The sequence below is a fragment of the Triturus cristatus genome, chromosome 2_1 (genome assembly GCF_964204655.1).
Source record: "Triturus cristatus chromosome 2_1, aTriCri1.1, whole genome shotgun sequence".
In the NCBI taxonomy this organism is placed as follows: domain Eukaryota; kingdom Metazoa; phylum Chordata; class Amphibia; order Caudata; family Salamandridae; genus Triturus; species Triturus cristatus.
In genome coordinates, this window is record NC_140581.1 from 1,050,888,846 (window position 1) to 1,051,465,561 (window position 576,716).

A 576,716-nucleotide genomic window follows, 5' to 3' on the forward strand; every position below is an offset into this window, starting at 1 on the left:
AACCATGGCTGACATCGCCAGAGTCCTGACTCTGAGACAAGAATGACTGTCTAGTCAGAGTGGCTCCAGCGACCTCGCCCTGGAGTTGGGACTCATGCGGAGGCTCATGGAGAACATGGAGCGGACGCGGGCAGAAAGAGCGGCTGCCATGGTTGCACACCAGCGAGAGGTAGCTGGGTCCCTCAATGCCCTAAAGACCATCCTCATGGCATTGCTGCCACAAGGCCTGGCACTGATGGATGCTGCTGCTACCACTCCATCCACATCTCCGGCCCCAGAGGTGTCACTGCCACACAGTGCTGGAGAAAGAACACCACCACCCACATGTGAGGCACATGCAACAGCAGAGGAAGAAGATGCAGATGAATCTGCCTCCGTGGTCAGAATGACGCAGTAGCATTCATCTCCGCCATGTGGCCTGTTTCTGCTTGGCTCTGCCCTCTGCATCCCCACCTTCCACTGTCCCCCGATGCACTCTGCGACACTCACCTTGGACCTCGACATGGACTTCCATATTCTGTTTTGACACCAAGGACACAGCTATCAGCACTGCGGACTGAACTCCCCCTCTTCTGATGTATTGTCATTCCCTGAAGGACTCTGGCTGGCCCTTCATGGGCCAACAATGGAAGGTGGGGTTTGCATGGCCCTGTACTGCTCCAGCTACAACACTCCACTGAATCTGCATGAAACATTAATTTTCACACCGATGTGTCATGTCTATGATCTTGCAAGTGTGGAGGTATGGATGAATGTAGGGTCAATGATTCCCCCTTACGTCCATGTTGCTCATGTTGTGGGACTTGGGTCACAGGGTGACACATTGCAGATTGCGGTCCAGGTGGCGCCGACACCAGAACAGAGACACATGCATTAGTTACATCCTTGTCCAGTCCAGAACAGAACCATGCCCAGAGCCCGGGGGTCATTGTTCACACCCTTACGCTGGACTGGCATACGCCAGGCCAGCCCACTCTGCTTACGCTCACAGGGGGGGGACGACACCGCTACGTGTCCCAGGTCTTCCCTGTAGGGATCTGCTGCTCACACGCCTAATTGTCAACATGCCACAGCCACTCCCTCACAGCTGGTTTACACCCACACCACACCCATCCAGCACAGCCATCACAGGAAATGTGACCCTGCCAATAAAAAGGGCCTGGCACACGTGCTGGAAACCATTTCCACTATGTAACTTGGTGTCTCCGTGTGGGTATCATTTATGCATGAGGGCCTAGGGACCGGCCACCTCACATTGCCCAGTGCCGGGGGTGCCATGATGGCGTCCGCACCACGAGACTCAATCATAAAGGGTCCATGGCTTGTGGTGCACAGACTTGGTGGCACCGGATACACTGCGGCAGGCACAGGCACACCGCCACGGGACGGTGTCTTTCGGTGCATTGAGGTAGGGGCACCTTAAGTGCTGAGCAGGTGTGCAGCCTGTGATGATGCACCGTCCTGGCGGTCCGGACTGGTAGGATTAGTGTGAGCTCTGCTGCACCACAGTGTAGGTCTGAGCCAGTGGGCAGTGCGGGCCTACCGACACATGGCGTTCCTTCGCGGTTCACAGTTAGTGGCACCTCAAGAGCTGAGTGGGTGTACAGCCTGCGATGATGCTGTGTGCACTGATATGGTCTCTGCCATAGCAAAATCAATACCCAGAATCAAGTGTGTGACCTGGTGGCCCATGGTGTGGGGCTGCATGATGTGAAGGGTGCCACGGTCACAGGCCCCAGGCTTGGAGCTCCCACCGGCACGTGGTGGGCCCTCTTGGAGACAAGCCGGTGGCGAAGGTGAGCAGTGAGACCTGGCTGCGCAGGGGCGGGCAATCACCGCTGGGCGGCATGAGGGGCTGGGGTGCATCAGCCTGTGAGCGCAGGGGCGGGCAAATGATAACGGTGTGTGCTACTGTATGGACTTTGCCATTCATGTCTCTGGAAACTGTTTCAGATGAGGGACCTGGGGGACTGCAGTGTATACCGGCACGTGGTTGGAGCAGCAGGTGAGCAGTGATGCCTGGGTCCACAGTGTCTGCTCTCTCTCTCCCTCTCTTTCTCTCTCCCTCTCTCCCTCTCTCTTTCTCTCTCCCTCCCTCTCTTTCTCTCACCCTCTCTCTCTCTCCCTCTCTTTCTCTCTCTCTTTCTCTCTCTCTTTCGCTCTCTCTCTCTGTACTTTGATGAGCGCATGCCACACCTTCTTATCTAGGTTTTTCTCTTGCAGGCTGTGACTTACAGATTGTCCTGAGAAGACCTGACATGACTCTTCCGAATTGTTGTTTTGGGTTTATTCTGTAATAAACAGATTATTTGGATATTCTAAGATGAATGTATGATTTTCCTTTTTCTGACCACACATGTATGTTAGGTGTTGTGATTGTGCGACTACAGGCGAATTGTGTGGTTCATGATTTCGTGGAATTGATGTGCAATATCTTTGCCCAAAGGGAGGGGGGGATGCCCTATTGGGGCTCTGGGCTGCATGTTCAGTTGCTCCTGGGCATCTGTTGTTCTTCATGTGTGGCTCTGCGCTGTGCACCCTTGTCTGGTGCCGGTTGTCATCTGACTTTACACCAGGTAAGAGCAGGTGTTAGTTTCCTGCTGCTAACGTGCCTTATCTCATGTTTTGTGAACTTATCGCTGATCTGGCTGGTCGTTGCGAATGTTGCAAAGTGGTGTTGTTGCGGGTTTTTGCTCGGGAACGCCTACTCTGCATCTCATTAGCGTTAGTTGCTGAGGTCATCAGTGGCAATGTTTTTTGCGGCTGCTATCGCAGGTAAACTGGTCATAAGGGCTCTTAGCACCAGCTTGTGAATGGGGTGATAAATTTATCGTGAGTTTGGCTGAGATAAAGTGCCGATAACTCGGCAATAGATCCTTGAGAATATGCCCCAAAATGTTTTGGTAATTCCCTGATGCCTACATTTTGAGACCATGTTTTTCTTCATTTACAACAGTGATCCAATATTGGTTGTATATTGTTTGATCTGATCATTTTTCTCATGTATGAAACTTTTTCAAAACTAAAAAGGTTCATAAGAGAAGTAGATGTTTACAAGAGGAGCTTCTCTTCTATGGTGTTTGGAATTTAGACTCAAGAATTACCAAGGTTTTAGCATTACGAAGCTGCTCAGAAATCCGCTGTGTTGTGTTACACGAATTCGAAAAAATTGTGAAGAGTTGCATTAACTAACCATTGCACACCAATTATGTCATTGGCCACGCTTACGCTAAAAAATGATGTGTTTGCGGAAAGCTAAACACGACTGGAAGAAAGGAGAGTGAGCAGTATCTGAAATGTGTACTAAAGGCCCATGTGGAATTGCATAATATGTATAATTTCACAGACATTATCATATTTCACTGGGGACAGTGATGAGATTCTCGCTAAGCCTACTCTTTGCATCTGTTTTCATTTAGCATTAGTATTTGGTTCCCAACCAGCTCCACTACTGTATGTGACTTTAGTTGATCTGAATTTAAGTATTTCCTTCCTTGCTGTATCCACTTTCAGTAAATTATCTGGACTTTGGCACTATACGGTTCAATGCCATTTAGCACTATGCTAGTGCCAGCTTTCCTCACAAAAATTCATTTTGCATTTGCAAGTTGATTAAGGCCGGACTGGCTGCACCAGGCATCGTGCGTTTCCCCGGGTGACAGGAAGGGTGGAGGGGTCGGTTTTGTTACTGGGGGCCATTGTTTTTAGCAGTGCATGAGTTTTGAAAGCATCTGCTGCAGAGTTCCTTGCACATTCAGTAGTTTTCAGGCAGCAACAAAGTGCCAAGATAACTCTGGTGATTAATGTACCTTCTGAAGAGAGATGGAGTTTTGTCTTGTGATAGTTTTGACTCATATAAGGTAGCACAGGTTAATATATCTGCTGCAAATGATGTTTGCAGACCACAGAACAGTATTTTATGTGCAGAACTTAGTAGGTTACTGTTTTTGTCACAGAGTCCCTTTTGTTACTGAGTAGTTCATAAGTTACAATCATAATCTAGCACAGTGAGCTATCAAGTGTCATCAATGAGCTGCATGCAAACTACATGGTACAGGTTGGAAAGTTATGTTTTTTTTTACAAATCTTTCATTATCCTAATGTTACTAAAAAGGGGTGTTTGGGTAGAAATAAATTCATTGTAGTAAAGTCAACCCTAACCACAGTGTTACGTTCTACAACATGAGTTTGTGCTTCTCCAGACCAAGCGGGGGTTCTATCCACCTGGCCTTCATGGACTAGTCCAGTGATTTTGATACTGTTAACAGGGAGAAGCTGTGGGCCTTAATGGGGACAATGGGTGTTGAGGAGGCTCGTTTCTCCCTCCTACGTAGGCTTCATACCTCCCCTTCTGTTGCCATAAGGTATAGCTCCCAAGGGAAAAGACAAGGCCCATTGGTTCTACAGAAGGTGTACGGCAGGGGTGCATTTTAGTTCCGTTTCTTTTTCTAATTTATATTAATGGCCTTGAGGCAATTTTAATAGATAAGAATTTTGACTTCCCCTGAATAGGTGGCAACCCCGTTCCGCTATTATCATATGCGGATGATACTGTGCTAATGGCTTTGACAGCAAACAGCCTTCAAAAGTCACTGAAAGCTTTTACTGATTTCATGTCGGCCCTTGACTTAAAAGTCAATTTTATTAAATATTATATAATGCTGTGCGGTCCTAAATCTACCAAAACAAGAAAGTTTACTGTAAGAGGAAAGACTATTGATAAGCTGACTAATTTTACCTACCTTGGTAATCATTTTAATAATACTATGAATTGGCGTCCCCTGGTCACTGCCAGGGTGCAACATACCATCAGGGTTGTGGAGGGGCTATTTTGTTTTGCCTGCAAACTAGATCATAAATCGGTGACAGAGCTGGATACTTTATACAAAGCTAAATGTGTATCCGTCGCATCCTACGGCGCAGGAGTTTGGGGTTACCACAAAAGCCGCCAACTTCAGGTAACAGAAAATAAATTTACTAAAAGGTTATTGATGACCCCCAATAGTGCTCCCTCACTCTTTTGTCATCAGGAGTTGGGACTGGAATTCTTGCAGGATCGAATAGACACCGCCCCTCTTCTTTTATGGACCAAAGGATCTAACATTTACAAGGGACGTTATCAAGGATTGCACTCAGCTAGACAGTGCTTTGTCGATCCCCTGGCTTCGTCGTTTTGTAAGAGATAGACTCTATGAGATAGGCTTGGGGCACTACTACGACAACCCTGCTAGTATTAATTCAAATGCGATAACAATCATAAAAAAGGCATACTATTCTAGGGCACGGAAGCTCCACTCACACGGGAAGCTGCCAGGACCTTCACATGTGCATCCTGTTCAACAGCAATTTTATCTCACTTTTACTACCAATGCCCGGGTTCCATTTCTTTTAACTAGACTTCGCTTAAGCACCTTGCACTTTCTAGTGGTATTCCCAAAACAGTCAGGATGGGTCGATAAACTCACATCTTGCCCTTGTGATAATATGGCAGTACAGAGCACCCTGCACTTTATGTTGTTCTGCCCACTTTACGCAGATCCGAGAGGAAGGTTTTTGGCTTCACTCTTGATGGTAAACTGACCATGTACCTATATTGAAGGTTTTGATGTTTTACACTCTTTGGCCACACTTGATATTTGCACTGCCGTGACTAATTTTATTAAAGTTAAATCCTGATTGGTCGCACTCTGCTCGTCACACCAGCAAGTTGCCCCAAGGAACTATGGTCAATGAAGTGGCGACGACGAGTACGCCTATGCCACAGTGTTTACGAAAAAGTATGTGTCGCATTAGCCATCCCTGGACACATGTTTCGAGGTAGTTGCCTCTCGTCAGCAGGGAGCAGGTAAGTGTATAGGGGTGCCGCGTGGACTGCCAAAAAGTAATTAAAACAGGTAGAGTACCTCTCATGGCGCGCAGGTGCAGGTCCAAGGCTCGTCAGCCCGTTGGCTCAAGGGAGCCATAATAAATCAAATCCTGATTGGTCGCACTCTGCTCGTCACACCAGCAAGTTGCCCCAAGGAACTATGGTCAATGAAGTGGCGACGGCGAGTACGCCTATGCCACAGTGTTTACGAAAAAGTATGTGTCGCATTAGCCATCCCTGGACACGTGTTTCGAGGTAGTTGCATCTCGTCAGCAGGTAAGTGTATAGGGGTGCCGCGTGGACTACCAAAAAGTAATTAAAACAGGTAGAGTACCTCTCATGGCGCGCAGGTGCAGGTCCAAGGCTCGTCAGCCCGTTGGCTCAAGGGAGCCGTAATAAATCAAATCCTGATTGGTCGCACTCTACTCGTCACACCAGCAAGTTGCCCCAAGGAACTATGGTCAATGAAGTGGCGACGGCGAGTACGCCTATGCCACAGTGTTTACGAAAAAGTATGTGTCGCATTAGCCATCCCTGGACACGTGTTTCGAGGTAGTTGCCTCTCGTCAGCAGGGAGCAGGGATGGCATAACAGTGACATACTCGTGGCATAGGCGTACTCACCGCTGCCACTACATTATCCAGAGTTCTATGGGGCTATTTTCTGGTATGACGAGCAGTGTGCGACCTATTATGTATTTGCATTTAAGCTCTCTCGAGCGTCTTGGGCTGACGAGCCTTGGTGCCGCACCTGCGCACCGTGAGAGGTACTATACCTCTGATATTTTGGCAGTCTATTCGGCACCCCACATACTTACCTGCTCCCTGCTGACGAGAGGCAATTACCTCGAAACACGTGTCCAGGGATGGCATAACAGTGACATACTCGTGGCATAGGCGTACTCACCGCTGCCACTACATTATCCAGAGTTCTATGGGGCTATTTGCTGGTATGACGAGCAGTGTGCGACCTATTTTGTATTTGCATTTAAGCTCTCTCGAGCGACTTGGGCTGACGAGCCTTGGTTCCGCACCCGCGCGCCGTGAGAGGTACTATACCTTTGATATTTTGGCAGTCTATTCGGCACCCCACATACTTACCTGCTCCCTGCTGACGAGAGGCAATTACCTCGAAACACGTGTCCAGGGATGGCATAACAGTGACATACTCGTGGCATATGCGTACTCACCGCTGCCACTACATTATCCAGAGTTCTATGGGGCTATTTGCTGGTATGACGAGCAGTGTGCGACCTATTTTGTATTTGCATTTAAGCTCTCTCGAGCGACTTGGGCTGAAGAGCCTTGGTTCCGCACCTGCGCGCCGTGAGAGGTACTATACCTTTGATATTTTGGCAGTCTATTCGGCACCCCACATACTTACCTGCTCCCTGCTGACGAGAGGCAATTACCTCAAAACACGTGTCCAGGGATGGCATAACAGTGACATACTCGTGGCATAGGCGTACTCACCGCTGCCACTACATTATCCAGAGTTCTATGGGGCTATTTGCTGGTATGACGAGCAGTGTGCGACCTATTTTGTATTTGCATTTAAGCTCTCTCGAGCGACTTGGGCTGACGAGCCTTGGTTCCGCACCTGCGCGCCGTGAGAGGTACTATACCTTTGATATTTTGGCAGTCTATTCGGCACCCCACATACTTACCTGCTCCCTGCTGACGAGAGGCAATTACCTCGAAACACGTGTCCAGGGATGGCATAACAGTGACATACTCGTGGCATAGGCGTACTCACCGCTGCCACTACATTATCCAGAGTTCTATGGGGCTATTTGCTGGTATGACGAGCAGTGTGCGACCTATTTTGTATTTGCATTTAAGCTCTCTCGAGCGACTTGGGCTGACGAGCCTTGGTTCCGCACCTGCGCGCCGTGAGAGGTACTATACCTTTGATATTTTGGCAGTCTATTCGGCACCCCACATACTTACCTGCTCCCTGCTGACGAGAGGCAATTACCTCGAAACACGTGTCCAGGGATGGCATAACAGTGACATACTCGTGGCATAGGCGTACTCACCGCTGCCACTACATTATCCAGAGTTCTATGGGGCTATTTGCTGGTATGACGAGCAGTGTGCGACCTATTTTGTATTTGCATTTAAGCTCTCTCGAGCGACTTGGGCTGACGAGCCTTGGTTCCGCACCTGCGCGCCGTGAGAGGTACTATACCTTTGATATTTTGGCAGTCTATTCGGCACCCCACATACTTACCTGCTCCCTGCTGACGAGAGGCAATTACCTCGAAACACGTGTCCAGGGATGGCATAACAGTGACATACTCGTGGCATAGGCGTACTCACCGCTGCCACTACATTATCCAGAGTTCTATGGGGCTATTTTCTGGTATGACGAGCAGTGTGCGACCTATTTTGTATTTGCATTTAAGCTCTCTGGAGCGACTTGGGCTGACGAGCCTTGGTTCCGCACCTGCGCGGCCTTGAGAGGTACTATACCTTTGATATTTTGGCAGTCTATTCGGCACCCCACATACTTACCTGCTCCCTGCTGACGAGAGGCAATTACCTCGAAACACGTGTCCAGGGATGGCATAACAGTGACATACTCGTGGCATAGGCGTACTCACCGCTGCCACTACATTATCCAGAGTTCTATGGGGCTATTTGCTGGTATGACGAGCAGTGTGCGACCTATTTTGTATTTGCATTTAAGCTCTCTCGAGCGACTTGGGCTGACGAGCCTTGGTTCCGCACCTGCGCGCCGTGAGAGGTACTATACCTTTGATATTTTGGCAGTCTATTCGGCACCCCACATACTTACCTGCTCCCTGCTGACGAGAGGCAATTACCTCGAAACACGTGTCCAGGGATGGCATAACAGTGACATACTCGTGGCATAGGCGTACTCACCGCTGCCACTACATTATCCAGAGTTCTATGGGGCTATTTGCTGGTATGACAAGCAGTGTGCGACCTATTTTGTATTTGCATTTAAGCTCTCTCGAGCGACTTGGGCTGACGAGCCTTGGTTCCGCACCTGCGCGCCGTGAGAGGTACTATACCTCTGATATTTTGGCAGTCTATTCGGCACCCCACATACTTACCTGCTCCCTGCTGACGAGAGGCAATTACCTCGAAACACGTGTCCAGGGATGGCATAACAGTGACATACTCGTGGCATAGGCGTACTCACCGCTGCCACTACATTATCCAGAGTTCTATGGGGCTATTTGCTGGTATGACGAGCAGTGTGCGACCTATTTTGTATTTGCATTTAAGCTCTCTCGAGCGACTTGGGCTGACGAGCCTTGGTTCCGCACCTGCGCGCCGTGAGAGGTACTATACCTTTGATATTTTGGCAGTCTATTCGGCACCCCACATACTTACCTGCTCCCTGCTGACGAGAGGCAATTACCTCGAAACACGTGTCCAGGGATGGCATAACAGTGACATACTCGTGGCATAGGCGTACTCACCGCTGCCACTACATTATCCAGAGTTCTATGGGGCTATTTGCTGGTATGACGAGCAGTGTGCGACCTATTTTGTATTTGCATTTAAGCTCTCTCGAGCGACTTGGGCTGACGAGCCTTGGTTCCGCACCTGCGCGCCGTGAGAGGTACTATACCTTTGATATTTTGGCAGTCTATTCGGCACCCCACATACTTACCTGCTCCCTGCTGACGAGAGGCAATTACCTCGAAACACGTGTCCAGGGATGGCATAACAGTGACATACTCGTGGCATAGGCGTACTCACCGCTGCCACTACATTATCCAGAGTTCTATGGGGCTATTTTCTGGTATGACGAGCAGTGTGCGACCTATTTTGTATTTGCATTTAAGCTCTCTCGAGCGACTTGGGCTGACGAGCCTTGGTTCCGCACCTGCGCGGCCTTGAGAGGTACTATACCTTTGATATTTTGGCAGTCTATTCGGCACCCCACATACTTACCTGCTCCCTGCTGACGAGAGGCAATTACCTCGAAACACATGTCCAGGGATGGCATAACAGTGACATACTCGTGGCATAGGCGTACTCACCGCTGCCACTACATTATCCAGAGTTCTATGGGGCTATTTGCTGGTATGACGAGCAGTGTGCGACCTATTTTGTATTTGCATTTAAGCTCTCTCGAGCGACTTGGGCTGACGAGCCTTGGTTCCGCACCTGCGCGCCGTGAGAGGTACTATACCTTTGATATTTTGGCAGTCTATTCGGCACCCCACATACTTACCTGCTCCCTGCTGACGAGAGGCAATTACCTCGAAACACGTGTCCAGGGATGGCATAACAGTGACATACTCGTGGCATAGGCGTACTCACCGCTGCCACTACATTATCCAGAGTTCTATGGGGCTATTTGCTGGTATGACAAGCAGTGTGCGACCTATTTTGTATTTGCATTTAAGCTCTCTCGAGCGACTTGGGCTGACGAGCCTTGGTTCCGCACCTGCGCGCCGTGAGAGGTACTATACCTCTGATATTTTGGCAGTCTATTCGGCACCCCACATACTTACCTGCTCCCTGCTGACGAGAGGCAATTACCTCGAAACACGTGTCCAGGGATGGCATAACAGTGACATACTCGTGGCATAGGCGTACTCACCGCTGCCACTACATTATCCAGAGTTCTATAGGGCTATTTGCTGGTATGACGAGCAGTGTGCGACCTATTTTGTATATTCAATTTTATTAAAGTTGTAATGATCATCAGAAAACGTTATGAATTGAAATATTTGCCTGCGAATGATACAATCTTTTAGAATTATATTTATTTACTAGCAAAGTTTTAGGAATTATGTTGTATCAGGTTGTATCGTGAATCCGATATCAAGAAGATTTATATTTCTTTTTTAACTGTCTAAATTCTTGAAAATGAGTGCATGGATTTTACTCTTGCTATTGCTCAAATAAGCTATGTAGAAATTTTTAGATTGTATTGCATGTCTGTTTGTTCAAACTTTTATGGTCTTTTAAGCCGAATAAAACTTATTTGACTTGACTAAAATATTTATTTGCATTTGATTTCTTGCGTGGGTTAATGAAGGAGCTCTTTTGGTCGAAATTCGGTGCCAATGATTAGTCACCTTTAGAGTAGATAATGGCCTGCGAAAACGCTAATGGTAATTAAGGGCTAATTGTGCCATATTGACTAAATTTTCCAAAGAGAGATTACCAGGAGATTTCTGTGATATCACTGTCTATGAAGGTTCAATCCGGGGCTGTTTACATGAGGACAGATGTCGATGCTCTGGCAGTCTAGTCTGATTCCATGTGCTGTAGCAGGAGTCATACTGGAATTCTAGAGAGTGACAACCCCTTTCCAAATGGTCCCCAGACATGTGCGATTCATTGAATCAAAATGCTTCGGGAGCAATCATAGAGCATGCATGTCTGGAGGACATGTTGGAATAATCGTACCATATGCTGCATAACATGCATATATAGTACAGGCTAGCAAAGTAAATGCATGATGACCGACCACAGTTTTGGCTTTAATGTGCTAGGGCAGTCAAACATAAGCCTTCACAAATATGTGGAGTACTTTTGCTGCATACTTCTTTTTTGGGCCTTCTAAGTATGTGCCCTGTTCTGTATTTACCAATCTTGTTGAGCCACTGCCTTAAGTTCGCTAGGTTGGAAGTAGTTTAGAGGTGCGTGCAACACTGCAGGTTTAGGTGTAAAAAATAATAGGACAGAGACATGGGAGGAACAGAAACAGGTTGCATGCAGTCACGGGACAAATAGCCTCTTTATATTGTTTCATGCCTGTGTGTTTGCAGTTGTTAGCAAATTAATACCATCCTATTGCTTTGCCAATACTCGTAAGGAAAGGGCCACACCATCCTATACTGCAAACAATTTTTATGCACCTCACACCATTTCCCGTGTTTATACTGAAATCCTGCCCTGCACCAGGCCAATATCCTAGATGCAGGTTTCAGCTTTATGCCCCACAACCCACCTACCTGTCTGGCTTACTGTCTTTAGCTGTAGACTAACACACAAGTATTTCATGACTATCGTACCAATAGCTATGCAGTCTACACACATTGGGGGTATAAGAGGTATGAATATTAGTGTTACTTATCTATACTCTGAGTGAAAGAGAAGTATTTTGAATTTTGTCCATGAAGTTTTACGATGTTGGTAAACTTTGCTCTATTCAAAGCTTATGAAGCATGTCAAAGTCACAAAACTAGGCTGAGGATGAAATTCCCAGCAAAGCTGTTAGCACTTCACAACATTGTAAAATAACTTTTCTGATGGAAGGGAATTTCCCCTCTGAATTTTTTTTAGGTCTCGCCTAGGCAGCGCGCATGCGCTGTCTCTCCAAGACATCTAGTGATCTACATGCGTGGGTAAACTCTGCCTAATACTTAGTAATTTCTCGCCGCTTGCCATTAGTTAACTTTGTAACTTTTTTTGTTACCAGGCTTATTATTGGCTCTTCTGCCGACACGTAACTTTCGGTTATTCCGGAAGCAGCACTGCTTAACTACAGACTCGTTACATTCTTATTTAAAATAGTGCGCATTTACATGCGCGCACTACCTTACATAAATGCATCTGCCAGGACACCTCCATTTTATAATTAGCGCGCTTTCACTTTCGCTGCGTGGCCGCGCTTGTTTAATTTTGTTTACTGTAAGGTGTCGATCGTCTCGCGATCTTCATCTTGTTCCTGACACTTAAAAAGCATTGTTATGGCATGTTCATGATTCCATAGCGGAGGAGCATCATTTTGAGTTGCTCATGTATTTTATGGCAGTGATATCAACATTATTGGTGAACTTTCGAGTAATCACGTTTAGATTACCACTCCGTGTATATGCACACACTGTTTTGTTCAACCCCATTTTTTTGCAATGAACGGCATTCATGCCCGTAGAATCACTTTGACACTTTTACTCGGTTCCTTTAAGACGTGGGAGTTCTCTGGTAACCGCTCACAAGTAACGCTTCATTAATCTTCGTCACACGCCCAGGTCACATCCATCAAGGTTGCGAGGAAATGAGACACGACTATCTTGGTAGGCACTGAAACACTTTTTATATTCACTTGAGCGGCATGTATACTTCGCTACAGCATGAATGCATGCCCGTGTTAAACTGTTTATAACACGCACATTCAGTACATCCACGCTCAGGTGGTTTCTTTCGGTGTTGCTTTTTTCGTAGCCTTCTCCTATGGTTGGTTTGTGCCATGCAGTGCCTAATTCTTTATCCACGTGCTCAGTTTCGTTGCTTTGCGTCCAGTCGTGGCTCGTGGGCGCCCTGCTCCTTCCCATGCCTGTTATTTTCCTAGGATGTCCAACTCATACGCTGTTGCTTTTCTTGTAGCCGTGCGTTTGTCGTACCCCTCTCCACGTGTTTTGCTCGTTTGTCTTGCAGTCTGGGGTAAGTCTTCCCCACCCCCGTATTACTTTCCTCGTCACCTTGTCTCGTCATTGTCCTGCTCTTATCGCAGTACATTTCTTTATGTGTACTCCTGGTCTGCTCTTATCCCAATACGTTGCTTTATTTGTCTTTCTGTCCCGTGTTTGTCCTGTCTTTATCTCAGTGAACTGTTGTTCTTGTAGTCCTATCCATTGTCTGTCCTGCTCAAAATTCCCTGAATTGTTTTTCATGCATTTTTGAGACCTCTTGCTGTCCTGCCCTTATTCTCGATGTATTGCTTTATGTCGTCATTCCCAGTCGTTGTCATGTACTCCTGTTTGTCCTCTACCTGCTTCAGTGCATTGCTTTTCTGTCATCTTGTTGTGCGCCTGCCATGTTCCCGTCCCAGTGAAACACCATGTTATTCTCCCAGTGAAGCGCTGTGTTTCGCTCCAAGTGAAGCTATGGTTTTATCTTCTGCATGAGGAGGAAACACATGGGAGCTCCTTACCATCCTGCAAACACGAGTATTTGTGGCCAAGTTTGCAGTGTTTAACTAGTTTATTGCTTGGGTCTTCTCTCTCCATGTTCTCGCTTACATGATCACTGTAACCTAAACTTTCCTAGTTCCTTCCATCTTGGCCATAAAAAAAGACACTCCCGCCAAGGTCTGACGTGAGCTGTCAATTAGCAATGCCTGAGTGAGGCTTGAACAACCCTGGATAACCCACCATGAAAAGGAATGCGCAAAAGCCAGAGGCAGTCTCCCCTATTTCCATGTAATGTTAATGTTTTTTCATATGTTACAACGTTACAGACTTTAAACCAGGCAGTACAACTTTGGGGCAGGTTATCTCATCCTGCCCGGTACATAAAAGTATTTTATGTGGCTATCCAGGATAGAGAAGTAAAACAAATGACATCAGTGTATCTTAATGTCACGTATTTACCTCATTGGTGATTATCTTGGAAATTTGACTTGGGTCTCAAGCACAGCTTCCCAAAGGGACTGAATGTTATGATCTGAGGCAGTAGGTTCGCTAATCTTATAAAAAAAACAAGCATTTGCAATGCAGTAGGTCTCGCATTTTAGAAATTTTGACCTATTGGTATTGTAAATGACAATGCCTTTTATTATTGAAGGGTTTCTAAACACATAAATAGAAGGCATTGTCATTTACAATGCCAGTAGCTCAAAATGTCGCAATTGCAAGACCTATTGCAAGGCAAATGCTTGTTTTAGTTGACTTGCTGCTGAAAAGCTTTTACTCTGAGAGGTTTTGTTACACGATTTGTTTATTTGGGAAATTTTTCGAAGGTTCATGTAATTTTTTTTCAAAGTCAACTTTCAGTTGGCAACTCCAATACTTACCTTAATTTGTACATTGGCACACTTCGGGTCATATTTACAAACCCCTATCGCCACAGGAATTTCACTTTTTATGACGTTCCTGTGGCGATAAAACCTTTGCCTTATTAACAAGGCGGCGATAACGCCGCCTTGTAAATAAGGCCCCCTTTCCCGCTACACAGAGCGTGAAAGAGACGTGCAATGGATGTTGTGGTGGGCGTTCCACCACAACAGTCATTGATTTTGACACTGCCCCTTATTTACAAGGGTGGCTTAAATAGAAGGCAGCACCAAAATTAAGACCAGGGAAAACATGGTCTTAGCATAGCGAAACAAGGAGAAATGGTTAATTTCTCCTCGGTTTTGCTGTTTCTATGTGTGCTGCATTGTGCAGCACACATAGAAACAACTGCAAGTCACTATGAATGATTGTGCATATGCAGGAAGGAAGGAATGACGATTTGCAACTTCTATGTGTGCTGCACAATGCAGCACACATAGGAGTTTTAAATTGGCATTATGGATTGTTTATGTCCAGGAAGAGACACCTTCCTATACATATATAATCATTCCCGCCAACACAGACACCCTTACACTAATGTGCAAGGGAACCTGCATTGGCGCTTGGCAGCTAGATTTAGCGCCTGCGCCAGGAGAAACACAAGGGTGCACCGCATTCTTGTGAATATGACACATTCCTGCATTTTCAGAATGGCAAAGCGTGACGTTAGCAATTTATACTTAATGTCACGCTTCACCATTCTATTGTAAATATGAGTCTACATGTTGGAGCAACCCATGCCAGCGCTAAGGGGGTAGGGAGTGAGGAGTGAACTTGTGTGCAGGAAAGCAAGAGCCTTGCAAAGTGGAGTAATGATCTAGGTAACGTCCCTAAACTCTGCTTACTGTAAGGGCTGAGGAAGAATCTTCTCTGGCAGGAACTGTGGGTGATCAGATCAGATAATATTTATTTACTATACACAAATATTATAACCATAAAAGCCTACATTGATATATATATATATTAAAAGCAATACAATAATTAAAATTCATGATCCGAATTCATCATTTTGTGCAAAGACAGAGTACGTACAATTGCTGTTAATAAGTGCCACAAAAATGTATACCAGAGTGATCCCCAGTCTACAAAAGCAAATATGCAATTATTTGCTTAGTGCAGATTAAAACATCAAAGTGGGCTTTCATCAATAGACAAAGTTCCGCCTGTTCCTATTAAACAGCTCCAACTATGGGAAATACCAGATGCAGTTATTTACTTCACCACTAGCTTCTTCGGAAGTGTGGCATTAGATAATTTATAAACCATAAGGTAAATGAACTTAGATTGAAGAAGCTGTAGATAACACAATGAGGATCTACAACTTCTAATATTCTGATGCCTCAGTAAGGGAATCAGGAACTGTTTTTGAGGGATTGTATATAATTTACAATAGAAAAAAAGATGTAAAAGTGACTGAGCCGATACTGAATCACAAGAACAAAGGACCACGTGCGCATCGTGGTATGCGGAGCTAGAATAACAAACTAATAGGTGAGCTATACCAAATCTAAATCTGGTAAAAAAGAGTCTTTGTGAATGGGAAGCTGTGGGTGTGTTTGCACACATGGTGGAACCCTGTTTTCAGGAAGAGGCACAGATATTGTTAGGTTATCCTGTTTTAGTTGTAAACCTATAATAACTGATAAATTCCAATTGAAAGGGAAATGTCCCTCATCAAACATATCAAAATTGATATACACCTGCACATCCACCTACTAAAATGTGATTTGAAGAAAGGAAAATTAGAGAGGATGAGTCTTTTTTTCTTCCGGAAGGGGCCAACACAATGTAACTTTGATATACAACCTAGCAACAAGAAAGGCTGGGCTAAGATTATTTTGTTTGAGTTTTCTTGTTTAAGGATTTGACATAATATTGTTTCATCCTCTTTTTGGTGCCTCCAGTGTTGTGTGATTGGATTAAAGTAAAAGCATGTTTTAGGTTTGATCTATGTGTTTCAGAGAATCTGAGAATATTAAAATCATACATGATCTTTTCTTTAATTCTTTTACTGGTTGATGAAATTACTGGCTCATACAAATCTTGGGCAATGCACACTATCACAGTTATCTAGTGACAAAGAAGGGGTAAAAGCCTTTTAAATATTGCTCCCATTTTCTATCAAGTCAGTATTGATAGCAGGCCAACTGTCAAACACTCCTGGCTTTATACATTCAATGCAAGGTGCTATGACACATAACTGTGAAAAGTGTGCTGTCGCCATGCATATGGGATAGTGGTGGAAACATGACACAAGACTTTTGACATACAGACAAAATTCATAGCTGCAAGGTAACTCCTTGTCATGTGTGATACCTTAAGCTAATCCTCGCTGTTTACCCAACTGCACTTTACTGCTGGAGTTTCTGAGCCCAATAATTACAATGTTAAGAGCAAACCTTCAATTCCCAGAATACAATGTGATGTCTGTTAAAGGGTCAAGACTGACTTAAAGTGAAACATTTGCCAGGGGGTCACTTGGAAGTGACGAAAGTCCATTTAACAGCAGCACCACCTTAAGGTAGTCTGTCAGAGAGTGCGGAAAAGCAATGGCAAGAATGTTACAGGTGCCTTGGAACAGAGGGCTAAAAATTATTCTGGTGTAATTAAAACATTCTGAAGGTTTCACAAGGTACTATGCTGTTGGCAGAGTTGTCCACCCCTACAATGCCATAATATTCAGTAAGGATAGGGTGAATAACCTTCAACTTTGTTGATGAAACATTTGAATATAGCACTCTTCCTTTTTTAATCCATATATAGTCATGTAAACCACACAGAGTCTTGACAGAGTGAGTTTGAGAGGAAGTTTAAGAAGAAATGAGATATGAAAGCGGGAAGGGGATGTGAGTGAGTGTACAATACATCAACTGTGTATGCTTAAAACTGTCTAACCATAGTCCACTGGACACATTACCAATAAAAAGACACTACATGCACCGCACTACTTCTTCTTTAAATGAATTATTTGGTTTTTTAACAATCACCTTTTAATATATTTCGTAACCACTGGAAAACATAATTTTTGTAAATTATGGGGGTTTTGCAGCCCAATAAACACTAATGAGCACTGATTTCAAATGGTTTAGAAAACATTGAAAAAACACCACTGAAATACACCAAAAATGAACACTGAAAACAGGACAGTCTAGATATTAATAATGACTGTTTGCTGTATGAGTGAACTTTACATGGGGAGACACACATCAGGAAAGAGACACAATCACGGAGACAAAGAGAGACATTAGATATATAAAAGGTTGCACACAGTTAAGACAGAGACAGAAACAGATTTGAGACAGTGATGTATAGAAAGAGAAAATACATTAGGTGAGAGACATAGAAGATTACATATGATCAGGTTATATACAGATAAAGACACAAAGAGTGTCACACTAGAGAACAGATAGAGGTTATGGAACAGAGAAACAGAAGCCTGAAGGAAGACATTTGGAGAGAGACACAGTGTGACAGAAAAAGTGACAGAGTGAAACAGAAGGGAATCTAAGAGTATTACTCACTGATAAAGATAGAGAGTGTGAGGCAATAGGGGAAAGAATGTGAAACAGATGAAGAGGCAGAGAGAAAGACATTAGCAGAGAAACAGTGCAGCAACACGCAGAGCAAAACATTAAGGAAGACGTGGAGAGACATATGGGGTAGGCAATAGTGGGCAGACAGAGAGCGACAAAGGATTACAGGCACACAAACAGACATTAAGGGAAAGACAGGGAGTGTGGCCCACCGATGCAGAGACACTTGAGGTGAGTCATTGAGGAAACAAATGGAGAGAAAATCATTATGAGAGAGAGAGTGAGTGGCACAGTTTCTGAGGGATGTATATCAAACATTATCTATAGAAACAGAGTGTGACATGTTGATACAGGGAGCCTATTCACTAATATAACTCTACACATGTAAATTTGCACTTACACATTTTAGTAATTTTCCTACTATTGGCTATTTATCATTTTCGATTGTGTAAAGTTTGTCAAAATCATAGACTTACATGGCCCTATCTTAGGAAATAGTGTGGGGGAGGAGTTAGTAAGAACACCAAATATAAACATAAAGTTACTACTATTAGTGACTTTACAAGTGTATTTGACATTCAGCACACTTGGGGGAGACCTGTGCAATCGGAGGCGAAGATCTCAGTATGGAACAATTATTTTAAGTGTTTATTAAACTTTTTTTAAATTAGAAAAATATTTTTTAGTTAAATATTAGTCACTGAATCTACAGCAAAGTCTGAAAAGAGGAGCCTGGACACCTGCACCTTAAAGACCACTGAGCGCGAGAGACCCATCACAATCGCAGAGCCAAGGTATGCCAGGGAAAGGGAAAGTGCATGCCCTATTTGAATGGAGCAGTGGTATATTATTATAGCCCAGAAGTGAGTGAGTGGGCTGGTGGCCCAGTGTGATACCTGTGGGTTTGAAGCTGGAGATTACCCAAACCAAGGTGAAGGACTGAAAACATTAACTCATTCTCCAGCAAATGCATTGACACTATGGATAGGGGTCCTAACGGTGATGTTCCTGGGTGCAAGACGGTGACTGACTCCCTGGCTACAGTGGAAACAAAAATTACTAAGGAATTACTCAAGAATAGAAGACCTTCATTTGGCAACCAGAAGAGGGGAATCTGTATAAAAACATTCTAGAAGATGCAGTCTTTCTCCTGTAAAGATGCTAGAGGTGGGTGGCTTGGCCTTCATCGATGTCTGAGATAAGTGGCCTGAGGCCCAGCAGACCAAAAATCTAGTCAAAGAGGCATTTAAGAGTGGGGTGCCAAGAGACATTGACACAAAATAGATATGGTGGCAATAGATATTAACTTGATCCATACTGACATGAAGAAAATCACAGGTAGAGTAACTGCAGCAGAAGATAAATTAATTGACCACCGTGAAACTATCAAAACATTGCAGACCGAGGTCAGATACCTCAAAGATGCAACTCAACATTTACAAGTTAGGGCAGAAGATACTGTGGGTAAGTCCCAGCGAAATAACATAAGATTGGTAGGGTTCCCAGAGATAGTGGAAGGTGCACATATGGAGTGCAACATCCTGCGAGCAGCTCAGCTGCGAGCAGCTCAGATGCATGCCCCAGTGACTTTTGAATGATGGACGATTACGTTCTTCCCAAACTGCCCAGAGGAAGTGCAAGCCCCGTGACATACTTTCAATAAAGTGAAATCTAATCTGTGCATAAGGGAGCTGAGATTGCTATGATCTTTCCAGCCAAATTGAGGGATTACTGACAGAATATCAAGGACAAAAATATTGTGTGAACAGAATATTATGTCAAAAATATCGAGGATCCAAATATCAAGAAGGTAAGTGCAAATAGGTAAGTATTGATTTACTATTCTAAACTCCACATCTACATACCCTGAAGATATACATATTGTCAAGGTACATATCTGTGGAGTTAAGTATATTAAAACTTTGCATACTCATAGAAACTTACCTTCATGATATATTGTCCTCTATATTCTTGACTCAATTTTTTGTCCACACAATATCTTGGACTCAATATTTTGTCCAAACACCAAATTGAGAGGGCAAGCGGAGGGGAAGTTGTGTTCTTTTACCTCACTGGGTGAAGCGTGGGAATGGCTAGAGTGTTGGCGACCCTTCCGAAAGAAGAGACATAAGTGGTCACAGACAACAAAAACTGGCACAGACGGTGGAGTGCCAGAGACAGAAGAGACTGACGTGCTTAATAGCCCCAGGAGATATCCTGCCTTGAAACATCCTATTCCATTGTGATGATTTCGGACCATAATGACCAAAGAGGGTGGATAAAGAACTGCTACAACCAGTGCAATTGGAGGCAAGACTGATATCATACAAGTTGTTCTAAAGAACTTCTGTGTGTAGCAGACAGACAAAGTTTATTATTTGAATGTGTTTTGTAGGGGGTGACAAATGCATCAAGGATTGGGGAAGCGGGAAGTTTTGAGCCTGAAGCATGAGGTTGTGGGGACAGGGAGTAGTTGGGGGGCAAGATACACAGACAGCAGGGAGGACACATACAAACAGGTGGGGAGACGGAATACCTTACTACTACGACACAGGAAGTGAAAGCTTGAAACGTCCAGGAGTGCATATATTGACATGTAATGGAGGTTGGGTCCATGGGAAATTAAAGACTGGGATACTAAGAAATATTTTTGGGAAGCATCAGAAACTTTTTGGGCAGAGAATAAATGACTGGCGGGGTCTTGGGTTACAATATGGGAAGCATATAAGACAGTCATTTGTGGGCAACTTATTTCTAGGATTACTGGAAAGGAAAAGGAAAAGGTAAATGCTAGAATAGTTAGAGAATAAAAGCCATTCCTGACCCAATGGGAGAGCAAGTATGAGCCACTCCAGCTGCTGACTTGATCCACCAAATAAGAACAGCATGGCGGGAATACCACCAAATGCAAGAGGAGGAAGCTGAGATATTAAACATTGCAAAACAGCACAAGCTATATGAAGTGGGAAACAAGGCCAGGAAGCTACTTGCCTGGTAGGCCCATAACGAAGAAGGCCAAAGCTGGATACAAAGGATCAAAGACTCAACTGGGGAACTAGTTGAAACTACAGCTGAAATTGCACAGACCACTGCAGCCTATTTGAAGTGACTATATTGTCCTTGGAACAAATGTTCGGTAGCTGAGCTCCAGTAGTTTCTGATTGATATATCCAACCCAAGTCTCACTCGGCACAATAATGAAGGACTGGAGCAGGAGCTAGAGAATAGGGAAGTAGAGGAGGCCATTGAACCAATAAAGGAGGAAAGATCTGGTTCCCATCGGCTTTTCCACAATAGTTTTTAAAAGCTTAAGTGAGAAACTTTCTAAACTCCTCACTCGCATGTTCGTGGATGCACGGAAAGCAGGGAGGTCTACCACATGATGTTAAAACAGCTAGAATTGTCCCTGTACATAAGCCTGTACAGCAGCTGAGGATTGTGATATGTATAGGCCCATTTCTTTACTTAATATTGAAGCCAAAATCCCGGGTACATTTCTGCCCAATTGGTTATTACAAGTTAACAAAGAGTTAGTGGTAACGGATCAATCAGGTTTCGTACCCTAAAGATCTCCCAGACACAGCCTTAGATGCCTCTGTGGGGTCCCACATAGGAGAGGAGGGAAACAGTAACCAGTGATTCTATTATCCCTTGATGCTGAAAAGGCAATTGACTCTTCGAAGTTGCATTACTTGAGGAGGGTGTTGCAAAAATTGGGCTTTGGCCCAGAGTTTAGGGGTGGGTCCAACTGCTGTATACCAACCTGGCAGCCCAAGTGAGGGTGAATGGTATGCTGTTGAGAACATTTCCACTGGGTCAGGGTACAAGGCAGGGGTATTATCTTCCCCCATCCATTGTTTGTGCTCGTGATCAAGCCATTAGCAGAGTGAGTCAGAAGAAATCTCCTACGTGTATAAAATGGGACCCTCACTCGAAGACATCGTTTTTCTTTACGTGGTGACATCTTGCTGTATCTGGCTGATCCCAAAAACTCCATACTCAGAGTCTTGGAAAATCAAAACATATTTGCCGTACATGTAGATGTGACATTAACCGGACTGGCACAAATCGGTGACATACCCAATCACTGATTGGCAAGCCCCTCAACAATTGCCTTGCCCAATTCAATCAACTAGAGAGGGATTTAAATGTGAGAGGATTTTTAAACTGAGGACCCCATGGAAATCATCCATCAGAATGTAGTAAAAATCCTGGTGGAGTATAAGGCAGACGTGGAACACTGGAGAAAAGTACCACTATCAATGCCCGGGGGGGCTGCATCATATAAGATAATTATCCTTCCCAAATTTTTATATATAATGCAAATAACAACTTACGTAGTCCCGGACTGCTTCTTTCTATCTGTCAATGCTGTGACGAGGTCACTGCTATGGGATGAGGGACCTCAATATCTACCCTGTAGAGGGGTTCGTATGTTGGGCATATAGCCTTGCGTGACCTGAAAATCTACTAATGGGCAGAGAAACTGCTAGTAATGAGTGGATAAGAATTTGCAGGACAGCAAGAACCTTCTGTGTTGGCTGACAGAAGGACAACGACCACTCAAGGTCATCAGAGAGAATTGTATGGGCAAGGGACCACGCAGATCATACACAGTCTTGCAACACCTATTATTGGGATTTGGAAGAGGGCGACTCGAAAAACACATAGTAGCTAAAATGGATGTAATTCAACTCTGGGGAGTGCTGACATTCTGAACGTGTCACAATGGGTACAGAATATGGATTGGTGTATGCAGGCTGATGACGTGCTATATTGGGCAAGAGGCTGCTAGAACAAGTTTGAATGTATCTTGGGTCCTTAGAGCGGAATTCATGGGTATATTGAAATAAAGGCTATATGTTCAATAAAAGCTATGAAAACAAGTAGAGGGGAGGGATTGGGCAAATAGACATCTGCACAACATAGGGGGTCATTGCGTTCGAATAGTCAAATGAGTGGTAAAGAGTCGAACCAACTTAAATTATGGAAATGTATTGTTGACATTAACCCTGGGCGGAAAACTATGCTACGCTCGCGGAGTGTGCATAGTTTGCGCAACTACGCGCTACGCGAATCGCACGCAGCACAGTGCAAAAACGCGTAGCGTAGCGGGCATTTTTTGCACGCTCGCGGTCCTCAACATGAAGTTGGCGACCGCGAGCGAGCAAAATCAACATCCCGGTGAGACTTTTTCCTCGTTCACGATCGGCAGATCCCAGAGAGATTCTCAACGCCGGGAGGTCAGGTTTCTCATTGCGAGTGGTCGCTTATGCTTGTGACCGCTCGTGATGAGAAACTACCAGTCCGCCTTGAGAAAGCTGCCGCTTGAGTATAAATCTACTCAAGCGGCAGAAAACGTCCGCATGCACTGTGCATGATGCCGTTCACAATAATTGCAGTGTGGACAAGCATCCGGCACTGTGCAATCATTGCGAACAGCATTTCCCTACCGCAGTACGCAGTTCGCATAGCTACGCGTGGCATGGGTTAGTTGACATCCTCTGACTTCTTGAGTGTGTCTACATTGAAAGAAATATTGCCGTTACGTAGAATTACACATACATCCTTAAATTGATGTGTATAAATTTGTATTAAAAAACAGAATTATTTTATAAAAAAGGATGTGTGTGTGTGGTACAATACAACGCAAAGCATGGAGTCAATTTACTTACCATTATAAAATCTTGCAGGTGCTGTGCAAAACTGTGGAGAGCATGCATGTGTCCACATAATCCTTAGCAAGTACCTGTTAGGTCTTGCAGACAGCTGTGCTATCAAGCCAGACCTAAAAACTGAAGCACCCTTTGGCCTCCAAATGACTCTTACTTCTACAAGGAAGCAGGAATTACTAATAACACTACGGAAACTGTTTTTCAGTGTCTTTCCGAGATCATAAATGACATGAACATTGAACCAGATGAGTCCATAACAGTGTAAGATATGGCCTGGAGATTTTTCTCAAACTTCCTGTCCAATGAATGAGATGGTTTAGACGCTGATCAATTGTCAAACAGAGGCTTCATAAATTCGGCCACATTTTATATATTTTCAGTTATGGGAAACTGGAAAAAGTGTATAAAACATTTACAAACATATTAAAAAAGGCTACCTATAACTATCTAGAGAATTGTTAAGGTCATGCCTCTCTGCAATCTGTTAGGCAGCGATAATGGAGTGTAAAGTGCTATCGGTCCACGGTATGAGTTCATATGTCCCCGTCATCTGTAAGGTCAAGTGCCAATACAATCAATGTGCAATATACTACAGTCGACACTGCATGCCAGAGGTGATATCACTTCCATACTCCAGTGTTTTTAACTTTTGTATTTTGTTTTATATCACTTAAATAACTTCTTGCCTTGAGATGTTGGACAGCATTCAACCTATTTTTGAACACCATACAATATTAACAGACTTAATGGAATAGAATTGTGTAAATATTTCTTTCATCACACAGGTTCACAATATGTATAGCTTGCTTTTGAACAGCTAAATGTGCCCCTTTTAACCATATTGTGGTAGATAAGTGTTTTGGTTGAAAGGATTAAATGATGCATGTACTTTTGGAGTGAAAGCAACTGAAGCAAATACTATTGTTAATTGTACTGCCTATTCAAGAAGGGGAGCAGAGCACAAACCTGTACTGTTACTTAGATGTGATAAATACAAATTGGGAAAATTTCTATGGACATGGACACTGAAGTATTACATTAACAAGTAGCAAAAGTGAAGTGGATGCCTTGCACTAGATGACCTTGTGGAATCCTGTGTTCGGTTAACATTTAGGGTCTGATTATGATGAGGCTCAGAAAGCCTCTGACTGCAGGTAGGAGGCTTTCCGAGCCTCGTCGCGGTTTCAGTTTAGACTGCTGCATTACAATGAAGGCGATCGAAATTGAAACCGGCTGGTCATGCTAGATGGATTCCACCTCAAGGAGCCCGTCAGGCAGTTGGAGACCGGCACGTAATCCCAATGGACAGCATTTCCATCGTTGGGATTACAATGTCGGTTTCTGACAGGCTTTCCATGTTGGGCTTTCCGACATGGAAAGCCTGCCGGAAAGCGACACTGGGGACCATAACAGCACCCTCTTAACCCTGCGGTCTCCAATTGGCAGCCTAGAGGCCACCTATGGTGCCCCCCTGTGAATCCCTGCAGCGTGCGGCAGGCACCGCAAGGTGCCTGCCACACGCTGCAGGGATTCACACAAACTCCCATTTCTCTGTGGGATTTTGTGCTACGGCTGGTTTACGGACGCAGCACAAGCTCTCATAAGGAAATGTGAGTTTGTGACTGCACTATGTGTGGTCACATTGTAATTAGATATTCAGAACCGCTAACCCATGGTCAGGTGGTTCCCATACCAATACAGTGTCGGCGGACGCAAGTCCGCCTGACATCCTAATAAGGCCCTAATTGTGTGAGGTTTCCTGTGAGTGTTTACTATTTGTTTACTTGGGAGACTGAAATGGAAGAGCTGTAGCAGAGCTTTAGAACATCAGTTCCATATTATGTAAGGAGTGCACTGCCCCAGTCTGTACCACAGAGCACCTTTAACTGGGTGCAACGGGAACAGGCCAGGCCACTGCACCCTATTACAGTTTATGCTGTGCCCCCAGCACAACAGTGAACTTGCACCTTCAGTGGGGGTAGGGCATTAATGAAAGGCCAAGTGGTTGTTTCAAGCTTCCAGTCCACCTTTAATTGTGCCAGCAGCAACCGGCTTGCACTCAAAGGCAAGGGCGTAGCTTGTTCAGTAAGATTAGGGGGTTGTGAGCTTCAATCGACTGAAAAACCACCTGTACCCAAATATTTACTAAAGAATAGATTTAATAGGAGGGGGTGGAACACCCCAAACACCCCCCTGAAGCGATGCTCCTGCTTAAAGGAGGCAGAAAGTATCCTCAGAAGGGTTCAGTGAGTGACTGATCCTGCCTGCAGTGGAATGACAAGGGGGATCCCTGGGACCCCCACCTTTCCCCTCCTTTAAAGGGGAACTTACATGGGGTACACTGACAGTGTGCCCCTTTTTACAACCACTGTCAGTACACCACCTGACAGCTCTTTTGCATTTGTACCTGCTTTTCTAAGATGGCAAGGGTACAGAGTCTAAATTGTGTCCTCATATGCACGGAGCCACAACCCCTTGTAAACAAGCGAGTGCCGCCTTAAAATCACACCAGAACTACATGTGCCCCTCCATCATCTGCATTTTAAAAGGGGTTGCAAAAGCACCTGCAACCTCTCTGTAGCACAGAGAAAACAGGCACACATGTCTTAAGCACCCCTGGGGCACTTTCTGTAATATGGCCCAGGGTATCTTCAATAATGTCAATAAGGAGAACTTTAATGGCATTCAGAAAAGTGCCTCTAATTCAGGCGAAGACATAGCCTAACACTATTCATACATCCCATCAACCGGGCATCAGCCAGATAAGGTGAAAGTGAATTATTCAAAGGCAAGCCAAGGACTTGATGGGGCATGATTGTTGTAATAAGAATCTGCTCAATGTAATCCACCTGTTGGGGTTAAATAAATACTAATGGTTGGAAAGCGATAACTACTAATGCTAACAGAATTTAGTGTACAACATGAGAAATGTGCAAAGGCCCGATAATATGCTCTATTTTAGTTAGACAAATAAAAACACAGTGAGGACTAAATGAAATTAATATAGTTTACATGTATTTTCTAATACGTGTTTTTCTGTCTCCCTTTACTGCAAAAAATAAAACAAGGGAAAATGCGTTATTCTTCGTGAAAGTATAGTGTAGGTTTTTTCTTTAGAATTAATTCTCTCTTTTGCTAAATAAATGTAGGCCTCAGAATATTAGGGGATGTGTTCACGTACTCTTGTCCCGTGATTTGTAACACAATGCTGTCCTTAGCTGCAGACCTTCATCTATTACGAGTTGTTTCCTAGAGTGTAGATATTAGCCTCATTCTGTCTGAAGATATTATGTTCTTTCCTGTCTGAGCGAGAGTAGAAGGATGTTCAGAAGTTACTGTTTCATTAATAAAATACATTTGTAACTAGGTTATTTCCTCTTCCTCCTAAGGAAGTTGTATAATGTAATAGACAAAGAGTGCTCAGAAATTATGGTTAGGTCATTGTTAGACGACCGCCACACCATCGTGTTTAGCCAATGAAAATGTTTGTAGAAAGTAGAGAGTGCAACTAATTAGCCAAGGAAAGGAAGTAGCAATGTATAAAGACCTTCATGAGAAGGTGTTCATCGGCTTGTTCTCAAGACTTCTGGGGACTTTTCCTGCGTTTGTGGTGTGCTGCATGCCGTGCTGATTCCTTACACTCTGGCTGGCAATCCTGCTGAACCATTGAACTTTCCTGAGACTTTGTACATCATCAGCTGATGATGCTGCCTCCACTATTCCTAACATCTGTGGGAATAGTTCACTGAGCATTAGAATTTCCATTCTCAGGTAAAGTATTTTCACTGCTGCTGTGTTTTTCTCTTATTCTCACTTCTATTCTTGATGAATCTGGTATTGTGATTTGATTCTGTTATGCAGTATTGTGATATTCTGTAACATTTGTGAACTGAATAATGACGTTCTATTAGACTTTTCTGATTGACCATTTATTAATCAGAATAACAAAGAGATAAACAAAAGAAAGGTGTCTGTCTTTATTTCATGAGTCAGATAAATATTGCCTAATGAAATGGTTTATGTTGTTTAGCGTATTTCCTTCATTCTAGTTACTCATGGGGAAATAGCATTTCTGTGGTTTCAAATACACAGTCCCTTTTAACTCTACCAAAGATCCATCGGAGGACCTTTTGTTACAGTTATCCGAGAAATAATTTCTTATGGGCCCGTCATTATACATATGTTATTGTAGTTATTATAAGTGTTTGCTGTGGATGGTAAGTGATGTTATTGTTTCCCACCCGCTTCCGCTACATCAGACTCAATGCATATTGTTTCTTCAGTCCATTCTCTGTCCCATTTGTCATCCTTCCAACCATCCATCAGCGGTCTATCCATCTAGCCCTGTTATTAGTCCATCCCAGCATCTAAGTGAGAGGTAGGTGTGTTTTTGGTGACGGTATGTGTATTTGTTGTGGCTGACTCTGAGTGTGTGTGTGTATGTGTGTGTTTCAACCATGAGTGTAGGCCCTTAGCATGTTTATGTGGATGTATGTTGTGTGTCTCTGTGTGCAAGCATAGGAAAAAAGCAAAAAGTGTTGGTTTTGTCTATGATTGCTCTTTTCACGCCTTTTCAGGCAGTGCTGACTCTGTAGCTTGTAGTCTTGAGCAAGATAAGTCGCTTCTGGAACCTGGCTCTGGACTCCAGGATATCCTTTTATTTCTGGGAGTTTCAATAGAAAGGGGACATGTGTGACACCCTCTAAAAGAGGAAATTAACTTTCTGTCATTGAACAAGACATAAATGAATCCAGTCGTTCCAGAGATGAGATGTACTGCTACCACTGGAGAAGAGATTGAGAAAGAAATTTCTTGTTAAATTTGTATGTCCACCTGGCAGTTATTGCAGACTGTCGAGGGCCAAGGAAGTAAATATTATGTGTTATCAAAAGAGACAAGAACAAGGAGGCTGGGAAACTACTGTAAAAAAATTTAGTTTTATGGCAGTCCGCAGCCTTGATCTTTAATAATCAACTTAAACTGTTCTTGTTCAAGTCATTCCGCGATGATTAAATTAAACAACAAAAGGACATAACAGCTATATGAAATTTTGCTTCCAAATGAACACAAATCTCTTTCCATGGTAATTTATTGTGTGATTTGTTCTGTCAGCCAGCACCATGTGCCCCTGGGTATTACAGCCTTTCTTAAAATAAATAAAACATGGGTGAATAAATAAAGTATGCTCTTCTTTTAGCAACTTTTCTTTTTAGGTCTAGCTGTGGTACCTTTAATTGCTTACCTGACTTTTTCTTACCAATTCTTAAAAATATACGTAGATTAGACTTCGGCTCCACCCAGAGAAATATTTCTCTGTCACAGCTTATTGTTGGCTGTTTCATTAATGATTTCAGTAACTATGGAATGCTTGCAGGTCAATCTGTGAGGTACTAGTTCATCTCTATTCACACACTCAACCATCTCACTTTGTGATACATTAAATTCTTTTTATCATATATGGTATACCTTACCACATTCAATAACACCAATACAAATACCACTAATACCACCACTCCACCATACTACCATCAGTACCATCAATACCACCAATAATGCCACTGATTCCACACTAGTACCTCACTGCCAATACCACACCTCACCACACACTCCAAATGCCACTACCACCATTACCAATCAGCACCACCACAATTACCACTAACATCATCGCAACTAGCAATACCATCATCACCAACATCACTATACAGCCCCTGCTTCTACCACCACCAATACCATCACTACCACCAATACCACCACCAACAATATTACCCTCACCAACACCACCAATGCAACTGCCACCATCAATAACACACCACCAACTCTACTAATTATGCCACACCAATACCTGGCCAGCACTTATATGACCCATACCACCCCACCAACAATACTGAAATCTACTAAAGCACACCACTATCAATACCACAGTCCCTAATACCACACCAATATCAGGATCTCTAATATCACCAATCCCACTCCACCATCAGTATCATACTACTACAAATACCATAATTACCAATATAATCACAATACCACCTCAAAACCAATATCATAAATAAGACCATCAGTAGCACCAACACGACAAATGCCATGCCAGACCTGCAAACTTTGGAGCTTTTTCACCGTGTGAGAGGAGGCAGGCCTTGAAGGGGAAGGGTTTAATGTTAATGGTAATGTTAATTTTAGTTATACTTATAGAGCAGGAACTGATACCCGAAGGTGTCCTGGCGCTATTGAGAAGACCTACTTTAAGCTTGAAGGGTGAGAGCAGAGACATCTAATTAGTTAGAGAAAAGCCATGTTTTTAACGCCTTTCTAAAAGGCAAAAGGTTTGGTATGTTTCTAAGGGTTAAAGGTAGAGCGTTCCATGATTTAGCCGCATTGACCGTAAAGCTCCTGCCACCCCAGTTAGCTTTTAATACCCGAGGGACATTAATGAATTTTCGGTCGGCTGACCGTAATGCTCTCTTTGGCCGATACCAGTTAAAACAACCTTTTAGAAGTTCTGGTCCGATACCATGAAGGGCTTGAAATACTAGACACAGGGACTGAAATTGAGTACGTTTACTGACTGTGAGCCAGTGAAGTTGTTTTATTTTAGCTGAGATAGACTTGTATTTAGGTGTAGCTGTTATAAGTCTGGCTGCAGCATTCTGCAGCATCTGCAGTTTGTTCATCGACCCTTTGTGGATCGTAAGATATAGACTATTACAATAGTCTAGTCTAGACATTATAAGGGCTGAGACTACAGTTTGTTGTGCTTCCTTCGGCAGAAGGGGCATTATTTCTTTGCAGAATTTATGGTTAACCTGGTCCCTGAAACTCAGTTTGTTGTCAATCCAGACTCCTAGATTCTTGACCTTCTTAATTGGCGTGGGTAGAAATCCCATCTCTTCTGGCCAGCAACTAGGGGTCCAGAAAGTGGGGTTGTGTCCAAAAAGCACTACCTCCGTTTTACCGGAATTAAGCTTCAAACAATTCTGGGCCATCCAGACTCCCACAGCTTTCATACAATCCTGCAGCCTTATCGCAGTTTCCTGTATGTCCTCTGGTAATAATGTCACCACAATTTGGGTGTCATCAGCGTAAGACGTTAAGGTAAACCCAAAGCTCTGAACTAGGGGAGCTAGTGATGACACGTAAACATTGAACAATGTTGGGCTCAGCGACGAACCCTGCGGTACCCCCACAGGGCAGGGAGAAAGATTTGGCTTCAAATTCATCTAATGTCACTATTTGACTTCTGTCAGCGAGAAACGATTTAAGAAGATTCCACGCAGTGTCTTTGATCCCTAACTCATCCAGTTGGTCCATTAACAAAACGTGATGGACCGTGTCGAAAGCCGCAGATAGGTCTAACATAATCAGTACGGCCTTTCCCCCTTGATCCAGAATGGTCCTGATTTCTTCTGTGGACTTTAGGAGCGCCGTTTCTGTACTATGGGCCTCTCTAAACCCATACTGAGTTGGATCAAGGGCCTGTGAATCCTGCAGAAATGTGTTGAGTTGGGTGTTCAAATTACTTTCTATGAGCTTAGCAGGAAGGGGTAACCTGGAAATTGGTCTAAAGTTATTGGGATCACTGGCGTCTAGGCATTTTTATTTTAGAAGAGGCAGAATGGAGGCATGTTTCCATTCTTTGGGAAAGTATCCTTCTAGGTACATGTTGTTAATGATATAGGTCAGTTGTTTTGCAACAGGCTCGGCTGCAAGCTTTAAAATTGAGCACGGACAGGGATCAGTAGGGGAGCCTGATTTAACTTTCTCCAATAGTTTGTGGGTATCAGATACGTTTAGGCCGGCAAAAATATTGAAGGTCGGCGTACCAGGGTTAGTTACCTGCTGATATTATGTCGAACTGGTATTGGTGGTGGAAGTGGAGTCTGAAAATGTTAAGAAGATGCAATTAACTTTTTCAAAGAAAAATTGAGCGATTTTGTTACAAAGCGCTTGACTGGCTACAATGGGTGGAATGCAGGGATGAGCGAAAGAGTTTACTATTTTAAAAAGCCCTTTAGGAGAGTTCTTGTCTGATTTAATTTTGTTGCTGAAAAACTCTTGTTTTGTGTTTTTAAGTAGCTGCTTATATAGTGCCAGGCCAGCTTTGTATTCCTTTTTATCATTTTCCTTGTAACCCCCCCTCCAGATTCTTTGCCGGTGTTTGCATGCCAGCTTTTGGTCCTTCAACTCCATCGAATACCAAGGTGAGGAGGGATGTTGTCTGGTGTGGCTAAGGTGTTTTAAAGGGGCTAGCTTGTCCCCTGCAGCTTCTAGCCATTTAGTATATGATCTGGTTGACTCGTCCAGATTGCTAGGAGTAGGGGTGATAGTGTCGGTTAGTGTTTGATGTAGATCCTCTGCTTTTATCTTGTTCCAGGCTCTATTCTTAGAGTGACTTATTGATAAATTCTGTACTTTGCGGTCCGGTACCGAGAGCTCAAAGAAGATTGCCGAGTGGTCAGACCAAACTAGCGGCAAGATTCTAGTTACAGAAAGCTGCAAATTATTTGAGAAGATGCTGTCTAATGTATGGCCGGCTTGATGAGTAGCACCCCTAACCAATTGCTCCAAATGTCCACCTTTCATCAAGTCAAGCAGATTGAAGGTGTCTGGATCATGGGGCAATTCAAGGTGATAATTAAAATCTCCTAGAATGGTATAGGACTTAGGGCAGATCCCCCTTTCAAGTATGCTACTTAGTTGTGCTGGAAAGTGGCCTCTAAGGCCTGGTGCTCTATATAGGAGGATGCCTCTGAACATATAATGATGAGAGAGGTTGAGACTAAACTCAAGTGCTTCACAATCTTCGATGACTAAAGGATTAAAAGATGTCATAATGGAATTATGGTAAATGACTGCAAGACCCCCCGCGTCTCTGTTGTCATTTGAGAGTGTGACAGAAATAGTCCGGGGGTGTGGCTTTTACGAGATCAGGCCCGGACGCCATGTCTGTCCAAGCCTCGGTAATAAATGCTGTGTGTATTTTCTCCTCACTAATAAGGGAGGCGATTTCTAAACTATGTTTAACAAGAGACCTGGCATTAAAAAGAGCTAATTTCCAAGGGCAGGTGGAGGCGTCCCTCTTGGTAGAGGGTTGATTGAGTCTTCTATCTACGATGGGCTGGACGACGAACTTGGTATATTAGCATTGCATCCAGAACATTTGAAGTGACTCCTAGGTCGTGCAACATCAGGATGAAAGATGCTACAATTGTGATTAGTGGTAATTAAATTGAGCTTTTTCAAACCCTCCCCTGTATATCCTATTCTTGTGTTCATACCTGGAGGATTTGGTGCAGGGGGACTGGCGCTGAGTGCATTTTGGGCGCAGACGGGCTTGCCTTTGGTGTGCCGGCAGCGCGCTCGCTGCGCGCTCGAGGCAGTGTGTGCCTAAATAGTGTCAGGGGCATGAGACCTAGCCCACTGACCTGCTACCCCTAAGATGGCTGCCTCGGTATTGGATGTCCCGCGAAACACTCTGCGGAGGACTTCTAACCGAGAGCAGGAAATGTGCAAAATAGGCAATTACAGTACGAAATTAAATGAATTTAAAATAGTAGCGTAGAAGTTGTGCAAAATCGAAGCAACGTGGGTCTCTCCCGGCTGAGCCACAGGAGGACTTCTCAGTGTGCGCTCGTGGCAGTGTGTGCCTAAATAGTGTCATGGGCATAACACCTAGCCCGCTGACCTCCTACCCCTAAGATGGCTGCCTCGCTATCGGAAGTCCCGCAAAACACCCTGCGGAGGACTTCTAACCAAGAGCAGGAAATGTGCAAAATAGGCAATTACACTACGAAATTAAAAGAATTTAAAATAGCAGCGTAGAAGTTGTGCAAAATCGAAGCAACGTGGGTCCCTCCCGGCTGAGCCTCAGGAGGACTTCTCAGTACACGCTCGCGGCAGCGAGTGCCAATAGTGTCAGGGGCATGAGACCTAGCCCGCTGACCTGCTACCCCTAAGATGGCTAGCTCTGTATCGGAAGTCCTGTGAAATACCCAGCGGAGGACTTCTAACCGAGAGCAGGAAATTTGCAAAATAGGCAATTACAGTACGAAATTGAAAGAATTTTAAAATAGCAGCGTAAAAGTTGTACAAAATCGAAGCAATGTGGGTCTCTCCTGGCTGAGCCTCAGAAGGACTTCTCAGTTTAGTACAGAGCACAGCTCAAGACACTTTTAAATTCACGGCCTCCAAGATCCCACCTACCTACCTCTCCTCCACCGTATTTTGCCCCCTGCCAACACCAATAACAAAGCTGTTTAAGCTGCTGTCGATTTCTTGGGGAGGTTTCGAACCTCGTAATGGACATTTGCTGCGTAGAACCTCAAAACTATCAGCTGGAAACCTGCTCTCTGCAGGGGACTCCATCTAACTGTGTGCACACTGTGTGATATCGGCTCCTCACCGAGTGGCCATGTGAAGAGAGCTGATATCATGTGACGCATGGTGGCGCTGAGTGAGTTGGGAGGTCTGCCATGGTGCCATCAATACCACCACCAATGGGGAACAACCTTTACAACGCAACTTTTACAACGCACTACCATTACAACGAAACTGTTACAACGCAAATGCATTGACAACGCATGCCATTACAATGCAAGTCTTTACATCGACTTGCACTAGATGGCGTGCTAACATTAAAAATAGTTATCGTTTACTATCCAAACACCTTCCCTACTGTTACGTGGACTGGAGTTAGAATAGTAAATTACACTTTTTTAATGTTAGCACGCCATCTAGTGCAAGTCGATGTAAAGACTTGCGTTGTAAAGACTTGCGTTGTCACTGCATTTGCGTTGTAAAAATTTCGTTGTAACAGCATGCGTTGTAAAAGCATGCGTTATAACATCATACATCCACCACCAATATCACCACCATCAATAATACTAGAACCACCACCAGTACCACCACCACACCAACTGAATCAAGCACTGACAAAGCCAATTTACATAGATTTACTGTGCTGTTGCATGGGAATACAATTCTGCGTGCCTTCGTTGACATGTGCTACCACATCAAATCCAGACCTTCAGGCTTTGCAAAGGTTCGTTAGGATTAGTATTAGACAAATTCATTCATTTTTTTTTTTAAATCCTAAAACATGTATGCATATCCACAGCCATACATAAAGGAGTTCCATTCAGCCTACTTCATTCATTGGTACATTGTAGTGTGATTCACATTATGCCTCCTACCACTGCAGGGCAAAGGTTCAGCCCACTTCAGCCATTGGCTCACCGCACTGTAAATTACAGCATATTGTTTGTGTACAATGTGCACATCTTTAAAAAAATAGCTTTCTTCAGTGTCATGTATTGATGAGCCAATGTGCCTTTTTCTCAAAGACGAATCGTGTTTTACCTTTTTGAAACTTTTATTAGTATTTCTTTTCAAGGGCCTTTATACCGCTTCAGACACAGCTGCTGGGATCTTGCTGCCACTTGCGACGAGATGCATCCTGCAAGGACACAGTAAACGACCCACTGATACTGTAAATATCACTGTTCTCTAAATTGGCTTTAAAACCAATCCAAGATACATATTCATACTTGTGCATGAATACGCACACATGAGCAGCTGAATTTTAATGTTATACGTTACTAGAAACTATTCCAAGATGGGCTCCCATGTTCTTGCACATACATCAGCACGCAAAGGAATCCATATCTGAATGCGTACGCTATACTTTGTCAAAACATTCTAAGATGACAGTGACAGCATGCAAATTTAGCTACAAAAGTGTGAAGTTCCTTCCAGAAAAGGGTTCCAAAACAAACTGAGAGGGTCTGGACCCAACAGATCATCAAGGAGCAGCTCCTTTTCACCTTTGGGATGGCGGTGGATGTATAAACATACTGTGTACACTATTGGACGGTGCAGTAACCAACCGTAGTCTAAAGATCCCGCCACTCCCACGGAGACCATCTACCTTAGGATTAGGGTCATCAAAGCAAATATAGGAAACACATCCATTGTATAGGTGGACATTTAGGTGCAGTAACCTTATCACACATAATGGGCCTGATTCCGATCTCGATTGTAAAGCCCTTCTTTATGACTCGGATCCGTAGGGCTTTACGAGCGAATCGTGCACCTGGAGTCCAAGCGAGCGAGTACGATGCATTCACATGCTTACAGACTCGGTTCGCTCAGACTCCCATTAAACTCTATGGGAGCCTGTATACTGGACGCGTAGACAGGCTCCCATAGCAAAAAGGGGTGGGTGGGGAAAAGCGTATACCCTGTGGTGGGCACCCTATGGTGCCTGCCACACTGTGGATGCATGGGAAGGGGAGACCCATGGGTAGCCCCACTGCTCCAAATTGGAGGGTTCCAGATGATGGGGGGCCTGCTATGGGCCCCAAAAGAACGATTCCGGCAGCTTTTTTGACCCAGACATACCGAATTGTGAAGGCTGTCTGAATCGATTATCGTACTTGCTCGATGAGAAACAGTCCATTGAGCTGGACGAAGCATCTGCATACAAGTTGTACAGATGGGATTGGGCTGGGAGGTGAATCGGTCGGCGCGTACACGATTTTTGCATCGAACTTGGTCGTTCGGACCCGTGTACAATTCGGTCGGAAAAATGGGCTACGAATCGGATCCGTAAAAGCCAAATCCGATTCATAGGCCTTCCGAGCGAGATCGGAATCGACCCCAATGTTGTGCAAATAGTAGGTCACTTTAACACAGCGACAGCACTCATTATCATAGTAGATTAGGTTACTGATGAAGTGCCATTGATCCATTTTAGGACAGATAAGGCACAAAACATGTCAACCAAATAGAGGGATACAAGAATCATGAGACACTGTGAACATCCATTGATTGCTATTTTTTATCCCATTAACAGAGGCCCCACGAATAAAATAAGTTTTGAGGGGACCTCTAATTAATTTTAAACTGCTGTTTTAGAACAGTCCACGCAAATCTTATAACCCTTCTCAAACAATTTCCTGACAGAGTTGCTGGCCATACACGTTTGTTCAACAGGTGATACAAAAAAGATTTCTGGCAAAATGCCCTCCATGGGTCCCGTTGGGCATTGCAGCACCAACCCAACGAGGAGCACATTATGACGATGAAGCATGCCACTACTGGTGGGTGAGGGCTTGTGTTGCTAAAATTACCTGCTCCTTGATGATCTGTTGGGTTCAGACCCTCACAGTTAGTTTTGGAACGCTTTTCTGGGAGGACGTGTGCTGGACCGAAAACTCACCCTACACCCTGTCGTATTTATTATAGTTGGAGCATGCACACAAATATGCCTCCAAAAGAGGACAGATTTGATTGGTTTTGATTATACTTTACTGTAAAACATTCAAAAGAAACAAACACTGGAAAAGCCAATAGCTTGACGGTAAAAGCCTGAACTATTGCTTTGCCATTGCTTGTTCAGCTTTGTGTTCTAGTTCTCATGCTAACTATATCCAGAAAAAATAAATATATAAAAATACATAAATGTGTACCAATCTAATCTTCACGTGTGCACAGACTTCCCCAAATAGAGTATCTCAGCCCCAGAAAAAAGATGGGTTGGTAGACAAATTAATGATGGGCTGATTGAAACATAGTCATGAATATGATATATCCAGGGACATGCACATTGAAATGGTAATATTTTTGTGTCAGGTACCAATACCGTGTTGATGGTGGCAGAAAGTGGAGGAGAGAAGAAGAAAGCATCCATGATATTGTGAGTAGTTTCATAAAGATAAATACTTTGGACGTATTTCCAAGTCCATCTCCCCTGCCAGAATTCCATCTATCAGAGCATTCCTAACTCCCCAGAATAATGGAGCTTTTAATTTAGCATCTAACTCATGCTCCTGCTCAACACCTAAGTAACCTGCATTCATTGTGTGTGTCTTGGATGGTTGAAGTTTCGACTCCCAATGACTGCCCTTGTTCATTACCTCTTTGCAAATAGGCAACATTAGTACAATTGAGTTTAGTAATAGTGGAGGAAACTCACCACGTCATCTTCTTGAGTAAACCCACATGTTCATCAAAACATGCCTTCATTTAGACCTACCTGGAATTCACAAAAGAAACCTGGCAGGCAAACATGGGTTATCCTGCACAGTTACCTCCACTCAAGGGGTGAAAAATTGTCAGAACAGAGTGGTGATCAATGTACGTTTGTGAACACCCACACTTGTGCATTTATGGCCCCTCACAAACGTTTATCCAACACTTTCCCACCCGGGGAATGATGGCAGATTTGTTCCAGCAATGGCCTGGATCAACTCCCCTTCCAAGATGGGAAGAGAACAAATGACCTCCAAGCTTGGAGGAGATGTAGGGAAAGCAGTCTCCGCATGGAAAATAATGTCTTCTCTGTCAAGAAAAAAAAAGAAAAGAAAAAAATGTGCGTTCAAGCATTGGTTTACATTTCCTAAGCATGTAAGTATACAATACGTAGAATTCCACATTGAGAAAATGGGAGCCCAGGAAATATTTGACATAACATTCTGAATAGCTCCTGGTGAAACTTTACAGGCTGGGCCGGACTGGCCGTATCGGGCACCGGGCAATCCCCCGGTGCGCCGCACGGGTCTGGGCCGGTTTTGGGCCCGTGGGGCCGTTTTTGTTACAGGGACGTTTTTGCAGCGGAGCTGCAAAATTGGCCCTGTAACAAAATCGCTCGGCGGCACCCCCGTGAGGGGTTTGGGGGGGGGGCGGCCGAGCACTTTGCCAGGGCTGGTTTTGGTTCCCAGTCCGGCCCTGTTTACAGGCGTAAGACGTGACTGTCTACAGCTTCCAAAAAGTGGTGAATCTGCAGCTGTTTTTAGGAGTACATTCATGGGTGCAGGTGTGTTATTATTTTGTGAATTATTTCTGTGCCTAGCACCCAATTCACAAAACGTTTTGCACATCGAAGTCTGGCATAGGGGAGCAAATGGCTGAATTGCGAATTCTCCAACAATGCTGTGTGGAGAAGAGGGAGACAGTATGGTAATTGATAAGGTAGGGAATACCCACAAAGGAAAAGCTAATATGGTATTCAAAAACATTCCCAATGATTTCCAGGCCCCATTTGCTCATCCACACTTCCTCCTTCGTTAGATGAATTTGAGTAATTCTGATTCGACTGTGAGCACAAATATCTGGCAAAATATGTTTCTGGTAAATGTGGGCTAGAATGCAGAAAAAAATCTGTGCCAGTTGATGTGGAAGCAAAAGACACACAATTGATGGATGAAATGTAGAACAAATCAAAACATTCACCCACAGTCAAGAGATCTCGGTTAAATCCATTATTCTTTTGCTCACCATGCCACCCCAGTTTAGACCTGGCCAAATGCAAAATCAGTCTTGACCTTGTGCCTCATGGGAACAGTCCAGGTCGAACTGCGAAGCCAGGTCCTCCCTGGTCTGGAAACAAGCATCCTCAGACAGGTTTCGGGTTTTCACCCCTCATCAGCCAGGATAGCTTGAATCCAGTGTTACAATGAGCCCGGGACCCACGTCTGGGCATACCCACTTAGGGCGAGAAAGAAAAAGACACACAATTGATGGATGAAATGCAGAACAAATCAAAACATTCACTGTTTTTATTGTTTGGCCTCTAGATCCACCCAGTCCCATGTTCAATGGAAGCCACATCAAGTAGCGGCTCACACAGGTCAGAATGGCAGGTCGGTGGATCGGGGCAGGGGCAGGACGGGGTGGGGGGTGGTGTGAGACACCAGGTTAAGTCATAATAAATAAATAAATAAAACCACTTAGCTTGCGCAAGTCTCATCGGTGAGTCGGCACAATATTTTGCACACTTCAGAATCCGATATCAGAAGAAAACTTTGTTTTGCCTGAGTTCTGATTTTACTGGAAAACACAAAATGAGGGGCTAAATGATGAAAAAGAAAAATACAACCATGTTAAGATATTCTAACTTGTGGGATACTCATGAACCCCTGTTTGTATCGGAATCCAGATCACATAAATTGTGCGGTAATGGCATTTTTCAGGATGAAACTACTGTATGGTAATCGAATCTCAATAAAACAAAACATCTAACCAGTAATTTTTTAGGCTTTCTCTGCACAAGAGGGAATTCGGGTATGGAAGGATTCATGAACAGTAATCTTATATCCTGCTTCTTTCTGAGTAACATCATTTATTTATTTAAGATGTTTGATAGAGCGCTAATTGTTGTGAGCAATATGTCTTAAAGCGCTTTGGCAGTGGGAGTTGAGAAACAGCCGGGTGGAAAGTCACAAACATTCTTGAAATAAGAGGCTTGAGAACATTTTCTTGCAATCTTAAATGTTGAAATAGTGTATGCCATATGGATGACGCTCAAAGAGCAAACACAACCTCGCATTTTCAATTAAATTGAAAAAAATAATACAACATTTAGAGGTGGGCGAGCTACTGAAAGCTCGAACCGGGCTCGAGCCTGAAGCCTGACTTTGGCTTAGCTCGAAGTCCTGTTGGAACCTCGAGCCTACAAGGAGCCGAGCTTTCAAGTGGCTTCTGTCTCTTTCCCTCTATCCAGTGTGCGGTGATGGGCAAGAGCTTCTGACTATGGAACTCAGGGGCGGCTGGTGAGGTTTGTGAGTGGGTGGGCGGGCATGCAGGAAAATAGGAGACTTGGATCTCATGCAGGGAAGTGAAGGGATGCAAAGTAGCAAGAACAGAGCTAGTGCTCTTGCTTGTACGCATGTCTCATCCAGTCTTGCGTCTCTCTTTTTCTGTCTGTCTCACTGTCCCAGCCGCTTTCTCTTTGTACCTGTTGCTGCTTAGTACCTCTCTGATGTACCTTGCACCGGTCCCGACCTCTCATTACCCTTTACCTGTGGCCGTTTACTTCTCTTTTCCTGCTGAAAATCGGAGCAATATACACACTATGCACGCATTTTTCTCGTTCCGAATTTGAATTCAGCGCTGAAAATGAAGTAGCCAGAGATATATTACACAGCGCCAAGAGGCCGTGCATGTGCACCAATGCCCTTCACACATACTGCCAGACTTTTAACGCTATCAGAATGATGTGACTAATCCGCAGAAATCTCACAGCTGCTGTGCCCTCGAGAACTTTATAATATGCAATAGGGAGCCCTAGTTAAAAGCAAGTTCAGAATTCTTTCAGACCATGTCGAACTCAACAAAGGTAGCAATGTGAGTTTTTAAAGGGGAAGGGCTTGGAGCATAAACGTTTACCTCGCGTTACAGCCATCGTGCAGTATGTGTTTAGGAGACACAAACTGTACACCACACCACATTTACAGGGTTTTGCTTCTATATTCGTATGCATGCAAATAAGGCCCCATCCGTCATATACATCACGATCTTCATAACATGATTTTATCTCAAATGTTGTACTCACCGGATCGCCAGTGGGGTTCACAACAAGTCCGTCCCGATCAAACACAGCCAACAGGAATACAGCACACCTGATGCCTGCGTGCCATTATGCCGAAATCAGAGCTGCGCAGCCAACTCTTCCACAGCCCACGCCCCCAGCTTCCATTATCCAACCAGGAGGCCTAAAAGTACCATGAAGGCAATGGGTGCTCCAATTGTTGCCACCCACTACTCTCTCTTGAGAAAGGCCAGCCCTGCCCCTTACCATTCATTTAAATAGCATGCTGCTAAAATCGCCTGGGCAACAGTATAAGCACCCTATTGAAAACCAACAATTTTCTGCTTTTTCTGGCCACTCCCTTCATGCTGACATCATTCTTCTAGATTGTGCATCGAGGGCGAGGAGGTCTCTGACGTGACCTCATCCCTTCCTAAAAAAAACAACAGAATTTGTATTCACAGGAAGCAGTGAGCAGTTCATTTGAATCAAATGAAGTGCTCACCGCATCGTGTTGAATACAAATTCCGTTTTTTTTCTAGGAAGGGAGATGCTGCATTGTGTACACAGTCTTATCTCCTCCCCGTCAGATCTGACTCCCGTAGCTAGTGGGCAACGCCTCTTTCGCCCCTTAACACCAGCCGCCACTGAAACTCGGGGACGAGATTTGAATCTCAGTGTCGGCTCAACATCCTGTGATTCAGGGGAAATCACTTCATCTCCCCATTTCTATAATCAATGCATATGACCTTGAGTAATGTAACTGGTACTCCTGTAAGGCGTTCCAATACCTTCAGGTCGAGTTTGCGCTGTATTTTAAAAATTACAAAATAATGCAGTAAAAGGTAAAAACAAAGCATTAACAGAAGGGAAGACAACTAGATACCCCATTACCTGCTGATTTGTACACAGTGAAACCGGAAAACCTGGATAAAGTATGGCATCCCTGCTTAAATTGTGTATTTTATTTGAGCAAGACTCTTTTTTCTTCATTATGACCTATCAAAGCATTTTGCATATAAGTTCACACAACTAGTTGTACAAAATTATCACTTTTACTAAGTACTTCTCAGTGCAGCACTATAATGTGCCCTACTATTGACAAAGATTCCACATGTTAAAAGAAATATGCTTTTTTGAACTTTGAAGAGACTTCATCATATTTGATGTGGTTTGTTGTATGATTTAAATAAAACATCATTCAGGGCTCGGATTATGCACAGGCTCTAAGATTCTAGCCAGACCCTTGGCTCAGCCTTCCATGTTAATTTGTGGATTCTACATTTAGCTGGCTCTACATTTAGCTAGCCATGCTTGGTCAGTGCTGGCAGTAAACAGAAGAAAGAGAGCAAATGAAAATTGATAGAAAAGTGACGGCACAAGATATTCCCTGCCCTTGTCCACACAAATACCCACCACACAAAAAATGCTACTAAATGAAAATTCGGATTCTACCTTGTAAGTCAAGCAATACTGTTCACTTAAGGAAAACTGGTGCATATTTACAAGGCGTTAACGCCACTAGAAAGTCACGTTTTGCGACGTTCGGTGGCTTTCAGTCTATGACCTTATTTACAAGGTGACGTTAAACCACGTGGCTTAACTCCACCTTGTAAATAATGCACACTTCACTTCGCGTGAAAGGGGCATGCAATGGGTCTTGCCGTGGGTGTTCCACCGCAACACCCGCTACTTTTTGATGTTGCTCCATAATTTACAAGTTATGGGCCAGCGCCAAAAATAGGAGCAGGAAATACCTGGTCTTAAACAGGTGACACAAGGAGAATTTTTTTATTTCTCCTTGTATATTGCTCCTTTCACGTGTACTGCAGCACACATAGACATGGATAGAGCAAATTATCTGTAAAGATTGTTTATGTGCAGGAAGGGACACCTTCCTGCAAATAAACAATCATCCCTGCAGGAGGAGCCTAGCGCGCAACCAAGATGGCCGCGTAGGTGCGAGGCTCCCGAGGACCTCCGCAACCTCCTACGACTATCCTGAATTTATCCTGTCTCGGATGAGGGGACTGTGTTGGTGAGCCTGAGCTGAGGTAGCACCCGTTTCCCGTTGTCAAATCGGACCTCGGACACCGGAGTGAGCACCGATTGAAGTCTGCGGCCTTCTCCTCGCCAGACCCCGGATTTGCGCTGAGGGGTGACCCAGTGACAAAGTGAACAACAGCGGCGGGCCGGGCCTGGCGAGTCGCGTACCCCGCACTTTCGCTTTCGCTTTCGCACCCCCTTGCCGTCTCTGCAGGGTTGGGTCGCGGGGCTCTTTGTGTTGGTGTGGTCTCGCTGGGAGACTCGGCCTGCCCGCCGGCTGTGACCCACCCCGCCGATCTGGGGTGGCCCCCCCGGAGCTTGTGGCCCTGATTGCCTGCCCTTCACGACGTGGCTGGTGCGACCGGGGGACTGGTGGCCATGGCCACGAAACAAGATGGAGACCGGGCAAAGACCAAGTCGACCCGGCGTGGCACCACCCATCAGGCCAACAGTATGGACCGCTATACCCTCCAGAAGGGATCTCCCGGCGGACCGCACAAATCCCCTGAGGGCCCTCCTGATGCCCCGGACCTGCCCACGGATCTGACTCTGTGGGATGTCATGGGCGCCATTGCCGAGATGAAGGCCTCGGTGGGCCAGCGGTTCGACACACTGGCACAGAAGATCGACTCGGTCCTCGTGGATGTTGGCCTGGTGAGGGCCGATCTTTCCAAGACCAACGACCGAGTTGATTCTTTGGCCCACACCGCATCGGGCCTTACTACTGAGGTGGTGGCACTACAAACAGAGGTGCGCCGGCTTAGTCAGGCGAGCACGCTTATGGATCGGCGCCTGGAGGACTCCGAGAGTCGGGCCCGGAGGAACAACATCCGCATCATCGGGGTGCCCGAGGGACGGGAGGAAGCGGCGGCGGACCTATTTGTGGAGGACCTGATCGCTACCCATCTCCAGCCACGGGGGCTGAGTAAATTCTTCGCGGTGGAGCGGGCCCACAGGGTTCCCGGGGGAAGGCCGAAGGTCGGAGCCCCTCCGCGACCTCTCATTGCCCGGATTTTCAACTTTCGGGATAGAGACGCTATCCTGCAAGCCTCCAGACTGCATGGGCCGGTTAAGCTTGACAATATGGAGGTGAACTTTTACCCTGATTTCACCCCAGCGGTCCAGAAGCAGAGACTGAGCTTCCTAGGCGTCAAGCGCCGTCTTCGGGACCTGAACCTTAAATACGCTATGCTCTTCCCAGCCAAGCTGCGAGTGGAGGTAGAGGGTCGCACGCACTTTTTTGATCGTCCCGAAGCGGCCGGAGACTGGCTGGACACTCTGTCTGGGGATCGTGATCGAGGGGGCGGGGGGGGGCGGCGGGGGGAGACGGCACACTGGATCGGGACTGAGGGGGTAATATTGGGCTTCACTCTGGACAAAAATGATGCCACTCTCGATTAAGCGTCTGTCTGTATAATTTCCCCTCCTATGGAGGTTGTGTGGGGTCTACTGGGGGTTCTCCTTCCTCCTCTAGGGGGTGTTGCGGGTGGGCAGGGATGGGGGGGTGTTGTTCGTTTTTACCACAAGGCAAAAGTATCATTGTGTTAGCTCTATAGTGCTCTCGGGGGGACAAATGGTGGCTTCTGTCTATGATGGGGGGTAGGGAACTAACTCTGTTGTCCTGGAACGTGAATGGACTGGGGGACAGGATTAAACGTGGTGTGGTCCTGCAGTTCTTGAAGCGCATCTCGCCCGATGTAGTTTTTCTGCAGGAGACACACCTCATTGGCAACTCCTTCTGCGCCATGAATCGGCGTGGCTATCGCCTAGTGGCCCATTCGGGCTTCACGTCTGGCTCAAGGGGTGTGGGCATCATGGTTAAGAACTCGCTCCCGTTGGAGATTGATGAGGTGCTCCATGACGACAGGGGACGTTACACGGTCTTGGTGGGAAGGATGGAGGGCAAAGTGGTCGTTTTTGTGTCAGTATACGTCCCGCCGGGGCTGCAGTCGACTACCTTTGCGGACCTGGGGCGCCTCCTCCTTGGCCTTCTGGGGGGGATTCTGGTGGTGGGGGGGGATTTCAATGCGGTGGTTTCCGGGACTGTGGATCGTCACCCCCCTAGGGACCTCCCCCGGGCCCAAGCGTGGCTATCTGGCCTATTGGACACTTTGGGATTGGTGGATTGCTGGCGTTTAAAACATCCCACGCAGCTACAGTATACCTTCCATTCGGGGGCCCATGGTAGTCTCTCACGACTAGATTATGTCCTGGTCCCGGCGGCCTATGTTGGGAGGGTGGGAGAGGTGCGCCATTTGGCACGGGGTATCTCGGACCATTCCCCGCTCCTGTTACACCTGGATCTTTTTCCGAGGGGTGAGGGTAGGGTGGTCCCGATCAATCCCTGGTACCTGCGCGACCCCACCATTCGCGGTGAATTGATTAAATCCCTCCAGCGCTATTTTGACGAGAATGTGGGGTCCGTGCCTTCGGCTGTCTCACTGTGGGAGGCATTCAAGACAGTACTACGAGGAGAGGCCCTGTCCCTTATTTCCCACACCCGGAGGCGCGAGCGGGAGGAGGTGACCCGGGTGGAAGCTGAGATAGCCGAGTTGGAGGGTAATCTAGAATGTGGGGTGACGGATGCCGTATTACATGTTCTCCAACTCAAGCAAGCGGCCTATAGGGCCCTCGTCACGGAGGCGGCCAGGGGCCTCAGTAGAGAGCAACAGGGGAGACTGTATGATGTGGGTGATAAGGCTGGTAAATTGATTGCGTGGCTGGACAAAAAGGAGAGAGCGAGTCGTGTAGTCCCGCTGATTGAGAAAACGGACGGTGTGTGTGTTACTGAGCCGGAAGAAATTGTCTCCTGCTTCGCGGATTATTTCCGTGGGGTGTATTCCCCGGTGTCTTCCCGCTCTGAAGAGGATTCCCGTGCCCTGCTCAGGGATATCGCGCTGCCTTCCCTTTCGGAGGAGGACAGAGTGTCGTTGGACGCCGCTCCAACCTCCGACGAAATCGCCCTCGCCATACGTTCGGTCGCTTCCGGCAAGGCCATGGGTCCTAATGGTCTCCCCATCGAGTTGTACAAGTTGCGACCGGATGCGCTGGCACCACATCTCCGATCGATGTTCCTGGAGGCTCACTCGGTGGGCTCCCTCCCGCTGGACCAGCGTCTGGCTACAATCGTGGTTATCCACAAGGAGGGGAGACCTCGGGACCGGGTTACATCCTATCGGCCCATTTCACTACTGAACGCGGAGCCCAAAATTCTCGCCAAGGTCCTGGCCAATCGGCTGGTCGGCGTGGTGGGCGACCTGGTTCACCAGGATCAGTCCGGCTTTATTCCCCATCGTAACACGGCCCTTAACTTGCGGCGTTTGCATGGGGTGCTCGCACGTGTTCAGTACATACGGGAGCCGGCCATTTTGGCGTCCTTGGACGCCACCATGGCGTTTGACATGCTTGAATGGCCATACATCTGGGCGATGCTTGCGAAGTTTGGCTTTGGCGCAGGGTTCATCAGTTGGGTCAAATTGCTGTATTCGGGCCCATTGGCGCAGGTGGTGGTGAACGGTAGAGTATCGGCTCCGTTCGAGCTGGGCCGGGGCACGCGGCAGGGCTGCCCCTTATCCTTTTTGCGCTTGCCTTGGAGCCCCTGGCAGAGTGGCTGCGGTGGGATCCTTCCATCCGTGGTCTCCGTTGGACCCCCGAGTATGAGGATCGCGTATCCCTATACGCTGATGACATCCTCTTGTACCTAGCTTCCCCACGTAAATCACTGATAGTGCTGGTTGATGTTTTGCATTCATTTGGGCGTAACTCCGGCCTTGTCATCAACTGGGCTAAATCGTGCGTGTATGTTCTCTCTGGGGAGGCTCCTATTCTCCCGTGGGGCTGTCCGATCCAGATCGCCCCGCAGGGATTTCGGTACCTGGGTGTCTTCATTACTCTGGACCCGGAGGCCCGGTATGATCGGAACTTGCTTCCCCCCCTCCAGCGCCTGAAGGAAGATGTCACGCGCTGGCGGCGCTTGCCGCTTTCGCCGCTCGGCCGGGCGGCATTGTTTAAGATGATGTCTCTGCCGCGTTTCCTGTACGCTTTGCAGAATACTATGGACCTCGTCCCAGCGCGCTACTTCCGTGAGGTGGAGAGTTTGCAGCGCCGCCTGTTCTGGGACGGGAGGCCGCGTATCGCCCTGGCGAAGCTGACGCTCCCATGGTATGACGGAGGGATTGCCCTCCCGGATATCAAACGGTACTATTGGGCCTCCCAGCTGGCTGCGATTAATCACGGCCTGTACGGGCCCGCCTTAAACCCGGCATTCGAAATGGATAAGATGCTACTCCAGGGTGGGGACTATAATCGAGCGCTCTACTCCAGCGCGCCCGACGCTCGGCTGACCGGCCCCACGCGTGTCATGGTGCGAGTGTGGCACGCGGCTAATGTGGCGATGGGGTGGAAGGACCGTCTGACCCGGGCATCGCCACTATACACGTCCGAGCAGTTGGGCTCCCTGTGGACCTCGAAGGGCTTCGAGAAGTGGGACATGATAGGCATCAGCAAAGTGGGGGATCTCTGGACGAGGGGAGGATTTAAAACGTTCGAGATGCTGCAGACGGAATTCCAGTTGCATGACAGGGAGTATATTCGGTATTTGCAGATCCGTCATGCACTGGGCTCCGTCTTCCCGGACGTTGCATCCATCCCGGAGTATTCCCCCCTGGAGGATAGAGTGCTGGATGGACACGTTCCGGACAGCACGATCTCACTGATCTACAAAAAACTGATCAATGACCGCTCGGGATTGCTGACTGCCCTTCGTGAGGCTTGGGTTGCCGATGGACTGGAGCTGGACGACGAGGACTGGACCTCTGCGGTGGCCTCCCCGAAAGAGGTGGCCATACCGGCCCGCCTTCGCTTCGTCCAGCTCAAGATACTCCACAGAGTCTACATGACGGGGCCAAGGCTCCTGCGTATGGGCTATGCTGTGGACGGGTTGTGTAAGCATGGGTGTGGCGCTTTGGGGACCTTTCTGCATATATTGTGGGAATGCCCGGAGGTGGAGCGATTCTGGCGTGGTGTGCATGAGGTCCTGCGTGTGGTTACGCATGTGGTGCTGCTACCCGAAGCGAGGAGATGCCTGTTGAATGTGTGGGAACCTACCGACTACTCGGCGCCACAGACGTGGTGGGTGACTCTGGGATATATGGTGGCCAAGCGTGATATTGCTCAACTGTGGGGATCCCAGAGGTCCCCGACTGTCTCGGCCTGGAAGGAACATATGGATTGGTGCATGTTTCGGGAAAAGGTGGTGTATGTGGCGAGAGGTAAGCCTGGGACATGGGTGAAAGTATGGGGCCCCTGGAACGCCTACCGCGGGGGAATCTGTGCTCCGCCGTTATTGCCCGATCCGTCGCCTGCCCCATCCCCTTAGCCGACCCATCTTCCTTGTTCCGGGCATTGAGTTTACCCAGCCCTAGTCCTGATCTCTTCCCCTTCTTGATACTCCTATGGACTGGTAGGGTCCCCCTCTTAGGGGAGCACATGCTGCTATTTCTGATTGTGGATTGCCTTGTGGGTTTGTTTTTCTGGTTGTTCTTTCAGTTTAAAATGAAACCGTACAGTGGGGTCCGGATGGTGTGGCTATCAACGCTGCTAACTCCTGTGCATCTTCCTCAGCCGCAACACATGCTCTACAATGTGTATCATATGCTCCTTTTCTCTGCTAGCGGCCGGCCGCAAGGTTGTAGGCCCATCTTTGTATATTTTTTGAGTTTTGTAATAAACGGTTTAAAAAAAAAAAAAAAAAAAAAAAAAAACAATCATCCCTGCAGCACAGGCACCCTAGCAAAATGTCGCTAGGGTGCCTGCACTGGTGCTAGGCAGCTTTATTAGCACCAGCGCTAGGGAAAACGCAGGGGTGTGCAGTATGTTTGTAAATACGGTGCATCCCTGCATTTTAAAACTGACAGAGCGTGGCATTACCAATTTTGGCATAACACCATGCTCTGCCAGGTTCTTCCAAATATGCCCCACTATTTCAATGTAAGCGAGGTGTGATTTTTGTTTAGACTTAACTAAAGATGATATATAAGCATGATAAACAGATACACAAGCATGTATACAACCACTTTCTTCCTAATTTGCCATGCCGGTCTAATCTTCCCCAGCAATCTCGCCAAGAATTTGCAAGTCCCTGGGAATTTCTGCAAACAAATAAATATTCTCACTTCTAATTCAATTCTTTCTTTATTTCGGTTCTGATTTACACCATAAAAGAAACACGATTAATCACATTTCACATTAAAAGAGTACATTTAAAAGTATTCGAGCCAAATGGATCCACTTTAGAAAATTTTCAAAAGGAGTGAAAGTTCATTTTGAGAAAAACTGATCATCTATATACCAATTTAAAATGTATAAATATAAATAAATACATTAAAAGACTAGGCATAGTAGAGTTCTAAAAACATTTGAGGAGTGCATAAATCAATTAACCTTATAGTAGTCAAGCACTATGGGTAACTATCTAGACATCCTATGAGTACAGTTTCCCAGAATGGATCTGTTCTAACAAAGTGCAAGTGCTTTTAAGGTGCCAAGGCTGTACAGTACTATATATACATTCCTTAGGTACAACTTCCAGGTTCATATTTCATCATAAAGTGCAAGTGCTTAAGGCAGTGGTCTTCAAAATTTTTAAACCCGCGCCCCCCCAGTGAAAAATTTAAATAAATCGGGCCCCCCTCAGAATTTTTTACAATAATTCCATTATTTTGGCAATATTTGAATATGTCTCGACTTATTTAAAGAGGAGACATATTCAAACATTAGTTAAATTCTCTTACTGTTTAAAAAATGTAACCAAATAAATGAGTGCCAAACATACAATTCTGGTCAGGCAAGCCTTACTAACGTGTAAAAATACCCACAGTGTGATTCTTAGAAATGTAGGTGTGGGTGTAGAAGAATATTTAGAGTCCCTTCCCTTTTGACACCTTCATAATAATGACAAAAGATGTTCATTACAGTGAGGCAACTACCATTATTTTATTTCCTGCTTAAAACAAAGCATTACTGTGAGCTTAATGCTTCTTTGGCCACAGCCTGGCGCCATCCCTGGGATCATTTGAGGCCCCCCTAGGGGGGCGCGCCCCCAGTTTGAAAACCTCTGGCTTAAGGTGCAATAAAGTGACTAACAATATATTCCTTGTAGTCTGTCATTATTTTATAATGTGCAAGTGCGTTACTATTTAAAAACATAAATCCAAATACACATATACAGGACATGAATCATTTAAAACTTCAAGCCTACTTTTTTTCTTATTATGCCAACATTGAGCAGATACCTACTAACACTAAAAACATTTTTTTGGGAAGTGTCAGTTTTCAGTATTCTTTCTGCCTCCAAGCAAGTCCTAATGGCCATATTTCTACAAATGGGTTTAATCTATTTCTTTTTAGGGTTGGCGTAAACAGGGCAAAAAAATAATATGTGTAGGTCATCTTCTGAAGTATCTGATTGGCATAATATGCAGCGCACACTAATCTTCTCCCCTTGTTTACTGACCTATTTCGATGTGTTCGAGTTGGTTTGTAGAACTTCATATCGAAATTTCATGTATAGTGATTTTGCTAACTGTGGCTGCACTTCGTCCAGAAATAGCTCAAAGCTCGCTATTGGCTCCATTAGTAAAAATTGAGGTGGCAGAATTGTGGGACACACTATTTTGGATGTATGTCCAAAAGGTGGACTTTAATAGTTTCTTAGAAGCCAGTGTCAAATGTGATGGTTATTTCTAGAAGTGCTTCAGCCCTAATTACCGAACCAATTAAGAACATGCTTAATCCACTGAAGGCTCATACTGTGATCGAACTTTAAAATTTATTTTAGGCCATCTTTATAGTGGGCAAGTTCTATTGTGGACCACAGTCGCACCCAAAATAGTAGTGGTCTCAGTATGGCTTGATGGTCTATACGCTTAATATTTTGATCCATAACAATAGGGATGAAAGGTGTATGCACTGGAAGGCATAATATCTTTTTGAAAAACTTATTTTCCCATACCGCAAAGGTATTCTTGCATGAGGGTCTCCATAATTCTGCCCCGTAAAGGGTTGCTGATTGTACCCTATACTGATAGACCTCAAGGGCTGGGGACACAGCTCTAGAAGCACTACTCCCATGGTTTTTAACTATCATAGGGAGTTTTGCAGGAAGACAGTTTTAGTTTTCTCCAATTGCGGTTTCCAGGTCATTTTAGTATCTAAAGTTATCCCTAAATAATTAAAATTATGCACATACTCTAACTTTTAGCTTTTAACCATTAAATTCTTTTTAAAAGATCTGTGTGGATTGATTGCCATATATTTGGTTTTGCTGGAGTTTATTTCTAGGCCCTTAATATCGCAGTATGCACAAAAGGTATCTAATAAACATTGTAGACCTTTTGGAGTTTGAGAAATTAGGATGGTATCATCTGTGAATAGGAGTGCTGGTACTGCCCCCCCACAACTTGGGCGAGTCATGTGCACAACCCATTAAGTACTCTGGAATATCATTAACATACAATGAGAATAGGGTGGTAGCCAGCACGCATCTTTCCCTTACACCTCTTTTTACTGTAATTGCCTCAATAAGTTCGCCCCTCAGACCCCATCTAACTTTTGCATATTTGTCCTCTTGCAACCTTATTATTTGCACGAGGAGTTCACCTGGTACCCCTTGATCTTTTTATGAATTCCATAGTAATTTTCGGGGAATGAGGTCAAATGTGGCCTTCAGGTCGACAAAGGCAATATACAGGTGGATTTTTTTTTTAAGTGTATATTTCCAGCTCATACAAAGAAATCTAAAAACCGGATCGATTGTACTGGTTCTAGTTCTAAATTCAGCCTGAAATTTTTAGAGGATGCAGTTATCCTCAATCTAGTCATTTAATTTTGTTAAAAGTTTCCTAGCAACATTTTTGTTGCAAAATATCAATTAAACTGATCAGTCGATAATTTGAAGGGTCATGACGATTACCATTTTTAAAAATAGTAGTGGTTTCTGCCCTTTGCCATGATTCGGGGATCAGTGCACCCGCTGCTATTGAATTGCAAAGAAAGTTATTGTAAGGGCCCCAAACAGTTTTATCATGCCTCAGTAAATATCCTGGTATCTTGTCAGGGCCTGGCGCTTTCCCCGGTTTTACTGCATCAATTGCTGCCAGTGTATCTTCCAAACTAAAGTGCAGATGGGTTGTACTAGGAACAGATACACAGTCTTGCTGATTATGTAGGGCCCGATTCACAGAACTAACTTAAGACAAAATCCTAAACTTACTACCATTTTGGTATTCACAGAAGGCACTTACTCATTTTGGTATTCACAGAAGGCACTTACTCATTTCGGTATTCACAGAAGTTAGGAGTCCTAACTTTAGGACTCCTAAATGCCTTCTGTGAATACCGAAAGTCTTAAAATTAGGATTTTTCTCAGTTTAGTAGTAGTATAGTTAGGACTCCTAACTTTAGGACTCCTAAATGCCTTCTGTGAGTACCGAAAGTCTTAAAATTAGGATTTTTCTCAATTTAGTAGTCCTAAGTTTAGGACTCCTAACTTTAGGACTCCTAAATGCCTTCTGTGAATACCGAAAGTCTTAAAATTAGGATTTTTCTCAGTTTAGTAGTAGTATAGTTAGGACTCCTAACTTTAGGACTCCTAAATGCCTTCTGTGAGTACCGAAAGTCTTAAAATTAGGATTTTTCTCAATTTAGTAGTCCTAAGTTTAGGACTCCTAACTTTAGGACTCCTAAATGCCTTCTGTGAATACCGAAAGTCTTAAAATTAGGATTTTTCTCAGTTTAGTAGTAGTATAGTTAGGACTCCTAACTTTAGTACTCCTAAATGCCTTCTGTGAATACCGAAAGTCTTAAAATTAGGATTTTTCTCAGTTTAGTAGTAGTATAGTTAGGACTCCTAACTTTAGGACTCCTAAATGCCTTCTGTGAATACCGAAAGTCTTAAAATTAGGATTTTTCTCAATTTAGTAGTCCTAAGTTTAGACTTAGGACTACTAAATTGAGAAAAATCCTAATTTTAAGACTTTAGGTATTCACAGAAGGCATTTAGGAGTCCTAAAGTTAGGACTCCTAACTTCTGTGAATACCGAAATGAGTAAGTGCCTTCTGTGAATACCAAAATGAGTAAGTGCCTTCTGTGAATACCAAAATGGTAGTAAGTTTAGGATTTTGTCTTAAGTTAGTTCTGTGAATCGGGCCCCTTGTGTTTCAATTGTAGATGCAGAGTAGAGACGGGAAAAGTGATTGACCCATATTAGCATCTAAAAAAAAGGTCTTTACTACATCTTCCTGTTTTGTTACCTTTTACTATTAACCGCCAAAAGCCAGCGTGATCTCTATTTTTTGCTGCACTTATTAATTCCTCCCAGTTTTTCTTAGTTTGTACCAGTAGTCTCTTGTATTTAATACTTTTCTCCCTTAAGGCCATAGCATTGTTATTTTTTGTTGCCAATATAAGCTCTTTTTTTGCCTCACGGCACTCCTTATTGTACCAGGGATTTACTAAACTACTTTTTTCAGTTTTCCCTCCGCTCTCTTTGGGGATTCTGCTCAAAATAGTTTTTTTTGATTCTACCAATACTTGGTGTACAGTCAATATTGGGAACTCCGCAGCAGGCGACTCAATATGTGGAGCAATGACGTCTGTAAAGGTGCCATAGATTTGCGTCATAGCCTCATTATTCCCCACTATAAGTGGCCATTTTAACGCACTACTGTTGTTACTTACTAGTGGTTCATTCAAGATAATGTTAATATCTTCCTTACTCCCCGAAGTTATTTTAAATAGATACGCTGCTAGTGTCAGGTGTAGGGGGTAATGGTCACTATCAATTCTGGCATCAACTACTAAATCTTGTACATATGGACAGAACCAAATGGATGTTATTAATGTAGTCAATGCTACTCTTACAATTACCCCTGTTAAATGTGGCAACATTTGTACTATCTGAAGGTAATCGACCATTGCAAGCTCTAAGTCCATGCCCTGCCACCATTCTCATAATTTGGGCAACTGCACCTGAACAGGGTACTGTCGGATCACTTTCTAAAGGGGAGATTTTATTTGCTATATCTTCATCTTTGAAGATTTTTTTTTAGGCCCACCACTGGCTCCACTTTCCAATTTAGATCACCCCCCACAATTACCATTGCCCTTGAGTCAATTGAGCCTAAAAAAAGATCAAGCTGATCTATCATTAAAGATTCCTTGTTAGATGGGCTTGGTCTATTATAAATATTTCTTAAATATATTTCAGTTTTATCCCATGTACACATCTTCACACCAATTATGTCCTGTGATGAGAAGTCCAACTGGGTTATATCAATATCAAGGGTGATTTTTACTCCTATAACAAGGCCACCCAAGGACCTACCTCTGACGGGGTAGCATTGACACTGTATGTTCTATACCCAACCTTGTGGGGGGTTTCTAGAGCCCAGGTCTCTTGAAAGAGCCATATATCACTTTGTTCTATATACTCATGCCATTCTGTGTCCCTTAAATTCCTTTTCAGCCCTGCCATATTCCATAACGTAAATCGTATTTCCAGTTGCTCTTGTTCCCTTATTCCCAAATTCGCTACAATGTTCATCTCAGTTCGGGTCTCATTAACTACATGGGGTTCTATGACCAAGTCGGGGGGGACTTTTTATTTTTATATAAAACTGGATATAATTCGGATGCGACCACTTGTTCGCTCAGCCTGGGCACCAATGGTATATTTGAGATCTCTTTAGCTGGCTATGTCCTGTGATCCTTCTGAGCTCTCACTCAAAATACTTGCGTCTGTGCCTGCCTTAGTTTTATGTATGACTAACAGATCATCTGGTGTATTAATAGCGGAGAGGGATATGGGAACTCGAGAGTTATCAGGAGAGTGTAATTCTTGTTCTGCTGAAACTGATTGTCAGTCCAGGTCATCTAAGTCTGATAGAGCCTGGAACCTATTTGATAGCAGGGTAGGGGCACAGTCATGCACAACAAACCTAGATGGTGGTTTATAAAAATAGCCTAACGGAAGAGCCTAAATACTGGTGGTTTGAGTAAAAGTTTGTTCATTTAAGCTTAGTAAACAATGAACTCTCTGTGGCCTACGAAAATTAACCACTACACAGTCGCCCTCAATGTTCTTGGGGGATTGGCCATCCCACCCAACTCTGCGAACCATAAGGATCTCTTTCATATCAGATGGGCAGAATCTTTTGTACTTTATTAACCAGTCCACCGTCTTATTACGTAAGTCAACCCAGGACTCCTTCTGGTCACTCTTAAGGGCAGGGACACCAGCTAGAATTAATACGTACGTAAACTCAGAACGTCAGTATTGGGTTTGAGAGAGTTTTCTTTGGACCATCTATAGTAGTACTATACAGATTACTCAGTACAGTTTCCAGGGGTAGACGTTCAGGTGTGTCTCTTTGCTTTGTATTATGGTCTTGGAACATTTCCTGGGTATTTCCCTCTCCAATCCTTAATTTCAATATAGGTTTCGGTATAGGGGGGCCTTTTGATTTACAACTTGTACTTATAAAGAACCACAGGAGTATAACCAATAAACCAAGTTGAGATCAGGGTAGGTATATGAAAAAAGGCAATAATATCTCAACTAGTATCATTGGGGGTGTCAATTGAACAGGTATGTAAGATACATTACATGAAGGGAAAAAGGGAGACTCGCAACATGTTTTTGAAATGTGCACATGGCATCATATATTTATGGTGAAAAAATTAAAAGTGGTACAGTTGTAGCAGCACTGTAGGCTAGAATGCATAGTCAGCCCAAATTGGACTTGGTGCACAAATGTGCTCGTGACACATATAGGTGGCGACGCAAGTGACAAAGTGAAGTCAGCGAAAGGCGCACAGTGACAAAATTGTGAAAATATGTAGAGGTGACTGTGTGGTTCAGTACAGTTAATTTACAATGATTGTATGGGACAAGATTGAACAATTTAGTAGAACCACACGTAGTTGGGGCGCCGTCAGTTGCGCTGAGGAGTCGGCGACGTTTCGATCCTATGGAATGATGATCATCTTCAGGACGGGGCTGTTGATTATGTAGTGCTGTACAAGGAGGGAATGAAGAAGTTCAGGGTGGGGAAAAGGATTTGACAGGAAGGAGCGCGTCGGATAAGGTGGCAATAATGGGCCTGTGTACCTGAGGGAAGGTTGCGGAGGGGGGCCGGTTCTGGGTAGGCACGGCGGAGGCCGTCTGAGTCTCAGAGGACTGGAGGCTGGAGAAGAGGGAAGGGAGGCAGAGTGAGGCGGTATGGCGCAAGGTGAAGGGGCGAGAATGAGCAGAGCGGGGGGAAGGTAAAGGTCTATACCTTAGGGCGACACGGTCCCGTGTCCACAATGGTGAGCTGGAGTGAATCCGAGACGGGCGTGGGGTCAGTCTCTTATTAGGAAGGGTCCTGGTTGAAAGGCCTATTAGGGGGAGGGGGCAAAATTAAAATGCGGTTGGGGGGAAAACCAGGAGGCATAGGCAGGAGCGGGGATGCAGGATTACCTGAGGAGGAGGCAGGGCAGAGGAGAAGTCAGACTGCAAGGGCAGTAGCGCCTTGGAAAAGAATCGGCAGGGAGGGCACAAGAGGCCGTCAAATCGGGAGCCTCTGTAGTTTAAGGCGGCGAGGTGCCAGTGCTGGAAATCTGGGTTGGGAGGGAAGAGGGAGGTCAAGTAGGGACTAGGAAAAACCCCTCAAAGGGATCCCCAAGGGCACAAAAGTGGGTTGTGAGGCTTACCGTTTGGGTGAGGATTTAATCCATCTGGGAGGGCCGCGCTTCAGTCAGTGATTAACTGCCATGTTCGTGTCCGGTTAAGGAGTGTAAACAGCATGGCTGTTTAAGTAGAAACCTTGGCGTTTCTGGAGGTGGAACGTGGTTCAGTCATGTGATCGGGGCATAGGGGGCGTGTCAGCTGGGACGCTCTGGCAGTGACGCTGCGGTTGCTAGGATGTGTGGGAGGGGAAGGAGAGGACGGGTAAAGGACACAAGCGATTTAAAGGAGATATAATATCAGGGGTGAGAAAACAAGCATAGATGGGCGCATTCACACGTAAGGCACTAAATGTGTCAGGAACAGGAGGGCCCAAATTAGCCCAGCACCTAGTCGGTGTCATGAATGTAAAAGAAAACTAAACAAATCCATCAATCCCAATGCATGTGAGATACAAAAGGAAGTAGCTTGTACAATGCATATGGTTACAAGTGGTGGGGAAAAGGGGGCCACACAGTTCATGGTTGGAGGGAATGTGTGGCTAGGTGCCTCAAATGAAAGCCACAGACAACAGTTGAAGGCAAACTCAAAAGAAAGACAACCGCCAGTCGATAAAAAAAGCCTCAAGGAAGGGGACAGTGACAGCCAAGGGAGGTTGCAGGGGGATGTCGCTGTACCAAAGAAATAGGTTACATGTAGGGGGAGGAAACAGACAGATGGAAAGGTACAAGACGAATTACAGAAGGATTGTGCTATTTCCTTCATCAATAGTGTTAAGGCCTAGGTTAACTGAGTTACAGATGGTGATCCAATTGGATTCACTTTTGTTCAGAAGTGCTCTGATATTACCGCCTCTGATGGGTAGTGTAGGTTGGTCGATCACCTGCCAGGTGATATCTGTTTCACAGTGATTTTTCTCAATGTAGTGGGAGACTAGGGGGATCGTCAGGACTTTGCAGTGAATCCTGCTCTTATGATGAATTATTCTCTGCTTGACCATCTACGTGGTCTGGCCAATGTATATGAGGTTGCAGGGGCAGCGGATGGCATAAGTGACATTCTGTGACATACAGTAAGTGAATGCATTGAGTTTGTACGTTTTGTTGTTAGCTCTGAACACTTCTGTGTTGGACGTGAGATCACAAACTACACATGCCTGGCATTTGTAATGGCCGACCACTGGGGGAAGACCCCAGGTGGCAGTGATGGTGTTCTGTCGTGTTGGATTAGTGCGCCAAGTAATCGCATGTACCAGGTGAGTGGATAGGTTGTCATCTCATTGGTACGAGAAGAGGGGGGGTTCCTTGAATGTTTCATGAGTGCGTAAGAGTAACCAGTTCCGTTTGATTATCTTGCTCACTTGGTTGCTGCTGGGACTGAATTTGGAAACGAACAGTGTGCGGTCATGTTTTTTTTGGGTTGTGGTGTAAGGAGGTTGTCACGGTGGCAATACCAGGCTCTCTTATGAGCTCGATAAACCAGGCGCTTGGGGTATGGGGTATCCCCTGTCAAGTAACTTTTGGATGAGGATATCAGATTCACGGAAGTAATCTTTCCGCCATTTACAATTTCTGCAGATACGCAGGAATTGCCCGTAAGGGAGGCCGTCTCGGAGGCCTCGGGGTGGTAGCTGGAGTACTGAAGCAAGGTGCTTTGCAATACAGGGAGGTCCCTATTTTACCATCCTCTGCATGTATGGTTAGGTCCAAGAAGGGGAGGTTGTTAGATTTGGAATCACAAGTGAAATTGAGGTGGGGTTGAGAATGATTATGCCATTGGATGAAAGGGTTGAGGGTCTCTGTGGCGCCTTTCCATAGTAGAAGAATGTCGTCAATGTAACGTCGCCAGAGGGAGATTTGTGCAAGGAAGGGACTGTTGGGGGTGAGTATATGGATCATTTCTAGATGGTGGACGAAGAGAATAGCAAAGTTGGGGGCTAAACATGTCCCAATGGAGACGCCTTTGATTTGAAGATAGAAAGTGTCCCGGTATAGAAAACAGTTGTTTTCTAAGGCAACGTGCAGCAGATCAATAATGAATTCAGTGGGATCAAAGTTGGTCTTGGTCTGGTCTCCAGTAGTTCCTTTATGACTTTGAGTCCCTCGGTGTGTGAGATATTGGTGTACAGTGATTCAATATCAAGTCCCACCATGAATTCGGTTTGGGTGTTGAAAGGTCTGTCGTCAATGGTTTGGATTAGATTCATGGTGTCTCTGATTAAGGTTTTCGTGGATGGAACTAATTCCTTTATGATCGCATCGATATATTTGCCCAAGGGTTCAAGGATTGATCCGCAGCCAGAAACAATCGGGCGTCCGGGTGGGTTGGTGCTATCCTTGTGGATCTTTGGTAGTATGTATATGACCGGAGTGCGGGGATAAGGATTGTTAAGGAAGTTATATTCTTTTTGGGAGATGATGTTCAGGGATCCTTCTTTACCGGTGATCTTTTGTATTTTGGGCTAAGGTCAGGCAAGGGGTCCTTAGTGAGTGGGCGGTAGTGACTAGTGTTGGATAGTTGTCTCTTGATATCTTGGTCGTATAGGTCCATGTTCATGACCACAATTCTGCCACCCTTGTCCGCTGGTTTGACAATTAAATCGGTCTTCTTTTTGAGATTGGTCAAGGCTTTTTTCTCTGATAGGGGGAGGTTGTAAGGGATTTACTCAAATTGGGCCTGGAGATCAGAGACTTCGCGTAGAACCAAGCGTTCGAAGGCAAGAATTTCGGGAGGCATTGAAGAAGAGGGGGTATTGAAAGTCGAGGGCGGTGGAAATGGGTACTCGAAGGTACGGTGGTTGAGGGTTTATCGGCTAAGAATTGTTTAAGTCGGATGCTTCGGAAAAACATCAACAGGTTGGATTGGAGGTCAAGGAAGTTGGTCCGTTTGGTAGGCACGAAGCTGAGGCCTCTGCTCAGAAGTTTGGTCTCATCGTGGGATAGGACGTGATTGAATAAGTTGAATATCGGTATCAATTGCGACTCCTTGGGTGGAATGATCACGGTGGATGGTGGGGCACAGATGTCGGTCCCGTTGGTTACTGTTGAGGTCCCCACTGGTAGAACCTGTTTCGGGTTTGTCTATCTCCTGAGAATTGAGGTTGGTATTGCCGGTTGTTCCGTGGTCTAACCGGAGGTTGGTCGCGTCCATGTCCTAAAAAACCCAGGGATAGTAGGGGCGGTGGTGTGTTGGCGGCCTTGGAAGTGCTGGGGCCATCGTTAATGTCAGAATCTTTAATGGAGGTGTTGGAGGAGTCAGAGAAGGCAACTTGTTGGTTGTTACGGAATCTGCCCCAATTACGGGTCCTGGGAGGGATGTATGGAGTATTGTAAAAATCGTCTCGTAAGTATGGATATGTTTTTTCTGTGTTGTAGAATCGGATGTCCTTCTGAATCTTGGTGATTTTTTTGTTGAGTTCAAATGTGTTGAAGGTGGCTATGGTGTTGTTGATTTTGTCCAGGAGATTTTGTGCGTGTGTGAGGGCCCTGTCTGCCAAGATAGGTTTCTCAAGTTCAGCTATCTCTTCCAGCTCTTTCTTGCTATGTTCAATGGCAGTGTCAATCCCTAAAACCATCCAATGACGTGAGCAGGTAGTTGCTAGATGGCTGAAACCTGTGCGGATGCGAACAACCTCCGGTATGACCACGGAACAACCTGCAATACCAACCTCAAATCTCAGGGGAAAGACAAACCCAAAACAGGTTCTACCAGTGGGGACCTCAACAGTAACCAACGGGCAGACATCTGTGCCCCGCCATCCATCGAGATCATTCCACCCAAGGAGTCGCAACTGATACCGATATTCAACTTATCCAATCACGTCCTATCCCACTATGAGACCCAACTTCTCAGCAGAGGCCTCAGCTTCGTGCCTACCGAACGGACCAACTTCCTTGACCTCCAATCCAACCTGTTGATGTTTTTCCGACGCATCCGACTTAAACAATTCTTTGTGGATAAACCCTCATCCACCGTACCTTCGAGTACCCGTTTCCACCCCCCCTCGACATTCAATCCCCACTCTTCTTCAATGCCTCCCAAAATACTTGCCTTTGAACGCTTGGTTCTACACGAAGTCTCTGATCTCCAGTCCCAATTTGAGTATGTCCCCTTCAACCGCCCCTATCAGAAAAACAAGCCTTGACCAATCTCAAAAAGAAGACCGATTTAATTATCAAACCAGCGGACAAGGGTGGCGGAATTGTGGTCATGAACATGGACCTATACAACCAAGAGATCAAGGGACAACTATCCAACACTAGGCAATACCGCCCACTCACTAAGGACCCCTTGCCTGACCTTAGACCCAAAATACAAAAGATCACCCGTAAAGCAGGATCCCTGAACATCATCTCCCAAAAAAAATATAACTTCCTTAACAATCCTCATCCCCGCACTCCGGTCATATACATACTACCGAAGACCCACAAGGATAGCACCAACCCACCCGGACGCCCGATTGTTTCTGGCTGCGGATCGATCCTTGAACCCTTGGGAAAATATATTGATGCGATCATAAAGGAATTTGTTCCATCCACAGAAACCTTCATCAGAGACACCATGGATCTAATCTAAACCATTGAAGACAGACCTTTCGACACTGAAACTGAACTCATGGTGGGACTTGATATCGAATCACTGTACACCAATATCCCACACACCAAGGGACTCAAAGTCATAAAAGAACTACTGGAGACCAGACCAAGACCCACTTTGATCCCGACTGAATTCATTATTGATCTGCTGCACGTTGCATTAGAAAACAAATATTTTCTATACCGGGACACTTTCTATCTTCAAATCAAAGGCGTCTCCATGGGGGCATGTTTTGCCCTCAACTTTGCTATACTCTTAGTCCACCATCTAGAAATGACCCAAATACTCATCCCCAACAATCCCTTCCTCGCACAGATCTCCCTCTGGCGATGTTACATTGATGACATTCTTCTACTATGGAAAGGCACCACAGAGGCCCTCAACCCTTTCATCCAATGGCTTAATCATTCTCAACCCCACCTCAGTTTCACTTGTGATTCCAAACATAACGACCTCCCCTTCTTGGACCTAACCATACACGCAGAGGATGGTAAAATCGGGACCTCCCTGTATCGCAAACCTACTGAAAGAAACACCTTGCTTCAGTAATCCAGCTACCACCCCGAGGCCTCAGAGACGGCCTCCCTTATAGGCAATTCCTGCGTATCCGCAGGAATTGTGAATGGCGGAAAATTACTTCTGTTAATCTGATATCCTCATCCAAAAGTTACTTGACAAGGGATACCCCAAACACCTGGTTTCTCGAGCTCGTAAGAGAGCCTGGTATTGCCACCGTGACAACCTCCTTAAGCCACAACCCAAAAAAACCATGACCCGCATACCGTTTGTTTCCAAATTCAGTCCCTGCAGCAACCAAGTGAGCAACATAATCAAACGGAACTGGTCACTCCTACGCACTCATGAAACGTTCAAGGAACCCCCCCTCTTCTCATACCAACGAGGTGACAATCTATCCTCTCACCTGGTACATGCGATCACTTGGCCCACCAAACCAACACGACAGAACACCATCACTGACACCTGGGGTCTTCCCCCAGTGGTCGGCCTTTACAAATGCCAGGCATGTGTAGTTTGGATTCTCACGTCCAACACAAAAGAGTTCAGAGCTAACAACAAATCGTACAAACCCAATACATTCACTAACTGTAGGTCACAGAATGTCATTTATTCCATCCCCTGGCCCTGCGACCTCATATCCATTGGCCAGACCACGCAGATGGTCAAGCAGAGAATAATTCAGCATAAGAGCAGGATTCACTTCAAAGTCCTGACGGCCCCCCTAGTCTCCCACTACATTGAGAAGAAACCCTGTGAAACAGATATCACCTGTCAGGTGATCGACCAACCTACACTACCCATCAGAAGCGGAAACAACAGAGCACTTCTGAACAAAAGTGAATGCAAATGGATCACCATCTGTAACTCAGTTAACCTAGGCCTTAACACTATTGATGAATGGAATAGCACAATCCTTCTGAAACTTGTCTTGACCAGACTTGTCCCTTTCCATCGGTTTGTTTCCTCCCCCTACATGTAACCTATTTCTTTGGTACAGTGACATCCCCCTGCAACCTCCCTTCGCTGTCACTCTGCCCTTCCTTGCGGCTTTTTTTATCGACTGAAGGTTGTCTTTCTTTTTAATTTGCCTTCAACTGTTGTCTGTGACTTTCCTTGGAGGCACCTAGCCGCGCATCCCCTCCAACTATGAACTGTGTGCCCCCCTTTTCCCCACCACTTGTAACCATATGCATTGTACAAGCCACTTCCTTTTGTATCTCACATGCATTGGGATTGATGGATTTGTTTTGTTTTCTTTTACATTCATGACACCGACTAGTTGCTGAGCTAATTCAGGCCCTCCTGCTCTAGACACATTTAGTGCCTTATGAGTGAAATCGCCCATCTATGCTTGTTTTCTCGCCCCTGTTATTATGTCTCCTTTAAATCGCTTGTGTCTTTTACCCGTCCTCCCCTTCCCCTCCCCCGCCCCCTAGCAACCGCAGCGTCATTGCCAGAGCGTCCCAGCTGACACGCCCCTACGCCCCGATCACATGACTGACCCACGTTCTACCTCCGGAAATGCCAAGGTTTCCCCTTAAACAGCCACGGCTGTTTTCCACTCCTTAACCGGACACGAACGTGGCAGTTACTCGCTGACTGAAGCACGACCCTCCCAGATGGATTAAATCCTCACCCAAACGGTAAGCCTCACGACCCACTTTTGTGCCTAAGGGATCCCTTTGAGGGTTTTTCCTAGTCCCTACTTGACCTCGGTCTTCCCTCCCGACCCAGATTTCCAGCACCGGCACCTCACCGCCTTGAACTACAGAGGTTCCCGATTTGATGGCCTCTTGTGCCCTCCCTGCCGATTCCTTACCACGGCGCTACTGCCCTTGCAGTCTGACTTCTCCTCTCCCTGGCCTCCTCTTCAGGTAAGCCTGCATCCCCGCTCCTGCCTATGCCTCCCGTTTTTTTCCACCGACCGCATTTTCATTTTGCCTCCCTCCCTAATAGGCCTTTCAATCAGGACCCTTCCGAACAAGAGACTGACCCCACGCCCGTCTCGGATTCATTCTAGCTCACCATTGTGGACACGGGACCGTGTCCACAATGGTGAGGTATAGACCTTTATCTTCCCCCCGCTGTGCTCATACTCGCCCCTTCACCTTGCGCCATACCCACCTCACTCTGCCTCCCTTCCCTCTTCTCCAGCCTCCAGTCCTCTGAGACTCAGACAGCCTCCGCCGCCCCTACCCAGAACCGCCCCCCCCGCAACCTTCCCTTAGGTACGCAGGCCCATTATTTCCGCCTTATCCGACGCGCTCCTTCCTGCCAAACCCCTTCCCCCACCCTGAACTTCTTCATTCCCTCCTTGTATAGCACTACATAATCAGCAGCCCCGTCCTGAAGATGATCCTCATTCCATAGGAACGAAACGTCGTCGACTCCTCAGCACAACTGACGGTGCCCCAACTACGTGTGGTTCTACTAAATCGTTCAATCTTGACCCATACAATCATTCTAAATTAACTGTACTGAACCACACAGTCACCTGTACATATTTTCACAATTTTGTTGCCGTGCCCCTTTCGCTGACTTCACTTTGTCACTTGCGTCGCCACCTATATGTGTCACGAGCACATTTGTGCACCAAGTCCAAGTTGGGCTGCCTATGCATTCTATGCCTACAGTGCTGCTACAACTGTACCACTTTTAATTTTTTAACCTTAAATATATGATGCCATGTGCACATTTCAAAAACATGTTGCGAGTCTCCCTTTTCCCCTTCATGTAATGTATCTTACATACCTGTAGAATTGACTCCCTCAATGATACTAGTTGAGATATTGTTGCCTTGTTTCTAACAACTTGTACAGCACAAATTATCAGATAAGTTCACATTTGCTGATGCTGGTGCTAAAGAATCCCCCCTCACAACAACATTAGCGTGTGAATATACAATACTGCGGCTTAAATTGTCCATAACAATGTTCACCTGTTCCAACTTTTCCCTTAAAAGATTGAAGTTCTTGTCAACTAATTCTTTAATGTGAGCCAACACAGTTCCCAAAGTTGACTCTATAGTTGAGATAAGGGTGGAGTCCCCAATGCACTCTTGTCTTGGGGATGAAAAAGAGAACAAGTCTGCATCTGTCTTTGTGCTAACGGAGTTGGGCAACGGAACTGCTGAGTCCACTGCATGAACTATTAATTGATCAACTGCTTTAGTTCCTTTTATGTTCTTGTTCTTTTGAGAGCCAGCGCCCCGCTTTTGCTTGACTGGAGGTTCTCTCCCCTTGGTCTCTTCTGGTGGCATAGGTACCCGTGTTCTTGTAACTATGCTTGGCCCATGTGACCCATTCGACACTGTTATTGATGGTATTGGGGGTATATCCAAAGGTGGCACAGGAGAAGTCATGGGCGTGTTTTGCAGTGTAATAGACAGTGGTGGATGTGATAAATCCCCCAAATTTGGGATTCCTAGTAATGAGCGTCTCTGTAGTATTGATGAATCTAATGAAAGTCGCCGCTCTGTCATTTCAATTTCATGAGTCAAGAGTGATTCTGCCCTAACTATAAATGCATCTAAAGAACCTGCTACTCCTTTGCTCTTTGGGCGAAAAGCGTTACAACAAACAAATGATGGAAGGAATGCTGACAATGCAGGGAAGATATGGCTTGGCAGTTCGGGCTGGACTGTTCCCATGAGGCACAGGGTCAGACTGATTTGCATATGGCCATGTCTGAACTGGGGTGGCAGAGTGGGCTAAAGAACGGTGATGGATCAAACCCAGATCAGTTGACTGGGGGTGAGTGCTTGCAATGTTCAACACTCCGTCCATCATTTCCTTTGGTTTTTGCTTTGTTCGCCATAAGTTGGCAGGGTATGCTCAGACGTGAGTCCCTTGCTCACTTTGCCACTGGATTCAAGCAAGCCTGGCTGAAGACGGCTGAAATGGCAGAAACCGGTCCTAGGAAGCTTGCTTCCGGTCCAGGGAAGACATGGCTTGGCAGTTCGGGCTGGACTGTTCCCATGAGGCACAGGGTCAAGACTGATTTGCATATGGCCAAGAACGATGGATTTAACCCAGATCTCTTGACTGGGGGAGAATGTCTGCATTGTCAGCATTCCGTCCATCATTTGTTTGTTGTAACGCTATTCGCCCCAAGTGGGATGGGTATTCCCAGACGTGGGACCCGTGCTCACTACGCCACTGGAGTCAAGCTATCCTGGCTGATGACGGCTGATAGCCAGAAACCGGTCCTAGGATGCTTGATTCCGGTCCAGGGAAGACATGGCTTGGCAGTTCGGGCTGGACTGTTCCCATGAGGCACAGGGTCAAGACTGATTTGCATATGGCCATGTCTGAACTGGGGTGGCGTAGTGGGCAAAAGAACGATGGATTTAACCCAGATCTCTTGACTGGGGGAGAATGTCTGCATTGTCAGCATTCCGTCCATCATTTGTTTGTTGTAACGCTTTTCGCCCCAAGTGGGATGGGTATTCCCAGACGTGGGACCCGTGCTCACTACGCCACTGGAGTCAAGCTATCCTGGCTGATGACGGCTGATAGCCAGAAACCGGTCCTAGGATGCTTGATTCCGGTCCAGGGAAGACATGGCTTGGCAGTTCGGGCTGGACTGTTCCCATGAGGCACAGGGTCAAGACTGATTTGCATATGGCCATGTCTGAACTGGGGTGGCGTAGTGGGCAAAAAAACGATGGATTTAACCCAGATCTCTTGACTGGGGGAGAATGTCTGCATTGACAGCATTCCGTCCATCATTTGTTTGTTGTAACGCTTTTCGCCCCAAGTGGGATGGGTATTCCCAGACGTGGGACCCGTGCTCACTACGCCACTGGAGTCAAGCTATCCTGACTGATGACGGCTGATAGCCAGAAACCGGTCCTAGGATGCTTGATTCCGGTCCAGGGAAGAGATGGCTTGGCAGTTCGGGCTGGACTGTTCCCATGAGGCACAGGGTCAAGACTGATTTGCATATGGCCATGTCTGAACTGGGGTGGCGTAGTGGGCAAAAGAACGATGGATTTAACCCAGATCTCTTGACTGGGGGAGAATGTCTGCATTGTCAGCATTCCGTCCATCATTTGTTTGTTGTAACGCTTTTCGCCCCAAGTGGGATGGGTATTCCCAGACGTGGGACCCGTGCTCACTACGCCACTGGAGTCAAGCTATCCTGGCTGATGACGGCTGATAGCCAGAAACCGGTCCTAGGATGCTTGATTCCGGTCCAGGGAAGACATGGCTTGGCAGTTCGGGCTGGACTGTTCCCATGAGGCACAGGGTCAAGACTGATTTGCATATGGCCATGTCTGAACTGGGGTGGCGTAGTGGGCAAAAGAACGATGGATTTAACCCAGATCTCTTGACTGGGGGAGAATGTCTGCATTGTCAGCATTCCGTCCATCATTTGTTTGTTGTAACACTCCTTTGCTCTTGGTCATGGTCTTGCTCATATTGAATTGGGGGCCTTGGATAGCTCAATAACTCAATGGCCTCCTCACAATAATGCGATAAGCTAGCAGTACCCCAAATAATAAAACGTATATGCAATAGTACCCGTAGCCTGCATAGCGTAATACAGAGCCGGTACCCACTTGTCAAGGGGGTGGCCCAGCTCGACCTCTTCCAGCCGATGCTGGGCGCAGACAGGCCCGCCCTTGCCTTGGGCTTCACCCGGGCGCGGCCCGGACATGCCCGCGCGCATCCTGCCCCGCGGGTGCTTGCGGCCTCTTTTAAGTGATGCGCGCTGGCGCCTCCAGGCGCGGAGACTGCTGGGCAATGCGGTCCTGGTCCAGCTACTGCCGGTAAAGTGCTCTGTGTGAAAAGGCTCCCGACCCGCGGGAGCCAGCGGACGCTTTTAAGTGATGCGTGTTGACTGCTGGGCAATGTGGTCCCGGTCCAGCTACTGCCGATAAAGTGCTCTGTGCGAAAATTCTCAAGTCTAAATTCACAGTTTTTTTTTCTCTAATTTGACTGTTAACGTTCCAAGATCCATGCCTGACCAACTAATCAAGGTTTTATTTCTATGCATTCTGGTATTGGTAGGGATCAACTACAAGAATGCAAAGAAAAAACTGGATATGATGAGATACTCACATGTGGAATAGGAGAAACTTGACAGCTTTGCCTTAGCGGTTGCAAACTCCTGACTAAATTGCATTGGCAGATGTTCAACAGGGTGTCGATGGGATTATAATACAGTGGAGAAAAGGCCTTGGAAGAAACATGGGAACAAATCCGAGCTATTCTTCATAACTTATCTGAAGGCAAAGCAAAAAGAAAAGTGCTAACCATGAAAAATTAATTTACAATTGTCTGTTTATTTTAGGGAAGAAGTTGAAGTTGAATTTCTTAAAGGACCATTCTTCCTTTCACAGGGACTGCTGATAAACTAAGGACCAGATTTACTAGGATCTTGCGTCAGGTTGCATCACTTTTTTTAAGCATCCCTCACAGAAAATCGTTTTTTGTATTTGCTAAACCACACAAAGCCTGATTTGATTTGCTTTGTTATATAAAGGAAAAGTAATGCAAGGCAGTGCAGACATAAATCATTTTTCAGGTGATCATTTTAATAACATGGAAATAGTTTTGCTTTTAGCCAGGAAGCTTTTTTCCAAGTTGGACTCTGGGTCCAAAAAATAATCCCTGCTACGATCTGAAAACAAAGCACCTCTTGCATTCAGTGGAAGCACCAAATTGATAAAAACGTGAGATGAGAAGAAGCCCACTCACTGTATGTATCATGATTCCAAACTGCTTTCCAAGCAGAAAGTAGTATGCATGATAACATTATAACACTTAGGGGCAGATTAACAATCCCCTTGTGACACTTTTGCGCTGCCGTGGTCTCACTTTTTGTAATGCAGCGGCATCGTAAACAATGCACGTCGTTGAAGCCCATTTACAACGTGATGTATCTGGGGAGCCCTGAGCCACATTATACATGCGTCAGGTATAATGTATGCAGGGTGGGCATTCCCATGCAGGAAAGCCTCGTAGAAGTGATGCAGTGAAATCTACAAGTTTTCACTGCGCCACTTCTAGGATGCCACTGCGTCAAAACCCTGCGCCGGCTTGGGGCAGGCATAAGGAGTGAGGCAGTGTATTGGGAATAGGCCCCCCATGCTTTACTGGAGTTGCGTCGTGCTTGCGATACAACTCCAGCAATGTGTCACTTCTGCACCGACAGATGCATCAGAATTTCGGACGCATCTGTCAATCCTTGCACCATGGTGTACCGTATTGTAAATATGGTGCATCCATGTTGGCACACAGGTTTCGCATGGAGGCACAGGGAAACTGACGCACCTATACAGATGCGTCAGTTTCTTGTAAATCTGACCCTTAGTCTGCTAATCCATTAGGCCTAACAGATACTGAGCAAATTACATGCTTGTTTCATTGATTTTAAGAAAGCGTGATATTCCTGCAGAAAGAGTGATATTCCTGCTGACCCCCTTGCACGATGCACAGGTGAGTCTGCTCTGTCTAGCATGTGATTGTACCGGAAGCATACCTTTCCGTGATATTCCTGCTCAAATTGGATAACAACAACAATTTAGCACATGAAATGCCAACAAACAAAGTATTCATACAGCAGGGATGCAGCCTCGCACAAACTCTCTTTAACTTGTATGCATCCAACATCGAGCTATGTAACCACATTGAACAATTCCATCTTCTTGACCAATTCTAGTCTGCCCGGGGCATCCCACTGAATCTGCCCTTACAAGCACAATGGACGATGTACTAAAAATCTTGGATAAAAATAAATCATCCCTACTAATCCTTCTTGACCTTTCTTCTGCATTTGATACTGTTAATCATGACTACCTACTAGAACTACTGGAACACAGGATGGGATTCTCATGGTCCATCCTAAACTGGTTCACCTTGTTGCTCCAAAACAGAACTCAAAAAGTCAAGGTAATTTAGTACCTGTCTAAGACCGCTCTGGTAACATTAGGGGTCCCACAGGGTTCCTCCCTCTCACCCAATCTCTTTAACTTATTCATGGAGGCACTTACGGAAATTCTGAGTTTGACCAACATCCAATATCACATGTACGCTGATGATATCCAACTTTATCTTAAAGTCTCCTCCCCTGAAGACATCAGATCCCTCAACGTAACACTCCAAAATACTCAAAATTAGCTATCAAGCAACCAACTAAAACTTAATACTCAAAACTGAATTCCTCCTAATTGCCTCACCCAATCAGGCACCCATCGTGAATGATTGGATGCAGCAACTAACAGCTTTCAACTGCTAACCACAAGTTATTGATTCAGCAAGATCACTAGTAATAACTCTCAAGTAGAACCTTTTTTCCCCCGAGTTTTATACAGCGCAAACTTGACCAAAATGTATCAGAGAGCTTTACATGAGCAACAGTTGCATTACACAAGAACACATTCATCTTTGTTGGGCATAGGGCGATTAAGTGATTTGCCCAGAATCACAGGATGTTGAGCGTCATTGAGGAGACTCAAACCTGGTTCCTCAGTTTTGAGATCGACCGCCGTAGCCCATTAGGCCACATCCTCTCCCCAACCTTAATATGCAGAAGCGCATTAATGCTGTCACTGAAGGAGCAAACCTTCAAATGAACATCTTAAGGAAATGAAAACCCTTCCTCCCTGCGACAACTTCAAATCTACCGTCCAAGTCCTAGTGATTCCGAGGCTGGACTACGGAAGTGGCACACTCTGTGGCTTGCCCAGATCCAAACCAGCCCCTCTAAAGGCCTCCCTTAGCGCAGCCAAATGGCTCCTCACTGGATCAAAAAGAAATAATCACATCACCCCTGATTTGAAATCCTTCAATTGGCTCCCCTACAAAGCCAGAATTCAACTGACAATTGCATGCTGACCCATAAAGCTCTACACTTCAATATCCATAGCTACCTTGCTCAGAAGCTTGAACTTTCGGGAGGCTCCAGACCCTCTAGAAGCTTCAGCACTCTATTGCTTAAAGTAAACCACAGAGATTCGCCAAAAATTAAACATACAACAGAGCCTTCTCTTCCATCGCCCCAAGAATGTGGACCCCCCTCTAAAATAAGACTAAATTCCTCAAATACAACTTTCAAGAAAGAAGTTAAACTGCTATTTATGAACAAATTTCTTGCCTAGAACTTAAGAACTCCTCTCTCCTAGCATATTATGACTCGTCAACTACACTCACGATTACTGCTATCTGATCTATGCTATCAGTCTCTACTTTGTGGTGGTGCCGCTATAATCTGGGGTGTAGCCTTATCCTGTTCTGTTCTAGATTATGACATTATGATTATTGTTCACTTGTTATTTTAGTGTCTTTTCCGATCTATCTGTATTAACATTATGTTGTCACCACCCTCATCTGGGTTGTTGCCTTAACCTATACTGTTCTAGTATTTTTAATTATTATTATTAGTCGCTGTTCATGATATTGTCTTTTGTCCTATCGTTCTTAACACTAAAGAGTCAACACCCTCTTCAGGAGTGTTGATTTACATGTTCCAGTTTATGACACATTTCAAATTCCAGCCTCAAAGTCCTGATAACAAAGCATATCTCAATTTATTTCTGTTCTAGAGGTCAAAGAAAACTTATAACATGCAACCCTTCTTTTCTGGTCAAATAAATATATGTATCTAGTGGCTGCTCCTCGCATTATGCTGCCTTAATTTCTTGGCGACTAAGTATAAAATGTATGCGCCTTTAAGTTGGCCTCTTTGATGTAAGAGAAATTACGCATTAAAGAGAAATCAAGAGGGCATCACCAGCATGTATCCTTAGGAACTACCATAAAGTAAGATTATCTTTTATTGTATACTGCTGCCCAGTACTAGCCACCCGCTCAGACAGCTGCTATTTAGGCAGATTAATCATCTGGGCTTGAGATCATGCAATGAAGTATTATTTTGCTGTTTCCACTCTACAGGCAGTTGCTTTTTTATTACCCAGTTTGTAAAATTCAAAGACTTTATCATGCTGAAATGTGAAAAAAATGCAATTTGTAATTGTTTAAATGATTGAACTATCTAATCAGTACATGCTTCCAATGGCTTATACTTTTTTTTCAAAATTTAGAAACTGATTTTTTTTAACTCTTTTTACTGGTACGTGTATAATAGTTTGTACATACAGAGATTGAATATATAACAGTAACATTAAGTTTCCCCAATTCTGCATATTATTCAAGTTACAGTTTTCATCCCTGGGAACAAGCGTGGATCTTATTACATCACATTGTTCATTTTATAGACCTCGGTAAGTCAGACACAGATTTTTATCTTTTAACTTCTTTTTCAAAGTTTTTATCAGACCATATATCACTATTGCACATTAGCACTTGTTTAAACCCAGAAATGCATTTGTTTTCTCTCTTTTAAACTCCTCTATTATCATTGTACTTTATCTACCTACTGTATTTATTGAATGCTTTGCCATGGTTTTATTGTACCCGTTTTAACTAATCAAACACTAAATATAATTTAAGTGTGTATTTTTTAAACAAGTAGCTATAAAAGCTTTGGCAAACAGCTGTACTTTCAAGTGAGACATAAAACTTACAAAATAGTTATACATTCTGATAAGTTTCATAGGACTCCTGACTCAACATGTTAATGTATTTACCTTATAAAACTGACTGTTCTCATGCAATGAAATAAAATTAGTTTGGTTGCTGACCTGTTTCTACAGCATCACAAGAGGAACTGTCCTAGGCTTAAGAGTAGAGGTAGGATTCCAGGGTTTTCTTTATGGACATAAATGCGGGGTGTGTCTAGTGTGTGTAAGGAATTGCTTTAGGGATGAGGCTTTGTCTTTCTGATCCCTGCCAGGGTTGGATTGGTTACACGGGCACTCAGGAAATGGACGAAGGGCCAGTTGCCGAGTTCTAGCTGTGGGCTGCTTTTTGGGCAGCCTGGGGGCTGTCTGTGCTGTTAGGATGCCGCCAGCGGCCCGGTGGGTGCCTGAGTGGCCTTCCTAGAGGCAGATAGGTGGAGGTATCACTCCCTTTCTCTCGCTGGGCCGGTCCATTAATGTATGCTGATTGAGCGGGGCAGGAGGCCGGAGCAGAAGTGGTCTCACTTGCATTAATGTGCGGCTCAGCAGTGTGAACGAATCTGTGCATTTTCTTTTATCTAAGTGAAGTTAACAAAACATGCCCCCCACCCCCTTTCTTTTCATACAACTTCGCTGAAGCAGTGTTTTTTGCGGAAAGGCAATACGCAAATGTGAGACGCTTTTTTGGTGTGCCCGGGCCGATTTTTTATCCCAATCCAACCCTGATCCCTGCCGTTGCATCTAATGAATTTGCTGCTGGAAATGAAAAGAAGATGGAAGTTAGGGAAAATCTGAAGAGTATCCAAGAGGAGGCAGAATGCATTTTACTGCCAGTGGAGATTTCTGAGGAGTAGTTGTCTTGTTCTTCTGCTCTTTTTTATGGCTTCCACTGATGCAGGAAGAAACATTTAGCATATTATGGAATTGCTGCAGCTGAGATGGAAGATGGCCATGTTCCAGATGTTTCCATAGTCCAGTTTGAAGTCGATAAGGGTCCCTGACACAGAGTCAGCACAGATTTATGCAAACTCAAGGGAAGGGCCTTTGTAGAGGGGTGAGTGTGCAGGACAACCCCTCCATTGGCCATGACACCCAGAATGTCATCAGGAGGACATCAAACTTTTAGCAGTGTTGTCAAAGGGCTCAAAGTGTCCGAATGGGAGAGGATTTGGCCTAACGGCTAGGGCGGTGGACCTCGTATCTGGGGAACTGGGTTCGAGTCTCAGCAATGACGCTGAACAGCTTGTGATTCTGGGCAAATCACTTAATCTCCCCGTGCCTAACAAAAATGAATGTGTGTACTCATGTAAAGTAACTGGTGCTATGTAAAGCGCTCTGATCCCCGATTCGGGTCAAGGTCGCGCTATATAAAACGCTGCGAAAAAATAAAGGAGGGGGTAGGGAATAAAGGAAAGTAAGCATTTGTTTGTGATCCAGCAATGGCTCATCAATTGAAACCAATTTACCTGGAGGCCTTTCGAGTCCACGGATGCTTCCTGTAGCTGCAGGACATCTGTTGTGGCAGCCATATCTGCTGGGTGGTCCCAGGCAGATATGGCTGCCACAACCACAGGCTACCACAGCCAGGTTACCACTGGAATATACTTCCTTGGTCCCAGAGCATCTTCATGAGTGGCTGTGTGCACTTGTTAAAGATGGACGACCCTCAAGTAAAAGGTTACTTACGTTTCTTCCAGGTAATGAGGAAATCAACTTGATGTGCACAGAAACTCGATAAGATAGTTCTCTTACGCAAACTGTTGTTATCCTTTCAACCGATAAACAGTCATTTCAAAGAGCGTCACAAATGAGATTAGAATGACTTCCGTATTGTCTGAAGGACACTGCTGCTAATATACACAAAGCGGCAAACAGGAACTTTCCAAGAGAAAAAAAGATTATTTAGTCAGTGTAGCTCTCTATTTTAGAAGCAATGGCGCCTTTCAGAACAGCTGTTAAATTGGTAGACTCAAGAAAAGCAAACAAATTCCTGCTGTATAATAGACATGATGTGATGTGTAGACGTGATAAATATATACAAAGGGAATTTGCATGGGATAACAATGTGAGGTTCACTTCCATTAGAAAACAGGAAGCCCTAATGTTCACGGATAAAAAGTGGCCTAATTGTGTGCAGCCAGAAACAAGACAAAGGGCCCAGATCTGATGAGCATTGTTTAACAGCTCATTAAAATGCAGGGAAGTTAGACGGAGTGATCTTGCTACCCTCCAAATGAAGCTTATTTTCTAGGAAGATGCTAATTCATGGTATTTCCAATCAAAAATATACAGTCACCTGAGCAACTGCAATTATGGGGCAAGTGAACACCAAATTATGTGGTTGAACCACTGAGCATGATAAAACGTATTTACCTGGCATATCAGATGACTAATGTAATTTCTATAAAGATTTTGTAACAATATTATTTAACTATTCTCATTTTTTTTTAAAAAAAAGTCCGGTATTGGTAGAAAAAAACATGTTGCAACGCTTTAGAGATTATATATGTTTACTTTATGAAGGGAAAGTATACATATTCCTCGTATGTTCATCGAGCTGGAGAAATGTCGCACAGACTTTTGCGCCCAGTCCACAAACATTTTTAGGTCTCGCTGAGACAGCGAAAGCTGTCTCTTTGAGACATTTTGTAGTGGGTTTTTGAAAGTGCTTTCCCTGGCATAGAGCTACAGTGCACGAGGCGTGCACGCGCGCAAAGCAGCCATATGGCTTTACTTCGCTCTCCCTCGTAGCCCCTCTCCGCCCCCTTCCCTGCTGCTATTTCACACCAGCTTATCTCTACTCGCGCTTCTCTCCCCCACCCCCCCACCATCGCGTCTCGCGCGTTCAATGCCTGTTCATTATCCCCCACCATCGCGTTTTGCGCGGCCAATGCTTGTTAAAATGTTTGCTTGTTAAAATGTTTACTTTTCCTCGCTGCTGCTCACTCAGACACTCGCATGCGTGCGTTTATGTGTCCTTTGTTTCCTCCGCTAAGTGTGCCTGTGTTTCCTCCTCTGACCTGCGAGTGGCGCGCGGTTGTTTCCTCGGGAGAGTTTGCCTTAGTTTCTCCCGGGTGAGTGCTTCACACCCTGATGCCAGCATGTTTATGCTTTTGGACCATTGCTGGCCGTTTTTATTCCCCTTCGGTTTCATTATAAGCCCTCCCTCCACTCTTCAAGTGCACACAGCCCCTGCAGCAGCCAGCAGTCAGTTTTTATTTTAGCCCGTTGATGCGCCTTCCACACAAACGCAGAACCTCCCTGTTTGCAGCGAGGCCTCGACACATGCTGCGTGGCTTTGGCATCCTGCTCTATTTTTAATAACAGCTTCCACTACGTGCTCAGGGAATTCTGGCTTTACCAATACGGTAACGTTGACAGCTGTCTTGTAGCATACATGACGCGTAAATAGAAACGTGTGTATTGCAACATGCTAACGATTGGTAGGTTCTTATCAGCATCGCCAGAGACTGGCATCGACGTTTAAAGGAAAGTGTTTGTCTGTGTGTGCTGGCTTGAGATAAACCATGCCCACCACAGCGTGAAATTTTTTGAATGGTGCACCCTACTTTAAAAATGTCAGCCGCATACCTCTGTGTAGTCTCCCACTCTCTCTTTTGTGTGCAAAATGTCTTTCCCGTTAATTTAAACTTGCGATCTGTGGCCCCTTGTCTTTGCGTAAGAGATTTTTACGCTCCTTGATTGTAATAGAACAGTCGCAATATTTTAGAGCTTTGATTTCAAAGTAAGGCTGAAATATTATTTGCTTCTCGTAATTTGTTACTTAGATCTCATTATTTAATTCCACAACTGCAAATGGCACAGATAGAAACGGTCACGCTACGGATAGATAAAGCAGAACACACCATAGAACCCCCTGACCTCCATCTTACGGTTTTTCGTTTTCTCAGCTGCATAACTCAAGACTCTTTGTGTTATTAGTGATGAGTCATAATAAAGCTGTGCAATTTTTTTTTTTTTAAACAGTGCTTGCGTTCGTCTTTAGCTCCTAATGACTTACTGCAGGGTAGGTGTGCGTTCAAACATTCGAGGAAGAAACTAACAATGTTCCTTTTAGTGTAGCCATGAAAATTACCTGTCATCGATCTTGGAGGGACAAGAGGCAGGAAACTGGGCAAATGTGGATATATATTATATGCAGAAATGAAGAAACATAGGGGCATATTATCAAGAAACGGCGTTAAAATTATCGCCGCTTTAGCGGCAGAGAACTGCTGCTAAAGCGGCGATAATGGGCTTGATAATATGCCCCTGAGAATTCCCATAGAAGCCCAAGTTCTGGTGTGAACATGGGCTTCTATTGGAATTCTGTGGCATATTATCAAGCCCATTATCGCCGCTTTAGAGGCAGTTTTCTGCTGCTAAAGCGGCGATAATTTAAACGCCGTGCAAGATAATATGCCCCTAAATTGTTCAATTTTACACGATACGCATATTGCAGTGTGACCATGTTTTGCTATCAAGCAATGCTGCACCTGTTTGTTTAGCATTTTACATAATCCAAATTTGGAATCAACTGTTTTTCTGATCCAATCTGGTGACGTCGGGTGACAGATTCACCAGTGCATACGTATATTTCAGTTTGCACCAGTTCTGCATGTCACATTATAATTCTAAAAGTGTTGCATCTTTATGTCCTTCTCCCTACATATGCTGAAGTTCGTTAGGTGTGGAGTCAAGGCAATCTGTTTAAAATTTCCTGACAGGAGGTATGAACACATTTTGGCATCGTGAACCTTACACCAACACTCCGTACATTAGGATTCTAACAAACATTTCCATTCTATTGTCGGGAAAGCTTTAAAAGCAGTATGCTGAAACTGTCAGTATTCCTGCAATTGATCACATGGTGCACAGTGGAACATTAAAAGGCACAGGCAATTAGATCTGACATCCGTGGTCTGGTATTTCCCCAAATATTTTGCCTTCATACCACCTGTTTTGATGAATTTGTTTTTTGTTGGCTTTAGGTCTGTGCACACTTTAACAATGGTAACAACTACTAAAGTGCCTATGCTCTCTCCTTCAAACATGGTAACATTGCCTTACACCAAATTAACAGATTGAATTACGTTTAAGTCCCTCGAAGTTGTACTACCTTTACCCATACCCTGCAGTACTCATTGTGCCACCCACTAAAGTAATTATCACTCAGGCCTGCTACTGCAGCATTTAGTTCAGTTTTAAACTGTCATTTCAACCTGGCACAATAAACTCTTGGCCAGCCCTAAACCTATCCTTTTTAATGCATATTAGTCACCCTCAAGTATGCCCTGTAGGCAAATTGGGCAGGGTGCATAGTATTTAACAAGCATTTGCAATGCAATAGGTCTCGCATTTGGGAGGGTTTGAACTATTGCCTTTGTAAATGACAATGCCTTTTATTTGTTTTTTCAAAACCTGCAAGTGTTGCATAAACACGCACTTTGTACTTGTAGTCGTAGCTTATGAGAAGCAAAGTTGTCCTTTTTGACTGCCAGACTTGCTTCTTGTAAGCAAGGACCATAAGTAACAAGCATTTACAATGCAATAGGTCTCGCATTTGCGAGAGTTTAAGCTATTAGTATTGTAAATGACAATGCCTTTTATTTATGGTTTAAAAACCAAAACATAAATAAAAAGCATTGTCATTTACAATGTCAATAGCTCAAACTCGCGTAAATGCGAGACCTATTGCATTGCAAATGCTTGTTTAGTGAGTGTTTGTGTCTTGCTCCCGAATTACTCCTGTGTTTCCATTGCCAATTCGCAAAGAACATTGCGTGAATAGTTGTGTCTTGCTCCAGGCTCGCATGTTTTTTTTATAAAAGTAACAGTGGCTCTCTGTGGTGGCGGATCAAGTCAATTGTGACAGCGGTTAAGACTTATCCTTGGCTCAGTGTGAATTCATAAACTAAGAAAGTATTGATTTATCCGTGAAAATGAGGATTTCAATGTTTTGTTTATCTGCTTGACATATCTGGGCATGTGTTCTGTTGTGCTGAGTATTCCCAGTGCCAGTCAGAGCAGAGGTCACTGGTGATGTCATCATTGGAATGTTATAGCTTATGGGTACTCACAAACATTTTCCCTGGGGCCACAAAGTTAGGTCTATGGTGTGACCGAAGGACGCACTGATGCCACCGGGGGTGTAAACTGGGTGTTGGGGAAGCAAAGCATGTATATTTAGTGGCTGTCTTTAAAAATGAAGGTGTTCCTTAAGTTAAGGGCCTAGTTACTTCCTTTCCCTAACTGTAATTAACCTTTAAATAAGTGTTTGCTGTATATTTTTTTGTTTCATGTTAGTGCTGAGTCGAGTAAACCGGGCCGTACTTTCAGTATCACTGTTATAGCTGGTGCAGCTGAGGTGAAGAGAATGTCTGTCTTGAGTGGAATCAGAAAGAGTTAGACGTTCAAGAGAAATGAGGGGGAGGCCAGCAGCTTTGTATCTTTGTGGGTAACTGAGAAAGCCTTCGTAAAACTGGCTGCTGGGTACCTCGTAATTTAGAAATATACTTGGAGCAGCAGCGAGAGAGCCCAGTTTACTGGTGTTTTGTTCAAACGGGCTCACATCTTGAGTTATATATTGCTTCTGTTTTGACGACGAGAACGTCATACATAAAAAAAGGAAAACCATGGTTTTCTTTTTTATCTAAGTTTCCCTCATCGTCATTTGTCGAATCCCCGCCATCCCTTGCCCCCGCCCCACCAGTCTTACCTGCATGGGCCACACCTGCTTGTAATCACTAATATAGGGCCCGATTCACAGAACTAACTTAAGACAAAATCCTAAACTTACTATCATTTTGGTATTCACAGAAGGCACTTACTCATTTCGGTATTCACAGAAGTTAGGAGTCCTAACTTTAGGACTCCTAAATGCCTTCTGTGAATACCGAAAGTCTTAAAGTTAGGATTCTTCTCAGTTTAGGAGTAGTAAAGTTAGGACTCCTAACTTTAGGATTCCTAAATGCCTTCTGTGAATACCGAAAGTCTTAAAGTTAGGATTCTTCTCAGTTTAGGAGTAGTAAAGTTAGGACTCCTAACTTTAGGACTCCTAAATGCCTTCTGTGAATACCGAAAGTCTAAAAGTTAGGATTTTTCTTAGTTTAGGAGTAGTAACTACTCCTAAACTGAGAAAATCCTAACTTTAAGACTTTCTTTCTGACTTTTCTTATTAGTTCATAATCGGGCCTTTGTCGAAGTCCAAAGTCTATATCCCATGTGATCGTTACACATGTGCAGTCTAAGTGAGCCAGAAGCCACATTGTCATCCTTGAATGCCATCCAAGAAAAGAAACAGCAACATACCCGGGAACTAACATGATGTCCTGTGAAAGGAAGGAATATTACACCAAATGTATACTTTGTGATGATAAAAATTTGAATACGGGTGGGAATAAAGATTTTTGAATAAAAATTAAGGGGAGGGATCACTAGACAATGAACTAAAGAAAATGACGAAAACTTAGCATGGTGTGATGATCATCCCTTTTTGCCTGTCCAACGAGAATTAGGAGTTCTATGAAAATGAAACATTAAGGGGGGGTACATGGCATTAGAAGAGTATAATTGAGGTAGTTTAGCTAATTGAATGTATGACGTTACAACGCATACATTTACAATGCATGCCTTTACAACGCAGTTTTTACATTGCAACATCCTTTACAACGCATACATTTACATCGCATACCACTGAAACGATTTTTCTAAAACTACACTTACAACTCATTCCATTACATCGCATTATACCTTTACAACTCATACCATTACAGGCATACCATTACATTGCATTTAAGGTAAGTGTTGAATAGTGTAGGGGTAAAAATTACTATTGTAACTCCAGGGGGTGCAACAGTAGGGTAAGTGTTGGATATTGTAGGGGTACTATGCGTTGTAATGGTATGCGTTGTAATGACATGTGATGCAATGCCTGCGTTGTAGTGACATGGGATGTAGTGTCATGCGTTGTAGTGACATGCGTTGTAAAGGATGTTGCGATGCAATGACTATGTTGTAAATGTAGTGCGATGTAATGGTTGCTTTGTAAAGGTTGTTTCCCTAGCTAATTAGTTAGAACAGAGAGACCGGAATGCTGCAGAGCTCGTGATGCTGTCGGAGTAACGAACGAATGCTGAAGAAGAATCATATTGCAGACTTAGAATTTAAGCCAAATAATTAGAAGAAGATCGCGGAAGAATCGAGGAGGAAGATTGTGTCAGAGAGGGGTGCGACGCAGGTGACGCAGAGGTCATCTTATTCTGTCCTGAATCCTGTCCTGAATCCTGAAGCCTTTGTCTCCTATCCTTTCCAGGGGACCTTTCCCAAATCCTTGGCTAAGGGGTCGGTTCTCACACCATTCTAGGTTACTATAATGTTGGGTAGAATTTAAATTGTACTTCTCTCTCTATCTTCTCCTTTCCAAGTACCGTCATTGAAAGTCTTATTAATCTGAATCATTCCTCCTTCCATGGGTGACAGAGACCGTTCTGTACTTTGATTTTGGCTCACATGAATTTAATTTAGATAAACATGTAATACTTTCCCAAGTCTGTGGTTATTTCATTGCAGAGAAAGTAGATTTAATTCATGTCATTTCACCATCAACTAGCTCAATAATGGTCCATTGACCAGAGGAAAGATATTTTGATCTGTGAAAGATTGGTTAGAAATGTCAGATATTAATCTGAGAGAGATAAAAACTGACTCCAGTGGATTTAACTGGCCTGTGTGTGTGAGTTTGTGTTTATGGGCCCAAGGTGAGTATGAGGTATTAGAGTATTTGTGGCTGGTTTACCACTGGATCTGTTTTTCTGGTAGCAGCGCTATGATTATTATTGACTAGTTTGGTGATAAACATTGATTGTATTGATTATTGATTTATGTTTTAACAAACCCATTAATGTCTTGTTTTATGTTGTCTGGAAAATTCCCGGGAAATGAACAGCTGGTGGTAAATGCAAGCCATACTGCAGTGAGGTTACTCGTCTGTTAGAAAGTACTGAGAAGCTATGCAGGGCTACCAGTGCTAAAATAGGGACTATTTGTCTGTGTGAAAGCGAGAGTGACTGATAGCAAAGGGTTCGCTAGTGAAACTTTAGTGTTATATCACCTAGAAAGGGTAACACCGAAGGAGTAGCAGGTTCTTCTAAGTTTGGATGAAGAGTAAACGGAAGGTTTTACTCGCAGTATATGAAGAGTAAGTAGAAGGTTTTACTCGTAGCAAAAGAATTAATCTATCTTTTTGGTTCTAGTGGAACAGACAGAGTAGCAAATGTTTTTATGTTGTTATTAATGAGAATGTGTGGCGAGAAAGGGAATTGTGAGGGAGGGGTCAGTTGTAAGGAGTACTACTGACGTCACAGAGAGCTGCGCTGGGATTGGTGGAAATTGTAGGTGTGAGACAAGAGCAGATTGTAAAGGAGGGGTCAGTTGTGAGGAGTTATACTGACGTCACAAAAAGGCCACGCTGACATTGGATAGATTACGAGCGTGAGCTGGATTTCGATTGGAAGTTTGGATAAAAGCTGATTTTGGATTGGTAGGTGGAAAATTGAATGGTTGATTTTTATTTGCCATTTGGTGTAAGACGACATGACAGAAAAACTTGAGGCTTTGCAGACTATTGTTTTATGTATTCACAGTACAGAATGTATGGAGAAAAGAGAAAAATGTCACTTGTGAAGAGAATTAAGAATTACTTTAAGAAAGACAAGCCAGTCTTGACTAGAGAAGGGATTCCTATTCCTCCGCCAAAAACGCCTGCTTTATTCATGATGATGGAAAGAGGATATCATACGTCTGTATGGATGGAAAATTGGATAGAATACACGAAAGGCGATGGTGTTTTCGCTTTTCCAGAACATGGTACATTTAATGGAAGAATTTTGCAGAATTTGAGAATGCGCATGAATGATTTAGATCCAAGACCCAGAATGACACAGTATGAGGCACTAGAAGAATGGGAAACTGAATCATGTGAGAGAGAAAAGAAAAGAAGTGGGAGGTATCTGGGTCATTTTCCCAGGTATTTACGTGAGTCACGTGAAGGTCAGATTAAGCACTGGTATCAGAAGGATTATATCCAGTATTAACAGTTGATGAACAGGCAGGAGGAAAATGTAAGGAGAAAACTAAACACTTGACAATGACAGGTTTTGGAGAATCAGAAGACGAGTTTATGGAGGACATTTTAACTAAAAACCCTCCACCATATCAGGAAGAACCAAGTAGCACTACTCTTAGTGCACCAGTTTTTGGAACGCCTTTGGTTCCACAAATTTTACATGATACAACAGTTAATAGGGTACTTCAGGATAAAGAAAATGATGCTTTAAATAAGAACAGCGAAGAATTAAGACAGAAGATAACACAATTGAACATACACCCTGATGGATTACCTATACCAGTAACTATAGGTCCCGTTGCTCCATTGTATGGAGATAAAGCGAACTGTCCCAAACCGCTAGTTGCAACAACCCCTTTAAATAAACCTCGAAAATAAATTGTAATAACCGATGACCAAATCAGTGAATGTGATTCAGTAATATCCTTAATGGATTTGCCAATAAGTGAACAAATCAATGAAACCCCGAGAAAAGTTATACCTAGTTGTTCAAAAGAAGGAAGATCAGTGACATCCTCCGGAGTCAGACGTGATACAGCAGTAACTCCAGAAGATCTGGAGAGATGGGCACAGGGAATAGAAAAACAAAGTGCAACCCCAAAGATTTTAGACATTTTCAAATTGAAAGTGGAGTTATAAGAGATGATAGCTGGAAATGTGGGCATAGAAAGGCTAAACACTTACAGGGAAGAAGAGTTGTTGTTCATATGTAGGAGCATAACTAGAAATGCTAAGATATTTTATGAAAAATTGACAGAGCTTGCCTCTGAAATGGGGATTGAAATCGGGAGATGGAAGGTACTACAGAAGCCATATAGAGCAGAATTTACTGATAAGGATTTGGAAAATATGAATGTATCTGGAAGGAAATTGCAGATTGAGGAGTTAATGACCATTTTACAGAAATGGGGAGACTTAGACAGGTGGAAGACTAGGTGGACAAAGAAGAAAGAGGAAGCACAGTCAAATCGGACCGCATCTGAATATTAACTAAAAGGATCAGGAAAAACAGAGAGATTTTGCCCAATGAGAGAAGTTCCCGGGGGAGGGTATGTGCATGTTCATATTTCTTTTTTTAATAAAATAGTACAGAGGTATGACATTCAAGACGCCCACCCCTCACCCCACCCCCCACTCTGTAAAGCTACGGAATCAGTGACACAGAAAGAAGGGTAAACATAAGTAAATGGCGCTATAAGAATCAGAAGAGAAGAGAAAGGATAATAATAAAAGAGAGGATACTAAGAAAGAATCCAGGCGTCAAAAAAAAAAAAAAGAAAAGAATATGACAACGTAAGGAAAAGAAAACAGGCAAGGGAGAGAGCACAGGCCGGGTTAACCCGGCTGCTCTAGCCAAGATGTTAGGTTTCCCCACATATCCAGGCCCTTCTTCCGACTTTTGCGCCCTTTCCTGGCGTAGACTGCTTTTTCTAGATGGTAAGTAGCGACTAGTCTGGCCAGCCACTGAGAGAATAGTGGGGGATCGGCATCCAACCATGCGGAAGCGACACAGATCCTCCAGACTGCCATTGCAATGAATATTAAGCCCCCACTTTTGATCCTGATGGTTTCGGACTGGGTCCCCAACAGGATGACTGTGGGGGTTAGCACAATAGTCTGGGTGGTGACTTCCCCTAGAAATTCCTGTACCATAAGGAGGATTGAGGCGAGTTTAGGACAGATTGCGAATATGTGAATTGAGTCGACACCAAACTCAGAACACCGGGGGCATAGTGTCCCTTTGCCAACTCCCCACTTGGCGATTTTGCTGGGGGTAATGTACAGAAAAAAGATGGTTTTAAAATGTTGTGCCTGTAGTTTGGCTGACAGCAAAATATTTTGAGACAGTGCTAAGGAGTTGAAAAATATGCTGTGTGAAGATTCGAGCTTGGTGTGCCATTTATCGGCTATCTTTTGTGAGTCATCTGGGGTTTGTCTATTAAGTATGTTATACAAAAGACCTATCCGAGGGGCCGTGGTGTCACGTAGTTTGTTGAGAAGTTCCACTTCCGTGAACCCTGCATTGCCCCCAACCTTTCTGGAAAGAAAATTAGATATGGATAGATACATCTTGGTTTTTCAAACTGTATTTAAATTGCAGGTTTAAGAATGATTTGACTCCCTCGCTAGTAATGAGATCCCCTAGTTTCATAATGCCTGCCCTGTGCCAATCTGAAAAGTAGGACCTGCCAAAAATAGCGGGAAGATTGCAATTTGTCATGATGGGAGAGTAATAGTTAAATCTTCCCAACCCAAATATTCTGCGGATATTACGGAAGACCATATATGAGTTCATTAAGGTCTTGAATCTCACACGTTTGTAGTATCCAAACGAGGTCTCTCGGAGGAGACAGCCCCAGTGCTCTTCACCCAGTAGAAATTGAAAAGGCGAGGAGAGGCCAGATGTAGGTGAGAGGGGGGTTCCCTCACTAGCTCAGAGCTGTATTGCATAACTGCGGCCCAGTAGTAAAGCATAATGTTAGGGAAGGCCCACCCACCCCGCTCTCTAGGAAGAGATAGTTGCCTTAGAGCCCTCCTTGGTTGTGAGTAGGCCCAAATAAACTGCGTGAATATTTGCTGGAATTTCTGCAAATTAGCTTTGCTGAATTCCAGGGGTACAGTGCGAAAGAAGTAAAGAAGTTTAGGAAAGTATGTCATTTTAATTACGTTGCATCTACCAACAAGGGTCAGGTGTAGGTTATCAATTTGTTTAAGGGCCTTCTTGGTTTCTGCAGCGAGAGGAGCTAAGTTATCTGTTACAATTTCATCAATATTGGCAGATATGAAAACCCCCAGATATTTAGCTTTTGGCACTACCCTAGCATCAATCCAGGTGATTTCCCTGTTTATGATTATTTGGGTTTTATTTTTGTTCAAGGCGTAGCCCGAGATTTTCCCAAACTTTTGTGCCTCTAGCTCCAATGCTGGTATGGCGTTCTCGGGATCAGGGGAAGTTATGGCCAGGTCGTCCGCATAAGCCATGATTTTAATGTTAATGCCCTGGGTGCTAATTGCTAAGATGGCGGGATTCCTTTCAATTTGTTTAATGAATGGGTCTAGGTAAAGGGCAAATAACCGAGGGGAGCAAGGACAGCCCTGTCTAGTGCCCCGGGAAAAGTTAAATTGGTCAGTAAGTCGCCCATTAATGGAGACACAGGCCGTCAGTTTTAAATATAGAGCCTGTACCGCCTGCGTAAGTCTAGGCCCAAAACCCATCCTGCCCATGACAGCCCACAAGAACCGCCAGGAGACCCGGTCAAATGCTTTTTCAGCATCTAATAATGTTAATGACATCGGGTCTCCTTCTACCTGCACTGCATCAAACAGGGTAATGGCCCGCCTGACGTGTTCCGTGGTGCCTTTTTTAGGAATAAAACCATGTTGCCATTCTGAGACTAAGGACTCGACGACAGAGGATATTCTAGATGCCAGTATTTTAGAGAAGACTTTGAAGTAGCAGTTGATAAGGGTGATGGGTCTGTATGAGCTCATCTCTAGTGGGGACTTACCCTTTTTGGGGAATATAGAAATTCTAGCATTGGACCAGGAAGCAGGGGGGAAGCCCCATTAAAGATAGATGTTACCACGTCGGTGAAGATTGATTTAATTTGAGGGGCGAAGATCTTATAGGACTCTACAGGAATACCATCCATTCCTGCGGCTTTCCCATCTGGTAGGCTAGATAGAGCTTCCATGATTTCATCCCAGGTTGGAATGAGTTCTAGCAGCTCGCTGTTATCAGAGTTAAGCTGTCTAAGATCTATCTCGCTTAGGTAGCTAGCTATCTCGCTTTCGAGTGAGCCAACCGCACTGTGGTTCTCCTCAGTGTATAACTCGGTGTAAAATTCCTGAAATCCCTTCTGTATTGCATTAGGATCATTAGTCTCATTCCCTGTAGTTAATTTGATTGCATGTATTTCACTACTTGTAGACTGTTGCCTGGTTTTGATGGCTAGATGATGCCCAATGCAATCACTGCACTCGTAATTTTTTCCCGCAGTGTTGCCCACTTAGCTGCAGTTTTTTCCGCAAATACTGCTCCTATTTCTGCTTTAGCAAGGACTACCTCTTTTTGGGCATTTTCGGTATCCTGTCCTGACTTAACCAATAGGACCAGGTTTGTTTCTGCTCTCCTTAGTTTCTCCTGCTGATCACTAATTAGCAACTTCTCCTTCCTGCTTTTCCTTACTGAGAACCTCAAAGTTTCGCCCCTGACCCCAGCCTTTAGTGTGCCCCAGACAGTCATCGTTGAGGCAGTTCCGATGTTTATTTCCAGGAATTCCTGGATCCAGCCTTGCATATGTGCCCGATAGCCTGCGTTTTGTAAAAGTGCTTTCTCGAAACTCCATCTAGGTGCCTCCTTCCAATTCCCTAATCCCTTGATGTTTACTATAAGAGGGTTATGATCTGACATAAAGCGAGGTGCAGTGTCTAACTCTATGGTACAATTACTAAGGAGTGAAGATGAAACAAAAAAGTAGTCTAATCTAACAAGAGTGTTGTGTGGGGCCGAGAAAAAGGTGTAGCCAGGTTGCGTAGGATTTAAACAGGCCCAAATATCACTTAGCCCGTGCATCTGAACTAGGTTAACTAGTGCTTGGAATACTCGGGGCTTTCTGCCTTTGTATCTCCATTTGCTATCAATTTTCCAGTCGGAGGGCAAATATATATTGAGGTCGCCACATAGGATGATAGAAGTGGGCCAGTGGGCCAGCTCCCCTGAGACCATGTTAATAATCCCTGGGTCATCTACATTGCTACCATAGAGTGAGCAGAGGGTAAAAGGAGGGTTAGAGGAAAGGTGGCACCCATCGGCCCAGTGGATCTGATTTAACCCGGGGATTACTAAGAGAAAGTCTTCTATCTGCCATAATTCCTACCCCCTTTGTCTTGGCGACCTGTGTGGTAGCCACCACGACTTTGAACCCTAGTGTGTCTATTAGATGTTTCTGTGAACCCTCTATGTGAGTCTCCTGGAGGCAGATTATATTGCCCCCTAGAGAGCGTAGACCTTGGGCAACATTTTGCCTTTTAGAGGTGTCATTCAAACCACAAATATTGGCAGAGACAAGCCTAAGTGAATCTATCTTAGCCATCTAGATATTGAGAGGAAACGTTTCACCTCGCCCAATATCTTAACAAGTGAGTACGGAGATGTGTATGTGCCAAAGAGTGCCCTTAATTCTTCTGTAGGTATGTGCATGTTCAATGGTGTAGACAAGATATTTTGTCATTTACTAATGATTTTCCCAAGTTGAGAGAAAAAACAGTTGAATGGTACAAGCAGGTTGAAAGGTTTGTCAAGGTTTCTAAGGTTTTGTTGAAGGATTTGGATGGTCTGTTTGACATAGTGGTACCCGCTGATTTATGGACAGAATGTAAAATCACAGTTGATTGGCCCAGTGATGAGTACCCAAGAGACTCAAAACAGGAGCCCCTTCAGATGAGGTAATGAAGAAGTATCACTAAGTGATTACTTTCTTGAAAGGGAAAATTCCACCAAAAGAAACAGATTGGGTAAAAATAGATAGAACAACCCAAGAACCAAATGAGTCTGAACATGCTTAATATGAACGCCTATTGCAGGTGTTCAAGCAGTAAAGCGGATTTGAAAACATTGGAGATAAGGACATGGGTCATTTTGTGTCTCGATTTGTGTATGGTTTAAGACCAGAAATTAGTCCAATGATTCAGCAGCACATGCTGTGCTGGCAGGGAAAACCCATAGACGACATATTAAAGTATGCCAAGTATTGCGGGGATGATATTGAGGCCAGGCATAAAAAGTTAAAAGAAAAGATGATGTGGGCACAAGTAAAATTGGCAAAACAGAAGGAACGTAAATTAAATAGCCAGACTGATGGTCAATCAAAAGAACAGGGTCAGAATGATAATGCAGCAAATGGGGGCAGACCAAGAGGATGAATGAGTAGAGAGGATGCAAAGAAGAAAGTTCCTTGTCATGGGTGCGGAAAGTTGGGACATTGGAAAAACAAGTGTAAAAATATTCAGAATAATAATGGCCCAAATCATAATTTAAATCCACAGACGCAGAATGAGGTGCAAATTAGTCAGGTTGTTAATGAGCAGTATCAGGTGCCACCTTCCCCAATGCAAAATTTTGTGAGCAAGTCAAAGTACAGTGCGGATGCCGGATTTCCAGGATGAAGTGGTAAGAAAAATTCTGAATCTAAACAGTTTCTTTTGCAAAACAGCAGTGACAGCGACAACGAACAATGACGGTGCCTGAGGGGAGATGAACAGGAGTGCGTACTTGTCGCATCCTTGCCGGTAGATCAGTCAGGTCCATTTATTGATGGGAAAGTAGAAGGAAAATATATCACTTTTCTGTTGGACACTGGTGCTACCCGTTCTACTGTGAGAACAGCAGACGTCCCAAACCTACCCCTCTCGGGAGAAAACATTCAAGTTGTAGGCGTGTCAAATAAGCAGATTAGAACCCCGATTACAGAACCAATGGAGGTGCGCATTGGCAATTTTAGAGAAATGCACAAAGTTGTGGTATGCGACTCTAGTTAAGTAAAATTACTAGGAAGAGACTTATTATGCAAGATGAACCGCACAATATATTGCACGCCGGATGGTGGTGCGATTCAGACCTCTGATGAAGACAGTGTTTACAAAATAATGTTGGCAAAACAAGGCACAGAGGTAGATGAGATGTATTCATTAATGACAAAAGATGATTTACCAGAGGAATTAAAAACAACCGTGAATCCAGAAGTGTGGGATTTCACTGGAAAAGAAGTGGGGTTGATGGTAAATGTAGATCCAGTGAAGGTGACTGTGAAGGAAGGTGCAGTTTACCCCAATACCAGGCAATACAAAATGAGCCCTGAAGTTATAGCAGGTGTTGCATCAGAAATTGATCGAATGATTAAACAAGGCATTTTGAAAGAAATAATGAGCAGCCCTTGTAATTCAGTAATAATTGGTATTAAGAAACCTAGCAAAAAATATCGGATATTGCAAGATTTAAGAAAGATAAATAAGATTGTGGTACCTTGCTGTCCTGTAGTCCCAAATCGAGCAGTGATTTTGTATCAGATACCCTGGAATGCAGGATGGTTTACAGTAATCGATTTATGTCAAGCATTTTTCTCCATGCTTTTACACCCAGACAGCCAGTGTCTTTTCTCTTTTAAATTTGAAGACAGAGTTTTAGTATGGAATCGTGTTCCTCATGGGTAAACAGAAAGTCCGTCAATTATTAATCAGATTTTGAAAAAGTGTCTAGAAACACTAGTTATGCCTTAAAATTCAGTTCTAATCTAATATATCGACAACCTACTCATAGCATCAAGATTCGCGAGGTGATTGTGTTACTGATTCGATTGCATTATTAAATCATCTGGCTGATGGTGGACATAAGGTATCTCCAGAAAAGTTAAAATTTTGTTGAACTGGAGTCAGATATTTAGGACACCAAATAGAAAGGGGAGTGAGGAAAGGGACCCCTGAGAAAATAAACATAATAAACCGGTTGCAGTTGCCACAAACTCAGAGAGATATCAGGATGTTTCTTGGTGTGGTGGGGTACTGTAGGCAGTGGATTGTAGGTTTTTCTTTGTTAGCGAAACCATTAATTCAGATGACACGGAAAAGAGCGAAGGACCCAATAGTTTAGGATGATGAAAGTGCGGAGGCCTTTGTAAAATTACAAAATTGTTTATGTGAAGCCCCTGCCCCAGGTATGCCAGACTATACAAAAGAATTTGCACTATTCTGTTGTGAAAGAGAACGCTGTGCACTTTCAGTTTTAACCCAAAGACATGGTTTGAGCCACTGTCCAGTGGCATATTTCTCTGCTACCTTGGATCCTGTAACTTCAGCATTACCTGGTTGCTTAAAAGCAGTAGCTGCTACTTGTATGAGTCTGGAACAAAGTGAGTCAATTGTGATGGGACATCCTGTGAAGGTATATGTTCCACATTCAGTGGAAATTCTTTTGACTAGAACTCGAACACAGTACCTTACATCTAGTCGGATGACTAAATATGAAAGAATCATTTTAGGGGGCCGACAATGTAACAGTGGTTAGGTGTACCATGTTAAACCCTGCTACTTTATTGCCAGATGTACATGGAGAAAAAGTGAGAGATGCAGTTGAGCATGATTGTCTGGATGTAACTGAGTTATGTACTAAGCCCTCTCCAGACATACAGGAAGAACCCCTGAAAGAATCTGATCATGATCTATTTGTAGATGGCTTGTGTATGAGACATGAGGAAGGAGGATTAAGTGCAGCCTATGCCTTATGCACAATAGCTTGAGTAGTTAAAGCATCCTATTTAACAGGAGTCAAGTCTGCACAAGTAGCCAAATTGATAGCTTTGAGTAAGCAAGCAAAATTGGGAAAAATTTGGAAAGTAACCATTTTTACTGATAGCCAGTATTATTACGGGGTTGTGCATGTTTTTGGCCAGCTCTGGATGCAGAGGGATTTCATGACTTCTTCAGGATCCCCTATCAAAAATGGGAAATTTGTAAAATAACAATTAGAAGCAATACAATTGCCAAAAGAAATAGCAGTGGTCAAGTGTGCTGCTCATCAGTCAGGAAATGACTATGTGGTAGCAGGTAACCGATACGCTGACCAGGTTGCTCAATACTGCGCAAGAAATAAAATGGCAATAAACAAGAAAATTGAAACAAATGGAATCAGCTGTCAACTTATTCTATTCTCTGCTCTAGAGACATGGGATGAGGTGAGACAATTGCAGGATGAGGTGGAAGTGAGTGAAAAGGAAGGTTGGATAAAAACAGGGTGTCAAAGGAGGGCAGAAGATGATGTTTGGATTTATCAAGATGACAGACCAGTCATGCCAGATTGTTTGCTTTCACAAATGGCTAGGATGTATCATGGAGACACACACATAGGCAGGGACACCATGATCAGGCTTTTCAGACAAGATTGGTACAATCCAAGATTTAGGGCAGTCGCAGAGAGCCTTTGCCAGCGATGTTTAACTTGCCAACAGATAAATCCAGGCAGAAAAACAGTGGTCAGTTGGGGAAAAATTGGAAAAGCAGAAGGACCATTTGTAAGGTTGCAGGTAGACTTCATACAATTATCACCATGTAGGGGACTAAAGTACATCCTTGTTATAGTATGTTTGTGTTCACGGTGGGTGGAGGCATACCCTACTAGAAGAAATGACAGTATAACAGTTGCCAGACTGCTCTTGAGGGAGTTAATTCCGCTGTTTGGTTTTCCAGTAACTTTGGAATCAGATAGAGGATCTCACTTTAATAATGAAATATTTCGGTTAATCTGTGAAGCATTTAAAATTGAACAAAAACTGCACTGTGCATATCGCCCAGAGGCTTCTGGAGTGGTAGAACAAATGAATGGCACAATCAAGTCAAGACTGGCAAAGGTGTGTGCATCCACATCACTGTGTTGGCCAGACGCATTACCTCTTGTTCTGATGGGACTCAGAAGCATTCCTGACAGAAAAACAGGACTGAGCCCCCATGAAATTCTCATGGGAAGAGCAATGAGACAAGCATTTATACCGGGACATAAACTGTTAATTATAACTGATGATCTGGTATTGGACTACTGTAAAGGATTGGCTGACCTAGTGCGTTCTGTCTCTCACCAGGTTGGAGAAGATGCAGTTGCCAGGCAGCCAGACCAAACACATGATTTGAATCCCGGAGACTGAGTAGTAGTGAAGAATCACACCTGAGAGTCGTGCCTAGCACCCAAGTGGGACGATCTGAGACAGGTCATACTGGTCACAACAACAGCAGTGAAATGTGCCGGTTTGCCTAACTGGGTACATGCCAGTCATACCAAAAGGGTTCCAGCTCCTGAGGAACAGGGATCACAACTGACACAAGCAGTTGAGGCCACTGAAGGTTGTACAGCTGAAGAATCTAGAATAACAGATTCTGAAGAAGCTGACAGAGAACAACCGAGCACAAGTCAGGACGACTGGATACCAGTGGCTGACATACCTGAGGTGATTGTTAAAACCAGAAGCAGAACCAGATTAGAAAGACAGAAAACTAGAAAGGATCAGTCAGGTGTTGAAGAACAAGCTCAGGAAAAGGTGAATAAAACTGCTGGAGACCCTGAGCAGGACCAGACTTAGTTATCAAGTTGCACAGTTTATGGGTGAATTTTTCTTGACCATGAAGACAATGGAAATAGCAGAAGCACACAAGAACAATTTCACATGTTCATTGCATGAAGAAGAAAAGATATTTCCGAAAAGAAACCTCAGATTCCTCCATGGGCTGAAAAAGAGGGGATTTATACAGCTGGCATGACTCATGCTGCGATGTCTCTAGATTTTGAAAAGAAAGGGAAGATCTGCCTCCATAGATTAAAAACTGACTATAACAATGCATTTATTGGTTCCAGTGAATGTGAACTTAACCTTTTAATTCTTGGAGGTTGGGAACTAAAAGGGGGAACAGATCCAGTCCTTCCTGGAGTTTATTATGTGTGTGGGAAAAAGCTTATTTTAAGCTAGCTGCACGATGGTACGGGAGTTGCTATTTTGGAATAGTATTCCCTTAAGTTTACCACGTAAAAAGAATCACTGGAAGCAATGAAAACAATAAAGAACTAATCCATAATAAAAGAGCTAGTTTTTCAGAGGTAGTAGGTGATATATTTAGTGCACTGATACCTTCAGTGGGAGTCATTCTGAATTCACATAAAATGTGTCAATTGTCCACAGTAGTTGATCGTCTATCGACTGATACTGCTGGGGGGTTCTTAATGATCAATACAGAAATGGTTGCAATTAGATCAATGCTTTTACAAAATCGACTTGCGCTTGATATATTATTAGCAAAAGAGGGTGGAGTCTGCAAAATGCTGAACGTGCAACATTGTTGCACTTATATACCGGACAAAAGTGTAGAAATTAGAGGATACATTAAAAATATTTTGAAACTGGAAGAAGAATTGAAACCACTGGAAATTGATAGTGTATGGAAGAAATCAACAAATAGTATAACCTCAATAGGGACTTGGTTTGCTAATGTAGGAAAGAATTTTATAGGTCAAATAATACTACCAATAATTGGTATAACAATATCAGTCTTAGTAATAACGATATGGTGTAAATGTTGTAAAAATAGAAAAGATATGAAATAAATGAAAAGGGAAAGAAAAGAATGTATGAAGAAATACAGTTAGAAGAAATAAAGGGTGAACTATACAAGAAAATGAAAAAGTTAAAAGATAAAAAGGAGGAAGAGAATGAGAAGAAAGGAAAGGGAATTGAGATGTGATGAAGTTGGCATCTGGTTGGTGATGGGTAATTTTGTGATGGCACCAAATGCCATTAGAGAGGGGATTGATTGAGCAAGGACTCGTAGAAAAGAGACTTGCTTGGAGACAATCCTCTCATATAACTCATAACGTCGTACTAATTGTGTATTGTGGAATTAATATGCACTACATTTCAGATATTAAGAATAGAGAAGCTTGCGTACGTGTCTTATTAACAAGTAACTCGAGTGAAATCTAAAATGGCCGCTAACAAGAAAAATTGAATTGTGCGTGCGTCAACTACACCTACGTAGTTATGACGAGCTTTTGCTTGAGGGAATTTTCTGCACTTGCGCAGACACCTCTAAAATGGCCGCTTGAAAACTCACATGCTAAGCATCTGCTTTGCTGAAACTAAATGACACTATTTTACTAATTGCATATGCAGGGAGAGCATTTAAAAGTAAATTGGGATTAGAGTAGAGATAGGTGGTATACAGTGAAATCGTTTTATTTTGAAATTAATATATTTCTTTCTGACTTTTCTTATTAGTTTGTATTCGGGCCTTGGTCGAAGTCCAAAGTCTATATCCCATGTGACCGTTGCACATGCGCAGGCTAAGTGAGCCAGAAGCCGGATTGTCATCCTTGAATGCCATCCAAGAAAAGAAACAGCAACACACCCTGGGAACCAACATGATGTCCTCTGAAAGGAAGAAATATTACACCAAATGTATACTTTGTGATGGTAAAAATATTAATACAGGTGGGAATAAAGATTTTTTAATAAAAACTAATGGGAAGGATCACTAGACAATGAACTAAAGAAAATGACGAAAACTTAGCATGGTGTGATGATCATCCTTTTTTGCCTGTCCAACCAGAATTAGGAGTTCTATGAAAATGAAACATTAAGGGGTGGTACATGGCATTAGAAGGGTATAATTGAGGTAGTTAAGCTAATTAGTTAGAACAGAGAGACCGGAATGTTGCAGAGCTGGGGATGCTGTCGGAGTAACGAATGAATGCTGAAGAAGAATCATATTGCAGACTTAGAATTTAAGCCAAATAATTAGAAGGAGATTGCGGAAGAATCGAGGCGGAAGATAGTATCAGAGAGGGGTGCGACGCAGGCGTCGGATCTAGAAGAGGTCATCTTATCCTGTCCTGAATCCTATCCTGAATACTGTCCTGAATCCTGAAGCCTTTGTCTCCTGTCCTTTCCAGGGGACCTTTCCCAACTCCTTAGCTAAGGGGTCGGTTCTCACACCATTCTAGGTAACTATAATGTTCTGTAACATTTAAATTGTACTTCTCTCTCTATCCTCTCCTTTCCAAGTACCGTCATTGAAAGTCTTATTAATCTGAATCATTCCTCCTTCCATGGGTGACAGAGACCGTTCTGTACTTTGATTTTGGCTCACATGAATTTCATTTAGATAAACATTTAAAATGTTCCCGAGTCTGTGGTTATTTCATTGCAGAGAAAGTAGATTTAATTCATGTCATTTCACCTTCAACTAGTTCAACTAATGGTCCATTGACCAGAGGAAAGAACTTTTGATCTGTGAAAGATTGGTTAGAAATGTCAGATAATTAATCTGAGAGAGATAAATATAAAAATTGACTCCAGTGGATTTTAACTGGTCTGTGTGTGAGAGTGTGTGTTTATGGGCCCAAGGTGAGTATGAGGTATTAGAGTATTTGTGGCTGGTTTACCGCTGGATCAAAGGGTATGACTTTGCATTTCAGTAAAGCTCCCACTTCAGCTCTAACCCACTACAGCAGTGAAAATGCATTTGATTGTGTGTAATTAAGACCAAACTTGCCGAGGTGGAGAAAGAGAGGGAGTTGCAAAAGAGAAAGGTTCAAGCGCGAGCATCTACTGAAAAAGGATAGTATAAACAGACTGAATATTGGGACCCTACAGGATGATCTTTTGTACAATGACCCTGTCTTATTCGCAATTTATGTCAGTTTTCCCAGTGGTGGCTGCTATTTACCGAGGGTGGTGGGAAACAAAAACAAAACAACACACTTACCTTAAGGCTTGATGTGGTGTCTTACTCCACCGGTCATCTCTCTTCTAACAGGACCAGGTAACTACACTAACTAATCTTGGTGCTGCTCTCACAGCATGAGAGCAGTACCAGGATTGGCTAGAGCAGGCTCTCTCAGCGCTCCTAAGAGCACTGGAGGCCTGCGCTTTCTTTAATCTGGCTGTCTAAGACAGCTAGGTTAGAGAACGTTCAAATTCGAATGTCTGGCTGGCCGGCCCAAGACGGCCGGCCAAAGAGACATGCCCATTTTAAAGTGCACAGCTCCCTGCTGCCACTCAATACGGCAGCACTGGCCCCTCCCCGTCCTCTCACTCAGTTCAGGACAGGGCGATTGCTGAAAAATAAAATGATAATAAATACACTTTGCTATAATTATCTTTTTCAGCTCTGGCTTGTGGGGCAACACTCATTTGCTCAAACTGAGGAGCCACCCCTGCAGTTCTCCTCAGCCTCGCATACCCAAAGACTTAGAAAGGAATTTAAGAAACTATTGTCTGTTGGTGTAGCTGGCATCCTTGAAATTGCCAAAATTTGTACAATATTTGAATGAAGCAGAGAAGCTTGGCTTGGCTGGTTACCTGTTAGTGACACTAAAGTGATAGTGGCACTGAATGCACTTGACCAGTGGAAGTATGCAACCATCAAAGAAGCTTTAGTACGACTTTTTTGGTCAAAGCCATACTCAGATCCATAACAAATATAAAGTCACTGTAAAAAAACATTATAAGACTAAGAAGACAACAGGTATAAAATAGCAATTTTGTCCTATGGATTTGCTTTACTCCAAAATCCAAAGTTATATTGGCCTCAAACAATTGTGAAGTCAGGAGAATGAACCAGAAAATGGTATCCTGTGGACAGTCTCAAAAACAGAAGGAAATCCTACAAAGCTGACTCAGTACCCTTCACACAATGTATATTGTGTCTCAGGGGTTCTAAGCCTGCAGAGTAGCACCGATCTGGTGGTCTAGGAATATCAGAACCAGAAGTCCAGTATAAATACCTGGATTGGTGACAGAGTCAGACTGCACCAGAAAATTGGCCCAGGCACCAACATAGAAGTGCCCCCACTAGTGAATTAGATAGGTAAAGAAATGGTCCTTTGCAAATTGTGGCAGTGTTGAACTTGTAAAGACATGCTGCACAAGTGTTTCTCACCATGTGGAAGACTGCATGGATTTGCGCTTGCTGCAGGCAATGTTTGTTTTAATATCAGGGAAATCAACTGCAAAACTCTGCCTGGCAGACCATAAAATAGGTCCACAAACAGCCTAAAAACGGTCCTCACACTGACTTTTCAGACCAGCCCATCAGGCAGCACCTGATTGCGCATGCGCGCTCAACTCCTTGCAAAGTCATTGCCCAACCCGGACGTGTCTCTCAACACGTACCGGGCATTACTGATTCCTGATATAAGCTGCCTCCTCTCGGGACACCCAGCATCAGCCGGGACTACGAGGGACCGAGATAAGTTTGCAGCGGAGGGACCACCAAGACCAAGTAAGGCCATTCGTGCTCCAAGGGGGTCCCCCTCACAGAACCCGCAACAAACCTTTTTACTTACTGCGATTATCATTTTTTGATTGCAGATCAGTTTCTTGGACGAGCAACCATCCCCCCGATATTCCCGCCTAATATCCCCATACATTGTAACTATAAATAATTTCTGTGCAAGTTTTTACCACTGTCTTGACAGTTTTTAATAAGTCACTATTGATCTCAGGAGCATCTAGTCACATCACTGTATGTACATACTCGTGTCACAGCGCTAGTGGCCCTATCCCACATCATCGGGCTCTCATTTGCATAGCCCGCAGACTGCACAGGGTGCTCTTCACTATTCCAAACAGCCTTCTCCTACAAAGGAGGCAGACAGCGCCACTATGTCAGTCTAAGATTAGTGCCTGAAACTTCTTGCTTAATGCGCGCACACCATCCATTTGCCCTTGCTGTCCTTCATAAAATTTGACGCAGCATGCATAGTACCTCCTGCATGCAGCCACAAGCATGGGCTACATGCCAATCACTGTAGTAGTCATAGAGACACTTGACTACAACACTTCTCTTGCCACTAAGATTGCATTTTATGTTGCGAAGAAAATGATATATTTTGTTTTGTCTCTTCTTTGACTGCTACACATAGTCCACTTACGGTAATAATTCCAGATTAGTTGCACTACACATACTGTTTTTTAACCATATCCTGAGCCGCCATTATTAAAGTTATAGGCAACGATCCTCAGAGATATTTTTAACTGTAAAAATATTCACCTCACACCACATTTATGCACAACACCAGCTCCGCTGTAATCAGGCATCGTAGCACACCCGGGAGGCACTCGGCCGCCCGGTTGGGACCCCAATAATGAAGCATGACACCAACCAGGTTGGTGTGTGAGGGGTCTTTTAAGAACACCGAATGGGTGCCTGTTCATACTACTTACAGTGATTTAATTGCATACACATAGTGGGTCCGTCCACATTGTTTACGTTTTGTACTCTTTTGGGGAAGGGACGTACCCCTGTACCTATTCCCTAGCTCTCCCTTTGATTATGTACAGCACCTGATTGCTCCATAGGCCAATCTGACCCTGATGGCTTTGGCGACTGTGAGGTCAAAACCCACTGGAGTGAGAATTAGGTGCCTTGAATGGATATTTGGAGACGAGATTAACTATGTCTTCTTTATTATAAGCAAAGAGTAATTTTGTGGATGACTGGGGTAGCTATGGTGTCCCTATATGTTTGGACTCAGGGTCCTCATGTTCTAACCCTTCGTCCAATAGTACTTGCTCTTTCACAATGCCTTTGTAGACAGCAAGAAGGTAACTGGTTTGAGAGACTCAGGATCCTCTCACCTGCATGGAGGCTGCCACTAAATATCCCATGATTCCTTTTTTCCTAACCAAGATATAACAGACGAACAGGAAATTAACATATTTTTCTATTCTATTTGATTAAACTCGCACCACAGGAGCAGGTTAAATGTTTTTATTTTATTTTAAGTGATTAACTAATTTGATCATTTATGCTGATTTCTACTTTTTTCCAAATTTTTTAGGTCATCGACAATAAAAAAAGAGCTTTACTGAACTAGATCAGCCGAATGTTTCCCGGAACAAGGTTTTGAAGGGAGCATGTCGCTCCTGCCAAACTGCTATTGGGTCGAAAATCAAGTATTTTCCACTGGCCCCTGTGAGCCTACTGGTGGAGGAGGCGCCTGAGGGGTGTCGAAGATAACTTATCTGTGGGCTTTCTCTTGCACAATGACCACATTGAATAGAGAAGGGTGGCGGTTGCAATGATTACAGTTCAATCTGCCCGCCTAGAAAGAGTCTACAGTGGGCTTCTGACCTCTGAACGATCTGGATGAGCCCACAAACGTTCCTACTGCACTGTGGGGCAACTTTTCCCTGGTGAGTGTGTGTGTTTCTTCTGTGATGACTCTGCTGTCGTGTACGGGTCTCTAAAGTGTGCCTCGAGACCATGAGTACCATGTCGTTATGTTCAGGTGTGAAACCAGCAAAACATGCATGCTTCGATAGTGACTGCACCAAATGTACCCTAATGCATAGTCTGATTGCAGCTTTTTATTTACAAAGTTGGTAGTATATTTTAAAAGCATATTTGCAGTGCTTAAGGGCTCCGACCAGGAGGCCACTGCAGCTTGCACCACCCTTTGCCCTCGTCATCACTGCCATTACAACTCCTAACCATCTCTGTCGCATGTAAATGCGACAGTTCAGATTTTTCCAGGTCCCCCAAGCTAAAGGAACGGCTGGGGAGGCAGGTATTAACAATGTTAATGTGTATTGTATTCCTAAACAACCGTTGTTCTGCTCATCTCTAAATTAGATGAGCAGCACCACCATGTGGTAGACTGTTCTAAGTATAGTGTTGACAATTAGGTGCCGAGCACCGAAAACCAATTAAGTGCCGGTGCTGAGCACCGGAAAGCACCATCTCAAATTAAGCACTGCATATTTGACAAGTTCTAGCTTGGAAAAAAGTGCAGGTTCTTGTAGCACGTTTCTGAAGTTCGAAACTCCAATTCCATGACACATTTGAATTTTTAGTTCAAATGTCAGTAGAAATATTTGTATCCTGTTGTTACCAAGTCAGTTCGCCTGGACAGAAGCCTCTTCCAGTACTATGATTAAACTTCCCCTGCAACCAGTGCTCTGGCCGGAAAGGTTTGAAGTATGGTCATAAACGGACTCTGCTGAGAAAAAAGTGTTAAAAATTTCAAGTTCATCTCACTCATAGCTTTTGGGAGCAAACTTCCATTCTTGTGCCAGGGTAAGAAGTTGGTGTGGAGAGCAGCCAGGATATAGCATCTTGCCTTGTCAAACGGAAGGTTTATGCCTTTGGAGAAAGAGACTAAGCCAGAAGATAAGGGGCCATATTTATGGCAAAGTAACGGAAACCAAATGCAGCAAGTCACCTTGTTGTGCTGCGCTGCATTATAGGTAAAGAGCAGGAATGTGCTGTATTTAGAAGAATACAAGGCATTCCTGTCCTTGTCCCTGCGCTGGCACCGTTTTGGCTGCCTAGCACTAACTCAGGCACCCTTGCAGAATGGCGCAAGGGTGCCTGCGTTGCAGACAGGATTGTTTTTGTGTAGGAAGGGACACCTTCCTGCACAAAAACAATGCTGAGAGGCAAATTCCTCTTCCTCTGTGTGCTGCAGTATTGCACCTGGCCCTTTTTCCAGGGTTATCCCCAAACATTTTGCCACCTTCCTCCTATTTTTCTGACCTGTTTTTATTGGCCTCAGGACTCTGGGCACTTTACCACTACTAACCAGTGCTAATGTGCAAATGCTCTCTGTCTAAAATGTATTGGCGATTAGTTTATCTATCATTGGAATATTTGATTTACTAGTAAACTCCTACTAAAGTGCACCAGGTGTGTCAAAGGCCTCTAAATCAAATGATACTGGTGGGCCTGCAGCACTGATTGTGCCACCCGCGTGAGTAGCCATGCAAACATGCCTCAGACCTGCCACTGAAGTGTCTGTATATGCAGTTTTATACTGCTATTTGACCTGGCAAGTGCACCCACTTGCCAGATCCAAACCTTCCCTTTGACTACATGTAGATCCCCCCTAAGGTAGGACCAAGGCAGTCCCATTGGCAGGGTGCAGTGTATTTAAAATGTAGGACATGTACTGGTGTGTTTTACAAGTCCAAATAGTGAAATACTGCTAATTTCGTTTTTCACTATTGCCAGGCATATCTCTTCCATTGGGTAACATGGGGATTGCCTTGCAATATCTTTTAAGTGTAATCTCCCATTGCGAGCAGATAGAAATTTGGAGTTTGGGGTCTCTGAACTCACAATTTAAAAATACAACTTTTGCTGGAGTTGGTTTTAAAATTGCGTGTTTGAAAATGCCACTTTTAGAAAGTGGTAATTTTATTGCTTAACCATTCTGTACCTCTGCCTGTCCATAGATTACACATCTGGGTTGGCTGACAAGTGGGCTCTTGTGCATTCACTTTAGACAGTCACACAAAGACAGCTAAGGTTTGCCTGGCATATCCTGATGGGCCATCGCCAGGATGATGGGCCTTCCTGAGCTAGAGTGGTGGGAAGAGTTGTCACTGGCACCTGAACAGTGCTGTCTCCACTCCCCTGTAGTGTGTCTGGAGCCGGGTCAGACAAAGGCAGGGTCTTGTGCGCTACGAAGACTTTCAGCCTTACGCTCTTCAACATCTACATGGCTCCGCTCGCCCACATCGTCAGAACCTACAGACTCAACATTGTGTCATACGCAGATGACACCCAACAAATCCTCTCCCTATCCAACGAACACCGCCAGACACAACTTTCGAGAAGGCATGGAAGCAGTCGCCAAATGGATGAAAAACAGCTGCCTACAACTAAACACCAACAAAACGGAAGTACTCATCATGGGCCCAAACCAAGACGCCTGGAATGACACCTGGTGGCCCCCGCCCTCGGAAGCCCACCTACCCCCACGGACCACGCACGCAACCTGGGATTCATCCTGGACTCAGAGCTCAAAATGGACAGCCAGATCAACTCCGTCTCGTCCTCCTACGTAAGACCTTCAAATGGATCCCCCTCGAACACAGAAAGACCGTCACTCACGCCCTGGTCACCAGCAGGCTCGACTACGGCAATGCACTCTATGCCGGAATAAACAAAAACCTCACCCGCAAGCTACAGAACATCCAAAACGCCACCGCAAGACTGTTCCTCAACCTTCCAAGACACTGCCACATCTCCCCATCGAAGCTAGAGTCACCTTCAAGATGCTAACCCACGCTCACAAGGCTCTCCACGACACCGGACCAGCATACCTGAACAGCCGACTCAAATTCCACGCACCCCAAAGGACCCTATGATCAGCCCAGCTCTCCTACGCAGTGGTCCCCGCACCAGAAAGACCAGATTGGGAGGCCGCTTATTCTCCTTCCTCGCGGCCAGAGCCTGGAACGACCTTCCGCTCCACCGCAGACAGATAACATCGCTCCCCATCTTCGCAAGAAACCTCAAAACCTGGCTCTTCGACAGACCCCCTACTTGATGGACTGGAACCTGCGAACCCCCCCCCCACACCCCCAGTGCCTTGAGACCCTTAAGGGTGAGTAGTCGCGCTTAACAAACACTCTTGATATGATTTGATTTGATTCATTTGAAGTATGCCTACTTCAAAGGCAGAAAGCGGTATAAGTATTAGACCTCTGACACCCCAAAATCAGCACACTTCTGGACTAAGGACTTTCTGTCAGGAAGAAGAGGTGGATGTTGTAGGAGGGACTGCCACTCTGCCTGTTGCTTTGTTGTGCTGGCCTGCTGCTTGCTGCTTCTGTTCTGGGAGTGAAATGACTGGAGCTTGCTTTCTGTATCCTATTTCCAAGGCACTCCCAGGGTTCGAGTTGAGCTTGCCTCCTGTTAAGAAGTCTCAGGGCGATCAAATACTTCACCTGCCAGTGCCTCGGCTCTTCTCCTGAGAGTCCTGACTTGCCAAATGGTGCCAAATCCAGTTCCTCTTCCCTTGGAAGGGTAACCTGGTGATCTTGAGGACAAAATTCATGCATCGAGTCCCGGCGCTTCTTTTACTGATGTGTCACTGCAAAAGATCAACACATCGCAGCTGCCTGCCCTGAAGTGTGGTTCCTGCTTGTAACATTGACCACGGTTTTTGCCGCAGGCCCCAGTTCGCCATCGCAGCATGTCAGAAGAATTGTCACAGCATGAGTCTCGAGACCTATGTCACCGATGTCCATGACACCTGCTCCAAGTCCGATGCAGCACCTGCTTCGCAGCTGTGGAACCGATGCAGTGCCTGGTTCATGGCTGCGAAATTCGCCACTATCCCATCGAAGCAGCGCATCTGGATTTTTTGGACATATCAGTACTGGGCTCTGATTCCTCATCGACTCCGCACAGCAGTAAGGAATTGAGGCCATGTGTCCAGAAAACGACAAATCGCATCCCATGCCAGTAAGGAGGCATTGAATTACCTTCCCTGCCAGTAAGGAACCGACACATCACCTCCCCTGCCTAGCAGTTAGGAAGCGACGCATCACCACCCCTACCAGTAAGGAACTGACACATCACCTACCCTGTGCTGTAAGGAACTGACGCATCACTATGCTTTTTGGGGCGCCTCACCTCCCCTGCACCTTGCACTATCTTTAATTTTTCACCCCTCTAAGTACTTTGTGCTAAAACGAATGCATCCATTGATTTCTATGGACTAAACTTGCTTAATCTTTTAAAAGTGATATTTTGACTTGTGTATGTTGGATTTTTGTCATTTTGGTCTTGTTTTATTTAGATACGTATTTTTCTGAACTGGCGTGGACTCCTTTTGTAGTGTTTTTTACTGTGTTACTGTGTGTGTGCATACAAATACTTTACACTTTGCCTCGGAGGTAAGTCTGACTGCTAGGGCCAAGCTACCAAGGGGGTGAGCAGGGGTTATCTTAGCTGTTCCACTCCCTTACCCCGACTAGAGTGGGGAAAACTACTTGGACAGGGTGCAAACCACTGCCAACTAGAGACCACATTTCTAACATGCAAAATGTAGCACGCATAGAAAGAGGAAGTAACAAGGAGAAATAAAGAGATTTCTTCTCGTTACACTTCACCAAAGGAGGCATGTCTTTTTGGTGCATTCCCAGGTTTACCTTTTCTGTTAAATCTGGGAATGCGTTAAAAACCATGGGAGTAGTCTGGAAACATCCACACAACGCCCATGGAACGCCTTTCTAGTGCAGCGTAAAGCAAAGCAGCGATTTGCGCTGCATTGCTTTACTCAAGATTTATGAAGTCACTCAGGGACATGCAAAGAGGGCTTGCATAGGTTCATAAATCTTTTTTTGCATTGTGTCGCTCTTGAACTATGTTGCGTGGTTCATGAGCGATGCAACAGGGCTCATAAATATGCCCCAAGATTACTAAATGTACCAACGGGCACGCTTTACCAAACCTGTGTTCCATTGTGGTCAGCAGGGCCGGACTGGCCGTAGCGGGCACCAGGCATTTCCCCGGTGGGCCGTCAGTGTGGGGACCAGTCTTGGGCCCCTGGGGGGCCGTTTTTGTTACAGGGCGGTTTTTGCAGCTTAGTTGCAATATCGGCCACTGTAACAAAATTGGCTGTGACCGGCCCTGGCAAACAGCTCGGCTGCACCCACAAATCCCTGGCGGGACAGCCAAGCACTTTGCCAGGGCTGGTTTTGGTTCCCAGTTCAGCCCTGGTGGTCAGCCTGGAAGGGAGCAGAAGGCCCAGTCTCCAACACCCAACGGACTAACATAGTTTATTTTACTTTTCCATTGTTTTCTGGGGTCATTTTTTAGGTCTCGCATAGAGCTGCGCATTCGCTGCCTCTACGAGGCATCAAGTAATCAGCATTACTAGTTAAACTCCACCCATTGCATTTCTCTTTGCTTCGTCACTTACCATTGGTGAAATCTGTCATTGCTCTTCCTAACGTGCTCTTTGTTGGCTGGTGGTCCGTCACATCATTTTCTTTTTCTTCCGTTTCTGGCGGAAGCAGCATCGGTCAACTACTGTTAACATGCGCTGCAGGGCGGCAGATTTTAATGTAGGCACTACTTTTCTTTTCCCCATGGCGCCTGGTTTGCGCCCCTCGCTCCTTGTTCTCTGAAAGGAGGCAGGGGTAGGCTCGAGAAGATGCTGTGTATGTGCGTGCACTGTGACATGAGAGGTGCAGCGCCTTCTCTGGTGACACTTTTCATCAGAACCACACGTTGTGTCAGAGGTTACAGACGAGGTGCTAGAATCCTCTTCAAGCACACATGTGTTCGGACACATTCTTTTGGAGAGTGTTACGTAGCATTTTGTTATGGATAATGCTATGATAACTTTTTATATGGTGATTCAACCGCACAGTTGGGGTTTCTAAGCACTCTAAAAAGTGTCCCTCGATGTAATGGTAGTTTAGCTACAGCGGGTGGCGGATGGACTGTGTGATTTACAGATCACACCCGACGCCAACAGCGAGCGCTTAACGAGATTAAGAGCCTTCTTGCCAATTAACTGCTACGATGTTTTCTACTGAAGCAGGGAAGGAAAAGGTCTCCGTCTCTTGCTTCCTGCCCAGACGAGACAAGGAAGGTGTCCGCTTCTGCTCTGCCGCTGGCAGCTGCCCCCTCCACCCCCCCTCTTTCTTACTCTTATTCCCTCTCTGTCTGTCTAACTCCTCCTCACTTACCGAAAAGCGTGACTCAAGAAATGGTTCTCACCCTCTCTTTCTTCCTGTCGTTCATTTGTTCCCCAGTGAAATGGATGCAAACAAGCATTTACAATGCAATGGTCTCGGCATTGTTAAAGTTAGAGCTATTGGCATTGCTCATGACATTATTTTTGTTTTTGTTTTTGTTTTTAAAACATTTAAAGAAACAGCATTGTTATTTACAATGTCAATAGCTTAATCACTCTCAAATGCGAGACATTGCATTTGCACCCACACACAGAGCCACACACACAAAGCCACCCACACACACAGAGCCACTCACATAGCCACCTACACACACACACACACACACAGAGTTACCCACAGACAAAGCCACCACGCATAGAGCCACCTACAAAAAAAGCCACCTACACAGAGCCACACACACAGAGCCTCCCACACGCACACAGAGCCACCCACACACACACAGAGCCACCCACACACACACACAGCCATCTGCGCTCCCTCAGCCGGCTTGTGATTGTAACATCCCATGTGCTTGTGCTGGCGTCACTAGGATAAGCTAGTCCCCATTGTTTGGTTTGCTGCGTGTGTTAATGACAGCTTTGCGGTTTATGTTTATGTTTATTTTTATGTTTTTGGCAATTTTTATAGCGCCCAACTACCCGTGGGTGTCTCGGCGCTCAATGAAACAGAACGATAGCTAAGGCAGATTTTAATGAGGGAAAAGCCAGGTTTTTAATTTCTTCCTGAAGCTAATGAGCGTTGGGGCCATTTTAATGGAAAGGGGGAGTGCGTTCCAGAGTCTAGCTGTGGAAATGCTAAAGCATCTATCACCCCAGTTGACCCTCTTTGTTCGTTGAATTTTGAGCAGATAGGCTGAGGAAGAGCGAAGAGTTCTCGGAATTTCCAGCGGACAGACGTCATCTTTGAGGAACTGTGGGCCCAAGTTGTTGACGGCTTTATAGGCAATACACAATGCTTTGAATTTTGTACGGCTCCTGACGGGGAGCCAGTGAAGCTGTTGGGTATACGGGGAACTGGAGGTGAACTTAGGTATGCCCAATAGGATTCTGGCTGAGGCATTCTGTACTAGCTGGAGCCTGTTAAGGACTTTCTCCTGGGCATTAAGCAAGAGGGTGTTGCAGTAGTCTGTTTTGGCGAAAACCAGAGTGCTAATAAGGGTTTTGCCAGCTGAAATGGGAAGGTAAGGGAGAAGTTTTTTGATTTTCTTCAGAGTGAAGAAGGAAGTGGAGAGTACGGAGTTGACATGGTGGTGAAAGGTCAATTTGTTATCGAAGATAACTCCAAGGTTACAAACCTTGGTAACAGGTTCTGGTGGAGGTCCCATCTCAGTTGGCCACCAACGAGGGGACCAGGTAGGTTCCAGTTTCCCGAATGTCATCACCTCCGTCTTATCTGAGTTTAATTTAAGACAATTTGATGACATCCAGGAACTGATTGCAAGCATTCCTTTTTGAAAGTTTGCCGCGATTGTCGCTCCGTCATTGTGTACGGATAGGACCAGTTGGGTATCATCGGCATAGGTCGTGAGGGCAATGCCGTAGGACTTGATCACCCTCGCTAAGTCCGAAACATATATGTTGAACAAGGTCAGACTTAGCGAGGAGCCCTGTGGTACTCCGCAAAGAAGAGAGAAAGTAGGGGAGGTGAAAGGGCCCATCTTTACTGCCTGTGATCGATTGGCTAAGAAGGAAGCAAGAAGTTCTTTGGCCTTGTTCTGGATGCCTATTGCTGAGACACGGTCGATCAGGATGGCATGATCGACCGTGTCGAAGGCTGCGGAAAGATCCAACAGTACTAGTACTGCCGCTCTTCCCTTATCCAATGTCATTCTTATTTCGTCTGCCGCTTTTATTAAAGCAGTTTCGGTCCCGTGTCCTTGCCTAAACCCAAATTGGGTTTCATCCAGTAGATTGTTTTCATCTATGAATTTCGAGCGTAGAATATTCATAGCTTTTTTGAATACTTTTGCTGGGTAGGGGAGACATGCGATGGGTCTGTAACTGGATGGAAGGGAGGGGTCAAGGGTGGGTTTTTTCAGGAGTGGCTTAATGATAGCCTTTATCCAGATTGTGGGGTAAGAGCCGGTAGTGAACATAGAGTTGCAAATGTTCGTCAAAGCAGGGGAAATGGCTTCTGGAATGAGATTGAGAATAACCGGAGGGCAAGGATCTTGGGGGGAGCCCGATTTGGTGCTGCAGATTAAACAGTGGATTTGTTCCCCAGTGACTGCTTTGAACACAGAGAAGGATGGAGCGTTAGTGGAAGATGATTGATTGTTTATAGTAATAGACGGAGATTTTTTAATGAAGGCTGAGAAGATAGAGGTGACTTTGTCCTTAAAGAAATTTGCAAGGGAGTTGCAGAGCGTTTGGGATAGTTCGGAAGGGGGGTCCGGGGGGTTTGAGAGATGGTTAACCACTTGAAACAATTTGTTTGCGGAATTTTTTGCCTGTTCAATTTGGGAGGTGTAATACTTAGTTTTTTCGGAAGTGATGAGGTCTTTATAGTTGGAGAGGGCGCTTTTGTATACGATTTTGTCGGTAGGATTGTAGTAACGGCGCCAGTGTCTTTCTAAATTTCTACAGTGTTGTCTCTGAAGACGGAGAGATTCCGTGAACCATGGGGCAGAAGGAGACTTTCTATTTCGTTGTGAAGTTTTCAAAGGTGCTAGTTTGGAACAAGCCATGTCTAAGCTGTTGAGGTAATTAATGGAGGCTAATGATGGATTAAGTTTGGTGGTGATGATGCTCTTGGTCAACATAGAAGCAAGATGAGAAGTATTGATGTTTTTCCAGTCTCTAAAAGAGGTAGGAGAAGGTATTCCGGTTAGAGATGGTGGAGATTTGATTTTTATGGAGAAGCAGACTGCTGAGTGATCAGTCCAGATAAGAGGAATTACATCTGAAATCATAATGTGAGGGTTATTGGTGAATACACCATCTAGGGTATGGCCTGCTTCGTGAGTGGGCTGGGCGACAGTTTGCTGGAGTCCGGCTGCTGATAGATCGTTAATTAGCGCAATGGTATCAGTGTCGCATGGGGATTCAAGATGGAAATTGAAATCTCCTAGTATGGTATATTGTGGAGCTCCAGCCGTAACCTCGATTAAGTTGTTAAGGTTATTGAGGAATTTGGATCTGGACCCAGGCGGGCGGTAAATTAGCATACCTACAAATGACTGATTGCCTGAGAGGCTAATGGAAAAGGAAAAGGCTTCACATTCATTGTATTTAAGATCGGTAAATTTGACTTTGAAGTGGTTCCTATAAATGATGGTTAGTCCGCCACCTTTTCTTTTTAATCTGTCTAGTCTATGCACACAGTAGTCTTCGGGGATAGCTGCCTTGAAATCCGGGCCGGAGGATTCGTCACCCCAAGTCTCAGTGATAAACAGGAGATCGAGGTTATGTGACACAATAAATTTTAAGATTTCAGTTTTATGTTTAGGAAGGGAACGTACGTTAATGAGTGCTGCTAAGACCTGTGAATGGGTATTCGCAGCGGGGGTATGAGTAAGGCACGTGGGGCATTTATAGGGGCCTACCAAGGGGTCCGTGTGTAGCAGGTGTGGTACAGAATGTGGAAGGTTAGCCGGAGGATTGAGATCTCGGAGTTGAGAGGAAGTGTAATTGATCGAAATAGGGGTTGCAGAAGTATGTGGTGAGACTTGGCCAGGGGGGGTGGGCCAGGGCCCGGTCTCGGTGCGGACGAGCGCAGACGAGCTTGCCTTAAGCGTTCCTTCGGCGTGCAAACGTCGCGCCCGCTGCGTTCGTCCGCTGCGCTTCCAGTAGGTGCACATGCTTTATGGGAGTGAGGAGGGTGTAGGAAGGGGGCGTGGCCAACACAAGTGGGTGTGTCTTGTGTCTCCGGAAAGGCGGCAAGAAGGAAAACACTCGCCCGCGGCAGCGCTAAATCCGCTGTGCGGGGATGACTGTACCTGAAGGGTTGAGTGCTCAGAGGGTAGGTGAGTTCTTTAAAATCAGAGTATAACAATTAAAATCTAACACAAGCTCTCGCTACTCCCGGCTTCCGCCTCAGGAGGTTCCTGTAACAATGTGGCGCTTGTAGTCAGCGCGCTTTTATTTACCTTGGTCACGGTGGGCGTGGCCAACACAAGTGGGCGTGTCTTGTGTCTCCGGAATGGCGGCAAGTAGGAAAATACTCGCCCGCGGCAGCGCTAAATCCGCTGTGCTGGGATGACTGTACCTGAAGGATTGAGTGCTCAGAGGGTAGGTGAGTTCTTTAAAATCAGAGTATAACAATTAAAATCTAACACAAGCTCTCGCTACTCCCGGCTTCCGCCTCAGGAGGTTCCTGTAACAATGTGGCGCTTGTAGTCAGCGCGCTTTTATTTACCTTGGTCACGGTGGGCGTGGCCAACACAAGTGGGCGTGTCTTGTGTCTCCGGAATGGCGGCAAGAAGGAAAACACTCGCCCATGGCAGCGCTAAATCCGCTGTGCGGGGATGACTGTACCTGAAGGGTTGAGTGCTCAGAGGGTAGGTGAGTTCTTTAAGATCAGAGTATAACAATTAAAATCTAACACAAGCTCTCGCTACTCCTGGCTTCCGCCTCAGGAGGTTCCTGTAACAATGTGGCGCTTGTAGTCAGCGCGCTTTTATTTACCTTGGTCACGGTGGGCGTGGCCAACACAAGTGGGCGTGTCTTGTGTCTCCGGAATGGCGGCAAGAAGGAAAACACTCGCCCGCGGCAGCGCTAAATCCGATGTGCGGGGATGACTGTACCTGAAGGGTTGAGTGCTCAGAGGGTAGGTGAGTTCTTTAAAATCAGAGTATAACAATTAAAATCTAACACAAGCTCTCGCTACTCCTGGCTTCCGCCTCAGGAGGTTCCTGTAACAAATTGTAATTTTAATTGTTCATTGTATGTAAGACATCAGGCCAATCTGAGCTGTCAGTCTAAGGAACAGGATCTGGATGCTCGCGTTGGCCCCTATACTATGGACATCTTATCGTGTAACTATATAGCAAGCTGCTTCCGTGCGCATTCGCATCATCGTCTTTATGAAGTCTGCAAAGGGAGATGTTGAATTTGCTTATGCAACTGAATGAAAGGCTGCAGTGGGTTCAGAGCACGTATATAAAGAGGTGTACATATTTTCTATTAGCTGTGTTGTGGGGCTTTTTCTGCGTCTGTCCAGCGATAAACTGATCGCCGCTCTCCCATGTCAATTCCTTGTAATGCTAGGAGTCTTCTTCACATGCTCTTTGAAATGACGCGGTGAAACGCCCGCCATGTTGTTTTACTGAAGGATGGGGTGTAATATCTAAAACCACAAGGCCAGCCAAGCAGTGTGGCTAGAAACCTCCTTGTGATGCCAGCTCAGGTGCTTGAGAGGCACAACTTTTGGCAGTTTTTCACTCGGAAGACTTTTGGAGAGCTTCATTGCAGATATGTGACCGGGTCGCCTCTGTTCAAATCACTGTCGCTATGTAACCCACGCCCCCTTTTTACTGTCCTGTACAGTATGGGGGGGGCTGCACGTAGCGGACTTTCCTGCACACCGCGCTTCTGCCATTTCTAATCTCTATAAACCAGTTTACTGTATCCTGCAAGCGTTTCAACGTTGGTGATTGCCAGGAAGTACGTAGCACATCGGGGGCTTGATGGCAAGCAGTGTGTGTCAGTGGTATTTAGCCAGCAGATAGACCCATAATTAAAGCATGAGTTGTTTGACTAGCAGGAGCGGCAACTCTAATGGTGTTTTTAGTGCTTTGTGTAGTTTTCCTAGTGACTGTTGTCTGTGTCAGTGATGTTGTGAAGCCTGGGCAGTCATCAGTGAAATGATGAGCGAGGGGGGGGGAGGGACGGAAAGGCTCTCTCATGGATGGGCTTCACCAGACGGCGAGCCATCCGCGGAAAGGCGGGACTGTCCAAGTTGGAGGGACCGTGTTTAGACCGAGGAGCACAGAGGGAGCCGAGAGCAGGGGGAGTGGTGGACGGGGATGACGCCATGAACACCACCGCCTTTCTCCGAGGTCAAGCAGAAATGCCTCGGAGAAATGCAGTGGCATTTTCGGATTGGGGGCGTGTTTTTCTTTCTCTCCTCTTCCCATTGGCTGGAATGTTTACATTCCAGAGGAGAGAAAGAAAGTAAAAAACACGCCCCCGAATCCGAAAAAGATGGGGCTTAAACAGACAGACGCCCCTCTCCTCCAATGGCTGGCCTCCGTTTAGGAAGCCAGCCAATGGAGAAGAGGGGCGGGTTCAAGCCCCGTGCTAAAAAACTTTTAATCTCTCGAGCGAGACTGCGCAAGCGCAGCCTTCGGTAGCCGAGACCAAAAAAGAAAACAACTTTTGCTGGAAATGCCATTTTTGACATTTTTCTATTCCAAAGTGCAGCCTCAGAAATAGAAGGTTCATAATATGAAAAATCAATAATTAAAGCAAGACTGAGTGTTCTTAAAGTGGCCAGATTGGTTTTATTCAAACCCCTAAAACATTAGCGTCACTTTACCGAGTTTGCCAGTGAAGCGCTGTCCCCCCCTGCCCCCTCCCTTGTGGGGAAGTGCGCCAAACCTGGAGGTAATGCAATACCTGGTTGATGGGTGGATTGGAAAACAAAATGTGTACAGCGGCTTTGTGTTCACGAATGTGGTCTTTTTAAACCATACTGCTTACATTTTGTAAGCATATAAGCAGTGGACATTGAAATGAGTTCTTTCTTGGCCCTGTAGTTTTCAGGCAAAAATACTCGTTGATTTCTGCATAAATGTAAAAGCGTTAAGTTCACCGTGTTGTTTCTGCTTACATTTCACATGCTTTATTTAATCTTTCATTCCCTATGAGTGTTTGCTTTTTCCAGGATGTTGTTACTTTTTCCTTTAGGCAGTATATTGCTCTGGCCTAGTGCGAAATTTGAATTGAGTCGCATCCAGTTGTTTATAGCAGGTCAAATTGGATTGTAGTTGAAGGCAATGTGAATTTCTCTCAGTGTTCAGTGAGGGAGCGGATGTAGCACTGGGGGCAGAGCTGCCGAATTTAGAACTAGGGAACCAGGTTCAGCCTTAATGAACAGTCCCCCAGACCACTCTCCTGAGGGAGCACATTCCCATGCTAGACCTTAGAAGGCCCTGCAAAACCGGAAAAGCCCTAGTGTCTTAGCACCAGCAGGTGGACCCTAGCAGTGGCAAGTGTGGCTTCACCTTGAAGGCTTGCCCACCGCAATCCATACTGAAGATCAACTCCAGTCTTGTGGGCAGGCTTACGAAGTAGCAGACCCTAGAGCAACAGTGACTCTGTCACTGAGGTCAGAGGAACCCTGAGAAGAGCTGTCTCTAGGGTGGTGCGACAGGTGTGACTGCAACGGGTGCTGAATGAGTGGGGGCGTTGTAAATTATGGTTGTAAAAGCACTTGCTGCCTCCTTCCTGGCCTACAGCAATTTTCAGCAATAATAAAAATGTCATGATAACTCCGGTGAATAAACTACTTACTAGAGCGAGATCGGAGTTTTGTCTATTGGAAGTTTTGACTCATGGAAAGATAGCGCAGAGGGTTAATGTGCCTGATGCAAAGAAAATGTACCATGCCCATCACAAAGTGCACATATTTAAAATAGGTCAGTGGGTTACTGCTTTTGACAGTAAGATCCTTTTGCTACTTGCAGTTTAGAAGTTAAAATCCTAACAAAGAACAGTGAGCTATTAACTTTCATCTAAGAGCTGCATACAAACTGCAAGGTATAAACTAGAGCTTTATGGTTTTTTCCCTAAGCCTTTGATTATCCTAATGTTGCAAAAAGTGTTCATTTGGATAGAAATCAATAATGATTATTAAAGAGAACCCCCAATCATGATATTAAGTTGTAAATTCTGAGTTTGTGTTTCTCCAGATCAATCAATATTAAACTATACTGCCTACTAATATGGTTGTCATGTGACTCCTACGGTAAACAGACATAATATCGGAAAAAAAATATCGACTGGACAGAATATCGAGTTTTTAATATAGCATGGACAGAATATCGAATTGCCAAAATATAGTGGTGAAGAATATCGAAAATCAGGTAAGAAATATCGATTTAAATAATATAGAAGTAAGTAATATCGACAGTCATAATATAGTTGTTAAAAATATCGAATTTATTTATAGTGTTTTAAGTGTTAGTATATGTGTTAAAAGTATGTATTAATTTTGGAATGTATGTTTGAATATCTTTAAAGTAATGAATTTTATGTTATTTAATTTTCATCTAATTTAATTCCGTAGCAGGTTGTGGGTTTATAGGGGATTAGGGTGGGAATTAATTTAATGATAGTACATTAAATAATAATTTTTAGGAATTATTAATTATTTTTAATTTAATTTTGTGTTTTACTTCTGTAGCAGATTGTGGGTTTATAGGGGAATAGGGTGGGCAGTAATTTAATTGTTATTAGGTAATTATTAATTGGTATTGAAAATTAATTGGTTGTTGATTAATTATTAATTGGTAAATAATTTGTATTAATTGGTAATTAGTTTGTATTAATTGTTTAATTGATAATTATGTTAATTGTATTAATTTATTATTTGTAGCGGGTTGTGGGTTTATAGGGGAATATGGTGGGAAGTAATTTATTTGTAAATAATTAATTATTGAAATAATTTTTGTATATTGATAATTAATGTATTATTAATTAATTATTAAATGGTATTATTTGTATTTATTAATTTTTGGTATTGAAAATTAATTGGTTGTTAATTAATTATTAATAGGTAATTAATAAAAAAAAATATTGGTATTTATAATAAATTCATTATTAAATATTGTGTGATTGGTAATTAATTTTAATACTTTTTTTGGTATTAATAATTAATTTATTTTTAATAAAATATTAAATTATTATTTTCCCTACTATTGCACTCACTGGAGTGGGAATAGTAAATTTTACCCCTACGCTATCCAACGCTTTCCCTACTATTGCACTCACTGGAGTGGGAATAATAATTTTTACCCCTACGCTATACAGCGCTTTCCCTACTGTTGCACTCTTTGGAGTGGGAATAGTAATTTTTACCCCTATGCGATCCAACGCTTTCCCTACAGTTGCTCTCACTGGAGTGGGAATAGTAAATGTTACCCTCCCGCTATCCAACGCTTTCCCTACTGTTGCACTCTATGGAGTGGGAATAGTAACTTTTTACCCCTACGCTATCCAACGCGTTCCCTACTGTTGCACTCTTTGGAGTGGGAATAGTAATTTTTACCCCTACGGCATCTGCCGTTTTCCCTACTGTTGCACTCACTGGAGTGGGAATAGTACATTTTGCCCTCCCGCTATCCAACGCTTTCCCTACTGTTGCACTCTCTGGAGTGGGAATAGTAATTTTTACCCCTACGCTATCCAAAGCTTTCCCTACTGTTGTACTCTCTGGAGTGGGAATAGTAATTTTTACCCCTACTCTATCCAATGCTTTCCCTACTGTTGCACTCTTTGGAGTGGGAATAGTAATTTTTAACCCTACGCTATCCAACGCTTTTCCTACTGTTGCACTCACTGGAGTGGAATAGTAAATTTTACCCTCCCGCTATCCAACGCTTTCCCTACTGTTGCACTCTCTGGAGTGGTTATAGTAATTTTTACCCTCCCGCTATCCAACGCTTACCCTACTATTGCACTTACTGGAGTGGTAATAGTAAATTTTACCCTCCCGTTATCCTACGCAAAAAATATTGAATAGTTGTAATTAATATTACGTTAATATATAAGTATTAAATTTTTTTTTTTTACTTCCATTAATGCGCATGCGCGGGCGGCCGTGCATGAGCATTTGTGAGGAAGTCGTCGGCGAGAGAAGGAAGAGGGAGTCCCGGGACGCCGCAGCTCAGGTAAGTTATTTAAATTACTTAAACCTTGTTTTTTAAAAGTTTAGGATTATTCTTAATGTATTTTAAAAGCGGGCGGGAGGGAGGCGGGTGGCGCGTAGTGGGGCTACGCGGAGTGTGCGGGTGGGCGTAAATTTGCCCCCACTCCGTGATGCTCCGTGTAGCCCCACTACGCCCACTATGCCCAGCCTTACTCCCTTCCCTGCGCATGAGAGTTTGGCCGGCCGTCTCAGGCAGGCTAAACCCTCATGCATAGTGAAGCTCTCTCCAGCCCCAGCTGCGCTGCAGTCAGAGAGAGCAGGCACAGGCTCCTAGTCTGCCTGGAAGCGCAAGTTTCCAGCACTCAGGCCAATCCCAACACTGCTTTCATGCAGCATCAGGATTCACTGCAGAGCATTCTGGGAGCCTGTGCCCAGAAGCAGGAAGAGCGCAATGCGGCGGGAGACGACGCAGCATTAAGGTAAGTTTATTTTACATTTATTTTGTCTCTGAACCCTCCTCACCTCCCTCCTCCGGACCGGCCCGCTCCCCCACTTTGGCAGTGGACGGACCGCTACGGTTTCGAGAACCTTTATAAGATTAATGGTGGTATGGTGGGCAGCAAGGAACAGTACCGGGAATTGCATCGTGTGCTGAGATGATGGGATGCAGAAAGGAACGAGGACAGAAGTGCAGGTACCAAAAGGTTCTTTAGGTCTAAAAGGAGGGACAGCTTTGAAAAGAAGCTGGGAGGTGTTCGCCCCTTATCAACATTTTCTATTTTGATCCTGGATTTCATAGAGAATCCATTCTAGAATAAGCAAGGCAAACACAGTGCTGTCCCATGAATAGAACTCATCTCAACAAGCTTTACTAAACAATGCTTTTTCTAACCTGAAAATTTACCTTTGCTAAATTCATACCAACAGCTAACAAATCACAGTCTTTCACTCACTGTGACATAGGACTCAAGCTACACTCTACTGGCAAGCCCTAAATAGACGGAAACTGGCCTGGGGGGCTTGGGTTATGTTGTGTCTTCGCATGCACAAAGTCAAAGGAGACAGGTAAGGCTCTTTAACTCTTTATTTTATTACATGATGTTCTGCCATGCCCAAGCACGTCTGCCCACCTCTTGCCCTTGCTCTGCAATGCCCCCTCCCACACCCTTGACCGGGTGTGGTGTCCGGTTCCTTCGGTGTCCATCTCATTCCTTTGCAGGGTCCTAGTGCCCTGCCACCAGGTCACTACATCTCCCCCTTTTGTCACAAAGAAGTGACGAGAAAAGTGAAAACACAAAGATGTGTAGATAGAGATAGATGCAAGTCTGCCCTGATACAGGTCGGTGTGCCTCCCATCATTACATTTCTTCTATTAGTCTTTTTGGCCGTCTGCATGCTCTTCGCGGGCCGGTCTCCATCTGTTGTTCTTCTGATGGTCCCTCGGCATTGTTTCTTTCCTTCCTGTTGTGCTCCTGCTCTTCTTGTTCTGCTGTTTCCTTATCTTCGTCTTCCCTTGTCTTCTCTTTTAGTTCTTTGAAATGTGAGCTGTTCCTTGTTATCCTCTGACGTTCTGACTCGGCTGTGACCATTGGGCCCTTCACTTTAGTTACTATTAGCGGGTCTTTGGAGAACATGCTGTCGGACTTCCTTTGTTGGCGCTGCCGTACTATCACCGTGTCTCCTTCCTTTAGGTCTGACGAGCTAGCGTGTCACTTGGCGTCTGCATATCTTTTCATTTTCTCTTTTGCCTCTCTGTCTTTTGCTGCAATGCTGCTGTGATCTGGTGCCATAGTTACTTCTACTTGTGGTAGCCTCGTCCTGCTTGTTCTTCCCAGTACTAGCTCTGCTGGGCATCTTCCTGTGGAGTTGTGGGGTGTGTTCCTGTAGTCACATAATACCAGGGGCGGTGGGTGAGATTTTAAAGTGGTGGGGCGCAAACGAATTAGCATACAGCACCGTAGCGAGCGAGCGCAGCGAGCGAGCCCGAACCCCAAAAGGGGGGTTTGGGGGGGTTACCCCCCCCTAGAAAATATTGAAAAAAAAGAAGAAAAATCAGGCATTTTCAAGCAAATTTGAGAAAGCAGGAAGGTTAATAAAGCAATTGTGAAAGTGCAGTTATTACATTAATAGATGGCATAACATAGGTAGCTGCTTATTCAGTATTACCACAGAGCTTCATACATTCTGTCCTATTATGCTCAGGTGCTGAATTCAGACTATAAGACTCATGGAAATCTCAGCTCTAAGAGTAGAAGAAGTTGCACAGCAGTGTAATTGGAGTAAGTGGGGTAGATTGGAGTAAGTGGGGTAGATTGGAGTAAGTGGGGTAGATTGGAGTAAGTGGGGTAGATTGGAGTAAGTGGGGTAGATTGGGGCGGAGTGGGGTAGATTGGGGCGGAGTGGGGTAGATTGTAGTAGACTGGAGTAGATTGGGGTACATGGGTGTGAAGTGGGCTAGAGTGGGGTGGGGTAGACTGGAGTTGAGCGGGGTAGACTGGTGTATTGGAAAGGGGTAGATTGGAGCGGGGCAGAAAGGGGTGGGGTACATTGGAGTGGAGTTGGGGTAGTCTTGAGAAGAGCGAGTGGAGTTGGGGTGAAGTGGAGTTGGGGTAGACTTGAGAAGACCAGAGCGGGGAAGGCATGGGGTGGGGTAGTTTGCTGTGGAGTAGACTGGAGTGCAAGATTGTGGGAGAGTGGAGTGGGGTAGATTGTAGTAGAGTGGAAAACATTGAGAGGATTGCAGTGAGGTAGATTGCAGTAGGGTAGATAGGCAGACTGGACTGGTGTAGATTGTGGTTGAGTGGATTGGAGTAGATTGTAGTGATGTAGATTGTAGTGGAATGAGGCAGGTTGGGGTGGATTGGCCAGGAGTGGAGAGGGGTAAAGTTGGGTAGACCCTAGTGGGGTAGACTGTAGTGAAGTGAGATAGAGTTGACTGAAATAGATTAGTAAAGAGTGGGGTGGGTAGAGTTAAGAGGGTCAAATGGTGTTGAGTGGCTTAGATTGGAGTGGCATAGAGTGGCATGTCAAAGTCGAGGGGCATGTCTCTGAATCAAAGGGCATAGACTGAAGGAGAGTGTTGCAGAGTGGAGCGGCGTAATGTGGAGTATCCATCGTGTGGTAGCACACTGCCTTTACAGACAACACATTTCCAATTGAAATGACCATAACATTGGTACAGACATGCAGATTTTTAGCGCATAAATGATAATGTGTGGAAATAGCATTGGCTAGTGTATTGTGTTTTCATTGTATTCAAATATTTGTTTCCAGACTCCAATACAAAAATTAACTTCATTATCTATTTATAATTCTAATATAGTGTGAAATATCAGCACTTTTCATATTTGTTGTGTGCTAGAAAAAACCCTTTCCATTTCATAGCAAGATTTCACATAACTCTCTCACTTCGAAGTCAGAGAAAGAAAAGTAAACACCAGGCTCCCAGAATGAAAGCGGCTGACATTTGACCTTTGTATTTCAATAACCAGCAAACGTGACAAGAAAACAAGTGCAAAAGGGTAATAGCTCAGTTCATCACCCAATGAGACAACTGCAAAGCAGAAGCTAAGGCAAACACAGGCAATCACAGATATTGAAGTGCAGTGTCTCACAGTATGCATAATATATCAGAAGCCCACTAGGAAAGGTGCAATAAAGCACACAATACTAGAGATTCATTGTCGACAATCCTAGAGTCACGGAGTAAGTCATTTTGATTACGCTGCCATCAGATTGACCCTAATCATAAAGTGTACATTTTGAATGAATCCCATTCAGCAGAGATTTAGAATATAACATATTTAACACATACCTAATCCAGTATAAAATATTCTCTCATTCGCAAATCTAAGAAAGGTACCTTAAGACATGGAAATACATAAATGCATGATATATGTATTGTATCACAACTAAAGCATTACCCTAAAGTGCTTAAGTGCAATCATGATTATGCGGTGTCAAAGTGTATTCTTCGCTTCTAGCCACACCTTCGCATGACTGCTCTCAGTTCACCAGTCTGTGTGTTTTAATTACTACAGGCCCCCCTGCTGTCCCTGCTCTTGTTAAGGACCCTTGATGCCACAGTGGAAGAATACATTTCAGGAACAATACAGAGCTAGGCAAGCAGAACATTAAAAGAGTGCCGAGCCAGAGTCCAGGCAGTGCTCTGTGTGGTGTATAATTTGCCATGTAAACCTATGCTAAAGGCTCAAATTTTAAAAAGGTAGATTTGTTTAACTTGGATGCGTTTTAGTTCAGAGACCTAGAATTAATTTCTGCATGGACTGGAATTTATGAGAAGTTATTGGTTCTAAATGTCAACTTTGAAACATTCATGCCTGCGAGGACGATGCTTTTAGTGAACCAAGAGGCAAGTCAGCCGTCATGTGAACACTGCATAGGTTTTTATAACATAGGGGGTATTATTAAAGTCTTTTAAACAAATGAGGTTGTTGATGACACATCCTTAATTGAGTTTTAAGGTAGGATGATAACAGAAAAGAAGGCACAGTGAAATAAGTTAATGGGCCAGGGAAACACACATTTTGCCAAGCAGATATACCATTTGAAACCAGGTTTCTTGGTTTTACGTTGCAACATTTAGCCTCTCGATGAGGCGGCGTAGTGACAAACATAAGTGTGTGGGTGACAGAAACCACAAGAAGACTTGGCGTGAAGTTCCAAGAACACTTCTTTCAGAGCCAGAGCTCAACATCTGGCTCTGGCCTTCAAAGGCTCACCTACCTCTACAAAAGTAACTTTGAAATATCCAAAATACTGACATTTTGTTGCAGGATCAGCTTCACAATCATTATAATTATAGTTCCAATTACACCTAAACTGTCAATGACGGTTTCTTCCTGTCGAGGGATGAATCCTCCTGCATGGACACAGCTCCACGAATGACCCTACACTCACACTGGTTCACGATTCCCCCAGCACTCGCACTGGTACTTCGGTTACGCATTTCTCACACAGCTCATCTTTCACGCTTCCCGTCCTGAGACAAGACCACACTGGTCACCCAGTTCTCACATGGGCACCCTATTCACCCTGCACTCACTACTCACCCTGTACTTCCACAGGCATACCTTTCACCCTGCACTCACACTGCTCACTCCGTGTCACCCAGCACTTACACAGGCACACCTAACACAGCATACATTTAATTACCCAACTCTCGTGAAAGTGTACATACTTTGAATATCTGTTCTTCCTGCATTAGTGCATGCCTACTCTCCGTAACTAAAATACCAGTGCAAGAGGGGAAGAGTGCGCTGAGGAATAGCACAGGAAAGAAGACTGAGTGGGAACCAGAGGTGGCTGAGTGGGAGGTGGGATTAGTCTTAGGCCCTGAGGAATCAGCCAAAAGGGAGTAGATAAAGCAGGCAAAGGCTGCTGGAGGGCAGCAGCACAACAGATGAGGTTCAAGCACTGCAACTGTGGCTGTGAGCTTGTGTGGGAATCGAGCAGGGACTGATCGCTAAGGGTATAGCGCAGGTGGGGTGGAAGAAATCCCATGCCCAACACTGAGCCCCAATGGATTTCATAACGACCACTATGAAGGAAGGAATAGGTCACCTACAGCCACAAGTGCTGTTTTGCAGCTTTTGAAGAAATGATGTAGACCGGCATCTAGGCTGGTTTTCATTCTTTTCCTTTAATGCCTTTAGTGCGGCATTTCTACCTGCACACACTGTGCCCTTGACTTCCAATGAAATGTAGAATTCAGTGAATAGTGATTAACGGACTATATAGACTTGGGTGGCACAACGAGTAAAGTTGGTCACTCTGAATACATAACCTTTCTGGTTGAAGGCATGTGCCAGACCCAGTTTAGGGGCTGAGCCACGGCCATAGGGCAGGGGTGGTTCACCTCAGATCTCCTGTAATCTGTCCTACTATGGCTTCGCAAACTAGGCCAAGTACAACCCCTTCAACACGAATTTCAGTGGTACCGCTGGTGAACAGCCACAGGCTTCTCAGGAAAGTAGGGCAGGGGTGTACAAACTGAACGCTCCGCAGCACAAAATTGTAGGTCCAACTCACTGCTTTAATTTGATACGAAAAGGACTTTAATAAACACTTAAAACGGTATATGACAGCAGTTACAAATCAGCCGGCCCAGCATTTCCCCATGTTTCCCCAACCGATCCTACCTGTGTGTCCTCAGTCCTCAGCCACCGTCCAGTCCACGAGTCACGACGACCACGAGGCTCAGGCGACGCGCACGAAGTGAACCCGACCGTTACCGGATCCAAGCAGCACGCTTACCTTACGTCAAGCTCGGCATCCAATCAGGATTGCCCCTGCTCATGCTGCGCGGTGACCGGCCAATCCTGGCGCAGTGGCGCTGCATGCAGCGCCAGGATTGGCTTGGAGGGCATAGTGACTGCTCGCCCTGTCGCCCTTTTGCTGCCAGCGCTGCCGCCAGCAGGTCCTGCACCCCCCCCCCCCCTACTAGCTAATGGGGCCGGCCTGGGTGCGCATGCTCGGGCAAGTTGCTGCCCGAAGTATACATGCGGGGAAAGGGGAAAAAAAAAGTTTTTAGACCTGTCAATCATCCGGCTTCAAATCAATGACCACACCAGCCAGCCCGCCCCCCTGCACACTCCCGATAAAGTCGGGTGCTGCCCGGCGCCGCCGGAATAATGTGCGCAGTAAATGGTAATTTGGACATTATATTTTAATTATTTAACGCGGGTATTATTTAACGCGGGTCCAATCAGCAGGGCTGGTGGGGCTACGCCCCTACGCCCCAATGGACGCACCGCGGCTGCATAATACCTGGCATAGAGCTTGGCCAAGTGATATCTGCGCTAGTCTTGCCCTTTGAACTGCCTTTTTGATTTTCCCCATGAACCTCTCCACCATTCCATTCGCTTGAGGCCACAGCGGAGTTATCTTCCTGTGGTTTATCCCTAGATAGGCCATAGATCTGCGGAAGTCTTCCCCTGAGAATGGGGGACCATTGTCTGTTTTTAGTGTTTCTGGTGAATCCCATGCTGCAACTATGTCATCTAGTATTGGTAGTGTTGCTGATGTTGATGGGACTTGTCGTACTATTGGAAACCGAGAGTGTTCATCGATGACCACGAGCAGGTAGGTTCCTGTGTCCAGGGGCTCGAAGAAATCCGCTGCTAATGTTGTCCACACCACTCTTGGAAGTTCGGACATTTGTAGTGGTTCATGCCTAGCCGGTGGTCCTGTCACTTGACAGAGGTGGCATGTCGTTATGGTGTCTTCTACCAGGCGATCTAGGCCAGGGAACCATATTTTCTCTCTTAGTAGTTTATTCGTTGCTAATACGCCTCGGTGTGACTCATGAGCTAGATTTACCAATTGCCTCCGGAGCGAGCTTGGTATCACAATTCTCGTCCCTCTCATCATTATCCCTGTGTCTGTTTCTGATAGTTCCTCATGGATCTTCTTGAGAGCTAGCACTTCATCCTTGCATACTCCTGTTCCCCAGGTGCAATTATTGTTAACGTGCCTCCATCTCTGCTTTCTCGTTATCTCCATGGCCATTTGCTGCGTGGCATCGCCCTTGCTCTCTCTTGCTAGCTCTAGTAGTGTTATCGGCGCTGGGGTGTTTTGTTTCAGTACAAAATAAAATTATTCTTCTGCCATCGATGTCGTCTCGTGGACCTGCGGTAATGGGTGTCTCGACATGTAGTCTGCCGGATTGTGTTCTTTCCCTGGCTTGTGCACAATCGTGAAGTCATAGTACATCAGCCTTATGCCCCAGCGCTCAATCCTGGGTGGCATTTTGGCTGACGGGCTGCCATAGATCGTCACTAGCGCCTGGTGGTCAGTTATGATGGTGAATGACTTCCCGTAGATAAACATGTGGTAGTGTTCACATGCCCACACCACTGCTAGGCTCTCCTTTTCTGGTTGCGAGTATGCCTTTTCAATGTCTGTTAATCTTTTGCTTGCATACGCAACAATTTTCCTTTGTGAAGCTCTGCCTGGCAGATGTTGCGCTAGAATTGCTGCTCCTAGTCCTACTGGGCTGGAATTGACTGTCAGTTCAGTGCAGAGTTGGGGGTCAAAGTAGACCAGATGCTCCACAGTCACCACTGCTTGTCTTATTTCCTTGAATGCCTTGTTGCATTCCTGAGACCAGATGAACTTCTGTCCTTGTTTGGTCAGTTCTCTTAGTTGTGTGCTCACGGTGGCGAAGTCCTATTTGTACCGCGCACAGTAGCTAGCGAGGCCCAGGAATGATCTTACTTCCGCAACATCCGTCGGGGGATTTGTGTTCTTCAGTGTTTCAACTTTGCTGGGATCTGGCCTCATCCCTTGTTTGGAGAAAATGTGCCCGAAGATTACTAGTTCCCCTCTCCCCAGCTCGCATTTCTCTCCATTTAATGTTAGGCCTGCTTGCTCCAGTTGTGTGCACACTTGACGCAATGCTGCGTCATGTTCTCTGTCTGTTTTTCCAAATACCATAATGTCATCACTGTAGTTTAGGCTGTTCCATACCGGCCTTATCATTTGCCGTATTGTTTCCTGGAATATCTCCGCTGCCGACGAGATTCCGAAGCTTAGTCGCTTGTATCTGAACAGACCCAGGTGTGTGGAGAATGTCATGATGTATCTGGACTGGTGATCCAGTTCTAACTGATGGTACCCTTTGCACAAGTCCAGCTTCGAGAATCGACAGGCTCCAGTGAGGCAGCTGATCATGTCATTTAGGGGTGGCCTCGGGTGATGTTACCTTGCGATTGCTGTGTTTGGGATCCTCATGTCCACGCAGATGAGGTGTTCTTCTTAGGAACTGCCACAATCGGAGACACCCAAGGTGTTGGTCCTTCAGCACGTTCAATTATGTCATGTGCCAGTAAGCTAGTTATTTCCTCTTCAACTTGTGGTTGGAGATGGATTGGTACTCGTCTATGATGTTGAGCCACCGGCTTGATTGCTTCATTGATGTGTAATATTATTTGTTTTCCTTTCAGCTTACCAAGACCTTTCAGTATAGCAGGGTATTCTTGTAGTATGTTTCCCGTTTCCGACATGTGGTATGTCATTGCTAGTAGCCCCATCACCTGTGCCGTCACGTTGCTTAGCAGGCATGGTGCTGGGATGTCTCCTTTGAGCACATGTATTTCTTCTTGGTAGGACCTGCCTTTGTATGTTAAAGTCGCCGTGAATTTCCCCATATTTTCTACTGGCCTTCGGGAACCCCACGTGAACACATCCACGGTCGACGGTGATAGCTGTGGTTTCACTCTCATTTTCTGCTTTCTGACATGCACATGATGTTGCATGTTGCTCCACTGTCAAGCACAAACTTAGCTTGGTGGCTCCCTACATCGATGTCCACAGTGGCTGTCTTCTTTATTTGTTGTTTTTCCACAAGATGAACGTGCTCTGTCTCTTTGGCTTCTCTTGGTGCGTCTGACATTAGATATAGTCTCGCTTCCGACACAGGTGCTGCCGTTCCTTCTGCTTCGTCGGAGGAGCTGCAATTGGCCGTTTCCATGTGTCATGCGTACCTGTTACTGGTCATCCTTGGTCTCATTTTTCTGCCTCTTTCACTTCTGAATTGTCTGGTCATGCACGTGCTTGAAAAATGATTGTCCCTGTTGCACTTCCTGCATTTCTGACCCATTGCTGGGCAGGCACCGACGTGTGGGAATTGGAGACCACAGAGGTAGCATGTTTGTTCGCCCTTTTTTGGTATGCTCGGCATCTGGAATTCTTTCTTTTTGAAATTTCCAGTGACGCGATGTGCTAGCGCCACTCTCTTCTCTTTTCCCAACTCCATCTGCTTGGCGCGCTCTGTGGCCCTTGCTTCTGTGCGAGCCATCGTCAATATTTTTTCCAGCGGTGTTGGTTCCTTCAGAATGCGTGCTCGGAACTCCACTGATTGACAACCTTCGATGATGCGCAATCTTATTGCTTGCTCATTGTCGAATTTGTCAAACTCGCAGTATGTGACCAGTTTTCTCAGTCTCATTGCAAAATCGTCCAGGCTCTCTTCCCTTTGCTGGCATGCAGTGTTGAATGTATATCTTTCAAAGTCAACGTTTCGTTGGGGATCTAATCTCTGTGTGAGACATTGTATCACTCTTTTGTAATCCGCTTTTTGATCGGCGAAGAAGGTCAGCAACAGATCTTCTATTTCGTCTCCTGCGAGATTCAGAAGCAGGTGCAGTTGCTTGCTGTCCAGGACGTCCGTGGCGCTCATGTAGCGCTCAAATTTCCTGATCCATCTTTCCCACCGGATGCCCGCTTGTGGCTCCGATAGGCTGAATGGTAAAGGCCTGCGGAAGATTGCTTGCGTGCTCTGCTTCTCATCATTGTCGCTCATTTTCCATCCTTGGTACTCCTCTGCTCGTCTTCCTCTTCTATTTGCTTTGTTTCTTTATTTTTCCTTTGTTCCCTCTTTTTTTTATTTGCCTTGTTTCCTTCTTCCTTTTGCCTCTTTTTGCTCTTTTTTCCGTTTTCCTATCTATTCCAATGACTGCCTGGCTTCAAAATGGCCGCCACTTATTTCTGGCTTCTCATTGGCTCAATTTGCCTGACTCCAAGATGGCCGCCGTAGTCTCACGACGTTTCCTTGTCCCTCTCGCTTTGCCTGCCCTCTTAAAATGGCCACCGCTTGCTCCTGTCTTCTGATTGGCCCAATCTGCCTGACTCTAAAATGGCCGCCGTAATCTCGCGATAGTTTGTTTAAACTAACGCGCGTCTTTCTCCTTTATTTTCTTACAAGCACTCTCGGGTGCTGACGCTTGTCTGCCTTCCTGCTTGCTGGCAGACGCTTTATTTGTTTCTTCCTGCGCACAGCTTCAACATCGCTCTTACTGATGTTTCGTCGGCCGGGGTGGGCTCCCGCGTCGCTGTTTCCTTGGCTGCACGACTCGGACCAGGGTGGGCTCCCGGCTCCGCTTCTCCCTTCTCGCCGTCCCGCCACTCAGCACGGTGTTCTTCACATTGATCAGCGGACCAGGGTGGGCTCCTGGTTTCGTTGCGCTTCTTTCCGGGGACACGAAGATCAGATCCCGCCTTTGTTCGCCAGTTGTCGTGTCTTCGCATGCACAAAGTCACAGGAGACAGGTAAGGCTCTTTAACTCTTTATTTCGTTACACAATGTTCCCATGAGATGTAGGGTCTCTACTGACTTGCATATGGTGGGCGTTTGTCTAGAGTGGGATAGTGGATGAAAATTATGGAGTGAAATTCATCCCTAGCAATTGGAAATGGCTGAGATTGAATAAAGAATTTCATCCAGGACCTTGTTGGCTGCAGTTGACTTCCTTGTGAAGGCCAATGATTGTAAGTGCTCTTCAAGCATCAGTTTGCCAGCCTCCTATACTTGCGCAGGAGGTCTTCATGTTTTGTGGGAGAACCTGCTGCCCAGTTGGTAGATGACTGCATTGGACCCTGAGGGAGCCTACACTGCGTAAAGACCTGGGGCCCGACGTACCAAGCCTTTGTGCATTAGCAAACTGCACAATTCGCAGAATCGGACCATTTGGCACAGCAACAAAAACATTTTGGTATGTATGGAAGACAAATTGTGATTTGGTTACATGTTAACGAATCGCAGTTTGGGTTTGCAACTACATATCTATTTGGTATTTGAAAGGAGCATGTTTAGAGCGTCCCTTCCAAATAACTGAATCACAGTGGGATGTATTAATATTTTACTGACTACTAATAGGAACCCCTTCCCCAAAGGATGCATTCCCCTTAGTGAATGTTGAAAAAAATATTTCATAACAGTAGGCATTGGACCCTTTCATGAATCATTTCCTTTCCTTAAAAATTTTGAATTACAAGTTTATTTGTTTAATCAGGAAAACGGGTTGCATTTTAAAAACAAATGCTTTATTTTAAAGAAATAACAGTCATGATGGTTCACTGACAGCAGGCCACCGTCCCCATGAAGGCTAAGATTCATAGTGGGTCGCAAATTGCAATCTACCTCATGATTTTTGAGATAGGTTGAATTGCAACCCACTACAAATTGTTTTTTTTGTGAACTGGCCTATTAGTACAGAACGATTTGGTAAAAGCCGGTATGAAATTTGCAACCCCTTTTACTGAATCTATTAATAGTACTTCTGAATCCTCTATCCTACAAGCTTTCCCTGTTAGCTTGGGAGTTGTGGGGGAGGCCAGGAGCAACATTTTCATCAACCTAAGGAAGCTGGAATTTAGTTGTCTTTTCAACCTCTGGAGGATTGGCCCAAGATGCTGATATCACTCTAGGGAGTGTGCAACCTTAGCGGGCAAAATGTCCTGATTCGACCAATTTAGAATACTATTCCACAAAGAAAACAGTTTCAGTGGAATTTTGCCGTGAAAGTATCCAATATAATTGTGCCCTGCCTGGCTACAGAATTCCGCCTTGCCCAGCTGGAGGAGTTTGAGAACCAAAAAAGTGAGCAAGTCCAAATGTGAAATTGACCATGGGTGAGGAGACAAAGTTAGCCCAGCAACAAAACTACCTAGGCCGCTTCCATATTAATGTTGTTCCTGCCATGAGCTTTTGTTGCCAAAACGGAATGCTTCATCTTGCCTTGCCCCATGGGAACAACCTGAGAACCAACAAAAGGACAAAATTCCAAGGCAAAACGTTTGACTGGTAAAGCCTGTTAGGCTTACCAGCCTCTAGACCTCTGCTCCATCACTGTTGAAATGAAATCGCACCAAGGTCGATAACAGCCAATGCCAAGGCTTTTATTTGGTGCTTTGTGCTTTCCTAGTGTCTTTTGCCATAAAACTTTAAAAATCCATATGTCTGGTCACTTTAATTCTATGTGATTATTGTTGATGACATTTTGCTCATTTTGCTTATTATTGTATTTTTAATTGGTTTGGAGATTTTATTGGGCTGTATGATTGACTTTACTGTTGTTATGTACTGCTTGACCTTTCACACATTTCTCTGGAAAAGAAAACATGTCCTGTTTACCAGAGGTTGGAAGATTTATTTTTTATTGTACTTTATTGGGTTTTTTGCATACATTAAGGCAAACAGCGATTCAACAGTGCATTTTTTCAACGCTCTGTGCAATACACGATAGGCTAACAAACTGGAACAGCAGCTGGATAGACAAGATAGCTTTAACATTGAACATCATGTCCATGTCAGGGCACGGGGGCAAAAGCATGCACTATTATTATAGGAGCTGCTGTGCAGGTGTGTAAGGGTAAGTAGATGCCAGTGCGAGATGATACATGACATCATGCAGTACATGACATCATAGATGACATCAGGATTTTGTCCTAATGGGCTTTACAACGGTTTGTCGTTAGGCTTGGGAACTAGTGTCTAGAGCATGGAGTTCCACCTCGCTTTTGTGCTAGGCTTCCAAGCTCTGAATCACCTTATCCTTCGCCTGAGGCCACTTATATGATTCAGTTTTTCCAGCCTTCAATCGATGGAGAACTGGGTAGCTCCACAGAACCGCAATGGCCCTTTTCGCAAGAGCCATCGTTAAGTTGATAAATTTGCTGTTGGATTTGTCAGTTTTGGGTTTTAAGTAAAGCCCTTATGGCAGGTTTTTGGTGTTTGAATGTATCGTTTATCAGTTTTTTTGTTTTTGTTTTTTAAATTTTTCTTCATTAATGACATTGCATCGTATCACATAGCAGAATTCATCATATGCATGTTGCGATATATCAATAGTTTTTACCCTTGAGGGTGTTGAACAATCTCCACTCACTTAGTGCATTACTAAACATAGCAATGCAGATCGATTTTGTTTGGGGGGGGATTAGTGACAAGCAAAAAGTTAAAAGAACCATAAAATAAACTAAGAACATGAAATAACCTCTGGCAGCAACTGGTGGCATTGCCCAACCCTTGTGTATCAAATGTCAGGTCGACTGGTATATCTGACTTGGTGTTTGTGTGAGAGGGCCATTCGCGTTTCCTGCTCTAGATACTGGTGGAGTGTGGTTGGGGTATTGTGTGGGTGCAGCTTTGTCATCATAGAGGACTGTCATCAAGGACATACCTACCAACATTTGTCCCCACTCTGCTTAGTCACTCTTAGCATTCTCATCAACTCGCACAGCCCTGAGGCGACACTCTATTCGGCCACACCCCACTCCTGCATATCCTCTCTCCGCTTAACCAGAGTGGGGGGTGTAGAGAGAATCCAGTGTATTGCGATCCAGTGTTTTGCCAGAACCAGGCCCAACATTGCAAACTTGTCGGTATCCGTGTCCCTTTTTTTGGCATTGGAAGGATACCCAGCAAGCACTACTTTGTGATGACTTCCATTCACACTGCTGTTGCGGTGCGGAGAGTCTGTGTCATCTGATTCCAATACTTTTGCAGTTGCATGCAACTCCAGGTCATGTGTAGGAATGTGGCAGGGTCTGTGCCGCATTGTGGACATGCTGAGGTTAGCCCTGGAGTGAGCCGTGCCCAACGCTGTGTGGTCATATATGTGCGGTGTAAATAACAGAATTGGGTAGGCTTGAACCTGGCATTACTAGTTACTTCTGCCACCTGGGCCAATGCACGTTTCCATTCCCCGACCAACAGTGGGAGCAGTAAGTCCACCTCCCATTTCCCCCTGGCCGCCACAAGTCAACCCTACGGTCCTCCTTCAGTGCCTTGTAGATGCGTGAGATAAGCCCTCTGTTGGACCCTGGGTCCCGTAGTGTTATCAGCGTGCGCGGCTCCCCCATTTAGTTAGTCTCATTACCTTTTACAGCACACTGCCTCAGAAAGTCTGGTACACAGAGCATGCCCAGGTCATATGATTAAAATTGTCTTTATCTGCACACATCTGGGGCAGCTGTGAGGCTCATTAGGGAACATCTGTTGCAATATAACTCATGTGAGGTACACATGATGCACGTAATTAATTGCAGAAACCTCAGACATGCATTCCGGATATCTTAACAGTGAACCGACAACCAGTCCCCATCGGATAGCTGCAATTTAAAGTCCCTGGCCCCCTTGGTTCTGAGGTCTGATAGATCTACTCTCAGCCCCCCTCATTGCAGTTTATATATTTGTTTTTCTATGGTGATGGGTGCCCCATGTTAGCAGTTTCTGTAAAGTGCTATTTGTTTCTGGTGGGTCTTTGTCTAATATATTCCACATAGCAATTGCAGCCTTGCGAAGGGCTGCATGTGTAAAGAAGTGCCCAGTGGGCAACTTTGAATCCTCTATGATCTCTGCAAATGTCAGCAGGGTTCCTAAATCATATACAATTGACCCATGTAGGTGATGGTAGCCCTTGCATAGTGCACCCTGTTATCTGTCTGCCTAGTCTTCCTAAATCTGGGCAGCCACCACTGTGTCAGGTCTGGTGCGTACACTCCCCATTGTGCTGTCTTCTGAAGGTATGTGGACCAGCAGAATCATGCCACCTGAAGGAGGAGAGGCTCTGATGCAGTAGCGGGGTAATCTCCCAATAGTCATTTTAAAATGGTTGCAACCCTCAGGTGGTGAACAGGTATGTTACTTTTGGGATGCCTTCTGAATTGCTCTTACCAGTAATAGGTCTCAAGTACAAAAGTGATCTGGGCCCCCGCTGTCTATCAGAAGGAACAGCTTATCAAGAGCTACCCTGTGTCTACCCGAACTCCAAACCAATTCTGTTAAGATGCTAGTGAGATCCTGAAAAAAGGTCTACATAATATTAAAGAAAAATCAGAAAAGAGGTTGAGGAGCTGTGCCAGAACCACCATGTTATAGAGGGTTATTCACCCCAGTGTTGACATAGAGTGTTTCTCCCTGAATTTTTATGAGGCCCACGTCAAGGCCAGGACTCTGGACATATTCCTGACTTTGACATCAGTTAAATGTCTCTACACATTGACTCTCAGATATATGAATGTGTGTAGTTCTTTGGCCATTTCAGTGGTACCCGAGTCATTCAACATCTGGGCACGAGTCTAGTAAGGGAAATATGCAGGTGTGAAAACCTAAATCCTTGTGGTATCATGCTCAAATACTCCTATGCATTACGGTGTTAATATTTACACTTATAATCAAGTGGATACCAACGTCTTATAAGCAAATATGCATGCCGATTCACAGTGGTTTGGAGGTTCCAGTAGCTTTGAATATGTTTGCTAATTTTCATGGTTCAAGTAGGTCCAGAAGCCATGTTATTCAAGGGTGTACATTTACATAATTCCTAGAAGTGCAGCCCCTCTTTCTAAGTTGGCAAATGATTAGTTGAAATTAAAAAAATGTATATATTCTTTTGTTGTGTTGTTCGCTATTTTGCAATAAACGTGAGTTGGACTTTAGGCTTCCCAATGTGTTGTGTTTTCTTTTTAACACAGACTTTTGCCCTGTTGGTAACCCATCTCAATACGACACCGAAGTCTACCAAGTTCTCAAATATCAGTGTTGGACCCGGGATTACATGATTTTAGACTATCAAGCCATCATCTTCATATAATGACATGGAATGCCTCTGTCCCGGTATTTACAGACCATTCCTCTCCCCAATCTGGCAGACCGGTGTGGCCAATGGCTCCACTGCAAGAGCAAAAAGAAGTGGGGAGTTGGGGCAACCCTGTTTGGTACCTCTTTGGACCAACTAAGATTCAGAAATCTCTTTGTGCCAGCTCCCCCTCGCTCCATTAGAACTTAGTGCTGTCTTTCCTGTTTTTCCGGTCCTTCCTTGCCAGTTGTTTTCTGCTTTCTGCCCCCTGGGTTACTCTTTCTGTCCTTCAATTGCTGTTTGCTGTGGTTATTCCGTACCTTGCTGGTTTCTTTTGCTGTTCTGTGCCCTGCTGACTGGTTCTGTTGTTCTGGCCTTGTTGATTTGATCCACTGTTTCTGTGCCATGTCAAATTGCACCGGTATTTTGTGCCTGGTTTAATCTATTTTGTTACTCTGTGCCTTGGTTGTCTGTTTTGTTATTCAGTACTTTGCTTCTGTACTGGGCAAGCCAGCCAGCGACGCAGCTCTCTTTTCCACCACTTCCCGCCTCCTGTTCCTCGCCTCTTTGTGCACCTCTCTTCTCCCAGGACCTACTTAATGAAGGCTGCAGCGTGACTCCATTGAGCAGGTCCTTCTGCCATTTGTCAATTTGTCCTGTTATTCTGTGCCTGGTTTAATCTGTTTTGTTACTCTGTGCCTTGGTTATTTGTTTGGTTATTCTTTACCATGTCAATTTGTCAGCAGGTCCTTCTGCCAGCTACCCTTTCGCTGCTCTGCGCCTGGTTTAATCTGTTTTGCTACTCTGTGCCTTGGTTATGTTTGGTTACTCTTTACCTCGTCAATTTGAGCAGGTCCTTCTGCCAGCTACCCTATCGCTGCCTTAGAGCTTAGTGTAATCTTTCCTGTTTTCCCAGCCCTTCCTGGGTGGTTGTTTTCTGCCCCCTCGGTTACTCTTTCTGCCCTTCTGTTGCCCATTCCATTGCTGTTTGATGTTGTTATTCCATGCCTTGCTGGTTTGTTTTGCTGTTATGTGCCCTGCTCACTGGTTCTGTTGTTTTGTGCCTTGTCGATTTGGTCCGCTGGTTCTGTGCTTTGTCAACTTGTCCTGCTATTCTGTGCCTGGTTTAATCTGTTCTGTTGATCTGTGCCTCAGTTATTTGTTTTGTTATTCTGTACCTTGCTTCTGTTCTCTGTAAGGTGTAAGCACCCCTACCGCCTCCCAGGGCCTACTTAATGGAGGGCGCAGCGTGGGCCCATTGAGCATGTCCTTGTGCCCGCTCCCCCCTCCTGCCTTAGAGCTTAGTGCTAGCTTTCCTGTTTTCCAGGACCTTCCTTGGTGATTGTTCGCTGCTTTCTGCCCTCTGGGTTACTCTTTCTGTTCTTCCATTGCTGTTTGCTGTTGTTATTCTGTGCCTTGCTGGTTTCTTTTGGTGTTCTGTGCTTTGGGTATTTGTTTTGTTATTCTGTACTATGTCAATTTGTTCTGTTATTTTATCCTTGGTTTAAACTGTTTTGTTACTCTGTGCCTTGGTTATTTGTTTTGTTATTTTGTACCTTGCTTCTGTTCTCTGTAAGCTGGCCCTCTGCGGTGCTCACTTTCCCATCACTTCCCGCCTCTTGCTTCCCTCTTCCCAATGCCCCTTCCTCCTCCCAGAAACTACTTAATGGAGGCCACACCGTGGCGGTACAGTGGATGTGTGCAGCAGGCATGCCGTTGGTGTGCCAGAGGCAAGCCCATCTGTGCTTGGACCATGCCCAGTGCCAGGAACCCTGGCTCTTCCGCCACATGCAGCTACACAGCCGCAAACCTCTGACCTCTGTGTCCTTGGTGCATCAATAACAACTGCTGCCGCACATCCCTATGCACCACCAGAGGACCATTCTCCCGCCAGCACTGCCGCTTCACCTGCAACACCAAAGCAACCAACAACGCGGGAGACACCGCAAACACAACCTCGTCCACCAGGCCAACCGATACCGTCATGGCTCAACTCCAGTGGATCCTACTCAATGCACGATCGCTCGGCAAACACACCATGGAGATCTGAGACACAATCTCATCCCGCTGTAGTATAGTTCCTATTTCCCTTATAGGCTCTGCACATTGGAATAATATACACTATAGTTGTGGCATAGGACTAAGGTCAGTATGCCTCTATTGAGTACATTAAACTTAATTACTTTGTGTGCCAGCTAACTCAGAGGCCACTAGAAACTCCTTGAATAAACAAGAAGGGAGTAGTTTCTGACAACCGCATAAACATGACAACTTTGTTTCCCTTTAGAATCGGAACATGTCTCAGAATCGTGGAAACAACAGATAACAGTTTCACTCAGTCAATCCTGCATGCTTAGTTTCTTCAGAGTTACACAGAAATAGACAGACGGTGTTTCAATAAAAAGGATTTATTGAACAGTCTTGTTTCTCGTGTAAGAGATATGAGCTGTTACAATTGCAAGACAGTATGCGAGATATAATATGTACAGCGTAAGCAGTAGGAAGAAATAATACTGCAACAGCATTGTCTTCTATCTATGACATATATTCATATACACATACATAAATAACATAGGCTAAAAAGTGGATACTCGTCTGATGCTTCTAGCTAGTTCTACCCCAGTGTACCCAACCTAAGTGTAGTACAAGGTAAGAAGTAGGTGGTGTATTCTATAGTATGGTTAGCTATAGTTTTGCATATGTTAAATTTGATATGCCAAGAGTCCCTCTAGGTTCTAGTCAGCTCCATACCTTAGAATGAGAGAGGTGGGAATCTCTTTCCGGGTCTCAAACTCTAACACCCCGCGAAGGGAGTCTGAACACTGGAAGCTTGATTCTCTGCGAGCAGGGATGACAGCGTCTGGTCAGTGCGTCAGGCAGGGACTCGAATTCCTTCCGAACTTGCCGTGCGAGCCGTATCGAGCTGTGCAGCCGAGCCGTGGTTTGCCATGGTAAGGGAAGGTATATTTATACCTGGAAAGTGCTGAGGAATGTTAGCATTGACGTAAAGTCGGGTAGAGGAAGACGTCATGGATGAACCCCTAAAGAATAGTAGTTCATGCATATTAGATGAGTTCTTGGAGAAATCAATAATTCTAGTTAGGGAAAGTCCTAAAGGCTTAAGGGTCTGGTTTCTAAGAACTCGTTGTGATGTTGGGATGGACGGATGTAGGTGACCATGCCTGTATTTGAATAGCATGGCTAATGCCTAAATAAGGACTGGGATTCTATGCCTAAATAAGGGCAATATGAATTGTGCCTATATGAGGACATGATTTAGGAAAACCTATATATGAACATCTAAATCGAAACACAACACCTCAACCTGGAATTCCGGACAGATTTTACAATCTAGGTTTTGTATAGAAAATTAATGGTACAAGCCTTGGTGGAGAGGTCTCCACTGTTTTTAGCAACAGAGTTATGATCACTCTGAAGGCATCAGAGTGAGCAAGCGTTTTCCCTAGAAGTGTCATACGCCTCCAAGAGACAATTTGTCAATAAACTCTTGTATGGTTTAAAAAAGTGGGAGGCCATCACTGACAGGGTCTTCTCCATCTTGAATTTGATTCACTGCTGCAGTTACTCACCTTACGAGTCTGGCCCCTCGATTTCCAGCACATGCTCCCTTGACAGCCTCTGTAGCATGGAGGCCAACAAGTAGTGGTTTATACAGGCAGCCTTGGCCACACCTGGTTGTGTGTGCTACTGCTTATAGTATACAGCGAGCACTGAATTTATGTCTCCTTGTTTAAGCATATGGTGCCCATCTGGATGCCAGAAGGCAGTTATAGCCATTGAGCAAGACTCTAACTAATCAGTCTAAGAAGCAAACAGATAGATTTGTCTCTTGCTTTGTACCTCTGTGCAACATATTCCCTATAATTATACTTTGCCAGTCTATTGCTATGATCAGCATGATGTTGTTTCTTCTGCACCAGCTCCTGTCTTATAGACTCTGAGCCTACTGCTTCCGGCTCAAGTTCCTCTTGAGCCTAGTCATCTGGTCTTGTAGGACTATACGTACTCCAGTGGGTGTTTTGATGCAGACACCTCATACATATTTTGAAAGCTTCCCATTTGATCTAATGATCTGTGTTTTCCTTAAAGTATTGTTGAATTTCCTCTGCAATTGTGCCTTGGCATGTGTTGCACTCTGATACCAGCACTTGCAGGCGGCTCGTGGGTATCCTATTCAGGATGGAACCCCAATGCAGCGATAAGAGCAGTAGGTTATGATTGGATGATGTCATGGTAAGTATTCCACCATTTACATGAGTCCTTTGGTGATAGAAAGCTCATATTAATAAGTGTTTACAGTGTGTACAGAGGAGATTAGTGTGACTATTCCCTGATCTTCATGAAAAAGTCAAGCCCCAGTCCTGAACCCATCAAACTAATTTGTCTGCTATTTTCTGTGCAGGCGCTCCAGGCACAGAGATGAGATCTATTTTTCGGAACGTCTAGTGCATAGTTAAAGTTTCACCCAATCCAGAATGGCCCATGGGGGTCCTTGAGAGGATTATGGAGTTTGAGCGCAGATGTGTGGCGTTACCAGAGTTGGGGGAGTAAAATCTCAAGATGTGCATTCTATGGTAGTCTAGCAACCCTTTCACATAAACAGGCCCTTCTGTGTCAACTTGTTGTTCTTTAAACAAAAATGGGTGTTCCCTGTCATACCTATATCAGGAAGCCCTGGTGTAGGTGGCCTTTCTAAAAGGTGGAGGCTCTGACCTTCTGCTCCTGTGAGGTGTTTTCCTGCATAAAATGCAATAGGAACATTGCGTCTCTTCATGTAAGTGTGCACCAGGTGCCTTTTTGCTTTATGTCCCAGACATCTCATGGTCCATGTTGTTAGAAATGGGGGTCTCTAGTTGGCAATGGTTTGCACCTTTGTCCAAATAGGGACCCTTCTTCCTAGTCAGGATAGGGAGGATACACTTCTAAAATAAACCCTGCTCACCCCCTTGGTAACTTGGCACGAGCAGACAGGCTTATCTCAGACGCAGTGTGTAAAGCATTTGTGCACACATACAGTAATACAATGAAAACACTACAAATGGACACCACACCAGTTTAGAAAAATATGTAATCTTCATCTAAACCAAACAAGACCAAAATGACAAAAATCCAACATGCAGTAATCAAAATGTGACTTTTAGAAGGTAAAAACAGCTCTGTCCATAACAAACTATAGATGCAACACTTTCAAAACAAAGTACCTTGGATGCGTCAAAATCATAAACAAAAACAGCCGCCTGGAAGGTGATGTGTCAGTTCCTTACGCACAGGGAAGGTGATGCATCGGTTCCTTACTGCCAAGCAGGGGAGGGGATGCGTTGGTTCCTTACTGAAGGGGAGGTGATGCGTCGGTTTCTTACTGTGTGGGGAGGTGATGCATCGGTTTCTTACTGCGGCCCCAGTGTCCTTGTAGATTTAGCACCCCGGTGCAATGTGTGGGAATCGGGATTGCAGCGGTTCTCGATGTGGCAACAGTGCTGCATTGGTCTCTCCAGCGTGGTTCCCATGACAAGTTGGTTCTTGCAGCCGCACAGCAGGGCCTGAGCCGGAATTGGTGCGGTGATCTCGGACTTCAGAGATCGGTGCATGGGATTCAGCATGCAGCGATTTCTCCAGCTGCGGGCAGGCGCTGCGTCGATTTCTTCAGCGATGCATCGGAAACAGGTGTGGATGCATCTTGCTTCTCATAGTTGCATCTGTTTTCCAGCTCCCAACAGCAGGAACAACCTCCAGAAGCCCAACTCAGCAACAGGCACCTCTTGGCAGGTCAGAACTTGCAGCAAAGAAGTTCAGGGGAGCTGGTAGTGAAGTCTTTATGGCCTTGAGACTTCAGATCGGGCAAGCTCTACTTCAAGCACTTGAGGGTCTTCTTCAGGCAGGATACAGAGCACACAGGAACGTCTTTGTCCTCTCCTTGGTAGAAACAGCCACTGCAGGCCAACTCCAGACAGCACACAGCTAAGGGGCAGTACTTCTTCTTCAGCTTTCCCAGCTTTTCTCCTTGGCAAAGGTTCCACTTGAGTCCAGAAGTAATATAAAGTTATGGGGTCTGGGCCCCAATATTTATATTAAATTAATCTTTGTTCTCTGGTGTCATAGAGGCTCTGTGCTCAGTCAAAACCAGTTCTGTCCTCTCTGGTGCAGCTTCCCAGCAGGAGGTGGAGACAGCATTGTGTAAGGCAGACCAGGCCCATTCAGGTGAAAGGAAATCTCCTCCCCCTACTCTAAATACAGCCCAGGTCTATTCAGCCCAGCACTGACTCATCCAGGAAAGGCAGGATACACCTCAACCCCCCCCAGTGGCTGTCTACAGTGAATGCACACCCCCAGCCCCTTTCACTCCAAAGCCAGACAGTCAATTCACAAACCAGCAGAGGCACACAGGATGGCTAAGCAAGAAAATACCCACTTTCTAAAAGTGTTATTTTCAAACGCAGAATGTAAAAATTATCCTCACTAAAAGATGCTTCTTTATATTCTGAGTTCAGGCATACTAAACTTTACCTTCCTATCTTGCCCCCATGGAAAGTTATATGTATTAGATGATATAAATAAACTCCCATTCTATCCCACGGGACAGATAGCCTTCCAATAGTGAAAAACGAAATTCCCTGTAGTTCACTATCAGGATTTGATTTGATTTGATTAAGTACTTGTAAAGCGCGACTGTCACTCCGCGAGGAGTATCCTGGCGCTGAATTGGTTTGGAGGTGAGAAAGGACCATAAAGAGACTAGATAGGAGCAAGGCATGATTCGTCTGGGACACTAAAACCCCAAGTCTTTAAGTTTTCCTAAACAGAGTTTCTGAGTTAAATATCCTTATATGAGATGGAAGTAGATTCCAGGCTTTAACCCCGAGGGAAGCCACGGTCTTACCTCCTTTCAATTTATATCTAAAAGTGGGAGGTTTGAGCAGGTTTTGCTGAGGATGACCTGAGAAGTCTTATTGTCATGTATAGAGCAAATCATGCTGCAAGATATTTGGGTCCCTAGTTGAGCCTGGCTCCGTAGGTGATCAGGAGAATCTTGAAAAGAATTCTCTTGTGCACTGGAAACCAATGAAGACTATTTAAAGCTGCGGAAGCTGAAGATCTTTGTGGGAGTTTAAGCACTAACCGCACTGCCGCGTGCTGCACCATCTGTAACTTCTAAATAATGGCTTTATTAGCTCCTGCTAGAAGACTATTACAATAATCTGAGCGCGAGAGAATCAAAGCCACTGCCACAGATTTCCTTGCAGCCAGTGGGAGAAAGTTGAAGAATTTTTCAGTGACTTGATGAGGCTGAAACATGTCCCTGCTACCGCTGTGGTATGTGGTAAGAAAGAGAGTGTGGCATCAAATTGTACCCCTAAGTTCTTAGCCACCTTTACCACATCTGGCGGAGGAGTCGCTCCCTCAGGCCACCCTTTAGATGGCTGGAAAAGGACATCTTTCCCTATCAGGAGGATTTCTGTTTTGTCCGTGTTGCATTTTAGATGGTTATTCCTCATCCACTGGAGAACAGCAGATAGGCAACTTTTAAAATTGGTCTCAGCATCTGTGGTAGTATTATCTATTGAAAGGATCATCTGGGTATCGTCTGCGTATGAAGTGACCTCTATCCCAAATGATCCAATCAGGGAGATGAGTGGGGTCATATATATATAAACAATAATGGGCTTAATGAAGATCCTTGAGGGACCCCTGCTGTTAAGTTACGTTCTGCTGAAAGGAACGTACCCAGGGTAACCGCTTGTCTGCGGTTAGAGAGAAATTATTTGATCCATTCCAGCACCGTGCCAGAGATGCCGCTGCATTTGAGACGCTTCAAAAGAATATTGTGGGAAATGGTATTGAATGCAGCCGACAAATCTAAAAGAATTAAAACCGCTTTCCTGCCTTTGTCAGCAATCGTTTTTAGAATATCAGTTATTTCCAAAAGAGCCGATTCTGTGGAGTGATTTGGGCGAAATCCAGATTGTTGTGGATGGAGGAGATGATGGTCTTCGATGAATTTAGTTAGTTCCTTGTTGTAGGACCTGGAGTCTCCAGGCTCTATGGGGCGGTAACGTGACACGAGCGGTCGGGCCACCAAAGGTCTGTGTGTAAAGCAACCATACAACACGCACCTCACATGGGACAAGGAACACACACAATAAGTGAGTGACGCCACACGGTAGGAGTTAAGTAAATACTCAAGTTTATCCAAGCAGATCACGTTAGATGCAGTTCATGAGGTAGCAGTACATTTCATAAGCTGGTAATACCATAAATGACATTCATAACATATCAGTACTGCCTGAGGTACAACTACCCTTCACCTAGAGGTACACGCGCGCGTCACTTTTCTGTAGCGCCTTAGGGGGGTGATTATGGCGCTATGCGCGCTAACTGGTGACGACCTCAGAACGGGGCATCTAGCACAGAGAGCTACTCGTAATAGATGTCATTTAGCATTTCATTATGGAACATGAATAACAGCGCGCTACTCGTAATCAATAGCACGTAGCACTTCAAAATGGGCGTGAATAACAGCGAGCTACTCGTAATCAATAGCACGTAGTACTTCAATATGGAACATGAATAACAGAGCGCTACTCGTAATCACTAACATGTAGCACTTCAATATGGCACATGAATAACAGAGCGCTACTCGTAATCACTAGCATGTAGCACTTCAATAGGGCACATGAATAACAGAGCGCTACTCGTAATTACTGACATTTAGCACTTCAATCCGGCACAGGAATAACAGAGAGCTACTCGTAATTATTGACATTGAGCACTTCAATCCGGCACAGGAGCAACAGAGCAGTCACGGGGGCACAAGGAGAGGATCCCTCGGCGGGATCTCTCCGTCGCGATGGCAGGGGGGAACTCCCACGGAGAGGGGACCCGGGCTGAGGGTGCGGTGCGGTTCCCAACCAGTAGGGGGCGCACCAGGGGCAATCCCAGCCTCCGGGCTTACCTCGTTCTCGGCGTCAGACGGCGTCCGCTCCAGCGACGATGGGGAAACTTGTCCCCAGGCCTCGCGCACCTTCTCACACAGCTGCGACGGCAGCGGCGGGGCCCCGGGCTTCTCACGGGCCTCGCGACTCTGCAGGGCACTTCTTCCGGCCTCCGGGCCGTGGCGGTGAGCGCGCTGGCTTCCACGTCACAGGGCGGTGCTCAAGTTAAGGATGGGGGTTCCGCGCTCAGCGGAGCACGCTGCCGGGGGTCCCAGGCCAGGTCAGGGAGCGCAGGGGTCACAGCGCTAATACCTGGTCGATCCCCGGTGGCTCTTCAATCTGCTTTGCATACGGCTTCAGGGGTTAGTCTGGACACGCAGTCTCAGTGCTTGGCATATAAGTTTTAGAGTTCAATCTGGACACGCAGTCTCAGTGCTTGGCATATAAGTTTGAGAGTTCAATCTGGACACGCAGTCTCAGTGCTTGGCATATAAGTCTCTGTTCTCAGATGTTAGATGAAGTCTTGTTGGCGCAGATGTATCTGGCGCCCTTAAAGGGGTTCTGTTACAGGGGGGTAGGGATGGAGAAGGCGACTAGGTCCTTCCTAGTCAGGCTGGGCAGAGGTTCTCTGGGTCCTCCTACTGCTGGGCAAGATCAGTGGGTTTCACAGGGTCCCTCACTCACTTAAGAGGCAGCACATAAATCCTGTCACTCTCAGAGGCATAAGTCCCTGGCTAGGCCCTACCGCCTACACTCCTGGTGGATTCTTCCAGCTCTGCTTCACCCCACTGGCCAACTCACCACAAAAAGTTCCCTCCCTCACTTAAGTAGCCCTAGGTCAGGTGACCTCTGGCCAAGGCGGCAAAAGAAAAACCACACCTCCCTTCTAGAAGGTTCCAGCACATTCCAGGAGCTTCCCCACTCTACCTATGGGACAAAAAGGCGGGCTGGAGTCGCAACATTGTTGTGGGGTTCCAGCCAGCTCCTGGCAGCTAGGGTGCTACTATGAAAGACCACTCTGCAGTAGCAGGGGCCTGTGGCAGCCATCTTGGTGAGCCTGATTTACAAATTCCTATGGCCGCATGTGTCTGCTCCAGTGAGACTGGTTCAAAGATACCAATAGAATCAGTAACGTTCATTGGAACAGGGTCAGAGGTGAAATCCTGATTATGGATAGGGGACACAAGAAATTCTTTTTGAATTTTATGGATTTTTTCCTCGAAGAATAGTGAGATATCACACAATTTCTGCGAGGCAGGAAGCTCTTTCTGTTGTGCTTTGGGGTTTGTGAACGACTTCACTATCGAAAAAATAGTTTTCTGGTCTTGATTAGCTTCATTTATTTTATTAGTGAAGTATTCTTTTTTAGCCAATTTAATCTGACGATGATAGAGCTTCTTACTCTTTTTGAACACTGTTTTTTGTTCAACGTTATAAAACTTTCTCCATTGCCGCTCATGTTGTTTACGTAGCAAGTGAGCTTGTGCCAATGAGGGCGTGAGCCAAGGGGTCTTCTGAGTTTTTAATTTCTTATACTTATTTGGCTTCTCAGGAGGAGAAAGTTTGTTGCATATGTTGGTTATCCAAGACTGAAAAAGGCGTGAATCAAGCTCTGTGTTCCCTGTCAGAGCAGGGTTATAGGCCTGTGCAAAAATAGCTAATTTAGGATTCCCAGCTATTTGTGCCCATTTATGCCCTCGTTGGGGTTCGGTAGGTGACTTGTCTGATTGGATCTTCTGAGGAATTCTAAGCATAAGGGGGGGACAAAAAAATGGTCAGACCACAACTGTGGGGAGGGGGTGTCGGCCGATAACCAGGCCAAATTAGAACATACTCCATCTAAGGTATGGCCCGCCAGATGTGTTGGCCCCTTCACCAGTTGTTGTAGCGAAAGAAGTTCTATAGTTTGAAGAAAGTTATCTGTTCCTGGATCAGAACTTCCTTCTCAATGAAGGTTAAAGTTGCCTAACAGGGTGAAGTTTGCATATTTGAGCAAAAGATAGCTCAAGATATCTCCAAGTGAATCTGTAAAGGTGGTGCTTTGACCTGGTGGGCGATAGATAAGGGCTCCTGAAAAAGACATGGTGGCATTGAGGGAGAGACAAAAGCCAAGACTTTCTGCTCCTTTAATAGTATCAAGATCAAAATATATACATGAGAATATGTCTCGTAAAATAATGGCCAGACCCCCTCCTCTGCCTACCATTCTATCTTTCCTATATATCGAGTAACTGGGTGGGAGGGCGGCAATGCCGGTGTTGGACCGGGGAAGCAGAGACCAAGCAGAAAATAAAAATCACAGTAAGCAAACACAGTTAACAATGTGCAAATAGCAAATTCAATGCAGGTTCAGTGCCTAATAGCAAATGCGCGATGTGTTAAAGACCTGCATTAATTAAAAAATACGTAAGAAGTGAAGCCTCCCTTGCGGGTAATAACGATTAAAATTGTCAAAGTTAAACAAATGTGCTAAAAAAGGTAGAGTGAGGGCTCTTCTCACCTCACGCTCCGCTGCACGTCCGGCCCATCATGGGATTAAGTAGCTGGCAGGGCGCGTGAAAAGTCTGAGCCCCGCCCTCCTCCCCGGAAGTAAAACTATCCGGGAGACAGGCCGGGCCGGAAAAGGGGGGGTGTCCGCTTTCCTCCAATCGAATGGCAGCAATGCCAGCGTCGGACCGGGGAAGCGGAGACCAAGCAGAAACTAAAAATCACAGTAAGCAAACAGAGTTAACAATGTGCAAATAGCAAAAAGGGATCACTTGCACTTTGGCACTGATCAGCAGTGGCAAAGTGCCCAAACCATCTACACCAACAAAAACGAAGTCCAGAACACACCAAAAACACAGGAGGCAGAGGCACAAATACAGGGGAAAACCATGCCAAGGATGCCAGGTCAAACACGTGTGAAAAAATGATATGCATTATATAGGAGCAAGGTGAAATGAGATGCAAGAGAGATGACATAAGAGGTTTACAGTTTCTAGTGAAGTATGTGGGTCTATGCAGGTCAATATCCGTTTCGCAGGGTACACTGGGAGCGTGGCCCTACAGGAACAAATGCTCTCACACACCTAGACAGTTGCCATGCTTCATCATTGGGCGTTTGTTCCACGTCAGGCCGACACTGCACTGCCCGACGGGCACACTAAATGGGGGCTCTTTACCGAAGATCTTTTTCGTCCGCCGTTTGGTGATGTGCGGGTGTGGGGGTCAAAAAAGCAGACTGGTGTTTAAGTGCGAAAGGTGTGTACCTAAAAATAGGATAAGAGGTACTTCTCTGGAAAACTTTAATGAACAAGTTCTCTTACCTATATTAAAATAAGTGGTGCTATCTATTAGTTTCTACAGTGCAGTGTCTTCAAGAAACTGTGTATGAGCAACCCTCTTGGTTTCTTTTCTTTGATCCTTGCGTAACAGACCCAGGTCTATTGCAACCGCATCTATTTTGGCTTCAAGGGAGACCCTAGTAAAATTGACTGCCTCAAATATAAAGATAATATCTAACTTGTTTCAGTAGTTATCTTTCGTGGGTGAGTACTGTGCACTTGAGCAGCACATTCTGTCTGGATCTGTGTCAGTGTCACTACAGAGATGCAGAGTAGGTACGGTCAGCAGTTTTGAAGTTATGGGTCCCCCCATCCTTGAGGGACTATGCAGCAGATTCCTAACTATACAGAATGTCCCTGGGGGAGAACCCACACCTACGGTGCAAGTTTGTCAGGCCTGCATTATCAGCACAATGTAAGCTGTGTCCTAGTTCTTCCTATGAGTTGAACCGCTTACCACTTGCCAAAATGAATGTTATAGGCGACCAGTGGTAGCATGAGCAGCAAACTAGAAGCACAACAGAGTCCCTCACACTCACATCTGGAGGAAGTGTGAAGGATTTGATGTATCTTGCTTGCGTGGGGGTACATCCTGTTGCCAATAAGAGTTATGAGCAATTAACATCCTTATTGTCTTCAGCTCATTCCCAAAAACGTCACTCTACCACGAGGCCAATGCTTAACACAGAGAACTGCCACTTGCCTCTACTGCTTGTCCATTGTGTCTGCAGTCCATATGATCTTGTTACATGTGTCGAAAAATAAACATGGCAATCGCTCCCCAGCCCTAGCCTCCAGTGCACACGGCACCCACCATGAGATGGGAGCACGACCTTGCCTCTGTGCAGGATAGCACCCAATGTGCAGCCACCATGCACCTGTCAATATAGTACTGTGCAGTCCAGGTCTTCAAAGTTCTGGTTCAGTGTTGGGCCCCGCCACACCGGGCCACAGAACTGCAAGTTGGGCTCCCGGCCGTGGGACACTGGCCTTCGGTCAGCTTGGTCCTCACTCCCTACACCCAAGGTGTCCAGTGGGAGCCACCACAGCAATGATGGTGTGTGGTGTGGAGGATTAGGGGAGATAGCAGGACCCAGAAGGCTGCACGCAGCACCACGCGCCATGCACACATGTGGGACCAGAACACTGCCTCACTTCCTCAGGCCTGGACTGGAGGGTGATCACAAGGCAGACCCGTCACTCATCAGTTCTTGGCTGCAAGCAGCCAATGATCCGTGCCAATCCCCGTATATCTCCACTCTTCAGGGCCCCCCAGAGGGTCAGATGGTGTCAGATTGTGGTTTGGAGCAGAAGCTCGCCACAACTGTGACCGCCATCTTAACCTGATGGGCCACAACCCCAGGTTGAGAAGAGTTTTCTCACTGAACTGAATTGTAAACTTACAGTTTTATGTTTTGTTAATATGATAGGGTCAAACCATCATAAATTAATAAACTCCTTTAACATAGAATGTTATAAAGAAGGACCTTCCATGGTCACTCAATGTTTACCTCATTTCACCTGTTTATGCACTCCCTTTCACACCTTTCAAAACTTCCATCATGAGCCATTTCCTCTTACTAGCTATTGAGTACCAGCTGAGCATGGTTGATAAGGCCAAAAGCGCAGAGGGCCCTCTCAGGTCTGCCGAACACTTTACGGTTTTGTCGTGCTTTGTCCCACTTGTCTCTTCGTATCCCTGCACACCAACTGTACGATTAGGGTGAGGTCGTTTTCTGTAGCCCCACATATGTTGTGTTGGAAACTCTCCATAACGCTCTGTTATGTGGACAAGTCCATGTTAAAAAGATGTTGATACCTGTATTGTGATATACAGTTTCAGATAATGCTGTTTTGAATAAGGTGCATCTTTTTTTAGCCAGTTTAGGTTTTAACCATGTATATAAATGCTAGTGTTTTATTTTTGTAGATACGAATGGTACACATTAATCACTAAATACAAATCACTGTTTTTTTTCCAAATGTTACCTGCAGCCTGGTTAACAACTCTAAAGGGGAAACTAAACACTGAAAATATGGTGACATTATGGCCAAGTTCGTCCTCCTGTGTCGAAGGCCCTTCAAAATGACCTTAAACCTCCAGCTTGGTACTTGGTCAGGTAGCACCCATTGTTGTGTTTGTTAACAAAACTTATGCCATGGAATGGACAGCTGGTTCTTACCCAGCTGGTGAAATGCCCCAAAAGCGAAACAAATGTCAAACTAAAATTATCATTCGCACCGACTTCTTGCGAACATAGAAGTGCCAGGGTCCATCAAGATAACTGTATATGGTCTGTCAAGCTGTGCCCGGGCCCTGTTTTATGAGCTGCTGACACTGCTAGGCCGGGGATCCTCCCTCCCTTGCTGATTAACACAACACAGTTTTATATTTAACCATACCCAGGACACAGGGGGAGAGGCGGGAGGGTCGGCATTTATAAAAGGAGTGTGTTATCACTGCGAGTCGTCCAGTCTCCCTTCTCATTCTTCGGGGATAACGTTCCCCCTGAAGCAGCAGCAGCTGCTTGCCACATCAACCGACTGCGACAGGGAGGAAAGGCCACCACCCTCCATCCTCACTCTGTGGCGGCACTAGAGGAATCCCACTGCCTGCAGCCTGAGAGGTAGTTGCGATTGGCAGAGAGGGCTTCTGGCCTGTCCCCGCCATTAGCAATGGAAGGACTGCAAATGTCAGACGACTTTAAAACGAAAAGATACTGCATTAGGGGCAAGCACGTGGCCATCATCTGCGCCGCTGTGGCAGCTGTGGGGCTAGCGGTGGGGCTGGGTGTGGGCCTCACGCGCCCGGAGCCCTGCAAAGAGGTCCCTGCTGCTCCAGAAGCAACAGCAGGCCCCTCGAGCGCCGCCACCACCACCACCACCGTCGCCATGCCGAGCCTTGCTCCGTCCGCCGGACCGACAGAGGTCGTCTGCCTTGCCTCTCAAACCCACAACGGGGACTGGAAAAATTTCCGGCTCCCTGATTACATTGAACCGAAGCACTACAACCTGGAGTTGCGCCCGCTCATGGATGAGGAGATGTACACCGGGACGGTGCGCATCTGGATAAAGCTCACGCGGCCCAGCTCTCACGTGTGGCTGCACCTGCGCGAGACGCGCCTCACCAAGGTGCCGCAGCTCAGCCTTGACAGGCCTGGAGTCGGCGAGCAAGCCATGGCCGTGAGAGGGTGCTTCGAGTACCCCGAGCACGAGTACGTGGTGGTGGCAGCGAGCTCACAGCTGCCGCCCACAGGCGAACAGGAATACTACGTGCTCACGCTCGAGTTCGAGGGCAGGCTGAATGGGTCCCTGGTTGGATTTTATAAGACGACGTACGTTGAAGATGGCGTGATCAAGTAAGTGGTTTTCCATACTTATAAATCATGTTTTATGTATGTATATATGAAAGTACGCTAGGAGAATCCATAAGGGGCTACTGTGCATTATGGGCAGGACCACTGGAATTAAGCCGTGGCAGGAGAGGGCCAAATTATGGAGCCTAGCTTAAACATTATGCGGCAAGGAAAGGCAAAATATGCGGGATAATGCGGCATATTTTGTAAGAGTATTCATTATGTTGTCATTTTTAAATTTGGAAACATTGTCGGGGCAGACGTTACACCTCATTAGCACCCATGTAACACCCACATATAGCAATAAGCAACAGAAAGTTGATCAGTTCATCCTTGCAAAGGGCCTTCCACTGCGCAGCAACAAGTGTCCCATGTTTTTTTTGTAAATTCTGCAGATTATGCGACAGATGGTGGATTATGTGGCAAATGCGGCAAACCTATAAAGCTTAAGGGGATTTAGGATATATAGAATTATAGATGAGTAGCACTGAATTAAGGGGCTGTCTTTGATTGAGGGGTTCTGAGTGACATCAAATAGACAACAAGAGCGAAAAACATCCCCATAATTCACTTTTTTTAACTGTTGTCAGTTTTTTCAGGCATCCATTGATTCCAACACACACCTGTATTAGCTAGAGATTGGTTAGAGTAAACCAGGAAATTCACAATAAGAGCCAAGTCAGGGTTATGGGTTAGCTCTAAGAACCAAAACAGCAGAAAAGTATTGTGTATATCATTCAAAAAGTCTTTATTTATGATTATTCATCTTAAAAGACATACTATACAAGTCAATTTAAAAGCAGCAATCAAGTTAATACATCATAATTAAAATGTGATGACACAATTCATAAAATGTAAAATGGTCATAAAATCAGCTTTATAAGTAAAATGGAGGGAGCAAGTTGGGCTACGAACCTCCGCTCCTTTCCCTGATTGCCCAAGACCAACTAAGAAATTTGGCTACACCAACAATAATTAAGTCTTTGTCACCAATTTTTAACAGCCTTTTAGCAGACAGGGCAGAGGCTGTGCCCAGTGAGCGACACAGGGGTTTGAGCCATGTGTTCCTAGGTAATTGGTAAGCTGGGCAGACATAGAGGAGATGGCTTATGTTTTCAGAATGCTCAGGGCAGAACGGACACCTGTCTCCCAGGCCTATTTTCCATTTTCTGGTAAAGTCCCTTAAAGGGAGCGTTTCCACCCTGAACTGATGAAACAGCCTACGATCTCTGGGCTTTGTGATCAGGTCCCAATAAGCTTCAAGAGAGGGTTCGTCTTTAAAATCCAAAAAGGCTCTGGTCAAAGGAGAGTCCAATAGTATGTTGATCCTTCTTGATTTGACCAAACTCCAGAAAGCCACTCTTAAGTCCGATTTTGATGGGATAGCAGTAGATGACGGGGAAAACCAGAGGTCTCTCATGCCCATATCTATAAGGAGGTTTTTGATGGTTTTTAGCCATGAAATCTTATTGTAATGGTCCAACCCCCTTACTTCGAGTAGGGCCTTAGAGAATTGGATTAATTCCTGATTCGACCACAACCTTCTCCAGAAATATAACATTTTTAACTTGACGACTTCCTCAATTGGGTTGCAACCAAGATCAAACAATAGAGGAATTCGTGGGGTCGATTGTGGGAGTCCTACTAGCGATCTAAAGAATTTGTTCTGGGCCAGTATTAGGTCTGACAAGTTGCAATTCCCCCAGATTTCTGCACCGTATAAAACGGCTGGGGCTATTTTCGTTGAGTACAACTTGATTACTGGGGCTATAGGTTTGCTGATGGATAGCCTGTGTTCTCTTAATAAAGCTCCCGCCAACTGAGAGTGTTTTAAAGCCAGAAGCTTCATCTGGGGGGCCCAGCTCATTTTCTCGCCAATGGTTATGCCCAGATAGGTGAAGACCTTGGCCTGTTCTAATGGCTTCCCCCCCATGGACACTTTTGCTGTAACATCACCTGCCCCATGAAGGACCATGAATTTAGTTTTGTCCACATTAATCTCTAACTCATGTTCGCTGCAAAACGCCTCAAAGCGATGTAACGCCCGTTGTAGACCCTGACGGGTTTTAGATAATATCAGGGTGTCATCAGCGAACATGAGTAGAGGGACCCTTTGTCCATCTAATTTGGGTGCGTCAGTGGGATGGTCCTCAAAATAATGTACTACACCGTTAATAAATAATGAAAACAGTGTGGGTGCCAGGACGCACCCCTGCCGTACTCCCTTCTCAACCTTGAATCTATTAGTGACTTCGCCAGGGTTCCCCCACCGGACCTGGGCATAGTTAGAGCTGTGGAGCTTGACCACGAAGTCAACTAACTCCCTGGGCATCCCTAACCTAAGTAGGACGTCCCAAAGTTTGAATCTTGGGACGAGGTCAAATGCGGATTTTAGGTCCACAAAAGCTGCAAAGATAAGACCCTTGCCCAACAAAACCTCCTTCCAGTAAATTAAAACAAATTTAAAAACCTGATCCAGTGTCCCCATGCGTGCACGAAACCCTACTTGGAGGATAGATAAAATCTTATTATCGTCAATCCAGCTGTGTATTCTGCCTAAAATGACACGAGCGATAATTTTTTGCAGTGCTTCAATGAGGCTTATTGGCCTGTAATTCCCTGGGGCAGCACGATCTCCTTTTTTATAGATCGGTATTATTTCTGCGCCCGACCATGATTCGGGGAAAGAAGTTCCCCCGGCCAGGGAATTCATTAAGTTAGTGATGTAGGGGACCCAAAGATCTTTATCCTGTCTGAACAGGTCTGCAGGAATGCAGTCAGGACCAGGGGCCTTGCCGCTAGGTATATTTTTTAAAACCGCTTCAATCTCCTTTGTGCTAAATCTTAATGGAGCCTCTATTTTGGTTTGTAAAATTGCGGGACAAGGAGTTCGAACTGGGCCCTGTTGGTATTGTGCCTTGAAGTGGGCAACCCAACTATCAGGTTCCACATTGTTGTTTGGGGCTTGAGGCCTTCGTCCATCTCCCCGCCTTATTAGGTCCCAAAAATGGGACATATTCCTGCCTTTACAGGCTTCCAGCAGGTCCTTCCAACGTCCCTCATCCCACTCTTTTTTTGCATGTTTTATGGTGGATTTGTAATTGATCCGTGCCTGCTTAATCAAATCGTAGGACCTAGATTTAATAGCAGACAAGAGGGCTTTGTGGGTGGACCTACAGTGAGCGTTATACCATGTAATGGGCTCATGTTTCTTTTTACTCCCCATGGGTTTTATGTTAATGAAATATGGCTTAAGGCTATTTATGAGGTCCGAGTGGATTTTTGGTAGTTTATCATTAAGGGACTCTTGTGTGTTGCAGGTGTTTATTTCGCCCAATGCACTTGATATCAGGGCCCTTATACCTAGCACCTTGGTCTCGTCCAGTGCCACCTTGTCCCATTTAACTCGTCTAAAGTCGTTGCCAATTATTATTGGGGCACCACTTTTTATCGGATTACCACTGGTCTGTTGTGCAAATCCCTGAATATCCACTGTCAAAATCAGTGGATTGTGATCACTTTCTGGCCTAGTTTGTATAACCATGTCAGACACGATATACCAGATTTCCAGGTTGACTAGAATGTAGTCGATTCTGCTTTTCGTTCGACCGTTGTTAAAGGTCGGTGCACCCTGGGCATCAGATTTTGTTCTTCCATTCACTGCCCTAAGACCCCTTTCCAGACACATCCCTTTGAGCTGGAGCGCAGCCTCGGTCCATTTATTTATTGGTTTGGAGGTTAGCAAGGGGATGCCCCAAAGGGCATCTTCCTCCTCACTCAACTTACCATCATCGCCATCCAGGGGTTCAAAACATGTATTAAAATCCCCCAGGATGATCAGGTTGTTTTTAATGGAACCTTCCGTTAAAAGGGATTCCAATACTGTAATGGTCTGGGAGCTCTTTCCGCCCGCTTGTCCCCTGGCATAAACATTGACTAGGGATAGTACTGGCCCATTCTGGAATTTTAATTTAATAGCCAGGATGTCCGGGTTATCTATTGGAATTACTTCAATAGAGACCCCAGGAATTTGTCTAACCCAAATCGTCAAGCCCCCTACCGGTCTTCCCCTAGGTCCCTTTCTCGCGGGTCTTGAAAAATTCAAGTATCCGACGTTGTGTATATTCTCTACAGCCCATGTTTCCTGAAAGGCCCATATATCCACATCATTAACTAGGGTTGCCCAATCATCTATGTCGACCTTAGATTCCAGGCCGGCGATGTTCCAAGAGGCAATGGCCATGGAATCGTTTGTTGCTGGGTTGGTCAAGTTCCCTGCATCATGTAAATGCACAACAGGGAGTCTATCGGGGCTTGATTGTATTATATGAAATGCCCTAGATTGGGCAACGGGCTTTGGCTGTGGAGGTTGGTTGCTTATCGGGGCCTCTGGGGTAGTGATGATTGCACCTTCCCTGTATGCTCTTAGGCCCCCTGTTCTTTGTCAATCTATGTCTCCAAGAGAAGACAATGCTTCAAAGCGATTTTTAGATACAAATCGTTGCTCGGGGCCTGATATAGCTTTCCCAAGGAGGTCATTTATTTGGTGTCTTACAGTGTCCTGTTTATAAAAATACCCCAATGGCAATACCTGGATTGATGACCAATCGCATGATGGGTGTCCAGTGGATTCAAGGATATCATAAACCAAATCCGGTGACCTAAAGCTTAGAACCACACAGTCCCCAGCAAAAGATTTTTCAGAGTGACCTACCCAATCTATCCTTCTAACCATTTTAAAGTCCCTATGCAGTCTATTGCCTAAGTTTGTCATTTTGTTTAGATGATGCAGGGCTTTGTTCTTGAGGGACGACCAATGCTCTTGTGTATTATGTGGTAATACGGGCACGTTTGCCAAGATAATAGTGTAAGGGGTTGCTTGGGGTGGCAGATGAAGAGAGGGGCACCTGGGATAATCGCCTGTCTTATTGTTGGTAGCCTGACCACGAGTCTTCACAAGGGTCGAGGTTCCGTTGTTCGTTGGAACTACCATGGTGGGTATAGGTGGCTGTGGATTTGCCCTGACTACCCCCTCTTGTGCACCCACATACCCCATTCGGTCTTGGGAAGGATTGCCCCTAGTTTGGTTGTCTTGATTTACCTTGGCAGATAACGTGGATAGAGGCGCCTCTGCTGCTGCCTCTGTACGAGATTGAAGCGAAGCCGCTGCCGCTGTGCAAGCGCAGGCCTCCTCTATTTTATTTAACCTTAGGATTACCATATCAAGGCGTTTGCATATTGGCTCAAGAATGGAGGCTAGCTTTCCTTCTAGAAGCGAGATAAGATCCCTCGATGATAGTAAGGGGTTTACCGCTACGGGGTCGCTAGCTATGACTTCGTTGAGGGAAGTATTTGGGTCGCCTAAGGCAGGAGTGTTGGCTGGGTCATTATTAACAGATGTGGCAGAGGCTTTTGATTTGGATCTAGTGATTTTGGGTGTATGGCAGCCCTTCTTAGCCTTTGTGTGTTGGTCCTTAGCAATTTTCCCTGCGACTTTCGTTCCCTTAGTCTTCGCCCTTACAGATCTGCTCTGGTTGCTCTGAGTGGTAGGAGCGGGGGGAGATACAGGAACAGTTAGAGCATCACTATTAGCTGTGGTCAGGGACTGGTCAAGGGAGTCGTTTGAATGCCTTAACGGGCTGGGAGCATAAAGTGGGGTGTTAGAAGTGAGCCCCCCACCCAATAACCTAGGATCCAGTGATAATCTTCTCTCAGTGGCCTCGATTTCGTGTATCAACACTGATTCTGCACGTACTAGGAAAGCATCTAGAGTACCTACTACCTTGTCTCCAGCTTTCCATTTCGGCATGTTAGCGTTAGTGGAATTGTTGGCTAGAGGCTCAGCACGGCTCAATAACGTTGTCAGGAACCTGGTGAGTGCCCTTACCATAGGGCAGTGTTATCCCAAAAGACATAGAGTAGTAATTAAACCGGCTACTGTAAATTATTGGTTTAATGTTAACCCGGTGAAAAAGACCCTTTCAAGATGGCCGCCGCGTTGCCCGCGAAGCATCAGAGGCTCCAGAAGAGACGTTCTAGTCTTGAAGGCACTTCGGAATGATGCGGCTCGCGAGCGCGCTCAACTGCGCACTTCAATTTGAATCTGAGGTAGAGAAGTTCGAATTCGAAGCGCGCTTCCTTTTAAGCAATTTAGTGGAAGCGGCGCTTATTCAAAGACATAATTTCACAGAGGGAATTATTTCCCATTCAAGTGTTCAGTATTCAAGTGTCCAATTCTTATTTGGGACATTACTAATTCGCATTGTGAGAGGCCAGTTGTTGAAGCCTTCCAGGAGTTTCGAGAGTACTAAGCTGGTGAGCCCGAGAACCTTCACAGTCAAGTAAGCCAAGAATTTATCCTGCTACAGCGTTAAGGAGACTGCAACTTTGGAGAAGCGCGTTAGCCACTGTACCCTTCCTTCCTAGCGTTCTTCCCTTTCCTTTCCTTCCACTCTATCCTTCCTTGATCCTTCTTGCGCGTACCTCCCTGAAGCCATTTACCTTCACTAATTCAACGAGAACTGTTCCAGACTTCAGGAAGAGAGACTTCATGTGAGACTTCATTCAATTAGACAAATATTCCGAACCTTTATGAGAAACCTAAGTGATAGGTCAAGCTACCAGTTAGGTAGGAGACGTCCATTTCCCAGTTAATAGAAGAAAGGTAGAAAGTAGTGTTGTGATTCTAATGTAGTGTCTTCCATGTGTGCTAGGAAGCTACAGTTCCAGACCAGTAGGAACTGAGAGACCTCATTACAGAAGAGGAGCCTACACTCCAGCAATACCTGGTAGGACAGATAAGAAGTGTTTAGATAAGTAATGAGCAGAACTGTTATGTGTATTTGAATGCTTATTTCCCCTTATGTGCATTAGAACCCCAGAAGACAGGAAAACAGAAGACAAGGGAATTCAGGTCCAGCTCGAGTGTCTTTCTCTTCTCTGTCCAACTCCCCTTTCCCCCTGCTTAGAGCAGCTGCTTAACGCAGTGTGTTCTGAGAGGAAGGAATTGGGAATAAGCATCTTCTGCCTCTGTGGAGAATCAACGGCCTTGACAGATTGAAGTGCCCACGACTTCACTCCACCCAGGCAGAATGGCAGAGGATTTTAGTTTGAAGGCGTTAGGGGACATGTTAGAGAGAATTCAGCGGGATGTGGGACATCTTAGCGCTGAGAATAAGAGTCTTAAACAAGAAATGGTAGCTTCACGACAGGAAACAATGATGCTATCCCAAAGAGTTAGTGAGATGATGCCTTCAGACTCTCCTCCTTCTGTAGCAGATTTAAAGGGTTCCTTGCCAGAAACTAACCCCCGAACAGTGGCCCAAGTTGTTCATTCAGTTTCCCCCCTTATTCCTTTAGCACCACCCGAAAGGTTTAGCGGGGATCCTCAAAAGGCCCAATTGTTCCTCACACAATGTTCCCTTCATTTCATGTGTCGCTCAACCCTATTTCCAGATGCTCAATCCCGGGTGGCTTTCATTTTGTCTTATCTTAGTGGGGATGCCGCCAATTGGGCTATGCCTCTGGTTTCCCGAGATGATCCTTTTTTATATGATTTTGAACGCTTCAAGACAGAGTTTCTTCGTATCTTTGACAGGAGAAGAATTTCCCAGGCCACTGACAATGAACTTTTGGAACTGCGTCAAGGATCCAAAGATCTCCTCACGTACTTAACGCAATTTAACAAACTGTTAATGGAAACTAATTGGCCACCAGAGAAGAGGGCTGCACTGTTTTATAGAGGTTTACGGGATGAGATAAAGGACACACTTGCACAGATTCCAAACCGACCTACTGATTTTACAGAATTAGTAGACTTAGTGTTAGAAATCGACTTTCGCTGTACGGAGAGAAAAGGAGAAAAGAAGTCTAGAGATTTTAAATGGAATTTTTCACGTTTTGACAGACCTAGAGTTGAAGGGAGTAAAACTAATGGATCCACATCAGAGAGTGAACCAATGCAGATAGGAACAGTGAGGGGTCCCTTAAGTAAAGAGGAAAAGGAGTCGAGGAGAGCAAAGAAGTTATGTATGTACTGTGGAGCTGCAGGACATTTCGTGAAAGAGTGCCCAAAGAGACCTAAATCTGTTGTGTCGGGAAACTCTCAAAACCATCTGTAGGAGGAGCCGCTCAGATGGCGAAATGTGAAAAGAAGGTTCCAGAATCCCATTGCATAATGAACACCCTTCAAACTCAAGCACCGCATTTGATCCTACAGATGACGTTGAAGTTCCGTGAACAAGAAATCACAGGAGTAGCCATCATGATTGACTCCGGAGCTACGGGGAACTTCTGTGACATCAAGTACGCGAAGAGGATGGGAATCCAAGCGAGGTTAAAGGAAAAGAAGGAGTTGGTTCGAGCCGTAGATGGGACCAATCTTTCATCGGGTCCCATCACCCATCACACTGAGTTGTTAGAATTGGTCCAATCAAATGGACATCGAGAATATCTTCAGTTTAACTTGATTGATGCCCCACAGTTTCAGATCATTCTGGGTATCCCGTGGCTCACCACACACAATCCGACAATTGACTGGGAGAATCGGACTGTTGAGATGACTTCTTTGTTTTGTTCTGAACATTGTTTCTCCTCAGATGAAAAGAATCTAGAACCTTCCACAGCCACCTTGTTGTCTTACGGAGGAGATCCCATTGGGGTTGTCGAGTCAATACTTGTTCCGGATGAATACAAGGAATTTGGGGATGTGTTCAGTGAATGTGAAGCGGAACGATTGCCCCCCCATCGCTCTTACGATTGCGCCATTGACCTTGAACCAGGGGCCGTTTTGCCCTGCAGTCGGATTTATGCATTAACGGAGGCCGAGAACCTGTATTTGAAGGATTATTTGGATCGTTACTTAGCTAACGGGTTCATTAGACCATCCCAGTCTCCGGTCTCCTCACCATTGTTTTTCATTCCAAAGAAAGAAGGGTCTTTGAGGACTTGCATCGATTATCGAGCAATCAACAGAGCAACGATTAAAAACCGCTATCCGTTACCTTTGATTTCCGTCCTTTTGGATCAGATCAAAGAGGCTCAGATATTCACGAAATTAGATCTTCGGGGAGCTTACCATCTTATCCGAATGAAGGAGGGTCATGAGTGGAAGACAGCCTTCAGAACCAAGTACGGGCTCTTCGAATATCAGGTGATGCCCTTCGGGCTGTGCAATGCTCCCGCAGCCTTTCAACATTTTATTAATGATGCCATGGGAGATTTGTTGGATAAGGTAGCGGTGATCTATTTGGACGACATTTTGATTTTTTCTAAGAATCCACAAGAACATGTGAGGCATGTGAAGTTGGTCCTCGAAAGACTTCGACAACATCAGCTCTATGTGAAATTAGAGAAGTGTGCGTTCAGTGTTCGCACTGTTGAGTTTTTAGGGTTTGTACTGTCACCAGACGGAATTACCATGGACACCAGGAAGGTGCAGGCTGTGGTCGAATGGCCATCTCCCACAGATGTCAAGGAGGTACAGCGATTTTTGGGGTTTGCCAATTTCTATCGTCGATTCATTCAAGGTTTTTCTCAAAAGATTCTCCCCATCACAAAATTGTTAAAAAAAGGGGAAAAATTTCAATGGACAGAAGAGGCGGAACAGGCCTTTGTCTATCTCAAGACCAGTTTTACATCGGCCCCAATTCTCCTTCATGCAGATCCTTCTGAACCTTTCTTTGTAGAAGCGGATGCCTCAGACCAAGCCATAGGTGGAATTCTGTCTCAGCGACACCGATCTACGGGACAACTACATCCAGTAGCTTTCAGGTCTAGAAAGTTGAATGCAGCAGAGCAGAATTACACTATTGCGGAGAAAGAGCTGCTGGCCGTAAAGGATGCTTTTGTGGAATGGAGGCATTATTTATTAGGAGCCCAGTATACGGTCACAGTTTTCACGGATCATAAAAACCTTCAGTTTTTGAAATCAGCCAGAACCTTGACTCCTCGTCAACTACGCTGGTCCCTTTACTTTGCCGACTTTGATTTTGTGATTACTTATCGCCCAGGCAGTAAGAATGGCAAAGCGGACGCTCTGTCCCGAATTCAAACAGAGGCCTCAGAACATCCAGTGGAATCACGCCCAATTATTCCTGAATCCAAGATTGTATGCACTCTTACTTTCACGAACTATAAGGAAAAAATTGGAAGACAAATGACTATAGAGGAAATGTCAGAATGGGCAAATCAAGAAACAGACCGAGAGATTGTCAACTCCTTGCCTTACCATCGAGGTGCGTTATATTTGCCAGCCAGAGCAATCCAAGAACAAGCTTTGAAAGACTGTCATGATCAACCATTAGCAGGGCATAAAGGCATGGCCAAGACACTTGACTTAGTCCAGCGATACTTCTGGTGGCCGGATATGAAGGCTCATGTGAAACGCTATGTGGAATCCTGTCACATCTGTGCTCGAGGGAAAACCAGTAGGCAAGCGCCCCAAGGATTTTTACAACCCCTACCTACTCCCACAGAACCCTGGCACACAGTCACATTAGATTTAATCGTAGACCTTCCAGTAAGCAGGGGGTATGATACCGTTTTAGTTGTAGTGGACACCTTTACTAAAATGAGTCACTTCATTCCTATAAAAGGGGTTCCCACAGCTAGAGAAATAGCCAAACTTTTCAGTGAACACATAGTTAAGATTCATGGGGTGCCTAAGATCTTGATTTCTGACAGGGGTCCTCAGTTTGTCTCTCGATTCTGGAAGGCCTTCATGCTGGGATTAGGGGTGGAAGTCAGGCATTCTACCAGTTATCATCCCGAGACAGATGGTCAAACGGAACAAGTAAATCAAGAGTTGGAACAATACCTTCGCCTGTTCCTTTTGGCTCGGGATGGTGAGTGGTCAGACCTGTTGTGGATGGCAGAATTCGCGCACAACAATGCGAAGAATGTCTCCACTGGGTTTACTCCATTTTACCTCAATTTTGGAAGACATCCAAATCCCTTCAGTTGTGGAGAAGAGTTTGGGGTTCCGGCAGCTGATCAGTATTTGAAAGAACTATCCCGAGCTCACAAATCTGCAGAGTCTAATATTCTAAAGGCTAAGGAGAGTTATAAGCGACAAGCAGATAAACACAGAAAGAAGGCCCCTCAGTATCAGGTGGGAGATTCAGTGTGGTTATCCTCTCGTCACCTGCGATTGAAGGGGAATAGAAAATTTCAACCACGGTATATTGGTCCCTTCCCAATAGAACAGGTGTTAGGGCCAGTGACAGTTAAGCTAAAATTGCCTTCACAATTAAAGATTCACCGTGTATTCCATGTATCCCTCCTTAAGCCAGCAGTCCCCCATCTTCGCAAGGGTACCCCTCCCCCTCCAGTGAGAATCAAAGGACACACTGAATATGAAGTCAAAGAAATCTTAGATTCAAGAAGGATTCGAGGGAAACTATATTATTTGGTGGACTGGAAGGGGTATGGACCTGAAGAGAGATCTTGGGAACCGGCCTTAAACGTGCATGCTTCCCAATTAATTAAACGCTTTCATTTGCAAAATCCTCTCAAACCTAGACCGATAAATCGGTCATTGAGAGGGGGTACTGTCAGGAACCGGGTGAGTGCCCTTACCATAGGGCAGTGTTATCCCAAAAGACATAGAGTAGTAATTAAACCGGCTACTGTAAATTATTGGTTTAATGTTAACCCGGTGAAAAAGACCCTTTCAAGATGGCCGCCGCGTTGCCCGCGAAGCATCAGAGGCTCCAGAAGAGACGTTCTAGTCTTGAAGGCACTTCGGAATGATGCGGCTCGCGAGCGCGCTCAACTGCGCACTTCAATTTGAATCTGAGGTAGAGAAGTTCGAATTCGAAGCGCGCTTCCTTTTAAGCAATTTAGTGGAAGCGGCGCTTATTCAAAGACATAATTTCACAGAGGGAATTATTTCCCATTCAAGTGTTCAGTATTCAAGTGTCCAATTCTTATTTGGGACATTACTAATTCGCATTGTGAGAGGCCAGTTGTTGAAGCCTTCCAGGAGTTTCGAGAGTACTAAGCTGGTGAGCCCGAGAACCTTCACAGTCAAGTAAGCCAAGAATTTATCCTGCTACAGCGTTAAGGAGACTGCAACTTTGGAGAAGCGCGTTAGCCACTGTACCCTTCCTTCCTAGCGTTCTTCCCTTTCCTTTCCTTCCACTCTATCCTTCCTTGATCCTTCTTACGCGTACCTCCCTGAAGCCATTTACCTTCACTAATTCAACGAGAACTGTTCCAGACTTCAGGAAGAGAGACTTCATGTGAGACTTCATTCAATTAGACAAATATTCCGAACCTTTATGAGAAACCTAAGTGATAGGTCAAGCTACCAGTTAGGTAGGAGACGTCCATTTCCCAGTTAACCCCTTCGATGCTGCTCATATTCCGCCGCTGTGCTGGCGGAATCTTGCGCGGGCGTGGTCATGACGGAATGGTTCCGTCATGAGCACAGCTCAACCGTGGGTCATGACGGAACCATTCCGTCATGAGCACCGAAGGGGTTAATAGAAGAAAGGTAGAAAGTAGTGTTGTGATTCTAATGTAGTGTCTTCCATGTGTGCTAGGAAGCTACAGTTCCAGACCAGTAGGAACTGAGAGACCTCATTACAGAAGAGGAGCCTACACTCCAGCAATACCTGGTAGGACAGATAAGAAGTGTTTAGATAAGTAATGAGCAGAACTGTTATGTGTATTTGAATGCTTATTTCCCCTTATGTGCATTAGAACCCCAGAAGACAGGAAAACAGAAGACAAGGGAATTCAGGTCCAGCTCGAGTGTCTTTCTCTTCTCTGTCCAACTCCCCTTTCCCCCTGCTTAGAGCAGCTGCTTAACGCAGTGTGTTCTGAGAGGAAGGAATTGGGAATAAGCATCTTCTGCCTCTGTGGAGAATCAACGGCCTTGACAAACGTACCCCCGAGGTGCCAGGCCAATATATACGGGCAGGGCTAACAGAGATTAACGGGGGATGGCCCAGCCCAGCCTCCGTCGGCCCCGGACGGCCACAGACGGCCCGCCCTCTGCCCGGGCTCAGCCCGGCGACGCCCGCGCGCGTCCCGCGACGCGGAGGGAGCCTTGCTCTAAGTAGCGCCTCCGTGCGCGATGTCCGGCGGATGTGGGCGTGGCTGGGAGGGATGCTGGGTCCTGTAGTTGTCTCCCTACTCCCAACTGCGGCCTCGAGTGTTAGAAGGAGGCGGCGGGAATGCTGGCGTCCAGGAGAGTATGCGGGCTGCTCACATGAGCCCAGGTAGGAGCTGCGCTGTCTTCCGTTTGGTAGATTTGCTCCGGAATGACCCCCCGCTCCACCGAGGGAGCCTTGCTCTAAGTAGTGCCTCCGTGCGCGATGTCCGGCGGATGTGGGCGTGGCTGGGAGGGATGCTGGGTCCTGTAGTTGTCTCCCTACTCCCAACTGCGGCCTCGAGTGTTAGAAGGAGGCGGCGGGAATGCTGGCGTCCAGGAGAGTATGCGGGCTGCTCACATGAGCCCAGGTAGGAGCTGCGCTGTCTTCCGTTTGGTAGATTTGCTCCGGAATGACCCCCCGCTCCACCGAGGGAGCCTTGCTCTAAGTAGCGCCTCCGTGCGCGATGTCCGGCGGATGTGGGCGTGGCTGGGAGGGATGCTGGGTCCTGTAGTTGTCTCCCTACTCCCAACTGCGGCCTCGAGTGTTAGAAGGAGGCGGCGGGAATGCTGGCGTCCAGGAGAGTATGCGGGCTGCTCACATGAGCCCAGGTAGGAGCTGCGCTGTCTTCCGTTTGGTAGATTTGCTCCGGAATGACCCCCCGCTCCACCGAGGGAGCCTTGCTCTAAGTAGCGCCTCCGTGCGCGATGTCCGGCGGATGTGGGCGTGGCTGGGAGGGATGCTGGGTCCTGTAGTTGTCTCCCTACTCCCAACTGCGGCCTCGAGTGTTAGAAGGAGGCGGCGGGAATATTGGCGTCCAGGAGAGTATGCGGGCTGCTCACATGAGCCCAGGTAGGAGCTGCGCTGTCTTCCGTTTGGTAGATTTGCTCCGGAATGACCCCCCGCTCCACCGAGGGAGCCTTGCTCTAAGTAGCGCCTCCGTGCGCGATGTCCGGCGGATGTGGGCGTGGCTGGGAGGGATGCTGGGTCCTGTAGTTGTCTCCCTACTCCCAACTGCGGCCTCGAGTGTTAGAAGGAGGCGGCGGGAATGCTGGCGTCCAGGAGAGTATGCGGGCTGCTCACATGAGCCCAGGTAGGAGCTGCGCTGTCTTCCGTTTGGTAGATTTGCTCCGGAATGACCCCCCGCTCCACCGAGGGAGCCTTGCTCTAAGTAGCGCCTCCGTGCGCGATGTCCGGCGGATGTGGGCGTGGCTGGGAGGGATGCTGGGTCCTGTAGTTGTCTCCCTACTCCCAACTGCGGCCTCGAGTGTTAGAAGGAGGCGGCGGGAATGCTGGCGTCCAGGAGAGTATGCGGGCTGCTCACATGAGCCCAGGTAGGAGCTGCGCTGTCTTCCGTTTGGTAGATTTGCTCCGGAATGACCCCCCGCTCCACCGAGGGAGCCTTGCTCTAAGTAGCGCCTCCGTGCGCGATGTCCGGCGGATGTGGGCGTGGCTGGGAGGGATGCTGGGTCCTGTAGTTGTCTCCCTACTCCCAACTGCGGCCTCGAGTGTTAGAAGGAGGCGGCGGGAATGCTGGCGTCCAGGAGAGTATGCGGGCTGCTCACATGAGCCCAGGTAGGATCTGCGCTGTCTTCCGTTTGGTAGATTTGCTCCGGAATGACCCCCCGCTCCACCGAGGGAGCCTTGCTCTAAGTAGCGCCTCCGTGCGCGATGTCCGGCGGATGTGGGCGTGGCTGGGAGGGATGCTGGGTCCTGTAGTTGTCTCCCTACTCCCAACTGCGGCCTCGAGTGTTAGAAGGAGGCGGCGGGAATGCTGGCGTCCAGGAGAGTATGCGGGCTGCTCACATGAGCCCAGGTAGGAGCTGCGCTGTCTTCCGTTTGGTAGATTTGCTCCGGAATGACCCCCCGCTCCACCGAGGGAGCCTTGCTCTAAGTAGCGCCTCCGTGCGCGATGTCCGGCGGATGTGGGCGTGGCTGGGAGGGATGCTGGGTCCTGTAGTTGTCTCCCTACTCCCAACTGCGGCCTCGAGTGTTAGAAGGAGGCGGCGGGAATGCTGGCGTCCAGGAGAGTATGCGGGCTGCTCACATGAGCCCAGGTAGGAGCTGCGCTGTCTTCCGTTTGGTAGATTTGCTCCGGAATATTGTGTATATAAATAATGAAGCAAACGTCATATAAAAATATGGTAACAATTTGTGAATTTAAAATAGGTTATTGAGTGCTCGTGTTTCACTTTAATTCATCACATCACTGCATTGACATCTGTTAAAAGTAAAGGATTTTAATCACCACCTTTATCCCACCTCTGATGCCTTGATGGCATTGCCATCATTGAGCAAAAAGGTGCCAGTTTGTCATGTACACTAAAAATATTGCCAATAGTATTGTTGTATGCGATGCAACATTATTGTCTCTTAATCCACATGGCTTTCAGTTTTTAAAAAAAGCCTATATCTAGGGCTGAAGTTTTTTAGGTTGTCTCAAATGTGATGTTTAGGTGATGTGAAGGACAGTGAAATAAACTAATGTATGCAGGATCACACAATTTGGCCAAACAGGGAAGCTTGAATTTTAACCTAGGTTGCCAGGTTACATATTGTGCACATGGAGAATACCTGGGATGCTTCGGTCAACTCTATATTGGTCTCTCCAATTGATATGGGACAAGGACTGAGCTGTTCTACCCAAGCTAGGCCAGGCATCTGCAGCCCCATCTGTGATACCAAAGTGCAGCGTCAACACAAAAATGAGGCGTTATTTGATTCCATTTTATCTTCAATCACGACTATCATACAAAAGCAACATGTATTATGTATAAATAACAAAACAAAAGACAAATTATTTTTGGTGCAGTTTTGCTAATTTCATTTTGCAGCAATCACTGCTAAATATAATGGAGCAAACCAGCACACCTTTGCAGTTTAAGTGCTAGAGTGCAACTCAGTCCAAATTACCCCGACTCAGTCCTTTGGGCCAAGCAAGGCTTTAGAAAGTACTATGTAAATGTCGATGCAATGCAATGCAAGTAGTTAATGTACTGAGGCCCATAGACTAAAACAAATGAGGAGAAAAAAGGACAAGTAGGCCACAGTATTATTACTGAAAATCTAGCTATCAAAATGGAACACTGGGTTAATGTGATATCAGCAAAGGATGGCAAACAGTAACATTTTGTTTCAATTCAGTGTGTCCACGAATACTAGGAGACTTAACCACTGATTTGCAGCACCTTAAAAATGGTAATTATTTTTCACTCTGGTCGCACTCATTTATACTTGCCTGTCCAGCGCCAATGTCTGACCGATATAAGGGTCAAAAAACATGCATATACTTTATTGGCAGGCACAACATTTCTTGGTGTGACATGAATATGCATACGTTTAGTTATGTATTAACCCTGGCTGCATTCCACCCTATTATTACTGAGGGCCTAATTGCGAGTTATTTGCAGCCCCCTTCCTGCACGGTGTTGTATATATGCCACACAATGCAGGAAGGTGCAGTTGGCGCTCTGACTGCGGCTGTCTGCATGAAAGGCTCTTCTATGAGCAAAACAGACCGCCACAGTCAGACTGCCGCAGGACCACCCACCAGACCAGGAATTAACTCCTAATCTGGCGGGTGGTCACACCACGGCTTTGGTGGTCCTACAGCGAATGGCGTGTTGCACCGTCCACTATAGGACCACCAAAGCTGTAATCAGGTCCTGAGACTTTCATCATTCATGCCTGCTGTCTAGCACATTGCTATCAATGGTGTAGCACGTACAGTGGCACCGGCACCCACCGGGGCTCAGAGGCCTCAGGGATCCATTGAACACAGGGAAGCCATTTGTCTTGCATGTACTGGTACACATGGCATTCTTGGTAGCTGCTGCTTGTTGTCCTGTGAAACACCTAGCTGTTGCTCTTGAGGAGGCCTATCACGCTCTCGATGTGTGACTGCATCTTGGAAACACCAGAACCTAGTGTCTGCGTAAAAGGGAAATACCTAGCCAAAGAGTGGTTGATACCAATCGGGTAATTGATGATGGTCATCATTTCATCTCGTACTTGTCTTTTACACAATGAGGTTTATACATACGTTACCCTTCAAGTAATACCCACGTAGAGACAGTAGTTTGTTTTCCATTCAGAATAGTCTCGTGGAGGGTAAGGAACATCGACCTGACTGGCCAATATTTCCTGCAAGAAAGTGGTTGGACAGATTCGTCGGCCACTTCTTTTTCAGTGCTGTCTTACCTCTATGAACATTTGTAGATCCACAAAGAATGTGTCTTCCTGCACTGTTGCAGACAACCTTTCCAATTCTGGGCCATATGTACAAAGGGTTTTAACATTCACAAATCCTCCGAATCAGTAAGCCAGATGAGTTGCTAATGCTAAAACCCTTTATCCTATTTAATAAGAAGATATTGTGATTTTTTTTGTCCAAATCTCTCACCTCTTTGTGGAGCACAGTGTGTCTCCTGATGACCCCTTGCCTCTGCACCCACGCCCATAATGTTGTTTCCATTATATGCTAGTCAATCACCCATGCAACTGATGGAATGCCCCTTAATATAGTGCCGGCACCATATGTGCACTGGCCCTATCTGTCTCATAGAAGGGATCTCACAAGCATCTGTGGTCTCTACTGTAATAATACAGTGCCCAGGCATGCAGAAAGAGGTGTACACACGTGTTGTGTTCCTGGGGCACTGTATGTAATATGGCCCACCCTCATCTGTAAATTGACAAGGATCAAAGGGCATTTTTGTACATATTTTTTGTTTGTTTGATTGTTACTCAATTGAGTAAAGCAGAATCATGCAAAACTAAGAGGATGTAGCCTTACGGCTAGAGCAGTCAACCTCAAAGTTGGAGAAGCGGGTTCGAGTCTCAGCAATGACGCTCAACATCATGTGATTCTGAGCAAATCACTTAATCTCCCAGTGCCTAAGAAAAACAAAATGAATATGTCCACCTGTAACGAAACTGGTGCTCATGTAAAGCGCTCTGATACCTGATATCCTCGGGTCTAGTTTGGGCTATATAAAACGCTAAATAAATAAATACTGATGCCACACTTATATACAAGTGTAACTACAACAAATGATGGACGGAATGCTGAATGATTCAAACATTCTCCCCCAGTCAAGAAATCTGGGTTACATTCATCGTTCTTTTGCCCACTACGCCACCCCAGTTTGGACCCAGCCATATGCAAATCAGTCTTGACCCTGTGCCTCATTGGAACAGTTCAGACCGAACTGCCAAACCAGGTCCTCCCTAGACCGAAAACAAGCATCCTGGGACCAGTTTCGGGGTATGTCAGCCTTCATCAGCCAGGCTAGCTTGCATCCAGTGGCACAGTGACCAAGGGACCCACGTCTGGGCATACCCGTCTCACTTTGGGAAAAAAGTGTAACTGCAACAAATGATGGACGAACTGCTGAAAGATTCAAACATTCTCCCCCAGTCAAGATATCTGGGTTAAATACATCATTATTTTGCCCACTACGCCACCCCAGTTTGGACCCAGCTGTATGCAAATCATTCTTGACCCTGTGTCTCATGGGAACTGTCCAGACCGAACTGCCAAGCCAGGTCCTCCCTGAACCGGAAACAAGCATCCTGGGACTGGTTTCAGGGTATGTCACCCTTCATTAACCAGGCTAGCTTGAATCCAGTGGCACAGTGAGCAATAAGGAACAGGGTCAAGACTGATATGCATATGTCTGGGTCCAGACTGGGGTGGTGTGGTGAGCAAAAGAATGATGGATTAAACCGAGATCCTTGTGACTGGGGGTGAATGTTTGCATTGTCCAGCATTCCGTCCATCAATTGTTTCTTTTGCACACTTATATACAAAGCACTTTAAACATGTGAATGAGGAACATTATAAGGGTAAGAAGCAAAGATGGCTGCACTTTAGGAGAACTTTGACATCCTTCAATGCCTGACGTAAATAGAGGAATGTTAATAAGCACCCTCCCTGACAGCAAATGTCCAGCAAAAGGAAAGGATGTGCTAAGAATTCAAATGCAATAGAATTGGCTATGGTCAAGTCCAGAGGAGGAATTCATGGATCCTCTCTTTAGCAGGGCCATGGCGTTGTGAGATCTGCTGTCGAATCATCAGCCTTTCCACCCTCAAACTTAACTTCACGCACAATAATAAAAACAATTCCACCCTCAGTGCCGCATCTCTCTTTAACATTCAATCTGAAGATTATTCTAGTTCCCGCTTCCAATATCTTTCTTTGTGTTCCGCTTCTAGCCTGACTCCGCCCTTGCTTAGAATTGTTGATGAGAACTTTCAGGAACAGCACCCTACCAGTTTCAGGCACTGGAAGCCCTGCTTGAGACTGCTATGCCTCTTTGCAATGATGATGAGTGTAAAAGGTGATGTAGCATCACAATCCAGCAACCTAAAGCCAAATTAATACTGCATCTCTTTAATTAAATCGCATTTCTTTCATTTAAAATGTGTAGCATGCACTATTGTTCTACAGTGTATAGATGGTACTATGCTCGTTGTTTGTTGAGACAGTGATATTTTATTGCAACAATGCAAAACAAAAACTACTTTTCCAGACCTTGAGCTTCTGACATTAGAGAGTGGGAGTGATCTGTAAATACTGGGTCTGAGAGTAAACATGGAATTACATATTTATTCAATAATACTACATGTCTTTTAATGGAAAATTGGTAAAACATCTGTGGTAGTCTTTAACAGATTTTGGTGGACTTTAGCACAATTTCTAAGTAAACATGTGTCACTTGCAGGTAAATTGCTCAGGCCTTGAAGTGTAATAAATTGGACAAGAGACGGATGGAAAGTTCAGTTAATGTTTAAAGATTAGTTGAACTGCGATATCAGTTTCCAGATTTTACACGTGTATCATTACCCCAGTTTAAGAGCACAGACATCATCATTTCGAGGAGGTCAAGGCTGATCTGTGTGGGTAGGTAGATATGGCTCAGTCAATAATGGTTTAAGGCATGATAAAACATTACAGTACATAAATGATAATCACTGTGCCTGGTGAACTTCCACACTAGTGGGACATAAATGCACACTTTACACTATACATAGCACATGCGTCGAGCAAGCCAAAACCTTCTCCCACCACACTAGTGGGGGCAACTTCTTGACTCTGGGTTCAAATGTGGTTCACATGGGGACTTCCTCCAAAACCTTAAATAAGTATGTGGATTAACAGTGTCTCATTCCAAGGAAATTATCTAAACATTAATTAGATTGTGAAAAACACAGAGGTGTGTGAATATCCGCCCCAAGAGCAATCTGTGATATGCGTGGTCAAGTGGCACATTCTGCCACATAATTGTTTGGAAAGAAGTGGATAGAAATTACTTGATTTTACAGGCCATTTCGTTAACTCGGGTAAGCAGTTTCACACGGCGTAATTGTACTGCTTTTATTGTCACCTCCCTTTCATTTTCCTCCTAGCGCTTGCAGGTCGACTATCAGTCGTATCATGTAACCATGACTGCATAAAATACACATTTTTACACGGATCTCACAACGGTTTACTTTAGACACCGAAGCTGTCTCTCGACTTGGACAGATTGTACAGGCTTACACAGCAGATGTGCTATACAGGTGGCAGAGATTGTAGAGGGCCATACTGCACACATTCCTTTTTATCACCCAGATTTTACAGGCTTGGGCTGAAGAGATAGAGTGTGTGTGTGTGTTAGTAGTTTGAAATACTTAGGAAAAATAATGAAATAAACTGCCAATTTAGATCATGAACTGCCTCCACTCAGGTCTTGAAATACTTTATATTACCACAAGAAACTGCACTCTAATATTAGCAACACCAATCTCCAAGATTAGAATGAGTTTTTATTTAAATATGTGCCTGTAATATTTTACAAACATATTGATTTTCTCCCAAAATACCAGCTTGTATGCGAAGAGAGCAGTTTATTGTATGGTGTGGTTGTGCAACCACCCTGTGTAATAATCTCACAAACCGGTCTTTGGTCCAGTAAGGCACATTTGGAAAACCTTAGCTCAACCTTGAGTAGCTTTGGCTATGGGCAGTCAGGCTTTAAAAAAGGAGCAAGCGCCACAAACATGTATAAGCAACAAAATAACTGAATAAGAAAAATCACGACACAAAGGAAATTCAAAACAGTTAAAAAAATAAATCTTAGTTTAATGAGTTTTTAGACACCAAAATGAACAAAGTCAACCAGAGGGTTCGGGGCTTATGAAATTTTAACCAAATAGTAAATCACTGATTTTAACTCAAATCGCAAACAAATATTGGCAACTATTGCGGTTAGCAGTTGCTTGGAAAACTTTTGAAAACTTTTGTACATTGTGTTCAGCTATTCTGGCTTGCTTTGGGCGACGGACTCTGACAGAGAGCAACTCACAGGCACCAATGAGGCTTGGCAAGACAATACCTTACAGTCAAAGCAGTGTCCAGACCAGTTCCAGGTACTATACGCAATACGACATAGACTTCAATTGAGGGGTCCTGATGCAAGGGATGAAAGATGCTGAAGAATGCTGAGGCTGCTGATCATGTGAGAAGGTCATTCTGGGGCTAGTCCATAATTATAATGGGACGACTTCAGCCACATGGATCAATGCTCCTCCATGTCTGGGTGAAGTCCAGCCAAAAACAAGTTGCCACTTGTCTATTAATCTCTTGTTACATCAACCGGTGCTTCCATTTAACAGAGGCTAGGGTCCGTTTTAGGCAACCAAACTGCACTCTGACGACTCTCTAGGATACAACAGATTTGAGTGCAACTTTTGAGCAGTGAGACTTATTCTCCCAGGGTATGCTTCTATGGTCAGCAGCGGCCAGGCAATTGTGGCTACCAACTTGCCAAGGCAGGCTTCTCCAGATTTTGTGATCCTGTACCTGTAACAGGAAGTCAGCCAGCCACCTGACTCTTGGTGTTGCTCCTTCTCTCTGGGTCTCATGGATCACTTTTCCGCGAGCAGGGTCCCACTTGCACAGTTCTCTTTGTTAACCCAGGAACGGCAGGTGCAGTGCAGTCTTTGGTGCAGCCTCCCTTTGCCAGGTCCAGGGTAAAGCGGGAAAGTCCTTCTTCAGTCCGCTCCCCAGTGCAGACATAATCTGTTGTCTGAGTCCCAGGGGTGCCACTTTTATGCCCAAACTGTGCTCTTGAGCATACAGTGACTACTAGTCAATGGGCTACCAGGTCCCCTCCCGCCTGATGACGACTTCCTCCAAAGTGAGGCATCTGTCTATCCCAGAATTCAACATTCTGCCCACTCTCAAGATGGCAGAACTCCTCTATCTCTGTGGAGCTTGGTAACCCACCCCAGAGGTGTGGCTACCTGAGGGTTACACGTTCACAGGAAATCTGGTTTGACCACCTTTTCCCCCTCTCTGTCTTGCCAACCTGTCTACCAGAACAAAAGTGCAACCCCTCTCCTGTGTGTTCACTATTTGCCCTTCAAAGGCAGATTCTCCCCTTCAAAGCTTGCATTTGGGCTCTTATCCTGTTTGGCCTTCCTGCCATGGAGATGTAACACCTATTCCAATGGCAAGACTTTGTTTGTCTCCCTGAGAGTCATTCACACCTCCCCGGGTGGGCAGAAGGCTGTCTTGTGGCCAGTAGTCATAAATGGTCACTGGAAGACTTTGGGTAACGGAGTGGCAACTATCTAAACTTTTCAGATGCTCAAAAGTTACATTAAACTCATCTTGGGCATCAAGTTGGGTTCAATGTAAAGATTCTGTTTACACCTTGAAGGACCATCTTTAGTAGTCTCATTCAGAAGTTATCACAGCAGAGTTGTCAGCATGTAACCCTGTACTCACCAATGGGGCTACTAGCCATGCCACACTAAAAATGACAATTTGGGTTTTTTACAGTTAGGACATGTAAAAATACAGGTTCCATTTTTTAAATATGCAGCACCCTGCCTTCTGGCTCAATAGGCCTGCCTTAGGTGTGACTTATATATATAAAAAAATAGGCCTCGACCTCGTCATTATCTTAAACGACAAAGTCGAATTAGGCAGTTTGAAAACTGCTCTGGCTGGCAGTCATGCTTTGCTTTGTCAGGCTCATGGTGAAACAATAAGTGCTGCAGTCCCTGAGAGACACTTTAAATTAGAGTCATTGGCTACCCCTGGTACCATATACTAGGGTTTTATAAGTAAGTTATTTTATGGCAATTGTGGGTGAGCCAATCAGGCATACATGTTTTAAGGTTCAGAACAGAGGCGCTGAGTGCTGGTTAGTAGGCCTCAGTGCACCTTCATAACTGAAAAACCAGCAGCATCAGTCTAAACCTTTGTGGGTTATCATGCAAAAAAGGCATTTCCTTACATTGCCATTTTCAATAAATGCACAAATATTGTCCACAAATGGTACCTTTCCATTTTCTGTAAGCTAGTTTTGCACCAAAGCACAAGAGTGTAATTTTCTGTCCAGTATTTAACTTTTAGTGAGTGTTTGTTTTTTATTTGAAAACATCATTTAGTATTTATCTTAAAATACACTGTAGTCTCAAATCTAATTTTATCATTTGAAAAAAATAATTAATTTTGTTATTCAAATATCAGGTTTTTAACATTCGAATATCGTACCCTAACATTAACACTTTATTTTAGTAAACAAAAGTATTTCTCCATAAATACGGGTTGCTAGCTATTTTTGTAACAAAACAAAACGTTTGCTTCTAAATGAAGCTTCAGATTTTTTCCCTTACAACTATTTGTCTCCAATGGTAAATGTAATTACACGCTGTGCTTCCAAATACCAGATTTTTACTTTTAGTAATTTTGCCACAAATATCAACTTCAACCTCAATATCAAAACTATGTTGCCTCCATACCTCAATGTGTCATATTCACTCATTTTGTCAAAAGATGTCCAAATTAGGATTATAGAATGAGCGCAAATCCACAGTTTGCACTGGTGTACATCCGTAGTGAACATTACAAAAAGGCAGTGTCTCCTTCAGTTCAATTCCTGCCAAGTGTTTCTTCTCAGATACCTGAAGCAGTTGAGGTGGGTTATTGCATGGAGTATAGCCACGGACTCCATCCATCTTTGAAAGAGCCTTTAGAGCACCCCTTGAGGGCTGGTGTGCTCCATTCCAAGAACAGAAAGAGGAGCTGTGTTCATTGACAACCCTGGCCTATGGAAGTGGGCCAGGGCTGCAGCTGTCCATAAACTGTTAAACCATCTAGTTTCAGAGGATCCTAGGTGTTCTCTCCCAAAGGGTACGTTGTCCTCTGTCTAAATATGTGCCAACTTTTGGATGGTGCACAATTTTGTATGAATATATGCACTGCACTGCACTGGATTGTAGTTGTATTTGTATAGTACTTGACAGTGAGATGGAATGCATTTGTGGATGGTAACATGCTCCTCTGGGGTAATGGTGTGGATGGAAGAATGTGTCTGTTATCTGACCTCTATGAGTAGAGATCTAATCATGTTTTGTCACTACAAGTATTCTTAAATTTGAAGCCCAAAGGTGTGAGGAATTGGATACTTGAATGGTAGTGTGAGGGTGGATCCAAAGTGTGTGATGGCAGGGTGCTCCATGTGGGAAATGTTTTGATGTTGTGCATGTATGTAATATCCTTGAAACACGCTTGCAGAAGTGTGCAGCTGCACACCCATGAGTGTAGGGTGAAATTGCAAAAAAAGTGCATGTATGTGGATCCATATAATTTTTGTATTGATCTGAATCACATGATGAACTTCACTCAATAAGTTATAGTAAGTGCGTAGAGCTGAAAGATGATAGCATTGTGGGTGTGATCTTGCATCAACTGCATGCAGCTACATGCTCTAGAGGCTCCACAGGAGAGGCAGAAGAACAGTTCATAATCCATAGGAATTTGCATTATGCAGCTAGGCGTCAACACAGGAGTAGCAAGGAGCAAGCCATATGAAAGGACATTGTACAGCAGCCGTTGTATATACTTGGCTATAATAATTGTGGAGTGACACAAAAGCAATCCATGGAAACGAGCATCATACAACAGCCATACTATGAGCACTGATAGGACCATAGTGCAGAGAAAAAGGAGAAACCACATTATAAAATTAGCCATCTTTTATGTCTGAGGAGTCCACCCAGGTGAGACAGACAGTGCCCTATATATAATGTATACTCTCTAGAGTTTGCTCAGGATTGGCAAGCAGCAACTAGAGGAATCAACAGACTACATATATACACACTCTTTAGGGGCCACTGAGGGGAGGATATATCACAGCCTATTAGTAGGGTGACATTAAGGGACTAAGAGAGAGAGTGCTGATCAGTGATTCTGTTGAATGAATGCATTTGGGTCACAAAAAAGAGAGGGATGGGCAGAGTCTTGGTTCAAGAAAAGGATGAAAGATGAGAGGAGAAGGGCATGGGTTCTGGCCCTAGTCCCTACCAGACCTTAAATGGTCCAACAATCAAGACACCACATGGAGATGTTCTTAACCGCTCTGCCCTTTGACTGGAAAGACTAAGTAACAATGTAATCTGGAATCTAGTTATCCAATTAGAGAGGTATTTCACCAGAGGTTACAGAGCTAGAAACTGCAGTTCCAATTTCAGAAAGGGGATTAAGAGTTCAGATGCCAGAAACAATCCATTTCAACAATGTTCACAATAGGCATGTAGCACTGTTTAGAAATATGTTGCTAAATTTCAGTTTGCTTTCTAAACCATGCAGTGTGAGTATAAGAATGGAAATCTGCGATGGTGTGAGGAGAAGACCTGGAGACCACGTGTAATAATGGTTCTTCACCTGGAGTATGCTGCCTCTGCTTATCTCTCTTCTTGCCAGTGAATGGTTGAAGATGTTAAGTAGGGAGACACAGGAAGGTTAGGCACTTTGGCTGGGAGGTTTCAGAAGAGGGAAAGCAGGAAAAGAGCAGCCTGTCAAATGTATTTGTTTGCAAATAGCACACACGTTACATGTATTTGCTCAAAAATGATATAGCGCAAAGACTCTTAACCTTTAGACTTCTACAACTTCCTAATGAAACATTCGTGGAATTTGGGGACTCCCAGTGATTTATTCTTGGAAGCTGGGAACGGCAGTCTAAGCAATTCCAGCGATTTGAACATCAAAACAAAACCCAAAAATACAAGTGATGAAATATAATTTTTAATTGACAAGCATAGAAAAAACACATTTTATTGGGAAGATTGGAGCTTTTCTAAATATGTTTGTAATTGTAAAAATGAAGCAACATGCTGCACTGTCCAATAGTAATTTGTCTGTGTTTTGTACTCCTAGTGCATGCTATCTTTTGGCCAGAGCTTCAGTTAAGGCCACCCATGGCCCATAATATATTGTGTGTGCTGTACTAGTGTTGCTCCCACAAATCAAACTAAGGACACCAACTTAATCTTTAGCCTCCCAGTTAAAATTCCTTCACATTTAAAAAATGTTTTAAAATTTTCAATATTACATTCTGCTTCTTTATTGCTATACTTCATTAATCTGCTAATATTATTTAATTTCTATACCGTCATGGACTCCCGGAGTAGTGATCACGGACTACAGATTTAAAAGTGTTAACGAAGTATCACCCATGATGGAGATGTCAGACATCTTTAGATGGGGCTCTTGCTGTAATGGTGCTTCACGTCTGATGATCAAAGGGAGGTCACTTTGCAAAACACATTTACAAAAACCCTTCAAGGCCATGCTCCTGGTAGTTTAGACAATTTCTTTCAGCTATATCAGCCTTCCAGCATGTCTTTTAGCCTACTGACTATGCGCCCAACGAGATTTAAAAGATTGATTGACAGATATCTTTGTTTACTAGCTTCTTCCTTCTTCCACTGCTTAACTTCCTAACGTTTAAGGAAAACCTGTAGACACGCATCATCCAAACAGTATAGTGTCTGGGCACGTATGGTCAAGTTGGATGGTTCAAATATATTTCCTATCAGTTCCCCTTTGAATCCACAAACTCTGCCTGCATGTCAGTCATATATTAAAAACTTGCACTTACTATCTGCTGTGTGTCGTAATATAACAAAGTGCATTATTTAAGCATTTAAACTTTCACTTATCTAAAGTACATAAAGAATGGACTATGGCATGGTTGAATTACCTGGCAGCTTTAAGTCTCATCATTATTCAAAGAAACATATCTTATACCTGGTTTGTGCTAACAACAATCAAGTATGTATTGAAAAGGACATGATTGCCAGGGAGAAGTCATGGACACTGCTGCCACCTTCAGTTTCAGTTAAATTCCCCTGGAGTTCTTGCATGTGAAAACATGCTCCTAGAATCACATCACTGAGAATATTATATTGTGGCATAGTAAGTGGGAGCACAGACCTTGCTGGCAAGGAGGCAGTGGAGCTTTCAAAGCACCCTGTGCACAAAATATAGAGGAAGCCATCCACCGAAGAGGAGGAACGTGGTCATAACTCTCGGGTATGATGTGTTTGCCGGAGGCTGGGGCCTTCTAACATGAGCTAGAATGAGCTCACGTGGATTTTGCTAATGATGTCACAGCTGAACAAAGGCAAATGCTTGTTGAAAATGTAGTACAGGAATATATTTCACAAGAGGAAACATAGGTGATGGAAATTGTTCTTTGTGACATTTTGTAGATTAAAAGAATGAATAGTTTGTGAACTTTAAGGAATGTCATTGGAGTTGTACTCATGAAATCAAGCCAGGTGAAAGTAAGAGATGAAGGATCTACAGGGCCCATGCATAAGATCCCTGTTGACCTCTGTGACAAAGTCAGTTTAGTGCATGCACTTTCTGACTTGCTTTTGGAAGTTGGATAACTGGTAAAGTTAAAAAATAGCTCCTTTATCTTGAGATGAATCAGGGTGTCATCAGCATACATGTGGTAACTATTGATGAATGCTTCACGAATCCAAGATGGGGTATTTATTTTACCCATTGATGATTATCAGTAAAAGATCCAATCACTGAAAGATTACACAGGTGATGGCATTGGTTGATGATGGAATTGATCCCTTCTTGATTTGGTGAGTAATGGAAGTATGAAACTGTTGAGAGTTTGATCAAATACTGAAGAGAACATTGCCAGACAGTTGAGCAGGGCATTGTGGCCTATAATGTTAAAAGTCATTGACCAGTCCAGTGCACTCAGAGGAAACATTTCAACTTGATCATGGGTGGCATGTCACCCTTCGTTGACTTTGAATATCATGATTTCTATCCCATGTGTTTGTAGGAAGCTGTTTTCTTATTAAAAATGTTGTGATTAGATGCCAGGTTGCAACACAGTTTAGTTCAAGTTTCTTGCATTGCATTGAAGGCCAGAAATGAATTGGTAGTTTGACAAAATGTGATTATCAGTGGCTCGTCTATTTAATTATGTTTAAATTTGTTTTTGGTAAATTTTAACTGAGAAATTTGATGCATTGATAAGGTCAATGCAGACAGGGGCATGTACGAGCAAGTCCAGATTGATACATTCAGAATTTTGTATGTTAGTACTGGCAATTAACTTGAGTTCCTATAATTTGGTGAAAATTAACAAAGAATGTGACAATGTTTGCTTGACAGTAATCAGCATTGTTGCTGAGAAAATTGTTAGGCCATTGCAAAGATCACTCACTATAGGTTACTGACAATGAAGTAGCTAGCTTTGGGCACACAATTTCTCTGTATACCTAAAAGGCTGTATGTCAGAATATGAATCACAAAATTAATGACCAAAATAAATAGTGGTCTAAATATTGTTCATGAAAAATAATACCATAATGTGTATTTTTTTAATTATTAACTCTAGTGGGTATATTTTTGTCAACGAGTTTCAGGACACAATATTTTGTCAGATGTAGATCACAATATTCCGAAAATATGCCATCTGGAAAGTATAATAGTAGAGTAATTCACATCCATGCCGGTAAGTGGAATTTTTTTGCCATGAACTTGATTTCTTTGCAGCAATAGCATTGTATTTTGCATTCAATCAGGCTGTCTGGGACTACAATTAATTCCATTTTAGTATGGCTCTGTCCCAGGTTGTGTCTCAATTGATACATATTCTTGGATTAGGAGAACTTGCATGAGGGCGTGAATGATTTGTTCTATTAAGTGTGTAATAGGCATGAATTATGAGCATCTCTCCCGGAGCTTAAGGGAGGGGTTGCGACCTAATGACCAGAGCTACCAACTTTGGAACTGGGAAACCATATTCAAGTTCCTGCATCAGATCAACATCCTGTGATTTGGGATAAATCATTTGAACTCCCCATGTCTGAAAAAAAAAATTGAGAAAAAAAATGAATCTAACCTCGGTAAAATAGTGCTCACGTAAAGTCCACCAATGCCCATGGGCTGAGCTTGCACTATATAAAACCTTAAATAAATAAATAAATAAATAAATAATCGCAGCTTCTCCCTCAAAGAAGAAGTTGGTGTGGGCATGAAGCATCAATAGCAAAGGAATGTGGCCTCATGCCTGATTTTCTGAGGTTATCATGAGCAAAAGCTCTAATATATGACTGCTTTTGTGGGCTACTTATCCTGCTAGTTTTAGAAATACGGTTTTTCCATTTCATCAATCGTACATTGAGCTCAAGTATTGAACTGGTCACTTATACAAATATTGCATTACCCCAAACTTAATAAGCATTTCAAGGTGACTCGGATAGGTTTAGCCAGCTCAAGGTGCTGAGTCCTAAATTTTGGAAGTGGTACACTATTGTGCACAAGCCACTGGTGTTCCACTGGTGGATCTACGCTGAGATCTACTATGAGAGGCCCCTGAGTCTCCCATATCTCACAAATATTCTATAGTCCTGGGCTGAGTGGCGGCTCACAGAAAGGTTGGGGTCCTTCTGAAAAACTGGAGTCACCTTGCGCTGCAGGGGGCTGCTGGGGCCTGCATTACGCCCCTGACACAAGCAGGGTATGAGCCACCTGGTGATACAATTAATCCATTAACGTTTTAAAAGGAATAAAAAATGCTATATCTTTCATTTCTTTTCAAGACTTTGGGCCAGAATTAGCACAGGTTGCTCAGTCACAAACGCAACAGATATCTGTCTGCCTCATTACAAGTGCCATAGGTTATAAGGCACTTGTAATAAGGTGATGTTATATCAGTAGCGTTTGTTACAGAGTAACCTGTCCACCAAGTCTGAATCAAGCCTGTTGCGCCTTGACTAATAATAGCCTTGAAGTTTGTGTGCTCATTGTGGCATTATCAGAGAAGAAAGGCTGGTCTCTGGTAGACATCAGCAATTGAGTGAGAGAAGAGATGCTGGACTGTTGGAGTCAGGAGACCAGATTGTCACTGGTGAGGACTTGGATGCCTACGTAATGTGATGCTCAATGATGCACTGAGGCTGACTACTGTTGAAGACAGCAGGACATCATTGTGATCAACTGATGGCGTTCAAGAGATACAATAAGCTCCTGGACTGGAGAGTGTGTTTTTGTGTTATCGTGGAGCGGGCTGACCACATGCTGGCATGGATTATGCAGGATTGCTACTAATGTCATACTACATGGACATCACCTAAAAGCATAGGTGATATGTTTCACTTCAAAGATTTATGCCAATCTTTGATTGTTGAATGCCGATCACGCAGAGCTCCTGTCATGCTCCATGCTTAGAGAGTCGCTTCTGGGGGCCGCCACCTCGCTGCTCTGCCAAATGCAATGTCGTCTTAAGCTGCACTGAGCTTTCACCTGCACGATTGCAGTATTGTGCTGCAGCCGCAGCACAAAGTTTGGAGGAAGAGGTGCAGCGGACTGGATAATTCCTCAAGCCGCTATGTGGACTGCTAGTGGCGCATGAAAACAGAGGCGGCATCCAGGTCATTATGTGCTGGTGGGAACGATATATGGAAGGTGGGGCGCTAAAAGTGAGGAGGTGCCAGGCTATGAGTCTCCCCTACAAGTAAGGAGCTAAGTGTGGCAACCTTGGTAGGAGTGCGTTAGTCGCTTCCCGAGGGTGGTAGGGTCTTAGGTGGTGGTGGAGGCAGCCCTCCTAGGTGAGGGTGTGGCTCAGCCTCTATGCATGTTGGGGGCTTAAGGAGTAATCTCTCAAGCCACTGCAAGCTGCTGCAGTCACCGGGTAGACTCACTTGGCGCTAGTTGGCATTGGCTGACATTAGTACATCGTTTTTAGAAACAGCCCAAAGAGTTCAGCAGGAGCTTGAGCAGGCACACAGGAAGTTGGAATGTGCAGAACTCACATTGAGCCTTCTGCTTTCCATGGATGAAAACTAGCGGGTTATCAAAAGTCACACCTCTGAGTGATTAGATAATCGCCCCCTAGCTCCAATTCTAATGAAGTGGCACTCATCTTGGTAGATAGCGTGAGCAACTCGTTCTCCCATAAAAGTTTCAAAAGCAGCAAAATGGCAAAGGCCCATCGTAATCAGCTTGGGCTAGGCAGCCCCAAGAGTATGGAACTGCTCAGCAGCCAGAAGGATGATGCCCACCAAGGAGAAGACGAGGGGGGTTGCAGTAAAGCAATTAATTCAAGTACTCCAGAGGGTGTATTCTCCAGCTCTAATATGCACCATGGACAGCACAAGCATTAATGGAGTTCCTATTAAACCTCAATCTGGGAGTTCTGCAGCTCTGCATGTTGTTACTAATCGGTCCTCTCTCCCGCCTAGTGTTCCACTTATTCAGGGGATAGATTCTCCTGTGGAAGTAAATTCTGCCACTCCAGGATACTCTCTGTGTGTTCTAGCGAGAAACCTCTGTATCGTTTATTTTGTCTTAGAGGTGCGAAACCTTTATTGGGGAATGCAAGGCACCTCAAACTCTCATGGTAGCTGAGGAGAGAGTGCAGGAGCTGATTCCCCTGGCCCCTAATGATACACAAGCGTCCCAGGGGGCTCAAGCAGCGAACCGTATACAAGAAATCTTACCACGCCAAGGAACTCTTACTTTCTAGTTCGCTCAGGTTTATGAGCGTGTAGCCCAGGTTGGAGAGGTAGATACTGTTTGTGGGGGAGACTCCTCTGAAACATCATTAAACAATATCCAGCTGGGGGAAACGCTTCAATTAATTTTAGGAGAAATACGGGAGACGAAGAGCACTCAAGAAAAGGCTCACAGCGAAGTTCAGATGCATTTGGGAAAAATCAATGACAAACGGCTTCAACTGAATCTGAGACTCTCACAAGCTGAGCAATGTATATCTGAACTTGAGGACTCTCAGAAAAACTTTGAATCACAGCATGCTAAACATCTGCAGGAGATGTCGGAATTTCAGATTCAGCTTGAAGAGTTTGAAAATAGGTCCAGACGTTCAAATCTTTGCTTCACAGGTATTCCAAAAAGACAAGAAACTGGTCAAGACCCCATAACATCTATCTCTGATTTGATTCAATGATATGTCCTCCCTGACAGTCCCCCAAGGTAGAATATTTGTTGATAATGCAGGTACATCGTGTTCCATCCTTTCAGCCAGCAAACGCCATGTATCCCAGTACATTTCTGGTCAATTTTGGGGATTTTGACATGAAAGAGACAATTTTATTGGCCGCCATCAAGCAAAAGGGTTCTCAGACTCCAGATAAGTTTTGATTTAATATATTTTGATCAGCAGCAGCTCGGTGTCGCGAGAATTCATAACTATGTGAAGTAGTTTATGCTTTTACTTGTTTAGAACGTTGCTCGATTCGGAACTTCACTGCATGAGGGTTCCGTAGTGAGCGTTAGGAGTTGGAGTCAGTTGGTCATGGACGTCGTCTAGCTCTGCCTGAGATGGTCCAGTTGTACAAATAAACTACGCAGTCAACCTTACCTGGCTCCTGCGTCTACTTCACGACATCATTTCGTGATGACCAGTGCTGGGCCATCTACATGGACCTGCGTGCCTTGACAGAGTTATCCCTCTGCTCCTATGCTGAGTCCAGCAGTTGATGTGGATTGACGTCAGTCGAGGGTTCTTCAAGATTCTCTCATAATTGCCGGTTTGACACCCTGTTGTCCAGATCAGACTGTGTGGAGCTGGCGCACTGTGGGCAGAGTGTACATTTGGTGATTTGTGTACGCTGTTGGTGGAACGCATGGAGGGTCCTGCGTTTCACCACTGACGACGACTAGGTGACGACGACATCACGGCGGCATGTCGATGTACTGACTGAGCGCGTCTTCAACCAAGGCTGGAACACATGTTGAACACTGGGTTTCAGCATATCAGCCTTCAGCGTGATGACGGTGTGATGGAGCATGCTTCCCTTGTCTTCCTGGTTGTGGAGAGCAGAGAGTGCGGTGCGTTACAACCTACAGAGAAGCTTAATAGCAGGTGATGTAGACGTCACAAAGTAATTTCTTGTGGAGCTTTTCATCGGTCTCCACGGTGCAGCTGCTTCAAATTGTGCCTCAGTGGTCGTGTGAGGTAGCGCTGTTCAAGATTGAAAACATCAAGTTGGTAGGACCTTGCTGTATGGTAAGGGCTATGTCTTGAAAGAAAATGAAGATCTATTTGATGAATTACACCCCTCTACTCTACAGCAGCTCTTCGTTTACGAGTCTTTAGCTACAGTGGCTGTTCCTACGTCCCGCCTTCAAGCTAAGATGGAAACTACAAATTCTAGTACAATTCGAGACGTTTTCCCAATCTTTTTGAAAACAGGTGTAAAATCTCCTAAGCAGCCTAAAGAGGAAGGATTAAAATTTGGTTGCTCTCCCACTAAGGAAAAGGTTATCAAGAACAAAAGTAACAATGTTTGTAAGATAAAGAAGAAGCTAAAAAGGGAAAAACCCCGAAGGATAAATAAAAAAAGGACAAAACGGTTACGTTTCGATCCTAACCATATCCACAATATATCATCAAACCTGGTATCAAACGTTTCGAAGAAGGAAGATGGACAAACAGAGTTCAATTTATCAGATCCTTGTTCTTCTCTTCTGAACTCTAGCGCACCACCTAAATCTACCCAAGATGCATTGGTATTTGACGTATGCGTTCCCTCTTCTGCTCAGAGTATTTTGAACCCTAATGCTTCTCTATTTGCTTCTTCTTTGGGAAATAATGTTATTTATAATCCCTATGAAAATATTTCTGAGGTTACCAGCCTAGTCAATATTTCACACCCTGCCCCTTATATCATGAATTTTTCGTTTATTTTTTACCACAAACCATTTATGAATAGGACCTTTCTGTTGGGTTGTTTAGCTGAAATTCCAGGCCTTCAAATGATCGAAAGCAATGACATTGCTCTGGTAGAGGTTCAAAAATATAATAATCTTAGGGGTGCAAGAGTAACATTTGCATCCAAAGCTATCCCCCACCTGATAATGGCACACAGTGATAAACTACGTTGTTGCGGCATTGATGTTTTAATACCAGAAGAGGAGTTAGCATTAAAAAAATTGGTCCAAAATAAGCTATCTAACATCGATCTAGAAACCACTACAAGGGGCAAACCCTTCTTGGAGAGAGAAAGTAAGTTGCAGGTCTTCCTTGGTAAAGAAGGTAGGAAGGTTTCGCTTCTTAAAGAGAAAATTACCCAGCAAGTGCTTTCTGCAGAGGAGGAAGATAAGAAATGGAGTTGGGTTGCAGGCACTCTTAATACAAATAGACCCTTAGGCCTAAAATGTGGGAACTCTTCCTAGCAAGGTTATCAATGTGATATCTTGGCTTAAGCACTAATAAAAACAAACTCTTCTTTTTGAAAGAGCAGAACGCTGATGTAATATGTCTACAAGAGACTTGGATCACAAAGAACTGGTCCACTGAAGACTATATAGTACTGAGTCGGCCTGGGCTTCCTATGAACAGAGGTCACGCTAAAGGAGTTATCGCTATTATGTTAAGTACAAGCTTAGTTGGTCATATAAAGAAATGGTTCATGCCTCTAACCTAATTCAGGCGATTAAGCTACATCACAAGGATGTCCAAGATCATTTGGATTCCCTGTTGATCGTAAATGCATATTTACCCCCTGATGCATCTTATTCTTATTCATTTAAAGATTTATTTGTTTTTATCTCCACTACTCTGGAAAGTGAAGATTGTAGGTTCCTATTATTAGTTGAATATTTGAACTCTAAAGTCTCATCTCATAGTATAAGGGTATTCTCTAATACCGAAAAAAACGAAGCCGCAAATATCCCCATGCCCAATTTCCGAACAAAAGCAGGACAGACAATAGAGGAGTCTTATTACTCGAAGGTTTGAGAAGTTTAGATCTTGTAATTGCTAATGGGAGGTTAGAAAAGGATATTCCAGAAAATTATATTCATAAGGCGCCAACTGGGAGATCTATTATATATATATATATAGATTACTTAATTGTTTCTGCAGATTTCTTTTGTAAACTCATAAACATGGAAGCCCTGGGAAATGTTTTTAGTGACCATATGTTGATCTGCTTCAAATTTCAATTCACTTGTGCTAAGGTAGGCCCCTGGAATGTTAAAGGCAGCACAGTAGGGTTCAATGCAACAAATGGTAGAATTCACTGGAATACTCAAGTGACCGCTAAATTAAAAGCATACTTATCGGCTCTGATAAGAGATCAGCAGCATTTAATAACAGTTGAGTGTGATGCTACCCAATTTGATTTACTTGAAGCCTTTTCCCATAATATAGGTTCTCTGGCTAAATCCTGTAAATTATCACATGCTACAGCTAAACGGAGATCACATTTCAACCCAATGCTTATTATAAATAGGAAAATAAATAAATTAGTGAGGGCCCAGTTCCTGAATTTTTGATCCGAACAAAGTAATTTAATAAATCTATTAAAGAGGAAAAGACAGAGGAAAAAACGCTCCCTAAGACAAATAAAGGAAGATGGTCTATGGGTGCAGCTTAAAGAGGCGGCCTCAAAAAATAATTCAAAAAGGTATTGGGAATTAATCACCGACTGCTGTGATACAAGAGTGAAATCTCTCCCTTTTCCCATTAAAGAGGAGGAATGGAAATTTCATTTGTTAGATCTCTATTCTGCGAATTTTAATTCCATCAGTTTAATCATTAGGGCATCTGATCAGTTTAAAACCTCTGCATCCAATTATGTTCATTCTATTAATGAAGTGGCTGGATCTATTAAAAAAATGAGATCCTTAGGAGCACTGGGTCCTGATGAAATTCCCATGACAGTAATTAAAAAGGAGCCACTTCTGTGGGCCACTTATCTAGCTCCACTGTTTAATTTTTGTTATTCACAGGGGACAACACTACCATCCTGGTCTGGAAGTTTTCTAATCCCTTTATACAAAAAGGGCGCTAGAACAAATCCAGGTAATTACCGGCAAATAGCTTTATTGGATGCGACAGGGAAAATATTTGCACGTAGTATCCTCGATCATCTTACGGAATGGGTGATGGAGAAGAAGGTCCTCCCTATAGAACAAGGAGGTTTTAGAAAAAATCATTCCACCCTAGATAATATCACCATGTTGAAACTAATTGAGGAGAAATATACAATGTCTCATAGTTCAAATGTATACATGGCTTTCATAGATTTTTCAACGGCCTTCGATAAGGTAGATCGACCATTACTATGTGGAAAATTGCAAAAATGGGTCTGCTTTCTCCCCTGCTATCCTTAATCATTGCACTACATACGCAAACTTGGTGCCAGATATTAATGGGTGGAAATCAAGGTTTATCAGATGTAATTCCTACAGAAAATGGCTTGAAACAAGGTTGCTTGTTAGCACCGCTGCTATTTTCTTTACATATATAGCAGATTTACCCGATTGCTTTGCTCAAGCAGAGGGAGATACACCAAAGATAAGTAGCCAGCCTTTTGCATGTCTTTTATATGCACATGATATAGTAGTAATGGACCTAACCCCTATTGGGCTGAATAGAAAGCTGATATTGCTGCAGATCAGAGCTTATAAATTCTCCCTACTTCCACGGACAGAGTAATTTCACAGTCATACGCACATACACTCATCATACGCTGGTGGGGCCCATTACACCAACATTCATTCTATTACTCTATCCACACTGAATACAAGAGAAAACTCCTTGATCAATCTGCATCTAATTTTGAGGTCAATGCAATCAAATTGAATTGTCTCGAGTCATGATTTAAACAGTTTAAACACATCTGAGATCTCAATAATATGACAAAGAAATAACCACCCGACACTGTAATTCAAACAGAAGTTATTTTATCTAAATTAATTCATAAGGAAAGCCATTCAATTGCAAAATCATTATTCTCATATTTACCTATTCTGGCTAAATGTCATACTCTTAGTTAGGACAGGTCTCTCAGTAAAGAATCAAAGTCTCTCGAGTCGCCGTCCTCTCAGTCAGCATCGATCCTCTTGAGCATAAGTTCAGGAAGAAGTGGCCTTAGACCCTCTCTAGTCTAGAAATATTTATACTAAAATTTACATACTACAAGTTACAAACAAACTTTAAAACGTCCGTTTAGCAGAGCGAGCAGGAAAGGATGTTAGCTTGCAACATTTAGAAAAATCTCCGCTCTCGGATATCTCAAAAATAAAAACACGGAAATAGGAAGTCCAAATCTAGTTTGCTTGCAATATCCATGGATGCTCTTCTCCGAAATTGTATCACTCGCAGTGAAGCCACCGCAAGTTTATCAAAAATGTTCATTTGTGACAAATGTTCTCTACCAAGGATACTTGGCGACCATCCCAGAGTTGTCGTCTTTTTCATAACTTTTAGCTCAGACAGAGGCCGAGGTCACATTCAGCGAGGCCTCTCTTCATATTTCATCTACTCAAATGCAGGCTGTAGATGTCGGCCATTTTCTTAACAGGCCAAAATGGACAACTTAATTAAAAAGAAACACAAAACATCATTACTACATCGTATTGATTATACAGTGTTAATTCCCACTAATACCCTTATGTGTATGTATTATCTAGCCATTTGCAACATGCATTAAAGCATATTATTTTAAAGCGCAAACACATAACAAATATTACATAAGCCACACTTATTTAATTAATTTGCTCAACAACTTAGTTCACTTATTAATTAAGCCATGCAGTTGCATTCCCACGTGTAATTCTTTCATTAGTAAAGTTGATTAATAAAACACTCGACAAAACTTAGTACTTAGTAATTAATCATTAGTAATTTTAATTATGACATATAAAATATAAGCTGATGTTTGGGTTTAAATAGAAAACCCTGCTCCAGCAATCCCCCCTTTGGTGATATATCATCACCACAAAAATCCAACCCAAAAAATTTAGTTCCCCCTTTTTAGGAAAAATCCAAATGTCTTTTTGTTCATTTGTTAAACTCCAGTTTCTCTTTCATCATCTCTTTTTGTTTCTAAGTACATGCTCTCCCTAAATTCCTCCAATTCTATTTCTTGTAGGTCTCTTTTTAACCTCTGTTGTCTCTTTTCAGTATTTTCTTTTATCATTCTCTTTTTACTCCTCCTGTATCTACAACATAAACACCCTAATCTAAGAATCAATAAAACAACAATCACACATGTCAATGGAAATAATATCTTACCAAAAATGGTACTACCTATCTTAGCAATAAAATTCTTAACAGCAATCATCTTATTAGCCATTTTAGTCCAGATACTTTCAGCTTCCAGTGGTACTAATTCTTCATGCAAATCAGTAATATTTTTGATATAGACCTTTAGATCTTTGCTTTCATCAGGAATGTAAGTGCAACAATGTTGAACTTTCAGCATTCCACAGACTCCACCCTCCTTTGCCAATAGAATATCAAGGGCAAGTCGATTTTGCATAGACATGGCGCGAAAGGCAACCATCTCTGTATTTACCAATAGAAACCCTCCAGCGGTGCTTATCGATAAGCGATCCACCACTGTTGACAGCTTCCGAATTCCATATGCATTTAATGAAATTCCCACTGCTGGTATCAAAGCTCCAAAAATATCTCCTACAATTTCTGTCCAAGTTTCTCTTTTAAAGCGTGTTAGTAGATTAATTTCTTCTGCATCTTCTATTCTATCTATATGAAAATTTTGGGGAAAGACCAGGCCAACATAACATGTGCCATACCAATGGTCAGGCAACCTGTAATAAGCCTTATTCCCACAAATATAATACACTCTCGGGAAAACTGGATCTTCTCCTCCTTTGAATCCCCATCCTGTTGCAATAAAGTATGTATCATGGCACTCACTAGTCCCAACAAAATAATAATCATATTGGGATTTCCTTCTGGTAATGCATAGTTTACCCTTCTGTGGTGCATCTAAAGCCAAAGTTGGACTGGCCCCATTCTTCAACTCCTTTCCCATCTCAATGTCCCACACTGTCTCACTCATTTTATATCCTCCTGCCTTTTCATGCATGCTCATTCTCCTTTTCTCTACCATGTCTAGGAAAGCTTTTTCTTCTTCCTTCAAACTACAAGTTAAATTGTTTCTAAAAATGTAATCTAATGTTAATTCTTCTGTTTCAATAAAAATCTCACCAAAAATGTTAGCTTCTTTAGCAGGATTCAGTTTTTTATTCATAGGCAATTGCCCAAAAATGTTATCTTTATTAGACATCTCATAATCTATTTTCCCTAACAAATAAAAAATACTAATCAACACACTACATGAAATTCCATACGTAGCTGGGAGATGATGATAAGTAACTCCCTCTGAAACGGATGCAGGCAATTGCATACAGACGTAGCAATCCCTTACCTCCATTGTCTTCACATATTCATACAACAATTTTGAAAAAACATTGCTAGAAAACTCATTAATTGACCTATCCTTGTGTATGTATATATTACTAATTCTAGTTGGTACTACTTTTTGTGAACTCTTCCCTATGTTAGTCATATTCTCAGTATGTATTCCCAAAGTGTCTACTGTAATTCTGAAAGTAACTAATAAAGCAAGCACACTCCATAGTAGCATCAATAGTCCTGTACAGCAGCAGCACATTCTGCACCATCTCTTCAAGAAGGTACATCTACTTTGATTATTTTCTGTGTTAGCCATCTTATTACTTTGGCAGTGTCTTTTGACTTAGCCTCTACTATTCCACTACTGAATTTCTAGAACACTGGATCGTTAAAATCTGTTAATTTTTAGAACTCTTCTTCTTCACTCTTCTCCAAGTGACTCCTTTAGTTCACTCAATTTGGATTTTCATCACTTTTCACTTCTTCTTCAGCAACATCAAATTATATCAGATCCTGAACATCTGTCTCTTCTCCAATGTCAGACAAGATATCTTTCAGGATTCCAACAGTTTTCTCCTCCTCAACCACTTTCTGTAAGGTCCCCTCTGGATTTCCTTGACTCTCTGCCTCTTCTTCCTCTTCAGGCAGTGCCACATACGTCCATTCTGGTGACCTATACTTCTGGTTAGGCTTTCTAATTCTTTTGATCACTTCTGGTTCCTTTGGTTCTTTTGGTTCTTCTTCTTTCGCTTGATTTTGACTTGACACCTCGTTCACCTGTTCAGCTTTCAATGAATTCACTCGTGTCAGTTGATATCTCAGCCTCTTTATCTTGTTAGGCCAAAGATCTCCTTTTACACTTCTTTTCTGTTTCACTTCTCTATTGTTTCTTTCTCCAATCCAAGTTCTCTTTCTCAGAACTCGTCCCTCTGGTATCTCATTCTCACTCTCATCCGATTCTGTCTCATTTGCCTCTTGTTCATCAACAATTTTCTCTTTTTCCACAGTCTTCTTCTCCACCGATTGAAATTTCCCTACTACTGTCCCTCCTCGGGTCTCCAACATGCAATCTTCTTGCTGTCTGCTTGTCCCTTCACCTAGCTTATCATGAATGTTCCCTACACCTCCTCGGGGGTCATCCGCAATCTGTCCCTCTCTATCTTCTTCTGACCCTACTTCTTCAAATATTATTTCAGATGGATTTCTCTCAACCTATTCACTTGACTCAGGTATAGTCTCTGTGGAAACACTCTTTTCTTTCCTTTCTTTCTCTTTCTCTTTTTCACTGTTCGTTAGAACTTCGGGCACTTTTCCAGAATCTGAGCTCTCTTCTGAGGTTCGCAATGTTCCTCTTGCAACTCTTGAAACTTCTTCTGGTAAGAAAAAAGAATCACCTGACTCTCTTTCTGACTCTCTTTCCCCCCTTTCAGGATTCTTTTTTCTTCTCACTGTTTCAGTGTCTGCATCATCACTGGAATCTGACTCTTCAAAGTACTCTTTTCCAGTCCCATCCTTTGGATTTGGAACTCTCAGAGTATGACTTGCATGAATCCAGTTCTTTACTCCAGCACACTTCACAGCAGTCGTTGTAGTCAGAATGACTTGTCTTGGCCTTCCCCACCTTGGAACCAAGCAATTCCTTCTTCTGTGCACTTTTATTCTCACCCAGTCCCCTGGGCTCAGATCATGGGCTGCCTTCTTTTCAAGTGTGGTGGCGTCTTCTCCAACCTGGTGAAACACAGAATGAACTGCGTCAGCCAGGCCTTTACAGTAATCCAAAATCATGTCATCAGTTATAGTCATCAGCTTGTTGACAGGCACGAATGCATGTCTCATTGCACGTTCCATTAATATTTCATGTGGACTCAACCCCGTAGTTCTGTCTGGAGTAGATCTAATAGGCATTAGCACTAGAGGCAAGACATCAGGCCATTTCATTCCAGTGGCTAAGCACATCTTGCCAATTCTGTTTTTGACTGTGCCGTTCATCTGCTCAACAACGCCAGAAGCCTCTGGCCTGTATGCACAATGTAGCTTCTGCTGTATACTCAATGCTTCACAAATTAAACTCATGAGCTCATTGTAGAAGTGTCCTCCTCTGTCTGACTCAATTGTCACTGGGAACCCGTACCTAGGAATCAACTCTCTTAACAGCAACTTGGCCACTGTTATTCCATCATTTCTCCTAGTTGGATATGCTTCCACCCACCTTGAGAACAAACAAACTACCACTAGAACATACCTCAATCTATTGACTTGGGGCATTTCAATGAAATCAATTTGCATTCTGGTAAAAGGACCTCCTTCTCTGCCTATTGTTCCTAGGCTCACCACTGTTTTCTTTCCAGTATTGAATTGCTGACAAATCAAACATCTTTGACAGATGCTCTCTGCAATCAGCCTGAACTTTGCATTGTACCAGGTCTGCTTGAAGGACCTAATCATAGCATCCCTCCCCAGGTGTCCCTGGCCATGATACATTCTTGCCATTGTTGACAACATAGCATTTGGCATGACTGGTCTTCCATCCCTATAGATCCAAACATGATCTTTTTCTCTTGGTGCACAACCTGCTTTGATCCAATCTCTCATTTCCTCATCTCCTGCTTCATCCTGCAACTGCCTCACCTCATCCCATGTTTCCAGTACATTAGTAAACATCACAGAACAAAAAGACATTTCTTTCTCCTTTCCCCTGTTAATGGAATGATTGTTCTTTGCACAATACTGTGCTATGTCATTTGCAAACCGATTACCAAGAGTAACAAATCCATCACCCTGTCCATGAGCAGCACATTTTACAACTGCTAGTTCTTTAGGCAGCTGTATCGCCTCAAGCAATTTCCCAATCACTTCAGCATTCTTTATAGGAGTTCCACTTGAGGTCAGGAAACCTCTCTGTAGCCAAAGTTGGCCAAAGTCATGAACAACTCCAAAACCGTACTGACTATCAGTCATTACAGTCACTCTCACATTTCTCCCAATCTTGCAAGCTTTTGTCAGTGCCACCAATTCCGCTACTTGAGCAGATTTAACTCCTTTCAAAGGTGAAGCTTCCATAACTTCTGAAACTTTACACACCGCATATGCTGCACTCAGCACACCTTCTTCTGTTCTCAGACATGATCCATCCACAAACAGCACATGATCACTCTCAGGCAGTGGCAGATCTCTTATGTCTGGTCCCGGTTTTGTACAGTAATCATGCACATCCAGACAATCATGATCAACATCATCTCTCACACTCACATTTTCAGCATCTGGCAAAAGTGTTGCTGGATTCACATTCACACATCTTTCAAGAGTCACATTTGATGCTCCCAGAATTATTTTCTCATATTTAGTCAGCCGACTATGTGACATATATTGAGTTCTGCTTCTTGTCAAAAGAATTGCCACATCATGAGGTACGAACACCCGTACAGGATATCCCATTATTATACCCTCACTCTGTTCCAAGCTTCTGCATGTAGCAGCTTCTGCTTTCAGGCAACCTGGTAAACCCGCAGCTACTGGGTCAAGTGTTGATGAGAAGTATGCAATTGGCCTCCTCAGACGTCCATGTTTCTGGATTAACACTGAAAGTGCACATCCATTCCTCTCACTACAGTACAGCTCAAACTCCTTCTCATAGTCTGGCATTCCTAGAGCAGGAGCTTCACACAGTCTGCTCTTTAATTCTTCGAATGCTGCCATTTGTTCTGCATTCAATTCCAATGGGTCTTTTACTTCGCTTTTGGTCAATTTAATCAGTGGCTTTGCTATCAGGGAAAAGTTACTTATCCACTGACGACAATAATCTACCATTCCCAGAAACATTCTCACTGCTCTCTGGGTCATTGGGGCTCTCATTCCTCTGATAATTTTGATCCTGTCAATGGTCACTTTTCTTAGACCTTTTTCAATATTGTGTCCAAGATAATGTACTTCTTTCTTGCAAAATTGCAATTTGGCTGGAGATACCTTTAATCCTCCATCTGCCAGATGATTCAGTAAAGCTATGGTATCTATTTCACATGCTTCACGTGTCTTCGATGCCGCAAGTAGGTCATCGGTATATTGTACTAGTACTGAGCTTTCAGGCATAGTCAGACTTTCCAAAGACTTCTTCAGCAACTGATTGAATATTGAAGGGCTCTCTGTATACCCCTGTGGGATTCGGCACCATGCCAAAATACGCTGTCCAAACCGAAATGCAAAAATCGGTTGGCTATCATGATGCAATGGAATTGAAAAGAAAGCATGGCACAAATCAATTACTGTATACCATTCAGCATCATGAGGAATCTGATACAAAATCACTAATGGATTTGGCACAATAGGACAGCATGATACCACAATTTTGTTAACTTTTCTCAAATCTTGCACTATCCTGAACTTCCCATTAGGTTTCTTCAGCCCCATTATGGGTGAATTACATGGGCTACTCAGTAACTCTCTCAAAACACCTTGCTGAATCATTTTGTCAATTATAGGTGTTATTCCTTCAATTATCTCTTGTGTCAGTCTGTATTGTGGGATATTAGGATAAGAGATTCCCTCTTTCACTGTAATCTTTACTGGATCTACATTATTCATCAATCCCACATCCTCTCCAGTAAAATCCCAAACTGCTGCTTTTACTGTGTGTCTCAACTCCTGAGGCAAGTCATCTGGATTAAATACAGCATATGTTCCAACAATCTCATTTTCTCTATTATCTAGAGTTACTCTGTATAAGACATCCTCATCCGGTGTCTCAAAGGCTATTCCATCCGGAGTACAAAAAATTGTGCAATTCATTTTACACAATAAGTCCCTACCTAACAAGTTCACTGGACTAGTGTCACACACTACAAATCTGTGCATGTCCGAAAATTTCCCTATCCTTACCCTTACTGGTTCAGTAAGACGAGTCTTAATCTGTGTATTAGACACACCAACCACTTGGATTGCTTCGTCCGAGAGAGGAAGATTTCTTATATCTGCTGACCTGACAGTTGATCTCGTCGCTCCTGTATCTACTAAAAAAGTAACACTTTCCCCATTTATTTTTCCATCTACAAATGGTCCTGCCTGGTGTATTTCTAGAGTTGCTCCAAGTATGCACTCTTCCTCCTCTCTTCGGCACCGTCAGTAGTCCCCTTCAGACTCACTCCCCTCATTCTTTAGCCAGTATTGTTGTACTGGATTCGTACGTCTCGGTTTGTTTACCTGTTCATCATTGTAGAATCCCGAGTCTTGATTGTATTTCTGGGATCCTCTGTTCTGTGGCAAGGGCGGTTTTGGCTCTTGATTCTGCTGCTTGACAACCTTCTGCTGTTGCTGCTGATGATTACACCCCTCGTTCTGCACCTGTTGATTCAAGGATTGATTGTCATTACTCACTAATGGTGGATTTGTACACTCGGATCTCCAGTGCCCTAATTTTCCGCAGTTGTGGCACGGAAACTTTTTCTTCGCCTCTTCTATGTTCCCCTTTCCTTTTCCTGTACCATATCTAGGACTATTTCCTGGATTATTTGCTTGTTCAACCAGCTGTGCTTCTTGTCTTTCTGCAACCTTCACCTGTGCTCACATCGCTTTTTCCTTCAGCTTTCTTTGTTTTGCCTCAATTTCATCACTGAAGTACTTTGCATGTCTCAAGATTTCATCGATCTTCTTACTCTGCCAATCAACTGTGTGCTCACGTATCATTTCACTGATTTCAGGTCTCAGGCCATATACAAATCTATATACAAAATGACTCAAATCCTTATCACCCAGATGTTCATCTCCACTGAACTGTTTAAAAGCCAGTATCAATCTTTCATAAAAGGCATGAACTGATTCTTTTGCTTCCTGATGTGTTCGATCTATCTTAACCCAATCTGTCTCTTTAGGGGGTACCTTATTCTTCAGGAATACAATAACCTGCTCATATTTTTTCATTACCTCCGGGTCTGGAGCTCCTGTTCTTTGATCTCTCGGGTATTCCTTAGCAGGCCAATCTACAACTATTTTACACTCTGCCCACAAGTCTGCTGGAACAATTATATCAAACAGACTATTCAGGTCAATCCACAGCACTTTTGACAATTTCACAAACCTATCAACCTGCCTATACCACTCGACAGGCTTCTCTCTCAGTCGAGGGAAATCATTTGTAAATGACAAAATATCCTGCCTCGTCCATGGGACATGTACATATCCTCCTCCAGGAATCTCTCTCATAGGATAAGCATCCACTGTTCTTTCCTTTTCTCTCATGGGAAATGCTGAGTAAGTCCTGTCCACTGTATCTTCTCTTTTCTTATACCACCTATCCTTCCACTTTTCCACATTACCCCATTTTCGCAATAAGGAAATCATTTCCTTAATCTGCCCTGTTCTGCCAACATCATTTAGATTCTCAATGTCCTTATCCGAAAAGTCCACTCTGTAAGGCTTCTGTAAAGCTTTCACCTTATCCATGTCAATTCCCATTTCACTCGCTATTCCTTTTAACCTGTCATGTGTATTCTTAGCCCTCCATGTGATGCTCTTGCACATGAATAACAACTCTCCATCATGATGATTTTTTAGCATTTCTGGAGGAATTGTTCCCGCTATATGCTCCTCCAGTTCTATACGCAACCTGGCTACATCAATTGCCTGAGAATGTTTGTCCTTCTTTTGGAGAACCTTCAACCAATCATTCAAATCCTCAGCCGTTATTTCTGTAGACTTTTTCCCTGTACTCACTTGTTCTGCCATCCGCTGTGGTTCCAAAATTGATCCTCCCATCATAACATTTCTTTCTACACAACCAGTATTCAATCCTGAATTAGGCTGTACATCTAACTCTTCACCACATGTGTCATGTCTCAACCGATTCTCTCCCGTCCTCATTCCTGACTCTCCCGGAGAACTAACTAATCCATTTCCTACATATGGAACTGTTAAACCACTTTCACCCATTCTTTGCTTATCAAAAATAGGCATAACCGGACCTATAGTTACAGGCACTGTAACAGCTTCTAGATTCTTGGTTAGTTCCCTGATTTTCTCTGTCAACTCAGATGTGGTTCTTGCTAATTCTCTTGTTTTTTCGTCCCCGATTGCATTCTCTCTTTCTCTCTCTCGCTCTCTCTCTCTTTCCCTTTCTGCGAAAGAGCTACTACTTTTCAGATCAGGTGTCGCAACTTCTGTTTTTATTATTTGCAAAGTATCCCTCATTGGTGTAGCAACTGGTGTTCTCACTTCTGGTTCTGGTCTATATGGAGGCGGTCTTTTGTAAATCATGTCATCCAAGACTTCATCCTCATATTCATTAGCCCCATACCTTCTCAATTCTGCATCATGTACCTTTTCTGTACCTTTCCTCCCTTCCGTTTCTTCAACAGTTCTCATAGGATATAGTCCCTCTGACATACTAGCATCACGCCATCTCCTCATTCGATCATGATGAGTTTCACGATCATATTTCCTCCCAAAAATATACCTATAGTTACCTCCACTCCTCTGCTTTTCTCGCTCATGCACCTCATCTTCCCATTCTACCAATGCCTCGAACTGTGTCGGCCTTGGTCTGGGCTCTAGTCTCATTATTTTTTCCAGTAAATTTCTCAACACGGCCAGATTAAATGAACCATGTTCCGGGAATGCTAAAACACCATCTTCCCTAGTGTACTTAGCCCAATTGTCTAACCAAATACAGGTATGATACCCATATTTCGCAACCATGAAGGATGCAGGGGTTCTTGTCGGAGGTAGTAACTCACCTTCTCTAGTTATTATATCCTTATCCTTGTCAAACCATTTTTTAATTTTACTGAACAAGGATTTCTTTTTCTTTTCCTCTGTTTGGTAATACATTTTTATGTTTACCACAACCCTCTAGTCCTTTCCGCAACTGTACGATCTTTTGTCCAATAATAGCGCGACTCACACTAACGCACCAATCCCGGAGCGTCTACATCACCCTGTACTTCTTCCAATCCCTGCGCGGCTCACAACAACGCACCAATCACAGTGAAAGCACTGTTCTAACCCACTGCCCAATCACAGCGCGGTCTTTTCTGACGTCAGTAGTCGCTGCAGTCGCTTCTACTCCTGTCTCCTGTCACTCGTCTACCCCTCCTTTACAAAACCTTCTTAGTAGACTTTGTTTCAGATTCTACAAATCTATTAGTTACAACATATAAACATCTCCATTGTCTGCTCCGCTAACCACAGAATAGTAAAGACCTTTCCCACGAGAATCCCGCTTTTCTCTAGAACAGCGCTTACCTCTGCTCTAACACGGAATTGTTACTTTCGTTGACACAGTTGCACATCCCTCTACTCTGCCCTTCTAACATGCATTCATTAACTGTTTCCTCTCGGAATGTTCCTAAGAGTTTCACAATTAACTAAATGCTCATACATTCACGCACTTTCATACCAGAAAATGTAGTTCACTTACACAGAATCCTGCCTTTCCCGAGAACAGCGAACAGTCTGTCCTGCTACAGAATTATAACACACGTTAACCAAGCAGCGCTTACCTCTGCTTAATCCTTCAAACAAGCTCAGAGAATACCTATTACTTCCCAGTGATAAGCGTTAACGGCAATCCCAAAAAGGATCCCTGATACCTAAGACCAGAACTTCACAGATAACCTTCGCAACCATACACACTTCTCTTATACAAAAAATATGTCTCTAGTAGTAACACACGACGATGTCACTGAATCGCACCCAGACAATGCGACGCGCAACTTCAATTGTCACACGCTTTTCCCTGCATTCGTACAGGGCCAACAATCCCGTCTTTCCCGAGAGCAGCACTCACTTCCCTCTGCCCTACTACGGAACCGTCACCGACTCCCTATGTCCCAGAAGCCGTACACACTACATATAACTCAATACGACGACTTCCACATTTAGTGTTAGTACATGTATCAACATCAATCAATAAATCCAAAAGTCTATGTACAAGCAATCTATCAGATCAAGACAATAATCAAAACCATCATACTGCTACCAGGAAACTGCTGCAGATCAGAGCTTATAAATTCTCCCTACTTCCACGGACAGAGTAATTTCACAGTCATACGCACATACACTCATCATACGCTGGTGGGGCCCATTACACCAACATTCATTCTATTACTCTATCCACACTGAATACAAGAGAAAACTCCTTGATTAATCTGCATCTAATTTTGAGGTCAATGCAATCAAATTGAAATGTCTCGAGTCATGATTTAAACAGTTTAAACACATCTGAGATCTCAATAATATGACAAAGAAATAACCACCCGACACTGTAATTCAAACAGAAGTTATTTTATCAAAATTAATTCATAAGGAAAGCCATTCAATTGCAAAATCATTATTCTCATATTTACCTATTCTGGCTAAATGTCGTACTCTAAGTTAGGACAGGTCTCTCAGTAAAGAATCAAAGTCTCTCGAGTCGCCGTCCTCTAAGTCAGCATCGATCCTCTTGAGCATAAGTTGAGGAAGAAGTGGCCTTAGACCCTCTCTAGTCTAGAAATATTTATACTAAAATTTACATACTAAAAGTTACAAACAAACTTTAAAACGTCCGTTGAGCAGAGCGAGCAGGAAAGGATGTTAGCTTGCAACATTTAGAAAAATCTCCGCTCTCGGATATCTCAAAAATAAAAACACGGAAATAGGAAGTCCAAATCTAGTTTGCTTGCAATATCCATGGATGCTCTTCTCCGAAATTGTATCACTCGCAGTGAAGCCACCGCAAGTTTATCAAAAATGTTCATTTGTGACAAATGTTCTCTACCAAGGATACTTGGCGACCATCCCAGAGCTGTCGTCTTTTTCATAACTTTTAGCTCAGACAGAGGCCGAGGTCACATTCAGCGAGGCCTCTCTTCATATTTCATCTACTCAAATGCAGGCTGTAGATGTCGGCCATTTTCTTAACAGGCCAAAATGGACAACTTAATTAAAAAGAAACACAAAACATCATTACTACATCGTATTGATTATACAGTGTTAATTCCCACTAATACCCTTATGTGTATGTATTATCTAGCCATTTGCACCATAAAGAAGCATTAAAGCACATTATTTTAAAGCGCAAACACATAACAAATATTACATAAGCCACACTTATTTAATTAATTTGCTCAACAACTTAGTTCACTTATTAATTAAGCCATGCAGTTGCATTCCCACGTGTAATTCTTTCATTAGTAAAGTTGATTCATAAAACACTCGACAAAACTTAGTACTTAGTAATTAATCATTAGTAATTTTAATTATGACATATAAAATATAAGCTGATGTTTGGGTTTAAATAGAAAATCCTGCTCCAGCAATATCACTACATAACTATACAGTGGACCATTTCTTGAAGATAAATGTATCTAAAAGTAAAATCTTAATTATGAAATGTAACAAAGGCAGAAAACTATGTAATTTTAAGTGGCAAATAGGTCCTGAAAAGCTGCAGGTGGTAGACTCATACCTTTACTTAGGGAAATTAATAGCGGGCAGTACGAAGAACAAACTTCATATTGAACATAGCTCTTGTAAAGCTTCATCCCAAGCTAATGGTTTGCGTATTTTCTACAGTGCTATGGGCAGAAGGCATTTTTTACATCTATTGTTGGTTTTTAAAGCAAAATCCCGCCAACCCTGCTTTATGCCATTGAATCAATCCCTGTTAAGGACTGGAGTTTTTTAGATAGGATTGAAGGTCAGATATTACCTAAATTATGCAATTTTAACACGTTAGTTCCAACGGTTGCTGTTAGACTGGAATTTGGCTTGATAAGCTCCTATATCCAAGGTGTATCCAGGGTTTTACGCTGGGGATATCAGTTAAAAAATAGCGAGCCTATTTCATTAAGAGCTTTCATGTCTCAAGAAATCTTCGGTGATAAGGCAGGTAATTGAGCCTTCCATCGTGATTTCTCATTGGAACTAAAATAAAATTGTGTACAAGAAGAACCAGTGATTACCCTCCCACCATTAGAACTTAAATCTTTTTTAAAAACCTTAAGTGGCAAGATTAGCTATAATAGAGATATTACATTTTGTAATTCTAAAGAGAGATTAAAGCTAATAGCCAGGACAAACTCACTGAGAATTTCACAAAAATATTTAGAACATGGAACTCGACGACTGCTCACTTTATGTCGTATGAATCTTTTACCCTTAAATGACTTAACAGCAAACTGGACCCAGAATTAGAAAAATGGAAAAACATGTAATTTCTGTAAACTGAGCATTCAGACACTGGATTATGTCTTGTTTGCCTGTCCAGCATTGGTCCTGAGTCGTCGTCACTAGCTTCGGACAATGTTTTTACAAAAGTGTGTTAAAAATGTAGCTTCAGCCCGTGATTTTCTCTTTTGCCCGAAAAACGAAGCAGTGTGTGTAAAACTATTTAATTATTTTAAGGAGTTTATGTATATATTTAAAATCTTTTATATATTCTTTTAAATGGGCTGTTAACCCCCCTGTCTGTAATCCTCATATGGAGTAATAATATTTTCTCCACTGTCAGATTGTATTTTGCACATTGATTGGCTGCTATATACTGCTCATTGCACAATAGGGATATGTTGTGCTCATCCCCCCACTTTTCCTTTAGTTGTTAATTTCAAATGTAATTGAAGTGGAATTTTGGATTGTATTTTGCATATGGACTGGTTGCTACTGAATTGCTTTCTGCATAGGTTAGGTTACGCTCTGTTATTACTTTTTCTTGCCGCTAATTTCAAATTGTACCTTCTGCCGAAGCTGGATTTTGGACTCTAATTCGTACATGAACTGGCTGCTATTTACTGCCCTTTGCACATTCCTGGATATGCTTTGTTAATCTAATCCTTCTGCTGCTAACCCCAAACACCATCTTCTGCCGAAGCGGTCATATGCTGCTGACCAAATGTTTTTATTCAAGCACTGAGGTGATGCATATTATTTTATATTTAAATGAAGCTGCTATTGTTTAATATGGTCCTAAACATACGCTACCTCCTCTGGTAGAGGTCTTTGGGCCTCTGTTTCTGCCTATGAGCTAAATGGTATTATTGCAGATTTTTTTTGTTATTCTGCCTATTATGGTAATGGACTTTATTGACTAATGTTACGCAAGGGAATTCTAGACCTGCTAAACAGGCCTTTGATAATTCATGGTGGTCCGTGTAATGAGTTTTCGTTATGTTTAAATATTTTATGTAATAATATGTATGTACTTTTATGTGGACCTCTTAGGAGTTCTAAATCTTTAATTAAAAATACTTCTGGCTATGTCTTTTGGGGGCAAAGTTTTTTTTTTCTCCCCGCCGTGTGTCTAATTTTGGCTATGCACATAGTGCTGTGTGGTGCCATATTTTTTACACAGTTTTGTTTGGAGTGTAAGACGCTGGCTATACCTCCTCTTGTACCGGGCTGTTCTCTGTCAGGGCAGTTGTCTACAAATTTGTACAACTTTGTAGCTTTTTTCAGCTTCATCCCAGTTCTTGGGTTGTGTCCTGAACAAGCATGCAAGCAGTTACGCCTCCACCTCCATTTTTGGAAACACCTGGTGATCCTCCCATCAAATGAAAACAGTGGTTTGATGAGTTTGAAACATATTTAGGCGCTAATGGGTCTAATCGTTTTTTTGCTCACCTTGCCATTCCAGTTTGAACCCAGCCATATTCAAATCAGTCTGACCCTGTGCCTCATGGGAACAGTCCAGCCCGAACTGCCAAGCCGTGTCTTCCCTGGACCGGAAACAAGCTTCCTAGGACCGGTTTCTGGCATTTCAGCCGTCTTCAGCCAGGCTTGCTTGAATCCAGTGGCAAAGTGAGCAAGGAACTCACGTCTGAGCATACCCTGCCAACTTATGGCAAACAAAGCAAAAACCAAAGGAAATTATGGACGGAGTGTTGAACATTGCAAGCACTCACCCCCAGTCAACGGATCTGGGTTTAATCCATCACCGTTCTTTAGCCCACTCTGCCACCCCAGTCCAAGCACCATAAGCACCAGGGACATCAAAGAAAAATTATTGTAATTGGCCTCGGATGATAAAAGTCTGCAAACATGATCGTTGATTCCTGAGGTTGTAAAAGCAATCTCCTGTTCACCCAAAAACCCAACATTTTCACCAGGTTATTTGGAAATGTCGTAGTCCCTTACATGGCTGCCATGTCTCACATGGCCCGCATTCATTCACAGGCCCCACTAGTAGAATCAATTATTTGAATAGCTTTAGTTTGAATTGATTTCTGCACAATATTAGCCAGATTACCGGGCTTCAATTGACATAGTTTTATCACCACCTGGGAGCCATCTGCACAGTTGCATACTTAATGCCAGAAGTTGAAAGGAAGCAAATTGTATATCTACTAAACAATGTAGGTGAGAAGGTTGTACCTTGACGTACCTTACATCTCAGTGCTTAGAAAAATGATTGAAAAAGGTAGGTAGCTACTCTTTGTATTGTCCCCTCTTTAAAGGATCTAACCCGATCTTGTGTGAGACAATTAATCCCAATATCCTCCAGTCTCGTTATAATGATGGCTTGGATATCAGCATCGAATGTCACTGACAGATCCAAACAAATCAGAGTTCTGACACCATAACCACCAACTAAAATCCTAATATTGTTGAGGATATCAATGATCACTGAACCTGTACCATGATCTGTATGAAATCCCTCCCTGGATTTTTTCCAGGACAGCGTACATTTCTACTAAAGGCCCCGGGTTTGCTATTACTACCTGCTCCAGGAGTATCATCAGCATTGAAAGATTAGACACCAGGTGATAGTTATTGAACTGTGAGTAACCACCAGAGATTTCTAAGCAGTGGAATCACTGTTTCATCTTTCCAGCTTTTAGGATTATTGCCATCAAGTAGAGATTGATTGCTTACCTCCCTTACAAATGGGCTCCTTTGGGAGTAAGTTTGAATTCTGTAAACATTCTAGGTAGTGTTACAATACTCTAGGGTGATGGTTGATTTGTAAAACAATAAGTGATAGGGCCCTTGTAAGGAGTACACCAGCGGTGGCTCCTTCGCTAAGGAGAAGGAGTGTCGCACCTCTGCTCACTGAGCAGTTTAAACAGGAAAAAGAAATCATGAAACGCAACGTTAATATCATTTTATTTTCCATACAGGCTCAGTGGGTTGGGACTGGGGCGGGCTGGGCTGTTCAGAGGTGGGGGAGGAGTGGTAGGTACTTTCTACGTGCGCATGACAGATTGGCCAGCTGTTTAGGGCCAGCCAAACAGTCATGCGCACTTAGCATGTTCTCCACCAGGTTGTATTGCACAGCCTGGGTGGAGAACATGCACAGCCTCCAGCCCCTGTCTGCGTGCTGAACCACAGGGCTCAGGCCAATGGCAACACTGCTGTAAGGCAGTGTCGTGATTGGCTAGGGAGTTTGGGAGCCTGTATGCTTCCTGCTGCTGAGGGAAGAGAAGAGGAGGGAGGAGAGGCGGCGGCTGGCTGTACTCAGGTAAGTGCTTTAATTTCTTTCTGTTCCCCCCCCCCACTGCCGCACCTCCCCTGTATGGTATCAGCTGCTACTGGAGGACACAGCAGCTTTCACCTGCCAGATTTGACAATTACAGTACCAACACAACTACTAACCATCACATTTCTACTAATGTGACAATTCGTGACAGTCCGATTTTGCTACGCTGTGAGGCCCCCTCACCCCGGTGCCCGCCGCCACTTGCAAACTTTGCTTCTGGCCGCGACCTGCTGGGCGCCCGAGGCAAGAGGACAAAGAGGGCTTCTCCCTCGTGAACCGCATTCTTATCCCTTTTTCCCTGGAGGGGCCGCCTGCATACCTAAATGACGCACTACGTGTCTCCCTCTCTCCTCATGTTTCCTAGTGGCCCCTCCCACCCGCGCTGTCCAGATGTGCACTGGCCCAGCCTCTGCGGCCTCTCGCACGAAATGCCACTAAGCGCCCCCCTCCCCTAGGCGCGGTGGGGGCCTCTCATAGTAGGCATGTAACGTGCAATTCGTCCCACCACACTTGCCCCCTCTTTTCCCACCACAAAAAGGCACCATACCAGTGGATGGTTTTCACTGCGTAGTCTTTATTAATTCTCAGATAACGCCATCTTTATTTGTAGATGCACGCACTGTCAACATTAGACCAACTTTTATTAATCCAATCCAACACACATTGATAACATTGGGTTGTACAGTATTCGTTTGAACCACAGGTTACAGTTGCCATTTTATTTACAGTTCAGGATCTCCCGAGACACACGGTATGAGGGTTGTACCAGCAGGACACAACCCATCTCCATTGCCTCCATTTCAGGCAACTACCCGTCGTCTACCACCTAGACGCGGCCACAAAAACACTGCTTTGCGCCTTTCCTTGCGCACCAGCTTTATACAAAGTTGCTTCCTCCAAGCACCGGCATCTCGGGTAGGGCCGGAGAGTCCAGGGCCACCAGCAGGACGGCCCCCTCTCCCGCCAGCCCGGAGCCCCATTGACTGCCCTCCTTGTTCCAGGATGGGCCAGTCCCCGTCAAACAGGAGTCCCCGCCATTTTTCTGGCCCGGGACCCCGCCACAGGGCGAGGAGCCTACTGGCGCTCTCGCCCTCCCCCCAAACAGCCTCACCTTCATATATAGTGCTCACGCTCCCCCATATAACGTGGATGAATAATTCCAACCCTGCGCTGGACAGCTGGAACCCAATCTGGTGAGTACCATTCAGATTTCCTTGCCTATATCGTGGCATGCCTGATGGAACATACCAGCCCCCTTCCACCCACCGGAATCATATTGCCGCCTGCATCTCTCGACCCCCGCCTTCCTGCGTCCGATGCCTTGAAAACACTTTTATGAAAAGTCACAAGATATATCAAGTAAAACGGCACTGCTACGTCGCCGCTGCCCCCCTGCCATGTTTACCAACTGCAGTCTGACCTACTGTTCCCAACTAGAAGACCGCCACCTGTCCACCTCTTGATCATTTCGATACTTGAAGGGGCAACGACCCTGCTTCAAGACCTGAGTAACGCCGAACCTAACAACCATTCCCCTTTGTCCACTGAAGTACTAACTAACGGCGATAAACCCATTGATCTGGGTGCCACATGATACCGTGCGCCATCCCGGGAAACTTGTTTTTCGCAGCCTATCTTCGTCTATTATTTCCAATACCCCGTAGGAAGCATACCCCTTGGATATATCAAAATTTATTCACATCTCCCTTTTCCCACCAAGTCCACCTAGAAAAGGCAGCAAGAGAATTTAGACAAGACAATGCATTTCATCTTTAGTGTGCCCATATTCTTGCACTTGTCCGCACTCATGACCTTAGCTGTACCCCTGAAAATCGGCCATATTCCTGAAACCCGGCCTGAAACCTGGCCGAAACCTGAAACCCGGCCGTAATCCTGAACCCAGGCCATAATCCTGAACCCCGGCCATAATCCTGAACCCCGGCCAAAATCCTGAAACTCGCCCATAATCCTGAAACCCGGCCATATTCCTGAAACCCGGCCGTAATCCTGAAACCCGGCCGTAATCCCGAAACCCGGCCGTAATCCTGAATCCCGGCCGTAATCCTAACCCCCGACTGTAATCCTGAAGACCGCCCATAGTCCTGAACTTGGCCGACTCGGCCTATCAAGTACCCCCTCTGCTGCATCAATTGCGCCAGCAGGGCCCAACGGTCTCCAGCCAACGGGGGCACCCCTTAAAAACCAGGGCACTGTACCCCGCATCTGCCCCCAGGGTACCTGCTCCCCTGCAGGCCCTCTCAATATTGTACTCCCGTCCACCCGAGTCGATTTAAAGCAGAAAATCCAGGACCGCCCGCAGGACAGTCCCCTCCTCACCTACCTTCTGCACACGTGGAAAACCACCCCTTCCTGCAAAACTCGGCCTTAATCCTGAAACCCGGCCATCGTCCTGACACCCGGCCGTACACCCGAAAACCGACCTTAATCCTGGACTTGGCTGACTCGACCTACCAAGTACCCACTCTGCTGCGTCCATTGCGCCAGCAGGCCCCAACGGTCTGCAGCCAACAGTGGCACTCCTTAAAAAACCAGGGCACTGCATCCCGCATCTGCCCCCCAGGGTACCTGCCCACCTGCCAGGCCCCCCAATATTGTACTCCAGTGCACCTGAGTTTATTTCAAGCAGAAATTCCAGGACCGCCAGCCGGACAGTCCCCTCCTCGCCTACCCCTTCATGGGATCCTAAAAGTAGCTGCAACACCATTGTTAAGCATCCCCCTTGTCCCCAAGAAGTCTAAACCAGCCGCTCCTGAAGTCTTTCAAATAGGTTTAAAAACACATCACTGTTTGGCCTCTCCCTTGCCCCCAAGAGAACTGAAACAGCTTCCCCAATATATTACCCCAGACCTTCAGTGTTGGGTTAGGGCAGCAGAGAGCAGGACCACCAGCAGGACAGCCCTCGCCCTGCCTATCTTCTGTACACTTGGTAACTACCCCTTCATGGGGTCCATTCCGTACACTTAGGCACCCTTGTTGGGCATCCCCCTTGCCCCTAATAAACTGACGAAGCCCCTCCAATATTCTACTCCAGTCCATCCATGTTAGGTTAGGGAAATCAAGTACCCGTGGCCACTGCCCCCTCATGGGGCCCCTCCAGCTGCTAAACCCCCTTGTTGGGCATTTCCCTTGCCCCTAAGCAACTGAACTTCCTCGCCATCACTGTCATCTGCCATGCCGTTCCGACCCTTGTCTGTGTCGAGTGGTCGGCCTCTACTACCTCCCCGTGGATAGCCGCTGCTTTGCAATAGCATGATAATCGCTCCCCCACTTACCACTAAGACATTGTCCCTCTGAGCAGAGTACTCTGAGAGCTTTACCCATTGTAGATACGGGCCAAATGCTGCCAGTTGGAGAGTCTCACCCCCAGGAGACAAGGCCCCAACCGCTGCCGCTAGACCCTTCCACTAGACAATGTTGTGCCAAACGTCAACAGCTCTCAACTCTCCTCATTTTTCACGCAACTGAATGAATCTCCCCCCACCTTAGATAGGCTTGGTCTTTACTGCATAATCTCCTCACTACACCTACCCTCTGTAATTGTTGATTGAATGTACACCTCCAACCAGTGTATATCAATACCGTAAGCCACTAATGTGGTAGCAACCAAATTATATTTGCCAATATCTTCCAGCCAGATTGTCATTGTATTACCTTACCTTAATGGCCCCTCACCATAAGGCTCCCCGGAGATGTACTCCTATGCTTGTTGTGGCAAAAGACCACCAGTCCTGTACCCCAGAGGCGCTACATATAGGGCTGTGCTGAAACACCTTGCCCTCCCCTGGATCCTATACCAAATATGCTCTCCCAGTATCTCATCACACCCACCGGTAACTTGGTTGATGCATCCCATCGCCTCGTCAATAGGACAACAAGCTTGAACCCTTGCTTCCTCCCTTATCCAAGAATACCCATGCTATTATGTACTCCAAATACCAATTCCTTCAGACCATGTTTACTCCCCTTAGCTAAACCCTAACCTGGGACCCCTTGGGTTCGTTCACACATGCTATGGCATTCCGTTATGCTACCTTACCATGCCGTTACGTTTACTCATTAAAGGGTCTCTCAGCCACGTTTGCCCTACCGTAGCCAAAGCCCTAACCCAGGGCCCTATTGTGTTTCCCTCATATGTGACCAACCCCCTCAGTTGGAACCGCTAACCCACACGCTTGGTGTTTGAACCACAATCGAGACAGCTTCTTCGGGATATCGAAAGGGCCCACGAGAGCTGCCACCTCCTCTGACTATTCCAAGTCAGTACTCCCCAGAAGAGCAAGCTGTGCTTGCCGTTTCAACAACTAAGGACGAGTCTCGATCATGAGCGGGCTTCGATCCCTTGTCTTTGTAGAGTCTGCACTACCAGGAGCCCGCCCCTTCCCAGTGAGCTACAGCTCCCCGGAGCTCCGCAACTAACACCCGAGCCGTCCTCTCCAACTTGGCTCGCCTTACCCATGTCCAGCGCTTGACACGCGCTCATCTTGCCAATGCAATATCAGCTCCTTGGTGGCCTTTCGCATGCCCTCGCCATATCTTGGTCAATGGCCGTCACAGACCACTCCCCTTCCACGTGCCTTGGTCGATCCTCCTGCAGCTGCCATCTTAATGAGGTCGCTGAACACTACCCTTCCACGTGACTTGTCCCATCCTCATGCCGCCGCCATCTTGGTGAGGTGCCTCTCGTGCGAGCCAGATATAAAGTAAAAGGAAAATCGAAAAGTTAATGTTTGTTGCACTTTCCTTTGCCCTGCGCGCAGCGACATTTTCACTTTATGTTAACCGCCTCATCGTACGCATACCCGTCCTCTCACATTTTTGGCTCTAACCCCCTGATGTATAAAGGCCCAGGTGATATTAGTAACTGAAATACCCTCATGCTCCGGATTGGTTTTTCCAACACATTATTTTAACTAAGGTCCCAAATACTCGTATAAACTAATCCACATGCCTTTCCTTATCTAGTATACGTAACGCATTGTAGCATGCCTCGCATGTATCCCCCAGCCGGTAGGGGAGGTTATGTGTGTTTAGTGTGGATCAACACGAGATTATCACCATCAACATTATGCGCTCGAAAGTTACATTTTTTTTTTTTTGTTGAAACGGGAATTCTTCTTCACAACCCCTGCAGTTGCAAGGATAAATCTCTGCGACAGCCACCTTACAGCAGTGCTGAACCTGCATATACCATTCCGTAGTGCAACCACGGGGCGCCATCCTCTGAAATAACATATGGTCCAAGGAACTATACGCCACATGAGCCAAACAACTCTCCATTGCAGCCTGCCCTCCTGCCTCCCTGTTGACATCTTACTGTTGGCAATATAATGCCCTAGCCCATTCATTCTTTCATGCAGTCATAATAATTATTGGCAGCATGTTATGACATAAAATAACAGGATAAACCCATATTTCGAGCAATGCTCCTTCGCCGTTTAACGTAAAGTGTTGAAGCAGGGATAGCCTCCTGTCGGCCCGTCCCTTTCTGTCTGCCCCGCTTACTTTCCCGCGGGTAACCACATCACCGCATTTCTGGGTGCCAGTTCCTTTCTGTCTGCCCCGCTTGCTTTCTTCCCCGCGGGAAACCAAGTCCCTGCATCTCCGGGCGCGCACCCGAGGCCTCCCTCACCGCTCTTAGGGTTCCAGCTTAGGAACGCTGCATACTGTGGCCTGTTTAGATTTTTTACCCCAAAGCAATTGCATGCAGCTTAAGTAACTACAGCTTTGCGGCAATGCATGCGTTGGGTCAGTAGACCTCATCTTCAGCATATTTATAAAGCGCAACTCGACTCGATGGTATGGGAGTGCGTTACAAATCACCGTATTGACATTACACATTCAGGCACAGGAAGATTAAGTGATTTTTCCCCAATCGCAGGATGTCGGCGCGACATCGATGCTCGAACACTGGTTCACTCTATCGCGCTTTTCCCCCAACGTCCTGCCGCATTTCGCCGCCCGTCACACACTGTATCCACATTAACTACATTGTTAAAACGAACGCCAAACGGTACCAACTAACCCCCTTGCCTGTCTCCGAAGGTATTGGAGCACTTTACTTAGCACCGTATTTACATTACACGTCAGGCACGGGGAGAATATACGATTAGCCCCGCACCACAGGATATGGACGAAAACTCCGGCCTCGAACCCCGGTTTCCTCTAACGCGCTTTACCCCCACGACCTGCCGTGCCTCGCGGCCCATCTCACACTTCATCACACTATCAAAATTGTTAAAAGTCCGCCAGACGTTAAATACCTAGGCCCCCCCCTGTCCCCGAAGGAATTGGAGCACTTACATAGCACCGTATTTACATTATACGTGCAGGCACGGAGATAATAAATGATGTGCCTCGCATCACAGGATATGTACGCACCCTCGGGGCTCGAACCCTGACTTTAACCCCCACAACCTTAAACGACCGCCAAACGGTAATTAATAAGCCCCTTGCCTGACCCCGAAGCCTTGTATTGCTGCACTTTATATAGCGACGTATTTACATTACCCGTGGAGGCACGGGGAGAATAGATGTTTTGCCCAGCATCCCAGGATATGGACGCAACCTCGGGCCTCGAACATACTTCTAACGCGCGAACTCGACTCCAAGATACTGGAGCGCTTCGCAAAGCACCGTATTTACATTATCCATTTAGGCACGGGGAGATTAAGTGATTTTCCCCCAATGGCACCCTGATTTCCTTCCTCGCGCTGCCCCCACAAACCCCTTGCCTGACCCCGAAGCCATGTATTGATGCACGTTACATAGCGATGTATTTACATTACCCGTGTATGCACGGGGAGAATAGATGATTTGCCCAGCATCACAGGATATGGACACAACCTCGGGCCTCGAAGATATTTATAACGCGCGGACTCGGCTCGAAGGTACTGGAGTGCTTCACAAAGCACCGTATGTACATTACCCATTTCGGCACGGGGAGATTACGTGATTTTCCCCCAATGGCACCCTGGTTTCCTCCCTCGTGCTGCACCCACAACGTCCTGCCCCGCCTTGCGGCCCGTTACCCACTTCATACATATTAACTAGATTCTGACAACCACCGCCAGACGGTGTCAACTACCCACCTTGACAGTCCGATTTTGCTACGCTGTGAGGCCCCCTCACCCCGGTGCCCGCCGCCACTTGCAAACTTTGCTTCTGGCCGCGACCTGCTGGGCGCCCGAGGCAAGAGGACAAAGAGGGCTTCTCCCTCGTGAACCGCATTCTTACCCCTTTTTCCCTGGAGGGGCCGCCTGCATACCTAAATGACGCACTACGTGTCTCCCTCTCTCCTCATGTTTCCTAGTGGCCCCTCCCACCCGCGCTGTCCAGATGTGCACTGTCCCAGCCTCTGCGGCCTCTCGCACGAAATGCCACTAAGCGCCCCCCTCCCCTAGGCGCGGTGGGGGCCTCTCATTATAATGGCTTGAGTGGCTTGTATTAGTGATATATAAACTTAGTGAACAGCTGTTATTGTGCTCATACTCAAACTTGGCAGGCAGCGCCACCATGTGGCAAACTGTCACAAGCACCTGTGCTAAGAATTAAGTGCTGGTGCCTAGCATCGGAAACCTCCGGCTCAAATTAGGCACTGCTCTGGGGTCCAGCGTATTCACTTGTTTGTATCATCTTTCTAGACTGATCATTTGAGATTATGTTTAGTACTGGCACTTCTTGTTCAACTGTTCTCCTTTCTACAGCATAAAAGGTTTCTGAGATGTTGAAATCTCAGATGCTAAAGTTAGGTGATAAATTCCACGGTTTGCAAAGGAAAATTAGCATTAGCTGGGTCTAGTGGCTCCATGGACTAATGAGTCCGCTAGAGGGGCCTGTCTTCGACCTCATGGTCACAGGTTCAAATCCCAGCGGGTCCACTCAGACTTTCATCCATCTGAGGTCGATAAAATGAGTACCTTTGATTTGGGTAACAATAACATTTGTAATTCAGCACCAAGATACCTACGGGTGAACGTGTGCTTTACAAATACATGTGCTATCTTATTTGGAATTCATCGACTGAATTTACACCCGTAAATTGATTTACTCACATATACTATCCCTCCACTTTTTGTGAAATTACTTACGAGTATATCTGCTGCCTAGCGCAATGAGGCAGGCAGTGTTTAGAATGGGAGTGCCTTACACGGCTGGTGAGCACCCACACACTAAGATTTTTGTGCAAACTCGAAGCACATTTCCTATGATGAGTGGATAAATAATCCTGTCAAGGACATGACTAAATGTTTGGCCTCCTACAACTAATGGAGTTGGAGGGGAATGCATTTTGGGAAATGGGTTTCTCCACAGCAAAAATATTTGTGTACCTGTTGAAAAACACTAATAAAGGCTTCCACTGTCTACTTCTACATATGTACAAGTACTTTTGCTTTGGAGTAACTAGGAATTTGGAAAATAATTAGGGATGTGCACAACTCGTGTAATTCAGTGTAGCTTCACCACACGGAATTGCCTATAAATTCCGTGAGATTACGCATAACTATGCAAGAAGAGTAATTCTGGATTTAGCGCTATTTCTTAATGTGAAAACACCCTCTTGCATCCAAAATGGGCGTTAGAATGCATTTTGCGCTACGGCACAGTGCTGAATGCAACGCAACATGAAATGCAAGCGTGAGCAGCCACTTGCGAAATGTATTCTTGGTGTACAATTTTTACCAATCTTACCCTTCACATTTAGCGCTTTTTTCTTATCGCAAAATGCCCTCCCTCGAGTCCAAAATGGGCGCAAGAAGGCATTTTGCGCTAAGAAATAGTGCTAAATGTGTTGTTGGGGTGGAATTTTCCCCCTTACTCCTGGCAAATTAGCGGTATTTTATTCACGCAAAATGAATCCGCGCATCCAAAACAGACGCAAGGATACATTTTGCGTTAAGAAATAGCGCTAAATGCAGTAGAACACAAATGGCGAGTTTAAGCAAAGGCTCGTGGTCGCTAAATGTGCTCTTCCGGTAAGATTCTTTTCCCTCAACTTACTCTTAACTACAAGAGCAAGCGTGATCACGTTCTTAACAGAACTTCCTCATCAAGCAGTAACACAGAATTACCGTAATTACTGCGATGATGCTGGCGTAATAAAAATTACGCCCTGGCCTATGAACAATCCTTGAGCTATACCTGGGAAACTGCCACTAATCACCCATAAATAGTTTACATCAAACTGAGATTCACATTTTATAAATGAAACCCTAGGTAGATTTTTCAAATTCACATCTTTTCTGGACATTCTTCTAATATACTTGTGAGTCAAGTGGGCCCAAGGGTTATGATATACCAGTGGGTCAAGTAGTTCAGGGGTGTTACCAGATGTGCATACATCACATCCACAATGTAATGTTGGGGGGGCTGAGCATGATAATTACACTCGCCATTGGTGTAACGGTACATGATGTGGACTGCCACCTGCTGAATGTAATCGGGGACCCTGAGTCACCCATGTCTCACAGATATTCATTGGCCTTGAATTGAATGAGGCTCCTCCGAAGGGTTGTGCGCCCCCGGCCTGCGTCAAGCCTGGCCCTGACTCTAGCCTATGTCAGGAAGAGGGAAAATCACATGTGTTGTTTAACATTCACTGCAGGTCGATTTTCACTGACATATAAAATGGATCCATTTACACCTTTCAGATACCCTTCATATTTAACCAGGCAGACATAAATGGTTTTATTACTGCATAAAAATTCTCCTCTACCGCGTGCCGTTATGCAGCACTAAACCACAGGCCAGAGGTGGGAATGGACGCGTCAACAGTATGCCCTAGAGCTTGTGAATGCCCACACACGTGGGTTTTTGACCATTCACAAACGGCTCTCTTACCCATTCCCCTTGGTGGAGATTTCAGGATGGTGGGGGAATGGTGCACCCCCCGACTTCGTGTGCTGTACAAGATGGCGTTTCTACAAGTAGAAAACGTTTTTGTTTCATTTTCTGTTGGAGAAAAAAAGAAAGGAAAAACGTGTGCATTTTCATAGTGGGCAGCTTCTCTCCGGTGTGGGGGTATGTTCTCCTTAAAACCCTGAATTGGGAAGTATAAAATGTCACATGACATTCCCAGTAGTATCCCTGGAAAGTTGTGACTTTTGCAACATTCCAGCCGTATACTATTGGGAATTTTTAGTGCATTCCTACAAATCATACAGTTACACCTTTGGCTAGGAATAGACGCACAGATCCAGATTCAACAGTTTATTTGAATGAATCGGGGCCCGGCTGCTGCATTGTTTGCAGATTGAAATAAAAGTATTTTGTTTTCAAGTGCAAACGTTACTAAGAACAATGCAAATGTAACTCATTGCGGGTAGAAAAGCTTTGCAAATGTCGACAGGTCATCTTTCGCCTACTGTTCGCTGTACTCACCCAATAAACTGAATTCATCCCGAATGGTGCAAAACGCCATAAACAAGGTAACGAATATAGGGGCATATTAATAGGGGTGGGCGGAATTTGCGGAATTAACCTTCGCAAATTATCGCGAGAATGTTTAAAATTATCGCAAACAAGCAGAAATATCGCGAAGATGCGGAAGTTTTTTTCCGGCATGTTCGCGAGATTTTCTGCATGGTTGCGGGTCGCCAACTTACCCATGTGGTTGCTTGCGGGCGCGGCCATCTTGTTTTGAGTTGTTCTCGCGGTGCATGATCGCGAGAAGAAAGACGTGATCGCGCGACGCATGACGTCACTGCGGGCGCGAACTGTCGCGAGACAGCGCAAATGGCTAAAAACAATACAACATCTCATGGAGAACGCGACCGGATCAAGAAAACTTGTCAGCGAACGCAGGGATTCAGGTAAGGCGATCGCGCGCGCGCGAGAATGTATCATTTTACAGCGCGAGCAAGAAACAAATTATCGCCAAGCTGCGGAAACCGGAATTTTTGACATTTTCGCGCTCTCCGCGGAACGCAAAAATGTCAAATTATCGCAATTTCCGCGAACGGAACGAAATTTTTGCCCAGGCCTACATATTAACAAGCCAGGCGATAAAATTATTGCCGCTTTAGCGACAGAAAACTGCCGCTAAAACGGCGATAATGGGCTTGATAATTTGCCCTATGGAATTCCAATTGAAGCCCATGTTAAATGTGAAGGACATCTAACATGGGCTTCAATTGGAATTCCATAGAGCATATTATCGAGCCCATTATCGCCGTTTTAGCGGCAGTAAGCAGCGATCATTTTGTCGCCTGGCTTGTTAATATGCCCCAAAGTGATTTTGTCTGCAGCAGAAGACATCGCCATATGCACTTATACTTTAATGAAGGGGGGTATGATGGAACATTCTTTGTCAAGAACATGCTTTTTTTATCGTTGGCAATTCATATAGTTGCATGATGTATCCAGAGTTCATTTGAAATGTATGAGTCCTAAATATGTAAGATCTCTGCTTAAAACACAGTATCTCCAAATATAAAATGCCTGCTAATGACACACTTGTGTGAAAATGTACTTCGCTTCCAGTAGCCCTGTGGTGTAAAGAAAAACAAGCCTTCCCTTAGCCCCAAGAGACACATTTTGAAACACATTAAAAGTATCCCCTTGTAAAACCAGAAGCACATACATGTAGGTTCACGCTCTGTAACTTTGTATACTTCTACTCTGCAATGTACGGAAACTGTTTCATTCTGTGGATCGAGAGGCCTTTTATGCTAAAATGGTTTCCTGTACTACTTACTCTGCAAGACAAAATTGTTCACTTTTTGGTTAATAGAAAGTCCGGGCCTTGACACACGTTGCCTGTTCTTCAGCTTTTCCCGGGCATAGCTCCCTCTGATTCTAGGCACAAACAGAAATGGAGCTATCAGACAATGCACATTTGCATACATATTTAAAGACTGCTAGGACGCCATGAAAAACTACAAATTGTTTTGTTAATATGAATTACCACTAATTGCTGGGCAAAATGAGGGCACTGCGTGCAAAGTTTATAATAACAGGAAAGACCTCGATGCAGTTTCTGAAAGAACTGAGGACTCTACGCGAGAGCGGAGGCGTTGGCTACAATAACAGAGAGTGACGTTTCAATCAGCGTGGGATGCTTTGCCACTTTTGCCATCTGAGTTTTTTTTGCTGATAAAGACTTAATTAAATAGTGAAAACACAAGGACAAGATGCCTCCTCACATATAAAGATTATAAAACTGGGATTCTTAAAGGCAGAGAAGCCATTAACATGTTGACATCAGCTGGGAAGAGAAAAACAATCTATTCATAAGTTCTGCTGGCACTGCTATATTTAGTTCACCAGTCCACTTTGGAAAATTACCCAATGCAAATGCATTCATATTCCAAAGACAAGGCTCTGACGTCATCTGGATGTCAAGTAAGCCCATCAGAATTCAAGATCTCCCTTAAAGTTGTGTATTACACAGTGGGATTTACCCGACGTAGGTATAGTTAGGATCGGGTTGCCATCGATAATGGATTTTATATTTTGCTAATAACTTTAGGGCAGGTTACCAAATCCAAACTTCCCAAAAAAACGTTAATCTACAACATCTCTTTCATGGAAAGTTTCAGGGTGATTCGTCAAGCAGGGGCCAAGGAATTCCCATTGGAGTTTTGAACAGTGCAACAGTTAAAACGGCTGAACGGAATGAAACAAAATTTAAGGTTCAGAATTTATAGCTATTTCAGGCAGCAGTAGTAATGCGGGACTGGTAGATCAAAATATAAAATCTGATTAGCAACCGTCAACATCTACAAAGATGTTTGGCAGACATTTTAGGATGTGGGGACTCAGTCTCTGTGTCATAGGAAGAAAAGGAAAAATATATATTGGTTGTGGTAGGGATACACTGGCTCCCGGGGTGTTGTGGGGGCGATCGAAGAGGGACCTCTTGGGGTCAAAAACTGGTAGTACTGTGGTAAAAATAAAATAAAATAAAAAAATAGGGCAGGTCTGCATTTTTCAATTATCATCCCCCAAGGCTGGGCCAGAGCCCATGGGGGAGGGGTTGCACAGTTTTATTATTTATTTTTTTTGCAGTTAGATAGGGTGCATCCATAGGATTCCCCTCCTGGAGGTAAAAAAAGCATCCAGGGTCCACCTTTTTCCCAGCATGTGGTGTAAGGTGTCCTGGCCCGGGACCCTTTCCCTGGGACCCCAAAGCACTTACATGTGGAGGGAGAGTGCCACTGACACCCTCCAGATTGCGGTGTGCCCTCCTGTGGTGCAGTGTGCCATCACCGGGGTAGCAGGACGCACACTGCAGATACACTGAGAAAGAAGGTGCTGACTCCCACTCCAGTACTGTCTATGATGGCAAACAGGGAGCCAGCTTGACTGCAGTGGTGTAACACAGGCCCCTGTCAGCCCCAGTGGTGCAGGGGGGGCCACCAAGCTCCAGGGGCCCCCTCAGCACAGTACTCTGGCAGAGAGCCCCTGATTGTGGTCGAAGGGGGCCCCTCTATGTACCTTGCGGGGGGGGGGCTCAAGTTTTGTTTGGCCAGTGCTTGGCAGCATGCGAGTGGACTCCTTGTGTACTTAAAAAAATACTTAGGCAGTGGGTGCCAAGGTGAGACTGTGGCACACACAAACAAAAAATGGAACAAAAGTTGTGTCCTTGCGACTTCAGTATGGAGGCTAGGCAGCTCATTAAGTTTTCACTGCTCCCACCTAGGAGTTCCCCATAATTCTCTGCTTGGGCTGTTTTAATAATATTGTAGTTGTTGTGGTGCCCCAAGGAGGGCAGGGAAACCACCAATGAAGTATATAATTGTAGTACTGGGCTGCAGGGAGCACAGCATCTCCCAAGAGTTGTTTTTTTTTTTTAAAACACTGTGGGCCAGATGTACGACCATTCCCTTTTTCGAGTCGCAAATTGCGTCAAAATGCGACTCTTAATTTGTGACTCGCAAAAGTAAATGTACAACAGTGTCTCAGACACTGTTTACGATTCCCAATCGGGTCGCAAATTGCATGCCTCATTAATATTCATGGGGCACGAGCAATTTGCAACCCCATTGGGAATGGCTAGCACGCCCAGGGATGGTGGCCTGCTGGGGTCAGCAGAACACCATGTCTGTGACTGCTTTTTAAATAAAGCAGTTATTTATTTATTTTTTAAATGCAACCTGTTTTCCTAAAAAGAATACAGGATGCATTCAAAAAAAGAAAAATTAAACTTTTCAGTTTCATTTTTTAACGGCAGGAAATTGTCCCTGGGACCACTGCCTGATCGTAAAAAATATTTTCGCACTAATTCACAACCCCTTTCTGTTTATGAGTGGGTTACCACCTACTTGAAATAGGTGGTAAATTGTGAGTGTTTTGCGTCCACAAATGCGTTCGTAAGACAATCATACATTGCTGTTAGACTCGCTAATATGAAGGGAAGCCCTTGGCATGCCCCTTCCTAACAGCGAGTCGTGAACCATATTTTGCGAGTCAGTAGTAGGTTATCGACTTGCAAAATATGGTTTGTGCATGGGGCAGACCAATATTACGGTCGCAAACGGGCAGAATTCCTGTTTGTGACTGCAAAAAACGGTTGTACATTTGCCCCTGTATGTCTCCTGGATCACTGAATGCAAGAAACCAGGAGAGCTTGATATTTCTTAGGCACTCTGTGCTGGAGTCCTCTGTTCTTCAGCAGGAGTTAATGGGTTCCATATAGTTGATCCTATGGCTGCATTGTGTGGCTTTGAGGGTTTTAAAGTAAGAATCAAACACATCTTTATTGCTCTTTGTAATTAAATGCTGTATTTCGACGTCCCATGACAAAAATTATAATTTGACGTGTGTATTAATAAGAAATATATTGGATTGTTGTAGTGACTTTTTGACAAAACCAATAGGTGCGCTTTATATATGTTGAGGTGGTGACCCCTGATAAAGCCAATAGGACTGCCGTTTATGGTTTTGTTTTTTGACCCTTTGACACAACCGCAAAAAGAAGTATTGATGGACGGAATGCAGAACAAATCAAAACATTCACCCCAGTCAAGAGATCTGGGTTAAATCCATCATTCTTTTGCTCACCATGCCACCCCAGTTTAGACCTGGCCATATGCAAATCAGTCTTGACCCTGTGCCTCATGGAAAGTGTCCAGCCTGAACTGCCAAGCCAGGTCCTCCCTGGACTGGAAACAAGCATCCTAGGACCGGTTTCGGGGTTTCACCCCTATTCTGCCAGGATAGCTTGATTCCAGTGGCATGGAGAGCACGGGACTCACGTCTGAGCATACCCGTCCCAGCTATCCTGGCAGAAGAGGGGTGAAACCCCGAAACCGGTCCTAGGCTGCTTGTTTTCAGTCCAGGGAGGACCTGGCTTGGCAGTCCGGGCTGGACTGTTCCCATGAAGCACAGGGTCAAGACTAATTTGCATATGGCTGGGTTCAAACTGGAATGGCATGGTGAGCAAAAAAAACGATGGATTTAGGCCCAGATCTCTTACTGGGGTGAATGTATGACATTGTTCTGCATTCTGTCCATCAACTGTTGTTTTTGCATTTGTCACCCCGAGTGGGACGGGTATGCTCAGACGTGAGTCCCGTGCTCTCCATGCCACTGGAATCAAGCTATCCTGGCTGAAGAGGGGTGAAACCCCGAAACCGGTCCTAGGATGCTTGTTTCCAGTCCAGGGAGGACCTGGCTTAGCAGTTTGGGCTGAACTGTTCCCAGGAGGCACAGGGTCAAGACTGATTTGCATATGGCTGGGTTCAAACTGGAATGGCATGGTGAGCAGAAAAACGATGGATTTAGGCCCAGATCTCTGTACTTGGGGTGAATGTATGACATTGTTCTGCATTCTGTATATCAACTGTTGTTTTTGCCTTTGACACAACCAGCAGTTCTGCCCTACTTAAAGATCTCTTTATATTGTTAGATTAAGTAAAAGAAATTGTCAAAAATCACTGACTAAAAAACAAAGTTTAAAAGTGATGTTATAGGTAGGTATGGTAATAAGATCTTACTTTACACTACAAAAAACTTCAGAAATTCACTAAAAAAATCAAAGTATCGTTATAGTGAAAAAGTTTGTTAAAACTCTGAAAACCACTGAAACCTGCACCCTTGCCATGCACTGATTATGAAATCCCCTGTGACATCACTCATGACGTACTACTACATCATTGAGAAAATAAGTGATGACATCTGAAATTTCTTCATTGATGACGACACTGTGCACGGCAAGATGTGAGTTATGGTTACTTCAGTTAACTATAAATTATGAATTCCAGTGTTTTTTAGAGTTTAAAATGTGATGTTTTAAATTACATTTTCACCTAACTATAATGTCACTTTAACCTTTGTTATTATCAGTGAGTATGAATTAGTTTCAGTCACAAAGTTCAGCCCATTCTTCGCAATTATCGAGGTATATGCTGCTTTTAACTCAGGCATTTTCTATACACGATTTGCATATTGGACAAAAGTAATCATGTATGAAAAATATCACTTCTCTTTAGAAGATAGGTATAATGCCTTTGTCATTTCTTTAGAGCATGGTCCATTTTTGACCTTTTACTTCCTTACTACTAGAGTGAGAATTTGTTGGAGTGTTATTGATGTGACAAAGTATACATGCATATTCTCTTCTCTGAGGGGTAATTCACATTTTTGATTAAATCAGCAGGTTTTCTGCAAAGAGCTCTGCTACACTACAGTGTCTTCTTTACACATTAGAAAAACTGTTAAATTCATATTTTTGATGCATAAATAAATTTATGTTCTGGCTTTTGGCTGCATATATTTCAAAAAGCAATGAGTGGGTTGCTGTATATGAATACAATATTTTGTGGAGATTGCTACCATCAGGACTGGCTTTAGCATTGTCTATGCCTGGAGTGACACTATTTGTTGCCCTCCACCCCCACAATGATCTCCTTCTTCATGGATTCTGTTAGACCTGGCACCATTGGCGTGGGTCTCCCTCCCATTTTGTTTTGCTGTTGCCTCCTGTGTGTTTGCTATGTTTTTGCTGGTCTAGATGCTTTGGGCACTTTGCCACTGCTATTCAGTGCCAAAGTGCAAGTGCTCCCTATTGTAAATTGTTCTAATGGATTAGTGACTCCATGATTGGCTTATTTGATTTAACTGTCACACCCTCGTACAGTGCACCATGTGTTCCCAGGGCCTGTAAATCAAATGCTGCTGTTGGGCTTGCAGCACTCGCTGTGCCAACCACAGAAGCAGCTTGTAAAATGTGGCTCAGGCCTGCCATTGCAGAGCCTGTGTGCAGCTTGGGGCTGCCATGTCGACTTGGCAAGTTCACCCACTTGCCAGTCCCTAAACCTTCCCTTTTCTACATATTAGTCACCCCTAAGGTAGGCTCAAGGTACCCTCATGAGCAGGGTGCATTGTATATAAAAGGTAGGACATGCCCTGATGTGTGTGGCATGTCCTGATAGTGAATTACAGCCAATTTCGTTTTTCACTATTGCAAGGCTACCTGTTCCCATAGGACAGAATGGGCTGTTTGATTATAACATCTTATAATCCTAACTGACTCAGGGAATTAGGTAGAAATTCGAGTTTAGTATGCCTGAACTCAGAATGTTAAAATAAATCTTTAGGGAAGGTGGTTTTTACATTTTATGTTTGAAAATACCACTTTTAGAAAGTAGGAATTTTCTTGTCTAACCATCAGCATGCCTCTGCTAGGTTTGTGTATTCCATGTCTTGTTTGTGAGTGACAGGGGGCTGGAGAGAGCCTTGGCTCCAGCAGTCTGATCGGTCAGGGCTGTGCTGAATAGGACCTGCATTGAATAGAGAGTGGGGGTGGAGATTTCCTTTCAGTGACCTGAGCCCTCATAGAATAGAGAGAAGGGGGAGGAGATTTCCTTACAGCTACCTGGGCCAGGTCTGCATTCATCAATGCTGTCTCCACCTCCTGCCAGGAAGCTGCACAGAACTGGTTTTTGCTAGGCACAGGCACCCTCTGCCTTCAGAGGACAAAGGATTTACTGGTATACATGTTGGGGCCCAGACCCAAGAACTTTAGATCACTTCTGGGAATCAAGACAAACCTTTGCCACGGAGAAGAACCAAAGAATCTGAAGGAGGAGACTGCCCCTGTGCTGTGCTATTTCTGGGGTTGGCCTGCAGTGGTTACTTTATTTGCCAAGGAAACGGGAAGAGAACTTTTGTTAACTTTTCATCATCTTGAAGAAGAATCTCCAAGGGCTTGAAGTGTGCTTGCCTCCTGCCTGAAGTCTTAGGGATACAAGACTTCACTGCCAGCTCCCCTGAATTCCCTTGCTGGGGATTCTACTTGCAGAGAGGTGCCTGCTGTTGTTTGGGCCCTCTGAGAAGACTGCGTGTCGCTGGAAGCGTGACACAATGAGGAGAAGCGTGTCACCACCGCAGCAGTAACCGTCGCATCGCCGAAGAAGCGTGTCACCGCCGCAGCTGGTCGCATCACCGATGAAGCGTGTCACATCACCGGTGAAGCGTGTCACCACCGCAGAGGTCGCTGCCGCCGCAGAGGTCACCGTCGCATCACCGGAGAAGTGTGTTGCAGGGACTGTCGCAGCTCAGAAGTTACCGAGTTCGCCACACGGCTGCTGGGCATACACGCATCGGATCCAAAGTTGTCACATCGCATCAAAAATAACATTTTGTCGCATCGCACCGGATCGTCGCATTGCATCCAGGCGCCATCTTGTCGGATAGTAACCAAAATGCAGTAAGAAACCGATGCATCACCTCCTCTCCGGTAAGGAACCGACCCATCACCTCCCCTGCGCTGCCGTAAGGAACCGACGCGTCACCTCCCCCGAAGCAAGGAACCGACGCATCACCTTCCCTGCACCCCTTTTGTTTGTATTGCGTGACGCATCCAAGGTACCTTGAGAGTAAAGTGTCGCTTTTACCATCTACATTGAACTGAGCTATTTTCTACCATTTTAAAGTCTATTTTTGATTACAGTATTGGGGATTTGTGTTTTATGGTCTTGTGTTAAGTCTAGTAAAGATTACTTATTTTTCTAAACTGGTGTGGTGTCCATTTGTAGTGTTTTCACTGTATTACAGTATGTGTTCACAAATGCTTTACACACTGCCTCTGAGATAAGCCTGTCTGCTTGTGCCAAGCTACCAAGGGGTGAGCAGGGGTTATCCAGGAGTGTACCCCCTTATCCTGACTAGAAGCAAGGATCCCTATTTTGTCAAAGGTACCTACCTCTGCCAACTAGAGACCCCCAATTCTAACCAATTCACTCCCTACCACCCTTCGATTGTGTCACTTATCTCTTCTTAGCCCTTTTCTCACATGTATTAATTTTATAGCGCTACTCATCCCAATATAAAGTGTCAGAGCGATTTTTATCACAGACATAATATTGAGAGACATAGTGAGAAGATAATGAGGACTTCAAGATTGAGGAGTCACATGTCATCTATACTTGTAGGCTTTATATGCTAGGAGTGCTTGCTTGGTCTGGAGAATAGAAGGGGGCAGATTTAACAAGTTTTCATGCAATGTAGAAACAAAAATTGCTGCACTGCGTGAAAAGGAGAGAGCACAACAGCACCATATGTACTGAGATATGGTGCTGTTGCTCTCTCCTGCAGTGCTGGCATATCTTAGGCTGCATGTGGCCAAGGCATACACCCTTGTAAAATAGTGCAAGTTTTGTGTATGCAACCCTCTAGCACAAGGTTCTATGGTTTGTCAAAGTTGAACTCTTCACCACTTTGCAAGAGTTGCATACCGTACAGCATACATGCAAAGTTGAAAAGGTTTGGAAAAAATATATATTTTCTCCAATATTACACCTGCCTCATTGAGGTGTAATTTTTTTATGCAAATCTGTTTTTTAACTTAGAATAGCAAAGGATTGATGATAAAACAAGGTTCTAAACATTTGCTTGCAGCATTTTGATGCTAGACCATAGCTCAATGCTAGAAGGATTGTTACTTATGAACTTCAAGCAACAAAAGGAGCTCTGTGACAAAAGCAGTAACCCACTGAGCTATTTACATAAATTACAAATTTGTCATCTGCATGTTGAACATGCTCTACAGTGGGACCATTAACCCTCTATGCTAATTTATCACGAATCAAAGTGGTTTTCAAAATAGAAGCATTTTTTATGCTCTTTATGCTTGGTGGGTTTCTTTATCCTGGTCATAATTTAAACATTTAGCTGATTTGTCATCTCAGTGCCATACAGCTTCTCTGCTGCCTTTGATGATATATCCTATCTGGGTTTGATGAAAAGAGACGGTTAGTTACATGTTGTCTTTGAAGCGGCACCACTCCTGTTGTCCGTTTAGATAGGATTAAGCATTAGAATCAGACACAAGTCAGAGTCCTCTTGGTATATAACTTATATTAATAGCATTTGTGAGAAAGTGTGGTAAAAAAGATGGCAAGTATGGGCAAAAATTCTGACAATCCGCTAACAACCAACTCATTGCAGATGTTATGGAATCCATACAGTCCTGGGGCTATTGGATGGCCTCATGCTTCATAAGCATTGCTAGGGAAAGAGAGGTTGGGTATTAGACATTGATTTGCCAGTTTGTTAGAGAATGCTAACAGACTTTTTAAACTGTGGAATTATTTAATATGCTTATGATCACTGTGACCAATCTCAATTGTAAGGAGGTGTTTATTAGCTTTGGAGAAAAGGTATCAATATCATAATTAGCAGTGGCTGTGGACCAGCCCTTGGTTGACACATTATATACTTTTATTTTATATGTCCAGTAGAGGACTTAAAGGAGGATCGTTGGTTGAATGTGGTAAGGAATTCTACCAGGTTTCATGGTTATTGTGCCATATTTATTGATCCGTACCTTGTTTCCTTTCAGCATTGCTCCTAATGGCGTGCTTGCCTTTTTCATGATAACCTTTTCTGGACTGAACTATTTGCTATCTGCCTTTTTTCTGATTCGTGTTTTCAGTCATGCTTTGGGCACAGTTTAGAGTGTTTGTGTGAGTGTCCAGATGTTGTATAACGTGCATTTCAGCTGGTGATGGGGCACACAATTCTTTGAAGACCTCTCAGGATGTGGATAGATTTTCTTTCCTTTTGTATTTGTTTGACAAAGGTCCACTGAATTGGGTTCCAAGTAGTTATCCACTTTAGAAAATTGGCTTGATCTTAGGTGCGTCAACAGAGAAAAAAATATTGCCCATAACAAGGATCGCCTGTGAGGCAGCTTGAGTGGAAAAGGCCAGATGGCTGGGTACAAAGGGTATCTCTGCAAGGATGTGAGATCCAGGTCTGGTTCACAATGCCAGGTTGGAATGAAGTTTCTTCATTTAAGCAGGGCAGATGGATCAGTGATTGCTCGCAGACCGATATCATTGTCTGATCCTCTTGTTTTATCAACATTTACTCGAGTACTCACTCATTGGTGCAGGACAATGAGCTCATAACTCCCCCTACCTACTGCTTGCTCCCTTTTCATATCAGCCCCATTTAACTCTGGGACACTTAATTCACTTCATTGTATCACACTATATCTAGTGCTTTGTGAATTTCTGCACCCTCACTGGACATGCTTGACATAATGGTAAATGGTAACTCACCAATCCAAGACATGAATTTAGTTTTTGTTTCAGTACATATTTTGTTGCTACATGGCTACATTGTAACAAGGAATCTCCTGACCCTGAGTATGTTCTAAAACTGAGAGCTTTGCAATATGGGGAAAGTTGTCTTCTGCTCAGTCTGGTGCCAGTAAAGAAATGACAGAGGGGAGAGATTTGGAAACAACTGCTGATGAGGGATCCTGCTTTAAATAAAGAGGGAAGCATAATTGGAAAGAATACTCCATGTATTACAAGAAGGTCACAGAGTTGGCAAGCAACCAGCACCGGTAGAGTCAGCTCATAATCCTCCTCGCTTTCCCTGGCTTGGGCAATGTTTTATTATGGCACTCAATGCAAATAAGATGGCTGCTGCATGCTAATTAAGTATGTACCAGGGATTTCCTCCGCCGCCTCATTAGGATGGTGGTGGAGATCCTTTGACATGCAAGTGGGGCTCAGTTGCAGAGGACATTTTGGATTGCAACAGAGAATTGCAATAGCCATCAACTGGTTCACTCTGAGGCTGCTATCAGTATTCGAAAAGTGTGATCAGTAGACTTCTGAACCTTTCAACCTGCAATGGCTGTTGGGGTGAGTCAACGAGTTTATAGTATAGTGAAGGATGATGGGCAACTAGAGCCAGGATGGCAGTGAGGCGGGATACTGGAGACAGAAAATGGTACCTCAGTCTGGTAGGTACAGATATCTGCCAACACTAAATGATTTGCATGGCGTAAGGTTGGGGTGAGCATCTAGGTCTCAGGCATTCCCGTGTACAGGCTTTGTGGGCTGATGATACAGTGGCAGTAAGTGAAGGCTCACATGTGAGCTGGGCTTTGCAGTAGGAGCTACGGCATGGATATGTGCCCTCAGGAAGCTGCAATGGTGATCAGCCAATGAAATGCCTCCGAAAGCACCCCTAGTCATCCCGTGACATTCCGTATGCGACACACAGCAGACAAGAATCTGAAAAGAGGAAAACAGAAGTGACGGACCAGGAACACAGGGAATGGCTATGTGGCGCCACCTAGCCTTGGGAAGCACCAGTCTGAAGGGGGGGTTCAAAACTTGAATTAAGTGGAGGCAGATGCTGACGTGGGCACCAGAGGGCAGGCCCTTTCATGTTGATTGAACAGACTAAGAGAAACATAATCAGCCACATAAAAACGGTCAGCCATATGTGTTAGGCTTTGTGTTCAAGGAGCCCCATAAAGTTAACTAAAAACAGGCAAAATTATAAATTGTTGCTTCGCTTCCAGTATATGTTTAGGGATACTTCTTATTTTTACCGAAGCTGTGCTTTCAGAAATATATGAATACACTGTAAGAACCAATAACCTTGTTTCTGCCGCATCTCGTATATACCTTTCTATCACACATTAAAAGGGCTGTCATCATCTGCAACACTGCCCATTCGTGTCAAATCTTTGTGCCAGAGAAGCAATGTGGTTGCTTTCTGTCATTGATGTCATCACTCAGCTAAGTTTGCGGTTGTCAGAATCTGCAATAGAAATTCTTAACTCGTGCCATTCCAGAACAGACAATCATGTTGCTACTTTGATTAAAGAAGGTGGCTATAAATTTAATTTGTTTTCGCTCAGGCTTAAGCTTCTTTCCCTGATAGAGCTGATCCAGTGGAAGTCCAGGGATAAACACTTCACAGTCAAGAAAATTTAATTTGGGCTCATACACACTTTCAAATTTCCTGGCTATTTCGCTGAGGGTCAAGTTTTGTAATTCCACTTTGATCTTGATTGGTTAACTCACTGCCGACTTAAATTAATTCTTGAGAAATGTAATAGTGTTTAACTAATCTTCACAGATCAACACTCTTCCTTTGGTCGATAGACCATTAGTTGAGTAGTTGATGGTGATATGAACAATTTAACTAGCTAACTTACAAATCTCAGTGAAATAACCACAGACTCTGGATAAGATTCAAATAATTTTTATCTAAATCTCAGTCATAAATGAACGCTCATTAGTACAAAATGTGTTTAGCAAATACATTCAAAATCACAGACACATTCAACAAATCAATGCATCAAGAGTGGATAGATGTAGAGACAAAAGGCATAATAAATCGTACATTGCAAAAAATATGCAAATTTGAGACAAAATAAGAGTTACCCAAAAATGATAACAGAAAACCAACTCTCAGGGCTGGTGGAGGTCCCCTGATGGAGAATCAGGTGAAAAAGGCTATAGGACAGGATCAGGACAGGGTAATACTTACTAAACTTCTCTACAGACCCGACGCACCAGGGCGCATCCCTCTCTTACACTCTCTCCCTCCTCGATATGCTTCCGGAAACGTCAATCTAATCTGGTTGTCATTTAGGTATGAATCTTCCCAGTCTGCTCTCTCCGTTCCTCATCATCAGCAGCTCTCGACTCTCTCCCTCTCTCTCATGAGGCAATGTTGACAATCTTCTGCTTCTCTCTCAACACATTCTAAACTTAAGTCACTCTAGTTATAGTTTTTATTTCTGCATGTCCCACCCTCAATAGTTGCAAATATTAATGAAGTACGAATTTGATTGGTCAGGGGCAGGGGAGTTTTCATTCACCTCATGCTGGCATAACTAAATTGTTAATGAACTCTTTTGTCTAACAAACCCATCCCCTTTAGCTCATTTATTATTCTATCATATGTCCTTTCCCATATATTTAATGTTGCAAATCAAATAGTATCATGAATACAGCTCCACAGTCAAGGTTTCACACGTCTCTCATCCTTGGCTCTTGGCAGCCTGTCAATGACACGGTCATCGGGTCACATCATGATTCTGCTGCGCATGCCTAGCTTGCTTCCATTTTCGCCGCCATCTTTTTCCCTTGCATGTGACAACAGGCCCAAACGTACACTCTTAATAAAGGAATCAAAAACAGATGCTAATCTCTCAAATATGTTGAATTTCACTGTTCACCACCCACTTCTACTCTAGCCCATATTATTACCTCTTTCTTTACGCAAAAGCATTAGCAGCAATAGCTTTCTTTAAATTCAGGCAGGCATATGCCGGGCATGCGGTGCCTCAAGACACAATGTTAGTAATTCTTGCGCATGCGTGAGAGTTTTCCCTCTCAAACGGGTTACTCACATTGTTTTCTACGTAATTCTGGTTTGCACATGCGAAAAAGCGCTTTCCATTTTAAAGTGGGTTTTAGTCGCGTTGCACTTTATTTTCATTAATTAAGCATGGGTAAAGCTCTGTTCCCCATATGTTAATGAGGGATTTCGCCAAGCAAGTTTTGTTTTCTTGAATCCTTGCTCCATCAATCCCCTCTCTGATGGCATTTTAGAGCCATCATAAAATACCCATCATTACCAAGTGCCTGCTTTGTTTATTAGTTCTTAGTATCTATGTTGCTTTTTATGCATTCTTCATTTTCCTCTTTTATGTTCAGCTCCTTCATTTTATTGTATAGATTTTCTTTCATTTTTTCTAATTCTATCCCTGCCCTTTTCCTCTTTCTTCCCATCGTTTTATCTTTTGTTTCTGTTATCATCCTTGTTTTTATTCTACCTTTGCAACACTTATAAGTCATTAACATCATCAAAATTACTAATGCTATTGAAAGTACAGGAATGAGGATCTTCCCTAATAGACCACTCTCAAAAGGTAGAAAACCAGCTGCCTATAGTGGAAATACTTTTACTTAGTCTTACCAAAACACTGTCAACCTCCAGTTGGGTCAAATCTTTATGAATCTTTGTAATATTCTTAATATATCCCTCAATACCTTTACTTTTGGCTGGGATATATGTACAGAAGTGTTCAATTTTCAACATGCCACAGACTCCACCCTATTTTGTCAATAAAATATCAAGGGCAAGTCTATTTTGCAAAACCATAGATCTGATTGCAACCATTTCAGTATTAATCAGTAAAAATCCTCCAGCAGTATCTGTTGATAAATGATCAAGTACTGTAGACAATCGACATATTTTATTCGAATTCAATACGACTCCAACTGACGATATCAGTGCATCAAATATGTCACCTACTATTTCTGAAAAACGTAATCTTTTACTTATTGTTAGTCCTTTACCTATTATATCTATTTCATTGGTCTTAGATATGTGATATGTTATGTTATGTTACGGGGATTTATATAGCGCGCGATTACCTAAGGGTGTCCTGGCGCTACCCATTATTCCTAAAGGAGGGGACAAAAGCTTTGACACTACCTATTAAACAACCAGGTCTTCAGGCTCTTCCTGAAGGCCAGAAGATCAGGGCACATTCTAAGATAGGGCGGAAGGGTGTTCCATGCCTTGGTGGCTCGCAAAATGAAGCTTCTTCCGCCCCAGGAAGCCTTCCTTATCCGTGGTACTATTGCCAACCTGGCTTCCATTGACCGTAAAGTCCTTTTAGGATGATACCATTGGATGTTTTGTTTCAGGAACTCCGGGCCCATGCCCTGAAGTGCCTTAAACACAATAAAAAGGGCTTTAAAACAGACCCGCTTCCTCACAGGAAGCCAGTGCAGTTTGCTAATTTCTTTGGAAATAGGCGCAAACTTAGCTGTACCTGACAGTAGCCTAGCTGCCGCATTTTGAAGCGTTTGCAGTCTATTCATATGGCATTCCTGTAGGCTCAAATATAGACCATAACAATAATCAATCTTGGCCATCACGAGAGAAGTAACAACTGTACATTGACTCTCAGGCGGTAAGAAGGGGAGGATCTTTTTGATCATCCTAAGGATAAAAAAGGTGGCCGATGAGATAGAATTAATCTGGTCACCAAAATTAAGCTTCGCATCTATCAAGATTCCTAAGTTTTTTATGTTCTTTTTAGACGGTGTGGGAAGAGAACCAAGGGTGGTAGGTCATAAATTAGGAGTCCAGAAGTTTACATCATTCCCAAACAGGACGACCTCTGTTTTACCTGAATTCAATTTAAGGCAGTTGCGAGACATCCACGTTCCCACCGCTTCCATGCAATCATGGAATTGTTTCCCAACTTCCAAATCCTGACTTGGCTGTAGTGACACAACAATCTGTGTATCATCGGCATAGGAGGTCAGTTTAAAAGCAAATGAACTAATCAGTGAGCCAAGAGAGGAAACGTAAACATTAAAAAGTAGGGGACTAAGAGACGACCCCTGAGGCACTCCACAAGGCAAGGAGAAAGGCTTAGAGTGAAAATTGGCCAATGCTACTGTCTGTGAACGATCTGATAAAAAGGACTTTAAAAGCAGCCAGGCTTTCCCTTGAATACCACAATCTGACAGACGGTCCATCAGTAAGCCATGGTGGACCGTATCGAAAGCTGCCGACATGTCCAGCAAAACCAAGGCAGCCTTCCCTCCCCCATCTAAGGCCTCCCTAATCTCTTCTGTTGATTTTATAAGTGCTGACTCCGTCCTGTGACCCTCTCTAAAACCGTATTGCGTGGGGTCCAGCACTTTGTTATCCCGTAGAAAGGCACTTAGTTGCCTATTCATTTCCTTCTCCAGCATTTTAGCTGGAAAAGGAAGGCGAGAAATCGGCGAAAGTTATTAGGGTCCTTACAGTCAAGATTCGCCTTTTTTAGTAATGGTAACACTGAAGCCATTTTTCACATTTTTGGGAAGAGCCCTGAGTCAAAAATGCTGTTAAAAAGAGGGGTGAGGACTTGAGCTACCGGGTTTGGGGCAGACTTAACTACGACTGGACATGGATCAAAAGGCGAGCCAGATCTCACTGTCAAAAGGAGTTTATCTTCGGAAATACAATGCCAAAATAACAACTACTGTACTATTGTGCTGGCAACCTGTAATAGGCATTTTTACCACACACGTAGTATATTCCTGGAAAAACAGGATCAGTTCCACCTTTTAGTCCCCATCCCCCCATTATTAGGAAGGTATGTTCACATTCACTAGTACCAATGAAAACATTGTTCTGTTCTGTTTTTAATCTATGTAGACAGAATTTCCCCAATTTTGGCAAGTCTAGGGACATTGTAGCATGAGTCTCGCCTTTCCTATATTCCCACTCCTGAGTAGCCCATGGCGGTGCATGTGTCTTCTGCTCAACAGGTTTCTTTTGGAAATCCTGTCTTCTTTCCGCTACTAAATTTAGAAAATCTTCTCTTCGTCATGTAAAAGACACGTTAGACTATTGCTAAGAGCATGTGTTATATCTATAGGATTCATTGTAAGAAAAATTCATCCATAAATTCTGCATCTTTACTACTAAGCACTGGATTCAAGTTCCTTCAAATAGGAATTTCTGAAAAGGCCAAGTCCATATTAGAAAAATAGTACTGCAACATGCCAGTTACATAGAACAAACTAGTCACAACACACTACAGGACACACCATAAGTTGAAGAATGGAATGGAATGGAAGATGGTGATAAGTCACACCTTCTGAGACCGAAGTAGGTAGTTTCATGCAGACATAACAGGCACTCACATCTATCGTATCAACATACTGATAAAGGAGTTTAGTAAATAAATTTAATGACGAATCACTATTTGATTTACCATGATGATACATACTTTCATCTACTTTTTCCAAACTTGTAGTAGTAGTTTTGTTAGTAACTGCATTCATTCTTTCATTAGTATTTGTGTTATTTTGACTTTTAGTTACCATTAGAACAGGTACAACAACAGTTAACAATATCCACATTAATATTAGTATTGTGATACTACATAAACAACACTTAACACATCTTTGTTTTAAACTAGATTTCGGATGTTCAGTCACTTTCTTTTATGCCATTTTTAGTATCTAAAAAATCTTTTAATATCTAAATTATTTTCTAATAAAAAATATATTATAAAAAAAATCTTCGTGTGATCCCACACTTCAAATGCTTTCCTTCTTTATGGCCCCCGTTTTCTTTGTTTCTTTTCTTCTTTTTTTTGTTTGATAATTTTCTCACTAAAGTTCAACCTTTGTGCAAACAGACTTTTCTTTAAGGTGGTCTCAATTCCTTTTCATCAGATCCTGCAATAGTGTCACTTTCTGGTTCTTCATTTAGATCCAGATTTTTAAAATCTTCAAGGATGATGTACGTCCAATCTGGAGCCTTATATTTTCTACTTGGAACCCTCACTCTTTTTGACAACCATAATGATCTTCTTCTTGATTGTTCTTGTTCAACCTCACTTGACACCTCATTTACTTGTTCTAATTCTTTCCCAGTTTTTCTTCTTAGAAAGTATCTCAGTCTTTTTACTCCACTTGGCCAGTGATCACCCTTTCTAACCCTTTTTGTCTGCACTGCCTTTTTACCTTCACCTATTTCAAGTGTCCTTTTATTGTCTCTTTCTTTTGGTTGGTCTTCTTCTGGTTTCTCTGCATCTTCTCTTTCTGTTGTTGTATGTGTTCTGGACCCTCCGGTCTTTCTTTTTCTTCTTCTGACTGAGCTTAATCTGGATTAATTATTTGTTCACTTTGTTCTGGTCTTTCAAGCTCTGACTCTTTCTCAGCCTCTACAGCAGTCTCTTCTATCCCAGTAACTGGTGCCCACTCTACTTGACTTGTACTTGGTTGCTCATCGTCAATGCGTTCTTCAGAGTCTGGTTCTCTGACTTCTTCGACTTCACAACTTTCAGCTTCTTTTCTTTGCTCTACCGGTTGCTGCTCTTGTCATTCAGGTGGACTTGGGACTCTCTGGGTATGGCTGGTGTGTATCCAATTTGGCAAGCCAACAGACTTTACTGCTGTTGTCGTACCCAATATGATTTGAGGAGGTCCTTTCCACCTGGGTTCTAAACACGATTTCCTCGTGTGCTTCTTCATCATAACCCAGTCTCCAGGACACAAATCATAAGCTTGATTCGGCTGTGCTGTGGTTGCATCTTCTCCAACCTGGTGAGACACAGTACATACCAGATCAGCTAGTCCTTTACAATAGTCCAATACTAGATCATCAGTTATATTCATCAATTTGTTTCCAGGTACAAATGCTTGTCTCATTGCTCTTCCCATGAGAATCTCATGTGGACTTAATCCTGTTCTTCAGTCGGGAATGCTTCTAAGGCTCATCAATACAAGGGGCAAAGCATCAGGCCATTTCAGTGAAGTGGATGCACACACCTTCCCTAACCTAGATTTTATTGTGCCATTGAGCTGCTCAACCACTCCAGAGGCTTCCGGTCGATAGGCACAATGTAATTCCTGTTCAATTTTGAAAGCTGTACAAATCAATTTGATTACCTCATTATTAAAATTAGGTCCTCTATCTGATTCCAAAGTGACTGGAAATCCAAATCTAGGTATGAGCTCTCTCAACAGTAGTTTGGCAACTGTGAGACTGTCATTTCTTCTCATGGGATAGGCTTCTACCCATCGAGAAAACAGACACGCAATGACAAGGATGTACTTCAAACCGTTGCACGGTGGCAACTCAATGAAGTCAAGCTTCAGTCGGGTAAAGAGTCCGTCTGCCTTTCGGATTTTTTCCCAACTGACAACTGTCTTCCTACCTGTGTTTTGCTATTGGCAGGTCAAATACCTCTGGCAGAGACTTTCTGCAATCAACCTAAACTTGGGATTATACCAAGTCTGTCTGAAATATCTAAACATGGCATCCCTCCCAATGTGTGTAGCTCCATGATATACTCTAGCCATTTGTGATAATAAACTATCTGGCATTATTGGCCTACCATCTGGACACACCCACACTTCATCGTCTGCTCTTGTACAACCTGATTTGATCCAGAGTTCCTTTTCCTTTACATCTGCCTCATCCTGTAATTGCCTAACTTCATCCCATGTTTCAAAAGCAGAGAAAATCATTAGTTGGCAATTGGTAATTTCTTTTTCCAACCCTCTGTTCAAAGACATTTTATGTCGAGCACAAAATTGTGCAACTTGGTCAGTGTACCGATTACCCTGTGTCACATAATCATTTCCTGACTTATGTGCGGCACATTTGACCACTGCAAATTTCTTTTGGCAATTGCAATGCTTCCAATAGTTCTTTGACATTTTTCCCATTTGTAATAGGAGACCCTGAAGAAGTCAGAAATCCCCTCTGTAGCCACAATTGGCCAAAGTCGTACACAACCCCAAAAACATATTGACTATCAGTAAATATAGTTACTCTCGATTTCCTACCAAATTTGCAGGCTTTGGTTAGAGCAACCAATTCAGCTATTTGTGCAGACTTTGCTCCTTTCAGACAGGATGCTTCAATGATACCAGCTACAGTACCTACAGCATAAGCAGAACTTAATTCTCAATTTTCCTTCCTCAAGCATGACCCATCAACAAACATTACATGGTCTGACTCTTCCAAGGGAACGTCAAGGATGTCAGGTCTGGGCTTGGTACACATTTCTGTCACATCCAAACAATCATGATCCACTTCCTTTTTCACCTCCTCACAGTATAGATCAGGTAACAAGGTTGCTGGATTCATCATGGTGCATTTTGTCACATTTACATGTTCAGCACCCAATATTTCTCTTTCATACTTAGTCAGCCGACTAGGGGTCAAGTGCTGAGTATGAGTCCTTGTTAAAAGGATCTCAACTGAATGTGGCACATATATTTTTATGGGATGTCCCATCACAATGGATTCACTCTGTTCCAGACTCACACAAGTAGCAGCTACTGCTTTTAGGCAGCCAGGTAATGCTGCCGCCACAGGATCCAGAGTAGCAGAAAAGTAGGCTACTGGATGTTGGGACAATCCATGTCTCTGTGTTAACACTGAAAGTGCACAACCTTCTCTTTCACAACAGAACAAAGCAAACGCTTTTGTATAGTCTGGCATTCCTAATGCTGGTGCTTGACACAAACAGCTTCTCAATTTTATGAATGCTTCTTCACTTTCATTATCCCACTCAATCGGATCTGTCGCATCCTTTCATGTCAATTTTATCAAAGGCTTTGCAAGCAGTGAAAAACCACTGATCCACTGACAACAGTATCCAACCACTCCTAAAAACATTCACACTTCTTTCTTGGTTTTAGGCAGACTCATTTGTCGAATCATCTTTATCCTTTCTGGTGTTACTTTTCTGACTCCTCTTTCTATTTTGTGCCCTAAATATTGACCTTCTTGTTGGCAAAACTGTAATTTCTCTGGTGACACTTTGTGTACTCCTTCTGCTAAATGGTTTAAAAAAAAGCTATTGTGTCAATGGCACAAGCTTTTTGTGTCTTTGATGCCACCAATAGGTCATCAATGTACTGAACCAAAACCAAATTTCCTGGCATAATCAAAGTCTACAAACATTTTTTCAGAATCTGATTAAAAATCGAGGGACTCTCTGGGTACCCTTAAGGAACTCGGCACCATGCCAAAACACGGTCTCCAAACTGGAAAGCAAAAAGTTATTGGCTATCCGGTGCACAGGAATTGAAAAGAATGCTTGGCACGAATCAATCACAATGGGCATCCCACGGTATCTGATAAAGAATCACTGCTGGATTTGGTACTACAGGACAACAGGGTACTACTATTTTATTGACTTTCCTCAAATCATTCACTATTCTATATTTTCCACTAGGCTTTTTAAGTCCCATGATGGGTGTATTACAAGGAATGCTCAATATTTCTTTTAGAATACCCTGTTCAATCATTTGATCAATCACTGGGGCAACTCCTGCCTTCAATTCAGGATTCATTCTGTACTGTGGTGTAGTTGGATATATCGCACCTTCTTTCACCGTGATTTTGATTGGGTCTACCTTTGCCATTAGGCCAATTTCTTTTCCTGTAAAATTCCACACATCTGACCGCACTGTGGTTTTTAATTCATCAGGCAAATCCATTTCAGTAAGAAGTGAAAACATCTCACCCACTTCTGATCCCTGTTTTCCTAATATCATCTTGAAAGCTACGTCTTCATCAGGCATTTGGAAAGCAATACCATCTGGTGTACATAAGATGGTACAGTTCATCTTACCTAATAAGTCCCTACCTAACAAATTCACTGGACTTGAATCACACACCACAAACCGATGCATGTCTTTGAAATTACCAATGTTTACTTCTATTGGTTTGGTGACTCCTACAACTTGGAAAGTTTCTCCCGAGAGGGGTAGGTTTGGAATTTCTGTTGCTCTTACAGTAGAATGGGTTGTGCCAGTATCCACTGGAAAAGTGATGTCATTTCCTTTACCCTTTCCATCAACAAATGGACCTGCTGATCTACCGCCAAAGATGCGCCAAGCACGCACTCTTCCTCCCCCCTCAGGCACCGTCATTGGGATATCTCTGAATCACTCTCATTACTTTTAATCCAATATTGCTGAACCGTCTGTGTATTCCTACCATCTTCTCCACGAAATCCGGTGTTCACACTGTATCTCTGCACCTGAGCGTTCTCTACACCTGAGCGTTCCCATTGTTGGGCATAGGGGCTTGTGGCACCTGCAACAGAGGAGTACCTACCTGTTGCTGTTGCTGCTGGCTCACAACCACCTCATTCTGCATCTGTGGATTTAAAATTTGATTTACCCCATTATTCTCTTGAATATTTCTACACTCCGTCTTCCAATGTCCAATCTTTCTGCATCCATGACAAGGAAAATTCTTTTTCACTTCTTCTCTACTCATTCGTCCTTTTTTCCTTATTTCCATTTGACAGCTGACTATTCTGATTCTGCCCATTCATCTGGTTATCATTTTCAGAACCAGAAGTTGCCTCCTGGTGTTCTGCCAACTTCACTTGTGCCCACATCATTTTCTCTTTTAACTTTTTGTGCTTCGCATCAATGTCATCACTACAATACTTCGCATACTTTAACCCCTTCGCTGCTGCGGACATTCCGCTGCAGCGCTGGGGGGGGGCAGGGGGGCAGCGCGGTGGGCCTGTGCTCATGACGGAGCCGCTCCGTCATGAGCCACAGTTGAGCTGTGCTCATGACGGAACGGTTCCGTCATGACTCCGCCCATTTGCGTTGTCCCCTCGCACAGGCGGGGAAACAGCGCCGCGCAGGCGGAGCGGCCGCCAACAGGATTGTCATGACGGAACCGTTCCGTCATGAGCACACGCCAACCGTGGCTCATGACGGAACGGTTCCGTCATGAGCAGGGAAGGGGTTAAAATATCATCAATCGGCTTAATCATCTGACTAATCTCTGATCTTAATCCATACACAAACGTATATACAAAATATCCCATATCTTTATCACCAATGTTCTCAAATCCACTATACTGCTTAAACACCTGTAACAACCTTTCATAGTATGCATGCACTGACTCCTTTGGTTTTTGAGTTGTTCTGTCTATCTTAACCCAACCTGTTTCTTTAGGGGGAATTTTAGCTTTCAGAAAAGTAATTACTTGGTGATATTTCTTCATTACTTCCTCTGAAAGTGCACCTGTCTTTGCGTCTCTAGGATACTCTTCAGTTGGCCAATCAACTGTAATTTTACATTCGGTCCACAAATCAGTTGGTACCACTATTTCAAACAGGCCATCCAAATCTTTCAACAACACCTTTGAAACCTTCACGAATCTCTCTACCTGCTTGTACCATTCAGTGGGTTTTTCTCTCAACCTAGGGAAGTCATTTGTAAAAGACAAAATATCCTGTCTACTTCATGGAACATGAACATATCCACCACCAGTGACTTCTCTCATTGGACACATTCTTTCAACCTTTTCTGCCTCTCTTAACGGAAATGTAGGCGTTTCCTTTGTTGCTGCTTCATCTCTCTTCTTTGCCCATCTACTTCTCCATCTATCTACATCTCCCCATTTCTTCAAAATGTGCATTAATTCTTTTATTTGCAATCTCCTTCCTGACGCATTCAAACTCTCCAATTCCTTCTCAGTGAATTCTGATCTATAGGGTTTTTGTAATATTTTTGATTTTTTCACATCTATTCCAAATTCTAAAGCTGCTTCCACTATCTTCTCATGAAGATTCTTTGCTCTCCAGGTTATAGGTTTGCATAAAAACAACAATTCTTCATCTCCTGAACCTAATCTGTCTGGACTTATTGTACCAATAATCATTTCCTCCAAATCCACTCTCAACTTGCTTACATCTATAGTTTTCGGTTGAGTTTTCTTCCTCTCGTGTCCTTTTGCCCATTCTCCTAAATCTTCTGGTGAAAATCCAGTAGAATGTCCTGCCACTGGAGTGACAGTTGGTACTTTCCTTCATGCATCTATGGGTGAAATTCTTTTTGGGGTATCAGTTACAATCTCAATATTTTGGAGATCTAATAATGAGACATTCAAATCACTTTCACTAGTTTGATCTTCTGACATTACTATCTCCTTTCTAACACCATTTTGTGGGACTGTCATAATTTGTGACTTTAATGAACCTCGTTTATCACCATATAATGGAATAACAGGACCAATAGTTACTGGCACTGTCAATGCTTCAGCATTTAGACCTAACTGATTTATTTTCTGAATTATTTCAGTATTTCTTCTTTTGTTTTATTCAATGCATCCCTTTCCTTTTCTTGTGATGCTCGGATGACTGTTGGATCATACAGAGCCTGCGGAACCAAAGGAGTTCCCATCATAGGGGCACTCGGAGTTGTATCTCTAGCACTTTCCTAATAGGTCAGAGGTCTTTTAACTAGAATATCTTCCAACAACTCATCATCAGATTCTTCACATCCTATTCCTGACACACCTCGTTTTTCGTTTTTTATTTACATTTGCTCTCTTCTTTATCTTCAGCCATCAATAGTGGATATAAACCCTCTGTTACTACAGCTCTTCTCCATCTTTTCATTTGATCTCCTCCAGTGTCAAATGGGTATCTGGTTAAAGATCCTCTATTAATTCTTCTGCCGCCTCTGTATTTCTCTCGTTCAAATGCCTCAACTTCCCATTCTTCCAAAGCCTCATACTGTGTTAACCTAGGATTTGGTTCTAATGAATTCATCCTATTTCTCAAATTCTGAAGTATCCTCACATTAAATGTACCATGTTCTGGGAAAGCTAGAACACCATCACCTTTCGTATATTCCACCCAATTTTCCAACCACACATACGTATGATGTCCACTTTCCATCATCATATGGGAAGCAGGCGTATTAGGAGGGGGCATAAGAATTCCCTCCCTACTTACTATACACTTGTACTTCTTAAAGAAATTCTTGATCTCATTAATCAGCTTCATTTTTCCGGTTCTTGTGACTAACTAATTCAATCGATAAAATACAAAAAACTCTTCTGTATTTTCACAAATCCTGTTTGCTAATGCTCGTCCTATACCAGCGCTACTCACACCAACAATCCAATCAGGTCTCACTATGTATCCTTTTCCACAACCAATACTAGCACGGTTCTTGTCTACTGACCAATCAGAGCTTACAACACACCCACTTGTCTGACCAATGCCACTCTTTGTGACGTCAGTATCGCTTCTACTACTGACCCTCCCTTTACAATCTAGACTTTTCACACACCCTCTGTTTCAACCAATAGCAGCGGCTCTCTGTGACGTCAGTATGACTCCTGCTACTGACCCTCCCTTCACAAGATGATATGACAATGTATTTTCTAACTTTTCTTTATAAATTTTCTGTTAGTAACAATGTTAAAATAGCGCTACTCTGACTGCTCCACTAAACCAAAGATAGTTTCTTCACTCTCTTCAAAGAGAAAATTCTTCCTTTAACTACGAGTAAAAACCACTGTTTACACTTCACTTAAGCTCTGGGAGGACCTATTACTCCTCTAGGAATACTCCTCCTTTGGGTAAGGCCAAAGTTTCACAGGTGGGCCCTTTGCTGTCATTCACACTCTACTCGTATACGATATAGTCCCTAGTATAACACCTACAGCCCTGCGTAGCTTTTAGGTATTATGACAACAGACAAGTAACCTTCTGCAGTGTGATTTCCTTACCACACTCTTCTAAATTCCGTTCCCGGGATTCCCAGGTATCTCTGTACCTGTACTTCCAGACAACATATAACACGACACTAACTCTTGGTGTTAAACATATAGTTAATAATCAATATTCAATAATCAATAGTCAATAATCACCAAACTGATCAATAATAACCATAACTCTGCTATCAGAAAAACGGATCCAGGGAAAGTCCAGGGATAAACACTTCACGGTCAAGAAAATTTCAATTGGGCCCATATACACTTTCAAATTTCCTGGCTGTTTCGCTGGGGGTCAGGTTTTGTAATTCCAATTTGATCTTGATTAGTTAACTCACTGCAGACTTAAATTAATTCTTGAGAAATGTATTAATGTCTAACTAATCTTCACAGATCAACACTCTTCATATGGTCAATGGACCATTAGTTGAGTAGTTGATGGTGATATGAACAATTTAACTAACTAACTTACAAATCTCTATGAAATAACCACAGACTCTGGTTAAGATTCTAAGAATTTTATCTAAATCTCAGTCATAAATGAACGCTCATTAGTACAAATTCACGGTGCAAACCCCTTCAACTTTCATAGGAGAAAAATTTGTTTAGCAAATACATTCAAGATCACAGACACATTCAACACATCAATGCATCAAGAGTAGATAGATCTAGAGATAAAAGGCTTAATAAATCATACATTTGCAAAAGATATGCAAAATTGAGACAGAATAATAGTTACCCAAAAATGATAATGGAAAACCAACTCTCTGGCCAAAAGGGCTGGTGGAGGTCCCCTGATGGAGAAACAGGTGACAAAGGCTATAGGACAGGATAAGGACAGGGTAATACTTACTAAACTTCTCTACAGACCTGACACACCAGGGCGCATCCATCTCTTACATTCTCTCCCTCCTCGATATTCTTCCAGAATCTTCAATCTAATCAGGTTGTCATTCAGGTATGAATCTTCCCAGTCTGTTCTCTCCTTTCCTCATCAGCAGCAGCTCTCGCCTCTCTCCCTCTCTCTCAAGCAGCAATGTCGACAATCGTCTGCTTCTCACTCAGCACATTCTAAACTTAAGTCACTCTAGTTATAGTCTTATTTCTGCATGTGCCACCCTCAAAAGTTGCAAATATTGATGAAGTACGAACTTGATTGGTCAGGGGCAGGGAGTTGTCATTCACCTCATGCTGTCATACCTAATTTCTTAATGAACTCTTTTGTCTAACAAACCCCTACCCTGTAGCTCATTTATTATTCTGTCATATTTCCTTTCCCATATATTTAATGTTGCAAATCATGATTACAGCTCTACAGTCGAGTAGAGATTTCACACGTCTCTCGTCCTTGGCTCTTGGCAGCCTGTCAACGACACCGTCATAGGGTCACATCATGATTCTGCTGCGCATGCCTAGCTTGCTTCCATTTTCGCTGCTATCTTTTTCCTTTGCATGTGACAACAGGCCCAAACGTACACTATTAATAAAGGAATCATAGAATGGAGGAGCCTAGCGCTTGACCAAGATGGCCGCGTGAGCCTTGAGCTCCCACGACCCTCGCGCCCTCCTGCAATTATCCTGTCCTAAATCCTGTTTTTCATGCACGGAATCCTGCAGATGAGTTACAGCTGGGGCGATTGACGTTGTCCCGGCTAAGATCGCCCACCGGGAACCGAAGTTGTGCATGGCGGAAGATTGCGGCCTACCTCCGAAGGAAGCCAGGGGCTCGCGTTGGCAGGATGCCCGGCCACTAATTGAACAACAGCGGCCTTGGGAGGTGTGAACTGGCGGACGGGTGCCGCTGCACTTTCACTTTCGCTTTCTCGCCCTTTGCTTGCTCTGGCCCGGGAGTGCTTCATGCCGCTCCCCTGATATCTGGCGGACCTACACTCGACCCTGGCTGGCTGTTGAAGTTTTGGTTGACCCTGTTTCCTCTGGCTGAGCGAGGCACGTCTTTTTGTAACTGACTGCCCTGCTGTTCGAGATGTCGGCCAAACCGGAGGTAGACAAGCCGAAGTCTAAGGCTACCAGGCGGGGAGGCTATACCCAATCCAACAATATGGATCGCTATGCCCAGCAGAAGGGGTCGCCTGGTGGATCGGGACAGTCGCTGGAAGTACAGAAGGCCGATCCATCCCCAGCCTCGGAGTTATCATTGCAGGATATCAAGGGGGCGATTGAGGGGATGCAATCGTCGATTGGGCGACAGTTCGAGACCCTGGCGCACAAGGTGGACATGATTTTGGTTGATGTCAACTTGATTCGCGCGGACCTGGGCAAAACCAATGAGCGGGTCAAGTCCCTGGATCTCAAGACCACTGGCCTCGCGGATGATGTCTCGGAACTCCCGGTTGAGGTTCGCAAGTTACGGACCGCGAATGACCTCTCCGCCCACCGGCTCGAAGACTTTGAAGGTCGGGCCCGGCGCAACAATGTGCGCCTTATTGGGGTCCCGGAAACTTCGGAGGAGCTCTCTGTTGATTTACTCGTCGAGGACTTGGTGGTGAACCATCTTGCGCCTAAGGGCCTCGGCAAGTTTTTTGACGTTGAGCGGGCTCACCGAGTGCCTGGCGGAAGGCCTAAGGTGGGAGCCCCCCCGCGACCGATTGTCGCCCGGATCTTTCACTTTCGAGACCGAGATGCTATCCTGCAAGCCTCAAGGGTGAAAGGCCCGGTGCCTTTTCAGAATGCCTCTGTGAGCTTTTACCCTGACTTCACCCAGATGGTGCAGAAGCAAAGGCAGAGTTTCCTGGGGGTGAAGGGCGGCTTAGGGATATGGACCTGAAATATGCCATGCTTTTCCCCGCCAGGCTACGTGTGGTGTATGAGGATCGGACTTTCTTTTTCGAATCGCCGGACATGGCAGGGGACTGGTTGAATGCGCTCCCTCGGCGACAGCCCGGCGGGGACCGTGTGGTTGGAGCGGAAGGCGACCGGGATGGACAGGAGTGACACATCCGGTGTCGGTCTGTTTTGACTCAGCCCCAGACAGTGACTAGCACCCTACTGCAGTAATGGGAGGGCGGCGGGGGGAAGATAGGAGCTCTTTCCTCCCTTGGGGTACTATTTGTGGATTTGTTTTTGATAGGGCGACAGGCACACTGAAAGTTGGGGGGGCTTTGCAAGCTGACGCAGGGGTGCAGGGAGGAGGGGGGATTTGGGATGTCGGGGTTGTTGTTGGGGCTTTTTTTCTTGCAAGGCGTAGTAATTGTTGTCAGTATTGTCCGATTGTGGTTCTCCGGGGGGGGTGGAGGTCTCTTTGTGTTCGGGGATGGGGGGTAGGGGCTTAAACATAATTAGCTGGAATGTTAATGGCTTAGGGGATCGTATTAAACGGGGGATAGTCCTACAATTCTTGAAACGGACCTCGCCGGATGTGGTCCTCTTGCAGGAGACCCACCTGATAGGGAATACGTGTTATGCACTTAATAGAAAGGGTTATAAATTCATTGCTCACTTGGGGTTCTCCTCGGGCTCCAGGGGTGCGGGCATACTTGTTAGAGCTTCCCTACCATTCGAGGTTGACTCCCCCATTGCTGATGATAGGGGGCGCTTTGTGGCTGTGGCGGGGAGGTGGGAGGGCAGAACGTTGGTATTGGTTTCTGTTTATGTCCCTCCTGCCTTGCAGGCCTCCACGTTTGTTGATCTGGGCAAGGCCTTGTTGGAACTCCCTGAAGGGATGCTGGTGGTGGGTGGAGACTTCAATGCGGTTGGATCTGGATTGTTCGATAGGTACCCGCCCAGGGACACAGGGGGGGCTCAGAAGTGGCTTCCCGACTTTATAGATACTTTTGGCCTGGTATACTGTTGGAGGCTACGGCACCCCACTCAGAGACAATATACCTTTCACTCCGGGGCCCACGGTAGTCTCTCTCGGATTGATTACTTGCTCACTCTGGCTGCGCACGCCTCACTGGTATCTGAGGCTAGGCACATGGCACGGGGTATATCCGATCACCCGCCGGTGTGGGCCCGTCTGGAAATTGGCCGGGTAGTGGGGGGCAGGGTGGCTCCCATTAACCCCTGGTACTTTCGTGACCCCAAGCTGCGCAGTGCGTTGCTGAAGGCAGTTGATCACTATTTTCAGGATAATCAGGGTTCAGTTGAATCTGCGGTGTCCTTGTGGGAAGCGTTTAAGACCGTATTGAGAGGGGAGGCCCTTTCCTTGGCAGTGGCAGCCAAGCGGCGGAGAGACGCCGAGGTGACACAAGTTGAGGACGAGATTGCGGCTTTAGATGTGGCCTTGGAGGAGGAGGTTGCGGCGGCCACACTGCATAATTTGAGCTTAAAGCAATTGGAATACAGGGATCTGGTGACGAACGCTGCCAAGACCCTCAGTAGGGAGCAGCAGGGTCGATTGTACGATGTCGGTGATAAGGCCGGGAAACTGTTGGCGTGGTTGGATAAAAAAGAGCGTGTTAATCGAGTGGTGCCGGAGTTGTCGATGGACGGGGGAGAGGTTGTCACTGACCCCGACGGTATAGTCCAGTGTTTCTCGGACTATTTTCGTACGGTATACACCTCGGTTTCGGATAGGCCGACTGAGGACTCGTGCGACCTTCTGCGTGATATTGCTCTGCCCTGCCTTTCTGCCATAGATAGGGATGACCTCGATGGAGATATAACTGTTGACGAAGTGGCGTGTGCTATCCGTGCGTTGCGCTCGGGTAAGGCCTCGGGCCCAAATGGTTTGCCGATTGAGTTGTATAAGCTTCGTCCGGATAAGTTGGCTCCTCACCTGCGCGCCATGTTCGTGGAGGCGCGGGTGAACGGGTTTCTTCCGCTCGATCAACGACTGGCGACGATTGTGGTAATACACAAAGACGGTAAGCCCCGGGATAAGTGTGGTTCCTATCGGCCGATATCACTTCTCAACGTCGAGCCGAAAATCCTTGCCAAGGTCCTTGCTAACCGCCTGGTCCGGGTGCTTGGAGATTTGATCCACCCGGACCAGTCGGGCTTTATCCCGCGCCGTAACACTGCACTGAATCTTAGACGCCTTCATGGAGTGATTGCTAGGACGGGCACGATGCGAGAGCCGGCCATTGTGGCGGCCCTCGATGCCACGATGGCTTTCGACGCGGTGGAGTGGGCATACCTGTGGGCTGTACTAGCCAAGTTCGGCTTCGGGCCTGGCTTTGTAGGCTGGGTGAGGTTGCTTTATGAGGGGCCCCTTGCTAGCGTCGTGGTGAACAGGTGGGCGTCGACACCGTTCGAGCTCGGGAGGGGCACCCGGCAGGGCTGTCCCCTGTCGCCGTTGTTGTTCGCCCTTGCTCTTGAACCGCTGGCGGCGTGGATACGATGGCACCCGGATATACGTGGGATTCGATGGTCGCCTGACCACGAGGACCGTATTTCCCTTTACGCCGACGATATTCTGTTATACCTCACCTCGCCTAAGAAATCTCTCATAGTGGTTTGTGACGTCTTGACTTCTTTCGGTAGGAACTCTGGTCTTGTTATTAACTGGGGAAAGTCATACTTGTATGTCCTGTGTGGGGATGTCCCGCCTGTCCCGCGAAACTGCTCGATCCAGATCGCCCGGCAAGGCTTTTTGTACTTAGGAATCTATATTTCCACTGACCCCACTTTACGATACGAGAAAAACTTGCTCCCTCCCTTGGCACGTTTGCGGCGGGACGTGGCGGGCTGGCGGCGGTTGCCGCTTTCCCTCCTTGGCCGCGCCGCCCTGTTTAAAATGATGTCTCTTCCCCGTTTGCTCTATGCCTTACAGAATACCCTTGAATTGGTCCCGGCCAGTTATTTCCGAGAGGTCGAAAGCCTCCAGCGCACGCTATTGTGGGAAGGGCGACCGCGCATAGCGATTGCTAAGTTGACGCTTCCGTGGTACGACGGGGGTATCGCGCTTCCAGACATTCGACGTTATTATTGGGCCACTCAGTTGAGCGCGATTAACCATGGTGTCTATGGTCCGGCGCTGAGCCCCGGCTATGCCATGGACCGGTGGTTGCTGCGCGGGGGTAATTACCACAGAGCGTTGTACTCGAAGTCGTTGGACTTAACCCTTACGGGGCCCACCAGGGTGGCCGTGCACGTGTGGAAGGTGGCAACAGATTCACTGGGCTGGAAGGGTAAGCTTACCCTTGCCACCCTGTTGTTTGACTCCGATATTCTGGGAAAGCTTTGGCATACAAAAGGGTTTGAGAAATGGGACCTGATCGGTATATCCAGGGTTGGAGACCTTTTGGTTAAGGGTAGGGTGAAGTCATTCGAGGAGCTGCAGAAGGAATATGAGCTAGGGAGCACAGAGTTCTTCCGATACGCTCAAGTGTGTCACGCCTTGCGGTCAGTCCTTGTAGAGGGGGAGACGGTGCCCGAGTCCTCTCCGTTAGAGGACCGGATCCTGGATGGCCATATGCCAGAGAGTACGATCTCTCTCATTTATAAGAAATTAATTAATGTTCGGGCAGATCTTCTCCTAGGGTTGCGCGATCAAGGGACTAGGGATGGCCTCGAATTAGATGATGAGGATTGGCAGTATGCAGTTTCTTCTCCCAAAGAGGTCGCGATCCCTGCGCGCCTGCGGCTGGTGCAGCTTAAAATACTCCATAGAGTTTACGTGACAGGGCCTAGGCTGGTCCATATGGGTTTCTCTGAGGAGGGCTTATGTAAGAGAGGCTGTGTTATGGTGGGCACCTTCCTACACATTATTTGGGAATGCGGTGCGATCATGGAGTTCTGGAAGCGAATCCACGATGTGATGGGGGAGGTGACGGGCATCGTCATGCAGCCGGAGGCGCGGTGTTGTCTCCTGAATGTTTGGGGTCCTACTGACCACGACGCAGCACAGACTCAGTGGGTGACCCTAGGGAACATGGTAGCTAAGCGCGACATCGCTCGCCTGTGGGGCTCTACTAGGCCTCCTACATTGACAGCGTGGATGGAAAACAGGGATTGGAGCATGTTTAGGGAGAAGACAGTATATTGTGCTCGAGGGCGCCCCCGGAAATGGCACACCGTATGGGGGCGATGGAACCGTATAGAGGGGGCATATGCCTGCCCCCAGACCCGGACCCGCCTGAGGAGCAGCTCTCCCCTTAGCATTCTTTCCGGCTTTGTAGTCTTTGCTGTAATGTGTTTGCCTTCTTGAGTCTCTGCCTTCCCCTCCCTTCCCTTACTATAGACCTGTGTCTGATGGACGAAATGGGGCTCGCCTCCCCCTGATGGGAACCCTTTCTGTGCTTTAAGTACTTATCGCCTTGCTTGTGTTTGGGTTTGGGTTTGTGTTTATTTAAAACAGAACCTTTTGATTCTCCTATCAGTGAAATGTGGACGCTCGCTTGTGTTGTGTTTCTAAAGCTGCCGTACCTCCGGGTTGTCGGCTGAATAGCTGTGTCCCTGACTTAAAAGAATAAAGGTTTTTAAAAAAAAAAATAAAAAAAAAAAATAAAGGAATCATAAACAGATGTTAATCTCTCAAATATGTGAATTTCACTGTTCACCACCCACTTCTACTTTATCCCATATTAATATCTCTTTCTTTACTCAAAAGCATTAGCAGCAATAGCTCTCTTTAAATTCAGGCAAGCATATGCCAGGCATGCGGTGCCTCAAGACATAATGTTAGTAATTCCTGTGCATGCATGAGAATTTTAGTAATTCCTGTGCATGCATGAGAATTTTCCCTCTCAAACGAGCTAGTCACGTTATTTTCTACGTAATTCTGGTTTACACATGCGCAAAAGTGTTTTCCATTTTAAAGTGGGCTTTAGTCGCGTTGCACTTTTTTTCCATTAGTTAAGCATACGTAAAGCTCTCTTCCCCATATGTAAATGTTGTGTGTGTATATTAATTTCATTTTCTTTACTATTTCTACTGGTTAGTACTTGTTAATGAGGGATTTCTCCGAGTAAGTTTCATTTTCTTGAATCCTTGCTCCAGCAGAGCCTTGAACTGATTGGGTGCCTCCAGGTTTATTGTATTGTGTTCTTGTGTGCTATCAGTCTTGTTTACTTGAAAGTTATTACGTAAACTTCATTGAACGTAGAACAGGAAGAGTCACTCGACACATATGGCTGCCGTTGCTAATGCTGTCTTCCATTCATTCCTTAGGAACATAGCCGCTACCGACCACGAGCCCACGGATGCAAGGAAGTCATTTCCCTGTTTTGACGAGCCTAACAAAAAGTCGACCTACAACATCACAATACTCCATGACAACTCCTACCACGCAATCTCGAACATGCCCGTGGAGGTAAGACTACGGTCAGAATTATTCTATGTTTAATTTCGTGTATTATTTTGTTGGCACCTACTGTGGTAGTTCTGTATCCAAAATAACGCTCGTTCTGAAATCTGGTATGTACGTCGGTTTAACGTACTTCCTGGAAATGCAAAACAGCTTCTCAACATGTCCCTTCCCCCCTCCCACCACACACCTCTAAGTAAACAATGAGGACATCTGTCAAATGTAGCACTGTATAAATACAGCCATAAAAAATATATAACTCCAAATAAATATTCAGTGATGGGCTATGGTATGCTTTCAGAATGTCCTCTGGGGAGAATATAGTCACCTTGTTTATTTTTCACCTGTACTGTGGAAACTGTAGCAATGTCCTAGCAATCTTTTCATGAACTAAAGAGTGAATTTCATAATCTGAAGACCTATATTTTTAATTTCACCACATGGCTACATCTGCCTTTGAGAGCATAGCATACACATATGACGGTCAATTGTATTCGTAGTCTAGGTAGACCATATTTAAATCTTTGTAATTTCTTGTGTTTATGTATTTATTAGAGCTTATCAATTAAAAAAAGTGTGTTATACATCTTCAAATTGCATTTGTAGCAGTATGCATCATATAGGATTTTGGTAGGTGGAAAAGTAAATATGTCTGCTGTCAAAAAGTTAGACTGCATGGAGACCAAAAAGTATTTTGCTAGGAATGCGAGACTGAGCGATTCACGTTTTTGATGTTGCGGTATTCTAAGTAAAATAGGTGCATTTTTTGGTTCATCTGGTTGGTTATAGACCTGTTCTGTGAAAGGAAGTTGAACCAATAGTAAAGAGCAACTAGGAAACTAGAAGGTGACGTAGGCGGTTTAGTGATGATGAAACAGAGAATGGATGAAGATCTACAGGAGGCATTATCATGTGAAGAAGATAACGCTGGCTAGTTGTCAGTGGACTGCCCTGGACTTCATGATAGTCTTGGGTGGAAAGAAACCTTGTGTCTAGGAGCTGGTGCTAGTCACCCGGGGGCTACAGGAGAGGCAAGCAATGATTTTCCAAGTATTAAATTGTTTTTGAACGTAGTCATTTTTTCTGTTTCTGGAGGACCTGTACAACACAGTCAAACTCCTTGAGAAAAGAGTGACTTCAGCTATAGGCTGCCAGGTTATCCTACTCTGAGCTTTTTCTCTTCGTGTTCAATGCTGCCATGGAGTGCATGAATTGCAGGAAACAGTGGTCCCTGAGAGCAAACAATAGTTAAACATACAATGAATATAGCCAAGATTGGTACTATATTATAGCCAATGTCCAGCCGGACACGGCAACTTTAATAAGTAGAAATAGTTAGCAGTGATCCAAAGAATGTAAGTAGAGTCTTAGTGGGACACAAGCCTGTATCCTGAGACTTACATATCGTGAGGACAACAAATTTGGAACACATTCAGGCAATTACAATGATGTTTCTGTTGAAGGTGGCACTATTTGTATTAGATGTTTCACTACTCATTATTTTCTAAAACAGAAACATCATTGTAATTGCCTGAATGTGTTCCACATTTGTTGTCCTCACGATATGTAAGTCTCAGGATACAGGCTTGTGTCCCACTAAGACTCTACTTACATTCTTTGGATCACTGCTAACTATTTCTACTTATTAAAGTTGCCGTGTCCGGCTGGACATTGGCTATAATATAGTACCAATCTTGGCTATATTCATTGTATGTTTAACTATTGTTTGCTCTCAGGGACCACTGTTTCCTGCAATACATAACCTCCCAAGGTCCCTGTCTAATTCCTTTGGGTGCCCTTGTCCCCTTTTTACATGGAGTGCATGAAGCCCTTGCTGTTTAGAGGCACTTGCCCTTCCTCAATGAAAGAAAACAAGAGCTTAAAAAAGTGACTGAGGGCCTGATTACAAGTTTAGGACTAAATTATGATGTTTGTGCAAACAGGAGTTTGCACATCAATTCGATTTAAAAGTCGGTTTCTAATTAACACACCATCACGGTTTTCCCATGAGAAATTCCAGCAAGTCCTTGAAAAAGGCAATGGTGCCTTAAATGCCGAATTTGCATGTTATGTCTCATTTCTATGTTGAATAGAAGTTATTTAGCACACACATAGACGAAGACAATTATATTACTGAGTGTGGAACCTACCTCACTCTATTCCACATAACTTTGAATCTCAGCCTAAGTCTAAATTGGGACTGGGCTGAGGTGAAAAATCCACCCTAGTAATGAAGCTTACCTGGGGGCATATTATCAAGGACGGCGTTAACATTATCGCCGGTTTAGTGGCAGAAAACTGCCACTAAACTGGCGATAATGGGCTTCATAATATGCTCTAGAGAATTCCCATAGAAGCCCATGTTCACACCAGCACATGGGCTTCTATGGGAATTCCATAGAGCATATTATCAAGCCCATTATCGCCGCTTTAGCAGCAGTTTTCTGCCTCTAAACCAGTGATCATTTTTAACGCGTCCTTGATAATATGCCCCCTGGTGTCCAGAAAATCCGATTATCACTAGCTCTGAGCTTTTAGCACAAAAACGGAAATCTTTCGCTGGAACTTGACAATTATATATTTGCATTTGCTGGAGCCTCCCTCGCTTCTGCACCCTATTTTGCATGACTGAAGGATTTAAAAAAAGAAAAGTAAAAAAAAGTCCCACGGTTAGAAACTTTGAGTGGTGTGACCTGCTCTCATACTAATTTTTACCACATTGCAGTTGACCTGAAATCGTGCCTATGTTCTGATCTACCATAAATATTGTCTTTCTTTACCATGTTTCTGCTTCTTGACACTTTTCCTTTAAAGTTTTAACAATACATATCCCTGGTTCCCATGTTCTGTTTGCAATTCTTTTTGTAACATTTTGCCTGTTACATTTTCTAAATTGGTTTAAGTTGTGTATGTTCTTTTGTCTTGATAGAATTAAATATGCATTTGTCTGGGGGACTGTCTCCTGCTTGTGCTACAATTTCAAAGAGTTGAGCAGAATTTCTCACTGAACTGTTTTCTGACCTATTCAGATTGTGGTTGTTACCTAGGTATTGGTACGCCTTTTCCAAACTCAGTTTTTGGCTTTGGCTTACTATTGAAAGAGTATTATCTTAGAAAATCGATTATAAATGTTTCCCAATATTCAGCTCATTCCACAAAATGTTTTGCATTACCTACATGTTGTTCCATTGATGAACAAAAGTGTTGGCCTAGTAAATGTTCTTGGTTATTATTATTAAGTTGTTTTGTGGAAAACAACTTCCATTACCACCACCAGTATCTCTAAAATTAACTGCTACTTCACCTACATATTATGGCATTTTCTTCCCTGACGTCCACCTCCCTGTCATACTGGAAGATACTTTGTATGTGTGATGTATGTTTCTACGTGTAAACACAAAAAACTATTAACATTGAATTACAAAAATGAAGGCATTTTCATGATTTATTAATTTGGGGCACAGTGGTATGGTCTACAGTTGCAATATACCAGAAGAGTATGTGTTTTGATAATGGGTGTCCAGAATCTAGTCATCCTCCTGTTGGGCACGCAGCAGCATCAACCCCCTCATTTACCTAAAGCCCTGCTTATGCCATGGAAAAATTCTTAGTATTCCAAATACTGCAGTACACATCTGTACTATGTATTAAGGTTGCTTCATTCTGATTATGACCCTTGCTCTTGCCACCATGCTATGCCTAGTCTGTGGGACTGGAATTAAGGAAATCCTTAGGTTGGAAATCGTCTCACTTTAGGGATCCTTCTTTTACCACTGGAAAGACTGTTGACCAGTAGAACCTAAACTGACAAAGGCAATAGTTTGGGCTTTGTATCATAAATAGATTTCACTAAGCTTTACTAACACAAACAGCACTAATACAACGGAAAGAGCACAAATACAATGCAGGCTTGCCTGATACAAAGTGTAGACGTGGGATGTGCAGCAGCAGGCCAAACGCCCCTCAACTACCAGAACAGCTGCAGCACTTGGAGCATCTGGATAGGCCCCTGTATGCACTCACCCAAAATCTCTTGCGGCAAAGACTGCACCAGTTCATATTATGAATTCTTATAGTGGAAAAGTTGAAAATGTGGAAATAATATAGGACACAGGCTCAGAAAAATGGATGCAGGGAGGCAGAGAGAGGTCATGTTACAAGTGTACAGAGTGCATATCACTTACAAGGCGTCAGAGGAGTGTTGTGTATAGTTCTCAAGGGTTCATGTATGAAATATTGTGCTAGATTTTGAGTGTTCACCTGGACCAGTTCTCCTACCTATAAATAGCACCGCTGCCATAGTGGAACCTAATCTACTGGTCCCTCATATACCTATTGGTAAATAAAGCCCTGTCTGAAGTGTTCTGTCCTGTTTTCTGGCTTGTGTCTTGGTAGGTGGGGTGTGATTATCCCTGAAATATTGTTTCCAACAATGGAGGTGGTTGGTTAGTCAAAAGTATTTTGCCACATGCTGCATGCACCCTTGTCTTGTGGTAAATGAATGCAAGGGGGTGGTGGATAGAACTGATGGATGACAGAGGGTGAACGGCTGGAATGCAAACCAATGGATTATGGATGGTAAAGGGGAATTCATGGTGAATGGATTAGTAACGCCAAATAAATGATGGATGGATAATTAATGTACATTTCAACAGCATTGTCCCCATCATTGCACACCCAAACAACTTGATCACAAATGTCAGATAAAGTGTTTTGCTCCATGAGCCAACGAATCAGAAAGCCGTAATTGTAGGATAACTAATCATCGCCATAACTCTCTAGAGCCCCCAGATGTCAATACTCACAATCTGGACCACACTGTGGATGAGAAAAAGCCCGATGTATATTGTTAATGACATGTGCCTTCGTACACCCTCAAATCTCCACATTCTAAGTTAATCAAACTAAGTAGCATTCCAAAGACACAGCGCATTGGTCCAACCACACACAAAAAACATGTGCTAAATGGTCACACCTTAGAAACAAAACAACTCTGTATTGTTTAATTACTATTTTTTGTACCTTACTGCACATCTCACAGCCACACACATACAAAATGGAGGGGATCCATAGCTGTGCAGCGGGAGTGATGAGACTGAGGGAATGCAATAAGCTGGACCAGAGTTGCAGTCTTCATCCAAGCTGCGGCTGCTGCATGCCAATCCTGATTAGTGGTGGTGGTGGGTCAGTCAAGTTGCATCCCCATGAAAAGTGCCTCTCAGGCTTGGCCAGTACTGTATGGTCCAGTGAGCTTGTGTGTGGCACAATAACGTTGGCTTACAGGGGCCATTTGCAGATACACTGCTGGCTGCTCACCGTGCCTTCTCCTTAAGGCTTCATCACTTTATAACCTCCATCTCCAACCCCAGATTCCTGCACATAGATGATGGGGCAAGAGGATCCATACGCCACCATAGCACAAATGTATATTAAATGCAGAGCAATGGAAGCTCTTCTGTGATAAGTGTGATGCACTCCTCTGTATCCCGCCCTCCAATCCATTTCATGCCACTGCAGTAGTTTTCCACCAGTTGCTTTAAAGTGCCATTACAGTGAAATGTAAAGCTGCAACTCCATGTTTGCCATGCAGCATATCTAACGTATGTGTTGTCTCTGCAGAGTACTGTCGAAGTTCTCCGTGGGTGGAACAAAACAACCTTTCAAAAATCGGTCCCGATGAGCACATATTTGGTGTGCTTTGCTGTGCATCAGTTTATACCCGAACTAAGGATGTCAGAAAGCGGGATTCCTGTAAGTGATGAATTTTTGTGTATAATCTTCTGTTTTTTCTGTAAATAAATAATGTCTGTACAGTGTACTTGACAAGAAGAAAAAAAAAACTGGCAGCTTTTCATTACGATGTCCAGTGCCATTTTGACTAACCCTGGGCGTAGTTTGCGTAGTAGCGCTACACGTAGCTACGCGAAGTGCACTTCGCACTACACGAGATATGTGTAGCGCTACGCGAACTGCGTAGTGCGCTGTTTGGGATGATTGCACAGTGCCGGATGCTTGTCTGCACTGTGCAATCATTGAAAACGGCATCTCGCACAGTGCGAACTGTCGTTTTCTGCCACTCGAGTAGATTTTTACTCGAGCGGCAGCTTTCTCAACGCGGACTGGCAGTTTCTCATAGGGAGCGGTCGCGAGCGTACGCGACCACTCGCAATGAGAAACTTGACCTCCCCGCATTGAGAATCTCGCCGGGAGGTTTATTTTACACGCTCGCGATCGCCAACTTGATGTTGCTGATCGCGAACGAGGAAAAAGTCTCGCCTAGATGTCATTTTGCTCGCTCACGGTCGCCAACTTGACATTGAGGACCGCAAGCGAGCAAAAAATGCCAACTACGCTACGCATTTTTGCACTGTGCTACGTGCAATTCGCGTAGCGCGAAGTAGCACAAACTACGTGAGTGTAGTGTAGTTGGCCACCCAGGGTTCATTTTGACAAGTCTATTAGTGTGAAACGCCAATAGCGAGCTACAAATAACAATTCAGTTAGGGAGCGCTTCCCCCAGCTAGCCAATCAGCCAGAGTGTATCATCTTTGCATTAGAGCTTGCGACGAAAAACGGAATCATGGGACATCTTAATTATTAAATCAGGGATTGCCGCTATTTTAAATGTATATAAGTAGTTCATACATTGCATGATAAGTAAGCAGCTGAAAGAAATAAAGTTTCTTCACTGTACAGTAGGACATAGGGGTACCTCTGCCTACTATCTGGTGCAAATAGCTGTGAATGCATCTAGCGGCTGCACTCTCTGTAGCATCACAAACTTACACTCCTGCAATCCCCTTTCAATGTTTTTGTGAGGATTCAAATTAACATTTCCTTCAAATTTAAAACGGGCATTAGTAAATTTCCCATGAAGAAATCTCCCATTTCATTGCTGTTTCTCTTAGCTGTAAATTTGACTTTTTGACCAAGGATGACTAGAAGGAGAAAGGCTCCTTTCCTCATAATTATTATACGGTTCTCACCGAAAGTTCAGCCATTTTGCACATCTTTCTTCCTCATTTCATACTGGCATGTAATGGATTTGTACTCTTCGATGGGCCATTTAGCATATTTTTATCAAATTTTGTGTTAGCAATTTTGTTTGCTTGGGACAACATGGGCATTTCGACTTTCGTAAACAATGAATACAGACGCAGGCAGAACACTTATTTTGGGTAACTTACAGCGGCAACAAAGGTTTTGATAGCTTTGTCCATCTCTGATTTTTTGTCTCAGACCACGGCACAATCTACTCGTTCACACTTTTCTCTTGCCGCTTCTTCTAGTTCCAATGTCATTTCTCTAAAGTGAATAGAGGTAATGAACCGATTAGCATACAAGGAAACCTGAACCATTCCAGAAATCCTGTCACCTGTTTCATCAAGTTCAACAGTTGCAGAGCTCTTCATCCCCATCACAGATTCTCTAGAGAGTGTGCCTATATTTCTGCATAACAGTTTTTTAAATCGCATTTTCTGTGTTTTAGTAACATAAACATGATGGTATATGACTGATGCCGATCATCCTTCCATGCTCAGGTGCATGTGTCATCCCATAAAAATGCATATTCACCTTTAAGGTTTTTGCATTGGTATACTGCTCCCTCTCAAAAATTGTTGGATTTGTTTTTTATCGATCTTCGTAGATTATCAGGTTTTTCTCATGTCTGGATCTCATTTCCTCCCTATGTTGCAGCCATCTTCGCCGTATCTTTCTATGTTTTTGAGGACATCCCCTAGCTTCATACATAGGCAATTTTAGGGTACAGTATGTGTCTAGGCTTGCTTTCCATTTGGAGATTCTGACTGCAGCTGGGTTTCTCCAGTTCTGGGTTATATTTCTTTTCCCTATTTCTAAGCCCAGGCTCAGTAGCGTCTTTTCCGCAAGTGCAAAGTCTTTGTCTGCATTATAATTAAAGAAAAGAAGATAACCATTCTTCTTTCGAATAGGGACTCTACCAGAATTTTCTCTCCTTCCAGCCTCGGAGAGACAGCTCATCTAGAGACTTCATAAACCACACATCTCATTGTTGTAAACTTCATGCATCCTTAAAACTCAGATTTTACTCCCATTCACCGTACTTGGTTTCACCTCCATTTAAAGTCATCTCAAGGGTTTTTTAAATACTCACCCTTCATAGATACAATTAAATCTGCCCATGGATCTAATTTGTAACTTTAATGAAGAAATTATTGCCTTTACATGCTCTGCCAAAGGGAGCTTGGTTGAATAAGCAGTTTGCAGGTACCTGTATTCTTGAAAAGAAATTCCTACCATCTTTCATGCTCTGCTCACTCTGTCCTGCAAATAAAATCCAACAACGTTTTACATTTTGCAACCCTGCAACCTGCACCTGCATACACATATCTAACTAAACCATATACAGGCCTTGGGCTTCTCTGAGACATTAGTAATTCAACTTTATAGTAACCTCATCAGTTTGTAGAAACACCTATTTCTGTTATCATTTGTTTGCCTATTCTTTTTGTGCCCCTTCCAGCTTCATAACCCCACACCTTTCCTTAACTAGTCACTCAACCTGCAGAGGAATTGGTTGTTCGTCTGCTTTTGTATATTTTCCACAATCCTTTTTTGATCCTGTCAAGAATCATCAAGAGAACAGCAGGAAAAAGACAGACCTTGACCTACTGAGGTTCACGCTGCAGTAAAGGAAAGCACTGAATTAGACCCAAGGCCTGGAAATTGAGCGGTGCAGGAAAGAGGGGGCTGATGCACAGAGGGGTTGTGCATAACATAACAGATCAGCTTCAGTACCAGTCACAGCAAGCACGGTTTCGAGGGACTGCAGATACTTCCAGGATAAAATAGGAAGTGGTAGTGAAGTTTTTCGCTGCTTATTTGAATGGTTCCTTGAACATCAATTCTTCCACTGTTTCCTACCCTGCACCTTTCTTGTGTTTTTCTTGCCTTCCCCATTTCTTACCTTTATGCAGTTACCACTGTACAGGTTTGCATCAGCTCCTTCTGGTTAAAGCTGGTTCCTCGTTTGTTATTTGCCACTGCCTATTCTGGCATAGTGTTCTCCTTCCTTGGCGTCTCCAATTCTACATGTTCACCTTCTTTAGTAGTCCAGATCATGTCCTTCGAACTGTAGGTGGAATTCCAGGTACCACTTTTGGCTTGTTATCAGCTTGCCTCTTGAGAAACATTGTAACCCTGGACTAAAGTAGCCTGTATTAGTAGGCACTGTCATTTACAATTTACTAGCCTTAATAATTCTCGACTACTGTTGAAATAGTATTTCCACATCATACTCAAAGGGAGAATCTTTCCTGGCGAGACATATCTGCTGATCCACTCATGCCTGAGGCATCATTGCCACTGCTCTCTCTCTCTCCCTTACCTCCATTTTCCCAATAGAGATCATTAGCTTCTCAGTCACTATATAACTCCTGATCATATCTCCTTTGGCACTAAGGTCTGAGGATTAGTATCATATTCCTCTGACTCATCCCCTTTAACACTCAAAGTATTATTAGACAAAACTCCTTTTCTCTACATTTTCTCCCAAAGCTGTTTTGCACTGGCAAGTGCCGTCAATGTCAGTAATTTTATAAGCACGTTATTTCCTGAAAATTAGCTGTTTCATTTCTATTTTTCCCTGGTTAGTTGTATCTCAAAATGTACATTGGCACTTATCATCAAAGCTGATTTGCTCCTTTGACACCAATCTATTCGATTGTTTCTTACTTTCCCATGGAACAGACACAGCCCATGTCACCTCCAACAACATCTAAAAACTTTGAATTGACTCCCCTTGTGCAGTTGTTTTTATAGGAACTTAATTCACAGTAATTTAATTTACAATTCCTGTACCAAAGTTGAGATTTTAGTTTCCTGAGACCTCTCTCTGACTTTGCATTTTTCTTCTCTTGCTGTGTATTTGCTATCTCTGTATCTGCTAAACTTGCAGTCAATGTTGTACTTGCTGTCTGCCCACTTTCCCCCGTCAGAGCCAGAGAAGGGGTGATTACCCTTGAGAAAATACTATGGTTTTCCAATTCCTCAGAAGCCCAAAATTTGTTATCATGAAATCAATATTTTACATTATTCTGCCTATCAAATAACAGGGGTAAGATATTTAGTGTCTCCCCTGGCCCACACCAACAGGGCAATCTGCAGTATTGCTTCCAGCAAATCTTCCCGCTTGGGTTTGAATTAATATTCATTAGTTGACCCATTTAATACCCAGATATTCCCACAAATCATGGGCTCATGACTCTTGCACCACAACCCTAGTCAAATAGACCAAGAAATCTCCATCCAAAAGAATTCTACCAGTGAGAAATTGGGTTACTGGTTGAGAGGGGTAAAACCCTTCTTAAAAAGCAACCGCAATTCTTGTCAGGGTGAGGCACAAGCCAACCCTAAATTAACATGTGCTCCACCCTCTGGGAGATTGTTACAGAGCAGTCAGGCTTAATTTAGAACTAATGTGTAAAGTGTTTATGCAGCAAATCAAACAGTAATAAAGTGAAAACACAACACAAGAAAGATCTCACACCAGTTTAGAAAACTACAGTAGATATTAATAAACAAAACAAGACCAAAGCGACAAAAATCACAAACAGAATGACCTTGGCAATAAGTTAATGTGTGCCAGGTCTCAGAGTCGAGACTCGTCTTACTGTACTTCTTTGTTTTAGCCGTACCTGCTAGTAGATTTCCATTAGGGGCGGGACATTCTTGGTTTAGAAATGTACATAATGTATCTCTGTGTTCGCTGAAGTCGTTCCCTCTGCAGCAATCCTAGGAGGCTGGTCAGACTGGACTCCACTCGAGTGTACCTGAATAAAACATACTTGGTTTGTATTCTCTACTGTTTGACCGACTCTTCATTTGTATGGATGTATGGAAGGCTCAGAGGTGGTCGCGAGTGACCCGGGTGGCCCTAATCGGGTCGCTTCCTCCACATCTATGGCTTTCATTTAATTCTGCTCCACTGTACCTTTTTTAATCTTTCAATGCATATATTTTGCTAATCGGAAATCATTTACCTGGAAGCATTTTGTTTTGGTTTAAAACCTGTGCATCTCTCTTTTTTCCACACTGCTGTCCCTCTAGCTCATTCTTTCACCCATCATCATTGTACCCACAAATCTTCTCCAGTGTTACATGACTCGTAAGATATTCCTCTCTGGACCTTAATACAAGTGCCCTGGATGCTTGACTGTAAATTCCACACCGCTGGAGTTATCAGGTCATGTTATCTCAAGGGGGTGCAGATTTAAATGGAGTTCTGGGCTAAACCATCCAGAACCTTCTGACAAATGAGGAATTACCAGGGGATCCAGGTTCCAGGTCACCTGGTAATTCCAGATCACCTGGCAATTCCTCATTTTCTCCCGCCTTTTATCAAGAGCATCCAGCTGAAATCTCCACATCAAAGTAAAGAGATCGACGGTGTGCATGCACATCTCATAATTTAGATGGTGCCGAAAATTACCATTACTGGACACTTCAAAATTAAAAAGCACCTTGCGCTCAACAGAGGCTACTAAACCCAAGTGAGGAGAACAGCAGTAGAAATTACAAAAAGAATGTTTGAGCATGTAGGGCATTATGTACAAAAATTCCTAATAAGAAATCTTAAATTGCATCAAATAATGATTTGGTACTAAAATTGGCTCTGTAGAAGTTGGAGCAATTTGGACAACTTCTACTTAATACACTGGTATTAATAGGTTGGTTCACAAAATACTGATTCGTAGTGGTTGCAAATTGACATACCTCAATAATATGCATGAGATTAGTTGCAAATTGAGACCCACTATTATTGGTTAGTGTCACAGGTCTGGAGGCCTGCTAGGGTCAGCAGATCACCATGTCCGTGATTGCTTGTAAATAAAGTAATCTTTTTTTTGTAAATGCAGCCCACTTTGCTAGCTGAAAACGGGATGCGTTTAAAATAGAAAATGAATAATTTTACAAACCTTTTTAGTAGCAGAGAGTGGTCCAATGGGCGATTACCTGCTCCTAAATATGGGGCCAATTACGGTGACGGTAGGACCGCCACCAACAGCCCATCGGTGGCGGTCCCACCTCCATTGGAACCATGTTCTCCGCCCACCATATTACAGTGGCGGAACCATGTTCTCCGCCCACCATATTAATGTGGCGGTCAGGCTTTCGGACCGCCACGCATCTGACGTGCTCCTTGAGCCCGCGGGTGCGGCGGAGGGGGTTGTATTCCCTACAATGGTGGCAGTGCCTGCTAGGCACCACCGTAGGGATTACAATGTCCCTTTCCGCCCGCCTTTTCATGGCAGTTAACCCGCAAAGAAAAGGCAGGTGGACAAGGACTTTGGGTGCCCGTAGCGGGCCCCCTTCTCCCCTGGCCCTCAGCTGTGGGTTTTTGGAGGGCACCTATGGTACTCCCCTACATATCCTTGCACCATGTGGCAGGCACTGCATGGTGCCTACCACGTAGTGCAGGGATATTTTAAGTGTCCTCTTTTTGCGCTGCGGGGTGTGCTGCAGCCAGCAGCACCCGCCGCATAGCAAAACATAGGCATTGCGACCGCCATGGTGGCAGTTGCATCGTAATGTCTCTGGTGGGACTGCTGACAACCTGTCGGGCGGTCCCGTTTAGGATAGGGGGGCGGACGTACAAAAGTCCGCCTGCCATTCTAATCAGGACCTAAGTTCTTGTCTATATTCACAATGGCAAATTGGTCCCTTGGGGGCCCCTTTCAATTTGCGAATGGTTACCATCAATTTGGATTTGCCCTTTATATTCCCTTTCCAAATACCCATTCTGTATTTAATCTGAAAATAAAATTGTTATTTGGTAATGTGTTATCCAATCTCAGTTTGGGTTTTGTACATTTAAAAAAGCCATTTGCGGTCACAAAATGGACAATTTTGAACTTTGTGACTGTAAAATGTCTTTGTGCATCAGGCATGACATTAGGGTCATAGGGCCATTACCTCCGGATGACCCCTTGTGTATATATGTTTAATATCCACTACGTCCCCCCCAATAAAGGGATACCTGGGGAACGCAGTAGAATTTTTATATTTAGATCCCCTGGCCTACCTCTTCTAAGCGCTCACTGAAATATGGTAGAGCCCACCCTGACTTTTAGGAGTCGGGGTGAACCCTATGATGAAGCATGACACCAATAGGGTGTGTAAGGGTTAACTAATAAAAAGGAGTTGCCTCTTTTCCCGCACTTGAGCGGGTTACGTCATGTAAGTCTAATTCTGAGCCCTTACGAGTTGGGATACTTTTGGTTAGGAATAGTTGACTCTGGAGGGTGTATCCACTTCCCTGAATACCTCTCTTACCCCCTGGCTTTGGTAGAGGACCCTCTTCCATAGCCTATGGTATAGAGTGTTTGTGCATCAGGCCCATAGTTTACATGGTGTATATACACCATGTCATGCAGAGCAATAAAGGCCAGATGTACGAAGCACTGGTCGCAAAATAGTGGTCGTAATTTGTGACCAGTATTACTAGGTTAATTTGCAAAATACTAATTCCTAGTGAGTCACAATTTCTTCTACCTCCTGAATCTGAAAGAAGTTCATCACAGTTTGTGCCCAAATAGAAATCGCAGCCATCACAGAGATGGTGGCCTTTTGAGGTCAACAGACTACCATATCTGTGATTGCTTTTAAACAAAGATTATTAGAGAAAAACAGAATGCGTTTAAAACAAAAAGAAAAGTTAGGGTAACAGTTTTTAGTAGTCAGTAGTCTCCATGGTCACTGCCTACTCATAAAAATATCTTTTCATCATTCTCAAAGCAAAATGGAGCACTTGGGTCCCCTTCTCATCTATGAATGGGTTACCACTACATTATTGTAGTCATTAAAATATTGATATTTGGCGACTGGATTTTGGACGTATAACATTAATACGGATGTCCTAAACACACCCTTTCCAAATACAGAAGTGGTGTTGGGTCCCAAACCCAAATTGCGATCAGTTAAAGATTTACCAAATCGCAATTTGTGATTTGCAGATAGCAAAAATAATATTGTGCTGGCAACCAACCCAATTCTGCAAATCAGGCCTTTTGCAACCAGAGAAATCCTTTGTACATCTTGCCCTAACTGTTCTTATTTAGAAATATCAAGGTAGTGCAGGCATAAAAGTAGTGGGAAGAAGAGACTCAGCCAGTGCAAGTGTGCAGTGATGAGCTAAAATTCACACGAGCCCATGTGTTTGTTCAAAAACACAGATCAAAACATGCACGTATAAAACCAGCAAAATGAAACAAAAACAGTAAATGTCTGCGATTCTTTAGTGGGTGCTATTGTTTGGATTGATTTGTACTTTGTAGCATAGTAGTAAAACTGTAATTGGTAATTCTCTATGCTGAATGGCTGTTTAAATTATTGTAGAATTGTTGTGTATGGATTCCTTTGCAAGTCACTCCAAGCTAACTGTTTCTGTTTTACTTACAGCTAACCATTTATGCTCAGAAAAATCAAATTCGCACTGCGGAATATGCAGCAAATGTTACTAAAACCATTTTTGACTTCTATGAAAAGTATTTCAATATGAGTTACTCACTTCCGAAGTTAGGTAAGGCAGTTGTTTCAAGCATTTTTAAGTTTCTGTTGTTGTTTTTGTTGGAGGTAGCCGTGTCTACATTTTGCTAAGTGCTTTTGACAAGTGTATGTTGTGTGTTGCGCTGTTTGAATGATACACGCTCTGCAAAAATACAAAAACATTTCATGCCAGATTCAGGACGACAACAAAAGAGAGATACCGAGATGAAAGAGGAGAAATAAATAAAAAGAGCATAGACTGAGTAGAAGATTGTGATATATAAAATGAGACATAGATAGAAGAGCACGTGGTCAAAGAAACACATCAGTGGGGATAAGAGGGAGAGGGATACACAAGACAGAGCTAGAGAAAGTGATGAGATAGACAATGAGCAAAGCAGAGAAAGGCAGAATATGTGGGAAAAAGAGGAAGCCAGAAAAATAGAGAGTACAAAGGAGAAAGAAGATGAGATAAAGATGGACAGATAGGCGAGTTGAGGTAAAAAAGAAGAGAAAGTTAGAGCTAGAGGGAAAGTGAGAACTCGGGATAGGCAGAAAGACAAATGGAGAAAGAGGAACAGAACTGGTGCTAGATAGAGAGGACAAGGAAGAGAGCGGGAGAAAAACAAAGAAATAGAGAGAAAGAATCAGTAGGTAGAAAGATGTCACTTGCTTCTCCCAGGCAAAAGTCTCTGGGGGAAATAAAGGTGAAAACATGAACAGTAAGTTTGAGTCCTCCAGGTTATTCCGCAAACTCTCAGAACTCCTCTTAATGCTTTCTCTGCTACCCCATTCGTCTACCTCCAACCCTCCTGGCATTGCCAAAAGGGCCATGATACAGACAACTTGTAATGAGAGCCTGTTCTTTCAGAAGAATTGACAGTGTGGTCTATGGTATACAATAATGAAACAACTGTGTGAAATACGTAGTTGCATGTCATAAACATGAATACATTCTAACTTCTGAGATTTGAACATGCCAGCTTGGTGGCCTTCACATAATGTGTATCATATGGCCTCCTTCATGTTGACAGAGATACAAAAGTCTACTAATGGAACATTATCAGAAAATTTCATTTTGCCAGTGGTAACAGAATACCCATCACAGTCTAATTATCTCCTAAAACCAGACTCTGTATGTGGCTCATTTTGAACAAATTGCTAAGTTGGTTCCCTTTTATTCTCTTTTCCACAAGCAGCTGTGTCAAAAGATGCCTCTGACCTCCATACATCTAGATAACAACTTGCTGGAACCAAAGCTGTCTTTCAAAGTGAACCTTCCTTTCATCAAGATTCATAGGTCATGATTACCAAGGACAACATCATGTCATATGAATATGCAGGGAAGGACCCTTCTTTGGCTCATGAGGTGATGGGAAGCTGAGGAAATTTGCTCCACCTCTTGCCATCTTTAAAAAACAGTACACTTTGCAGGTTGTGGTCCCAAAAGTCTGAGCAAGGTGGAATAGTCTATGTTTTAGACTTGATAAAACTAAAATTACTTGCATTCATCACTGAAAGAGAAAGAGGTACCCAGGTACCTTAGGTCAAGGTAAGTGAACATTCCTCTCTTGATTCATAAAATGATGGCATGTTCTCCAGAACAAGACAACAGCTGTTTTCCTTGCGATCTTATCATAAAAGTGGCAAGGTTTTACCTGGTCTTCTCGTTATTTACTTTGGTACCTTGAATCCAGACTTAGAACACATACCACACAACCCTCTAGAATAGTTTCATCTGTATTGGCAATTTTAATGTGTCAATTGACTAAAAATTGTGGAGGTTCTCCATATCTTGGAATTAGTTGACCTGGCCACTGGCCTGGCCTGTAGTGGTAATGCCACTTGTTACACTGGATGATCTAGCCACTGCTCTCCGCAGCTGGGCCTATCCTGCTTTCATTTTACACTACCCAATCTGCCGCTAGGTTGCATGACAGTCTTAAGGCTTTGAGGGAATAACTGTTGCGCTGCTAGGCTATGGCCCCCTTTTTTGCTAGCACCTTTCGGTCAATGTCCTCTATATTGAGACAGACTGAACCAGCCACCAGGTTGGGCTGCTCATGCTGTGGTCATGCGCCGCCTGTCTGACTGAATTTATTAGTGACCCACTCACTTGATTGGGTACCACCCTTCCTAGACAAGGTCTCCCTCCTGCATGACTGTGCTAGGATATCTGCCTTCTAACTACACTTTGCTCCAATTTTCAGTCCCAGTGAAGAATAAAGTCTCCTAAATTAAGTGCACATCTGCAGTTGGATCACCATGATCTGCAAACAATAGACTCCTTGGTTGCCAAGCAGGAACAACACATCATCCTGGAGGAAGTTGGGGCAACCAGAGCTTCCTTGAGGGGAAAAGTAGATGCAATTGTCATTTAACTGGGGCCTATTGCAAGATGATCAAAAGTGGTTATCCAAAAGAGTTACCCAGTCAACGCGCGCCCTGCAAGAGTTGGAACCCCAAACATCAGATTTGCAGAAACAAACACAAAACCTGTTATAACAAGAGTCCTTCCTGGAGGGCAGGGTGGAGTACGCTGAGAGGCACTCACACTGCAGTTACATAAAAATAGTCAGAATACCTAACAGCCTACATTGTTGAGTTTCTGGAAAATTATATCAAGGGCATTGTGGTGCCTCAAACACTTTCTCCCTTTTCCTTTATTGAGGGGGACCACTGAATCCCAGCACATACACTTTATACTGGTGCCCAGTTGTCTCCAAATTGTGGTATTTTAAGGCTAGAGTTTAGATATTGTGAGTGGCAAGGCAGGTCAAGTAGCTTGTAATGGATATCCTAGATGTACAGAGAAAGCACTAAGAGATGTGTCTGAAGCACTCTCTGCTGTTCCCCGCATGCTTAAAATGTTGACAGGCAAGAATGCCCTAATTTTCATTGACACAGAGGTGGTTTGGGAATGGGCTGAGAGATAGGGATCCTCTGCACTGGCAGATATTCCCCACAAGTGGGAACATTGGATGACCAAACGTAACCACAGATGACCCAGGCAAAAGCCAAGTCCATATTCTGGCCCAGTAGTAGCTCCATTGCAGGAACATGCCTGGGACAGTAAATAATAATAATAATAATAAATATTATTATTTTTATGTAATGTGATGAGAGGAGTCTTCCACGGATCGCCCGGATGGGCACCATGTTTATGTTTGTGTTTATATTTAGGGGTTTTATAGAGCGCATAGCTGCCCAGGGGCTTCCCAGCGGTGAGGAGCAGACGATAACAGATAACGGGAAGAACCATGTCTTCAATTTTTTCCTGAATCTTGATCTGTGAGCAGTTTCAGTTCTTTGGGCATGGAATTCCATAGCTTTGGCACGAGGTGCAAAAATGATCTTTCTCCCTATCTGGGTCCCTTTATGCTTGTGGTCTTGATGAGACGATCTGAGGAGGATGTTAGAGATAATTCCGGCGCATATGGGGTGATGAGTGCTCTGAGAGGGGCTGAACCCTTACAGTTCATGACTTTATGCGCTATACATAATGGTTTAAATTTGACCCTGGCCTGGATCGGCAGCAAGTGAAGTAGGCTCAGTACTCCTTTCGCTGATTCATGCCTGGGTATACTTCTAAGTAACGTGGCTGCTGCATTTGGTACCACTTGTAGTCTGTTCACCACGTATTTGGGTGATCCCAAAAAAGGGAATTCCCGTAATCCAATTGTGAGCCCACTAGGGACTGTATAACTATTCTCTGGGTCTGCTCAGGAATAAGACCTAGTATTTTATGAAGCATACGTAGTATTCCAAAACAAGTGGCAGCCAATTTCCTAGCTTGTGTTTCCATGTAGAGATGGTGATTCTGCCACATTCCCAGTTTCTTTATGGAAGTTTTGCCGATGGGAGGACATCCCAGTCCTTTTGGCCAGCTAATTGTGACTTGTGGTGGGGAATTATATCCTAGGAACGTGAGTTACATTTTGTCACCATTCAGTTTTAACCTACAACCAGTCATCCATTTTGCTACTTTTTCCATACAAGGAACAACTTGGTCATAGTTTGATTTAGGACGCTCTGCCACTGAGACTACCAGTTGGGTATCATCAGCATGGGAAACGATTGATGGCCCGAATTCCTGGACAATCTCGGCCAGAGGTTCCATATAGAGATTAAATAGTGTGGGACTGAGGGCAGAGCCCTGTGGTACGCCGCATGCGATCTCTAAAGCATCTGAGTAATGTCCGCATTCCGTTATCTGGAAGGATCTGTCTTTTTGGAATGACTCTTTCCAGCTTAGAGTGCTGTCCCAAATCCCTGCTTTCTCGAGCCTGTGAATCAGTGTTTTGTCATCCACTGTATCAAAAGCTGCACTAAGGTCGTGCAGCAGGATTGCAGCTTTCACTACTGATAGAGCACTTCAAAGGCGCTGCCTGGCATTTACAATACTTTCAGCTGGCGCTATCACCCCCATTAAGCTACATACCTGAAACGGATGCAACACACCAGAGCATATGGGCAGGGCTTCATCTAGACATTAGCTGCACGACACACCGTACATGATATTGGATGGTTTCCTTAGTTTTTGTGGATGGTCAACCATTCAGATGTCTGTGGTTTATACTGTTAGTTTTTGGACCCAGAGATCTGAACAGAGTTATATCCTTCAGGTACGATTATCGCGATAGTGGCAAAAACCAATCTTTAGCGATGGAGGAGGGAAGGCTGTTCTATTCCTGGACACACTCTCACATACAACACACACCGCTATGTCTCAACCAGGTAACTCTCCATGATCAAGAGATATTGTATCTATTCCTTCATAAAGCGTATGGGGACCACATTGCCCTGCTTTTAAAAATGCTACATAACATTAGCAGAAAGTACCAGATTCCAGAAGCATTGCTATTGTCAAGTTTTTTCTAATAATTCTTCAACCAATGCCAGTAGGGCCCTGATCTGGGTAAGGGAAGGAGTCATTTTTTTATCTTTTGAGTCCAACATGGTAGTGCTGACATGGAGGGTAAGTTTGTCCGGTGGAAGGTAGGCTGGATGGAACTACAGTCTAAGTGGGTAACATTTATGCACCCAATATGGAACACCATATGCTCTTGAATCAGTTGACAAAGCAACTCACTTTGTAGGTGCATAGTCCATTGAATCTAGGAGGGAATTCAATTGCATATTAGATGTTATATTGGTCAGGTTCCACCCTTACCTCAGGCTCAGACAGTCCATATTGCAAAAGCCGTAGTGCACTTGTTTACTTAATGATCCATGTTAGATGTGTGAAGATTATGCAACCCTGGAGTTAGACTTTATTCTTTCTATTTCCCTTTACATGACCTTTATGTCTTAATGGACCGACTAGTCAACTCTGGTTCATTTCCTTCGACTATTTGGGTACAGCTGCGTCTCATCGTAATCCTCTACCGATAGGCCTGGCATGGGACACAGTCCATCCTGTTATCCACGCTTGGTGCCTCCGAGGCTCCATGTTTGTGGGTGAAGTATTTTGTGGTATATTAGTGTGGAGGAAACACAATTACTTCGAGGAAAATGATGGAACTGCCTCCTCCCTGGTGGCCAAGTGAGAAGCCTTCAAAGTTTTAAGCAAGAGGTTACTGCATTCATGCTATAGCGGAAGTGTGCTAGGCCATACAGAGTAATGTGCATAAAGCTGAGGATTCACTTGCCCCAATTAAGAAGAACCCTGTTCGTAACCCCACGTTGTGGCACTCACTTCTGGCTGCATGTGAAGAACAGGCCATACTTATGGAGCAACTGCACTTCATTGACTACATCACGTACACAGTTCGTGCTCACACTGAAAAGGAAAGGACAAGAAGTGTAATGGCATGTTTCATCATCTGTGAAATCACCTCCCTGCCTGTCTCATCACTCCAAACTTCACAGCGCCCCACCTTAGACAACCAGCATGACATCCACTCAGATTTATATGAGCAATATGAGCATTATCCAGTGCTCAATGAGGGCAGGACCGAGGGCACCGATACACCGGCCATAGAGTTCCACAGAGTACTGCTGCTTAGAGTTTACCTGGCAGGAGGCAAAATAAATGTTCCCATTACTGTGTAGAACATCAGGAATTCCAAGCGTGATTTAGGTGCTGGTAAGATGCCAGTGATTGATGGGTTTCCATTGGAATTCTATATCAAACATACACTGCTGCTAAAGAACCAATGCTTGCTCTCCTGTATGAGATGATGGCTGCCCTGATTGTATCGATATCCAAATCCGTTCGCCTCGGTTCTGACCTCTCTTCATATAGACCAATAGTCAGTTTGAACTCTGGCTATACAATCCTCAGAAAGATTTTAGCAGGCAGTATACAGGGCAAACTTTCTAAACTGATCCTTCCAGATCAGAATGGTTCATTGCACAGCAGGAATACATCTTGGAACATCAGAAGACTATACAGAATTAGGGATGTGGTACCACCGACATGGCCTCCCTCAGTGTGCCGGACCCTTAAGCTGAAAAAGCTGTTCGATAGCCTTCGGGAATATCTGTTTGAAGTACTGGCTGGATTTGTATTCAGAGAGTGCACCAACTAGTTGGTCAAATTACTCTATACACGCCTTTTTGCCAGGTTCTGTAAGGACAAACCATTATCAGATACCTTTGGAATGCACAGGGGGACCAGCGCAGGGTGTCCTTGTTTCCCTTGCTCTTTGCACATGCCACTAAGCTAGTGGTCGTCAGTTGAAGATTAGGGTGTGAGGGGCATTGGAACATCCCATTTTTGCTACCTGGGAATTCAGATCTTTCATTAACGTCGAGACCTCCTTCTTGGCAACCTCACCAAACAGTGGCTGCCCCTAAGGCACAGACTATGTTCTGGAGACCTTGTCTTATCTTGCTCATGAGATGCATCACTGTAACAAAAATAGTTATGCTACATCACCTTTTATACTACTTCACCAATCACCCTATCCTTCTGCTGGGTCACATTGGACAAGTTGAGATACATGGTTGAGCAGGGCGCACTGGGGGTTTCAAATTTGGAACACTATTATCTGGCAGCCCAGCTTCAGTGGAAGGCTTGCTGACTGATGGAGCTCTCACTGGAGAAAATGTGTACTAATGGGCACCCCTGCTCCTTGGGCACCATGCCAACTCCTGCTTCCAGGTACTAAACTGCTGTGAGGATGGCCCTGGTTACTGTATGCAGCACAGAGTTTCTTCACAAGATGCCTACTGATCACAAACCAAATCACACTCTACACCCCGGCCTTCCCAAACATCTGGGTCATCTCATGGTCACTGAAAAACAGATGGACATACACAGAGGGCAGTTCTTGATATACTGGTCCTAGTTAATGCCCTCTGTGTCAAATGGATTATTACTAACTCAGAATCCATGATACGCTACGTGGGCAGACCATGTTCATGATGGGAAAATGCGGGAGATGAACCAATTAAATAGGGCTAGGTGTAGGAGATAGAAATAAGCCCTGAATTTCACAAGAGAGACTGGGAATTGGCAGTCTGCTCCAATGCACAATCTTGCATGATGTTAAGTTTAAATATACACAATTTAAAATACTACACAGGCCCCATTTATCCTCTGATGAAATCAATACAATTTTCCTAATTTCAGCACCTCCTGCCCTCTCTGTGTCGCATCCTCGGCAGGCCTTCAGCACATGCAATAGGATTGTCCATCTGAAGGGGTTTACTGGTCTGAAGTCCTGTATAAACTTTCATTACTCGTATAGCAAACTTAAAGAACTGGGGGAAATGCGCTTTAGGACTATATAAGCAACTTAAAAAAGTAAAGGAGTTACCTGCTTCCTCAACCTTTCTCTACTTATTGCCAAGCAGGCAGTCACTTTAAAGTGGAAAATGGTAGTACATAGCACACCAAGGGCATGGTGTTGACCACCATTAAGTGGGCTGAGGCCGAGGTTAAAGCCCTACACAGGGAAGTGGACAGAAGCCTGCATAGGCATCTGATTGCTGGCGGCAGGGATACTATTGTCCTAAACCCGACACACTACCAGTTAATTCCAGCCCAGATTATATTGCAAACTCCTAGGCTTATCACACCCCCATATCATGGCAGGGAGGCAGACCTAGGCTTTACACACTACCGTATGCTCATGCGCCGCTTGCCAGAAACTATTACACCCATGCCGAACTCTGCCCATCCCACCGTCCTTTTCTTCTACCTCCTTTCATAACTGATTGATAGAGGGCATTAGACATCTCCCCTGCTTGTGCTGCTTGTTGATACCACAATTTATTTTCCGTTTTTATTACTGCCAACATTTGTATTGCCTGCCTTTCTAGCCTCTGAGAACAATGTTGTATGTTTGCTGTTTAATGTTATACCGTCCATAGTTCTATCCCACAGTAGACTTATACATGACTCTCAGTCGCGGTAGGTGACAGCTCACCCCCTGTGGCCACCCCACATTGCAGTGGCCATGTTTGTAACTTATTTTTGATGCTGACCTATATACCTAGCAAGAAGGGATGTGACCCTCCTCTTTATAGTGTTGTAACGTAAATTGCTTACACTGTACTCTAAAAGATGCCAGATGTTTAAAAAAAGGTATTCCCTTTTCGGTAGATGCTTGCATTTTGTCTGCTCAGATTCCTCACACAATACAACCTGGAACCAGAGGTTGATTCAGTTCGCATTAACTAAATATTAGCTTTTACTGCTGGGCATGACATTTGATAATGAAAATCAGATACATGTGTCCTATGCGCACACTTAGCGAGAGGAAACATTCCGGGCCTGATTCACAAAGAAAGTGGAAATGTACAGATGGAGATCTCCAACTCCGATAGAACATAACTGTTCTCCGTTCTGGAATCCACAAAAGTTCCTAAGAGTATGCCTGAAAAGTTGTGCAGGCTCAGGTTTCCAGGCACACTTCTCTGGAGATCATGTGACATTCCCATTGGGATCCTACTCCCACTGACCACAGTTCTCCCTAGTGAAGAGCTCCTCAGAGGAGGACTAGGATCCCCTGTTGAAAGGTACACTATTTGATTTATTTGCATGGAGAATATTTATCCCCATGCGGAAAACCCTTGCCCTATACCCCATCAAACCTGGGTGAGATCTGTTCCCCTGCACACTCTGCCTGGAAAGGGATTTATGCCATCACTTGGCTGCAGTAAACATCCAACACTTTCCAGGGTGGAAAGGGGTAGGGGACATGTCTGTACATTCATACAAATATCCATGTTTGTGAGAGTTCACAAATTTCCAAAACTAACCCTGCCTTGTACCACTCACTTTCCAGCCATTTGAGTGGGATTTTTGGGTGTAAAGAACACCACACTTTTGAGAGAGGCCTCTGCATATGTGAATGAGCTTATGCCACTTAGAAATTACTGTGTGAATTGCTGGCAAATGTAAGTAAGGTACATTTGATCGTAAACATACCTTTATGATTACATTTACCTTTGTGAATAGCCCCTCAATTGTTATGCTAATGATCCATGCATATTCTTTAGAGCCATATACCTTTTGTGTACATTCTCATTTTTGGCTAGGTTGTGTCACATCATTAATGAGAACGATGGCACAGCATGAAGGAATACACAGGTATTCTGGTAAAACATAGGTCTCAGTCCTATTGCCTTTCCAACAAAACGTGCCCTCTGCTGTGGGCTAATACTCACATCAACTGCCACCTCGCAGAACCTCACACCCTTAAACAAACTAAATGGCTCTCTCTGTCCCTTTAACCATCCCATTACCTGAAAGTTAACTGCTTGACTTGTCAATTGCTTTTTAAACTCACTTTAATCAGATTACTCATGTCAGCTATTTCCTGAGCACACTCCCTTTCACTGCAATGTTTCCGGGGGAAAAAACAGTCCTCAGATGTTGCCTCTAACTCTCTGTTGCATTCTCGGCTTTATACATTAATGTATTACTTTACAAACAGTGGGCCTGATTCAAACAGTTCATTTACATTTTTGAGTAATTTACAAATTTGAGTAAGTTTACTATGTTTTGGCAAATCACAAAATAGTGTAAATTTGCTCCAAAAGTGTAACTTACATGTCTTGACCAAATTCGTGGGCGTACCTGCTATTCACAAACTGAATGCGCTATTCACAAAGGTAACTTATACTTGTGAATAATTTACATATGTAATTTACTCGTACACTTTTGAGTGACTGTACTATTTTTGGCTGCAAATCTGAGGGCAAAGTGGCTCAAACGTGTAAAAGTAAATTGCACAAGTAAATTACTCAACAGTATGTTTCCATTTTGAATACCCCTTTCAGTTTCTGAATACTTTCCTACTTTATTTTCTTTTTTATTCCTTTTGTTTTCTCTCCCTCCTTAATTTTTCTTGTTTTTCTGTTTTGCTCTTCTTTCTACTTTGATGTCTTCCATATTTCTCATTCCATGTTTCTTTTCCCCCTTTCTTTGTGTATTTCTATCTTTCTTGCTTTTACCTTCCTCTTTTTTTAAATTCTTTTTTCCACCATCCTCCTTCCTCCAACATTGATTTATCTTTTCTTCTCCAACATTCTATTGAACCTCTGTTTTCCTTTTTATCTTTCTTTTTGTTTTCTTCCCCTTTGTCTTACTTCCATTTACCTTTCTTTATCCACTAATTTCTTTGCAGTCTGTTTCTTTCCTCCTGGCTCCTTTTTCTTCCACTTTTTCATTCTTTTAATTTTCCCTTTCATCCTATCATTTCTTTTTTCTGACATATTCTACTCTCTTTCCTTCACTCGCCATTCTTTCCTTTCACCTTTGCCTTTTTTTCTTTAGTCTCACTTGTTCAACTTTCTTCTCACTCACGTTTGTTCTTTGTCTTTCTCCTGACCCTTTTTCTCCTCCTTTTTAGTCTCATTTGTTTATTTCTTCTCGCTGTCTTTATTTTTTCTATATTATTTTGCTCCTTTCCATCTTCTCACTCTTTTGTTCTAGATTCCTCTTTTCTAGATCTACCTGTTCCTATTTCTTTGCTTTCATTATTTTTCTTACTTTCTTATCACGTAGTCTTTAATTTAATCTTCTTTCATTCATTGTTCTCACTTCTTCAACGAAGCAGTCTTCAAAATGTAAGTCTGTTCATTTAACTTCGAAGTAAACAATTCTAGTGGTAGGGGATAGGAGGCTGAATTTTCTGGTACGTGCCAGTTGAACTATTTTATGGTCTAATCAAATTGATAAATTCAACAAAAGAACATTGCTCTTCACCCTGAAACATTTCACGAACATAGAAAATTAATAATATCGATAAATGTACTGAACATTTGGCCTCGTTGGGAATTCACTCTCAAATAAAACCCTTCTAACAACAACACATTTTCCTATTATGTGATGTAATAACATTTACGAAAATTATTTAAAAAAAGGAACATTCATTAAAGTGACAAACCTTTTATATTGCAGATAAAATTGCTATTCCAGACTTTGGTACTGGTGCTATGGAAAACTGGGGTCTGATCACATACAGAGAAACCAATTTACTGTATGACAAAGAAGAATCTGCATCCATAAACAAACAGCGAGTGGCGGCTGTCATTGCTCATGAGCTTGTTCACCAGGTATACTTTGTTTACATTAGATTAATTATAAAGCAATGTAGGACAAACGAGTGTGGAAACAGTGACACCATTCAAATACAAATTGCTACCAATATATTGTGTTTATAATCATGGAAATTAAGAGAAATCTATATACAGAAGAAAAAAGAGGACGCATTAATCTTCTTGGGACACATGGTTCATAGGTCTCTGTGATGTAACATAACTAAGATGAAAACATTTGCTAAACCTCTCACTAAATGTTATAGAATTTGAAGTCTGTTTTCAAGTGGTATGTGAAATGTCTGCTGCTTTACAATACTCATATGCAGATGTTCTGTCCTTCTTAGTGCACTGTGTGTGTGAGTGCAGATTAAATAATAATAACATTATGTTCGATCAAAAGAAAGAAGCAATGGAAGACCAAAAAAAAATCAAAACAGTAGGTAAGGTACTCATAACTGATATTCTGTGATCATGACTGCTGGCACTGCAGGAGTTCCATTAAAATGCAGGGCTAAATAGTTCAGTTTTCTGGGATTTCTTACTATGGCTCCGGGGGCAGAATTGTGCACCCCAGTGCGTCTGCTGGGCAGCAGTAGTGGCACTGCACACTTCAACAGTTTGTTTTTCAATGCATATATGGATGTTTGTGATCCTAGTGCCACAACTATTGTATTAAGGCTGAAGTCACTTGTGGGGTACTGTGTGGTGTGCCCCTCCCCCAGATTGACATTGGGAAATTATTACCTCCGTTTTTGACTAGACCCACATGGGATTGGGTTAAGCACAGATGCACACATGGCCAATTTAACCTTTTCTCCTAAGCCTTCCCCTGTGATCGCATACCCCTCTGCATTTCCTAGAGATGGGACACAATGAAAATGATCTCAGATGGGTCGTCTTGAAAAAAGTGATAGGGAACAAACACCAGCTGCTGCACAAACTTTTGCATTACGAACAGCGATGGATATACCATTTGGGACAGAGAAGTCTGTTCCAAACCAGTTATGATCTGGACCTGGAACCAGTTATGACCTATGTATTAAGACTGAATGGGGTATCCCCCTTTTTTCCACTGAAATTGAGGATATCCTCTGGTAATCTAAAGAGGGTTATTGACAGCATTAGTGCATTGGACTACTGACGCATGAAGTGCATCATACATAATCAGGAATTGTATTTCCCCCTAGTTATGCTTTGTATAAGTAACATCTGCAGAAATAAATAAATTTGGATTATTGCAAAACTGGAGAAGGGTAGTATGGCGCAGTGATGTTATCAAAGGTTTAGTAGCGATGGTGTAGTGCGCACAGAGCCATTTGTACTATGTGTGAGCAGTAACGCATCTCCCATGATCTTGGGATGTTGGCAACACCATAGTGGGATTTATGCCAGTGTGGCGCTTGACTGCATTTTCCATGATTTCGTAGCAACACATCACACAAGTACTGCTGGGTTACATGGTGAGACGCTGTGCTACAGATGCTGCGTAGGATACCGGTATGGTGTGGAACTACATTTCCCACGATCCGGTAGCGATGCTTCACACAAGTCCTGTTGGGTCACGTGGTGAGACGCTGTGCTACAGATGCCGCAAAAGTAACATAGGGGCATACAACTATACAGGACTTACTCTCGGCCAGGCGTTTGTCCGACACAGCCGAAGCGAGTTATGTAGGTTTGAGAAGCAATGCTGAACCCTTGGAGTAGTTAATAAATGGGAGTTTCTCACCACCTCTCTAGAAAAAGATTGAGTATTTGGGCTCTTCAGTTTGATGACAAGTGCCATTATATCCTGTACAATAGTATAAAGGACTTCTCATACATATCAGGAGAAGCCAGTGTATTATGACGAGTCGAGGTTGAGATGTGTTCTATCCTGCCAGCCTTTCTGTGTATGATTTCGATATTTGAAATTGTGTCAATTTCACTGGCTTGCTCGATAATACACTTCATTGTTCCTGTACTGCAGTTGAATAAACTCTATATGTAAACAGAGTAGGGTGATAAAGAGAAGTTGGACTAGAGCACACATTTCATTCCCTCTATGTATCCAGTCAAATGCTCATGACAAATTGGCAAAAACAACAGATAAGGTTTCTATACATATTTACGTTAGACTTGTTTGATTAACAGAGGGTTTTAAACATGAGATAAGAGTAACAATATTGAGATAAAATCAACAAGGGTGTATCTAAAGAGTGTGACTACAGGGAAGCGTCTACTCCTTGGAGCCGATGGGGCATGAGAGAAACTTCAATTGGGTGAGTTAGATTAAAAACCCACACACATCTGTAGCCATATATTACAGCAGCATAAGACATTTCTGTGTTGCTGTATATATGAGATAGGAGTGACTTACATGGCATGCAATGTGCTGCATCCATGGAATGGGATTTCACTTTCACATAACGCCTGCATGCTTCGCTTTGAGCACGGAATGAATTGGTGATGTCATCCTCACCTCAGGGTTTCCTGAGATAATCTGATTATGTTTTACAAGAGTTGCTAAATACCAGTATTATTCAAGTAACAAGTTATTCTTGTTTGGTATCCTACAGGTTTTGTAAACATATGCCCATAGGGGAGCCTTATCCCTCCTTTTATTCACTATTCCCTTAGAACTGGACAAATATAGGCAAGGAGGTCTAGGTCCCCTGAAGAAGGCCATGTGAACTAGTAGGCATGTTCTACAGTCAGCCGAAACATGTTGGTAGAATGAGGATGCAGGAGACATTTCACTCCCATTTTGCATCCATGTTTTAGGTTTTAATCATGATATGGGTACCTAATAAATAAAAATATTTAGTGTATACCCATAACCAGCTTTAGTGTTAACTGCAACACCCGGAACTGTCCAGAAAAGGTAATATTTAAGAGCTCCCGTAAAGGGTTGAGTCCATCCTGGTGGAATTGTGCTACCGAGGTGAGAAAAACACTGATGATGAAGCATGCAACTATTTGATGGGTGAGGTGTTTTTTCTTATTATTAATATTTCCATAGGGTTTGCACCATAGATAACTAGGTAATGAAGATCGCGTTTCCACATATTTGGTGTATGAGCTAGGCAATCAACAAACAGATGGCTAGGATCAATCAGGAAAACGTTGAGGGACAAGCATAAGGCACTTAGCCATCCCTGTAAAGGTGCACATTTGTCATAGAAGGAATATGACACTTGTGTTAGCCTATTTCAGTCTTTAACAATCTGCTGACTCATACCAATGTAGTTACCTAGGCAACAGTGCCAAATAGAGGTTCTAACATGGTTCAAAATATTTACAACAATTAACAATATACTAAATATATATGTTGCAATTGCATTCTAGAATTGTCTGTCTTGGGAGCAGGGGTGAACCATAGGACAAAAAACTATGGAGGTTCCTTGCAGAAGAGAAGACCTAGAAAGCAAAAAAAACAGGAAAGACAATATTTGGGAGTGGAGGTAAACAGGGTGCATGAGATCTCAGAGTGAGGAGCGTTCATTTGACATAATTATCATTAACTAAAGATCATTCTAAAAAAACCTTCCAAATAGCCAGCTGCATGACTACCCAAAAGTTAAAAAAAAATGTACTCTAGCTTTGCCCATCATGTCCACCACATTGATCACTTAGGATTTGCCACTCAAGCTACTAGTCAGCATTATTCTACATAAACAACCTCTATCCAGTCCAAAGGGGTATTCCTCTTTAAGCGTTTTCCCATAGAATTAGATAGAGATAGACCTTTCTCCTTGATGTTGTTGACTGATCATGCAGATTTTCTTTTCTTTCAAGAAAGACAGACCTCTTGAATAAGGAAAGGAGAAGAAATTGAGTCTTAGAGTCAAGGTAATCTGAGAAGGCTGATAAGAACTAAGAAATACTGGAATGCTGTTAAAAAAAGGCCAATCGAGAAACACTTCCAGAGTCACTTAGAAGTTTACACTCAGAATGATCATGTAAGCATTAAAATTACCCGGTTTACAAAAGCACTTACATCCATAATACCAACCATTTGGCTCACATTAACTAATTCAAGTCAACTGGTAACTATCTATGAGTCTCTTTTTCCATAGATGCCACACATGTAAGCAATGCAGTCCTTTCAGTCGTCACTGAGAACTGAGCATGGAAGGATAAAGTTATGTAGCGCAAGCATCTTGTGCTTTCAGCATATGGAAGTGTCCATTACAGACTTAGCAGCTGTTGCTTATGCAAAGTCTATGGTTGACTCTAAGGTTAAATTAGTTGACTTTGGGTTATCAGCACTCGGTCAACCCACCAAAATGGTTGCATCCTTTTTAATTATCTGCCTATGCCTTGCACACTGCTCCATTTTTAAAATCTTGCCTAAGACAGCATATACACTGTGTGTTACAAGACATTTTGTAAGCGTACAAGCGTATTTCTTTCCATTGGTTATTCTTCAGCTTTCATAGGCTTATATTCGCTATTAGTCGCTCCCCTGAAGCATGGACCTATTACGTGTGTCCGTCCACTTCTCTCTTTTCTGGTGCTACCTTTTTATTTTTACTTTTAAGTAACCTATGATAGTGTGTGCGCTTTCCAACTGTCGCCCTTCAGGTACTTCATGCTCTCCTTACTCACCTTTCTTTTATCCCTAGCTCTACCTCCCTCAGTTGCTGTTCCTACTTCTTCTCTGCCTGCCCACTGTCCATTGCCATTCTTGCTTACAGAGCTCCCTTCATTGTCTGTGTGCTTTCCCAACTCTTCTCAGTTGTCTGTTGCTTTCCCATCCCCATTCACCCACTCCAGGTTTTCCGTGTACTTTCCCATTCCTTCCTCTGTTGTCCTAATGTTGCCCCATCCCCCAGCCTTCTGCTGTCTATTTACTCCCCCATACCCAATCATCCACCCTCCATTGTTTGCATGCTCGCCTCATCCCCTGCCTTTCATGTGCTATCTCATTGTTGTCTCTTGCTTGTCCTCTTAACCCCACCCACATTCCTTCTCTCCTACCTCCCTTCCATCCATATTGCCTCTTTGCCTGCTTGCTCATCTCACCAAACTCACTCTCTCGTTTGATTGATTTTTTTTTAAAAAGACATTAGCATTAAATCAAAAATGTGTTTTAGATCTATATAAAAAGACCTTGGATTGATAAATAAAAAGAAAAAAAATTCTCACCTTATTTTATAGGTGCGTGCATCTGTCTTGGTGTGTGCCTACAAAATGATGCAATAGCCACACCATAGAACTTTGTTTTGCATAATTTTAAGCCATGATATCCAATACCCACATGTTAGACTTGGCATCTTTTGGCGTGTTTCCTCTGAGGTTTTGCTTTCTGACCTCCCGGTTTTGACTCTGTTTGTGCTGGCTTAGTGTTTTTGCGCACTTTCAGTGCTCCTGTGGTAAAATGTCTTATGGATTGGGGTTTCCATGATTGGCCTATTTGATTTATGCGTCAGTCCCTAGTAAAGTGAGCTGCCTATAGATCAAATGCTGTTGGTGGGCTGCAGCACTGGATTGTGCCACCCACACAAACAGCCTGTAATGTGACTCTGGCCTGCCATTGCAGAGCTTGTGCACAGTCTGGTACTGCTACGTCGACTTGGCAAGGGCACCCACTTGCCAGTTCCTAACCTTCCCCTTTTTTACATCTCAGCCACCCCTAAGGTAGGAGCAAGGTACCCCTGTGGGCAGGGTGCAGTGTATGTGAAAGGTAGGACATGCCCTGGTGTGTGGCATGTCCTGATAGTGAATTACTGCCAATTTCGTTTTTCACTATTGCAAGGCTACCTATTCCGTTTAGGACAGAATGGGAAGTTTGTTTATAACATCTTATAAACATATCTGGCCCTGGGAACTAGGTGGGAAAATAAAGTTTAGTATATCTGAACTCAGAATCTAACGATGCATCTTTTAGTGAAGATGATTTTTACATTCTGTGTTTGAAAGTACCACTTTTAGAAAGTAGGTATTTTCTTGCTCAGTCATCCTGTGTGCCTCTGCTGGAATGTGGATTGCCTGTCTGGTTTATGGATGACAGAAGGCTGCGGAGCAGGAGTGGCTCCAGATAGTCTAGGTGGGTCAGTAAAGGGCTGAATAGACCTGGGCTGAAATTGGGGAAGGGGGAGGAGATTTCCTTGCACCTCAAAGGTCCTGGTCTGCCTCTGACAATGCCGTCTCCGCCTCCTGCCAGGAAGTCACACCAGAGAAGGCAGAACTGGTTCTAGCTAGGCACAGACACTCTCTGCCTAAGAGATCAAAGGATTTTGGGATATACATATTGGGGCCCAGACCCCTGAACTTTAGAACTCTTTTGTATCAAGAAGGCTGCCAAGAAGAAGAGCTGGAGAAGCTGTGAGGAGGAACTACCACTTTGCTGTGTGCTTTGCTGTGTTGGCCTACAGTGGTGGCTTCTGTCTTGGGCAGTGAAGGGACTGGACTGAACTCTCTGCAATCTACTTTGTGAGTTTCTCCAAGGGCTGGAGGTAGAGCTTGCTCCCTGTTCATGAGATCTCAAAAATAGCAAAGACTTCAAGCTCTTCTGCCCTCAGCACTGGGGACTGTGTGTTTTAACAGAAGAAAAGCAACTCGACGACGTCTACGATGCCGCTGCCGACTCCGTGTCCTGAAGGCACCGCAGGGGGCGCTGCCACAACGCGACCCTGGTCTCACTGACGACACCATCTGAAGCCGTCACAAGCTGCTGCTCGCACCGCGACCTGAGGACACCGCATGCCGTACTGCTGCACTTGGCATCGCAGCACCTGACGCCTACCAACGCCAGCGCCCCTGACTCCAACAAAGAGGAGATCGATCTGCAACACGTGTGACTTCAAGGGCCCCGACGACTCCTGCACGACCTCCGGAACCGACGCCTGCGGACGCCGTGCTTTCGGAAGCTCAACAAGAGGTCACCGACGCCCTGCATTTCTAAAAGGTACTGTTTGCTGGTCTTCATGACACCGTGGCTTGCCTGCGACGCCGCGGTCAGCCAGAACTGTTTGGATTTGTTTGCTCACGACGCCATGATAGCCCCTGACGGAGCAATCGACATCAAGGAACTGTTTTTCAGGCTTATTTTTGATAATTGAATATTTTTAAGTACAGTAATGTGAATTTTTAGCATTTTTGGTTTTGTCTTAGGTATATAAAAATATTGGATATTTTTCTAAATTGGTGTGCTGTCCTTTTGTAGTGCTTACACTGTATTACTGTTGGTTATGTGCAAATGCTTTACACACTGCCTCTAAGATAAGCCTAACTGCTCGTGCCAAGCTACCAAGGGGGTGAGCACGGGTTATTTTAGGAATGTAACTCCCTTATCATGACTAGAGTGGTGGTTTCTGCCCGACTTTGGCACATGCCCTAGTCGACCAAAAATCCCATTTCTAACACCGCACCGTTGATCAGCATGGTTAAAAATCAATGCCAAAGCCAATAGGTCTCATGGTGAGACCTACTGGCTTTGCCAACGCATGTTATTTTATTGACCGTTGATTAGTAGCAAGAAGTGTTGTCTTGGAATGTTGATTATTTTACCAGGGGTGGACGCTGCTGTTCTGGCATGCTTCTGGGGCCACTACTGTGCTCTCCAGAAATTGGAGGAGACAGCACTTCAATGCTTCTTTGCCCTTGAAGTTTCAATCTTTCACTTTCCAGTTCAATCGTTTTCTTGATGATCCCTTTATTTTAAATGGCGACTTCTAGTAAAGAAAAAGGAATGAGAAGTAGAAAACCCATGTTTGTACCATGGATTCATTATAGTGCCAAAGACGAACTCTTCGGAGGGCAAATTCTCCTGTTGCGGCCTTATATTTATATCTCGATGAAGGATTACACTGTTGACCAAACCTGCTGCTTCTCCATTAACACTGATGTTTGGTTCTCAGAGCTTACGCAAAGAGGCCTATAGAAAGTGCAACAATGTGATGGCTTAGTTCATAGTACAATCCTCCTTGCTGTCTTCCCAAGACAAAATCTCAAAATCCCCTAGCATTTTGATCAGGCTGTCTTTTTGCCACTATTTTCACCACCCAATCATGGCTTTAGAAGTTGCATCCCCTTTCCTCTGTTGCATATAATCATTTTTAAACTGATACTGCTCACAGGAGATGTAGCATGCATAAGGTTACAATGGGTTGGAACCTCCTGTATGTGGACTGTTAAGGGGACATTTTTATCATGATGAATGATCCTCAATTGCTTCTGGGCTTCGAAGGAATGGCTGAAATGTTTACAAATACTGTCAACAGGTGACCAGTAAGTTGTCAACTACTAATGTTTTAGCAAGTCCTGCACAATTATATTATTACAATGAACTCTACACAGCCCCCAACATATCCTACATCTGCAATGGCTTTGACAATATCTCTGCTGTTTTCAGTGACAGCTGATCCAATGCTGTGACCTTTGGGCTTAAGCTATTTGTGATCTTTGGTATTGAACTCTTCCAGGATGCTCACAGCTTTGTGTGATTTCTCTAGGGAGAAACTTGTAACTGTTGCATACCGACAAATGACTTAAAGGCTATTGGTGGTGCCAGTAGCTAACTTTTGCAGAACCCCCTTCAAGGAGATCTGGTGTGCATAGAGGGACCTGTAGTCTGCAGCTTGAGAGCTGGTCTATATGATTGTAAAGAGATGGATGGACTTCATTGTGCTCTTTTTTAATGTGCCAGCAACCAATGCCAGCACTTGATGGAGCAGTTTTGGTTCAGCAGAAGCTGAAAAATAGTCTCGGTTTCGACCTTCCATTTTGGACAAAGGGCTTTCACTAATTCCAGAAACCCCTCTCCTTCCTTCAAAACAAAGGAGGAGGTCAAACACTAATATTTTTTCAAGTTTCCCATTATAAAACATGAACAAGCTGATGGTTTCAGTGATGCAGTTCACACTTCCTGGACATAACTATGATAGTGGGTTGTGTTTGTTTATTTATTTATTTGACTATCCCACCTCAAGTGACCTTCGTTGAGGTAGGCTGCTTGGATGCTTTGACGTGATCACTGAATCACCCTCTTTCTTTCTTTCTTCCGCTAATCTGTGATTGATGTTTGTAATTAGCACACAAGGTGAGTGACAGGACTACTTCTCATGTTGACAGCATCTTCTTAATCAGCACCTCATTCTATCGGCCCATGTTCCTCTGTCCCAGCAACAGGCCTCATTGTGGATATTGTTTCAACATGATTGGTTGTTGGTTTTTGATCTGGGATAATTGGTCCCCTGTGCCATAATGTCCATTTGGTTTTCCACTGTGCACTGGTCTGCAGCAAACTGCAGTCTTCAATATGGTTCTCATTCAGCCGATATTTAATGAAGTCCCAAAACAGGAATGAGAGTTATCTCGTAAAGTCAAATCCAGAAGTTGTGGTGGAGGCTGGGCTTGCTACTCCTTTGAGTGGGCTGCAAGAGATATAGGAGTTTGGGCTGTTTTTCTAATTTTTGAGAAGATGCAAGCAGGTGGTGATGGAACAGGAACAGACTGAATGAACATGATCTACATTTCTTCAGTGCCACTATCGACATGAACAATCACTGGTTCACCTTCCTCACTGCCATTAAGGCTTTCTGGAACGTCCCTTTTGCCTTTTTTCTTATGGTAGGACTCGGGAGCTCACTCGTTGTCACCTTCATCTGAAGGGGGGATTGGAGAATATAGGGAAGTTGTCTTTCTTCTCCTTGGAGGAGATGGTGCAGAAGAGAGTCCCATAGTGTTAGACTTGGGGGTCTCTAGTTGGCACAGGTATGCACTTGTGACAAATAAGGACCCTCTCCTCTAGTCAGGGTAAGGAGGTACACTCCTAAAATAACCCCTGCTCACTCCCTTGGTAGCTTGGCACGAGCAGACAGGCTTATCTCAGAGGCAGTGTGTAAAGCATTTGAGAACACATACAGTAATCAAGTGACAACACTACAAATGGACACCACACAGATGTAATATAAAAAATAAGTATTCTTTATATAGATTTACCACAAGACCATTAAACGACAAAAACACACAATACTGTTACTTTAGATGGTAGAATTTTGCTTAGATCTCTTTAGTTCTTAAATGTGACACTTTAGGTCAATGTACCTTTTAGATGCGACACGCATGGCAACGAAAGTGTTGCAACGATGTTGATGCGATGAAGTTTTTGGTGCAAAGAAATAAAGACGTGAAGATCTTCCAGATGCGGCACGCTTCTCCGATGTTGCGAGAAGATTCGATGCTTCAGCTGCAGCGGCGACACACTTTACGAGATGCGACAACAGCGGCCTTGGCAGCGACACTCTTCTCCGACGTTGCAAGACGCTTCCCTCGATGCGATGTTGCAGCGGCGACACCCCTTTACGCGATGCGACGACAGCAGCTCCGACGGCGGCACGCTTCTCCGTGGATGCGAGGCGCCTTTCTTGATGCGGTGCAATGCGACAACTACGATGGCTGCGATGGCGACACGCTTCTTCCTCGATGCGAGACGCTTCTCTTGATGCGGTGCAATGCGTCAGCTATGATGGCTGCGATGGCGACACGCTTCTTCGGCGTTGCAAGACACTTCCTGGATGATGCGAGACGCTTCCGCTCGATGCGATGCTGCAGCGGTGACACACTTTACGCGATGCCAAAACAACAGCTCCGACGGCGGCACGCTTCTCATTCTTGAGTCGCGCTTCCAGCTCCTTGCGACACGCAGTCCCTCAGAAGGCCCAACAACAGCAGCCGGCACTTCCAAAGAACTCTGGGCAGCTGGGGGGTGAAGTCTGTTGTTCCTGAGACTTCAGCAGGAGGCAAGCTCTTTTCCAAGCCCTTGGAGATCCTTCACAAGTTGAGCAAAAGTACACAAAAAGTTTCTGTCTCCTCTCTATGGTAGTAAGGCAACCACTGCAGGCCAATCCCCCAGTTTCAGGGATAGTTTCCTCCTCAGCTTCTTCTGGTTCCTCCCTCAGCAGAGGTTCTTCTTGTTTTCCCAAAGGGATCTAATTTCTTGGGATCAGGGTCCCAATATTTATACCCAGAAATCCTTTGTCCTCTGAAGGCAGAGGGGCCTTTGCCCAGTCCAAACCAGTTCCTGAGCACTCTGTTTACCAGACTTCTCCTTTCCTTTCACAGTGCAGGGCAGAAACATTAGACGCCCCACAGGAGGTGGAGCCAGCATTGTGGAAGGCAAGTACAGCCCTGGAGCACTTTGTTGACAGGATTCCTTGCTTCATTCACTGTGCAGGGCAAAGACATCAGCCGCTCCCCAGGAGGTGGAGCCAGCATTGTGGAAGGCAGGCACAGCCCTATTCAGGTCCAAGATGCAACTCCTCCCACCCATCTGGATGCAGATCTCTCTATTCACCACTGGGACACCTCACCCTGTCTCCTGGAATTCCCCAGCCTTGTCACTCAAACTCCAGACAAAGGAATACACAGCCTAGCAGAGGCAGGTTTGAATGGTTAGACAAGAAAATGCCTACTTTCTAAAAGTGGCATTTTCAAACACAGAATGTTAAAACCAACTTCACTAAAAGATGTATTTTATCATCCTGAGTTCAGGCATACTAAATTCGAATTTCTTTTTTTTTTTTTATTAAAAAATTTATTTAATAACATAACAGTGCAGATCCGCATTAAATTCGAATTTCTACCATGTTCTCTGAGTCACTTAGGATTATAAGATGTCATAACCAAACTGCCCATTCTGGCCTATGGAGAACAGGTAGCCTTGCAATAGTGAAAAACGAAAATGGCTGTAATTCACTATTAGAACATGCCACACACACCAGGGCATGTCCTACCTTATCTTTACAATGCACCCTGCCCATGGGCCTACCATAGGGGTGTCTAACATGAGGAAAAGGGAAGGTTTAGGGACTGGCAAGTGGGCGCACTTGCCCAGTCAGCATGACAGAACCAGACTGCATGCAGGCTCTGCAATAGCAGACCTTAGACACATGCTTACAGGCTGCTTCTGTGGGTGGCACAGCCAGTGCTGCAAGCCCACCAGCAGTATTTGGATTACAAGCCCTGGGCACTCCTGGTGCACTGTACTAGGGTCCGACAGGTAAACCAAACCAACCAATCATGGAATTACAAATTATACATTAATTTACAATAGGGAGCACTTGCACTGTGGCACTGGACAGCAGTGGCACAGAGCCCTGAGCACCTAACACCAACAAAAACATATGAGGCAACAGCGAAAAATGGAAGGGAGACTCACGACAATGTGCCAGGTCTAACACATAGTAAGAGCAGTCACAACTTCCTGTTGTGCAGTAAGGTCAACTTCCTCGTATGCTCCTACATCAGGAGTATTATATGTGGCAGACTCTTGTTTCTGTTGAATTTCCTGGATTTCCTCTCCATTTCGGATTCACTGGTCTCAACCATGACTTCAGTCGTTACAGCACTGAGAGACATCCATTTGGTTTGGTGCTGGTGGTACAATTATTGATCCAGGACTGATCTCTCTCAATGTCTTCCTGCTCAGAAGAGAGTTCAGCAGGTATGCCACAATGTGCACTTTGGCAGAAAATGAAGAGGGCTTGAAGCCTGTGATGGCAATAGACATCTTCTCTTTAGTGGCAGCTTTCTTGGCAGGAGCATGCATCTTGGTACCCTGTGCTTTGCTTCTTGTTGGTCAGCACAAATAGTAGCTCTTAGCAGAAAGGTCTCTGAGCTCTGGTGTCAACAATCCACAAGCCTCTCACTGCCACTTCAGCCTTGTCCATCTGCAGACAATACATTTTAAGAATTCTAGTCAATGCAATACGAGCCATCAAAACAATAACATACTATTGTGTATTCAAAGTGTTTTGTTAAACGGGGAACTTTTTTGACTAAAAAAACTGAAAAGCAACCTAGGAAATAAATATTTCGAGTCCTTCCAAATTCAATGGACCACTCTGGGAGCCAGAAGAGGAAGTCAAAGATTAATTGAAAATAGTAATGACCATGGTTTAAAGCACCCAATCCATGTGACAGAATATGTGGACAAAGATTCTAAATATTGTGTCACTCTGAGACCCATGGGACCCCTATGGGAACCAGAGGGAGACTGGTCAAATTCGATTAACTTAAGTTAAAGAATCTCTATAGGCCCAGGCCCAAAATCATGTGGCAAAACATTTGGAAAACAAATTCTAAAATAGGTCAAATAATAGCTGCCATTGCTCCAGTGCACATGGCACTCCTACTGTGTCAAAGGGTGGCTGGCAATAATTGAATAAATTAACTTTAAAAAATGATAATTATAGGTTACAGCCCAATACACCTTATCCGCAAGCACGATATATAACAATAAATATATATGAAAAAGGAAAAATAAGTAAACATAGCTGTGGGCTTCTAAATGCTCATAACATACAATGCTTCCAGCAGTTTTTAAATCTGACATAAAATGGTTAATAATTAACGATCAGATACACACACTGATTTCACAAAATGGTGGATTAAGATATGACTTGCAAGGCGGAAGGCATTCAGAAGAAAAACAAATAGTACATATGAGGCACAAACTGGTTTCGCACAATGGGGGATGAGTAAATGGCTTGGCAAAGCAGAATGTATGGATAACAATTACAAAACTTGGCTGCCTATGAGACATACACTAATTTCACAAAATTGTGGATGAACACATGGATTGGCGAAGCAGGAGGCATAGAGTACAAATACAAGATGGCAGACTATGAGTATGAAGGACACATCAGTTTTGCGAATTGGAGGAAAACCACATGGCAAGCATGGAGGACAAGGAAAAAATTGCTACTTTTCCTGGCTGGTATCCCTTCCTCCCTTTCTCCTCCACCGATAAAAACGATTGCACAAATGTATACAATAAGAATGCAAAACCTCACCCAAACTAAAAAGTAATAACAGCACAGTAACATTGAAACTGGTGAAACATTACTTAAAGTAAACTTTAAAAATGCCTCGAGGATCAAACCTGATTATCTCTCCTTACCATCATTGACCGTATTGTTTTCTATGACACTGTCCAATACTCCACTGCCTCTGGGATTGATTTGTGCTAAAGGAACACCACTTTCAAACACACGGAAGGTGGCTCAGGACATGGGAAGATGTTTGTCTACCTGAGCTTACACAGCTGAAGCCACCCCATCCAACCACCAACTGGCATGTGGGCAAAAAAATAACCTACATTTGGAATGAATTCAAGGACATCGATTGCCCCTCAAATATATATGCAACAATATGTAAAAGAATCATTCAAAAAGAACATCAATGATCTACAGTAGACCAGGGTCCAAAAAGTAAAACACCACCAATCTGGACAAACCACAAGAAAAAGGGGGAAATATATCCCCAGGCCTCCACCATCCCAAATTGTTCATTGGCCATGCACTGTTATCCTTTGAATGACATGGGCCTGCCTGCATTCCCTAGTCCAAACCATACTGCAACACAGAAACAAAATTTAAAGTCAAGAATCCAAATCCCAAAATGACTCAGGGCTCAACGAAGAAACAGGGAGGAACCTTCAAGACAGGATGCGGAAGTTGATACTGTCACTTCACTAGCCTCAGCCCTACTTGACTCAACAAAAAGAAAAGAAAACACTTAAAAAATGCAATTTGCGCTAAAAACGTTTCCTGAAAATTCTAATCGGGCAAAAATTCAACTTGAAACGAATTTTGAGTTGATGATAGGTGCTCTGCGTTAGGAAAAACAGCTGCTTGCATTTGGTAAACTCTACCAGAATTGGTCCTGTATTCCCGCAATAATTATTCACACAAACAAAATCTTCTTTACAGAATGTGGCATCACAGCGTAATATCGGGCATTACACATCACTTCTGCAATGTGAAATACCAGAATTTACGCAATGTTAAGCCATTGTCAAAGAAATTTTGCCCAGGCCAAAAAACACTCTACGTGGTCAAGTCATTGAAAGTGCTGGTTGCGCACTTTCCCTGTGAAACGTAGTATACACAAAGATGATGTTAATGCAATGAATTTTACTTGTTATTGATTTTGAAATATGTTTCCAATATGCCGAAAACTACATTGCATTCGCCATGGGAGATATCACATTGAGAAAAACGTGCAGTAGCCTTTCAAATGGTTTTTATAACAATAAATCTGATTTCGAAGATTCATTCTTAGGCTTTCCTACGGCCTATTGTAGCATTCAAGTAGTCCCTAGACGTTCTACGAAAATTCGGTATTTTCTGAATAGTTCCTAAAAGTTGATGGCTTTAACCTTTATGACTCTTCCATCTAAAGAGAATATTGTAGCTATTGTAGTTCAATGGCCTAGTCCAGAAGTCAACTAGCACAAACAGACTACTTTTTCATCGCCCGCATGGACTGCAGTGACTACATTGCCTTTTGGAGAAGTGGTGGTCAGGCTCGGTCAAAGGTAATGTTAGAAATTGAGATATTTGTGTTAGAAGGCGTGCTAGCTCTTTGCACCTGCATTGTTCTCATCACATAAAGGAGGGATATTAAGTTACTGAAAAATTTGAGTGCAACCGATTGTAATCCACAAACTGAGCACATTAAAAACAGTCCTTCTGGTTTTCCTCACTCACCCTTTGAGCATGCTTAGTTGTACTCATCCATGCCCTGCGCTCAGAAAACTATGCCAAAGTCTTCACAAATTCACAGCCATCTCTTCACTTTATACTCTCGCTAAATCTCACATACCATCAGCCATGCATAATTAAACATTACACAACCTCTTCCATATCCGACACACTCTTGGGCAAAGCACACATGTCCCACTGCATTACACCCCCAGTCAGACTCGAAACCCAGCTACATTCTGCATACACGCCAGTCAAATACTACACAAGCTTCAACAGTGGGTGCCCCAATCACTGCTCACACTCAGTTGTGCGTTGCACACTCCAAGCAAGGCAGTTCTAAAACTGACAAATCATTGTGCACATCTTCATTTCTAGGCTTTAGAATTTAATGAACAAAACCATTAGCACCTATTACAGATTTTCCACATTGCAATGGTACACCACATGCATAATTCAATAATTCCCTCGCCAGTTTCTGCATGCCTCATTATTTACAAGCAATTTACTGGCGATTTTCGCACAATAAATATCAGTTGGTTTGACCTGCCAATATTCACCTGAGGAAAAGTCTAAGGGGTTGGAAAACTGCGACCGACTCATAATTGTGACCCCCTGCAAAGAAGAGCTTGCACAGGCCCACAGTTAAACACGGTACTCCTAACTCATGACTGGGCGCTGTTTGCGGTCTGACCCTTTGAGTACGCCCATATCAGTATTCTACATTGTTGGAAAACCACTCCCACACTAGAAAGGGTGGTGGTGGTCTTCCGGACACACTGTGGTAGCTTGGCTCGAGTGGTCAGGAAACAGGCGCAGTGCTAAGCATACAATATACCCATACAAGAACCATGCGTGCATCCGTTCCAAAAACGACTCTACACCGTAAAAATTATGAAAATATTCTTCTTTATCTTTTTCTCTTAGTTGCTGATTGGAAAAATAAATAGGTCAATCACAATATACAAGTTTCAATTAGTGCAGGTCAAATAAATATTGGCTGTTTGATGAAATAAATAGGGGTGATCATAAATAACAGGGCATAAATACAAGTGCAATATATACAGACAATTAAATACTTTGAGGCAATAAATACTGTACCAATAAATATTGTACACCATCAAGTCCTGTGGACCTATAAATATAGTGCAGCAATAAATAGGTAAAAACTCAATAAATACAGTATCCCCAATAAATAATTAAAAGTATACAGCAACCCTCATATAATCAGATGACACTTCAATTCTTAAGGGCTGATATGGCCCAGGCACAGCTTGTAGGGTTGTGGAAGGCTTGAGGGGGGCTACTCCCTGGCTGGGACAAGGCTGAGGCCTAATCTGAGGTAGATCCAAGGGGGGTATACCAGTGCCCTGGCTTTCTCTCTCCACACAACCTCTCTAGGTTAGTCCCAGTTCACCCCAGGCACAGTCAGGTGGGTTTCAGCACCTCCCTAGCCCCTTAGAGCAGTCTCTCAGGTCTCCACAGGGCCTTAGGCGCCCTCTACTCCACTTACTGCCCTTTTTCTGATGTTCCGACGCCGCTGGAGTCGTGTCGACGCCGTGAGGCGGTTCCGGTTCGGTCTCGGCGGCCTCGGCACAATGTCAGTTCTTTGACGACGCCGGTAGGCGGTTCCGGTCCGATGTCGGTGGCCTCGGTTCGATCTCGACCTCCGATTCGACGGCGTCGGGCAGTCTCTTCACGATGTCGACTTCGGGCGGCTCCGGTCCGATGGCGCTCTCGGCTCCGATGACGTCGGCCGGCCTGGCCTCGATGTCGACTTCCGGCGACTCCGGGGTGCGATCCTCACCCCCGACCTCCGGTGCTCCTCCACACAGGTTCCGGGCGACTCCGGAGTGCGATCCTCACTCCCGACCTCCGGTGCTCCTCTACCTCGGTCTCCGACGACTCCGGAGGGCGGACTTCACTCCTCCGATGACGCCGCTCGCTCGACCTCGGTTCACTCCCTCCTCGACCTCTGGTACTCCTCACGCCCTCCGTCGGCGCCCTCTCACGACCTCAGGCGGCTCCGGGTACGACGTCTGCTACTTCAGTCAGCGCCGCTTCTCCACCTCGGGCTCCAGGTCTTCAGGCTACTCGACGCCGGACTCCAGGGAAACCAGTTCTCAGGTCAGAATCTTGCTGTTTTCTAGGTTCTAAGGCCTGTTCCTGCTGTCCAGGTCCTTAGGATAAGTTTCCTTTGTCTTCTTCCCACACAGGGCTATAGGCTGGGATCCATCAGTAGGGACAAGTATCAAGGGTGGGTTTATGGACCCCACTCCAGGCACAAGTTTCCACCCCTGCTGCTTCACTCCTTCCTCCTTCACTGTTGTGCTCCTCTCTCTTCACCAGTCAGGTGCCAACTGCCAGCTCCAACTGCCAACTGCCTCTCTTATCCTCCCAACATTCTAAACCGCCTCCAACTGTCACAGAGTTCTGGAATCTCCTGGAATGTTCTGGAAGGTGCTGGTAGGTTCCAGTGGATGCTGGTGATGTCACAGGTGGCCACCATTTTGTGCTCCAGGCCCTCAGACAGAAGTTTCAGGGGTAGCTAAAATGGCTCCCTGAATCTGTAGCAACACGAAAAAGTCTGGTGGTTCCCAAAAAGGAAAAATTCAAACAGGGTTTGAGGCAAAAGTGGGACAAAATAAATAATGATGAGGAGGGATCACCCAAAGGGCTGACAGGTCTAACACGCGTCCCCCCCAGCTGAAAGTGGGGAGAGCTACCCAACCCCTTGGGAGTTCTCATCACTAAGGCGGAAATACCTTGAGAGACCGTCTGCATTGGCGTGGTCCACTCCAGGCCGATGTTCCACCTGAAAGTCCATCCCCTGTAGGGAAATAGACCACCTCAACAACTTGGGATTCTCCCCCTTCATCTGCATCAGCCAGCGAAGGGGTCTGTGGTCGGTCTGAACCAGGAAGTGCGAGCCAAACAGGTATGGCCGCAACTTCTTCAGAGCCCATACCACTGCAAAGGCTTCACGCTCTATTGCACTCCACTTCTGTTCCCTGGGAAGTAGTCTCCGGGATAGGAAGACCACGGGTTGATCCAGACCCTCTTCGTTGAGTTGCGATAACACTGCCCCAATGCCATGTTCTGATGCATCTGTCTGGACAATGAACTTCTTGGAAAAGTCTGGGGCCCTTAAGACCGGGGCCTCGCACATGGCTTTCTTCAATTTCTCAAAGGCTTGCTGACAAGCCTCCGTCCAGACTACCCGTCGAGGTTGTTTCTTGGACGTGAGCTCCGTGAGAGGGGCTACGATGGTACCGTACCCCTTCACGAAGCGGCGATAGTATCCCGTGAGGCCCAAAAATGCTCGGACCTCAGTCTGTGTCTTGGGGGGTTCCCAGGCCATGATGGCCTCGATCTTCGCCTGGAGGGGTTGCACCGTTCCCCTACCCACCAAGTGTCCAAGGTACACTACCGACCCCTGCCCGATCTGGCACTTGCTGGCCTTGATCGTCAATCCAGCTTGTCTCAGGGCCTGGAGAACAGCTTGCAGGTGACGCAAGTGATCCTCCCAGCTGCTACTGAAGACGGCTATGTCATCCAGATAAGCAGCAGAGAAACTCTCCATCCCGGTGAGGATCTGGTTTACCAGGCGCTGAAACGTGGCAGGTGCGTTCTTGAGCCCAAAGGGCATCACACAGAACTGGTAGTGGCCATTGGGCGTGGAGAAGGCTGACCTTTCCCTTGCTCCATCAGTCAAAGAGATCTGCCAGTACCCAGAGGTAAGGTCAAAGGTACTTAGATATTGGGCAGCTCCCAGCCGGTCAATCAATTCATCCGCCCTAGGGATCGGATGTGCATCAGTCTTTGTCACTGAATTCAGTCCCCGGTAGTCCACACAGAACCTCAGTTCTGGTTGGGCACCCGGTGGTGCAGCTTTCGGTACTAACACCACCGGACTGGACCAGGGGCTGCTAGAAGGTTCAATCACTCCTAGCTCCAGCATCTTAGTGACTTCACTATGAATGCTGGCCTTCACCTTGTCTGACATCCGGTAGATCTTGGACTTCACAGGTGGGCTGTCTCCTGTGTCCACGTCATGGACGCACAGGTGAGTCCTACCCGGGACAAGGGAGAACAACGCAGAGTACTGCCCCAGGACCTGGCGACAGTCCTCCTGCTGTTCAGGAGTTAGAGATGGGGAGAGAATCACTCCCTCCACCGACCCATCCTTTTCTTGAGACGCAAACAGATCAGGGAGAGGCTCGCTTTCCACGTCCTCTCCTCCGTCAGTCACCATCATCAAGATGACTTCGGGCCTCTCGTGGTGGGGTTTGAGGCGGTTGGCATGCAGCACCCGCAGGGGCTGACGAGGGGTCTTCAGGTCCACCAAGTAGGTAGCCTTACCCTTCTTCTCCAACACTTCAAAGGGTCCTGACCAGCGATCCTGGAGGGCACTAAGCTCTCCGGGTTCGATCACCCACACCTTCTGGCCAGGCTCCAACTCCACCGGGTGAGCGTTGTGGTCATACCACGCCTTCATCACTGCTTGGCTGGCTTCCAAGTTGTCAGAAGCTTGCTTCCACAACTTAGCCATTTGGCTCCGGAAGGCCAGCATGTAGCTCACCACATCCTGGGGGAGCTTTCTGGGAGTTCTTTCCCAGCCGTCTCTCACCAGGTTAAGAGGTCCGCGTACAGGGTGCCCATACAGAAGCTCGAAGGGGCTGAAGCCCACTCCCTTCTGTGGCACTTCCCTGTAGGAAAAAAGTAAACAGGGTAAGAGGACGTCCCATTTCCTCCGCAGGCTTTCAGGCAGACTTCTGATCATGCCTTTCAAGGTTTTATTAAACCTCTCCACCAGACCATTGGTCTGGGGGTGGTAAGGAGTCGTGAACCGGTAGGTCACTCCACACTCCTTCCACATTGCCCGCATATATGCTGACATGAAGTTGGTCCCCCTGTCGGACACAACTTCCTTGGGAAAACCCACTCGGGTAAAGATTCCCATCAGGGCCCTAGCCACAACAGGTGCTGTTATGGTCCTCAGAGGTATTGCCTCTGGGTACCGTGTGGCATGATCCACCAGAACCAGGATAAACCTGTGACCAGCTGTAGTTGGTGGATCTAATGGACCCACAATGTCGATGCCCACCCTTTCAAAGGGGGTGCTAACGACAGGAAGTGGTTCCAGGGGAGCTTTCAGCTTCACCCCTGTTTTCCCACTGGCTTGGCAAGACACACATGTCCGGCAGTAGGTATCGGACGTCACTTTCATCTGAGGCCAATAAAAGTGTGGGACAAGACGGGCGAAGGTCTTGTCTTGCCCCAGGTGTCCTGCCAATGGTATCTCGTGAGCCAACTCCAGAAGGAAGGCTCGATAACGTTGAGGAACTACCAAGGCTCGTGACGATCCATGTAGGGGTGCCTTGGGTTCACTGTAGAGGAGGCCATCCTCCCAGTAAACACTGTAGTTCCCTTCAACGTTCCCTGCTGCCTGGGCTTCGGCCTGTCGCCTCAGCCCCTCAAGGGTAGGGCACTCCCTCTGGCCCTGGCAGAATTCCTCCCTGGACGGGCCTCCCTCCACGTGCCATTCGGCCGGGATGGGTAAGTCCTCCAGGTTGGTAACGTCCCCCTCCGCAGACTCCTGGCCCACCACCTCCGGTGGCCTATCCGTCCTACGGGGTGGAGACGCCGAGGCAGGCTCCTCCTGTCCTCGGTTCTTCCCTTGACTGGCAGCTGGCTGGGCCTTTGTTCCAGGCTCCAGCCGGAATGAACTCCCTCTTCGGGTAGTCGCGGACCTTGTGCTAACACAGGCCCAGTCAGGTGTACCCAGCATCTCGGTGTGAGTCCGGTATTCCACCTCCTTCCAAGCGTTGTGCTCCATGTCATTGCCCAGCAGACAATCGACTGGCACGGCAGGGCTTACGGCAACTCGAAGTGAACCTGCAACCCCCCCCCATTCAAAGGGAACCTCGGCCACTGGATAGTGACCTGTTCTGCCGTCAGCCATCGCGGCTGGGTGGAGTACATCGGGAATTACCTGCTCTGGAGACACCAGCTGGCTACGCACCATAGTCATACTGGCTCCTGTGTCTCTCAGAGCCTCCCCTCTTTGGCCGTTGATGGTGATCCACTGCCCATACTTTGCGGTATTTGCGGGCACCTGGATCTTAGGAACCATCTCCCGTTCTCCCAGGGACACTAAAGTGACACCCGCCCACTCCCTTCCCTTAGTTAAGGGCATCTCCTCCCCGAGCACTACACTAGCTACTCCGGGGGTCTTTCCTCCAGTGGGAGGGGGTGATCGTTTCTGACACTTCGGGTCTCCTTTATAGTGTCCAACGCCACCGCACTCGTAGCAATGGACAACCCTTGGCTGCTGACTCTGGCCAGGATTAGGGTTTCTGGGTGGGTTAGCCTTAGAGGTGAATCCTGTTCCCTTCCCTTGGAAGTTATTTTGGGGGCCTTTGGAGAACTCCTTTTTCTTTTCCCCTCCCTCTTTCTTCTGGGGGGCGCCCTGTCCGGCCTTTTGAGTATCCCCTCCAGTCCCCCTTGTGGACACCCGGGTACTGGCCCAAATGTCCGCCTCCTCAGCAAGCTTCCGGGGGCTGGTCAGCTTGCTATCCACCAGGTGTTGCCGCAGTTCAGGGAAACATTTCTCGAGTAGGTGTTCCTTCAGTACTAGGTCAAACAGCTCCTCGTAGTTCCTTACTTCACTGCCCTGAATCCAACCTTCCAGTGCCTTCTTTGCATAGTCCAGGAAGTCCACCCAATTCTGTGTGCCCAGTTTGTGACTACCCCTGAACTTCTGTCTGTACTTTTCAGGTGTTAGTCCAAACTTTCTGATGAGCGCCAGTTTCATGGTGGGGTAGTGGGTCTGCTCATCCTCTTCGAGGGCCAAGAAAGCATCCCTACCAGCTGGAGGCATGTACTTATACAATCCCCCTCCCCAGTACTTCACTGGAACCCCATGGGCCCTCAACGAGACCTCATAGGCTGCTAGCCACTTGGCGATGTCGTCACCCGCCCCATAGCTAGCTACTATGTCCTTTGGCAGGTAAGGTTTGGGTTCCCTGGTGGACTCTTGGATTTGGCTGCCACCATTAGGAACAGTTGGTGCTCCAATTCTTAGGATCTGAAGCTCTATCTCTTTCAGTCTTATCTCATGAGCCATCCTCTCTTTCTCCGTCTCATGAGCCAACCTCTGTTCCTCCTTCTCCTTCTCCAGCTTTGCTAAATCCCATGTGAGCTGTCTTTTCTCTCTCCGATCTGCTAACTCCACGCTGGATAAGCCCCCGCTAGAGACAGTGCTGCCCTTCCTAGAAAGTGTCCTGGGCCCTGCTGACAGGTTCCCCACCTCAGGTTGGTACATCTCAGCCCCCTCGGGGTCAGGCTCTCCATCCCTGTCTTCCTCCTCAGCCTTGCTTTCTCGGCGTGCCTCCCCCCAAGCCCTTAAGCTGGTTTGGAGTGCACCCTTCTTTGCTCCTGGGGGACAGTACACCCCCTCCCGCTGGCAAAACTCCCTGAGTTGGGCCACAGTGTACGTTTCTAGATTTTCTAGTACAAACTCCATCTTGCCCACTCAGGTTAGAGGACAGGTTTTGTGCAGTAACAATGCAGGGGGGTACCTTTAATAATACCTCCTCCCACCACCAGAGTAAATTTGGAAAAAACAAAAACCCACAATTAGGAAGGCCGCTGTGAGAAAACTCCCGGTGTAGGCCTATGGACTACCCACAGTTATTGTTGAGTATATGTAGGCACAGCTCTATCCCACCGCTGAACACCAATTTATGTTGGAAAACCACTCCCACACTAGAAAGGGTGGTGGTGGTCTTCCGGACACACTGTGGTAGCTTGGCTCGAGTGGTCAGGAAACAGGCGCAGTGCTAAGCATACAATATACCCATACAAGAACCATGCGTGCATCCGTTCCAAAAACGACTCTACACCGTAAAAATTATGAAAATATTCTTCTTTATCTTTTTCTCTTAGTTGCTGATTGGAAAAATAAATAGGTCAATCACAATATACAAGTTTCAATTAGTGCAGGTCAAATAAATATTGGCTGTTTGATGAAATAAATAGGGGTGATCATAAATAACAGGGCATAAATACAAGTGCAATATATACAGACAATTAAATACTTTGAGGCAATAAATACTGTACCAATAAATATTGTACACCATCAAGTCCTGTGGACCTATGAATATAGTGCAGCAATAAATAGGTAAAAACTCAATAAATACAGTATCCCCAATAAATAATTAAAAGTATACAGCAACCCTCATATAATCAGATGACACTTCAATTCTTAAGGGCTGATATGGCCCAGGCACAGCTTGTAGGGTTGTGGAAGGCTTGAGGGGGGCTACTCCCTGGCTGGGACAAGGCTGAGGCCTAATCTGAGGTAGATCCAAGGGGGGTATACCAGTGCCCTGGCTTTCTCTCTCCACACAACCTCTCTAGGTTAGTCCCAGTTCACCCCAGGCACAGTCAGGTGGGTTTCAGCACCTCCCTAGCCCCTTAGAGCAGTCTCTCAGGTCTCCACAGGGCCTTAGGCGCCCTCTACTCCACTTACTGCCCTTTTTCTGATGTTCCGACGCCGCTGGAGTCGTGTCGACGACGTGAGGCGGTTCCGGTTCGGTCTCGGCGGCCTCGGCACAATGTCAGTTCCTTGACGACGCCGGTAGGCGGTTCCGGTCCGATGTCGGTGGCCTCGGTTCGATCTCGACCTCCGATTCGACGGCGTCGGGCAGTCTCTTCACGATGTCGACTTCGGGCGGCTCCGGTCCGATGGCGCTCTCGGCTCCGATGACGTCGGCCGGCCTGGCCTCGATGTCGACTTCCGGCGACTCCGGGGTGCGATCCTCACCCCCGACCTCCGGTGCTCCTCCACACAGGTTCCGGGCGACTCCGGAGTGCGATCCTCACTCCCGACCTCCGGTGCTCCTCTACCTCGGTCTCCGACGACTCCGGAGGGCGGACTTCACTCCTCCGATGACGCCGCTCGCTCGACCTCGGTTCACTCCCTCCTCGACCTCTGGTACTCCTCACGACCTCCGTCGGCGCCCTCTCACGACCTCAGGCGGCTCCGGGTACGACGTCTGCTACTTCAGTCAGCGCCGCTTCTCCACCTCGGGCTCCAGGTCTTCAGGCTACTCGACGCCGGACTCCAGGGAAACCAGTTCTCAGGTCAGAATCTTGCTGTTTTCTAGGTTCTAAGGCCTGTTCCTGCTGTCCAGGTCCTTAGGATAAGTTTCCTTTGTCTTCTTCCCACACAGGGCTATAGGCTGGGATCCATCAGTAGGGACAAGTATCAAGGGTGGGTTTATGGACCCCACTCCAGGCACAAGTTTCCACCCCTGCTGCTTCACTCCTTCCTCCTTCACTGTTGTGCTCCTCTCTCTTCACCAGTCAGGTGCCAACTGCCAGCTCCAACTGCCAACTGCCTCTCTTATCCTCCCAACATTCTAAACCGCCTCCAACTGTCACAGAGTTCTGGAATCTCCTGGAATGTTCTGGAAGGTGCTGGTAGGTTCCAGTGGATGCTGGTGATGTCACAGGTGGCCACCATTTTGTGCTCCAGGCCCTCAGACAGAAGTTTCAGGGGTAGCTAAAATGGCTCCCTGAATCTGTAGCAACACGAAAAAGTCTGGTGGTTCCCAAAAAGGAAAAATTCAAACAGGGTTTGAGGCAAAAGTGGGACAAAATAAATAATGATGAGGAGGGATCACCCAAAGGGCTGACAGGTCTAACATACATGTTAAGAAATGTATACCTTTGACTATGGCCAAAGATCCACCACAGCCGCTAAGAGCATTTTGGAAACTTGATCAAGACCTTTTCTGGCCGGAATTTGAAAGTTTGGGAATTAGGGACACAATCAATGGATGGTGACAGTAATATTTTCAGGTTCACTTTCCTGAATTCTGTGAGTGGAGGGACTACAGGTAACCTGTAGAGACCAAAGTTAATCATAGACGTCTACTACGTTTTCTATAATGGAATATAAGCAATAGTCACTGGTATCTTTCGCAACAATCTCTTTCGTTTGTTGGAGTTTCTAAACTGCTGCATTGCTTTCAGTGTATCACACACTACTCTGATGGGGTGAGACCGCATTGAGGAGCAGATATGTTGGTAAAGAACTGAAGGAATCAAACGATTTAGCATGGCCAAAGCCCACTCTGGAGTGGACAATGAATAGAGATTGCGGCTGCAATGTCTGTGGAGTTCCCTTTATAAAATATGGTCCTGTAGGAAAATGTAATTTTATGGGACAGCTTCAATTTCCAATGCAGCTAACATTACAAATTGCTGGTGGTTCTGTTTTTGAGCCACAGAACTTTCGAAACTTCGAGGTGGCTGGTACGGACTGATGCCCGAGGGGATTATTGCAGTTTTGGAACATTGAAAAAGGAGGCACTTTTGAACAAATCTGAAATTGTGCTATTTGGGCTTATGTGTGTGTTCACTGATAATGCTGCGACAAGACTGGTCTAAGCACCAATCTGACTTTCTGTGAATAATGTTGGGTTCTTTTTTGGGCAACAAATGCTTATTTGTTTTCCTTTTGCCTTCAGTGGTTTGGGAATATTGTGACTATGGACTGGTGGGATGACCTCTGGTTGAATGAAGGATTTGCCAGTTACTTTGAATACAAGGGAATAGATGCGGCTGAACCAGACTGGGAAATGGTAAGCATTTGTGTAAACGCATGTGTTGTTCTTGTCTTTTGTGTGGCATACTTCAGAATACTGTATGACTGAAAACATAAACATAGACAGTGAGTCAATTTATTAGTACTTAATGTCGGAGCCAACATTGAAGGTGTAATACTGTAATTATATCTTCTTATATGATATATATTGTTATATTATTTAAAATACATTTTATATACATATCTAAAAATATAGATATATTTTTTAAAGTATTTATTGCACTGCTGCATAGATTTGATTTATGTGCACTTTCTCAATTATATTTTTTTTAAAGTTTGAAATGCTTTATTGAAAAAAAGTATAGTGAACAACAAAATACAGATCATATAAAGAACATTGTCCATATAGAATCAAAAAGAGAAAAAACAGAGGATCATCATGTGTTAACATAAGAAACCTGAAGGAAGATTAAAAAGCTTTTGTAAAAAATTTTAAAGGCAACCAGGAAGAAAAGGGGGAAAGAGGAGAAAAAAGGAGGAGAAGGGAAGGAAGGGAAAGGAGAGAGAAAAAGGTAAATATGAGGCGTTAGGAGAAGAATAGATAACGAGATCAGACAAAGACTAGGTAGAATAGAAACAGCAAGAAAGCCAAGGGTAGGGAATAGTTGAAAGGCAGGAAAGACAAATGCAAATGTAAAAGATACAAGAAGGGTAAAAGGAGAAGAAGAAGAAGAAGGACAGAGAACGAGTCACTTATGGGGGTTTAAAATTCTCAGAGGATAAAGGAGAGATAGATTTCAGAGCCATGCGGTCAAGATATGTTGTGAGAGGCAACCAGAATAAATCTCTATTGAGGGTAGGAGTGGAGGCAGCGGCAAAACGGACATCGAGCCTATGATAATGACAGAGAGAATTCCACCAACATTGTATAGAGAGCTTAGAGAGATCCTTCCAGTTAGAAGAAATGTGTTGAAAAGCCAGAGCCAACATAAGATCTAATAGACCAGAGGAGTGAGAAGAAATATCGAGAATGTCAGAAATACTACCTAAAAAAAGAAGAGGGATAGAGTATGGAATAGAGATAGAAAATAGACGAGAGACATAAGACCACACCTGATCCCAAAGTTCGAGAACGGAAGGGCACAGAAAAAGTAGATGAAAAAGATCAGCATTAGGGGCAGAACAGGTCCAACAGGTAGAGTCCTTATCAGGAGAAAAGCGAGAAATAGAAACAGGAAAGAGATAGAGTCTGTGATATAGAAAGAACATAGATTGAGTTAGTGAAGCGGAACGGGAAATTTTTAAAGACCTGGCCCAAACTTTGTCCCAAACAGCTATAGGCCAATCACAGCCCAGATCCAGCTCCCAAGCAAGTTCCAATTTAGATTTCGGGCGGGTCGGATTGGGGGAGGAGAAGAATTTATAAATAAGAGAGGCTTTAGGGAGAGTAGACAAGATCTGAAGAAGTGAGGAATGAGATACGGGAGAGGATGACAAGGGAAGTGAATAATAAACATCAAGTATGATGGCCATGAGGACAGTGAATCTGCGGAAAAAAGACTGGGGGCATTGAAACATAAGTCGGAATCGAGGAAAAGAACATGGAAGAAGACCATCGAAAAGTTGGTTGACCCACATCAGACCCTTTGATCTCCACACAGTCCAACAAATAGGACGATTATTGAGGAGAATAAGCGAATTGTACCAGATAGGGGAGGTCAAAAAGGATTCACGAGAAACCGAATCAGGACGGACCAGAGCATGTAAAAGAGAGGAAGTGTGCTTGAACAGGGGTAGAGGAGTGGTTAAGTTCTTAGCAGAGAAGTGTACAATTTCAGATAGAGAGAAAGGAGAGAGGAGTGAGCGTTCAATAGAGAGCCAAAGAGGAGCAAGAGGAGAGGGTGCGAGAACAAGCCAATTAGAAGCCTGACGGAGAGAAAAAGATTTATGATAGAGACGGAAATCCGGAAAATTGACTCCGCCATTGGATTTCGGTTTACGAAGAGCAACTAGAGCAACTCTCGATTTTTTATGATTCCATAGAAACTTAGAGAGACAGGAATCGATGCGTTTGAAATAGATATCAGGGATATGAATGGGGAGCATGGAAAAGATGTATATAAGAATAGGAGATATCATCATTTTGATCAAATCCAGCCGACCCCACCATGAGAGAAAGAGAGGATTCCAAGAAGAGAACAACTTCTCAATACGGGATAATACAGCAGACATGTTCAACCGAATAGATGAAGAGATGGAGCTAGAGAACCAAATACCAAGGTACTTAATTTTAGAGGAATTCCATGCAAAGCCAGTGGTCGAAAACTGATGAGGGAGACAAAATTTGGTGAGAGGAAGGATCTCAGTTTTATCAGAGTTAATCTTGTAACCAGAAACTTGGGAAAAGGAGTTAAACTCAAGCAGTAAGGCCGGAATGGATTGGTCAGGGTCAGAAATAAACAAAAGAATGTCATCTGCATACGCAGAGAGTTTCAAATGAGTCTTGTCATAAGGGAAGCCAAAAATAGGAATGTTATTTCTAATAGACGTAAGGAATGGCTCTAAGGCTAGAACAAAAAGTAGAGGGGACAAAGGGCAACCCTGACGGACGCCGCGCTGTAAGGGAAAGTAGGGGGATAGTTGACCATTAACTAAAACAGACGCCTTAGGGGCAGAATAAAGTAAAGAAACAAGAGAAATAAAATTAGGGCCAAAACCGTGCCAGCGCAAGGAGGCAAACAGAAAGGACCAATCTACTCTATCAAAAGCTTTCTCAGCATCAACCGAGATGGCGGCTAAAGAGATGTTGAGAGAAGGTACTTTATTTAGAACATTGAGGAAAAGGCGGGAATTATCCGAGGTAAGCCTGCCCTTTACAAAACCACACTGTTCCTTACCTATGAGATGCGGGAGGAGAGGGTCCAAGCGCAGGGCAAGAAGTTTAGCAAATAATTTATAGTCTACATTAACAAGGGATATTGGGCGGTAATTTTTACAGAATTGGGGGTCGCGACCCTCTTTAGGTATAAGGCAGATCGTAGCCTCGTGAAAAGTACCGGCAGCTGTGCCAGAGGTAAAGAAGGATTGGAAGAGGGAGAGAAGTTTAGGAAGCAGAAGATCTGAAAAATGCAGATAAAATTCCACAGAGAAACCATCCGGACCCGGAGATTTACCTTTAGTTAGAGACGTTAAGGCGCCATCCAGCTCGATAATAGAGAGATCAAGTTCAAGAGCAGGGAAGTTAAGATGAGAAGTGGAGGGGGCAGGAATTTTATCTAAGTAGGATTGAATAAGAGAAGCCGAGGGGGGGATTCAGGAGTATAAAGAGATTGGTAGAAACCTTGAAATTGGGTGAGTATATCCTGCTCCTTATGCAAGAGAAGATTATCGGTGGAATAAATCGAATCAATCGAGTTACGCTCCTTGCGAGACTTAAGGTAGTTGGCCAAGAGTTTACCTGATTTGTTGCGACCTCCGTAGTAGCGGGCACTGCTCCGAAGTAATATTGAAGAAGCATTATCAGTAGTGGTTTTGTTAAAATCAAGTTTGGCGCGTATAAGGTCTGGTAAAACCGTTTTAGTAGAAGAAGTGTAGAATTTATGCTCCAGGGATTTAATATGGGAGAGAAGGTCTTTCTGTTTCTTAAGGTAACACTTCTTTTTCTTTGAGACAAAATCAATCACAAAACCGCGAGCGGTAGCTTTAAAAGAGTCCCAAATAACATGAGGGGCTAAAGAGGGATCAGAATTAAGTAGAAAAAATTCCGTAGCAAAAGAAAGAAAAGAAGAGGAAAAGAGGGGGTCCAGGAGAAGAGAGTTATTGAAACGCCAACGAGAAGATTTGGGATGAGGAGGGAGAAGATCAAGAACTGTGACAATGGGAGCATGGTCTGAGATAACTATCGGCTCTATAGACGAGGATAGAAGATTTTGAGAAAGAGACTGAGAAAGGAAGATGTAGTCAATCCGAGAGAAAGAGGCATGAGGAGGTGAAAAGAAGGAATAGTCCAGAGAGTCAGGATGGGACAGTCTCCATGAGTCAAGAAGGTGAGATTTAGAAATAGTGTCAAGGAATTGCGTATGTGATTTGTGGGGGGTAAAGCGGGCAGAGGATTTGCGATCAAGAAACGGATCAACAATTTGATTACAATCCCCCCCCAAAATGAACAGGGAGTCACTGTATTGAAAACATTTAGAAGTTATTAGAGGCCAAAAATTACAATCGGGATGAGTGGGACCATAAACATTAAAAACAGTCAAGGATACAGAATTGATTAACAGCTTAACTAAGACCCAACGGCCATCAGTATCATTCTCTTGAGAAAGAACTTTACATTTGAGTTTCTTGTGACACAAAATGGCCACACCATTCTTTTTATTAGATGTAGGAGAGAATAAAACCGTTCCCACCCAGCCTCTCTTTAGTTTAAGAGACTCCGCCTCAGAAAGATGAGTTTCCTGTAAAAGAACTAAATCAGGAGTATAAGAGGCTAGATGGGAAAGCACTCTCTGTCGTTTAATAGGGCTAACGAAACCTTTCACATTCCATGAAATAACTTTGAATTAAAAAACAATAAAATGTGCAAGGAACACAGAAAAGGCATAAAACCAAGAACGCCATAAAGGACAACCACAAATGAATGAGAGAAAAGAGCAAGACAAAAGAAAGTCAGGAGATACAGTAAGAGAAGAAAAAAGAAAAAGGAAGGAGGGGAAGAGGGAAGAAAAAAGAAGTAGAAGAAGAGACAGTACATATCCAAAACGGATGACTGAGGAAAACATACCTGAAGGGGAAAGGGAGATGACAAGATGACGATGGGGTATGGGAGGATTCGACAAGAACGGCCTCCTAAGCCGGAGAGCAACACACCGCACCAGGACGGGATATGAGGAAGACGAATCGTATGAGACGGAGAGGAATACAAAAGGGTTTATCGAATAATCTAAGGGTGGGAAAAAGAAACGTGTTATACAAAAGTCATGTTAAGATAAACAGCACAAAAGCAGACATTATATGTAAAACAGAAACCCAGACAACAACCACTATATAGTCACATCAAGCAGGAGAAGAATCAAACCAAGGAGAGAACATTTCAGCAAAAACCTGCAAGGAGAGAAACAAAACAGATAAATAATCAACCAGTAGTAGGATTGGATGTATCCATGCCAGCATTGGTCTGAATGTGAATAAAGTTCTTGAGTTCAGCTGGATCTTGGAAAGTCCAGGTGTTGTTTTGATGGGTTACTTTGAAGGTACAGGGGTGAAAGAGACCATATCTGGCTCCAATAGAGCGCAGAGGAGCACGAAGAGACAAGAATTCCTTTCTTCTGGCAGCAGTGACATTAGAGACATCTTGAGAGAGAAAAACTCTCTGACCCAACCAGGACACTTGGCGCTTCGCTCGAGCTGTAGAGAGGACCAGAAGGAGATCAGTAAACTTGAGGAAGAGGATGATGACCCCTCGCGGTTTGGTTGAGGAGGAGGAGCGAGGACCAAGTCTATGGGCTCGTTGGATACTGAGAGAGGTAGTAGCGGGAAGGTCCAGGAGTTTCAGAAGGAAAGAGGAGAAAAACGTAACAGGATCATCTCCTTCCAAGGATTCCGGCAGGCCATAAACGCGTAGGTTGTTCCTCCTATTCCTGTTTTCCAAATCTTCAGTGTGCTGTTGAAGGGCGAGAAGAGACTTTTCCAGAGAGGAGATGCGTTGAGAGTTTGACTGAATCTCTGTAACCTGCTGCTCCACAGAAGAAACACGAGCTTCCATAGTCGACCATTTAGCCTCAAAAAGCTGCATCTTAGTATTAGTCTCCTCCACGAACGGGCGCAAAGCGCGAATCTCCTCAAGTATCAACTCCATAGATATAGGGGATGGAGATGACTCAGATGGAGGAGGAGAGGAGTCCTGCTTCAAGCGCTTAGGTAAGGAGGCAGAAGGAGAAGATTTGCTGGAGGTAGGTTGTGATGGAGAAGAACGGTGGAGGATATTGTCGCCATTTGATCTGTGGGAGGAGGATGAGAAGAATGACCTGCCGTTGAGGAAGAGGCAGAGGAAGGTGGAGTCTTCGAGGGCACAAAGACAAACTTTGGGTTGCGTAGCTTGCCCATAGAAGCCTGAACGTGCCAGTGACAGGGAGGCAAAGGGGCAATCCAACACAACGACCTGCACTCAAGAAGCAAAGAATGTCAATATGTCCAGTCTGAAAAACCCAGCGGTCAGCAGGAGCAGTGAAGGACACCAGCAAAAATCATGAAGAAACTCCGGACCCAGAGGTAATGTAAACAGGAGTTAAAGAGTGTTTCCAGTAATAACAAGGAGATCACCAGTGGGCGCGAAAGCCATGCGCGCTAAGACTTGGTGAACAAAATTGCAACAAAAAACCAGCACGAAGACGCAATAAGGATGGTATGAGTCTTACGCCTTGAGATTGAAGTAAGTTATCAAGGAAGAGCACAGCGCATGTGGTAGCCTGCGAGGGGAGCATGAAGGCAGAGGTCACTCAGGAGGCAGCGTCGACATGAGGAGTAATTTGCAAACATAGCGCACTGGTAGGGCGCAAAACACTTAGTTGCTAAGAATAAAGTCCAGTGTCTGGAGGAAGAACAGGAAAAGCATATCTGCAGTCACCTCAGCGTCGCGCACACATCGCACATATTACAAAATGGCGGTCGCGCTGAGGGACTTACATCGAGAGGCAGAAATGGACGAAAAACTGCAGGAAAACAAAGTCTGGCAGTCACATCTTCAGCACGAAGTCATCCGCTTACAGGAGCCACAAGAAATCCGCCGAAATGGTCGCGGATAGCGGCGAAGAGATGAAAAGTCCGCCGCGGCGCGGGAGAGCTCCGGTCTCAGGCGGCCATCTTGTTCGGCGTCCAAGCCACGCCCCCTTCTCAATTATATTTAATTTTGCAATTTATTGTAGGTTGTCGAAATGTGAACCAGTCTTACGGAAAATTGATGCCTTTCACTTTTTTCTGAAAGCTTTTGTTCTGACTGTTTCCAAGAGCTGGCTGGTCACCATTTAGGATGCACAAAAGAACTATTTTGTGCACCTGCTTCCAGCCATGGGGCACAAAACATGAATTTGCTAGATTGTAAACTGCCCTTTCCTTTCTTAGGGTCACCTGCGGGTGTTAAATGTCACATATTAGAGAGAATGGGTGAAGCATTTCTTGTGTATTTTGAGCCCAAAGAATGAGGACAGCAATCTCTTAGCTGCAACTGAACCCTCTGTTTCACTCTCAGAACTTCTAAAATGTAGTGAGACCATTTTGATAGGTGAAGGTCGCAAAGCAATTTTGACTTCTGCAACTGGGAAGGCACCAGGTCCGAATGGGGTCCCAGCAGAGTTTTATAAACATAACCTTGACATCTGGCCCCTGTTGCTAAGAAACGTTTTTTAGAACAGTTGTTAAAAAAGGAGCTATAGAGACCTGGAGGGAATCTATCACTGTTCCCATTTTTATGAAAGGTGATAGAAACTCGAGCTTGGGGACCACCGAACAAGCTCTGAACCTAACTTTGATTTTAGGTAAATATGCTAAGGTCAGGAGAGGGGCCATACATATGGCCTTCATGGATCTCTCCTAGGTCTTTGACTTGGTGGACAGGGACATTTTATGGGGAATCTTGGATCATGCAAGGATTGACCCTGCATTAGTTCATGTTTTAAAAACTTTACATCAAGATACCCATATGAGGGTCCGTTATACGCAACAAGAAGTCTATACGTCCTCTATTCAAGTCAAGCGTGGAGTCAGACAGGGCTGTATTTTGACCCCTTTTTATTTTTAGCCTATATAAATACCTTGGAGACCTTTTTAATTTCTTGCACCTGTGACGTCCCCAAAATTGGTACCCGCTTAGTCCCTGTACTATTGTACGCTGACAACGCAGTTTTGTTTGCAAATGGGGCGCAAATACTTTTACATAGTCTTAATCATTTTATGCAAGATCTGAAGCTGAAGGTAAAGAAATTTTATGTTATGACCTGTGGCCCAAAGAATACTTGGTCAAAAAACCTTTTATAGCGGGGACTGAGGTTCAAAAAAAAAAAAGCTTTTAGTTATCGAGGTCTGATGTTTAATGAGAACATGAACTGGGAAAGGTTATTAATTCAGGGCAGACAGGGGATAGAGGCAGCTTCCGAACACATTTTCAGTTTTGCAAAGAAGTTAGGACAAAAACCCCTCCTAGAAATGATTGTGCTTTATAACAGTAAAGCTCTTTGCACAGGCACATACGGGGCTGTGGTATGGGGTTATTCTATTCCTAATGCTCTACAAGGTGCAGAAAAAACATTTTTAAATAGATTATTTGGGACTCCAAAGACCTCCCCAATTTGTATTACCCATAAGGAGCTGGGCATGGGGTTTTTGGAAGATAAGGTAGGCATGGCCCCCATTCAATTCTGTTGCAAAATTTGGAACACAAAGGGACTGGGCTTCACCCGTAATATAATAAAAGATTGCCTCATGCAGAATAATATGATTGCAATACAATGGATCAAGTACATTAAGAATACTTTTCCTGACCTAGGACTGAGTGACTTTTTTGTAGAACCAGATCAAATACCCCTTAATGCAAAGAATATAATAAAAGAAAAATATATTGCATATAGTGAGGAAGCTAGGCTCATGAAGGTACTAAACCTAGTCACAGTTCAATCACATGGGCCACTCTCTACATATAAAGGTATGGAGCACTATTTAACCTGGGTAAATGAACCCGAGCTAAGGTTCTACCTGACTAGGTTATGCAGGAACACGATTTACTTTTGATGGCTTTCCCATTGCCAGGTACCTGGTTTCCATCATTATCTTACTGTCCGTGTGTTGGGAAATCCCATCAATCTACAAAGCACTTTATGCTCTTTTGCATACTATATTCTTCTCTCAGGTTACGGTTTCTGTGCCCAATTTTAAGAGTAAGATTTTTTAATAATCACCAGGAGGGTTTGTGTTTTCTCCAGCGCTTGGAATCCTAAACTATATGCTGCTCGGTCTTAAATTGTATTACCCAAGCACTGAAACTGAGAAGGAGATATGCATGTTAGCTCAGGGTTATTAGTTTGTAAGGACTTTTATACGTGAGCCCAGAAAGCTATTATTAAATTTTGTACTTCGCTGAGATTTTTAAATATTCCTATAAGTACTCTTACTTTTCTTTTAAATGTGGATGACACTTGATATTTGCATGCTTCTATTGTGATTTGATGGTTTTTAACTCTGTATTTTTATTGTGCTATTACGGTCTTTGTGGCAAAATAAAGCTTGATGATGATTAATTTACTAGTATGAAATAATGGGGTGACCCATAATAGTCCATGGACCTGGGTAATGTTCGGTATAGAAAACAATGGTCCTAGACTGTTTCTAGTTGATTTTACTTCTGATCGCTATTCATTAAGTCAAAATTTGTATGCATGGTAGACATAGGAATCAAATTGCATCCTAAATGTACTCCAAATCATTGTCAATACAATTAAATATATATCCTTAAAATGACACACAAGCACAAAATGTAGCTCCAATAGTGACTGTTTAATTCCACAGTTATTATAACGGATCACTGTAAATAATGCTTATAACAGAAGAAAGGGTTGCTCCAAGGGGAATGTGAAGATGAAGAGTGCTCGTGAATTTGTACAGATTTATAGGGAGGGAATTCAAAAGAATAGATTTAAACAATCAATTTTACTTAGTAATGTCCTTAGTAAACTGGTCGTGGTTTACAATAACACCAGTCTTACAATTGGGCCTGTCTCTCATGGATTTATGAGTGTTTGCTGTTTCCTGGTAGTGCACAGAGTTTATTCATCTGTGAAGAGGCAGGGTAAAGGTGAAGTTGGGCACAGGCCCTCTGGGGGAGAGCGTCGACGTTTCGACCCTGGCGCATGGAGGGTAGTTTAATTCCTCTGCAGGCGGGTCTTCCTCAGGACGGGGGAGGGAGCAACCTATGACGTGGTGAACTCTGGATTACAGCCCCTTTGGCAGCGGTCCGCATTAATTCAGCAGTGAGGTGAATATGTTAGAAGGTTGCAGTGTTGATTGAATCAAAAAACGGGGAATAAATCACCCAGGGCATCTCATTAGGCATTCCAGGCCCAGGACTCACAGAATTCAGAGTGCAGTAATAGTTCTTTCCATATTGGGATTTGTAGACACAAAATTAAAAAATATGGCGAAATTTCTAGATTTGTAAATTTAAGGATAGTGGTCAGTTTGTGTGGGTTCTAGGGGGTCCATTGAGAAACATTTGGTGAACAGCCATGGAACTATAATTTTGTGTTTTTTCACTTACACAATGATAATAATTCCACAACCTATAAATCCGAATTTCCTGAGGAGTTTTTCCATTTAGTCTTTGAAAGAGAGTATTTGGCATGACACTGAAACTTGGTCTATTGTGAGAATATCTCTCTATCCATTTCTGCCAAAACATGCAATTTTATTACTTAGAATGCTCAGCCATAACAATGAATGTTTTAATGTGTGCAAAAACTTTAATAGTAACTGTGGCACTTTGTCTAAAACATGTCTTGAACACAAACTGAGTGCAAATTATCAATTTTAGGTGCACATGAAATCAGGGCTACTGTTCCCATGCATAATTTCTTTCATGCACTCCATTTAGCAAAACCTAGCTTACTCCTGTCATAATTTATATGTGGTAATAGGTAGCTAACGAAGATCATACATCCGAAGTTCCATAAACAAAAGTGACTCGCATCGATGTGGAGTGGAGTGGCCTGACACCGATCGAGTAGGCAGTATTGCTCAGAGCTCCGCTCGGCCGACCTGCATCCAGCACCATCCTGATACGATGAGGCCAGCTCGAGAGCCCTAAATTCCCCTTCTGCACTGTCTTACTACTGAGGGAGCCATAGCCACGGCAGCAGAAAACATTTCTGGGGCGACATCGCTGTGAGTAAGTGGACGCACTCTGCCAACGAGGCCCGAGCTTGGATCAGCGGTGCATAGAGATGCGCGCGATTTGGAGCTCCGGCTGAGGACGACAATGCTCTAGCGGACTCTAGCTACCCTGCTGCAGTAATCAAATGGCCGGGTGCCTGGCAAAGGTTTTACAACTTGGCCTGAAGTTGTGTATGGGCTTGTACGACCGTGAACAAAGGAGGTGCATGCAACCTGCAAGCCTGACGAAATGTTGCGAGATGCCCTGCAGAGGTGAGCGACGGTCGGGGCAGTGCTAACTCTGTAGCCTGAGTGCTCTCATTGGAGTGAGTGCGGCCATGTAGCAGCGTCTGTGACTGGCGTGGCTGGAGGCACCGGCCAAACTGAGGCCTTGCCAGCTGGGGACCGCCATGGTCATAGGAGGGATAAGGGGGCCCTGCAATGGGGAAATGTGATGAGGCCCCTGCAACTTAGCAGAGACACGGCAGGAGCGATAGGAGCGAGGACCTGATCGACGGAGGATGCTACATGAGTGACTTTATGGAAGGACAGACCTTTGCCATTTGAAGGCCAAGCCGGATAGATTGGAGGGAGAGGTTTTGACATTTGGTCTCTGGAGCCAGAGCTTGGCCCCATTAACAATTAAGATGTGCATTTCACTGCCTCATGGCAGACATGCATAAAATTTAGGGGAGGCATCTGTCATTCAAAGGGAAACCCTCTGAACCACCCCTATCTTCAAAGGCACTCTACAGTATAACTACTTGTGCCATTCTTCAGTAGGGCAGAGATATACTTGTGGGGACATGGGACCAGAGAGCCTGGAACTGCGTGGTGCACACTACCAGAGGAATCTGTTGTGCACAAGGAGGATTACTTTAATTGAAAGGGACTGTGTACCCTTCCTGAATTAGTGGATGGCGTAGGCTGAATATCTACTGCTGTTTGGCACCCTGAAATTGTGCTCTCCAAGGGCTTGTTGGCTTGCCCCTTGTTCTCTTGTGGAGGTCTCAGGGACATCAAAGATCTCCTGCAAGGGAGCCACACCATCCACTTGTGAGACCTGGAGAGTGGTGCCCTCTTAAGTGCCCCCAACGTCTGCTGGATCCCAACTGAAGTGAAACTAAGAATTGTACCTGGAGACCGGATTGCCTTGTGTGGAACCCTAAAACATTGCCCGCATCAAAGAAGTTAGGCCCCTGCATCGTGGGATCTTCAACACGAAGTAGTGTCTTGTTGGTGGTGACCGGATTCACCGATTGCGGGATCCCAAGTGGCCCGCTTCGTCGATCGTGCTGCATTTTTTTGTGCAGTTTGTGCAAAACGCAGACTGCATGCTCATTGCGTGTGATGTCCAATTTACAGGTTGTGACCCTCGGAGGTGAGGGCATACCCATAGTATTGCCTCATTCTATCTCATGTGGCACTGCTGAACCTTCGCATATGAGTGTGACCAGAATTGCCTGGTGTGACCAGTATCATTCCACACCAGGCGTTGTACCTAATCTCCTGGAAAGTATAGAATTCGCAAATCTCAAATGTGTATTACCAGTATTGTCTGGTGCGACCCTTGTCAATGCACACTGGACGTTGTGCCTCATTTCTAGGGAATACGGAATTTGCAACACTTCAATGTGTCTGACTGGAACTGTCTGGTGCGATTCGGAGCAACGCGCACCAGACATTGTGCCTAATTTCCAGGGAGGTATTAGGCTTGCAGCTCTTCACTGTGTGAGACTGGAATTGTCTGGTGCGGCTCATTTAACAGCACAGCAGACGTTGTGCCTGGATTGCCTGGGTGCAACTTTGATCGACGTGTCCCTGATGGGGTGCTTCTTTCTTCTTCTGAGAGGCACCCTTGCTACATTCCTCATTCATAGATTTTTCGGTTTGAGCCCTAAGTGCGGAGGACCAACTGCCCTCTCCTCACCTGGGACCGATGACATTGTGCTGCCAGTTATTATTGCCCGAATCGGGCCTGGGTATTGAGAGTGACTGGCAGGCTTGAAGGAACCTTCTGAGAATTATCAGAAGTGAGTCAAGAGACTATGTGACACACCCCCCGACCCCACCTCATGCTTCGCAGAACTAGGCTGGTGTCAGAAGGTCCCTTTTGGAATCCTTTTGAGTGACTGACTATTGTCCTCAGCCCACTTCTCCTCTGCATCATGTGGGTGAACTTCCCAAGTGGTGGCCAAACCCCCATTTGATGACTGCCTTCTAATTAGTCCTGCTACCTACCCCCACCTTCTTTCCTGGAACTCTGACTAAGTGTGGCTTTGACCACGGGTAGCCTAGTATCCGGGAGGAGGGCTGGTTATCTCCAATCTGTGGGCATAGGGTAGTCAGGGTGGGTTCGGAGGGTGGAGGGAGACTTGGCCCACTGGGTCTGCAGTGTGCACTCAATTGACCGACTGGATATCAGTTGCACCACATTATGGTGTTGTGTGTGTATGTGGGCGTGCACATTGTATACAGACCTGCCTGATATCTGTTGCACCGCGTATCGGTGCTGAGTGAGTGCCTGTGTGGGAGTGACCGTCTGCAGACCACCTGTGAGTAACGACACTGACCAGCGGTGTTGCTTTACATGTCGATTTCTTGTCAGAAGAACACAACATTTGATATTGGTTTACCCCTGCAGCCTCTGGCCCATGGTGCTGCTTTAAAGTGTGATAATTCTTTGTATGTACATATTTCTGATATTGTTGGGACCAGGGTGGGTGTAGGTTTGACAGCGTTTTGCACTGCAAAAGGGTGCTGGTGGTAAAGTAGGATGTCTCCCACATGTTCATACTACTGATATCATTTTAACATGGTTGGGCCTAGTACTGCTAGTAATATTTCCAAATGTGATTTATTTCCAGAAATACAGGGTGTTCATGTTGTTTTGATTATTGTATGTGTTATTTACATTCATTGTGTGTGAAGTCTCTTTTGTGTCACTCAGTATAATTATTATGAGTGAGTGCTGTGCCAATGCTTTGCACATTGCCTCTTTGATAAACCTGACTGCTCAGTGCAAAGCTACCCAAGGGTGAGCTCAGGTTATACAGTAAGAGTAATCACCCACCCCTGACAGGAGGGGTAGGTTCTGCCTGGCTAGGGAATCACCTCAGACAGCCAGTAAGTGCCAGTTCCAACAGTCTGGATTTACGTACCAATTTTACCATATCACATATCATGGTTGTGGGCCCTAAATCAGTCTAGAGTATTTAAAATCAAGGTGCATCTAATTAGCTAGGTTCATTCCTGTTTTTAATTGGGGGTACTTTTCAAAACCTGACAAGCTAAACGTGTAGTTATTGCAACATATGGATCTGATGTCTGGGGATATGCTAATTCTCTAACTGTATAAATAATGTTCTCTAGACATATCCTTTCATTACATCATAGTAGCACTTCGTGTATTTCACACGAAGAGCTGAACTAGGATTATATTGTAGCTCTCTATTTGTCTCAAGCTGGAAAATTGAGGCATCTGTCTGATTATCAAGTACAGTCTCAGTTTTTGCCTGTTATAAAAAATTACCTGGCTCAACTACCTCAGCTTCATTTTTGTAGAACTTGGTCAGCCATACCTGTTTTTTTCAGCCAGATTCAGTTGTCAAAGCAGGAGTGCATTGAACCAGAACCAGAACAGCATTTGCAATCTATAGATCAGTTCTCAGAGAAAAAGTGGAATTGAATAAATCATTCATTTGATAATTTAGTCTTCTAAAAATGGTACCTTTGATGAAACCTTACTTGTCTTTTGTTGTAAATAGCAGACACCGCTTTTTATAGACTTGTTTTAGAATGAATTTGTTGCGTTGCCTTTCGTGTGTTCCCAACCATTGGTCACATGTTTCTGTTCTCACCCCTTGTCATTCTAAGTTCACTTGTTGAGATTCTATCAAAGATCTGGTTTTGACTTTCATCCATATTAGTAGGGACTCTGCTGCCATTAACATGCCCCTGAGATAAGCTTTGGGAGTGTCCTAAAGAGTGGAAGAAGAGACATCTTGTGTGTCATTTAAACCTTGTTATTTCCTTCCCCATTTCTGTGCGCACTACTGGGTAATGCAGGAGGTTCATGTTGAGCCTCCATATTAGGCACATGGGTGTGTATTGTGGTGTGAGTACGTTGATAGTCATTGGTTCATGGTACGAAAGAGCACTGAGGTCTATGGACAACTTTGTATTATCAGCCTAGAGGTAGTGAGGAAGTAGTAAAAAGAGCATAGATCTTGTGCTCTGCTGAATAAAAAGTATAGTCAATTTTGTCAGAGTAAGAGTCTCTCTAATTGTCACCCAGCATGGCCTTAAAGTGAGGGTTCGCTGCGCCACTACCGTTGGTGTCATCCAAGACCAGGTTCAAGTCCCCCACTATTCAGCTCACCTATTATATATTCCAAGGCTCTGGATATTGCGTTTTCTAGGAAAGCATCCTGGGTAATGTTTTGATCACATAGGTTCATTTTAGTGGAGAGTTTTGTCCCATCCTGTATTATCAATCCCAACATCCTTCTTGACTTTGCGGGGACCACTGACTTCACCACTCCGTAAAACGTAAGGCTACATAATCTAGCCACACCAGCCTTCTTTATGTTAGATGAGGCAAAGAACTGGATGGAAAAGAAATTCAATTTAATTTTAGGCAATTCGTTTAGGCAAGTCGTGTTTGATCAGGTGGGTCTCTTGCAGTAAGCATATGACAGTGCCACTGTGTTTAAACAGAATAATAACTGCTAATCTCTTGGCTGGAGAGTTTAAACCTTTGACATTAGGACAAGTTGTTTTAAACAATTTGGTGTTATTGAGATATGGGATTCAGTGTGATTATTAAACTTTTTGCTCAATTCTGTCCTCCACCTGTGTCATCTTCCCAGCACTTTCCCACCCCATAAAATTAAAACCAGCAAATGTAGCCTTTTACTATCATGAACCGTCATGTATGGTCATGCCTGAGTGTAGTCTATCCATCTGAGTTGAGAATTGCCTGTGTGTTGATTTCCCTCAGTCCTGGTTGTGAATTTTCCTCTTAGTCAGTCTTCTTTTGTGTGGCGGCTTGAAAGTCACACTTCGAAGCATGACCTTACACATCCCAAAAATGGCATGAGTCATCTTCTTTCAGTGGAACCAAGAAGTTTGTGGATCTGCACCCTCCCCTCCAAATCCAATGAGCCCTTCATCCTCACCCAAACAGCTTGTCCATATGATCTTGAAGAAGGAGGTGCCAGTTCCATTGTTTCTGTAAGGTCCTCGTCTCATCCGGGTTTCCATATCTCTCGATGGCTTTGCCTCCCAGAGATTGTCCACCTCTTTAAGAGCGTCCCTCTTAGATTTTATAGCATTTACAGAGTTATATATTAAATTCAAGTCCAACAGTGTTTAAAGTGTAGTAATCAGGAAACAACATGGCATTTCCACATAAATTCCATCATGGTCCTCAAGGTCTAGTTTTTTGGGTAGTTGTAGTTTTTGGTAGAAATCCTATGTCAGGGGTGCAAGTGTGCTTGCCAAAATGTTTTTTTCAGCACAATGTTTAAAAAAGTGAACTGCAACAAGTTTGAATGAATACAGATAGCATAATTCTTGTCAACCCTGATGATAAAATATACACCTTAACATCATGTATGGGAGGGTACTAGAGATAACATGTTCATGTTTGAAAAGTAACAATATATCTGGTCTTTATGGAACACCAGAATATTCACCTGGCCTTTATCACTGAAACTTGGGCAGACTTAACATCAGACCCAGACCTAAAATCAGCACTACCAATAGGCTTCAGGATATTCAGAAATGATTGCCCACAAAAAAAGGGCGGCGGCCTTGCAGTTAGATCATTTTAAAACTATTTTTAAAGTTCTTCCTAATATACCACTCTGGGAATCAATACATTTTAAAATTGAATTCAGCAGTCGCTATTCCTTTAGTGGACTTCTTATATATAGACCACCAGGCTCTAGATCAGCTTTCACTCTATCCATTGGTAGTCTCATAGAACAAAAAGTGGATGCTGCAGAATTCACTATTTGAGGCGACTTTAATTTCCAAATGGAGAATTTGCCTGATCCAGGCACAATAAATCTACTGGATCATATGGCGGGCGTATTTCCAACACAAATCGTTGACGGGTCCTAAAAAAAGCTGGTCCTCTTTTGGATGGCATTTTCACGGATAATCAACAGCTCCACTGGGTATCCTCACTCCCTCTGACCTGATCAGACCACAAATCTATTCTGTTCACGATAAATGGACTACCTGAGGCAGAAAAAATGAACCCATAAATAGGGTGTACTACTCGGCGCCCATGGAGCGCTATTTATGCTGATCAGCTCAACGCCTCCCTTATCCAATCAACTCTTATGGTGTCCTCTGATTTGGACAGAGACGTTCGTAACTACCCTCATTGGCTGGACCTGTCGCTGACTCAGTTAGCTCCAGCAAAACAATTGCTTAGTCATAAGACCAATCCTTCGGAACCCTGGTTCAACGACGATCTCATGTGAAAAAAGCAGGAATTTAGGAGATCAGAACGTAAATGGAGATCTCAGCTTAAACCAGCAGACAAAGAAATATATTTAACTAATCTGCAGACCTACAAAAAATGTATTTTAATTGTGAGAAAGAACTATTTTGCCACAAAAATTGAAGTAGCAATCAACTCGTCCAAGGAACTTTTTGCAACAGTTAAACAACTATCAAAACTTCCTGATCCTAAAAACCCAAACATCAATCAAAAATTCTGTAATAAACTAGCACTTCAATTTCAGGATAAAGTTAAGTCTGTCTATAATTCCTTCCTAAACTTGATCCAAACGGCTGACTTAGATTCTAAATCTCCGAAAGGCACGCACAATATCAGTGTTCTATCTCACTTTGGACCTCTGACGGTCGATCAGACGCCAAGAATACTGATGCAGATCAAATCAGGCTCTCCAATCAATCAATCAATCAGGGCGCTGAGGGGGGTCTGCAGAAAGCCAAAGAGCCAGGTCTTGAGGGTCTTCCTGAAGGTGTTCAGGGAGGGGGCGCGTCTGATGTCTGCCGGTAGCTCGTTCCAGGTCTTGGCTGTAATGTGAGAGAAGGATCTTTCGCCTGCTCTGGCTCTGTGGATGTGCGAGGTTTTGGCCAGTGCTAGGTTGGAAGATCGAAGGTTTCTCTTGGGTACGTGGAAGTTGATTCTTTCGTTGAGGTATTTGGGTCCGTTATTGTGTAGGCATGAGTGAGTATTTTGAAAGTGACTCTTTTCTCCACGGGGAGTCAGTGGAGACTTTGTAGGTGTTGGCTGATGTGTTCATGTCGAGGGACGAGTCTGGTGGCGTTGTTCTGTATTGTCTGGAGTTTGCGGAGTAGGGACTTGTTGATGCCGATGTAGAGTGCGTTTCCATAGTCCAGTCTGCTGGTGATGAGTGCGTGTGTGACTGTCTTCCTTGACTCAGGGAGGATCCACTTGAAGGTCTTGCGGAGTATGCGGAGGGTGTTGAAGCAGCTGGAGGTGACGGTGTTGACCTGTCGGTTCATGGTGAGTGATGAGTCGAGTACAATGCCGAGGTTCTTGGTGTGGTCTGAGGGAGTACGTAGGCTTCCGAGGGCAGTCAGCCACCAGGTGCTGTCCCATGCAGAAGGGTTGGTACTGAGGACGAGGACTTCTATCTACTTGGCATTGAGATTCAGGCAGCTGTTGGTCATCCAGACGTCTTGCATTCCTTTCTTTGGTCATTGGTGAGGGAGAGGATGAGCTGGGTGTCTGCGGCGTAGGATACGATGTTGAGGCAGTGTTATCAGACGATGGATGCAAGGGGGCCATGTAGATGTTGAAGAGGGTGGGGCTCAGTGACGAACCCTGTGGGACTCCGCAGATGATTTTCGTGGGGTCGGAGAGGAAGGGTGGGAGTCTGATGCTTTGGCTTCTTCTGGTGAGGAATGATCGGATCCAGTCCAGGGCTGTTCTTTGTGTGCGTCGTGTAGTCTGGCAACTAGTGTGTGGTGAGAGACTGTGTTGAAGGCTGCTGATAGGTCGAGTAGGATGAGGGCTGCAGAGTGGCCTTGGTCCAGGAGGGTGCGGATGTCATCTGTGGCGGCGAATAGGGCAGTCTCTGTGCTGTGGTTGCTTGGAATCCGGAATGGGACGGGTCGAGGACTGCGTTCTCTTCAATGAATCGTGTCAGTTTCCTGTTGACTGTTTTCTCGGCAACTTTGGCTGTGAAGGGAAGGAATTAGATGGGCCGATAGTTCTTGAGGTCGGTGGGGTCAGCTGTGAGCTTCAAGAGCAGGGGTCTGACTTCTGCGCGCTTCCAGTCATCTGGGAAGGTGCCTGTTTTGATGGTGGTTTTGATGGTGCTTTGTAGTTCAGGTGTGATGGCGGCTGCAGATCTGTGGTAGATGTGAGGGGGGCAGGGGTCGATGGGGGCCCCCGAGGGGATGCTTTTCATGGTCGAGGTAGTATCTTCAGCCATGATTGGTGTCCAGTTGGAGATGGTGGGCTGGCTAGTGTTTCTGGGGGCAGGAGGCCTTCTGTGGCACCAGGTGGATGGTCGATGAAGTTGTCGTAGAGGTTTTTGATCTTGAGGTGGAAATAGGTTCCAAGCTTGTCGCAGAGGTCTTGAGATGGGGTGATGTCTGTGGCTTCGCTGCGTGGGTTGGTGACTTCTTGAATGACACTGAAAAGTTCCTTGGAGTTGGTGTAGTTGGCCAGGATTTTGTTGTGGCTGAAGTTCCTCTTGGTGGCTCTGATCTGGTTGTGGTAGTTCGTCATGGCGTTTTTGTAGGTGATGTAGTTTTCGGTTGTCTTGGTGTTTCTCCAGTTCTTCTCCAGCCGCCTGCAGGTGCGTCTGGCTTCTTGGAGAGTGGTGGTGAACCAGGCGGCTTCCTGGGGCGTTGTCTGTCAGGCTTGCTTAGGGGGCGAGCTTGTCTGCGCAGTTGGAGATCCAGGTGTGGAGTTCCTTGGCTGCGTCGTTTGCATCGGGTGCCCAGGTGTGGTTGTCTCAGGTGAGAGTGGAGTTAAGTTGTTCGTTGGTAACCTTGCTCCAGTTCCTTCGTGGTGGGCATGGGGTCGGTTTGGGTGCCTCAGGTTTGTTGATGGCGAAGTGTACGCAGTGGTGGTTGGTCCATGGCGGCTGTGTTGTGTGGCTGAATTGGACACTGTCTCCTGTCGCGAAGATGGGGTCGAGGGTGTGTCCTGCTCTGTGGGTCGGTGTGTTGACAAGTTGTTTAAGTCCGATGCTGGCGAGGTTGTCACGAAGGATAGTGGAGTTGGGGTCGCTGGGGTTGTCGAAGTGGAAGTTCAGGTCTCCAATGAGGATGTAGTTTGTTGAGGCGATGGCGTGGGGTGTGATGAAGTCGTTGATGGTGGTGGCGAAGAATGTTCGGGGGCCGGGGGGGTCTGTAGACGGGGGTTCCTCGGAGTGTGGTTTTGGAGGTGGTCTGGATCTGGAAGTGCAGGTGTTCGGCAGAGGGGAAGGTTGTGCTGGAGGTGGTGAGGCGGAGGGTGCTCTTGTGGGCGATGGCGAGGCCCACTCCTGAGTGGTTGGTGCGGTGTTTCCTCTGGATGTTGTATCCATCTGGGATGGCGGTGCTGATGTCGGGGCGGAGGATGCATTGGTCCAGGTCTCTGTAAAGAAGGCGATTTCGGGCGAGAGAGAGTCGAGTAGGTTCCAGATTTTCATAGCGTGTTTGCGTACGGAGCATACGTTGAGGAGGATGCATTTTAGAGTGTCGCCGGTGCTGGCATCTGCGGTGTTGGAGGCCGGGGTGGTGGTGAGGGTCTGGTGGCAGTGGAGGCAGGAGAACTGGGCGTGGGTCGGGTTCGGCGAGGCCTGATGGCATTCTCTAAGTCTTCCAAGGTTGAGTGCTATGAGGGTGGGGGTGTTGTAGCAATGGGTAGTGGGAGGTCCAGGGTTCCTGGTGCTGGCTGCGATCTGGTCACGGACGGGCGCAGACAGGCTTGCCATTGGCACGTCATGCCGTGCTGGCATGCCCACTGCGCATGTCCGCTGCACAGCCGCACAGCGGCCGCCATTAAGTAGGGGAGGTGGGAGGGAGGAGAGGCTGGGAGGCGGGCACGGAGGAATCCCGTGGGGGAATTCAGGGGGGAGGGACCTCAGGGGCAGCAGCGGCGAAAGGCGAAAGGAACAGGAAGGCACAAGAAAATAAAAACAGTGGTGGAATTAGAGCAAGACACAGATGGGCACAATAACTGTGGCACAACAGGGGAAAATTAAGAAAAAAAACGTCTGAGAAAGGTTACGGTGGTTGCAGACAGTCTGGTCCCAGTTGGAGCGGGCAGCAGGTGCAGGAGCGGGCAGCAGCCTCGAACCTCCCAAGGAGGAGGTCGGGGTCTAGAGGCAAGAGATGGCACAGCGGAGCTGCGGGGAGAGAGTGGACTTAGACTGAGGGTCGGAGTTCCACAGGACACAAGAGGGAAATCGCGACTCTAATTTAATCCAAAATAGATTATGGCAATGCACATTTTATTAACATCCAAAAACGTTTTCTACATAAGTTACAAACACTACAGAACGCCGCAGCCAGGCTACTGCTGGGCATTCCTAAACATACTTCTGTTTCTCAAGCACTCATTCAACTACACTGACTCCCAATTGACAAACGTATACAGTTTAAAGCACTCTGCATTGCCTTCAGGGCACAACATGCTGTTGGCCCGGACTACTTTAACCCCTTGCGTGCTCATGACGGAACCACGCCGTCATGAGCCACGGGCGGCGTGTGCTCATGACGGCGTGGTTCCATCATGCTGCGGCCGTTGGCGGCCGCTCCTCCCACGCGGCACTAATTCCCCGCCTGTGCGGGCGAAATAGAGAGTGGGCGGAGTCGTGACGGAACCACGCCGTCATGAGCACAGCTCGCCCGTGACTCATGACGGCGTGGTTCCGTCATGAGCATGGCGGCGCCGCGCTCATCCCTCACCCCCCCCAGCGCTGCGGTGGAATTCGTGCCGCAGCGAAGGGGTTATACAGCATTTTCATCAATATATCCCAACACGCTCATTGCGATCATCCACAAGTGGAAATCTGGTAATCCCCAGATTTAAGAAAGCCAACTGGGGTGGGATGGGTTTCATTTTATGCACACCAAGATTATGGAATTCTCTTCCTGCAGAACTACAATTAAAAACGAATTTACTAGAGTTTAGGAAAGATCTAAAAACTTGCTTTTTTCCAAATAATCCTGTCATCTTCTGGATCTTCTCAGCCTGTCAGATTCTGTTTAGCGCCTAGATATACCCCTGGTGATTGTCGCGCTTTACACATCTTATTTTCCTTTCATTCATTTAAGTACAAAACATAGCAGAGAAATCAAACACATCCCATAAAGAGGTTACAGTGAGTGAGAGAGCAAGCGGCTACAAAACCACAATAGAAAAACCAGGAGATGGGGATAAAGTGAGGAGGGCTAACGTAGCTGCCACTCTAAATGGTTTCAAGTTGGATGAGAAAACTTACTCAGGTGGTGTTTGAGGTCCATCCTAGCAAGTGAGATTGAGGAGGCCATTTTAATATGTGATGGTGGAGCACTTCCAGCATTACCTCAATGGGTCAGTCATTAGGAGTCCTTCGAATACCTGATTTGTTTGACTCAGGTATTCAGGGGAGTTCAGGTGATGCCTTGATGGAACGCATGCTGCTCTGTAGCTGAAACATCGCTCAATAAGAGGCCTTCAAGGGAGGCAGCAAATACACTCAAACTCCTTCTTATTAGAGATAATCCAGCCAACTCTGTGGAGAACTGGTTTGAGAAGAGCTTGTCTTGATTTAGGGAGGCCTGTAAGTAAACAGAAGGTTATCTGGATGGCTCAATGTTGGCAACTACTTTGTTGTATCAGTGGCAGAGGGGGGGGGGGTGATTATAATCCATTATACCAGGTGAACTTTGTGCTTGATTGATATTAATGTGTTTCAAAAGGCAATGTGGTTAGGGCTATATCATTTCTGGTTGCCGCTTTTATGTTGTTGGAGAAGCGATGTGTCAGCTCACTGCATTTTGAATCAGTAGGGTCAGTGGGGGGGTCCCATTTGATCGAATCTGGAGGACCTGGGATAATTCCCTTGGGTGGGTTTCTCTCTTCCTTAGCTTTTGAGGGATGATTGTGCCTGACATAGTGACGTCCTATTTGATTTGAGTTGGAGGAGGTGTGAGGAAATAGGGGATTTTCTCCACCTTCCCTCGGAGGTCTATAAAGTTGTTCATACATTGTTTACATTGTTATTGTACCAATGTTCTACTTTCTTAGATCGTGTATGGTTTGCAGAAAGCTTGTCAATGATGCTGGCTTTCTTATTACATTGTTCTATTAAGGAGGAGATATTAGCATTAGGTTTGTGAGATATGTGCGCAGAGCTAATTATGGGTTTCAAAGTGTTGTTTTCAATACATTCGATGTCTCTGGGAGTTACCATATCCGTTTTATATTTAGCATGCAGATGCTGCCCTACCCTCAGGACTTTTTAGGTCTAAAATAGTCATCTAACCAAAATTCCAACACATTTGTAGAGATTCATTTGTGCTCTAAGGCTCACGTCAGGCATGGGGCACTCGGGTGTAGTAGTTTGCAAGGTTGCTGTAACTCATTGCCCTGTATGAATGAATTTAGTGCTGACATGAGAGTATCCTCATGCTTCCCCCATTGGAGATTGAAATCTCCATGAAAAATCTGTTCTCAAGCGAATACGAGTCGGTCAATCGTATGATCAAGGGATTTGTCAGCGAATATGTTTTACTGCCTTTTGGTCAATAAAGGATCTTAAGACTCAAGTTTAGATCCTGTGTAGGAAATCTCCACAGTTAGGCACTGATAAGTGGTGAACGTGTAAACCATTTCCACATAAAGGAATCATTGAGAATAAAACAATGCCCCCATCAGCTTTTTTGGCTCTGTCCAGCGAAGGATGTTGAAACCAACCTGGTAGAAGCATCATAATAAATGTTGGTTTGGAGGAAGGGCTGAATCATGTTTCTGTGTGTGTGAAGCTGTAATCCTAGATCCCTGTGGATATGGAAGCAGCATTAGAGAATGGATGGCTAGCATAATTGGGCTCTCGACGTTCCTAACATGATTTATGGACTACCCCTAATTCTTCAGACAAATCGAAATAAAGGATGCTGTTTTGGGGTTTTTTCACCTTGCATTCATTGATGCATAAGTAACTCTTGTTGAAGATGTGTCTGTCTCTGAGATCTTGTTCTTGTATTTAGTATAGTTCTGTAGTTTCTGCCATTCTATGTGGACCAGTGTATCACATGAATAAATACAGAGCCTGTGCGGACACTAAGCAACTACTGTTCATTGAAGAATTGAAAGATTTAGTGGGTCATTGTAGAAGATACCTTTAACTGAGCAACAAATAGCCCTGTTTCTGAACTGTACGTTTTCGTTGGTAAAAACGGTGCCAGCGTTGTACCTCACCCGGTAATTCTGGATGATGTAAAACCTAGAAAATTGTAATTCAGTTATTGCTGAAAGCAGGGGTTTTCAGCCAGAAAGCAATTACAGGGCCACTTGTGATCAGCCCTAATTGTATGTATAGAAATGTCTGATTTAAATAGCTGTGAGAGTGTATACCTATGGGTTTTTGTTAATTTTTTGTAACTACTTATTTTAGACATGAGTCTGCGACTCTCAAAGTTACTCGTTTCTTTGTAAGTAAGTAATTTCGCCTCTAACAAATGCAGGTGGGAGTCTTGCAAAAGAATCATATATTTTCTCAGCATGGTCTTTGACTCATTCAGGTAAATGCTTAGCTTATCAGTTCTTTTATTGCTGTAATCGAACAATATAGTGTTGCAATGGTTTTTATCAGCCACATTTTGCTGGAGCACCATTTCACAATTGATCCTTCTTTTTCAGTTAGACCAGGTGTTAAGTGATGACGTGCTTCCGGTGATGAAAGATGATGCCTTGCAGTCTTCACACCCTATAGTGGTCAATGTTTCTACTCCAAATGAAATCACATCTGTGTTTGATGGTATCTCATACAGCAAGGTAAGTGGTGCATGACATACTATCTGTTGTTGCACTGGCCTTATATAATGAGACTGTATGATAACCAATCTAGGATCACCAGAAAAATCTTTTTGGGGGAGCATATAATCTGTTGTATTTTTTTCTTCTTGTAACTTCTTTAACCTGGAGGTCGCCTTGTAAGTTTGTGGTTGTAGTGAATGTGATTACTTGCTCTTATTCAATGACACTCTACAACAATTGATGATATAGTTTCAGTTTGCTTCAAATAGATGATTGCATGGTCTTTCACGATTTAAAATCATATAACTGTTGGTGACTGAACTTTTCATGTTGCCAAAGTCATTGTCTATCATTTTATATGGATCACAATGAAACTGCGTTGCTTCCTTTAGTAAATTGATTGCCTCTAAAGGATTCACTGCAGCATCTATGTGGCTTCCTATGCTGGTTTGATGTTTTCATTTTCTAAATGTTGCATATTGGTGGCTTTTTATTGTATATGTTGTATGTAGTATCTTTTTGGGCTTCACATAGTTATAAAATCTGCCACTTTGCATAGTTACAAAAAAATGCAAACTTTGGTAAGTGTGACTCTTGCAAAGTTAAAAAAGGTGGGCCAGCTTTTGTTAATGAAATGTTCCTGTTATCTTCAGGTCTTCAAGTGTCAGTCCTGTCGTCATTCAGGGCGGATTAAGGTCAGATTGGGACAGGCAATAGACCAACGCACTAACCTAGAAGTGGCCACCGTTAGTGAATTAAAGAGCTAAAAATAAGTGGCCATGTTTGCAAAGTGGTGCTGTTTTGAAATTGTAAAGAATGCTGTGTAAGTGTTTTGCAAGGTATGGCAGGCTGCATGGACCTGAGCTTCCAGCAGGCAATGTTTGTTATAATATCAGGGAAATCTACAGTACAAACTGGCCTAGCTAACCTTAAAGCAGACTCACAAGCAGCCAGAAAATACGGCCCTCACACAGACCTATCACAGCAGCCGGTTGGGCACTGACTGGTTGCCCTAAAGGCCAGTCCGACCCTGGAGCTGATAGTGTCATTCTGCCTCACAATGTACAATACGATTCTCTTTCTAAGAAACCAAAACACCATACTGCCAATGTGCCTTCATCATTCACTGACGACCCATTGACCCATCCCAGTCAATCAATAGGTGAATGTGCGCCAGACTCTTGCCAGATAACCCTAAAGGTACGCATTTGGTCCTTTTCTCATGGTCTGTACCCTTTAACTTGTTTCCACTCATCCAGTTGTTTATTTGGATCATACAGCTCTTGAAACGAAATTGTGTGCCAACGTAATCAGGACCAAAGCTGACAAGCAATTGGGTATCATTGGCATATGACACAGTCTCAAAGCCATATGATCTGATAATACCATCTAGAGGTGTAAGATACAGATTAAACAACATAGGGCTGAGAATGGAGCCCTGTGGGACACCAACAGTGACTGGACGACTGCACGTGGCTATTGAATCTACAAGGACGGTAGTAGAGCAATCCGCCAAATTGCTCTCAAACCAGTCTAAGGCCTTCCCTCTGATGCCTACCTCCCACAGTCGATGTTTCAAGATACTGTGGGAGATGGTATCGAAGGCTGCAGACAAATCCAAGAGAACCAGGATTGCTGGTTCTCTTTTATCCAATGTGAGCCTGATGTTATAGATAATCCCAACGACCGCAGTCTCCGCACTATGGGCAGCTCGGAAACCCGATTGTGAAAGATCCAGGAGACCATGGTTATCAAGATGGGCAGTGAGACGTTTATTAACTAGATGCTCCAATACCTTCTCAAAGGAGGGTAGCAGTGAGATGGGACGATAGTTAACAGGTAAATTTGGGTCAGCCGAAGGTTTTTTAAGAATAGGCTTGACTTGAGCATGTTTCCACCTAGTCTGAACTTTGGCTTGCTCTAGTGACATGTTAAAGATAACAGTTAATATATTGGTAAATAGGGGAATAATCTTAGTGCAGGATCAGGGAGGAAAGGGGTCTACTGGAGAACCTGATTTGATCTTGATTAAGCCTTCTAATACTTCAGTAATGGTTATAGGTTTAAATTTCGTTAGCAGGGGGACATCATTTATTCCCAACAGTGAGGGTGCCATAGACATGTCTTGATGTTAGCTGTGGAGTAGTGACTGTTCCATTGTTCTCATGTATTGATGTTAGCTGTGGAGCAGTGGCTGTTTCATTGTTCTCAGGTCTTGATGTTAGCTGTGGGATAGTGGCTGTTTCATTGTTCTCAGGTCTTGATGTTAGCTGTGGAGTAGTGGCTGTTTCATTGTTCGCAAGTCTTGATGTTAGCATTGGAGCAGTGGCTGTTTCATTTTTCTCAGGTCTTGATGTTAGCTGTGGGATAGCGGTTGTTCTGTTGTTCTCAGGTCTTGATGTTAACTTTGGGTTAAAGGCTGTTTCATTGTTCTCAGGTCTTGATGTTAGCTGTGGAGTAGTGGCTGTTTCATTGTTCGCAGGTCTTGGTGTTAGCTGTGGGGTAGTGGCTGTTTCATTGTTCTTAGGTCATGATGTTAACTGTGGGATAGTGGTTGTTCCATTGTTCTCATGTATTGATGTTAGCTGTGGAGCAGTGGCTGTTTCATTGTTCTCAGGTCTTGATGTTAGCTGTGGGATAGAGGCTGTTTCATTGTTCTCAGGTCTTGATGTTAGCTGTGTAGTAGTGGCTGTTTCTTTGTTCGCAGGTCTTGATGTTAGCTGTGGAGCAGTGGCTGTTTCATTGTTCTCGGGTCTTGATGTTAGCTGTGGGATAGCGGTTTTTCTGTTGTTCTCAGGTCTTGATGTTAGCTTTGGGATAAAGGCTGTTTCATTGTTCTCAGGTCTTGATGTTAGCTGTGGGATAGCGGTTGTTCTGTTGTTCTCAGGTCTTGATGTTAGCTTTGGGATAAAGGCTGTTTCATTGTTCGCAGGTCTTGGTGTTAGCTGTAGGGTAGTGGCTGTTTCATTGTTCTTAGGTCTTGATATTAATTTTGACACAGTTGAGTTTAACCCCTTGCCTGCTCATGACGGAACCACTCGGTCATGAGCCACGGGCGCCGTGTGCTCATGACGGAGTGGTTCCGTCATGCTGCGGCCGTTGCGGCCGCTCCGCCCACGCGGCGCTGATTCCCCGCCTGTGTGGGCGAACAATGCAAGTGGGCGGAGTCGTGACGGAACCACTCCGTCATGAGCACAGCGCACCCGTGGCTCATGACGGAGTGGTTCCATCACGAGCATGGCGGCGCCGCGCTCACCCCGAACCCCCCCAGCACCGTGGCAAAATTTGTGCCGCGGCGAAGGGGTTAAGCTAGTTGCTGACCATCAATAAGACTGTAGCGCAGTGTCGAGGAGTGAAGGTTGGGATTTTATATTTTTAGAATAACTTGCCTGTCATCTGCATAATTGTGGCATGTACATTATGCACTCTATATAGTGGAAACACATACAAATAGGCGATCAGTCCTGTGTTGAGGCAGCGCAACTTTCCTTGCTATGATCCCTAGTCGGTATATTTTCTTTTTCAATTACATTTCTATGAATTAATATTATCTATGCATACAAATGTTGCAGTTGAAATAGGGTGACAAAGCGATGTTATATGGCGAGGAGTTTGTTTACTGCTGAAACATTTATAAATGGCTTGGCCTGCTCATTTTCTTGGATCTCTTGCCTTTTAAAATGTCTTTTTAAATAATCACTTAAATAACTCAATCCTGAATTTGGTGTTCACATGCTATTACTTTTCATGGATGTGAATATGTTTACAGCTATAGTTGAAGCTTTGCAAGTCTTGGCCACAGCTAGGAAACCTTGCCATCTAGTGGCTCTTTTTGGTAGTGCATCAACAGCTGGAGAAGCTCCGAGGAGTGGCCACTTTAGGTTCGTTTCCCATTTACCCCCTCAGCATGTGCACGGATGTACTTGCCCCGCCAGCTAACAGTGCTCGTTTTGTCAATTGTCATTTTTAGGAAGCCTGGGAATATTTTACCTACTGTCCCTTGCTGCTTGGCACCATGCCCCAGCCCTATGCCTTGTTTTTGCTCTTGCTCTGTGTGCAGTTACCGTGCCATCTCATAACATATACTACGCAGTTTAGCCTAGGAGCACAATGTGCCACATGTCACTGCCGTCAATTAATTGTTTTTAAACTGCGTGCGAGGTCTTAACACATGTCTGCTCTTTCCACCTAGGGTGCATCAATTCTGAGAATGCTCGAAGATTGGATTACACCGGAAAATTTTCAAGCTGGGTGCCGAGTATGTTATTTTTACATCCTTTGTTTGGGAAACTTGTGCTTACAGCTATGTGCCCATGTTTTCTTTAGAGACACGGCAGCTGGACGTTTAGGCATACCACATACTTATGAAACCTCACGAGTGCAAAGACAGATTCGTGTTTAATGACTCTGGGAGAATTTGTTCACTGTTGTAACTTCTAATGGTTTCAAAAATACACTAATATTCCAGGTTTTTTTCACAGCACTTCCAATAATTGTGCCTTTGCTTCTTTCTCTATGCCACATTCTACCGCTCATACGCTAAAACGTTCTTGTTTAAATGCGTTAATTTCTGATTAATCGTCAAGAGAACAATATGTGGGGAAGGGAAAGAAAAAAAATGAAATTTAAGATTGCTTTTGCCATAAACAGCCTTTACTCTGTGTGATATCAACTGACATCTGGCACTACAATCCAGAACTACGAGTTAAATTCACTAAGCACTCAGGAATTCGCACGTGCACAGTGCTTAAATGTCCTAATTGGATGTTTTAATAGTTTGTTGTGTTTAAACGAAGGACCACATTGACAGACCTAGACGTTTCAGGGTGAAAACAAATTGTGTTTTAGGCGGCATATGAGTTTTATCAGTCCACATTAATTAGAAATGAATTTATTGGAATAAGTTTGATGTTATGCTATTGCAGTGTATAGATGCTTTAGGCATTCAGTACAGATATCAAATTTTCTGACTAAAATCTGGTCATAAGCCAGCCCACCTCAGTACTCTGGTAAGGTAGGTCCACTCCAACCAATCAAACACCCTTTCATGTTTAAGGAGAGAGACACCTTCTTAACACATTCATTCCTGGTAAGCAACATTAGTGTAGTAACATCTTCATATATGCATTTTAGAGATCCTACCAGGGACAAAACCCACATGATTGTTCATGGTTTTTATGGCCTCCAAGACTTTGTCAGGCGTTAACTCTTCTTCCAATTGGGCGTTGTGCTCCTCGAACAATGAGGATAGGTTTAGAGTATTTAGAAAGTCGTTCTTTCCGATCCACAAATGGTTACTCTCAGTGTAATACAGTTCATGATGAAGAAGGTAAATCTCTACGATATTTCAGTGGTATGAGTCAATATATGTCCAGCAGCATTGCTCAACACTGGCATTGTAGAAATGAAGTGCCAGTAGCCATCCTGTTTCTACCCATTCTCATAAAGTTTCAGTTTGAGCCTGGTGAGAGCCTTTTCCACTTTGGAAGAGAAGAGGGAGTTTACATTATACTTATCTTGAGTCCAAGTTCTAAGGTTGTCAACAGTTGGAGTAAGAAATATTTTGGCAGCTGCTCATAGAATTTGTGGAGAAGACACTAAGGGCCCGATTACGATGCAGTTATGTTAGAATCCGGATTCTCTGGTTGGCACAGGTAGGTACTTGTGACAAGCAGGGAACCTTTCCTCTAGTCAGGGTAAGGGGTTACACTCCTAAAATAACCCCTGCTCACCCTCTAGGTAGCTTGGCGCGAGCAGACAAGGCTTATCTCAGAGCGTTATAGGTTAAGCATTTGTGAACACATACAGTAACCAAGTGACAACACTACAAATGGACAACACACAGGTATTTATATTAAAAATAAGGATTCTTTAAATAGGATTATCACAAGACCATTAAACGATTGAAAATAGACAATACGGTTGCTTAGTTGGTAGAAGATTGCTTAGTTTCTCTTAAGTTCTTAAATGCGACACTTTAAGTCAATGTACCTTAGATGCGACACGCAGGGCAACGAAAGTGTTGCAGCGATGCAGATGCGTTGAAGTTCTTGGTGCAAAAGGAATAAAGACGGGATCTTCCAGATGCGTTACGCTTCTCCGATGTTGCGAGAAGGCTCAACTTGATGCGTCAGCTACAGCGGCGTCACCCTTGACGAGATGCGACGACAGCGGCCTTGGCAGCGGCACTCTTCTCCGAGGTTGCGAGACGCTTCCGCTCGATGTGATGCTGCAGCGGCGACACCCCTTCTGCGAGATTCGACGACAGCAGCTCCGACGGCGGCACGCTTCTCCGTGGATGCGAGGCGCTTTTCTGGTTGTGGTGCAAAGCGACAACTACGATGGCTGCGATGGCGACACGCTTCCTCCTCGATGCGAGACTCTTCTCTCGATGCGGTGCAATGCGACAGCTACGATGGCTGCGATGGCGACACGCTTCTTCGGCGTTGCGAGACAGTTCCGGAATGATGCGAGACGCTTCCGCTCGATGCGAGGCTGCAGCGGCGACACTCTCTGCGAGATGCGACGACAGCGGCTCCGACGGCGGCACGCTTCTCTTCCTTGCATCACGCTTCCAGCTCCTTGTGAAATGCAGTCCCTCAGAAGGCCCAACAACAGCAGCAGGCACTTCCAAAAGACTCTGGGGAGCTGGGGGTGAAGTCCACTGGTCCTGGGACTTCGTTCAGGGGGCAAGCTCAGTTCAAGCCTTTGGAGATCTTTTTAGAGCACAAGTTGAAGCAAAGTCTTTAGTAGTCTTTCTCCTCTCCTTCAGCAGCAAGGCAACCACTGCAGGCCAATCCCCCAGGTCAGGGACAGTACTCCTCCTACAGCTTTCCCAGTTCCTTCTCCTCTGGCAGAGGTTCTTCTTGTTTCAGCAGAATCTAATTTCTTGGGAGCAGGGTCCCAATACTTATACCCCTAATTCCTTTGTTCCTCTGGGGTTGAGGGGCCTTTGCCCAGTCCAAACCAGTTCTTGAGCACTCTGTTGACATGACTCTGCCTTTCTATTCAGAGTGCAGGGCAGAGACATCAGCCGCTCCGCAGGAGGTGGAGCCAGCATTGTGGTAGCAGAGCACAACCCTATTCAGAGCCCAGGTGTACTCCTCCCACCCATCTGACTGCCAATCTTCTTATTCACCACAGGCTACCTAGCCCTGCCCCTCTGGGTTTCCCCAGCCCTGTCACTCACACAACCAGATAGGCAGATACACATCATAGCAGAGGCGGGCTGAAATGGTCAAGCAAGCAAACACCAACTTCTAAAAGTGGTATTTGCAAACACAGAATATTAAAATAAACTTTACTAAAAGATGTATTTTATTATTCTGAGTTCAGGCATACTAAACTCGAACTTCTACCATGTTCCCTGGGTCTGTTAGGATCATAGGATGTAACAATTCTAACAGCCCATTCTGGCCTATGGCTGTAATTCACTATTAGGACATGCCACACACATCAGGCTTGTCCTACCTTATGCTTACAATGCACCCTGCCCTTGGGCCTACCATAGGGGTGACTGATATGAAGTTAAGGGAAGGTTTAGGGACTGGCAAGTGTGTGCACTTACCCAGTCAGCATGACAGTACCAGACTGCACGCAGGTTCTGCAATGGCAGACCTTAGATACATTTTACCAGGCCGCTTCTGTGGGTGGCACAACCAGTGCTGCAAGCCCACCAGCAGCATTTCTATTTACAAGCCCTGGCACTCCTGGTGCACTTTACTGGGGTCTGACAGTAAACCAAATAAGCCAATCATGGAATCCAACCAACATATACATTTTAAATAGGGAGCACTTGCACTGTGGCACTGGTTGGCAGTGGCACAGTGCTCTGAGCAGCTAACACCAGCAAAACACATGAGGCACAGTGACAAAAAAGTGGAAGGGAGACTCACGCCAAGGTGCCAGGTCTAACAAGTAAGAAATGTCTCCGAACGTTGGTTGGAGCCATTCTTACCGCATCGTAATCTCCTGTTTCGAATAATTACCAACCGACGCATTTTGATGGAATCGTTCAGAAATTATTCCAAACAGGAGTTCCGAATCTGCCATTCGGAAGGCCTTCAGCAATCCCTCGGCTGGCTTTTTCCAGCCGAGGGATTACGATGGCAGTTTCCCACTGCCTTACTGTGCTGGCCTTTCTGACACAGAAAGGCATTGGGAAAATGTCTTTGGAGGCCCTCAGCAGGGCCCCCATGGGTGCAAAGCAGGTAAATGGCAGCCTAGGGGGCACATATGGTGCCCCACTGTTGATCCCTACACTTAGTGGCAGGCACCTATAGGTGCCTGTCACGTGGTGCAGGGATGAACTTCATCTTTGCTCTTTGCTATGAGAGCCATTGAAGCCATTCTGAGAGACAGGTCACTTCTCACTCTGCGACAACTGCATATGTTCCCTTGTCTGAGAGTCGTTCACATGTCTTCCCAGGTGGTCAGAAACCTATCTATGTGTCAGAGCCTTTGTGAGGCCACTGTACTAGCTGGAGTGCAGAGTGGCTACTTTCTAAAAGTTGCTTAATTTTAATAGTGACTTTAAATCTGGCCTGGGAATCAGGTTGGATTTAATGTCACAACTAATTTGATAGCCTACTTGACCTTGTTAGGCAGTCCCATTTAGAAGCTAACCGGGCTGGGATGCCATCAGGTAACCTCATCTTAGCCAATGGGGCTCCTAACTTTTCCACTGCAAAACGACAATTTAGAAGTGTTGATGCTAAGAAATGTTAAAACCATTTCTTACTTAGGTATATAAAGCTCCCTGCCATAAGGCTCCATAGGCCTTCCTCAGGGAAGACTCACATATATCTTCAAGGGAGAAGTGGTGGCTTTGCCATTAGGTGTAACGGCAAAGTTGAACTAGCAGTGTAAAACACTGCCCTTTCAGTCTGCAGTGGCAGCTGGGGTCAATTTTGTCTCTGTCACATGCAGGGGGGCACAGACAGTGTGCAGCCCAGGGTGAACACTCTGCCTTACATGCCCTTGGTACCCTGGGACCGGTTTTCAGACAAATTATTGAGTTAGAAATGTCGACTTACACAAATATCGAGTTGTAAATATCGTGACACAGAAATATCGACAGAAAGAATATTGTGGTCAAGAATATCGATTTTAAGGTAAGCAATATAATTTTTTTAAATATAGAAGTCATTAATATTGTTTGCAAGAATATAGTTGTTTAAAATATCGATTTTTAAATAAGTGTTATGTATTTTAATATATATTTTAAATATATGTGATGTATTTTTTTTGTAAAAGAATTGTTCATGTTTTTAAAAATATGTTACATTTTTAATAGTTATTACTTTTATTTTATCTAAATCTTGCATTTTTTAGTTCCGTTGCAGGTTTTGGGTTTATAGGGGAATAGTGTGGGAAGTAATTTAATTATAATAAATTACAAATTATTTATTATTATTCGTTTAATTTAATAGTGTTAATTGTGGCAATTAATTTATTATTAATTAATTATTAATTGGCTGGTAATTTATATTAATTCATTGGTAATTATTTATGGTAATTGTGTAATTAATTTTAGGTGCGGATTGTGGGGTTTATAGGGGTAAAGGGTGAGAAGTCATTTATTTTTGGTTAATTAATAATTAGTTGTTATTTGATATTAATGTATTTATTGAAAATTGATTATGGAAATTGTGTAATTAATTTAGGTGCTGGTTGTGGTGTTTATAGCTGTAAAGGGTGGGAAGTAATTTATGTTTAATTAATTAATAATTAGTTGGTAATTATTATTAATTGAAAATTAAATATGGAAGTTGTGTAATTAATATTAGGTGTGGTTTGTGGGGTTTCTATGGGTAAAGGGTGGGAAGTAATTTATGTTTAATTAATTAATAATTAGTTGATCATTAACATTAATTAATTAATTGATATTTAATTCGGGTAATTGCTTATTTTGTGTGTGTGTTTTGCTTTTATAGGGGTAAAGGGTGGGGAGTAAATTAATTTTTCTTACTTTAAAATTAGTTGTTAAATACTATTCGTTTTTTAATTGAAAATAAGTTTTAATTGTGTAATGAATTTTTGTACAGTTTAATATTAGCCGTGGGTTGTGGGGATTATAGGGGTAAAGTGTGGGAAGTGAATTAATTTTTATGAGTTTTAATTTGTTTTTTAATTAATAATATTTCTTTAATGGGTGATTAATTATTTTTTATGTACATTTTTTTAAATTTAGATGCGGGTTGTGAATTGTGTGGTATCATCAGGTGGGAGATAAAAAAAAATAATTTATGTAATAATAAATGTTTTTGTTTCTACATATCTTCTAATTAAAAATAGTTTGTTGTTTGTAAATTATTTTTTAGTTTATTTAATATGATATTTGTAGGTATTTGTCATATGTATTTAACATTATACTATGTTTTTATTTTGTTATTTTTAATATTAAATATATATTTTAACATATTTAAATATTTTTTTGTTTGTTTTTTAAAATATGTTTTGTGTGTTGTTAATATTTTGTTTGTTTTTAATTTTGAACTGACTGGAGTGGGAATATTAATTGATATCCCTCTGCAATCCAACACTTTCCCTAGTGGTTGGACTGATTGGAGTGGGAATAGTACATTTTATCCCACCTCTTTCCAACACTTTCCCTACTGAGGCACTTACTGGAGTGGGAATAGAAATGGTTACCCCTTTGCTACCCAACACTTTCCCTTCTGTTGCACTTATTGGAGTGGAAATAGTAATTGTTACCCCTCCGCTATCCAACACTTTCCCTACTGTTACATTTCTAGTAGTGGGAATAGTAATTTTTACCCCTCCGCTATCTAACACTTTCCCTATTGTTGCACTCACTGGGGTGAGAATAGTAATATTAAACCCCTCCGCTATCCAACACTTTTCCTACTGTTGCACTGACTGTAGTGGGAATAGTAAATGTTATCCCTCCCCTATCCAACACTTTCCCTACTGTTGCACTCACTGGAGTTGGAATAGTAATTTGTACCCCTACGCTATCCAACACTTTTCCTACTGTTGCACTGACTGTAGTGGGAATAGTAAATGTTATCCCTCCCCTATCCAACACTTACCCTACTGTTGCACTCACTGGAGTTGGAATAGTAATTTTTACCCCTACGATATCCAACACTTTCCCTACTGCTGCACTCATTGGAGTGAGAATAGTAATTTTTACCTCTCCGCTATCCAACACTTTCCCTACTTTGACACTTACTGGAGTGGGAATAGTAATTTTTACCCATTCGCTATCCAACACTTTCCCTATTGCTGCACTTACTAGAGTGGGAATAGTAATTTTTACACCTCCGCTGTCCAACACTTTCCCTACTGTTGCACTGACTGGAGTGGGAATAGTAAAATGTTTGCCTCCGCTATCTAACAGTTTCCCTTCTGTTGCACTGACTGGAGTGGGAATAGTAATTTTCACCGCTTTGATATAAAACACTTTCCCTACTGTTGCACTTATTGGGGTGGGAATAGTAATTTTAACCCCTCCGCTATCCAACACTTTCCCTACTGTTGCACTCATTGGAGTGGGAATAGTCATTTTTACCCCTCCGCTATCCAACACTTTCCCTACTGTTGCACAGACTGTAGTGGGAAATTTAAGTTAATAGATTTTTAAATAGTTTAATGTTTTAATTTTTAATAGATTTTTTTATTTATTACATTTTATGTTATTGGTATATATATATATTTGTAGATTCTTAAATAGTTGTAAAATTATAAAATAAATTCAAATTAATCGTTTATTAATTGTTTTAAAGTAAATATATATATATATATATATATATATATATATATATATTAATTATTATGTATGTGTGTTTAAATTTTTTTAATTAAGTTTATTTGTTATATTTGTTCAAAGGTATATCAAATCTAAAAAAATACAATTAATTTTATTAAAATCGATATTTTTGCACAAATATATTTTTTACATCGATTTTTTTCTTGATATTTTTGTACTTACCTGTTTAAGTATAGGTAGTCGATATTTTTGCATTCTATATTTTTACTTCAGTATGTTTTACATCTATATTTTTGAGGTTGATATTTTGTCAGTGAACCCTGGGGACCATATACTAGGGTCTTTTGAGTAAATCAGTCCTTGCCAATTAGGTGTAGCTAATTTTCCATAACTTTGGTATAGGGTTAGAACAGTGGTACTGAGATTTGATTAGCAGGCCTCAATGCTCTCTCAAACCCCTCCTCAAAAAACCTTTGGCCGACCCGACGGACCTGAAAAACTACCGGCCCATCTCTCTCCTCCCCTTCAGGGCTAAAGTCACCGAGAGGCTCGTAAACGCTCAGCTGACTGCCTTCATCGAAGATAACTCCATCCTAGTCGGGATTCCGCAGCAACCACAGCACCGAGACCACCCTCCTCGCCGCCACTGACAACATCCGCATGCTACTAGACCAGGGACACACTGCGGCCCCTCATCCTTCTAGACCTCTCTGCAGCCTTTGACACCGTTTCACATCACATGCTAGCAGCCAGACTTCCCGAAGCAGGGATACAAGGAGCCGCCCTGGACTGGATCCAATCCTTCCTCTCCGGCAGAACAGAGAGGATCAGTCTCCCTCCCTCCTCTCCGAACCCACCGAGATCAACTGCGGAGTACCCCAAGGATCATCACTCACGCTTTTCAACATCTACATGCCCCCCCCTCGCCACCATCGTCAGACAGCATGGGCTCAGCATAGTATCCTACGCCAATGACACCCAGCTCATCCTCTCACTCACGAATGAAGAATCCCGAAGACACCATACTCTGCTTCCAGGAAGGAATGAAGGACGTCGCAGCATGGATGAAAGACAGCTGCCTGAAGCTCAACTCAGAGAAAGCCGAGGTCCCCATCCTCAGACCCTGCACCTCCGCCTGGGACAACACCTGGTGGCCCCCCTTACTCGGGAATCCACCCACCCCTACAGACCACGCACGAAACCTCTGCATCATCCTCGACTCTGCCCTCTCCATGAGCCACCAGATCAACGCCGTCGCCTCTGCCAGTTTCAACTGCCTGCGCATCCTCTGCAAGACCTTCAAATGAATCCCCCCCGACTGCAGAAGGCCCTTCACCCATGCGCTCATAGCCAGCAGACTGGACTATGGCAACTCCCTCTACGCCGAAATCAACAGAATTCTTCTATACAAACTCCAGACCATCCAGAACTCCGCAGCCAGACTCGTCCTCGGGACACCGCGCCACAAACTCATGACCCAACTCCTAAGAAATCTCCACTGGCTCCCCGTCGAGAAGAGGGTGACCTTCAACTCCTCACCCACACCTACAAATCCCTCAACAACATTGGACCCAAATACCTCAATGAGAGAGTCTCCTTCCACGCACCCAAGAGTAACCTCCGCTCTGCCGACCTCGCACTGGCAGAGGTCCCCCGCATCCGCAGAAACAGAGCAGGCGGGAGAGCCTTCTCCTACATCGCTGCAAAGACATGGAACGAGCTCCCTGTGAACATTCAACGCTCCCCTACCTTGCACACATTCAGTAAGGACCTCAAGACCTGGCTCTTCAACTGATTCAAAGCTTCACCCCCTACTCCCCCCAGCGCCTTCAGACGCTCACTGGTGAGTAGTGCGCTTTAGAAACCCCTATTGATTGATTGAAAGTTGATAAACCAGCAGTATCAGTCCAAAAAAACGCGGGGATAAACGTGCAAACAGACGCATTTCTTTACACTTGGTCTACTGCTTAGCTTGGACTCTATGTGGATATTGGAACTCGAGGAGTGGTGTAAATGTCTGTCCTGAGACTTATTAGATAAGTTTAGCTAGTAGGCAGACATTTTCTTCCTTCATCCTTCTACAGCACCCCAGGGCTGCAAAGGTAGGACTTCTTCTGTGATCCTCTTAGTCATCACCCTCTGGTTGTAGGTTCCACACATCGTCAGTCATATCAGGAAGGGGTATGAACTTTTCATCTAGCTCGCCCAGAATCTTGCTATTATCGTCCAGCTGTACTTTGATGGTGGCGAGGTCTGCACCAATAGTTTACACCTATATTAATTTCTGTTGTGGCCTTTTTACTTTGTTCATGGAGAGTTTCATTGTCTCCAGTTCTGAGACAAGAGAGTCAATTGTAACAGCCTGATCAGCCATTGCTGATGTGGCTGTCCTAACACTTTTCGTTTTCATGATGTGGCCTCTGAGAAATATCACAATCAAACTAAAAAAACAGAGCAACCCCTAAGGCTCCTTCCCTGCCAATGACTATATCGAGGGCCAGCACAGTTCATACAGGTTTATAGGTGCAATGCTATCCCAGAGTCTGTGCAGGAGAAAGGGCAGTAAAAGTGTGGCCTATTGTCAGAACCAGTGGTGTAGAACTAGGGAATTCAAACTTTTGGGCCTCTTTTCTATGTAGCAAGAAAGATTGCAAGAAGTGAACAAGTTATCATGATGCAATCAGACTTCCTCAAAGATAGCAAGAAAGAATTATCCAGAAACCACTTGAGGCCTAACCTCTTGTCTGGATTCCAATGTCTAATGAACGTTTGTCTGAAAGAATAACAACGATGGTGCCCCATTGCGCTGGGTGACGTCAAATCAACATACTAAGGCTAATCCATGATGGCCATTGCCTTTGCATTGGGAATGTCCATAGGTGGGAGAGTCTCCCAGGAACATCGGAGAGACCAGGACAGGTACACATAGCGCAGCTTCAATATCCCAGTGATTGCACTGCACAGGATAACGCCAGGTAGTCAAATTTGCAATCTCTGTCTACAAGATTCTCCCAGTGTGCAGCAAACATAGGGCTGGCTTGTCTCGTGCGACCCTGAACATATGACAGCATAAGCAGCCGTTTGCAGAAGTAGCACTATGTCAGAAAATCTCATTTCTGTCCAGTATTATGTTGTGGGCTCTCCCCAGATCTAAATGCTGTCATGGCACCAGTAGGTCCACAAGTGTTGCTGAATATTAGTGCATTTTTTAAATAGAGTGGGGCACTCCATAACATCCTCTATGCAGGGGCGCAACACAAGTCTCTGCAGGCCTGCGGCGTACGGGGTACCCCAACCATTTAGGGCCCCCTAGCCCTTTAGGGGGCACTAAGTCAGTCTAAGGCAATGTATACCTGTGGGATATGGAAGACTGAGGGGCCAGCTCCACATTCTGCGGTGGGGGGTATCACTTTGCGTTACGCCACTGAATAGGTCTCTGAAGTGAGTCTTCTAGTTATTACATTCCAGGTTGTAGTAAGCGGGATGACCACACTCAGTCTGTTTATTGCATTATTGATTTTGGTGCTGCGCAGAGTCGTTCGCATGCAGCCCTCTTACTCCGAGGGTAAGCCTTGCATCCCGGCATCCTTGTTCTTAATTAAAAATATATTTTAATTCAGATAATGAATGAAATGTACCTCTATACTTAAATGCTTGCCCACCTGACCTTGTCAGAATTGCAGTTTTGCATGCAGCATACTGAAAGACTGGGAGATTGAGGCAGAAAAGTTTAAGAACTGCTTGTTTCCTCTTGTTCTTTTTCACTTGTACTTTTTAATTTGGATGGGGACACATCATCACCTGCACAACAGGGTGTAATTTTTTTAAACTAAATGCAATGACAGGAATCAGTTGGAGAGCAATATCCCCCAAAAAATCAAAGCTCCCAAGACTCAATATTTGCCAATGATGGTGGCTGACAGTTATAGATCTATAACAAGCGAGATCGGAATCTCTTCATAAATAAAAATGTGTATAAGGCCCAGCACAAAAGATGCGCACTTGAAGTGCACTGCCAGGCTACCAGTGATAAACACTGTGCATTGAGTATTTAAATATTAAATAACATAAAAATCATCATCAGGCGGAAGTGTTTTTCAAAATACAGGGTTTAAGCGGCCTGAAATCTTTAAATAGTGTTCTGCTGCAGACCGTCGAAGAGGGTGGCGTTATTCTTCCAAATCGACTTTGGCAAGCATTGATACAGTAATTCATGCAAACAACAGATAGTCTGTCTGATGCTCCTGTTAAATACACCGTAACTCACCAATGATCCTGGACCACAAGATCTTCACAAGCAGGTTCAGCCTGTCATACCTCCTCCTGGGCCTTAGCTACCACTGCAGTAGATCCAGCGACATCAAGGCTCTTCAGTGTGGGTGGCCCAACACACCCCACTTTTCGCGCAATAACTTCTCTCCATGTCCACGCTTTTATTAGAAGCTTAAAAGGCCAATCTATTAGGACATGGTTGCAACAGTTAAACTTTATTAACAATAAATAAATGAAAATATATAACTTTTATCATAACCATACAGCTCATTCTTCCCAGCCATTCTCAAACCATCTTACCTGTTTCACTCCTCCCCTTTCACTCTGCAACCTCCTCCATTTCCCCATTCTCACCTTCACTTGCCCTCCAAACATCCTCTCTTGAATTTCTTCTGTTGCTCATTGCATCCCATGCCCTGCCATCAGTCACCTGTGTACCCTCCCCCCAAGGGGTGGATCTGCCTGTATGTGACTTACCACATCTCCAAAGTACTACATGGCCTATGTCCTGCAAGCTGTCCTAAACTGGCACGCTAAACCATTACACCTGTACCCCTCTCCTACAACCTGTCGGGTTGGTGGGTGGACTAATTTAAACCTACCCTCCCGGTGGCACTAGGTGTCAGGAAGAGGCCGGATTATACCTTTATAGCCCACCCTACTCCTGCCCCATCACCTACTCCCTTGACCTCCTCCCCACCTTGTCCTTCCGGCCTGCGCAAAGTTCCCCAGAGGAAGACTGGTCTGCAACTTTCACTTAACCCGGTGGCAGGCATTTTGACTCTGATACTACCTATGTAGGGGGGCAAGAGTTCTTTTTTCTTTGCTTTTATTTTGGCCCGGAGCATGCCTACTATGCCACTGAACTAAACACTAGGGGTGGGGGGAATTTGCGTAGTCGCGCTATGCAAAGCTCCGCGAAACGGTAACAAATCTTTGCGAGCACGCAGAAATTCCACGAACACACACAATTGCTTGTTTGCAATGCTTTTTTCCAGTTCGCGAACGCTGTTTGCGTGCTCAGGGGGAAATATCTTGCAAACACGCATTATGAGACCGCAAACAAGCAAAAAATACAGCGAAGCCACGGAACGCAGAATTTTGGGCAATTCCGCATTCTCCACGGAACGCAAACGTATCCAAATTCCGCAAATTCCACGAGCGGAACGTAATTTACCGTCCAGGCCTACTAAACACCTTAACTCAAATCTGCTCTACACATACTGAGATTGGATACCAAACCCTAATTTGTCTGCGCTGTCGCTAAATCTTTAAGGCATATGTGGGGCATCAGGAGGAAAAGTCAAAAGTTTTACATAAATGCAAATATATAACTTTAATCATAACCATGCAGCTCATTCTCCCCAGCCAATCTCACCAATGATCCTGGACCACAAGATCTTCACAAGCAGGTTACAGCCTGTCATGCCTACTCCTGGAGCTTAGCTGCAGTAGATCCAGCGACATCAAGGCTCTTCAGTGTGGGTGGCCCAAAGCACCCCACTTTTCGCGCAATAACTACTCTCCACGTCCACGCTTTTATTAGAAGCTTAAAAGGCCAATCTATTAGGACATGGTTGCAACAGTTAAACTTTATTAACAATACATAAATGCAAATATATAACTTTTATCATAACCATTCAGCTCATTCTTCCCAGCCATTCTGAACCCATCTTACCTGTTTCACTCCTCCCCTTTCACTCTGCGACCTCCTCCATATCCCCATTCTCACCATCACTTGCCCTCCAAACATCCTCTCTTGAATTTCTTCTGTTGCCTATTGTATCCCATGCCCCGCCATCAGTCACCTGTGTACCCTTCCCCCCTCGGGGTGCATACGCCTGTATGTGACTTACCACCCCTCCAAAGTACTGCATGGCCTATGTCCTGCAAGCTGTCCTAAACTGGCACGCTAAACCATTACACCTGTACCCCTCTCCTACAACCTGTCGGGTGGGTGGATGGACTAACTTAAACCTACCCTTCCGGTGGCCCTAGGAGTCAGGAAGAGGCCGGATTATACCTTTATAGCCCACCCTACTCCCGCCCCATCACCTACTCCCTTGACCTCCTCCCCACCTTGTCCTTCCAGCCTGCGCGAAGTTCCCCGGGGGAAGACTGGTCTTCGACCTTCACTTAACCCGGGGGCCGGCATTTTGACTCTGATACTACCTATCTAGGGGGGCAAGAGTACTGTTTTCTATGCTTTCATTTTGGCCCGGAGCATGCCTGCTATGCCACTGAACTAAACACATTAACTCAAATCAGCTTTGAGCATACTAAGATTGGACGCCAAACCCTAATTTGCCTGCACTGTCGCTAAATCTTTAAGGCATATGTGAGGCATCAGGAGGAAAACTCAAAAGTTTTAATGTATTATTTAGGTTTTTATAGTTGACAATTTAACATACATAGATTTCATCTCCCAATAGTCAATTGCTTCATGTTTTTTTCTATAATAGCTTGCATGTTAGAGATAATTCATAGACTTTCATTGTAGAATTCAATCAATTGTGACATGAGAGTGATAAGATTAAGTATTTTAAGTACAGTATATGTTTTACTTATTTATTTTTATTGTATTTTACTGTATGGCCAGTGATGATGTGGAAACTTGTATGGCATGAATGCCGAAACAAAGTTATCAAATGGAAATAGAAACTGAAAATCAAGCTGTTCTTCTTGTGCTCTCATTAGATGATGAAAAGCATTTGATTATAAACTATTTTTTTGTTATTTTATCCACTGAAAGGATCTGGTATCGACTCGATGTTTTACAATTAAAAATATCATAAACGATAGCCCTATATTTCACCTGAGCCTCTTAGGCCTTGGGATAGATCCTAAAACAGAGACAATTTAAAAAAACAGAAACATAAGAGGCATCACAACATTTGGGAAGGAGTAGCCACGTGGTACTTTGATAAAGCGTTAATATGTTCTAATGTTTTTTATATGTAATGGTTTTACAGATGTTGACAATTTCAATTCTCTTTGGCACCATGCTAGGTTTCTGGATCTAAAAATGATCAAATTACGTTTTAGCGTCTTCCACTGTTAAAATATTGCTTTAGTCATCCTCTGTCTTAAATTAAAATTCAGCAACTTCAAATACCATTGCATTTTATTGGTCAGAGACATTTCTGGTATAATGAGTATTAAAACTACAATATGGAACTTTTTGGGCACTCACATACCTGTCCACCTCACATGGACAAATACATTTAGTTTAAAAAGGGTGAGATAAGTGAGCTAATGGCAAATGGGTTGGACAAGTTAAATAAATATCCTCATATTTCATTGGTAGGGCAGTAAAAAAGGATTTCACCAGGATGAAAATTAAAAGAAGGTAATTGGGCTAAACCAAACTGTAAGAGAAATCAACCGCTTACCTAGATTTCTAATTGGATCCCCAAATGCTCAAACTTCCACTCAAAATGGAGGAGTACTACTATTCTTGAGTACATTTTCAAATTTTCAAAATAATTCTGTCATTTGGTTTGTGTTAGACCTGCTAGCCTTAGGGTGGTCTTCCCCCAAATATTTTCCATTTTTCTGTACTCGATTTTGCTGGTTTTAGGACTTTGCATCGCGTTACCACTGCTAACCAGTGCTAAAATGCATGTGCTCTCTTCCCTAAAACATGGTAACATTGGCTCATACCCAGATGACATATTTATTTTACTTAGTCCCTAGTAAATTACACTACATGTGCCCAGGGTCTGTAAATGAAATGCTACTAGTGGGTCTGCAGCACTGCTTGTGCAAGCAACCTAAGTATAACTCTAGCCATGTTCCAGGCCTGCCACTGCAGGGCCAGTGTGCAGTTTACTGCTACTTCGACTTGGTATTTAAAGCTACTTGACAAGCCTTCAACTCCCCTTTAATTACACATAAGTCATCATTAAGGTAGGCCCTAGACAGCCCATAGGGCAGGGTGCTCTCTTACTAAAACGTAGGACATGTACTTCTATGTTTTGCATATCCTAGCAGTGACACAGACTCAGTCTCACTCACTCAATCAGTCGTTTTTCACTATTGTGAGGCTTACTCCTCTCATAGGCTAACATTAGGAATTCTTTAAAATACCTTTAATCTGTAATTTGTGAGTAGAAATTAGTAGCTACTTCATGTTTCATATCTCTGGAATGGTAATGAGAAATCCTCTCTGCTGGTAATGTTGGATTTAACATTACTGTTTTAGAAATGGCACTTTTAGAAAGAGGACATTTCTCTGCTCTTACTGCTTTGTGTGCCTTATATCCTGTCTCCAATACATGTCTGAGCTGGGTGACAGCTACACTTCGTGCATTCCCTCCAAACAGCCACAAACACAGAAAGGCTAGGTGTGGCTGAGTACCCATCTACATACATCTCCATTCTTATGGCCCTTCCTGTGCAGGAAGGGAGGAAGGGGCTAACACTTAGACTTCAATAGGTAGTGATCTGACTCCACACAAAGGAATGATTACCCCCCATAGATAGCCTGGCAGACAGGCCTGGGTTGAAAGGAATTCTTCTACACTTCAAAACCATTCTTTGAAGTCTACCCCCACTTCAAAGCCACATTTGGGTATTATAAGTACTGGGTCTCTGACCCTACCAAGACAGCACACTTCTGGACCTGGGACTACTCTTCAAGGAAAAAGAACTGCTGTGCTGCTGAAAGGACTCCCATTCTGCTAGAATTCTGCTTTGTTGAACTTTGCCTTTGGCGTGTGTTTCCTTTAGGGCCCACTTAGTTTGTTCGAATTTTAGTTTGCTTGCACATTTAGGCTGCTTTGCCGTGCACATGTTATGCTTTGCACGTTTATTTTTGTGCCACAACATTATTTCAGAAAAGCAGTCCATATGTTTTTGTTATTGCTTCAGACTGTCTGAACATATTGTACAAGGTCAAACCACACTGCGCCGATCTTTGCTGTGATCAGGTTAGCAAATGTAGCTTAGCATTTAGACACAACATATATTCACATCTGCTGTTTTCAAAAAGACACCTTGTATCATATACACAGAGATGGGCAATTTTGAAAATAGAGAGAAGACATTCTAACAGAGCAACAGATACGAGAGGGCTGCGCCAGCAGACATGTAGAACAACTATTTATGCATGACTGTAATGGAGTCACCCACTCATTCCAGAGATCTATTATATAACACTGAGTTTTTATATTGAGGGTGGGCTGAGGCAAATAAATAATTCACCATGACAGGACTTCTTATTGTTTATTGTTTTCTTGTAATGCTCTTCACACTGTTAAGATGCATATGGTTTCTAGTTGCAGTGGAGATATTTTATTATAGAGCATAATAGGTTTCAATAAATATTGTAAACTGTTCTCATGTCTTTTTTGTTTATTATGGAAATGCATGAGTGAGAAAACAAAAGGCTGATTAACTGTTTCCACGCTTCCCTGTAGGGACTAGAGTGTTGGGGTGCTAACTTATCTGTCACTCTGGTAAGGTCAGGAGGGCAGGTAGAGCACTATGAGCTAGTCTGGATTGGGGCTCATAAGTACCGATGTGGTATGTTGACTCAGTCCCTACATACTGACATTTTGTGGTCCCAGGCATAGTTCTGATTACAAACAGGTTCCCTGCAACACCTTGCTCTGCTCTTGCCTTTCTGAGCTTCCCTGCTGCCTGCTGTCCCCCTGCTTGAGGGAGAAGGACTGGACCTGCATCACTTGAACCCAGAATTCACTTGAACCCAGAGTGACTCCAAGGACTTGCTGGCTTGCCCCCTGTTCTTGAAGTCTCAGGGCCATGAAAGGCTTCCTTCAGCTCTGCTCCAGCTGGTGGACTCTGCCATTTGTGAGTCCTCCCTTGCCTGAGGTGCCAATCCAGTACTGGGCCTCAGAAGTGGGTTCTGCAGCTGTTTTTCGCCTCAAAATCAACTCAGTGGCAACTTTGCGGCAATCAGAACTGACTGATTTAACTTCGACGCAGGAGTCGATCAATGACATTGCCTCGACAGACTGCGCAGCTTAACGATGATGGACAGCGCAACTCAACATTGATGCAGCGCATGCATCATAAAGGGGTTCGATGCCAAAGCCTTCATTCACTGGCCGGATCGGCGTCGATGTTTCACCTCCATCCACGGGATCGATGTCGACACGGGCCTCCTCGACTCCTCGCATTGAGACGTTGACGCTTGCTCCATCCAAGGTACTTTGTCAGCGGTACCTGTCTGGGTCCTGTAGCCAGCCTGCCCTTCATCGCGGTCGGCCTGAACTTTGGAATCACTCTGGTCTAGGGAAACCTCAAGTAACCTCTTAGCGCTATTGACTTCCAAAGCGCTATATTGCTGTTTATTCTTTAAAAATACATAGCTCAAGTTCTACTTATTGGATTTATGTTGTTTTGGTCTTATTGTACTAAGATAAATATTTCTATTTTTCTAAAGTATTTATCTAATTGACGGGGGGCTTCCATATGCTTATTTGACATTTGTATCAAAGGACAAGTACATTCCTTCAAAACGGTGTTTGGTAGAAAAGGATGCATATATTGCAAAATTTATATATTTGGAAATGTATATCATGATGAGTTTACATTCTCTAAATATTCTGTACTCTAACCACTGGACCCTGCAAAAGGACAGACTTCCAACTATAATTCAAGCCAGAACTGAATCTCAGTTACCAAATTGTTTGGTGAGAATTCTATTGCACAGGCTTGTAGCCCATCGTTGTACGTTCAAGGAACACACTAAAAAGAAAAAGTAAGCTATGGCTTTCCAAACAGAATCAGTGAATCATAGCCCTACAACATATGTTCAATAACTCCTCAAAATGATAAGAAGAAAAGCAAATTTACCTAGACATTGCAGATAGTTCATCTCTTGAATACAGAAGAAATGTAAAAATGTTTACTGTCCATGACAAACAGCGCCTAAATGGAAATTAGTACGAGAGTATATCATTCATTTTCAATTGGTGTAAAACCATAAAAGGGAAAGAGAACTGATGCTCATTCCTTCTCCGGAACAATGGACGAATAGCCAGGTGAACGTAAACCTTCATATACTGATTTGAAATTGGCATGGGTGCATTTAAAGAATCCGGTGTACCCATGCAGGACACCAAAAAGAATGTACAGACTTGGTTAAAAAACTCATAGTTGTGTTAGATGTTTGGTTTTTGCATTGGGGGTTTGTTGTATGCCACAATATTGAGGTCAGTGTTGTAGAGTAGTTGTAAGTGCCGTCGCTATTAAAACTTCGATATTATGGTAGAACACCAAGGATCATTATCTTGCATATTCTGGTCCTTCTAAAAGCTTCTTCTCCTGGGAGGAGTTTGCACACAGATAATCAATGATATAATACATCTATTACACTGGCAAAGAGACTGCATGTTTGACCTGGCAACGTGAACAAGGCCGCCAGGCCGAAACATGTAGGCTTTTTCTTGCCAATAAACTGCCATTGATACCTTGAACTTTGCGAATGCGACCTGTATTCTTGCCAAAGGCAAAGATTTGTAGCTATTGTTGAAACGCAGAAGAGTTTGCATCCACGGAGACAGCACCAATCTTGATATGGACCACGATGCAGTCCCCTTTCAAAACTGAACCACTGTCAAGGTAAATATATACTTACCTTGAAATACTTACCTTCATGAAAAATTCTAGTAGTTAATATTCTGGTTGCAATATTTTGTATATTTAAAACCATATATTCTAGCAGTAAACCTCCAGAGTAGACCCTTTCAAGGGTGTTCGGGGCAGAAGAGATGGGTATATGTTGACACCTAAGGGCTGCAAGCCATACCCAAAAATAGAAGATGCCATCTTGGAAAAATAGGCCACACTTTTTATACAGCAGACTGGCAGGTGGCAAAATTCTTCCACCATGATCCCTGGATGCACTTAAAACTAGCAGAATTAGTCAGTGAGATCAGGGATCATGCCAGTTATGTCCTGGATGGGGGCAACGCTTTCTGAAGGGTGACACCATGTTCAGGTAATCGAATAAACCAAACCATTTGGAGGCGCAGTGGGCAGGCCCATATTTACAGCACTACGCAAAGCCACCCACCATGGCATTTAATGGCCTTGTAACTATGGAGTAAGGCAATGCTTTACCCTGAGTGGCTGTGGGTGTTCCCATACAACACTCATGGTTTTTGCCACCGACCCAGATTTACAAAATAGACTGGTATGACAGTGATGTCAAATAAAGTCTTGTCACAATTTTATTTCCATGCAGTAATTAGGTGCCTTTAATGCTCTCATGGAATTCGTCTCAGTGACTCAATCCCTCACAAAGTCTCTCGCACATCCACAGGATGCTGGAGACCAATTTTAGCATCAGATATTATGCCGCTACCTAACGAAGCAACTTGCAGGCACCACTTTGACAGAAGGCAACATCACTTGATGGGCTTGCATGTGTTATTCAGTCAGTGTTTGGACAGTGGTGCAAAGTGGAAAGTGTGGCTGTTGGGTGCCATTGCAACGTTATGGTAAGGACGTGGATAGAGAGGTGGGTGCTAGAGTAGGTGTTGTTTAGTAAGAAAGGCTACTAGTCTGGGTAACCGCCTGATTTAGAAACTGGTGGTAATAGGATTGCCATCAAACAGAAGTTTTACCCACTCTCCTCTGTGTTTGCCTGCTCCATTTACAGTGTGTGGTGTGCTGGTGTTTTTAGTGGGAATGTGGATGGCTCCGCCATATGGACCACCTTAAGGCGGCTATGACACTGAAGAAACCTTTTAACCAGGCATAATCTTTAGGCTTGGTATGAAAATTGTCCCTGCTGTATTTGTAGTACCCACATATTGTGACATCAAAAGCCCTAGATCAGCTGGCACAGAGATTTTATTCCAAAGCAACTGGAGAGAAAAGCCCCACCTTAATGACGGGAATGTCTAAATGGGGGAGTCTTTAAATCGACGATGTGATAAAGATGTTACCTCACCACCCTCACAGCTTAGCAGTGGCACGATGGACCTCTAAATGAGTTGCTCTGCTCGAAGCCCTCATTTGAAAAATGTTTTGAGTGTGGCAGTTCACCAGCACTAGTCTTCGGTACCTACTCCCTCAGTTGGCACAATTCCGAATTCTTGCTTTTTTGTTACCTGAGATAATTTGTTTGCACAGTATTGGCTTTTGAAGAAGCAAGTGTTTGGTATCACAATTAAGTGTTTCAAGTATATAAATCAATTGCAAAGCTTCGATTTGATATGCAGATCCCTTCAGGATATGGGCATACAGATAACTCTTTGTTAATGATATAGGAAATGCCTACTACATTTATATTGTTGCTTTTTCTGACCTATAAGATGGACTGCAAAGTAAAATAATGTTGGCCTTGCTGAAATGCATTGAAATACTGAGAATTGTGTATGGTTTTTTTTCCTAGGCATACCTTGTGAAATATCATTTCAAGAATGCAAGAACTGATGATTTTTGGCAATGTTTGGAAGAGGTAAGGATCATAGAGAGCTGTGTTTACAAGGGCAATGTCTATTATGAATAATATTTCAAACCATGCAAAATGAAACAAGTATGCGCTTTGCTTCATGAGCTTCTCAAGAGAGAATGGGGCAAATAGATGCCCCTCTCCCACCAGAGTTATTCTAGGGTATTCCTCCACATTTGGTACTTTTGCCTCTTTAAGGTTCATGTTAATAAGTCAAAGAAACCTCGCTTTGCTCCTCAATCAGTGGTGACAATGGTAACCGTCTTCTGCAATGTATATTGGTATAGGAAAAATGGTTGACTTCAGATATGTCAAAAGGAGAAACCTCATTGCTGTCATCAAGGCGTAGCAAGCTGGATCCTTGTACCAAATTTTAAATCATGTTTTTTCTGCATGTTAATAGTGTTTTGCCTGTTGACGCAAGGTCATCATTCACCCTCTATAAAACCTGTTCAGAAATTAACACCTGACATGTGCAAGCTAGATCTCCCTTCCATATTTTCTAAGGCCCTCGTTGCCAGGATGGTGCAGTGCTATCCCTTAGGGGTGATTCAGATCTACCATATTATGAGTTTTACTGTAATTCCAGACCTGAAACTACCACGTACAAAACACCAATCCCAGGTTTTTTTCCAAATCTTTTTATTGACGGTTGCAAACTTGTGGCACAGTGTAAAACATATGACAGGCAGCTGATATTGATAGTCAGGTCTTATACACATAAGGCATACATTGAAAGCAATTGTCATCTTGTGTCGCTTATCCAGCAACATAATTAAAAGAAGAGCTGTATCCTGCTGGAGGGACTGAATCTGTGACAAGAGGGGGGGAGGGAACCAAAAGGAGACAGAGGAAATGAGAAGGGGGGGGGCGAGGTGGAAGGGAAAAAGAGAGAGGGGAGGATGGGTCATCCCAAGCTGAACCCACCAGGACGTCTGCTAAAGGTTAAGGGGTGGGCTTTGGGCTTTCTATGTTGTCGGGTTGGGCATTCATCCAAGGGTCTTCAGTTCCACAGGCTAGGGAGACGTCTTCAAACAATTGGAGGGCGTGGAGCCGAGGAGGAGTGAAGCAGGTGTATTCTAGTTTGCAGAAGTGATCAAGCAGTGGCTGCCAGACGCGGGTGAATCTGGGTTCTGTGTGTCTCACCCTCCATGAAAAGAGATTGAAGATTTCCTCTGTGGTGTCAGTGTACCATTGTGTTTGGTAGGTGTGGGGTTGGACAGGGGTGGAGTGTTGCAACACTTGATCTTTGCTGGATATCAGACCCTATTAGCTGTCGAACGTGCATACCAGAGTCTTAAGAGGGGCGGGTGGCCGAGTTGCCCCTGTGTGTTTGATGGTGCGAGCAGCCTGTGTCGGAGTTGATAATGTTGCAGTCTGGAGAAAAGGAAGTCTCTCTTGCAGTGGTCGAAAGTTTTGAGTGTGCCGCCTTTAAAAAGGTCTTGAATCATGCGTAACTCTCCCATCCTCCATGGCGAGAATGATTGCGGTTGCAAAGCAGGGGGGGTGGTAAGTCAGGGTTGCGAGCCAGACAGACACAGTTTTTACCAGGTGTAGGTCCACACTTGGTAAAACTGCAGGTGAAGAGCATCAGGGGATGTGGGCAAAGGACCCTCCCAGTCCCCGCCCAGCTCCTGCACCGCAGTAGGGGGCTAGATAACACTTACCGTGGTGAGGGCACAGCCTCCTGTTGCAGCAGATGAACTTCCAGTCAGCTGCTCGAAAAACCCCAACCTACTTATATTTACCACATACTCAGAGCAGGTGGCATATATCAGCCAAATGGTTCCAGGATTCGGGAAAAACTTGAAGATTTTCACCTGGTAGTTCCGGGTCTGCATAGTTATTCTGTACAGGAGAAATTCAGCTTATATTGGCCGTATTTAGATGCACAGATACCCACTGGAAACCGAGAGTCCAACACCTTTACTATCGCAGCACCTACATTTAGACGCTGAGTTGTAAGGGCATAAGTAGCAAGCATCGTTATGAAACAGATTACATTTTATTACCCATATCCCAAAACATTGGATCAGAAGCAGTTGGTTTTGCACATCCTTTTCAGTCTGATTGGATCCTCTGTTTTACTTAGGCCAGCGGTATGCCAGTGAAGGAAGTGATGGACACCTGGACTAGGCAGATGGGCTACCCTGTGTTGAACGTGCAATCCAGTAATACAGTGAATCAGAAGCGCTTTCTCTTGGACCCATCTGCAAATCCTATGGAGCCACCTTCTGAACTTGGGTAAGTGCATAAAGTTAATCACAAACAAAAGTATAGCAAAACTGACTTGCATGGGGCTGGGTCCAAACTGAAGTTGCATGGTGTGCAAAATACTAATGGACTGGGATGCTGCCCCGAATAATTACCAGTGGTTGAGATTAATTCAAGCATCCACCATCACTCTTTGTATACTTCAAAGTTTATCACACGCACTGCATTTACGCCACATAGCAAACAAGTAGGAAAGGGTATGGAAGAAGAAAAGGCGATAGTTTCAAAAAAGCAATAAACTAGACTTGACATTTGTCATGAAATGGATGCACAGCCAAGTTTAATGAAGTGATTCTCCAAAGAGTTTGACCAAACCAGGGTGCTGTTTGGAACTCATTCACAGGTGGGTCAAAGCTTTAGGGACTCCTGACATATGCTGAGGTTCCCTGTATGTGCTCCTCCTTAGAACACAAAGCCCATGTCATTGCGGTATGAGTGGCACACCAGACACCGTTGTGAACTCCGCCTTCTATTAGTATAGGAGACACAATGGCGACAGTGTTCTGCATATGGATACGAGGCATTGTTGAGTTTGGAGGACCATTGGCACCCATAAATCATTAAGTCATAGATTGGACCATAACAATTGCTCTTATAAGAAGCATATGTATTATTAATATTAAGATTTGTCTGAGACCTCACGCTATGCCTCTCATTGCACCCTTGATTATTTGAAAACAAAGTTGGTGTAACAAATACAACGTTCACTTCTACTTCCCTAATATTTGTAATTGTTTTATTTATGGGCATTAAGAAGGATGCTCTAGAGAGTAGAATACTTCATACATCTTTTACTTTACCCAAATCAATTAACAGCGTTGGTGCCCAATACTGCCAACACACTTGGAGATATCACGCCCACAGGTTCTCCAAAATATTAACATGTTTAACGAAAAAATATTTTGGAAACGCATGTTAAATTTACTGCAGTATTCTTACTATATATATCACCAGTGACTCTACATATATCTATATAATGCTGATTGTACATTCTTGTACAAACCACACGTCCCTATCTTTCATAAATCAAGCATGCCACGTCAATGCCAATCCCCCCCAGTATTATATTTTCCCTCCGCCATTTGCCTTGAAGAGGCCTTGCCTCCCTCCTCGTGGTCAGGGCATCCACGAGGACAGAAAGCCAGTCAATAGTGTGTATTTGGCTGAAAGAGGTAATATTTGCCTAAGCTGGAAGCGTTGCTTGTTCACCTAAGGACAGGCAATGACAGCATAGAGTTTAAACCATAGTTGATCAGTCACCTAAGATATTTACTAGGAAGTGATGGCACACCCAATTAATATTTCTGTGTTTCTCTTGACAGCCATACTCTAAGACTAGAGTACCGGTTTCTTATAACTTGCTGTTTTGGTCAAATTCTGAATTATAGTAAAATATTTATTCATTTAAAACTTACCGAGAACAAAATTAAACATTATTTATTAATCAGTACTGACTCATCATGTATATTCACCTTCTGCACTATTCATGATATATAGTTCTATCATGCAGAGTATTTATTCTGTATGCTCTCTTTAGTTTATTTACATTCACCATTCGAAAATTATTTATTGATTTAAAATGTATCTCAGGGACGGACTTTTGTTTTAAAAAACAATCCCATAGCAAAACTCAATCGGCATTAACAATGTACTTGCTACTAATGTCCTCAATTTAATTCTGTATTTCCCAAATTATTAGCAGTGCATCTTTGTCCCTGGATAGTTAACGCAGACTAAAATCTCTGTTTGTATCCCTCAACATCCAAATTAGAATGGCATGCTAAATTTGAGTGGGTGGCTGAAGGTGGGGGACACCGGCACTTAGTTTTAGGGACCAGCAGTTATTTTTCTGCAATTTACATTTACAGAAAGCAGGAGACGTAAAAACAAACAAAGAGGAAAGATGGAGGAAGAGAAAGACAAAAAAACTGTCATAAAGGGAGACAGCAAGAGCAAGTAGGAGTGAGATAAAGTGGCAGGGAGTGTCTGGCTGTGAACTAAAGAAGCATGATATGGATACAGGACCATGCAGCCTTGGAAATCAGTGCGCCTACATTAAGAGGCCGATACACAATGCGGGTGGAAATGTTTCCGAGTGGCATTCGGTTTGTCCGAACCCGTGTCGTAACCCATGTTTCCGACCCACTCGGAAACATATCCAACTGACCAATTGATGATACAAGGTAACCGGTCAGTCGTTCTGAATCGGTTCCAACCGGCATTCGGAGAGTCCGAGTTGGATTGAAGCCGAATCGTACAGCTCAACGGGCCACGTTTCTGACCGACTGATTATGATGTCGGATTCTGGCGGCCGTTCTGAATCGGTCGTGCCGGCACCAAACGGCTGTTGGAAACTGACTTTGGGGGCTGGTAGCAGGCCCCCCTTCACCCGGAGGTCTCCAGTTGGGGCCCGTGGGGGTACCTATGGGACCCCTCTTTCCAACCATGCACAGTGTGGCAGGCACCATGGAGTATGCGCCACAGGGTGCAAGGTTTTCGGAAACCACCTTGTTTTTCAATGGGAGTTTGTGTTGTCGTTCGAACACTGGCTCCCTTTGATGCCAATGGGAGTCTGACCGAACGGTGTTCGGAATCATCGTAATTGGTCGGTCGGACTCCACGAACCCGAAGCGGTCGGAAACAATTCCAACAAAAATTCATACGGAAGGCTTACCGACTGACATCGTAATGACGCCCTTAATTGCACTGTCTGCAGGTTTTAGGGCAGTTTTAGGCACCTGCACTCATTCTATTACAAATTAAGCACTGCTTTCATTCCAATCCATACTGTAGAAACAGATACCTCACTTTAATCCAATATTGGAACCCCAACTATTTCCTGCTGAGGCAGTCACTATAATACTAAATCGGTGACGTAGACCTGAACATTATAGCCAATCATATTTTTCCTAAAATGTTCATCCAAAGAAAATAAATGTAACTCACCAAAGAATAATCTTTACTAGGTTTAAATATATACTGATGAACTCCACCTGGTCACAGAGGGTCTGATTTAGAGTTTGACGGATCTAGTGACTCCACCCCAAATGTGACGGATATTTTTTCAACGTATTATAAGTTCATTATATCCAATGGAACTTGCAATATGGTTGACAGGATATCTGTCACGTTTGTGATGGTGTAACTCATCTACCACACTCTAGATCAGGCCCTTGATTCCATCAGTTAAGTCTCTATGTTCACCCCCAAAGAGGTATCATGGTGCTAAGAAACAAACAGACCTCAAAAAACATTACTACCAAGAAGAACCAATTAAACAACAGCTAGAATTGACTTTAAGCAATCACGTCTGTAGCACATTCCTAAATTAATGGAGGTCCACAATCTGCCTAAAATGTAAAAACAAACAATTTTACTCCTTAATTACTCAAACAAAACAAGCACAACCCTCACAAGTTTGGCAGCAAACTTTACGAATAGTGAGGAGGAGTTTGCTCTTTTCCCCATATAATCTTTCTGGCTCATAAAGACTGAGGGTCCGATTTAGAGTTTGGCGGAGCGGGTACTCAGTTTCAATGGAAACTGAATACCCTCTCCACCAAACTGAAGTTCTGTCTGCCTTATTTAGAGTTGGGAAAACCTTCAGTATGTCGATGATGGAGACTACTCTTTCTCCACTGCTGCCATACACCTCCGACAGCCTGAAATGGTAATGGCCATTGAAGGTTTTGCCATTTGTCTGCCCGCCTTATTTAGAATGGGCGGACAAATGGCAAGCCTTCACTGTCCGTAAAACCTGGCAGTAAACTACAGTCGAAACTTCAAAATAACCCACATACAATGGAAGAAACATCCATGACGAGGAAGGCAATTGTTTTTTAGTTTTAAAAAACTAAATCCTGCTTTGGGTTCTGCTTTTGAAAATAAATAACACTGAAAGTTTGTCGTACGGCTCCATCATGTTGCGGAGCCATCCGTGAAACTTTCAATGCATTTACAGGAACCCCTGTGACAGTGGTTCCTGTAAATAAAAGAGGTTCCTACTGGGCTGGTGGACATTTCTAAATTTGTCAGGCAAGTGTACCCTTTCCATGGTAGAAGTAAAGTACTGTGCCATGACAACAGAACTTAATTCATCTGCCAAAGTCCATATCAGTCCATGAGTCAGGAGGTCAAAAGAGAGCTTATATACTGTGGGAAACAAAGGTAGATCGAATTTTAGTAATCAAGGCATGATAAAATGAAGGCATTGATAATCTGGATCAAGAGGGAAAATGGAAATTAACATAAGATACGGCTCAAAAAGTGTGAATGGAAATAGTAACTTGTTGTCACTGCATTGACTTAATGTACCAGAAACAGAGTTGAGCCCATTTTTACAGCAAAGTTTTTTATGCAGGTGGAGAAGACTAGTTTCATGTCCATGAAGGTTGGCCAGAAATGCCCTGGAAATGAAAGAGACATGCTAGACAAAGTATTTTCATCTTGTACCCAAAGACATTAAGTTAACATGAGATGTTAACACTTATCCATCCTTCAACCTTGGATAGGCAATTGTGGAATGCAGATGCTGACTTGTAAACATCCCCAGTTTTATTCAACACATTATCAGTATTGTCAACATATACAAATAGACAAATAGATCAAAACCACAGGAAAAAGAAAAAGAAGCTCAACCTTGAATGTTTGGTGAATGGGCACCCTACAGTGTAGAACCAATGGGCACTCTCAATGGGGTTTAATGGAGCTCATGGTCTCTTTTAGACAGTGTTACAAAAAAAAGAAGTCCTAGTCATTTAACAATATTTTGCTTCATCATGGCTAGCCATGCAGCTAGACTGTTGATACATCCGGCAGTGAATATGTTGTATTATTACCAGTGCACAAGTTATTTATTAAAAATTGCATATTCTTCTTTTGAATACAGGCTGATCACATGTTTTCTCATGGATACTTCTAAACACAGATTCCACACTAATAGAATATTCCCGAGGCACCAGTCTGGATTTGGAAACCTTTCATAGTAGTGCCCCCACACCGCTAGATTTCGCTGGGCAGCACCATGTTGACTTTGTTCCACCTAGGATGTGAGAGAGCTGAGCCGAATTAGTGCCACCCCTGTGCTACCATGTCACGTTCTTTATTTTTGCACCTTTGAACGTGTATCCAGAACTCTACTCCCTCTTTCATTGGTCTTTCAACAACTACCAAACGTAACAAAATCCATTGTGCCAGGGAACGATGTCTCCTCAGGTTTTAAACCATACAGCGACTGCAGGAACCAGATTTGGTCTTTGTGCTTTTGGCATAACTCCAGGTTATGTGGTGAGAGCACCCTGATGTACCCAAAGACAAACTGGGTCTGTGAAGCGAAGCTGTACATCACCGAACACAGGAGAGGTCATGGACCTCATGTAAGTCCTAACGTTCCTACTACTGCTCTCGAGGCTGCTCCTGCAGAAAGTTCTCTTCGGGTTTGAAGTATTCTGATAAGTCAAAAATATAAATCCAAAAGGAAACATATGAAAGCAAAGTGAAGCTCAACACCTTCATACAACACATCCAAAGAGATGTCACAAGGACGTCAAGGTGTCACTCAATCTCAATCCCAGTCGAGGTGCCGATTCCGCTGTAGCTCCCGATGTGCCCTGAGTTCCCCTGGCCATTGTTGACTGCGCAGAAAATTGAAGCCATACTGCATATTTTTGGCCCTTTTGCGGCTCCCTCTTGCATGCCTTATAGTCTCAAGGATCCATAAAGGCCCTCTGTCAGCTTCCACTGGGAAATTCTTCCTTGTCTCTGGATGAGTTCCTGGAACCCATCTTGGGTTTTCACCGACTCCAGTGCAGGATTCCACTTCAGTTCCACAACCTTAGCCATTCTCAATGCCGTTCCAGTGCTACTGGTGCCAGAGGGAGATTTGGTGCCAACCTCAATGTCTGACCAGGCTTCAGCTCGACCAGACCGCATTCCAAATCCACTAGGATCTACCTGCCCTGGATATGGACAACTGGGTTTTAACTTCGGACCTGCAGGACATGTATTTTCATCCACCCATCCTGCAGTCCCACAGACAGTACCTATGATTTGTGGTAGGGCAAAATCACTTTCAGTTTGCCATGCTTCCCTTGGCCCTCACTAGCACCCCTCATGTGTTCACAAAAGTGATAGTGGTGTTCGCTGCTAAACTTCAGAGGTTGGGGATACCAGTTTTCCCATACCCTGGCTGCTGAAAGAAGGATTGCCACAGTCAGTTGTAAGCCACCCCCAGATAACGGCAAACCTCATTGGGGTTCTCGATCAGTGAGAAAAAGTTGCACTTGACTCTTTCACAGAGATTTCCTTTCATTGGCACAGTTTGGGCCACTGTACAGAACAAGTGTTTTCCTCTGTTGCAACAAGTCCTTGAGATTTGAGCTTTAATCCCTTTGTTTTAGCCTCAGTCCTGGATCTTGGTGAAAGTAGCTCTGAGGCTTCTTGGCTGATTGGTTTCCTGCATTCTGCTTGTCAACTATGCCAAATGTTATACGTAGGCTTTTGCAATGGAATCTGAAGTCCCAGTGGACCAGCACCCAGGAAATCTGTCAGATACCATCCCAGATTCATAGGAGACTGCATACACGCTACTCAACCACAATTGGACCAGTGGCAGCCATGTCTCCCGCCCCCATCCAGAGTTGATGGTTGTGACAGATACATCACTGCTGGTCTAGGAAAGCCATCTGTGGGATGTGTAGATTAGAGGGCTTTAGTCTCCAGAGGAAACCCAATGCATATCAATCCGTTTGAGCTGGGGGCCATTCTTCTGCCACTGAATGCCTTCCTGCCATGCATCAAGGGAAGGCAGGTACAGGTTCTCATGGATAAATTCGCCTCCATGTGGTACGGCAACAAGCAGGGTGGGGCCCTGTGCCATGGAGCATTGCGCCTCCAGAGTTGGTTGGATTGTCAGGACATCTTCCTGACAGTGAACAACTTGGTGGAATTCTTGAATGGATTCTGACAGTAGCACAGGGTATTCTCTGACAATGGGGAGAACCCTGGCTAGATCTTTTCACCACTGTTGAGAACGCACAGTGTCCAAAGTTTTCATGTTGGGATTCCTACAAAGACGCTCGCTAGGTCATCCTTTTCAGCTAGAGTGGAACTCGGGACTTTATCCTTTTACATTGTTTACACTTGCTCAGCATTTGCAATACTGTACTTGCTTGCCTTTGTTTTTTTATGAAGCGTCATACGTCAAGTGTTTTGCTTTCTCCTTTACACGCCTATCCTAAATCTTTGTTTCTCAGAGATCTTCTCTTACCCCACTCTCTTTTATGTCTACCATACTACTTTGGGAGATCGCATATATAGCTTTGGCTTCTCTTTGAAGGTCTATGCTAGTGACACATAGATCGCTGTTTCTTTTGCTGGCCAGACCTTCACAGCCACAGACCATTTTTGTGCTTGTCTTTCTGCTATTACAGTTTGGATGAAGACTAATATACTCAAACTGAATGGGGATACAACTGAAATGCTACTATATGGTTGCTCTTCCTCAATATGGCCTTTTACTGGTGCCCCTCTAAGCTAGGATCAGTGTCCACCCACTTCTGAGTCTGCAAAAACACCTTGGGCATACTTTTTGGTATCTCCCTCATCTTTGTGAAGCAAATCAGTGCTCCCACCTTGTTCTGCTTTCATTATCTGCAAATGCTGCTTAGAATTGTCTTGCTGCTTCCATGTGATATTCATAAGTCAGTGGCTCAGGCTATCACTCTTTCTCAGATTGACTACTGCAACTCCCTTTATCTGGACTTCCCTAAATTTTGAATTCAATAAGTATATTTAATCCTGAATCTTGCTGCCATGCTTCTTAAAGCTTTCTCTGCATGCCCAGGTACTGCTCATTGCATGGCTCTCCACTGTCGTCCTATCGAACACCTGATCTTAAAATCACACATCTCCCATCAAACTTTCCACATTTGTGGCATTCATTTTATCCACTTCAGCATCATGCAATCTATCCCAAGTATAACATTGTGTTCTACTGCAGCATAATTAGAAATTGTCCCTTGCATTAAGGATTCCTGTTTGGGTGGACAGTCTTTCTTTTTTCTTTAGAAAATACTTTTATCTGAACTTTCAATAAAGGGCTGAAAACCTAGGTATTCTACTAATTCTTCTTTGTCTCTAGTAACAGTACACCCTTTCATAGTATTGACTGCGCTTTATACATTGTCATCATCATCAGCACCATTGTGCTGTTACTAGAATTGTCCCTTAGAGTTGGGGCTATGGCCCTGTGAAGAGGGAGCTCACCAGGCCAAACGAGTGATGCTGTGCTCATTCAATCGCTCCCTGGGCCGGCATCATGTGGGAGAAAGTGAGAAGACCAGCCATCTCCCCCGACCTTATTGGCAGAGTGGGTGAGAGGGAGGGAGAGAGGCACATGCGATTGTGTCCCCGGCAGTCATACTTGGAATGTGCATGGATGCCCTTAGTTTGAGTATGGTAAAAAAGGATACCAAAGAGGAAAATCTTGTGTCCCACTGTCGCATCAAAGGGCTTTCCCATAGCTGAAAAGGAGTACTCGATAAGCCAAACTACATACTTACAAATTTGCAGATTTACCCTCGAGAGCAGGGACCACCACCAAAAGTATTTTCAGTTTTTTGGGGGCCTGGCAGGAGTAGTCAAGGCCCCCACATTTTGGGAAACAAGTATTCAATCAGTGACCCCGGGTGAGGTTTAGGCAGTTTTCAAGCACTCTCCGGCCTAACCATTTGTTAAGCCCAAGATTTCACAGGTCCCTTAAGTTTCTGGTTCCTTAGTGGTGTATCGAAGTCCATAGGTAATGATTTTTAATAGTTAAAAACAAAACATGGACATATTCGTAGTAACATCCTGAAGTGTTTAAAAATGGTGAAATGCTTATATTTATTGTTTTAATTACTGTGACACACTGATACAAAGCCAAAGGGTGTGATTTTTAGATCTAGTATTAGCCTAGGCCCCTTGGGTTTACTACAGTTATATGTATAATATACTTACTTATTGGAGCTTTTGGCCAGCCCTCTTCAACTATTGGTCTGTTTTGTGTTGTTCTCATTTTCTCCCACCCTCGCCAGCATGCAGCTTGGGGCTGTGCTTCAGCCCACTTCAGCTATTGGCTAACTTCCCTGTAAGTGATGGCATCCTGCTCTTCCATATGGAGCACATCCAAGCACAAAGTAGTTCCCTTAAGTGCCAGGAACTACTCTGGAAAAGTGTGCTTTTTGAGATCAAAAATGATTTTAGCTTTTAGCCATTTTTTTTAGATTGATTAAGGTGCAGTACCTTCCCCGACAATAACGTTTTGCAAAAACCATGACAAAACAAACATTGACAAAGCAAAAAGGCTAATGGTCAGCACCAGTGCTTTTTTACAATTGCATATGATTTGTTTGATGTAGGCATATGAAAGGATATTGTGGTTTTAGGGATTAGTGTCTGCTGGTACCTTGATTATTAAAGACACTTCAAGCCTGTGGGGTCTAGTCCACATTTAGGGGAATATTTGAGCACTGTGACATATATTTAGTGCTGACACCTGCAGCAACCAAAGCTCGTTGGACGGTGTTCTCATTGGTTTTTCTACCTGCCAGTTTGTATATATTTGGAAGTTTATGTGTAGTATTTAGTTAGTCTTGCACGTATTAAATATTTTTTTCTTTTTACACAAAAACATTTGCAGGACAATGAAATATTGAATTATTTATTGCATTGGAGATTTCTGAAATTTTAGCCCCCACAACTCGCAGTGTAAGACTTGGACTGCTCTGCCTCTCATTTCTGAGAGTTAGGAGTAAAAGGGGAATTTGTTCCACGTTCTGGGATCAACAGTACTGGATCCCAAGTGTGCCAGAAGCAAAAGCCCTTAGTTGCCACTTTTGGGATCCAGTAATTTCCGAATGTCCTGGTACTTCCAGCCCTGATTTCCTATACCTGATGAATGTGTGTGTGAATGGGTGGAAAGCAAAATGGTAGAGCATATCACTATTCTGGGAGAGTTAAGAAGGTTGGATAGAGCAGTTAAAGAATTTATTATACCTCATTGAAGTGTTCCAACTAATCTATATCTTTATACAAATCAATACTTCATTTTGTTTCTAGACCCACAAGCATAGTAAATGTTCTACTTCACTCTGCCAAAGGTTGACAGTGCTCTGTGAGAGTGTTGCACCAAGAATAGCTCGGCCAGCCCACATACCTCATGGTTAGTGCACTGATCAGAAAGTGTGCCTGCACCGTTGTGTAATAAAGTGAAGGGGACCTATTCACAAACTGCACTTTGTAGTACATTTAGTAGTACTAATTACATAGTAAAAATTCTATGTGCAGAGAATGCTGCCTCGCCTATCCTTTCTATGTGGATGTCTTCACCCTGATTGCGGAAGTCTGTGAACACGTAGGCATATGTTTTAATAGTTGATGTGGGGGAACCTGAGGAAGTAGCTGGAAAATGAGGAATACTTACTTCAAAATGTAAGGGGCTTAGTGAGAGGCAAGGTGAGGCTTAGGGAAGAGATGCACATACAAAACCCACCCACAAAAACGTTAGCCCATTACTATTCACAAACTACACTTGCGAAGTTACTACAACAAAAATGGATCCAAAAAAGTTGTAAATGTACGCCAACCCAGTCTTGTGGTAATTTAAGCCACACAGATTGCCACTCACAGGTACTATAAGGTACTCCTTAAGAAAACAAGGTAAATAGAGTTTTAAAATAACACCCCTAGGGAATAAGGTTACATATAATAAACTACTTTAAGTGTTCAAAGTTATATGGGATTTTGTTTTTTTAAACTAAATTAATGTTTAACTTTCTGTGAAAAAATAATTAAATACAGCTTGAAAAGGTTTACTAAAAAAGTAAATGAATTAAAATTCAGTAAGCAAATGGGTTTTAATAACATTTGTGAAGCAATCATTAGATAGAAAAATGATAGCAAGGCTTTCATGGTTAAAAATGATTGTAATATTTAAATACTAATATGTCTAAATTATATTTATATATTTTTTCTATATATTGAACATTTAAATTGATAATTTAATGTGAAGTAACATTTCATTTCTAACCCAGGTTAATAATTATTTTAAGCTAAATTACATATTTAAATTAAATTAACTTATTCTTAATGTTTTTAAAATTATCATCAAAATATATATTTTTCCCTGTAGTTTAGTATAGGAAGTCAGTTGCCCAATGGCTGAGACCTCTGCCTACATGTGAACAGTAACTTTACAATCATACATCCTGTTCTAGGAGGCTCCATCCCGAGTTTAAAGAGGGTGGAGATGTACATCTGCACCCAGTAGTAAATGTATACAGGCAAATAGTGACTAGCAAAAAAGTATAAAGCTACTTCTAGGTGCAGTAGTTAGCTTACATGCAAGTAAATCTACACGTGCAAATGCACCTTTGTGAATAGGCATCTTTACCAGTATGTGCTTGGACACAGAGCAATATTAATATGCCCCTATAAAGAGTATAAATGTTTATGAGCCTATAAACATAGTTCACCTACAATATATAGTTTACTGTAAGAATCCCAGTTGGACTACATATTACGTTTTGGTGGATAATGATTCATGTTGTCACTACAGTTTTTAGAAAAGAACGTTTTACATATACCGGGTCAATTTTCAAATTCTGTTGCACATCTATCAAAGTCTAAATGTCCTTCTTAATCTCCTAGTGAATGAATACATACTACCCCTGCTAGACATGCTGCTTATCCTTGCTAGCAAGACCGTAAAATAATACTCAAGTTGCAAATAGCAATAGAATGGCATGCTGCAGGAAATGAACATTTGTTACCTCTAAATTGGAAAATGTAGATACATGTCCATTGCCAGCTGCTCCCTTCTTTGACCCTCTTTTCGAAACTAGCTATCTGCCAGGATGGCAGAGGTCATTACGTCCATGATAACTCCTCTGATGACAAAAAGGGGTAGATTTACTAACATTTCACGCAACATAGTGCAGCAAGACAACTTTTGCTTGAAAGGGAGACATCAAAAATGCACCTTATATACAAAGATATGGCACATTTCTGCTGCCTCCTTGCACTGGTACACTGTTTTCTGCCTAGCACCAATGAAGGCACCCTTGCACCATAGTGCAAGGTTGCTTGTGCTACGAGCAGGATTGTTTTTCTGTAGAAAGGGATGCCTTCCTGCACAAAAAACAATCCTTAAAGGGATTTCCCTTTACCTATGTGTGATGCAGAATTAATTACACATAGAAAAAGCAAGTAACAAGGAGAAATAAAGATATTTCTCCTCTCATTACACCTGGGTCTGGGAGGTAAATAATTGTGATACATTCCCTGTTAATAACTCTCTGTAAATCTGGCAATGCACCAAAATCGAAGGGTGGATGCGTGGCAATGCCGACACTCCACCTGTGGAATGTCTCTCTGCCGCAGGGTAACGAAAGGCAGTGAAATGCGTTTCTGTGTGTTTTGTTAGATTTATTACCATTCAGAGTCATGCAAGGTGACTTTGTGTGGGTTAGTAATTCCCAGTTAAGTGCTTGTGTTGCCTTACGTCCCCTTCCATTACTCATGGGCAGCGCTAAATCTGGCACTAAATGTTTGCTCAGAGGCCCCCATGTTTCATGCAGCCATTTATGCAGACTGTCGCAAAGTGCAAGTTCACTGCTTCTGAAACCACAGATTTTCCACAAAAAGAGAATGAGTAACAGAGCTTTCTCACGCATTGCCCCGAAGATTTGGAACTCTCTTCCTCTAGAAGTCCCTCGAATCCCATCCACCACTTCTTTAAAAAAGGAAGTGAAAAAATCCTAATGCTCAAGTTTTTGCCCTAAAGGCCTTGGCTTCGCAGCTTCATTACTGCTGTCTATTCTGATGCACTGATTGTCTATTACATAGTTGTACACCTGGGAATAACAGTGTTAGCAGGCTATGCATATATATGTATTGAATGTTCTTCTCCCATTACTGGATCCTGCCGACCCTAAATGTGAAGCGCTCTGAAACCCGCTGAGTCATGTTCGTGCCTTGCACTTTTTTGTAACAAATGTTATTTTCCCACTAGTCTATCCTACCTACCCTAATTGTGAATCGTTCTGATACCCGCCTGGGTCATGTTCACGCTATACAAAACTTTATAAATAAATAAAATTCAGCAAACTTTTATGTTTTACAAAAAGCAAATTCTCAAAGCATGACAGTGTTTTTGTAAAACAAAATAATAATGACCCTGAAACCCTGGGACTTTCCTCCAAAGGCATTTATCCTTTTTTTCTGCTCAAGACTGCCTGACTTTTCCTGGTGGTCCCAAACGGAAAAAAAGTACATCAGGCCATCCTCTCTAAATAGGGCTGGTGGCGTGATGTACTTACACCAATGGTACCAAATCAATTGGGCTGTTAGTGTAAGGTTTATGCTTGCAGAAACATGACGGTATGCCTGGCTCCAAATAGAACATGCTGTTCATACGTTTAGAAGAAAGGGTCCTTCATCAGTTTTGTGGTGGAGTATCTTGACTTCCAAACTCTTAATAACTCCCTTCATCTCGTCTGTCCATGTATGGAAATGTCAATGTTATTGCAACAAACTCAGATCCACACTTGGATGCTATGCAATGTGAGACATATTTTGATGACAAGCTTTGATTGTCCCTATACCAGTGACAAATTGCAAACATTAAAACAATAGTATGCCATGACCGGCCCTTGCACCTAAAAACCACTGCACGTATATGACTGCTATTGAATATTTGTTTTCTTGGTATGTTGATGTTGTTGAAACCTATTGTTTGAACTTAAAATAAACTATTGTGGGTGAAGTTCCTAATTTTGAAATCCTTAGAATAGCTTTAAATTTGCTTACCTTTTGTTTCTGATGTCAAATAGAAGTTGAATTGTAGATGTCTTTAAGAACATTAATTTCATCTCTCTATATAATTTCAGCTACACGTGGCATTTTCCAATAAAATATAATGCAACCATCAGCAAACAGGAAAATGTTGCATTTTACAACAAGTCCATGTCAACAGGTAATCTAAAATATCTTAATATTTAGCATATTAAGTTGGCACTAATTGTAATGTGTTTTAAAACAGTAATTACAAATAATTGTCAAGTAACATGCAACAATATCATATAATGTACTGAGACTGCTGATTTTAATGAAAACAAAAATCAAAAACTGAAAGGTGTATGGCAATTTACATGGAATGTATTATATTGACATTTATTTAGTTTATTAATGTATTTTCATGCATTTACTTTGAATGTAAGTATTTACATTTATTTAAGAAATTGTGATTTCCTTGAGAAAATCACTATTTACATTTTCTTACCCTAGATATTTAGCTAAGAAATTCTCAAAAAAGGCCAGCAGTTTAAAATGGAAAAAGATTTCCTTAGCAAGCCCAAGACAGTACAACTGAGCTGTAGTTATCCATCAGCTAGCTTGCCAGAATTTCTTAGAGACATCAGGGGACAATCCATTTAGGTAATATTTTTCTCCTCAAAATATTCTTTATTCCAATAAGTTATACACCAAAAACAAATGACACAAGAACATATGTCTGGAGTTCAAGTTCTAACAAGCCAGTTAAGTGCTAAATGAATATGTACAAAAAAAGCAAAATAGCAGAAACATGCCATAACTTACAACACTTACCTAGACTAAACACATTTCTAGATCTAACTGTGTCCAAGGTTGCAAAATAATCATACCTTTATCACAATCTATTTAACAGTTAATTCTAGATAAATTAAATTATATAGAGTAGAACATGTGTAGTTTCTAAGGTGTGTATTCTCTCATCCTTTTTGCTTACTGTTTCTTTCTGGTGAAACCATATAGAGCCTAGATTCTTAGACACCATATGCTGGTTGAGAAAACCAAGGTCTGTTTCAATTCTTGGAAGGGCCTGAGTGGGAGTATAACTTGCAGATTTATTTTATGAGATCCTTAGTTGAATGAATTTCTGTTACCTAAATACTATTCTCAGAATGTTTAATTTAATGTTATTCAGAGTTCTACCTTATAGAACCAGATTGAACATTTAACCTTAAATATAATGTGTTTCCTGTTCAAGTACTACAGCTAAACGTCCAGAAAATATTGCTTAAATATCAAGCTAAACTCCTGCCCCGTAACAAAAGGTTTCATTTTTTTGTATATAATTTTTTGATAAAAACATATTTTCACGCCCCCCCCCCCCCCAAATGTCTGTAGTATAATGTAGCCAGGTCTTCGTAGAAGAGCCATCAAAAACCTACAAAAAGAACAGAACATATTGAGGTTGAGGGGCAGTGTAAACCATGGCTCCTCGCTAATGACCTTTGTGTTTAGTTTCTGGTCTGGTAAGCGGTAGGTTCTAGTCTGGGCCACTGACTTTGAACAATGGGTCCCAGCTTATAGTCGAAGAGAAACTTAGGAGAAAGGTAGCGGTGAATGAGGGTGGCATCTCCCTATCTGGTTGATATGTAGTCTGTCACCCCACAGTCTCTCTTGTGGCCTCTGTTTCTCTGCTTTGCCCTCCACACTCTCTGTTCTTGCAACTCCATCCTTACTGCAGTGGCCAGTGAGAGAGCCAACTGTTCGTGATCATGTTATAGTGATTGACAATGATCTCCAGCACACCCCCTGACATTATTGGGTGCACTTGGTTTCTACATATCCTTATTTTCAGGAACATGAAGCACTGCTTGAATACCTCATTAGATGTATCTATGATGTATTGTGTGTGAATATGTGTGCAGTTGTACCTGCTCTGTTCCCTTTTGATGTTATTTTGAAACAGTGATCAACCATGTATTCAGTGAAAAGTTGCTGTAATCCATAGGAATAACCAATAGGAGTGAAGTAGGGAGCCATTAGTAGGTGGCTGGGTCTCTGCATGTACAGTATAGAGTGTGCATTTTACATTAGTATGTCTCACTTAGGATGACACAGCTCCAACCCTAGTATCTTTTAATTGTCTTGGGACCATGTAAGCATGCAAGGTGGCAGCCGTATGCCAATTCCTAGAAGTAGTATGTAGTGTGTCATGAAAGATAGTTTATGTTTTGGATCAAAAACATGATTCTAAGAGACAGACGTATGGTGCACCACCAAAATATGTAAGGTATAATCTCAACCTATAAAAATATTGTATGCACAACATTGTTAGAACAAAAATATCTGGAGTCATAATATTATTCACATTTACATTGTCAAGTGAATATTAGGTAATAATTAGAACTAATTGTACATTATGGGCTAATGTTAAGTTCAGGGGTAAGGTTAGGTTTAGGTCTAGAATTAGGTTCTGGGCTAAGATTCGTTTCAGGGCTACCGTTTGGTTTGCGGCAAGAGTTAGGTTCGGGAACAGTCATAGGCCTAGATTGTATTTAAGGTTAAGGGTTAAGTTGGATTAGGGCCAGGTGTCCTCCTATTTTTGTAGTATCTGCTAAATATTCTATCATATTTTCTATACTTATTTGACATGTCTGTACTATATGCAATATTATGTCATATGATCTAATTATAGGCAATATTATGGTAAAACAAAAAGTATCCTTAAAAAATTATGTATTTGTGTCTAATATTGTGGATGATGTATGCATAGTCCAATATTTGTTTACTCAGTACTGTGAAGTACCACTCAGATCTGGGTTGGTTGTAATGGAAACATCTTGACACATCTTTAAAATGTCTACAGGAAATTTTAAATCTGTAGTAAAATCCAACCATTGAATTTCCTCCACAACAGGGATAATACAGTGGAGGAAATTGGCTGCCAGAAATTGAAAGGTTTTCCATTTACATTAATCTCCAAATGAGAGCTTGAGTCTTAAAGTACAGACTCACCCACCAAAAATTGAAAACCTTTGAATGTATGCAATTTGAATCACAGCATGCATTTGTATTATCGGCTTTCTGTTTCTACAGTAGTTTAATTACATTTGTGTTCTCTTTCTTCCACAGGAGTTATTCTTGGCCCCTATGACCCTAACAATGATGGATTTCTGAAAATTAATCCAGACTCTAGTGGATTTTTCCGTGTCAACTATGAAGAACAAAACTGGGACACATTATCAAGCCTCCTGTTGAATAATCATTCGGTATGAGACCACCTGCTGGCACTATGCCCACATGGCCTCACATATGTTTTCAGAAGCTCTTAACGTGATGTATAACTTTCACACAAAAATATGCAGTGTTTGGTTATTGCTCCTGGTGCACACATCCATTTGTACATGGGGACATTGTGCCTGTGGCAGACAAAGTGGTAATACCATCAGATTGTTGGTGCCTAGCTGTTTAGTGTTGTCTTGGCACAATTCAGGAATCAAGCAATGTTATGCTTGAAACCTGGACAGAATGAACACTAGAGGGTGTACATTATTTAGATGGTGCAACTAATAGGTTACCTTAGCTGACTGATGACTTTTAAAAATGTTATCATTGCTGAGTCTATTTCACAACACTGTATGTGACATTGTAAAAAATAACAAACGCATAGCTCTTCAAAATAAATGCATATATGATAGTAAAGCCCACACCTGACTTAAAATAAGCAAAGGTATCAGTTGAAATTTTGAAATAGGTAAGAAAACCTACATTTCAAATATTAAGGGGGAAAAATCTTTGAATGGGAATGAAGACGAGCAGGAGAATCTGTGCTGCTCTTGGTGTATGCCACCTTAGCTGTAGCAACACCACAGACAGACAATTTCCCTTGATCCCTATCCTTGAAGAGAACTGCCTTGGCTTGTCCCTTGCAAACTAAGCTCTACTTAAAACATTTATTGTCCCACAATGAAAGGAACAAGTCTTCCTCTCTGTGGAAAAGATTCTGGAAGTTTGTGTCAAAATTGTTACTACTACAGAAGTGTTAATCGTTCATTTACTTATTATTCCTTTTCTGTGGGATTGAAATAGATGTTTCAAAAGACTTTAGACATAGAAAACAAACCAAATGCAAAACAGAGGCAAACACATCAAATGTGTAGTTTTGTAGTAGAATATTGTGACTGTTTTGTTATCTGAAGAATGTTATGTTTGTGACCGAATTGGTCACATGTGTACATGGAAAAATGTGCTTTACATGTACTGTGTGACAGCATTTTGTCTACTTATATGTGCACATCTGTCTTTAAACATAAATTAACTTCAAAGCTAGTGGTTCAATACTATACTTTGTCCCTTTTTTCTCACAATTCTTTTGATTGTTTTTTGTGATTCTTGTGTGTTTAATCTATGTCTTCAGGTTACAGTCATTCAAAGACAATAGTGCTTTATCTAAATGTCAGTATGAATCATATTTTCTTTTGATGTGCATTAAAACTAAAGAAGGTTTCTATACCAGTTTCAAATACACCTGCCTGTAGACAGTACCTTTAATGTTCTATTAAAAGTATATGCCATGTTTTTTAACTTAAAATGTTTATTCCAACCATATGGCAGAGAGGTTTAGGTGGAATCATATTATTACTTTGTGTAATATGCTTTTGTAGTAAAAATACATAATTATTGCATCAGCCTGCTAACACAGAATTTATTGGCATTTCCAATTCACAAATCCAGAACCCCTGCCTTCATAAATACCCCACAGCCTGATCGAATCACATCATTATGAACTCCTTAAGCACCAAATCACTACTGAGCTCCCCCCACCACCCCAGCTGCTTACCACAAACCCCTACAAATTACTGCTTATTACAAATCACAGCAATGTTCTATTAATCTACCACATTAGGCAGATTGAAAAAAAAATAAACAGTATGTTACCACAGACACGCACACATTGGCCAGCAGAACCCTGACCAGGCATTCCCATCCAGTACCCCACTGACCTCTTTACACATATCTATCACACAGACCACCTCACATGGACCGTATATGTAGAGAAAATCTCCACTGTTTAGCTTTCTTATACCTTTCATTCAGATACAGCCCAGTCGTGAAAAACCCCCAGGCAACAATTCGCCTACCCACACAATGCCAGGCCTACACAAACAACTTCCTCTGGATCCCTTTAACCATCCACAACCAACCGCAAATAAAAACAGACTGTGCCGTGATACAATCAGCTGTTTCAAAACTGTTCCCCACACTGCTATGAGTTCAAAGGTTTGCTGGCACCTATATTCAATTAGCTACCAAAATTGTACATATTTGAACGTTTAGCATGTCCCATCTTCAGAATCTGTTCTGTCTGCGTTTCACTATGTGAACAGAAAGGTATATATTTAATTGATATTTTCATAGATGAGGGAATTAGTCATGCAGTGTCTAGTATGTCATCAGCAAACCAATACTCACTGTATTTACATTTTTAAGGAGGGATCCACTCACACTCTCCTGCATTCACCTAGTCACATATCAAACTACATCCCCTCATCCAACCCACCCCCATGCCCAAAGCATTCCCCAGCACTCACCCAGTCATCTGCCCAGCAACTCTTGAACTCACACTTATACAGGTCCCTCATTCACATGCATTAACATACTGTTGTGCATTCACCCACCCATACCCAAGCATCTATCAACCACTCTCAACCATCCACAAATCCAGCCACCCTTACGCATGCATCGATTGGTCCACTGATACCCAAGTGTTCATCTGTCTATCCAATTGTGCATCGAGTTAGTTAAGCGTAACAGCAATCTACTCCAGCACAGTAAATTGTCAGTCAGTCATTCGATCGTCGACGTAGACTGATATTCCTTTCACCCATACACACTCATGTTAGCTCACTTTGCATTACGCATTAAAATACAACATCCCTCCCAGTCCCTCAGGAATTATTTGTCTTTGTTATGCTTGTCAATATTTGACTAGTAATTGCAGAGGTAGAACATATCGCTGTGTGTGGGACTTACAGTAGCCATTTTGGCATCCTCCCTTCTTACTTTATGTAAGTCAGGGATGTGCCCTAAAACTCTGGGGGAAAAGTGCAAAGTGATATTGATTACAGTGATACCAGCTCTTCCTCTGATAGTGCAGTACATCGAGGAAGTAAAAACTGCTTGGCAGCCATATTAATGATACATTGGAGCATCTACAAGTACATCTTAGACAGAGTCATTGAAAAAGCCTAGGTCTGGCTATTTTATAAGTGGTAGTGTTTCTTTGCTTGCTGGCATGTTCGTGGGTGTAGTTCTGTGAATGTGTATGAATGCAGTGGTTGGATGAATAACTAATGACTGCTTTCAATTGTGAGTCAAAACCCGGAAGCAGAGCATTACGGAGCCATGCATGGAGTGGAGCCGAAGGAATCGAGGAGCCTACCCAACCAGTCCGACCCACCCGACCCAAACTGTCTATCGAAGAACGGCATGTGGCGGTATGGGGTAAGCAGCTGGTGGTTGGTCATGACAGGAGCAGTCGTACCATTGAGTCCCGGAGCCGTACCCCCGCGCCTCGGTGCTTGCCGTCAACAGGGGGAGGCAAGCACCAAGATGTCAGCTTGTTGTGGCACCAACCACCAGCCACCCTGCTGGGGCAAGGCAGGAAGAGTTATAGGAAGCAGTAGGCCGATGCAGTGGTTCACGGAGGCAGCTGCCATTAGGCCGGTGCGGTTTGTGTCGGCTGCCCTGCCTACATCTCTCTGCCCCCTTCTCTCCTGCATCAGCCTGGGCACCCAGGCATGCTGCCCTTGACCCTCACGCCGCCTCTGACCTACCCCAGAAGGATCTACGCATACTCAAGAGGTGAGCCAGCACCTAATGGGCACTGGTCAAGGGCAATAGAGGCGATACCCAAGGACATAGGCTGTAAGGCGGTTGAGAAGGGTGCAGATGCGGGCACCCTGCGGTCACTTGGAGAAATGCAAGGCCATGAGAAGGTCAAGAAAAGCGGACTGAGTGCCCGACAATGTGTGGTCCCCAGAAAAGCAGAGGTTTAGATTGGTGGGAAGTGAGAAGACTGGCCTAGACGGTGCTGGTGTCCGGGGTTCCCCACCTATCTTATCCCCCTACTGCCTCCTGCCACTCTACGTACACCAGGCATTGAAGGACTACATCCAAGATAGACCATGTCTCCATATATTAATACATATTGTGGTTTGAAGGAAAAGCCATCAACGAGCGGGAAAGCGGATGTACTCCTGCCACGGGTGGTAAAGAGTTGTAAAATGGGCAAGAAACAGGAGCGCATGCGCAGTGCACCACCACTCACCCACTGCGGAGAGTATCGATACGAGGAAGAAGAGGCGGTGTAACTACAGCAACCCATAACCACAGTAGGATGAGGTCTGGAAGACTAAGGAAAGAAGTAGGGAAAAACTGCAGGAAATATAATAAGGAAAAAAAACAAAGTGCTCTTGGAAATGGCATCAATACACCCGAGCAACAGAATTCCACCCCCGGATCTCCAGCTACTTTATACTTGCCCTTAGAACAGGATTTACACAACTGTGGAAGAACCCCTAACATCACATGATCAGCTACTTAAATTGAACAACTAGCTTGTACATACTGCAGTGGGAACTCGAAAGATGACACTTAGAGACTACTTCAAGAACTGTTGCATAAAATCCACAGTGACAAATGGCTCCATCAAAAAGGCGGTTTCATCCATACTATCCTGCTAAGACTCTCAGACAGGTAAACCTGTGCAAATAAATGTTCAAGACATGTTTCATGCCCATCCGCACACACATCTCGCCCGGAAATATAAAACTTCTTACACCAAAGACTCCATCAGACCTGGACAAACACAATTATCTTAGTAGGAAGCAAGGAGAGCCAAACGACCCCTTGCTACTGGATCTATCTTTTTTTCAAGCAGATTTCAACAGGATCACAAGTATACATGAAGCCCCCGAAATAGTGGTGGATGAGCCTAATTCAATCTGGCCCCAACTCGTGCAAACTCTACAATCCACAGTTTATACAAAGGACACAAAGCAAGGGGTATGGGGTAATTACAAATGCACCTATCTCAATGTCCACAAAAGTAATATTTTTTCTCTTTCAATGTATGTGGGTGCAAAGAATCAGAGGCTCCATACCCCAGTTACTGCATTAAACAATCACTCAGAGAAACTAGACCTTCAGGTTGATCTTTTATACATACTTGCTTTGTACATTGCAGGGATAGAGAGCAAACTGGAAAGCCTTAACAAATTGATAACAAAAGTGCAAACAATCGTCAATTTGGCACAATCAGTATGCTACTGCTCCCCAATAATCGACAGTTTGTCTTCTCTTCCCTCGTTTCTCACCATGGTTCTGACAGAAATCAGGAACCTACCAGTAGAATCACAGGGACTGACTCATCATTTACATCAAACTGACCCCGTTGCACAGAACGTCTTAAAAGCACATAACATCAAGCAAGAAATTAGTACAGGAAATAAAGTTCCCAGTTTAAGGGCTAACGTACCCCCTAAAGAAGTCATAGTGGTTGTCCCGTGACCCGATCATCAATCAGTAAGTCCTAAGTGCAGAAGTTTCCCACAACCCAAGATAAATAACTCAGATCAAACAGCTGATGGTTAAACCATCGACCTTGCCAAGGATAATGACATCACTGGGCAATGAGGATGTGGGATCAGGCAACGGAACTATGAACAAATCATTGCAAAAGCGACACCTGAGTAGGAGGGCGAAAAAGACTTCGAAAACAACGCAATTAGGCCAGGCACGTGACCTTAAAAACAAACTGTGACTCCTTTTTAACCTAAAAAAGCAAATTATGAATTGGCTCGATAGGTAGTGAAAGCAGTCCTTTTTTACTGCAACCAACTATAAGAACAACTCCAAAGGCAGCAGTTAAACAGACAGGTAATATGTCACAGGTATTAGGCCACTGGAATGAACTTAGGCAAACCCCTGTGCACATGGGGGAAGCCCCTCTGGAGAAACAACAAACTCCGACACCAGTAGAGCCAAATAATGAACCTGTGTCAACATTATCCCTGATGTCTTCCGCTAGAGGATTAGGAGTTTCAACTTCCCACATAGACAAAGTAAATGTAACCACAGTGAAACAAAGAAAAGTAGCTACAGAGCAGCACCGCGATGACCCAAGGTCAGGAGGCAAGGAGAACATTTGGATAACAATCACAAAAGACCTGAGAACTGCAAAGGTACATAAAAAAGTCCTGAATAAGGCGATTCAACAGCATTACGGTCATGTCGACGAGTACAAGCAAGGGGTAACAACAGCCCTATGCAGGAATGTACCAGTCTACACAGGGGGCAAGAGCAACAACATGGACCTAGGACAGGGTCTGGTTACTACAAATCAAACATCCAAATTGCTGTTTATTCCAGAGTATCCCTCTCAAGGCCTGCATGACATCTTAAACAGAGAGAACATCCTTAAGTTGTTTACATTTATTCCCGAATTGTGTAAACTTGAATCTAGTGACAAAGCAACAATAGAATTTATACCCTCTAAAGGTCAACAAATCACTGAACCCACCCTAATTACATTGGCATCAGTAGCAATCATGCTGGTTTTATCAAGATCCGAGCAATTTAACAGGTGGGGTATCAAAATATTTGCCCAGAAAGATCGATGGTATCCAACGGTATTAGCAAAGCCTCTGGTTACCTCTAATAGCATCAGTAATCCTCCATTTTCAATATTAAAAAACACCTTAGACAGAGCCGCAACAGGAAGCAAAGCCCAAACGATAGAGGTGCCAAATCATTCGAAAGATGACTGGGCTTGGCTGCCAGTAGCCCTATCCGGAGGAAGTCCCGACTGAAATAGCATTCGAACAGCAGTCTACACCAAAACATCCGGACTATCAGTGTGCTTTTGGAACATGAATGGCCTTACCCCGAAAATCCAGTCCTATGACGTGATAATGTTCTTAAAGAACCTCAAGGTCATACTTCTTCAGGAAACATGGACCAAGGCAAGCCTTCCATTAGAGGGCTATTTAGAATACAGAACTCCCGCCACAAGAACTCAAACGTTCGGTAGACCAAGGGGTGGGTTATCGATTTATGTCTCTGGCACGTTAAACGCAACAACTGACCAGCTATCATTTGAAGAGGACTGGATCACCGGTTTAAGGTTTAGAAGCTTGAAATTTAATAAACAACTGCTGCTGATAAACATGTATATCACCCCAAGTGCCAGGAAGAAAAGGTCCAAGATTGACCACCTACTTTGCATCATGTGTGGCCTATTAAGTGACCATGGTAGTACAGCTTGTTTAATCTCAGAGGATTATAATACAAATTTCTTCCAAGACCTTCTGGAAGAGTATGAGGAAACATGCCCTGGCAGATATCAATACATCACAGAACAAACAAAGTTTAGTGGCAACAAGCACAGCAAGCTCAGTGAATATATTGCACTACAACTTGTCAGTCTGGGCTACATAATCCTGGACGGTCGCTTTCCCCAGTCTAAACCCCCAACTGGACAAGAACAAATGGACATACTCACTCTTTCCTTCACTATACCATCTGTAACAAGGAAATGCACCCTTTGATTGAGAATTATTACATTGTCGCACGGGGGCATAGCGATCATCGCCCGCAATTAGTCTCTCTTCCTGCGTAGCACAATATTTCATGACAAGCTTGACAACCTGTGGAATATACACACAGAACCTAAAAAAGTTAAAATGGACACAATTCTACATACCGATTATTATGACAGTATGTAGAGCCCTTCTAGGCATGAGGAGTATTGATGACATCTCACCAACGAAATCATGGGTGACTTTCTCCAGCCAAATGCTTAAAACATTTGCCTACACTGGTCAACAATTTAATAGAGGCAATCATGCTGTCACTGCAGTTGATACCAAAGTCCTGGCGTGGAGCTATCATATATCCAATCTATATAGGTGGTACAAGATCTGACCCAAAAAACTATAGGTTGATAGCCCTCCTGGACGTTGAAGCCAAGTACTACGCTAGTCTGCTGTTGGAAGACCTGTCACTGTGGGTTAACTTATACAAAAACATCTACTCCCCTTCAATCAGACAGGATTTGTGGCAAAATCAGGAACTCTAACCAATCTACTTGCAAAATCAGTTTTGACGGACAAAGCAGCAGCCTCAAGATCTCTATTTCAATGCTGCTTTGTTGATTTAAAGGCAGTGTTTGACTGAATGCCAAGGGGATTATTGTGGTCCACGCTACAGAAATGGGGGATTCCACCTCCTATAGTGGAGGCCATCATCCAGCTCCACAGAAGCACATGGATCTGTATAAAACTGGGAGAGGGATCTCACATCTCGAGGAAAATACAAACATCGCGTGGAGTAAAACAAGGTTGTGTGCTAGTCCCCTTACTTTTTAACCTCTTCATCTTGGATTTGTCACAATTCTTTGACGACATTAACTGCCACCCCCCCATAAATTGGTGGCATTTGGGTCAGCAACCTGTTGTATGCAGGCGACCTAGTACTGTTTAGCCATACAAGGGTAGGCTTACAGCAGCTGCTGGACCAGCTTCACATCTACACATTCACAAACAAACTGGAGTTAAACCTGTTGAAAACAAGAGTAGTAACTTACAGGAGAAGAAAATATCAAGAAGGAGGATGGCTCTACAATGATAAAAGCATTGAACGGGGATCCTCCTATAAATACCTAGGGGTCCACATAGATATGAGGAGTGCTTTTTTAAAAAGAAGTTGGAGCTAAAGCATTGACGCTACAGATAGCATTTACAAAGCTAGCAAAGTGGCTATCCGGTACAAGTTTGTCTCCACTAATAACAGCTATGAAGGCAAAAAATTCCACCTCTTTTTCCTATGGCCAGGAGATTATGCTGGGAAAAGACGCCAGTCTTTTGAACAAACTAACAGCAAGAATTTATAAGCAAGCACTGAGTTTACAAAAAACCTCATCCCTTGCCCAGATTAGCCTTGAGTTTGGCTGCCTAGACCAGCAGGCTGAAGGAGCTAGTTCCTTTCTCAAACTATGTAACAAACTACGAACGTCCAGAGCAGGCAGTTTGGAGGCAAATACTGTGGCGGGAAATAACCACCGGTCAACTGGGGCAAAAACATCGCCGACATCTAGAAGATTCCCTGCAGCTTTTAGAAGCAAAATAATTTTGGGACACTAATCCACCTCAGCAGGTCCTCAAAACATTAGGAAGAGTGTACTTCTCTGGTCATTCCATTCAGACAAAGTACAATTTACAAAACGGTAACATGTCGATTATAACTGGGTTTAAGCCAGGTACTATGGTACTATGGTCCCTTTACATTGCATTTTGCACTTTTGTCTTTTGCTGCTGCATTTGACGCTTGCACCCTGGTCCACCACGGGGTTTTCCCGATTGCTGTGGAGGGTGCCGGTGTTTCTGAGACCCAGTTTCCGGCTGTTGGGGGCGGAGCCGGGCGGTTAGTGTTCCAGCGCCCGTAGCCTATATAAACGGCATGCCTTCCTCGTCGCGCAGCAAACGTGAGCAGACACAAGTCAGGTGCTGAAATTGATTAAGTCTCGGTTGAACTGTAAGAAGCCTAGCATTGATTTTAGCACATTGCTTTTACCTATATCATTTTTAAAAAACATATATTGCTGCTCCCTTTACCTTGCACTTTGCACTTTCGCCTTTTGCTGCTGCATTGATGCTCGCACCCCAGTCCACCATGGAGTTTCCCAGATTGCTGTGGAGGGTGCCGGTGTTTCTGAAACCCAGTTTCCGGCTGTTGGGGGCTGTTGGGAGCAGAGCCGGGCAGTTAGCATTCCAGTGCTCGTAGCCTATATAAACAGCATGCCTTCCTCGTCGTGCAGCTGGTGCGCCGAAGGTGCACCAAAAGTAAGCCCGTCTGTGCCCGTCCGCGGCCGACCCGGGCCAAGGGCCACACACCATGCACGTTTTCTCGGCTACTCGGCATCGGAATTGAAATTGTTGCAAGGGAATTGGTCAATTGGCACTGAGACCCGGGCCAAACTGGAAAGGTAAGGATTCTGACATATAGGGACACCTATCCAGAAATCTCATATAAACCCAGCTGCCGGGAGTATCATGTCGACGAAAAGGGCTTGTCAGACTTAGCCACCCCAGAGCAACAGGAGGTGAATGGACTCACAATTAGCTACCTGAAAACCCGTTCAATGGTGAAACATCAGCTCGAAATATTCCAGATTGTAGATTCTGATAAACTGGATATCCTCCTCCTCTATGAAACGTGGCTTACTGCAGAGTCTGTCCCTGATATTCTAGCAGCAGTACTGATAGCTACTATATTCTACAGGCTAATAGGATCTCGGGTAAAGCCGGGGGAGGAGTTGCAGCCATTATCCTCCAGAAACTCCAGTTCACCTCATTAGGGATTACAGACATTTCCTCAGTCGACAGCCTAATATTGAAATTTGAATCTCCCAAGTCCTCTTCTATTTGCGCCTTATTTTATAGACACCCTCATCACATGCCTACATTCCCACAATTGCTTGGTGAAATGATCTCCCATCTAGTTAGTAATCTTGCAAGAATTCTTATAATTGGAGATTTTAACTATTGGCCTAACGATGCACGAGAGAGTGCTGGCTCTATAGAACTAACAGATCTCCTCTCTGGAATGAAATGTACCCAGCATGTAAATGCAGCTACCCATATAAAGGGGCACATTTTAGACCAAGTTTGGACATCCAACTTGGAAATCTCTAAGTTATTGATCTCCCCATGTACATGGTCGGATCATAATTTTATTACATTTATTATCTCCAGCGTCCTCCCACCCAAAATTCCACAGACAGGAAATCATATGGCTAGAAACTGGAATCGTGCAAACATTGGCGAATTTTGTTTATTATTAACTGCCACGGCCCCTACTGCACAGGAGTCTCTCTACAATCAGGCAAAAAGCATCAAGACATGGCTTGAATCTGCCAGTGATAGCATTGCCCCTTTTAAGAAAATCAAGATCATGAGACCCCATGATGCCCAACGTTGGTTATCTGGCGACTTAGAGTCAAAGAAACTAGCCTTAAGGGAAGCTGAACATAGTTGGAGACGTGATTATTCTTCAGACAAGAAGGCCATTTTTGTAACCCAGCTTAACCCCTTGAATGCGGCCGAAATTTTCCCGCAGTGCGGATGCAAGGGGTTAAAGAATATAAAAACGCTATTCTCCAGACTAAGGCAGAATACTACTCCTCAAAAATCGTAAACTCGTCTAATAAGACCAAGGATATCTTCTCTATAGTTGATGAGCTCGCTAAACCAGTTAGAGTCATGTCGAAACCTGTTCCTTCGCAATCTTTATGTGACTCTCTCAACTCCTACTTCATTGAGAAAATTGCCACCATCAAGGCTAGCATCCCTACGCTTATCTCTTCTACAGCTTCTCTACTTATATGTAAAAACCCACTCCTACTTGATTGAATTCCCCCAATCTCAAGGGAAGGCTTCTTTGTTTTACTTAAAAAGGCTTGTTCCGGTTCCCCCACTGATTGCTGTCCTCCTCATATTTTACGGTAAGCTTTTTTCACCTGTCCGGACCCCCCCTTTCATTCCTGAACAATTCTCTCAAATTAGGTATAGTCCCCAACACTTTTAAAAGCGCTGAAATTGTCCAGATCCTGAAGAAGCCCAGCTCTGACCCCCTGGTTCTCAGCAACTACCACCCCATTTCCTTGATGCCTTACTTATGCAAAATTTTGAAGCTCATGTAGCCAACTGCCTCAGCTCCTTCATTGAACACTCCCACTTTCTTGACTCCCATCAGGCAGGTTTCAGACCTGCACATTCAACGGAGTCAGTTACACCCAGGCCCTGGTACTCCTGGATCTGTCAGCTGCTTTTGACACGGTCGATCATCGTCTCCTGATCGACCATGTCAGCAATGCTGGGATCCAGGGTCTGGCGTTGAAGTGGATTACCTCTTTCCTCAACAACCGATTTCAAGCAGTTCGCCTTGCCAACTTTTTCTCCCAAAAAATTAAATTGACCTGTGGGGTACCCCAGGGTTCTTCCCTCTCACACCTTCTTTTTAACTTGTACCTCCTACCCTTGATTTGATCTTTGCATGAAAGAAAGGTCGAAACCTTTAACTATGCTGACGACCTACAGCTGGTGTTTGACATCAATTCTTCTATTTCTTCTGTTTCTAATTTCCAATCTACTTTGAGTTTCATCAGTGAATGGATGAATGACAATCAACTGAAACTAAAGCCTGATAAAACCGAGCTGATTCTCACAGGAGGACCAGCCATCCCGTGGAACTCCAATTTTTCCATTGCTGGGTTGTCTGCCACTTCCAGCAGGCTCTGTTAAGAGCTTGGGGATTGTGATCAGCAATGAATTGTCCATGAAGGCCCAGATTGGCTCAGTGGTCTCTGCCTGTTTTTTCCACCTGCGAAGAATCTGGAAGATCAGTAGATTCTTGACCACTGAGGCTTTGACTTTTGTCATTCTATGTCTGGTAATTTCCCTCATTGATTACGCCAACTCACTATATGTTGGCATCCCAGCATATCAATTACATCACTTGCAGTTGGTGCAAAACCAGGCGAGCAGGTTAATTTTCCATCAGCCTAGACGGCATCATGTCAGACCTTTGATGAAGAGTCTACATTGGCTTCCTGTGGCTAAACGCTGTGCTTTTAAGCTGGGATGTACCATCTTTAAAGCCCTCGCTGGGAATGGCCCAGTATTAATCTCCTCAAGGATCCAGTGCTGTATCCCCTCTCAGGAACTGCGATCTTCCAATCTGAACTTGCTGACCACTCCCTTATTCAAACGCGAAAAGCACTCAGATTTGCGGTCTTGGCCCCGCTATTTTGGAACTCGCTTCCAATGGAATCGAGGTCTCTGGCCTCTTATGCACAGTTCAGGAAACGGCTTAAGGCCTGGCTGTTCTCCCAGGCATATGATTACGTTAACTGTCTCGTTGATGCAGCCTCCCCTTTGCTTCTAGCGCCATGAAACCATTTGGTGTACATGCGCATAATAAATATTTTTAACAAAACATTTTAACATAACAGGTTGGGGGAGTATCCTTTTCTTTACCACCTACCCAGTTGGCGTCGCCTAACTGACAATACAACGTGCAGGGGTTGTGGGTCCAGTAAGGAATCACTTGAACATGTGGTATGCCTCTGCCCAGCACTGCTCAAAACACGTAGGGCTCACTTACAGAGAGAATGTAACAAACTCATTGTCCACTCTTGTCGACAGGCCATTATTGCATCCTTGAACCTGGACAATTCAGTGCTTTATATTCAGTTCACTAAATTTGTTACTGGAGCAGCAAAAAGGTTCAGCTAGTCGGAGTGCCACGTTGACCCCTGTTATCCTGCACTAGGCTCTTCCTACCCAGCATTTGGAAAAGATGACAACCGGTATAGCCCATTGCCCCTACAGTTAGCAGCTTTTGACAGTCATTTCCAGCTGTTCACCCAGAGGCTTGCATTCTCTGTGATCTCACAGCATATTCTATCTTTTTTATTGTTTTGTCCTATTTATAAAAAGAGTTGGCATTGCCAGGGGAACGGCTAATAGAATTCTCGTAATCTGTAATTTGTCCTCCTTCAATGGGAATTAAATTGAAGCTCAGTTGTTTACTATTGTACTCCAAATGAGATCCAATCAAGGGACTAAGGTTTGCACTAATTCATGACACCAACAAATCCTGCTTAGCACAAGTAGTATGGACTTAGAAACCAATGATATTTTAGTGGGTGTCTTCATTTTAAGTATTTATTGTTATATATCTCTCTTTTTAACTGAATGTGAGAATTAATCCACTGACGATTGACATTGTAATGATTTTGATTAACCGAACAATAAAGTATTAATAATATTAAGACTAAACAAGTGAGTTCTTGAAAGTGTGAGTGATTGAGTGCCTAGATGGTTGGGTGAGTGTATAAAAGGATTAAAACGTTCATGGATGAATGAATTAATGGGACATTTGAAATGTTCAACTACCTGTCGCAGGACTTGTCTGAAGCAGCGTAAAATGCAAAAGGCCTTTCACTGCCTACGTATATGTAACTGGAAGTGCACATGTCAAGAATGGTTTTCATTATGCCAGGGCAGCATTATGCCAGAAGTGGATGCCATTATGTCATGGATTCAAAGGGGAGCAGAATCATGCCAGGGATAGGCACCATCATACCAAGGTTGCCCCCAATATGTAAAAAAAGACTCCAATGAGTTCCAGGCCAGGTATACCTGTGCCACTGTTGCCTAGAATTATTTCACTACGCAAGGCACATTATGCCAGTGGTGGACAGTATGCTGTGGTTGGTCACAATGCGATATACCATTATGCAAGGTCCAGTAATATGTCAGATATTAACACTGTTATAATGGGTGTCCACATTATGGCAAGAATTACCACTATCATGTAAGGATCGACATTGTAAGGAGGTGGGTGCAGGCAAGTCAAGGGTGGTCACGATTGTTACCATAATGACAGGAAAATCATTATTCCAGAACTGTGTGCCACATCATGTCGTGGGTATCCACAGTATACAAAGAATTACCACCATCATAGCAGGGCCAGCATTATCCGTTACTGTAGGCGCCTTCGAAACAACCGATGTTCACATTAAACAAATATTTTCAATGATTATGAGTTGTATTATCACCCTTGTGCCAGAATTGGGCTCCATCAAAAAGGGGTGATCACCACATACCATGGGTGACCTGAGATATAGAGGCTACATTGAATACACACACACACGCACACACACAAGTATATCAGTGCCCTGCAGAAATAATAGGTTGTTTTTACCTGCTTGACGCCTATACTCCTGGGGCCCGATTCACAGAATTAACTTAAGACTAAATCCTAAACTTACTACTGTGTGGTATTCACAGAATGCACTTACTACTTTTGGTATTCACAGACTGCACTTACTACTTTTGGTATTCACAGAATGGATTTACGACTACTAACTTTACGTCCGCACTCGGGCCAGAAATTCCGGCCTGGAGGCGGAGCTTCCGGCCCGGAGGTGGGGCTTCCGGCCCGGAGGCGGAGCTTCCGGCCCGGAGGTGGAGATTTCGGCCATGGCTAAATCTCTGCCACCGGCCGGAATCCCCACCTCCGGGCCGGAAGCTCCGCCTCCGGGCCAGAAGCCCCGCCTCCGGGCCGGAAGCTCCGCCTCCGGGCCAGAATTTCCGGCCCGAGTGCGGACATAAAGTTAGTAGTCGTAAATCCATTCTGTGAATACCAAAGGTAGTAAGTGCAGTCTGTGAATACCAAAAGTAGTAAGTGCATTCTGTGAATACCACAAAGTAGTAAGTTTAGGATTAAGTCTTAAGTTCATTCTGTGAATCGGGCCCTCATTGAGGCTCATAGTCACCGTCTGGTCCCGCTCTCACTACTTCTTTTTCTAGGAAGCTCATGGTAGCTGGTGCTACTTTTCTTCATCTCGTCTCTGATCATGATGTTGTTACAGGCCAGGTGACGCTTGAGAACTTCCCTAGGCAGACTCAAACAACTGCCCTTCCAACAAAATGACTATTGCTGAAATACAGGAGGAACTCCACGTCAAGACCGAGAGTGACAACAGCCATATCTGAATGGCTTATGCGGACTAATCAGGGTGTGAATGGAACAATGACCAAAAGCTGACTGAGGCTGACCTTCACCCCTCTCTCGGTGTAGATCATATAAGGTGTGAGACAACTAAAGCTGCCTTCAACCGAAACCACCAAGGCAATCATTCTAAAGGAATGAAATAACTTGTTTATTAATCTCAAACTATAAAGGACGCAAAAACAGCAGGGGGCTCTATTACCTAATACACTCATGGTATGGCATTTACTTATGAGAAGGAATCGACTTATGTGGTTGAAAACTGGTCACATGTGTTTTTGAAAACTGGTGAACTGTGTTTTTCTTGCTGTCACCCTACTGCAAATCTTGGTGTATCTTGCACATTCGTATTTCCGAATGGATTTTGTATTGTTTATTATCAATATTGAGGAATTGATTATGCAGTGCATTTCTTTATAATTTTCATTTCTTAACACTAATTTATGGGATATGTCTATATTTGCTGTTCTAGATATTTTCAGTCGCTGACCGTGCAGGGTTTATCGATGATGTGTTTGCTTTTGCAAGGTATGTATATCTGTGAACATTTTATGCCACTGTGTTTACTTAGTATCGCTCCCTGGCGTTTGTTTGACTAGACTAGAATATTTCCCTTAAACATCTTACACTTTACGGTTTAATGTATGCACATTATTCTAAAGAGCCAAAGGTATTATTGATTCTGACTCAAGTCTTATGCTATTTGGGAAGGGGCGGAACTTAAAACGTAAAATATTGAGTGACAATGTTATTGGCTAAAAAGCAGGAAGTGCAAAGAGCATGCCGGGGCCATTAGTTTATGAAAATAGGGGGCAGAGTCGTTGATGCACAGCAATATATGATGTATCTTGCAATCATGCTGTCATTCTGTTCATATGTTATCTTTTGTCTGCTTTCTCGCCTTTTAACTCCTGACTGTTGTTTTGGCAAAGATTAAAAACACATAGGAGCATATGTACAAGCCCCTATCGTCATGGGAATGTCACTTTTTGTGGCAATAGGTGCCTTGCCTTATGTACAAGGCAGCGTTAAGTCACTTAACGTGGCTTAACGCTGCCTTTTACATAAGGTCCCCTTTCACGCTATGTTTAGCGTGAAAGGGGGGTGCAGTGGGTGTTGTGATGGGCATTCCACCGCAACACCCATTGTATTTGATGCTGCCCCCTATGTACAAGGGTGGTGTACATAGGAGGCAGCGCCAAATTTTTTCCATGTGTGCTGCCTTGTGCAGCACACATGGACAAAGCAAAATGCCATAGTTTGTTTACGTACAGTAAGGTGTCCCTTCCTGTACATAAACAAACCTTTTTAAAAATGCATTTTGTAACTTTCATATGTGCTGCATGAAGCAGCACACATGTAAGCTACAAAATGGCATTTTAGGATTGGTTATGTGCAGGAAGGGACACCTTCCTACACATAACCAATTCTCCCCTGCACACAGACACCCTTGCACTCTGGTGCAAGGGTGCCTGCGTTTGGCGCTAAGTTGTGAAACTTAGCGCCATCGCAGCGGGAAACGCAAGGCTGCACCACATCCTTGTAAAGCGCGCGCAACGAAATTCGTTTTATTTATTTTTTTCGTTACTTGCCTGAAATCGTCCGTATGCCGTATTTTACAACCCCCACCCTGCCCCTCCCCCACCCCACGTCACCGCCCGGTGGCACTCCCTATATGGGCCGTGGCTGCTTATGTGGCATACTTCAGTGGAAAAATATTCACGCTTTTTGACAGTTTCTTGTTCTGTTTTCATGTGAACCTGTTACGCAGCTCAGCAAATTAAACACTCACGTAACTTGCAATTTACACATTCACATTTAATCCGCTTTTCATCCTTCGAATTTTACTACATGAGATCATTGACTAATAATTAAACCTCCTATGAATGGTAATACTCAGAGCATGGCAGTGGCCAAGATTGCTAGTTTTTTTTTCAAGTAAAGGGATGTATAAAATTAATACATAAATTAATTAATTAATCAATGCATTAATTAAACAGCTTTGAAATGAATCGCTTCATTCTCATGTTTCTTGACTTAAGTTGTTCAGAAAAGTTGATTCCTTTTTGTTTGTTTCTAAAAACAGCAGATTTGTCACGCACTTATGTTTATTGGGAGAGCATTTTATTGTTGGGGAATCTTGTGTTAGTGCTACTAGCAAAGTTGTTTGATCTTTTCAAATTTAACACCTTTGTAATATTACAAAGTTTGTCATTTTTTCACAACTTCACCTACGAGCAAAATTTATGCCAAGAACATGTTTTCGTGTAATATATATTTATTTTTTAGCAAACACTTTTTTTATTAGGAGATTTCTCCTGCAAATGGAATTTTTGCACGTACTTTCTTCATCAACACCTACTTTACAGAGATTATTCGTTTGTATATTTTTAAACATAGCCTAATTCTTGCAGGTGATGAATTTGTGTAGCAACAATACAATTTGGAAGAAATTCAATGTGGCAAGTTTGCAGACCCCAGTTACTGTTTACATTGTGTTACCTGCAGATAATGGTTGGTGTATTGCAATTTTGCACTGCCAACTGCACGGGTTGATCAGTGCAAAAATAACAGTTTCACCGACAGACTGGTGCAAAAATTATGTTTTTGTACAGGTTGATTTGTGCAAATGGTGAAGCCAAATGGCACTGCACCGGAGCAATGGTACTTACTTTGGTAATTGTCCTTAAAGTCGCACTTAAATATTGTAAACTAAATTTACAGAAACGTGGCCTGGTGGGTACTTTTTATTTAGTTTAAAAAATAACAACAAACGTATACAATCTTGAAGTAGAGGCGGACACCAATAAAGGGTAGAAGAGATGTTAGATCTGGGGGTCTCTAGTTGGCAGGGTAGGTACCACTGTCCATAAGGGACCCTTGCTTCTAGTCAGGGAAAGGGGGATACACTGTTAAGATAACCCCTGCTCACCCTCTTGGTAGCTTGGCCTGAGCAGTCTAGGCTATCAAAGGCAATGTGTAAAGTATTTGTACCAACACTCACAGTAACACAGTGAAAACACCACAGATTTACTCCACACCCGTTTTAGAAAAATAAGGTATCTTTACTAAAAACTTCACAAGACCAAATACTACAGAAAAACCAACATACAATTAAAAAGGTTACTTTAAAGATAGTTCAAGAGTTTGCAGAAAGTACTGCAGGATGTAAAAGTCAGTGTCCTGCACAATGCGACTCTCAATGCACAAAATGCAACACTCTCGTGCCCAACAGTACCTGTAGTTGCGATAAGGTTCCCAAAAGCTATAACAAGGAAGATGGCAAAGGCGATGCGATACTCCTGAGATCTTGGGGAGGCTTTGCAGCAGCCCTGCTTCACGCAGCAGAGGTGGATGCGCCGGCTCCGATCTGTAGGGGGAGGATGCGATGACTTTGGCTTTCGTTGCGCAGGTTTCTTAGGGGAAGCTTCACGCACAGGTACGATGCGACGATCTTCGGTGCGGCGCGATGCGCGGCGTTGACTTCTGGCGCCGCAACCCTCGATGCGTCGTGGTGCGCGGCGCAGCGTTGACTTCGGGCGCCGCAACCCTCGATGCGTCACGGGACGGGACTCTGCGTCGACACACGCAGCGACTGGATACTTTCACGCACCGGCAGTGGTGCGGCCCGCAAACTGGTTCTGCGACGACCCTCGCAGCGTCAGGAATCTTCTCGCACCGGGACGATGCTCGACGCACTCGGCGATGCGGGGACTCCGGGTGCTGCGATGACGCCGCAGTGAAATTCTCCTCGCACTCTCGTTCTTGCGACACGCAATCGGATGATGCGTTGGGTACTAGTTACTCTTTTTCACGCTTCTGCTTCCCAGCTCCCAAACACAGCAAAACGACCTCCTGAGGCCCCAAAACTGGGCAAGCACTCCAAGGCAGGTCAGAACTCCTTCAGCAGAGTTCCAGGGGAGCTGGTGGCGAAGTCCTTTTGTTCCTGGGACTTCTTAACAGGGAGCCAGCTCTTCTCAGGCCCTTGGAGATCAGAATCAAAAGAAGGGGACACAGCAAAGTCCTTCCCCTCTCCTTGGCAGCAAAGCAAAACAGCAAGCAGGCAGTCTTCTCCTCTTCAGTTCTTTTCAGCGTTCTCCTTGGCAGAGGTTTCTTCTTAGTTCCAAAGTGATCTAAAGTTTAGGTGTCTGGGGTCCTCTTCTTATACCCCTCCAAGTCTTTGTCTCTCTGTGTTTCAGTGGGGGGATTCCCCTGCTCAAACCGGTTCCTGGGTGTGCTCTGCCCTGGAGCACCTGGTTCCTTTCAGAGTGAGGGGCAGGGTCGTTAGACGCTCAGCAGGAGGTGGAGCCTTCTTTGTGCTGGCAGAGGCAGAGTCCTCAGCCTGGCCAGCAGGGGGTGGGGCCAGCATTGTGCTGGCAGAGGCAGCCCTATTCAAACCCAGGGGCTACACCTCCCACCCATCTAAAGCAGATCTCCCTATTCACCCTGCTGCTGACTCATCCAGGCTCCTGGAGCCACCTAGCCCATCACCTGACACCAGTCAGCCAACCAGCACACAGGCACACAGGAAGGTTAAACAGGAGAATAGCTACTTTCTAAAAAGTGCTATTCTCACACAGTGAATTTAAAAACCATCTTGCTAAAAAGATGTATAATTAAATTCTGAACACAAAGATACCAAACTTGGATTTTCTATCTTGTCCTTATGGGAAGATAGGCATGTAAACAGCCTCCCCCATTCTATCCTATGGGCAAGATAGCCTCTCAGCAGTTAAAAACGAAAATGGCTGTAATTCACTACCAGGGCATGTTACACACCTCAGTACATGCCCTACCTTTCAGATACACTGCACCCAGCCCAGGGGGGTACCTAGGGCCACCATAGGGATGCCTGACATGTACAGAAAGGGAAGGATAAGGCCTGGTCAGTGGGTGCACTGGCCAGGTCGACATGGCAGTCCTGGACTGCACATAGGCACTGCAAGCAGGCCTAAGACATCATTTTAGCGCTACTCCTGTGGGTGGCACAATCAGTGCTGCAGCCCACTAGTAGCATTTGAATCACCAGCCCTGGCACACCCAGTGCACTTTACTAGGGGCTAACAGGTGAAACAAATATACCAATCATGGATAACCAATCAATATAACAATTTACCAAGGGAGCATATGCACTTTAGCACTGATCCGCAGTGGTAAAGTGCCCAGAGTCCTATTGCCAACAACCACGGGTCAGAAAAAATAAAGGAGGAAGAAGCAAAAAGTTTGGGGATAACCCTGCAAAAAGGGCCGTTTCCAACACAACCCCCTTCCAGCCTAAAGCCAGGGTAGACCAAGCGATACCTCGATGGGATTCCCTGCTTAGGGCGATAGAACACGGAAACTGGCCCAAACAGCAGGGCACTATTCCTGTTCTACGCCTTCCTGAACCCGGTTGGATCTCTCTATCCATACTCTCAGGGTCCACCAAGCCAACCCATGTGGAACCCTTCTCTTCACCTGTGGACACCACCTGGGCAGCACCTAGCCTTAACTTGCTCACAGGTGTGTCCCAACAGACAGACAGCAGGCCACAGTGACCACTGACAGTGGTCAGGGATGAGACCCAGGCCTTATTCCTCTCAGGGCCCTCAAACCCCTGTGGCGTCAGAAGGTGGGGGGCAGTAGCCCCAGGTGCTTGGCAACCTTTGTCTACTTCCTTTCCTGTCAGGTCGGGTCTGACAACCTGGCACTGACCCACCAGCCCCGGGCCTGTATCCGGTGGCTGGACAGGAGGCTGGGGTAGGCTTTTCCATACCCAGTCCTCCTCTTCCTTGGGGCTCTGTACCCTCCCACCTGGAGCGGTACCCCCTTCTAGAATAGTCAGGGCACCTGTGGCAGGTGTCCTGCACCATTCGCCCACCAGTTCAGGGGTTCTATCCTGCAACTGGGATCCCAGGTCAGGGGGGACACCCCAGACCTGGCCCTCCAACCTAGGGTCTACACCCTCCAGGTGAACCGGGGTCAGAGGCGAGGACTCCCTCCCTCTGCACCCCCTTCCAGAAGTCTGCACCCTCCCACTCGGAGTGATACACCTCAAAGACAAACTGGTAGGGACACTGCTTACAGATGCCCCTCCCTCCAGGTCAGGCAACACCTGCACCTGGCTTCCCAACCCAGGGACCAACCCCTGCGGTTGAACACTTGCCTGGCATGCCAGGTCTTCTGGGGACTCACACAGTATCTCCCCGAGGGTGACACATGACTCATGTGTCTCGTGACAGTCTGCCTGGCGCAGATCTCCCGGCCCCTGTCCACCTGACAGTGCGCGAAGATCCCCCAGGACAGAAGTGGTGTCACCATGGTCACTCCTAGGAGACTCAGCCCTTCTGGCTGGTCCCTGACCCACTGGTTCTCCCACTGGGGAACACATCCCCCTCTCACCCCTCAGTCTGGACTTCTGCACCCTCCCAACTGGAGCGGTACCGCCAGACACCAGAACCACTGGAGCTCTGTTTACAGAGGCTCCAGGTTCTCCTGACACTAGGAGATCCTCCTCAAATGGCCTACTAGCACTGTCTAGGCCCCCAACCTGGTGTTCCCTTAAGGAACCCACCAGGCCCTGAGACTGGGTTTCGGGCACCTTGGGACCCACAGTCCCACACTCACCCCTTCTCCACTGAGACAGGACGTGAGCCCCTACACCCCTCCCACTACACTGGGACCTAACCGGGCTACACTGAACCTCTTCCACCTCACAGGTCTGGAAGATATCTGGGCCACTCCTTTTGGGATCACTCCCCAATGCCTCTCCAGACCTTTTGGCATCCAACCAAAGGTCTGCCTCCAACGTAAGCTCTCTGGAACCAGAGAACTCACACTCCACCGGGTGTTGGCATAGCTCTGGAAAACAGGGACTTAAAATATGCTCTCCAACAAATGAATCACACAGCCCCCCACAGTTGTTAACCAAGCTACCCTTTGCCTCACCCTCCAGTGCCTCACACAAGTACCCCACACCACTCTCCTGAGATTGGCAAGACAGTACCTGACTGTCTCTGTCACACAACTCACACTCTTCTGGGCGGTCTTCACACTCACACACCAAGGTTTCTACCATGGGGGAACCCCTCTCCCTGTACCTCTCATCTAGGGTCAGTAGAGTATCCCTCCCACCACTAGGAATATGGTCCCCTGTGCCAGTTCCCCAATCTACTTCAGGGACACTGCACCCCACTGGAACTACATCATAAACCTGAACCCCCTGGTGTATGTCAACCCCCTCCCTCAAGTTAGGCGCCACATCTCTGGGTGTTTGTACCTCTCCCTCAGCACTGGATATTACAATCTTGCTGCCACCATCTGAGCTGGACTCCACCTCCAACTCAGCAAAGCTCACTTCTTGAGCTAACCATTCTTCTTCAGCTGAGACACTCATGGCCTCAAGCCTCTCGAGCTCAAAATCAAGCTCCCTCATTCTTAATTCATGTGCCAAGGTCAATTTCAATTCTTCCAAGGCATACATCTTCTTGCTCTCTTCTACATTGTTCTGGCTTTCTATTTCCATCAGCTTCAACTCAAGCCTCATGACTTCTAACTCATGATCTCTAACCCTTTGATTCTCCTCCAACTCCTCTGGAGTGAGACTCCTACTGGAATGGGAGCTGCCAGCCCTTGAGACTGGTCCGACCATGGGCAGATCTTGGGGAATAAAACCATTCTCTTCATCTGCATCATCTTCCTCTTGGGCCTCCCACCAGACCTTCAAGACTCTTTGTAGCACATCCTTTCTAGATCCGCTTTTCACCGGGCAACCAAGGTCTTTGCAGAATTGCTTGAGCTCCTCAACCCTGTACGAATACAGATCCTCAATAGAAAACTCCAATTCTGCCCTCTCACTTGTTGCCACCTGAGACATGATGCTCTTGAAGAGTTACTCAAAAATAGAACCAAAAATACAGTATGTGGTTGCGTATTGGTCTGCACTTAAACTAGTGATGTACACCAATTACTGTGGGTCAAGTACAAATACAAGTTCAATCCTCACCGCTGACCACCAATGTTAGATCTGGGGGTCTCTAGTTGGCAGGGTAGGTACCACTGTCCAAGTAGGGACCCTTGCTTCTAGTCAGGGAAAGGGGGATACACTGTTAAGATAACCCCTGCTCACCCTCAAGGTAGCTTGGCCTGAGCAGTCTAGGCTATCAAAGGCAATGTGTAAAGTATTTGTACCAACACTCACAGTAACACAGTGAAAACACCACAGATTTACTCCACACCAGTTTTAGAAAAATAAGGTATCTTTACTAAAAACTTCACAAGACCAAATACTACAGAAAAACCAACATACAATTAAAAAGGTTACTTTAAAGATAGTTCCAGTGCCTCACACAAGTACCCCACACCACTCTCCTGAGATTGGCAAGACAGTACCTGACTGTCTCTGTCACACAACTCACACTCTTCTGGGCGGTCTTCACACTCACACACCAAGGTTTCTACCATGGGGGAACCCCTCTCCCTGTACCTCTCATCTAGGGTCAGTAGAGTATCCCTCCCACCACTAGGAATATGGTCCCCTGTGCCAGTTCCCCAATCTACTTCAGGGACACTGCACCCCACTGGAACTACATCATAAACCTGAACCCCCTGGTGTATGTCAACCCCCTCCCTCAAGTTAGGCGCCACATCTCTGGGTGTTTGTACCTCTCCCTCAGCACTGGATATTACAATCTTGCTGCCACCATCTGAGCTGGACTCCACCTCCAACTCAGCAAAGCTCACTTCTTGAGCTAACCATTCTTCTTCAGCTGAGACACTCATGGCCTCAAGCCTCTCGAGCTCCAAATCAAGCTCCCTCATTCTTAATTCATGTGCCAAGGTCAATTTCAATTCTTCCAAGGCATACATCTTCTTACTCTCTTCTACATTGTTCTGGCTTTCTATTTCCATCAGCTTCAACTCAAGCCTCATGACTTCTAACTCATGAACTCTAACCCTTTGATTCTCCTCCAACTCCTCTGGAGTGAGACTCCTACTGGAATGGGAGCTGCCAGCCCTTGAGACTGGTCCGACCATGGGCAGATCTTGGGGAATAAAACCATTCTCTTCATCTGCATCATCTTCCTCTTGGGCCTCCCACCAGACCTTCAAGACTCTTTGTAGCACATCCTTTCTAGATCCGCTTTTCACCGGGCAACCAAGGTCTTTGCAGAATTGCTTGAGCTCCTCAACCCTGTACGAATACAGATCCTCAATAGAAAACTCCAATTCTGCCCTCTCACTTGTTGCCACCTGAGACATGATGCTCTTGAAGAGTTACTCAAAAATAGAACCAAAAATACAGTATGTGGTTGCGTATTGGTCTGCACTTAAACTAGTGATGTACACCAATTACTGTGGGTCAAGTACAAATACAAGTTCAATCCTCACCGCTGACCACCAATGTTAGATCTGGGGGTCTCTAGTTGGCAGGGTAGGTACCACTGTCCAAGTAGGGACCCTTGCTTCTAGTCAGGGAAAGGGGGATACACTGTTAAGATAACCCCTGCTCACCCTCAAGGTAGCTTGGCCTGAGCAGTCTAGGCTATCAAAGGCAATGTGTAAAGTATTTGTACCAACACTCACAGTAACACAGTGAAAACACCACAGATTTACTCCACACCAGTTTTAGAAAAATAAGGTATCTTTACTAAAAACTTCACAAGACCAAATACTACAGAAAAACCAACATACAATTAAAAAGGTTACTTTAAAGATAGTTCAAGAGTTTGCAGAAAGTACTCCAGGATGTAAAAGTCAGTGTCCTGCACAATGCGACTCTCAATGCACAAAATGCGACACTCTCGTGTCCAACAGTACCTGTAGTTGCGATAAGGTTCCCAAAAGCTATAACAAGGAAGATGGCAAAGGCGATGCGATACTCCTGAGATCTTGGGGAGGCTTTGCAGCAGCCCTGCTTCACGCAGCAGAGGTGGATGCGCCGGCTCCGATCTGTAGGGGGAGGATGCGATGACTTTGGCTTTCGTTGCTAGGTTTCTTAGGGGGAAGCTTCACGCACAGGTACAATGCAACGATCTTCGGTGCGGCGCGATGCGCGGCGCGGCGTTGACTTCTGGCGCCGCAACCCTCGATGCGTCGCGGTGCGCGGCGCAGCGTTGACTTCGGGCGCCGCAACCCTCGATGCATCACGGGACGGGACTCTGCGTCGACACAGGCAGCGACTGGATACTTTCACGCACCGGCAGTGGTGCGGCCCGCAAACTGGTTCTGCGACGACCCTCGCAGCGTCAGGAATCTTCTCACACCGGGACGATGCTCGACGCACTCGGCGATGCGGGGACACCGGGTGCTGCGATGACGCCGCGGTGAAATTCTCCTCGCACTCTCGTTCTTGCGACACGCAATCGGATGATGCGTTGGGTACCAGTTACTCTTTTTCACGCTTCTGCTTCCCAGCTCCCGAACACAGCAAAACGACCTCCTGAGGCCCCAAGACTGGGCAAGCACTCCAAGGCAGGTCAGAACTAATTCAGCAGAGTTCCAGGGGAGCTGGTGGTGAAATCCTTTTGTTCCTGGGACTTCTTAACAGGGAGCCAGCTCTTCTCAGGCCCTTGGAGATCAGAATCAAAAGAAGGGGACACAGCAAAGTCCTTCCCCTCTCATTGGCAGCAAAGCAAAACAGCAAGCAGGCAGTCTTCTCCTCTTCAGTTCTTTTCAGCGTTCTCCTTGGCAGAGGTTTCTTCTTAGTTCCAAAGTGTTCTAAAGTTTAGGTGTCTGGGGTCCTCTTCTTATACCCCTCCAAGTCTCTGTCTCTCTGTGTTTCAGTGGGGGGATTCCCCTGCTCAAACCGGTTCCTGGGTGTGCTCTGCCCTGGAGCACCTGGTTCCTTTCAGAGTGAGGGGCAGGGTCGTTAGACGCTCAGCAGGAGGTGGAGCCTTCTTTGTGCTGGCAGAGGCAGAGTCCTCAGCCTGGCCAGCAGGGGGTGGGGCCAGCATTGTGCTGGCAGAGGCAGCCCTATTCAAACCCAGGGGCTACTCCTCCCACCCATCTAAAGCAGATCTCCCTATTCACCCTGCTGCTGACTCATCCAGGCTCCTGGAGCCACCTAGCCCATCACATAACACCAGTCAGCCAACCAGCACACAGACACACAGGAAGGATAAACAGGAGAATAGCTACTTTCTAAAAAGTGCTATTCTCACACAGTGAATTTAAAAACCATCTTGCTAAAAAGATGTATAATTAAATTCTGAACACAAAGATACCAAACTTGGATTTTCTATCTTGCCCTTATGGGAAGATAGGCATGTAAACAGCCTCCCCCATTCTATCCTATGGGCAAGATAGCCTCTCAGCAGTGAAAAACGAAAATGGCTGTAATTCACTACCAGGGCATGTTACACACCTCAGTACATGCCCTACCTTTCAGATACACTGCACCCAGCCCAGGGGGGTACCTAGGGCCACCATAGGGATGCCTGACATGTACAGAAAGGGAAGGATAAGGCCTGGTCAGTGGGTGCACTGGCCAGGTCGACATGGCAGTCCTGGACTGCACATAGGCACTGCAAGCAGGCCTAAGACATCATTTTAGCGCTACTCCTGTGGGTGGCACAATCAGTGCTGCAGCCCACTAGTAGCATTTGAATCACCAGCCCTGGCACACCCAGTGCACTTTACTAGGGGCTAACAGGTGAAACAAATATACCAATCATGGATAACCAATCAATATAACAATTTACCAAGGGAGCATATGCACTTTAGCACTGATCCGCAGTGGTAAAGTGCCCAGAGTCCTATTGCCAACAACCACGGGTCAGAAAAAATAAAGGAGGAAGAAGCAAAAAGTTTGGGGATAACCCTGCAAAAAGGGCCGTTTCCAACAAGAGGCTTATTCACAGAGTAGAAAGACGTGCCTCTCTCAACAGGGACCAGATACGAACTGCTATGTCTGGAACGCCCTGGTGACAGACAGGTATTCCATGACATAGCTACATTCTGTAATACACATTACCACACTCCTCTCCCTTTTCTAAAGCATTGCAATTACTAAAACTAAAGAGTAAACAAGAAATTGATGGCTGACAACGTTCTGTAAAGGATGGAATACCCTTGTCCTTTGTCCAAAAAAAAAACTATATACATAGGCATGGCACAAAGGACGGAACACCCTTGTTGTTTGTCAAAAAAACCAAAACTATATACATAGGCATGGCACAAAGGACGGAACACCCTTGTTGTTTGTAAAAAAAAAAAACTATATACATAGGCATGGCACAAAGGACGGAACACCCTTGTCAAATGTAGAAAAAAAAAAACTATATACATAGGCATTGCACAGAAGCAGTATAAAGCATCAGTTCGACATTATATAATAGCATGGTTTACATGCAAACAAAATCTTGTCGTTTCTTGGGAGCACACCTATAGCGAACACTTCTTCTTGCATTACCATTTGTGTTTCCCCTAAGAATTCCACGAGCCAAATTTGTCCGTGCAACACCATCCCCATGGTAGCTGAGATCTACAGCAATGCGAGCAGTACTCCACCAATTCTCATTGTCAATTTGACTGATTTTTTTCTCAATTCGCATACTTGCCTAGGTTCTTTACATTTCAAAACACCTTTACTCACAAAATTAGGATTTTTGACACCACAGATTGTCCACATTTGGCTGAAGATTATTGACACACAAGGTGGTAAGTCTCCAGACAAGATTTGCAACAAAGGGTTCAAAATTATTGGTGAATTACTGACAATTAAAAAGTAAATTGAAGTTTACTAACATGTTTCATAGAGCATAGAAGAGGCATACATAAGAATAGAGAACTCATCTTTCTAAATCAGAATTGTCATGAGACTTGCATACACTAATTCATGTTTTTCTTTTTAGTGCTGAACTTCGTAACTACACAACTGCTCTGAACCTGACAAAATATCTGGTGCACGAGGATGCCTATTTACCATGGCAGCGAGTTACGTCAGCCTTGTCATACCTCACAGATATGCTGGAAGATGACAGTGTGCTGTACCCAAAATTCAAGGTATTGTATTTTTTAAATTGTTTTGAAAAAGGAGGGCAGTTGAATGAAGCTCACATGCCAAGCCTCTAGATGCACACATGCTTTTGCGGGAGTCGACATTTACAGGGGGGGCATGTCTTCACATAAAAGCAGCAGTACCTAAAAGCACAGATGCCACCTATGCACCAAATGCATTTCCAGATGCCTGTGAGGAGATGAGGACTGACCAAAATTGCATATTTGCATGAACAAGGTTAGTGAGATCAGGGCATGAACTAATACAATAGAAGCACATCATTCATTTAATAAAAAGTGCATTGGAACCACACACCCAATGGGGTAGCCAGAAAAATTTAAATACCCCCCACCTTGATCCATCCCTAGAACGCCGTCCGGTGAGCAAAGCGGGTAAACTCTACCCACTCTAGGTGAGGGTTCCTTAATCCAGCCTACTGTCCATCTATTTATCCATCCTTTAAGCCTGTCATGCATCTATCCATCTATCCATCTTTTCATGTTTCCACCCAACATCCATCCTTTCACCACTCCATCCATCTACTCTCTCAACATTACAGTCTTGCATCCACCCTCCTTTATCAATCCATCAATTCATCCATTTACCCTTCCATCCAGCCGCCTTTTTATCCATTCACCCATTCAGACAGCCTTTCATCATTACAGACACTTTCTTTCATCCACCCATATAAATCTTGTTTTCCCCGCCCATCCATCAGTCCTTTTATCCTTCTCTTCATCCTTTCATCCACAGTTCTGCCTTAATTTTTGTTTTTCCTTTTGCTCTTCCTTCCAAACCTCTTTCCCACTCTCTCTTTACTCCTTTCCTTTTTCTCTTAATATCTTTGCTGTGGTTAACTTGTGATCTCTGTGTTGTTTATTGTTTTCCTTTGCTTTTGATTTTTTAATAGCTTTTGTCTACAGAGCTGCAGCCAGGACAGGGTCCTAAATAACTATAATGGGCAACACCACTCTGCTTAAGCTGTGAAAGCGGGAGGTTCATGACATCAATGCGCACACCCATAAGGGCAAACCACCTCCGCAGACTAAGGCCCTGATTTAAGTAGGCCGGAGTTTTCAGACCCCTGTACAAACAATGCTGTGCCAAGTTTACCACACCCAGTATTTACCTGATGCAATTAAGTTCACACTCTATTTTTAAATTTCGGAAGAGCAAACCTGACTGAATTTAACAAGGAAAAGGGTGCAGTTATTACAGTGACATGTGGATTTTGGTGCTGTAAGCACCAACTTACTAATGCTGTTCCGAAACCTCAGAATATGTGCAATTAGTCACGCCCGAAAAATTCCAAACCCTGAGGAGACAGATCTTTATGATAGCACCACTGGGGCTCTTGTAATCAGGACCTAAGACTGGCATCTGGAATAGAGATTCACCATGGCCTTCCTCAAAGGCTTCATTCCCGCTATTGGCCAGCTACTCCAACCGGCCACCAACATCTCCCCACCATCTGGGTTGTCCCGGAAGTGATCTAGAAGGACAGTATTACACTTTTTCTAAAAAAACTGGCCTTGATACATCTGATCTGAAACAATATTGCTTCATCATGCAAGTGTTTGCCAAGGCTCTAATCTTGGAAAAACATCTGGCAAGGTAGCTTTTCTTTCCAATAAGTCACAAACACATTCTCTTCTTAATTTTACTCTGCTGACATGCAAACATATAGAAAAGTCCCTCAAGGTGCCACATTTTCTTCCATTTTGTTCAACTTATAGACCCAGCTGATCTAGAGCCCAGACAAATTCCTTCACAGTTAAGACATTATCCTATGCTATTGATACCCAACTGGTGCTTAAATTAAATTAGGACACCACCATCTTATCTGAAAAGTATAAGTGGGTTTGTGGGCTATCCAGAGGTGGCTGTTCAACGATTCTGTAAAATTTAAGGGAGACAAACTGAGATTCTGTTAATAGGTAGTGATCTTAGGTGCTGGTCCCAGGACTTGCGGCTACTCAACTTAACGCACTTCTGACTCCAGAGCCCAAAATTAAGAACTTTGTTGCCTGTTTGACTAGGAACTGTCATTTCGGCATCTAATTCATAAAGTTTGGTGGATGGCTTTCACTTAAGGTAAAAGGCTGAAAAATATTCTTCCATTTCTTCCCCCTGGTCTTAATGATCAAGTGATCAGGGGCTGTTTTTGAGAACATTTACACTATCACAATGCACTATATCTTGGTTTATGAGAACAGTGTTTCTCCAAGCTACAATGCCTACAGAATGTGACCGAGAGACTGTCATGTGTTTTACAGAAAGTTGCTCATGTGTCTCAGACACAACAGGACCTGCGTTGGCTGCCAGTGAAACAAAGAATTCAATAAAAATAGCCAGTAATACATGGAGGGCCTGTTTCTGAGTTTGCCAGACTGAAGGTGCTAAATTCCCTGGGGTTCAGAATTTATTATCAGATACAATAAATATCACCAATTTCACATTTTTGGGGAATAACATGCAGATCTTGGTGCTTAATTCTCTAAAAGCAGTACATTTTTGTAAATAGCGTATTGTTTTCACGAATTAAATTCTGGCAGATTTGTCCTGCTTAAATATATCGAAGGGTGAGGTATTTAATGCACCAGGTAATTACCGGGTGGAGTATATTCCACCCATTTCAGAGTTCCGACCCCTACGCACACAGGGAGTTGCGCTGGGGTCAGAAAACACGGACTAATTCTGAATTATGTCCAGAGACTTTTGCTATACCTGCTTAGCTTTCCAATCACATAAGGTGGCCCCCTTAAGAGCAGCTAGACTTTGACGCTCGAGCTCCTCTCCCTTCTTTGAAATCTCTCACTTTAAATGAACAAGATGAAGGGGCAGAGCTCTCTGAGTTTTAGGAATTACTTCCCTTTGCGACTGTGTGACCTTAATAATTTTACGTCATTTATATGCTCTTCAAAATCATATCTGTTTTGTTGATATCTTCTATGTCATATGTTACCAGTTTCAAGATGCTTCTGTGAATGTGTGCTCAAAATTTGTATTATTAACCCCTTGTATGCCCATGACGAGCTGGACTCGTCATGGAGCACAGTTGAGCTGTGCCCATGACGAGTCCAGCTCGTCATGAGGCATTCCCTAGAGAATCCCTCTGGTGCGGGCACCAGAGGGATTCCCTTCAAACCAAAATAGCCTTGGGAGCTTTGTACGTGCTCAGGGGGCTATCTCAGCCCCCTGAGCACTTAGAAAGACGGGAGAGGTATCGTTGGAAAGGGGAGAATCTCCCCTTTCCGATGGTACCCCTTCCCAGTGGATCCCTGCTTGGGGATTGCCACAGGAGGGCGATCCCCAAGCAGGGATCCACCCACTAGACACCAGGGAGGGGGTAGCAGCCCCTTGGGCAAGGGCCTTTGCTCCCCCCAAATAATTTTGGGCACATTTAGTCTTTTTGCCCCCCCTGGGGGGCAGATGGGGCAGTAGCCCCCAATCTGCCCCCCCCGGGGGGGCAGAAAGCCCACTAGACACCAGGGATTTTTTTGACAAAACGGGCAGGCCCATGCCCCCACCCCACCCCCCAATTATTACAGTCTTTCTGCCCCCCCCGGGGGCCAATGGGGCATTGGCCCCTAATCTGTCCCTTCGGGTGGGCAGAAAGCCCACTATACACCAGGGATTTATTTTCAGTTTTTTTTAGGGTGGGGGCTGCCCGAAACGGGCACGCCAATGCCCCCACCCACCCACCACCATTACAGCCTTTCTGCCCCCCCTGGGGGGCAGATGGGGCATTGGCCCCCAATCTGCCCCCCCCGGGGGGCAAAAAGACCACTAGACACCAGGGAAATGTAAAAAAAATAAAAAAATAGGGGTGGGGGCTGCCCAAAACGGGCAGGCCCATGCCCCCACCCCACCCCCCAATTATCACAGTCTTTCTGCCCCCGCCCGGGGGCAGGTGGAGCATTGGCCCCTAATCTGCCCCTTTGGGGGGGCAGAAAGCCCACTATACACCAGGGTTTTATTTTCAGTTTTTTTTAGGGTGGGGGCTGCCCGAAATGGGCACGCCAATGCCCCCACCCACCCGCCACCATTACAGCCTTTCTGCTCCCCCTGGGGGGCAGATGGGGCATTGGCCCCCAATCTGCCCCCCCCGGGGGGGGGGGCAAAAAGACCACTAGACACCAGGGAATAGTAAAAAAAAAAAAACGGGCACGCCAATGCCCCCACCCACCCACCACCATTACAGCGTTTCTGCCCCCCCTGGGGGGCAGATGGGGCATTGGCCCCTAATCGGCCCCTCCGGGGGGGCAGAAAGCCCACTAAACACCAGGGATTTTTTTTGCGCAATTGTTTTTAGGGTGTGGGCTGCCCGAAACGGGCACGCCAATGCCCCCACCCTCCCCCCCACAAAAATGACAGTCTTTCTGCTCCCCAGGAGGCAGATGGGAGCTGTAGCCCCCAATCTGGCCCCCCCCTGGGGGCGCAGAATGCCCACTAGAAACCATGGATTTTTTTGTTTTATTAGTGATGGGGTAGGGGCTCCCAAAATGGGCATGACAATACCCCACCCCACCCCCAGAGAAATTCCAGTCTTTCGGCCCCCCCAGGAGGGCAGATGGTGGCAGTGGCCCCTGATCTGCCCCCTGGCGGAGCAAAAAGCCCACAAGGCGCCAGCGAGTACGCAGGCTTTTTCATACCAGTGCCCGCAACCCCACAAAAAATAGCAACAGTCTTTCTGCCCCTTTAGGGGCATATCAGGATGAAACCCCCTTCCCCGATTCCCCCCCCAGGGCGGCAGAAAGGCCACTGGGCTCCGGATTTTTTTTAGCAATGTGCATACCTGTGGATTTTGGGCCCTAGCGCAGTTGGTACGTAGGCAAACCTAGCAAACCTGTACATTCTTTAAAACTAGACACCGAGGGGAATCCTGGATGGGGTGACTTCACTGGCTCTCACCAGGTTCTGTTACCCAGAAACCATTGCAAACCTAAAAATGTGTCCAAAATAACACATTTTCCTCACATTTCTGTGGTGGAAAGTTCTGGAATCTGCGTGGGTCCACAAAATTCCACCCACCCTGCGTTCCCCAAAGTCTTCAGAGAAAAATGGTACCTCACTTGCGTGGGTAGGCCTAGTGCCCGCGTCAGGCAAGGGCCCAAAACCTATTGAGGAGACATCAAAATTACCTATCACAAAACAACCTGGTTTTGCAAAGGGGGTCCTATGAATTTTTGACCCCGGGCTTGGCGGCCACCTAGGGAAACCTACCAAACCCACACATTTCTGAATACTAGACACCCGGGGGATTCCAGGGAGGTATGGCTCGCGTGGATCCCCCAACGTTTCCTTACCCAGAATGCCCTGCAAACCTCAAATTTAGCTGAAAAATCACCTTTTTCACATATTTGTGTGTGGGAAAGTTGTGGCATCACCGGGCTGACACAAATTTCCTACCACCCAGCGTTCCCCCGGGTCTCCCGATAAAAACGGTGCCTCACTCGTGTGGGAGGCCCAATTACCCGCGACAGGCAAGGGCCCAAAACGTATTGAGGCGACGTGAAAATTGCCTACCTCAAAACGACCAGGTTTTGCAAGGGGGGTCACCTGGGTTTTTGGCCCGGTGCTCGGCGGCCACCTAGGGGAACCTACCAAACCCACACATTTCTGAAAACTAGACACCCGGGGGATTCCAGGGAGGTATGGCTTGCATGGATCCCCCAATGTTTCCTTACCCAGAATGCCCCGCAAACCTCTAATTTAGCTGTAAAAATCATCTTTTTCACATATGTTTGTGTGGGAAAGTTGTGGCATCAGCGGGCTGACACAAATTTCCTACCACCCAGCGTTCCCCCAGGTCTCCCGATAAAAACGGTGCCAGGGGGGTAGCGCGGCGGGCCTGTGCTCATGACGGAGCCGCTCCGTCATGAGCCACGGTTGACCTGTGCTCATGACGGAACGGTTCCGTCATGACTCCGCCCATTTGCGTTGTCCCCCCGCACAGGCGGGGAAACAGTGCCGCGTAGGCGGAGCGGCCGCCAACGGGCGTGTCATGACGGAACCGTTCCGTCATGAGCACACGGCAACCGTGGCTCATGACGGAACGGTTCCGTCATGAGCGGGGAAGGGGTTAACTGGAAGGAGGTCAAAAGCACAAAAAATAGCAAAAATAGGCTATGTCCCAGAAAAATGCCAAAACTGTGTAAAAAATGTTGGGTTTCTGACAAAAGTCTGATATCCCCTAAAAGCTGGGAAAATGGTGATTTCAGCCCCACAAACCCTTTTTTGATAACACTTGCAGGGAAAAACCCAGATGCTTTCATTTGCAGCTCGTTTTTCCCATTTTCCCCAAAAAAAACTTAATTTTGCTGTATTTTGGCTCATTTCTGTGACCCCTCCAGGGGAATCCACAAACCCTGAGTACCCTCAGAATCCCCATGATGTTGGAAGAAAAGGACACAAATTTGGCGTGGATACCTTATGTGGTCAAAAAGTTACAGCGGCCTCAGCGCGCACTACCCCAAATAGCCAAAAAAGGGCGTGGCACAGGAGGGGGAAAAGGCCTGGCAGCGAAGGGGTTAATAGTAGTAATAATAATTATCAGTAGTATTCAAACAATAATAATAACAACAACAACAATAATAATAATAATAAATATTATTATTATTATTATAAAAATAGTAATAGCAATAATAATAAATATCCTATCTGAAACTACTCCAGAAGTATTTCTTTTTGTCAAATCTGTTCTGCAGGTGCTACCTATTGGCTTTGCCAATGCTTTTATAGTATCTGAGCTTAAATGGTACTCAAAGGACTTTTATACTGGGATACTAGTGCCATCAGTGAGTGTTTGGTGGGAAGCTGTCAGACCCCCAGTCTGGTAGAGGTCTTTACTTTCATTATCCTGACGGACTACTGTCCCCCGTATTCCATAAGGAGCCCTCAAGGAGCTACGACAACCCCTCTGTAGGCTCTAAAAGTTTGCTGAGTGGCTGCTGTGTTTCATGCGACTGATTTGCACACTATTTTATTTTACGAAAACAAACTCCCAGAGTGGAAGTTTGATTTTATAAAACGAATAAATAATGGCCAGACATCCTGAGACCTTTTTAGCTCTCGCTGAGCCAGCGCATGCGCTGCGAGACATTTAGTTAGTGGCTTTTCAAAGTGCTACCACAATCTGTTTCTGGCCTCAAGCTTGCATTCACGAGCGCGTGCACGCGTGCAGCCGCCATGTGGCTTTCATGGCTCATTGAGCCTTGCTCTCCCAAGCGCCTCGCTCTGCCCCTCCCCCACCACAGATCGCGTCCCTGCCATCACTTTCGCTTTCACGGCCGTGCGGCCGCTTTACTTTCACGGCCGCGCGGCCGCTTTACTTTCACGGCCTCGCGGCCAATGCTTGTTCACTGGAGATGTTTGCTCTGGTGCAACAAAAGGGAGCCTGAATAAACACTCAATTTAATGTATCTTATCTACTTCAAACACGGGCCCTTCTTTTCATCACGCTTCAATGTGGCATTTTGCATAGGCAAGTGATATAACTAAAACAATATAGAGACGGAAAATGAATTAAACAACTTTTGAAGTTTTATAAACTCACACGTTAGGCTTGTGCGTAGCGCTGCTCTGAGCATGCTCAAAACACGTTCCTTGCACAGATCATCACAAGACTTTTTTTTGTAATTGTCCAGAGTCAGTTGTGGTGGCTCACACTACATGTTTATCTGCATAGCGATCACGCTGCACACTACCATAGAGTGACTGCTTCCTGTGTGTATGGGCTGATGATGGCTCCCGCACCCTCTCATTGGAGGTTTGAAGACCTGAACCCCAGCGTTCTAACTGCTTCTGGGACACACGTGCCATTAACGCCCTGGTAACCCCTTCCCTCTCTCGTTCACTCTCTCTCTTTCCCTCCATAACAAATCTTACCTTCTCATTCACTCTCTCTCTCTCCTTGTCTCGTGCTCTCTCTCCATTTCTCCCCCTCCCATTCTACTGCCTCTGTTCTCAACTTTCTGTCTCCCATTCTGCCTCGACCCGTTGCCCTCACCTCTCTCTAAGCCTCAGCCTCTTTCTTCTCTCCTTCACCCTTTTTTACTTCCACCTGGTTGCTCCCTCTTCTTTACTGTATTTTCTCTCTGCCTGTCGTGCCTTTTCTACCCATCTCCACCTTTTTTTTACCATTTCTCTATCTCATCCTTTCTTAATGCTTCCTGCTCCTCTTTCCCTCTGTCTTCTCTCTATCTTGCCTCTTCCACCTACCTCCCTGTCCCCAATTCAAAATGTCTTTCTCTGCACCTGTGTCTGCCGGACCTGACAAAGGAGCCTATCACCGCCCAAACCTTTGGGCCTCTTAAAGCTGCAAATAATAAGTACACTATTTAACATATTTATAATGACCCTGCGGAGATACATCGCTGTATTGTAAACAAGCATTGGCATAGCCAATAGGTCTCGCCTTTGGGAACTTGTAAGTATTTAATTTTTCAGCACATTATCCTTGGTGCAACATCAACTGTTGCATGGCTAAACACTTATAATGTCCCAAAGGTGAGACCTATTGGCTATGCCAATGCTTGGTTCCAGAGCGTGTAGGTTGCTTGTTTTCTGCTCGTCCATAGTGGAATCAAACAGAAAAAAGTCCATTCTAAATAGGACGGGTGGCCTGATGTACTTGCACCAATGGCCTAAAGTCTATTGCTGAAGTCGGTGTAAGGTTTCCACTGGAGGATGAAGCAGTGGCACCGCCGGGGAAAACATGATGGTCAGTCCGATTATAGAGTATGTACACTGTAGGTTTGGTAGACAAGCATACTCTGTCACATTTGTAGCAGAGTAACCTGTCAGCCAGACTCCAAATGATTCCCTAGTGCTCTGGTTGTTGGCTTTTACTGATGTGTGCTTGTATATTTTTAGTATTTACTCTAGATTTCTTACATAGAGACAGAAGGGTCATGAATTTGAAAAGCTTATTTGACCTAAATCTTTTACTTATTTGCAATAACTAGGCAGTTTTGTCATTTGTAAATCATAAGCTCCACTACCTGTGTATTAGTTAGATTTTTCTTTCGTGACTTCCTCACCTTTAGACTGAATAACCCAAACGTTGGTGTTACTAAGGTAGCAGGAAGGCCTGTGAATGAATCCCAGTGTGGCTCAGTGTGGAGCACTGTTGAGGTGCCCCTGCATTCCAAAGAGTATGTTACCCAATGAGTGGTTTGCATGGAGGAATGTACCACTAACTTCACTGAGCCCCCATCAGCTGTCAAGGAAATATGCCTAGTGGCAGTGCTTTAAACGGGCAATTACAGTCCGGTACTGAGTAACTGCACTTCTTTAATTTGTGAGGGAGAGTACCTGCACTTCTCAGCACTGCTGCAATGCATCTGATAGGAGAGTATCTGCACTTCTCATGAGCAAGCAGGTACTCTAAATAGTGAGTACCTGTACTTCGATATATCCATTTAAAGCACTGCCTAGTGGGAATACGCATCAGGCCAAACACCACCTAAAGGAAGCGCAGAAAGCACACAAGCCAGTTAGTAGTCTACATATTGTATTTTAATGAGTGAAGGTTATGAGAAGGGAAAAGTAGACACTGAGGAAGCCACCACAGAGGGAAGTGACAGATGGTATAGCTTTTGCGGCATGACTCACTCACTCTATAATTCATAACTGTTCAACTTGGCTCTGATCAAAAAAACTGCACCCATTTATTGGCTGAGCCCTAAGGCCTCCCGCAAAGTTTAATGCAGTCAATGGCAGCATCTACCTTATGGAATCCCTCAGCTCTCCTCCCTTAAGTGCTTTTTTTTCACACCCTGCAAGAACAGGAAGTGAAGTCTGAATGTGGCAGCCAGCACAGCCTGCAGTGCTGAGGAGGCTCACACACACATACAAACTACTCCTGTGCGCTGCACAAGGCACACATAATGTAGCCTGACACTAGTTAGCTATGCAAGCAGTAATGGGAGTCTCTTCTTAAGCCCTGAAAGGTAGTTTTGACTTTCTGCTACCTTGTTTTTACATAAGGTGCATACGTACAATAGATGTTTATAGGAAGGTCTCTGGTGCATTAGCTCATTAAAAAAAACTGAAACGTGATGGACGCAAGGATGGCCGCCACCACTTGGGCATGGAAGAACATGGCTTGGCATTGCTATACTCCCTCACAATCCATTTACATAATAATCCGTTCTTTCTTTACCAAATGAGGGGGCAGTAGGGAAATTACTGTTGAAATCTGGTGTCACTCATCTTCATCATCTGTGTGTCGAGGGGAAGTTCTATCTCCCTAGATCAATTCAAGGCAGGTAGAGCCACCAATCCCCTGGACATGTTCAAATATATCAGTATACGGTATACAGTGTGCAAGGCTATGCCCAACTTTAAAAATGAACCTATTGATTGCAAACCTTTCACACTAATTATACGATCTACGGACTCTCAGCATTCGGTGACTAGACCATATTCCGCGGTAAGCCAGGCTTCTGGTAAGAGCACAGATCATATCAGATTATTTTAAGAATGTTATGTTAATAGTGAAATCTCAGTGGATTGTTGGATATAATGTTGCAATAAAACATCACGTCTCTATTCTTACATAGGGTATACTGCACACCGAAAAGATACATAGGATTGATCCAGGTAATATCCATGAGTGTCTCCAGGTGCAATGCAGCATATGCAGACTTCACACACTTAGCCTGGCTATCCCCAACATACGTAACTATTGGCAGCAAATTATACACACACTGCAGTCAATCGCTGAACATCAGCTAGAGGGGTTCCCGCTGCTTGCCCTCCTAAGTTACATGAGGTTAGTTCTTCAATGCACCAGGCCCTTTGTTGCGCTGTCTCTTCTGTTGCCCAAGCACAGCAAAGCTGTGTCTTGGTATAGATGTCCAATCCCTACAGGGAAGGCATGGATGAGAGACACGTCAACCTGTAATGAGAAGGCTGAGACATAATGCTCTGTTACAACCCATCTTCGCCAGACCCAAGGACATCCGGGCTCCTTCTAGATCCAATCTTGTAATGATTGTGACCAACCTGAGTCCTCCCCCAGCACTCCACGGCATGCACACCAGCAGTGAGACCCAGAATGATATTCACATGATCCTCTGAAGCTGGCCTTTAAGGGTGAGATACCATACAGGATGCCACCACGAGACAACCTGAGTTAAGACGGCTAAGCTCACCTCTTCATATCTACCTTTGTAGATCATAGGGAAGTGACTGTAAAGTGTACTAAACTCAGCAACTGTGGTGTATAGGACACATGGCAGATATCCCAGACAGGACAACGGTACTTGAGAATTGTTCTGACACATCGGGACAGGCGTTATTGAATTGTTATTGTTAGTGATTTAAATGTTTAATTATCTTTTACATGATTCTGTCGTAAAGAAATGAGTCGGTAATTGTCTTTTGTTTTTGGGTGAAATGTGCCTGGTTAAAAGTATTGCAGAAGAGAAGTGCAAATTTCACTGTTAAATTACGATGTGGTAACCAATTAAAAGAAGAAAAAAGAATGCGAAGAACTATGATGCGATCTTTTTGAAAAAAAAAAGAGGTACAGTTATTTTTGGGACTTTCGCTTTATTGAGTGGGTGGAGGTGTTGGCGCAGGTTAATGCTACAACTTTGAATATCAGTTATACGACTACCAGTACATACAATGGGTGATTTGTTTTACCTTGAATGCCAGATAGATGACTACCAGTACATAACAAAATGTGAAAACAAACAATAAGACTTGTTTTTATTATTAGGAATATTTACGGAGACAAGTTAAACCTATTGTGGACAAACTTGGTTGGAACGACGATGGAAGCCATTTGCAGAGGTTTGTGCTTTTATAAAACAATATAACCTACTTCTTGCAGTTGTTTCTTACCTGTATTTTGAAAAAGGCTAGATCAGGTGTTGTAAAAAAAAAAAATTTAAGGGTTGTTTTGGTAGCGAAATATAGATTTTTGTAGAAAAGAACACTCCATTTAATTGTACTGACTGCATGACTTCTTCTTACAGATTACTTCGTGCCTCTGTTCTAAGTCTAGCTTGCAAAATGGAAGATACAGAGGCTCTGGCTAATGCAACCGCCTATTTCCACAAATGGTTAAATGGAACAAGGTATCTAATAATTTATTTACTAGAAGAAATTCATGTTTTAGAAAAGTTGAGCAGTGTAAAATGAGTGTATTTTCTCTTTCAGCATTCCAGTCAATCTGAGGCTCCTGGTTTACCGCTATGCAATGAAAAACTCTGGAAATGAGGAAACATGGAACTACATGTTTCAGCAGTACCAAAACACCCCCCTCGCTCAAGAAAAGGATAAGTTGATGTATGGCCTGGCGTCTGTCAATAGCATCCCTCTTTTGGACAGGTAGGCTAATCATTTGCTTAATGCACTAAGGCTCTATTTTAAGGGACTCCCATATAACATTTTGTCCCACGTGCAAATTTTGTACTCGGTAAATACCATTAGCATGAGGTTCAGTATTTATCGGATGTGAAATTTGTTCAACATTAGAAATCATGCATTCCTCAATGGAGAATGGTATGATAATACTTTATGTTATTTTCCAATCTGAGGTTCACAAAAACTTAAGGTGAGCCATCTTCTCACCCAATTTGCCTCAGATTTCACTTGGTAGAAAAACTAGGCAGGCTAAAATCTACATTTTGCGCAATTCGTGGAAGGAGTTTTATCCCGATTCATACAAAAAGGGGATTGGTGCGCATATTAAGATCAAAGAGTCAAAATTATTCTGAAAAAGGTAAAAAATCCCTCTTAGGGGCTGATTACGATCTCGCTAGGAAAGCCCTCTGTACGACTCTGATGTGGAGGACTTTTCTAGTAGATCGCGCTGTGCGAGTCCGACTGATAGAGTACTATGCAGCCGTATGCTGATGGACTCGGTTCACTCGGACTCCCATTGAACTCTATGGGAGTCTGTGTACTGACGCGTGCACAGGCACCCATAGCAAAAAAGGGGTGGGTGGGGAAAAGAGCACATCCTGTGGTGGGCATCCCGTGTTGCCCATCACACTGTGCATGCTTGGATTGGGGGGACCTGTGTGCACCCCTTAGCGACCGATTTGGGGGGCTCCAGGTGAAGGGGGGCCTGCTACAGCCCCCCGAAGTCCGATTTCAACAGCCATTTCATCTTGCTGAGGCCGAGTCGATATGGCTGTCCAAATCGGCATCGTACTCACTTGTTTGGAATTCGGCTCCATTGCACGGCACAATTCAGCTCCAAACAAGTCGGACAGATAGGAACTGGTTCGGAAACGATTCGATCAAAGCGGACAAGATCTTCGCATCGTACTTGGAGCGGGGGACGATTCGGTCGGAAACATAGGCTCCGAATCAGATTTGCTCGTTCCGGAACCCGTCTGGAGGCCTTCCTAAGGAGATCGTAATCGGCCCCTTAATCTGTAAAATTTTCTCACCTATCCCTAATGGGTTTTTGGAAATAGGAATACAAAAATACAATCTTTATTGTTTCAGGCATAGGATAGGCATCCCTAAAATGATATTCCAGGGCAAAACAAGAATGGTGGGTACTGCTGGCTGTTGGTCTAAGGATAGTCTTGGGTGAACTAATGCCGCATATACACAATATTAGTGTTCACAAGCTCCTCCAAATATCCTTACATATTGTATACCAGAAATATGTTAAAAATACAATCTAAAGGAACAAACAATAACATCTAAAAATATCCCCAGTAATTCCAAAGCCTTTTTACTTGTAGTGCCATTTAAAGGTTTAGATTAACTAAACCCCCACCAAGAGCATAAAAGTCTAAGTTCTCTACTGCAGTGATAACATCCATGCTGTCTTACACAAATAATTTAGGGCATGAAATAGATTTTGGTGGATGGGTTAATCCGTAACAATGGTGAGAGATATTCCGTCTGTGGAAATATAAATTCCATAATATCCTTGTGAAGAAGTAACCAATCAGCTGTAATCTAAATCAGGCCCTTAGTCTTACGTACAGAATCTTTAATGAAACAATCTGTATACATGCAGATTAATTTCATTGCTAAGCTTCAACCAAATGCAATTGTGGATCCTTTTTTATAATTGTTTATTAAGACTATTGATGGCAGGCATTCTTGAGGTACATAATTTTCAAAAATCATATCATGTCAGTTTAAAATGCTTTCTTTTCAGCCTGTACCATAATATTATGGATTTTATTGTGTATTACAGAATTTTCAGTACTGAATTTTCTTTTGGATTATAGTCATCAGTGTTCATGACGATGATGCCGCCACATTTGTCTGTGGGTTTATGTGCAATTTTCAAATTGGCCTGGTGCCTCTGAAATGCTTGTCTTCCAGTCAAATTGATATGTGCCTCTCATTTGATTATGGATAATACCTTTAAAATAAGTCATTTAAAAGTAAAGATTTCCACTGGTCCAAAATTACTGAAGACTTTACTAGTTAATTTGGGCAAAGCCTAGCAGCATTCTTTGTTTTCTGTCTAGTATTTATGTTGATAAAGAAGCTCAGTCTTACTTTTTGAGAATATTATAATTGTTCAATGTTAAGTTAAAAATTTAATTGTAATCTGTACTATAAAATATGGACAGCTAAGCTTATCCATTTCCACGTTTAGACTTTTGATATTACTGAACATTATTCCCCGATATGTGCTCAACTTTAACTCCATTTGAAGAATCAATGAGAATGTATCATTTTGCACTTGATGAAATTGTGAAATATTTAGGTTTGCCAGATACCCCCCGGCTAGAATACTTCTGCAAAAAGTAACTTTACAATTTGTTTAGAGCAAAGTCAAGGACACATGGAGATTTGTACAAAATAAAGATCCTAGTGGTAACAGCTCTTAAGTCAATTTTCCCTATTTCTTTGGTAACATTGGGGCTGATTAGGATGGCGGTGAACCCGCCACTGACAGGCTATCGGTGGCGGGTTCACCGCCATCGTGAGGCCATTTACCGCCTGCCATATTATTATGGCGGGTGGTACCTTGGCGCCGGAAACTCCGACCACCAAACATCCGACGGGCTCCTTGAGCCCACCTGTGCGGCGGAGGCCCTCAGCAAGTAATACAAGCCGGCGGTGCCTAGCAGGCACCCCCGGTCAGATTACAATGCTGGTTCCCCACTAGCCTTTCCATGGCGGTTCACCCTCCATGGAAAACCTGGCGGGAATGGCCTTTGGGGCCTGTTGCGGGCCCCTTGTGCAGGGGCAGTTGGTATTTGCACTTGGGGGGGGCACCTAAGGTGCCCAACTTACATTTCCCTGCACCACGTAGTGCAGGGAGATGTAATAAGTGTTGTTTTTATATTGTGGCGTATGCTGCTGCCAACCGCACCCGCCGCAATGTAAAATATGGGTAGTGCAACCGCCGTGGTGGCGGTCGCATCATAATTCCCCTGTGGGACGCATTGTAGGCGGGTGGTCCCACTTCCCGATACATGGCGGATGGACTGAAGTCCGTCCTCCATCGTAATCACCCCCATTGTTTGGGAAATATTCTACAAATGCCATCCAATTCAAAAATTTCTTTACTAAATTTCATGAAGTGTGCAGAAACAATGTGCCACTATTTCACATAACCCATATTTTTTTTATCTATAGCCCCTGGTGAAATATTCGGTTTTATTGGCCCCATCATTTACTACAATGTTTAGAATATATGAATTGTTTTGTGATTTGAATTGTGGACACTGGCTTGGGGAATAGAGAGAGCTAAGCATTCAAATCTATATTAATTCAGGATACATTTGAAATCATCGGAGTTTTCCTTATAGAATTTAACAGATCAAAGATTAGCTCTTATTCTGCAATTGTGGTTGTTTCTCAAAATCTCTGACCTGACGTAGTAACAAGCTACGTTAGGTTTCATAATATGAATAGCTGAGATAATTTATATCAAGCTTAACTGTAATGAAATGTCTATTTCTGCTTAAATAATCTTTGTTATTATTAGTCTGTTCAATGCCAGAGAATGCATTTATTCATGAAACTTGAATACATTGCTCTGTCCTGATTTCATACATTGAGATTTCAGAAATGTGTTTGCAGTTGGTGTTTAATTCTCTGACCTATCTGTCTAGAAAGAGACTAACACAAGATTCATACAGAGTACTGATTCAATAATATTACATTGGTATTAAGTACAGAATGATGTCATTCATTAAAAATGAATAGGCCAATGTAAGGTGATGTGTATGGCCCTTTAATGGCATTTCAAAAGATAAGGCAGTGATCTGTATACTCACTAGTCCACAAGGTAGTTAATTACAGGAATTGATAAGAGGTAGTTTGTAACACAATTTAAAATGTGAGGCTCAAGTTGTAATACTATTACACATTTTGGACTGTAAAAACAGGTGAAATTAGTTTTGTATGCCATTTACAATAAGCATATTTAAAAATTATTCTTGTGGATATGTATGACTACCTTTGAAAACAATTTAATTTGCATTCGAAGAACAAGAAGAACACAACCATACATTTTGCTTATTTTTCCTTCTAGGTATTTGAACTACCTTTACAACACAAGTCTTATCAAAAGTCAAGATCTGTTTACTGTCCTACAGTACATATCACAGAACAAATATGGGAAAATCATGGCATGGGACTGGCTGCGACTTAACTGGGACTTCCTAGTTAGCAGGTATGTTACAATTGCCATATCTCAGTGTTTGTCATTTCTCTGTCCTCATGAAAATGTTATGCCACTATGTAGAATTATACTAAATACATTCACTTGTCTGATACCTGTGTACTACAAGCTAAAGTGGAGGACCTTAACATCACAGAATGAAAGTCCCCTGGCCACTTGTTTTTCTTTTTTTGCAGAGTTTTATAGAGCGCAAACTTGACCCGAATCCAATCAGGTATCAGAGCGCTTCACATAGCACCAGTTACGTTACATGAGGACACAAAGCATTGTATTACAAAGCATTATGTCTGATTAAATATTCAAAATGGCTGTTTCTAGAGATTCATCTCACCTTCGACTGGAAATGCTAGACCATAAAAGGCTAATGAACAGATGTGTGAACTCCTTCATACATAGTTCACTAGTGTTGTTATGTTATGTTATGTTATGTTATGTTATGTTATGTTATGTTATGTTATTTTTATTTGTACCGCGCACAGCTGCCCCAGCAAAGGGGCGTCCTGGCGCTTTGAGAAGGTGAACACAACACAGCACTAAAAGCGGACAAAAGGAGACGAGACACAACAGATAAGCTAAACAAATAAAAAGGTCTTGATAGCCCGTCTAAACTGAAGGAGCTCATCGATGGCCCGGATTTGTGGAGGAAGAGAATTCCACCAACTCGCTGCCAGGACTCGAAAGGAGCGGCACCAATTCTGCTCAACTTAAAACGCGGGACCACTGCTAAGTTCTGGCCTAGCGATCTAAGAGTGAGAGAGGGGACATAGGGGATCAGCAATTTCTCCAAGATTTGTGGGGGATTACCCTTTAGGATTTCAAATGCAAAGCAGAGAACCTTAAATCTAATCCTCTGCTGCACAGGGAGCCAGTGGAGAGAGCGCAGAGTATTGGACACCGAGCATCGCCTAGGCAGACCTGTCACCAGTCGGGCCGCAGCGTTTTGAACCCGCTGGGGCCGCAGAAATTCTGACTGGTTTATCCCCGCCAGTAGGAAGCTGGCATAGTCCAGCCTGGACAGCACTGATGCTTGGACCACCAGCTGTCTTGTGGGTGCATCAAAGAATTTGAGGATGGGTCGAAGTCCTCTGATGATGCCATAGCAAGAAGCCGCCACCTTCTTGGTATGACAGATGAAACTCAGAGAAGGATCAAGCCACACCCCCAAGTTTTTTATCTCCGCCGCTGGGAGGGGAGTCACACCCAACTCCGAAGGCCACCATTTTTCATCCCACAAAGCCACCTGTTTACCAACCACCATAATCTCCGTCTTCTTGGTGTTTAACTGGAGACAGTTGGAATTCATCCAGTTAGCCACTTCCCGCAGACCATCACAGAACCTGGGAGCCTCCAGGTCTGAGTCCCCACTCAGTGTGACCGCCAGCTGCGTGTCATCTGCGTAAGAGACCATGGTCAGGCCCCACCGCTTGACGACCGCAGCCAACGGTCTCACATACAGATTGAAAAGGGTGGGACTCAGTGAAGACCCCTGTGGGACTCCCTGGTCTAGCGGGTAGGATGACGACTTACCGGGCGGGATCGCCACCTGGAATGACCTATCCGTAAGGAAGGAACGAAACCAGTGCAAGGCGGAGCCAGAAACGCCCACCTCCTCAAGACGCCGAATCAGAATCCCGTGCGAGACCGTGTCGAAGGCGGCACTAAGATCTAATAACAGTAGTGCCGCCGTCCGACCGGAATCCAGCACGGAACGCAGATGCTCGACCATCGAGAGAAGGGCCGTCTCCGTGCTGTGACCCGCACGGAACCCGTTCTGGGTAGGGTCGAGAATGTTAAGCCTACCAAGATGGTCTGTAAGAGTGGCATTCACATGGGCCTCCGCTATTTTCGTGGCCCAAGGGAGAAGGGAGATAGGGTGGTAGCTTTCAGGTTTAAGGGGGTTAAGGGTCGCCTTCTTCAGAATTGGCGTGACTACTGCCTGCTTCCATCTAACGGGAACCACTCCAGAAGAGAGAGACAGGTTGATCAAGGACAGCACCGGGGTACGGCAAACCGGTGCCAGGGTCTTGAGTTGGGCCGGTTTCAGCGTGTCTGCCGGAGATCCAGACTTGATTTTGGCGCTGAGAAAGTCAAACACCTCCAGAGATAAGGGGGGTAAGATGGAAAGACATTCCCCCTCACCTAAGGTGCGACCAACCTGCTCTAGCATCAGGGAACCCGTTGGGAAAGTGCGATAGATGGCTTGCACTTTTTCATGGAAGAAAGAGGCCAAACCCTCACAGTGTGAGTCCGAGCATATTTCCACTGCAGTTGCTCTCTTCACCATCAAGTCCTTTAATACTTTAAAAATAAGTTTCGATGGATTGGCAGAGTTCTGAAACTGTTGAGCATAAAAGGAAGCGCGAGTTTGACACACTGCCCTGTGATAAATCTTGACCTTGGCCAGATAACATATTTTCAGATCTGGGTCGTACGACTTCCTACATAATCTTTCGGCCTGTCTACAGGCCCTCTTAAGAGATGCCAAGGAAGTGTCATACCAAGGGCTCGGCTCCTTCCGGTTACACTTGGACCAACACATAGGAATCAGAGAATCGAGGGCACCAGATATCCACTCACAGAAGGAGTCGTATCCACAATCGACCTCGGTGAGCGGACCTAAAGGAACCTTCTCGAGCTGATGGTAAAAATCCTCCAGTCTTAATTTGTTCCAGTGTCGTTTAAGAACAAGTCTATCCTGAGATAGAAAAGGAGAGTCAGACAAAGAGCATGCCGTTTTCACCAGCATGTGGTCTGTCCAGACCAACTGGGAGGAACCAAGAACTCTGAGTCCTTCTAGATTTGTGAAGAACGGGTCAAGAATATGACCACCTTTATGTGTGGGGAAAGTAATCATCTGCGAGAGCTGTAAAGCCTCAAGATCCGCCAGAAAGCTCCTAATAAAGGGTAAAGAAGGGCAGTCCAAATGGAGATTAAGATCTCCCACAACATTAAAATTTGCGCATCCTAGTGCCTCTATGCTAATATACTCAGGAAGAGCAGCCCTAAAAACAGAGTCACAGCCCGGAGGCCGGTAAATTAATAACCCAGAGAAGGTAAACTGGTGACTAAACGCTATTTTAAATAGGGCACCCTCACACCCCAAAAGTTCAGCGGCTTTCCACTCGCAGGGAAAACACCGTTTGGTGGCCATCGCAATACCTCCACCTCTAGTCGTCCGATTTAAAGTGAAAATAGCATACTCTGGGGGAAAGGCTAGGTTAATTATCGAGGAGTCAGAGTCCTGGAGCCACGTTTCCGTCAGAAAAAGCACATCCGGCGAACCATCAATAAGAAGGTCGTAAACCTCCTGATGGTGCTTTACCACAGATCTGACGTTTAAGCTCCAGATACTCAGGTCCCGTTGTCCTATCCTCTTCATAACAGGCCCCAAGGAGCGTATAAGAGAGGGGGGTTCCAATGACCAAGCACCACACCTACAATGATATGGGCCACACAGCGGGACTACAGGCGAAAACTCGCAGCGTGTACATCGGTCCCGAAGGGCCAGTAGATCGGCTCTACTATAAGTTCTCAAAAGTATAGTCATGATGGCCAGGTCCAGAGTTCTGCCGTGAACCGCTCTTCCTTAGCGCGGACGGGCAGGACTCTGGCACGACTCAGGCACAGCGAAGGCACGCCCACTGCGCGTAACCGCTGCGCGTTGGAGGGAGCTTTAAATAGGCGTCCCTCCACTCAGCCAGAGCGCTAGACCGCTCGTCAGCAACACCCACCCAGAGTGACCACCACTCCAAGATGGCGCCCAAAGTGACCACCACTCCAAGATGGCGCCCAAAGCCAATCCCACCCCAGAGACCGGACCCGCCAAAACAGCGGTGAAGGAACCGATTAGAGTGCAGGTGAGGGGGTTACAATAAATCCTATTAAAATCAGGGCAAAATACAACTAAGAAAAACACAAATAGTTATAAGGGTAGCTTTAAAAATGATAGCGCGGTATTGAGGCGCATAGCGCGATGCAAAGCGCGAGTACCTTCTCAGGGCAGTCCACAGGGCAGGTCGCCTTAAATAGGCGTCCCTCCACTCAGCCGGAGCGCTAGACCGCTCGTCAGCAGTGTGTCGGAGAAGAAAGGCAAAGAGGGCTAAGTAAAAAAGTAAAAAATTGTGAAGTCTGATGGATATATGTTGTTAGTGAATTGTGATGTCAGAGTAGTACTATTGATTTTTAATTGTACATTTTAGAGATCATATTAGTGATCTGTCAGAGTGCTGATAGCAGATATTTTCGAGGCTCACTTTATGGACCACTGAATCTGAAAATTACCATTCACTGTAACAGGAGTTGAACCTGTGTGCTACAGGCATCTGAACCGTACACTACCTACCCCTTTCTAGAGTCATTGTCCTGCCACAGATGAACAGCCTTAGATATGCTGCATATTTCTGTATTGGATCGAAGGGTTTTACCAGTGCTTCTACTCAGAGTGTGAAAATCGACTGAGCTTTTTTTTGGTTAGAATTGCCATATACACCACCTAGAAAACAATTGACACAGGAACAGAGGAGGCAGATGCTATACTTTTCAATGTACTTGAGATTCACACTTAGCTCAAAATGTATCTGCAGATATTTTGTGGAGGTGAGAGAACTTCCCTTAGAAGAAAATAGTGTCCTTGCATATTCTTCCATACCAGGCACTGTGGATACTCCACATTAGTATGTCTGATCACCTGAAGAGTACTAGAGCTACGAACAGAACAGTAGATTCAAAATTGCGACCCGTCGGAGATATATTTAATTGATTACAGTACTTATTTCATGTTTGCAGCAGGAACATCAATCAATAATCTTATAAAGCGCAACTACTCACCCATGATGGGGGTATGGGGGTCTGTGGTTCAGTCAAAGAGCCAGGTCTTGAAGTCCTTCCTGAATTGTGGCAGCGATGGTGATTGCCTGAGGTGTAGAGGCAGGGAGTTCCAAGTCATCAGTCACTAGAACCTCAGTTAATTTCAAGCTCTTCACTTCCTGCATCTGTTGTCAATTAAACATTTATATCAAGCATCCAGGAGAATGGAAAAATGTTTGGGGTGGAACGAGTACATGGCTGCTCACCATCAGCATATTTCCTCATGGAAGCCAGAGCAGTTAAAATACATTCTTGAGGTAATACATATGGGTGGGAATGAGACAGGGTCTAATTGGTGCTTAACTTTGCATCACAGTCTTTATTCAATATTTGCATTATTCATCTTTAAAATATAGATGAGTAAAATGCACCATAATTAAAAAGAGAGAGTCATCAAACTAACATCACCGAGTATTAAAAGATTATTCATCAATCTCTTAACTCTTGAATATGAATTGTACAAACAATAATTATTAAAACCCGTCCACACTATGAGATATAATGGGTCCTTTTAAATATATATATTGTGGAGGATGCAGCTGCTCGGGAGGATATGGGCAACTACCTACTGAACTCCAAAAATGTAACCAAATCCTGCCATTTGTACTGCATTGCTCAGAAGTGTCTGACCTAGATATTGTTGCAAACAATGCCATATATAAAAGTTTATAAAATTGGTTGTACAAAACACTTATATTTGATCAGTGGCAAATGCACTACCAATTAGTGTGCTTCTGAATTTTCTCATTTCATCCAATCAAATTGTGTGCTTTGCCATTGCTATACTCATTAAGTGGTCTTTGACATACAATTTCCTAAATGTAATATTCGCCATGTCTTGCATGCTAGCAATATTTTGGGTTCCTTTGCTCAAAGAGAGCCTACTAGTGGTATCAACAAGGGAATCAAGAACCACAGGATGAGAGACCCAATTTGGTGAAGTAAGTATAGGAAATCCTAATGAGGTTTATACATTGGGTCAGTTAAGCAAGGTTTAGGTCTAGTTCTGAACATACATTCCCCATTGTAACTGTGCTACAGAAATGTCAACTACTAAAATGTCAAAGTAGGTATATACAGGTAAACATAGATTTACTATAGTTAACTCCCTAATCCCTAAGTGTAAGGACACTTGCCCCAACGATGCAGAGCAGTGGCACCTCTCTATAGTCAAATAGTTGTCAAGGTATGATATTGATATTACATCCTGTGGCCTGCATTCCTTTTGGAGGGAATTGCTTGACTATTACTGTAACTGCAAGTATAATTTCTTTCTAATTGATTCTTCTTCCCTACAACAACACACACTGCTCATTATTTGGATAGGTACAGTGGTATGTAACCTTGGTCCTTAGGAACGCCACTGACTATCTGGGCATAGTGAATTGCCAAAACATGTAGACATAGGGCCAGATGTACGACCATTTGGAATTGCAACTCGCAAATTGCAAAAAATAGTGAGTCGCAATTTGGGAGTCGCAATTCCAAATGTACAACAGTGTCAGAGACACTGTTAGCGATTCCCAATGGGGTCGCAAACTGCGAAGCTTATCAATATTCACGAGGCACTCACATTTTTCGACCCCATTGAGTATTGCTGGCCCTCCCAGGAATGGTGGCCTGCTGGTTTCAGCAGACCACCATGTCTGGGACTTCTTTTAAATAAAGCAGCTTTATTTTTTTTAAATGCAGCCCATTTTCCTTAAAGGAAATCGGGATGCATTTGAAAAAAAATTAAAAGTTTTTGTTTAATTTTTTACGAGCAGGCAGTGGTCCCTGGGACCACTGTCTGCCCTAAATAATATTTACGCATGCTTTTGCTAAGGGGAAGGGGTCCCCTGGGGACTGCTTCCCATTTGCGACTGCATTACCACCTACTTGAAGTAGGTGGTAAATTGCGACTGTTTTGCGACCGCAATTGCGGTCAGAAAACAGTCATACATAGGGCTCAGAGTCGCAATTTGGAAGGGACGCCCTTGAAACGCCCCTTCCTAATAGCGAGTCGCAAACGCTATTTGGCGAGTTGCAAATAAATTGTGACTCGCTAAAAAGCATTTGCACATGGCCCTGTAGGGTTTTTGCATGCGCAAACGGGTTGCAGACCCGCATGCAAAAACCAGTCGTACATCGGGGCCATAATGTTTAGATGTAGGAATAATAATTCCTAACATCCTTTGTTATTTTTTTACATTTTATTACATTTCCAGTGGTATATCCCTATATAATTGTATCCAGTGTTCTTTCAGGATCCCATCTTGTACAAATAAATTCTTCCCCATAATGAGCTCCTATTTTGAAGAACTTTCAGGCATGGTATCTGCCTTGAATGAGTAGGGGACCGGATGATGAATCATGCTACCATTGGTGGATTAGTGCCCTTCGTCCTATAATAATATATGCCAAAAACAAATTTTAATGTTGTGATTGAGTTTTCTTATAGATTCATTCTTATATCTACTTATGAATAATAAAGTCCCTCAGACAACATCACTGAGAAGATGTACCGAATGCGCTTCAGCCCACAGTTAAAGGACATTCGTTCCATTTAGCTACTTTCTGCACTTCACGTGAAGAATGTCATTTCAGAAACCTCGTAACATCTCCCACCCTATATTTAACAGAAACCCTTTCAGGTATGTCGTCCATGTGTGTCACTGACTTGAATAGCTATGTGGATTCCCTTTGCCCTCTACGCATCATGAAACTACAACATAGTCTGCAACTCACTCACTTCCGATTATTAAATATAGGTCTTTCTCACCTAGGACTGTAAAGTTTGGTCTGCTAACTAAAGTATGAAAGGAAGGGTTCAAGGAGGGGTTGACAAAGCTGAACTGTGGGCTCCTTGGCTGTTCCATCCAGCGACTGCACCAAGGGTACTTATGGCTACTTTGGGAGGAAATATGAAAACAGATCTCCCTCCACCTTTGAATTAAGGGAACATTCAAGATAAGCACAAACTGACTGTGGGCCCGATTCACAGAACTAATCTGAGACAAAATCCTAAACTTACTACTTTTGGTATTCACAGAATGCACTTACTACTTTTGGTTAAACTTACTACTTTTGGTATTCACAGAAGGCATTTAATAGTAGGAAAGTTAGTTTACTACTACTAAATGCCTTCTGTGAATACCAAAAGTAGTATCCATACTCATGTTCTCTTTACCTTCTATGTCAGTGGATAAGAGGATATGAAATCTCTTTCGTACCGCATTTGACATTCCTATAGCTTGCTTCCAAAGCTACATGGCATGTGTCCGTTCCTGCTTGTTGACAGAATATTGTAGTTGTACTGGTCATGAGAATCAGAACTATTTCCCATGGATTAATAGAAAACATATATTTAGATACACATATTACTCTGAGAGCTAAATTATGTCATGTTCCTCACCCTTCATAGATTAAAGATCTTGAACCATAAAAGCCCCAAGTATTATTTGTCATTCATATTCTCAAAACCTTCTTTTGAGTGGCAAATCTGCCAACAGGAAGCAGAAAGGCACCCCTAGCATTTGTCTCCGAAACTCACCTGCGAAAACATTGTTCAGACAGGTGCCTTCGATGCAATTCAGCTCTTTTGATGTATTTTCCACTGGAATTGGGAACTTCTAACCATCTGAATGTGCTATACCTGAATTCACTTACACTGTAAGTCTCAAGACCGTATTCCACCCTACAATACCAGACCCATAGCTAATATTTCCCCCATCACTGGAAACTGAAGCTCATTTGCCAGAAGTGGATTGGTAATAATAGTCTGGATGCCATTTGGTAACATGAATGGTGACCTCCTTTATGGAAATGTCAGCGCGGGTGAGAGGGTGCCTATCGTGGATTCATATACTTAGAGAAAATGGATGACACAGTGCACATTGAAGCATGGTGTGGAAACAACCAGTGTATTATCACCTTCAAAAGATTGTAGAAAACGTACCCCACTTCAGACAATTGAGCTACAGGGATGAAACTTCCGCCAAAACATGTGAAATTATGTCCCCCCTGGATGTGGAAGATGGTAGTCTGAAAGGGGTGCAGTGCTGGAATAAACCCTGTTGAGACTAGGGGTGGGCGGAATTTGCGAAAGTGAGTTTCGCAAATTATCGCGAAAATGTTAAAAATATCCGCAAACAAGCGGAAATATCGCGAAGATGCGGAAGTTTTTTTCCTGCCTGTTTGGGGTATTTTCTGCGTGGTCGCGGCTCGCCAACTTACCCATGCGATTGCTTGCGGGCGCGGCCATCTTGTTTTCACTCTTCTCGCGGTGCATAATCGCGAGAAGAAAGACGTGATCGCGCGACCAATGACATTACTGCGGGCACGAACTGTCGCGAGACAGCGCAAATGGCTACCAGCAATCCAACATCTCGTGGAGAACGCGACCGGATCGGGAAAACTTGTCGGCGAACGCGGGCATTCAGGTAAGGCGATCGCGCGCACGCGAGAATGTATTATTTTACAGCGCGAGCAAGAAACAAATTATCGCTAAGCTGCGGAATGCGGAAATTTTGACATTTTCGCGCTCTCTGCGGAACGCGAAAATGTCAAATTATCGCAATTTCCGCGAATGGAATGGAAATTTAGCCCAGGCCTAGTTGAGACCCCAAAGCAGTCGAAATTTCATGTCCCCCCTTGCAAATTATCTCCTAACACGTTTTTAATTTACCAACCAACAATTTTAATAAACCAATTTTATTACACAAAACTAAACATTAACAATTATTGTTATTAAACAAAAGTGGTTAACCAACAAAACGTTAAATATTCAATGGGTACATTACATTAATACAATATTTTCTCCATAGAGTCTTTCATGTACATTTTTCGTTTTGTTTAGTTGATTTTTTAAAATCTTTTGGAAACAATTTAAGAAAGCTGTTGTGTTTACTTACTTCTGTCCTCGCGACTTGCCTCGCGCTGCCTTCTGCCTCGAGCCTTCGCCCAAGGTTCCATGACATTTACCCGTTCTATTATGGAACCTTGGGCGAGGGTGACGGTTGGAGCGACAGTTTAGTTCTGCCAGTTAGAGTGTCAGACGCCTCTTGGTGTCAGGGCGTTACTGGATTAAACTTTTATTATTATATCCTTACCTGACTTCGGATTTCATCATTACAAATTGGCGACGAGTGCCCTGACGCCACTGCGGACCTGCGTTCGTATCCTTCACGACCCTCGTGTACCTTCCAGACGGCGTCGAATTCTGCCACGTTGGTGCTGGGGACGACCTTCGTGGACCATCGGGACGGCGTTGAATTCAGCTGTTCAAATTACGGTGAGATCCATGCCGACTTGTGTTGTGGCGCTCTCCCGCTTAGACATTGGATTTTGAGGCATTGACTGTTGTACTTCGCTGCCGTGCGCTTGACTCGCCCCACGCCTCGCTTCAAAAGGGACGTTGCCTCTTTCTGGCGGTTTCCTGTGTTCATTCTAAGGCGCTTCACCTCAGGGTTTCAGCAAGTGCGCACCTTCCGCGTCACTGGAACGCAGTGGCGGACATTTTGGATTGGGCTCCACTCAAACCTCAGCGGCCATTTTAGGAGCGTCTTGTATGCATTTACACGTTTCAAATCTTCATTTCTTCACAGTGATGCGCTCACTCAAGTTTAATTGAAATTAATTGATGCGCACACTGTCTGCTGCCATCCCTATCATTTTGGATGGTTTTTGTTTAACAATTATTACATAGTATATTTCACGGTAACTGCTACCACTGCGAAATTGAAGTTTTACTTCACTATTATTACTACAGTTGGCTCTTCAGTGATGCACACACTGCCTTGTGCGTCTTCATGATATTACTTTAGCTTTCTCACGTTGTGTATCTTTTCCTTTGTTTCTCATTGTTATCTCTCTTTTCCTTATCCCTTCTTATTCTGCTCTTGCACTCTTCTTATTTATTTATTTCCTCATTCTCTTTCTTCTTGTGTTTTCTTTCTTCCTTTCGTCCTTTCCACTTTGTCATGGCTTCAGGCAATATTTGGAACCTTTCTCCACCTCAACCCTTCATTCCTGCGCCAGGTGATTCGTCTCTTAAATGGGAAGATTGGCGTGAATACTTCGAGAATTATATCTCTACTTTTGATGAAGAAGTTGAGGAACTTACTCCAGAAAGGAAGAAGAAAATTTTGCTGCACTGCGTGGGAGCGAAAACTATGAAGATTTATATCAGCATTAATAAGAAAGTGAGAGCTGCAGGGGATGACGACGTTTATGCTCATGCCTTAGAGGATCTTACTAATTACTTCAAACCTACTGTTTGCGTGTCAGTCCACAGGTACAAGTTCTTTCATCGCAAGCAAAATTCAGAGGAGTCCATTGAAGATTTTGTCTCCGCACTTAAAAACTTGGCTTTAACCTGCAGATTTGGTGGGCTTCATGATGAATTCATTCGTGACCAGATAATTATGCGTTCTGCGAATCGTGAGATCCAGGAGAAACTGTGGGCTAAAGGAGAAGCTCCTCTCCAAGAGATCATTGACATGGTCAAGAGAACAGAATTAACAGGTAGATGCGCCAAGGCTGTTTTTTCCGAAAAGAAAAGTCAACATTCTGAGGAGGATCAGACTATTGTGGCCAAAGTGAAACACTCTAGAAATACTACCAAGACGTCTTCTCATGAACCTAAAACTAGGAATGAATCTTCGTCGAAAGTCATGTTGACTGGTAACAAAAGATGTTTTAGATGTGGGAGCAAATTCCATTTGGCGAACGACAAAAACTGCTCTGCCCTTAAACAGAAGTGTACCAAGTGTGGAATTGTTGGGCACTTTGCAAAAATGTGTCATAGCAAGCAAAGGAAGAATTCTAACGTGAAAGTAGTCGTACCTGATGGATATGACATGTCGGATTCCTCTGATGAGGATGACATGAATCTTTTTGTGCTACTGGTTGATGATGACGTTCTGAATGTGAAGGGCAAAAGCAAAAAACCTGTCTGCCATATGGAGATTGGTGGAGTGAACATTGCCATAGTAGCTGATTCGGGTTCACCCTATACAATTGTTAACAGAGGTGTCTGGGAGGAAAAATTCATTCCTGTGATAGGCCGTAAGCTTGCCAGTCCTGACATTTCACCTAAGACTTTCACAGGAGAACCTATCGATGTTTTGGGTTACAGGGAACTGCCTTTCTTGTTCAAAGACAGACAAACAGTTAGCAAATTGTACATTTCTGAAGTTGGTCCTTCTGTACTGGGGTGGAGGGACCAAGGTAAGCTGGGCATATTCCTAGATCCCAACAGCCCTGATCCCGTCTTGTCTGTGCAATCAGAGGATGCATATACAACGAATATCAAAGAGGAATTTCAAACTGTGTTTTCTGGGAGAATAGGGAAGCTTAAAGGATTTCATCATAAAATTGAGCTAAAAAAAAATGCCGTTCCGTGTATCCACAAATGCAGGAACATCCCTTTCTCAATCAGGGAAGAAGTAAAATCAGAACTCGTTAAGCTACAAAAAGGTGGTATCATCGAACCCGTGGAGTCTGCAGAATGGGTCGCACCTATGGTTTGCGCTAAAAAATCCAACGGCAAGCTCCGTTTATGTGTGGACCTCAGGGACCTTAATAAGAATATCCTTATTGATCAATACCCTTTGCCTAGAATCAGTGAGATGTTTTCTCGTACTAATGGAATTAAATGGTTCTCGACTGTTGACCTTACTGCAGCGCACCACCAGGTTGCATTACATCCTGACAGCAGAAGCCTCACTACATTTGTGACTCCATTTGGATGTTTTAGGTTTAAAAGCGTCCCTTTTGGACTTGCCTCTGCTGCAGCTATGTTTCAGAGGCTCATGCATATGCTATTCAAAGATGAGCCCAACTTATTAATTTTTCAGGCTGACATTATGATCATGGGTACCACCAGGGAGGAACATGATGAGAATTTGTTTAGAGTTCTTAAGACTTTGGAACAGTATGGTCTTACCGCTGACATTCTGAAGTGCAAATTTGCTGTGACCAGTGTTACCTATTTAGGTCATGAAATTTGCGGTGAAGGCATCAAACCTAAAAAAGAGTTGTTGTCAGCCATCAAGGATGCCCCTTCCCCAAAGAACAAAGACGAAGTGAAGGCTTTTTTGGGGTTGTCTGAATTTTATGCGAAGTTTGTAAAAGACTTTTCTTCTAAGACCTTCCCTCTTAGACAGCTTGTTAAACAAGGATGCAAATTCGTGTGGTCTGATGAGTGTGAGAGGGCTTTTGGGGATATAAAAGATGACATTTGCAGAGCCCCACCTTTACAAGGTTTTAATCCCTCATTACATTCCATTGTCACCACTGATGCCAGCGGGAAAGGTTTGGGGGCAGTTTTGAGCCAAATTGACAGCCTGGGAGTTGAGAGGACTATTGCTTTTGCCTCACGCTCCATTACACCTACTGAGGAAAGATACTCCGTTATAGAGCGTGAGGCTTTAGCATGTGCCGGGGGTTTGGGACATTTTCGGTAGTATGTCTGGGGATTTAACATTACCCTGAGAAGTGACCATAAACCGCTGGTCAAAGTACTTACTACTAAAGGTTTACAAACTGCCTCTCCCCGACTTGCACGGATTTCGGTGAGAATGTTGGATTATAATTACAATGTACAATATGTTCCTGGATCAAAAAATGTGGTTGCTGACTGTTTGAGTCGGTTACCTTTGCCTTGTACAGATGACTCCGTTGGAGAAATCGAATCTTTTTGTGTTGCAAAAATTCTGGATGACATTTCTTGTATTTCGCAACATGAATGGTTATCAGCACAAGCTGGAGACACTACTTTGTGCCAGATAGGAAAGTATATTGTTGAGGGCTGGCCCATAAAGAAAGACTTACCCCACAGTTTACGTACTTTCTGGGAATTGAGGCACGAGTTGTCATTGGAAGATGGTCTTATCCTCAGAAATGGCAGAGTCATACCCCCTACTTCCCTTCGATCCAAATTGCTCGATATCTGTCATGAGGGGCATCTGGGTATTGGGAAGACAAAGAGTAGGGTTAAAACCTCTTACTGGTGGCCGGGGTTGGACCTGGAAATAGAAAGGAGAGTGAGAAACTGTCTGGCTTGTGAAAACTCTGATAAGTCACAGCATACCTTGAAACCACCCCTTCAACCACTGTCAAATCCTTGTATGCCATGGACGAGACTGGGAGTTGACATTTTTGGGCCTATTTGGGAAAATGGTGAGCAGGTTTATCTCATTGTCCTAGTGGATCATTTTTCTAAATGGCCAGAAGTGGAAATTGTACAATCTGCTGATGCTAAAGCCGTCATCAAGTTTTTAAAAAGTGTGTTCATGAGGGAAGGGTTGCCCAAGTGTATTGTAACTGACAATGGCCCACAGTTCGTTTCTGACAGCTTTAAGCGGTTTGTCAATGACAATGGCATTTCTCACAAGACTACTTCCATGTACCACCCTGCTGGTAATGGTGCAGTGGAGAGGTTTAACCGTGTTGTGAAGGGGATTGTGCAATTGGCCAATCATAATGATCTCTCGTGGAGGAAGGAATTGACTCACAACTTGTGGGCTTTCCGTGTGACACCCTGCGAGTCTACTGGCTCTAGTCCTTTTGTGTTATTAAGAGGCAGGACACCTATCACTAAAGACTGTATTGGGTGGTCATTCCCTAAGAAAGTTGACTGGTCTGTGGAATCAGTTAATAACAAGATTACACGTACCCAGCAAAGGAGTAGAGACCATTATGACTCTAAGCATGCATGCAAACATGTCAATATTCATGTAGGACAGTGGGTTAGAGTCAAGAGTAGTGGTTTTGTCAAAAAAGGATTTAGCCGCTATTCGCAACCCCTTATGGTCAAGGAAATCTTTTGCAATTCTGCACGTTTGAGTGATGGGAAGGTGTGGCATTTGTCGTCCCTGTCATTGTGCCGGGGAGATGGTACCTTGCCCCCACAGTACTCTGATCCAGGGAGGAGGAGTGGTGGCACCTCTTCTAAATATGATTGGATTCTTGACGACGACATCCACCAGGGATATTCCCATGTAGGTAGCGAGGTTCCACCTTTAAACGATCCTGGGGAGGGCACCAGTGGTTGTTCTGTCTTGAGGGGGAATTCCAACAGTCTTAGTGACTCTAGTGTTGTTTCCAATGATCAACCTATTCCTGAGAGTTCCACTGGGGAGACCATTGTTCGCACGTCATTAGATTCCACTACTCGCAGTGCTGACGATACTCCCCAAGTGGGAATTCCTGATACGCCACAAGATGGTTTTCCTCCTCATGAGCTTGACGTTGGTGTTTCCAATGTTAAAGAGTCCACCGTTAGTAGACATGGGAGAGAGATAATTCCTCCTAAAAAGTTACAAGATTTTGTATGTGATTAATTACATATTGTTTCACCTCTTGCTTTTGATTTTCCTGTAACTATATTTTCCCTATAGTTCTTTCACTACTTTGTGGTTCCACTTATCCTGTTTTAATTTTATTCTGTAAATGAGGAGATGTGTTGTGTGTACTTACTTCTGTCCTCGCGACTTGCCTCGCGCTGCCTTCTGCCTCGAGCCTTCGCCCAAGGTTCCATGACGTTTACCCGTTCTATTATGGAACCTTGGGCGAGGGTGACGGTTGGAGCGACAGTTTAGTTCTGCCAGTTAGAGTATCAGACGCCTCTTGGTGTCAGGGCTTTACCGGATTAAACTTTTATTATTATATCCTTACCTGACTCCGGATTTCATCATTACAAAAGCTTGCTTGCAATTTTCTTTCAAGATCAAATCCATATTATTTTGATGCATTGTCGCAGGGCATCTAAAAGGAGTGTGGCCCATAGGCCAGTGCCTTCTTTGCCTATTTGGTAATCCAGAACTGGGTTGGCTATTGTAATGCCCATCCTACCAAGTTGATTTTGCTTTCCAATGTTCGGGACTTTGTGGATTCATAACAAAAACATGTTAGTATTGTGTCTATTTTCTGTTCCAGCTGCCTTAGGTGTGATTAATAGACTTTTGCCTGGCACTGCTATAGACCCCCATAAGCAGGCCATCCCACTTCTGAATAAAACACATCGAATGCGCTTTTCTAGGCAGTTCATTTGAAATAAATGACTCAGATTTTGCCAATACTGCTCTAGTGTTAACTTCCATCAAAATCCCAAAAATTAATTCAATCAGTAATGGGAATCCTAAAACCTAAAAAATGTGTATGTGGAAGGAGATTGGCATTTCAGCTATGCCTGTAAACACATAGTTGCCCTCCATAACATGGCTCTTATGGAAGGTTCAGGTTAATTAAGTTCAGCGCCGAAGACCTAGAAGTGACAACATAGATATAATTCTTCTGCCCTGCCTATTTAACATATTTAAAAATGCCACATTCTGCTCACCTTGCCATGTGACCTATGGTCATATCTGAAGATAAGACTGCTAAGTGTTGCCTCCCTTCACTTTTATGAACAGTAAGGTCCTCATTTACAAGCCCATTGCGCCGCCAGTGCGTCACTTTTTTGTGCCTACATTTACAAGGCCATGTAAAGTCACCCTACGTGACTTTTCATGGCCTTGTAAATATGGGCCCCCTGTCACGCATTACTCAGCATATGGGTGTTCCCCTGCAACACCCATGGATCCTGACACATTTTCAGATTTACAAAGTGTCGTAAACCTGGGAATGCATCAGAATCCTACGCCGGAGGCGTAGGAGTGGCACAACAAGGAGAAATACTTTTATTTCTCCTCGTTTTTTGCTCTTTTAATATGCGCTGCATTCTACAGCAAACATAGAGGGAACAAATCTCTTTTAATGAGTGTTTATGTGTGCGAAGTTGTCCCTTCCTGCACATACACAATCATCCCTGCAACGCAGGCACCATGGCACAAGGGTGTCTGCGTTGGTGCACAGCTGCTGTTTGCACACCCGCTCAGGGAAGAAAGACAGGAAGCCCCATATCTTGCAGATACGGCTCAATCCTGACCTTTTATTTTGATGCACAGCAGAGCAGCAAGAAGGCTTGCTGCCCTGCTGTGCGTCAAAATATACTAAATGAGGCCCTAAGCATGATATTGTCAGATAACGTGAATACTCAACTACATTTATGGTCTTTGGCTCTAAAGCTATTGCCCTTTACTTTGTGAATGGTAGCAGAAGAGCTATTGTTCCACAGGAGGACAAATAACGAGGCCACATTATTTTCCTGTGTCTAATAATTCCTACAAAAATCATACACCGAATACCTTAGTAGTGTAATTATATATTTTCCAGCTCTAGATTCATCCTCCAACCGAATGTCTCTTTAGATATCTTGAAATCTGGGGGTAACAAGTGAGGGCAATATATATGGCAAGGGAGCACCTGAGCTCAAAGGTACCTGAGAACTTCTGATTGTGTCACTATGGGTGGTTGTCGCAGAGCTGATGTAGGATTCTTAGAAAATTGAGTTAAATAAGAGGTTGACTGACTCAAAAACTCCCAAAAGATGACTGTGTATTTTTGGTATCCTGATGGAAATTGTTAAAGTTTGTGACCCATTTATGTGGGAGGTAAATGTGTAGCTTAGGTCATATAAGGGTACCACTCTTGTTGGTGCTGGGGCTTCTAGGGTTTCCAGCTGCTGCTTGTACTCCGAGCAGGAGATCATGCTAGCGACCTGAGGCTTTGAATGTTCTGGTATTAACAGGGAGTTACTGTGGAAAAGAGTCTCCTGAGTTTAGGGACAAATGTGTGAACCACTCGGGTATCCAACTCCTGCAATTTGTTTCTGGGGATTTTTTTGATGCACTGTTATCTATCTTGTCTCTGCTATGAGAACTTTATGGTTTTGTTCCTGTAGTAGCTACTAGTAAAATGAGCATATTTTTCAAACCCAATCCGCATTCCCAAGGCACCCTATGCTATGACTGGTGTTTGTATAAAACTGACCTGCACCTGTGACATTATATGAGTGACATTCTGCCTGATACAAGCCAAACTAGTGTTGTAGGGTTTAGTAGAGGGGTGTAGAGTTCAGTGGTTCAATGGCAGAGGGTGTTGTAGAGTTCAGTGTCATAGAGGGCAGTGTTGTAGAGTGGAGTGGCATAGAGTGGAGTGAAGTGGGGTGGAATAAGTTGGAGTGGGTTGGAGTCGATTGAGGTAGTGGTGTGGATTGGACTGGAGTAGATTGAGGTTGATCCGATTGGGATAGAGTGAGTTGGATTGAGTGGAGTGGGGTGGACTAGAGTGGGTGGATTGAAATGGGGTTAGGTGGATTGGATTGGAGTGGATTGAGTTGGGGTCTGGTAGATTGGATTGGAGTAGGGTGGTTTGAGTGGGGTGAATTGGAGTGCAGTGGAGGGAGTGGATTGGACTGGACTGGAGGGGGTGGATTGGATTGTAGTGGGGTGGATTGGAGTGTGGTGGGATGATGGATTGGATTGAGTAGGGTGGACTGAATTGAGGTGGGGTGGATTTGGTTGGGTAGAGTGGGGTGGATTTGACTGCAGTGCAGTGGTGTGGGTGGACTGGATTGGATGGGTTCGATTGGGTTAGATTGGAGTGGAGTGGATTTAAATGGGGTGGGGTGGATTGGTGTGGGATGGGGTGGACTGGAGTGGAGTGGAATGGAATGGAGTGGGTGGATTGGAGTGGGGTGGGTTTGAGTGGGGTGGATGAACTGGAGTGGGGTGGATTGGAGTAGAATGAATTGGAGTGGGGTGAATTGGAGTGGGGCGGATTGGAGTTGGGAAAATTGGAATTGGCTGATTGTTTTGGAGTGGAGTGGGTTGGATTAGAGTGGGGCAGATTGGAGTAGGCAGATTAGAGTGGGGTAGATTGTAGTGGGGTAGATTGCAGTTGGGCAAAGTAGAGTGGGGCAGATTGTTTTGGATTGGAGTTGAGAAGATTGGAGTGGGGTGGATTGGAGTGGGGCCGATTGCTTTGGATTTGAGTGAGGCAGATTGGAGAGGTTGGTTTGGAGTGGGCAGATTAGTTTCAATTGGAGTGGGCAGATCTGAGGATGGCGGACAGGAGTGGGGCAGGAGTTGGGCAAATTGTTTTGGATTGGAGTGTGGCAGATTGGAGTGAGGTGGACTGGAGTGGGCAGGTTGTTTTGGACTGGAGTGGGGCAGATTGTTTTAGATTAGAATGGGGCAAATTGGAGTGGGCAGACTGTAGTGGGATGGGTAGGGAGGATTGGAGTGGGATGGATTGGAGTAGATTGGATAGGGGTGAGTGGTTTGGCGTGGGGTGGATTGGATTGAGTGGGTCGGATTGGTGTGGGGGGTGAGGTGGAGTGTATTGGTGTGGATTGGAGTGGGGTGGAATGAAGTGGGGTGAATTTGGGTGAACTGCACGGTTATGTATTAAAGCATAATTTTAAAACTTATACATAAGGAAGAAACAGTGTCTCTTTTGAAAACAGCTTTACAGATAAAGACAAAAGAAAACATGAGTGCAAAGTGAGAAAAGCGAACCTGGGAAAATAAAAGCAAGTTAACTATAGAAAATAAATCTTTGCAGTTTTGTTTGTGCTGCTGGGTGTGTTTTTGCTAGTCACATGCCTTCTACTTGCAGGGCAATAAAAATTTTAAAAAATAAAATAGTACCTCAATCACGTCAGGAGTAGTGGATGGGCACTGATTAAGTTGAATCAATCAGTGCTAGGTCCCTGTTCCACAGGGAGGAACAGAAATCATGTTCGGCCTGCCTTAACAAATTACTAGGCTGTAAAAAAAGTACCATGCAAGACAACAAATGGTGAGCAATGGGCGGGCTCCAAACCCTTTTTGTTAACAACACTGTCTTGCAAAGCGAGACTCATGCGCTAGCGCATGCTTTTGCAGTCTCAACCCTAAAAAAGAATTAGAGCATCTGGAGCTAGGCAAGTGTGTGAGGAGCAGGGTCTGACTGTGATGTGAGACCTAAAGCACTTGAGCTGTCTGTTTATTGCAAAGCAGTGCCTCTCATCTAATCAACAACTTTGACAGAAGATGGCTAGAGAATAAGAGTAATCCTCAACTTTCCACATTTAAACAGCACAGTGATAAACAAAGCCTGTAAGTAGATATTGAGAATACCACTCAGACGTTTAATTCACGTTTAGCAATTCTCCATTTAGCACACATTTGAAACACAGAAACAGAAGCTAAGATGTCAACAATTTCCATACATTCAATTGTATTTTAAGTACAACTAGCATATGCTAAAACTGACTGACATCCATGTTTTTGCATTTCCTCATCTCTCTCAGTTCCTTCCTTGATTACCTTTCCCTGGGATAAAATTCCCACTTTTTTTAAATGATCTTTATTCAAGTTTTTTAGGATGCATTTAACAATATTAATAAGCAGCAAGATTGCTTTACATTGAGTATGTATAAACTGCAATAAGGTCATGTAGCCAATCCGCCGGCACCCTCCCGGCCCCCCTTGCTCTTGCACATAGCTTCCTAGAGTATATAATGCATCATAGTTGTATAAAGACAAGTCAGTCATTGACATCTAAGTACATTGCCTAAGTCAAGAGGACCCAGGACTCACCTTATTCACACATAGCCGGTTTCCCAGGTTATATATCTGTAGGAGGTTCTTTCAAAGCAGACAGCATGGCTGCCCACACTCTCAAGTCATCTTCTACTTTTTTGTCTCTACAGACATGTTTTTTCTGGATTTCCTCAGCAATTGCCCATTCAGTGATGTCCCTCTGCCAATCCATATACTTAAGGGCTCTACACCTAGCCATTTTATAGCTATTTGGCATTTTGCCAACACCAAACTCAAGTAGGACAAATGTCCTGCCAAGTAACTTGTTGGAGGGGAGGGAATCAGACCCAGTAACCCCTGTCGCAATTTCAGTTATATGTGTCAGCCAGTAGCCCTGATCAGATTTTCTAACACCATCTGCCAGTAGTAAAATAAAACCACATAAGACCACACCATATGCATAAAGTCTGCTGCCAGGTTTCCACAGTGGGAGGAAGTATCTGACCGGGCAGAATATATATAGCATGCAAAGTTTTTGGGGAGAGATATGTTTGATGGACATAATTATACTGGATCAATTTAAATCTGGCATTGGAGCTGACAGTTTAGATCCCCTTTTGTATTTGCATTCACTCTTTACCCGAAACAAGTTCAACTAGTATTCCATACCATTTAGTCTGGATGGGAAGTGGCGTTTCTGGGAGGTCGCCGTGCAGCGCCCTATAAATATGTGAAATCAGCTGACAGCCCCCTGCCGTTCCCAACATTGTTACCAAGGGTGTTGGAGCACTGTGGGGCATCTGGTAAGGTGGGCCAAAGCTCATGGGAAGTGGCAGAAACTTTAGCATATTGCAGATACTGTCCCATACCCAGGGCTAAAGATTCCACAGCATCATCCTGTGGGATGAATCACCCCCCTCCCAGATTACATGTTGCCTAAAGTATTGCATCCTCCATCTTTCTATCTCTGTATTGACATGGACTCCGCTATCTTCTGCAATGGCTGTAGATCCACAGCGGCAGGTCTAGGGCATAAGGCACATGCCGGAGCACCCCTCTGACCACTCCCTCCCACATTTTGGATGCATGATGAACCTGTGATCCACTCATCAACAACTCAGGTAAAGCATTCTCAGCGTGGGAGCCCCTCTGATAGGTTTTCTCTCAAGTGTCCTCAGGGTTGAGCCAGTGAACTGCATGTTGCAAATGTGTTGCTATATAGTCGAGTTCTATGTTGTTGAACCTCCAGACCCTCAAGGCTCCAGGTCCTTTTCAGAGTGGAGAGTCCTACGCATTTCAGTTTATTAGCACACAACAGATCTTCTATTAGGCTATCAATCATTTTGAAGTAGAGTCTAGGGGTCACGTATAGAGTGCCTTGCAGTGCGTAAAGACATATAGGGAGCATTATTATTTTCACTATAGCAATTCTACCCATGATGGAGAGAGGAAGATCTCTCCAAAACCTCACGGTTCGCATTCCCTCCCCCACCCTTCCAATATTAAGCTCCAAGAAAGATTGTTTGGTATGTGCCAGTCGGATCCTTAGATAGCGGATGTCCTTCAGTTCCCAAGGAAGTCCTACATTCTGGAGCATCACAATCCATACTCCGGTCAGGGAACCCAGCAAGAATAATTTATATTTAGGTGGTTTCACAGAGAGCCCAGAGATTTCTCCGAACTCCTGCATCACGTTCAGAAGTATGGGCACAGAATACATTGGCTGTCTCAGATATATGAAAGTGTCGTCAGTATAGTGGAAGACCACTGCAATCCCCGAAGGGCCCATCGTCCTGCACAATCTCTCACTCATCTGCTCCATTGCGAGTCGAACAGGATCAGTGACAGAGGGGATCCCTTCTTAGCCCCTCTATGGAGGCTGAATAGATCTAAGACTTCTTCTCCCGAGTGCACTCTAGCACAAGGGGCAGTATAGGGCAGCAGGATCCAAAATATTGGACCTATCCCTATTTTCCTCAACACATGCCAGAGAGCTGTCCAGTTTAAGGAGTTGAACACTTGTTCGATATTTTTCTGTGCCTAAGGCATTGGCATCATTAAGCAGCTATGGGGCTTGAACGACATGAGAGAGCAGTCTAAAACTGTGCAGAGTATTCCTCTTCAGGATGAATCCTGATTAATCCATGTGGATGAGGGATGGAAGATAGCGAAGAAGGCGAGCTGCTAATCTACCACAGAGGAGTTTAAGATTGACATTCAAGAGGGAGATGAATTTGTATGCAGAGGCTACTGTTGGGTCCTTGCCGGGCTTTTGCACATCAGTATCATGACCTCATGCATTGTGGACAAGAGGGTTGTCCGCCTGGAATGCCTCTTCGTAGACCTCCATAAGTTTATCAATTACTGTATTTGCGTACCTGCGGCAGAACTCCACGGGAAGACCATTGCTTCCCAATGTTTTTGCCATTTTTAATCCCCGAATCTCGGAGAGAATCTCCTCGGCATGATAGATCTATCCAGCGTGTCGCAGTCGTCTAAATCGAAGTTCGAACTATGGAAGTGGTATGTCCATCCAGTGGTCCTCAGCATGACCCATCTGACATGTCTCTTGTCTAGCATAGGTTTTACTGTAATGAGTTTGAAATACTCCATTAATGGCCAGCTGTGTACAGACTAGGTGTCCTGTATGATCGTGTAGAGTCAGGATCGGAGTTCGGGATAGAATACAATTCTCTCCTGGTGTCAGTTATTATCAAGACTCCTCCATCATCACTTCCTTCTCCAGAGGTGGGCAGATTGTCACTGCGTGCTTGGGATAAGCTGATACTGTTGTCCCATGCTCTGGCGAGTGGTCTGCGCTAGGGTGTCCAACCAGTCACTGGCTTCCCCAGAACTAAAAAAGAACAGCACCTTCCCTTCATGTTGGTCGTGAAGCTTGGCTGGGAAGGTCAGGCTGTGTTTCAAGTTCATGTCCCTCATTCGCTTTTTGATGGCAATGAAAGTTTTTTGTTTTTCCTGCAGTCTTTGTGTGTAGTTGGAGAATATAGAGATGGGTTTCCCCTGGAAAAGCGGAGGGCCCTGTATTCGGACACATTGAACAATGGCATCATGGTCAGGAAAGTTAAACAGGCAGGCAATTTTAGTCCTCTGAGGGGCTTAAGGTTTTGTTAGGGGACCAAGTGCTCTGTGAGCCCTTTCAATCTTGAAGAATTTAGACAGTCTTTTTGGACAAAGGTCTGTAGTAATCCATTCCTTTAGGAACATTTCCGCGGATTGCCCTCCCACCTTTTCTGGAAAGCCTATAAATCGTAGATTGTTCCTCCAGGATCACCCTTCAGAATCATATATACTTTCTTCCAGTCAGGCTGTCAGCTTCGGAAGGTTAAAGACTGTGTTGCGCAGGTTAAGGACATCTTTTTTTAAGGTGTAGACAGGTTTTTCTGTGGAGGTCACTCGGTCTGCCACCTTCCGCAGGTCCGTCCAGAGTAAATTAACATCTATGGTGAATCAGGGGCGTAACACAGGCCCCCGCAGACCCCACGGTGCGGGGGAGCCCCAAGCTCCAGGGGGCCCCCTCAGCACAGCACTCTTGCCGGAGAGCTCTTGATTGAGCCCGGAGGGGGCCCCTTTACGTTCCTTGCAGGGATGCCCCCTCAATTTTCGTTACGCCAGTGTTGTGACTGAATCATTTTTGTTAACCATATCATCTCATGAGCTTTCTATTGCTGCCAGCAAATCTGCAAACGACGGGGCCGAGCTCGCTGCCTCTTTAGTTTTTTTCCTCTGGGCTCCTCATCCACTCCTCTGTGACAGGGTTGTCAGCCGGCATGGTATGTGTGTAATTGACAATTTTGTTACACCGTGCGGGTTTGGATTCCCGGTCCTTGACCATGATGGCGGGAGCCCCGAATACCTGTCCAAGGGTTTAGGAGTTGGTAGAATTTAAGTGTCACCACAAGGTTCTGGCATCCGCTGGATGTTAATGGTAGCCTTCTATAGTATAGGGCCAGATCCAGAGGGGACTAGTGTACAGACACTCCTGTGGTTGTGGATAGGGGTTCTGTGTGCTTAGCAGTGACCAGAGGCAGTGCCCAGAGTTCAACTATACTGGGGGCCTCCTCCCCTGGCCCTCCCATGAACACAGTCTCCCACTCGTTGGGCATCCAGGTGTGGCAGCTCTCTTTCCCCATCATTCGATCACCTAGGGGCAGGTGAGACTCCTTCTGCACAATCAACGCTCCCAGCGAAGTACTGCACAGGGTTACTGAACGGCCGGCCCCAGTCTTGATGGGGTGCAGTATTTGCCAAACAGCAGGGTGAACTTCGTAGACCACCGCAGCGACTGAAAATTTTCCTTCAGGCTGTCACCAGTCAACATTAAAATCGCACCTGCGAAGTGTGGACCTGCTTCCTCCTCAGTCCATAGGCAAGTTTGACACCGTTGCTCCCCTTGTATCAGCCACAGGGCCCTGGGGTCCATCCAGACACGTTGCGCCCAAAGTCCTCAGCGATTATTGCAGTACCTAAAGGGGGTGCTCCTCGAATGGCTAGTTGGATAGGCTCCTGCTGCTGGCAAAGTGCCCACAGTACAAAACAGCTAGCCCACACTGGGTCCTCCCGGCAACAAGACCAGGCATCACAGGGCCGCTCTACTAGGCTGAACACTCTCTCAGCATGCCCTATTCACGGGCAGAGCGAGGAGATCCCCTCCTGTCCTACACTTAGGGTACTCATTGTATAAAGTAGTTCACAGCCCAAGCAGTATCCAAGCCAGGAGGGAATAAGGTTTAATCCGAGATGGGCGAGGTCATAGTGACAGCCCATTGCGGGGTTTCAGTGGGCCCTCGTGCCTTGGTTTCTCCTCGGGCCGCGTCTCTTCAGGGTTGCACTTTGGGAGCTGCACATATTGCTGCGCAACCACTTGCTCTGGGGATCGGGTCATGCTTCACCACCTGAGCGTCAGCGGGGCCACTGCTGCTATCTCCCCCGGGGCCTCAGGCACGATGCAGTCAAAACAACGTGGCTTTAGGTCTTTAGCCACTGCCCTGCGTTGCTCCTTGTGGGCCACACACGGCTAACGTCAGAGGGATTGTCACAGCCCTCGAGTCCCAAAATTTGGCGCGTGCCCCATGAGGACTCGGCAGCTAGAGGAGGCCTCTCTGTTGAGAGCAGAATGATACCAGGCTTGTCACCAGTCTCCCACTCCATGACCAGGGGCTGCAGCTGTTCGCAGGCGTGGATTCAGGGCGTCCAATGCAGTGGGTCCGTGGCCTACCTGTCTCTGCCTCTCAATGGGCCCCTAGAACTGCACGAATCCCCTTACAGCCTTCCCATAGTGTAGTTTGCTAGAGGAGTGCAAGGGGGGTAGATGGCTGCATAAACTGGAGGATTAGGTCAGGATTTCATTGTTGCCGGCAGGAACTTGGTCAGGAGTGTCTAATCGGCCATTTAGCTTGGCCACAGATAAAATCCTCCTTATCCTTTAGGCTGCTTTGTGTTGGGTTTGCTCTCATAATAACCAATTGGTGCAGTAGATCATGTTACCATCTTGGTAGAATAAAATTCATATACCCGACATACAAATTTGCATGTCTTGCATACTAGAATACTTACAAAGTATTAGTTTATTTTCACCAGACCTTTAATGCACTTCCATTAAAACATGAAATACAATCTTAACATTTTTCAACCAGTTGACCTTACAAATTCTCTGTAATCATCTCACAGTATATGACCATATTCTAGTCCAGTTGTTTAATATGTGTTGCTTTCTATGAGTGATTTAGCTCAAATATTCATTTTACAAGGTGATCAAGCATTTACCTCTCAGGTCTATGGAGGGAGCAAAGAGCTCCTCAGCACTACCCTTAGCGGAATGAACATGTAGTGACTGCACTTCACACTTACTTCCCCATAGTCTCCTGCCTAGCCCTGTAGAATGTTGACATCATGATGATGTAATAGAATGCTGCAGAGCTCTAGGATTTCAGTTGAGAGTTAGGGCTGAGCTGGTACCATCCTGCTCCTGGTGGGGTTTTTATTTCCTTTACTTTTACTTAATTAATGTACTCTTTTCCTCTACCATCTACTTAAAATAAATATACTTTATCAACTACCTGGATTCCATGATCATCCTTCACTACAGAACAGAAGTAAAGCTGAGATCAGCCACTTAACAATGCACATTTCCCTTATGAAATTCAAATTGTCTGCCCCAGGATAGAGAACTCTAAAGACACAGGAGGAGTTTCCTATCACATTTGCTAACTATGAAATCATGAGTATGGTTGATGTTTAAACCATTTGCTATAAAGTATTAAGCAAACAATGTATGATTCTCAAACAAATACAGAAATTTACTCCCATAGGCTTGCACTTAAAGTAGTTTTCTTTTAGACTTACATTTGTAGCAAATGTGTGCGTTTTGTGTAATGCAGAGACGTGCCTAAAAGTACAGTCTCATTTTTGCAGCAGAAGCTCCGTAATTCTTTTGGGAATCCAGGTGACTCCCATGTGAGTGATTTTTGCATATGTAAAAGTAACAGATATACATCTATAAATGTGCCACTCACATACAATGCCACTCATTAGCTTTTTATTGTTTTCCAAGAAGAAAATATTTTCCCATATAAAAAAGAACTTTTCCTATTCCCCATCAATTTTATGGGAGTCTCCCCTCTATTAACAATGCGGATGCATATTTACTCTTGCCCTTATGAGAAGAAAATCTAGTGTGGAAATGCAACTGTTAATACCAACAACCTTGCTAGTTAGAGGGTGTTCACCCACATGGACGTCCGTCTACGTACATGCTTACCAAGCTACTGTGATATTATAGGTCAGAAAACCAATGTTTTATGAATGTAAATTTGCATTTCATGAAAAGAAAACACAACTTTCCACCTCATACCTTCATAACTGTGCCATTAAGTAGAAAAGGCAAGAGATCAAACCCAAAAGGACAATTAAGTTCAGCAAACAGAAGAATGTAGCTGAGGCCCAATAAGATAAGGCTAACTTCTTTGATGAGTTACACGTATCAGAGACCCCAACCAGCCACAGCAATCTTCAACAGCCAACTGAGTTAGAACCTTCAACTACAGGAATACATCCTAGCAACAAACTAGATATTCTAACATATGAGGTCATTGCAAGTGTACAGAATACCACAAACCTCCCTTCCCAATATTATCTAACATGACAAAGGGAGTCTCCAAATATTATGTATGCGACAACCACAAAATATAGATGCACAAAATGAAATACATAGCGTATAAATGGATAACGTACTTAAACCTATGCTTAGGCTTTAAACATAGGGCCTGATTTAGACCTCAGCGACGGGCCACTCCGTCACAATGGTGACAGATATTTGGTGCACTAAAACATAAATCCCATTATATTCTATGGGATTTTATTTTTCGGCGGACAGGATATCTGTTACCGTTGTGATGGAGCAACCCTTCCGCCGAGAACTAAATCAGGCTTATAGTCTTTCAGACGCAGGGAAGCCTTCTTGGTCCATTGTGATTTCAACCCAGAATGGTCCTTTAATTCAGCATAGTCTAATGTAGCACCACTTGTACCTGGAGACTCAGACACTACAGCAGGAGACTCAGATTCACCCTCCACTGGGTGATAGTTGGCTGCTCTGTTCAGATTCTATATTTTATGATCTCTTGTTTTAACAGCATTTTTAAACACTTTTATCATTTTCAAAGGATGAATGAACTTAGAAACTTTATTCCCCTTTCTAGGAGATTTAATTTTAATCCAGTCACCAACCTGCACTGCTGTTCTCTTTACTGCTTTCCACACATCATACAAACTCTTCCTCCTCACCATGTTTTCTTTCTCTCTCTCTCTCTCTCTCTCTCTCTCTCTCTCTCTCTCTCCAACGTTCTACATTGCCTACATGATCATCCACCGACATTCTTTTCTCATTCACCCACACTGGAATCAATTGACTATTGGGACACCTGCCACTGAACAGTTGAAACAGTGTAATTCCTGTTGATAAATGAGGAGTGAAGTGATATTCACACACTTTTTTCCTGAGTTTACACTCCCAATTCACTCCACTTAAACTGCTTGTTGCAAACTTTCCTTTAAGAAACCACACCACTACTTTTAGGAGGATAAAGTGCTGCTTTTTTAAGCTTTAGGCCTCTTGTCCTTAGAAACTCCTCCACCATGCCGGACGTGAACTGCACCCCATTGTCTGTAAGAAGGGTTCAAGGAAAAAATTCCCTCTCAAATAATTCTTCCGATAATTGTATTATCACACCAGGCACAACTGAATTCACCACTTTGATGTCCGGCCAGTGAGAGAATAGATCAATACAGACAATGACATATCTGTCACATGCTTTGATATTCACAGGACCCAAAATATTCACTGGTATGTCTGCCCAAGGGCTCAAAGCTTACTCTCTCAGGTCCCTGGATTGTTGCCTGCATTTTAAAACCTTATCACTAGGTACACATTCTATACAATTCATCACCTCTCTCTCAACCATCACATGCATTGCTGGCCACCAGTATCCTTCTCCGCCTCTTTCCTTAGATTTGGCTATCCCCCTATGACTGGCATGAGCATTCTCCACCAACCTCTTTCTCAGCTTTTTGGGAGGTGTAAGCTTACTTACTCTCATCAACAAGCCACTCAAAATATTTAACTCTCCTTTCACCTGCCAAAGCCCTCTAATGCATTTCTCGCTGTTGTTCTTGTCTCCCCAAACATCATTAATCATCTTCCTTGACTATCTGGAGAACTGGATCATCCACTAATTCCTTTCTCCACTGCTCATCCTGTATAATACCATGAGTTACGAGAAAAACATGTACCTCTTTTTCAAAATGTTCTCTCCGAAAAAATGATTTTGTTCTAAAATCTCATCAGTGTCACCTTACCTTGAAAAACAATCTGCCAATAATTACTGGCACATATAACATGTCAAATTAAAACCCCTAAAGAGCAACCACCTATTTGTGAATCCTATGGGATATAAAATCCACACCTTTTTTTTAAAACACCTCTCTAACATGTTTGTGATCTGTTTTAATCACAAATTTGCTCCCCGAAAGACATTTCTCAACTTTCTTAGAGCCCAAAAGACTGCTAAAGCCTCTTTCTTAATTACAGAGCAATTGAGTTCTGCTCTTCTCAATCCCCTTAATATAAATATAATGGCACTGTCTTCCCTCTTTGGATTTCTTCATCAAAACAACACCAAGCCCTTTTGAGCTCGCATCAGTCATCACATAAGTCTCATTGCTTGGTTCAAAACTTCCTAAACATGAAGCTTTATCAAGATTAGCTTTAATATTTTCAAACTCTTTCTCACAAATCTTGCACCAGATAAACTTCTTCTCTTTTCTTAGTAAGCATCTCATACACGCCGTCTTCTCAGCAAATTTTGTGGCACAAATTTCTTATTAAACTCAGCCATGCCAAAAAACGTTACCAGCTCCTCCTTATTCTTAGATGAAAGCAGGTTCTCAATTTCCTCTAATAAACTCTTTTTTGGTTTAATGGCTGATGCTGTTATCATGTCACCCAGATATACGATTTTCGTGACATTGAACTTGCCTTTTTCTAATTTCAAAGTGAGGCCAGTATTTCACAACCTTAACAACCCTTCACACATTCTGATCATATGTTCATCCAGATTAGACCCATATACCAATACATCATTCTGGTATATATTGAGCCCATAAGTGCCCTCAAGAACCTTCTCCATTGCCCTTTGAAAAACTGAGTCAGCAGAGATTAACCCAAAAGGCATCCTCAAAAACTTGAAGGTAGCGAAAGGTGTAACAAAAGTCAGTAGTTCTTTGGATGAGGGATGCAAGTTTACCTGATGGTAAGCTGACATTAGATCAAGAGAGGTAGAGTGTTTGGCCCCATTGAGAGAACATTAATGTTTCACTAATATTTGATAGGGGATAGTGATCAACAACCACCACTTTGTTGAGTTCTCTCAAGTCACCACAAGGCCTGGCTTCACTGTTAGCTTTCCTGGTCATAACTACCAGTGCAAGCCACTCTGTAGCTTCCATTTCCTCTATTATGCCACACGTGACCAGTTTATCCAGTTGAGTTTTCATACTATCCTTTACCAGTAAAGGAACATTCCTCACCGTTGCCACTTTTGGTTAGGCATCTGACTTTAGCCTTATTAAATGTAGGTAATCGCTAAGTCAGCCCAATTTTTTCAAAATACCTCAAGGAATTCCTTCACCCACTCAGAACCACCTCCTGAAACAGTTCTAACATGGGGCATTTCTTTAACTTGTATTGAGGAATTCTCATTGGGGTCCAAGTAGACATAGAAATCAAGTTGGGGGAAACAACTGATGAGGGAATCCCCTCTCATGGAGACATACATTTTTCCCCGTATGATCCTGCCCTTACTACCCTTACTCCTGTCTCATCGTTGCCTGGCAACCACACTGGCGCACACACTGTACCATGTGGAAAGCTACCTCAAGACATATTGTTCACTCCCGTTACCAGGCAACCATGCTGACACATACATTAACAAGTTGCGTGAAACATCATGGAGAGGCGCAATGTTTGTTGACTGCTGTTGCCAGGAGACCACACACGCACACAACCCTCCAGATCACATGAAGGGTCTTCACAATCAACGGACGTCGACCAGCCGCGTGCAGGCTTAAAAGTAAGATTAAAGTCAAAATTACGTCCAAAATGGTAGGAGCACTTTTCATACCTAGGATTTTCACAGACATCTTTCTGCTGCCATGAAAATTGATCATAGTATATTTTGACTGTAGTGTTGAGGTCTCAATGATGTAGAGCATAGATGATCATCCAGTTTGCTCTCAGCACTTCACTATGCTCATCGCTTGTCACCAAAGTTAAGTTCAACTCACATAAAAAGGTTGCAGACTCAATAAGATGAGGATAACTTCTTTGATAAGTTCCATGTATAAGAGACCCCAGCCAGCCACAGCAATGTTCAACAGCCAATTGAGTTAGAACCTTCAATTGCACCAATACATCCTAACAACCAACTAGACATTCTTTCATATGAGATCATTACTTTTTTTAATTTCAAAGTATTTTTTATTTATTTTTATGCAAAACATTAGCATTTCTGTTACAAGGTTAGCCCGTCGCAGTTTATACAACAGTGTCCTGAGACATAATGACACATTTGCTTAGCTAACCCCACATGATGTTATTTACTGAAAACGAGAGAAAGGGAGACAGAAAAAGACAGGAAAGAAAGGGGTGAAAGAAGAACAAGGAGACAGGCTCTGAGAGTTACATAACCTTTTCATCGCTCGTTAATCTGACATACGACTAGCATACTTATGAAGAGATTGGAAAACATGTTGGCCCACATGCAGAATATGAGATCATTACAAGTGTAGAGAATACAAAAACAATCTTCAAGATCACAGATACAAATTTTCATGTAGTAGAAACTGACACTCTCAAAAGCACAAAAGAAATATATTCAGTCAAGTTCTAGGTTATTGGACAGATGCAGTGTACTTCAACATTGCACAGATACTCGACTTTAGGTGGAAAGTCTGACAAATACAATGCATTCTAGGTTGTGAAATTGAAATGTAATTTGTTAAATTTAGATGTTTATTGAGCACTGCAGTATTTGACCAAAATGTTTTGTTTCAGATATACTATCAATGACAGGAACCTTGGTCGGCTACCAACAAGAATTACTAGTACATTCAACAGTGACATCCAGCTGTGGCAGGTAAAGGACAATAAATATTTTATTTATATCAAGGGATCCCTTCCACTTTGTGAATGGTAGTGCAAAAATGTTTTCAGAGCAGGCAGTGGTCCCATGGACCACAGCCTGCCCTTCAAAATGAGAAGAAAACTTTGACATTTTTCTTTTTTAAATACAACCCGTCTTCCTTTAAGCAAAACGGGCTCTTTTTTTTTTTTTTAAATGATTGCTTTTTATAAAAGCAATCACGGACATGGTGGCCAGTTGACCCCAGCAGGCCACCATCAGCGCGACTTTAGTGATTCCTAATGGGTCGCAAATCGTAAACTACCTCATGAATATTCATGAGGTAGGTCGATTTGCGTCCCACTAGGAATCGCTAAACGGAACTCATGGAGCTTCATACATTAGGAATAGTGATTACGTACTTTTGATTAGGTAATCACTATTTCCAATATTTATACATGTGGCTCTTCATTCCATATGTTGAAATTCATTCCATGTGTTTATGTCTCAGCTTGTAGTAACCTCTATTTTGCTTCTGATGTTATTGCAGATGGAAAATTTCTTTGCAAAATATCCAAATGCTGGAGCAGGAGCCACACCAAGGAAACAAGCACTGGAAACAGTGAAGAATAATATCAATTGGGTTAAAAGAAATAATGAAGAGATAAGGTTATGGCTGGAAGACAATGTTGGACCTTTCTTTTAGCTGTGCAAAGACTGGGTTGGTCTACGAAGTCAACCAAGATTTTAATCACATAATTGACATTTTTTCTCTCTGCAATGTTACCTACTGGTCAATTCTGGATAGGATGAATGGACAACGTTCAGGCCTGCCATCAGTGGATAGTCACTCTTCCATCTGCTCTATCTCCAGACTGCAAAGCCCACTTCAGTGCCTTCCAATATGTGACTACAGGAGACAACCTCTTTAGGGCCAAACAGTGCATTACTCTGTGTGACTAAATTTGGGCATTCATGTCACTGCCTCAGAAATCCTCGAAACACTCCACACTGTATTGATCATTGAACGTTAGATTTCATTCTGTACAAAGAGGTGTTAAACCATATTATTTTCTCCATGTGTTTTTTTTCTTTCATTTTAAGTCTCAGATACAATTCATGAAACACTGTCTAACAAATGATTTTGTATTTAATTTACTGGGCACACCTGATACTTACTTTTTCTACTGGAGAATAATTTTATTGTTTGTATTTATGCACTGATACATTGTTAATATTTTGTTCTTCTACCATTAAATAAAATGCTCTTAAATCGTATTGACTCTCTAATTGAATTATTTATTTGTAAGTATGACTATGAATTGAAATCTTCCAGGTTATTTGTTCCTATAAATAACATACCAGCTTGTTGTTCTTGTTACTGAGCATCAATTGTTCCTACAGTCTGTTCAGGATGACTCTGTTGAACACTTTGCTTGCGGTTAATAAACAAGTTATGCCACGGTAGGTTGCACAGCTACTCAGGCCCCCTTTCTTGGGGATCTTGATCAGATATCCCTCCTTCCAGTCTGATTTTTTTTTTTTTTTTTTGAAAACCTTTATTGTGCACATTTATGTCGTCTTACAACGCACAGTCACCGTCCAGGTGGTAAAGCAGTTAAATAAAGTGTACATCTCCAGATATGAGAACACAGCCATTTAGCCGACAACCCGGAGGTCCGGCGGCATTATTCAGGATGACATGCGCGCAGAAGGGGGGGTGTGTGCGTTGTGAAGGGAGTAGGCGCGGAATGTTACGTATGTGCTTTTTAGTATTAGAGGTGTCTCAGGTGCATGCTATCAACGGTAGAGGATGGCGCTGTGATCTAGCCCACTCCACGGCTATGCCGGCTGCCACCCAAGCCCCAAGCCAGTGACCCAGCGGACGTCGCCATGTCCCCAGAATGTAGAGGCCTTTGGGTGGTCGAACGCCAGCAGCGCGCTCAGAGTGCGGGCCGAAGCGCGGCAAGGATAACCCAGTATAGCTCACAGCTACACATATGGCAGCGCATAGAGCTGGCGAGCCTGGTATGCAGCATCATAGTCCTTATCTATCCCGTGTATGCATAGCAAGAATATGTGCTAGGGTTAAGGTCATAAACTCAAACAGGGCTGAGGGGGAGAGGGGAAGTGAAGGGGGGGGGGGGGGGGAGATCGGTCTGCGGCAGAGCAGGAGGGTCATTGGCTGTCAGGCTGGGCTCGGCAGGACCGCGCGACGTGCGCGGGGAGTCGCAAGTCAGGAGAGGGGAACAAAAGAGACAGAGGGCTTTCAGGGAGGTCGAGACTCCCTAGTGTCCGCGTCCGCACCCGCCCACCAGTATCCCCAGGGCGTCAGGGGCAAGCAGGGGCAGGGGGGGGGGGGGAGATAAGAGTCGTCCTCCCAGCAGCCCCAGGGCCGGCGCTGTCCCACCAGCGGAGGTGCAACATATCTCAGGGATTCAGGTTATCCCCCTATCCCGGCAGGCCCTCTGGAATGTCCCAAGGAGAGTGTCCCAGAGGTGTGCGATGGGGAACTTCCGGAGCCCTGCCGTTTCCTCGCGAAGGAGCACCGCGCTCTCTGCTTGCGCCCAATTAACAAAGGAGGCTCTCCAGTGGCGTACGTGCGGGGAAGCTGCTGCCTTCCAGTGCTTGGTAATCATACGTTTGGCCGTGATAAGGCCCATGTCCCAAAAGGGTGCCTGCACCTTATTGTCTTTTGTGCGCCTGTAGAGTCCTAGAATGCATGCTTCCCATGTGTGCGGGAGCCGCCCATTCGCGCCGTACGCGAGCAGTGGCAGCACCGTGCCCCAGTATGCCTGTATCTCCGGGCAGTGCCATAGCATGTGTAAGAGATCCGCTCCCGGCAAGGAGCATCGCGGGCAGGTTGCGTCTGTCCTCGCGAAATATCTGTTAATTTTATCAGGGGTGAGGTATGCGCGCTGTAGGATGTAGTACTGTATAAGTTTAAAGCGGGGGTTGCGTGGGATGTTCGTTGGGCCGGCCAGTATCATCGCCCATTCCTTGTCCGCCCAGTCTCTTCCCCTGTCCGTCGCCCAGCGCTCCCTCAATGCCATTGTGGATGGCTGCGAGTGCGCCTGTAGTGCCTGCGCCAGCCAGTGTACGACGTGCGCGCCATGGCCCATAACGTGTAGGTATTGCATGAAGGTATGCATCGGAGGCTCATCTGTTATGTCACCCCAGGAAGCCGTGAGTGTGTGCAGAATGGAAGCATGTAGGAGGAACTGCCCCGCCGGGAGGGTCGAGTCTTCAGACAGGTTGGCGAACGTGAGCAGTGCGCCATCAGCATATAGATCGCTCAGCGTGGCCACTCCCGCTTGGTCCCAGCCAGCCAAGTGAGTCTCCGTGAGCGGCCCCGTCGGGCTGGGCATACCCAAAAGTGGCACGCTAGGGGCATAAGGTTTCGTAGCGCGCGTGAGGCGAAGGCTCCTCAGAAAGCATCTGCGCGCCACTGCCAGGTAGATCTGGGAGGGGCAGGGTGCGCGGGTTATCGGATGGAACAGCGCATTAATGTGCGTTTGCGTCCATGTAGCCATATGTGTGGCCGTGTCTTCGAGGTGTTTGCCGCTCAGCCATCACGCCACCCATTGCATCTGCGCCGCGAGGTAGTACAGCTCCAGGTTAGGAACCGCCAGACCCCCCAAGTCTGTGGGCATATATAATTTAGTCAGCGCCACTCGTGGCCTTCCCTTGTTCCAGATGAGTGAACGGAGCAGTGTCTCTAGGTCGCGAAAGAGCCTGACGGGCACATACAGAGGCATGTTCGCGAAGTAGTAGAGGAGGCGAGGTAGCACGATCATTTTGGTTAGCGCCACACGGCTGGGCACGTTCAGGGGTAGGGTATTCCAAAAGCCAATTTGCGCTCGGATAGAAGCGATCGCTCTGCAAATGTTCCCTTCCAAGACATCCGCCGGTGTGCGGTAGATTTGGATCCCGAGGTATCGGAAAGTGGTGGGATGCCATTGTAGCCTGTCCCCTCCCAGCCGGATGTCACATTCCTGTACGTCAGGGTTAAAGGGGTACGCCCCCGACTTGGCCCAGTTAACCCTGAGGCCCGATATTCCTTCAAAAGTGCGGAAAACGCCAGCGAGGGAGGCAGGGATGGCGGTTATGTCCCTGACGTACAGTAGCAAATCGTCTGCATACAGTGACACGGCGTGTATTCCATCCGCCAGCGGGATTCCCCATTCCAGCCCGTGTGCTCTGAGGGTCGTGGCCAATGGCTCCATGGCCAGTGAGAACAGCAGTGGCGACAACGGGCAGCCCTGGCGGGTGCCCCTGCAGACCCGGATGGTGTCCGAGATGAGGCGGCCCGTGCGAACCCGGACTGTCGGTCTGCCGTAGAGCAGGCCAATCATAGTCTGGTATCCCCCCCCCAGTCGATATTTCTCTGTAACCGCCCGCAGGTACGGCCACTCCACAGAGTCGAAGGCCTTCTCCAGATCCAATATGAGGCATCCCGCTCGCGGCCACTGCCGTGTAGCGTACTCCTGCACCCGGAAGAGGCGGCGTATGTTAAAGGAAGTGTGGCGTGTGGGGACGAACCCGTTCTGGTCACGGTGTACTAAGGTGGGCACATGGGGGGCCAGTCTTCTAGCCAAGGTAGAAGCCAAGATTTTATAATCTGTGTTCAGGAGTGCCAATGGGCGATAAGAGCCCACCTGTGTACCATCCTTGCCCGGTTTAAGAATAGAGACCAGCGTGGCCTCATTTAATGTGGGGGGCAGAACGGCAGTCTCCGCTGCCGCGGTGTACATCTTCAGCAGCTCCGGAATGAGAATATCCGAGCCGGCCTTGTACATCTCGGCCGGCAGTCCATCCGGACCCGGCGTTTTACCATTCGACAGGTTAAAGATGGCTTCTCGGAGCTCATCAGGCTCCAGGGGGGCACCTAGTTCGTCCTGCTGCGCAATAGTTAGGTGCGGCATTGGCAGGGGGGAGAGGTAGTCAGCGATAGCCATAGGAGGAGCCGCCAAGCGGGAGCGATACAGCCCTGCATAATGAGTCGTGAAGGCTTCGTGGATACCGATCTGTGTGTATACTAAGTCCCCCCCTCCCGTCTGTACAGCCGCCACTGGTGTCGAGCGGGTCTCCTGAGAGATGAGCCACGCTAAAAGATTGCCAGGTCTGTCGCCCAGGTGACGCGTCCTCGCCGAGTGCGCGGCATAGTTTATGTTCCGGAGTCGCTCTAGAAGGCGTGCGTGTTCTGCGCGGGCCTCATGTAGCGGACCCCCGTCGCCAACCACAGCCCCCTCTTCCCGTGGCAGTAAGTCCGACTCCAAGCTGGTCAGGTCCCTCTCCAATTGGAGCCTTATGTGCCCCTGCGCGCGTAGACAATGCCCCCTGAGTACCACCTTAAAGGCGTCCCATTCCGTCTGTGGAGTTGACGCCGTGCCAGCGTTGTCCTCGAAGTATTGCGCAATGCATGTGAGCAAGTTATCTCGGAAAGCCGCGTCTAGCAGCAGCGCAGGCTGCAAGCGCCAAGTGGGGACAGGAGGGTGCGGGTGCGCCCAGGCCAGCGACATGAAGTGTGGGTTGTGGTCCGAGTGCGTGCGGCCCATGTATTGTGTGTCCGTCACGTGGGGTAGGAGGGCAGTGGAAGCCATGAACCTGTCCAGGCGGACATGCAAGTCGTGAGCGCCGGAGTAGTAAGAGTACGTCCGCACCCCCGGGTTGCGCTGCCGCCAGACATCATGTAGGTCCCATTGCGCAGCCCATTCCAGTAACGCTTTTGTGGCTCCCCGCGTAGAGGCATTAGCGGGGGGTGGGAAGGAGCGGTCCAGCGCCGTGTCTAGTGTGCAATTGTAATCGCCCCCTATTATCCACGAGGTTGCGTGCCATGGTGCCATAACCTGTGAGATCCGCGCCAGAAAGCCGCCCTGATCTACATTGGGGGAATAGAGGGACACTAGTGTGAGAGGCTGGCCATCTAATCTTCCCTGCGCAGCCGCATATCTGCCCTCCCCATCCACCGCCACCTCCGTAGTTACCCAGGGGGTCCCAGGGCGGATCCATATCAGTGTGCCGCGCGCATAGGAGGAGTACTCCGTGGCGTAAAGCTGCCCCCGCCATCGACGGCGCAGTGCTTGCACCTCAGCTCCGTTCAAGTGGGTCTCTTGGAGTAGTGCTATGTTGATGCGATGGCGCTTTAGGTAAGAGTAGATTTGATAGCGTCTGGTTGGTGTGTGCATTCCCCTGACGTTCCAGGTGCATATTTGTATATTAGTCATGTCAGCTACTCGTGCCTGCGCGCCATCCCTCCTCCCAAAGTGCGGTCCCCCGGTCAGAGGCCCTCCAGCTCCAGTAGCCCGTCCCAGCCGTGCAACTGTCATAGGTGTCATATGCGCAGTACCATGATCTCCAACAGGGTAGTGGGGTAGGGAACAGGGGGAATGTAAAAAGCCTTAACATGGCAACAAAGTCCAAATACCAAAAGGTCGGCCACACAACAGGTCGCCGTCCAAACACTCAAGTGAGCTCGCGAACTATACAGTCTAAGGGGGTACTTGTGGTTGCGTTCAAACAGTAAACAAAACAATGCAGTTACGGGTGTGCCCAGTGTCCCTCCCGGGTGCAGCATGCAAGCCCTCACTGGCCAGCGGACGCCCAGTGTCTCCTATTCCATGCTGCGGCAGCTGCATGTCCAGGCACAAGTCCGGGGTGTGAAAGAGTGTCAGGGGGGGGTGTAAGCCCCCTCCTCCCAGGCAGGTCAAGTCGCCGCGGGCCAGCTATGAGTCGCGGCAGAGCACTCCCCCGCGTCCGCAGCGGAGGTGCGTGAGCCGCAGATGAACAAGTAGGTAAAGTACTTACAGTGGCCAGTGCCGCATTTCGGCTCCCCAGGGCAGCGGCAGTGTGAGCGGTGGCAGGTCCAGGACAGCCCCAGGGCCAAGCGGGGCAGTCAGGCAGAAGCCCTGGCGGGTTCTCATTATGTAGGTGGCAGCAGTCAGGCCCAGCCGCCGTCAGCCAAAGAGATCCACAGTCTGGGGTGTGACCTCCGGGGGTCCCCCAGAGCTCTGCAGGTCCGGCAAGCCATATATCGCCTCGTCATCTGTAGAAGACGCTACTGGGCTGGCGCCCGGGTGGAGCGACGGCGCCGGGGAGTTGCTGATTTCCGCCACTCTGCGTAAAGCATCTTGTTGCTCCTGGTGGACAAGAGCCGCCGGCGGGGAGTGGCGTACTGCCTCCCCGAGCAGCGGTGGCGTGGATGATCGTCGGCGACGTCGCCTTCCCGGGCCCCTGGACTGTTCTATCGTGTTGGCTCCCGGCGCCCTTCGCGGCGCGTCAGGCATACCTCCATCCAGCCAGGCCGCAACCTCCTCAGGGTTCATAAAGAAGTGTGTCTTGTCACGTAGCACGACTCGTAGTTTGGCCGGGAAAAGTAGCGAGTACTTTAGGTTTGCTTCACGCAGCCTCCGCTTGACAGCCAGGAAGGAGCGTCTCTGTCCCTGAACTTTCGCAGTGTAGTCCGGGAAAAACATCACCGCAGCGTTCTCGACGGTGACCTCCCCGAGGTTCCTGGCTTCGCGTAGGATCGCGTCTCGATCTCGGTAGTTGAGTACTCTAAGGAGGAATGGCCTGGGGTTAGAGCCCGGAGGGAGCGGCCGCATGGGCACTCGGTGGGCTCTCTCCACCACAAAGTGGGGGGAAAGTGTGCCAGCTGGAAGAAGGTCTCGTAACCAGTCCTCGACCCTACGTGCGGGATCCGCTCCCTCCCATTTCTCTGGGATGCCCACGAGGCGAATGTTGTTTCGTCGTGCCCGTCCTTCCGCATCCTCAGCCCTGCCCTCCAAGAGGTCCATTCTGGTGAGGAGGTCATTTACCTTTGTGTCTGTTTGCGCCACCAATGGTTCAACCGCTGCCACTCCATCTTCCAGTGTCTTAGTGCGGGCCTGCAGCTTCTTGTGGTCGGCGCGGAGGTGGGTCAGGTCAATCGCCACGCCATCGATTCTGGTCTCCAGGGAGGTGCGCGTCTGTTGCAGCGACTCTTCCATCCGCTCCATGGCCGCCAAGACGCTGTCCAGCTTCGCCGCCACGTGGTCGGCATCCATCTTGTGCGCCGTTTTCGTTTGTCTCCCCTTCGCCACCGCAGATCCCGATCCAGTGCGTGTCCGCGCTCCTCCCGGCATGGGGCTGGTGGCGAGCGCAAGTTAATGACCCCCGGCGTTGTGCGTCAGGGGCCCGTCGGCCGCGACAGGTCACCCCGGCGTCTCCGGGATCGCCGTTGGGAGCCACGTCTCACCTGCCGTAGAGTTAGCAGCTCCAAGCAGCGCAGGGCAAAGGTCTCTTCCCAGGGGAGCAGGGCACCTGTGCAGCTCCGATCAGGTCCAATCTCTCGGAGGTTCGTCAGCGCAAGTGCGGCCGCAGGCGGCGTGGCATGCTGGTCTATGGGGAGCCTGTGCGAAGGAGGCCAGATTACGGTGCAGCAGCCTTCAGGACAGAGCGGGGGGGGAGGGGGAGGTGAGTTCCCCGCGTCGCGCCGCGGGTCCAAGGGTCGCCATCTCCTCCTCAGGTTCCCGTGTCCGTCCCCTCTCCGGGTCTACCCCGCCGGCCCCCAGGCCCCCGTCCGCCGACTTGCCTGTCCACTGGGCACCGCAGAGGGCATCCACGCAGGCGGCTGAAGCCGCTCCCAGTCCGCCGCCGTCGTCCGGAGTCTGCCCACGGGGGAGGGGGGCCCCCAAGGAGCCCCCGGTCGCTGTGTCCGCCTCGCAGGGGGTCACGACAGCAGTCGCAGGACGTGTCCTATGCCGCAGCGTGAGGCCTGCGAGGGTGGCCCAAGCCGCGGACTCGCGTAGGCGCCGTCCCCAGGCGCGGGTTCGTCAGTGCGGCGCCAGGCCCGTCGTTGGTGGCAGCGTCGCGCGACGTCTCCAAGGAGCCCCAAGTTTGGCCAGGGCATGTAGCAGGGAGCAAATCAGGGCCAGCTATGGTGTTGGATCGCGGGAGGCCGCCGAGTCCCTCGAGGCCTGGTGTGTCGCCTCAAGCCGCGGACTCGCGCAGGCGTCCTCCCCAGGCGCAGGCTCCCCGGGGCGGCCCCAGCCTCGCCGTCGGTGCCGGTGGTGCACGGTGCCTCCGATGTGCCCCAAACTTGGCCAGGGCACGCAGCAGATCCCGAATCAGGTCCGCCGGCAGTTTTGGGCCAGAAAAAGGAGGATTTTAGCGGATAAAAGGCCCGGTGTAGGCGAGCTCAGGCAGGAGCTCTACCCGGGCATGTCCGCTCTCGCTGCGTGGTAAGCCACGCCCCCCCTCCTTCCAGTCTGATGGCACATTTTCCTCTTCCCAGATCCTTCTGAACATGGGGTACAGCATATCTACTGTTGTAACAATGTCTGCATTCAGTGTCTCTGAAGGAATGTTGTCAGGTCCTGCTGTCTACCCATTCCTCAAATGTTTGATGGCTTGCCATATTTCTTCCTTGGTTGATCTGCTGCAGTCGATTGGCAAGTCCTTGTCAACTGGCTGTATGCCAGGTGGAGACTGCTGCACATTCTGGTTCATCAGTTCTTCAAAGTGCTCCACTCACCTTTGTTGTTGGCCTTTATTATCCATCATTGGCTTTCCAGCTTTGAGTTTCTTGTATTTCTGGAATTGCTGTATCTGCCAGAGAGTTTTCTTGTATGTCATGGAGTTCTTTCAAATTTCCATGGCTTGCTGCTTTCTGGGCTTCTGTTACAAGACCATCATTGATTATTTGCTTGTCTGCTCTTAAGCTTCTCTTTGCTTCCTTGTTGGTTTTACTGTATTCACCTTGAGATTTTGCTTTTTCTGCTCTTGTTCAGCTTGTGTTGACTGCAGCTTTCTTTTCCTTTCTTGCTTGGATTTTTCAGAGTCTTGTGGAGATCCATTCTTTAAACTGGTGTTTCTTGTTACCCAGTACTTCCTGGTAGGTTGATGTCACTGTTTCTTTGATCTTCTCCCACTGGCTACTGGGTCTCTGTCCTCTATTTCTTGAAGTACTTGAAACTTGTTACTGAGGGTGAGTGAGTATTTATTTTCTATGCATCTTTGAGAAGGGTAGTGTTATATCTCTGGCTTTGGTTTGTTGATTCCATTCATGCTTTCTTCAGATTTAGCTTATCGTGGCCATGAGAAAGTGATGGTCTGACGCCATGTCCGCTCCGCCCATCACCCCCACATTCTGCAGGGACCTTCAGAACCTCTTGATAATGCAGATATGGTCAAACTGATTCTCTGTTGAATGGTCTGGTGACACTCAATTTGCCTTGGGTATTCTTTTATTTGGGAATACACAACTGCCTATCAACAGCACAAAGACCTGCAAGCCTTCCACCATTCTCTTTCATGTCACCAAGCCCATGACTTCTTCGTACCCAATGTTGTCACTTCCAATCTTGGCATTGAGGTCCCTCATCAGTATGGTGATGTCTCTCCCAAGACATTTTTCCAGGATGGCTAGAGTCAGTTTTAAAACTGTTCTTTTTCCTCCTGTTTGCTGTCATTTGTAGGTGCATAGCACTTTATAACATGTTGATCCTCTTTTTCATTGTGTGGCTGGTCTCTGTGATGATTATGGGACTGTGGGCTTCCCATCACATCAGAGCTATGTTGGTTGCTGGTGTTAGCATCAGTGCTTCTCCCTGTGTATGTGGCGTGTTCTCTATCTTGTGTCCAGAGTATGGCAGCATTCCACCTGGAGACAGTCTTTTCTGTCTATACTGTGTCCATCTGGTCTCGCTGATGCCAAGCAAGGTAAAGTTGTATTTTTCATTTCCACTGCCACTTGGGCTGACTTGCCTGTCTTGTACATGGCCCTCACATTCAATGTCCCATAGGTGATGGTCTTGGTCCACAGAGATGGATCCTGCTAAGACCAAATTGTACAACTGCGCATCATCATATAGCAGTCGATGGAATGGAACTTCCCCACTCTATATCAACTTCATCGACTGTGAGAAGGCATTCACCAGCATGGACAAGGAAACCCTTTGGAAACTCCTCCACCACTACGGTGTGCCAGATAGACTGGTAAGTATCATCAGGATGGCTTATGAGGGAATGACATGCAAGATAGTCCATGGATGACAACTCATGTAAGCCTTCGAAGTGAAGACGAGAGTCCACCAGGGTTGTTTGCTCTCACTGTTTCTCTTCCCGCTGGCCATAGACTGGATCATGAAGACATCCACAGCAAGGAAAAGATCTAGATCCAGTGGAATCTTGGATGAAGCCCAATGACCTGGACTTTGCAGACATCCTAGCCCTACTCTCACATAGCCATCTTCAGATGCAAGAAAAGCCGACAAAGTGGCAGCCAGATCAGCACAACTTGGCCTCAACATCCACAGGGGAAAAACCAAGACGCTGAAGGCTAACATGGCCAACACAACTGCAGGCACTCTTGCAGGCAATGCACTGGAAGAGATTGAGGCCTTCACCTACCTGGGCAGTGTCAAAGACAAGCAGGACGACACAGAAGCTGACGTAAAGGCAAGAATCTGCAAAGGCTGCCTTCATTCAGGTAAAGAAGATCTGAAGCTCCAATGACCCAACGCTGCAAACCAAGATCAGGCATTCTAACACCAATGTGAAATCGGTACTTCTATATGGACCAGAAACTTGGAGGACAGTTACCACCACAAACAAAGTTCACACCTTCATCAACACCCGTCTGAGGAAAATCCTCCAAAATCTACTGGCCAATTACAATCAGCAAAAATGACCTATGGCAGCAGACTTTACAACTCCCTTCTCATGAAAAAATCATGAAAAGACACTGGGTTGGATAGGTCACACCCTCCACAAGCCAGTATCAAACACCACCAGACAAGCCCTAACTTGTAACCCTCAATGGATAATGAAAAGAGTAAGGTCAAGAAACACCTGGAGGCGAGGCCTTAAGGCTGACTACAAAAGATGGGTTACACTTAGAGTCAGAATGAAAGAAAAGCCAAGGACAGAGATGGCTGGAGAGTCCTGGTTGATGGTTTATGCCCCAGGAGGGTTGATAACATAGGGGTGTGTATTCCCTCCATACTGAAAAGCAGAATATGTTGGACACATTTATACGAATATAACACATGTAAAATCTACAATCAAGTTCTCGTTAACTTTATGAGAAGGTGCAAGAAAGCAATGTTCACTGGTTTACTGACCTTCTGTTGTATAAAGCAACATCTCAATTCACAAACTTTACTCTCCTTGTTTCAAACACTGTTGGTGCCAACAGGACCACTTCCAGTTTTGTATCTGCTTTCCCTAATTCTCTTGTTATGTAAGCCATGCCCAGCCTGATTACTATCCACAAAATCAACAGCCACGGTTGAGCCAATTGCTGTTTCTGCAGTGCTTCAATTGTTAAAAAAAATACCTAAATAAGTACGGGGCAAAATTATTTCAAGGAGTCTGCCACCAAAGGTGCCAAATGCTGTTTTTGTTGAATTTCAAGGCTGCATAGTTTTGATTCCACCTCATGTCTCTTACTTCCACCATACTACATTTCCTGTCTCTTTAGCTCACTTATGTAATTATGGCTTTCTCCATTTGTCACTGTTTTCCTATATTTTTCTTCTTCCATCTTTCTCCCTTTCTGGCTTTATCACTCTTGGGCTGGGTAATGATATAAGTCTGATCACCCAAATGAGGGCTGGTGCCCGCGCCCTCTACCCATAGGCACGAGTTAAACCCTTCATCTCTGTAAACAAAAGTGTAAAGTAGACAATATACCAATATAAATATAAATAGCCCATGGACACGTAATTACGGGGTGCTCCCAAAGCATTAACCCCCCCCTCGCTTGTTTGGCAAAGCAGCGCTCATTGTTAGCAGAAATCTGTCCCGCGGGTGGAATTTACCATAACAGTGCATGCTGGGTATAGGAGTCTTCATTACAGGACCACAGCAAAGCAACCATTTGGGACAAGCGTCACTCCCGCCAATGGGAGAGCCAACATGATATTTAAAGGAGGGAGGTGTGATAACCCTGAGCTACCGTCATCTGAAGAAGACGAGTGACACCGAAATGCATCGTGGCTAAATAGCTGTGATTAAATGGTCTCCCAGAAATTCCCCGCTGTGTCCTCTTGATTGCCCAGCAGTGGGGCGGTCTTTTTTGTGATATATAGATAAATATAGATATATATCCATTGGTGCGGATATGTGTGTTTACCTTTCCAATCACATCCTTGATACTTTTAACCTACCTTCTCAAAATAGACATTTCCATCTGCATCGATTCCAAATAAATAGAATCTTCTCATATTTATGGACATATCTTTTGTGCACACATTACACATTTACTGGATATTATTTAGACGCTATGGCGTTTGCTCCTGTATGCATTTATATTATGTGCTTGCATATTTGGAATCTTTGTTGACCTCAAGTCTTATTGCTGATACACTTCATGAAGGTACAAACATGGAAGCTCAGAACTTCTGCACATAACCTTGATGAATGTTCAAGCACCTACTGGCATGAGCTCCAAATTAGTTTAGGATTGTTCTTTTCTGAGCCCTCCAACAGAGGATAACAGTCACGCTCTAGTCATCTAGTAGACAACATTGTCCTCTTCATGTTCTTTACAAGAAGAGGAAGGTTTCAGATGGATATTAGGGTTGCATTCAGAGATTCCACATGCTAGGATGCTGTACCTTAATGGAATGGCAACTGTGCTTTTGGCCCTCGACAATAGGACAAATACTTTGGTTCTGAGGTTGTGGCTGAGTATGTAGCAGTGATTACATTTCTGAAGATAACCTTACATACTCAAATACATGCTCAAATACTGACTCATCACTTCCCTTCATTTTTTTCACCCAAATCACATAAATCCTGCCTTCAATCTGATGTTAGATGGTTTAAATTTGAGGAAGGATACCACATAAATAAATATAAGTTTCAGGAAGAGTAACTCATTTGTGCAGGACAAGAATGATTTTGAGGTCAAGAACAGGAAACGATGCCAATATTTCCAACTTGGAATCTGATTAATGAGCCAGGCCTTTAGAGCAGGAGCTGCCAAATAATACAGCTCTTTTGAAAGACTCTTACTGGGGTTTGCAGGGTTTCCATGGTAAATATCATAGTTGTATGCCCAGTTACATCTGACATGCACAGTTCACACAGATGCTGCTGCACGGTGGAGTCTGGTACGAAAATCTTGTTGGTTGAATGGGCAAATTTCCATTGACATACATTCATACTTTACATTTTCTTAAATGTACCTAGGCCAGCAAATGTCAATTTCAGTTATTTCCAGCATAGGCTTTACTCTATTAACAATCTTTCTTTTTCCATTTTGAATTCTTCATTATATTTTTACATTTTTTCCATTGGGATCAACCAACTACAATGTAATTCTGCTTTGTGTATTCTCTTACTGTAAATTTTGCTATGTTATGGATTGGTGGGAAAATATTGGACCCAAGAAAGCAACACTTAAGCTGAAAAGAGTCTTGAGAATAACAGACCTACAACATGGTTCGCTGCACAACTATATGAAGAGAGTAAACTTCTAAGATCAGCACAAAGACTTTTACGCAAAAGGCCATAACACTTGTGCCCTTACAAATCTACAATGCAGATGCAAAGCCTACATAAAAACATTCTTAACAATCCTCAATTCCTCAGATCTAAAATCAACTAGACAAAAAATCCATCTGAAAAAATGTTTCAAGGTTGTTAGAAAACACCCCAACCCACTTGTGTCGCTAGATATCTCTAATTCTCAAACTACTTCTCTGAGAAAATAAGAAAGATTTACTCATCTTTTACGTCACAAAACATAAGCAGTCTGGAACACTGTTACTTGCAAATCCAAATTATAACAAATGGAAGACCTTGCTCACACTTCTTGTACAAAGATAGTGGTGAGTCCATTGCTCCTTAGTGACAAATTGGGTCAACTCCTTTCTGGGAGAGTTTGATGTCTCCAACATCCTGAAAATTGGACAAGTCGCCCCTCATGACAATGAGCAAGGTGTAGACTCCAAAGATATGAGTACCTTCCATCCTGTCTCCAATCTCTGCTTCTTGGAAAACATATTGGTGAACTGTCTTGTGAAACAACTAAATAATTTCGTCCAAGAATCCAACCTCCTTGATGACTTCTAATTGAACTTTAGATCTGCTTCTGCATAGTGATGGATATGCTTCAAATAGTGGATGATTCGCTGTGTACCTAACAAAGGGTACTTCTGTCTGCTCACTGTTCTGAGCCTGTCTACATCATCTGGCACATTCAAACATGACACAAATTTGAAAACAGTGGAACATGGGAAGGTAATACTGCCTCAAAGATCAATACTTTCACCCACATTCTCTTATCTGCTCATTGAGCATTTAACTTCTCTCATAAGACAATCCAACATCACTTTGTACCTCTATACAGACAACTAACAGCTCTGTATTAAAGTCACCTCTTCAGTTAACATCAAACACCTGGCTCACTCGCTAACGCCTCTCCAATCATGGATTTTGCGTCATCATCTTAAAATGAATCCTTTGAAGACAGAAATCTTCCTCATCGCTTCATAGAATTACACCGCAGCGATTCAAGAATGGTTGGAGACAACCATCTAGCTAGGCTGCAACCCATCTATTGTTGAGAATGATAAAGTGCTATGTTTCTCCTGCGACAAAAAGCTGCATTCACACATAAATGTTCTATCAAAAGCAGTACATTACTTAATCAAACTTCACGTCATTCCAGCTGACGACTTCAAAACGGATGTGCAAGAACAGGTTTTCAAGAAACTGGGAAATGGCTTCTCCTTTGTAACAGGAATATCCAAAGCCCACCTTGCACTTTTAAAAGCAAAACCCAATGTCGTTGACCATTTGACATCTGGCCTTAGCAAGTAGATAAGACCATATAAGTCAAGATCGGTCACTGTGAGACGGCTGCTGTAGAGGTCTGAAGCCCTTGTAAGCCGGCTTGCATAGTATATAAAGCATTAAAGCATTAAACAGCGGCTCCCCTGAGCATTTCGCTGCAAGCAGATCCTCTCTGGTGGTTCTCGTGCACCCAGATGTGCAGGCTCCCTCTTCCTGGAAACTCCAGTCTTCATGAAATCGAGAGATCTGAAGCAAGCATATTCAGGTAATGAATCAAAAGTACGGAACCCCATGCTCCAAGCCATCCAAACAAATATTTTGAATCATATCTTCAGGAGGGAACTTAAAACCCTGTGATTCCAACAACACTTAGAAATGGGGCTATCTATCTGATGATGGTCTTCCTGAAGTGGAATATGAATCACCTGAACTAAGGGTTATATAAGAATCTTAGATAGGAATTCATGCTGTCATATAAATAGTTCTAGGGCCCCACCATTCACCAATAACATCTATTATCCAGTCAAATTATTGTGTCTGTCATATATGGGGGGAGGGGGCGAGATTCAATACCTTCTTGAATGTGACTATGTATACTCTACTTTTATACTGGTTTTTGATCTTTCCTTCCATGTTTGTTCATGTATGTACTTTTGGGCGGGGATAAACTGTTCCTCTACGCTACACGTCTGGGTGCGTTTCATGCCGTAAAAAACTGCAAATATATGACTAAATATTGTTGTATTGTTTTTCATTAATACTACCTTTTTCAGTACGTCACTCCTCTACTTTGGAGGGAGGTGGTTGTATCTCAGGACCCTTTCCTTACTCTATCAGTGGAATACTGCATAGTCACACATTAAAAGTGTTCAAGTTATTGCTTGTGCTTTCAGCAAAAGTCTCCGAGTGTATCCTAGATTATTCAAATGTCACTTAGTATCTCTTCTGGCAGCTTTTTCAGCCTGACATTTTGGTTCTTAGAGGAGCTGTGACAAAAATGTTAAATGCATTTTTCAGCATTTAATCTGAACCAGTGGTTGCCAGAGGCCAGCAAAAGCACTTATTAATGGGGATTGCAACTATTGTGGCAGTCCTGATCCTTGAGTAAAGTAAAACGTTACAGTATGCCTGTCCTTGCATTGCGAACAGGCATGCTCAAGCCCAGGCTTTGATCTTGCATGTGAGTCAGTCAGGCAGCCCTGATGTCAGGGTGGTGACTTGCAGTGACGTTATGTCACTCAGTCATTTCACAGGCATGTGATGTGGGGCAGCCGGTCACTGGGCTGCTCAACCTCTGCTGGGACTGTGGTTTAGATTTGGTGGGACACGACAAGCACACCACGGTAGGGGCAAGAATATTTTATGTTATTTTACCCAAAATCTTTTTTTGGGTGATCACCATCTCTGCCGGTGGCAGCTGGTGCTTCAAATACCTAAAGCTGCAAAGAAAAAAAGGGGCTCTCCTGTGAAAAAGTTGAGATACAATTGAGAGGCCTTTTAAATACCTCTTGCTAATGCAGTCGCTGAACCTCACTGCCTCTTGATCAACCCACTTCGCCACGCACCTGCAATCCTCCTGCCATTGGCTGGTTTGTGCCCCTTCCTCTACTACCCTTAGCCAACTTCATACTCTTACCAAGGGTGTAGAATGCATCACTCTGTCAAACCGGTAACTGAAGTCCTTCTGCCGAGCTGAGACATGGTCCAAGTGTAAATGAGAGGGTTCAAGTCTCCCAATCTCTTCCTCCCTTCCTGTGTGCCTCAGTTCATCTGAATCATCTGCTGGCTGCTATCTCACCACCCGTGGGTGGGCTCCCGGGCCTCAGCACTGTACATTACATCCCGCCCTCCCTGTCCCCGCAGTGATTCTCTCTACTGCCTCCTTCCCCTTTCCTTGTCAATGTTCAGCCTCCCCACTCATTTCTCACCACCTGCTGCACCCATTCCTTAAATTACCCCTTAGTGAGGAAATCAACATATCCCTTGTTTCTGCTTAAGTGCAAAAGGCCACTTTATTGGGAGCAAGCTTAACACTACCTCCTTTGGCTGAGCCGCACAAACTAACATCCTACTCAACGTCTCTAACAATCTAATCGTGATCCGTCCCCCACCCCTCAACATATCCCATCTCAACATTTCCCTCCCATGTTCCTGCAATAATGACAACTCCATTGTTAATTCCTAATCCCCTCTTAACCTCACGTTTTCTCTTTTCTGATAATCCCTTCTTTTATAACCTTTGCTTGCCCACCCATGGACCAGACCCCACCTCTATGAAATTGTGTTTCCTCCTTCTCTTTCCATTGTTTATGTTTTCTCCTTTACCACCTCTCTGTCATGGGGTCAAGGCTGGGCTGGGAACCAAAACCGGCCTTGGCAAAGCGCTCGACCCCCCCCCCCTACCCCCCCCCCCCCACCCCCCCCCAAGGCTTGGAGGTGCGACTGAGCTATTTGCCAGGCCCGGTTTCAGCTGATTTTGTTACAGGGGCCGATATTGCAGCTATGCTGCAAAAACGGCCTTGTTACAAAAACGGCCCCCAGGGGCCCAAAACCGGCCCCCACCCTGGCGGCACACCGAGTAAATGCCCGGTGCTCGCTACAGTCAGTCTGGCCCTGCATGGGGCCCTTCGCCACCACTGTGCCTGTGGGAGAAAAGCAAACGATTAGTCTGCCCTACTATCCCTATCATCCTGCCATACCTACCCCCACACACTCACTCTGCCATCTCCATAGACTTTTTAGCTTGTTTACAGCCTGTGGCCATCCATGGCTGCAAATATGCAGACTGAGGGGCAAATTTACAAGAAAGAGCACAGCAATTTTGCTGCTACAAGCTGTGTCATTTAAAAAATGCAGGGATGCACTGTATTTACAAGAATACAGTTGACCCCTGTGCTGTCCCCTGCGCCGGCGCTAAAACAGCAGCTGCGCGCAAATGCAGGCACCCTTGTGCAGGGGTGACTTCATTGCAGGGATGACTGTTGTTGTGCAGGAAGGGACACCTTCCTGCACAAAAACAATCATTAATGGCGTTTTGCTCCTTCTATGTGTGTTGCCCAAAGCAGTATTCACAGAGAGAGCAAAAAGCAAGGAGAAATAAAAGTATTTCTCCATGCTGCTCCACTTTAACACCACCCCTGGAAAGGCGTTAGTTTTTGGCGCTACCTCAGATTTACGAAATCTTCTAAATCTGGGGAAGTATGAAAAAGTCATGGGTGTTGCATGGGAACACCCATAGCAACACTCATGTCACGCCCCTTTGATGCAGAGTGCTGCGTGAAAGAGGGCTATATTTACAAGGCTGTGTAAAGCCATGCAAAGTGGCTTTGCGTGGCCTTGTGAATATGGGCCAGCACAAAGCACCACCGGAGCGTAAAAAAAGTGATGCTCTGATGGCGTTAGGGGCTTGTACATATTCCCCCGAGTATGAACCAAAGACCTGTTTCTTCAAACCTACCTTACTCAAACAACGCCATAGCACTGCTAAGGCCTGCAAACCTAATAACTTTCTCCCCATTTTGTGCTTAAAAACTGCTCCTTCTACCTGACCCTTTAACCCCACAAACCCATCTAGACCAGCCACAGGCATACCCTGGCCTCCCTCGATTTCTCCAGCCACACTACATTGCCCTTCCCCTTCTGATCCATCTTGATCTTCTTAATCTGAATGCCAACACCCCATGCTGACCACAAGTCATCTGCCACTCCCAGACCTTTGTTCTGACCTCCACCAACCAGAGTTGACACTCAAAAAGCCTCGAGGAGCAGCAATGTAAACAGAGGCCTGAATAGCCAGTTCTCCCAGGTGGAAGATCACACAAATCTCACCTGCCCACGTATTATCCACAGATTTCTTATTGTCACTGGTCTTTGCACTCTTACAACCATGACTCTTTCCATAGCCCAACCCACCAGCAGTCTCCTTCTCTACTCTCCCATACAGGGATTGTACTCCCACCCCTTTTTACCAGCGAAACCAATGGCTGCCAATTTCCCCACAATAGTCACAGCCACTAGGCATCTCTCTACCTCCCCTATGATTAAATTAGTCATAGCTTCCCTCCGTTCCATCAAACCCGCTCCTCCAAGCTGCCTCCATGCTACACCTGACTGCACACATTTGTTCCATGCCATCCTGTAAGGCCTCAGTCTTGATTCTGCCAATGATTGCTCCACCACCTGCATCGCCTTCATCCTCTGATTTCCCACAGGTCCTCCCGCTACACTCCAGCCCCTCTCGGTTGCTTCAGGGGTTAAACTCTGAGCAATATGTTGGTATTCAAACACAGCAACACCAACGTTCTCAACAGCTGCAACAAGTATTAACCTTTGGTCATCATTCTGTTTACCATGTGCATATCTGCCTTGTTGTCAGTCACAAATGTCTCATTCTTATTTTTCAAATCCCTGCCCCAAAGACGTACTGCGAGCAGCACCGGGAAAAAGTCCAGAGATGCAATTCTGTACTTCTTTTTCCTCCAAGCCCTGAGCCATTAGTCTGCACACCACCTCCCTTCACGATAGACACCAAATTCTCTTGCCCTAGTTGTGTCTGAATAGATTTCGACCATTCATGTCACATGGTCACCTTAGAACCACAACATTGTGCGGTTGGAGCGGTCCAAAAATTGCAACTACATTACTAAGTCCGATTTCAGTCTGCTTTTCATTCCAGTTCTGTGGTGTGGCTTTGTCGCATCCCTCATAGCAAAGGCCAGCTGTTTGCAAAATGCTCACCTCGGGCAACTACCGGGAATGAGAAAGTTGAGTGGCTCATAACCCGGTATTTGTAAAGCGTGAACTAATCACCCCTAAGGGTCTCAACTAGGGGCCATCGGGAAGATTAAGCAAGCTATTGCCCAGAGTCACATGGTGTTGGGCTAACCTGCCACCGGCGATCGAACCGTGAGCCCTGTGTTCCAGGGTCAGCCACCCTGGCTGCTGTGCCACATCTCTTAACCTGTTGTAACTGTCTTAATTCATATTTCCTCCTCCCCAATTTGTCAAATAATAGCCTTCGCAAATTAATTAGTTTGTCCTGGGGCAGGTTACAGATTCAAGCTCTTTGCCATGGAACGTCAGTTTGGTAGCTGGCTTTTGGTCTTTTTGGGTGTGAATGGAATGGTAAATCATGTTGCCACCTACTCCAGAATCGCCATCAGTCTGCTGCATTATCCTGTTATCTTCGCCCGACCAACCGTCTGAAAATCATCCAAGTAGTGCAGGACCTGCTCACTCCCTGCTTCTCCACAAATTCCATGAAGGTACTGGAGTTTTCAAACAGTGCGCATGTTACAGAGCATCACATCGGCATGGCCTTGTCCACATAGTAGGAACCCTGGGACTGAATGCCGAGAAGTTGATAGTCATCTGGGTGAACCAGCAACAGACAGAAAGCTGACTTAATATCAGTTTTTCCCATCTTTGACCCTGTTCTACATTCCCTCACTAGGTCCATGGCTGTGTAAATGCTTTCATTGAAAACTGTGAACTCTGCATGCTCAATGAAGTCATTAACCAACCCCTCTTCGGGCCAAGAAAGGTTGTGGATCACCCATAACTTGCCTGCTGCTTTATTGGAGCAATCCCCAAAGGGGGAGATAATGAGGTTCTCTAATGGGTTTTTCAAATTGGCTAACCATTCTCCCACAAGCTACATCTTTCCTCAATTTATTTGCCACATTATAAAACTTCAAATTCTCTGCCCATCTACCCACTAAATGACCAGTAGGGTATGAAAAAACCATGCATGAAACACTCCCATAAAGCCTTGCTGCTGACCTTTCCAGGTTTTGCTTTTTCCCATACCTCCCCTGTAGTCATCCGAACCATTACCCACTGGCACCACACTGTTTTTTCCCACTCATTGCAGAACCGAATGTCTCCCCCCACACCTCGAACAATAGTGGCAGAAATTATATGGTCTGGTACTGCCTAAAACCCCCTCCCCTTATCAACCAAAGACCCTTGGGGTGTGGACCTTCCCGGCTCCCGTGGGGCTCACCGCCCCCACATTCCCCCAAGGCAATCAATTTGAACACCACCACTGTTTGGATTAGGGGTCATCAACCCCGGCTGTATTTTATTACATAAAATAATCAAAACATTGAAATTATTATTCTTTACATTATGTACAATACGCAGAAAGTCCAATACATTGATAGGTACAAGAGGTCGATTGGCTAACCTTAGCATGCCTCTAGTACATAGCCATTCCTATCATAATCTAAGCGATGAAGATATTCTCTTTCCTCGTATCCCTGTTCGAGCCTACGGCAAGGTCAATGACTGGCAGCCCATAATCCCAATCAAACTAAGTCTCAAACTCCTACCGGAGTTGTGTTGCGCACGGGGTCCAGCTTACCGGATGGATACCTCCCCCGGGGCCCCCCTACGCCCTCAAAGTTAACTCCATAAAAGGGGCGTTGCGGTTATGCATCCTTGCGCCCTTGTGCACAGGCGCGTGCGGGGATTGACAAACCAGCCTACTGGAAGCAAGACTTCTCTTCCTCCCGCACCCTTCCAGCCTACCGGCTGTAACTGCCCCTGGAGTCCCATGAGAGACCCTCTGTCTCTCCCTCGGGCGTCCCCAATTGACAATGGTGATGCCCACTAAGGACCCAAAACTATGCTCACCAATCATGACCTTACCGCCTGACCAAGGGAAACACATAAAATACGACAAAATTGAACCCTTTAGTTAAGAAAAATATTTTATTCGGACATTACGACAACTCAGACAAGTACATTCCATTTCATTACTCCACCTGAAAATAGAAAAATTATACTGTTAACACAGTACATCTGCCTTAGGGGATGGTGGGTGGGGAAAAAGAATCATTGGGGGCTCCAACTGAGGCCCTGACCCTTCCTCGACCTGCAGGCTGGTGAGCGGAGACGACAGAGAGCATTTGTTCCGCTCCCCAGCCTTTTAAAGGGCAGTGTCGGGCAAGCCGGTTCCGACCGGCCTGCCCGACGTTTGCTGGACGCGTGAACTGGTAGCACTTCCATGTGCTTCCGGTTCACGCGCGCTCGGCCAATCACCTGAGGGGGCGGGGTAGGTCGGGGCGCCACATCACACTTGTGCGCAGTGCACCCCACATCCCCCGGGTGCGGGGGCCTGGCGCAACTGCCATAATGGCGGCGTGCCCAAGTCCATGCACACCTTCCAATATGCATACTTATAGCATGCCCCTTTGTTAAAGTTCCAGCATGCTCCAACTGTGTTATGTTTACTGGTCCCGCTCAACACTCCCAGGGCGGGACACTATTGGAGAGGTGCATAAGGAAAAAGCAGATCACTTCTTGTGTGCATGGTCTGTATGGCCTGGTTGGGATCATGCACTTTAGCCATATTTGTTGTCTATGTCTGCCCAAGATTTTGTCACTGCCACACTTTTTACGACCTAAATTCTTTGTTATACTTGAGTCATGCCTGCTCGCTGAAGCTAATGCTTCCCGACAGCACAACGTCCATGTATTTACAGAAGGTTACACTACTCTCTGGAAACTGTTCACATAAAATGCTGGTATGCATCACAAAAGCTGCTGTCCATGTTACTGTGGTGACAGGAAGTCATGGATGGTTCACCAGCTCCCTATCCTCAGCCTTCGACCATTCTTTACATTTTCTCTCCCTGTTGTTTAATAGTTTGAAAAGGTCCATGAATTCATGTGCCCACACCTTTTCTTTGGTGCTCACACATAGGTGGACTCCCAATGGGTCTACTATGCCCAAAAAAGGCATTCTCTCTGGCACGTACGTGCTCTAACCCTTCTCTCATCCCAGCCTGCAGTCCCCCTTCCTCCAGTGGTGTAGTGCCTTTCTGCCATCCATGTTGTCTCCCTTCCTGTCTTGTGCACCAACCCTCATGGATTTATGCTCTGCACCTGTCATGCCCCTTGGTGCCCTGTTCCCAGTATTTCGACCTCATTTGTCTGGGCTGCTGAGGAGGTCATGCACCTGTGTGCCAAAACTTTGTACCATGACTCCTACCACAATCCCTGAATGGGTCTCGTTTCTCTCTCACTTCTGTCTCATCCACTCTCCCTGCCCGCTATTTCACTTATTCATCCATTCCCTCAATCTTCACCCATACAACCATGTCCTCACCCATTCCTCACCATACTTACGCCATGCTCTTCTATGCCCTTACAACCAGTCAAAGTTATTTTTCTCCATGTGAATCTCTACCCCTTCATGTCGGGATGCTGGTATCACTGAAATTGCCACCCTGGGCACTCTTCTGTTCTACTTTACCCCATCCTCCTTCTATAGGCGTGCCAGTCCTAGGGGTGTTGCACAATCTTGCTACCTTGTCCTTCTCTTTCTTTCATAGCCCTAACTCCTCTTCATTTGATGTGGGGTTGTCAATTTCCACCACACTTTCCCCTGTCTCGCATGCTTCCCTGAGACCAGCGTAGAGCATGTACCACCACCATTGCTTTTTTTAAAAAAAAATGCTTTTATTTGCATTTTTAACCAATACAAACACAACTGGCATGTCACAAGTAATTATCCACGCACCCAGGCACCCCACTGTCCCCCCACCCACCACCCATAGTGACAGCATTGTGGCCATTAGTCCAACAAGATCCGGCTTCGTCCTATAAGTCATTCTTCTGTGTTACACTTGTATTCTCCCATCAACCCCTCCTCGGGTCTAGGACCCATGGCCTGCCACCCGCCATCTTGGAGCAGTGTCTCACCCATTAGGACTCTTGGTATATCAATCTGGTCCCAAACCCCCATCCAGACCATGGTACCTTCTCCATTTCCCCCACACTCTGCGGTATTTCCGGGGACAGCCTCACGCTTTGTAGGTAACCCTTTCTGCCCCCATGTACATATACATTCCCCTCCTCCAATCACCCAATTGGGGAGGGCGACGACGCTCCTCACACCTGTGCCACGTCCGTTTTTGCTACCACCAGGGCTAACATTGCAAAGATCAGGTGTGGACAGCTCTAATCTACATCAGTAGTTATCCCCAATAAAACAAATGTTGGTTCCACGGGAAGTGTTGCCTCTAGCACCGTACTCAACTCTCCTAGTATTTGTGTCCAATAGGTGTGGATATTGGGGCAGTCCCAAACAATGTGATAGAAGTCTCCCTGCGGATGTCCACATCGGAGGCAACTGGAATCACTAGCTCGACCCATACGATGTAGCCTAACCCTATCATAGTATACCCAATGTAGTATCTTATATTGAATGAGTCGAAGGCTGGATTTAATTGCGACTTCTCTATGGTGCATCAGGGCAGCCTCCCAGTCTATTGTGTCCATCTCGCCCAGATTCTGTTCCCAAGTTGCTCTCAGTTTCCCCAGTCTATCGGGCATGTTATTATTCAAGGTCTTATACATCAGGGATACTATCTTATTGGGTATCTGTTCTTGCAGCAGACGACCCTCCAATGGGGCATATTCGGGTAAGGGAGAGGAGAGCGCCACCTCAGCCCTCCACGCATGATGCAGTTGCGCATATTTAAGGAACTGGGTGGGGCGTAGCCCATACTCTGCCGCCAGGGTCCCGACAGGCTTAAGATCGCCCTTTGCCACTAGGTCCCCCAATGTTGAGATTCCAATATCATCCTATCCTCCAAAACCCCTGAGTCTGTGGAGCTCCTTCAGCCAGGAACATTTCCATATCGGCGTCTGCTTCGTTGGTTTATGTGTCCACCCCATTGTCTTTGTCGCCCTATCCCAGACCTCTATGGTTATCTGTGTGGCCAGGAGTAATCGTCTCCTTCCTGTGCCCCCATACAAATAGTGCAAACTGGTGCGGCGCGCCATGGTGTCCCTTTACAATCTGTATGTGGGGTGATCTACTGATGCGTGGAGCCATTCATTGATGGGCGCCAGGTGCTCAGCCCAATAATATGCCTCAATATCTGGCAAGGAGATCCCTCCATTATACTGGTTTCTCTGAAGCGTGTCAAGGGTTATCCTCGGTTGTTGTCCCAGCCACAATAGAGAGCGCAATTCCGTATTTATCGCCTTAAACGTCTGTCTGGGGAGGGGGAAGTACTAATTTTGTAGGGCAGACAGAAAATGAGGCAATGTAATCATTTTAAACATTGCGGCTCGGCCTAATATCGTGAGGGGAAGGGCCTTCCATCTAAGGGCATCATCTGCAAAATTCGTAACCACTCGCTGGATGTTTCTTTGATAGGACAGGCTTCTGTCCGTAGTCAGGTAGCTCCCCAAGTACTTTGTGACCTGGAGGGCCCCAGGGAGAGGGGGCCACGTTTCCTCCTGTTGTGGGCTATACAGGATCGATTTGTCCCAATTTATCGTGTACCCCGAAAAGGAGCCATACCTTCCCAGGAGCCTAAACAGTGCGGGGACCGTAGTGGCCGGTTGAGCAACATATAGCAGAATATCATCCGCGTAGAGCGAGATTTTTTCTTCCTGTGTATCAGTCCGCGATATTTGAAATCCCCGTATTTCCTCTGCTTGCCGGATCTCACAGGCCACTATTTCTATGGTGAGGGCGAATAGTAGTGGAGATAGGGGGCAGCCCTACCGGGTACCCCTCCTAATAGGAAAGTCGTCAGACAGGATCCCGTTCACCTTACCCCGAGCTCTGGGGTCAGTATATAGAAGTCCTACCCATTTCCTAAAGTTAGGGCCAACGCCAAATTTGATCAGAGCTGCCTCCAGGAAGGCCCAGTGTACAGCGTTGAACGCTTTTTCGGCGTCGAGGGAGAGAAACATATGTGGATCCTCAGGTCCCTGTACCTCCATGAGCCAATTGTGGGTCCATCGTAAATTTTGCCTACTTGCCCTGTCTAGCAGGAATCCTGTCTGGTCCTGGTGCACCAGGCCTGAGATTACCAGGCGCAGGCGGAGGGCTAAGATCGTCACCAATAGCTTAGCCTCCACGTTCAGGAGAGAGATTGGTCGATAAGACACGCAGTCCTCTGGGGGTCTGCCTTGTTTATATATAGGTACGATCGTGGCCATCCGAAGATCAAGTCGGAGGATGCCCTCTTGGGCAGCGTCTTTAAACAGTGCTAGCAGGTGGGCCATCAATAAATCGGCCCCTCTTTTAAAAAATTCAGCTGGGAGTCCATTTGGACCTGGGGACTTCCCTGGGCGGAGTCTGGATATTGCCTCTCTCACTTCCGTGGCCGATATGTCGGCATCAGGGGTCTCCTTGTCCTCGTCCGTTAAGATCAAGGTTCAAATAGTAGCCAGGTAAGCCATGATCTCTTCTGATTCACTTAAGTCCCTAGCTTTGTAGAAGTCCCTGAAGTAGGAGGCAAACGTCCGGACAATCTGGGGATCCCCCCTCTGTAGCTGCCCCTGCCCGTCAACCACACCCTCTACCCACCGAGCATCCCTTTCCTTACGGCTTAGCCACGCAAAGAGCTTCCCAGACTTGCCCCCGACGTCGTATAATCTATGTAGGGTCGCTTGTGCCTGTGCTTTGGCTTCGTCCGTTACTAGGGCTTTATAATGCTGTTGGGTATCAGTCAGGCGCCGGAGCACCTGTGGGTCCCCTTCCGACAAATATCGATGCTCCAGGTTCAGTATTTGGGTTTCCAGGGAATTAAGTTCCTCCTGTGCTTTTCGCTTCCCCCACGATATTCGATTTTGTGCCCTATCTCGGAGCACTGTTTTGTAGGCCTCCCACACTACAACGTCCGACTGCACTGATCCCACGTTCTCTGCAAAGTACACTTTCATGTCAGCCCTAAGGCCCTGCATTATCTCATTATTCTGGAGATCCCATGCCGTCAGTCTCCAACCTCCACCGCCGGCCCCGGGCATCCCACCCAACCGAACCAGAAGGGGGGAGTGGTCCGAAATCCCTCTTGCCAGGTATTCGGCCTCGGCCTCGTCATCAGCCCCAAGTGCGTGCCGGGGGAGAAAGATATTGTCCAGTCTCGAGTGTACCTTATGTGCCGCAGAGTAATATGAGAAGCTTCTGGAGTCCGGGTGAAGCCGCCGCCACACGTCTGTCAGGCCCAGTGTAGTCACAACCCTGGCCAGATGCGTAGTCGGGGGCTGTCAGTTTGGTTTCCTGACCGGTCCATGGAGGTGGACATGACGTCATTGAAGTCACCTCCTATGATGTGTAATGTGTCTGGTGTGTCTAACAGGATATCAGCCAAACTGGAGAGGGTCCTGGCCTGGAGTTTCGGAGGGGCATAGATCAAGGCTATTGTGACCCTCTGTCGTCCCCATGTCCCTGATATTCCCACATAAGTCCCCTGGGGGTCCGTCCAGGTCCTGCTAGCAGTAAAAGGGGGGGATTTTTTAATCAAGATAGCAACTCCCCGTGAGCCCGCCGTGTATCCTGCATGTGCCAGTACTTTGTAGACTCCTCTTGGAAGAAACCCACATTTCGTTCCCTTAAGGTGGGTTTCCTAAAGCAGAACGATATCGGGGCGCACCCGTAACATGTGCCGTCACCAACCCTCTTTTGATTTTATCCCCTAGGCCATTTAAGTTCCATGTGAGAACCTTGTAGGGGTCATTTACCTGTCCGTCCTCAAGGGGTCTATGGTCAGTCAAGGAAGCCATGGAGTGGTGTGTTTCGAGTTTATCCCTGACGGTGAGCGTATATACCTGAGTGTCCCTGTGACCAGTGTGCCAACTAAACATGAAATAAAACCTTCCCAACCATAGAACTAGTGCAACCACCTTACCCTTCCCTCCCACCCCACCTCCCCCTCCCTCATGACTCATCCCCGGCAAAATGCTGAGGAGTAGACTTTAGGGCAGGTAGAGGTCTACCGACCTCCCTCACCCAACTCACGCCACAAGTTCCAACTCCTGCAGCAGTGCCAAAACTTCAGAAGAAAAACAGGAAAAGGTAAAGCTAGAGACAAAGAGAGATAATCCAGAAGGACCACGAAGAACGCAGCAACTAGGTTACCTCTAGTCCTCCGTAGAAGTCAACACAGGAAGAGAGAGAGAAGAATAGAGAAAGGGGCAAGTAAAGGAGGAAAGAGAGAAAAGAAGAGGGAATGCGTGTCCAGCATAAATGCTCCGGTATGATAGTCCAGTCCACGGCCAACCTCGCAGGCCCATGTTCACGAGTTGGAATCCGGGGGTCACTCTGGGTTGCCCCTGCCTCTGTCAATGTGTCTTGTTCCGTCGCCAGTATTTCAGGTGCCAGAGGATGCATTGAGGGGCCCACCACCTCCTCCTCCCCAGAGGAAGAGCGCCCGTCTACATGTTCATCTTCGGTATGTGGAAATATGGATTTTTCTGGTCAGTTATGTCCCCTATCTTGGACCCCAACGGTTCTGTGTGCGTGTCACAAGTACATGTATGTTCCCTCCAGTTCCAGTTATGAAGACGCAAATACATATGCGTCCACCGTCAACATGCCCTCTGTCAGATCCGCCATGAACAGGCCGGATATTCCATTCCTAAATATGAAAGGCCACCGGCTTTGTATGGCTCACTTATGCCATTTTACAGTCCAGGCAAGTAGGCCCTGATTCTGTCATCAAAACTCCTTTTCCTTCTGCCTCTGAAAGCTCCAGTCTGAGCCTGCATCTGTGACCATGAACTTTGTCTCATTCTCTGCGCGGCTCACGAAGCCTGACATCAGCCTATTCTCTGCCAAGTACTGTATTTCACCTTCGAATTATCTGCTTCCCCCTCAGCCGATGCATTCCTGCCTAGTAGCTTAAGTAAACATTCTTCCAGTCACCGAGCAAAAGGCCCGGCTTCTCTGCCCTTATGCAAGTAATTCATAGCCCTGTTACCATGGAATATTCCTACCCCCTCGCATTCAGTGTAGACACTTAGACGCTTGTACATGCACGCACAGTCAGTATAGAATAGATTCTGTCCGAGAGTCCTTCTTTTGTGGATAACATAGTTCTTTAAACATAGGATGTTAGATATGATTTGGGATTAGGTTGACTTGACCCCCCAGACTTCTTGTCTCCACATGTAGAGCTAAATGTCAAGTCCCCTTCACCCCCTAGTTACACGTCAATTACACGTCATACTGCTGCGCGCGCATCTAGGCCAAGTATTATCTTATAGATCCACCTATGTATGACATCATAACCAATTATGTTCCTTTTTACTCTTTATTACACCCATTTCTGGTTACGCAGAACAAATTTTCATTTTCCTTATCAATTGTTACGCCTACTGCATTCGCTTCATCGTAATGTATGTACTATAAAAGTTACTTCTTGTCAATAAAGTATGTACTTCACTTCCTGAACCCCCGTGGTGATGGAACTTGGAGCAACCGATTATAATCGATTATTGGAATAAAGCCCATTCCGAAACTCTAATATCACGGATTCTGCCTCTCATTTTACTGAGCTATTTTATAATGTTTCTGTATCAAATTCAGTCCCGGTAAAGGAATTTTATTTACCACATGATGGCGCCCGAACAGGGACACTTTCTCATCTCACGCGCCGGCGGTGAGTTGCAGGCCCGGTCTCCTGCCACAGCTGGACGGACAATAACGCGTACCAGCAGGATTTCCTGTATCTCACTCCGGCCAAGCGGGGGCGACTGAGACTGCGATCAACACCCAGACGAGGCGGTGAGAAGTGCGAAGTATCCCGACCAGAGCCTAGCTGAGAGAGCAAGATCCGAGGTATACAGAGACCCACCAGTTCGAAGTCAAGCCCAGTTTCCGACGAGACGAGTCGAGTCCAGTCCGGTTCAAGTTCAAGTTACCGAGGCCTTCCGTTTCCGAAGCTACCCGGTGAGTACCATTACTGGGGAGGCATTTCTGACGTGCACATAGGTTGTGCCGGTCAAGACGGGTTTGGGTACACAAATCCGGTCTGCACTGTTTCAGCAGTGTATCTGTACTGTTTAGCAGTATATCAAGTATTCCGAAGTATCTAGTTAGTGTCAAGAGTTATGCTTGGTGATTAGTTATGCAGACGATCATCATTGTTGTTTATTTTAAAAGTTAAAAAAAAATGTTTAATGTTTAATGTTTAATGTGTTAAACGTCCTGCATATTGTGGTATGAATGGTTGTTCATTATTGTGCTTTTGTATTAAGTGTGTTCAAGATTAAGTATCGGATCAGTTGTCAATATGCCGCTCTTTTCGAAATTAAGACAGATCACGACTAGAAAAGGGGTTCTCGAAGAAGCCGTCCCTATTCCTCCTAGGGACACTCCAGGGCACTTCATGTATCACAAACATGGCTTAGACGCTATATTATTTCTTGATTTATGGGTAGACTATACCAAGGGATTACCAGAAAGTCAGAGGTGGCCCGCAGCGGGGACCTGGGATGCAGAGTGCATCATGAAAGTCGAGGAAGAGTTATGGAAAAGGAAAGTCAGACAGTCACAGAAGGACGCCGTTGAGTTATGGCGTAAAGAATCTCATAGACGCACAGAAAAAGCACGTAGACAGGAAGAGAAGAGTAAAGAGAGTTCAAACAAAGTTCGAGAAAATCTATTAATTGAGGAAGGTATCAGAGTGAAATCAGAACAAGTAGACAGACAGAGAAATGCCCTTATGAATGGTATGTATCCCCTTCTGGCCGAAGGATTACCTAAGGCTACTCCAGAGATACCGAAAGACTTGCCACCCCCATTATTCCCAATCAAGGTACATCCTAAGGGGCATCCTAGAACCGCAGAAGATGTTTTTCTTTCCTCATATTTAGATGACGCAGCTCCCGAGTATGCTAATTCTGCCCCACATAGGCCGCACACCAGGGAGGTCTCACTGCAGGAGCAGGACTTGGGGATAAAACTAAAGCATTACCAGGTTTACTAGTACAGGTACTGCCACGTTTATTAACTACGAAAAAGGAAGATTGGGGAACGATTTCAGCCTGTAAGCAGAAGCAAGATGAAGACACTAGTGATTACTATGCCCGATTTGAAAAATGTTTTGGTATAAATAGTGGCATAAAAGCCAGTAGCGAATCATACCCGCATCTGTTTGTAACAAAATTAGTAGAAAATGCCCTGCCCCCAGTAAGGAATAGAGTATTAAAATTCGAGAGTACCTGGCAAGGTAACACTCCATCACAAATGTTACAAATGCTACAGTACCATCACAATAGAATTAGAGAGGAACAAGAACATGAACACAGACGCATGAAAGACACGAAAATGAAAATGCTAGTTTCCCAGACAGTTCCAGCGGAAGGACATAAAAAGGGTATGACACATTCCGATTCAGCAGGACCTGTAAAAGGGACATGCAATTATTGTAAAAAGCCAGGTCATTACGTACACGATTGTCCAGTTTTAAAACATAATATCGCCATAGGTAAAACACAAGAAAGATCACGGCCACTCAGACAAGATCAGAATGAACAAGGAGCTATGCAGCATGCCCAGGCCATGCCAGCCGCACAACAGCCAATACAGTTTGTGCCAGCTGCACCACCGTTGCCTGCTGCTGCCACACAGACAACAACACGACAAATGTATCAGACCGCACAGTATGAATATCCTGAGTATCAGCGTTACGCATGAACTAGCCTAGAGAGGGAAGTTGACTTACCCCTTATCGAGATTCCTGTAGATCAAGAAGGACCTTATGTACATAGTGAATTATTAGGTCAAGATAGAAAATTTTTACTCGATACAGGGGCAAGTCGAACAACTATAAAACGTAGTGAAGTTCCAGGGGCACCCCTCTCAGGCTCTCAGAATATTTCCCTTGGTTTTTCAGGAAAACCTATTGTTAATGAAGTGTCACAACCTCTGCCACTTACGATAGGACCTCTGACCCGAACTACAGATTTATTGCTTACTAAATCATGTCCAGAAAATCTGTTAGGAATTAAAACCTTGAAAGCTCTAGGAGCCATAATATGTTGTTCTCCGGAAGGTGTAAGGTTGTTTTTACGTGATTTTAAAGGTCACTATGTGTCTAGAGACATGGATCCCCGACTGCAGACTTTACCTACACGTCTATGGGCACAAGGCCCTACTGATGTTGGTTGCATGAATATTACACCATATCGAGTCACATTAAAGGCAGGAGTGGTGCTACCACGAATGCGACAATACAAGTTACCACCAGATGCTGTAGTGGCTTTACTACAAATCATTGACGAGCTCATTGCCCAAGGAGTAGTTGTGGAAACAGACTCCAATGTATGTAATTCACCGATAATTCCGATTCTTAAACGAACAGATCCAAAGGCCCCGCCAGTATATCGATTGGTTATTGATCTGCGCGAATTAAACAAGTGCATTGTGCCACAATTTCCTGTGGTCCCAGATATCTCATCATTACTGACAGCTATTGATTCCGAAGCAACATTCTTTACTGTAATTGATCTCAAGAATGCCTTTTTCAGCGTCCCAATAGATCCGGAAAGCCAATATTTGTTCGGATTTAGTTTAAATGGACGTAGCTTTAAATTCTCACGCGCACCTCAAGGATTTACAGAAAGCCCCAGCATCTATAGCCAAGCACTGAAAAGAGAACTAGACAGTATCCACATGCCAGTTAACACTGCTCTGCTTCAATACGTCGATGATCTGCTGATCACCGCAAGAAGCGAACCGGAATGTGAAAAAGCATCACTGACAGTTTTAAAATTTCTAGCCGAAAAGGGGCACAAGGTGTCCCCTTCTAAGCTGCAATTCTGTGTCCAGCGAGTTGTTTATCTTGGACACTCGCTGTCCAAGGAGGGAAGGCAGCTTACACCCGACCGCATTCAGTTAATAGCTAACATGCCTATACCCAAGACACAAAAGGAGGTGCGGGCTTTCATAGGCCTCACTTCATATTGTAGGCAGTGGATCCCTCAGTATGCATTTCTAGCAAAACCACTCATTCAGTTAACCACACAGGAGGCAGCCACATCGACTGTTCTCCCTTGGACTCAAGAACATACACAAGCTTTTGAAAGCCTAAAGAAAGCTTTATGTCAAGCACCTGTTTTAGCAACACCATGTTACAGAAAACAGTTTACACTCTTTGTTACAGAACGCGAAGGTACTGCCTTGTCAGTACTCACACAGGATCAAGCAGGAGCACACAAACCATGTGCTTATTTTTCTAGTACATTAGATCCAGTAGCTCAGGCTTTGCCTGCGTGTCTGAAATCAGTGGCAGCGACAGCTTTAGCAATCAGACAAAGCGATGCCATAGTGTTAGGACACCCATTGACAGTTCAAGTACCACACGCAGTAGAGGTTCTTGTAAATAGAACACAAACACAACACTTGACTATAGCGCGACTTACAGGGTACGAACTTACACTGTTTCAGCCACATATAGAAATCAGACGCTGTAACACATTGAATCCTGCCACACTTTTGCCAGTAACCGGAACAGACCCACTAGCTCATGACTGTATTGAAGTTATTACTATAACGACAAAACCCAGACAAGACCTGACAGATGTTCCATTGTCCGATCCAGACCTGACGTTATATGTAGATGGTTCACGTATGAGAACAAGTACAGGAGAGTTAGTGGCCGCTTACGCAGTCACAACAGATACTGAAGTCATTGAAACTAATCGTATAAATACTTTGTCAGCTCAAGCCGCAGAGCTTATCGCTCTGACACAAGCCTGTATTCAAGCCACGAATAAAAAAGTCAACATATACACTGATTCACGTTATGCATTCGGAGTTGTACATGACTTCGGCGTGCTGTGGCGAGAAAGAGGTTATTTAACTTCCCACGGTGCCCACATTCAGCACGGACCCCTCATTCATGCCTTATTAGATGCGATACATCTACCCACTGCAATATCAATTATGAAATGTAAGGCTCATACGAAGATTACTGATATCATTTCCCAAGGCAATGATCTAGCCGACAGAACAGCTAAACAGACGGCTCAAACTCAAACCCCCGACATGACAAAGACAATAGTCCCGACACCGACACATTGTATGACAGTTAAAGATCCTACTCTTGACGTGATTGACATACAGACACATGCTACACCAGACGAAATAAAGAAATGGACTGAATTAGGAGGGATCCAAACGGACCAAGGATGGATGATGAAGGAAAAGTCTGTATGGTTCCTTCCTGATTCAATGGTCCAAGTTATAATTAACACTATACATAGTCCAGCACATCTAGGAGAAAAAGCTATGCTAGACAGCATTCAACACATTTGGTTCAATAAACATTTACGAGCAGCAGCCAAACAAAAGGTCCGTACCTGTATGATCTGTTGCCAGTTTAACCCAGGAAAAAGCGTTCCCGTAGAACAGGGTGGATTTCATCCTCCTAATAATCCTTTTGAAGTACTCCAGATGGACTATATCCAGATGGAACGATGTCGAGGATTCAAATATGTTCTCGTAGTTGTCTGCGCTCTGTCCCGTTGGACAGAGGCGTACCCGGTTTCAGATTACACTGCCCCGACTACTGCCAAACAGTTGGTTCGAGAATTCTTCCCACGATACGGTTTACCACGTGTTGTTCACTCAGATAACGGCCAGCCGTTCTCATCCGAATTAATGAAACACGTTTCACTTCTGTTAGGTTATCAGTGGAAATTCCACTGTGTCCGACACCCCGAGGCAGCAGGTCTCGTAGAAAGACATAATCAGATACTGAAAATCAGATTGTCCAAAATATGCAGAGAGAAAGGTGTCGACTGGATAGTAGCGTTACCAGTTGCACTCTTTTACATGAGAATGGTAGCACACTCTCGAACAGGGCTATCCCCGTATGAGGTGATCTTCGGTAGACCACCAAATATGTGGGGGACGCCCGTACCACGCAAAATAACTGATATTGACTGTAATATGCTGACAGATTACTTGGCTTCCTTGATGTCTGCACTACAATCTTGTCGTTCACAGGTAGCTGCAGCCTTTCCCGACAACACCGAGGTGAAACCCCATGACGTGGTTCCGGGGGACCTGGTCTTTGTGAGGAATTTCGACCGAAAGACCCAGCTGGAGCCCAGGTGGAAAGCACCCAAGTTGGTCCTGCTGACCACAAGGACAGCCGTGAAGATCGAGGGCCGCAAGGGCTGGATTCATTCAAGTCATATCAAGAAATTTCATGGACTATCCTCGGATATAGACATTGTGCCCTGCACTCCCTCACAGACTGATTCAAAACTTCCTTTGCTTGAAAAGACTGAAACCAAACTTTACAAACTAAAGCTTAGGCCCAACAAGTCGAGCAATTTGATTGTTTAAGTCCTCTCCAAGGTGAAGCGGTTGAATTGTCTCTGACATGTATCCCTTGGACCTGAGTAGAGAAAATACCCGGAAAATGTTGAAACGACAGGCGTATTGTAAATCACTGCGTAGCCACTGCATAGTGACATTATTAATTCTGTTTTTATTAAGTCTTTTAATAATTGTTACAAGTATGTTGTTGCACATATATTACCCTATTTCTAGACATGTTTATAATGTTGCTGCTGAACATTCTTTTAGTGACTTACCTCCACATGAATTGTCTTATAGACTTGCGCTGCGCAATAACACTTTCATTAGTATGTTACATCATTCCCATCAGACTAGTAATGCTACTAATTGTTGGGTGTGTGGTCGGCTCCCTCCCTATCAGAATTATGAAGGAGTCCTGCCATTCTTTCCACACCCATTTACACACAATGGCTCCTGTGGAGCATGGTTTAGTTTAATCAATTCCATAGACTCAGACACAGCAGTTTACCAAGATCATTGGGTATGGGGAAACCTGAACCTAGTTTTACTCAAGGTCTGTTACCGCGACAAGGAGGGTCGCCCCAACAGAACAGGAACTGATCTAGAAAATGAAGTATATGGATTAGGTAATTTTACACCTAATCTCATGATTCTAAATGTCGTATCCGAAATTGAACTAGTCTTGCCCACCATGTCAGTATTCCCAGCGAAGGGTGAATTATGTGTAAGAAAAGTTGGTTCCATACATATGGGCCATAGTAAATGCACCACTACAGTAGAATTCAGTGATCAAGGCAAATCTTTATTTAGAGCTTCTCGCCATTCCTACTTTGTATGTGGTCAGACTGCATATATGCGTTTACCTCTAGATTGGGATGGTACCTGCTACATTGCATTCCTTTTGCCACCTGTTTTCCTAGCTCCTCCTGATTATTACAGAAATATTCATTTAGTACACAACAGGGAGCGGAGAGATCTCCCCATTGTCGATTACACTGAGACAGCATGGGACAAGTATGTAGATTTTAATAAAGGCATCTTTCCCTACATAGGTACCGTTACTAATAGTAAGCTGATACGTAGATTAACTAGAACCCTTGAAGCAGTAGTGAATGAGACTATTTCCGCCTTAGGCAATTTAACAGAAGAGCAGTCTGCTATGCGGATTGTTGTGCTTCAAAATCGTCTTGTCCTTGACGTCATCCTGGCTGATAGGGGCGGAGCTTGTAGGGTCATCGGATCAAGCTGCTGCGTATTCATACCAGAAAATTCGCCATCTGTATATAAAGCCATCACTCGCCTTCATAAGATTGTAAGCCAGATACACCAGAACCCAGGGACTTGGACTTGGTCCAGTTGGTTTTGGAATGTGATATCAGCCTGGGGATGGAGAGTTTTATCCTTCCTAGGTATAGGCCTTCTCCTACTATTCAGTTGCTGTCTATGTCTACAATGTGGACCAGCGATCTGTGGTCTGTGTGCCACATCGTGTATTCCACCACCAAGATTTCATTCGTCACGGAAGAAGAAAGAAGAACAAATGATGCTATATGAACAGATCAATGGATTAATGAAGATTGATATCTCTTGAAGGGCAAGTAGGGGACAAGGAGGGAATGTGGAAATATGGATTTTTCTGGTCAGTTATGTCCCCTATCTTGGACCCCAACGGTTCTGTGTGCGTGTCACAAGTACATGTATGTTCCCTCCAGTTCCAGTTATGAAGACGCAAATACATATGCGTCCACCGTCAACATGCCCTCTGTCAGATCCGCCATGAACAGGCCGGATATTCCATTCCTAAATATGAAAGGCCACCGGCTTTGTATGGCTCACTTATGCCATTTTACAGTCCAGGCAAGTAGGCCCTGATTCTGTCATCAAAACTCCTTTTCCTTCTGCCTCTGAAAGCTCCAGTCTGAGCCTGCATCTGTGACCATGAACTTTGTCTCATTCTCTGCGCGGCTCACGAAGCCTGACATCAGCCTATTCTCTGCCAAGTACTGTATTTCACCTTCAAATTATCTGCTTCCCCCTCAGCCGATGCATTCCTGCCTAGTAGCTTAAGTAAACATTCTTCCAGTCACCGAGCAAAAGGCCCGGCTTCTCTGCCCTTATGCAAGTAATTCATAGCCCTGTTACCATGGAATATTCCTACCCCCTCGCATTCAGTGTAGACACTTAGACGCTTGTACATGCACGCACAGTCAGTATAGAATAGATTCTGTCCGAGAGTCCTTCTTTTGTGGATAACATAGTTCTTTAAACATAGGATGTTAGATATGATTTGGGATTAGGTTGACTTGACCCCCCAGACTTCTTGTCTCCACATGTAGAGCTAAATGTCAAGTCCCCTTCACCCCCTAGTTACACGTCAATTACACGTCATACTGCTGCGCGCGCATCTAGGCCAAGTATTATCTTATAGATCCACCTATGTATGACATCATAACCAATTATGTTCCTTTTTACTCTTTATTACACCCATTTCTGGTTACGCAGAACAAATTGTCATTTTCCTTATCAATTGTTACGCCTACTGCATTCGCTTCATCGTAATGTATGTACTATAAAAGTTACTTCTTGTCAATAAAGTATGTACTTCACTTCCTGAACCCCCGTGGTGATGGAACTTGGAGAAACCGATTATAATCGATTATTGGAATAAAGCCCATTCCGAAACTCTAATATCACGGATTCTGCCTCTCATTTTACTGAGCTATTTTATAATGTTTCTGTATCAAATTCAGTCCCGGTAAAGGAATTTTATTTACCACAGGTATCTGGCTGGGGCCATCCAAGGGGGCAGAGCGTGCGAGCGCCTGCCGAGAGTCGAGAGTCTAGTGATCCACCGCTGCGTCGCCTACGCTTGCCCGTGCCCTTCGGGGCATACGGGGTGGCCTCCAGGGTGCGACCCTTTCACAACTGCCGGGGTCTCAGCGATCTTTGTGAGTCCAAAGGCCGATTGCCAGTGCCACCTGAGGGCGCCGCGCCGCGTGTCTGTGTGTCTGGTCGTCCCAGGGTGGGGCGCTCCTCCAGCCACTGCCAGGCCTCCCCCGGCGTCTGGAAGAAGTGGAATTTACCCAAAAACAGCACTTTTAGTTTTGCAGGGAAGAGCAACATATATTGTATCTTGCGCTCTCTTAATTTGGCTTTAATGGAGTCAAAAGTACATCTCTGTTTCTGTACTTCCCTACTATAGTCCGGAAAAATCATTATGAGCGTGTTTTCATGTCGTATTTCCCACAGCTTCCTGGCTTCCCTAAGTATCATATCTCTGTCCAGGAAATTCAGGAAGCGTGCTATCACGGACCGGAGCTGAGCCCCTAAAGGGGGTCGGGCCGTCAGCGCCCTGTGAGCCCTTTCTATGATGAAACAGGAGGAGAATTTTTCTGTCAGGAAGGTGGTCCGTAGCCAAGTGTGAAGGAATTCCGGCATGTTCGTCCCCTCAATTCCTTCTCTAAAGCCTACGAAGCGGAGATTGTTGCGTCTTGCTCTGTTTTCTGCATCGTCCACTGTCCACAGCAAGTCCTTATGAGAGGACTGGAGTTCCTTCACCTCTTTCTGTAGAACTTGTACTGAGTCCTCCGTCTCGCCCAGCCTCCTCTCCATGACCCTGTCTGACAGATTCCTGAGGTCCTGGCGTAGGAGCGCTACCTCTGCTCCCACTGCGCCGATCTGGCCCTCCAGTGCCATCCTGGATGCCTGGATTGCCTGGAGGAGGGTGTCCGTATCTGAGCAGGCGCCCAGGCGCTTCCCCTGGGGAGGGGCGATGACCTTCGCATACTGGTCCATCCTGCCCTGGCGAGGCGGTTTCGGTTCCCTGTCCTTTCCCATATTGAGGTGGCTTGGTCCTGGGTCAGTTGCATCGTTCCCCAGACCGGTGGTCGCAGTCTAGCCAGGGGCAGGGGGGGGCACGCAGGACTGTCTCGCCAGCCGACCCCGAAGTGCACTCTCTGTCCTCAATATGTATGAGGCCCACCTCACAGGTCCGCAAGCAGGCAGCCTCCCAAGGATATAGCATGAAAGGCGGTTCCTCGTGGCAGTCTTTCAGAGCTGGATTGAGCTCATACAGCCCCAGATGGATCCGCGTCTCCCAGTTGCTCAGACACAGCCTCTCCTACCTCCAGTACTAGCCAGGGCCCTCAGTACTTCAGCTGCCCCCTCCGCTAGGCCCCCTCTGTAATCAAAGAAACCAGGGGCTCGGTCACTCTCCAGCCGTCCCCTTAGTCTCCAGGGGTAGTAATAAAGCACAAACATTGAGCAGTAGACGGGGGCGAGCCCGGCGTGCCAGCCCACCACCAGGCCTCACCGCAGCATCTCGGGGGCCCGGTCTTCGGACGCAGTCTCCCTCCTATTCTAGCCGGATCTTCCCTTGCGCGGATCTCTGCACCCACCGCAAATTGTCACACCAGCTACTCACGTTCCCACAGCTCCGGAGCCAAGTCGCTTCACTGCGCTCTGCTAGGCAGCGGATCCGCCCGCACCTCGTGTAGGCCGTCCCGCTCACCGATGCTCCCCACGCCACCTCAACATCCAGGCCTGTCTCTGTGTTTCGGATCCCGGCCGCAGCAGCACCTTTCAATCCCGGAGGGGAGGGGGACCCTGTTCCCAGGCCCTCGATGTCTCATCAGTTCCAGCCGTGCCCCCAGGGATACCGGTCTGCTCCGGCAGCTTCGGATGGGGTTGGGGGTGGGGCCCAGCCCACCCCGACAGCTTTGTCTCCCACAGTTCTTCAGCCAACGGTCCAGGCACCCAAGTCCCGTCCCCCTCTCCGTAGCACCCCCGCGACGCCAACTTGGGGTTCCCCCTCAGCGCATGGCAAGTCAGGGTATCGGGCGACTGGAGGTGCCAATCCAGTGTTGCAGCCCACTGCCAGGCCCCACCCCAATACTCTGGGGACCCAGACTCCAGGCACCGTCTCCCACTTCCTCCGGCCGGATCCTCCCTCGCGCGGGTCTCTCCACCCACAGCCAAGTGTCTCTCCGCTCACTCACGCTCCTCCAGCCTCAGAACCAAGTCGCTGCACTCCGCTCTGCTAGTCAGCGAATCTACCCGCACCGCAGGTAAGCCCCCCACTCACCGATGCTCCTCGCGCCGCCTCAGCAACCAGGCCTGTCGCTGTGCCCCGGATCTCGGCCACAACAGCACCATGCAGCCCCGGTGGGGGAGGGGGCCCCGTTCCCAGGCTCCTGGTTTCTCGTCAGCCCCAGCAGCATTGAATGGTACTCGGGAGGGGGGGGCAGCTCACCGCAGCACCGTTCGTCCTCCACAGCTCCGCAGACCTCGATCCAGGCACCCGAGGCCACGCCTCCTTTCCTCAGCTCCTCCGCGGCGCCATCTTGGGTCTCCCTCTCAGTGGCAGGGCAGGTCCGTGAGCTCACCCAGAGAATTATGCACCCCGTTTTCCAATGTCGGGCATCACCCAAGCATGTCCGCGGGTAATGAAAGTGGTCTCCGGGTCTGTGGGTCACCGGAATCAGTGTCGGATTAGGCTTTCAAAACCAAAGGAAATGATGGACGGAGTGTTGAACATTGCAAACACTCACCCCCAGTCAACTGATCTGGGTTTAATCCATCACCGTTCTTTAGCCCACTCTGCCACCCCAGTTCAGACATGGCCATATGCAAATCAGTCTGACCCTGTGCCTCATGGGAACAGTTCAGCCCGAACTGCCAAGCCATGTCTTCCCTGGACCGGAAACAAGCTTCCTAGGACCGGTTTCTGGCATTTCAGCCGTCTTCAGCCAGGCTTGCTTGAATCCAGTGGCAAAGTGAGCAAGGGACTCACGTCTGAGCATACCCTGCCAACTTATGGCGAACAAAGCAAAACCAAAGGAAATGATGGACGGAGTGTTGAACATTGCAAACACTCACCCCCAGTCAACTGATCTGGGTTTAATCCATCACCGTTCTTTAGCCCACTCTGCCACCCCAGTTCAGACATGGCCATATGCAAATCAGTCTGACCCTGTGCCTCATGGGAACAGTTCAGCCCGAACTGCCAAGCCATGTCTTCCCTGGACCAGCCAGAGCTCGGCGAAAGCACAACTCACTCGGCCATGCTGCTGGCCACGCCCCCCATACTACCACCATTGTTGACCTGGGAACAGCCTTCTGCTCACCCAGGAACGCCTGCTTTGGAGGACAATAATCTTTTACCTTTAGTCTGTTGCTGTAGGAACTCGTTCCCTGACTTTGTCTAGCCGGAGTACATGTCTTTCATCACTTTCAGTAGCATTTGCCTTTCTACGCCCATTCAGTCCAGATTTTCTATGCTGCAGGGCTGCACTGTGACCCTCAGCTTCTCTCTGCCACAGGGCTGCACTGTGACCCTCTGCCCCTGTTCACAGGCTATATCCGAACTGCAAAATGTGGTTCCACCTGTACATGCACTCTTCTGCACGATTCTTCATCTCCCACACACGGTTCAATCCTGCTGTCCTGTTCTGCACTGCCACCCCCTGCAGCGGGTGCTCCTTTCTGCCTTTCACCTGCGCTTTTCAGCCATTCTTGGTGCAAAAGAAGTGTGCACCCTGGCACCGGCATTCCTGCACAGTGGTCCTAGCTAATTGCAGGCCATCATGACTCCTCTCTGGCCTCTCCCACTGGCTCATGTCTGCTTACCAGCATGAGCGACTCACCTGCCTTCTAATTTGCCCCCCAGGCTCCTTGTAAACCTCCTTGGGGTGACTGGCTCCTCAAACTCCAGTGAGCACCTAATATAGTGCTTATCACAACCCCACCCCTACTCCCCACAGGTAGGCCTTCTCATTATCACGTCACTTGGCGCACAGCCATCGTGCTGTGAAGTGTCTGTTGGTACACCCTAAAAAAATGCAGAATAGTCCGGTTTAACAATTGCATTACTTTTTAAGCGACATTTTCATCTTGAATGTCCTTAACTTCCTATTTTCTTATGGTCCACATAACGTTTGAATAGAATAACTTGTGCATTTTAAACAATAATGTTTGATTCATTTTAGAAAAACTGAATTACCTAACAGAGATTTTGGCTTAAGTGAGTAGTTCATTGTTCTCGCAATGAAACAAGTTGAGCTGTAGAAGGCCTATAGGAACCAAGCCTGATGTTTCCAGAATCTAACTACGCAAGACTGTCCGTAGCTAACCTTGTGATAAAAAGTATAAGCCTTATGTATTTCCATTGGAATGGAGTAGCTTAACCTGCTTAAAGGAGAACCTTGTTACCATATTGGTCCTTGAAAAAAAGATCCTGTTACAACGCTCTTGACATGTTTTCTTGAGTTTTATATTAGTGCATGTTCCTAGGTAGTCTCACATGTGATTCTTTGGAGGATTTCCTTTTGCCTGGACCCTTGATGTTGAGGCTACTGCTGCTACTGTTTTCTCTCGCTGCCTTACTTTGCTATTTGATTTGACAGGTTGGTACTGCAATTGGATGCTGATCTAATTGGATTTATTGAGACTCGGCTGAGTCTTATGAACTGCTCTTTATGGGAAGTTATGCTACTTTAATTTGGCTTTGAAGCTTTATTCTTCTTTGATTTCACTCTTTTCCTTGAATTCAAACTCTTCATGGGTTCTTGAAATCTAAAGCCCTGAACTATAGAACAGGGAAATTATTCCTTTATGAATCGTACTTAATGCGAACTATATTTTGATACTTTATTCTAACCATTTTTCTTTGATGAGATTTCAGTAAATGTATTCGATGTTGGACTGAAATAAAGACAAAATAAATAAAAGACCTTTACTAGTCTGTTAATGAGAAATAAACCTTTGAAAATACAATCCTCATCACTGACGAGCTTAACTGTTAATTAAATTTGAGATTGAGATGTCTGTTGAGCTCCTTGACTCCTAATACAACATTGCAAGGTCCATCACTGAGAAGAAGGAGGATTTAGCGCAGAAAACAGGGCTTATCACTACAAGATGGTAAATTGTTGCTGCTACTAAAAATTCTAGAGCCCAGGCCGTACTATCAGGAGGATTAAGGGGCATATTATCAAGCCAGGCGATAAAATTATCGCCGCTTTAGCGGCAGAAAATTGCAGCTAAAACGGCGATAATGGGCTTGATAATAGGCTCTATGGAATTCCAATTGAAGCCCATGTTAGATGTGAAGGACGTCTAACATGGGCTTCAATTGGAATTCCATAGAGCATATTATCAAGGCCATTATCGCAGCTTTAGCTGCAGTTTTCTGCCTCTAAAGCGGCGATAATTTTATCGCCTGGCTTGATAATATACTCCCCTTTGTGATTTGCCCAGAATCACCTGAGATCCTGATCGTAAAATGCCTTCCCGGGGCACCTCTCCTGGGAATCAGGCGAGTAAATTGTTTGTTGAGGCTCTTTTAGAAATATTTTGTTTTATTGACAGTTAAAGCACATGCTTCCCTTTTGGTTTAAACTTCAGAATGAACATTTCACTCCTTGCACACAGCCAGGCTACTTATTTTTTGGGCACCATGTGCACGAAATGGCCAACACCAGTTCACTTCTCAAAGTTCTTTCGTGTGCTCATACTTCATTGTGTGAAGCAGCACCGCCCCCTTGTGGTAGTAAAATATTTATCAAATGACAGAAGGTTGTTACCAGGTCCCATCGTATGACAGACACTTAACCTACTACGTTGACAACAAGAGGCATAATGGGCACAGATTTCTAGCTAGTCATCACCTAAATTAATCTGTGCGCGCAATATGCCTCGACATCATATTGATGTTTGCTCGGGTAAATTAGAATGCTATTCACTCATACTTCTCTTTTTCACCGGCTGCTGTCCGTGCTTCATGTAACCCTGTGTATGCAGGTAGTGTCCACTGTTTAATGCAAGGCTGTTAAGTGCCTGCCGGCTGCAAGTGCACTAAATAAGAAAAAAAGAAGAAACGACACCACTACCAAGGCCACCATAAAAGGACACACCACAATAATAATGTTTAAACAGGCTTTTTCTTATTCTTTTTTAAAAAATACTAAAATTTTAAGGGGGCAGTGTGTTTTGTCCTGAGGCACCTATTGACATTATGTGACAGAATCCTGAATTAGGCAAAATAGCAGGGTACCAATTGTAGAATCACGCGTCTTTGTAAAACAGTTCCCTCAAGAGTCTGGTGTTTACAATAAAGATTACTTTTTCCGCTGCGCTTTGTCTTCCGAACACCCTCGCTTTGCACTTGTGCTGTGGAGTTCAGTTGTCTTGTCTTGCAAAGTAAAGAAATCCCTAACTCCAGAGAGGTGTTTTCTACAGTTGTAAAACCTGTTTCGAGCTCATTCATGGGTCGCCTATGGCTGACTACGCCCAGGGAGGGGTTAATCTGCCAGAAACAACACTCAGCGTAAAGTACTCCGAACAAAAGAAGAGATTAACTGAGCAGGAGAGACCGGGCCAGAGGAGGGGACACCGAGTCAGCAGCCTGCACAAGAAGGCCGGTCCGGCGGGGGAGGAAGAGGGGAGGCGGGACATCCGGTTGTATACATCGAAAGCACAAGGATGTGCTCAGTACTCGTAGTAGATTCATGTGGACAGGAATATAAAAATAGGGCGTGCTGTATGTTTATGGAACGGTGTTGGCATACAGTCACAAGGACAGTGGCGTTCTACAGGTGTCTCCGCTCCTTAGATTCAGAAATCGTGCCTCATATTGGTCAGATGTTAATAACAAAATGTATACAAGTGAGCCACAGTTTCCCAAAATTACAATTTATAATTTAAGGAATTGTGATGGTAAGCAAATGCTCGGCATAATATTATGTTTTGTCCTTCTTGCATTATAGCTGAGCAACTCAGTTAATGCACTCAAAGAAAACGCTCATCCTAGTTCTAAATATTGTTTTCCAAATGAAAAAAGTAGCGCGAACGATTCGAACTGTGGGCGAACATCTTTAGAAACGTTATGATTTTAGCTGTTATAGGCGAGTTAGTGATGTGCCAATGTTATTGTTGTTATTATTACTGTTGTTAGTCTGTGGTTCCTTGAGTATTTACTATTCACACCTTGGTGTATTACTATTATTATTAAAATCAACTGCGCCTTGTACCGACCATTCAATTTGTGGTTTCAGTTTCTCTTTTCGATTTTCTGTTGCTCTGGGATTGTTTAAACGGTTATCAACGAGTTGTGTTTTCGTTGATATGATTTCTTTTCTAGGATTCGTTTTTTTATTTCTGGGACAAGTTAACCGTAACAAATTGATATCAGTTATCGCAAAATTCAAACCTTTTAGCACTTAAACAAGCATAAACCGCGCACTCGGTCAATTGGTAGTTGTCTAAATAGATATGCTCTTTTAAGTGAGGCTTTAGTTATGTTAATAACCAGCAGAAGTGAGCTGGGCTAAAGGAAGGAGGTAGGGTGAGGTTGGTTCGTGCTTGAAATATGACTTAAAACCCTATTTGTGTGTGTATGCAGCAGTATTAGTTTGAGCCTCGACTTTGAGCACGAGTAACAATCCCAGCTGAGTTGGGCTGCAATACTCCATAGCAGCCACTAGAGAGAGCCCTTGCCCTGCGTGTTTCAGAGGCACTCGTAAAAGCAGCGGTTGTGCCAGGGGAGGGGACCGGACGCCTCGGGAAAAGGAAAGCCTGTCTGCACGCAGGCGGGATGGATAATGACAACCAGTTCCCGCTTTTCGGGAGGGTTTCTGCGCTGCTCCTAAGCCCCTTCATCGGCTAAAAAGGCCTGCGGCCGCGGGATACAACTGATTGTATGTAAAGTGCATGCTAAGTGAGTGCCTAAGCCCATGAGCCATTATCTACTCGGAGCGTCCTCTCGGAGATCAGTGTCATTTTAATGGAGCTGCGGGAAGTGCCCCCGCCCCGCGCGCGGCCGCGGTTCCCTCACGGCTCCTCCAGGCCCCGGCTCACACTCTGTCTGGAAGCTGCAACCTTCTGGGCCCGGGTCCACTGGGCCCATTTCAAATGGTCGGGAACGCAGACAGCCCCAGGTCTGGGGTGGGGTTAGGCTGTGCTAGCAGTAGCAGTGGACACATCAAAACAAAAACATAAAATAAAAGTGAAACATATAAATATAGTTTGAGTCCACTCCTCGCTCGTCCCTAGGCGAAGCCAAAGGTGCCCCATAGGCAGCGAGAAATTCTCATGCCATGTATGAAAGTCGAATTTACAAAACATGTTGCCGATTTTCTGTCGGCCTTAGAAACACTCCACCACAACTGCATTAGGTTTGTGTGCACATTTGTAGTTTTTTATCGTTTGCAGTAGCGCTGCGGGATCTCGAGCGGTTTTCATATTTTCATCCTTCGAAGCAGGTGACTTTTTTGTACCAGCTCCTCCGACCTACTCCCACGGGCCCGAAGGAGCATTTCTTACTCCTGTTTGCAAGGGCGCGCCTACAGATGACGCACAAAGTTGTGCACACCCGCATTAATTCTATACTACTAATAATAGCGAATTCTTACTAGGTAGCGCTTCGGACTATAGTCTATCTTTTTCTTCTAAGCGCTGTAAATAGCAAGTGGTAGTAATAGCCAGTGATATGGTACTCAGTGCACTCACCTCAGAAGGGTCGGAGACTCAGTTGGTTTTGTCGAGATTCAAACTTGGGATCGGAATAGCACAGCAGTTGCTGGCGGCGAGCGTTTCACTCGTCGAGCCCTATTGCCATTATACGTACCCAGTAAATAATTAGAACACGACTCACATCTGCTACTTGGGGATATCTCGATTATGTTTCTTCACAGTCCTATTTAAATGAGATTTCTTTATAATGCGGCGGGTGGAGTGGTGGGGGAGGGGTGGATGGGGGGGCGTAGGGTTTGTGCCACGTGTTTTTGTGGTGTCTTTTGCCAGCCCCCCCCCTTCCCCCCATCTTCCTTTAATTATGGCAATATATGGAAGTCCCTACTCACGATCCTCAATATTTCACCCATCGGGTACACTCTGAACACTTGACCTTTCACCACAGGAAGGATAAAATGTGTGTGCCCCAGCTTTACAAATTAGGATATATTAGCAGCTCTGCCTGACCTCGGTCGTCCTGTCAGAGACGCGTCTTCAGGATTACAGTAACTGTTGATATGTGCGCCTTGAGAATGAGTGGCGGCGCCACACGGTTTGTTTGAATGCAAAAATAACACACGGTGGCACCAACAATAGTGACGTCTGCTAGAGCAGCTCCTTCCACCAACACAAAGATATTATTGAGTGAAGGAGACACCGATTGTAGTAGGACCCTACAGACGTCACAGCAAAAACCTGTTGGAACTTCTTAGTAAAGTCGCCATCTTCCTGCACACCAATCACCACAAGAGTGACAGGCAGGGCAGCTCGCGACACAGGAAGAACAGCACAGGCCTCGCCCCAGGTAAGATAGCCAGCAGCTCACACCCCAAAGCACAGCTCACACACGCCACCGCCCGGTTATGACGGCCGACACAGCTCACACAGACAGCCCAGTGCGACAACCAGCACAGCTCACACCCACGTGCGACAACCAGCACAGCTCACACCCCACAGCCCGGTGCGACAACCAGCACAGCTCACACCAACAGCCCGGCTACGACAGCCGACACAGCTGAAACCTCCATCCCGGTGCGAAAACTAGCACAACTCAACCCAGATGCCAGTCTTGATGCCACCTTGTGCTTCTTTCTTTCGTCACACTACACGCCCTTTCTCCTTATCTCACTCGTGTGGGTTCTTTTTTTCACCCCTGCTTCTCCCATTGTCACTATTGTCCTATCCCGTTCTTCACCCTCTTTTGCTTCTCTAGTTTTGGGGGAAAAATCTGAGGATTAAAAATACATTTCTGTTTCTACCTGCAATCACAGGCACAACCCAAGCCGACCGAACGAAGTATGACATAAAAGGAAGGTGTGCCAGCCTCTCCATGCTGTTTCTCACGTGCCAACCAGTGCTTAATTTGAGCCGGTGGTTTACTATGCTCAGCACCGGCACTTAAATGTCAACACCGGCACTTATGACAGCTGCCACATGGTGGCGCTGTTTGTGTAATTTAAAAATGAACACAAACAGCTGTTTACTAATTCAATATACATTGTAAACAACTAATACTTAACTCCCAAGCCATACTTGTAGCTTCAGGGCCTTGAACAGTCTGAATTGTCACACTTGTAGCAGTGTGATCACTAGTACTTGTGTAAGTACTGCCATTGCCAGCGCTGACAGTGACAATGTGTGGTGCAAGCTGCAGTGGCCTCCTGAGGAGGACCCTGGCACTTATAATTTTTACAAATTCAGCACTGGTACCAATGACGCAGACTGCAGTAGGACACTACATACTTCACAGAAAAAAACCTGTTAAGTCACCGCCTGTCTGCACACCAATCGCCTCAGGTGTGTCAATGCAGCTCGCGCCCCACGCATATGTTCATGAGGTGTTTAAATAGTTTTAACAACGTTTTCGTGGCACCTAATGGGTCCCAGATATCATTAAACACCTGAAATTGATCGTTAAGCTTGTAGATCAGCCTCTCATGTGCTGACCATCAAAACCATTGAGTCCATCCAGTCCTTATGTGTGGGTAATGTAGTCAGCGTTTATATTCTAAGACACAGTTTTGCTACCATCAAAGCGGAATTGGTCCATCTTTGTTTATGGTTATTCATTCCTGCGATACCCTGGGTATCATGTAGTACCGCTAATGCTGGGGAAGGATTGATGGTCAATAGTGTTCCCAATAATAGTATGCCACATTTGTCACCAGTAGGACTGTATTGTAGGGCTCTGCCAAAGAATGGGAAGTATATTGTAGCAGTCTTGTTAAAGCATTCATCTCTCTCTATGCTTGTTCGTTTTAGAACTTAGTATGTCATTGCTACTGTGATAGAATGTTTTGTTTTGAACTGGAAGGGACGGTTGTTTGAGTGTCCCTGGAAGTTGTGGAGACAGACAGTCATTAAACCAGTTGATCTCACACTTACCTGCCTCAGTGTGATTACTTGATATATCCCTCTCCATCTGTCCACTATGCCAGCAACATGAAGAGGCAGACATTGTGGCCCTGTAAAAGTTGTACGTGGTTCAGTGCAAGTCCTATAGAATCTTGAAAAAGATAATTTTTAGCTATGCTTCCCTAGGACCTTTGTTAGGTGATCTAATAAAATCTAGTCAGTTTTTCTCAATATATGTTCTTTGCAGTCTTGCTTGCCACTTTCTCCTAAGTAAACATTCCATCCGTCAGGAGGGGAGTTCTGCTATCATACTCTCATACAGGCTTGAGATCAAATTTTTTCGTAGGCAGGTAGTGGAGAGAGCATTTGATCAAAATATTCCAGCCGCAACTTGGCTGAAAAGCAGCGCCTTAATTGTGAACAGTTTCAGAATTGACAAATATGCAAGGGAAAATCTGTTGCGAGATCTACAAAGGATTTGAGAGCACCTTCTGATCAGTTGAGGCCGGCAACACTAAAATATGGAGGGGCACGGTGCCCAAAAAACTCACCATACATGTTGCACTTGCTGGCATGAGGGATCTGGTTGCGGTCCCTCTTTTCATCCCGGCGGTGACTCGGGGCAGAAAGGGAAGGACTTCCTCCCTTGTGCAATGTGAAGCTCCAGGATTGGTTGTAGCAGGCTAACCCAGCACTCTTTTCGAGGCTGGGGGGCCTGTGGCTGCAATCCCGCAGCTGTTTCTCAGCCCTGGGATTGCTAGCTCTGAAGTGCGCATGTCAGATTGGCAGGCTCTAGACAGTCAGCCAATCTGACATGCGCACTGGCAGAGGCTGAAGCAATAGAGCAACTGCACTAATTAGCCCCGCCCCCTGCCCTCACGCTGTAACACCGCAAGCTTGCAATGCATAATAATAAAATGGTATTTATTACCATTTTATTAATGTGTGTGCCTCCAGTGCTCACAGCAGGCGGGGAGACGCTCCTCCGCCATAACGGGCGAGACGCTGCTGCTTCTGATGTAAGCTGATAAATGAGGAAGGCGGGGCCGGCATCGGCTCCGCCGCCATTATGGTGGTCGGCCGTGCCCCCGTCTCTCCCATGTCCCGTAGCCCCCATTGGTCGGGGGGCCGTGACCCGGAAGTGATTGGATCACTTCCGGGTCACGAGTGGCTCCCCCACGCCTCGGAAGTGATGGGATCACTTCCGGGGCACGGGTGACCCTTGCCAGGAACCAGTTTCGGCTGGTGACCAGTCACCCCCCTTTATAAACCGTGGGGAGCGCAAGGTGCAGTCTCTTTGCACTCTGCTCCCCTCGAAGCACACCCGTCGCGTGTGCCCCCTCCCGTGGGAGGGTTTCTAACCTTTTTTCTGTGTTACTGCAGTTTCGTTGGCGGCGGACTCGCTGGACCGTTGGATCTCCGTTGGTTTCATTTTCCCTGCCTGCAAGTTGCCCGGAGAACGACGAGCGGGGGAGCGGATCCGGGCGTTACAGCGCACCGTAGAATTTGCATCCATCGACACTCGGTGGGGACTCACAGGAGCGACTGGTCGTGCGCATCGGGAGTGACGCCCGGGGAGTCGTCTTTAGGAGAGCCGGCGTCACGGAGCGGATCAGAGGGTGCCCGAGGACACATACAGGGTCTGCATTCCGGCGCTGCTGGGAGCTAAGCGGGTTGGAGCCTATTGCTCACCTGCCTTACTGGGCTAGCCAGTAGTGAGGCTCCGGTAGCGTGGGTGCTGTGGCCGGTCGTGTTTCCTCCGACAGAACGAGTGGTAAAAGGTGGTCAGAGTAGTGTTACCATGCCTCCCAAGGTCAAGCGCGGCGAGCGGCGTCCTAATTTAACGATGGTGTTAGACGCGCTGATGAAAAAGATGGGCGAGATGGACAGCACTGTGGCAAAGCTGGCGGAAAGGCTGGATGCGCAGGAGGGGTCTTCAGGGAGATCACGTAGGGACGCTTTACCACCCAGAGAAGCTTTCCCGCCCCTCCCTAAAAAGAATAGGGCAAGGAAAAGTTCGCAGGTTGTCCCTGGGAGCGGTGAGGGGGGGAGCCAGCCCTGCCTGTAGTGCCCGCGTCCCCCACCCTACCGGCAAACTTGCCTACACTCGTCGACCCGCAGGGGGTGCCAGGTCCCGTGGCCCCTGCATTATTTCCGGTACCTCCGGTGCACCCTGTTTTGCCACCAGCGCCAGTTAATATTAGCCTCCCAGCGGGGGGACCGGTGCCGGGGGTGCCCAACATTTCGCTAATTGTTCCAACCGCACCTGGGGGGGTACCAACGCCTCCGGTTGATTTTGTTTCCAGCTTAGCTGCCGTGCTTCCCTGGCTTGGGGGCATGGGGTTAAACTTGAGTGCGGCGGGTGCTTCCGGGGTGGACGCATTGGAAAAGGCAAGGCAGCTAATCGACCAAAGCAAGCCTAAAGAAGTTCCACTGGTTGTGATGCCCAAAGAACCGGTAGGAATGTCGCATGGTAAGCCGCAGACACTACCATTGTTAGGGGCGGGCGAATCACGCACATCCTATGAATCATTGTCTCGCCATTTGTCGCAGGAGGCTAAGGAGAGAATTTGGAAGGGGACATGCATTGACATTTTTTCACTCTTAATAGATGAGGTTGAGAGGGAAGAGATGAGGAGGAAAAAAGATTATATGCCCGCGCGTGATTGGGCGAATGAAATGCAGAAGTACAGGGTGGAGGAGAACATCAGGCATTGGATGCTGGCGTTCAATATTTACATGGCTGTGATGACAGAGCGTTTCCCGGAAGAGGCGCCCACAATGTCTTGTTATCTATCTAGGATCAGCACGGTGCAGGCAGCGAAGGGGGGCACAGGCTGGTTGGATTATGACAAAAAATTTAGGCGAATCAGGGCATCCGACCCTAATCTAAAATGGAACCAAGTGGAGGGGATAGCGTGGCTGGATCACTTGGGCAGTGCGGCAGTAGAGCCTGCAAGAGACGCGCCAAGGCTGCAGCCCTTTCGGTCGTCTCCCTCATCGGCACCAGGTGGGGGGGCGGGGAGGAAGGGATGCTGTTGGGATTTCAATAGGCGCACCTGCGATAGGCCACCAGAGGCATGCAGATTCAAGCACGCGTGTAGTTTCTGTGGCAACTCAGGTCACGCCGAAGCAAAATGTCTTAAAAAACAGAGGGATAGAAGGGCCAAAAAATTGGACTGAGGGTGGGTTCAGCAAGGCTAGGTCCCCGATTCTTCTGTATGCAATGACACCCTGGCTAAATAGATACAAATGCACGTCCACCGCAGGGATGCTGGTGGAAGGTTTCAGGGAGGGGTTTAGAATCCCAGTGGCGGATTTTGTGGGTCGATCCTTTTGCAGGAACCAATTGTCGGTGACTCAGAACACTAGGGTAGCGGCGGCAAAAATTGAGAAAGAATGTAGGTTGGGCAGAGTGGCAGGGCCTTTCGACAAGATTCCTGTACATAATTTTGTGTGTTCTCCACTGGGGGTGGTTCCAAAAAAGGAGCCAGGGGAATTCAGGTTGATCCACAACTTATCAGCTCCAGGGGGGCAGTCTGTAAATGACTCCATTGATGAGGCATTCTGCTCTGTGCGTTATGCATCTGTTGATCAGGCGATTGAACTCTTGCGGGGTTTGGGCCCAGGGGCGCTGATGGCTAAATCAGACATAGAATCTGCATTCAGGCTGCTACCCGTTCATCCGAGTGATTTCCACTTACTTGGTTTTCAGTTCGGGGGAAAGTTTTTCATGGACATGTGCATGCCTATGGGCTGTTCTGTGTCTTGCGCATATTTCAAGATGTTTAGCACCTTCTTAGAATGGTCTTTCAGACAGGCGACAGGGCATGGGTAGGTGCTGCATTACCTTGATGACTTCCTCTTTCTGGGGCCACCGGGGAGCGCAGTGTGTGGGCAGGCACTGGACGATTTTTGTACATTGATGAAGAGTTTTGGGGTACCACTGGCACAGGGAAAAACCGTGGGACCAGCCCCAGTCATAGAGTTTCTGGGGATTGAGCTAGACTCTATCGTGGGGTGCTCACGGCTCCCCAATGATAAGGTGAAAAGGTTTAGGGACACACTCAGGCAATGTCTAGTAACAAAAAGGGTGACGTTGCATCAGTTGCAGCAGACGGTTGGTCAACTGAACTTTGCATTGCGTATCATACCAAAGGCACGCCCATTCTCGAAATCCATTGTGGAAGCAATGTCTGGCCTGAAGCAGAAACACCATCACACCAGATTGAGCGAAAAGGTCAAGGAGGATATGCGTATTTGGTTGGCATTTCTGCGGGACTTCAATGGCTCTGTCCTGTGGCCCGGCCCACTCACCTCCTGTGCACAGTTGGGATTAATGACAGACTCCGCGGGCAGTGAGGGGTTCGGCGCCATACTGGGCACTCAGTGGGTGGCACAGCGCTGGCCGGCATGGTGGATTGATGCTGGACTCACGGCGAACATTGGTTTCCTTGAATTGTTCCCCATCTGGGTGGCATTGGTCGTCTGGCCGGAACAACTGGGAAACAAAGCAGTTGTTTTCTGGTCTGACAACATGACAGTAGTTGAGTGCATAAACAGTCAGTCGGCGAAATGTAAAATGATCCTCCGTTTGATCAAGGAGATAGTTTTGAAATGCATGCAGTTAAACTTACAGTTTAGGGCAAAACATGTCCCGGGGGTATTGAATCACGCCGCTGATGCATTGTCTCGTTTTAAGATGCAGGTTTTCAGATCTCATCTCCCGAGAGCAGCACCACACCCAACGCCTTTCCCCGAACAGCTCTGGCAGATTGGTGCCCCCACTTACCGGACTTGGTGGCAGCTAGCCTAGCGACAGGAACGAGGAAGGCATACGAATGGGCGTTTGGGGCATACTGCAATTTCCTAGGGGGCCGGAGGGAGGGGCATTAGGCGGACTCCGCTATGGTGTGCGCTTACTTGCAAAACTTGCGGGATGAGGGCCGGGCAGTGGGGTCAGCTAGGAGACACATGGCAGCCATTTCGTTCTTCGCACAAATGGGAGGCAGGCAGGACCCCACTCAGACATTTGTAGTGCGCAAGGCATTAAAAGGTTGGCAGTGCTTACAGGGGTCCGCACCTGACACTAGGCGCCCGATTGGTCTTACTACCTTAGCGTCAATTTTGGGGGTACTAGAGCAGACCTGCACTACCGTGATGGAATGTTTACTATTCAAGGCAGCTTTCACCTTAGCCTTTTATGGTGCCTTTCAGATAGGGGAATTGGTGGCTAAGAATAAAAGGGACCTGGGGGGAGGCTTGCAGCTCAGTGACATGCGCTTGCATAATGATGCCTTACGGGTGACTATTCGGAGATCCAAGACAGATCAGGAGGGACGCGGGCAGGTAGTCGTTCTGCGGCAGGCACCGGGGAACCCTTGCTGCCCGGTGTCGCACATGGAAGCGTTTATGCCATGCCGACCAATTGACAAGGGGGGCCCACTGTTAATGCACACGGGAGGGGACCCACTGACCAAATTTCAATTGAAACGGGTCCTGGACATGGCGGTAGGCAGAGCGGGGCTGGACCCCAGTGATTTTGGAACACATTCCTTCCGAATAGGTGCCGCCACCGAGGCAGTAGCACGGGGTCTCGGGGAAGGGGAGGTGCAGAGGATTGAGCGGTGGTCCTCCAACTGTTTCAGGCGCTATGTGCGAGTGCAGTGGTTATGACACTCCTTGACAATGTTACTGATGGCACAATTTTCCTCGTTTTCTTGGCAGTTCCCTTGGCCTGTCACACAGGAAGAGAGACAGCGACACCTCACCAAAAAGAAGACATATCGAAGACGAAAGTAGATTCTCTGAACGCCAAGTTGGAACGTCATGCGTGTATTTTTGGCCATTCCTATGTCTCCCGTCTAAATAACTTTTTTATTGCAGGAAATGGGGCAGCGCGTGCAAAACAGTTAGGCTTCAAGGTCTCCTTTTTTGGGCACGGGGGGCTGCGTTTCGACAGGTTCAGAGAACGGATAGGTCACATGCTTGCTTCCTTAGGCACTCCCCCCGACGCTATCATTGTACATATTGGGGGTAACGACTTGGTGCACCTAAATAGGAGGGTACTGATTGAGACGGTGCTGTTAGAGTCAGCATGGCTGGCCAGGCGATGTCCAGGTGCTGTTATTGTGTGGTCACACATGATCCCAAGGCTTCAGTGGCGGGGTGAGGAATCAGTGAGGGCGCTCAACCATTCGGTTCAGAGGATCAATAATAAGCTGGTCATGGGTGCATAAAAGGGGACGCCTGCTACTTGCAAGATGGGGTTCACCTCTCTCGGTTGGGGAACGAGATATTCCTGGGCAACATTTTAGCTTGGTTGGACCAATTTCAAAGGTGAGTATGACCTAGGGTTTGGGGGGGTGCCTGATAGTCGGTCAACTATGCAGGCCTATGCGGTAAGGTCATCGGTTGGACAGATTAAATTTACAAATCTTTGGGGGCACCTTATTAAGTGGGGCGCCCAGAGGGGAGGGACATGTGGCTCTCACCAGACTCCAGGGGCAGTTACAACCGGTTGGTTGGAAGAGTGCGGGGCCAAGGGGGGTTACGCTTTCCATCGGCTGGTTGGCCACCCCGCACGCGGGCGTAAGTAAGCTGCGCTGTCTGCATGGCCCCTTTATGGAGTAAGTCTTGAACGTATGGGGGTTGCCTGATGGGAATTACCACCGGGTCAGCTGGGCCTCCTGCGCATGCGCACTCTGGTTACGGGGCGCTGGACAATTCGATTAAAGGCAGAGGGGCCAGCGCTGACCTTGCCGTAGGCCCAAAGGAATACGCAGAAATGTGATCATTAATATGCCTAGACTAGGATAGGAACATTATGTATTAGAGTTTGTTAAAGCTAGGAATGACTCAAATGTACCAAATCCTGTCATGTCATTTCTGCGTAATTGTATATTTTGTTTTCAAATATGTCTGGTTTGTTAATAAATACGATCGGGGGTCTACGACCCCTTATTCCAAACAAATGTTGAATTGTGTTCTGTCACTGTAAAGGGGAGGAGGGGACGGTAGGCCGTACCGGGCCATAGAGGAAGGCGGGGCCGGCATCGGCCCCGCCGTCATTATGGTGGTCGGCCGTGCCCCGTCTCTCCCACGTCCCGTAGCCCCCATTGGTCGGGGGGCCGTGACCCGGAAGTGATTGGATCACTTCCGGGTCGCGAGTGGCTTCCCCACGCCCCGGAAGTGATGGGATCACTTCCGGGGCGCGGGTGACCCTTGCCAGGAACCAGTTTCGGCTGGTGATCAGTCACCCCCCTTTATAAACCATGGGGAGCGCAAGGTGCAGTCTCTTTGCACTCCGCTCCCCTTGAAGCACACCCGTCGCGTGTGCCCCCTCCCTTGGGAGGGTTTCTAACCTTTTTCCCCACCCACCATCCCTGAGATAAAAGTTTGCTTAAAGTAAAGCATTGTTAGTGTGTTTCCACAGGGTGTCAATATGATGAAGGACTGAATGAATAAATATAAATGCCTTTTTTGTCATGTTTTAGGCGGTATTTCGAGTCAGGCGGTAAGGTCATCGGTTGGACAGATTAAATTTACAAATCTTTGGAGGCGCCTTATTAAGTGGGGCGCCCAGAGGGGAGGGACATGTGGCTCTCACCAGACTCCAGGGGCAGTTACAACCGGTTGGTTGGAAGAGTGCGGGGCCAAGGGGGGTTACGCTTTCCATTGGCTGGTTGGCCACCCCGCACGCGGGCGTAAGTAAGCTGTGCTGTCTGCATGGCCCCATTATGGAGTAAGTCTTGAACGTATGGGGGTTGCCTGATGGGAATTACCACCGGGTCAGGTGGGCCTCCTGCGCATGCGCACTCTGGTTAGGGGGCGCTGGACAATTCGATTAAAGGGGGAGGGGCCAGCGTTGACCTTGCCGTAGGCCCAAAGAAATACGCAGAAATGTGATCATTAATATACCTAGAATAGGATAGGAACATTATGTATTAGAGTTTGTTAAAGCTAGGAATGACTCAAATGTACCAAATCCTGTCATGTCATTTCTGCGTAATTGTATATTTTGTTTTCAAATATGTCTGGTTTGTTAATAAATACGATCGGGGGTCTGCGACCCCTTATTCCAAACAAATGTTGAATTGTGTTCTGTCACTGTAAAGGGGAGGAGGGGGCGGTAGGCCGTACCGGGCCATATACCTGAATCTCTCTCTGAGTCAGTCATGCCATGGTCTGTTCACAATTGTTAGTCCTGTATTGTTCCACACGGGGGCAGCGGTGTGTAGAAACCCTCCTCACCCAAAGCTTTATGTCTCGAAAATCATACATAAACCTCTGTCAACAATGGGTTATCAGGGTCATTCACAAACTTTGTTCATTTATAGATGGCTTGTGGTACAAGTGCAATTGATTGCTGATGTCTCTCCAGTTGAACCCCATCTGGGGTTTCCTTGTTGGGATTCAGGTGAAATGCTCTTTGGGAGAGATGGTGTGCTCTGTTGTATGACCATATATGAGGCAGTTGTAAACCTCTTGATGTGGTAGCTGCATATAATTTCGATAAAGCAAGTCTTGGTTGTATCAAACCACACACATTTTTCTGTATCAGGTTGCCTATCAACTTTAATATGGAAGTTGGTACCTTCAGGTCGTGGGCGCAGAGGGCTGATATGTCATTCTGGAAACACACCTTAATAGCAATCATGTTCTCTTAGGTTGCATTTATGATCCCAAGACTGACCAACCTAGCATCCTTCAGGGCCTCTCCCTCACACTGGCCAGGTGGGTACACATTCTGTGGCTCCTTGGGGGGGACTTCAACATGGTTCTGAACCCCACCATGGCACGCCATCACCCACCACTCCCTAATGCACCAACAGCCATGAATGCTAAGTCCCTGTTGGCCTGGCCAAGTCAGATGGGATTAGTGGATGCCTGATGACACTATATCCCGGCATTCGACTCAAATCATTCTACTCCCTGGTCAATAGGGTCTACGTGCGCTTAGACTGCAATGTCTGTTCTCAAGCTCTATGCCCCTCCATCACATTCCCTGACTACTTAAGCAGGACATTTTCAGATCACAACTCATTACTATTGGGCTTTTCCTATGGCAGGGCACTCTACTCTGACCCCCACATGGAGACTTCATCCCTCCACCCTTGGAGACCTCGTTCTGCAAGACTCTGGCTGAAAAGATTCTGAACAGTTTTTACCACAACAAGGGTATGGACGCTAACCAGGAGTTGAATGAGATGCTTTTAAGGTGGCAATTAGAGGTGAGAGCATTAAACACTTGTGGAGGTTCGCCTGACTTTTCTTCGTGACCTGGAAGCTGCTGAGTGAGAATTGTTAGAAACTGGCAAGTGGGCAGCCTCCGGATTGGTGGCTGCCCACCTGTCAGTTTTATGCTCTCTATGGCGGAGTGCCACCCCCCCCCCCCACTCCTTTCTCTGAGAATTGGTCTAGAGCACTCGCTACCCTAAACTCACTCCGGGAGGACAGGGCGAGCTAGAGGACCCACTCACAGTACAAGAGGTGATGATGGCAGTTACAGGATTATCCTTCAATAAATCGCCTGGGACCAATGGTCTCCCGCCAACTTTTAGAAAACATTTCAAGGCACATTAGCTCTCATACTCCTTTGCTTTTATGAGGCTGCGTTGTTCACCAGCATCCTTCCCAGGCCCTTCCAAAAGGCATCCATAGCATTGTTGTTGAAGCACGGCAAGGACTATGTGTGGGCGGTAAACTCCTCACTGAGGGCAGAGTTTGCAGAGTTTTGCTCACTCTGGGCTATGCTTAGAGCACTGAGTTTGGCAAAGACTCTGACAACCACCGGGTGGCAGGGTTTTTCTCACGTTTGGCTCGCCAACATTAAGTTGCAGAGCGAGAAAAATCGACCGCTAAACTGCCTCCTGGCAAGATTTCTGCAAGCGGACAGTTGCGGCAGGTCGCTACGACTCGTGTTGAGAAAGTTGCTGCTCGTGTTACGAAAGCTGCTGCTCGAATAGAAAATCTACACAAGTGGCAAAAAGAAGCAGCACCCTCTGGCGCGCCGCATAGAGTTATCTGCGCTGATTCTACAGGACAAGTTTCCGGCAGTAAAAATCAGCACAAGCAGCGTGATGGACCGGAATTCTGCTGCTCAAGGAAACTTTGCAGAATCTTGCGGAGTTTTTAGGTAACTCTACGGATTCAGCAGAGTAAAACTATGTGAGTTCCGCTTACCCCTAGCAAGGACCCCCTGTAACCGGTGTCTTATTGCCCTATTACAATACTGAATATAGATGATAAAATCCTGAATATGGTACTAGCCAACAGAATCCAACAGGTCCTGCCCGGACTGATCCACATGGACAAAAATGGATTTATCCCAGGTAGAAACAACTCGCTCTGTGTCCAACGGCTGTTTCAAGTCATGGAGGTAGTACAGGGCAAACAGCCAAGAACGATGACTGTGTTCTTGGATATCCACATGGCATTTGACCCCCTTAGCTGGGACTACCTTTTTGAGGTTCTGTTGGAGTTCAGCCTTGGCCCCAGCGACAAAACTGATCCATTTATTGTACACTTCACCCACGGCAAGGAAACACTTTGAGGGATCTTTCTCCGAACCCATTGAGATTTTCCCCGGTACCTGTCAGGACTGCCCACTCTCACCTTTCCTGTTCGCTGTGGTAATGGAGCTCCTGGCCTCCTGGGCAAGACAAGAAGGGTTGCCTGGGGCATCCCTCTGTCAGACGGCACATGTCATCTTGCTGTATGCCGATGATGTCCTGTTTTACCTTAGAGATGTTAAGGTAAATAGAGAGGGGCCCCACAATCCAAGGGGACAGGGGACCACGCAAGACTCTTAAGTCAGACAAATCTATCCTTGGGGTTCATTAAAACAGATACGACAATTACTCCAAACTTCCACAACTCTCACTTTTCAACCTCATCCATCACTTTGTATTGACCCCCACTTCCACTGAAGTTTGATACCACACCCATGTACAGAAAACATTATCATCAATGTTTTATTTGATAAAAGTTATATACAACATGAGGAACAGTTATAGAAATTCCTGTAAGTGTAACACAATGGGACTTATTAGTCTTGTACACAAAATATAACACCAATTAAAAAAAAAATTGGAATATGTCTATTAAAAGAAGCTAAATATTCTCTTGTTTAAAAATGCAATCTCAAACAAAAATCACAAAGTTTTACAAATAGGGAGAACATGAGTTTGACCAGGATCTATTGGAAAACATAAGAAAGGAACCCACACCCCAGATTTTGTTGTGAGTGCTGTGACTTAAGATAAGTGACTTTATTTCTTTTTAAATTACTTTTAAAGTATTTTGTATTAGGGGGGTGGAGGCGTGGAGCCAATTCAGCAGGGGGGGGGGCTGGCTAACTCAGTTCCGCTGTGGAGTCAGAGTTTTGCCCTATACTCTGCATTCGCAGCGGAGCGCGGAGTAGGCAAATCTACGCACACTTCTCTGCCCGCCCTTAAGCACAACCTCTATGATTGCCCCCAGCTGAGATTGTATTGGACAATAATCTTGACTCAGTTGGAATACATTATGGGGTTTCCCAATATCTCTTCTTCGGAGGTGGGAGGACTGGGAATATTCGCCTTGCCATGCAAGCATAAAGTTGCAGCTCAATTCCTAGACCTTGCCCTGTTCTTAGCTAAGTAGACTATTTCAATAGCCTGGAAGTCAGCGCTCTCTCTCTGAGCCTGCACCACTGGCAGAACGCTGCTCACTTGTTGGGCCAAAGCCAAGGTGACTGCCCAAACCGTGAGGACACCAGGGGGGTGCACCGTTGCCCATTGGCTTTAGGGCGGAAAGAGCTGCTCTCCAAACTGACTGACTCACCTCGGAGTTCCTTTTCAGACACTGAATCAACAGACTCATAAACAACGGCATATACTGCGAGCACCTCCTCAGCTATTGGTTCACCCATTCGCACTATGGGGGATGGGTCTCATGCCCAACTTTCACAGAAAATGTGGTTCCACCAGCTCACACTCTCTATACTCCCATCTCTCCCTACCTGCCCACTGCCCCCTATCATTCCCCACCCACACAATGTCAGCTCGACATGAAAAAGCCCACTACCTCCTTATGCGCTTGCACATTGGCATATAGTTTACGATGTTTTTGATGGTGAACGCACACCTTTGTTAATCGCTATGCTTGTATAATCATGTATAAAATCTAAAAACATATTTATAACATGGAAGTTGGTATCTTCACTCGTAATGTGCCAAAGATAGAGTTAAACCTGGGCGCAACTACCATCCTCGCTGTTTGGACTTTGACAGAGAGAAAGAGAGGGAGCCATAGTGCTTCCCATTTACGCAAAATCACAATTCGTTATAACAACAAAGCTCCCCATGTTGTCCTTCACCATGGCAGAAAGATTCCTATTGAATAGCAGCCGCGATATTATAGTTTACAAGGTAGAAGTCTAGAGCGTAAGCCACCCTGATCTTCTATTATGTTGGTGGGTGTCATACACTTTACTTTGCTTTTAGTCCAGTTGATTTTATAGCCCAAGAAGATGGAGAAGGCATTGATGAAGTCCATAAGTGCTGCATTGGTGGTATCTGGGTTGCTTTGTCAGCAGCATATTGTCTGCATGCAACATGTGTCTGGATTCGCCCTCAGCCATGCCAGTTCCACTGATTGTGGGAGATGATCTAATAACTATAGCCAGGGGCTGTAGTGCCAGCAGAAACAGCAAGGGCGACAGGGGTCACCCCTGTCTTGTGCCCCAACTAATCATAATACTGTCACAGCTGAACCAGCTACAGTTAATCCTCGCTGTAGGTTCTTAGTATAGCCATCACACCATAGTTATCAATGTAAACCCCATGAGTGTTTCAAAGTCCAAAACAAATGACCCACTCCATGGGCTTGCCAAATGGCATTAGTTTAATTGCCTATGCTTAATTGGCATCGGCGATCCAATAGTGAGTGTTCTTCATTAAGTTGCAGAGTAGGACAATATCCGGGCTCTGGGATGCGATCTGTGAAAGAATTTTCTTTTGCTTGATATAATGAGACTGGCATTCACTTTAAGTGACAAAATGGCATGGTCCTTTTTCTTGAGCTAGGATTAAGGGATGCAAATAGAGAGAAATGGGCACAGGGATAAATGTTGCCCTAGCGTAAGTGCTTTCACCTTGTCAATACGAATTCATCTTCATTTTGTGATGAGCACATCTTATTTCCTATAAAAGGAAGGGTGGAAGGGAATGGGGGGGGGGACACTTAAGATCATGTGAATATTACCTTCCGGTGCCTGTGTGCGACCTCTGCTTCAAACTGACTTAAGAAATCCTCACCATGTGGAAAGTCAAATGCAATGTCAGTTTCATCTTCCACCATAGTACCACACTTTAAAAGGATAATCCTAAAATATAGCCTGGTATACCTTCAGTGAGCAGCAAGATTTGTCTCTGTCTGCGACCAGCAGAGGAACAGCTCTCTAACTGTGTCGGTCATTAGCTCTACGCCGACACATCTGTTCTTTTGTAGTATTCATTGGTGCATCCAGGGGGCGAGATCCATTTACATATCTGTAGGTCATGATTCCAAACACTCCAACACCTTTTTCAGGGCTTCCAGATCATGAAACTCTTTAGTTTTACCATCAACGGTCACCAACGTCGTGGTTCGATCCAATAAATCATATCTAATGTCTTGTTTCCTGAGGGCAAGCTGCAGTGCCAAGATTTGTTTTTCAAAGGTTGTGCGTCTCATATGAGAAATCCGCTGTGAAGAGATTCTGTATCTTTTGTACATATATGGCCCATGTTTTTTGGCCATTTGCAGTATTGCTCTTGCATGTTCAAGCCATAAAAGGCTGGCAATTATTGGTCTGGGAGTCTCGTTAAGAGATATCTTCCACATCGATATTCTGTGCCCTCTCTGAAATTCCAGAATAGGAGTAAATTACAGTTCCAGTAATGTGGGTATAAATGTGGAGAAGAATGTAAGCATATCTTGCCATTCCTTTGTTTTTGGGACTCCAGTGACTCTAACATTGTCACGCTGGCTCCTGTCCTCAATGTCTGTCAATTTCTTTAGCATATTACGCATTTCAAGCCTCAAATCGGCTGTTTCCAAAACTTTGGCAGTTAGGGAATCTAACCTTTGGTTGATTTCTCCAGTTGGGACAACATAGTGGAAATGTTACCCTTGAGTAATTTCTTTGTTGGTCTCTGTCATGGAAAGCTCCACTGTCAAAATTGAGAGTTGGATGTTTTTGAGCGCCAACATAACTAAGTCCAGCGTCACTGAAGGCATGTTCGAAGACATTCTCAATGCCTGTTTTTATTAGTGAGAGATGAGCGAGATTCAGAAAATAACAGCTGTCCAGACGTTTAATTCCCAGACATTGAAAATTGTGCCAGTAAGGGCCCCCCACTTGATGCAAGGCGTAGGGGAGACTACGACTACTAGTCTATGATGGGGGCAAGGCGTATTGTTGAAAAATTATTTTGTTCAGAGGCTTTTTTTCTCAAGAATATGCAGTCTGGTGTGTAATGCGGTCGAAACCTGCTTTTCAGGTACCATACCTCTCAATCATGCTGGAACAGAATTTGATGAGTCCCCAAATAATACTCCAAACACTGTCTTTGGGATCAGCAGCTCAGGTGCAGTTCCCACTGGCCTTCAGGAGATGGGAACATGTCTACATTAATAAACAGAATAGTAAGCCAGGAGATAGGAACGTGATTTCAGCACACAAGGGGTGCATCAGCCCTGCGTGACTTTCCTAGTCCAACATTGAGTCTCACGGCGCAGCAGCTAGCCGCCCCACTATGATCCAACTACCATGGGGCAGTGTGATTCTCCATGGCGCTGGCATCATCTCACCTCTGTGCTCCATATAGTGTGGGTTCTCCACAGGCCACTGTGCTCAGTCTCTTGGTGCCTCCTTGTGCTCAACAGGTCTGGGAGACTGGTCGCCTGGGAGACACTTCAGGTAGCATCAGCACCAGCACCTCTCAGGTTTTTGTAACAGCAGGAGAGCTGTGCCCTGCAGATTCCAGTCAGGGGTAGGGAGCCCTCGAGAACACGTCATCTATTGGCTTTAGCGTCAGTCTTCCTCCAGGACCCTCTGTCTCATACCATTGTCACCAGGGTTCTTTACAGCACTTCTAGCTGTCTTAAACTCCATCACTAAACCTGACTATGCAGCCATCAAATATACCATGATATAAGGACTTTCAAAAGTTTAATCAGTCATAGTGCAAGGAGCTACTCTAGGGAGCCGCCATTCCTCTTGAGGCGTAGCTCCACCCTAAACAGTTTTCCTCTGAGTTACCTTTCCGGCATAGATATTTCCATCTCTACTAATGCACTGAAATAGCTCCCATTGACAGGGAAGTGCACAAAAGACTGTTTTCTAAAATTAAACACATTTTGTGTGTAAACATCACATAAATTCCAAATTATTTTTAATGTTTTTCCATGTTGCTTTCTCTTGTATGTGTTAATAGCCCACTCTGTTTTAATTCACTAGAAAGCTGTGTCAACATCTCCTTTGATTCCTGTCAGGAAATCATATGCCACATGCCACAACAAAAGCATTTTCAATTTCACTAATACATTTTCCGTATGTGATGTTTGAAAGATACCTCGCTCTCTTCTTTTGATTTATACTGGTATAGACAGTTGTTTTCCTATGCATTCAATATACAATCACATAATGGCTGTCTCAGTCACAGCACCGTTCTCTGCGTGAGCTCGACTGTCAAAACCTGTGGTTTGAACAGGATGTTGCAGCCCAGAAACCACGGTAACACCTCTATTGTGTGAGAAAAAAGACACCTTTAATGAACAGATGTGCATCAGAGGTGAATAAACCCTGGCACGTGCCAAAAACCCTACCACCGATACCTCACTAGACATTAACACATCAGGGCACAAACTCTTGCAGGCTAGGCAATTTAACTTTTGCAACAATTCCTTCCACCACATGCCTCCTTTTCCAACCATTTAATTTACATGAAATGCAATTGCTTCCTGAAACACCTATTCTTCACCTGTCATTTTACGAAAGAGTGACCACAGATGTAACCTCAATGTAACCCTTCAGCAGCCCCGACAGACAACTTGACAAAACAACCAGCAAGTAACTGTTAGGAAAGCTCCAAGGACAACTGGGGCCTTATATAGCATCCATAAAAATCAGATTTCCACTTTCCTCAATTCCTAATCCCCTCCTGAGAACACCCTCTCATATGTGCTGCAGTCATTAGGCCTATACGAAATTAATGTGTGCAGTATTCTGCTGCCGGAAGACCCAATAATTGTAATGACTTTTGCAGCACCGCAAGTAACTGTGCAAGCCATGCACCATCCTCATAACTCAAAACTCTTCTCCTTGATCCAGAACTTTGTCCCTGAACTTCTCCCGCCAGGTCCCCATGATAACTTTCCAATCAGGATAAGATCCCAACACAACCCTTTTGCCACACACCTCCTATCATTCTTAAAACTCCATTGCAAGGTTACGACCATATCCTTAAGTCAAATACATCGGCTAGGCACAAACCATGCTTGCCCCTTATCGCCAATTTCTCGGACACCCTAAGGCCCCAAAACACTCCCAAAACATCAACCATGAGAAGAGCAATGGGTCTGTAGTGTCCAAGCACACAATCCACAACACTGCCAAACCCTTCTCAAAATCCACAATGTCTGAGGTCTCTGCACCGTACCACTTTCTTTTTTCTTCTGTGCCCATCCCTCTGGAATTCTCCTCCCCATCTCCCCAGCTGACAGCTCATACCTCTACAACATCTTCCCAAAAAAGGCCAATCCTGCTGATTGTCGCTCAAAGTTTGCTTCTGACAATCCTTTCCTTTTCATTATCATAGTAAACCTAACTAAATCATCTAATCTTTCTTCTAATCCAGCATCATTCAAATATCTTCTCTGTGCACCAGTCACTAGGAATGTATTCCATGCTTGACCGTATGCCTTTCTTGTAGATGCAGCTAATGAACCTTCTAGTAATTCAAACACTCTGCTGCTCCTGTGCCCCACAGTTCCTCCAGCATAGGCTTCTACATGTTGTCCACATCTGGTGCCAACCCACAGAATCTCTGCCACTGTGAATGAGACAAATGTCACTGTTCACAAACGGCACATGCTTTTCTCTGAACACAATGTTGTGGTGCGGGCATTCCAACACAAAAACTTGCAACAATTACAAAATGTTAAGATCCCGCACAGACTGTCCATTACGAATGTTCACCAATGCCATGTTATCTACATTGAACAACACCCTCTTGTTCTGATAAAGCTCACCTCAGAGAACAATCGCTACCACTAGTGGAAAAAACTCCAAAAAGATAATGCTGTGCTGCTCCTGGATCCTCACCTCCACCCAGTGCTTAGCACACTGCCTTCCTTGCCAAAACAGACCAAACCCTGCAGCTCCTGCTGCACCTAAAAAAATGTCAATGGACCACACTGTCTCCTTCCTTAAATCCACAATTAAATGTCATTGAAATCTGATCAAATTTGTTCCTACACCTTCAGGTCAGCCTTCACCCCTGCTGACATGTGGACTCTATGATGAGGTAATCTTGATCCACACAGGGCCAGACCCAATCTTCTTTCAAATATTCTACCAACTCTTACTACCCTGCAAGCAAACGTCAAGTGACTTAGGAGTAGGGGTGTCCTTTTTTTCCGTTTGCCTTGGCAGAATTTTGGTCACTCCGAGTTACTCTTTTACACAGAATTGTGGCCAAATTCCACCAATTGCAGCGTGGCAGAATTTCTTCCTGCGATGCTCCAGAAAATGCGGGCTGGCAAGCGAGATTTGGCATGCCCTACTGGAATTTTCCAACACAGGCGGCTGTGAGCGATCACGGTCAAAGGGTTGTCTTCCGAGTAGATTTGCTGCTGATAGAGTAGATTTTCTACTTGAGCAGCACCAATATCAATTTAAATGGGTGCATGCTCTTGCGCAATATATAATGCTGTTTGCGCTTAATTTCAGTGCTACTCACCCTACCGGTGCTAAATTGCAGCATGAGCAGTGCGAGTTGCATATGTGCCACCCAGTGGGGGAACTCTATGGAATCTCGCTGAGTTTATATGTAACTCCATGGAATTCCATGGATCGAAACTCCATGAGTTTTGCCTACCCCTACATAGGAGTACCGGAATGTGCCTCACCATCACTTACTTATTCAACAAGATAGCGTCCAGCTGCTATAGTAACTTCTCTTTCTCTCCTTGTGACAATCTAACTTGTATAGCTACTGAGTCTAGCTCCACCCCCAAGAATGCCAGGACTACAGCTGGGTAAATTGCTTTTCATGCTAATAGAATCCCTGTTTCCTGTACCAACTGCTGAGACATCATAAGTATTTTGCCAAAGTTACAAAACAACGCCTGATCCACAAAGAAAAAATTATCAAGGTAATATATGATTGTCACCACACTGGTTTGGAAAGGGAATAGCCATAGCTTGAAGGTGATGAACTTCTCAAAAAGCACGCATGACACTGAACAACTCATCGGTAATGCCTTGTCCATTATAAAGTTTCCTCCAAAGTGCCTTCCAACAGCTCAAAATCAACAGGCTTGACAGGTAACAAGCAAAATGCAGACTTAGGGGGTAGATTTTCAAACATTTCGTGCTGGGTTAGCATCACAAAATTGACGCTAACCAGCACAAAATGTTTTTTAACAATTTACTTTCCAGCGCTAAACCGGTTTTGTGTTGTAAAGTATCCTACAAGTAACACAAAGTAGTGCAAAGCATTCCTTTGCTTTACTTAGCGCCAAGGCAGTGTTACATGGGTGGTACATGGGCTTTCCCATGCTATCACCCGTGCCTTTTGATGTAGAACCCTATCTACATACAATTGTAGACCGATTTTAGCGTCAAAAGTTAACGCCATCTGAAAGGAAGCGTTAAGAGGAGAAATGTTTTAATTTCTCCTTTCTTTTCCTACTTTGCATGCTGCACTGTGCAGCACACAAACAAAGTGGGAAAAGTGTTTGAACATGTCTAGGCATAGTATTTTGTTCAGGAAGGGTACAAAACCTGTACAAAACCTATTGTAGACTCAGGCACGCACCTTAGCACTATGGCGCTAAGGTGTGTGCCTAGTGCACAGCAGCTGAACTAAGCGCCGGCGCTAAGGAGAGGGGAGGAGTGAGCCATATCTCTATAGATATGGCGCTCTCCTGCTCCCACCCTGTTACGCAACGCAGCGCAGCATTTTTGGCTGCTGTGCTGCGTTGTGTGACGTCTTTGAAAACCTGCCCCTATATGTTGCATTTGCCATTAAGGCCCCAACACCTGACTTCTACACCAATTCAATTGAATCATCCACAGTGGCATATTTTACACGGCTCAAGATATCTGGCTTAAAGTTAACGGACTGTACCTTGAACTACTACAGATGATGTATGAGTCGAAATTCCCCTTGCTCTAGCTTCGGCACAACGCCAATGAGGGAAAGAATCAAATTATCTAACTGACTGGGGGACCAGCCAGTCTCCCCTCCTTCATCTTGTTCCTGACTTTTCCGAGCACCACCTCTGGATGTTCTTTTACTGACCACAGATTTTATGCCCATCTCAGCCTTCTCACATCTTTGTAACCCAGCTTGAAACCAAATTGAAAACCTATAATAAGAGCATAATATCCTGTCCATTCATATACAAACTCATCCAATACAGCAGACGCTCCAGCCTATCTGGCATAGTGGACTTTTCTGAGCTAGTTCTGACTTTCCCTTTCTTGTCCCCCAAACATTGTAAACTCCCTCCTTGCCCACCCTGAACCCCCATTTTATATTACATTGTGTGTGGGGGTGCCTGCCATTTTACTTCGAACACTCATGCCTAAAGCAGCAGTAGTCCCTGTGTCAGGCATCGTTACTGAATGTCCAACGAGCCCCAACTTGACAGTTCTGTCTTTTGCCTGCTCCTCCTCCCCCAACGTGAGTGTGACGCCCCTGAAAGGGCTTATATATCACTGGCAAATGTGCATAAGTCTTAGGCGTCGGCCTGGTTGGCGCCAGCCACTGCAAACAATGGTTGTTATCCAATTGACCCCATTGTCCATCCACATCCTCTACCAACCTATCTCTTTACTCCTCATCATACCTCACCCAGGTCATTCTCCAAAAGTAATTTGAGCTTTGCAAATTACATACATGTATTTAAATATTTCCACGCAGCGCTATAGTATTTTTCACTGTAGAGGCTGGCATAGATTAAGATAGCCACCGATTCGTTTTCTATAGTCACATGGATCCGTGGGAGTCTGGACAATACAAATTCTTCTTCCTTGGCCCGTTCCTTCATCCTCACTTTTCTGTGTAGCAATTTAAACAATTCAACATATTTGTTTTTCCAGATTCTTTTCCTTAGTAGAGGTCACTAAGTGTGCTCCCAGGGGCTTAGTAATCCCCATATATGGCAATTATGTATGTTTATTGGCTTTACCTTGTCTTCTGCCTATGGCCTTGCCATACTGTCTAGCATTCCTAGTTTCTTCCTTGCTGTCAATCTCTTTTTTCGCCAGGTTAAGTACTTGGCCTCATATCCTGGTACCAATGCCCTAACTCTTCCTCTATGCCACCTCCCCATACTCCAGCAGAGTATGGGGTGTCTGACCTGGTTTCAAGATCATGGCCCACACTGAAGCTTGATGTTCTGTTGGTATCAGCCCTTTGTAATCTGGGACTGCCACTTGACACCGTCCTTGGTGCATTTGCTCTATGCCTTACAGCACACCAATAATGCTCGCCTGGCCTTGGCATGCATCTCCAATTTTAGACCACCACTCCCCCTTCATGCCTCTCCATTCTCTCACTTCTCCCACTCTGAAATCTCACCCTTTCTAAATCCTCCTCCTCATTGGCAAAATGTACTGGTCTCTTCTGGATCCACAAACCACTAATTCACCGCAACTCCTGCACTTGTGATAAAGACTTCCGGCTTCACCAACACCACAATTTTCAATAACGTTGAAACTTCTGTTGCTCTTCTGATGGGAGGCCACACTTAACCTTCCCTTTACTGACTCAAAACAGCCCTGTGTTGTCTCCTAATAGGGCACTCTGAAAGTGCTCTGTCTTCCTATCAGGGCAATGGAGCCACGCAAGACTCACCCATGCTTCGACCTGGCCCATCTTGTCATTTTTGTGCCTGTGATCCCGCCTGATTGCCTTATCTTCTACTCCACTGTCTCTCATAATCCCTCTTATTGTACCCATTATTCACCCAAACCCATCTACTTCTACCTCTGTTGAACCTGATACCCGTCAGGTAGGGTTTACCTAAACGTTGAGCTTTTTCTGCCTCTGTTTTGCTGATTCTCTTGTGTGGCCTCTGGGCACTTTCCCACTGTAAATACAGTGTGAAAGTGCACGTGCCCTTCCTTCCCGTTTTGGGAAGTGGTGGTGACTCGATGTTCTGAAACATGGGCCAGTCGGCCAACGCCGACCGGTGTGTGTGTGCACAGACATTTATCATGATTAAACTCATGGCCAGTCTGCCACTGCAGGCCGCTGTATGTGCGGAACCTCACCTATGGTGCCCATGATTGTGTGTGCCGCCTGCCATCGCATGCTGGTGCGTACACACTGACACGCGTATTAGTTAAAACTGTGTCCAAGCTGCTGTTGCAGACGTGGGTGGGAGCACTTGCACCCCTGGTGCTGATGGACTACGTGACCAACCAGCTATTGCAGGCAGGGTGTGAACTGGCACACATGCGTCCAGGTAGTGAGGAATACCTGTATGTTTGACTACCTATCAGACTTGCTCTTTCCATAGGTTAACAAGGGGAAGTAGATGACATTACTTCGGGCTGCAACAATGCATTGCAGTGGAACAACCTCATCGTGTTTCCTATCAATGGATTCACCCTTTCCAGTGGTAAAGGGGGTTTCAGCATATCTCGCTTACAAATATCACTTATATAATGTGGCCTTTTCTATGTACTAAGAGTCTTGTGTGCCATGGTGCCTGACTCCAGTGGACACCAGGGGTTGGGGAGCACAACTGCGCATTCTCCAGCAACCGTCATAAACCATTGGTATCCCACTAAAATGACAAGACCTCTGCCATTTGATGACTGGATGGACTAGATTGGAAAGAGAGGTTTTGACACCTAGCCTCTCAGGGCTAGATCATGGTCCCGCTAAAGATTAAGATCTGTATTCCACAGATCCATTGCAGACAGGTCTACAATTTAGGGGAAACATCTGTGGTTCAAAGGGAAACCGCTTATAGCACCACTTACTTCTAAGAAATACAACAGTATAACTACAGGTGTCATGCTTCAGCAAAGGGTGAGATATGCTTGTGGGGACGTGGGACCGGAGAACCCGGACTGCGCAGTGCACATTGCCAGAGGACTCAGTTGTGCACATGGAGGATAGAAAGGCAATCCGTGTGCCCCTGCTGAACAGTGGCTGGCCTTGGCCGAAGAACTTTTGAAGTGTCGCGCCCTGAGGTGTGCTCTCCAAGGGCCGTCTGCGGGCCTCCTGTTCTCTCTGAGATTTCAGGGAAATCAAAGATCTTCCACATGGGACTTCCACCATCTACCTGTGACATCAAGAGAGTGGGGCCCTCTCAAGTACCCACATCGGCTACTAAATCCAAACCGGTAGCGCAGTGTGAGCGTGGAACTAAGGCTTGTATCTGTAGACCGAATTGTCTAGTGCGGAGCCCCAGAAATACCCACATAAGCTTCTGAATCCCAAACTGGTAGCACAGTGTGAGTGTGGAACTAGACTTGTTTCTAAAACCGGATTATTTATTGCAGGGCCCCAGAAACATTGCCTGCATCTAAGGTGTGTGGTTCCTGTACTGCAGGGAGCTTGACATTCATAAGATTCTAGATGGTGGTGAGCGGATTCACCAGTTGCGGGACCCTGCATTGCCCGTTTGTAGATCATGTAGCATCTCTCTCATGCGACATGCCGACTGCATGCTCATTGCGTGCGGTGTCTGATTTACAGGGAGATTTACCCTCGGAGGTGGGGGGTACCCGTAGTAGTGGCACTTTCTACATCATGTAGCTCTGTTGAGTTTGCGCCTGAGTGTGTGTGACAAGACTGGTCTGGTGCAACCTGTATCATAATGCACCAAACTTTGTGCCTCCTTCACAAGGAGATACGGAATTTGCAACTCTGAGCGAGTGTCTGAGTGAGAGTGATAGTCGGCGGGCCCCCTGTTCTCCCGGAGATCTCAGGGATATCAAAGATCTTCAGTGAGAGACATACACCATCTACCTGTGACATCTGGAGAGTGGTGCCCTCTTAAGTACCCACATTGGCTACTGAATCCCAACTGGGAGCACAGTGTGAGCATGGAACTAAGACTTGTGTCTGGAGACCGGATTATCTATTGCGGATCCCCAGAAATACCCACATGGCTACTGAATCCCAACTGGTAGCATGGTATGAGCGTGGAACTAAGACTTGTGTCTTGAGACCGGATCGTCCAGTGCAGAGCCACAGAAATCTCGTCCGCATCTAAGGCATTTGGTTCCTGTACTGCAGGGACCCTGACACTCATAAGAGTCTAGTTGGTGGTGGGTGGATTCACTGTTTACGGGACCCTGCATGGCCCGTTTAGTTGATCGTGCAGCATCTCTTTTGTGCGACATACCGATTGCATGCTCATTGGGTGCGGTGTCCGATTCACAGGGAACGACACTCGGGGTGGGAGTGTACCTGTAGTAGTGCCTCATTCTACGTCATGTGGCTCTGCTGAACTTGAGCCTGTGTGTGTGTGTGTGTGTGTGTGTGTGTGTGTGTGATTAGACTAGTCTGGTGCAACCTGCATCATCATGCACCGGACATTATTCCTCTTTTCCAGGGAGGTTCAGAATTTACAACTCTTCATGCGTGAGACTTGAAGCGACTCATACCAACGCACACCAGACATAGTGCCCAGGTTGCCTGGGCACGACACTGACCATCGTGTACCGCTCGGGGTGCCTCCTCCTATTGAGAGGCTCCCCTGTGTTACTCCCCATTCATTGGTTGTTCCCTTTTTGACCCTCATCGATGTGGACCAACTGCCCTCTAAACACCTGGACATTCTCGAAAACATCTTGGTGACAGGTAGTAGCGAGAGAGAAATTGACTAGGTGGAACGCTTCTGAGACAGTTCAGAGGTGGGTCAAGAGACTGCGTGACTCCATTGTATTTTGAGACCTGTGGGTGAACTTCCAGAGTGGATGCTAACCTTCCCTTGTTTACCTCTACCTCGTAATTAAAACTTGCTACATATACCACCTACTTTCAGAGGACCCAGATTAAGGGTGAATTTGGCCGCGTTCGACCTAGTATCTGGGAGATGGGGCTGGTTATCTTCCACCCAGGGATATAGGACAAGCGGGGTGACCAGAGGGTGGAGGGAGGATAAGACCACGGAATCTGAAGGATGTGATCCATTGAACTGCTGGTTACCAGTAGCACCGCATTATGGTGCTGAGTGCGTATATGTGTATGAGCGTTCCGTACGGACTGGGCTGCTACCTGTCACATCGTGTAACGGTACAGAGTGAGTGTTTGAGAGAGAGTGATAGTCGGCAGACCCCCTGTTCTCCCAGAGATCTCAGGGATATCAAAGATCTTCAGTGAGAGACCTACACCATCTACCTGTGACATCTGGAGAGTGTGCCCTCTTAAGTACCCACATTGGCTACTGAATCCCAACTGGGAGCACAGTGTGAGCATGGAACTAAGACTTGTGTCTGGAGACCGGATTGTCTATTGCGGATCCCCAGAAATACCCACATGGCTACTGAATCCCAACTGGTAGCATGGTGTGAGCGTGGAACTAAGACTTGTGTCTTGAGACCGGATCGTCCAGTGCAGAGCCACAGAAATCTCGTCCGCATCTAAGGCATTTGGTTCCTGTACTGCAGGGACCCTGACACTCATAAGAGTCTAGTTGGTGGTGAGCGGATTCACTGTTTACGGGACCCTGCATGGCCCGTTTAGTTGATTGTGCAGCATCTCTTTTGTGCGACATACCAATTGCATGCTCATTGCGTGCGGTGTCCGATTCACAGGGAACGACACTCGGGGTGTGAGTGTACCTGTAGTAGTGCCTCATTCTACGTCATGTGGCTCTGCTGAACTTGAGCCTGTGTGTGTGTGTGTGTGTGTGTGTGATTAGACTAGTCTGGTGCAACCTGCATCATCATGCACCGGACATTATTCCTCTTTTCCAGGGAGGTTCAGAATTTACAACTCTTCATGCGTGAGACTTGAAGCGACTCATACCAACTCACACCAGACGTGGTGCCCAGGTTGCCTGGGCATGACACTGACCATCGTGTACCGCTCGGGGTGCCTCCTCCTATTGAGAGGCTCCTCTGTGTTACTCCCCATTCATTGGTTGTTCCCTTTTTGACCCTCATCGATGTGGACCAACTGCCCTCTAAACACCTGGACATTCTCGAAAACATCTTGGTGACAGGTAGTAGCGAGAGAGAAATTGACTAGGTGGAACGCTTCTGAGACAGTTCAGAGGTGGGTCAAGAGACTGCGTGACTCCATTGTGTTTTGAGACCTGTGGGTGAACTTCCAGAGTGGATGCTAACCTTCCCTTGTTTACCTTTACCTCGTAATTAAAACTTGCTACATATACCACCTACTTTCAGAGGACCCAGACTAAGGATGAATTTGGCCTCGCTCGACCTAGTATCTGGGAGATGGGGCTGATTATCTTCCACCCGGGGATATAGGACAAGCGAGGTGACCAGAGGGTGGAGGGAGGATAAGACCACGGAGTCTGAAGGATGTGATCCATTGAACTGCTGGGTACCAGTAGCACCTCATTAGGGTGCTGAGTGCGTATATGTGTATGAGCGTTCCGTACAGACTGGGCTGGTACCTGTCACATCGTGTAACGGTACAGAGTGAGTGTGTGAGTGAGAGTGATAGTCGGCGGGCCCCCTGTTCTCCCGGAGATCTCAGGGACATCAAAAATCTTCAGTGAGAGGCCTACACCATCTACCTGTGACATCTGGAGAGTGGTGCCCTCTTAAGTAACCACATTAGCCACTGAATCCCAACCGGTAGCACAGTGTGAGCATGGAACTAAGACTTGTGTTTCGAGACAGGATTGTCTAGTGCAGATCCCCATAAATACCCACATCGGCTACTGAATCCCAACTGGTAGCATGGTGTGAGTGTGGAACTAAGACTTGTGTCTCGATACCAGATTGTCCAGTGCAGAGCCCCAGAAATATCATCCGCATATAGGGCATGTGGTTCCTGTACTGCAGGGACCCTGACATCATAAGAGTCTAGTTGTTGGTGAGCAGATTCGCTGGTTGCGGGACCCTGCATGGCCCGTTTAGTCGATCGTGCCGCATCTCTCTCGTACAACATGCAGAATGCATGCTCACTGGGTGTGGTGTCCAATTCACAGGCAGCGACCCTCAGGGGTGGGAGTGTACCTGTAGTAGTGCCTTATTCTATGTCATGTGGCTCTGCTGAACTTGTGTCTGTGTGTGTGTGTGACTGGCCTGGTCTGGTGCAACCAGCATCATTGTGCACTGGACATTGTGCCTCCTTTCCAGGGAGGTATGGAATTTGCAACTCTTCATTGTGTCACAGGGCCTCATTTCCAGGGCGGTACAGAATTTGAAACTCTTCGTGCTTGAGACTTGAAGCCACTCATACCAAAGCGCACCAGACACGGTGCAGAGGTTGCCTGGGCACGACACTGACCATCGTGTACCGCTCAGGGTGCATCCTCCTATTGAGAGGCTCCCCTGTGTTACTCCCATTCATTGGTTGTTCCCTTTTTGACCCTCATCGCAGTAAACCAACTGCCCTCTAAACACCTGGACATTCCTGAAAACATCTTGGTGACAGATAGTAGCGAGAGAGAAATTGACTAGGTAGACCACTTCTGAGACAGTTCAGAGGTGGGTCAAGAGACTGCGTGACTACATTGTGTTTTGAGATCTGTGTGGCTGCTAACCTTCCCTTGTTTACCGCTACCTCGTAATTAAAACTTGCTACATATACCACCTACTTTCAAAGGACCCAGACTAAGGGTGAATTTGGCCAAGTGCAGCCTAGTATCTGGGAGATGGGGCTGGTTATCTTCTACCCGGGGTATAGGACAAGCAGGGTGACCAGAGGATGGAGGGAGGCTAAGGCCACAGAGTCTGCAGGATGTGATCCATTGACCTGCTGGGTACCAGTAGCACCTCATTAGGGTGCTGAGTGCGTATATGTGTATGAGCGTTCCGTACAGACTGGGCTGGTACCTGTCACATCGTGTAACGGTACAGAGTGAGTGTGTGAGTGAGAGTGATAGTCGGCGGGCCCCCTGTTCTCCCGGAGATCTCAGGGACATCAAAAATCTTCAGTGAGAGGCCTACACCATCTACCTGTGACATCTGGAGAGTGGTGCCCTCTTAAGTAACCACATTAGCCACTGAATCCCAACCGGTAGCACAGTGTGAGCATGGAACTAAGACTTGTGTTTCGAGACAGGATTGTCTAGTGCAGATCCCCATAAATACCCACATCGGCTACTGAATCCCAACTGGTAGCATGGTGTGAGTGTGGAACTAAGACTTGTGTCTCGATACCAGATTGTCCAGTGCAGAGCCCCAGAAATATCATCCGCATATAGGGCATGTGGTTCCTGTACTGCAGGGACCCTGACATCATAAGAGTCTAGTTGTTGGTGAGCAGATTCGCTGGTTGCGGGACCCTGCATGGCCCGTTTAGTCGATCGTGCCGCATCTCTCTCGTACAACATGCAGAATGCATGCTCACTGGGTGTGGTGTCCAATTCACAGGCAGCGACCCTCAGGGGTGGGAGTGTACCTGTAGTAGTGCCTTATTCTATGTCATGTGGCTCTGCTGAACTTGTGTCTGTGTGTGTGTGTGACTGGCCTGGTCTGGTGCAACCAGCATCATTGTGCACTGGACATTGTGCCTCCTTTCCAGGGAGGTATGGAATTTGCAACTCTTCATTGTGTCACAGGGCCTCATTTCCAGGGCGGTACAGAATTTGAAACTCTTCGTGCTTGAGACTTGAAGCCACTCATACCAAAGCGCACCAGACACGGTGCAGAGGTTGCCTGGGCACGACACTGACCATCGTGTACCGCTCAGGGTGCATCCTCCTATTGAGAGGCTCCCCTGTGTTACTCCCATTCATTGGTTGTTCCCTTTTTGACCCTCATCGCAGTAAACCAACTGCCCTCTAAACACCTGGACATTCCTGAAAACATCTTGGTGACAGATAGTAGCGAGAGAGAAATTGACTAGGTAGACCACTTCTGAGACAGTTCAGAGGTGGGTCAAGAGACTGCGTGACTACATTGTGTTTTGAGATCTGTGTGGCTGCTAACCTTCCCTTGTTTACCGCTACCTCGTAATTAAAACTTGCTACATATACCACCTACTTTCAAAGGACCCAGACTAAGGGTGAATTTGGCCAAGTGCAGCCTAGTATCTGGGAGATGGGGCTGGTTATCTTCTACCCGGGGTATAGGACAAGCAGGGTGACCAGAGGATGGAGGGAGGCTAAGGCCACAGAGTCTGCAGGATGTGATCCATTGACCTGCTGGGTACCAGTAGCACCGCATTAGGGTGCTGAGTGCGTATATGTGAATGAGCGTTCCATACGGACTGGCCTGCTACCTGTCACATCGTGTAATGGTACAGAGTGAGTGTTTGAGAGAGAGTGATAGTCGGCAGACCCCCTGCTCTCCCAGAGATCTCAGGGATATCAAAGATCTTCAGTGAGAGACCTACACCATCTACCTGTGACATCTGGAGAGTGTGCCCTCTTAAGTACCCAGATTGGCTACTGAATACCAACTGGGAGCACAGTGTGAGGATGGAACTAAGACTTGTGTCTGGAGACTGGATTACCTAGTGCAGATCCCCAGAAATACCCACATGGCTACTGAATCCCAACTGGTAGCATGGTGTGAGCTTGGAACTAAGACTTGTGTCTTGAGACCGGATCGTCCAGTGCAGAGCCACAGAAATCTTGTCCGCATCTAAGGCATTTGGTTCCTGTACTGCAGGGGCCCTGACACTCATAAGAGTCTAGTTGGTGGTGAGCTGATTCACTGGTCATGGGACCCTGTATGGCCCGTTTAGTTGATCGTGCCGCATCTCTTTTGTGCGACATGCCGATTGCATGCTCATTGCTTTCGGTGTCCGATTCACAGGGAGCGACACTCGGGGTGGGAGTGTACCTGTAGTAGTGCCTCATTCTACGCCATGTGGCTCTGCTGAACTTGAGCCTGTGTGTGTGTGTGTGATTAGACTAGTCTGGTACAACCTGCATCATCATGCACCGGACATTATTCCTCTTTTCTAGGGAGGTACAGAATTTGCAACTCTTCATTGTGTCGCCATGCCTCATTCCCAGGGAGGTACGGAATTTGCAACTCTTCTTGTTTGAGACTTGAAGTGACTCATACTAATGTGCATCAGATGTGGTGCCCTGGTTGCCTGGGCATGACACTGACCATTGTGTACCGCTCGGGGTGAGTCCTAATATTAAGAGGGGCCCCTGTGTTACTCCGCAGTCATCGGTTATTCCCTTTTTGACCCTCTTCACAGCGGGCCAACTGCTCTCTCATCGCCTGACCCTTCTCAAAGACATCTTGGTGCCAGGTAGTAGTGAGACAGAGATTGCCTTGGTTGAAGGAAAGCTTCTGAGACAGTTCGGAGGTGGGTCAAGAGATTGTGTGACTCCATTGTGTTTTGAGACCTGTGGGTCAACTTCCAGAGTGACTGCAAACCTTCCCTTGTTTACGTCTACCTCTTAATTAAAACGTACTACATTTCCCCACTTGCTTCCCGAGGACCCAGACGAAGGTTGAATTTGGCTGTGTGCTGCCTAGTATCTGGGCGGTGGGGGCTGGTTATCTTCCAACTGGGTGTATAGGACAATCGGGGTGAACCAGGGGGTGGAGGGAGGCTGGGGCCACAGAGTCTGCAGGATGTGATCCATTGACCTGCTGGCTACCAGTTGCATCAAATTAGGGTGATGAGTGCGTATATGTGTAAGAGTGTTCCATACGGACTGGGCTGGTACCTGCCGCATTGTGTAACAGTACAGAGTGAGTGTGTATGAATGAGAGTGACAGTTGGTGGACCCCCTGTGATTCACGATACTGGCAGGCAGTGCCGCTTTATACATTGAATTTATGCCAAAAGCACAATACATTTGACCTTGGAATTACTCGCGTGGCTCCAGCCCACGGTTCTGCTAAAAAGTGTTCTAGTTTCATGTATGTACATATCTTTGATAGCGTTGTGACTTGGGATGTCCCCTATAACTGTGTGGGACTGTATAAACAGGATTGCTAGGGTGAGCCTGAGGTAGATAGCGTTTCGCACCCCATAAGGGTGCTCTCTCTCTCTCTTTTGGGGAGAGATTGCATTAGGAAATGTCCACAGTCTGCACACTACTGATATCATAACGATACGAGTGGGCCTAATACTGCTAGTAATATTTCCAAATGTATTTTATGGCCAAAAGTATGTGATGTTCCTGCTATAATGATTTATGTGTGTTGAATATAAACATTATTTACATCCCTCCTGTGTAAAGTCTCTTTTGTGAAGTTCAGTGTGTTTATCCTGTATGACTGCTGTACCTTTACTTTACACATTGCTTCTGAGGAAAGCTTGACTGCTCAGTGCCAAGCTACCCAAGGGTGAGCACAGGTTATACAGCGAGCATAATCACACACCCTTGATGGGAGGGGTAGGTTCTGCCTGGCTAGGGGCACCCCTTCAGCCAAACAAAAAAGTACTGGTTCCAACAACCTCCTCCTTCCCCTGCTGGCTACCCACTCTCCTCTTTCCTCCAGCAGCCCCATCTCTACTGTAATACTACACCTTTAGTTCCTTTGGAGCCCCAGCCCCCTAAGGTCTCCCCTTCTACGGCCTGTGCTTTCTTGGTAATAGATTGCCCTCTTTATGCTGCACATGCACCACTCCCCACCACCTCATCATTCTGTCCAGCGTGCAGTAATTCTTTCACTTAGTGGGCAGTTCAGACTCTCTGCAGCGGACTGCCTACTTCATTAGAATGCCTATTTCTACTACCCCAGGCACTCACGTCATCTCACTCACCGGCATGTCAAAGTTTACCTCGTCCTTGTGGAATGGTATGTGAGAGCATACTATAACAATGGTTGAGAGAAGCATCCAGACTGAAAACATAAACACAAGATCCAGATTCAGTTAAAACATGGAAGCCCTCACAAGTGGTCCACTCATACCACCCCTTTTCAGCATGCTAGAATAACACTGAGTATGGGGAACAATAAACAAAAGTGTTCAGGGCATTTTGTAGGCTAAGTAGTGAGGCAGGAACTCAGAGGAGACAACAAGAACCCAAAGGTAGTCACAAGAACATACAATTAGGCAAAGGTATAGGACATCAATGAAAAAATCATTCATCAGCACCCTGCGTCTTGGAGTCCCCTTTCATGAACCATCTCGACTGTTCCCTGTCCTTTACAATAGCCTGGTACAGTTCTTCCAATAGGTCACCTATAAGGCATTCCAGAGGTTCTGAACGTGCCCCTGTGCATATTAACTGTCTATTGCCAGGGGCTGTGTTCATCCTGTGCTCATGCCCCTGAGTTGATGGCTGGAATTGACTGGGTTGACTTACATCAAAGAGGATTCTTCTAAGGTCATAATTACGAGTAGCCGAATAAAGTCCTGATTTCCCCCACTCCAGGATTTACTAATACAGCGACTACTGGTAACTTCAGGGTTGTGGAAAAACTGGTCCATCATAGTTTAGAATCTTAGAGCCTACTTAGAAATTAATAATTAACAGTGCAATCTGTAATTCTGAGTCCCAGTAATTAATAATTTTTACCAAAACTTTCACAAGGAAATTTTGGGTGTAATTAGCCTGCAAAAACTCCTTGGCGAAAGAAAAAAACTTGAAATTGTGATGGGGCCGGCAACTGTTGCTTCCAGCATCATTGGAATCAAGAGGCATCTCATAATAAGCCCTACGTCATCGGGGTTGGTGCATTTGAAACGCTTACAGGCAATGGTAATTCTCATGATCACAGTATCCAGAAGACCTTACCCAATGTCCCATTGTCACAGCCTGGGACAGAGTGCCAAGAATATCTTCTCTTTGATGTTAGTGGCCAATGAATAGTTGGCGGATATGTAAATGGATCGACCTTCCAGCAGGAGCAGGCAATTTTTAGGTCAGCTCTAAGCGCAAGTTCTCAGCCAGACCTGTTTTTTCCAATACCTTAAATACACATACAGTGGGCTTTGCCAACACCCAGATGAGCTTTATAGTCACCTCATGCTGTTCGCCGTTTGGTGTATCCTTCCTCCTCCTATGGAATGCTTGGACTGTAATGCATGATATTTTACATCTCAAAAGTACAGGGACTCATCACATATTCACTTCTTTATCTCACAGATGCATTATATACAGAAAGTAATTTATTTATTTCGTTTTTTTTCCTACTGCTGTGGAATCTTTTAAAAATGTTTTATTCAGGGCTCAACATGCATGCCAGTCTTATTGGGTTTGTCAATGCTTGTGTTCTTTGCCGCTCGTAGCCCTGCTCTGGCATGTTGGTGGCGCAGGAAGCAGACAATAACAGGACGTGGTCGTTTTTCTGCAGTGGTGCGGCAGGGTCATAGTGGATAAGCTCTCTGGAATTCCATCAGCTCAGCAAATTGTACTCCAAGCTGGCGTGGAATCAGTTCAGTTAGGACGTGAATCGTGTCATCTTTTCTGCTTTACGGGGATTGCGTAAAAACGTTGCCTGGACTCCAATCTGGGTGGGAGTTCAGTGCATTTTAACATGGTGACAGGTGACTGCTCAGTTGACTTCAGATGTTTATGGAAGGCTGAGATATTGGGCCTCTAATATGTTATGTTATGCTAATTTGTAGAGCACGGCTAATCACCCGTGAGGGTATCCAGGCGCTGAGTAGGGCGCCTTACACTTTAAGCTTGCGAGGCAATTGTGAACATTTCTTTCATAATAGATTCCAGTGACACCATAGACATTGCATTGAATCTTGTGAAGAGTGTCTGGTTTGAATATCCATTTCAGTTCCCTTACAAGGGCAGCAGGTGGGTGTGGACAGCCTGTTAGGATACCATTGCCTCGCATTGTCTACAAAATGCACTCTGGTTGTGCGTCGAGCCCTACCTAGTCAATGTAAAATAGTTCGTGAACGTGAGCAGGCCTGTAGCTGGAGAAAGTAGATCCCATCTGGGCCAGTTCTAGGCATGCGCCGAATGGGCAGTGGCACAGAGTCGAGTCCTACGTCAGTGCGTCCTCTTGAGGGGCGGGGGAGGGGCCTCAAAGCCTCTTGCCAACAACGCTTTTCTGGCTCGCCAGTCGCCACAGTAATGTGCTCTGCAAAGCAGTGGTTCGGCCGCGGTTTGTCAGGCAAAATATAAATAATGATTTATGTGTGTAATGACAAGGGCTTGCAGTAAAGAGTGTGGGCAGCTGCAGCTGAGGACAGACAGACCCGCATGGCACACACGTCACATTTCCTCCTTTTCACTTCCGCATTTGGCCCGGTCTGACCTGCCTTCCCTGTAAATTCAGCTGTGTTAGGGCAGAATATTGTACACGTCAAGGTTTGTGCGAGGCTCTGGCTAATACAAGTTCCTTTCCTCATCCTGCAGGGGCCTTCCTTTAACAGGCCTGATGCTCTGCAAGGGGTCTGTAGACCAGCCACTGTGAGAGGAGGGAGAGAGGAGTTTGAGAGGCCGAACAGGGCAATGTGGAGGAAATTGGAAAGAAGAGGAAAGCGGCAGCGCCGATGAGAACGAAAAGGCACATAAAGGGTGAATGGAGATAGAGAAAGTTAAGACAGGAAGAGGAGGAAAGGAAACAAGAAAATGTAGAAAGAATGTGCAGTGTAAGGAAGAGAAACAGGTGAGATGGGGAGGAAAAAGGAAGGATGCGAGAAAGGCAAGAGGGGAAGGATGGAAAGTCTGTGGGCAGGGTTAGTAGAGATAGCGTAAAATAGAAGAAATAATGGCAATAGAACATAAATGGACAGAAAAAAGAGGAGAGGGGCAAAGAGGAAGTCAAAGAAGAGAGTGATGAGAGGAGAGACAAATAATAGGCAGTGATATGATAAAACGGAATTGAGAAAGTGTTAAAATGGAAGGAAAAACATTTTTTGAGATGAAAAGGAGAGAAAAAAGGGCAACACATAAGGGGAAAAGGGTTACTGGATTGTAAAAGAGTGCAAAGATTGGAAATGCAGATTTGCGGTGGAGAGGCAGTGAGAGAAGCTAAGTCGATTGGTTCCTCTTTAGGTTCACTCTACCTAAAAATAAAATGCATTTTAGTTGTCTATGTATTTATCCTTATTGTTGACACTCAGATAAGGCGTTTCTTCTAAAATTGCTTCAAAGTTACGAAAGAGAAGAAAAGATCAGTTGATGTCACTTCCTATGATACCACTTCCTGTGATATCAGTCTGTATGCAGATTAAAGGGTCCATGCACTTTCCACTTTCTGTCTGGGGTGTAAAAAATCCTAGGACTGGTCCTGGATCCAATTCATAAGCCATCAAGAAGAAGCATCACCCAAGGTATTATTATAAAGCAAAGGGTCAGAAGCACAAGATCAGGCATCCAGAAATGAAGTAGCTCACTTCTCTGTAATCCAAATACAGCAGTCCAGTGCCTGGCCACAACTATAGGAGAGCTGTCAGTGATTATTAAAAGGGGTTTGCCTCGCCTAGCGAGTGGAGACTATCTGAGCCCAGCCACTATCGTGAATTTTTCTGGTGGCAGGAGCCAGTTATTCCAGTCTTAATGTCTAATGACTAGAACCAGCAGAGGTAACTGAGATGTGTTGATGCATAGCAGACAGCCCTGGTGTTAGAGGCTAGCTTTCTGGCATTCTGGACTGCATAATTGCAAGATTACTTCCAGCATTGTGGTTTTAATTCTGTTTGTTGGGTCCCTTCAGCAGTTACATGTATCCTGTGAAGCATCTAGAGCATCTCATGGGCCCCGTCAAGGCTATGGTGCCCCTACCCATAGCTGGGAGGATGACTGCTGGAGTGTCAGGCACTTGCTGGGTGGTGATGGATGACAAACTGCCACCCCTCAGATACACATGCCCCTGGCTGTGTCTGCGATCCTACAGGGTCCTTCTAAGGTGCAGGGGGCTGTACCAAAAATGATTGCTGCGCAGGCTAAGGTCTCCTGTGTACTGCATGGAGAAGCACTAGCTAAGCACTTCCCATCAGTTCCCTCATTGACCTCAGCCTAGGGTCCATCTCTGGGAGCAGTGGGGGGGGGGGGCGGAGGGGGCAGCACATGGAGTAGAAAACAGTCTCAGGAGGCATCAGCCCATGGGCCCTTCTATCTCCCCTACAACATTGCTGCTCAAAATCACAAGCCCCTCTCTGTATCTGGGGAAATGTCAGAAGATTCCGTTTGCAGAACGTGATCATAGAGTAGCCATCTTAGCCAAGCTCCACCATCTGTTGTAGTGTCTGTATAATGCCTCATACCTCTCATACCCCTGAGGAGGCTTTGGAGCATTTGCATTTCTACTGGTTAGGTAAGAGTATGCTTCTTGTTTTTCTCTGTGGCTGGAACAGCTTTGTTCCATAGAGTGGCCTGTGTTTAAAGCATGTGGGTCTTGGGCGTGAGGAATGGAGTCAATCAATCAGGGGTTTGTAAAGCGCACTACTCACCTGTGAGGGTCTCAAGGCACTGGGGGAGGGGGGATTAAGGCTCTTCCTGAATGCTTGCAGTGTGGGGGTTCTTCGACATGATTCTAAAATCATGTTGTGGCAAACATGTGGCTGTGGCATAGGCATAAGGGAGTTAGGCCCTGATAACGTGTTTAGGCGTTATTTATCGCACATAATAACCAATGATACCACGGGGTACGTTATTTGTCGTGTGCGATATACAACACCTATCATGAGTTTGTGGGAAATAATATGTTTAACGCACCTAATCCGTATGGTATGGTAAATACCATACAATTTCCCCTGTTAAATTTCATTAGACTTAACCTGCCGAAATGTAATGACAGCTGAGGTACTTAACGCATCCAATAATTATCGGATGCATTAAATACAGCCAAATTTGTAATTCCAGCCAGGATGTAAACAGGGATTTAGGCACAGGTCAGACTCTACCGGGCCACTCGTAATCGGGGCCGATGATCTTGTTTGCCATACTTGATCTTTGCATGGTTGGATTAGAAGCTGTACCGATGCTTGTGTTAAGTGGAAAAGGTGTGGGTTTATAGTCTGGCCCAATTGGGGAGCATTGTATGATTTGAACTTTAAAGGATGCTGCAGCTGAGCTGTGGCAAGTTTAAAGCAGTGCTTACACATGCAGTGTGTTACCCTGAATGAGCTCCACAGCCACTGCCTGGTGCTTCTCTCTTTGAATGAGAAATGCAGCTGGCCCTACACCTGTCACATCATCAGGCCCAACCCAAAGAATAAATAATGTAGAGCCTATAAATGGGTAGGTGAACAGCAATTTGATCACACACACACATTCAGTGCCTTTTGCATATTCCTAAATTTCTTTGATGAATTCTGCCCATCCACAAAATTTACATTTTCCCAATTGGTGCCTGAACCAAATTGAAAATCAAAAACCGCCTTTGTCAAATACTATTATTTGTGGGTATGTTTTGTTGCTGCTTCCACATTCCCAGCCCTGCTGTGCTCTGCCCGCTGGTGTAAGGCACAATAAATATAATAGATAAATATAATATACAAACTGTTTTTCACAACTTTTGTGCCACCAAATAAAAAATCAGGGGAGTCTGTGATAAACCTTAGAAGTCAACTGGGATTAGACATGATCCACGAGCACTGCTACAAACACAAGATGTCACTTATTGTCTTCTAAATGGCTTTGATATTCGTAATATTTACACCAAATGTGAAGTAGATAGTGCAATTCATCACAGTTCACACTAACTGCTTTCCACTCTAATGTCCCAAAACCTATATTAGGAACCTACCATATTGGTCCACTTAAATAGTCGAAGTAAATGCACATTTAAAAAAAAAACTTTTAGTGAAAGAAAGCCCTGATTAAATTGAAGATATTGAGGCAACTTTTATAGATCCAATGTGGCTGGAGAAAAGTAAACTACCTTTCCTGGGATTCTTGGGAAAGAAAACTACAAACAGAAATGTAGAAGGAAAACAGAACATCAACAGTTCCACTGTTAGTAACAATCAGTTTGCCCTATTCGAATGGTTCCCTAACTTTGTCCGAGAAATGGGCAATGTCATTGTGATGTAACTGTAAAACGAAAATAAGTTTACTTGCCAACATGTCGAGTTGCAATGTAAATACTGAGGCAACAAAGAGAGGGAGAAAAATGCAGTATTTGTTTATAGCATATTTGCAGAAAGAAAGAGTCAGGGGCCTCTTTGCCTCCAATAAAACGAGTACATTATTTCACAAAAATTAGGAAAGTCATCATTTTCTGGGAAGTTCGGACGCTCCTAATGCATCAAGAAACATGTACCACCGATTTGCAGTAAAATGTCTTAGACATATAGGACCCAATTTACAAGGGAAATTTACACGTTCAGATGCAGTCATATGTAAATCTACTACTTCACATAGATGTAAACCTGTACTATTTTGCCCTCTGCCATTTCCGAGTGTAGACTTACACCCAAGTGCAGACTTGAATGTCTCCACCCCTTCACGTCAGGGGGCAGAGACATCTAAGACTAAATTTAGAGTGTAAATTTAGTGCTAGCAACTTGTGGGAAACAGCTTTTACAACAAGGTTTTCACCTATTTCTGCCTATACCCTGCATTTGTTAGCACACATGTTTTTACCACGAATATGCATTTACTACGCATGCCAATACCACGCATTTAAGGTAAGTTGTGGGTTGGGGGTCTCCCCCCATACATACATTGTTGTTAAATTTAAAAACAATGCGTGGTATGGGTATGCATTGTAAATGCATAGTTGTTTTAAAAACATGTGGCTACAAATGCGTGGCTAACGCATACGATGCATTTACCTGCATTGTACCACGTACAACCACATCTTTTCACATGTAAACAGAGATATCCGTGTCAGGGCAGCTGTCTCCCTAAGGGAAAAGCATAGGGAAAAATGATAAAGTTTGTTTAATCTTTTTGACATGGGTGTCCTTTTTAATTCCCAAGAATTATCATTTGCCATGGGCAGCATGTTACCTTGGGTACCACCATAAGCCCAGAATTATTTTGAGTATATCATGGCCAGCGGCAGACTCTCAACTGTAATTGTATGCCATAAAACATGCAGGCAATCACACTCTTACTCACTTTCACTCTCACTAGTGCTCACTCCCTCACAGATTCACTCTCTTCCCCATCACTCACTAACTCATACTCTCTTACTTACTCATTAGTCATACTCACTCTCATTCACTGTTATTCACACACAAACATACTTAAACTCCCTGATTGTCACTCTCATTTGCAAGCTCCCTTTCACATTCACTATGGCACTGGTGCAACTGCACCTGCTGCACCAATGATAGATACACCCCTGACTCATTTTCTTTCCCTCTGACAGCCTCCAAACACTCACTCCTTCTTTGACACTCCTTCATTCATACTTATCATTTATTCGCACAATCTCACAAACTCAGATTCTCACTCAATTTCCCTCTCATTGAAAGTGTCAAACACACACACACTCTCACTCAATCTCATTCACTCGCAATCATTCACAGACACACTGACCATGCTTCCTTTGGTGGAAACTCAGAGGCTTTATGGGAGCAGTAAGCTTGCGCTGGACACTCGAACTGGCAAGCCACGGTTCCCAACGGGGAGTCAGACAGAGCAGCACGGCCAAGTTTGAAAAGGGGATGCCCCACCTCAATCCCTCTCCCAGCTTCCTCAAAGGACTGCTACCCAAGCCCTATTAGAAGCTGGGACAGTGCTGGGATCCCACTCCTGCTGCTCCACGAGGTTCCTCCTTGGCTTAAAAAGCGAATGTGAGTGCTCCCAGCACCCGCGACACTGTAAAAAGCCTGCTCTCTTCCCGCTGCGCAGGACATGAACTTTCCATACAAGGACCAAAACCATCCCGTCAGTGCTAGTCAGAGGCTCCGCTGTGCCTCCTCTCTTATATCCCATTTGTGTTTACGGTACTGGTAATTTCCTTAAGAACATTGGACTTCATTCTTTTACGAACTGTGATTAATTTTTAACTTTTGAAATCATAACCGTATGAAGACAAATGGGCACTATGGGCACTGCTGAATAAGCTTATCTATTATCATTCCCGTCTTGATAAATTTTCATGAATGTATAATATCTGCCTCCTCTTTATTCTATACATTTGAGCCATTTACTGAGCATAATCCATTCTCAGCACTATGTAAGTTTATTTGAGATCCCAAACTCCTTGATGTTTAACTTTGAGAAATGGGGAAATGAAAAGGGCCGCAAGTGATTTTGCAGGTAATTTAAATGTAAATAATCTGCCACTAGCCCTGACTCGAATGATCTACTATCTAAAAAGACTACTCTATTAAATGATGTTGAATCAGTTATCAGCTGGTTCTAATGTTACTAATAGTAAAGGCCTTGTAAATATGAAGATGTGCAACATTACTAAGAGGAGTAAGAATATCGCTAAAAGTGCTACACCCAAAGATATGCACTAAGATGACAACATTGAAAAAGTGGTAGGCAATGAAAGTTATATTTTGCTGGTGGCTCTACCAAGAGCCCACATGAGATCAATGAGGAAAATGGCAACAATGTTGTAAATGATTACAATGGTCCCCCTACAAAAGGAAGTGTAACCCCTGGATCCGCCCCGTTCCATGTGGCACATGTTTATGGAAGTGAATATTTTGAGGTCTTGGCCAGCACTGGGCAGTACCGTAATATTCACACAACACACACTATGGAGTTCCCCTCACTTGCTATAACTTTGATATGTTCATGCTCAACTAAGATCGGAGACCTCTATAGAGTAAAAAATAATGGCTGATAGTAGTAAAGCTACTAGTAGTAAAGTTACTACTAGTAAGATAACTAGTAGTAAATTACTAGTAATAACTCACCTTTGTGAATACCAAACTTTGCGACTAGTAATTTTACTGCAAAGTAGTAAAGTTAAACTTTTGGTCTAAGTTAGACTTTTGGTCTAACTTTGCCCTTGTGAATCGGGCCCAAAGTGTCTAAGGAAAAATTACAGTTTTGTTTTTCTTTGAGTCAAATAACTTGGTTGCAAGATGTCTGCAAGGGATTGTCATTTGTCCGCTGGAAGAGGTGAAGGCATCCGTAAGGTGCTGCCTCCTCTAACTGTGTTCCAAGTATACAGCTTTTTAGGAATGGCAACGTTTTGAAGATAATACATTTTAGGAGCTACTGAAATAGCTAGACTCTTGCAAGATTTTGCAAGAAAAGATACTTCTGAACAATTGTAGTGGTCTAGTGAAGCTGAAAATGCATTTGTAGAGATAAAACAAACTCTGACTTTGGTACCTGGCCTGGGGCTTCCTGACTACAAGAAACATGGTGCCTTGTTCTGTCATGGCTTATTGGATTTACACTTGGTGTATTGATACAAAATCATGGAGGTCAGTAAAGACCTACAGTATATTATTCCTCTGCTCTGGAACCCACAGCGGCTGGGCTCCTACCTTGTTTGAGCTCTGTGGCTGCTAGCCTTTTTGACACTTCTAAAAATATTGTACTAAGTTCCCCACTAACAGTTGCTGTACCCCATGCTGTGGTTACTCTTCTCCTCACAGCATTTGTCCTCTGCCTGTTGTTGCAGTGTCAGATTTTGTTGTTAGCTGCTTCGCTTCTAATATTACTCTGATTTGCTTTCCTACAGTGAAACCTGCTTTTCTGATACCTACTAATGAGGAGGGAGATCCCCAGGATTTTATTTTGGCCATTGCTCAGGTTACTAAGCCACATATTTATCTAACCAACGTGCCTTTACCGATTAACTTATTGTGTGGGTGGCTCATGTCTCAGGATTATAGAAGATTCTTTGGTTGCAGAGTATACTGTTTGCACTGCATGTTTTGTTGTAGAGAGCTGTAACCTGCCAACATTCAAATTAGCCAAACACACAAAAAGGGCCCGAGTAAGTTTACAGACCTGCAGAGGATGACTCCCCTCTATCACAACACGTAAACACCAGAAAGACCCCTGAGTCCGATACAAGAAAGAGTGCTGGAGTGTCAGAGGGAGGCGCTCCATGATGTTTGGTGAGAAAAGAGGTATCCTAAAAGCTATAGAAGAGCAGGGTGTTTTGTAGGAGAATTGTGTGTGCGCTAAAACTAATGTTGCAGAGCGCCAACAATTTTTTAATGGGGTGTCCAGAGGTTAGGATTAAAAGAAAAAACACTATGACAGGGGGTTATTCAACCTGTCACAGGACAGTTCACAGGACACCCTGCTCTTCTATAGATTTTAGGATACCTCTTTTCTCACCAAACATCCCTGGCTCCTCCCTCTCAGAGAGGGGGTTGTAGCTCGCATTACAACCAGGTTTGTAATGCGAGGAGGTTGCCCTATGATGAAGCATGCACCTTCGAGTGGGTGAGGGAAACCGTCCTGTAAAAGGGACACAACAGCACTCTTTCTTATATCAGACCAGGGGTCTATCTGGTGTTTCCGAACAGTCAAATTAGCCCATGTTGTAGAGCTCATCATGCCCACAAGAGTGTATATTCCAGCCAAGGAGAAGAATGTTACTGTATACACAGACTCGCGATATGCATTTGGGGGAATGCACAACTTTTGGCTTCTTTGGATGCAAAGGGACTTCCTGGCGTCAGCAGGGGACCCCTTCAAAAATTAGCAGTATTTTCAAAATCTTTTGAATGCTTTGCACTTTCCAGAAATTATAGTGGTAGTAAAATGTGCAGTGCATCAGCAGCCTCATGACAATGTTTCTAAAGGAAATGCTGCAGCTGATAAACCTGCAAACAATGCTGCACTCTAAAACTGCTAGTTTACCTGTGTGCTGTTAAAACTGATTTATTTCCTGTACTCGTGTTAAACAAGTTGTCTCATTCACAGGAGCAAGCCCCGGAAAGCAAAATACAAACCTGCATCAAGGAACAATGTAAAAGAGACCCTGATGTGGTGTGGAGAGACAGCTCTCAGCGTAGGGTCACATCAAAATGTGTACTCCCCAACCTCATCAGGTTGTATCATGGAGCAGCCCATGTTGGTAGGGGTGACATGATTTGTTCTGCAGCAGTCAATTGGTATGCACCCTTATTTGCCAGTCCTGTGCCACCTATATGTCATTTAATGCTGGGAAAGGGATGACGCCACCCCTAATCCTCCCCTGCTCCCCTAGTGCCCCTTTATGCACAGCCATGTAGATTTTATACAATTACCTAGATGTGCAGGTTTCTCTTATGTGTTGGCTGTGGTTCGCATATTCTCTGGGTGGGTGGAAGCATACGGTGGTGCCCACGCTGAGGATGCACTGTTGCTAAGCGGCAGCTTATGAACTTCATCCCTAGGTTTGGAGTACTGAGCTGGATCAGCCGTGACCAATGGACACCCTCTGCGTTTCCCCTATAGTACTGGGAATCTGCAAGTCACCATAAATAGATCAACACCTTCATTGTGTTAATCATCCTGAGTCAGCAGGCAAGGTAGAAATGAGTAAACAGGATCCTAAAGAATAAGAGTGCTAAGATTTCCAGAGAACCTCATTGGCCAGGCACCTTACCCATAGCCCTAGGGTCCTTAAAAGCGATCCCCTCACAGAAACCTATGTTGAACCTGTATGAGGCAGTCACGGGCCAACTCAAGATGTTCTCCTCCAAAACTCCTGTTTCACCAGCAAAAGCTAAAACTACAGTTGAATGATGATTTGGTGTTGCAGTATTGCATACACCTCACATAATGTCTTTACAGTTTCCAATCTCAGGTGCTGGACACCTTACCTGAGTGCCCAACGGAGGCCTGCCACTCCATGCATCCTGGTGATCAGGTGTATGTGTGAGTGCTTTGGAGTAAGGTAGCCTTACAGTCCCACTGGCAAGGTCCACCCCAAATCTTGCTCATCACAAACACTGCTAATAAATGTAAGGCTTGGTGGTGGATCAATTTTTTCCTCTGCAAGTAAGTTGGTCCTCTTAGGGGCAACGGTTCTCCTACAATTGAGCCTACGCCTAGGGTGATTTCCAAAGCACCTGCACCCTGTCTGCTACAGTTTCATCATTCACTGGTAAGCTAAGCATTTGGCCCCAACTACATGCCTGCTTCCTTGTCTCAGATGGTGCCCCCGACAGCCTTTCATTAGTACTGTGTTCAGCCCCGAAAAGAAGCCTTACGTCCATGGATACTGGATTCTGCTGTGCCTCTAGCCTTCTGCTTTTGCTGCCACTTTGAGTAGATGGCTGGTGATACGATCCATTCTGTTGGCAGAATGGGGAGTTATTCCCTGTGCCAAAACTGCCTTGGTACGTAATGGCCGCAGGTAAAAAATGCCTGCAAGGGCAATTCCTACGTGTTGTTATTGGAAAAATACAGGTGGACAATTAACTCTTCTTCCGACTGGGTATGTAGCATTTGCCTGTTTGTGTGGCAGTATTGTTTTGATAAAGGTGAAGAACAGTTTTAAAGAAACTTGCCTGCATCTTTATTTACTTGGATATATACTGTTGGGGTCACCCCTCTTCTCAGTGGAGTAGCTAGGCCTTGTGTCGCCTGTGGCGGTCCCTGCCGAATTGAAGAGCAGAGAGGGCTGGTACTTGCATTGCCTGTCTTTGCTCCCCGACTGCGGCAGGTAAGGGGGGGGGTCGAACAGCCTCTGCCTCTTCTTTTCCAGACAACAGTAATTGTAACCATTTTTATTGCAATATGCCACACACATCTCACCCTGAGCTGACTGGACGAGGAATCATTTGTTAGCACCGCAGAACAAACACATTTAGTATTCCCATTAGGGACAGTAAATATGACTTAACAGTAGAGAACATTCCCTTTGACCAGCTCCCATTTGAGTATCATTTTCCTCATGGACTGTTATTTCTTCAATGCCATACTCAAGAAGGTCATGTATATTTCATTTGGGGGTCATAAGCATACTGGAATCTGTTACCCAGGGTCTATTGTGCCTGCTATAAGACACTTTGATGATCTTCCTTTAAAGTGAAAATAGGATGAGAGAGCTGACTCATCCACTCCAATATTTTTTCCTGCTGAAATTACCAGGCATAGCACGATTGTGGCATATGACAAAATTCTCATGTAATGCACAACTCCTGCGTTAGACAAAATAAGGAGAATTGTTGCGGTCTTAGAATAGATAGTGAACTCTATTGTAATAGCCTTGGAGTTAATAACAGAGCAGCTGGATGCAAGTACCAAAATGTTAATTCAGAATAGGATGACTCTAGGGTACCTTCTTACAGCTAAGGGACATTGTATAAGTTGCATGCGATGCAATCAGGCCTCGACTTGAGTCCGAACTGCATCTTGGTGTAGCTGGGCGGAATGTGTCCAGCCATTGGGGAATGAAGGTGTTTGAATGAATTGTTAGTATTGTTTTGATTGTAATTTTCCTTTACATTGCTTTAAGTTAGGAAAGGGCATCATCCCACGCTCATGCAAACAACAAAGGCGTGGCTAACACGTATACTCTTGCAACCTATCAGGATGATCAATGAAGTGATTATGATGGAATTAATAAAGAAAAAGTGAGACTGGAGGCAAGATGGCGTCCGCTCGGACGTGTGTGTGAGGAGCTCCTCGTCTGCTCGCCCTTCCCGGTGGTCTGATGTAGCCATACCGGTGGTAGCAGTGTTTTCTTGTGCTGAAAATCTACCTGGACAGGCTGGCAGAGACTCGCGCAATCAGCAAAAACCGCTGATAACCGCCGAAAGTTATTGTTGGCAAGCGGCGTATCGCAGTACCGGTACTTTAACTTTTTGGTTCCGTGTGCGGAGGCGGCTTGTTTGAGCTCGGCGGCGAGGGCGGAGTATGTGTTACAGCGCGTTCAGGCTCACAGCCAGGGCTCGAGCCGTGTGAGGAGGCGGCTTGTTTTGATCGCTAACATCTTTTCTGCCACAATGATTCCAGCGCTGGATTTAGGCTGCAAAAAAAACTGTAAGAGAACTGTTTTATATTTTATAGAGGGAGTGTGTCAGCGCTTGGCTCGTTTGGGGAAATTAGCTCCTTATAACAATGTTTTTTTTTTTTTTTTTACCCTGCTATTCATTCATTATCTACTGCTTTGGGCATAGTAACAATCTGGTATGGCTCCAAAAGTTGCTTGTGGCGGGAAGACAAGAGCTATTGGGGAGACTGTAGTTGGCACACGAGCAGCACTAGCAGCTAAGAGTGCAAATGAAATGCTCGGAAGCACGCCACCGGTAGCTTCCATACAAGACAAAGGCCTTATATATGGGACACCCAAGATACCTCAGATTTTTCAAAAGACTGCTGGTAAAAAGCTGACAACACCTCCGTTAGCCCCTCCTGAATCTTGTATATCTGAGTTTATTTTTTCCCCTCGCGGAGAGGGCAATCTGTTTGTGGAAGAAGCTGAGTTGCCTCATGCTCATGCTCATGCTAATGTTGATGAACCTGCTCTAAAGGATGGCAATGATGCTGTTATGGTGGATAGGAATGAGCCCATTAGTAGTAAGGAAAGCGAGTTTTATTTACTATCCGAACATTCAGAGGAGTCAGATGTAGATGAGGAGGAGCATTTCCAACTGCAGGAAGAGAGGTCTCTAGATACTTCCCCTATAAGTATCGATAATGGCCATGGTACGGAACCATCCTTAGGGGGTACATCTACAGAGCCCCTTACGGTTCGGAAGAAAACGCAGGTTGGGGGGGCTGGCCCAACGATGACAATGATGACTGACTGCGAACCTTTTGGTGGGGAGCAGATGTTTGAAGGATTGGATCTGGGGTCAACTGGGGGTCCGGTGGAAGAACTACAAGGCCAAGTATCATTTGAAGCAATATACAGATCTATCTCTGAGCGTAGGTTAGAAACACGGGCAGAGAATCTAAAAACAAACACCGCCTGTAGGAAGTTGCAAAATACAGTTAGAAGGTTGGCAAAAACCTGCAATGATTTTACTGAGCGAATGGCGGAAGCAGAGACTCGTATATCATTGCTAGAAAACCAGATGGCTACACAAAGGGATGCTGTGGCAGATATAAAAGCCAATAAGGATGATGTGCAGGATAAGTTAGCCGATTTGGAAAATCGGTTGCGCCGTAACAATCTGCGCATTTTAGGTGTGCCGGAAGGACTTGAGGGGCAAGATGCCGAAAATTTGTTGTTGAATTGTTTGAGGAGGCGCTCCCTGAGTTAATGGAATGGAAATGGGCACATGAAATCCAACGGGTACATAGATTTCCGTTTCGGCAACGGCCAGCAAGAAATGGGCAAGCGGCGCAGCAGCCGCGGGCTATTCTGATTTCTCTTAATAACTTCTTCGCCCGGCAGGCATTGTACGATTTGGTTAGGCCGGATAAGAAGAGAACTGGTAGGGGGACTCAATTCTTTGTGAGACCTGATTACTGCCACTTTACAGTGGAATAAAGATGGCTGTTACGGCAGTTGATTACTCCTTTTCAAGTAAAGGGTGTCCAAGTGTTCCTATTGCAGCCGGCCACTTTAAAGACGGTTAACAAGGGCCAGATACATTTATTCACTTCTCCAGTCCTGGCAAAAGAATATCTCCAATCTCTGGGATGAGGAGCATCATCTCGGTTCAAGGCAGCCAATGTTGGACTGTGTGGTGATTCAGAAGGGGGAAGGGGGGAAGTAAAAAAAAGAACAAAGAAAATATATAAGGTGTAGATTGTATTAATGTACTAATGTGGCATTGAACATTTCCCTTTTTTTTTTTCCTCTTTGTTGTATATTTAAAAAGGGATACGGGAAGGGCGAGCATTAAGTGGGCTATTCACCGAGCATCACAGGGCGATTGGCCCTAAGGCCTCTATGATGGGGGAGGGTCTCGGGGTGTTTTTTTTTTTTTGGTTGGAGGTGGGGGGTATAGAGGGTCACTTGGGGGGTAAGGGGTTGAGTGGGTACTTCTTAAAGGGGAAAAACTCAGTACATAGTATGTGTTGTAGGAATGATAGGACATATTTTTATATATTGATGGCCACAAGATTTTTACATAGTAATGGCAGATAGGAGGCTGCGTATATGTACATTTAATGTTTGCGGTTGAATAATGTCCTCAAAAGGAAATGTGTTATAGCAGATCTGCGGCTCATAAATCCAGATATTCTTTGCTTGCAAGAGACGCATGTCCCCTGGTCTAACCGTAGGATATTATCCGAGTTGGGCTTCACTTTGTTAACAACTTCCAGAGAATCTACCATGAATAGGGGGGTAGCGATTCTGGACCGTGGGATGGTAGGCACGGGTAGAGAGAAGGTTGATAATCTGGGGAGGTGGGCCATTACAGAGTGTATTTTAAGGGGCACCAAGATCGTGCTCTGTACAGTATATGGCTCAAATCTAGATGAGGTCGAGACTCTGGAGTTTTTTAATGTTGAGCTGGCACTTTGGGGGACCCCATTGATATTATCCGGGGACTCCAATATACATGGTGATGGCCAGACTTGGGATCCTTATTTTGTAAAGTATACTGGGCGTAAGCCCAAGGTATTTAGGGCCCTACAACAGCTCTTGCAGAATCATTGTCTTGTTGATGGATGGACTGCTGTGAATCACAGCGATCCAGGGTACACATATTATTCATCCCCACACAATAATTTTATTCGGCTAGACTATATCTTTTTACCTCGGCTGATGACCGCTGGTGCAAAGATGCAGGTATGGCCCCGTATTACATCGGATCATGGACCTGTGATATTGGATCTTGCTAGCCTTAGTCTTTCAAGGGAACAGCGATCCTTAACATTGAATAAAAAACTTCTACGAGATGAGGAATTTACTTGACATATTCGAACTTGGGTTACACTGTTTATGGAGAGTAACAGAGGGTCCGCTACCCTACCAATAGTCTGGGATTCATTGAAAGCAGGTCTACGGGGTGAAACACTCAGTTATGGATGGGCTAAGCAGAGACGACAGAAGGCTAGAATGCTTGGTTTGCTTGAGGACCTAAAGAAAGCTGAGCGGGAACTCATACAAGCGGTTAGTGCTAAAGTTGATAGCCAAGAAGCACAAACTAAGACTGCACACTGTAAGGCCAAGATCAATGGGGTGTGGAGTCAGGAAATTGCCATTCAATTTAAAACATATATGGCAGAAAGATATGAATATGGGGAAGCGACTGGCAGATGTTTAGCTCAGAGAATGCATGGTAGACAAGCGCCCAGCGGATTGAAATTCTCGAAACTGGTAAAGGTGGCACAGTTGAGACTATGGCAGGAATACTGTATCTATTCCATTCTTACTATAAGGAGTTATATACTCAAGATCCAGTCGAGCATGATAATATAGTGAGGTTTTTACAGAATCTCGACTTAACTGAGCTTGGGGTAGTAGAACGAGAAGCACTAGAAGCCCCCATTACTATGTTAGAACCTCAGACAGCATTGTATGGTCTAGCGCCAGGGAAAGCGGCTGGGCCGGATAAACTTCCATTGGAGATATATTGGATAGTTTTCTCTATTATAAAGGAAGATATGTTGGCTACTTTCATAGCAGCTCAGCAAGGGAACCCTCCACCGTCTTGGGAGGATGACAATATTGTGATCTTTTAAAAGAAGGACAAGCCTCCTAGACTCCCGGGATCCTATAGACCCATATCATTAATAAACGCAGATGGCAAGGTGTATTCAAATATTTTTGCAACTCGGCTGGCGCAAGTTATACCCCCGCTGGTATCTAGATATCAGCATGGCTTTCTGCCTGGTAAGAGTACTGTTAATCATTTACATAGGGTGATAGCGCTATTAGATTATGCTACTGTACAGCAAAAGCATATAGGCTTAATTTTCTTAGGCGCTGAGAAAGCGTTTGCCCGCGTATCGTGGTCATTTCTTTGGGCTACAATGCAAAAGATGGGGTTTGGACCTCATTTTTTGCAAGCGCTTCAAACCATGTATAAACGTCCACGGGCTAAAATCTGTGCAATGGGGACGGAGTCAGCTTTTGTATATATAACTAGGGGAACCCGGCAGGGATGCCCCTGTTCGCCATTACTTTTTGCTATTTATATAAACCCATTGCTCCAAATGCTGGAAACAACGAATGGTATACAGTCAATGGTAGTGGGAGGGCACCAAGTGCGTGTCCCTGATACCGAGCAAGCGTTAAGGGAGATTGAGAACCAGACACAATATTTTGGGGCAGTGGCTGGGTATAAGTTAAACATCTCTAAAACCCAGGTTGTATGCACTGAGGGACTCTGTCCTGGAGAAGTTCGTGTTACACCAGAAGCGAGATATTTGGGTATTAAGTATAGGCTGTCACTCCAAGAGATTGTTGAAGTTAATTGGGCAGACATATTGTCATCCCCAAAAAGGCAATTGGAAAAGACTGAGTGTCTTCACTTATCAATGGTTGGGCGCTGTAATGTTTTAAAAAGGTGTATTCTCCCTAGAGCAATGTATTATTTTAAGACGGTACCGTTAAAACTGACACGATCGCAATTATCACAGCTTCAGTCTCTGGCAGATAGGTTTATATGGGACCAGAAGAAAACACGGCGTGCTTCAAAATATATGTCGTTACCACTGGTTCGTGGGGGGTGGGGGGTCCCGAATTTTACATTTTATTATTTAGTTTGTCTATTACAGAATATGCAGTATTTGGTGACCGAGATGGAAGTGCGACCATTTGAAGCTCCCAATATATATCAAATGTTAATGGGGACTCAGGCGAGTGAGGCTTTATTCAAGTTTTATGAACCAAGCTACTTCAAAAAACCGCGATTTAAAATAATCTGGGCTGCACGCAAGGATTGGAAGGCGATATGTAAAATTATATCTATAAGTGGTATAGGTTATTATACGCCTTTCAACTCTACGGAAATATTCCCCTCAGCTTTTTGGGACCTAAAGATGAATACTTGGAGGGTTAAGGGGATACGACGCCTAGGGGACATTTATAGCGCCGGGATAATTGTTTCTTTCTCAGATGTAGTCGACAATATAAGCTACCTAAGAACGATATTTAAAAAATGTTGCAAATTCACGATTTTATTGTCAAACATTGTAGATACACGCCTATGACACCCAACGATTTAATAGAGGCCTTGATTAAACGAGCTAAGATTGGGGTATTGTATGATATATTGTTGGAGACTCAACGGGACGATATTGAGATGCCTGAGGTAAAGTTGCATGAGCGATTTGGGAACACTAGTTCCTATGTGCAACAATCAATAGATATGGCCACTAAAGTCATGCTGACCGCAAATTTACGTACCCAACATTATAAAACTTTGTTTAATTTATATCCTACCCCTGTGAAAATGATGAAGTGGGGTGGGCTCCACGATGGGAAATGGTTTAGGTGTTCGGCGGAGAATGCTGATATTGTACATATATTTTTCGATTGTTTAGTCTCAAAACAGCACATAAGGAGCATCTCGGAATTCTTATCACAAATTACAGGGGTTAATGTGTGTATATCTAGAGAGATAATGTTAGTAGGTGTGGGTGAGGGTTCTGCACCCACTCAGAGTTGCTATCCTTTTCGTTATCTTTTATTTATGGCTTCCGCTGTTGCCCGATTATGTGTTGCTTCTATGTGGCTCCAATCAGAGGCGTCATCATATGAAATGTGGCGTGCGAAGTTTTACAATGTATTTAATTTGGAATTCAGCTTGTATCGTATAAAATCGATGAGGAAGAAGCAATTAGGGATGCAAATTTGGCAGCCTATACTTCAACATATGGAGGTGTCGATGTGAAATTCATAGTTTTTTGTTTATTTGTGTTCCCCTTTTTTTTTGCTGTTTTATACTATCTATGTTTTGCTGTTATCACTTGCAATTGTGTGATATTCCTACATTATTGATTAAGAGGATTGATGTATAAATCCTACATGCTATGTACTGAATAATAAAGTATTAAAAAAAATAAAAGAAAAAGTGAGACTGTATAATATTGAACCCCTGTAGACTGAAGTGTTTCATCCCAGAGAAATGGGGGGGGGGTGTTGAAAACATACTCAATTATATTATGTTGTACTAAAAATAATCATGACGGTAAAAGGTGAGTAACCATAAATATATATTTATGAATGTATTCAATATGTGACCACTAGAAGTATTGTTCCCTTCTGTCTTTACGCAGTATTGCATTTGCTATAGATCTGCAGGGCCAGAGTAGAGTCTGGAGTCATAATGGTGCTTGTGGTACATTGCACATTTTAGTGAGTGTAAAGTAAAGTGAGTGGATATGAATGCCAACTTCTCTTCCAGGCCAATCTGCGCTTACTTGGAGGAAAGGATCTAGACACCTGCACTCTTGATAAATTTCTTCTGAGCTAAAATAATTGCTGAGATGTGATCTTACTACACAAAATTTTTATTAGGAGAAAATATATAAACCACCAGACCAAAATGTACATGCTTGAGCACGCTGCTCAAACTGTTCGTGTTCTAGCTAGAGCCCTGGTCAGTTGAAATGACAAATGTTTATTTATTTTGCTTGGCTGCATGCTATTTTGTATTGAACACTATTTGGACTTGGGCTTTCCTGTGTTTTATGTTTTATTTGTAACACACTCTATGCACTGACTTCCTTCATCTAACTTCACCTAGTGTGGCTATGCCCAAAGATAGCGACCTATTGGTTTGACGTGCTGAAAATGATAACTGACATGACCAGTCTAACCATACCCACAACACCACTGGTAACACTTCTAGCATATGTCAAAGAGATTCCGGCTTTGAATCATAGTGTGTGGCTACAGCACTGCTTTTGGCTAGACAGCGAGTGGTCATGTGTTGGTGAGGAGACCCTTGCCTTGCAGCAAAGACTTGTTGTGTTTTCTATGTTCACCATAAGTGGCCAAGGAAATGCCCAGACATTGGCCCCTTGCTTTCTGTGCCACTGGATTCAAGCTAGCCTAGCTGATGAGGACTGATACTCCGAAGCCGGTCCCACCATGCTTGTTTCTGGTCCAAGGAGGACCTGGCCTCGCAGTTCAGGCTGGACTGTTCCCATGGGGAGCAGGGTCAATGCTGATTCGAATATGGCAGGATACAAACTGGGGTGGCATTTTGAGTAAAAGAACGATTGATTTAACCAAGATCTCTTGACTGGGGTGAGTGTTTGAAAAGTTTCAGCACGCTGTCTATTATCTTGTTGTGTTTACTTTGCAGCAAAAGACTGGCTACCCCATCTAATGTACTGTCATGAACAATAAGGGACAGCTACTTGGAGCTCATGCTGACTCCCGTGAGACCCAAAAACATATGGGCACCCAGCAAACCTAAATATAGAACTGCCAGATGTGGATAACCCCCATCCCTAACCAAAATAACCTTTTCTGCTGAGGTCGGAACTCCCAACCTCTGCCCCAGAAAGACATGTGATGTGGCTTGAGGGATGAAGACATCAGAACTAGACAGGACGTTAGACCTTGAACTGCATTCCACCATGGGTCTGGGTAGAGCTTGTGCTTTCTGAGTGCATGCATGTATCCGGGCTGCTGTTGCTCCAACTTAATTTAAAAGCAGCCTTCAAGGCTGTCATTTTATCATTTTTCTCAAAGGCCAATCACAAAATATTTTGAAAAATCGAATTAATGCACCCAATAAGACTAAAGTCCAACTGAGATCTACTTTACCATCATAAAAGCAGGAGCCATCTGTAGCACAACCCTTTCCAATTTATAATCCTATTGTACTGAAAAATGATCTAAATATAGCACATGTCAGTCAGTCAAGCAAGCTTTATTCAACGTATAGTCATAAAAGCACATAAAACATTTATAAAGTGTTACAATAATACAATAAATATCAACAAATTATAAAATAAGCATGTTTGACCAGTAAACAATTATGTACATCATAAAAACAGCAATAGATAGTTATCTTCTGGAACAATCTCCACTATAGCAGTTGGTCAAACCCTAGCACAAAGATCACATTTCATGAAACACTATGAATGAAAGTTCATACTAAAATGATAAAATCACTGTGTCTGCGAGATGTTTTAATCAATTAAACAAGCACGTTTTGGGCAGGGCTGGATTTCAACCTGATTATCCACATCCACCCTAGATATTTTGCAACTGCTAGGGAGATAAGGGGTGCGGTATTGGTGCGCAGGATTCTTTCTGCTACCAAACTACTTTTTGTCCCCATGGTCTTGCATATAGGGCTCAACCACACCCTTCGTGGTATTTCATAAGCTGGGCAAACAAATACCATGTGTGCAACTAATTCATTACATGCCTGGCAACTAGGACACTTACTATCGCCTGATTTGTTCCACCTTGATGTAAAAGACCCTAAGGGCAGCGAACCTGCTCTCATCTGAAAATACAGCTTCTTGTCCCGTGGTTTAGTGACAGAATCCCAATAAGATTCCAGACTCGGGGTGATTTTAAAATCCAAGAATCTTCCTGTTAATGAGGTAGATTCGCTAGTTATTGATTTGTTGAGTACGACCATTTCCCAATACTTTTCTTTTAAAACCGTTTTTGAGGGAAAACAAGCAGTAGCAGGGTCCTCCCAAAGCATCAACATAACAATTCTGGCTAAAATATCTTTAATGCCACGAAGCCAGCTGATTTTGTGGAAGATGTCAGATTTTATTATATCCGCAAAGCCAGCGGCATATGGTGCCAGTTCTGGTGTAGTCCACAGTCTACGCCAGTATAACACAATACGTAGCTTTGCGGTGTCACAAAGGGGTTTTCTCCCAAGATCATAAAACAGCGGGCACAATGGCGTGCTTAGTGGAAGGTTGGTAATACCCCGTAGTAACTTGTTTTCGGACAAACTGAGCTTGGATATGTTATCTAATCCCCATAGTTCAACACCGTATAAAGCTGAGCTTACCACTTTAGTGTCATATACCTGGAGCACCGGTCTGATAGGTTTTGTAAAGGACCTGTTGTGCTCGAGACGTAAGGCCCCTGAAAGTTGCCTGTGTTTCAGTGTGGCCACATCAATCTGGTGATTCCACTTGAGATCACTCTGTATGTGCACCCCTAGACATATGAACTCCCTAACTTGCTCCAGAGGGCGATTGTTCATTATGATGCCACCTTTAAAAACTTTGTGTTGGTTAAAAGTCATAAATTTAGTTGACTTCGAGACCCGAGCAGTACAAAAATCCTCAAATACTTTCAGAGCTCGTTGGAGCCCACTCAGGGTCTTCGAAATCATCAACGTATCGTCCGCGAACATTAAAATCGGGACTTTAGACCCAGCTAAAATCGGAGCATCAGTGTTCACACGGGTCATGCAGTCAACTACACTGTTAATAAACACAGTGAACAAGGCCGGCGCCATAACACAACCCTGGAGCACCCCCCTCTCAACAGGAAAAGAGCTAGTAACTTGTCCCTGGGAACCCCATCGTATCTTAGCATAATTACCCTCATGCCTTCTCTTTATGAGGGTCAGGAGTTCAGTGGGTATGCCAAGTTCATGGAGGGTTGCCCAGAGGCTAGAGCAGGGAACAAGATCAAAGGCGGATTTTAAGTCAACAAAGGCAGCAAGACCACCACTTTCCAGTGTATTAAAACAAAACAAAACACCTGGTCAATGGTGCTTATGGAAGCACGAAAACCAGCTTGTAAGGGTGACAATATACTGTACTCCTCAACCCAGTCCTGTATTTTGTTGAGGATCAGTCTCCCTAGAATTTTTTGTACTGAATCAATCAGGCTAATGGGTCGGTAATTCCCCGGCAAGGACTTATCACCTTTTTTGTACACAGGGATTATTTCCGCTCCTTTCCACGAGACCGGTACAGGGGCTCCTTGTGCAATTGCATTAGCCAGTAGCATTATGTACTTTCCCCATCTGGTTTTATCATGGAGGAACACATCAGCAGGGATGCCATCTGGGCCAGGTGCTCTCCCTCTTACAACTGCACCAAGAGCTATCTCTATATCCGTGCTGTTAAAGGCCTCCTCTACATAAAACAAATGGCTTAGACCTTCCATGGTTGGCTCTAGTGGGCTACATGTATATTGTGGTTCAAAATGTTTAACCCACTCATCCTGTGAGACATGATTATGTGGTGGGTCTGGAATGCTCTCCCTGTCCTACTTTATGATGTTTCAGAATTGTTTGCTGTCTTTCTTAATGCTAGCCTCCTTGAGATCCTGCCATCTTTTATCATCCCAAGAACGTTTGGCTATGGACATAGATTTTTTATATGCCTGCCTAGCTGCACGTACTGCAACTGGTTCGCCACCTCTGATGGCCTTCCCTGGGAAAGCTCTTGACTGCAGACAATCAGAATTGTACCAACGGCAGAGTTTCTGGTTTATTGCTTTTCTAGGCTTATGTGGTTTAGTGAAATAAGTTTTCATATGAGAAAAGAAAGTATCATGGGACCTGGTAACAATCTCAAAACCTGGACTGGTGCGACATGCGCTATCCAATATTATTAGTGCATGGTCAACATCCTTTGCCATCATTTCTAGGGCCCCTGGGTTTTCAACTATACTTGACCACTTAAGTCGTCTTGTGTCATTGGTGGGGACAACATCATACGAGTGTAAATCAACCTCTCTATTGGACGATTTTGCCGGCCGCCACCAGCTAGAGGATACACACAGAGGATTATGGTCGCTTTCCAGACGAACCATTACTTCCATATCATCAATGGTGTGCCAAAGTTTCAGGCTCACAAGCATGTAATCGATCCAACTTGTGCTGGATCCATTACTAAATGTATTTGAGCCTAGTCTATCTAGGGAAGTCCTTCCATTCAGAGCCCTAAGCCCCTTCTCTAGGCAAATAGAGTTTATTTGGATTACCGCCTCTATCCATTTCTTTATTGGAGCAAGCTCCAATTTTGGGACTCCCCACTGGGCATCTTCCTCGTCAGTAGTGAGCCATTCATCACTGGTGAGTGGCTCAAATGTTGAGTTAAAATCACCCGCTAAGATAATGTTACTTTCTAGTGAGTGTAGTTCGAGGAGGTCATCTAAAGCCGCTAAAACTTGAGACCTACCCCCTCTTGTTCCCCTCACATAGATATTGTAAATATCAACCTTACCTATTATTCCCAAGTTTAGTCTCACTGCTTGGATGTCATTGCAGTTAGAAGGTAGTTCCTTAATGCTAATACCTAGTGCTTGCCGTACCCATACAGTCAATCCACCCGACAGACGGCCTTTAGCCCCTTTTATTGCTGGCACATGATAATTTAAGAAGCCTACCCGATGTTGTGGAGTTAAAAGCCATGTTTCCTGAAAACAGCAGATGTCGAATAAATAAATAAAAGTAAGCCAATCTGGTGAAGAAAGTTTAGAGCTAACTCCTGCAATGTTCCATGATACCAGTGTGTCTCTAATAGCGCCCAGACCACTACATGTTGGGACTACGTTGTTCCCAGTAGAAGAACTGGTGTACCCTATTGGGCAAACAAGTTTAGGTAATTGCAGGATTGAATTTTGAGCTAGCGTGTTTAACATGTCCTGATCACCACAAGTCAAAATCCCTAGACTACTTTCTCTAGTTAATAACAAATCTTCAGCCCTGCCAGTTCGAGAACTAGATTCTCCAATCAGTCAATCATTACATTCAAGCTTAGAGCTTCCTATCCGCCCTGTTGCCAAATGCTCTAGGTGGTTATGGCGCCTACTAATGGGCGGAGTCTGCCGGAACTGGATAGACGAGTGGTCAGGTGAGCAGGTTCTATATTCTAAAGCTAATAGATTTTCAACTAGTGCATCACACAGAAAGGTTAGTTCGATACAGTCTAAGGGGTTGGTGTGAGAAGTGAGCCTACGTGCTTTCATAATGTCGTCCCTTATTACTGAACGGCAGCCCCTTACATGCCGTATCCAGTGTATAGCCTTGTTGGTCAGTGAATCTGCATTTTCAGTTTTGTTTTGCCCCAGCTTCGGCACATTCACCATAAAAATTCGCTGATTTGTTTGCGGCTTGGTAATAGCACTGTCCCCCCTCCCTTCACTGATAGCTCGCTGGTTAGTCAAAGGTATGCCATTAGTTATATTCCTATTCCTACCCTGCTGTGGCTGTATCCTAGATGTAACATTAGATAAAGGGCTGACAGTGGTTCTGATGTTGGACAGTACTTTACTTTCAGGGGGAATCACTGTAGGGGGATTATTTTGCTCAGCCACCTCGCTGCATGTGAGGGTCTCTTTTCTCTGGATTTCTCTACCTCGGGGGGGGGGTAGATGATTTTGCTTGGACTAATGGATGATTATGTGGAGTGAGAACGCTACAGGTTGGGCAGTTAGTACTAGGAGACCTTCCTTGTGTTAGGAGAGTAATCATAGATGTTAGGTTCTCCATAATTGTCTTCAGAGACCCTAATTCGGTCTGAAGTGAATGAACTGCAAGGATAGTCTCCTGTGTATCTAAAGCATACTTTTTAACCAGGTTATCAACCTGCTCTGTGTTATTTGTAATTGGGAGTTCCAAACACTGTCTACTTCCCTCCACCTGAGGACTTGCCAATATGGCAAATCTATTTGTGCAGATGACTGTGGGATCAATTAGTATGGTATGGTGACCATCAGGTTCAGTAAAATTTGGGACACAGTCAGAGGGGGCATCCTCCCTGCCAGAATTTGAACGACTCTCGTCTATGTTCTCCTTAGAGCTCCTTTTATGTCTAAGGAACATATTGGGGATGACAGGACACTTTTTTGGGCTATCCCTAGTGGGATGTTATGTGCTGGTCAGAGACTTATCCGCTACCACATGTAGGTTTGACTACTCACTAGCAAATCCTCACATTCCTCTATAAGTGTGTCAATACGATCCAGTACACAATTACTAACCGGATGTTTAGGTGTCCTCTTTGCTTTTTTCCCTTTGCGGGTTTTACTACCCAGACCGTCATCTCCCCCCACTCTCCCCCCTCCATGGACTTTCTTTTCCCCATCTCTACACAATAATGATACTATTTAATAAAGCTTACACAAGTCTACAGTATTTAGCGATTAACGTTTGTCCAGGTTTTCCACAGTAATGGTGGGGGGAAGGCGAGTATCGCCGGAACAGTACCATGTCAATGTTGTCACCATCCCAGTATGCCTGTCCAAATCTGCAGACGAATGGGGGGTGGCCCTGCCAATGACACGCTCCTCCCTCCTGAGGAGCACGGAATCCTGGGACTTGGTGTCCCCAGCAGCAGCAGTGGACCTCTGGGCAGCAGAAAGGTACAGCGCGTCACGCGCCGCGGTGAATATCGGCGCTTTTTCAGCGCTCTGCCAAAGACACGCTCCTCCCTCCTGAGGAGCAAGGAAACCCAGGACTTGGTGTCCCCAGCAGCAGCAGTGGACCTCTGGGCAGCAAAAAGGTATAGCGCTTATGTATGGCTGTGGACAAAAAAAGGAGAAATAGCAAGGGGTAGCGAGAAGCAGCGTGGTGCTGCCTGGTGTGAAGCCTACTGTCTTTGCCCAGAGAATTTTCCTGTAAGTCCCCCCTTTTTTTTGTAAAGAAGCTGCCGGTTATGGCCGGTTATGTGCAACTTATTACTAGCTTCTAGTCCGAACCCCAGCTGTTGCAGCACTTTGAGCGTTTTACTTGCAGTGTTTTGCAGCGTTTTACACTTTAACCCCACCAAAGCATCTCTTGGCTTACTTGGCTTACTTGGCTTACTTGTGCCAGTTCTTATGCCCTAGAAGCGTCTCTCCTGCAGCTTTCCAGCTGGGATAGTGGTTGAGAAGTGCCCCAGCCAGCCGGTCCGCACTAGGACGTCTATGCGGTAAGGTCTCAATGGAAGCTCCGAAGCCCGCCAGACTCCGATGCGCAGGAAGTGATGGGGAGAGCGTGCAGGAGTCAACTAGCGTGGGAACAGAATCACTACGCTCCCCAACACTCCCCCGAAAACTCCAATCTCATTACAGCAAGGGGGAAGCACCGCAGAGGAGTCCGCTAGTCCCGGTGCACTGGACAGACTGCCAGGTACGCTGTATGGTCTCTTCCGGCGTTACTGCCGCTGTCACCCACAGGCCGCCACAGGTATCGGCCCACAACACGCGTCGTCCATCCAGCCTCCGCTGCACAAAGCAGCTCCTTACTTCGGCACATGTTGTTTACTAACAGCTGCTTGTAACAACTACCACACTGTTAATGACTGACTCCCCATATGAACATACTGCAAGCATAGCCCATAGCATAGACATTACCACTGTGTTACATTTTACACACATAGCGAATAGTATACTATATCTAAAGATAGTGTCTTGGAATATTGCCTACACAGTGCAATGACCTTAATTGTTCTATAAACATTAACAATGCTTACTTGCTTTGTTTCACCTTTCCTCAAGTTGGTTTTGTGAATTATAGCATTGAAGCAAATTGCTCCAAAGTAGGATGTCTATCTGTTGTCTTGCCATATGGATAAAAGTAATATTAAGATGTGAAATTGAAGAAGTTTATACTAATTGTCCTGCCTCCAGTATTTGGTTAGTAGATTCCCTATTGCTGACAAACTACTACTATTGCGTGATTACAATTGTGGAGATAACAGTACCAGAGAGACATTAACCGTGACAAAACTTGATTCTCTGCGAACATCAAAAGACCCACAAATTATGACTATAGTGGTTGGTGAATTTAATGTGAGCTACAAACCTATTGATCTGCTGGTATTAATCCAGTAAAATGAAGTATGGAGTATATCCCAGCTCAATAATACCAAGGTAATGTAACCTAAAGTAATCGCCTTACAAATGGCCACCTTAGCACTACCACATGGACTGCATGCATGTAACGGGAGAAACATATCAGATGGCCCACGTAAACCAATGTTTAATAAGGGCCCTTGGGTGTCTTGCATAGACTATATAATGGTCTATGTATCGGATTGGTGTCATATTATAGAGTTAGTGATTTTGGAGATGCAAGAGAGTGACAATGAGTCCCTGATATTTACTGTTAAGGGTTATGGTTTCAGAAACCCCTTGGCCAATTCAGCTGGATCACAAATAGGCTTATCTAGTGATTAGCAGCTCAGATAATGAATTTGAACCACTTTTGAAAGACATCTTGGAGGGCAAAGAATCAAATTCCGGGCTATTAGACATTCAAGTTTCAGTGTGCATTGTAATGGCTAAGTATTTTATTTAAACATGCATACAGAAAATGAGATGCAAGCCTTGTGAACACCCTTGGCTTGACAAGACCTGTGTGACAATGAAAGATAACCTTCTAATAGCCATCAGGTCACAATATATAAAAGAAATAGCTAATGCACATACACAATATAAAAAGATAACAAAGGAAAAAAAAGATCCGTGCCTGCAGGATCAATGGTCAGCATTGCTTACTGCATTGAAGGCTACGCATTCTGGAATATTCTGGCATATGGTATCACATGACTCTATCTCTCATTCTATTAAACCGGAATTACATGTCATGCCAGAAGCTTGGATTGACCACTTTTCAACACTTTGCAACACTCTATAGGGTGATTATTTAGAGAAAGTAATTAATTTTTTCTAGCTGCCTAATTCCAAATGACGATGACATTGCATTCAGCGTTCATGATGTCAACACTGTTTTGAGCAATTTAAAAGTGGCAAACCCCTAGCCTAGACAAAATCCAGGGAGATTTGTATAAACATGACTCAGATATTTAGGGACCATATATCTTGGCTATTTCAAATGTCATAGTAAAATGGCCCACCACACCTGAGTTGTGGCACAGGGTATATACCCACTTACAAGAAGGGGTCTTGCTTAGAACCACAAAATTATCATTCTATTAGTTCCATAGATATTTTCCCAAATATGTTTGTCAAATTATTTAAAAAAAATATAAATCATGGTGCATTGATTTCTTTGACTTTCAAGCTGGTTTCTGACAAAATGTCAGTAACATTATTCACGTGTTTCAATGTAGCTTCTCACTGTTGAAATATAAAAATCTGGAAAAGTCTGCCATCAATGTAACATTAGAAGATTATAAATCTACTTTTGACATATTATGCTGTAATATTGTAAGGAAAGTTTTACTTGATATAGGCCTACCAGCCCCTTTACTGACCTGATCATTTCACTACACTGTGGAAAGTTTTCCAGAGTAAAATGTGGACCCAACAGAGAATTAATGCACCCTATAGTAGGATTCCAGGATGTACGTCAAGGTTGTATACTTGCCCAGACATTATTCATTTTATACATAAACAGGATAATCACTGCTCCAAACAGCTGTTTGAATGACGGTCCTAGTTTGGGAGATATCAAAATAAGCACTTTACTGATGATACACTACTAATATCTAAGTCTGAAAGGAGATTACAGAATCTGTTGACTATATTCTCACAGTTTTGTGGAGAACGTGGGTTTTCTATTAACCCAATGTACACTAAGTTCATGTTTTTTAATGCCCATCGATATTTTAAACCTCCGTCAGTTTAAACTCAGAGAAGCTCAAGAGGGCCCTTGAAAGTGATTATCAAAGGGTCAGAGTTGTGTTAGACTGTTCTTGGGTGAAACGAGTAGACAACAGTAATCTGGTACTTGACCATCGGGTGTGTGCTTCGATTTTATTTGCCAAGAGACTGAGCTCTTTAAGTATTTTTCCAGTAAATGACTCTTATAAGGCACAGGGTCAATCTGTGGTGCTAAATGGCTCTGCTCTATATGGGTATCAAAACATTGGAAAAGTTGAGATATACGGAGGCTATATTTATTAAAACATTGTTATGTTTACAATATGGTACTCAATCTACTCCTCTCTTACTGGACCTAGGGATCCAAGGTACTGAACTTGTTTCCAAGTTAAAGCCAATCCTCTAGTGAATTCCTCTATGGAGCAAACACACATTAGGCACTCTTAAGATAGCCATACATGAATAATTGGATGTTCCTTGTGCATGCAAAGTCTCCTGGTTTTTTAATAGTAAAACTACAATGGAATGTTTGGGCTTGCTCCATTTATGGACCCAAGCAGAGTTAATTGACAATTCGATCAAAACTTTAGTAAAGCAAAAGTACAGGATGTTTGTGTCAATTGAAATGCATAAGATTGTCCGATCAGGTAGCACAATTGAAACTTTATTGATTATCAAATTTAATCCTACATAAAAAATGCATCTTGCTGAGAACAAACCCTTAAGGCCAAGACATTGTAAATATATTTCAGATTAGTTATTTACCTCTAGCTGCATTTACCTTTAACTAGTCACCGGACACCAGACCAAATGCTGCCCATTTTCCTCCTGTGTGGAAGAGTCTCATATTTTACTCTTTTGCTTTCTGTTTTGGTCTCTCGGGTCCATACAGATGGCGAATGATAAAGAATATGAGTTTTTGCAATCAAAAAGTTCCATACCGTACCATCACCAGAATGTTAGTTTTCACTGTTTCCTACTACTTGCTACTGGCTTGGAAAGTTAGACAAAGTACTTCCTGGTTGAGCATGACTAGCAGTATTTTAAGTGGATCTTATTTATATATATATATATATATATATATATATATACATTGAACTTTTATGTATTGTACACAGCTACACTTTGTGTTATGTACTTCGTACTGCTTATCTTATTATTACTATTTGTTCTACTTTGTATTTAAGTTTTATGTATTTGTATACAAAATAAACTTATTGATTGATTAATATTTTTGGTGCCCAACCTTATTTGCAAATATGTAACAATATGTTCAACCAGGTGACATTTGAGCTTATTTTGGTCTGCTTTATGTAATTAATTAGATATATAAGTTCATCTGTCTACTGGTTATTACTCAGAGACAGACAGATAGACTGGGAGATAGATAAACCAGATTGGTCGCACACTGCTACACCTACCAGGCGTGTTCCCCCAATGAAAATGGTCCCTGAAGGTCAGCGTCGGCGGATACACCTATGCTCGAGTGTGAATGCAAGTATGCGTGGCGTGTGCCATCCCTGGACACGTGTTTCGAGGTAGTTGCCTCTCGTCAGCAGGGAGTAGGAAAATGTGTGGGGTTGCTGTGTAAGCTGCTAAAATCGTTATCAGGTCTAGTACCTCTCGTAGCGCGCAGGTGCGTAACCATGAGTCCGTCGACTCCACCGGCTCAAGGGAGCCTGAATATAAAGTTAAACCAGATTGGTCGCACACTGCTACACCTACCAGGCGTGTTCCCCCAATGAAAATGGTCCCTGAAGGTCAGCGTCGGCGGATACACCTATGCTCGAGTGTGAATGCAAGTATGCGTGGCGTGTGCCATCCCTGGACACGTGTTTCGAGGTAGTTGCCTCTCGTCAGCAGGGAGTAGGAAAATGTGTGGGGTTGCTGTGTAAGCTGCTAAAATCGTTATCAGGTCTAGTACCTCTCGTAGCGCGCAGGTGCGTAACCATGAGTCCGTCGACTCCACCGGCTCAAGGGAGCCTGAATATAAAGTTAAACCAGATTGGTCGCACACTGCTACACCTACCAGGCGTGTTCCCCCAATGAAAATGGTCCCTGAAGGTCAGCGTCGGCGGATACACCTATGCTCGAGTGTGAATGCAAGTATGCGTGGCGTGTGCCATCCCTGGACACGTGTTTCGAGGTCGTTGCCTCTCGTCAGCAGGGAGTAGGAAAATGTGTGGGGTTGCTGTGTAAGCTGCTAAAATCGTTATCAGGTCTAGTACCTCTCGTAGCGCGCAGGTGCGTAACCATGAGTCCGTCGACTCCACCGGCTCAAGGGAGCCTGAATATAAAGTTAAACCAGATTGGTCGCACACTGCTACACCTACCAGGCGTGTTCCCCCAATGAAAATGGTCCCTGAAGGTCAGCGTCGGCGGATACACCTATGCTCGAGTGTGAATGCAAGTATGCGTGGCGTGTGCCATCCCTGGACACGTGTTTCGAGGTAGTTGCCTCTCGTCAGCAGGGAGTAGGAAAATGTGTGGGGTTGCTGTGTAAGCTGCTAAAATCGTTATCAGGTCTAGTACCTCTCGTAGCGCGCAGGTGCGTAACCATGAGTCCGTCGACTCCACCGGCTCAAGGGAGCCTGAATATAAAGTTAAACCAGATTGGTCGCACACTGCTACACCTACCAGGCGTGTTCCCCCAATGAAAATGGTCCCTGAAGGTCAGCGTCGGCGGATACACCTATGCTCGAGTGTGAATGCAAGTATGCGTGGCGTGTGCCATCCCTGGACACGTGTTTCGAGGTAGTTGCCTCTCGTCAGCAGGGAGTAGGAAAATGTGTGGGGTTGCTGTGTAAGCTGCTAAAATCGTTATCAGGTCTAGTACCTCTCGTAGCGCGCAGGTGCGTAACCATGAGTCCGTCGACTCCACCGGCTCAAGGGAGCCTGAATATAAAGTTAAACCAGATTGGTCGCACACTGCTACACCTACCAGGCGTGTTCCCCCAATGAAAATGGTCCCTGAAGGTCAGCGTCGGCGGATACACCTATGCTCGAGTGTGAATGCAAGTATGCGTGGCGTGTGCCATCCCTGGACACGTGTTTCGAGGTAGTTGCCTCTCGTCAGCAGGGAGTAGGAAAATGTGTGGGGTTGCTGTGTAAGCTGCTAAAATCGTTATCAGGTCTAGTACCTCTCGTAGCGCGCAGGTGCGTAACCATGAGTCCGTCGACTCCACCGGCTCAAGGGAGCCTGAATATAAAGTTAAACCAGATTGGTCGCACACTGCTACACCTACCAGGCGTGTTCCCCCAATGAAAATGGTCCCTGAAGGTCAGCGTCGGCGGATACACCTATGCTCGAGTGTGAATGCAAGTATGCGTGGCGTGTGCCATCCCTGGACACGTGTTTCGAGGTAGTTGCCTCTCGTCAGCAGGGAGTAGGAAAATGTGTGGGGTTGCTGTGTAAGCTGCTAAAATCGTTATCAGGTCTAGTACCTCTCGTAGCGCGCAGGTGCGTAACCATGAGTCCGTCGACTCCACCGGCTCAAGGGAGCCTGAATATAAAGTTAAACCAGATTGGTCGCACACTGCTACACCTACCAGGCGTGTTCCCCCAATGAAAATGGTCCCTGAAGGTCAGCGTCGGCGGATACACCTATGCTCGAGTGTGAATGCAAGTATGCGTGGCGTGTGCCATCCCTGGACACGTGTTTCGAGGTAGTTGCCTCTCGTCAGCAGGGAGTAGGAAAATGTGTGGGGTTGCTGTGTAAGCTGCTAAAATCGTTATCAGGTCTAGTACCTCTCGTAGCGCGCAGGTGCGTAACCATGAGTCCGTCGACTCCACCGGCTCAAGGGAGCCTGAATATAAAGTTAAACCAGATTGGTCGCACACTGCTACACCTACCAGGCGTGTTCTCCCAATGAAAATGGTCCCTGAAGGTCAGCGTCGGCGGATACACCTATGCTCGAGTGTGAATGCAAGTATGCGTGGCGTGTGCCATCCCTGGACACGTGTTTCGAGGTAGTTGCCTCTCGTCAGCAGGGAGTAGGAAAATGTGTGGGGTTGCTGTGTAAGCTGCTAAAATCGTTATCAGGTCTAGTACCTCTCGTAGCGCGCAGGTGCGTAACCATGAGTCCGTCGACTCCACCGGCTCAAGGGAGCCTGAATATAAAGTTAAACCAGATTGGTCGCACACTGCTACACCTACCAGGCGTGTTCCCCCAATGAAAATGGTCCCTGAAGGTCAGCGTCGGCGGATACACCTATGCTCGAGTGTGAATGCAAGTATGCGTGGCGTGTGCCATCCCTGGACACGTGTTTCGAGGTAGTTGCCTCTCGTCAGCAGGGAGTAGGAAAATGTGTGGGGTTGCTGTGTAAGCTGCTAAAATCGTTATCAGGTCTAGTACCTCTCGTAGCGCGCAGGTGCGTAACCATGAGTCCGTCGACTCCACCGGCTCAAGGGAGCCTGAATATAAAGTTAAACCAGATTGGTCGCACACTGCTACACCTACCAGGCGTGTTCCCCCAATGAAAATGGTCCCTGAAGGTCAGCGTCGGCGGATACACCTATGCTCGAGTGTGAATGCAAGTATGCGTGGCGTGTGCCATCCCTGGACACGTGTTTCGAGGTAGTTGCCTCTCGTCAGCAGGGAGTAGGAAAATGTGTGGGGTTGCTGTGTACGCTGCTAAAATCGTTATCAGGTCTAGTACCTCTCGTAGCGCGCAGGTGCGTAACCATGAGTCCGTCGACTCCACCGGCTCAAGGGAGCCTTAATATAAAGTTAAACCAGATTGGTCGCACACTGCTACACCTACCAGGCGTGTTCCCCCAATGAAAATGGTCCCTGAAGGTCAGCGTCGGCGGATACACCTATGCTCGAGTGTGAATGCAAGTATGCGTGGCGTGTGCCATCCCTGGACACGTGTTTCGAGGTAGTTGCCTCTCGTCAGCAGGGAGTAGGAAAATGTGTGGGGTTGCTGTGTAAGCTGCTAAAATCGTTATCAGGTCTAGTACCTCTCGTAGCGCGCAGGTGCGTAACCATGAGTCCGTCGACTCCACCGGCTCAAGGGAGCCTGAATATAAAGTTAAACCAGATTGGTCGCACACTGCTACACCTACCAGGCGTGTTCCCCCAATGAAAATGGTCCCTGAAGGTCAGCGTCGGCGGATACACCTATGCTCGAGTGTGAATGCAAGTATGCGTGGCGTGTGCCATCCCTGGACACGTGTTTCGAGGTAGTTGCCTCTCGTCAGCAGGGAGTAGGAAAATGTGTGGGGTTGCTGTGTAAGCTGCTAAAATCGTTATCAGGTCTAGTACCTCTCGTAGCGCGCAGGTGCGTAACCATGAGTCCGTCGACTCCACCGGCTCAAGGGAGCCTGAATATAAAGTTAAACCAGATTGGTCGCACACTGCTACACCTACCAGGCGTGTTCCCCCAATGAAAATGGTCCCTGAAGGTCAGCGTCGGCGGATACACCTATGCTCGAGTGTGAATGCAAGTATGCGTGGCGTGTGCCATCCCTGGACACGTGTTTCGAGGTAGTTGCCTCTCGTCAGCAGGGAGTAGGAAAATGTGTGGGGTTGCTGTGTAAGCTGCTAAAATCGTTATCAGGTCTAGTACCTCTCGTAGCGCGCAGGTGCGTAACCATGAGTCCGTCGACTCCACCGGCTCAAGGGAGCCTGAATATAAAGTTAAACCAGATTGGTCGCACACTGCTACACCTACCAGGCGTGTTCCCCCAATGAAAATGGTCCCTGAAGGTCAGCGTCGGCGGATACACCTATGCTCGAGTGTGAATGCAAGTATGCGTGGCGTGTGCCATCCCTGGACACGTGTTTCGAGGTAGTTGCCTCTCGTCAGCAGGGAGTAGGAAAATGTGTGGGGTTGCTGTGTAAGCTGCTAAAATCGTTATCAGGTCTAGTACCTCTCGTAGCGCGCAGGTGCGTAACCATGAGTCCGTCGACTCCACCGGCTCAAGGGAGCCTGAATATAAAGTTAAACCAGATTGGTCGCACACTGCTACACCTACCAGGCGTGTTCCCCCAATGAAAATGGTCCCTGAAGGTCAGCGTCGGCGGATACACCTATGCTCGAGTGTGAATGCAAGTATGCGTGGCGTGTGCCATCCCTGGACACGTGTTTCGAGGTAGTTGCCTCTCGTCAGCAGGGAGTAGGAAAATGTGTGGGGTTGCTGTGTAAGCTGCTAAAATCGTTATCAGGTCTAGTACCTCTCGTAGCGCGCAGGTGCGTAACCATGAGTCCGTCGACGACTCCACCGGCTCAAGGGAGCCTGAATATAAAGTTAAACCAGATTGGTCGCACACTGCTACACCTACCAGGCGTGTTCCCCCAATGAAAATGGTCCCTGAAGGTCAGCGTCGGCGGATACACCTATGCTCGAGTGTGAATGCAAGTATGCGTGGCGTGTGCCATCCCTGGACACGTGTTTCGAGGTAGTTGCCTCTCGTCAGCAGGGAGTAGGAAAATGTGTGGGGTTGCTGTGTAAGCTGCTAAAATCGTTATCAGGTCTAGTACCTCTCGTAGCGCGCAGGTGCGTAACCATGAGTCCGTCGACTCCACCGGCTCAAGGGAGCCTGAATATAAAGTTAAACCAGATTGGTCGCACACTGCTACACCTACCAGGCGTGTTCCCCCAATGAAAATGGTCCCTGAAGGTCAGCGTCGGCGGATACACCTATGCTCGAGTGTGAATGCAAGTATGCGTGGCGTGTGCCATCCCTGGACACGTGTTTCGAGGTAGTTGCCTCTCGTCAGCAGGGAGTAGGAAAATGTGTGGGGTTGCTGTGTAAGCTGCTAAAATCGTTATCAGGTCTAGTACCTCTCGTAGCGCGCAGGTGCGTAACCATGAGTCCGTCGACTCCACCGGCTCAAGGGAGCCTGAATATAAAGTTAAACCAGATTGGTCGCACACTGCTACACCTACCAGGCGTGTTCCCCCAATGAAAATGGTCCCTGAAGGTCAGCGTCGGCGGATACACCTATGCTCGAGTGTGAATGCAAGTATGCGTGGCGTGTGCCATCCCTGGACACGTGTTTCGAGGTAGTTGCCTCTCGTCAGCAGGGAGTAGGAAAATGTGTGGGGTTGCTGTGTAAGCTGCTAAAATCGTTATCAGGTCTAGTACCTCTCGTAGCGCGCAGGTGCGTAACCATGAGTCCGTCGACTCCACCGGCTCAAGGGAGCCTGAATATAAAGTTAAACCAGATTGGTCGCACACTGCTACACCTACCAGGCGTGTTCCCCCAATGAAAATGGTCCCTGAAGGTCAGCGTCGGCGGATACACCTATTCTTCATTCTCCAGAATCCTATGGGGCTACTTGCTAGTATGACCAGCGGAGTGCGACCCACGTTGAAAGTGTATTTAAAGCTCCCTCGAGCGATTGGCTGACGAGTCAGGATACCGCACCCGCGCGCCGCCATGAAAGGTACTTAAACCTCATATATTTGGCAGTCTACTAGGCACCCCGCATACAGACCTGCTCCCTGCTGACGAGAGGCAACAACCTCGAAACACGTGTCCAGGGATGGCATTTATTGTTTATACTTTGTAGCATAGGTGTACTCGCCGCTGCTACTTCATTCTCCAGAATCCTATGGGGCTACTTGCTAGTATGACCAGCGGAGTGCGACCCACGTTGAAAGTGTATTTAAAGCTCCCTCGAGCGATTGGCTGACGAGTCAGGATACCGCACCCGCGCGCCGCCATGAAAGGTACTTAAACCTCATATATTTGGCAGTCTACTAGGCACCCCGCATACAGACCTGCTCCCTGCTGACGAGAGGCAACAACCTCGAAACACGTGTCCAGGGATGGCATTTATTGTTTATACTTTGTAGCATAGGTGTACTCGCCGCTGCTACTTCATTCTCCAGAATCCTATGGGGCTACTTGCTAGTATGACCAGCGGAGTGCGACCCACGTTGAAAGTGTATTTAAAGCTCCCTCGAGCGATTGGCTGACGAGTCAGGATACCGCACCCGCGCGCCGCCATGAAAGGTACTTAAACCTCATATATTTGGCAGTCTACTAGGCACCCCGCATACAGACCTGCTCCCTGCTGACGAGAGGCAACAACCTCGAAACACGTGTCCAGGGATGGCATTTATTGTTTATACTTTGTAGCATAGGTGTACTCGCCGCTGCTACTTCATTCTCCAGAATCCTATGGGGCTACTTGCTAGTATGACCAGCGGAGTGCGACCCACGTTGAAAGTGTATTTAAAGCTCCCTCGAGCGATTGGCTGACGAGTCAGGATACCGCACCCGCGCGCCGCCATGAAAGGTACTTAAACCTCATATATTTGGCAGTCTACTAGGCACCCCGCATACAGACCTGCTCCCTGCTGACGAGAGGCAACAACCTCGAAACACGTGTCCAGGGATGGCATTTATTGTTTATACTTTGTAGCATAGGTGTACTCGCCGCTGCTACTTCATTCTCCAGAATCCTATGGGGCTACTTGCTAGTATGACCAGCGGAGTGCGACCCACGTTGAAAGTGTATTTAAAGCTCCCTCGAGCGATTGGCTGACGAGTCAGGATACCGCACCCGCGCGCCGCCATGAAAGGTACTTAAACCTCATATATTTGGCAGTCTACTAGGCACCCCGCATACAGACCTGCTCCCTGCTGACGAGAGGCAACAACCTCGAAACACGTGTCCAGGGATGGCATTTATTGTTTATACTTTGTAGCATAGGTGTACTCGCCGCTGCTACTTCATTCTCCAGAATCCTATGGGGCTACTTGCTAGTATGACCAGCGGAGTGCGACCCACGTTGAAAGTGTATTTAAAGCTCCCTCGAGCGATTGGCTGACGAGTCAGGATACCGCACCCGCGCGCCGCCATGAAAGGTACTTAAACCTCATATATTTGGCAGTCTACTAGGCACCCCGCATACAGACCTGCTCCCTGCTGACGAGAGGCAACAACCTCGAAACACGTGTCCAGGGATGGCATTTATTGTTTGTACTTTGTAGCATAGGTGTACTCGCCGCTGCTACTTCATTCTCCAGAATCCTATGGGGCTACTTGCTAGTATGACCAGCGGAGTGCGACCCACGTTGAAAGTGTATTTAAAGCTCCATCGAGCGATTGGCTGACGAGTCAGGATACCGCACCCGCGCGCCGCCATGAAAGGTACTTAAACCTCATATATTTGGCAGTCTACTAGGCACCCCGCATACAGACCTGCTCCCTGCTGACGAGAGGCAACAACCTCGAAACACGTGTCCAGGGATGGCATTTATTGTTTATACTTTGTAGCATAGGTGTACTCGCCGCTGCTACTTCATTCTCCAGAATCCTATGGGGCTACTTGCTAGTATGACCAGCGGAGTGCGACCCACGTTGAAAGTGTATTTAAAGCTCCCTCGAGCGATTGGCTGACGAGTCAGGATACCGCACCCGCGCGCCGCCATGAAAGGTACTTAAACCTCATATATTTGGCAGTCTACTAGGCACCCCGCATACAGACCTGCTCCCTGCTGACGAGAGGCAACAACCTCGAAACACGTGTCCAGGGATGGCATTTATTGTTTATACTTTGTAGCATAGGTGTACTCGCCGCTGCTACTTCATTCTCCAGAATCCTATGGGGCTACTTGCTAGTATGACCAGCGGAGTGCGACCCACGTTGAAAGTGTATTTAAAGCTCCCTCGAGCGATTGGCTGACGAGTCAGGATACCGCACCCGCGCGCCGCCATGAAAGGTACTTAAACCTCATATATTTGGCAGTCTACTAGGCACCCCGCATACAGACCTGCTCCCTGCTGACGAGAGGCAACAACCTCGAAACACGTGTCCAGGGATGGCATTTATTGTTTATACTTTGTAGCATAGGTGTACTCGCCGCTGCTACTTCATTCTCCAGAATCCTATGGGGCTACTTGCTAGTATGACCAGCGGAGTGCGACCCACGTTGAAAGTGTATTTAAAGCTCCCTCGAGCGATTGGCTGACGAGTCAGGATACCGCACCCGCGCGCCGCCATGAAAGGTACTTAAACCTCATATATTTGGCAGTCTACTAGGCACCCCGCATACAGACCTGCTCCCTGCTGACGAGAGGCAACAACCTCGAAACACGTGTCCAGGGATGGCATTTATTGTTTATACTTTGTAGCATAGGTGTACTCGCCGCTGCTACTTCATTCTCCAGAATCCTATGGGGCTACTTGCTAGTATGACCAGCGGAGTGCGACCCACGTTGAAAGTGTATTTAAAGCTCCCTCGAGCGATTGGCTGACGAGTCAGGATACCGCACCCGCGCGCCGCCATGAAAGGTACTTAAACCTCATATATTTGGCAGTCTACTAGGCACCCCGCATACAGACCTGCTCCCTGCTGACGAGAGGCAACAACCTCGAAACACGTGTCCAGGGATGGCATTTATTGTTTATACTTTGTAGCATAGGTGTACTCGCCGCTGCTACTTCATTCTCCAGAATCCTATGGGGCTACTTGCTAGTATGACCAGCGGAGTGCGACCCACGTTGAAAGTGTATTTAAAGCTCCCTCGAGCGATTGGCTGACGAGTCAGGATACCGCACCCGCGCGCCGCCATGAAAGGTACTTAAACCTCATATATTTGGCAGTCTACTAGGCACCCCGCATACAGACCTGCTCCCTGCTGACGAGAGGCAACAACCTCGAAACACGTGTCCAGGGATGGCATTTATTGTTTATACTTTGTAGCATAGGTGTACTCGCCGCTGCTACTTCATTCTCCAGAATCCTATGGGGCTACTTGCTAGTATGACCAGCGGAGTGCGACCCACGTTGAAAGTGTATTTAAAGCTCCCTCGAGCGATTGGCTGACGAGTCAGGATACCGCACCCGCGCGCCGCCATGAAAGGTACTTAAACCTCATATATTTGGCAGTCTACTAGGCACCCCGCATACAGACCTGCTCCCTGCTGACGAGAGGCAACAACCTCGAAACACGTGTCCAGGGATGTCATTTATTGTTTGTACTTTGTAGCATAGGTGTACTCGCCGCTGCTACTTCATTCTCCAGAATCCTATGGGGCTACTTGCTAGTATGACCAGCGGAGTGCGACCCACGTTGAAAGTGTATTTAAAGCTCCCTCGAGCGATTGGCTGACGAGTCAGGATACCGCACCCGCGCGCCGCCATGAAAGGTACTTAAACCTCATATATTTGGCAGTCTACTAGGCACCCCGCATACAGACCTGCTCCCTGCTGACGAGAGGCAACAACCTCGAAACACGTGTCCAGGGATGGCATTTATTGTTTATACTTTGTAGCATAGGTGTACTCGCCGCTGCTACTTCATTCTCCAGAATCCTATGGGGCTACTTGCTAGTATGACCAGCGGAGTGCGACCCACGTTGAAAGTGTATTTAAAGCTCCCTCGAGCGATTGGCTGACGAGTCAGGATACCGCACCCGCGCGCCGCCATGAAAGGTACTTAAACCTCATATATTTGGCAGTCTACTAGGCACCCCGCATACAGACCTGCTCCCTGCTGACGAGAGGCAACAACCTCGAAACACGTGTCCAGGGATGGCATTTATTGTTTATACTTTGTAGCATAGGTGTACTCGCCGCTGCTACTTCATTCTCCAGAATCCTATGGGGCTACTTGCTAGTATGACCAGCGGAGTGCGACCCACGTTGAAAGTGTATTTAAAGCTCCCTCGAGCGATTGGCTGACGAGTCAGGATACCGCACCCGCGCGCCGCCATGAAAGGTACTTAAACCTCATATATTTGGCAGTCTACTAGGCACCCCGCATACAGACCTGCTCCCTGCTGACGAGAGGCAACAACCTCGAAACACGTGTCCAGGGATGGCATTTATTGTTTATACTTTGTAGCATAGGTGTACTCGCCGCTGCTACTTCATTCTCCAGAATCCTATGGGGCTACTTGCTAGTATGACCAGCGGAGTGCGACCCACGTTGAAAGTGTATTTAAAGCTCCCTCGAGCGATTGGCTGACGAGTCAGGATACCGCACCCGCGCGCCGCCATGAAAGCTACTTAAACCTCATATATTTGGCAGTCTACTAGGCACCCCGCATACAGACCTGCTCCCTGCTGACGAGAGGCAACAACCTCGAAACACATGTCCAGGGATGGCATTTATTGTTTATACTTTGTAGCATAGGTGTACTCGCCGCTGCTACTTCATTCTCCAGAATCCTATGGGGCTACTTGCTAGTATGACCAGCGGAGTGCGACCCACGTTGAAAGACTGGGAGATAGACCCAATGTGTTGAACAATATTTAAGATGTCATGTTTTGCAACTGCAAGAGTGACAAGAGGGCTGGAGTAAGGCATTGTGGTTAGCAGAATTAATGCATAACAATAGAGAGCGTTCAACTATTCAGGTGTCACCATTCCTCTGGATCCATGGACATCATCCCAAAAGTTTCCCACAAGAACTGTCTTTGTCTATATCATTCTCTATGGCACGTGAACAATTAAGTGAGAGTTCAACCAGCAGCACAGAAAATTTCAGAAAATGCCAAAGCTAGACAGAAGTTACATACAGATCGCAAAGGAACCCATGCACATAAATGTAAGATGAGTGAAAACGCTTGGTTACTCACTAAGGACCCACATGTGAAAAAGTCCTCTAAGCTTTTACCAAAATATCTTGTCCCTTCGCCAAGGAATATATTGGCAGTCAAACAACTGCACCGCTAAATTTGCAAGAGTCTATGAACATTCATTATGTGTCCCATTTATCCCTGTTGATAACCTGTTCTGCAACAATCACATATTGCTCCAGATTTTGTGCCGATTCTTGTGAATGCTAAAAAAGAATATGAAGTACATAAGATTCTAGAGACAAGATTTGTTATAAGGCAATTGCCATACCTTGTAGATTAGAAGGGTTTAGGCTGATAAGAGATCTTGGAAACTAGATGCTCCTCGCTTGTTATGAGAATTCTGTGGCATGGCAAACTAGGTATCCATCACTGAGATGGTAGTCAGTAGAAGGAGAGGCTCTAAGGACATGAAGTTACCTTTCCACAATCATATAACACTCTAAACCCATGAGTGTTACATGTATTCCAAGAACTAAAGGTTGGTTGTGCACTCAAAAGGCAGATGCTGCATGGTAAATATAAAATTAAAGAACTCTATATGACAAGTATGGGCATGAAAGCACATTTCAATCATTTATCCCTTTATTTAATCCATTAATATAAAAAAGAAATCGACTGCCCATGGTGTGTGTCATAAATATATAAAGATGGTATAAAAAGCAAATATCATCACCAGAAAACAAAGTGGCAAAATATAAAAAGATAAGTTTGTATAGATTTTCTATATCTCACTCCACACATACATACCTTGGTGATATATACATCTTTCTACATAGATGTGGAGTTAAGAATATTAAATTCAAGCCTCACTCCATGCACTTACCTCTTCAATATTATGCTATCAATATTCCCTACCACAATCACTTGCTAACATGCATGTTCCTGGGTAAAGTCCCTTCTTCAGGTTCACAACACCTGTAGTTTCCAATTTGTGGAACTGTAAAAATAAAACACAATACATTAAATGTATATATGTGTGTGTGTGTGTCTGTGTGTGTGTGTGTGTGTGTGTATATATGTATATATATATATATATATATATATATATATATATATATATATATGGATATATATGCATGTATGCATCAATTGCATATTATTTTTAAAACATATTATCATAAAACAATCTCTCTAATATGTTCAAGCATGGCTACTTACACCTTTTATACCATAAGATCACTTTCTGTTTCTTAATCCCATAACACGTTACCAGCTTTGCCTTAGTAGTACTTCTAGTTCGTACTTTCTACCAAACATTCAGAAAAAGTACACATAATTCTCAATTTCTGTGATTCATTAATAGTAGATCATTTCATTTGATTTGTTACTCTATTTCCCACTGATTTAGATTGCAATTGCTTATGCCCATTTTTGATAGTCCCAAGTTGTTGCAATAGTGCATCATTATTTTTTTTTTAGTAATCACACAATCGTCAAATCAAAAACTACCCCATTTGTGTTACTTCGCCCCCTCAGAGAAGCTCATTACATGAACCCTAGAAGTTTATGAAAGAAATGTCCCATTTTATATTAACTATTCACATTTATATTTGTATTGCAAATTTTTTCAGTATCACCTTTTGAAGTTACTTATAAGTTATTTACCTCAACATCTCCTCATGCATATCAAGTAAATACCATGAAATGGGTGATCTTTTATTTCTTTACGATTGGAAAATGGCTTTGGATGTGTGGAGGACAGACTACGCATATATGCCAGAACTCTGAATCAGAGACTACATTTCTCACTTGGCTCCAGAACTCTCACAGTGTTTTGGAAATATTGGTGGCTATTTTGAAGATACTGAGATTTTGTTTTGCGTGATCCAGTGTGTCCTCACTGGGCATTCAAAATGTGTTGTTGCTGTGGTAAGAACCTTGCTACCAGACATTTGTTTTGAAAGGCTTGGATAATGATTTCTCTTGAAAGTGTAAGAGGGAGTTGAATCTGAATACAGAGAAGTACTCCAATACTTTGTCAAAATTTGAAAAGAGTCAGTTAAAAGTACTTTGTAGAGAATTCCCTGATAGATCATATTTCTATTCTACATTCTTGTTTCCCTAAAGGATGTTAAAGCTACTTGAGGAACGGAAAAAAAATCTTCAATTCATTGAGAACCTGTTGACACCTTGTTAAGCATATATTTGTATCTAAAGTAGTGGTATATGCTTAAGAGAATTATTCATTATGGTGAATAAAAACTATACAATCTTGACAATTGTTTGTTGATGTTTCAATTTTGAGAAACAACCTGAATATATAAATGAAACCAGGAAGAAAATACATCAAGCATATAAGGTAGTTTCATCTATGAGATAAGGAGAGAGAGAGAGAGAGACAAAGAAAGAGATTTTTTTAAACCTCTGTCCATATCAGTCTCATACCAATTCTGTTTCAGTTTGAGGGATAACCAGATTTCCCCCAATATCGTGGAGAGCCTGGGGTGTCAATGTATTCTGGAGGTATACTGTATAGTATAGTATAGAGATTGTTATCAATGAGTATTTATATAGTGTTGCTTTGTTTTCATAGGACTTCCTTCACCCTGTGTGGATGACACCACAGAGCAGAGTGAAGAATGAGAGCGGTGATATCCAGAGACTCTGTTGTCTCTCTTGTTCCATTTTCTTTTCCCCGGGTTCACTTCTAACCATAATATTTCTTTTTTGAATGGTTGGCCATTGAAACAGTTAAATGTGGATATATTCATCTCTCCGTTAAATCCAAAATTTAGGTTAGTTTCTTTCTGACAAAAATCAACTTCTCCAAATTAATCAAGAGAAGCAGTAGCTCTAAGTTTTTGAATGGCGTAAGACCATATTTCTCTGCATAAAAAAATTTGCCAAATTTTGAAGAAGCATATGGCTGACTGAAGGTGTGCAGAAAGAATGAAATACTCCTGTGATATAAAGAGTATGCCATCCAGGTTAATGATTTTGCTTCTCTGAGATCTGACAGAAACAATATCTTTGTTGTAGCTTTCTATAGCACAACACAACAGAGGCAAGGCCAAAATAAAGAGATGTCAACTGGTAAATGTAACCCTTCATGCAGAACTTCAAGAATGTTTTATTAACCTGATGAATTGGAAAAGGACAGAGATAAGTCTTTCAGATCAAATCTGGCTATCCAATTTTCCTGTTTAATAGAATTGCTCTACTGATCAAACTTTTCATTCTGAGGTGGCAATAAAGTACAAAGGCATTGAACTATTTCATATTTATTTAAAATATGAATGTTTAGTTATACTTCTTAACTAGTTTAATGTTGATTTAAAACTATTTGGATGTAAACATGTTGTCTCTTTTGGCAACAAACTGTGAAATGGTATACTTCTTGACTCATCATAATTGTTTTTGATTGGGAAAAATAGATTATATTTGTAGGATAAGCATGGACAGCAATGCAATTCTGTTTTACAACCACAGACTGCTTATAAATGCAAAATATGTTGAAATATGTAGCCATTTATGAAGCACTGTGCTCTTAATCTCCCTATGTTGTAACTACACTCCTGCACCTTACTAATCATTAGCCTGTGATGTTCTGTTTTGACCTGTGTCAAAGAAGTACTTTTTGAAATCTGTGTCTCTGCTGGAATAATGTCAGACACTGTTGCAGAATAGGACAGAATGCACCTCTGATGAAGTATTTGACTAGTGTGTATCGGGAAATGGATTCCTGGTTACCCCCTGGCATGTCTGCTCTTTTCAAAACAGCTAAATTTAAAAACAGTTCTCACTGACGACTAAGCCTTGTAAATTGTAGTTAAGTTCATTATGTAGTTATACCTAATCGAAGACTTGATCATCAAAAGTGACCCTTCTGAAGAAGTACATGCTCTGATATTGCCAAATACCTGTTTTGAGAACCTTTTTAAAGAAGACATTTCTTTTCTTGAGAAATAGCTGAGTTTTCATTTCCCAAGATGCTTAAGACCTGGCTTCTCCAACAAGTAACTCGTGTGCTACTGGTAACTTTTCCAAAGACTCTAAGTAGCTCTCCTGTGTGAACCCCATCTTCCTAAACTAGAAGCTTTTGCTATGTGGAATTACCATATCTATCCCAAAACTGAACAGCATGTATTCAAAACGAAAATACCTGTACGTTGATGGTTGGGGGGAATCGGTTGGACTGCCAAAATATATTTAAAGCTGATTTTTGAGTGGTAAATTATGAGGTGTTAGGAGACTTTTTACTAATAATGTTACCTTGGAGCCAGGGGTATTGCAGCTAAGACTATCATGTATTAGCCATGTAGAGGCATACCAATTTGATAAAGCCTGTTTCACATTACTATTGGCAACCCAACGTGAGGCAATGAGGAGATTACTGCTTTTAATCTTGTATGGGGTTGCCACTAATGTAAATGTGTCTGTCGCTGTCACTGTTACCAAACTAATAATATTAGTAGCACGGAATGATTTATATTGAACATAAGTTCTTATTACAGAAAAAGTTGGAGACCCCTGCATTTGTGCACAATGAGACAACTCATCAGTACAACAAGAAATCCTTGAACATTTTAGCTATTAAGCTCAATCTTTTTGGAGAGGGCATACTTCACCAAGTAATTATTCTTGCAGTTGGACAGTGTCCTGTCTGTAATTTTTTTATCTTTGTTAAACTTTTAAATCATTTAAGAATTTAGTGTTGACTGCGAGTGTTACCAGCACCTAGTCAGGTATAGTTAAGTGTGGACATGGTGCATGTAGCTCATTTCTCACTGGCTTGCATAATGTGTACCGCCTTTCACATGGGATAAATTCTGATTCATCAAACAGAGGAAATCATGTATTTCAGAGCCATACACGATAATCAGAGTTTTGTTGTTATGTCTTGCTGTCCCAAGTCATGTAACCGAGTAACAAGAAGTGAGAGACAGGGCACCTAAGCGTCGATGGGTGTGAGAATGCAGGACTGGGAAGTGTAGGAAGTGTTGTGGTGTTATACCCTAGGCATGCAGCAGAGTAAAAGGAAGTGAGAGATAGGACATCGAATGCTCACAAGGGCATGAGAATTCAAGTGTGGCTTATGTGGAAAGTGTTTTGGTGTTATGCATAATAAATATTGAACATACCTATTGTGTCCGTATGAACGTATAGCTGTGCTTATGGTGAAGCAAAGAATAGTGAGAAATAGTGTTCTTTTGGTTCTCTATTCTGTACTTGCTTGAGATTTGGTTCATAGTCTAGAATAGCTATGATCATGAGCTCTCTCTTGTCCATGCCATCGATATAATGCTCATGGCTCTTTCTCTTGGTTGATGTTGTCCATCATCATCTAATGGGGAAGAACCTAATGTCGATCACTCCTCTGAATTTCTGTTGGATATTAGATTTTTCATATCTTTTGCAGAAGGGATTTATAGAATTTTCATGACTCTAGAGAGAGGGTTCCACCGATGCATATTGGGCACTGTCAACCATAGTGCCAGTCTATAGTGAAGGGCTGTTTCTGTGATCTTGTTGCAGTGGTATAAAAAGAAAAGTTGAGACCGTGCCGAAGATGGCCCTTTGCACAATGCATAGTGCCTTGAAGGTAGCGCATCTGGCCGGTGGTGTAGTTTTAGGGTTGATGTGATTTGGTCCTGAATGCAGAGGTCTAGGAGTTTGCAAGCTGCAGCATTTTGCCATACTTATAGACTTGAGAGTGGGTGGAGTGGACCTCAGATACAGTTAGTTTCTGTAGTATATTGTGTTCACATTCACTGTGATATTCTCTGTGTCACATGTTGCTGCCCACATAATCGTTCTCTGTTTTGGGACCAATGGAGACTGGACTCCCGATCTGTACCTGTGTCTGAGAGGCAGCTCCTCCTACCCGAATCAGTCCTAATCAAAATTGAATGACATCTCTTGAATTCAATTGTGCATGCTTTGTGGCAACAGGGTGTGAGATATGGTTGAAAATAACTACCATATTGCCAATGAACATTATAGATTAGTTACCCAACAGAGTGAGAAATCAACATATGAAAGGGTGTGATGTCTACATCACAACCCTAATATAATCTGACAAATTAGTGTATCCTGAACACTATTTACAAACATATTGCCCAATTGGTGTTAATAAAAAAGTATGCACCCAATCTGATGGCTTTGTAAACGATATTTAGAGCACAATATTTCTGTCAGATAATATTTTTGGTAAATATATTATCAAGTACAATCTATCTAAAGGCTTTATCAGTGACATGTTTCTATATGCAAGAACATTTACTACTCAAAGTGATGGAAGACAAATGTACCTCTCGACAGCTTGCACACATACAATGGTCAAATGAAGAAATTACTCTTGGTACTGCCAACATGCTGGATCAAAAAAAGAAGTGAACATTAACTGTGATAGAGATTTTTAATGCCCATAGAGACGTATGGAATTGATGGAGGAACTGTCTTTTTGTTTGATTATTGCAGAGATTTATTAATAAAGGAATCTAGGTAACCTCTGAGGAACTTTTCCTCATCCTTTATGCCACATGTTCATACCAACCCCTTAATTCGATTTGTCATTTCTCTAATCGTTTCAGCAATATGATTCTATTTTAAGAGTAGTACGACTACAGTTTCATTTAGTAAAATAGCAAAAAGAGAAATTAAAAGTAATTGTTCTGGGAAAAGAAACAGTAGACATTTTTAAAAAGCATTACCTTGCTACTCAGTATCTGTCTGAATGCAACAATGAATTTGGAAAATTGTGTTGCATCTCACTATGTGGTCTAGAGTTTGGCAACTTATGGAGCGTGTTGTGGAAATAACCTAAACAGCACGATTTAGGAGGAACATTGTCTCCCCATTCAGACATCCAATCAATTAGAAAATGGCAGTCACAACCAGTGTACTGCAGCTTACTAAAGCACAGCGCATGCGCTGTCAAGTAAGGAGACGACCTTTGCCCTCGAACCACCTTGAAACGTGAAACTTTGGAAGGGGATCTCTGCGCCAAGTGAGCAAAGTGTACTGGTCAAGGAGAAGCATGAAATACGAAAAGTACAAGGAGAAAATTAACACAGTGAGAACCTTCAAATAAAATCCAGTATCTTTTACAAGAGAACAATGTCCGAAATTCCATTTTTTTTTAAAAGGCAGCGGCCTGCTCTTGGGCTAGGTTAACTGTGTTCTATTAGTAAAGCTGCTAGAATCCCTTTAGATGCTCCAGCTCAATATGTCTGACCTTTTCTTTCTATAAGAGTATTGCTTTTTCTACGTTTCCCCTTCTCTGCTTTGCCCCCACGCCGTTCCCCAAATTCATCTGGATACAGACCCTACTGTCAGGGGTGCAGCTAGACCCAGACTTTGGTGTTGGGGTTTTTTCTTGGGGGGGGAGGGTGCTAACACTTCCGGCAGTGGGTCAGGACAAGCCTTTACGGAAGTGCGGTTGGAGCTATCCTCATAGCCAATATGAGAAAAAGTAATGACAAACATATTTGACAAACCTGACATTATAACAAACATGTGTTTGTAGATTTTACACTGTTCTTGTGCTACTCACAGTAATCTTCAAATAGTAAATTGAGTGCATTGACAATTTCAAATTATAATCCAAAGCACATAAGACACGTTTTCGCCAAGTTATTTTAAGACAACACCCTATTTGTCAATTCACTGATCCCTTCTGTGGTAGGACAATTTGCTTGTGAAATACTTATCATTGCAAATCTAGAAAAAGGCCCCTATCCTATTAATGAGTGAATGTGGCTAGTTGTCTTGATGCTGATTGTTGTGACTTTAATTGTTGCTGTACATCCTTTCCCTTAGTTACCTGTTCCCTGCTGCTCAGCCAGTGTGAATGTGGTGTATTGGAATGCTGTAGTGCTTGGTGATGTACTGGAAGGCTTGGGTGTCTGGTGTGGTTGAGAGTTTCAGTTGGAGTGTGTGGGCTGAGCAGCAAGGATACTGCGCCTGGTGAGGATATGTGCTACTTAGTTACCAGTTACTTACCATCCTGTAACTAACAATTAATAAATCTACTTGTGGAACTTACTCTATGGGCTGCTGGACTTCTTGATTACAAGCACCCAACTCTGTTTACAACCATGGTCTTTCAATCATTTGGTCTAGAAACAGTTGGGTATCGGCCGGAATT

General features: G+C 44.9%; 1 protein-coding gene across 1 annotated transcript; it reads left to right on the top strand.

The window, feature by feature from the left end:
* The first annotated feature begins 146,511 nt into the window (after positions 1–146,511).
* ENPEP (glutamyl aminopeptidase) lies at positions 146,512–446,134 on the top strand. The gene is made up of 20 exons (XM_085635692.1): positions 146,512–147,558; positions 245,992–246,133; positions 251,747–251,878; positions 260,567–260,687; positions 272,013–272,167; positions 298,167–298,280; positions 323,013–323,147; positions 327,322–327,387; positions 348,506–348,571; positions 350,658–350,809; positions 364,768–364,853; positions 367,781–367,917; positions 383,760–383,815; positions 396,121–396,271; positions 408,001–408,074; positions 408,260–408,361; positions 408,444–408,614; positions 412,753–412,893; positions 444,790–444,871; positions 445,407–446,134. Exons 1-20 carry the CDS (start codon positions 146,876–146,878, stop codon positions 445,560–445,562), a joined length of 2,922 nt encoding a protein of 973 aa, XP_085491818.1. The 5' UTR covers positions 146,512–146,875; the 3' UTR covers positions 445,563–446,134.
* The last annotated feature ends 130,582 nt before the right edge of the window (positions 446,135–576,716 follow it).

Bases quoted from the DNA above. Each gene is read 5' to 3' on its own strand.
- ENPEP (XM_085635692.1), top strand. From the start codon at position 146,876: ATGGAAGGACTGCAAATGTCAGACGACTTTAAAACGAAAAGATACTGC. The intron at 350,810-364,767 runs GTAAGTGCATAA...ATATAATTTCAG, and splicing joins GAGCCACCTTCTGAACTTGG to CTACACGTGGCATTTTCCAA. The intron at 396,272-408,000 runs GTATTGTATTTT...TTTTATTATTAG, and splicing joins TGCTGTACCCAAAATTCAAG to GAATATTTACGGAGACAAGT.